The sequence below is a fragment of the Callionymus lyra genome, chromosome 15 (genome assembly GCF_982586985.1).
Source record: "Callionymus lyra chromosome 15, fCalLyr1.hap1.1, whole genome shotgun sequence".
In the NCBI taxonomy this organism is placed as follows: domain Eukaryota; kingdom Metazoa; phylum Chordata; class Actinopteri; order Syngnathiformes; family Callionymidae; genus Callionymus; species Callionymus lyra.
Genome location: NC_141832.1, coordinates 22,477,417 through 23,020,364, shown reverse-complemented (window position 1 = coordinate 23,020,364; position 542,948 = coordinate 22,477,417). Strand labels below are relative to the sequence as shown.

The window sequence follows — 542,948 nt, the reverse complement described above, 5'->3', positions numbered from 1 at the left end:
ACTGCTTGATTTGTATATGTTGTAAAACATTCCAGTAAGAAGACAGGAGGAAACATTGATCGTCCTCTGTTACATTTAACAACATCTGTTGTGGTTTCCTTGAGGGTGAACTTTGTTCTGTTTCATGGGTAATAGATAACTATGCTTGTGTATAAAGGTGTGACTGAGACCGTCGCACTGCAGAGTCAAAATGCTTCTAGGGAGAGGGTCTTGTATTCATCTCTCCTCCTTATGAGTAAACCGTGACTTTATATCAAATCTGATGTATTTTCTTTTCTAGGTTTACAGCTTCAAGTCAGATTCCTAACCTGACACCAAAACATTCAGAACCTGTGCCAGTATGTGTGTGTGTAGAGGTCATCTTCCCAAATGGTTTTGGAGAAACTGGAACTAACTTGTGTTGCCATTTTGGCTCTGTGGGCATTGTGTTAGGCTGCATCACTTTCGATTCCACTAATCTATGCTTAAAATAACTGCATGATCATTTCTGTAAAAATAAATGTTCCTTAAACTTAAAGAAAAGCAAGTTCTGAAAATTATAGAGGAGCGGATTACAGGTGCTTGCTGTTACATTTTTGGACCAGAAGGTGTCACCGTGGTCACACTGTTGAACGTGAAAGTCGATTTTCCTTCTGAGGAGATTGGGTCATTAAAGATCGCTGAATAAACACCATTACACAAGTTGTTGTCCAAGCGTAAATATAAGAAATGGCTTATTATTTTTTAATCAACCGATTAAAAACATTACATGGTGTCATAGTAGTGGATTTGAGAAGCCACAGTTTTAAAGATTGAGTCACTTGGTGTTCCTGTTTCGAGGATGGACCGATCTCAACCAAGCCCAGACCATCAAGATGTGTAGATCATTTTGCAAAAACCTGCTGGTCTAAGTTTCCACCTCTTTACAAACCAGCCTGGATTCGGGCTCGCTCACTCTGTCCTACAACTAGCATCCAGTCTTCCTCCTCTGCATGGACTACAAGATCCTCTCCTAAGCCTACGACATCCTGCTAAGAGAGGTCCTGGAGGAGGTCATCCAGCCAGACCAAACCTACTGTTAGATTAAAATTGTTATATATGTATACGCCATACTTAAATTAATGCTAAAAGATAATCAATTATAAATTAAGAAAATAATACAATTTACTCGTTTGATCTAAGAGCAGGAAACTTTTTGTCTACATACATACATACACTCACAATCAACATTTGTCTTTATACCGATTACTGGTTTGAGACGAGCTCGGATGAGAATTAGGGTCAAGACATCGGTAGATTCAAACATTGTTTGCCTGCAAATGATACCTTAACATGTATATCAAAGAACGAAGCCAGCGACACCGCAGGGGGGAAGCAGAAAACAGGAAAAACAACGCCCACAACATGTGACCCCCGTCCGAGATCATTTAAATACAGGAAACAAATAGGAACTCTATCAGCGGTGGACCAGTGACACAAGGAACTTGAAAGAACAATTTGGCGGGAAATTTGGCTTAAATACAGCAAGCCTTCTACAGCTCGGGGCCATTCTGTCCGGGACTGTCAATCTGAGAAGTCGCCAGAAGAAGGGGTCCGGTTCGTTTGTTATAAGAAGCTTGTATTTTCTTGAAGCGGTGAATAAAGCGACCCAGACGTACTCTGGATTGTTCATCTTTCTCTACAAATCGAAGTATAATAATCGGGACGGAAGTGAAATTGTGTTTGATCGGCGGAAGTAATGCGGTGTTTGATCCTTTTACTACTGCGCTTCCGGCAGGTCGATGGTAGACAACGTCTGCCTCATTCGGGATGTTTGAGGTCTCCCGTTCATTAAGGAACCAACATGAGCTTGATTGCACTAGATCAAGAAAAGGCGATTGACCACGTTGAACATGGCTACCTGTGGAAAGTCATGGGTATGTTTGGGTTCAGCAAGGATCTTATCACCAAGATCCAGGTACTGTACATTGACATTGAGAGTGTGCTGAAACTGAATGGCAGCTTGTGTGCTCCTTTTAGGGTGCATAGAGGTGTTCGGCAGGACTGCACTCTGTCGTGCATGCTCCATGCACTCTCCCTGAACCCCTTCTTCACAAGATACACCTTTATTTTTTTCCTGGTTTTAGTGGAAATGTGGTTTTATCGTCTTATGCTGAATATGTTGTGGTTTTAGTAAAATATCAGCATGATGTAAACGCACTTGCAACTTTATCAGAGAAATTTTCGACCATGTCTGCTGCTAGGGTGAACTGAGGAAAAAGTGAATCTGTGTGTTTGAATGGATGGCGGGACGGCCCCCCAGTTTTACCCCAACACCTCACGTGGAAGAACGACAGTTCTATTGTGTACTTACTGACCGCCAGAGGCTGTGCTTCAAGAACTGAATGTATCCATCTCGCGCATGCGCAGGTCGAGTGTCAATACCAACAAAGTCACCTGTGACCCCTGATGACCCCAGATAGGCTATATCTTCCGGTGACATCAGAGGATCTGTTCCTTTTCATCTTCTTGCTGCACAGGTAGACCGCATGTCACCGAGCTGGATCACTAAGGACTAGTTATTTTGTGCCTTGCTGGTAGCCTCGTGACTTCTGCTGGAGCTGCGAGCCATTCGCCCTCCAGAGGCTGCAACGAACTACGACGCTGAGAAGTTGTAGGTAGCGGCTTGCCGTGGACACTTCATCGTTTGGCTAAGTACCAAGTTTTCTTATTACATCTTGTTCGGTACAACCTGTTGTACTCGCGCAGGTATCCACCTATGACCACGGTGAACTTACCTGGATCCATATCTGGTCAAAGTCTGGCGGCAATGGGGTTTTTGGAGACGGGAGCAGGCTTGAATAGACTGTGAGCTCCTAGTCAGAGCCCTGCACGTCAGCGGCACAGGGTAAAGGTTGCCTTTAGCTGGGACTGAGTGGCAGCTATTCTCGGCAGACCCCTGTGCGACTGAGCAGGCCCTATATAGGGACCACACTACTCACCTCAAGCGTGGAAGGGCCTAGAAAAGGTGGCCTAAAAATTGCCCACTCAACCCTTACCTGGACAGGCTACTGCACCTGTCGGGTCATTCCACTTCTGCGGTCAAAACAGAAGAAACAAGTATTTTAACCAAGCTGGCTTCATGGAACAGTAGAACCCTCTTGGACTCTTTTGGCAAGTCTGAACGCTATAACATCGACATTGCTGTCCTGAGTGAAACCAGGCTCCTCGATGAGGGCTCTCTAACAGAGGAGGGCATGGGCTACACTTTCTACTGGAAAAGCTATCCCCAAGGTGGACAACATCTCCACGGTGGGGGCCTAGCCATTAAGAACACACTACTGCTGAAGCTTACAGAAATACCTGTGGGCATCAGTGAGAGGCTGATGACCCTACGCATCCCCCTGGAAAAGAGCCACTATGCCACACTACTCAGTGTGTATGCTCCAACTCTACCATCTGACAATGAGACTAAAGACTCCTTTTACCTAGCTCTGAATGAGGCTCTCCGTCGGATCCCTAAGAGAGATAAAATCCTCTTGCTTGGGGACTTCAATGCTCGAGTTGGACGGGATAGTGGTATTTGGAAGGGGGTGCTTGGCAGTCATGGGATTGGTGAGGCCAACTCAAATGGCATGAGGCTACTGACCCTCTGTTCTGCACAACCTGACCATAACTAACACCATTTTCCAGCAAAAGAACAAATATAAGGGGGCGCTCTTGTGCAGTGATGGAGTAAGACGTACTTTTTTGAGCTCCGTGTGTTTCGCCAAAAAATAGTTATTTAAAAGACTCTGCACCGCGCATTTTCTGGAACATTTTCTATCAACTTTTTTGGAACACAACCGCTTTGAAATATGGGGAAAAGAGACGAGAATCAAAGCAAGTCGACTGCGGGACAGGCCAGCGGTGCTAGTAACGACGCCATCTTGGCGGCCGTTGCGAACCAAAGCACCGAACTCGCGAAGGTTTTTGAACTTGTGAACGCCATGAAGGAATCCATAGACGGGCGTTTCGACGCAATGGAAAGGACCCTGGCTTCCCTGCAAACTGACCACCGCGAGGTGAAACAACGTCTAGAGTGTGTGGACGAAGCTTTAACGTCCGCAGACTCACGCATCACAGCACTGGAGGCTACGTGTGTGGAGCTGGGGACCGCAAATGTTAAGCTAAGGGCTAAGCTGGTGGATCTGGAGGGGCGCTCACGTCGTCAAAACATCCGTGTTATTGGCATCCCAGAGGGGGAGGAGATGGGTCGCCCCACCGAGTTCATCACTGGATTATTACCCAAATTGCTTGGAATTGATAATTTTCCGAAGCCTCTTAAGGTGGATCGGGCGCATCGAGTCAACAACGCCCGACCCGGGTCATCGGACAAGCCGCGCACCTTCATGGCCAAACATCACAACTGCTGCGACATCGCTAAGATCTTCCGGCTCGGGCGCCAGCGTGGACCGCTGAACTACCAAGGGAAGCCAATCTTCATTTTTCCTGACTATCCACCAGAAGTCATTGCTCAGCGCCTCCTTTACACCAGTGTGAAGAAGACGCTCAAAGATGCCGGCGCCGAGTGTTCCTTCCGCTTCCCGGCCAAGCTACAGGTGACATTGAACGGCTCTGTCAGCACTTTCAACTCCGTGTCTGACTCTGAGAGGTTCGCTGGTTCCCTGCCTGCCAGAGCATAATCTCATGGTTTGATCTGTTTACATTACGTTCCACTGTTTACAAACATATATATTCATTCTTAATATTGTTTTAGTGACGACTAGCCTGTGTTCCTATGTACATGTAAAAATATTTTGATACGTATAAAAAAGCAGAAATAGTTCTATACAAGTTATAATATTCGGGTTATTTGTTTATGCATTTGTTTATAAATATACTTTTTTTTCTATAATAATATTGAGGTGTTTGGGTAAACTTCTGTTCACATTTACTCCTTTTTTCCTAAATAAGTTATTTGTGTTATACAATCGGTGCATCTAAATAAGGTGTTACACACGGGTTTGAGATGGTGTTTTTTTTTCTCTCTCTTTTTTCTGAGGGGGGAGGGGGCTCTATCGCCCAGCAGCCTCTGTGGCTTAGGGTTTTTTGGTGTCTTTATTCTAATGACACCGGGGTTAGGGGTTTATATGTGTTCATTCTTGTTTTGTGTTTGTTTTATGTTTCATTTTATTTTATTTTATTTTTTCGTTGCCAGTCCACAGCTACATATGTTGCAGGTATATTCCTATTAACAGACTGCTTTGATGCAGGATAATTCAAGAACTTGGTCAGATTTGAGTTCAATTAATTTCACAACTTGGAACTGCAGAGGAATGGGCAAGGCTTTAAAAAGAGGAAAAGTTTTTCAACATCTAAAATTTATTTCCTCAGACATTATCTTCATCAGAGCAAAGAAATCTCAGAGCACAATGGATATCAAATGTCTATCAATCAACATTTTCCTCCAAAGCTAGAGGGGTTGCCATCCTCATCCGGAAAAATGTCCCATTCTTGTTTTCATCCATGACAGCAGATCCAGGTGGCAGATTTGTGCTCGTAACAGGTTCCATTAATTCTGTTCCGCTGACACTCCTTAACATATATGCCCCAAACTTTGATTGCCCAGATTTTTTCCAGAAAATGTTTAATCTTGTTGCAGACCATGACAACTCAAATATTATAATAGGAGGTGACTTCAATTGCTATCTTGATGCTTCCCTCGACAGATCTTCTTCAAAGACACCATCCCCTTTGAAATCGGTCCCTGTGCTTAATAATTTAATTAAACAGCAAAATTTAGTTGATATTTGGAGAATACAACACCCTTTGGACAAGCAATATTCCTTTTTCTCACCGGTCCATGGTAGTTTCACTAGAATTGATTATTTCCTGGTGGACTCAAGATTAATTTCTAATGTATCCAGCTCAAAATATAATAACATAATAATATCCATGCTCCAGCTACAATGAAAATTGACTTTAAACTTCCAGCTCGCTCGTACAATTGGAAATTTAACCCCTCACTGAACACTGACAAATCTTTTCTTGAATATATCTCAATCCAAATTTCAGACTTCTTCCTTTTTAACGATAATGATTCAGTCTCCGATGCAACTTTGTGGGAGACATTTAAAGTGGTAATGCGTGGACATATTATTTCATATCAGTCAAAACAGAAAAAGGAGAGATGTAAACGTTATAAAGAAATTGAATCTGAACTTGAGACACTGCAGTCTGATTATCTTAACACAAAATCTGAAAACACCCTAGATGCAATGCTCAAATTAAAATATGAATATCATATGATATCTGCAGAACAAGTAAAAAACTATATACACAAACTAAAACAAAAGCATTTTGAACTGAGTGAGAAAGCTCATACACTCCTCGCCAGACAGCTGAAAGGTGTGCAAGCAGACAGGGCTATCCATAAGATTTCCTCTGTTGCGGGAGAATTGATCACAAACCCAAAGTCAATCAACAAGTGTTTCCAGGACTATTACTCTGACTTATATTCATCTAAGACAAAGGCCTCTGTTGATGACATCGATGCTTTTTTAGACAAGCTTGATATTCCCAGACTTGGTAACGATGCTCGTCAGGAATTAGAATCTGAGATCTCATTATCCGCTCGTTTCCCAGTGGGAAGGCATGTGGTCCGGATGGGTTTGGGATTGAATTTTATAAAGCAAACATAGATGCAGTCTCACCCCTGTTACTGAGGATGATAAACTGTTCGGTAAAGAGCAACATCTTCCCAAACTCTATCTATGAGGCAAACATCTGTTTACTCCTCAAAAAAGACAGAGATGCAACAAAGATGTCTTCATATCGTCCCCTGAGCCTCTTAAACAGCGACCAGAAGATAATTGCCAAAGTTTTGTCTTCTCGGTTATCAAAGCACATCTGCAATCTAATTCATCCTGACCAAACTGGATTCATTCCTGACCGCTATCCTGTCTCAAATACTCGGCGTCTTCTAAATATCATGTACTCATCAGAAAAACCACAGTCAGTAGTAATATCATTAGATGCACAACAGGCCTTCAATCAAATAGAGTGGACATTTATGTTTGGAGTGCTGAGGAAGTTTGGATTTGGCGAAAAATGTATAACTATTTTAAAACTTCTCTATGCTCATCCTAAATCCTGTATCTTGACCAACTACGATAAATCCACTCCTTTCGATCTTAATCGAGGGACCAGACAAGGGTGTTGTCTTTCTATGATGCTCTTTGCTTTGGCACTGGAGCCCCTGGCTGTGGCGATCAGATCCTGTCCCCAAATATGTGGAATAGAATGTGGGAAGGTAACATCTAAAATTGGCCTTTATGCTGACGATGTGGTGTTGACAATTTCAAAATTAACAGAGTCTCTACCATCCCTTCTTGATCTCATTAAAGAGTTTGGCCAGCTTTCTGGATTTACCATTAATTATGACAAAAGCACTTTGATGCCCCTCTCGAAGGACTTGGATCCAGATTATTTGACTAAATTGCCCTTTAAAATCAGTTCAGATTATTTTACTTATCTCGGTATCAATGTCACAAGACAACCCAAGTTTTTGTTTAAATTCAATCATTTAAATTTGATTAATGCATTAAAAAATAAAATAAACAAATGGAAGCTCCTGCCACTGTCGCTTGTTGGTCGGGTTAACATTATTAAGATGACTATACTTCCCAAATTTAGCTATCTCTTTCAAAATGTGCCTATTTTTCTCACTTCCTCATTTTTTAAGACAATTGACTCAATCATAGTACCTTTTATTTGGAATTACAAACCTCCTCGCATAAGTAAGGCACATCTCCAGAAATCCAAGGCAGATGGGGGTCTTGCTCTTCCAGTGTTCAGACACTATTACTGGGCATGCAATGCCAGAAACTGGATCTTTTGGAATCAATTTTCATCTGGGTTAAATTCAAATGACGCATCTGCCCCCTCATGGCCTCTTATTGAAACTAACATCACACTTTCTCATTTCAATACTTCTCCCTTTTCTATCTTACTCTCAAATACTATTCCTCAGCTCAGAGTTCTAAAAAATGATTTCATCTTATTCAATTCCTTTAAAATATTAAAACAAATTAAAAATGTCCTAAACTTGTCAGAACTCTCTGTTTATACACCTATTTGCCATAACTCTTCTTTTAAACCGGGACAGATGGATCCAGTGTTCAGTGAGTGGTCTGAGAGAGGTTTATGTTCCTTCAAAGATTTGTATTTTAGCGGTAGATTTGCTTCTTTTGCTCAATTGCAGTCAAAGTTCAATTTGCCGAGCTCTCACTCGTTCAGATATCTTCAAATCCGGAACTTTGTCAGCAAATCATTTCAGTCTTTCGAGCGTTTGCCAAAAGAACATACTTTTCATCATACAATGAGGAAATCCTCCACCTCAAACCATTTAATTTCACTACTTGTGTCTCTATTTTACAAGGCGGTCCCTTCGTCGCACATTAAAGAGTCGTGGGAAAAAGATTTGGGCGAGAAAATATCAGACGATGTGTGGACGAGGGGACTGAGCCGGATTAAACTCTGTTTGATAAATGCAAGGCTTCAATTAATTCAATTTAAGGTCGCTCATAGACTCCACTATTCCAAAACAAGGCTAAACAGAATCTTCCCTGCCATTCCATCCTCATCTGATCGCTGTTCAACGTCAGAGGGTTCACTCGGACATATGTTCTGGTCTTGCTGCAGGTTAAGATCTTATTGGTTGGAGTTTTTCAATTTTTTCTCTAAAGCATACAAGGTGAATGTGATCCAGACCGGTGCTTTGGTTGTTTTGGGATGTTCTGAATCAACCTCTAATCTATCCAGCACTCAGCAACAAGCTCTAGCTTTCTCTCTGGTTGTTGCAAAGAGAGTGATCCTGAGTGAATGGAAATCACCATCTCCACCTTCCTTCAAAAAATGGCTCAATGATATGGTTTCTCTCCTGTATCTGGAACAAATTAGATACACAATGTCTAATTTACACTTGAAGTTTGTCAAGATCTGGGGACCGTTTCTGGACGCAATCAGGAAATGACAATGAAGCATAAGCCACCTATTGTTGCTGTTCCTTTAGAGGGAGTTCTGTGAACTCTCTGACCTCCTTGTAAATACTTTTTTTTTTTCTGCAGCATTGAAAATGTTAACTTATTATTATTATTATTATTTCTCTATTGTGGTCTGGCACTTGGTTTTTCTTGTTTTGTTGTTTCTTATTGTCCTGTTGTTTTTTTTTTTTGTTTTTTTTTTGTTTTTTTTTTTGTTTTCTGTCTTTTACATATATAATATAATTTACTATATATTTATATATATATATATATATATATTTTGTTTGTTTGTTTGTTTGTTACCCTGTACTGTCTTTTTTTGTCTGAAATGAAAATAAAATTTGTAAAAAAAAAAAGAACAAATATAAAACATCGTGGATGCACCCACGTTCAAAACACTGGCACCTGATTGATTACATTGTTGTAAGGCGCTGTGACATCAGGGACGTTCTCCATACCCGGGCCATGAGAGGTGCAGAATGCTGGACAGATCATCACATGATAATGACCAAGGTCCTGATGAAAGTGCGCCCCCCTATGCGGAAAAATGGACCCAGTAGAAGGAGATTAGACTGTGCTCGTCTGTAAGATGCCACGACTAGAAATGAGCTTTGTCGCTCCCTGGCTGAGAAACTAGGGAAGAACAGGAGCACAGTCGACATGGTTTTTACAACTCCGCAACTGAAAGAAAAGTGCAGGGAGCAACATCAAGACCTGTTCATGGCTTTTGTCGACCTCTCCAAAGCCTTCGACACTGTGAAGCGAGATCTCTTGTGGGACGTCCTACCCCGGGTTGGCTGCCCCATCAAGTTTATTAACATCATCTGTCAATTCCATGATGGAATGACATCTAGGGTGTCAATAAGAGGCCAAGAGTCTAGCCCCTTCCCAGTGCGTACAGGGGTCAGACAAGGGTGTGTACTGGCACCAGTTATTTTTAACATCTTCCTCTTATGCGTCACCCAGCTTCTCCAAAAGGACATTGAAGACAAAAGTGGGGTAAAAGTGGGGGGGACTGGAAGACAAAGGCAACCACCCATGCAAAAGGGTAAGCTAGGAAATTTCTCTGCAGGTGATTGAGACATAGACAACTTGAAAGAGCCATTTGCCGGAAAGAGACGACCCCCTGGCCGAGGAAATTTCCCTTAAATATAGCGATGTTTCTACAACTCGAGACCGTTTCTCCCAGGACTATCGACCTGTAAAGTCGCTGGCAGAAAGCGCGTCAAATCGATCGTAAAGCTTGTATTTTGTTTGACTTGAAGAGGCGAATAAACGACCCCTGACACTCTGCATTGACCATTTATCTCCACAAGGCAAAGTATTAAGACCCGGCGGTGACGGCATGTTGGAACACCCGGAACGGACTCCAGTTTTGACCGTTTTAGGAGCATTCTGTCTGAAGACAACAGCATTGACATGGAGATCCAGAACAGGATTAATCAAGCATCAGCGGCCTATGGGAGACTCAGACGCCAGGTTTTCCAGAACAAAAACCTTAATTTATGCACAAATATCTCTGTCTACCAAGCAGTCTGCATCACCACCCTCCCCTTCAGCTTTGAAGCCTGGATTACCTACAGCCATCACATCAAGGCCCTGGAACAGTTCAACACCCGCTTTCTACAGCGTGTCCTTGGAATCACTTGGCGTGACAGAGTGCCGCACACTGAGATCCTGAGAAGAACAGGCTGCAAAAGTATGGAGGCCACAATCGCTCAGCACCCACTGCGATCGCTGGGGCATGTCACAAGGATGCCCAGCTACAACAAGGACAGCGCTCTGCTGGAGGCCCCAAGAAACGCTATAAGGGCCAACTGAAAATGGTGCTCAAAAAATGCAACATAAAACCTGGAGACCTGGAGACCTGGCAGCAGTTGTGTCTAGGGGGGATAAATACACTGGAGGAAGAACGATCTGCCAGGAGGGATAAAAAAAAGGCTCAGGAGAAACACACCCATGCCTGCCAGCAACATCAACATAATACATGCCCCACCTGTAATAGAACCTGTGGATCCAGAATCGGGCTATTCAGCCATCAACGAACTCACCGTTGGACGTCATCATTGGACTCGATGGACCCCCGCAAGAAAGTAAAGCAGCGTTTCCGCTGGGACTAACTTGTTTATTTTGCTTTTCGCTCCCGCTCCCAGCGTTTGTTGTTTTTTCTCTGTGGGGCCACCCTTGCTCAGGCTGTATGGCTGCTCTGCAGCCTGAAGATGGCCATGATATGTGTACCTCACAACTTGGTCTCGCACATCTGAAGGAAGGTCTTTCAGAAGATCTCTGCATGAACTGCATTTTTTATGCCCCGGAGAGTGAGGGCTGCCAGACTTGCTGAGGTTGAACAACTGTTGGGCCTCGTTTCGTTGCCTGAGCGGTTGACCTCAACCCAGCGACAGACTCCAGCTCAATCCAGCCGATCTAAACGCCGGGCTGCTGAGACTAGAGAGGCCCCACTTCAAGGAAGAGGGTTAAAGAGTCCGGGCTTGCTTCCAAGGTGTACCAATTAACGGAGGAGGTTAATCAGATGAAATCCTTCTTCCTGGCCTTCTAGTCTGGGCCTGGTGCAGGAGAGTTGGGTGATCCTGCTCCTTCTCCAGCCATCTTGGAGCCGGAGGAAGATGTAATCTCCATGGCAGCGTCGGCAACTGAGTTCGCGAATATGGAGAGGATGTGGTGCCACAGCATGTAGCCTCCCACGCCTCAGCGACGGGCTCCCGTCCTTCAGCCCACAGCTCCAGAGCCTCTCGAGGCTGGGGGACCTGGCAATGAGGCATTGGGGCCAGCCGTTGGCTGTTTTTCCCAGCAGCAGCTGAGCTATTGTGCTACCCTTGGGTGCTCTCCACCTTGACTAACGGGTACAAACTTCAGTTCTGACGCCGGCCCCCAGCCCACGAGTTGTCCGCCCCCCTGGACAAGGTTGCAATTGAGCATATACTATAGATCCCCTGTTACAACCAGGAGTGGTCTACTTGACTAACTTTCTAGTAACGAAGAAAGATGGCGGACTCCGCCCTATTCTCGACTTCAGGGGACTCAACAGGTTCCTGAAGGTCCTGAAATTCCACATGCTCAGCCCTGCAAAGGTTCTGCGCACTGTTTCCAGAGAGGAGTGGTTTTCATCAATAGACCTGAAGGATGCTTACTTTCATGACAGTTTCTGAGGTTCGCCTTTCAGGGTCGTCATTTTCAGTTCAGGGTCATTCCGGTTGGCCTGTCCCTTTCCCCAAGGGTATTAACAGGTTTGTGATGGCTTTCGCCCCTGGAGTCGCATGGCATGAAGATCCTGCCATATCTAGACGAGTGGCTCATCTGTGCGCCATCCCGGTCTCGGTTGACCCTGGACACCACAAGCCTTCTTTCCCATGTGAGAGAAAAAAGGAAAAGGCACCAGGGTGGCAACAGGTCTGCACAGCTGTTGCAAGTATCACGGGACCTCCTGTTGTGGGCGGCTTCACGCCTGGCCAGCCTGAGAGCAGTGTATTTGCCCGGGGACCGGAATCAGGTTGCAGACTTGCTCTCTTGCAGCAAGCCTCCGCTGGGGGAGTGGCAGAGGTGGTGCTCAATATCTTCGGCCGAGCAGAGGTAGATCTGTTTGCTCCAGAGGAGTCGACCCATTGCCCCCTCTGGTTCTCCCTGAAAGAGGAGAGCAGCCCTCTGGCCCTCTTGCGCACAACTGGCCAGAAGGTCTACTCTATATGTTTCCACCTATCCCTCTGATTTTTTTTCAACACTACAGAGGGTCCTACAGAGGCACAGGCTGCTATTGGTTGCCACCTTCTGGCCAGGGAGAACATGGTTTCCACTGCTGCGCAGGCTCTTCGGCAGCTCACCATTGCGCCTCCCCGACAGGAAGGATGTCCTGTCTAAGCTAGAGGGCCAGATTTGGCATCCCGACCTTCTCCACCTGCAGCTATGGCTCTGACCACTGCAGGGCCCAACCCGCTGCTGACGGCTGAGTGTTCAGATGCTGTCTGCGATACCATACTAAATGCCAGAGCGCCTTCTAACCGGCTGCAATATGCAAATAGGTGGCAACCGTTTACTGCACGGTGAAACCCTGCCCCTGGCCTGCTTGACCAAATACATGTCACAAATGGAGCGGAAACCAAGTGCGAGTGAGCGAAAAGATCTCAAGCAGGCAAGGAATTTACAATTTAAACCTAAAAAATGTTTACATTCTCCTTGTCTAACTCACACTTTACAGCTTAACAATACAATTTGTTTTGCAATAATCTCTGTTACACAAGCAGAACATGGTGCCGGTGTTACCTCCAGAGACCCCGGAAAAAATAAGTATATCGTCCAGAAACTCATATACAAAGTTGTTAATCATGTCCCTGAAAACGTCATTAATGACAGATTGGAAAACAGCAGGTGCATTTGTGAGACTGAATGAATTACTAAATACTCGAAGTGACCAAAAGGAGTCTTAAAAGCAGTCTTACACCCACCCCCCTCCCGGATTCGCACTAGGTGGTAGGCATCGCGTAGATCTAGTTTGGAGAAGATGGTGGTTAAGAGGTTTAAAAGTGGGATTAATAAGGGGAAGTGGAAAGCAGTTCTTTTCAACTCTACTTGCCCCAATGGATATATTCAAACATTTTCCGGCAAATGCAGGGCTAATAATGCAATTGTGAGGCATAGTATCAAAATGTGTAAGTGTGTTGCTTGTTTTTTTTTGTAATGTGATAGTTTTTGAATATATCAATGACACTTCCCGCAATTTACTTGACAATTTCCAAAATACCTTCTTTTTTTTTAAAGTTTTCGGAAAAACTGTTGCGTTGTGGTGAGATGAGCTTTTCCACAATTAAAAAAGGAATAATTCTTTCATAGGCAAGAAATAGCAACAAATCTGCTTGTTTAAAAATGTTAAACATGTTTAAAACAGTATATTAAATAAAAGATGTACAATATATCTTTTAGGAACTTTTATTATTTAACTTTAATGAACTGTGTCTGCGACACCTGGAAAAACGATCTCTTTAAAGAGATAGTTCACTCGAAATTTAAATGTCACTCTTGTTCTTCTCCCCCTCATGTGGACTGAAGGTTAAATTTATTTTCAGAGTAATCTTGTCTTGTTGGAGGAACAGTGCTGCATGTTCCAATAATGGTCCACCAAGCAATTACATTTATTTGTGGACACCAGGGGCCTCAATTATCAACTGTGCGTAGAAAAGGTTCTAAATTCTGTCGTAGGAACAAGACTTAGAATGTGTGTAAGTACACAGAAATCCGTAATTATCCAGTACACTAGTAAGTAATCAGAGATGATAAATCCCACCTGTTCTTAACTCCCATGCTCGTGCATGGTTAGGGTCATTGCATTCAGAAACGCCCACAAATGTCCATATGTTGTAGCAACAATCCCTTTAATAATGCGTGAATGGATTTTTTTCCTCCTCACCGATATCATGGCAAAGGAACCTCTCAGACGCCAAGATCAAGTTACTTGTAAGAGAAGTTGAAACAAACCAAATAAATACTGTTTGTGATGCTAAATATAATAATAATAATAATAATCTCTATTTATATAGCGCCTTTCTAGACCAGGGTCACAAAGCGCTTTGACAGCCATTCACACATACTGATGGGAGTAGGCTGCACACACGTGCCGAATCTGCCATCAGGAGCAATCAGGGTAAAGTGTCTTGCTCAGGTGTGACCAACAAAAGAAAAAATGCTATGTGGGAGACGGTAACCACTGCTGTTAATTCTGTTGGGTCAGAGAAAAGGTCACTCTCAGAAATCAAAAAGAAATGGTTTGATATTAAGATCGGTGCCAAAAAACGCATCAAAGCCCACAGACACAAAATAAATGTAACTTCAGGAGGACAAGCAACAACCCAGCTTTCACCAATGGATTCTCATATTGCCAGAAGAATTGGAGACACAGCACTATTTGGCATTAATCCTGGTGGAGACACAGACAATCTCCCAACAGAACCAGTTGTAACAACACTTAGACAGTTTAATTTGTAAATTTGAATGAAAATAAACATGATGTGACCTTTTATGTACGTTGTTGTTGCTCAACTCGTTTTATCGTTTATCGGAAACAAACAACACCGCTAACAGCCATTAGGGATTCCAAAAAACTATTTTTATTCTCTCCCGATTCCCCACACACCTACAACCATGTCAACAGTACAGTACACCCAAGTGGACATCAGGTTATACTACATCTCCCTCTTTTAGCTGTTAAAGTATTCACTGAACTGTTATTTTCTATCACACTGTACTGTGAAACTAAACAATTTTCCATCAATCATGTACACTTCAGAACATCTATCTTAACTGAAGGACATGGTAGACCACCTGAACCTTCTGGCTCTGCTGAAGGGATTTATTTTGCCCTTTTCTTCACGGCAGGCACTCTGAACTAAACTGTGATCTATATTACCACCTATATACTATATTGGATACCTGGGGCTGCACCATAGGTTCTGGAAGAATAGTCAATCTTCTTTTAGCTTTATGTCTTTTCTTTTGAATGCATTAAGATCAGGCCACTTTGGCTTCAGTGCTTCTAACGGAATTGGAACCGTCGATCTCAACTTCCTTCCCATGAGAAGTTCTGCCGGAGAGCTGCCTTGGGCCAATGGTGTGGTTCTATATGCCAAGAGAGCTTTTTGATGATCTTGATTTTTCTTTAGAGTCAGTTTCACCGTTCTGACTGCTCTCTCCGCCTCCCCATTACTCTTTGGATACCTGGGGCTGCTTGTGACATGTTCAAAGTCATAGTCTTGAGCGAACTCAGCAAACTCTAATGAGGAAAATTGAGCTCCATTGTCTGTCACTAGCACCTCTGGGATTGCAAATCTGGCAAAGATGACTTTCAGTCTCTTCACTGTGGTTGTTGTTGTGAGGGTTGGCAGATTGGCTACTTCAATATACCTTGAAAAGTAGTCAATCACTACCAGGTAGTGATCTTTCCCCCACTGGAAGATGTCTGCTGCTAACCTCTGCCACGGTCTAGCTGGTAAAGGTGTTGTTATCAATGGTTCCGTTCGATAAGCTGAATATTGACAACATACCTCACATCTTTCCACCAGCTCACATATGTCTCTTGATAAACCTGGCCACCACATCGACTGTTGTGCTCTAGCAAAGCACTTTGTCATACCCTCATGGCCATGGTGTATCTTTTCAAGCATTTCACTGCGCATCGGTGCTGGTATTATGATTCTTTCATCAAGAGGAGTCCACCTGCAACATGTAAATCGGTTCTGTAAGGCCAATACTGTTGGAGAGTTTCAGGAGTCGCTTTCCTGTGCTTCGGCCATCCTCTGTCTGTGTACATTTTCAGTTGTCTCAGAACATCGTCTTTACTTTGCAAGTCTCTGATTTGTTCGAAATTTGTCTTAGTTGCAGGAATATTTTCCATTATGTGGTCAACATAGACCTTGATTTCCTTTTACAGGCTCTTGTTTCTATGCCATTTTCAGGTCCAAGTGGAGCTCTTGACAGTGCATCCGCTGCTACCAGTTGTTTCCCTGGCACATGAATTATCTTGTACCTGAATCTCATCATTCTTAGTCGGAATCTGAATATGCGTAGAGGTCGATCATCCAGTGGACGACTTCCTAACAGCGAAATGAGAGGCTTGTGGTCTGTACGAACAGTGAAGTCTAACCCCAGGAGGTAGGTACTCAGTCGCTCACATGCCCTCCTTCTCAATTTGTGCATATCTAATTTCTGTGGATGTTAGGCTTCTGGATATGTACACCACTGGTCTGAATTCTCCACCTGACTGTCTCTGCATTAGCACACCCAATCCCATAAGCTGAAGCATCTGCTGAGACTAGTGCTTCTTTCTTTTAGTTGTATTGTGCTAAGACAGTTGGTGAGCTCAGTTTTTTCTTTACAGCTTCAAAAGCTGACTTTTGTTGACAGTTCCATGTCCATGCACAGTCATTTCTCAGCAAGTCTCTGAATGGTTTTGTAAGAGTCGGGAGGTTAGGTGAAAACTTGCCAACATAATTCACCATTCCCATGAAACGCCTCACACCTTCAATTATGGCTCGGGCATGTTCATAATTGCTTTGATCTTGTCTGGGTCAGCCTCTATTCCGTCAGAACTTATTTTGTGTCCAAGAAATTTAACTTGCTTCACTCCAAACTCATATTTTTCATTTAGAGTGAGACCTGCACGTTCCAACTTCTGGAGGACCTCATGCAGTCTGTCATCATGTTCAGCTACATCCTTTCCAAACACCAAAATGTCATCAGCGCGGCACAGCGTACCTGGTGTGCCAGAAACTATCTGGGATATTCTCAGCTGGAAATGCTCTGGTGCTGATGAAATTCCGAATGGGAGTCTTTTAAAACAATACCTCCCAAAAGGAGTGATGAAAGTTGTCAGTGGTTCAGACTCTTCTACCGTCTACCGCTGGCAGTATATGTCTTTCTCGACGCACACTTTCATTTAGTCTGGTCAGATCCACGCAGATCCTTATGTTTCCATTAGGTTTTGGAACGACCACCATACCTGCGCACCACTCGGTTGGCTCTTGGATCTGCCGGACTACGCCCATATTTTCCATTCTCTGGAGCTCTGATTTTACCTTGTCCATTAGAGGCAATGCTACATGTCTCGGAGCTGACAGGGCCTATGGTGTTGCTCCGTCTGTCAGTTCAATCTTGTAGCAGCCTTGTAGTTTTCCCAAACCTGTGAAAACTGATGGAAACATTATTTTGAACTGGTTTTCTGTGGCATGAACAGCTGCCACTTGCTGGAGCAAGGGTAGAAACTGAATAGCTGGAAGACCTAGCAATTGCATCACTAGGTTTTTCACAACAAATATTTCATGTTCAGTTTTCTGTTAACCCTTTTTCAGACACGCCCTGAATGTGCCCAGGTCGGTCAATGGTCGATTATTGGGCCCACATATAATCCTCTGTGCCTTTTTCAGTTCACCATCTCTGGCTCTGGAATATTCCGATTCTGGGATTGGTGTGACCGCTGCTCCTGTATCCAATTTAAAGTTAACAAGTTCTCCATTAATTTCAATGTTTTGTTTCCATATGTCTTGTTTTTGACTTAGTATTGTTCCCATGAATGCACATTCAGCATTCTTCTGGTCGTCTTCTATTGACTCAACTCTGTCCTGTTCGACACATTGCAGCAAAATGTCAAATTTTCTTGCACTTTCTGCATTCTGCTTCCCTTGCTGGACATTGCTTCCATGGGTGTTGATGGCATTTTCCACATCTTGAGCAATCTTTTGTTCTCTGGACTGATTGTTTATTCTTCTGTTGTGAGAAAATCTTAAATTTGCCTTGTTTTCTTGTTGATAATGCGTCTACATTTGCTTCTTTTATTTCTGACTTTTGTCTTATCAGTGGCTGTTGTTTCTTTACCTCTTCATTTTGTCTGACCTGTGTTATTGTTTTGGTCAAGATGAGGTTAGGATCTAGCTGTAATCTTTCTGATAATTTTCCATCTCTTATTCCAACTACGATCCGATCTCTTATCTCTTTCTGCAGATGACCATATTGGCAGTATTCAGCTAGCTTATGAACATCAGTGATGAAGTTTTCTACTGTTTCTCCAGGCTGCTGATATCTGCTGTTTAACTTGGATCTTTCATATATGACATTATGTCTGCCAATGAAATGTTCCCCCAGAGCTTTGCGCACTTCTTCATATATTTGTCTCTGGTCATCAGCCATTGTGAGAGTGTTCAATACGTCGTCACTTCTCTCACCCATAATGTATAGAAGCGAGTTGATCTGGTGTGCCTCTGACTTATCTGTAAGTCCTGAAGCAATCCGGAATCGCTCAAAACGCCGCTGCCACTGAGTCCAACTGTTTGGCTCGTGAAAGTTGAAGTTTCCCGGAGGAGGTATTGAAAAAACTTGGTCCAACCATGATGCAGTCCCTCTCCTCCTTCCGTTATTCAGAAAAAACTGACAAGCCTACTGGTTTAGCTGCTTAGCATAAGCTTTAGCTTGCGTCCCGGAGAACAACTTCTGACATCTTCCCGACAATTTACAGAAGTTTTCGTCACTCACGGTTGTCTTTCCCCAACTTCTGACACAATGTACGATGTTGTTGCTCAACTCGTTAGTTTTTATCGGAGACACACAACACCGCTAACAGCCATTAGGGATTCTCTCCCGATTCCCCACACACCTACAACCATGTCAACAGTACAGTACACCCAAGTGGTCATCAGGTTCTACTACAGTTTCTTCTGCTGCAAAATCAACAAGACACCAAAAAAAATCAAAAAATTAAATAAAGGATCAACTCACCAACATTGCAAATACTTTACTGCAAATAAACGAGTCACGTAAACAGATTGTTGCATGCGCTTCGCAAATGGTAAATAAACTTTAAAATGTTAATGATGTTGTGATTATTTTCCCACACTTTCGATCTAAAATATCTCACTTTAAAAGATCGGCTAACAGGCAGACTCACCTAAAATCTATGCATGATCCTCTCTCTTGTTTGAATGGCAGTGGCTTCAGGGGGTGGGAAAGACTGCGTTGGGCATGGGCTCATCTACTCTAGGGGGTTCCTGCAGAGGGACGCCTTGTCTGATGGCCAAATTGTGAAGCACACAGCAAACCAAGTTGATGTGGCAGACTTTTTTAGGCTTATACTGAAGCGTCCCCCCCGCGGTGGACAGGCACAGCCATCGGTTTTTTAGCATGCCTATTGCGCGTTCAACGACCGTTCTTGAGCGTGCATGGTACCGGTTGTAGTGCTGCTACTGTGGTGTTCTCGGGTTGGCTACTGGCGCCATCAGCCACGGCTTTAGTGGATATCGCCGATCACCTATAAAGAAGTTATAATATACCATACAACGCCCAGAAAATAATTTCCAAATGTTGGAACACTGACCAATAAGCCAACCATCCTCAACATCTCCTGCTTGGAGGTGCATACCCACAGAGCTGTTCTGCAGAATGAATGAGTCATGCGTTCCTCCAGGCCACCGGGCAACAACGTTTAACAGAGACATAGTGGCATCGCAGATTATTTGTGCATTGATTGAAGGAAATTATTTTGTGTTCACGTAACTGAATTCATTATGTGATGGTGCTTTTATTGCAATGTGGGTGGAATCTGTGGCTCCAATTATGTTTGGGAATCCGGCGATGGCATGAAATCCTTATAAGAAGTAATTCAGAAGCAAATTATCACAGAATATTATGAATATGAGAATCTCAAATTGATCTCAAGAGAAGAGATTGAACAACAAATGAGCAAAACATTTTTTCTATGGGTACAATCAATGAAAAATCTGATAAACCTTTAACATACAATCAAGAAGAAGTCGTGCACCTCCAGCTACAACGACTACCATCCGATTGCACTTACTCCCATCCTCATGAAGTGCTTCGAGCAGCTAGTCCTTCAACACATCAAGACTGAGCTCCCCCCTGCCCTGGACCCCTTCCAGTTTTCATATCGATGGACTGATGATGCCATCTCCGCTGTCTTCCACTCAGTCCTCACCCACCTGGAGACTAAAGACACATAAGTCAGAATGCTGTTCATCGACTTCAGCTCAGCATTCAACACTATCATCCCCCAGCAGCTCATCCTCAAACTGTACCAGTTGGGACTCAACACCTCCCTGTGCAACTGGCTGTTGGACTTATTGAGGGGGAGACCACAGGCAGTGTGGGTCAGCAGTAACACATCCAGCACTATCACACTGAACACAGCCCCCCCCCCCCCCCCCCCCCCCAAGGATGTGTGCTGAGCCCCCTCCTCTTCACTCTGCACCCATGACTGCACTCCATCATCCAGCTCCAACCTCAACAAATTGTTTTCTTGCAGATACAGCTGGTCACAGTTCCAAGGCTTGTAACATGCCAGTGATGTCACAAGATAATTATATATATATACGTTTTGGCAAATATGAGCATGTCTGTTTAATGTTTGATGCTCTTTAAATGATGTCATTGTATATTCTGTTTGTGTATGTTTTGTTTTTAATGGCGGGAAAATCGGGGGGAACATTTTTTAATGGGTTGATGGGAGGGGAGACGGGAGTGTGAGGTGAGGGGAGACACCTATGTTGAACCAGGGGAAACGGAAGAGAAGCGCGATCCAGATGGACAAACTATCCAATGACATTAAGCGGGGATTGCGCGACTATACGGCAGGCCGACCAGCGTATCTGCATACATGAATATGCGTTTGTGACGACCTCTCTATGAGTTATTTGAGACTGTCTGTTACAGGCTGATCCACCCTTCAATGCTCCTGACACTACCGTTGAAGTGGATTTTGCACAAAACACTATTGGTATGTTCCTTATTGTCCCTCCAAAAGCTCAAAGCACAGTGTTTATTCATACTCAAAAAATAAAATTACACATTTTGATCTTACCAGAGTATTTTATAGCATAACTGCCACAGCCACTTCAGAATATACATATTTGGTATAGTTTAATATAATTGTTTTTGGGTATTTCATACTTGTTTTGTTTTAACAGAATGCTTTCTACAAGATTTCCAGCACTGGATGCTATTGATGAGCTGGAGGAAATATCTAGAGCACCTTTCCAGGTTTCCACTGACTGGTGCGCACAAAGAACTGCTTTTTCTGAGAGCTGGAGGGCAGAGAGACCCCGTCTTGTAGAACAGGAATCTCAGTCTTTTCAGCAGAATCTGGTGATCAACTGTGTCAAAGGCTGAGGACAGATCCAAAAGAACCAGAACAGTGACTTTACCCGAGTCAGCCGACATCATGATGTCACTGGACACCTTCAGTAAAGCTGTCTCCGTAGAGTGATGTTTACGGAAGCCAGACTGAAACTTCTCATGGATGTCGCTCTGATCCAGGAACAAAGACAGCTGCTCAGACACCACCTTCTCCAAGATCTTGGACAAGAAAGGAGCTTAGAAATAGGCCTGAAATTACTGAGGTCATTTGGGTCTAAGCCTGGATTTTTGAGCAGAAGCTCTACAATGGCATGTTTAAATGCATTGGGAAAAACCCCTGTGGAAAGGGAGAGGTTCACCATATTGGTAATCCAGTGGCCAATTACATCAAATACTTTGATAAAAAGCCTACAAGGAAGTATGTCATCTGAGCAAGAGGAGGGTTTCATCTTGTTCAGTAGTGAAGGAAGACCAAGATGAGGAGAGGGGCTCAGAGACAGTAGGGGTTCCAAACAAAGGGGGAGAGATTTTCTCTTTGATCAATTTAATTTTGTCAATGAAAAATCTCAACAATGCACTGCTGTCAGCTTCACAGAAGACAGGCGTGATTTGAGGAGCAGGATACACGAGAATTAATCGTGTCAAACAACACTTTGGGGTTTTTCTTATTTGTACAACGATTAAAACTTAGTCCGTTTCTGTCGCTCCAACACGACGTCACGTCCGGGTCTTAATACTTTGCTTTATGGAGAGAAAAGGTCAAAATGCAGAGTGTACGGGTCGTTTATTCGCCGCTTCAAGTCAAACAAAGATACAACTTTTACGATCGAAAGGACTTGCTCTTTGCCGGCAGCTCTACAGGTCAATAGCTCGGGGAAAGACGGTCCCGTGTTATGGAGCTTTGCTATATTTAAGGGAAAGTTTCCTTTCCAGGGGGTCGTCTCTTCCGGGGCAGTGGTTCTTTCACGTTTCTTCATGTCTCGGGTCACCTGGAGAGTAACTTCCTTGCTTCCCTGTTGTGTGGGCAGATTCCTTTGTCTTCCAACCCCCCTCTTTTGGGTGTGTTCTGTTTTGCACTTTTGTTTCACGCCCACAGGTGTGAAAAAGGGCAGACGACAGATGTTAAACTAATCGCTGTTTGGCTCTAAGTCTGGTCTAAGCTTTTCTTGAAGCAGTGTGTCAGTCTGAGTGAAATGTTGGTTGTGAATGTGTATTCAAACGTTTAAGCTCTTAGATGAAGCTAGTAATTTATACTTTATATTTTGATTATCTTTTAGCATTAATTTAAGTATGGCGTATACGTATAGTGTATAAAAATTTTGAATCTAACAACTCCCCCTGTTGACGTGGCCTTTACAGGTCACGTCATAAACAAAAAATAAATCAATTTTCTAAATCAATGGTTGTTCCGCAGCAACATTTTATCGTTTTTTTATCCAATACTATCATCTTCCCAACAACATATTATTATCATGTACCTGCACACGCTATATGTATAAGCGAAAATATAATCATCTGTCTGTAATATTAATATATATATATATATATATATATAATTTAAACAGTGACACAAGGTTTGGCCTTATTCAGAAGTGGTCTTTCATCATTCTTTCATGTTTCTCAGTAGTCCAGTCCATCAGCATTATCGTTATCATCATCCTCTGCAGTCGGTCTGTTCGTTCTTCATCTTCCATAGTCGGTTGACTGTTCTTCTTCGTCATCTAGTCCTCTTCGTCCATGTCCCGATTCCAGGCGTGCAGAGGAAAAACCGATCCCAGAAATCCGTCTTCTTCGATCTTCTCCGAGTCCATCTTCTTCAACCTACACACAAACAACCTTCATTCAGTAGCTCTGACCAAAAAAATGTTTTTTATTAATGTAATAGAATTGGGTAATTTCCCCATGTACTTATCCGCTTGTTTTTTCTGATGGGGAATGTGGTTGATGCTTTTGAGTGCGTCTACTCATCCAGGTCAGAAAATCCTGCGTCCACTGATTTTTCCACACCCCGGTTGGAGAGAGTAATATACACGTCCGCTGCCCTCTGCCTGTTATCTGGCAGTATGAGCCGACCACAATACATGTTCTTTTACCCCATTTGTTTTGTTGTTCGTGTTTATTTTGTATTTTTATTATTTCCATATTGGTTCTATTAACATTTTTTTAATATATTTTTTATTTCTATTTTTAATATATATTTTATTTCTTCTTTAGTTTATTTTAAATCTAGTTCAGTTTTAGTTTTGATCTAAATGAGCTAATTTTTATTGTTAGTATAGTTTAAGTTTTAGGTTCATTCTCAGTTTTTGTTTGCTTAGTTTTTCATTTTTCTTTTCTTTTTCACTTTGATTTACCCGGGGCGTCCCCCATTTAGGACATAAAACCAGGAATCCCCAAATTAGGAACATCACTTTCATCAATACTGTTCACTGTTCATTCATTGCTCATTCCATTCATACATCAATTTCCCCTAGAGGACACATAACATATTTTTATGTTACCTGTCCTTTGGGCTACTGTTGTCTGATCATCTCAAAGATCACCTTGATCCAACTCCCCCTGTTAAATTACGCCGTCTCTGCTGTAGTCCCTCTTGTGGAACCCTGTGAGAGTCTTAAGATGTTATTTTACCAGGTTTTCTTCAAATGGTGGTGTGATTGTTCTGCACTGGTGTTGGTGCCACCCCCTGCTGTGTCACATTCCAGGTATCTCCACCTGAATGCTAATTTATACCTGGATCCTCCATGACCTTTGTTAGGTCATTTTTAAGGCTTCCTTTGTCTCCTTCAACTGTAAAAGGAGAACTAGACATATTCGTTAAATACAACAAAAACATACAACTTTTCTTTCTGCAAAATTGAAACTGGGGTGTTATGTTGTCTGACCTCACCTGTGCTGAACTTTGGAAATCGTTTCTTTATCATTCAATTAAAACCTACAACTATTTTGTATGAAACCTTTTAAGTTATTTTTCAAATGAATGTCACCACTATTTATTTATGTTGCTAAGACTTCCCTGTCAGAAACAAGTCTTCTAAATGAGATTGTAAAGAATTGTACAGTAAGGATGCAAGAGTAACCATTTTCACTTTCATTGATAAATTCAACTTCTGTAATTAACAAATTCCTGATAAAAAACATATCTCATGGGCTTTGTAATGCAATGTTTTTTCAAAGCCAACTAGAGTCCTTTGTGCATCATCGTCTTGCCCCAAAAAACATATTTCCTTTTGACCAACTGTTTTTATCATTAATTACCCAGAGACCTTTCTTAACTGACCATTTCAGCAACTGATTCACACCTCCACTTCTACAACCTGATTCACACCTTTACTTCTACTCAAAATTCTTCTCCTTACCTACATCTTACAACTGGACACAGGAGTCACTTTCTTCATGAGCCTGACATCATCTCCCCCACTGCACCACGGCTCATGTGGAATTGTTTACAACCTGTGGAATGTCAGCAGGGGTCCGTGTCCTTTGTTTTAACTGTCCTCACAACACAACTTGCTCCAGCCTCTGTGCAGCTGATTTAAAACATCTCCTTTCCTGTAATTACACAACTTAACACATTCAGTTAGTAATAGCCATGAAATTGAATTCCTTCGTCTTGCTGATTATTTATCTGTTGTTTTTAGCTTTTCTTTCTGCTATCACTAGTTTGATGAGGGCTGAGGATTCATATCAGGTAGGGGCAGGTGATGCCGGCCCCTTCTACTCGGCTTGCGGAACTGTTGTCCTGCATGACTACTAAAAAATCTACATCCCCTTTTTATTTTAAGAGATTTGTAATATGCTGGGATCTGTGGGTAGAAAGGACATTCATTTCTCCAGTGACCTGGGTGTACACATGAAAAGCAGCAGTCGTTGCCTGGTGTGAAATACTGTTTGGCTGCAGCCATTTGCTGCCCATGTCAGTCTGAGTGAAATGTTGGTTGTGAATGTGTATTCAAACGTTTAAGCTCTTAGATGAAGCTAGTAATTTATACTTTATATTTTGATTATCTTTTGGCATTAATTTAAGTATGGCGTATACGTATCGTGTATAATAATTTTGAATCTAACATTTGCTACTACCATTTTTCTGATGTAATCAGCTGTTTCTACCATCTCATTGTAAGAAGACATCAGATCCCTGAAGTGAAGTATGTGCACCTCAAGTTTAGTGGACTTCCAGAGACGCTCAGTTTTTCGACAAAGTCTCTTCAGACTCAGGAGATCTTCATTTGTCCAAGGGCACCGTTTTTTCTGAATTTTCAAGTTTGATTTAAAAGGTGCCAGTTGATCCAGTATTTCAACACAATGAGTAGTGAAACAGTGAATCAAACTGTCCACGTTTGGGCTCCACTTCTTATCTTCCATTATTCAAATGGGATCTGTTCTTATTCTTGGAGACTTTAATCTTCATGTTGATGACGTCACATCTTGTTCTGCTAAAGAACTTTTAACTTTAACAGAAGCCTTTAATTTTGAGCAACATGTTTCTGAACCCACTCATCAAAAAGGCCACACTTTAGACTTAGTTTTTTCTCAGACAGACACAATAAATCCAACTTTTCTCTTGTGAAGAGATCATTCAGAGAAAAGGATTTGTCACGTGGGTAACAGCTGTCACTCACGCTCATCTTTATTGTAAAAGCCGAATTAAAGAGAGAAAATGAAAATATCTACCGCCTTTTGTTTCGGTCTGGGCAGATGGCAGCGCTGACGTGTCAACACACTCTTCAATGAAACGAATGTTGATCAAACATCGATGATGTCCGATGGCGTCGGAGTTCTTCTGAGCGATCGCAACTGTCTCATCCTGACCTGTACTCCAGATCTCCTTCTCGAACGCTTGTGGAAATCGCCCGGTACCCGAGAGATCAATCGATATTCCACAGAGTCCGTGTCGATGAGAAGCGGAGGAGGAAACAGACTCAGACGTTGGTAACTGTCGCGAGTGAAGTCCTCCATCGACTTTCTGGAGTCATTAATTTCAAAAAGCTGCCCAAAGCTCCTGCACCTACTCAACATGAAGCCCTTCCTATCAGTATCGCATGCCATGTTTATGTGTTATGTTTTGTTTACAGGACATACTGTATATGCTGACCCCCATGGCCATGCACTGGAATCAGCAGAAGTTTGAGAATTGGCCACCTAACTGAATAACAGATATCAGAAGGTAATAATATCAGTGAAGTCTTAATATTTTAAGAAAGCAGATTTTGTTTCTCATTTCATTTTTTTGTTGCTCTTTGTAGACAACAGAAGCACTGCAAAGTCAGTTTCTTCAATTATCCAGCCAATGTTTTCGTTTTTTAAGATACATTTTTTCAGAAGCTACGATAACAACAAGCACTCGTGATTCTGATGCCTTCGCAAGCAGAATTGAGGTGCTGGTTGAAAGTATTAAGAGGAGGTCTCAAAGTCTTTATACGTACAATGACAGCAACAAAGGTGGAGCCAAAAACCGCAGCAGAAGTAGGAAAGAGAGACAGATCTTGACCTTGCTAGTGGACGACTACAACAAAGTTTCAAGTGAAGAAAGACCATTGCTGTGTCTCAAATCCCAGACTTCTCTTAGTATACTAGAAGTTAGTATGCATCAGGATAGTGTACATACTAAGGCTCGATTCCGATTCTCAGTTTCAGCCCTACCACTAACACTACCACTAGCACTACCACTTCGCCACCCGGTAGGCCCTTCGCGTCACCCTTCAGATTTGGGCACGGCCTACCCTACGTTACGTCATCAATCGTTGCCGCTGACGTCAGCAGAAGCAACTGGGAACCTGCTTGCAACAGCAACACTGGCTTTGCTCCTGGCGTTTTATTGTTATATATTGTCTTTCTACAACAAGTCGCCGACCTATCCGGAGATGAAGATATCATCGAAACATCCAAGTGCTGTTAGAAAATTTCACAGTAGGTTTTTGCTTGAAAATAAGTTTTCTACACGCTAACGCTAACAGCGATGTATGTGTTTCTTTATTTTGTTTTTTAAAGTAACAACTTAAAAGTTTATTAGCATGAAATATCGTTTAAATAATGCATACTCAAGAGTTTACGAACAAACAATTTCTAACGGTAGCATCTTCATCGTGTGTTTATATTTTATCAACATGGAATATCAGCAAAAACAATGCTTTCACATGAAATTTATGAAGACAAACTAGTATTAAAGTGAGAATACTCTATTATATATACTGAATTCCTCGGCATGGTTCCCTCTCCGTCAGCACTCGGTTTCGAAGTGTGTCTCTGACATCACTACCTCTTGTAGGGAGACCTGGCACTACGTTGAACACTTCCACTACGTGGAAAGTAGAATCGGGAATCCACTACACCTCGCGGGCACGCGCAAACGTAGTGTTAGGGGCAAGTGGTAGGGCTCAAACTGAGAATCGGAATCGGGCCTAACTAGTACTTTAATTCTCAACAGATAGTATGTCTCAAATCAGACACTGCCGCTACGCACTAACCGGAAATGACACAACAGCTTCTTCTTCTACTTCTATTTAACGATGGTTGCCACCAGCTGTTTGAACGCTATCGCCGACACCTGCTGGCAGCACGTTTTGCAAGTTTGGAAAAAGAAATTAAGAGAAATTATGAGAATCGAAATATTAGCGAGATATTTAAGCTGGTATCAGCACCGTCATGCATTCCCCCATACTGATGGGAGTAGGCTGCAACACATGGCACCAGCTCTGCCATCAGGAGCAATCAGGGTAAAGTGTCTTGCTCAAGGACACAACGACACAAGCTTGTCTGGAGCTGGGATTGAACCTGCAACCTCTTGGACTGCAGGCAACTACTCTACCATCTGAGCATGTGAAACCATTTTGTCAGAAGAAACGGCCTGGCCATTGAAGCTGGAACGTTGTGATAGGTACATTGGTCTGTTCAGTTAACCCATCTTTAATGCAGCAAAATGGTGCTAATCTACTGAGCCACTCCACCTGCCTTTACTGTCTCTGGTGGGAGAAGCTTCTGACTCAGCTCCTATTCTCCATCTAAAACAAAATGATACAGTAGGTACGGAAAGTAATCAGACCCCTTTCGATTTTTCACTCTTTGTTTCATTGCAGCCATTAAGTTAATTGTTTCCTCATTAATGTACACTCAGCACCACATCTTGAAAGAAAACTGAAATGTAGAAATGTATTGAAAAAGGAAAACATGAAATATCACATGGTCATAAGTATTCAGACCCTTTGCTGTGACACTCATATTTAACTCACTGGTGTTTATTTCTTCTCATCCTCCTTGAGATGGTTCTACTCCTTCATTGAGTCCAGCTGTGTTTATTAAACTGATTGGAGTTGATTAGGAAACACATCTGTCTATAGAACACCTTACCTTATGCATGTCAGAGCAAATAAGAATCATGAGGTTGAAGGAACTGCCCGAAGAACTCAGAGACAGAATTGTGTCAAGGCACTAGTGATGGCGAGATGAAGCCTCATGAAGCCTCATGAACCACTGAGGCCTCCCTGCCGAGTCGTTCATCTTTGGAGCAAAGCCTCGTCAGGCTTGATTTGCACAACCATGCTATCATGTGGACAATTGGGAGCATTTCATACTTTGTGCACAAATTATTCTTATAATAAAAAATGTGCTTGACTACCTTGTTTGGTGAAATATATTTTTATTTTTATTTAAAATAAACCATTTTTCAACAGTGCTTGGCGTCTATTTCTTTTTTTGGATATTATTTAACCGGATTGTAAGAAAATTCTCTGCCCTAATTGCGCAAAGCACAGGGTTTTGCTCCAGTGCTTTCTTCACACAAAGATTAATGCAATGTGCAACACAATGTGAATGATGCACATTTAGTACCTTTGCACATGCACCCATGTTTTGCAGCACTCATCTCTCCTGAATGAAACAGCAAACAAAATTAAAATAAAATAACAAACAGTAGTATAGTAAATACATGACTCTAGTAAAGAGGCCATCTAGCTTGCATGACGTTGGTTCAATGGTCTCGGTGGTTTTCTTCATGCTCTGATCCATTGATGAAGTGTTGTTGTTGTATCCAATTTCCTTGGAACACAACAGACACTTCACCTTTTAAAATGAAACAAACAGATGGATATAACTACAATGCATACTATATAATAATGGCTGTATTCAAACTGTCTCCAAACTGACCACAACTCTCCATTAAACACCCACATTTTGAATGGAGACTGAGGGGTTTAAATATCATTATCAAAACTCCTGAATTGGAGGTCTGGAGTGGCCTAGCCAGTCTCCAGACCTGAATCCAATTGAAAATCTTTGGAGAAAGCTGAAAGCACATGTTGCCCAGCAACATAAATACTTATGTCATGAGTTAAAATTGAAATTAATTATTTAAAAACCTTCTGCATTTTTGTTTTAGATTCTGTCCCTCACAGTTGAAGAGTACCTTTGATACAAATTACAGACCTATACAGGCTTTGTAAGTGGGAAAATTTCAAAAATCTGCAGTGTATCCCCGCTGTTAATTGTGTTTGGCATGTCCACCTTTAAATACAACACAAGCGTTGTGGTCACTATCACTGTTAATCATCACAGTTACAGGGACGGGACAGTCCTCCAACATGCAATAACAGAGACACCAGAACAGTGGACTTTTCCTTTTTGCACTCAAAGCCCGAGTTCAAAATGTACAAATCCTTCATCCCTGTTATCACTTTTAAAACGGCACACATTGAGATTCTCAGGAACATTTTCAAAGGGCCTTTATTTTGAAAGTACACATCAGAATGTCATGAAACTCCCTGAGTCTATTCTTCATATAGTCTGCTTCGTATTACTTTTAAAGAGCTTAATTTCTTCACACACACACACACACACACACACACACACACACACACACACACACACACACACACACACACACACACACACACACACACCCCCCCCCCCCACACACACACACACACACACACACACACATATATATATATATCAATTAAAATATGTTGTGCTATATTAAGAGTGACATTGATAAACTGTACTTAGATGACAAGAAATAAATATTTTCACAATAAAAATACATTAAACTTTGCTCACTTACAGTTCAAGACCTGCTGAACATGAAAATAAAGTCAGATTTTTGTCAACTATTAAGTTATTTTATATGAAAATATAATAAAATATAAATAGCTTGCAAAAGCAAATAAAAACATATTACACATACACAACATATTTCACTACTTTTATTTCAACAACTGACAATGTATAATTGTTTGAATAAACAAAATAATAGATGGGAAATTATTAAAGATTCAGCAGAACACATGTTTTCCACCGCGTTTCTTCCTAGAGTTCCACACACGTCTACATACTCCTTGTTGACTCCAGGCTTCTACCGTAACACCTTCACTAAAGTGCAAGTTTATTTAAGGCGCGGCTGGATGATGGTTCACTTGACCGCAGTGTCTCTTCGGTTTGATGCAGCTCTGTAGTTTCCGACTGCACTTGAACGCCTCATGTGAGCTGCTGAGCATCTGAGAGACGAACCCAGCAGTAGCAGCAGCAGCATCAGCGTGGATATGTCGGACCCGGCGTCACAGGCCCTGCAACCCCGGCTTGTACAAGCCCAGTCCGCTGCTTCTGGGACTCCTGCAACCGGCTCAGGGAACAGCGACCCGGCCCGACCGGGACTGAGCCAACAGCAGCGTGCGAGCCAGAAGAAAGCCCAAGTGCGAGCCTTTCCACGGGCGAAGAAGCTCGAGAAACTTGGCGTTTTCTCGGCGTGCAAGGTTAGCTTAGCATCGCTAGCAAAGTTGTCAACAAAACACTTCTACGATTACGTTGCTCTTGAATGATGAATAGCTTAACTAACATAATAAACAATTGGTTAGTTACCAATGTGGATAATGTTAGGAATAAGCTAAAAGGCGGTAATGGTCGTTTATACGTGTTGTTATTGTGTCGCTGCTAACCTGGGCGTTAAGTCAGCTCGTTCTGATTCATTCCAGGCCAGCGACACATGCAAGTGCAATGGCTGGAAGAACCCGAACCCCCTCACGGCTCCACGTATGGACCTCCAGCAGCAAACGGCCAGTCTGAGCGAACCGTGCCGCAGTTGTGGGCACGCTCTTGGTATGTAGCGAGCACGTCTCACGTAAACAACACTTCCATCTTTTGAACACAGCTGTCATACCGAACCTCTTATTCAGCCACTGGGCTGTTTCGGTTCAATCTAACTCCATCATTGTTGTTGTTGTTTTGACAGCTGATCATGTGTCTCACTTGGAGAATGTTTCTGAGGAGGAGATCAACAGGCTCTTGGGGATGGTGGTCGATGTGGAGAATCTATTCATGTCTGTCCACAAAGAAGAGGACACGGACACTAAACAAGTCTACTTCTACCTCTTTAAGGTAGGCTTTCAATTACATTTTATTTAAAGTGTCAACAATGAGTGAATCACAGCGTGGCAAGGCATAATTGCCTTTTAGAAGGCAGAAACCTTGAGCAGAACCAGTCTCGGTGTTGACGATAGGGGTGAAAGAGTGAGGGAGGATACAGTGGGAGAAAAAAATAGTCCATGGAGGGTGCTGGAGAGAACTCTGGATCCGTTGATGTTTGACTAAACATTTACGAACACCTTTTCCAATTGTTTACTGCAGCATGTAAGTAAGTAAGTAATTTTTATTTGTATAGCACTTTTCCAGACCAGGGTCACAAAGCGCTTAAACAATCAAAACAATATTCAATAAAGTATATATTTTAAAGATCAAGATAAAACTGATAACACAACAGGAGTTCCAGAAAATCAAGTAAAAGCCTGAACAATAAAATGTATCCTTATTCTGATACAGTTGACTTTCTTCAATTGAAATGATCTTGAAACATCATAATACTTTTTTGCATTGAAGGGTGGCAAGGCTGACAGTCTATAGGTATCTTATGTTTTTATTACCAGGTTACAACAATCAGCCAGTGTGTTCTAGTTGACATAGAGGCAAGATATATTGCATCAACCTTTCACAAAACTTGAAAACTTTAATTACTAAAATTTGGATTTGTTTTGTGGGTCGGAAATAGGTAAATTGACTTGCAATAGTGGCTCTCAATAATAATGTTGTTTATTGTGTCTACACATTTATTTTTTATCACCAAATTCCCTCACGTCATTTCAAAGCTTATTCAAATCATTCACACAACCTTATAGTGATTTAGAAAATATTATTTGGAGCCTCTGTCATGTATTGTTTTTTGTTGATAAGATGAATGTCTTTTTCTGTTCTTGCCTGCTCCTCACACACACATTATTTTGCCTGGTTTTATCATTTGCCAGGAGACTTAAGAGAAATAGTTAAAAAAAAAAACATCGTGTCATTGTTTCCTCTTTCACGGACACTAAATGGGATGATGGGAGATTGTGGCTCATTAAGTTATTCATGTTGTTTAACAAGCTATTAAGAATGTGCCCCAATACAGCAATTATTTGATCACTCCTTTATGAATTCTAAAAAATGTGTCTTATTTTGAAGCTGCTAAGAAAATGCATCCTGCAAATGAGCCAGCCAGTTGTGGAAGGATCCCTTGGAAGTCCACCCTTTGAAAAGCCCAATATTGAGCAGGTGACCTTTTAACATTTCCTCGTTTGTATTCAATTAATTAATCAAAATCCAAATGAAAATGTCCTTCAGATTCTGTATATTATTTTGTTGCATTGTCTTTGTATTGTCTTTGTATTTAGTATGGATTGAATGGCCGAAGACATGATGAAGATTAAAGTTGTTAACGTTCCAAAATGTATTTTCTCTTCAAAGGGGGTTTTAAACTTTGTCCAGTACAAGTTCAGCCATCTGGCACCGAAAGAGAGACAAACTATGTTTGAGTTGTCGAAAATGTTCCTCTTGTGCCTCAATTATTGGAAGCTGGAAACACCAACACAGTTTCGCAAAAGAACACAAAAAGATGACGGGACGGCTTACAAGGTGGACTACACCAGGTATGAAAGCAAAGAATGATGAAATCGAATCTCATTGGCATCATTTACAGCATATGCAATTTTCTCTTTCACAGGTGGCTTTGCTACTGCCACGTGCCTCAAAGCAACGACAGCCTCCCACGCTATGAAACCACTCAGGTGTTTGGACGCAACCTCCTCAAGTCCATTTTCACTGTAACTCGTCGGCAGTTGCTGGAGAAATTTCGGGTGGAAAAGGAGAAGCTGCTCCCAGAGAAACGCACACTTATCCTCACACATTTTCCGAAGTAAGAATTAATTCAGTTTTGAATGTGTCTTCGATACCATTGTTTTTTTTTGTTTTGTTTTTTTTAACTGAATGACATTTAATGCTGATATCATTCCCTATTCACAGATGTGTTGTATCATTTTGTGATATTAAAGTACATCTGGTGTTTGCAGGTTTTTGTCCATGCTAGAGGAGGAGATCTATGGGGAGAACTCGCCCATCTGGGAGGCTGATTTTACAATGCCTGCCTCTGATGGCACACAGCTGGGACATCCAACGGGTGAGGTTGGATATATAAGGGTTTTAATTTCAAACAGCATTTTAATATTTAGTATATTTCAAGGTTGTAGCAACCACCAGGCTGCTACAACTTGATTTCGGATTTCTAAATGTTGGCCTGAATGTGTTTTATTCAAATAAATATCCATATACATTAGTTGTCCGAAGAGGTGGCTTGTTGAATCCTTATTATGGGGTGAAAAGTTTCTGCCAAAATATAAAAATATTTAAAATAAATTGAATCAATTGGATTTCATGTGTGGAAGCCCCCTTGGAACATTGTATCTTTGCCTTTTTTTGCTTTGTTTTTCTTAATTTAATTTTTCAACCTTTGTACGTAAAGTGGAATTTGTTTTTATCATATTCAGGTTTCATACTAAACATCAATATGAGTCTTGAGTCTGATCAGATAAAAATAATGGTTTTTCAGCTACTTTATATCATCTCATATTTTCCGGTAATAATGTTGTTTCTGTTGCAGTGATCAGTCCAGCTGCAGTGTCCTGCTCTTTGACTCTTTCTAAGGGTCTAAGCACTGCAACATCCCTGGGAAGCATCATTGACACCGGAGGAGCTGAACCCATCACAGGTCCTACTTTTGTCATTTAGTTGCACATACATGAGCACATCTGTATATGGAATATATTGCCTTCCTGGCTCCATGTTGTTTAAGTGTTAATCATTGTTTTTCTTGTTTTCATTCTTTCTTCTTCTACTTTTATGAAATATTTCCTGGACGTATAGAGCAAAATGAATAATTTATATCACACATTATCTGGTGCATCTTTCAGAAAAGTACAGTGAACAAATCAAATGGATAATTGTATAAATAATTAAAACATACCATTATTGGGGTAAAAACTCAACACTCAAACCTTGGCCACAGAAAGGAAGTGAGTTATTGGGATTTATTTATTTCAAACTATCAGTTGTATCTTGGCCATGCATTTTCCTATGAATATGTGTCAGCGCCACCACTAGGTTTAAAGCAGAATAAAATGCAAATTTTAGCGGTTTCAGAGTTTTGAAAATGGTTTCTTTAAAGTGAGGTTTTAATTAAATTTCTGTCAATATTTTTAGGCATTAGAATGTGAGCTCTAGAAACTCTCAGAACTTTAGATTATCCCTCTAAACTATTTGCCAGAAACATGTTTTTCCCCTCAAAATCATCATAACAATATATTAGCCATCATTGTTGTTTATTTTGACAATACCCTGTTTAATAATGGTTTGTATATTTGTCGTAAGATTGAGTTTAATTTATTTTGGCATTATGATTTTAAACTTTTTTATAAATCTACATGTGTCTAACGCGACAACTATCTGTTCAGTTGAAAAGCGTAAACTCCCTGAGGCGCTGACATTGGAAGATGCCAAAAGGATCCGTGTGATGGGAGACATTCCAATGGAGTTGGTGAATGAAGTCATGATGACCATCACTGACCCGGCTGCGATGCTCGGGCCTGAGGTGAGTGTCATGATAGTTAGTTAGTAGTTAGCTAGATAAACTTGTTGTTGGCTCATCGCTGTTTTGTTTCATATTGCGCTTTCCTCTCTAGACCAACCTTCTGACCCCGAACGCTGCCCGTGATGAGACCGCCAGGCTGGAGGAGCGGCGGGGCATCATAGAGTTCCACGTCATAGGAAACTCTTTGTCCCAGAAGTCCAACAAGAAGATCCTGATGTGGCTAGTTGGCCTGCAGAATGTCTTTTCCCACCAGCTACCTCGCATGCCCAAAGAATACATCACCCGTCTGGTGTTCGACCCGTGAGTCCTTGATCTGATCCGTGTGGTTTCTTCAGAGTTATGAATATCATTTTTGTTTCCATCCCTCACAGAAAGCACAAAACGCTGGCCCTCATCAAGGATGGCCGCGTCATCGGAGGCGTCTGTTTTCGGATGTTTCCTACTCAGGGCTTCACTGAAATAGTCTTCTGTGCCGTCACTTCTAATGAGCAAGTTAAGGTAAAATTTCCCAATAAATGATTTGTCCAACATGTAGTCATTGTTGCTTTTGCAATAATATTCTCAATATCTGTTCTATAAAACCATACTTGAAAGTGTTAAACTTCACTAAGAGTTTAGGATGTTTTGGATGTGGACCAGTGTCCACTCGGGAGAGAGAGTGGGCCTAATGCTTTTAATACTGAAAGTCTCCATTTTGAATTGTCAAACTCAATTTAAAGGGGCCACATCTGATTTGATGGTTGGCTCATATCAAAATGAGGTAAAGGTCCATGTTGATATGGTGTCTTTAAGATACTAACATTTAAGGTAATAATAAGTATCTGACGTTATTGATGGTGACTGTTTAATGAAGGTGAGAAAAAACACGTTTATAAATATTAAGCCTCCACAAATAAAAAGACAATGTTGTAATTGGACTCGTACTTCCTGGTAAATTTACATTTTGATCAGTATTCTCGGCCCCTTTATGATTGAGTTTGACATCCCAGGGATAGAAGGTAGTTCTTGAAGCTACATACTTGAACTGTCTCTGTTCCTTTAACTCTCAGGGCTATGGCACCCACCTGATGAACCATCTGAAGGAGTATCATATCAAACACGGCATCCTTTATTTCCTCACGTATGCTGACGAGTACGCCATCGGCTACTTCAAAAAGCAGGTAATGTCCATGTGGCCCCCCGTTTCCTGTGTGAGTTCAACTGGGCCTTATGTTAATGTCCTTTCAATTCCCTCAGGGCTTTTCCAAAGATATCAAGGTGCAGAAGAGCCGTTACCTTGGTTACATCAAAGACTATGAAGGAGCGACGCTGATGGAGTGTGAGCTGAACCCCCGCATCCCCTACACAGAACTGTCTCATATTATCAAGAGACAGAAGGAGGTATGTGTACACATCAGGTTAGTTTCTGTTGAACTTATTACTGACTGAGAAATGTCCCGCAGATCATCAAAAAGCTAATCGAGAGGAAGCAAAGCCAGATCAGGAAGGTCTATCCAGGACTCACCTGCTTCAAAGAAGGCGTTCGGCAGATCCCAGTGGAGAGTATTCCTGGAATAAGTCAGTGGCTTTTGTGCACTAAATTATAATGAATTTTTTTAAATATATTTAATGTATTTATTATGTTTTTGACCAGGAGAGACAGGATGGAAACCCAGTAGTAAAGAGAAATGGTAAGAGAATCTTCCAATGGCAGGTTTAAACTGCCTCAATCTCAAAAAAGTACAGTATTAGATGTTTGAGGTTCTTGATATTCTATAGAACATTGTTCTGTTATATAAAATAATTAAAAAATTTTACTTTTAATTCCCAACTGTGGAAAAATATTTTCTAAAGAGTTGTTCTGCAAGTTTAGATCAGTAAAATGTGTCAGTCTACCTGGCTCAATCTTTGTGCTTTTGGCTGTTTTGCAGTAAAGAAGTGAAGGATCCTGACGTCTTGTACAACATGCTGAAAAACCTTCTGGCCCAGATCAAGGTGATCAAGCACAACACATTTAAATAATGGCTTAATACACACCAATGCTTTGGATCAGTCTCTGTCAATAAGTGCGTTCATACCAACATGGCTGGAAGGAAGTTTCAGAACCAAATAAATGGATGCTTTTATTTAGTGGTACATCATGATTCCAACTGCTTGATTATACATGGTTTTAATTAGAGTTCAAACCAACAGTCATTTCTATGATAAATAAGGTTAAGATACCAAATTTAATCACTGTGTGACAATTTGTTACCATCAAATAATCAACCCCCCCTTTGTGTTGAATCAAACCAATCAAATTCAAAGGTCAATTTTATAGAGAACTTTCATTGAAAGAAGTTTTAATAACCGGTCATCACATTTGTCTCTCTTATAGACTCATCCTGATGCTTGGCCGTTCATGGAGCCTGTGAAGAAATCGGAAGCTCCAGATTATTATGAGATCATTCGCTTTCCCATCGGTGAGATGACTGCCCTTCCAACTTGAACAGTAGTTCTAACTTGTCTAACTTGTTCCTGTGTGTTCCATAGACTTGAAGACCATGACTGAGCGCCTGAAGAACAGATACTATGTGACCAAAAAGCTCTTCATCGCTGACTTGCAGCGAATCATCACCAATTGTCGTGAGTACAACCCTCCTGACAGCGAGTACTGCAAGTGTGCCAACACACTGGAGAAGTTCTTTTACTTCAAACTCAAAGACGGCGGCCTGATAGAGAAGTAACTGAGCACGTCTCATCATCACAAACACACACAGAACCAGACACACACACACGCACACACGAGTAAAATCCTACACTAGATCCACCACTTCACTATCGTTGCCTTTTCCTTTCAAATAATCTATTGTCCTCACTGTAAATACAGTAAGTGAACCAAAGTTACAGGTCCATTTATCCCACCAATCTTTCTGCTTCTCAGCATTTTGATGTATTTATATTACAATCCATTCCATTTTATAAATGTGTTCACGAGTCGAGACGTTGAGTTCTTCAAAGGAATGGACCTCCGGACCTAAAGCCATGTTGCCTTCAGTTACTGACCGACACTTGAACACGCTGGCTGTTTCCACACGCAAACCTTCAGAGAAGTGACATCCACCGAAGTATTTGGACAAAAGTGCATCTGATGTTTTCACCACTTTCTTTTTTGTACAAATCATGACAATAGAAGTTTATTTATAGCATGTTAATGCTTCATTTTCACTGGCAGGGTTCACTCTGTATCATTGAGGTCGCACAGCTTCTTGTACGTGGCAAATGTTCATTTATTTATTTCACTGTAGATAAACGTCAGTATGATTGAACGTCAACTTATCTCGTAGCCCGCACGCCAAATTGTGACTCAACGCACAGCAGTCAGTTTACAAGTCATTCAATAAACTCAAATAAAGTTGCTGCAGGTGTTTACAGTGTAAGCATCACTGTACTATCAACACTTCTTCAGTTGTGTTGCTGTGGGAAGTAACTTAAGTTGTTGTGTGTTTGTGTGTGTTTATTTTGTACTTGAATCTGGTGATTCATAATTCAGGGTCATTGGTCACATGTTTTTCGCCCTCTATACAACAATGCTGCATTCTTAAATGGATCAAGCTTCCACTCATTACAGGACATGTGGTAGAAGTACTGTATTTCTGTTCATAACAATAAAGTTGTTTTTTTCTACAAAGTGCTCTGAGTGTCCTTTTATCAATGTGTTGGATTTATTGCAAGTAAAAAATCTTGCGTCTTTCTCTCCCAGATTCAACAAAGTTACCTTTACCATGAAACAAAATCCCATTCTTGATATCAGTGTAACATTCTGTTTATTAAAGTTACATGTTTATAAGTATCTTTGTCAATGTTTTTAAATGGCGTGATTCTAAGGTGAATGACTAATGCAGAGGATTCACTTTCACTTTCCTTAGCAACGAAACGCTACCAAGTTACTGTATCTCCCACAGAGGAAGAAAAAAATAAACTTCAATGTTTCCCTATTTAATTTAGCAAAAAGTTACAAAGTTATGAACTCCCCACATGGATCTAGTATCTATATAGGACAGGTCTAGGTGGATTAATAGCACAATAAACTGAAATTACAGAAACAATCTTATTTATATAATATATAGATGTGGAGGTGCAATAATGATATACAGTGCCTTGCGAAAGTATTCGGCCCCCTTGAACCTTTCAACATTTCGCCACATTTCAGGCTTCAAACATAAAGATATAAAATTTTAATTTTTTGTCATGAATCAACAAGTGGGACACAATCGTGAAGTGGAACGAAATTTATTGGATAATTTAAACTTTTTTAACAAATAAAAAACTGAAAAGTGGGGCGTGCAATATTATTCAGCCCCCTTGCGCTAATACTTTGTAGCGCCACCTTTTGATGCAATTACAGCTGCAAGTCGCTTGGGGTATGTCTCTATCAGTTTTGCACATCGAGAGACTGGAATTCTTGCCCATTCTTCCTTGCAAAACAGCTCGAGCACAGTGAGGTTGGATGGAGAGCGTTTGTGAACAGCAGTCTTCAGCTCTTTCCACAGATTCTCGATTGGATTCATGTCTGGACTTTGACTTGGCCATTCCAGCACCTGGATACGTCCATTTGTGAACCATTCCATTGTAGATTTGGCTTTATGTTTTGGATCATTGTCCTGTTGGAAGATAAATCTCCGTCCCAGTCTCAGGTCTTTTGCAGACTCCAACAGGTTTTCTTCCAGAATGGTCCTGTATTTGGCTCCATCCATCTTCCCATCAATTTTAGCCATCTTCCCTGTCCCTGCTGAAGAAAAGCAGGCCCAAACCATGATGCTGCCACCACCATGTTTGACAGTGGGGATGGTGTGTTCAGGGTGATGAGCTGTGTTGCTTTTACGCCAAACATATCGTTTTGCATTGTGGCCAAAAAGTTCGATTTTGGTTTCATCTGACCAGAGCACCTTCTTCCACATGTTTGGTGTGTCTCCCCGGTGGCTTGTGGCAAACTTTAAACAAGACTTTTTATGGATATCTTTGAGAAATGGCTTTCTTCTTGCCACTCTTCCATAAAGGCCAGATTTGTGAAGTGCACGACTGATTGTAGTCCTATGGACAGACTCTCCCACCTCAGCTGTAGTTATCTGCAGTTCATCCAGAGTGATCATGGGCCTCTTGGCTGCATCTCTGATCAGTCTTCTCCTTGTTTGAGATGAAAGTGCGCTTTAAACAGAACCCTGAGACTATCAAAGAGCAGGTGCATTTATACGGAGACTTGATTACACACAGGTGCATTCTATTTATCATCATCAGTCATTTAGGACAACATTGGATCATTCAAAGATCCTCACTGAACTTCTGGAGTGAGTTTGCTGCACTGAAAGTAAAGGGGCCGAATAATATTACACGCCCCACTTTTCAGTTTTTTATTTGTTAAAAAAGTTTAAATTATCCAATAAATTTCGTTCCAATTCACGATTGTGTCCCACTTGTTGTTGATTCATGACAAAAAATTAAAATTTTATATCTTTATGTTTGAAGCCTGAAATGTGGCGAAATGTTGAAAAGTTCAAAGGGGCCGAATACTTTCGCAAGGCACTGTAACACTATCATAGCTGGACGTATTTGCAAAAGAAGCTGAACTCTTTAAAATCTCCCTCACTTATTATACAATAATACATATTGTTTATATTTGATCAGAATGGATGTTTTAAAATTTTAATGGGCATCTTTGCTGTCCTTCCATGAACCTGATGGGGTTTCCCTCCCCTCTCTTATTATTTCTATTATCTATTTAGGTGAATAGACAGAAGATTGTTTTGCTTTCCGTTCCCGAGAAACAGAAACAACAGAATAGATGAGGATTGGTTAATTTTAAAGTTCTCTTCCCAGCCCTCAACAGATCTCATTGAGGGCTGGGATTCTTCAGGAGTATCTTAACTTTAATATGATCTAATCTTCACCTTAAGGGGATTTAAGAAAACGCAATGATTTAAAAAGATATCTTTGTTGACAAGAACGTGGCCACTAGACGTCACTGTTCGCACTTATGTTGCCATAATGGTGTCAGGTTTCTTACTTTCGGTTTCAATTCCTGCCTCAGCTGATCCCAGCTCTGCTCGTCACCAGACCTGCTGAGGCACTGGACTGACGAGCACTGAGAGGTGAGTGTTGAGAAGTCTCTTCCTGAACAGATGAACCTTCATGTTGTGGATCTGCTCTGACCAGGCGAGAGAACCATGGCTGAGCTGGAACTCTATTCGTATCAGCGGGAAGTTGCGGAGCGAGCAATAAAAGGAGAGAATGTCATTATCTGGTTGCCCACCGGAGCAGGGAAGACCCGGGCTGCCGTGTATGTGGCCAAGAAGCACCTGGAGGACCACCCTCACGCCAAAGTGGTCGTCATAGTCAACATGGTAGACAAACGTTGCATTATTTATTCATGTTTAGAAGTTGTTACAAGCTGCAGTTTACCGAGTGTCCGCTTGAAGGTGCCAGACAACTAAAATAGAAAATAATCTTTTTTTTTTTCTTCAATAATTTGTATATTGAAAGTTTTTCATTGTTTTTATCATTATTTTTTTCAATAATTTAAATCATCATTTTTATTTGAATTATTTTTATTTGTTTTCAAATATCTGTTAAAAAAAATCAAAAACATTTTCACGTTTAAATAATTAAAATTAAAATACAAATGTATACTAATTCCTATTATTAAAATAAATACATTGTTTCAAATTTAGTGTTTTTAAGTTCAATATAAAAATTTTGGTGCCACCAAACAAAACAAAGAGTACTTACTTTGCTAATTCATTTAACTCTCGGCCAATCACGGTGGTACTATTATACCAACCTTTTTATATTGAATTTAAATAGACTATGAATGTAAAATAATGAAAAAAAACAATATCAGTTATTAGAATTAGAATATCAAACTCTATGTTAAGAAAATAATTCATTTATATATATTATATTTATATATTTATAAAATATTAGATTTGTTTTTTTATTTCAATTAAAAAAATAATTCAACCTTTTAATATATAAATTATTACATTAAATGATTCAATGAAAACAAATGAAACCTTTCAATATATTAATTACTTTCAACAATTATTTTCAATATTTGAAATAACTAAATTAAATTTAACCATGCAATATTCTGATGATACGTTGGCTTTTCCAATTTGGCTGCCTACAATCACATTTTTGCTTCAAAATCGTGGTTCGCACAGATGCCTTGTTTTTATCATAGTAGAGCAATTCTTACTTTACTGTGGTCGCTAATGATGAATGAAAAATGTTGAAAATTCTGCCTCTCTGTCTCAGATTCATCTGGTCAATCAACATTACACTCACGAGTTTTTGCCAGCGCTGGGCGAGAAGTACAGCATCAAAGAAGTCAGCAGCAACAGCCTAGAGAAGGACTTCTTCGGCTCCGTGGTGCGGACTTCAGACTTGGTCATCTGCACGGCAAAAATCCTTCACAATGCTATGATCAGCCCGGAGGAATTAAAACATCTTGATATTTCTGGTAAGAGGTCACATGATTGTAATAATTTAAAATCTTTGCGTATGGCTTTCACTTGCTGTTGTTTATAGATGCAGTTTTTGTTGTGGTGATAAATTAGACTAGGTTTGTAATCTGATTTAAAGCTGTAAACTTAACAAATAGATGGTTCAAATGTTTTACTTATTTTTACTTATAGATGATTGGATGGATGGATGGATGGATAAACTTTATTAATCCCTCTGGAGATCTACTTTGGGAAATTGTTTTTCCAGCACACAGCAACACAGACGATAGATTAATGCAACAAGAACAAGAACAAAGTGCAATAAAAAGAAAGCGCAAGATGACACAATCTGAATCTAAAGATGAAGAACATAGATCAAAGAAAAAGAAAAAAGAAAAAGGATACAAATATTACCATAGAATAGAATCATCTTTTCTTTCCCCTCCTGTCCCCAAACTCAGAATTAAACAGCCCAAGGAGAGAGAAACAACAACAGATCTAAATCAATAGCGGTTTAGGTCGTCTTTTTAAGACTTTATAGTTCTGTAAACTGTTAATTATCCACATCCGAGTTATCAACCGAACACAAACACTTGAGGAATAAATGTTGGTCAAGGACGGCACATGCACTCCCTGAACTATCTGGGTGCACCTGGTCATCATTACTCCCCCGTTCTGCTCTTAAAGCAGTCGGTTAAGGTAAGTAGGATAAAACACTTCAGCTCAATCATCTTTCATTAGCTGGTTACTTCAATCTCATCAGTTGAGGCCTGTTAACTGATATTACATGTAACTACAATACATTTTTTTTCTACTGAATGGTTCCTTCATTTATGTCATTTTATTTGTTGATTTTAGTTATTATCAGAGTTTTCCATCTATTCAAGATTTATACCTTTCAAGTTTGTCATAAGGAACATATATCAGAAGTTTCAAAAGAAAGGAAACACAAAACACAAGAAATTATAATAATAATCGAATAAAGTTACAATATCATTTATCTTTCATTCATTTTCTGTGCCGCTTAATCCCATATGGGGGTTGCCCAGAATGGATCCCACACTCATACATATGGAAAATTCCCAATCAACCTCTGTATGCTTTTGGACTTTGAAACCCAGGCAACACGGGAGGAACATACAAACTCCAAAAAGAAAGGTCACAAGTTGGCTCCCTCCCAACCTGTCAGCAATCTCTGCAGCGATTATATATGAATAAATATGATTTAATAAGACTGATATATAATGTTTCTACAGAGTAAAGTCGCAGCGTAATGTTCCTCAGTCTGGTGTTTCTTATTTGGAAGCATTCTCTTCCCTGAAGGTAGACGGCACAGTTGTTAATTCTGCTCAGGCATCTTTAAATGAACAACTGTCGCTCAGTAAAGACAGTAAGTTACTTGCCGTCCTACTAGGTTAGTAGATCCGATCAAAGCTAATGAAATGCATAGATCAACTGACAGAGAAGCGATTGAGTCACCACTTGAACTGTATGATCTGTATTTGCTTTTGTGTCACATTGAAGAAGCCATACTCTTATAAGACTCACAAGGGATATTTCTATATTCTGGGTTGTTGTTGTAGAAATTAGTCTGCTGATCATCGACGAGTGCCACCACACCAACAAGGAGGATGTCTACCATGAGATCATGAGAACCTACGTGGAGAGGAAGCTGAGTGAGCAGGGGCGGCTGCCACAGATCCTGGGATTGACGGCGTCACCGGGTACAGGCGGTGCAAAGACCCTGGAGAAAGCTGTGGAGCATGTGCTGACGGTAATGGTTCTGCACCAGTCATGCCTTAATATCAACAATATTTATTGGCACCATTGTAAAAACCACAAGCATTGTTTGAGGTGTGCACACATTTTAAAATAGAATTAATTAGAAAAAAAAAATGTATCATCAGCAAAAAACTCTGGCTATTTGATTGTGTCTGTAAGAGATGTAATGTTTTATACTTTATGTTGCCAGGTTAAGGATGCTTAAGAGGAACAAATAATATTTTTATCCCAGACACTGTGTGAGACTTTCTGAAGGGCTGCTTGGATGCTTGGATTACAGTTTTTTTTAATTTGCAATATAACTGTCTGGTGGTGAGCACGAGAAAACAAGTTATTATGATTGCCTAGTTCACTTGGACATGGACTCCAAAGCACTTTTTTTTTTACTATCAAAGCAACAAAATAGTTGTGTTTTAAAACAGAATTGTGTCTTCTGTCATGCAGGTCTGTGCCAACTTGGATGCGGAAATTGTTTCAACAAAGATCGCTGTACAAGAACTTGAGATCAATGTTCCCAAACCTAGGAAGATCTTGAACATTGTAGATAAGAGACCCGAGGTCAGTTTCTACTTTTTATTTTTTTTTCTCTATTGTATATCTTTAGAATTAGTGTCAGAATAGTGAATTACAGCATCATTTAAACTGTTGTTTTCTTTCTTGACTTAAATCCTGACCTGTCACCAGGTTAAATAACAACTTCATAAAATAATAATAACTTTAATTGTTCAAGTAATAACCAAACTAAGATAATTAGTTTAAACTTGACTTTAACCAATTTTCACCTTTTATTTAGTTGATTTTAATCTGTATTTGTTGCTCTAACTCTTAAAATGTCTTTATAAATTAGCTTGTGGTGATGAAAACATAGTATAACATGCATTGACAGTTTGGTCAAAAGATAAATTCGCTGAGGCAGTATTAATGAATTAAATTGCATTTAAAGTGTCCAATCATAACAGAGTTATCTCAAGAGAGTTAACAGTTTAAATAACCCAAATAGCTTTTACCTGGCAGAAACTGAGAGTAGAACCCGACTTTGTAGAACGGCCTCCTGCTGTGATGTGCTGGTAATAATAATAATAATAATAAAAATGCCCAACTCTTTCACTTGAATAATTACTGATAATTATTACACCCGAACATAACGCCTGACATACATAATACATAAACTGTTCACATGACAAACACATGAAACAAATAACAGCAACTTCAAGTATTGATTGAATATTCTGTTCAGTGGAATAGAAAAGTGTGAATAAGTTGCAGACATAGTAACGACTATAATCATTTAAAAGTTACTTTTTTGGCTCATTTTGATAAGAAGAAGAACTTTTTTGATCAGCTGAAAATGATCTGAGATTTAAAATGTTTGATCACAGTTGAAAACTGTTAGACAACAATAAGCGATGGATGTCTGAAATACCTTGACCTTTTTTTTTAATACAAATTCGATTTTCCGTTATTTATATTTTAGGATCCATTCGGCGACCTCTTGAAACAGATGATGGAGCAGATCCACGAGTTCATGGTGTTGCCTCCTGATTTCAGACTCAGAAAGTGTGGGACTCAAGAGTATGAGGCGGACGTAGTGGAGCTGGAGAAGATTGGTTTGTGAAACTCACATCCTTTGTCTGATCTCTGTTCCCTAAAATCTCTCTACATCCAACCAGGGGTGACCCGGCTGAACAGGCGGCTGCAACAGTGCGCGCTGCATCTGCGGCAGTACAACGACGCTTTATTCATCAACGACACCCTGAGGATGATCAACGCTTTTCGCCACTTGCTCCGCTACTACAACGCCAAGTCTAACTCGCCCTACGATGCCACCGATGAATTCCTGCTTAGACTTTTTAGGGGTGAGGTTTGTGTTTGTCATGAGGGTTTTTGTTGCTGAAATAAACACGTTGCGTGTCTCGCACATGCAGATAATCAGGCTAGGCTGAAAGAAAGTGCAGAGGATTTAAGGCACGAGAACCCAAAAATGGCTAGCCTTGAAAGCACTCTTCTGAAGCAGTTCACTAAAGATCCAGAGTCCCGGGCCATCCTCTTCAGCAAGACCCGAATAAGCACCGTCTACCTGAAAGACTGGGTCCAAAGCAGCAACACTTTACAGGAAGCAGGAATCAATTCGGATATCTTGACTGGGACCAGCACCATGACACAGGTGGGCTCTTTGGACAAACAAGTTCATAATAACACTTCTCACACAGGGACAGGCCTGAAGCTAGGTACACACTAGAGTGAGGCAGGAGCCACTGAGTTTAAAGTGTGCATTGCAAGACTCAGTCTTGACTGTACAGTCCATTTAGGGCAGGGGTTGTATATACTTGACCTTAATAATAAGCGTTTAGTATATTTTTTCATGAGATTTTTTTTTACTATATGAGGCATCATCAATCTGTAGAAGTCTTTCATGCAACAAAAAGAGATTGAAAGAGAACATTGAAATCACATTCTTGAATAAATCAAGCTCAATGCACAGAGATTAAGAAGTATTTCATGATGCAGTAGTGGATGTTCTGAACACATAGAAATATTTCAACAAAGATGTAACAATTCAACACTATTTGGAATACTGGTGAACAGTTTTAACTGTGTAGCAACATATTGAGATGCCACCAATTCTACTTCAAGATGATCTAAATGTTCTCCACTTTGAACATGGAATTGTTCAGATGACGATGACCTAAACTGCGTTTCCTCTTACAGAGCGAACAGAATGAAACCATAACAGATTTCCGGAACGGTAGACTCAACCTCCTGATCTCTACCAGCGTGGGAGAAGAAGGCCTGGACATCAAAGAATGTAATCTGGTGGTGCGTTACGGGCTCCTCACCAACGAGATCGCTCAGGTGCAGGCCAGGGGTCGAGCCAGAGCCATGGATGGCGAATACTCCGTGGTCGCAGACAAGAACGGAAAGGAGCTGAGGAGAGAGCATGTCAATGATTTTTTGGAGCAGTTGGCTGGCGAAGCCATCGCAGAAGTCCAACAGATGAGTCGTCTAGTGCTCCGTTCAAAGGTTGGTCTTGCCTCATTTTTTGATGTAGCTAGTGGCTTCATTGTAAACTCAACTTAGGACACTGGAGTGGTTGTCTTGTATCTTAGAAGTTTCAGGTTACTTCCAACTCCTGATATGATTGTGTCTCAAGACACTAAAACCCTGATTTCTCCTGGTAGTCAGATGCTGCCTCGCGGCCTACTCCCATCAGTGTATGAGTGTGTGTGAATGCTAAACAAACATATGTAACCATGAAGTTGAAGATTTAAGAGATGAATAAATGGATACTATGGATAGTAAAATCCCAATGAATAAGTCACTTAAATATCCATGTAGTTATAATCATAATTTCTTTATACTTCAGCTTATATAAATAAAAATCCTCGAGCATTATCATAATTTGTTTCATTATCATGTCCAGCTAAGGAGTATTCAGAGGGACTCGGTTTCTGCCCACAAAGCCGCTCAACTCAGCAGGTCGGCAAAGAGAAACAGCGCTGCCTTTAAAGTGAAGTTGTTGTGTCGGGAATGTCACTTGCCGGTGGCCACGGGCGGGGATATCAGACGGGTGGAAAACGTGCACCACGTCAACATTAACCCCGATTTCAAGTGAGTTTACAATCGTCCAAAATCTTTCAGTTTGAGCAGAGTTTCTAATCTGGTCCCTACTATTTAGGAAGTTTTACAAACTCGGGGCTCAGGTGTTTCTGGACAAGAGCTTTGCAGACATGGAGCCTGGGCGTATAATCAGCTGCCAAAAGTGTGAAAAGGTACGGGGAAAATAGCATTCCTTACTCATCCTAAACTTTTACTTTCACATCCATGTTCAGGTTTGGGGGTCTGAGATCAAGTACAAAGATCTTGCTGTACTGCCCAATATTTCTATCAAGCACTTCGCCCTTGAGACCGCCTCCGAACGCATAGTCGTAAAGCAGTGGAAGAAGGTCCCGTTCACTGTGGCAGAGTTCAACCTCACCGAGTATTGCGAAGAAAATGGATCCGACCTTCTTGACTAAGGCTGTGTTTCAGGGACGTGCGGTCATGGGAGGCAGGTGCCTCACCTCTGAATGCGCAATCCATCGCAAACTGGGTTGCCATATCTCTGCATGTCGCAAATTTAATGTTTGCAGATATCTTTAATTGCCTTGATTTTCCACAGTCTGCCTGATGTCTTTAACCATTACAGTTTAATGTTTGAAAGGGTTTTCTTTAGTTTCCTGATCGGAAATAAAACCGCAGACACACAGTACTGTGCCGCACTTAGAAGAGGCATAGGTGAGCCTACAAGTACTTGTTGATGTAAGTAAGTAAGTTACTTGTTGATTGTTCTTTTACGTAGAAACAACAGGTGGGTCAAGTACACTGCTGCGAGCCGTTTATTATTGTTTGTATGTTTCTTTTTTGCAGACTCCCAAAATGGAAGATGGTTATATATAACTGGTAAGTAGTCTAACTGGACTTTCAATCAAAAGTAGATGTGATTAACACGCTTATATTGATCCCTTTAATATTCTATATTTATTTTTTCATGATAATAAACTTTGGTCCCTTTTGCGTTAATTTAACCAATGTTGAAAGGCACAACGCAATATCAACAAATAATAAGCAACCAAAGGCAGGTATATTATTCATTACGTCATCACTACTAACTTACACTGGTAGAGACAATAGATCGAGTCATCTTAACTTAACAACATTTTAACACAACAGCGCTGACATCATTCTGCTGTCAAGCTAACTATAACTTGGAATTCTTCACTCATGAGCCCCACTTAAATCCTTGCTAAAACCCAAACGCCATTTAGTAGGAGTAAATAAACTAACGAGTATTGAATCAGCTGTGTCTTCCTTGTAATCCTTTATTATCACGGTCGTGCTCTATACTGTTTAAACAACGTCTGCTAAATATTTTTAAATGATTTAATAGTTCATTCATTTTTTCTATATCTATTGATTGTTTTAAAACGAATTTAGAGCCAATTGAAAATTTGTAATTAAATTGAACGTCACTGAGGTGTAGCACAGCACAAGCTTCAGTGACAACGCCATATTGTTAATGTTGTTGTAGTATCTCCGTCGGATCAATGGTGGTTTATATTTATCATAGCTCACTAAAGAGGACCCTCTGCTGACTATCTGCACAATAATTACTGGAATGTTTTTAGATTAGATTAGATAGAATTTATTAATCCTTCTGGAGATCTCTTTTGGGAAATTAGATTTCCAGTTCACAGCATTTATTTTCAGCTTCACTTTTATATTGGGTTAGCTTTGTCTCACTATCATGCACTTCCTTCATTTTCTTCTACTTTTTGTGTGATTTTTTTTTCAGGATGTTGATGAAGATTGTTAATTATTTTAAAAAAAGGCACTTGGGATTATATGGACATGAAAAAAAGATGTTTTCACTGAAATGAATTTTGTGGACATTTTAAAACATTTTGAAAATCTGTTAAACCTTTTAGCTTTGTATAATCAGGTACATGATCAATATTTAAAAAAAAAAAAAAAAAATTCTATATGTAATGACTGTATATAAATTGTGGGAAAATATGAATAAATGGTGAATTGTGATTCCAACATCATGGTATTTATTCCTTTATAATACTTTGACCACCAACACCAACTTCATAAAAACAAACTTCATTTGATTACTTTAAAACAAATACGGTATGTTTTTGAGAAAAAGTAGTATACTCTTTGATGAGGTTATAGTTTTATAAGGCGCTATATAAATAGAGATTATTATTATTATTATTATAAAAAAATTGAAAGGATTACATATACAAAAAACGGTAATTAAAAAATAATATGATTTGTTATTCAGTTTATTCACAGCTTGGCAAGGCATAATTGCCTTTTAGAAGGCAGAAACCTTGAGCAGAACCAGACTCGGTGTTGAGGATGGGGGTGAAAGAGTGAGGGAGGATACAGTGAGAGAAAAAAGAGTCCATGGAGGGTGCTGGAGAGAACTCTGGATCCGTTGATGTTTGACTAAACATTTACGAACACCTTTTCCAATTGTTTACTGCAGCATGTAAGTAAGTAAGTACCGGTAAGTTATTTTAATTTATATAGCGCTTTTCCAGACCAAGGTCACAAAGCGCATAATCAATCAAAACAATATTCAATAAAGTATATACTTTAAAGGTCAAGATATAACTGATAACACAACAGGAGTTCCAGAAAATCAAGGAAAAGCCTGAACAATAAAATGTATCCTTATTCTGATACAGTTGACTTTCTTCAATTGAAATGATCTTGAAACGTCATAATATTTTTTTGCATTGAAGGGTGGCAAGGTTGACAGTCTATAGGTATCTTATGTTTTTTTATTACCAGGTTATGACAATCAGCCAGTGTGTTCTAGTTGACATGGAGGCAAGATATATTGCATCAACCTTTTCTAAAACATGAATTACTTGAATTACTCAAATTTGGATTTGTTTTGTGGGTCGGAAATAGGGAAATTGACATGCAATAGTGGCTCTCAATAATAATGTTGTTAATTGTCAAGTGTCAACACACTTATTTATTTGTATCACCAAATTCCTTCACGCCATTTCAATGTTGCGTCAAATCATTCACACAACCTTATAGTGATTTAGAAACTATTAATGGGAACCTCTGTCATGTATTGTTTTTTGTTGATGTTAATGTATTTTTCTGTTCTTGCCTGCTCCTCACACACACATTATTTTGCCTGGTTTGATCATTTGCCAGGAGACTTTGTAAGAGAAATAGTTTAAAAAAAACATGGTGTCATTGTTGCCTCTTTCACAGACAATAAATGGGATAATGGGAGATTGTGGCTCATTAAGTTATTCATGTTTTTTAACAAGCTATTAAGAATGTGCCCCAATACAGCAATTATTTGATCACTCCTTTATGAATTCTAAAAAATGTGTCTTATTTTGAAGCTGCTAAGAAAATGCATCCTGCAAATGAGCCAGCCAGTTGTGGAAGGATCCCTTGGAAGTCCACCCTTTGAAAAGCCCAATATTGAGCAGGTGACCTCTTAACATTTCCTCGTTTGTATTCAATTAATTAATCAAAATCCAACGTGCCTCAAAGCAACGACAGCCTCCCACGCTATGAAACCACTCAGGTGTTTGGACGCAACCTCCTCAAGTCCATTTTCACTGTTAAAGTACATAACATCTGGTGTTTGCAGGTTTTTGTCCATGCTAGAGGAGGAGATCTATGGGGAGAACTCGCCCATCTGGGAGGCTGATTTTACAATGCCTGCCTCTGATGGCACACAGCTGGGACATCCAACGGGTGAGGTTGGGATATATAAGGGTTTTAATTTCAAACAGCATTTTAATATTTAGTATATTTCAAGGTTGTAGCAACCACCAGGCTGCTACAACTTGATTTCGGATTTCTAAATGTTAGCCTGAATGTAAGTAAGTAAGTAAGTAATATTTATTTATATAGCGCTTTTCGAGACCAGGGTCACAAAGCGCTTTAACAATCAAAACAATACTCAAAACAGTACATACTACAAAGATCAAGACAACACCGAGAACAACACAGGAGTTCGAGAAATTCAAGGAATGTGTTTTATTCTAATAAATATCCATATATATTAGTTGTCTGAAAAGGTGGCTTGTTGAATCTTTATTATGGGGTGAAACGTTTCTGCTAAATATAAAAATATTTAAGATAAATTGAATCAATTGGATTTCATGTGTGGAAGCCCCCTTGGAACATTGTATCTTTGCCTTTTTTTGCTTTGTTTTTCTTAATTTAATTTTTCAACCTTTGTACGTAAAGTGGAATTTGTTTTTATCATATTCAAGTTTCATACTAAACATCAATATGAGTCTTGAGTCTGATCAGATAAAAATAATGGTTTTTCAGCTAATTTATATCATCTCATATTTTCCGGTAATAATGTTGTTTCTGTTGCAGTGATCAGTCCAGCTGCAGTGTCCTGCTCTTTGACTCTTTCTAAGGGTCTAAGCACTGCAACATCCCTGGGAAGCATCATTGACACCGGAGGAGCTGAACCCATCACAGGTCCTACTTTTGTCATTTAGTTGCACATACATGAGCACAGCTGTATATGGAATATATTGCCTTCCTGGCTCCATGTTGTTTAAGTGTTAATCATTGTTTTTCTTGTTTTCATTCTTTCTTCTTCTACTTTTATGAAATATTTACTGGACGTGTACAGCAAAATTTATTTATTTATTTCACACATGATCTGGTGCATCTTTCAGAAAAGTACATTTAACAAATAAAATGGATAATTGTATAAATAAATAAAACATACCATTATTGGGGTAAAAACTCAACACTCAAACCTTGGCCACAGAAAGGAAGTGAGTTATTGGGATTTATTTATTTCAAACTATCAGTTGTATCTTGGCCATGCATTTTCCTATGAATATGTGTCAGCGCCACCACTAGGTTTAAAGCAGAATAAAATGCAAATTTTAGCGGTTTCAGAGTTTTGAAAATGGTTTCTTTAAAGTGAGGTTTTAATTAAATTTCTGTCAATATTTTTAGGCATTAGAATGTGAGCTCTAGAAACTCTCAGAACTTTAGATTATCCCTCTAAACTATTTGCCAGAAACATGTTTTTCCCCTCAAAATCATCATAACAATATATTAGCCATCATTGTTGTTTATTTTGACAATACCCTGTTTAATAATGGTTTGTATATTTGTCGTAAGATTGAGTTTAATTTATTTTGGCATTATGATTTTAAACTTTTTTATAAATCTACATGTGTCTAACGCGACAACTATCTGTTCAGTTGAAAAGCGTAAACTCCCTGAGGCGCTGACATTGGAAGATGCCAAAAGGATCCGTGTGATGGGAGACATTCCAATGGAGTTGGTGAATGAAGTCATGATGACCATCACTGACCCGGCTGCGATGCTCGGGCCTGAGGTGAGAGTCATGATAGTTAGTTAGTATATCTAGATAAACTTGTTGTTGGCTCATCGCTGTTTTGTTTCATATTGCGCTTTCCTCTCTAGACCAACCTTCTGACCCCTAACGCTGCCCGTGATGAGACCGCCAGGCTGGAGGAGCGGCGGGGCATCATAGAGTTCCACGTCATAGGAAACTCTTTGTCCCAGAAGTCCAACAAGAAGATCCTGATGTGGCTAGTTGGCCTGCAGAATGTCTTTTCCCACCAGCTACCTCGCATGCCCAAAGAATACATCACCCGTCTGGTGTTCGACCCGTGAGTCCTTTCTCTGATCCGTGTGGTTTCTTCAGAGTTATGAATATCATTTTTGTTTCCATCCCTCACAGAAAGCACAAAACGCTGGCCCTCATCAAGGATGGCCGCGTCATCGGAGGCGTCTGTTTTCGGATGTTTCCTACTCAGGGCTTCACTGAAATAGTCTTCTGTGCCGTCACTTCTAATGAGCAAGTTAAGGTAAAATTTCCCAATAAATGATTTGTCCAACATGTAGTCATAGTTGCTTTTGCAATAATATTCTCAATATCTGTTCTATAAAACCATACTTGAAAGTGTTAAACTTCACTAAGAGTTTAGGATGTTTTGGATGTGGACCAGTGTCCACTCGGGAGAGAGAGTGGGCCTAATGCTTTTAATACTGAAAGTCTCCATTTTGAATTGTCAAACTCAATTTAAAGGGGCCACATCTGATTTGATGGTTGGCTCATATCAAAATGAGGTAAAGGTCCATGTTGATATGGTGTCTTTAAGATACTAACATTTAAGGTAATAATAAGTATCTGACGTTATTGATGGTGACTGTTTAATGAAGGTGAGAAAAAACACGTTTATAAATATTAAGCCTCCACAAATAAAAAGACAATGTTGTAATTGGACTCGTACTTCCTGGTAAATTTACATTTTGATCAGTATTCTCGGCCCCTTTATGATTGAGTTTGACATCCCAGGGATAGAAGGTAGTTCTTGAAGCTACATACTTGAACTGTCTCTGTTCCTTTAACTCTCAGGGCTATGGCACCCACCTGATGAACCATCTGAAGGAGTATCACATCAAACACGGCATCCTTTATTTCCTCACGTATGCTGACGAGTATGCCATCGGCTACTTCAAAAAGCAGGTAATGTCCATGTGGCCCCCCGTTTCCTGTGTGAGTTCAACTGGGCCTTATGTTAATGTCCTTTCAATTCCCTCAGGGCTTTTCCAAAGATATCAAGGTGCAGAAGAGCCGTTACCTTGGTTACATCAAAGACTATGAAGGAGCGACGCTGATGGAGTGTGAGCTGAACCCCCGCATCCCCTACACAGAACTGTCTCATATTATCAAGAGACAGAAGGAGGTATGTGTACACATCAGGTTAGTTTCTGTTGAACTTATTACTGACTGAGAAATGTCCCGCAGATCATCAAAAAGCTAATCGAGAGGAAGCAAAGCCAGATCAGGAAGGTCTATCCAGGACTCACCTGCTTCAAAGAAGGCGTTCGGCAGATCCCAGTGGAGAGTATTCCTGGAATAAGTCAGTGGCTTTTGTGCACTAAATTATAATGAATTTTTTAAAATATATTTAATGTATTTATTATGTTTTTGACCAGGAGAGACAGGATGGAAACCCAGTAGTAAAGAGAAATGGTAAGAGAATCTTCCAATGGCAGGTTTAAACTGCCTCAATCTCAAAAAAGTACAGTATTAGATGTTTGAGGTTCTTGATATTCTATAGAACATTGTTCTGTTATATAAAATAATTAAAAAAATTTACTTTTAATTCCCAACTGTGGAAAAATATTTTCTAAAGAGTTGTTCTGCAAGTTTAGATCAGTAAAATGTGTCAGTCTACCTGGCTCAATCTTTGTGCTTTTGGCTGTTTTGCAGTAAAGAAGTGAAGGATCCTGACGTCTTGTACAACATGCTGAAAAACCTTCTGGCCCAGATCAAGGTGATCAAGCACAACACATTTAAATAATGGCTTAATACACACAATGCTTTGGATCAGTCTCTGTCAATAAGTGCGTTCATACCAACATGGCTGGAAGGAAGTTTCAGAACCAAATAAATGGATGCTTTTATTTAGTGGTACATCATGATTCCAACTGCTTGATTATACATGGTTTTAATTAGAGTTCAAACCAACAGTCATTTCTATGATAAATAAGGTTAAGATACCAAATTTAATCACTGTGTGACAATTTGTTACCATCAAATAATCAACCCCCCCTTTGTGTTGAATCAAACCAATCAAATTCAAAGGTCAATTTTATAGAGAACTTTCATTGAAAGAAGTTTTAATAACCGGTCATCACATTTGTCTCTCTTATAGACTCATCCTGATGCTTGGCCGTTCATGGAGCCTGTGAAGAAATCGGAAGCTCCAGATTATTATGAGATCATTCGCTTTCCCATCGGTGAGATGACTGCCCTTCCAACTTGAACAGTAGTTCTAACTTGTCTAACATGTTCCTGTGTGTTCCATAGACTTGAAGACCATGACTGAGCGCCTGAAGAACAGATACTATGTGACCAAAAAGCTCTTCATCGCTGACTTGCAGCGAATCATCACCAATTGTCGTGAGTACAACCCTCCTGACAGCGAGTACTGCAAGTGTGCCAACACACTGGAGAAGTTCTTTTACTTCAAACTCAAAGACGGCGGCCTGATAGAGAAGTAACTGAGCACGTCTCATCATCACAAACACACACAGAACCAGACACACACACACGCACACACGAGTAAAATCCTACACTAGATCCACCACTTCACTATCGTTGCCTTTTCCTTTCAAATAATCTATTGTCCTCACTGTAAATACAGTAAGTGAACCAAAGTTACAGGTCCATTTATCCCACCAATCTTTCTGCTTCTCAGCATTTTGATGTATTTATATTACAATCCATTCCATTTTATAAATGTGTTCACGAGTCGAGACGTTGAGTTCTTCAAAGGAATGGACCTCCGGACCTAAAGCCATGTTGCCTTCAGTTACTGACCGACACTTGAACACGCTGGCTGTTTCCACACGCAAACCTTCAGAGAAGTGACATCCACCGAAGTATTTGGACAAAAGTGCATCTGATGTTTTCACCACTTTCTTTTTTGTACAAATCATGACAATAGAAGTTTATTTATAGCATGTTAATGCTTCATTTTCACTGGCAGGGTTCACTCTGTATCATTGAGGTCGCACAGCTTCTTGTACGTGGCAAATGTTCATTTATTTATTTCACTGTAGATAAACGTCAGTATGATTGAACGTCAACTTATCTCGTAGCCCGCACGCCAAATTGTGACTCAACGCACAGCAGTCAGTTTACAAGTCATTCAATAAACTCAAATAAAGTTGCTGCAGGTGTTTACAGTGTAAGCATCACTGTACTATCAACACTTCTTCAGTTGTGTTGCTGTGGGAAGTAACTTAAGTTGTTGTGTGTTTGTGTGTGTTTATTTTGTACTTGAATCTGGTGATTCATAATTCAGGGTCATTGGTCACATGTTTTTCGCCCTCTATACAACAATGCTGCATTCTTAAATGGATCAAGCTTCCACTCATTACAGGACATGTGGTAGAAGTACTGTATTTCTGTTCATAACAATAAAGTTGTTTTTTTCTACAAAGTGCTCTGAGTGTCCTTTTATCAATGTGTTGGATTTATTGCAAGTAAAAAATCTTGCGTCTTTCTCTCCCAGATTCAACAAAGTTACCTTTACCATGAAACAAAATCCCATTCTTTATCAGTGTAACATTCTGTTTATTAAAGTTACATGTTTATAAGTATCTTTTTCAATGTTTTTAAATGGCGTGATTCTAAGGTGAATGACTAATGCAGAGGATTCACTTTCACTTTCCTTAGCAACGAAACGCTACCAAGTTACTGTATCTCCCACAGAGGAAGAAAAAAATAAACTTCAATGTTTCCCTATTTCATTTAGCAAAAAGTTACAAAGTTATGAACTCCCCACATGGATCTAGTATCTATATAGGACACGTCTAGGTGGATTAATGGCACAATAAACTGAAATTACAGAAACAATCTTATTTATATAATATATAGATGTGGAGGTGCAATAATGATATATACAGTGCCTTGCGAAAGTATTCGGCCCCCTTGAACCTTTCAACATTTCGCCACATTTCAGGCTTCAAACATAAAGATATAAAATTTTAATTTTTTGTCATGAATCAACAAGTGGGACACAATCGTGAAGTGGAACGAAATTTATTGGATAATTTAAACTTTTTTAACAAATAAAAAACTGAAAAGTGGGGCGTGCAATATTATTCGGCCCCCTTGCGCTAATACTTTGTAGCGCCACCTTTTGCTGCAATTACAGCTGCAAGTCGCTTGAGGTATGTCTCTATCAGTTTTGCACATCGAGAGACTGGAATTCTTGCCCATTCTTCCTTGCAAAACAGCTCGAGCTCAGTGAGGTTGGATGGAGAGCGTTTGTGAACAGCAGTCTTCAGCTCTTTCCACAGATTCTCGATTGGATTCAGGTCTGGACTTTGACTTGGCCATTCTAACACCTGGATACGTCCATTTGTGAACCATTCCATTGTAGATTTGGCTTTATGTTTTGGATCATTGTCCTGTTGGAAGATAAATCTCCGTCCCAGTCTCAGGTCTTTTGCAGACTCCAACAGGTTTTCTTCCAGAATGGTCCTGTATTTGGCTCCATCCATCTTCCCATCAATTTTAGCCAGCTTCCCTGTCCCTGCTGAAGAAAAGCAGGCCCAAACCATGATGCTGCCACCACCATGTTTGACAGTGGGGATGGTGTGTTCAGGGTGATGAGCTGTGTTGCTTTTACGCCAAACATATCGTTTTGCATTGTGGCCAAAAAGTTCGATTTTGGTTTCATCTGACCAGAGCACCTTCTTCCACATGTTTGGTGTGTCTCCCAGGTGGCTTGTGGCAAACTTTAAACCAGACTTTTTATGGATATCTTTGAGAAATGGCTTTCTTCTTGCCACTCTTCCATAAAGGCCAGATTTGTGAAGTGCACGACTGATTGTTGTCCTATGGACAGACTCTCCCACCTCAGCTGTAGTTATCTGCAGTTCATCCAGAGTGATCATGGGCCTCTTGGCTGCATCTCTGATCAGTCTTCTCCTTGTTTGAGATGAAAGTTTGGAGGGACGGCTGGGTCTTGGTAGATTTGCAGTGGTCTGATACTCCTTCCATTTCAATATAATTGCTTTCACAGTGCTCCTTGAGATGTTTAAAGCTTGGGAAATCTTTTTGTATCCAATTCCGGCTTTAAACTTCTCCACAACAGTATCTCGGACCTGCCTGGTGTGTTCCTTTGTCTTCATGGTTCTCTCTGCGCTTTAAACAGAACCCTGAGACTATCAAAGAGCAGGTGCATTTATACGGAGACTTGATTACACACAGGTGCATTCTATTACTATGTGAGTTTGCTGCACTGAAAGTAAAGGGGCCGAATAATATTACACGCCCCACTTTTCAGTTTTTTATTTGTTGAAAAAGTTTAAATTATCCAATAAATTTCGTTCCACTTCACGATTGTGTCCCACTTGTTGTTGATTCATGACAAAAAATTAAAATTTTATATCTTTATGTTTGAAGCCTGAAATGTGGCGAAATGTTGAAAAGTTCAAGGGGGCCGAATACATTTGCAAGGCACTGTAATACTATCATAGCTGGACGTATTTGCAAAAGAAGCTGAACTCTTTAAAATCTCCCTCACTTATTATACAATAATACATATTGTTTATATTTGATCAGAATGGATGTTTTAAAATTTTAATGGGCGTCTTTGCTGTCCTTCCATGAACCTGATGGGGTTTCCCTCCCCTCTCTTATTATTTCTATTATCTATTTAGGTGAATAGACAGAAGATTGTTTTGCTTTCCGTTCCCGAGAAACAGAAACAACAGAATAGATGAGGATTGGTTAATTTTAAAGTTCTCTTCCCAGCCCTCAACAGATCTCATTGAGGGCTGGGATTCTTCAGGAGTATCTTAACTTTAATATGATCTAATCTTCACCTTAAGGGGATTTAAGAAAACGCAATGATTTAAAAAGATATCTTTGTTGACAAGAACGTGGCCACTAGACGTCACTGTTCGCACTTATGTTGCCATAATCGTGTCAGGTTTCTTACTTTCGGTTTCAATTCCTGCCTCAGCTGATCCCAGCTCTGCTCGTCACCAGACCTGCTGAGGCACTGGACTGACGAGCACTGAGAGGTGAGTGTTGAGAAGTCTCTTCCTGAACAGATGAACCTTCATGTTGTGGATCTGCTCTGACCAGGCGAGAGAACCATGGCTGAGCTGGAACTCTATTCGTATCAGCGGGAAGTTGCGGAGCGAGCAATAAAAGGAGAGAATGTCATTATCTGGTTGCCCACCGGAGCAGGGAAGACCCGGGCTGCCGTGTATGTGGCCAAGAAGCACCTGGAGGACCACCCTCACGCCAAAGTGGTCGTCATAGTCAACATGGTAGACAAACGTTGCATTATTTATTCATGTTTAGAAGTTGTTACAAGCTGCAGTTTACCGAGTGTCCGCTTGAAGGTGCCAGACAACTAAAATAGAAAATAATCTTTTTTTTTTTCTTCAATAATTTGTATATTGAAAGTTTTTCATTGTTTTTATCATTATTTTTTTCAATAATTTAAATCATCATTTTTATTTGAATTATTTTTATTTGTTTTCAAATATCTGTTAAAAAAAATCAAAAACATTTTCACGTTTAAATAATTAAAATTAAAATACAAATGTATACTAATTCCTATTATTAAAATAAATACATTGTTTCAAATTTAGTGTTTTTAAGTTCAATATAAAAATTTTGGTGCCACCAAACAAAACAAAGAGTACTTACTTTGCTAATTCATTTAACTCTCAGCCAATCACGGTGGTACTATTATACCAACCTTTTTATATTGAATTTAAATAGACTATGAATGTAAAATAATGAAAAAAAACAATATCAGTTATTAGAATTAGAATATCAAACTCTATGTTAAGAAAATAATTCATTTATATATATTATATTTATATATTTATAAAATATTAGATTTGTTTTTTTATTTCAATTAAAAAAATAATTCAACCTTTTAATATATAAATTATTACATTAAATGATTCAATGAAAACAAATGAAACCTTTCAATATATTAATTACTTTCAACAATTATTTTCAATATTTGAAATAACTAAATTAAATTTAACCATGCAATATTCTGATGATACGTTGGCTTTTCCAATTTGGCTGCCTACAATCACATTTTTGCTTCAAAATCGTGGTTCGCACAGATGCCTTGTTTTTATCATAGTAGAGCAATTCTTACTTTACTGTGGTCGCTAATGATGAATGAAAAATGTTGAAAATTCTGCCTCTCTGTCTCAGATTCATCTGGTCAATCAACATTACACTCACGAGTTTTTGCCAGCGCTGGGCGAGAAGTACAGCATCAAAGAAGTCAGCAGCAACAGCCTAGAGAAGGACTTCTTCGGCTCCGTGGTGCGGACTTCAGACTTGGTCATCTGCACGGCAAAAATCCTTCACAATGCTATGATCAGCCCGGAGGAATTAAAACATCTTGATATTTCTGGTAAGAGGTCACATGATTGTAATAATTTAAAATCTTTGCGTATGGCTTTCACTTGCTGTTGTTTATAGATGCAGTTTTTGTTGTGGTGATAAATTAGACTAGGTTTGTAATCTGATTTAAAGCTGTAAACTTAACAAATAGATGGTTCAAATGTTTTACTTATTTTTACTTATAGATGATTGGATGGATGGATGGATGGATAAACTTTATTAATCCCTCTGGAGATCTACTTTGGGAAATTGTTTTTCCAGCACACAGCAACACAGACGATAGATTAATGCAACAAGAACAAGAACAAAGTGCAATAAAAAGAAAGCGCAAGATGACACAATCTGAATCTAAAGATGAAGAACATAGATCAAAGAAAAAGAAAAAAGAAAAAGGATACAAATATTACCATAGAATAGAATCATCTTTTCTTTCCCCTCCTGTCCCAAAACTCAGAATTAAACAGCCCAAGGAGATAGAAACAACAACAGATCTAAATCAATAGCGGTTTAGGTCGTCTTTTTATGACTTTATAGTTCTGTAAACTGTTAATTATCCACATCCGAGTTATCAACCGAACACAAACACTTGAGGAATAAATGTTGGTCAAGGACGGCACATGCACTCCCTGAACTATCTGGGTGCACCTGGTCATCATTACTCCCCCGTTCTGCTCTTAAAGCAGTCGGTTAAGGTAAGTAGGATAAAACACTTCAGCTCAATCATCTTTCATTAGCTGGTTACTTCAATCTCATCAGTTGAGGCCTGTTAACTGATATTACATGTAACTACAATACATTTTTTTTCTACTGAATGGTTCCTTCATTTATGTCATTTTATTTGTTGATTTTAGTTATTATCAGAGTTTTCCATCTATTCAAGATTTATACCTTTCAAGTTTGTCATAAGGAACATATATCAGAAGTTTCAAAAGAAAGGAAACACAAAACACAAGAAATTATAATAATAATCGAATAAAGTTACAATATCATTTATCTTTCATTCATTTTCTGTGCCGCTTAATCCCATATGGGGGTTGCCCATAATGGATCCCACACTCATACATATGGAAAATTCCCAATCAACCTCTGTATGCTTTTGGACTTTGAAACCCAGGCAACACGGGAGGAACATACAAACTCCAAAAAGAAAGGTCACAAGTTGGCTCCCTCCCAACCTGTCAGCAATCTCTGCAGCGATTATATATGAATAAATATGATTTAATAAGACTGATATATAATGTTTCTACAGAGTAAAGTCGCAGCGTAATGTTCCTCAGTCTGGTGTTTCTTATTTGGAAGCATTCTCTTCCCTGAAGGTAGACGGCACAGTTGTTAATTCTGCTCAGGCATCTTTAAATGAACAACTGTCGCTCAGTAAAGACAGTTAGTTACTTGCCGTCCTACTAGGTTAGTAGATCCGATCAAAGCTAATGAAATGCATAGATCAACTGACAGAGAAGCGATTGAGTCACCACTTGAACTGTATGATCTGTATTTGCTTTTGTGTCACATTGAAGAAGCCATACTCTTATAAGACTCACAAGGGATATTTCTATATTCTGGGTTGTTGTTGTAGAAATTAGTCTGCTGATCATCGACGAGTGCCACCACACCAACAAGGAGGATGTCTACCATGAGATCATGAGAACCTACGTGGAGAGGAAGCTGAGTGAGCAGGGGCGGCTGCCACAGATCCTGGGATTGACGGCGTCACCGGGTACAGGCGGTGCAAAGACCCTGGAGAAAGCTGTGGAGCATGTGCTGGCGGTAATGGTTCTGCACCAGTCATGCCTTAATATCAACAATATTTATTGGCACCATTGTAAAAACCACAAGCATTGTTTGAGGTGTGCACACATTTTAAAATAGAATTAATTAGAAAAAAAAATGTATCATCAGCAAAAAACTCTGGCTATTTGATTGTGTCTGTAAGAGATGTAATGTTTTATACTTTATGTTGCCAGGTTAAGGATGCTTAAGAGGAACAAATAATATTTTTATCCCAGACACTGTGTGAGACTTTCTGAAGGGCTGCTTGGATGCTTGGATTACAGTTTTTTTTAATTTGCAATATAACTGTCTGGTGGTGAGCACGAGAAAACAAGTTTTTATGATTGCCTAGTTCACTTGGACATGGACTCCAAAGCACTTTTTTTTTTACTATCAAAGCAACAAAATAGTTGTGTTTTAAAACAGAATTGTGTCTTCTGTCATGCAGGTCTGTGCCAACTTGGATGCGGAAATTGTTTCAACAAAGATCGCTGTACAAGAACTTGAGATCAATGTTCCCAAACCTAGGAAGATCTTGAATATTGTAGATAAGAGACCCGAGGTCAGTTTCTACTTTTTATTTTTTTTTCTCTATTGTATATCTTTAGAATTAGTGTCAGAATAGTGAATTACAGCATCATTTAAACTGTTGTTTTCTTTCTTGACTTAAATCCTGACCTGTCACCAGGTTAAATAACAACTTCATAAAATAATAATAACTTTAATTGTTCAAGTAATAACCAAACTAAGATAATTAGTTTAAACTTGACTTTAACCAATTTTCACCTTTTATTTAGTTGATTTTAATCTGTATGTGTTGCTCTAACTCTTAAAATGTCTTTATAAATTAGCTTGTGGTGATGAAAACATAGTATAACATGCATTGACAGTTTGGTCAAAAGATAAATTCGCTGAGGCAGTATTAATGAATTAAATTGCATTTAAAGTGTCCAATCATAACAGAGTTATCTCAAGAGAGTTAACAGTTTAAATAACCCAAATAGCTTTTACCTGGCAGAAACTGAGAGTAGAACCAGACTCTGTAGAACGGCCTCCTGCTGTGATGTGCTGGTAATAATAATAATAATAATAATAACGATGCCCAACTCTTTCAATTGAATAATTATTGATAATTATTACACCCGAACATAACGCCTGACATACATAATACATAAACTGTTCACATGACAAAAAAACAACAACACATGAAACAAATAACAGCAACTTCAAGTATGAATTGAATATTCTGTTCAGTGGAATAGAAAAGTGTGAATAAGTTGCAGACATAGTAACGACTATAATCATTTTAAAGTTACTTTTTTGGCTCATTTTGATAAGAAGAAGAACTTTTTTGATCAGCTGAAAATGATCTGAGTACAGATTTAAAATGTTTGATCACAGTTGAAAACTGTTAGACAACAATAAGCGATGGATGTCTGAAATACCTTGACCTTTTTTTTTAATACAAATTCGATTTTCCGTTATTTATATTTTAGGATCCATTCGGCGACCTCTTGAAACAGATGATGGAGCAGATCCACGAGTTCATGGTGTTGCCTCCTGATTTCAGACTCAGAAAGTGTGGGACTCAAGAGTATGAGGCGGACGTAGTGGAGCTGGAGAAGATTGGTTTGTGAAACTCACATCCTTTGTCTGATCTCTGTTCCCTAAAATCTCTCTACATCCAACCAGGGGTGACCCGGCTGAACAGGCGGCTGCAACAGTGCGCGCTGCATCTGCGGCAGTACAACGACGCTTTATTCATCAACGACACCCTGAGGATGATCAACGCTTTTCGCCACTTGCTCCGCTACTACAACGCCAAGTCTAACTCGCCCTACGATGCCACCGATGAATTCCTGCTTAGACTTTTTAGGGGTGAGGTTTGTGTTTGTCATGAGGGTTTTTGTTGCTGAAATAAACACGTTGCGTGTCTCGCACATGCAGATAATCAGGCTAGGCTGAAAGAAAGTGCAGAGGATTTAAGGCACGAGAACCCAAAAATGGCTAGCCTTGAAAGCACTCTTCTGAAGCAGTTCACTAAAGATCCAGAGTCCCGGGCCATCCTCTTCAGCAAGACCCGAATAAGCACCGTCTACCTGAAAGACTGGGTCCAAAGCAGCAACACTTTACAGGAAGCAGGAATCAATTCGGATATCTTGACTGGGACCAGCACCATGACACAGGTGGGCTCTTTGGACAAACAAGTTCATAATAACACTTCTCACACAGGGACAGGCCTGAAGCTAGGTACACACTAGAGTGAGGCAGGAGCCACTGAGTTTAAAGTGTGCATTGCAAGACTCAGTCTTGACTGTACAGTCCATTTAGGGCAGGGGTTGTATATACTTGACCTTAATAATAAGCGTTTAGTATATTTTTTCATGAGATTTTTTTTTACTATATGAGGCATCATCAATCTGTAGAAGTCTTTCATGCAACAAAAAGAGATTGAAAGAGAACATTGAAATCACATTCTTGAATAAATCAAGCTCAATGCACAGAGATTAAGAAGTATTTCATGATGCAGTAGTGGATGTTCTGAACACATAGAAATATTTCAACAAAGATGTAACAATTCAACACTATTTGGAATACTGGTGAACAGTTTTAACTGTGTAGCAACATATTGAGATGCCACCAATTCTACTTCAAGATGATCTAAATGTTCTCCACTTTGAACATGGAATTGTTCAGATGACGATGACCTAAACTGCGTTTCCTCTTACAGAGCGAACAGAATGAAACCATAACAGATTTCCGGAACGGTAGACTCAACCTCCTGATCTCTACCAGCGTGGGAGAAGAAGGCCTGGACATCAAAGAATGTAATCTGGTGGTGCGTTACGGGCTCCTCACCAACGAGATCGCTCAGGTGCAGGCCAGGGGTCGAGCCAGAGCCATGGATGGCGAATACTCCGTGGTCGCAGACAAGAACGGAAAGGAGCTGAGGAGAGAGCATGTCAATGATTTTTTGGAGCAGTTGGCTGGCGAAGCCATCGCAGAAGTCCAACAGATGAGTCGTCTAGTGCTCCGTTCAAAGGTTGGTCTTGCCTCATTTTTTGATGTAGCTAGTGGCTTCATTGTAAACTCAACTTAGGACACTGGAGTGGTTGTCTTGTATCTTAGAAGTTTCAGGTTACTTCCAACTCCTGATATGATTGTGTCTCAAGACACTAAAACCCTGATTTCTCCTGGTAGTCAGATGCTGCCTCGCGGCCTACTCCCATCAGTGTATGAGTGTGTGTGAATGCTAAACAAACATATGTAACCATGAAGTTGAAGATTTAAGAGATGAATAAATGGATACTATGGATAGTAAAATCCCAATGAATAAGTCACTTAAATATCCATGTAGTTATAATCATAATTTCTTTATACTTCAGCTTATATAAATAAAAATCCTCGAGCATTATCATAATTTGTTTCATTATCATGTCCAGCTAAGGAGTATTCAGAGGGACTCGGTTTCTGCCCACAAAGCCGCTCAACTCAGCAGGTCGGCAAAGAGAAACAGCGCTGCCTTTAAAGTGAAGTTGTTGTGTCGGGAATGTCACTTGCCGGTGGCCACGGGCGGGGATATCAGACGGGTGGAAAACGTGCACCACGTCAACATTAACCCCGATTTCAAGTGAGTTTACAATCGTCCAAAATCTTTCAGTTTGAGCAGAGTTTCTAATCTGGTCCCTACTATTTAGGAAGTTTTACAAACTCGGGGCTCAGGTGTTTCTGGACAAGAGCTTTGCAGACATGGAGCCTGGGCGTATAATCAGCTGCCAAAAGTGTGAAAAGGTACGGGGAAAATAGCATTCCTTACTCATCCTAAACTTTTACTTTCACATCCATGTTCAGGTTTGGGGGTCTGAGATCAAGTACAAAGATCTTGCTGTACTGCCCAATATTTCTATCAAGCACTTCGCCCTTGAGACCGCCTCCGAACGCATAGTCGTAAAGCAGTGGAAGAAGGTCCCGTTCACTGTGGCAGAGTTCAACCTCACCGAGTATTGCGAAGAAAATGGATCCGACCTTCTTGACTAAGGCTGTGTTTCAGGGACGTGCGGTCATGGGAGGCAGGTGCCTCACCTCTGAATGCGCAATCCATCGCAAACTGGGTTGCCATATCTCTGCATGTCGCAAATTTAATGTTTGCAGATATCTTTAATTGCCTTGATTTTCCACAGTCTGCCTGATGTCTTTAACCATTACAGTTTAATGTTTGAAAGGGTTTTCTTTAGTTTCCTGATCGGAAATAAAACCGCAGACACACAGTACTGTGCCGCACTTAGAAGAGGCATAGGTGAGCCTACAAGTACTTGTTGATGTAAGTAAGTAAGTTACTTGTTGATTGTTCTTTTACGTAGAAACAACAGGTGGGTCAAGTACACTGCTGCGAGCCGTTTATTATTGTTTGTATGTTTCTTTTTTGCAGACTCCCAAAATGGAAGATGGTTATATATAACTGGTAAGTAGTCTAACTGGACTTTCAATCAAAAGTAGATGTGATTAACACGCTTATATTGATCCCTTTAATATTCTATATTTATTTTTTCATGATAATAAACTTTGGTCCCTTTTGCGTTAATTTAACCAATGTTGAAAGGCACAACGCAATATCAACAAATAATAAGCAACCAAAGGCAGGTATATTATTCATTACGTCATCACTACTAACTTACACTGGTAGAGACAATAGATCGAGTCATCTTAACTTAACAACATTTTAACACAACAGCGCTGACATCATTCTGCTGTCAAGCTAACTATAACTTGGAATTCTTCACTCATGAGCCCCACTTAAATCCTTGCTAAAACCCAAACGCCATTTAGTAGGAGTAAATAAACTAACGAGTATTGAATCAGCTGTGTCTTCCTTGTAATCCTTTATTATCACGGTCGTGCTCTATACTGTTTAAACAACGTCTGCTAAATATTTTTAAATGATTTAATAGTTCATTCATTTTTTCTATATCTATTGATTGTTTTAAAACGAATTTAGAGCCAATTGAAAATTTGTAATTAAATTGAACGTCACTGAGGTGTAGCACAGCACAAGCTTCAGTGACAACGCCATATTGTTAATGTTGTTGTAGTATCTCCGTCGGATCAATGGTGGTTTATATTTATCATAGCTCACTAAAGAGGACCCTCTGCTGACTATCTGCACAATAATTACTGGAATGTTTTTAGATTAGATTAGATAGAATTTATTAATCCTTCTGGAGATCTCTTTTGGGAAATTAGATTTCCAGTTCACAGCATTTATTTTCAGCTTCACTTTTATATTGGGTTAGCTTTGTCTCACTATCATGCACTTCCTTCATTTTCTTCTACTTTTTGTGTGATTTTTTTTTCAGGATGTTGATGAAGATTGTTAATTATTTTAAAAAAAGGCACTTGGGATTATATGGACATGAAAAAAAGATGTTTTCACTGAAATGAATTTTGTGGACATTTTAAAACATTTTGAAAATCTGTTAAACCTTTTAGCTTTGTATAATCAGGTACATGATCAATATTTAAAAAAAAAAAAAAAAAATTCTATATGTAATGACTGTATATAAATTGTGGGAAAATATGAATAAATGGTGAATTGTGATTCCAACATCATGGTATTTATTCCTTTATAATACTTTGACCACCAACACCAACTTCATAAAAACAAACTTCATTTGATTACTTTAAAACAAATACGGTATGTTTTTGAGAAAAAGTAGTATACTCTTTGATGAGGTTATAGTTTTATAAGGCGCTATATAAATAGAGATTATTATTATTATTATTATAAAAAAATTGAAAGGATTACATATACAAAAAACGGTAATTAAAAAATAATATGATTTGTTATTCAGTTTATTCACAGCTTGGCAAGGCATAATTGCCTTTTAGAAGGCAGAAACCTTGAGCAGAACCAGACTCGGTGTTGAGGATGGGGGTGAAAGAGTGAGGGAGGATACAGTGAGAGAAAAAAGAGTCCATGGAGGGTGCTGGAGAGAACTCTGGATCCGTTGATGTTTGACTAAACATTTACGAACACCTTTTCCAATTGTTTACTGCAGCATGTAAGTAAGTAAGTACCGGTAAGTTATTTTAATTTATATAGCGCTTTTCCAGACCAAGGTCACAAAGCGCATAATCAATCAAAACAATATTCAATAAAGTATATACTTTAAAGGTCAAGATATAACTGATAACACAACAGGAGTTCCAGAAAATCAAGGAAAAGCCTGAACAATAAAATGTATCCTTATTCTGATACAGTTGACTTTCTTCAATTGAAATGATCTTGAAACGTCATAATATTTTTTTGCATTGAAGGGTGGCAAGGTTGACAGTCTATAGGTATCTTATGTTTTTTTATTACCAGGTTATGACAATCAGCCAGTGTGTTCTAGTTGACATGGAGGCAAGATATATTGCATCAACCTTTTCTAAAACATGAATTACTTGAATTACTCAAATTTGGATTTGTTTTGTGGGTCGGAAATAGGGAAATTGACATGCAATAGTGGCTCTCAATAATAATGTTGTTAATTGTCAAGTGTCAACACACTTATTTATTTGTATCACCAAATTCCTTCACGCCATTTCAATGTTGCGTCAAATCATTCACACAACCTTATAGTGATTTAGAAACTATTAATGGGAACCTCTGTCATGTATTGTTTTTTGTTGATGTTAATGTATTTTTCTGTTCTTGCCTGCTCCTCACACACACATTATTTTGCCTGGTTTGATCATTTGCCAGGAGACTTTGTAAGAGAAATAGTTTAAAAAAAACATGGTGTCATTGTTGCCTCTTTCACAGACAATAAATGGGATAATGGGAGATTGTGGCTCATTAAGTTATTCATGTTTTTTAACAAGCTATTAAGAATGTGCCCCAATACAGCAATTATTTGATCACTCCTTTATGAATTCTAAAAAATGTGTCTTATTTTGAAGCTGCTAAGAAAATGCATCCTGCAAATGAGCCAGCCAGTTGTGGAAGGATCCCTTGGAAGTCCACCCTTTGAAAAGCCCAATATTGAGCAGGTGACCTCTTAACATTTCCTCGTTTGTATTCAATTAATTAATCAAAATCCAACGTGCCTCAAAGCAACGACAGCCTCCCACGCTATGAAACCACTCAGGTGTTTGGACGCAACCTCCTCAAGTCCATTTTCACTGTTAAAGTACATAACATCTGGTGTTTGCAGGTTTTTGTCCATGCTAGAGGAGGAGATCTATGGGGAGAACTCGCCCATCTGGGAGGCTGATTTTACAATGCCTGCCTCTGATGGCACACAGCTGGGACATCCAACGGGTGAGGTTGGGATATATAAGGGTTTTAATTTCAAACAGCATTTTAATATTTAGTATATTTCAAGGTTGTAGCAACCACCAGGCTGCTACAACTTGATTTCGGATTTCTAAATGTTAGCCTGAATGTAAGTAAGTAAGTAAGTAATATTTATTTATATAGCGCTTTTCGAGACCAGGGTCACAAAGCGCTTTAACAATCAAAACAATACTCAAAACAGTACATACTACAAAGATCAAGACAACACCGAGAACAACACAGGAGTTCGAGAAATTCAAGGAATGTGTTTTATTCTAATAAATATCCATATATATTAGTTGTCTGAAAAGGTGGCTTGTTGAATCTTTATTATGGGGTGAAACGTTTCTGCTAAATATAAAAATATTTAAGATAAATTGAATCAATTGGATTTCATGTGTGGAAGCCCCCTTGGAACATTGTATCTTTGCCTTTTTTTGCTTTGTTTTTCTTAATTTAATTTTTCAACCTTTGTACGTAAAGTGGAATTTGTTTTTATCATATTCAAGTTTCATACTAAACATCAATATGAGTCTTGAGTCTGATCAGATAAAAATAATGGTTTTTCAGCTAATTTATATCATCTCATATTTTCCGGTAATAATGTTGTTTCTGTTGCAGTGATCAGTCCAGCTGCAGTGTCCTGCTCTTTGACTCTTTCTAAGGGTCTAAGCACTGCAACATCCCTGGGAAGCATCATTGACACCGGAGGAGCTGAACCCATCACAGGTCCTACTTTTGTCATTTAGTTGCACATACATGAGCACAGCTGTATATGGAATATATTGCCTTCCTGGCTCCATGTTGTTTAAGTGTTAATCATTGTTTTTCTTGTTTTCATTCTTTCTTCTTCTACTTTTATGAAATATTTACTGGACGTGTACAGCAAAATTTATTTATTTATTTCACACATGATCTGGTGCATCTTTCAGAAAAGTACATTTAACAAATAAAATGGATAATTGTATAAATAAATAAAACATACCATTATTGGGGTAAAAACTCAACACTCAAACCTTGGCCACAGAAAGGAAGTGAGTTATTGGGATTTATTTATTTCAAACTATCAGTTGTATCTTGGCCATGCATTTTCCTATGAATATGTGTCAGCGCCACCACTAGGTTTAAAGCAGAATAAAATGCAAATTTTAGCGGTTTCAGAGTTTTGAAAATGGTTTCTTTAAAGTGAGGTTTTAATTAAATTTCTGTCAATATTTTTAGGCATTAGAATGTGAGCTCTAGAAACTCTCAGAACTTTAGATTATCCCTCTAAACTATTTGCCAGAAACATGTTTTTCCCCTCAAAATCATCATAACAATATATTAGCCATCATTGTTGTTTATTTTGACAATACCCTGTTTAATAATGGTTTGTATATTTGTCGTAAGATTGAGTTTAATTTATTTTGGCATTATGATTTTAAACTTTTTTATAAATCTACATGTGTCTAACGCGACAACTATCTGTTCAGTTGAAAAGCGTAAACTCCCTGAGGCGCTGACATTGGAAGATGCCAAAAGGATCCGTGTGATGGGAGACATTCCAATGGAGTTGGTGAATGAAGTCATGATGACCATCACTGACCCGGCTGCGATGCTCGGGCCTGAGGTGAGTGTCATGATAGTTAGTTAGTATATCTAGATAAACTTGTTGTTGGCTCATCGCTGTTTTGTTTCATATTGCGCTTTCCTCTCTAGACCAACCTTCTGACCCCTAACGCTGCCCGTGATGAGACTGCCAGGCTGGAGGAGCGGCGGGGCATCATAGAGTTCCACGTCATAGGAAACTCTTTGTCCCAGAAGTCCAACAAGAAGATCCTGATGTGGCTAGTTGGCCTGCAGAATGTCTTTTCCCACCAGCTACCTCGCATGCCCAAAGAATACATCACCCGTCTGGTGTTCGACCCGTGAGTCCTTTCTCTGATCCGTGTGGTTTCTTCAGAGTTATGAATATCATTTTTGTTTCCATCCCTCACAGAAAGCACAAAACGCTGGCCCTCATCAAGGATGGCCGCGTCATCGGAGGCGTCTGTTTTCGGATGTTTCCTACTCAGGGCTTCACTGAAATAGTCTTCTGTGCCGTCACTTCTAATGAGCAAGTTAAGGTAAAATTTCCCAATAAATGATTTGTCCAACATGTAGTCATAGTTGCTTTTGCAATAATATTCTCAATATCTGTTCTATAAAACCATACTTGAAAGTGTTAAACTTCACTAAGAGTTTAGGATGTTTTGGATGTGGACCAGTGTCCACTCGGGAGAGAGAGTGGGCCTAATGCTTTTAATACTGAAAGTCTCCATTTTGAATTGTCAAACTCAATTTAAAGGGGCCACATCTGATTTGATGGTTGGCTCATATCAAAATGAGGTAAAGGTCCATGTTGATATGGTGTCTTTAAGATACTAACATTTAAGGTAATAATAAGTATCTGACGTTATTGATGGTGACTGTTTAATGAAGGTGAGAAAAAACACGTTTATAAATATTAAGCCTCCACAAATAAAAAGACAATGTTGTAATTGGACTCGTACTTCCTGGTAAATTTACATTTTGATCAGTATTCTCGGCCCCTTTATGATTGAGTTTGACATCCCAGGGATAGAAGGTAGTTCTTGAAGCTACATACTTGAACTGTCTCTGTTCCTTTAACTCTCAGGGCTATGGCACCCACCTGATGAACCATCTGAAGGAGTATCACATCAAACACGGCATCCTTTATTTCCTCACGTATGCTGACGAGTATGCCATCGGCTACTTCAAAAAGCAGGTAATGTCCATGTGGCCCCCCGTTTCCTGTGTGAGTTCAACTGGGCCTTATGTTAATGTCCTTTCAATTCCCTCAGGGCTTTTCCAAAGATATCAAGGTGCAGAAGAGCCGTTACCTTGGTTACATCAAAGACTATGAAGGAGCGACGCTGATGGAGTGTGAGCTGAACCCCCGCATCCCCTACACAGAACTGTCTCATATTATCAAGAGACAGAAGGAGGTATGTGTACACATCAGGTTAGTTTCTGTTGAACTTATTACTGACTGAGAAATGTCCCGCAGATCATCAAAAAGCTAATCGAGAGGAAGCAAAGCCAGATCAGGAAGGTCTATCCAGGACTCACCTGCTTCAAAGAAGGCGTTCGGCAGATCCCAGTGGAGAGTATTCCTGGAATAAGTCAGTGGCTTTTGTGCACTAAATTATAATGAATTTTTTAAAATATATTTAATGTATTTATTATGTTTTTGACCAGGAGAGACAGGATGGAAACCCAGTAGTAAAGAGAAATGGTAAGAGAATCTTCCAATGGCAGGTTTAAACTGCCTCAATCTCAAAAAAGTACAGTATTAGATGTTTGAGGTTCTTGATATTCTATAGAACATTGTTCTGTTATATAAAATAATTAAAAAAATTTACTTTTAATTCCCAACTGTGGAAAAATATTTTCTAAAGAGTTGTTCTGCAAGTTTAGATCAGTAAAATGTGTCAGTCTACCTGGCTCAATCTTTGTGCTTTTGGCTGTTTTGCAGTAAAGAAGTGAAGGATCCTGACGTCTTGTACAACATGCTGAAAAACCTTCTGGCCCAGATCAAGGTGATCAAGCACAACACATTTAAATAATGGCTTAATACACACAATGCTTTGGATCAGTCTCTGTCAATAAGTGCGTTCATACCAACATGGCTGGAAGGAAGTTTCAGAACCAAATAAATGGATGCTTTTATTTAGTGGTACATCATGATTCCAACTGCTTGATTATACATGGTTTTAATTAGAGTTCAAACCAACAGTCATTTCTATGATAAATAAGGTTAAGATACCAAATTTAATCACTGTGTGACAATTTGTTACCATCAAATAATCAACCCCCCCTTTGTGTTGAATCAAACCAATCAAATTCAAAGGTCAATTTTATAGAGAACTTTCATTGAAAGAAGTTTTAATAACCGGTCATCACATTTGTCTCTCTTATAGACTCATCCTGATGCTTGGCCGTTCATGGAGCCTGTGAAGAAATCGGAAGCTCCAGATTATTATGAGATCATTCGCTTTCCCATCGGTGAGATGACTGCCCTTCCAACTTGAACAGTAGTTCTAACTTGTCTAACATGTTCCTGTGTGTTCCATAGACTTGAAGACCATGACTGAGCGCCTGAAGAACAGATACTATGTGACCAAAAAGCTCTTCATCGCTGACTTGCAGCGAATCATCACCAATTGTCGTGAGTACAACCCTCCTGACAGCGAGTACTGCAAGTGTGCCAACACACTGGAGAAGTTCTTTTACTTCAAACTCAAAGACGGCGGCCTGATAGAGAAGTAACTGAGCACGTCTCATCATCACAAACACACACAGAACCAGACACACACACACGCACACACGAGTAAAATCCTACACTAGATCCACCACTTCACTATCGTTGCCTTTTCCTTTCAAATAATCTATTGTCCTCACTGTAAATACAGTAAGTGAACCAAAGTTACAGGTCCATTTATCCCACCAATCTTTCTGCTTCTCAGCATTTTGATGTATTTATATTACAATCCATTCCATTTTATAAATGTGTTCACGAGTCGAGACGTTGAGTTCTTCAAAGGAATGGACCTCCGGACCTAAAGCCATGTTGCCTTCAGTTACTGACCGACACTTGAACACGCTGGCTGTTTCCACACGCAAACCTTCAGAGAAGTGACATCCACCGAAGTATTTGGACAAAAGTGCATCTGATGTTTTCACCACTTTCTTTTTTGTACAAATCATGACAATAGAAGTTTATTTATAGCATGTTAATGCTTCATTTTCACTGGCAGGGTTCACTCTGTATCATTGAGGTCGCACAGCTTCTTGTACGTGGCAAATGTTCATTTATTTATTTCACTGTAGATAAACGTCAGTATGATTGAACGTCAACTTATCTCGTAGCCCGCACGCCAAATTGTGACTCAACGCACAGCAGTCAGTTTACAAGTCATTCAATAAACTCAAATAAAGTTGCTGCAGGTGTTTACAGTGTAAGCATCACTGTACTATCAACACTTCTTCAGTTGTGTTGCTGTGGGAAGTAACTTAAGTTGTTGTGTGTTTGTGTGTGTTTATTTTGTACTTGAATCTGGTGATTCATAATTCAGGGTCATTGGTCACATGTTTTTCGCCCTCTATACAACAATGCTGCATTCTTAAATGGATCAAGCTTCCACTCATTACAGGACATGTGGTAGAAGTACTGTATTTCTGTTCATAACAATAAAGTTGTTTTTTTCTACAAAGTGCTCTGAGTGTCCTTTTATCAATGTGTTGGATTTATTGCAAGTAAAAAATCTTGCGTCTTTCTCTCCCAGATTCAACAAAGTTACCTTTACCATGAAACAAAATCCCATTCTTTATCAGTGTAACATTCTGTTTATTAAAGTTACATGTTTATAAGTATCTTTTTCAATGTTTTTAAATGGCGTGATTCTAAGGTGAATGACTAATGCAGAGGATTCACTTTCACTTTCCTTAGCAACGAAACGCTACCAAGTTACTGTATCTCCCACAGAGGAAGAAAAAAATAAACTTCAATGTTTCCCTATTTCATTTAGCAAAAAGTTACAAAGTTATGAACTCCCCACATGGATCTAGTATCTATATAGGACACGTCTAGGTGGATTAATGGCACAATAAACTGAAATTACAGAAACAATCTTATTTATATAATATATAGATGTGGAGGTGCAATAATGATATATACAGTGCCTTGCGAAAGTATTCGGCCCCCTTGAACCTTTCAACATTTCGCCACATTTCAGGCTTCAAACATAAAGATATAAAATTTTAATTTTTTGTCATGAATCAACAAGTGGGACACAATCGTGAAGTGGAACGAAATTTATTGGATAATTTAAACTTTTTTAACAAATAAAAAACTGAAAAGTGGGGCGTGCAATATTATTCGGCCCCCTTGCGCTAATACTTTGTAGCGCCACCTTTTGCTGCAATTACAGCTGCAAGTCGCTTGAGGTATGTCTCTATCAGTTTTGCACATCGAGAGACTGGAATTCTTGCCCATTCTTCCTTGCAAAACAGCTCGAGCTCAGTGAGGTTGGATGGAGAGCGTTTGTGAACAGCAGTCTTCAGCTCTTTCCACAGATTCTCGATTGGATTCAGGTCTGGACTTTGACTTGGCCATTCTAACACCTGGATACGTCCATTTGTGAACCATTCCATTGTAGATTTGGCTTTATGTTTTGGATCATTGTCCTGTTGGAAGATAAATCTCCGTCCCAGTCTCAGGTCTTTTGCAGACTCCAACAGGTTTTCTTCCAGAATGGTCCTGTATTTGGCTCCATCCATCTTCCCATCAATTTTAGCCAGCTTCCCTGTCCCTGCTGAAGAAAAGCAGGCCCAAACCATGATGCTGCCACCACCATGTTTGACAGTGGGGATGGTGTGTTCAGGGTGATGAGCTGTGTTGCTTTTACGCCAAACATATCGTTTTGCATTGTGGCCAAAAAGTTCGATTTTGGTTTCATCTGACCAGAGCACCTTCTTCCACATGTTTGGTGTGTCTCCCAGGTGGCTTGTGGCAAACTTTAAACCAGACTTTTTATGGATATCTTTGAGAAATGGCTTTCTTCTTGCCACTCTTCCATAAAGGCCAGATTTGTGAAGTGCACGACTGATTGTTGTCCTATGGACAGACTCTCCCACCTCAGCTGTAGTTATCTGCAGTTCATCCAGAGTGATCATGGGCCTCTTGGCTGCATCTCTGATCAGTCTTCTCCTTGTTTGAGATGAAAGTTTGGAGGGACGGCTGGGTCTTGGTAGATTTGCAGTGGTCTGATACTCCTTCCATTTCAATATAATTGCTTTCACAGTGCTCCTTGAGATGTTTAAAGCTTGGGAAATCTTTTTGTATCCAATTCCGGCTTTAAACTTCTCCACAACAGTATCTCGGACCTGCCTGGTGTGTTCCTTTGTCTTCATGGTTCTCTCTGCGCTTTAAACAGAACCCTGAGACTATCAAAGAGCAGGTGCATTTATACGGAGACTTGATTACACACAGGTGCATTCTATTACTATGTGAGTTTGCTGCACTGAAAGTAAAGGGGCCGAATAATATTACACGCCCCACTTTTCAGTTTTTTATTTGTTGAAAAAGTTTAAATTATCCAATAAATTTCGTTCCACTTCACGATTGTGTCCCACTTGTTGTTGATTCATGACAAAAAATTAAAATTTTATATCTTTATGTTTGAAGCCTGAAATGTGGCGAAATGTTGAAAAGTTCAAGGGGGCCGAATACATTTGCAAGGCACTGTAATACTATCATAGCTGGACGTATTTGCAAAAGAAGCTGAACTCTTTAAAATCTCCCTCACTTATTATACAATAATACATATTGTTTATATTTGATCAGAATGGATGTTTTAAAATTTTAATGGGCGTCTTTGCTGTCCTTCCATGAACCTGATGGGGTTTCCCTCCCCTCTCTTATTATTTCTATTATCTATTTAGGTGAATAGACAGAAGATTGTTTTGCTTTCCGTTCCCGAGAAACAGAAACAACAGAATAGATGAGGATTGGTTAATTTTAAAGTTCTCTTCCCAGCCCTCAACAGATCTCATTGAGGGCTGGGATTCTTCAGGAGTATCTTAACTTTAATATGATCTAATCTTCACCTTAAGGGGATTTAAGAAAACGCAATGATTTAAAAAGATATCTTTGTTGACAAGAACGTGGCCACTAGACGTCACTGTTCGCACTTATGTTGCCATAATCGTGTCAGGTTTCTTACTTTCGGTTTCAATTCCTGCCTCAGCTGATCCCAGCTCTGCTCGTCACCAGACCTGCTGAGGCACTGGACTGACGAGCACTGAGAGGTGAGTGTTGAGAAGTCTCTTCCTGAACAGATGAACCTTCATGTTGTGGATCTGCTCTGACCAGGCGAGAGAACCATGGCTGAGCTGGAACTCTATTCGTATCAGCGGGAAGTTGCGGAGCGAGCAATAAAAGGAGAGAATGTCATTATCTGGTTGCCCACCGGAGCAGGGAAGACCCGGGCTGCCGTGTATGTGGCCAAGAAGCACCTGGAGGACCACCCTCACGCCAAAGTGGTCGTCATAGTCAACATGGTAGACAAACGTTGCATTATTTATTCATGTTTAGAAGTTGTTACAAGCTGCAGTTTACCGAGTGTCCGCTTGAAGGTGCCAGACAACTAAAATAGAAAATAATCTTTTTTTTTTTCTTCAATAATTTGTATATTGAAAGTTTTTCATTGTTTTTATCATTATTTTTTTCAATAATTTAAATCATCATTTTTATTTGAATTATTTTTATTTGTTTTCAAATATCTGTTAAAAAAAATCAAAAACATTTTCACGTTTAAATAATTAAAATTAAAATACAAATGTATACTAATTCCTATTATTAAAATAAATACATTGTTTCAAATTTAGTGTTTTTAAGTTCAATATAAAAATTTTGGTGCCACCAAACAAAACAAAGAGTACTTACTTTGCTAATTCATTTAACTCTCAGCCAATCACGGTGGTACTATTATACCAACCTTTTTATATTGAATTTAAATAGACTATGAATGTAAAATAATGAAAAAAAACAATATCAGTTATTAGAATTAGAATATCAAACTCTATGTTAAGAAAATAATTCATTTATATATATTATATTTATATATTTATAAAATATTAGATTTGTTTTTTTATTTCAATTAAAAAAATAATTCAACCTTTTAATATATAAATTATTACATTAAATGATTCAATGAAAACAAATGAAACCTTTCAATATATTAATTACTTTCAACAATTATTTTCAATATTTGAAATAACTAAATTAAATTTAACCATGCAATATTCTGATGATACGTTGGCTTTTCCAATTTGGCTGCCTACAATCACATTTTTGCTTCAAAATCGTGGTTCGCACAGATGCCTTGTTTTTATCATAGTAGAGCAATTCTTACTTTACTGTGGTCGCTAATGATGAATGAAAAATGTTGAAAATTCTGCCTCTCTGTCTCAGATTCATCTGGTCAATCAACATTACACTCACGAGTTTTTGCCAGCGCTGGGCGAGAAGTACAGCATCAAAGAAGTCAGCAGCAACAGCCTAGAGAAGGACTTCTTCGGCTCCGTGGTGCGGACTTCAGACTTGGTCATCTGCACGGCAAAAATCCTTCACAATGCTATGATCAGCCCGGAGGAATTAAAACATCTTGATATTTCTGGTAAGAGGTCACATGATTGTAATAATTTAAAATCTTTGCGTATGGCTTTCACTTGCTGTTGTTTATAGATGCAGTTTTTGTTGTGGTGATAAATTAGACTAGGTTTGTAATCTGATTTAAAGCTGTAAACTTAACAAATAGATGGTTCAAATGTTTTACTTATTTTTACTTATAGATGATTGGATGGATGGATGGATGGATAAACTTTATTAATCCCTCTGGAGATCTACTTTGGGAAATTGTTTTTCCAGCACACAGCAACACAGACGATAGATTAATGCAACAAGAACAAGAACAAAGTGCAATAAAAAGAAAGCGCAAGATGACACAATCTGAATCTAAAGATGAAGAACATAGATCAAAGAAAAAGAAAAAAGAAAAAGGATACAAATATTACCATAGAATAGAATCATCTTTTCTTTCCCCTCCTGTCCCAAAACTCAGAATTAAACAGCCCAAGGAGATAGAAACAACAACAGATCTAAATCAATAGCGGTTTAGGTCGTCTTTTTATGACTTTATAGTTCTGTAAACTGTTAATTATCCACATCCGAGTTATCAACCGAACACAAACACTTGAGGAATAAATGTTGGTCAAGGACGGCACATGCACTCCCTGAACTATCTGGGTGCACCTGGTCATCATTACTCCCCCGTTCTGCTCTTAAAGCAGTCGGTTAAGGTAAGTAGGATAAAACACTTCAGCTCAATCATCTTTCATTAGCTGGTTACTTCAATCTCATCAGTTGAGGCCTGTTAACTGATATTACATGTAACTACAATACATTTTTTTTCTACTGAATGGTTCCTTCATTTATGTCATTTTATTTGTTGATTTTAGTTATTATCAGAGTTTTCCATCTATTCAAGATTTATACCTTTCAAGTTTGTCATAAGGAACATATATCAGAAGTTTCAAAAGAAAGGAAACACAAAACACAAGAAATTATAATAATAATCGAATAAAGTTACAATATCATTTATCTTTCATTCATTTTCTGTGCCGCTTAATCCCATATGGGGGTTGCCCATAATGGATCCCACACTCATACATATGGAAAATTCCCAATCAACCTCTGTATGCTTTTGGACTTTGAAACCCAGGCAACACGGGAGGAACATACAAACTCCAAAAAGAAAGGTCACAAGTTGGCTCCCTCCCAACCTGTCAGCAATCTCTGCAGCGATTATATATGAATAAATATGATTTAATAAGACTGATATATAATGTTTCTACAGAGTAAAGTCGCAGCGTAATGTTCCTCAGTCTGGTGTTTCTTATTTGGAAGCATTCTCTTCCCTGAAGGTAGACGGCACAGTTGTTAATTCTGCTCAGGCATCTTTAAATGAACAACTGTCGCTCAGTAAAGACAGTTAGTTACTTGCCGTCCTACTAGGTTAGTAGATCCGATCAAAGCTAATGAAATGCATAGATCAACTGACAGAGAAGCGATTGAGTCACCACTTGAACTGTATGATCTGTATTTGCTTTTGTGTCACATTGAAGAAGCCATACTCTTATAAGACTCACAAGGGATATTTCTATATTCTGGGTTGTTGTTGTAGAAATTAGTCTGCTGATCATCGACGAGTGCCACCACACCAACAAGGAGGATGTCTACCATGAGATCATGAGAACCTACGTGGAGAGGAAGCTGAGTGAGCAGGGGCGGCTGCCACAGATCCTGGGATTGACGGCGTCACCGGGTACAGGCGGTGCAAAGACCCTGGAGAAAGCTGTGGAGCATGTGCTGACGGTAATGGTTCTGCACCAGTCATGCCTTAATATCAACAATATTTATTGGCACCATTGTAAAAACCACAAGCATTGTTTGAGGTGTGCACACATTTTAAAATAGAATTAATTAGAAAAAAAAATGTATCATCAGCAAAAAACTCTGGCTATTTGATTGTGTCTGTAAGAGATGTAATGTTTTATACTTTATGTTGCCAGGTTAAGGATGCTTAAGAGGAACAAATAATATTTTTATCCCAGACACTGTGTGAGACTTTCTGAAGGGCTGCTTGGATGCTTGGATTACAGTTTTTTTTAATTTGCAATATAACTGTCTGGTGGTGAGCACGAGAAAACAAGTTTTTATGATTGCCTAGTTCACTTGGACATGGACTCCAAAGCACTTTTTTTTTTACTATCAAAGCAACAAAATAGTTGTGTTTTAAAACAGAATTGTGTCTTCTGTCATGCAGGTCTGTGCCAACTTGGATGCGGAAATTGTTTCAACAAAGATCGCTGTACAAGAACTTGAGATCAATGTTCCCAAACCTAGGAAGATCTTGAATATTGTAGATAAGAGACCCGAGGTCAGTTTCTACTTTTTATTTTTTTTTCTCTATTGTATATCTTTAGAATTAGTGTCAGAATAGTGAATTACAGCATCATTTAAACTGTTGTTTTCTTTCTTGACTTAAATCCTGACCTGTCACCAGGTTAAATAACAACTTCATAAAATAATAATAACTTTAATTGTTCAAGTAATAACCAAACTAAGATAATTAGTTTAAACTTGACTTTAACCAATTTTCACCTTTTATTTAGTTGATTTTAATCTGTATGTGTTGCTCTAACTCTTAAAATGTCTTTATAAATTAGCTTGTGGTGATGAAAACATAGTATAACATGCATTGACAGTTTGGTCAAAAGATAAATTCGCTGAGGCAGTATTAATGAATTAAATTGCATTTAAAGTGTCCAATCATAACAGAGTTATCTCAAGAGAGTTAACAGTTTAAATAACCCAAATAGCTTTTACCTGGCAGAAACTGAGAGTAGAACCAGACTCTGTAGAACGGCCTCCTGCTGTGATGTGCTGGTAATAATAATAATAATAATAATAACGATGCCCAACTCTTTCAATTGAATAATTATTGATAATTATTACACCCGAACATAACGCCTGACATACATAATACATAAACTGTTCACATGACAAAAAAACAACAACACATGAAACAAATAACAGCAACTTCAAGTATGAATTGAATATTCTGTTCAGTGGAATAGAAAAGTGTGAATAAGTTGCAGACATAGTAACGACTATAATCATTTTAAAGTTACTTTTTTGGCTCATTTTGATAAGAAGAAGAACTTTTTTGATCAGCTGAAAATGATCTGAGTACAGATTTAAAATGTTTGATCACAGTTGAAAACTGTTAGACAACAATAAGCGATGGATGTCTGAAATACCTTGACCTTTTTTTTTAATACAAATTCGATTTTCCGTTATTTATATTTTAGGATCCATTCGGCGACCTCTTGAAACAGATGATGGAGCAGATCCACAAGTTCATGGTGTTGCCTCCTGATTTCAGACTCAGAAAGTGTGGGACTCAAGAGTATGAGGCAGACGTAGTGGAGCTGGAGAAGATTGGTTTGTGAAACTCACATCCTTTGTCTGATCTCTGTTCCCTAAAATCTCTCTACATCCAACCAGGGGTGACCCGGCTGAACAGGCGGCTGCAACAGTGCGCGCTGCATCTGCGGCAGTACAACGACGCTTTATTCATCAACGACACCCTGAGGATGATCAACGCTTTTCGCCACTTGCTCCGCTACTACAACGCCAAGTCTAACTCGCCCTACGATGCCACCGATGAATTCCTGCTTAGACTTTTTAGGGGTGAGGTTTGTGTTTGTCATGAGGGTTTTTGTTGCTGAAATAAACACATTGCTTGTCTCGCACATGCAGATAATCAGGCTAGGCTGAAAGAAAGTGCAGAGGATTTAAGGCACGAGAACCCAAAAATGGCTAGCCTTGAAAGCACTCTTCTGAAGCAGTTCAATAAAGATCCAGAGTCCCGGGCCATCCTCTTCAGCAAGACCCGAATAAGCACCGTCTACCTGAAAGACTGGGTCCAAAGCAGCAACACTTTACAGGAAGCAGGAATCAATTCGGATATCTTGACTGGGACCAGCAACATGACACAGGTGGGCTCTTTGGACAAACAAGTTCATAATAACACTTCTCACACAGGGACAGGCCTGAAGCTAGGTACACACTAGAGTGAGGCAGGAGCCATTGAGCTTAAAGTGTGAATTGCAAGACTCAGTCTTGACTGTACAGTCCATTTAGGGCAGGGGTTGTATATACTTGACCTTAATAATAAGCGTTTAGTATATTTTTTCATGAGATTTTTTTTTACTATATGAGGCATCATCAATCTGTAGAAGCCTTTCATGCAACAAAAGGAGATTGAAAGAGAACATTAAAATCACATTCTTGAATAAATCAAGCTCAATGCACAGAGATTAAGAAGTATTTCATGATGCAGTAGTGGATGTTCTGAACACATAGAAATATTTCAACAAAGATGTAACAATTCAACACTATTTGGAATACTGGTGAACAGTTTTAACTGTGTAGCAACATATTGAGATGCCATCAATTCTACTTCAAGATTATCTAAATGTTCTCCACTTTGAACATGGAATTGTTCAGATGACGATGACCTAAACTGCGTTTCCTCTTACAGAGCGAACAGAATGAAACCATAACAGATTTCCGGAACGGTAGACTCAACCTCCTGATCTCTACCAGCGTGGGAGAAGAAGGCCTGGACATCAAAGAATGTAATCTGGTGGTGCGTTACGGGCTCCTCACCAACGAGATCGCTCAGGTGCAGGCCAGGGGTCGAGCCAGAGCCATGGATGGTGTATACTCCGTGGTTGCAGACAAGAACGGAAAGGAGCTGAGGAGAGAGCATGTCAATGATTTTTTGGAGAAGTTGGCTGGCGAAGCCATCGCAGAAGTCCAACAGATGAGTCGTCTAGTGCTCCGTTCAAAGGTTGGTCTCGCCTCATTTTTTGATGTAGCTAGTGGCTTCATTGTAAACTCAACTTAGGACACTGGAGTGGTTGTCTTGTATCTTAGAAGTTTCAGGTTACTTCCAACTCCTGATATGATTGTGTCTCAAGACACTAAAACCCTGATTTCTCCTGGTAGTCAGATGCTGCCTCGCGGCCTACTCCCATCAGTGTATGAGTGCGTGCTGAACAAACATATGTAACCATAAAGTTGAAGATTTAGGAGATGAATAAATGGATATTATGGATAGTAAAATCCCAATAAATAAATCACTTAAATATCCATGTAGTTATAATCATAATTTCTTTATACTTCAGCTTATATAAACAAAGATCCTCGAGCTTTATCATAATTTGTTTCATTATCATGTCCAGCTCAGGAGTATTCAGAGGGACTCGGTTTCTGCCCACAAAAACGCTCAACTCAGCAGGTCGGCAAACAGAAACAGCGCTGCCTTTAAAGTCAAGTTGTTGTGTCGGGAATGTCACTTGCCGGTGGCCACGGGCGGGGATATCAGACGGGTGGAAAACGTGCACCACGTCAACATTAACCCCGATTTCAAGTGAGTTTACAATCGTCCAAAATCTTTCAGTTTGAGCAGAGTTTCTAATCTGGTCCCTACTATTTAGGAAGTTCTACAAACTCGGGGCTCAGGTGTTTCTGGACAAGAGCTTTGCAGACATGGAGCCTGGGCGTATAATCAGCTGCCAAAAGTGTGAAAAGGTACGGGGAAAATAGTATTTCTTACTCATCCTAAACTTTTACTTTCACATCCATGTTCAGGTTTGGGGGTCTGAGATCAAGTACAAAGATCTTGCTGTACTGCCCAATATTTCAATCAAGCACTTCGCCCTGGAGACCGCCTCCGAACGCATAGTCGTAAAGCAGTGGAAGAAGGTCCCGTTCACTGTGGCAGAGTTCAACCTCACCGAGTATTGCGAAGAAAATGGATCCGACCTTCTTGACTAAGGCTGTGTTTCAGGGACGTGCGGTCATGGGAGGCAGGTGAGGCAGAGCCTCACCTCTGAATGCGCAATCCATCGCAAACTGGGTTGCCATATCTCTGCATGTCGCAAATTTAATGTTTGCAGATATCTTTAATTGCCTTGATTTTCCACAGTCTGCCTGATGTCTTTAACCATTACAGTTTAATGTTTGAAAGGGTTTTCTTTAGTTTCCTGATCGGAAATAAAACCGCAGTATAAAAAGACACACAGTACTGTGCCGCACTTAGAAGAGGCATAGGTGAGCCTACAAGTACTTGTTGATGTAAGTAAGTAAGTTACTTGTTGATTGTTCTTTTACGTAGAAACAACAGGTGGGTCAAGTACACTGCTGCGAGCCGTTTATTATTGTTTGTATGTTTCTTTTTTGCAGACTCCCAAAATGGAAGATGGTTATATATAACTGGTAAGTAGTCTAACTGGACTTTCAATCAAAAGTAGATGTGATTAACACGCTTATATTGATCCCTTTAATATTCTATATTTATTTTTTCATGATAATAAACTTTGGTCCCTTTTGCGTTAATTTAACCAATGTTGAAAGGCACAACGCAATATCAACAAATAATAAGCAACCAAAGGCAGGTATATTATTCATTACGTCATCACTACTAACTTACACTGGTAGAGACAATAGATCGAGTCATCTTAACTTAACAACATTTTAACACAACAGCGCTGACATCATTCTGCTGTCAAGCTAACTATAACTTGGAATTCTTCACTCATGAGCCCCACTTAAATCCTTGCTAAAACCCAAACGCCATTTAGTAGGAGTAAATAAACTTTCAAATTAAGAGTATTGAATCAGCTGTGTCTTCCTTGTAATCCTTTATTATTACGGTCGTGCTCTATACTGTTTAAACAACGTCTGCTAATTCTTTTTAAATGATTTAATGGTTTATTCATTTTTCTTTATCTATTGATTGTTTTAAAACGAATTTAGAGCCAATTGAAAATTGGTATTTAAATTGAACGTCACTGAGGTGTAGCACAGCACAAGCTTCAGTGACAACGCCATATTGTTAATGTTGTTGTAGTATCTCCGTCGGATCAATGGTGGTTTATATTTATCATAGCTCACTAAAGAGGACCCTCTGCTGACTATCTGCACAATAATAACTGAAATGTTTTTAGATTAGATTAGATAGAATTTATTAATCCTTCTGGAGATCTCTTTTGGGAAATTAGATTTCCAGTTCACAGCATTTATTTTCAGCTTCACTTTTAAATTGGGTTAGCTTTGTCTCACAATCATGCACTTCCTTCATTTTCTTCTACTTTTTGTGTGATTTTTTTTTCAGGATTTAAAAAAAGGGCACTTAATGGGATTATATGGACATGAAAAAAAAGTTTTTTTCACTGAAATGAATTTTGTGGACATTTTAAAACATTTTGAAAATCTGTTAAACCTTTTAGCTTTGTATAATCAGGTACATGATCAATATGTTTAAAAAAACGATTTTCTATATGTAATGACTGTATATAAATTGTGGGAAAATATGAATAAATGGTGAATTGTGATTTTAACATGATGGTATTTATTCCTTTATAATACTTTTACCACCAACACCAACTTCATAAAAACAAACTTCATTTGATTACTATAAAACAAATACGGTATGTTTTTGAGAAAAAGTAGTATACTCTTTGATTAGGTTATAGTTTTATATAAAACAATTGAAATTATTACATATACAAAAAAAACTGTAATTAATTCAATTAATCATGACTACAGTCCTTGGTGCTTCAGGAGTTTCCACGTCCACTACTTACACACAACACACACTAGGTGGAAGTATTGCTCAGGAAATGTTATCCTGACAGTATTTTGGAGAATCTTTTTTTTTTTAACTAAACCTTTCTTGAAATGAATAAACCTTTAAATGATGCCAATGGTATATTCTAACAATGTTCTTTCTTACAGTGATCTGAAATCATCAGTGATGATAAACAAAAGATTAATAGTCAAGTACAGTTTGCTCATAATTTAGCAAAGTAACACACATTACACTGTCATAATTAGTTATAGTATTAGTTTAGCAATTAGCATTTTATGGCTAACTATTTAATCTCCAGCAATAATCCAAGTCTGGAGGCTCCTGGGACAATTAATCGTGAAACATAAACAATCTAAAATTAGAATGGAAAACTGGCAAGCTGCTAGGAACGTCATGGTATGTTGGAACACATTGTATAAAAAAAACACCAAAACGGACACGTACAAGAAATAAAGATATCAATGAGTTAAGAAGAAAAAAAGATTGTTGTGAACTTTGTTTTGATGAAATGCTAAGTCCCGTAATGCACTCAAGCAATGAGCTACATATTTTGGTTTGGCACAGTCGTTCATTGACTTGAAGTATTTTTAAATGATGTTTTAATGATTATAGTTATGTTTGGGCATCATGTCTTCTGGGCCTTCATCCAGGCTGCCAATAACATTTCCGAGTGAATCAACTCGAAGCTTGTTTTGACAGCAGTGTGTCTCCTCTGCTCCACCGGCTCGCCCTGGGGTAACGTGTCTTCACTCGGATCATTTAGCTGCATCTAAATAGTCTGCAGAGAGAAAAGCATTTATTAGAATTGCAGATGATCTTGTTAAACGACAGGCTTCAAAAGATACTTATTATTGCATAATGACTCCGCTGTTTCACACACGCTCAATAACTCCCAGTGGGCCGACTTGGCTGATCCCAGATCAGAGTTGACGGTTGATTAATGGCCTTGTTTGAGGTGTTGTGGTTTTCTCTGCACTTCTGAGGCTTCTTGGAACTTTAAGTAGCAGAGAAACTTTATAAGCATCTCAGACAGCTTGAGCCTCTGTTCTTGTGATGATTAGGAACCTTTTTTCTATCTAACTTGAGGAGGAAATCTTGTGAAATTTGGCAGAGCTCTGGTGTGGACGTAATCACACTGGCCCAGAGTCTTGGCTGATTCAGAATCCGCCGTCCTGAGAGCAGCGGCGGTGAAAGGCGGAGGATGATTTGCTGCCATCAAGACACTCATCAGCTCTGATTACACACCATTACGACACCTCATGGAACTTAATTGCAATTACCTTCAGAAATCAATGAATTGCAGTTGTACTGGCGTAATGATGTTTTCTCTGGTGTTTTTTGATGTACTAAGAAAATTGAAAAGTAAACTATCAGTAAAGTCAGTTTATAATAGAAATAAAAATCAATTAGGGTTGCGTTCCAGATTTACATTTTCAGAAGTTGAAAAAGTACATGAGACTCAATTGTAAAATGTATTTACAAACAGCCAAGTAGAGACATCGTACATGGTTTTTCTTCCTTGTTTACGTTTGGAGATTCTTCCTAAATGTCACAGGAGGACTGTAAAAGGGTAATCAGATCACTCTCCATCAAGTAGAACAGGCCCAATAAAAGACATCTCCAACTAAGATCCTTGCCAGTGTATATATAGACGATATTCTTTTAAAAAAATGATATAAAAGGTAGCATCAATGTAGCAACTAACATATCTTATAAGTGGTGTCATTGAAAGTGTCTGCCTTGGTGTCTCTTACAATGGTCAGTCTATCATTTTATCTTTTGATCCCGCAGCACTCTTGTTTGCAGTCAGGGCGACATCTATTATCAGTAGGGCAGTGGCAAAGAGGAATTTTTAGCTGCAGAAATCACTCAAATTCTCATTGGTGCCTTGAAGGGGGAACTTTGAAAGCTCAAAGTCATGTACTTCTATGGGTTCGACTCGTTGGTAAAATCTGCAATATATCTTAAACTTACTAGCTTCTTCACCGTTTTATACAGATGTTTTTATCCGCTATTTCATGCAACTCAGGAAATAGATTTGTAAGAAATGGAGGCTTTTTTTTAAATCATATACTGAACTAATGATCCACATCTTCTCTACAGGAGTCCCAAACATTCTTTTTTTTGGCCTGCCATTTAAACAGATCTTTCAAGCAGGAAGTCAGTCGATTAATATTGAACTAGATCCGAAAACAAAACACTATGTGTAAGCTTTTAACATTCTTTATACATATGAATTTGCTGTGGAAAAGTACAAAAACTCTCATCACATCAACAACAGAACAGCGTCATAGAGTTTTTCAGTCTGCATGTGGAAGTAGTTTTTCGCAAAGCCTGCTGAGTTGACAGCATAAGTTAAAACTTTCATCTCACCTTCTCCAACTGTTCTGAAGGTATATCTTTTATACAAAACGTTATTCATGGACCATTATAGGAGCTGACAGGGACTTTTAGTCAGCATACTGTAACTGTGAATATTTTTGCAATACTTTCACTCGGGCTTTCGTTGGTTCCAGGAAATTTAAGGCAATATGTTTTAGTTGGTATCTACAACTGTAGGTCAATTGGGGCAGGGCTACTGAAAGTCAAAATAACAGCTCCGACGGCAGATTTGAAGCCAAAATGAAAATAAACGATTATATGTGGACAGGTCATGTATGTGCTCAACGGATCAATCAGAGGAGCTAATCTTTGTGAGTACTTTTCTTTATCCTTAATTTTTATTTTTGGTGAGATTAGGAAATTAAATCCAACAATATTAAAGCAGCACTGGGTAGTTTTGGGTACCTTAATATTTTTGTACTAAAATAACTTGTGATGACACATCAACTTAAAACTAGTTGAATGACTGATATACAGTGACTTGAGGTGTTTTGTGTGATTTTTATTTTTGCTGTAAATGTTCTTTGGGATGGTGTGAACATACTACATATCACCCTGGTTTTGGTTGTAGTGGGGGTGGGGGGGTTGCAGTACAAAAACAAAGTTAAAGTTGTTTACAAAGCTGTCATAACGCATATCATATTTCATTATCCACAATCTGATTCATTACCTCATCGGTATCATCCTTCATTCAGCCAATGGAAGTCTGGAAACCGAAAATGTGTCCAACTGCTGCAAACAACTTTTGCGATGTTTAGCAAGTGCTCATGGGAAATGTGGTCTCCCGTCGGGCTAAACACTACCACTTTAGTCCACTGGCTCGCTTGACTAAAAATGAAATGGAGCTGCTTTAAACCATTATTAAAACTTGTCTTAAAAACCCATTTTATTCCCTGGCTTTATCTTAGCATGAGACTTTAGCTGTTATAGTGCCGTTTACTTGTTTTATTTTCTTTAATTGTATGATATTAATGTTTTTAACTGTTTGTGCTATATTTTATGTTCTTGTAGAGTACTTTGTTTCAACTTATGTTGTTTTAAAGTGATACATAAATAAAGTAGACAATAGACATGAGTTGAGTTGAACGAGTAGACAAAGAATTTTGCCTTAAAATACTTCTCATATTAATGGTATTTACATTTTGATTTCAGCAGTCAACCCACCTCATCATGCTCTTTACAGATATTACGCCTCCAAAGTACTGGACGGCTAATCCCTAGTGGGAAGAACTGAATGCTGGGACAGTTATGAAAGCAGAAAGGAGAAACTCAGCTACCTTCAAACAGAACTCTGAAATGATTGCAATGTTTTTAAGTTGCTCTATTAATCTTAGTTGGAAAAAAATTATTAATATCCTTAAGTTCTCCAGACAGTAAAGTAATCCCTTAGAAGTCCAGCTGCTTGCTTGGTGTCAGAATACTCTCACAAACAAACGGGAAGCAACTGTTTGTGAAGCCGTCACCCAGACTATCAGCCAGAGGCAACAAAGGTAAATATATAAGCCGGTCACCAGGACAGTCCTGCCCTTTGGGACAGGTCCACTTGTCAGCCAGCTGGCCACAAGCTCACTGTAGCTGCTGGCAGTCAAGATTTCCACTGCAAGGTTACCTTGAGAGTAAAGATACCGGTGACATTTGGATCTTCTGAATGCTTGAGCCTGGGTTGTTGTTCCAAGTGGACGCTCTGAATCCCACAAAGTATGGGAGGTCAAACTGGCTTCTTCACTATTTGTTCTGGCATCTCACAGCACTGCAATGAAGAATTAAAAATAGAACATCACCCCCCCCCCCCTTGCTGATTAATTACACATCACTCTCATCTTCATACTCATATTTGTGTAATTCAAAGCACTGTAGACACGATTACACCACAAGAAGCATCCTTCTAGTTTCCAGGCAGCTTTAATTGGAGACCACAGGCCTCGGTGCCGGTGCCAGAGTTGACTTAGGCAGCCTATTTCACGCTTAGTTATGGAGGAGATAGTAGATACACTTGTTTCTGGCTCTGTGTCTGCTCTGTGTCTACTCTCAACAGCCATGAATTATGCAGGGTTTACTGGCAACCTGAACCATACAATGACTCAATCAAAAAATACAATTGTGATGTAGAACATCCACACTCAGGTTACTGAGGACATTTAAAATCTACACAAATATCTGAACTGTGTACACAATCGCTATCCAGCATACTTTGTACTTTCAGAAGGTTCATTAAATACCCTGAGCTAGTTTCGGCTTCATGAAGCATTTCAGTATAACCCTATTGGCTAAAAGATTTACCTCTTCCTTCCCCGGAAGTTTCCCTTGTTGAAGCCCAGATACTTGCAGAAATCTCCGTCGAAAAAGAATGATCAGACCCAGAGTAGATTTTATTTCATGGAGTGACTGTTTCATACATACAGCCTGAGTGAGGGAGGGGCAAAGATGTGCTATTTGTCTACAATTAACCCACCAATTCTATTTGGAAGTATTAAACGAGTAAAACAATTGAACTTGTTTTATAAATTCCAGGTTTCTATCAAAGCTATGAACTGAACCTAATACTTTCTAGGCTATTAAAAAAGCTCAATTAAATAAAAAAGTCTAGTCAATTGGGTGCAAGATGGAGGATGCGTCTTGAACACCTCACCTAAGGAGTTTTCACGCCATGCTAAACCAAGAGAGCTACCTCGAGGCAGACCCAAGGTGTGTTTTTTAGTTACAAATCATTTTAATTTCATCCCAGAGAAGCTGTCAGAGATTTCTTTGCTCTGGTTCAGAGTGGAAATGAGCGGAAGAAAATAGATGATCAGATGGATGATGGTGGATTTGAGATGTTTTTAAATCATTGTTCTACAAACCCTCTTGTGTTAAAAAAATGATTGAGAAACATCTCGACTGCATCACATAATCACAGATCATACTGATTATAGAACATTCTCTTGTTAGCAAGAGGAGCCACTAAAAGGGTACGAGCATTCAAGATCAATCTGTGGGGCTTTCATTGTTGAATGAATTGCACAATCTGTAACACTTGAGGTCCATATAGAAGCAAACAGCACACCAATCTTTTGTCTGCAACACACCACATCATTTTTTTCTTGCAAACATCTTCTTGCTTTCTTTTTATAAGCGCTAAAGTGACCTGTGACATAGTAATTTAGTAAGTAAGTAATTATTATTTTTAAAACGCCTTTCACAGACCAGGGTCACAAAGCACTTAAACAACAAAACAATTCATAGTTAAAAATACATACTTTAAAAGGCCAAGACAACACAGTGACAAACACAGTAGTCCCAAGAAAGTTAAGAAAAAGCCTGCACAAATAAAAAGGACTTAAGGAGTTTTTTGAAGGAATCAGTAGATCCATCAAACAAAGAGGGAGAGGTAGATTGTTCCAATGCTTAGGAGCAACAGCCTGGAAGTATTTCTCTTCTCTGGTCCAGTAGTGTATTCAGGAACCATCAGTAGATTCTGATCAACAGACCTCGAAGCCCTAGCTGGGGTGTAAGGCTGGATCAGATCAGTGATGTAAGGAGGAGCCTGACCATGAATAGATCTGAAAGTAAGAACCAGAATTTTGAAATTAATCCTGAAAGAAACCGGCAGCCAGTGAAGAGTTTTAAGGATTGGGCAAATGTGAGTTCTTCTACAAGAGCAGGTCAGAATTGTTGCTGCAGAGTGCAGGCGAGACAGCTTAAAAATAAACTGTTACAATAGTCTTAACAAAAAGAGACAAATGCAGGGATTAAAAACTCCAAATCCAAACAAGATTTTCCTCAGCTAAAGGAACATTTTTTGGTCAGTTTTTGCAGTGTTGCAGTAGATAGTATAGTATTTTTTCTAGTGACGGTCTGATGAAGCTTCATGAAGCAGTGTCATTATTTTCACTAGATGGCGGTCTCTGCGCTGTTTTAAACAACTTTTCTAATGAAACACCACATCATTTTTAAACTGATGGCGTCACTTACTGACCTCTAAACAACATGACACTGTATCATGATGCTTCATCAGCCCATAACTAATTTTTCAAAAACAACACCCAGGTTTCTTAGGCTTAGTTTGACAGACTGGCCCAAGCCACAGTCAAGTACTGACTCAACCCTTGAATTTTATAATCAGACAAAAAAAAAAGAGTTTCTGTTTTGTCCACATTGCAAAGTGTTTTCCCTCAGCCATTGATAGACATGCCATGTCTGTGGGATCTTATTAACTAGTAGAAAGAAACTGCAATTATATAAAACATTACCATTCATTCTGCATTCATTCTCATTCACAGTCTTCTCTTTTATTTGTGTTTTATTTTGCATTGTAACTTTTTTCCCTTTCTCTGAACATGAACCTGCCTAATGGCATAAAGCTTGAGCAGATCAACAATCATCTGCAGTATATCTAACCTCGGCTTCCAGACCAGTGTATGAGGTCAAAGAATTAAATGTGTACGATCATGGCCGCATTTCCTCTCGTTATGTTCCAAGTTTTCCTTGGATTTGTTATGTTACCTTACTGCCCCAGTGCATGAGTATTTAAGCTGTGGTTTTTCCTTGCTGGTGTTTTGATTACTCTGTTTTATTTTCTCGTCTTAAAGGTTTCTGTTCTCTCCTTTCTTTCGTGTTTTATCCCCAGGTTGGTGGACATTTTGTTTTTTTGGACACTGTTATTTTACGAGATATTGAACTTAATGGTTTTTTTGACGTTATATTAAATTGTTCTGCTTTATACTTTTCACTAGCTCTTGAGTTCCGCTCCAGTATTTGAGATATTAGTGCTGTGTCCCAAATGGTCCACTAGAAGTGCAGATGTATAAAATCTTCATGAAGAGATGAATCAAGCGTAAATAGATGAGGGCTAAAATGTTATTATGAAGCACATGAATATCAACCATTACAATCTTCTCAAGCTCTAGATTTCAGCTGGAGCCTGGCATGAAAGAAACAGCCTAAAAAGATTTGTACAGATTTGTGAAGCTTAGCTATGACAGCGTATTGATCGTCAAGGAGGAAGGAAAATGCAGCAAAACGCTTCACTTGTACATTTGTTGAGAATTCTATTAAGCTATAGACCTTGGGAAAATGTAAAAGCGCTTGACTTTATGACAATATGACATGTATGGATTCAGAGTATTTATTCTCATTATTGTAATTGTAGTTACTCAAATCCGACTCTGAGATTGGTTCATCACTGAAAACTCTCCTTAAAGGCTTAAATGAAAAATGAGTTATAGCGTCATCAAAATGTTTCCCCATAATTCCCTTCATTGATTTAATCTATATAATTTGCATCACACGCAGTAGCTTGAGCAAGAATGGGAGCTTCTGCACCACAGAAAACCAAATGCTTTTTTGTTGATTTGCATTACCACCAATATTTATTTATATCTTCCTTGCCCTATCACCAACATTTCCTAAAATGTAAACTGGCATGTGTTCATCATTCCATCCTGAAGTATTTGAGGCAGTGAATACAAGGTGAATAAGTATAAATGAAGCATATACTTCAATTCAAGTCTTTTGTCAAGACATTAAAATGAAGTTATTCTTTATAAGTAAGTGGTTCTTGGACATTCCCTCCTGCAAGATAATTTTCCAGGTTGGCAGCAGAGAAAGCTGCTTTATTCTTGTGTGTACTAGGTATATTTAGAATGAGAAATAAAGTTTAAGTTGATTTGACAGTTTGACCTTCTGGAGGTCTCTAATTATTTTTCATCTTTTTTTTACTATTCAAATGTGTCTCTTTAAGTTGATTGGGAAAAAAGGCTTTAAAACAAAAAGAAGGTAAGAATGGAAGAGATGATATGCCTCCAATCGTTAGACCACCTTCACCTTAGCATCTTCATCAACACTACGAAACCAGCCCAATACAAAACAATCCATCATGTTTAGAAATCTGCAGGTCACGGTGCGACAGTTTTGCCTAATAGAGGCACTACATTACCTGGTGCCGAGTTCTGACAGATCCAATTACAAGCAGCTCCTCACCTCTGCCTCCACCCTGCCCTCCAGACATGACACCCATGATTCACAGCAAACCTCATTCTACACTTTCACCAGGAACCAAACAAGAGTTTTAAAGGTCAAACACTTGTATTAAATATAGTTGTTTTTAAATATTGAGGCTTGCTTCCTTCCTCCCATTAGATCTGTCCTTGATTCATTTGAACAAGAATTTCCTTCAATCTAAACCTTTTACTTTATCTTTAAGATTTAAACCCAAGTTTCAGGGTTCAGGATTCCAAGGATCAGTTGCCCACAAAGCAAAAGTAAGTGGGTTTAATGGCATTCAAAACTAGTGTTGTGATGGGCATTTGAATCAGCTTCACCTCGCTGAACAATAACCAAATGTAAGCCACTCAATGTAATCCGTTTCTTATCCCAATATACAGTACTTTATTTTTTTACATTTTCATTTAAATAAATCCAAAAATGTTTAAGTTATTTCTCCGACAAGGATGAACACAGGCGAATCTTCTCCCTGGTACAGTCAACAAACATGCAGCGACTGTTTTTTTGCCTGAAGTGCTAGGAACCCAAACACAAGGTTATCAGTCTTTAAGTCCAACCACAGAACAGCTCCTGGAGCATCTTACAATCCCTGGCACCTATAGATGTCTAGGAGTTAACCCAAAAGCACACCCTCAAGCTTTGTTGTGATTCTCTAAACGTGATGAATCTTCGTCGCTCACGTCATGATGAGCGTCTTGTCACCAGGGGCATGCCTAGGGGAAGCCAGGGGTGGAACATTTCATCTTTAAAGTCTAACAGACCCAAGTGTCACCCTGGGTGTACGCCAAGTAAACTTTCTGACAGGTTCCATTCACTTTTTTATCATTGTAGGAGATAAATTCTTAGGAAAAGAGGTTGATTATTGATGCTTTTCCTATACTATGGTACCTCCTTTATGGGGAGGGGGGCCTAATAATTGGTCTTAGCTTTTTATAAACCAATTCAATGACTATTAATAAGAAGGGCATGGTTTATATTAACAACATTTATTTAACAATATCTATTTGAACTTGCAAATCAACATTGCATATCAGACCTCTCAGCAATTGTCCCACAATGCTTTGCAGCCGAGCCAACAAGTTGGCTGTCGATTTCCTTTCCTAGCTGAGAATATATATACAGTATTTTTAAGCGACCAACCAGCCATCACTGAATAGAGCAGTGTGAAGAAAGGCATCATGGGAGTTCACTGATATGATGTGCATGGTTGTTTATCATTACTTACTTACTTACAATGTACTATAGAATCTTCTCATCTAGACAATTTTTGTTTTTGTTCACCACATCGAATTGATTCAGAATTTTCAAACATTACATTTAACATCACATTCCAACATAACAGCCATTCACACAAAGCTTATTTAAATTTGTGTTGTCAGAAAGGACTATGAAATGACAAAAACTTTAGATTGTCGTAAATTGAACCTCGTCGTAAAGTGAAAAATATTATTTTTATTTAAAGACAAATAAATTAAAGACTTCTCAATATCATGTTTTAAATTGTTAATAATAATCACATTTCTTATTCTTTTGGAGGAAAAGAGAGAATAATATCAGACTTAATTTCTCAACAATCTATAAAAAAACACATGAGACGTGGACATGTGAAATATTCTCATTTTATATTGGCAGATATGATCTATGATCTCATCACATGGGACTTTGATGCTGCTCGCCATTGTCTTGTGAGTCAGCAGGAAATAAAACATCTCGGGCTGATGAAGAAGAAAGCTAGTCACGTCTCGGCTTTTCTGAGCAGCGGAAATGAATGAGCCCCGGCATGACCCCCGGTTGCTCACTTAGCTGGTGCACTGGGAGGAGGAGAAGTTCTAGAAAACACAAAAGATCAAAGAAGTTGTTTCTATTATTCACAAGGAAAATACAAACGCTCCAGGCAGAAATCTCAGATTAATATTCTGTCTCCATCAGTCACATCCCAAACCTCCTCTTCACACGTTTGTTCCGATTCAGGAAACATAAATTGACTAAGCAAGTGTGAGCTGCTTCAAGAGCATTCGTAGTAACAGCAAACAGCATTCAAAATGAATGAAAGGTTTGGTGAAATGGAGGGAAATATTGTTTTCTACAATGTTTGTTTTCGCAACACTTCAGCACTCATGAATGATTAACTATTTATGAGACAATTCACCACAGTTTTTAGTTGAAAGTTTAAGCATTTGTGTTTTGTATTTTGACCAAAAGTACCGTCTGTGAGGCGTTTGTTACCGAGCAGCACGGATATATCAATCCCGTTCTACCGGTTGTTACTGGTGTTTGTGCTGAAAAAAGATGGTATTTAGTAACATCAGCTTGTGTCAAGAAGCTTCTTTAAGTCAAGTTTAGTCAAAAACTAAACCTTTAAACTAGTGAAAATGCGTGGAAACCCTATATATAAATGTCATCTTTTTGTTGTTGTCTTTTTTAAATTTTTTATAATGTTTCTTTCATGCCAGGCTCCAGCTGAACTCTAGAGTTAAAAGGTATATCAAGGACAGAATTGGTTGCAGCATTACTAACTAACTACACCACACATAACAACAAAAGGTAATAATAACAACAATAAAACATGATGACATCCTAATAACGCGATGCATGTGATGTTCATATGAAACAACCATCATCAGACAACACACAAAATTACAAAAACAAAAAACCATAAATAAAATAAAAAATTACATTACCTACATTAATTTAAGTTGCAGTGGAATATAAAAATATGAAATAATCAAAATTAATAATTAATAATCAACTTTCAATGTCTACATACACTGAAAACCCAGCCTTTTATTTCTCCACTGGAGCTCCAGGGCTCCACCTCCAGAGCTGCTGCTGATCCAGGATCTCCACCTATGACATCGGATCCAGAGTTCTCTCCAGTACCTCCATGGACTCTTCTATACTCTCCTCTTTTCTCTCACTGTATCCTCCCTCACTCTTCTCTCCGTCCATCTGTCTACCAGCCGGTGACAGCAGGAGGCCGTCAACAATGAGTCTGGTTCTGCTGGAGGTTTCTGTCTTCTAAATTTTCCTCGCGAACGCTACAATTTGCTTTACTCATTATTGAGTCGCTGGATCTTTTTTCTCTTTCTCCACTATAGTCTAACTTAACCTGTAAAGTCTCTTGAGATAACTTTGTTATGAAAAGACACTTTAAATTAAATTGAATTGAAAGTCTTGTTGAAGATGTATACACAATTGTTTATGTTGTGTAGTATAAATATCTAGATATAATAAAAACCCTTAAAAATGTACAAGATATAAACAACAATTAATTTCACAAACATGCTCATTAAAGAACGCTTGTACTGCTGCTCATTACTTAGTGCAAACTTTTTATTTCAATATCTCTTTAATTATATCTTCTAATATTTGTTTATATATGTAACTTTGAGGTTGAATACAACCTTCTTTGGAAAGAGTTTACATATAGTTTAAAAGGTAGACATATTTTTAATAGTGTTTTAAACACTGCCTCTGCCCCACTGCTGTAAATATGCTTTGAAGCCCAGACGGAGTTACATAGTGATGCCCATTGTTAAAATAAGAGAGTTCCAAATGTGTCATAAGTGTTCAACATAAACCAATTAGAGAAAATGTGTAAAAATGTCAAATGAAACATTATTTTTTAGAAGACTTCTTTAGATCATAGCTTTACAATATGCAGCATTTGCCAAATTAATAAAAAAAAAATTTTATTCAACATTTGCAAGCGTGCATTTGTTTTGTTAGTTATACATCTATCATAGTATTTTCCTTTGGTGAATATTTACTATGTAGTTTAAGGTAGAATGTAGGTAGGGCTGATGGTTTGGTAAAGGAACATACAAATGTGTATACCTAGTAAAGTAAGAAAAGAAAGAGAACTAATGAAGTCTATGGTTGTGGTAGAGGTGGGAGTAAGGGGGGATGTGCATTGTCGCAGGTCACATTCAGTGAAAGTGGGTTTGCTCTGGCGGGAAATGGCTATTTATGTAGCTGAAAATGGAGTGGGCCTTTCTGACATTTTCACAGCCCTGCAGGCATAGAGTCATCACCCGGAAGAAACGTAATCATTTGAGAAGGTGCAGAAATGGAGCTTGTAGGCAAGGAAAGGTAAAAAAAAAAAAAAAGGTTTCAAAAATGATTGTAAACAATAAGACATTGAGAAGTGAGGGAAGACTTGGACACAGTTTAGACTTTTTTAATATCATGAGGTAGCAAAATAACTTTTTCAGCGGGACCATAGGGTTTTATGAATTATAGGTGGTTAGAGAATTTAATATTCCTCCTGATTGGGTCTTAATTTTCAATCATAATGGAATTAACTACAGTTATTTATGGTTTAACTAACACTAATATAAGATAAAAGCAAATCACAAGTGCAACAGTGGCGAGGAAAAAACCTCGAACAGAACCAGACTAAGTGGTTCTCTTAAAAATGGACTGAAAATAGAACCAGCTCTCCAGTATATTTACCAATTATTGTTGTTGAGTTAAGAATTAAGTGACTTCCTTTTCAACAATTTCAGCATCACGATTGACCAAACCAGACTACGTGGGCCTGCAGTAGCTCCAGATTTCCATCAGATGACTGTCACTTTGAAGTCTTCTGATAGAGACTGGCACCTAGAGAGTGGAATCATCCTCCAAGAGCAGCAGTTTGGTCTTTTAATAGGCTAGTGTAGGACCCGTCCTCCCTCCTCCCTCCTTAATGCAGGTCTGCCTGCTCTGACTCAGAGACCGTTTTTTTCTGACCATTTGTGAGGATATTTCTGGAAGAATCTCGGAAGTACAACACACCATAATGTTAAGCCATGAAATCAACAAAGAATAATAAAAAAAACAAATGGACTGATGCTAATGTAGCCTCTGTCAAAGTTCAAAAATCACAGTTATGGTAACGTTTAGGTGATACATGGTATGGCATTATTATGGAAACGAAACCTTTGACAAGATGCTGTAATTCTCATCAGATCATGTGGAAGTCGAACATCCTCCGCCTTCTTGTCATCGCCTGCTGTGATTGCACAAGTGCACGACTGCCAGTTATCTCCATAAATTACCTGCTGACAGTTTCATCACCACAATCAGCCGCTCGCCTCCAATGTGTGTCTGAGTTTGTGTGTTTGGCTCCGTGAAAAGGAAACTGACAGGAAAATGAGGTGAATCAAAATACCTATATTCATGCCGACGTCTATTTCATCCATCATTTAGACGCACTATAGTTTCTTATGAATCTGTCAAACTCCATCACGGGACAGGAGAAAATCTTTGAGCAGTCAGCCATGAGTGATAAAGTACGTTTATTTTCAAATGTCGGGTTCAAGCTCTTTTTCAATTAAAATCTTTTTCCAGAACAAAGCCTGTTTTCTTCATCCCTTGTGTTATCTCAGGTTCACCGTGTCGTGAAGGCCCGAAAACAAATGTGTTCGAGGTATCCCTTGTGTTGCTTATGGTTCACGGACGGTCAAAGTGAATTATTTCCCCGGCTTCCGAAATTAATGTGCCATGGCCAAAAGACAACACAAGGGATACCACAAACACATTTGTATTCGGGCCTTAGGATTACCTTGACTCAGAGATAGCACAAGGGTTAATAGAGGGTGGCTGTGTTTTTATATATTTAAATATTTTGCATTGTCTATGTGTGTGATAATGATTAGTTGGTAGAAATGATCTCTTATGTCTTGGTGAGGTTATTTATTATTATGTTTCTGTTGAGGAAGGTGACGTCTGCATACAAGAGCCCCATCCAAAAAATTAACCAGCCGCCACTGCTCAATAATAACATAAGAACAAGATATTAGGTTTAGATAATGAATTCTTCCATGATCTATTAATAATCTTTGATGAACTAGGGAGCAGAGGGATGTCTTCCTCTGACTTCACCGCCTCTCCATCATGATGTATATCAGCTCATATTGACTCAGTTAAAACACACTTATTCAAATCACATTTCCAAACCTGTCTGCAGTGTAATTAAGTGAGACTGCTGGTTCATGGTCCATGTTTTATGACTCCTCGGTGTGTGCAGCTGCCAGCTGAGAGAACGATCACAGCATCTGCTGCCACTTTTCTTTTACAGCCTGAATAAAGAGGCTGCGCTTGTGTTTATCTCTTTTATTTTTGTCCTGGTTATGACCATCATGACAGATGAAGCATATGACCAACATATTTACAGTGCAAGCTGATCATTAGTATAATACTACAGTAGCTACTGCAAGTGGAGCCGCCTAAGGATTCAAGGTGACCTTTGCTGATGTTACAGTTCAATATAAGATCACTCTAGGAAAGATAATACATATATACCATTATATGACTAGACTCTTTATCAGATTTGAGAGGTTTAGAGACACTTGATGTTCACCATGATTTTGGATCCATGACTTTTTTATTTTTATTTAGAATAAACTCAATGTGTGCCACTCATTTTAATAGGCTATTTGTGCTGCTTATGACATTCTTTCAGAAGAAATGCTGTGCTTACAAATGAGTTAAAATAATGTGGATAGTGTTGCGATATCGACAACTGAAAGAAGCATTTTAAGCAGATTAATGGCTACAGATTCGTATTCCCAATTTTGGAAACACAACTCGGATTTTTTTTTGTAGTTTCAGTACAGATTAACAGAATAAAATAGCATAACACAAAAAGTAAGCAATAGAAAAACAGAACCAAAATATGTTTACAGGTACATCTCAAAAAAATGTAATATAATGAAAAATTCAATATTCTTTGTCTTTCATTTCAGAATGTGAAACCCATATATTAGATAGATTCATTACACATTGAGTGAAACATTAATTCCTTGAAATTTTGATGATTGTGGCTTATTGATAATGAAAACTCAAAATTCAGTGTCTCAGAAAATTAGAAAATTACAGAAATGTCAGGCTGCTTAAAGTATGTTCATTTCCATGCACTCAATACTTGGTTGGGCCTCCTCTTGCATGAATTACTGCAGGATGGAATTGATCAGCATTTGGCACTGCTCAGGTGTAATGGCAGCCCAGGTTGCTTTTATAGCAGCCTTCAGGTCATTGTTGGGTCTGGTGTCTCTCCTCTTCCTCTTGACAGTACCTCACAAATACTCTATGGTATGATAATGAATCTATATAATATATGGGTTTCACATTCTTTTCAACTTTTTCATGTAATTCTAATTTCTTGAGATGTACCTTTACCTATATAAACAGTATGTACATACATACATATATATACTGACATTGATAGCTTATTTAAAAGATGAGGAGTTTTTCCAGTCAGCTTCCTCAAGAGAAATTCATTTCAATTCATTCTTTCCTCATATGCTAATTTTTAAGTTGGCTCTATTCAATCTCAAATACAATGGGTAATGGGATGTTTTTGTCCTTCTGGCAAACAGACAAACAGGTTCTTATACACCCTTCCCCTCGGTATAATTAAGCTTTGCTGGACTTTTAAAAAATCCTATTAAAACTGTATTTTCATTTTGGCAGAAGGACCCATTTTGAGTTTAAAAAAGAAAGAAAAATAACATTCAAATTATGCCTGCATGTATTTTCCTATGTCAAACCAGAAATACAACTGGCAAATAAATAAAACATTTCAACATGTTTGGCTTTTTTTGGCTGTTTCCATACATTTTTGAGTTTTATATTTTGATTTTTTATCACTGCAAGTTACCTATTAAAGTTCACTTCAAATAATGGTCAGCTGTACGTATGTGCAACTGTAGAGGAATTTACTCTTTTTGAAGTAATGTTTGATCATAGTAAAAGCATTTTTACCTGAACAGAATATAAAACCGCTTTGTTTAAGTCAGCAGGTTTGCCACAAGCTGGACTTGAATACATGCCCAGCTCAAGCTATGAGCCAATGTTCATCCAAAAATGTTAATTGATATGACTGTATCACAGTTGCACTGCCTTTCGGCTTAAGCTGATGTAATTCATGTTTGTCATTTCTTCTAAAAAATGTGTTACAAGATTCACAATAATATTTTTTTGCAGTTTTACTATGGGATATAGTTCTTGATGAGGAAATGCACGTTTTGCCAAATAGAAAAACAAAACATCATACCATCCTCCACAGTCATTTATCACCTCTTCTTTGTCATGTAGTTTTATTCCTCTTATTAGTATGTATTGACTTTTCTTCTCAGGGAAATAAAATATGTGCTGTGTGCACTGATAGTAAGAGCCAGAAGGTTTGGTTCTTTGTCTCCCTCTATGGAAATAAAATGTCATTAATATATAAATATTTATAAGTATATAAAGAACCTCTGAAGGAGGTTAATAGCTCAGCTATAAATCACAGGTGAATGTTGTGAGTGGGCTGTTTAGCATATGGCTCATTTACATATAGAAAAGACTCTTGTGTCGTTTTTTTAATTTCTCCTTTTAAAGTTCACTTTAGTACTTTTAGAATTAGTTTGTGTGTAGAGATAAGTAGTCATCTAATACAAATGTTTAATATATAGAATGTATGCCCACGTTGTTAGCATTCCATTGGGATGATCCTTATATGGTCATGTCACAAAATTAATTCTAGTATTTGAGGTTCTCAACCTTAGCGGACAGGATGCAGGTGGAAAGAGTCGAGAAGTCTGAAGGATTGATCTGACAAAGACCCTTCCTTCCTTCTCAATAAAGCTGTAATAAGTCCCTTAAATGGCCATTTTTATTTCTACATCTCACTTATCAAGCGGGATAGTCGACTCCTTATGCCTCCTATTTCGAACAGAAGGTTGATCATCGCTTTCAATGGGCTCAAAAAATACAAATTAAATAAAGTCAAATCAAGTTTTACAAATAGTGCTTTTCAAACACCTGTGGAAAACCTTAAAGGGTGGTCAGGCGGAAAGATAAAGTCGGCTCCCAGTGGATACACATCGAAGGCATCATTTGAATTCCAAACATCTAGCAGGTTCTGTGGTGACACATCTTATCTCAAACGCAAGAAAATGCTGAGGATCTATCCCACAGAAGCTTGACGAAACAACACTTTCCAAACACCTTCTGAGAAGATCTGTAACGGTATCATGGACAATTACACGGCCTGGCACCGCCTGAAGAAAGGCATAATAACCTGCAAACGTAAAATCTTTAAAGGATTGCAGTGGCGCTGCAGCAGACCTGGTTTTAGTCTGGTTAGTCTACAAGACACCGGGGAAAACAGAAGAACCACTATAGAAAACAACAAGACAGTTTCCCATGAGAGACTAGAGCTCCCTCTGTCCTTAAGCAGCATCGCTTTTAAAGGCAATTGCAACAAACTGTACCTCCCTATCAGAAAGTGATGGATAGGAACTCAACAGATGTCAGAGTGGCCTAGCCAGGAATTCTTGCTAAGACCAGCAAGAAGCAGTGAGCAGAGCGTATGCAAAGCTGTGGCATAAAACAGTAGTTGGAACCGAGGCAATGGGGAGGGCGGGCCTTGATAACATTCCCAAGCTATTCTAAAACCATGCCTATGGAAAACAGAAGCGCAAAATGGTCCAAGATTAGATCCGTGCAGAGGTGGAGGAACAATGTTCTAGTAAGATAATCAGCACGCCCAAGCATGTAGAACCTCACAAACTCACCAGGGGTTCTCTAGTTCCTCATACAATCATTCTACGATGTCTTCCCAAGCCTCGGCCAACTTGGCCTGGCGGATACTTCTGAGTGCGAGTTGAAACAGAGGAGGGAAACATTCTGAGCCCATAGGAGTTGGAGGGGGTTAATATTGCTGATGTCATGACCAAGTTTTTAAATCCTTGTCAAACTCCATCTGCACGGTGACATAGAACAGTAAGACCCAGATCGCTCAAAAGCAGTCAATCACCTTAATTGGAGCAGGGCAGAAAGCAATTCACGAGTCCAATTTTTCAGGTAAAGTGCTAGAAACCGCTCGGGAATGGCATCTCCAAGTTCACCAGGAAAGGCACCTCAACTTTTGACTACACATAGCCAACATTTCACTCAGCCCACAAATGGTTTTAACAAGTCCACAAAGCAAGTAACCAATGTGTGCAAAAGGGCCAAATGAGCTAACCACAGAGTACCGGAGCAATACCTGGAAAGTCTGACGGTGCCAATCGAGATCAGGTTTAGAGGTTTTGCTGGACATCCACTCTAGAGAGTGTTCAACTCCTTGGAGTTCAAGTCTTCAGCTGAGAGTGTCAAGCACGGTGGCTGTGGATCAGAAGGGATGATCTGTGACACAGAACTTGGAAATACCCCCTTTGGGTAGCAATGATGTGTCCAAGTATCATTGTAAGTCTATTAAAGTTCTAAATAAACCAATAAAAAGTACTTTTTTTTTTTTTATTTGGTAAAGAGACTCAAGCCAAGGTCAGGTTTTGTGTGAGAAATTTCAAGAATAAAAGTAGAGGGTGGTCCACATTCTGGTCCAGGCTCTTGTTAACTCACTCCTATATTACAGCTCTTGGCTGGTCTGTCACCACCTACTATAACTATTTCTCAAAAGCTGCAGCTGCCTATCTCCAATCCTGGACAGAAGACTAGTTCACAGAACAAGACAAATTAATTTCTAAGAACCGAAAATCCAACTGAAGCTGGAGTGTTGTAGGCAACATAGACAGCTGTACTCGTCATCTGGTACTAATGTTTTGGCAAATTGGTTCAAACAGAAACATAATGTCGTTTGATGCATGAGAGGAATGAAAGATTCAGTAGAATTACTCAGAAAGCATTTTCCTCTTGTAGCCTCGCATTTCCATATTCCAACTTTCCTCTCTCTTCACTCGCTCATGCTGAAGTTAATCACCCGCCTGAAGTGCCATCAGCGGTTTGCTTCCTGTTCTTTTTGCCATTTCTCCTTTCATATCCCCCCCACCCCCCAACACTGAAATCATGCTAGCTCTGGTCAATCAAAAACGCTCCATTTAGAGATAAAAATGCTCTCAAATTCACATCAGATGGACACAGTGTGGCATTTTTGTTGCCTTGGAAACCAGGTTGACGCACGGACGGGTTGTTGAGAACAGTGTGAGTGGGAGTTTGAGAAGCTTCAGGAGGCTGTTGAAATTTAAGGATTCATCCTGCACAGCTCAGTGACCTCATGAGGGAATTATCTGGCATGATGGCCAGTAATACCTTTTTTCATAATCTTAACACTACACGATCATCGTCAAAAAAAATCTGTTCCGTTTAATGCCTCTCTTGTTATGATGAATTTGCTATGTGACTTATATATATATATATATATATATATATATATATATATATATATATATATATATATATATATATATACATAACAAGCAAAAAACATCAAAGCACGGACAGATGGACGGCAGACGGAAGGACAGACTGACAGGCAGATAAATAAATATGCCGCACTACTGCACTAACGTGTGTCAGACTGATAAACTCTATTATATATGTATTGTTTTTTAGACTGTTTCTTTCTTTAAATATCAACTACTATGTTGATTTTAGGGTCATCTCATCAGTATGTGTCTGTTTTTACAAAACTCTATGAGAAAATGTGATAAGCAACGCCCACTGAAAACATTTTTTTTCTGGAGATTAAATCTTTTTTACCATAACCACACCTACTCTGCTGTGATTAATCAAGCATTGAGGTTTGTCATCACGTGTCATCAATCCTGAGAGTCTCCAACTCCAATGTATAAACAAAGCGTGGACTGATTACAGCTGGTTTCGAGAAGTAGTGAAGACATTATTATGTCATAATGGGCTCTGCTCTTGTAACATCTCATTCGCCCAGATTTCAGAAAGGGGAAAACTTTATAAAGTAATAAACTCAAAACAGTGTTATGATGACGGACTTACTGCTTCTTGGAGAGGAAGAGATCAACATTTAAAAATGTGAATGAGTCAGGACAGTTGGGTTTTTACATTAGTTGCCCTTTAAGGCGTTTAATGAATATTGTTACTTATTATGCATCTTTGCTTCTGCCTTTCTGGTAAGGGAGAAAGGGACTCTACTAGCCTCTTTCCACAAACATTGGGATAAGAAAGAGTCACTATGTTTCTCGGCAGTTTCAAAATATCTGCCAGACTTGACTCTCTGAGAAATGATCTAGTATTTCCTCCTAGACTCTTTCAGCTCAGCTCCTTTTCCAACCACAAAATGAATCCAGTGTTATCTTCCCAGTTCCCAGCAAGCTGAGAGCCGGCGCTCAGAAGGTGACGTCGCCCTACTGGTGGCATCTGATTGGTCAGAGAGTGACATCACTGAAGGACCAAACACTTTTAAAAAACACTGCTAGAAGGTGTTTTTGTCAGTCTTAAAAGTTATTCCATTATCTGTGGACAAGGTCCAAACCTGTTTGTGTCTGGTAAGTACAAAACTGGACACCATGTTTCACGCTGCTCTGTTATGGTGGCCTCATTTATTGCAAGAAGGAAGCAGGGCCGGTGGAAACACAACATGAGGCGAGTTGAGTCGGGCAGCACTGGAACTGTGATGTGTAAATGCACCATAAAGAGGCAATGTTCCAGTTCTCCAGAGTGACTCTCCCCTTGGGAATCGTACCAATTTTTCTGCTGAGAATCACAGTTTTTGGTCCAGCACTTAGAGGTCTCTAGCGCTACTGAACGACATTATCCATTAAAAAGCAAAGATATGGTAATCAGAATGAAAATAATGATTCCTTCAGTCCATGAGTTAAGATATCGACTGGTTTTGAATATATTTTTGAAGAAAATAGCTGAAAGAACCCTTCAAAATTGAGTAAGAAAAATCTCAAATTAAACTCCTGCTAACCCATACGTAAACCAAGAAAGGGATCCATGTATAAAATGATTGGTCAGTTACTGACTTCCTTGTCTTCAGCAGGGTGAATCCTAAAGTAGATGTCTGCTGCAGTGACACAGGCAGTATTTGAAGGGGGACCATAATCCCTTTGGGAATAGGAGTGTGCCAACTATGCCACTGGCTGTGTGCGCTGCTGACAGAGTGGACTAGTGATGGAGTGCTGAATACAAACTAAATGCTAAAATTAAATATTGTTTGAATGAAGGAAAGGAAAGTCGGTGCATGCTTGTCAAGAGAGAGGGACGTGTTGCACAACTTCCACCAAGTTATTTTGGTGTTCTGCGTTCATCACAACAGCTTTCACATTTGCATGAAGGACGACCGATGAAGTGCCTTGTTATCAGGTCCTCAACGGGGGGAGAGCCGGGAGTGCTCGTCACCCTGCAGGTGACAGCGCCGCAGCAGCCTCGGAAAAATAACCCAAACCATTACGTTAACCGCAAAGGGGCTTCTCTGTTCATTGCCATAATGGCAGTCGTGTTCAATTACGGCCCGTGTGAAAATCAATCAAACAGCTACTCGAATAAAATATTCACAAAGCGTCCGGGTTGAAATCACACCACCTTCAACATTCTACACAACAAACATGTTATTTAAAGCAGGAGCAAAAAGGTGGGCAATGTTTTGTCTCGAATGCTGACAGCCTGAACCGGTAATTGAGCTGAAAATATTGAATCACCCTTTATTTGAGCAGAACAATCACATTTGAATGACATGTTCAACGCAACAACTATTTGAACGCAGACAGGATCATTCCACCACTGCTTTATTTACTTAACATTCTGGCTCTCAGTGTGACTATGCAAAACCAATTAAATAAATCTTGCTTCAGGGGTGTTTGATTTGCATTACATGCATATAAAAAAAAAACATTTTTTTTAAAAATCACAGTAGTTTTATATTGTATTTCTTTGCTAAAATGTATTGTTTCTCGCTTCTTTACTTTGCTTATACAGCTACCATATGGTTTTCAATAAAACCAATGTGTCATGACGTGCATAAATATGTTATCTCCCTTCACCATTTACAATAATAATGATAAAATACAAATTTCAGATATTCATTTTAAAGCATTGCAGTGCACAAGAGCCACTGTATAAAGGATAGCTACAACAATACAAGTTATTAAGCAGTTTCTCTGCGATGAATAACTTAAATAAGTGATTTTTTTTTTGAACGAACCACACATAAGATGTGCACATGTCTTAGTTTTGGTTCCTTCAAAGCATTCATATAAAATCATTGTAAAAATATTTAAAGAAGACAATATAATATGATATACATATGTCATAATCATCGAAGAAACTATTTCGCTCCTGCCAACGGAGAACTAGGGTCAAGTTGCTCTCAAAGCAGCACATCCGTTACAATATAAAATACACAATGAACAAAATAAACCTTTTTTTTAATGAAAAACATCGTTTTTGCAACTAAACACTATCTTATGAAAAAATGGTGTGTATAAATGCGATAGAGGAGCTCGCTAGAATATTATAAACCGTTGTTTTGTGGCTGACGTTTTAACGCATCTTTATTTCGAAAATCTACTTCCTGGCTTGTGCCTGACTATCCGCTGCTTGTTGAAAGTGCTGCGCTGGTCAAGTGTGGTTCTCCGGTTGGCAGCGGGTCTCGAACCAAACTGTTCTCGCTGCCACCGGGCTCTGACACGCCAGGGACAAGGGAGGAGTGACTGAACCTGACCAGAAACGGTGAGTAAAACACATTTTCCCACTTGTTTGCGACACGTTATAAGAATTAAAATTCGAATTTGGCGCAATAAAATCAGCTGCAACAGTGTGAGGTGCTGCTGCTGTATTGACAGATCAACGCTCCAGTGTTTATAAAGTATATATACAAAATATTGTTATTTACTTCATTGTCATCACAGAAGAAAATAATTAAGATTTCATTCATTTCATACTTGAATGCAAAATGAATTGAATAAGAAAAGTCTACTTTTAAAGTGTAATATTAAGATTAACTTGCATTTCCATAAACACGTAAAGACTTTTTTTTTTGTAACTGCTATTCACAGCAACAGTCATGTCAGAATATATAAAGTTATCAATAAAACAAAAAGACATTTCATGCAATATGAAGAAAATGTATTTCTTGCCAAACATGTTATTTGCTTTAAATAAATAGCACAGATGAGAATAGTTCTCATTTTGTGATGTTCTGCACGTCTCAAAGAAACTCAGAGGTTATTCCCATTAGCCCTTTAACTGCACATTTAATTTGTTATATGACTTGTAGAACAGATATTATTTCAAATGCTAACATAATTAAAAAACCACCACAGAAAAATACAAACATATTAATTATTATTAACTATAATAGCAACATTTTAAATGCTGAACTTATTGGACTTTAGTCGACCTGAAGTGCTACTTTTTGGCCATTAAAACACATTTTACTTTTTAAAATGTTAGACCAAACTTTGCCACTCAGTTTTGATACAAGGTTGCATCAGGGGTGTTTTGATCAGATGTTTGGCCGGTTGGTAGCAGTAAACAACCTTCTTGAAAATTCATTGATTTGGTAAAGCTTGACACTTTCCATCAATGATTCTAAAATCATGGTTTTAGCAGTTAATTCGGTCTTTTAAAGATTTAATGACTACAATCCAATAATGTGAGATGCCAGCACAGTCACGTTGGCAGCTGATTCACTTAAATCTGTTCACGCTCCTGCTCCCTGAGCATCCCTTACGATAACGGTTACACAACCCTGTTATAATGTGATTGTTTGAAAATACCGATATATTTAATAACGTGGGAATAGTTCACTTTTTTTCTGGGATTCTGAGGCAGACCAAGTCATAGGCTTGTTTGTGGCAACTCTTTTATGTATGTGAATATTTCATCTGTGGTGGGACCTAACCTCAAATCCTTGATATTTAAGTTTCGTTTACTTATAAACCTTTTAACAAATATCTAATTGGAACTGCAGGATGAGACCTAGGTGATCAGTTACCTGCTTACTGGATTGTTTCATTGCAGCAAACCATCATTTTAGAGTTTCGTCAAACAAGTATGAATCGTAACTTTATGTGTTTAATACATAAAGTCACGCGTGTAAAGCCAACTTGACTTTTTTTTTGTAACTGGTGTGTGTTTCTGAATTTGTCTGTGTTTTAGGATTTCAGAGTTTAAAGTTAATGAAATTGAAACATTTTGAAATCAAGTTTTGAAACTGTTACTTTTATTACTTAATTCTAGTAAAAGTACTTTTTTTATACAGGTGCGTCTTTAGCTATGACAGGACTCAAAAAGTCATATTTCACTTGTTTTGCGTTTAAATTCAACAGAAGCAACTTTGTGGAGCCCATGAACCCTGGTGTTAATTATCACAGAATCTTCACTTAATGACTCATTGTTAGTTTTACTTTCAATAAAAAAGTTGTGTTGTTTAAAACAAAGCCGGCGGACGTTGCTCCTGGCCTGTGTGATGTCAGCATGAGATCTGAGTCTTGATTCATATTCGAGCTGTCAAACATGCTCATGTCAAACAAACTGCTCTAAAGTGGCCGTACGTTCCTTCCGCAGCTTAAATTCAGATGACATGTCATCTCATAGGGATGTTTGAGAGTGAGCGTTCATGCTGGACCGGAGAGGGGTCATGTCAGGGATTTGCACTTCACTACACTCTGTCCACTTGAACAGTAAGCAGACATTTTCCCCAAGAGTGTTGCTGGTGGTGGAAAGTAATTGTGCTGCACAATAATGACAGTTATAATTTCTGTTTTAAAGTAACAACTTTTTATTTCATTTACTCTTTTGATCTCAACCGTATGTCTTTTTTTCCTTCTTATTCTGTGTCAACACAACTTTATCTTTTTGACGATGACGAGGTGAGAGAAGTACAGTTGAAACGTTACTTGTTACTCTGGTAAAAGTGCTGTGAAAGACACACTTAAGCTTTTCCTCTCAGATGTATTGATCGTAGTGCAGCGTTGACGGCCTCAAATAAGTTATGACATTAATATCAGGGTCTGAGTAAGAGGGAACCCGAGGGAGCAGTGATAGTATAGAATTTAATATTAACAACAGGAGTCGAATATCTCAAAAGTCCAAAATCTAAAAGTAAAAACCCAATGTCAAAGGGGGAATAAACAGGAAACAAAAAGACACAGGTTGCAGGAATTAATTAGGACTCGCACACAGGTCTGGACTCAGATGGTGGAAGTAGGTTGTCAGATCTTGATTGCAGATGAGTTCCAGCAGTGTGCTACTAGTTCAGCTTAGGAAAACACAATAGGAGAGACAGGAAATGAAGGATAAAAGTGGAACGTATCAATTAAAACCTGATTACATCGGATACGTTGATATTTATTTTGTTGATTGATTGATGGAGATTTCTGAGAGCACTAAAATGAGAGACAAAACAGTTCTCAAATGGTGCTTAAAAGAACAGAAAACATACTAATGGCTTACACTTTTTTTTTTTTAAACAAAAAACTAATAATAAAAAGAAAATTGTTCTTTTTAAATGTTTGCATTTCAACATTGCATTTCTGTGAGTATTATTTTGGGTTTGAATTTTGTGTGACAAAGCTTCTAATTTGGGGTCTTCATTTGAACCAGAAAAGAACAAAGTTAGAGCAGATTTTTGATCGCAACAGTTTAACCAATCAGGTGTTTTTTTTCGACTGTAATCACTTGATTGTCAGCCAGCTGTATTTCCCAGGAATCACTGTGCAAATGAACGTTTTTGAATAAACTCTATTGTTTCTTTTGCTTGGGCGAGAGAGAGAAGAATTTTAGATTTCTTTTTCATGTAATTACCTGAGGCTGTTTGTATTTAAGCTCACTGCTGTTAGCACTCTTCCTGGGTTCATTGAATAGTGTGTTTTTCTAAATTATTTTCACGAGAAATTCCCCATTTTATATCACATCAATGATCTGGTTGGTAAGTCATATCACGCCGAGACTGCAATTTACTGGCTCAAGGCACACACACAACACAGAAAAAGGTCTCCACGACACAGGAGCCAGTAACCTGCAGAATACATTGTTTTCCTCATGCTTTCATATCTCATTTTATTTTCATTTTTCTAGGGCTGGGTATCCGTATAAAAAATTTCTAGACAGACACCATCACTATTTATTAATCCCTGAACGATACTTTTTTCGAAAGCAATTTAACAAGATAAATTCTAACAAAAATAAAAAAACAAATTGTAAAAATCTTTATTTGAAGCAAATTTCCAGTACATTTGACCTCCAACCTTACAGGAGGAAAAACTAAAAAGTTTCTAGTGCAAAAAATATGAGTAGACGTTTAAAAAACAATTGACTAATTAATGCTTAGCAATTTTTCGTTAGAATAATGTACGAGTCTATTTTCTCGGGACACGGACAAGCCTGCTCCGTCTGATACTGTCATCAGTAGTATATAAAGTAGCTCTGAGGGTGTGGATGACATATGGTTGCTAAGTTTGTTAGCAAAACACATGATTCAAATTTGGCTCTGTACCCCTTACATCAGGCTCCTGTGCAGAGAAGATAAACATAACAGTCAACATTAGTTAACTGTTAAACCAGACAACAAAATAAATTCATAAAATAAAGTAACTCAAAAAAGTGTCACAATTATCCGTAGTATCTCACTGCGCACTGCATGTATTAGGTTGTATTAATTTAAAGTACATTTACCTGTTGACATCCATAGATAGCACTAGTTGATAATGAGAGACATTGAGACAAACATTACTAATGTTGGTGCCATCCCTATGATATATAGATCTGTGCAAGTGAACTTCTGTAAACATTACAAACAATGGCCGGTAGCATTAAATCTTATATATTGAAACGTTGCAGTCCCAGCTTTATATTCTTCTCAGTTCATTTCCAAGATTAAGGTTTATTATTGCCTTCAGATTTATCGCATTGACACGTGTTGAATAACATACAATATAACCTGAAACAAAATTAAAATGATTTCATCTCATTAAGCTTTGCATTATAGTTATTTAAATCTGACTTTTTTGATACATTTTTGGATTTCTTTTTGTGGAAGGTAGTCATATTCAATCATAATTCAAGGATAGATTTTTATCAGAAGCCTTGTTGGTTTCAAGTTCAATGGCAACCCAAACGATCTGTATATATATCAGTCTGGAAGTAAAATAAAACAAATCAATTCAATTTATTTTTTAAATAACATATAAAGTAAATAGGACGAAGAACTGGATCTGGATTTACATATAGATGCACAAATCCTTTGAAGGATTCATAACTGGTTTTGGTGAAGAGCTGCAGTGCTTGGTTGCTCCTAATGTGTATGTTGTGTGAACCAGTCCCTGAATGCTACTGACACCACCAGTCCCATTAAACTCTTTGATCAAAGCAAATTTACTAACACAGTTTCCCCTTAAATTGTAAGTATTATACACTGATAGAAATAGACATATCAGTTAATGAAATTACAAAAACTAGTTCTGTTTACAAGAAATCTTTAAAAAAAAGTGTTAAAATAAATTATGGTTTTAAAATAAAGTTTCAATAAATTCAGTGATTCGGTGAAAATTTGATACTTAAAGGAAGATCAAGTGAACTCCACTGTGGCGATTGGGTCACAGAGTCTGCTGGTCATGTCATAAACAAAGTCCCATAAAAAAAAGAAGTATAATTTGAATCTTTTTTCCATCTGAATGTATTTCAATTTAATTGAGAATATATGAATCCTAAAAACACAATTTAATTCTATAATAGTAAAATGTCATTATAAGTGTCAAATATTATATGATTTGAATTGATGTAATGTGCAGCTTTTCTTCATACATGAGTTATTATGAAACTCAGTTGTTGTCACTGTCTGGGATTTCATACCTATAGACAATTCACTTCTGTGTTTGGTTCAGTCTGCGACTGTTCAAATAGTATCTTTCCCTCATATTTAACCTTCTCCTGCTCCTTGTCAACACTGCTGTTATCCCTGATATCGTCACCTGCTGAGCCAAGGTGACCGAGCCACACATACAGATTCACACGCTGCTGGAATCAACAACCAACCGCCCAAGAAACACCTTCAAGACTTCTCAAATCTGACCTCTATCGGCCTCTCTGTGTGGCTTCTCTTCACTTCATCCTCCTCTAAAGATAGACACCACTGTGACCTTCGGCTAGATTGTGCAAAAACTTTTTCATAAGCTGATGTGAACGCGTTGACCTCTTTATTCAGCTGCCAGTACAAACAAGCGCACACACTCTTAATACCCAATTAGTCAGTCAGGCTGTAGATGACATCACTGGCCTGTCATTGCTCAGTTAGGCAGGAGTGTCACATAGAATCATAAATTAAATTGAAATATTGTTGACAGACATGACATTTCTGTTATTCTCGAGGTTGCCAACTATTTATAGTAAATGTTTGCTGGAAAATGCAATAATAAGTTGCAACTAGGAATTCACTGTTTAGACTTTTATGGTTACCTGGCATCTGAGTATCGACCAGCCCTATACTAGTGTTTGAATATGAACTTTCTTTCTTTGAGATAACACTAGTCATGTTTTGAATAACAAGCAAACAGGACTGCAGATGGAACTACAAAGTATTTATTTAAAAAAAAAAATCATCAAATAATGTGTCAACAGGTTTACCAGCATTACATTTAAATTGTCAACTTTGTTTAACCCTATAACTTGCAAAAAACGACAAGAATATGTTATAGATAAAGTGCCAATTATTTTTCAGTGAGGAACAAAGTGCAATCAACCATGAAAGTGTGGGCAAATGCCAGAACAAAATAGAATTTTGTAGAATAAAAAGACATTGAAAAAAATCGAATAGCTTTTATATACTGTATATATTTACAGGACAGACAGTACCATTGTTTCTAATATTCAACAAGGTGACGAAACCTGTAATTTTGAACAGCTTTTAGGACTGTTTATCTGAATATATTTGAGCATTTTAATGTTATTTCCGACAGGTTTTTTTCAAACTGCTCATAATCTTTGGTGTAATTCTTATTTAGATGCTTTATAAAGAAGTTATTGGTTTTGAGTCCTGTTGTGTTACTTTCTCTCGCCGTACATCCAACAATCCAGAACTGAAGGGACTCTTCTGTGAGTTGCCACTGTTGCGCTAGTGCGTGACATCAGTCCAAACATACAGTAGATGGACATTACCTAGCTCAGCTCCACGGATCAGGCGTTTTTCATCGATACACAATCCAATTTACATTGTAACAAGGTACATTAACTGTTACCCTGTCATGTATTGTATTAATTTATAAAGTTCTGCATTATTGTATTAGCATTAATTTATATTGTATTATAGTTTTCACATGTGTATTGTTTTACTTAATATCATGTGTATGTACTGTATCTTTAATGTTTTTTTCATGACAACTTAAATTGGTCCATTGCGGAAAGAAAAAACATACAGTACATCAATCAAATCAATCATACTTCTGGGATTTCAATCTTTTCTGTTAAAAATCAATTTTGCTGGTGAATTAATTCCAACTGCTGTTGAAAAAGTAGAAAAAGGTTGAAACGAGAGGCAATAATCACGACAACCAGTGCCCCTAGCTTTTGGGCTTGTTCAAAAATACATCTTTCATACAGTAAGCATCTTGGTTTTACCAATGTTGCCCCATTGGTAAGCATTAGTGGAATAATATTTATCATCCAAAGTAATATATTATCAGGTAATTTCAGATCTGTGTTCCAAATTGATGGTTGCCCTTGGAGAAGCTGGCAGTTGCCAAAAGCCTGTTGATCTGGTCTAGAGCATAGAGATATCAGGATGCTGCCCAATAACAATAACCTGTGACCAGTACAAGCATGCTTTTGCTCAAACTGAGAGATGCAGAATCCATGTGGGTGGTATTAATGCCAGACGTGAGGCCTGTGCAACTTTATTGGCATTTATCGGAGAGCAACAGGATTGGCCCTGTGCTCTTCTTTGATGAGATCAGGCTCAAACTGAGCACAAATGGTAAACCTTCTGATGCTTGCAACATCCTTCAGCGTAGCTGGTTTGGCAGAGTTTCACGAGCAGAGAGGGGAGTCTGCCCTCACGACTGAGGCCTGCAGTTGGTACCACAGCAGAGGGGCTTGAAAACTAAAGGCCCTGGCTCCATATCTACATTTAGAGATTCGTGGTATAACTAACAGATCGGAATTTAAGGACTGTAGCATCCTAGAAGGCTGATATGTTTGGATGAGATACAATTCCAAGAGTGTTTATTGTCATTATACAGCCTGTGAATATTCTATTACTTCGAGAGGAATTTAAAAAAAAGTGCACAAAAAAAGGAAACAGTGAAATTATAAAGTGTAGACAAAAAGTACAAAGTGCAAGTATACAGATCTGTAATGTATAATAGTGCTAGACCATACAACGCTTTATAAGTTAAGACAAGGATCATAAAATGTATCTAAATTGTACTGGAGGTCAATGTAAAGAGGCCAGCACAGGAGAAATTTGATCACGCCTCCTAGTCTTGGTCAGACCATGAGCTGAAGGTTTCTGAGAGGTCCTGACAGAAGAGGTGCTATGCCTGGAGAGAAACCCAGCAGTTTCCCTCTGTTCTCAGCAGGGAACTGGGAAGGTGACACTGTTGACCCGCAGGAACAGACTTCTACTTTTCTCCTAGATGTGTGTCTGAATTACCCTTCATTCACTTTCGCTCCATAGTCTTTAAACACTTAATATTTAAGATTTTTGTGGATCAACTTTGTATAAATAAATGTTGGTTTCAAGTGTTTATTATGTCATTATTTGACTTCCTTAAAGGTGTACAGAATTTAAAAAAAAAAAGGTACTTATTATGAAAATATTTTCCAAGAAAGGTTTTAAAATAGCAAAAGAGTCAGATGGCAGAGAAGGTACTCATCTAACAAGTGTTAGAGGCAGGAATAGATATAACAAAAAGAGATTTGGGCTGTAAATGCCTGTATACTGTAGATAGTCTTAGCCTGGTTCTGTCAGTATTATTTGGGGATTAATTGTGTAGGCAAGATATTGTGGGTGATTATTACTACCACATGATACCAATAGACAGTTAAAAGACATGTCAATATTACCATTTTTTCAATAATTTATATTTGTGATCAATGCAAACTAAAGAGAAAGTAAAAAGAAAGTATCCCCCCCCCAGAAGAAGCAATTCCAAAATGGCTTTTCACTTTATATTCCTCATTCACTTTATTCATACAAGGAGAAAATGTTTATTTGATGTCTGCGGTTCAGGTGTTTGCTGTTAACTGGTAAATCACTGTTTGTACTAAAGGTATATCCTGTGGCCCTTAGCCAATTATTTATTTTTCGCTCCTACAAATTTGACTGCCTTTGAAAAGTATTGTAAAGTCATTTGAGTGTTCCTCCGGTGACATTCAGGACTCTTTTAGCCCCAATAAAATCATCATCTTCTGGACTCCCAGCAGCACCTATATGCACTTAAACATGTGTGTGTTGTGACTCACACAAACACTGGCCTCACTGTGAAGGCAGCAGTTCTGCACATACACTCATAGGCAGTGACACAGTGGACTGTTTATGCTGCTGGTGAATGAAGGTGCTCTGGAAGTGAACACAGGCACAGTGTGTGTGTGTGTTTGAGACCAGGTAACACAACAACAAAAACTAAATAGACTACTTGTTTTCAGCCTAATACATTCCAAAGGAAGGGTGGTGGCTATGGTCATTTCATCAGACATACTTTTATTTTCATGAATATGCAGACTTTTGGTTTCTTAACATCAGTTAACATCAGGGTGGAATAAAGCACACAGGCAGTCAAACACATTCACACCTGCCAAACTCCAATAAGTTTTACAGTTGCTTTAGGTTTGACAACCTCACTCAAGCGATTGACCGAGATCTTAAATGATAGAGGTGTTTGTCATTCAGTCAGGATGGTTAGGGCTTACTTTTTCTGATTTTCTAACCTCACAGCTGTTTACTGGACTCTGGACACTGGAGAATAATATTGCTTTCAAGAAAGTTAGATATAAACTTAGTTCTGTTTTTATCAAGAAAATTAGATATCAACTCAGTTATGTTTTTATCGCTGTTAAACAAGTTTATTTTTGTTAATTTTGGAATTGCAAATGTTTATAGTGAATTAAAAATGAATCAAGATATTTGAATGAGTTTGTTTCACAATAATATAGTATTTTGTTTTGGCTTTCCTTTTTTAAAGGGAATATGTTTTTCATTTCATTCATACTTACAGTAATGATTGGTTTCAAATTGAACATAGTGGTAAATTGCTCTACGAGAGCGGTCAGAGATTACAGTACGTGCCAAAAGTGCCTACCAATGATAGGGTACAACCAGTGATGATGCCTTTCTCCAGGCGATGTCATGCAGATGTTGATGTGTCCGAGGCGAATCACACAGAAACTGCCACAGAGGTTCTTTATGACCTCTGATCTTCTCTGAGATGTGTTATTTTGTCAAAGCCATTGTCACCAAATCCATTGCTTGTATCTACCAGGAAATACATCTCATTCTCCTCCCTCTAGGGCACGACTGGTGTATCTTTCTTAGGGCTTTCTGTAGCTCAGTGTTACCACACGATTCGTTGTCGCCTTTGAGTCTTGCCTGGAAGTCAGTAGATTTCATATGAACAAACGGTGCATCCTTAGGGATGAATTTATCAATAATACCTGCCTGCCTTATGTACACAAAAAAAAACATGTTCATGTTTATGTACGGATGTTTTTTAGGAAAATAAGGAATAACCAGTTAGTTATTGTAATCATCAAGATATGGTGTAGTGATATGGCAGGTGTCTGGATTAGTCCAAACTTATTTTAGACAAAATAGCTGTTCTAATCTTGCAGGACTTCCATGGTGACATATAGACACAGTTTACAAGGCATTACCACATATTAAGTATGCATTTTTTATTGATTGTAATAAGAAAAGGACATTTTATAAAAGTCTAACTATTTGTAAAGTTTATAAAGATTAAGTAAACCGGTAGCACAAATAACTCTGTGAGACAAGGGATTTGTATCTGGAACTTTACTGTATCTTGTACTTATGTTACTATGCTGTTAAAACTCCTCTTGATAAAGGCTTGATTAATGTTCTCTATAATATTATTTCTACCTGAACAAAAAAAGTACAAAATTATTACCCTTTCCAAGTTTTGATATATGTCATAAGGCGCCTAAGTGAACGGCAGCCTCTCCAGCAGCTCCGCAGCAACGATCAATAACTTTTTTTTTCTAATCAACTATTTTTAATAATTTTTATTATCTTTTTAATGGATACTTTAACATGGACAGAATCATGTTTTTTACTCAAGAGAGAATTTGCTGTCATTGAAGTCAATGGCAGAGGCTGGAGATCGTCATAATGTCCAGATGGAACTTCTGCGCAGCTATCGTGGATGAAAAGCCAGCAAGCAAATAAAGGCTAAGCTAACGGACAGTCGTAGACGTCACAGACAATCGATCCCCACGATCACTGTGGGGAACGTCAATTTCTTCACAAACAAGATCGATGAGCTGTCTGCCCTCAACAACCAGTGGATCTACTGAGAGAGCAGCTTGTTGATCTTCACAGAGACGTGGCTCACTCAGCTGACCCCGTGGACCTTCCGGGCTTCACCGTCGTAAGAGCCGACACGGACATACAGTATGCTTGCGGGAAGGGCCTAGGAAGAGGTCTCATCATGTTACTGTGAAGAAAGTCTTGTGTTGTCAGGATTAAGAACTGTTGGCTGTCAGCCTGCGGCCATACTATATACTATGCGAGTTCAGTCACATGATCGCATTGTGTGTTTACATTCCATCGAGTGGTGCAGCTCCCTCTGCCTGTAAGAAGATCCAGACAATGACAGCAAGACTTCAGAATCAGCACCCTGACGCTTTTATCGTCATCTCTGAGGATTTTAATCATTCCAACCTGGACTCTACACTGCCAGCTTTCCACCAGGCGGTGGAACAGGACTATTGACCTCCTTTATACCAACTTGAAGGACGTGTACAGACCCAAACCTCTTCCTCCACTTGGGAAGTCCATCTACAGTCACAGTACACTCCTCTGGTGCACACACAGTCTGTGACCACTAAAACAATCAGGAAGTGGACACCAGCTGTGGAGGACGCCACCAGAGACTGCTTTGACACCACAGACTGGTAGGTGCTGCTGAAGTCCCATTAGGGTCAGACACAAGTTCTAACGGATTGTCGCCCCTGCTAAGACTGTCCGTGTTACCCTCATAATAAACTAAGAGTAACTAAGGAGGTCAAGGATGTTCTTACCAGGAAGAAGGTGGTTTTCAGGAGCAGGGACAGAGACGCCATTATCAGCAGGAGGCCATGCATTTGGACTCTGGAATCTGTGTATGAGAAAGTTCGGAGTAGACTGTACTTTCTGAGGAGGCTCCGATAATTTCACATCTGCATGTTCTATCAGTCTGTGGTGGCCAGTGTCCTGTTCTACACTGTGGTGTGTTGGGGTGGGAATGTGTCCTTTGTATTTTTGTCCTTTTTTTGCCCTTTGTTCTTGTTTTATGAAACCATCATATAATCATATATAATAAAGTCTGTCTGTCTCATCCCTTGTTGAGCACTTCTAGAACAATGCAACAAGTTGTTAGCAAGGCACCAACACGCAAATCATTTTCTTTTAACAGGCTATTGCAAATAGAGGGGCAGCAGGACATGACTAGAGTTTGCATCCAGAGGCAACTGAAACTGTCTTTCTTCATGACAGGTAAGAGAAAATTGTGTCTTCATTCACTCGATATACCACATTATAGTGTACAAGTATCTGCATAGAAAGTTTTAACACAAAACAAATGAATATCGTTTTTATTATACCAAATTTTAACATCATATTATTTTGATGTTTTTTTTATTTAATTGTCATTACAGATGTGGCACCATGTCTTCCACCCTATCTTGTGCTCAACCAAATGTTTTATTGATCAGGCTGCAGACATGTAATCTAATGCTGACCACCATCTGCAGGGCCCACAATCATATCTAACTGTGTTTTCCATTGAGCTGGTAGTGAGGAACGGAGACTGGATATTGATAGGTGTCTCTTCGGCTGTCCCCAGATAGCCTTCCTGCTGTGATGACGCTGACGGTGATCAAGAGATGCCTGTTGACGTCAAATATGAGTCACAGTTGCTTTAGAAACCAGTTCTCTCTCTTTTAGAGACATCTATTCTTGAATCTTAACGGAAGAAGACGATTGGGCATCACCTGGCCCTGGTCTTTGAATCAGAACCTTTATGTATCAAATGGAAAGGTTTTATTCTTAAATGTATTTGCAAACTCATTGTTATTTTGGTGAAGCAGTTGAGACATTGAATGTTTAACCAGTCACAGGTAAAATTTTGATCTCCTGCCTGGGGTCATTTAAGGTTTATTAGCTAGTCATGGTTGGTTTGACATTGTCAGTAATGACTAAAGATCAAGACTTACAGCTATTCACCTTAATAACCCAAGCATGATCTTCAAACTTCTGGACCATTTACGCTTATAATATGTGGAATACCTGAAAGCAGTTATATTCCTATTATGGTTAAGATGATTGATTTGGTAGCGCTTAGCGTCCATAATGACTTTCTTTAGGGAATCAACCGTAGCTGGTCCTCATTATTTCTTTTCTCCCTCCTTAAACAAAGCTGACAAATTGTCATCTCATCTCGATGGAGAGAACACTGAGCTGGTTGTTAGTATTGAAACCAGCTGTTAAAAAAACAATCCCAAAGGTGCTGTACGTCTTTGACTTTATGTGAACATGAAATCATTCTATCCAAAGCATCAATGCTCCCTTTTGCGTTCTCATCACTGCTGCTTTCATCCTCTGTTGGTGCAGAAATGAGTCAATTTATCCACATATAACCATTTCCATCATATTCTTGACAGTGATGGATAGATAAATATATAGACTATAAACGTCCCTATGATATACATCTGTCGTTCTGATATACTCATTACTGATCTGGTCTTGAAAGTAAAAATAGGAGGATCTAACCATATTTAACCATCAAAGTCAACACATGCTCTGACACTCTGAGGCCCAAACTTAATTTTACAAGTAGATTAGCTCCTGTTTGTCCTTCCTTCAAGTCTTGTGGCTCTCTTGTACCTACATTGTTAAGTTCAACCATTGCATCTATGGTTCACTTATCATTCATACACCCGATAACCCCCGACTCTTACCAAAAGCTAACGCAGAGTTGTTTTTGCAGTGTGAAAAATAGAAGTAATGCAACTCCATCAGGTTTCACATGTGCATTAAAAAAAGATCCAGTATTTTACAGTATTCCAACCTATAATTTCTCATGACATTACTTTATTAAGGCATGCACTTACTTACTTACTTACCAACACAGCACTCTGTAAAGAAAGTCTCGCTCCATTTATTGACAACTTGTATGAAGAGTGCCTCATTTTAAAGGTCAAGACTACCAAATTTTTCTTCAAAACTAAACTGGTAACTGGACTGGTAATCAGCAGTACCGGGAAATGACCTGTGTAGAGTTTAATCCAGCGACTTTGAAACACCCAAATCATATGTTTTAATTGTCAGCTGGCTGATCCAGTTTAATCCTTTAGCAGTCCGATTCCATGGAATAGTCATTCCTCAACTCATTCCTCAACTTTTGAGTATTGGGAAAGCCCTTGCTCTTCGCAGAAGCGCATATTTTGAATTTCAGGAACTAGTTTGTGGAGATTAATGGGCCCTTTTGTCACCTTCAGATTTCACAACAATCTGGGTTGACAATTTGACCTTCTTAATACCTGAGACATTTTTTTATTCTGTCATTTCTATTCTATCCTCAAAATATATGCAGTGTCGTTACAAACGTTTCTCTATTTTGTACCAGGTGACCTAATAACTGTGCTCATTCACACATTTTGTTTAAAATAGTAACTATAAACACACATCTCCTGGTTGGAATATACAGTGTTTCCTTGTTCTTAAAAAAAGATGTGAAAATTCAAGGTAGAGGACACAATAGAGCTGTTTTGTCAGCTCATATATCTGCGCGTTTGCCTGAAACCACTTGACAGCTGGATAGAACCTTGTAGGAACTGTTTTTATATAAACAGTGTGTTCAGTCATGGCCTGTCCACGTCACATCCTATTGGCTAATCAAGGCACTCCTCCTTGACTAAACTTTTTAGTGGCACCCGAACACACGCGAGCACCGGACTACCTTCGGACCTCAGAGATGCACACATGTTTCTCGTGGTGAGGCCACCCTTCAGAAGACAGAGAGGACTTCTGTTCCGACTCAGACCTCCGACACAGAAGCCCATTTGAACCTTCTAATGAATAGAATAAAAAGGAATGATTGGTGAGAGAATCACACGTGGAGCTCACTTGGAATATGTTCTATCAATCTTCTATATTTTACTAGAATATGTCTTTTTTTCTACCTTCAACTAGATATGCTCTTCTTAAGATTGCACTACAAAAACACTTTATTGTATCGTAGTGAATTAACACAACAACAAAATACAAAGACAAATGAGTAACCATAGCTACATGGTGCTGAACACAACACATTAGGGATATCATTATTGCTCAACTTCGCAATCAATCCCAATATTAAGCACTAATGGTTAATTGATGTCCAATTTTTGAATGCAACGTTCAACTAACAGTAAAGGAAAACATGTTTTCCTGCTTGTTTTATTTGTACAGCTGCAGAAGTTGCAGAAGAGCATTGGGTATTTCGTGTTACAGTATTTTGTTAAGTTTGCCCCAAAGACTAGAGTCAACATATTGAAGTTTTCATGTGATTGGACAAATTCATAGTATTTAAACCGCATTAAAACATTACTATAAAAAAAATACTAATTACTCAAGCACATCTAGTGATACAATACAAAACATATTATCGGCTATTTACATTTTCTATACACAGTGCAGCAAAAACCTGTTCGCTGTGAAAGAAGTGAAAGCTAAGATTGTCAAAAAACATCTACTTTGTATTTCACTGGTTTCTTACATCCATCACTTCAGTAAAGTCTTTCCAACCGCTTGAGCATTCCTGAGAGCGTAGAAAGCGGGAGGAAAACATTTTTTAAAGTGATGCGTAATGGTTTTCAAGAGCTCTTCTCTGCCATCTCACAAGCACTCTCACCTCTGCATAGCTGCCTGCTAAGAGACTTGTCACATACTGTAAATGATGAACACTTTTATGCTAAAAGCTTGTTTATGCCAGTGATTTATTCAGAATTTGAGAAGGCAAGATGATTTTCAACCTAGAACCACAGCGGTGGTTGTGACCTTGGCCCAGTTCAGGAAGACAAATAGATTATTCCCAATTCTAACTCCCACTACATCCACTGGAAATAGCTCAAATAGCCCCATTATGCAAACTTTTCATCAACACAGTGCACTCTTTCTACGCTTCATGTTAACAACTACATTTAAATCCCAATTATAAAATTGAGCTTCAAATGAGCATAATGACGAAAATAAAGAAATTCCAAGAAAGTAGTGTGTCTCTCTGAACTTTTGTGGGAGATGTTCATGAAGATTTTTTCTAGGTTATAAAAGAGTCAAGAGTATAGTTTACTTGATTAGATATGCATCTGCATATGCTGTTCTGGCAATCCTTCACAATAGACCTCCTTTACCTGCTGAGTTCTATAAGAAGTTTCTCATTTGTTTCATGCACCAATTTCCAAGCTTGACTTCAGCTCAGATTTTATTGTTAAAGCAATAAATATTAATCTGGATTTTGTAATGCAGAAGAAGGTAGATATTGCACAGCCAACATTCCCTGCTGAGATGCTACTTGGCTGCCTCCCAAAGCTCTTTCATTTATAATCATTTCGAGGATTTCACCAGCACTGTTGTGCAACAACAGAAGATAAGTTTGTGAGAAAATGATTGTCGGTGATTTGTCTTTTGGTTTGTGCAGTCTAATCATGTTGTGAAAAATGTCCCTTTTGACATCCCATGACGTCTTGGCGTTTTCAATGTTATCCTGAGTAACCTCTACTGTGCAGTTATATATTGCTGGGTGATTCTATGCATCAAATTGCTAAGACAATTTGGTTTAAATTGTATACTTAAGTCTGAAGACAGAAAAAGAATGATTAAAATCATAAATTGAGTTTATGTCGCACAGTCCATTCATTCCTGACATTGTTCCGGGTCACAGAGATCTGGTAATCCTGGAACAAATGGATCACAGCTTGTTTTACAAGTGGCATAGTGTTAAATTGTGTGTGTTTCCCTCCTCAAGGTGTGGGTTGGACTTCTTGTGACTTAACCTTTTTTGCCACGTGATAACATAATTTGTAGCTCATGCATGTTTTACTGATTTTATTTTATGCTTTGGTTTCTAAAAAATGAAGTCAAATTAGATACCTGGTAGAGTATTGTACTGTCACTGTGTAGTAGTAATCATTATATAGTAACCAGTAAGCAATTCACAAAAATATAACTCATGTAGTATTGGATGTACGTATAAGTCTTGGACAGGTCCTATTAGGGTGTCTTGTTCGATACCGCAATGATAGTTATCTGAGATAAAAACCCTGTTTTCCCTGATGGCAAATTCCTATAACTTAGTATTTTGCATGTCAAATCATGGTGGTGGCAGGATAGTAACAAGAAGGTTAAATTATTTATTATTCTAGCTACTTGCTTATGAGGGAAGAGAGTCGTTTGAATAGTAGTAGTCATTTCATAACATTGTGTCATAGGAAAGTTAAAGGCACCTACGATTTCCTGTTGAACTTACAAACATTAGCTGGAGATGGATGTTTTCCAACGTCTACAGTGCCTCACTTCCTTCCTCTGACGATTGCTCCTGGCGTCACCCCACAGCCAGAGACCTCCCCCTCTATGCCCTCCACGATCTTGTTCAGCAGTGCCGGGACACAGACTGTGTTGCCCCTGGAGTGCAATGAAATAACGCCAGCATGCAGTTCTGTGTGAACACTGGCAACACAGCAGCCTGGCAGGGCAAAGTGTGTCACACAACAGAAAATTCACACAGTACGTTATCCAGTTGTGCTTAAGATTGTATTGCTAAGTTTTATTTATTAGAGAATTTTCCTCAGTCTATAGTCAATGCTTATTTTCTGTGTAGTCTTTTAAGGGTTACAATTGTTTAATCATCCCTTCAGAAATATTAGACTAATGTCATTAGCACAGGTAAAACAAGAAAAGTCAAATAAACTTTTTTAGCTGCTGGGGGATTTTTCTTGCATTCCAAAATAGAAAGTGGTAAAAATATATACTTTTAATGGCGCTTAAACATATACAGCACAGCAGAGGTCATCAATTAAATTTAGGGGCCATATTATAGTGAGTGTTGTGAGGGGACAACAGGCCAAAGACGGACTGAACAAAAAGAAGTGTTATTAGGATGGGTAAACTTACTTGGGTAACAAGGACTACATTGTTATTATATGATGAAAATGTTAAAGCCAGCTAAGAAAAGGTTAATTGATTGTACAGTTCCTGCCCTTACAACCCACAACTCTTTCTTCAGCCCTTGGTATTTTGTTCCAGCTTCTTGTATCCCTTCTTCTTTATGTCTTCGGTGGTTTATCGACCAGAACTATGTCAGGCTGATTGGCCATCACCATCTTGTCAGTCTGGAATGGGAGTGGGAGTCCCACAGGGTATTAGCTCGCTTGTTTCCCTCTACCTTAGGAGGCATCATTGTGATCCGTGGAGTTTCAGTCCATTTGGGCACAGATGTTCCTTTATACTTTGCCAGCTACATGGTTTTGTTTTACTCCTTGGCCTGTGTATTTGCTCTCATAATTCAACCCCTCTGTGGTAATCACCGACCCTCTTCTAGATACCATCGGTACATTCCGACGTTCTGCATTTAATTCTTTGATCCTGTCCAACTGGCTTTGCATTGGCTTTCAGAGTTGTCTTCTAGAGCCTCATTAAGTACTGAAAGAAAGTTTGCAGTGTCTGTTGACCTTTTACATCACCAAGGACTTCAGTATCCATTAACATGGAATTGAGTTATAGTTCTTTGTAGTCAATCCAGGCAGTGCACAAGTAGATGTTTCTGGACTTGCTATTCTGTGAGATAGTCTTGTCAACCAGCAGTTACTGCTCAGCTTCCTTTGGTGTAATTGCCATTTTCATTCCTGGGTTCTGCACATGCATTGGATCTTGGATATTAACGGATGGTTCCTCTGTGCTTCCGGGCATTTAAAAATAAGTTAGCTTCTTCAGAAAGTTGGGGTAACCAATTCCATGTACAGGTCTTCATTCCTGATACTCTCTGTTTGATGTCTGCATACAACAGGTTTTTCTGAGTTCTGTAGGTCAACACCCCTACACCTATCAGTGTGCCAAATTTACTTTTCAAAAAACAAAAACACTGTACAGGGTGGTAAAATGTTCTTTCTGGTCTGTCTGTTTCCGTCTCTAGGAAATGTTTCCACAGATGTAGAAATGGACACTCAATTGACAAGCTTCACTTGTGAACCTCAATTACAGATTTCTCAGTATCACTGCCATCAGCTTATGCAACCAAGTTATTCTCAAGATGATGTTATGGACTTTTATTGTGGATATTTGGGTAGATTTTCAAAACTAAACTCTCATGCCTCCTGCATTATGTCGGCTCTAAGTCACACAAATGTATTTGAAAGTTCTTAATTATCCTAAATATACTTCACTCTAACATGTTAAAAGTGCTCCGTGTTGTAAACCCAGGTTGCCTCACCCTGCGATTCCCACCACATTTCATTACTCAGGAACTCATCGAAAGGGAAACTTGAAGTGTGATTTGCCACCCACAAAAGACGGACAGTTTGTTATGACCGTCTGATAATGGCCGCTGCATGGGTGGCTGGCTGGCTAATGACTCAGATAGGTGGAGGTGTTCACATTCGCAGTGGAGCACTGTGTTGTCATGGGGATGAAGAGTGTGACCCTGTGAGTGCTGCGTTGCTGCTAAAAGACACGAAAACATATTTCCACACACACACACACACGCATGAAATGAATTATTTCTTGGTCTTAATCGAAACACTTTAGTCGCAAATGATTCACCCCCGGAAACATGCATCATTTGCTGCTCTCCTTCTTTGAAATTTAAAGCTATTGTGCACTTTGACCCACTTAAATGATCTTTGCTTGCTTAAATAGCATCTCTCTTTCAGCTCCTGCACTCACCGTTCCACCCACTTTCTTTTCATTTTTCACACTCTACCTCCCGCTCCTACCAGCTCCCACCTCTGACTATAATAGAGGAAATTAGGCGAGGAAGCAATGTCATTTTTTGGCTCTCCTTCCTGACACCACTCTGCATTCAAATAAGAAATAGTGGGAGGGAAGTGTGAGAAAGGTGGTCAATAGATGTAGGGATGCAACTGTTAAATCATCCTCTCTGACCTTTCACTCTATGATCCTGATCAGGTTATTGTCAAGTCCAAAACTGTGTTTTAGTTTAACTAATATTCTAAAACTTATCTTAAAAAAACCCATCATATCTCATATACCTTTAAACAAATTATTTATTTTAACATCTTATATATTAACAGATTTGTATTATTAAATATATATATATTTTAAATGTCGACATATGTTCTCCACCAACCGCGATATGGAGTGAAAAGATTAAAAATAATATGAAAATCACCAGAAATTTAATTTAATTTCTAATATGACATATTTCTTATGCAAAATTGTATATTTGCAAAACTGTCCTGCATATGCATTTCAAGTTTTATTTTTCTACATCAAACACTATATAAATCTCCTTTCCTTCAACAATTTTCAGCTTTTGCATCTATTTAGGTCACAACGTCAACATGAACCTTATTTACTTGCTGTGTGTAAAATGACTTGACGGGTCTGATTTGCCACATGTCATCTAAACAATTTCAATTTTTCCAGATGAAGGAAATTCGTATGACCATCTGTACCGTCAGGACCGTAGTGTGGTGGAGTAAAAAAATGTGATTAATATTAAATAGTTAAACCAATCTGATGTCTGGTGTCTGTTATCAACTGAATGTCAGTGTGGTACTGTTTGTTTCAGCTGATGCCTGATTTGTTAAATCACAACAAGATAAATAATAAAAAGGTTTGATTAGAAAATGCAGTTTTATGCTAAAAAACACACCACAGTAGCTGCAGCTACATGATCTTTTTTTTTTTGGTGACCTTATGAAACGTTTTCAGATCCAAGATGTGTGTGCTCAAGTATTTAATGTTTAATGCCATCTCTGACATGGAGTTTCCTCACATGGATTGAAAATAGCCTCAAGCATAGAAGATGAGACGTTACCTCCACACAACTTTCTCTACCTATTTGTAAACAAAATGCCACAAAGGGACAAACAATACAATATAGATATAATTTCAAAATAAACAATGTTTGTGTCAACTGCTGCTCCAGTTTGGAAAGACGCTGAAGTTATGTAGTGTTTTCAATCATATCAGACTTATTCAGCGACCCATCATGCTCTTCACAGTCTTCAGCCTTCCATCCTTAAGCATCAGCTGAACACAATCTTCCAGATTGTCTTGGAAAACCTGTTTTGTTTTCTTTTGCTACCTTGTCCTTATACTGACATATATTGATCCTGTCACTTTCAACTTCTAAGCTTTTATGTTGGTTTAGTGAGTTAATAATTGCGTCACTTTCGTCTGCATTGAATGCAAAGTAATACAAAATGCAACTCTGGTGTATTGATAGAACACTAATCAAACTATATAGTGTCTGCCTCGCTCCAGCTGCCCCTGTCAGGCCTCAACTGTGTATCGAAGTGTAGTTTTTATGAAAGTTTTTTATAAATTATGAAAACGACTTTTCATAGAAATTCAAATTCAAAACTTTGTGGATTAAGCATAATCAGAATCATCTTTATTTGCCAGTGATGTAAGAACAACACAGCAATTTGTTTTTTAGTGAAGTGGAAAAAGCGCAGAGGCAGCCATTTGATATTTGGTCCCAAAATTAGTTGCAGTATATTGCAGTATAAACAGTATTTTATGTTTATTTTGTAAAATGAAAACTTTTGTATGTGCTGAGATATCTTTTGTAATATGATCCTGGTATTGTGTGAGTTTCCGAATCTCCATGTGCAATGTGTGTCTCGTAAAGGATATATTCAGGTGAATTTTGCTATTTGATCCATGGATTTTAACATGTTATCCGATCGTCCAGCTACAATAACGACTAGAGTATCGAGAATCTGCTGCATTGTGGTACTTATGTGTGAATTGTGGAGCTCCTTTATCACTCACTGCTTTTCTTTCCTCGCAGTCTTGGCACCTAGCACTGATTGAAGTGCTCAGATCTTGTTATGAAGCTAATTATGTCACTTATTTCTGATTGAGGAGAACAATGTAGCATTGAGGGATGTACAGCAATGTCCTCCTTGGAAACTTTAGTTCTTTTGTATATTTCTAGGTAAATGTGGGTATAAAGAGTTCTTGGAAAGTGTGAACACAATGTGTGTAATTTAGGATTGCTGCATTGTGTTATATCAAATGGGTTTATTCAGGATTATAACTAAATATATTATATTTGCAATTAATTTCACATGCAGGTTGTGCAAATTGAAAAGACGACAGTTGGAAATTATTAGCTGAAGTTCCCAATAAAGTAAGTAAGTAAGTAATGTGTACTTATATAGCGCTTTTCCAGACCAGGGTCACAAAGCGCTTAAACAAACAAAACAATATTCAATAAAGTATATACTTTAAAGGTCAAGATAACACTGAGAACACAACAGGAGTTCCAGAAAATCAGGTTCTGCAGGTGGTGACCACAGGCCACTTCTCACTTCCTATGCTTTTGTCACTTGTGCTGACGTTGCTTTCACTGTAGTGCTAGCATGAGACAGAGTCTACAACCATTTCCCAGTGTAGGCTAGCGTTTTCACAAGAACCGACCAATTCTGGGCAAACACGCAAAAAATACAGCTTTTTCCGGCCCCATCAGCAAATGTGATCAAGGTAACTTGTATCTTGTATTTCACATTAAAAAATAATAATAATATTTAGTTCTTTTTGTTAAAAAAAAAGGGTTTAATTAAATCTCAACACAATTGGCAAAAAATTCTTATGAGTTTTTAAGTGAAATTACTATTTTTGTTTTAGAGAATATGAAAGCTAAATATACATCCTAATATGTGCGAAAGAAAAAGTGGCCTTGCATGCATGGGTGAGTGCCAAGTCCTATTTACTTGCACTTCCAGCAAATTCAACCCCATTCACCCCATCCCTGCACTTCCACGACCCTTTGCATTAGACTCAGGATGACATGAGCTGACACCAAACTTTGCCTCTCTGATGTAAGAATGATGTGATGTTGTGACATATGAGGCTAGCTTGGCTAGCTTTCTATTTTTGCACCACTTAGTTGAGGTTAATGAAGACAAATGTATTTTTTCATTTCAAATATACAAAAAGGTTACGATAAACATTCTATGGTTTAGCTTTGCTGTGCATGAGGGACTGTTGAGATAAAGCAGCTTCCCACAAGGTGAATGCTAGTTGCATATTATAATGGCCATCTGGCTGATGACGTACAGATCTCCTCTAGCTGCACAATGTTCTTTATGGTCGCAAATGTCATTTCATACCGTTTATTTTCTGGGAAACTGGCATCAGTGGAAAACAACCCACAGAGACACTTATTATAGGTATTTTAAGGTGTATATGTCTACCTCGAATACAGTGGTCTATACAAAATGGTTATATCATGACAGAACCAGGTCTATTTGCAAGAAAATAGGATGTAATATTGCTAACAATGCTTTGCAAAGTAGGATCTACAAAGGATTTTACCATAACATGGTTCATTGAAATATAGAAACTTCGGTATCTTTAACACTTGCTGTGTGTGTGATCAAGACTGATGGAAAAAATATAGAGCAAATTCAAATTATGATTAAAAGAAATAGTCATGTAACTACAGTTCTATGAGTACATATAAAGCCATCTAATAGGCTTCACTATAGGCTTAGCCACTATAGACCTGCTCTGTTCATGAGACTTTGAATACAACTGTTATTGTATTATTTAACTACCATTTCTTTCATTTGTGCTCTGCTGACTGATAGGCTTCACTATTAGTTTAAAAATAAGAGAAATCTCTTAGTTTCCTTCCAGCGTGGCCATGCTTTCAGACCAAACCTGAGGATACCCCTGGCAGCAAGTCTGCGACATCCCAGAGACATTACTAGCACCACACAAACCTTGGAATCAACAGACAAATGCCCGAGTTGATATCGTGCAAGTTTACAGGCAGACCACTGGGACCCAGCCTGACAGATATATTGCATGTGTCTCTTAAACCCATGGTGTCCTTGTGTGTCCTGAAAGGCGCCTTATAAATGACTCAAAAGCTTTAATAATGCATAAAATTATATAGCAATAAACATATTTCATGTTTCAGTGGGGATATTCACAGCGGCCGCTGAATGGCAGCAGTCATTAAGTCCCCAGGAAGAATTAAATCCTGTGAAATCTTGGCGATGACTGATATTGTGACATGTTTTGACTTTTTTAAATTAATTAATTAAACCAAAAGTCAGTGAAACAATCACAAGATGTCACTCAAATTCAGTCTCCCATAAAAATGTTCCAAAATAAAACAAGTGATTGGATATATTTATCGTATTGAATCTTATCGTTATTTGAATTTATTGTATTGAATCGTATCGTGAGATTAGTGTTGAACTACTGCCCTAATGCAAATCTAGTAAGACACTTAGGGTCACCACTTTTCTAGCTGACCTTCCCCTTTTAAGAACAAATAGTTACCATATAGACTAAATAATGTATACAATTCACTTGACGTGCAGGTGCCTGCACATAAAATGCATCCTAAATGTTTCCTCATCCAAATGATGAGGAGGATAGACACCGCTGAATAAAAAATAGACCCTAGCTAACTAAAAGATGAATTGATTACCTTTAAAAGATCCACAACTCTCATGTCTGCCTGTTATAGCCGAAGCAAATCACTTCCAACTTAGAAAACCACTAATCTGAGGATTAGTGGTCCATCAGTGATAGGATGCTCCATCCCCGGTGTGTGAGGGAGAGGTACCGCAGGTCTTTCCTCCCTGCTGCCATCAGACTCCACAACAAAAACACACCAAGATAACTATTTAACTGCACCTCTTGTTATTTATGTAAATATGATTGTGTAAATATTATATAGCGCAGATTTATCTTTTATTCCATTTAGATTTTATTTCTCGTTTTTATTTCTGGGTGTTTTTATTTCTCTTGCTGCTGTTAAACCGAATTTCCCCTCGCGGGACTAATAAAGGTTTTCTGATTCTGATTCTGATTCTGAAGGTCCTGGTCCAATAAGCTGGCGGAAATACCTTTTGTAGTTTTTAGCAACCCACTAGTCTCTCAAACATTAACATTTACAACAACAGTATATGAAAAAACATACACTGTTCATTAGGCGATATCTGTACCTTTCAACTTCCCTGGATCCTTCTTCCCCTTAGTCAGGAAGAATGGTATCCTCACGACACATTTTCATGGAATTCCACAGGAAGAAACTGGTCACATATAAGTGCTTATCTTCTGCCATAGATCAAAACAGATACGTTATTGGAAAATATTGACAGCTGTGAACAAGAACGTGAAGGGCCTTTTACATTGGTTTGTTTGTCTTGGAAGTGTCACCTAATGAAAAGCAAACCTTGGTCACTAATTTCAAAGCCATTCATGTTTTTTTTCCATAATGAAAACTCTCTCTCTCTAAAAAAAAAAATCTATATTTCCACTCAGTAATCCAAAGATAAAGTCACTTAATTGATTCCACATAGTGAATGTTCTAAGGTCAAGCACTTCAGCCGGCTCTGAGGTCATAAACTTTCTTCCAGTCGATGTTGAAAGCTAATTTAAGACAGGGATGAGTCACATGCTTTTCTCAGTGTATTTGCAGCACTGATAAATAATATCTGTTGTAGTGTGTTTATGCTCACACATCCAATTAGAAGTGTCAGAGCTTTTATTGAAATGAGGGATTAGAGACATTCTCATTCTATACACGGGATGTGTCCGTCTTTGCTGTTGAGGGCGATAAAGGCTGAGGTGTCAAACTTAATCAAAGTGGGGGTCCAGATAAGTCAAAGTCATGAGCCTGATAAGAAAACCCAATTTGGAATTTTTAAATAATCGATTGATTTTAATTGTGATGTAACGGCTCATTATTGGAATATGTAGTGGTTGAAATTAAAAAATAGAATATTATGATAGTATGTGGCGGCTAATAAAATATTGTCATTGGTCAAATGTTGTCGTTGGTTCCAAATTTGGCATGACTGCTTCAAAAGGGGGCATCCAGCTCTATAAAAAGATCCTTTTTGTGCCTAATAAGAAAAAAATCCACTGTGTGGAACTGCCAAGACCTGTCTGGTACTCAACAGTGATTGGTTGTTCATCAACTAAGATTCGTTTTAGTTGATAGATCTTTAAAACGTCTTCAATCAGAAATAGTAAAATTTAAATAATGTCTTGTTATTAACTACTAGATAGAACATAGAACAGCAGATACATTCACTCCATATTACAAAAACATCGGAATGCATTTCGATTTTACAAATAGAGTGCTCTCAAAAATGCAATTGAATAAATTTAGGTCAATAAAAAGGAAACAAAAATAGGAAAGCCTTACTGTGTCATGGAGCCCTGTTCCATTATCAAAATGTAAGATAATATATTTTTTGTTTGACTGTAAGAAGGGATTTTTTTATTTTATTTCCAGGGATTTTTTTTACGTTCATCAAAGGAGTTCAATTCATTCAAAAGTCAATTAATGTTGATAAGTTAGGCAGTAATAAATGTTCACCGTCAATATTGAAAGCAGCTCAGTTTTCCGTTCATCTCAGGTTAGGAGTCAGAGTGTTATCCCCGACAGAACCATTTCCTTTCAATCCCACGCAAACAGCATCGCTCTGACTGCATATTTCCACCTCCGCAACATTGTCAGGCTTTGTGTCTCTTTATTGTGTTGATTTTATGCTATGGCTCTTTATATTATTTCATTTTTCGCCTTTCAGTACCTGGAAAGTGACCTTGAGTGCTTTGAAAAGCCCTTTTAAATAAAATGTATTCTTATTATTATTAGTCACTCAGTTAAAGGTCCTTTATGCATACAATGTGTTTCTCAGTGTCTTTGTAGGTGTTAATCGTGCACACGAAACAACAGCGAGACAGAGATGGGACCGCTATCAGAATCTCTGAGTCATTTCCTAGAAAGACTCACACGTCTCGCATGATAAACCATCGCAGCCCCCGATATGTAAAAATAGAGAAGGTTGATGTTATGAAAACAGTCAAAGAGCTTCCTAAAATACAGTTGGGCTCTTTCAGGAATGTGGGATTACTCCGAGAATCTGACGTCAGATGTCATTTTGATCCGACACATTCTCAGACTGTGAAAACTAGAAAATGATTTGTCCCACTTTAATCCCTGTGTGTTGGTGAGTGTGTGTAACTCTCTGCGGTGCTGCCTTTTATCTTCATGCAGGGAATAAGCAACGCTGTTTTTCACCATCTCAGATGTGGTTCAGACTTTTGAGCCTTTTTATTTCATAGTTCTCAGATGTCACATATGAATGAAACAATAGAAGCTTCAGTTGTAATAATCGTGATTCGTACTCGTCCACTGCATGTGTGTGTGTGTGTGACACAGTTAATAATCTTCCTATTGCTCAGTGGATCTTGTGCCCTCTGTGTTGACTGACAGGTTATCAGCTAAGATTAGTCCTTAAGTGAGTACAAATCTAATGGAAAATAGTTTGAATGACCTTCCTAACCCTCCACTGTTCTCACGGACTCTATGCCCTTTGCACAGTGGAGTGACTTGTGCCACAGAAACCACATATTTAACTTTCTAGGATTCATTTTGCACCAAAGCTGGTTGGTTCTAGCAAAATAAAATGATATTAACTGACGGACTTTAATGAAAATGAATGAAAAAATGAATGAAAAAATGAATGCGTACTTGTACACTACAAACACACTGGGTCTCCCATGAATATAAATATATAAGAAATAGAAGAAATATATAATTACTAGTCAATTTGTCTTTGAAGGTTTGCTCATTAGCCGGCAGTTTACTAACAAAAATTAATAAGTAAAAATTAATTAAGTAAAAATGCAAGTGATTTTTGGAAGACGAAAAGCTGCTTTGGTCTTTTTTGATTGACGTCTCATCAACATGTCAACACTAATCATTCCATTACGTCGTGGAATTAGATAGTCTCAGCAGCAAAGTGCAAGATTGCAATCTACACACACACACACACACAGCTTTGAGAAAGTTGTTTGTACTCATCTGCTTTTCTCTCCACCTTTCAGACACAGAGAGAAATGTGTCACGCTGGTGCTGCTTGTGCCTGACATGACAGGTGCTTGAAGGTTGAAATATTACCGTGATTAAAAATGGAAACTGATCCACTTGAAGGTTACTCAAGTTGGATAAAGGGGATGGTAACATGTACTGTGACAAGGTAAATACAAAATAATTGCAAAAACATATTGACTTGATAGAATGACCTACCTAGAATTGTATTTTTCACATTTCAGTCAAAACAGTCAAAGCACCAGAATTTCAACAATTTGTGGTCAGTATAAGATAATCCATGTACTTCTAAATGTAATAGAAATTACACTAGAAGCTGCCATGAATTTTGTTTTTTTGGGTTTCCAGATACAGCTACAATTGAATACATACAATACCAGCAAAAATCATTGCTAGTTTCATTAACCAAAATTGTAAACGTTACAAAGAAGATTGATATTAAAATGTGTTTCTAACAGAGAACAATAGCCAGCAACAATAGGTATTGTGCTCGACAAACTATTGTGAGCTGTACTCCCAACCATTAATCGACATAAGGGTGAGTAGAAAATAAGAAAAATTTGGATTTTCGTTCGAACTAACACTTTAACCAAAAGGTAACATATATCTTAACCTAAGGCCTTTACTATGTTAAAAAAATGTGTGCTGTCCAATACTACTGTTTGATGGTGAGAGGGCCATCGGACTTGAATTCATTAAGACATTATTCAAGTTTGTATACAGATGTAGTATGTTAGTTGTACAAACACATTGTTTTTACATTAAAAAAATGATAAAAAAGACAATTATAAATGAAAGCGGCTTAGCTTCATATTCCCATTTGGGTAATGTTACAAAATGTTAAATATATTTATAAAAATAAAGGATTCTGTCATCAGATAGCAAACATGTACTGTAGGATTCCGACATTTTAATGTAATAAACTAATATTATTTACATGTCCCATTATTATATATACTTTATGTTCATTACTTAATAATAATGATAATATAAAAAAATAAAAACTGTCAACGTTGCCTGGATGAAGTTAGACATTAAACTTTCAGGGTACCATACAGTATGTGTTTGTCTGCACCTCAACAGCAGCGTCTCTTGTTAAACATTTGAGTCCGTTAATGACTTCAGTCTAAGTATGTTTACATATCAACAAGCGCCTGTGCTACGAGATGAGGGGATAATGGGTTTGCTTTTTACTTCTGTTACATATCCACAGACATATTACTACATTGGTCACACTGCACTGCGGGCCAGAATATGGGACAAAGATATTGTCAGCCATCGTGTTTTACATCCCGGGGCTGTTCGCAGCAACATCTCGGCTAATGAAGCGAGCAGGTCATTAGAAAGAAGATTGCACATCAGGTGGAGAAATAGTCCGAGTCCCTTTGTGAGGCGGCAGAGAGGTGTAGGATTTTGTCATCCTCCCACTGCGAATCCTTTACAAACATCTGGAGGGCTCCAAGACTCCTGCCAGATTGTTATTTTTCTCTCTCCGGCTTTTAAAATGATCCGCCCACATGCGGTGGCTGATGAAGCGCAGCTATGTTTCTTTCAAGGCACAAATCTTAAAGAAAGGAAGGCTTATTTAAGACAAGCTAATCTAAACAAGTGATAACCGTTTGATGCCAGTTGTGTGCTTTTTTTTTGTATATATATTTTTGGGCTGAGTAAGTTAACACATTCTTTTTGTGATAACAACAGTATTGAACTATTAACAGTGACATTTTATTGCATATTAACAAATGTTGCTCACATGAATGATCGTTGACGCATTTAAAGAGAATCCTGTTTGGTATGTATTTTAATCTTCTAATATTTAGTGTATGCGTTGGGTTGTTCAATGCTAAATGGAAACTAATGTAAAAACTCACTTACAAGTTTCAAATGTGGAAGTCTTCCTTTCCAAGATGCAGTAAGTCCCTCATAATGACCATGTTTTTAAGTTATTACTTTATAAAGTTCTACCCCGTTGGAAGTCTCAGAGAGCGAGAGGTTACTAGAGCGAAGTCTATTTTGACGTAATAATGTCTTCACTCCAGTCAGCTGTAATCACACCCTGCTTTGTTTATACAACGAGCCCATTGGAGCGGGAGACTTCCGGGATAGAAAACACCACAGACAAACCTTGATGCTTGACCAATCACAGCAAAGTGGGTGTGGTCATCAACTAGTTCCTCACTTATGGTACCACCATCACTCAAAACTACTGCCATTAAACCAACCCTAAAGGCTCAGACCCCCAAAATTTAAATAACGTCTGTCCTTCTTCCAACCTCTCTTTTCTTTCCCAAAGTACTTGATAAAATAGCTGCATCCCGAATCAGCTCCCACCCACAAACAGTTCCAATCTTTATCCTGCTCTCCACTCCACTGGTTTTAATCTTATCCCTCTATCCATTCCCAATTCATACACTAAAAACATTTTCCTCAGACCCATCTTCCATCTCTACCGGTGATCCTCAAGGTTCTGTCCTGGTTCCTATTCTTTTCATCATCAACCACCAACCCCTTTGGTCACATTTTCCATAGATTTAATATCACATTCCATTGTTATGCAGACGACACCCAGTTGTAGGTTTTAGCCAAACACATCCCCAATATCTCCCCCTGTGACTGCCTGCAAGACATTAACTCCTGGTTCTCCTGAAACTTTCTAAAACTTAACAATAGCAAAAATGATGTTATTGTCATTGGCTCCTAATCAACCAAAACTATAAAGCAAACATTTCCACCCTCACCATCGACAACTTCCTTCCCCCGCCCGTCAGGTAAAAAACTTTGGCCTCATCCTTGACTGCACCCTTTACTTCCACGCTCAATAACATCACCCCGTCAGCTTATTTTAATCTTTGTAACATTCATCGTCTACGTCCTTTCCTCAGCCCCTCCAGCATGGTCGATTTGAGTTGACCTGGATGAATACGGCTGTTCAATCAATACTTTCTCTGTAACAATACAATGTAACAATAGAATTTATTAATTTGCCCAGCACCAATTTTCTTTGTTTGCATTCCCAAAAATACGTTAGAGAAAGACCTTCTTGCGAATACTCTTTTAAAATCTTTCCACAAGTTCATGTTTGGAGTAATTGCAGGTCATTTAAAGCTGTCCAGCTATTCGTTTGAAATGGTTCTTTTTGTGTGATTTATTTAATTGTCCTGCTGGAGACTCCCATTAACTATGGTCAGCATTCCGACAATGACCACTGAATTGCTTTTAAATACGATGATAACCAGAAGAATATATGCCAGTCACACAGTGAGGTTCTATAGAGCCTGAAGCATCGAAGCGAAACAGAAAAATCATTTTTGGCAAACAAGACCGTTTTCTTCAGACTTACTTTTTTTCAGACCTCATTTTTAAAAATGCTTGTTGTGCTCAACCAAAGTGCTCTATTTTCGTCACACAGAACAATTGTGGCTTTGTTACCAGTTTTTTAAACTCCAGTCTGAATGTTTTTTTTTATATCTTCTCGAGCGAGGAGTTCTTCCCTTATTTCTAACTTGAGACGCCATGGCCAAAGTTGACTTCTGCTCACAGCCAGGCCAATGTATCAAGTTCTGTTTCTTGTAGCTGCTGCTGAGTCATCGTCCTATTTCGCTAAAGGTTGTTATCACTAAGACAAGAAGCAAAAACAAAGTAGCTCAGTTAGTCTTTCAATGACAACCGTTGGTATTTATCTTCCGATACAGGTTTGTACAGGTTGTTTGTGGCAAATAAAGGATGAACACAAGTTTCCTATTGACATCATGATGGTCACACATGAACTTAACTTAAAGTAAGCATTTTGTATCATCAATAATAAACAAACAAGATAACATAAATTAAAGTATGAAGTAAATATAACATTCAGTGAAGCAGTCACCATGAAAAATTTGCAGCATTTATAAATAAATAATAAATGGTTCTTTTCAGTCTCACTTGTTTGATAAAATGTGTAATTTGTTTAGGGTTGCTCAGGTGTGATGTTTTCGATCCCAATCAGCCAGGAGAGCCAATCATAGCCAATCACCGTTATTGATCACATAGACTGGCTGTACATTTTTCTATTTAGTTATGAAGAGTTCTACTGGCTCAATGATCTGAAAAAAAGAGCAAATAAATCGACTTAATTAAATCAAATACATGTTTTACTTGCTTCTTAAAGAGAAACAACACCACCCTAGCAGGGACAATGCAACAACTATCCAGTGGAAAGCACAACTGAAAAACACTTAAATGTAGGTGCTATTCTTGAGACTTCAATCTTTAACAGATTGGAAATATTAAGGCTTTTAATTCTACACAAATTAAAAAATATAGTTAGTTGGACAGTATATCTCACGGCATTTGTCGGAGGAAATCATTTCAAATAACAAAAGGTTACAGTAAAAGTTAAACCCTCACAAGTTTCTTGTGGTTCGTCACCTAAATATCCGGTCGGTCTTCATGATCGGTGATGACAGGGTTTGAACGACGAATGCATAGTTTTTCACTGAAATGAGTTGATTATTATCGACAGCAGAACTAGTATAAATAAAGCTGAGAATAATTGTTTGGTTGCAGCTAAATGTGGTTTGATTCAGGTGTACTTTGTTTCTTTACAGTTCTAAATTGATTACAGTTTTCAAGCAGCTGGTCTACAATTTGTTCTATATTTCTTCTGCAGTTGAAAGATTAATAAACAACACAAACAGGTGCTTGTGGTATTTCATCAATGACTTCCAGTCACTAGTGCGATAGCAGGCCATTGATCCTCCATGGAATCCTGAAATGCATGTGCAAATAGACTGCTGTACGTGTATCTGACGACTGAAGTGACGTGTGGAGTTAATCAGTTTTGTGCTAGAACCACTCGGAGAGTGTTTTGCAATGATCGTCGCGCTAATTGTCAGTGGCAACCTGATTAACTCACTCCACTTCCTGTGAAAAGGAGTCCCACATTACCACGCCACACACACTCATTGGATTCGGCACACCTCGGCGTTAAATGTGGCAGCTAGATAATTAGCCCAGTTTAACACTGTTAATGTCTTCCTCCGGGTCGTTTACGTGCTGACAGAAATGAGAAACATGTGTGGAAGTACAGCTAGTGTGGTGTCTTAGGTACGTCCTCCACGTTTTTGGAGTCTCAACATTTGCGTATAACTTTATGTTCTTTATTTTTATGTTAATGTGTGTGATTGTCACATGAAAATCCAATGTTCCGGTAACACCTGAGCTTATGTCACGGACTAATCTAAACTTTCTTCCACCTTAATGTCTTCTCCAGCCTTCAGGAGTGAATGATTGATTCCACTCCAGCATGTTCCTGATCATTCTATAACCCCCTGTGGTGGGAACCATTTTAGTCTGATGTCCCACTGCTTGAGAAAATGAAGGGTTTGAACTCATATCAAGAACTTTGGATGCCAACTAGGAAGTCACTCAGAGAGTGCATACTTCTGCCAAGAAGCCCACATTTCAGAACAGCATACAGACAAATATACAATTCAATATAAACAATGACAAGTTTTGGTTGGCTGGTGGCAAATAAGAACGTTTGAGACCAGGAAGCGTATTAAAATGCCAGTCAATCACATAATATATTTGGTATTTGATATTGTAAATAAAAGTACATTTACATTTTTGCCACTCCAGGGTCACTGATGTAATATTTTTTAATATCCAGCTGATTGGAGAATAAAATAATGGGCCACTTTCATTGTCATAAGGATCCCCAAGCCGCTAATAATAATAAAATGATTGCTGGATTGAACTAATGAAATTGTCCGAGCTTTGCTACCACTTACAACTGGGAAAAGAGATACAATTATGGAAATCTCTCTCACTTATAATGTAATGCATATAGCTTAAATGGGACATGATAGAATTTTCATTGGTTTTATTTTGGGCTGTGGTGATACAAAAATGTCACGACACGAGGCAATAAAGTATATTCAGCTCAGGATATATTTAGCTACATTTGCATGATGTTCGGAACGATTTTAGGGGACAGTGGAATTTTCTGATGTTTTATTCAATTAATAGAAATGAAGGCAAAAACTTTGTCCAAATAGCTTTGAAAGCAGATGGAGCCGTCTGTATACTATCCTCTCGTCCTCAGTCATTGCTTGGATCTTGCGAGATTACATTTTTCCTTTAGTTGCAAAAGACTTGATAAAGTATTGTGAAAGAAACATCAATGAACTGTATATTTGTATTTCTACTAGGTGTCACCACTTTCCAGCCACTTCACATTGATGGACCTAACTGGGCCATGTTTTGTCTTCTAAAACTTGACTAACTACAGACCTTCCCTTTATTGGCACCAGGACAAAGTCAGACTAAGTGTCAAGTTCACGGTTGGAGCGCTTCCACCTGCCACAAGTTCCAGAGTGTAGAATGAGCCATGCTCACTGTGGTGACACTACTTTCTGGCTGCACTTCAATGCCACTTCCGGCAGAATCTGAGTCTCCTTCCACCGCTGGACGATCTTCTGATCGCCTCTGGTCAGTGTGGCTTTTATTCCTGTGTTTTCCTGTTTTCCAGCACATGAGTAGCAGATAGAAAATGAGCAGAGGAAATAGGAGTGAGCAAAACATATTTGTCAGAAGGAAGACGATTTCAGTGATTTCTCAAAATACATGTGGTCAACTGGAGTCAATTTCTTTTGCTTTCGTCATTTATCCACGAGCAGCTTTGTAAAAAGCTACTTCAAAGGCTTTGGTTAGCCATAGTTTAGATTTTAAGAAATGAAATGAGTTCTTTGAAAAGGGTATAAATAAAGGGCTTGTGTTGACGCGCTGCAGGCTCGACATGCTCCTCATGAGCGCTTGAGTTGGCTCTGCCAATGGAAGACATCATTTCTTGCTGTTAACAGATCCGGTTCCACTGAGGACATGAGTGTTAGAGGTCAACCTTGTTGGCCCGCAGAGTTCAAAGTCAAGCTAATATGTACAACCGGGGCAGTCCCTGGCGCTTAAGATTGTGTCATGTGGACATGGGCCAGAGCAAATACAGCCTGAAAGTAAAGTGATACTTAAAAGGTTATAATAACTCCAGGACACAATCTAATGTTCTGTGTGTGTGCTATGACAACCAATTGCTTTAACCATTGGTTCTTTAAAGATGTAGAAGAACTCTGGAGGTCAGAAATCGAGAGCTTCCAAACAGTAGTAGTAGACATTAGACTGGAAGTGCTCGCAATATTTACCCTATTTCCTGTTTGTAGCATGTTAGTCTTTCAGTTTCTGCTACAAACAAGCGTTAAATTTAGAGTTGTTTTTCCGGAACAATTCCTCTTGTCGATATGTTTGGATTCAGAGTACCAGTCGCTGCATTAAAATGGATTTAAGTTTTGCCTATAACTCCAAAAAGAAACAGATAACTCATGACACGCTTTAATACATCATCCGTTTAGGTCACTTTCCACAACTGTCTCTTCATTTGTGGCTACACTGCTTCGATTTCTAATTTGCAGTATTTGTTATGAGATGATTGGGGTAAAAATCGGTCCCGCAGTTTAATTTCTTTAAAAAGTTTGTTTCCTACGATGTCTGTCCAGCCACATGTACAGCCTCTGCTGTATGTGTCTAATGAAGTGCCTTCTACAGAACTAATGCCATTAACCACAGGAAGCTAATGATGCTAATTGAATCAAGAAGCCTCGGTAACTACAACTCTCTCTGTGCTCAACCTTGACACCACAAGACTTGCTTGAAGGTAGAAACCTATTGGTTTGATCAATGAAAATTTCATTTGGGAAAATTTGAACAAGTTTGTTTGGTTGTTTTAGCGATGCAGAACGGTACATATCAATGCACTTGCATCGTTTTATGAAAGATTTTCAGAGCATAGCGTGGTTTTGACTTTCATGTAATTAAAATTAAAAGGATCTATTATTATGCAGAGGGTTTACCACTTGGAAATGCACTGATGCAAATGCTTTTTTACCAGAGACCAGATAGTATACCTGAATTTGAAAATCCAATGACATCAATATTATCTCAATCTTATGGAGAGCATATGTCTTTAATATTATCATTAAAACTGTTAATTGTACCTGAAAAAAGACCAGAAAAAATGAAATTATGTTAATAAGATAATTTAAAGTTTAAAAGTGACACTAAATAAAGATATATGTTGCATATTAGATAAGAAGCTTATTCAATAACTTTATTTTATTGAACATAACGACATTAATAATAATAATAATATTAAATACATTTTTAGCATTTGACCTCTTACAACTTTTTAATTCAATCATTTCAAATGATTTATGAGATAGGGCTTAAAATATATAAATTTATAATACTGTAATTATTGTGTTAAAACTTGTAACACTTTTGATTTACTTTGCCATAAAAGTCAAGCCATATACACCTTGTGACAAAGAGTCAGTGTTTATGCTTACTAGAAGAAGCCAACATGTATATATATATATATATATATATATATATATATATATATATATATATATATATATATATACATATATATATAATATTTTTTCTATTTTAGCATCATTTCCTATTGTCTTAAATCATGTGTGCCCAATATGTTGATTGCGATCGTTCCTTAGACTGGAAGCTGTTGTGAGAAGATCGTGTGACATAGTAAAATATGATATAAGAAAATAGAGACGAGAGCTCAGATTTGCAGGTTCAAATGAAAGCGCGACCAAAGTGGTTTTCCTCATGTGATCACATGATTGGAGATACATCCTTAAAAACACACTTATACTAATACACGACTATTTATAATGAACAAAACACTTTTATCCTATGAATATAATTATATATAATAAGAATACACGCGTGTGTTTCACTCAGACAAAGTGCTCAGTAGTGATGATGATGTGATTAACAGTTTTATTCTTGTTTAACTTCATCTTAATATGTTTTAAATAAGCCACTGTAAATACAATATTCTGGTAAATAACAGTGTTTGTAAAATTTACACCGGAGCCCGTCTGAACTAATTTACAACAGTGTGATCAATGTCAGAAATGTTTAAATTGAACTAATCTAAATTGTTAATCCAGTTTGACTTATGTTTTTTTTCATGATCACAAAAAGGAGAACCTCGGGTCTTGTGGTTCATTTAAATATGAGTGACATATTGAAATGGAAAGGGATGAACCCGTCTGAATTCTACGTTGATTTAGACGAACAAAAGTGCTTGAATTCATGTCCCTCTCAGATTCAAATGTCTTAATATTTTTGTGCAGCATTTTCTGGGTTTGAGTGTATGGCCACTTTTAGTAGAAAACCAATGCAATTCTTGGTACACGAGGCTCCTGAACTTGTCTGTACAGTGGAGGATGAGATTTTGACACTACAGGCTACAAGGCTCATGGACATTTTTGAAAGTTACTCTCAGAGGAAAAGCATCCAAATATGAGGAAATGATACTTTCTTGACTGCAATATCTGACTCTACCTATTTATGTGAGTCAGTATTCTTTTTATTATTATTAAATCCACACATACTTCCATCATGACTGATTATCAGTCCATTCAATGCAAGTCATCTGAAGTATGCACTTACTTATGTTGAGCAAATCTGATCAAAGTAGATATTTTGGACTCGATCATTTTAAAAGTAGCTTGCCAACTGAAAAAGTGTGGGCACCCCTGTCTTAAATGTTTTCTTTATTCTTTTATTTGTTCTGCACTGCATCCAGCAAATGCCGTTGGGAAATTAGAAGTTGTTTGTTTAAAAAAGTAATTCAATCACTCCTGATTCTCACTGATGAGTCTACCAAGTTTATTCTCAGTTCTGGAGGAGCTTTTATGGCAAAACAAATTTCAATTTAGAAGTTAAAGTTCTTTAGTTTTGTACGATTAGAAAAATGATAAAAAACATTGTCGGTAATAATGTTGTTATTGGTAACACAATATCTAGCCTTTATAATTATCTTTTATACTTCCTATCATTCTAAATGGTTGAGAGAAGTCAACTGAGCTTTCGACTCGAGTTTGGTTCATTATTCTTTCATGGTAGTCATATAGTCACAGAACATTGTTTCGCACAGATAATCAGGAGACAAGTATGAGATGCTGAGAAGATTCTGTATGTATTGTATTTCGTCACTAACATAATTATCTTCATTTGTCCAGTCATTTATTTTCTACCACTTATTCCTCTTAAGTGGTAGCGACTTTCCAAACAGGTCGTACGTGTCACACCTGCGGACAATTAGGTGAACTCTATCGACCTCGGCATGTTTTTGGAATTTGGAAAGAAATCAGTGAGCCCAAAGAAAACCCAAATATTCACAAATTACACCTGTATTACTAATATCTATTGCAATTACCTTAACTTGTTCAAGCTGCTTTTTAGATTTCCTTTCCTTAAAGTGACAATACGTGAGTTCGGAAATATTGTCTGTGGCCCCTACGGGGTTACTGAAGTGTCGTAACTACTAAAAGGCAAACAGAAACATAGCAACAACTCCAAAAGAGTACTTTAAATTTGGCAAAATTAATATCTTTATCTTTATCCCTTCAATGTGTGTTAGTGCAGGAGCAACTGAGGGTACATTAAACATTCGTAGAGACACAAAATCTGCTATCGTGTTTCCATGAACGCCGACCAAAGTCGGACCACCGTCTTGATCCAAAAGAATTTCATTCCAACTGGGCCATTTAAGATAATTTTTCTCCCAAATATGTTTTTAGTTTTCTTTCAAATTAGGTGTTTATTCGAATTTAAGTCATACATGAAAACGCAGGTACTTTCTCTGAACTTGAAGCAGTTTGGTGGTCACATGGTCACTCACAGACTCTCTGGGTAGGTCATCCAGACAACGATATATAGTGAATAACACAGAAAGACTTTTAAAATCAAATTCAAATTTAACCAATAATCACAGAAAATTTGAAAAAAAAGCAACAATTCTCACTTTAATGAAGACTAAATGTATAATGTAATATTGTTTGTAGGTCAAAATTTAATATGGTTTGAATAAATACACTCATGAATAAAAACAAAACATGAATAATCATAGAATTAATGTGTCTATGAACATGGTGTTTTCCAAAACATTGGAAAAGCTATGGTGCAGGACGAATGAAAGTCTTTTTTAAAACCACATATTCTAGTTACTATTTATCAACTATGTACTACTTCACATTCTCTCTAGTCATTTTCAATCATAAAAATCATTGTTTCATAAGTTGATTTGGATTTTTAATCGTTTGATTACAGTTCAAAATGTTTAAAGTAATGTTTAACATGTTTGGATTACAGCAACAACTCAGTGAACTGACACTGTATAAATAGAGTATAGCATCAGAAACTTGAACCATTTAAAGATTCAACATGTTCTGACACTGGTTTATCATACCATTCCCATGCATGTTGGGAAAGTCTGTGAGAATGTATTTTTGATTTATTGTAAAGTGAGTTAGCTAGAAGCCTCGGTGCATGGATGGCAGTAATTCTTACTAATTCTCCGAGGCATTATCTAAAAGCCACTGATGGCATATGTCTTTTGTGCTATTCCTGACACTAGACCGAGGCATTCTTTGCCCAACGCTGCTGGCACAACTCTCCATAGGTCTGGGCTTTTGAGCTGCTGATTTAAAACTTCCAGTCTCCACTTGGTTAAGCCATTTAATGATTTATTTTCCATCTTCAAACATTTGAAAATGTTGTCTTTTTTTTCTTCTACCGCTATAATAGTAGTTTTCACCTTATTTGACTGTGTTTTTGCAAAGCTATTAAATCAGTTTAAAGCCTGGCAAATTGAGACTGTAAAATAAACACCTTGTTCTGAGCACAAAGTGCCAGAAGTGTTTTCTCTCTGTAATGGAAGTAGAAGGCTTGTGACTGTCATTTGTGTTTGTGTGTGAAGCGGAGTGTGTGTGAGAGTGTGTGGTGGCTGTGGCTGGGCCAAGATTTGTCTGTATCTAAGTATATCCAGTGTTCTATAGAACCGCTCCCTGCTCCTGCGGTTACTCCGTTAGGGCAGTTGAGTTTAGTGGGTAAATATGAACAGTGTCTGTCTTTCTGCATGTGCTTTATTTAGGAGCCGAAAACTAAACAGATGTTTAAATAATAGATCAAGACTCTATATTGAATACTAGGAGGGTCAATGGAGCACACAAGGTTAGCGGCTTAAACGTTGTTGAAATAAAGAAGCCCTTTACTGCCTCTAGATGCTGGAAGTTATACTTGTGGTTGTGAGCAGAACAAAACATTTGTTAGTGAGAAAAATAATCAAAAGCAAATAAGATAAACAACATGAAAGAATCAGTATGCTACTGGGTATTGTTTGAAAATATTTGATACCGGTACCTTCACTTCCATACAGGTTCCTGAACATTACTTTTTTCTACGACAATTTCACAAGATTCATTTTGACAAAGTTAATGACGTTACACATAATAAAAATCTTGACTACAAATTCCACACCAATCTGTTTTCCTACAGAAATAAATACATTTATACTGCCTTTGTCACTTCTCAGTTAACTTCTTACTTACTTTGTAAAATACACACATTTTCAAGGTTTAATGCGGAGTGTAAAGAAACTTGACTAGATTTTAAACCATTAATTTCCTACATTTCAATCATCAATTTCAACACTAAAAAAACATTTTTTAATCACAGGATTTTGCTCATTTTATTGTTTGTCGTCCTGTAATCAAAGGGCCTCAGGAATAATTAGGCTGCATTCCTTGTGTGTGGAATGAGCAGCACTTTTCTGTATTGGTTAAGCTGTTTTGTTTTTGTTGTCTTTGAGCAAGAACAGAGAACTGTTTAAAAAGTCTAAAAATTGATCTAAAGGGACCATATTATACGAACTGACTTTAGTCTGTATGTATATTTTTTAAAATAAAATCAATGTTTTTTTTTTTATTTAGATACAGATTCATAAAAGAACAGCCAGTAAATAAAGCTTCTGTTGACATATATTTAAATGTATTAGAAATCAGACCCATGATTGTGTTAGTCTTGTATGTGATCACCTGGTTTATGTCTATGTTGTATGTCCTCACTTCAGCATTTAACCTCCTGACTCGGAGCAGTAAAAAAAGGGAGGTCGGGGTCAATTCAAGCAGGAAGGAAAACAAACTCTATACTGCACATGTGATTAGTAGTAATTATATGAGTAATTAAGGAATATATCCAAAATCCAACTGTTATCTTAAGAGAGTAGTTCATATCCATTCCAACGATGTAGGCTAAATTATCTCCAGTTTTTCTGGAACTTTCTTCCATCTCCCCACTGCATCTCTGGAGCTCAGCCACAGTGATCTTTGGGTTCTTTTTGACCTCCCTCACCAAGGCTCTGTCTAAAATTCCAGCCTGTTCCCAAACAAGTCTTATCTCAATCCGAACTCCCCCAGTCTGTCCTTGGAGGCCAGTTATCAAAGTTTCTCCTGGGAAGACACGTCGACTGAAGCTCCACTACCATCCCCCCTCACCTCCTGAACTCCTCTCTGGACCAGCCCCCCAAGGCCACGTACCACCTGCAGACAGAGACTGGGACATTTTGGGAGAAATTCTGGGTCGTCCCCTTTTATTCTATTCGTCTCACATGTTGTATCTGTCTGAGTTTTTGCTTCCGTGTTCAGAGGTGTGTATTTTCGTATCCCAGGACTGCGCCCCCTTCAGGAGCAGAGCAGGGATGCCTGTTTTTCCACCTGTCCCTACCTTCCATGTGACCAAGTGGAAGAAAAGTGTGGCGCCGAATATAAATGGACGCCTCGCTTTTTCCATTTCACCACAACCCTGTGTTGTTCCGGCATCACTGGCAAATAAAGCTTATTTCGATTCTCCCACGATTGCTCAGTTTGGCTTGACGGCCAGGTCTAAGAAGAGTTCTGCTTGTCCCAAACTTCTTCCATTTAAGGATTATGGAGGCCACTGTGCTCTTAGGAACCTTGAGTGCTGCAGAAAATCTTCTGTAACCTTGACCAGATCTGTGCCACAATTCTGTCTCTGAGATCTTCGGGCAGTTCCTTCGACCTCATGATTCTTATTTGCTCTGACATGCATCATGATCTGTAAGGTGTTCTATAGACAGGTGTGTTTCCTAATCAAGTCGGATCAGTTTAATGAAACGCAGCTGGACTCCAATAAAGGAGTAGAAATCATAGACATACAGGTCCTTCTCAAAAAAATTAGCATATTGTGATAAATTATTTTCCATAATGTAATGATAATAATTGAACTTTCATATATTTTAGATTCATTGCACACCAACTGAAATATTTCAGGTCTTTTGTTGTTTTAATACTGATGATTTTGGCATACAGCTCAAGAAAACCCCAAATTCCTATCTTAAAAAATTAGCATATCATGAAAAGGTACTCTAAACGAGCTCTTAACCTAATCATCTGAATCAACTAATTAACTCTAAACACCTGCAAAAGATTCCTGAGGCTTTTAAAAACTCCCAGCCTGGTTCATTACTCAAAACTGCAACCATGGATAAGACTGCCGACCTGACTGCTGGCCAGAAGGCCATCGTTGACACCCTCAAGCAAGAGTGTAAGACACAGAAAGACATTTCTGAGCGAATAGGCTGTTCCCAGAGTTCTGGATCAAGGCACCTCAGTGGGAAGTCTGTGGGAAGGAAAAAGTGTGGCAGAAAACTCTGCACAACCAGAAGAGGTGACCGGACCCTGAAGAGGATTGTGGAGAAGGGCCGATTCCAGACCTTGGGGGACCTGCGGAAGCAGTGGACTGAGTCTGGAGTAGAAACATCCAGAGCCACCGTGCACAGGCGTGTGCAGGAAATGGGCTACAGGTGCCGCATTCCCCAGGTCAAGCCACTTTTGAACCAGAAACAGCGGCCGAAGCGCCTGACCTGGGCTACAGAGAAGCAGCACTGGACTGTTGCTCAGTGCTCCAAAGTACTTTTTTCGGATGAAACAAATTTTGCAAGTCATTCGGAAATCAAGGTGCCAGAGTCTGGAGGAAGACTGGGGAGAAGGAAATGCCAAAATGCCTGAAGTCCAGTGTCAAGTACCCACAGTCTGTGATGGTCTGGGGTGCCATGTCAGCTGCTGGTGTTGATCCACTGTGTTTTATCAAAGGCAGGGTCAATGCAGCTAGCTATCAGGAGATGTTGGAGCACTTCATGCTTCCATCTGCTGAAAAGCTTAATGGAGATGAAGATTTCATTTTTCAACAAGACCTGGCACCTGCTCACAGTGCCAAAACCACTAGTAAATGGTTTACTGACCATGGTATTACTGTGCTCAATTGGCCTGCCAACTCTCCTGACCTGAACCCCATAGAGAATCTGTGGGATATTGTGAAGAGGAAGTTGAGAGACACCAGACCCAACACTGTGGATGAGCTTAAGGCCGCTATCGAAGCATCCTGGGCCTCCATAACACCTCAGCAGTGCCACAGGCTGATGGCCTCCATGCCACGCCGCATTGAAGCAGTCATTTATGCGAAAGGATTCCCGACCAAGTATTGAGTGCATAACTGAACATAATTATTTGAAGTTTAACTTTTTTGTATTAAAAACACTTTTTTTTATTGGTCGGATGAAATATGCTATTTTTTTGAGATAGGGTATTTTTGGTTTTTCTTTTTTTACTTTTTTGCCAAAATCATCAATATTAAAACAATAAAGGGCTTTAACTACTTCAGTTGTGTGTAATGAATCTAAAATATATGAAAGTCTAATGTTTATCAGTACATTACAGAAAATATAGAACTTTATCACAATATGCTAATTTTTTTTAGATAGGAATTTGGGGTTTTCTTGAGCTGTATGCCAAAATCATCAGTATTAAAACAACAAAAGACCTGACATATTTCAGTTGGTGTGCCATGAATCTAAAATATATGAAAGCTCAATTATTATCATTACATTATGGAATATAATCAACTTTATCACAATATGCTATTTTTTTGAGAAGGACCTGTATATACATAGACACAGCATTGACTGCTGCCGCCCACTAGAGCGATGTGTATACAGGGCGGCCATCTTGGTACAGTCTCACTGGCTCCTATAGTGAATTACATCAATAGAGGAATGATGCGTTTACACTATAAAAGTGATCATAAATCGCTCATTTATCAAGATCTTTTCACGGTGTTTGTTTTTTAAACCTCAGACCAGATAGACAGACATTATTTGAAGGAATATTTTACTATAAAAAAAAACATTTTGAAGTGATGAAAAAAATATGAAAGACATGCTGAGGATAATGTCACAATATTACATAATGTTTTAAAATGAAATATTCTATTGGGAAAACATGGGATAAGATTATGATTAGGATCACTGCCATGTACTAAGAAGTGCAGGGTACAAATGACAGTTACTACTACCTCAGTAACAGATTTTTAAATAAAACCCTCTGAGAAATTAAACTAATTTGACAGAACTTACTTCTGATGCAACTGGACTTGGGACAATAGATTTACCAAAACAATTTATTACAAAAGAGCTAAAGATTATTAATAATCAATAATTTAATATTAACCTGCCCATACTATCTATATACTGCCTATACTATATAATACTGTTATCCCTTAAATTATATTTGACCTGTGAAAAGTGATCCCACGAGATCTAGTTCCTATATTCCGCTAGTAGTAAAACCAGCATTTTAAAAATATCCAAGCAACCTGTATCATAACTACTTTTATGAATATTTGAACGGACCAAATTGTTTGAAAAACGGTCCAGAATTAAGCGAATAATTGTATTTTCTGATTGAGAAGTACCTCTTTCCTTGCAGCTCTTAATCACTGCTGCCTCTGGTGACACTGTACCAAGATGTAGGCGCTTTATACACATCCGTCTGCAGTCGATGCGGAGTCTATTATGTATATGTCTATGGTAGAACCATCTCCAGAAGGATCAGAAGAAATGAACAACACATGAGTCAAATATGAGTGTCACAGCAAAGGGTCTGAATACTAGTCATATTTTAGTTTTCTTTTTTAAGTAATTTTAAAATAAAATACACTTCTCTTTTTTTTCTGTCAATATGTGGCGCTACATTAATGAGGAAAAAATGAACTTAATGGCTGCAATGAAACAAAGACTGAAAAATCGAAAGGGGTCTGATTACTTCGCGTGTATTTAACTATTGCTATGCAATGGATAGGGGTGTGAAAAACAAACAGATGCACATATTTATATAAATTATTATAATTTTTAAAAAAGGGAAGGGGGTCAGATTTTTTTTAATCATAGTTGTGTATAGTATAGTATATATTTCCATAAATTAGGTGTAAAACTTTTTCTTTCTTCATTTGTTCATTTTTCTGTTGCAATTAAACTTCCAGCCGCTAGATGGCAGCAGTCATTACGTCCACCCCAGCTAAAGGAACAATTAAATTCCGAGAGATCCTGGCAATGACTGAGGATGAGAGGATAGTACAATGTTTGGACATATATTGGCCTTCAGTTTTATTAATTTAGAGAGTGGAATAAAAAAAAAAATTGTACACTAAAAATATTAAGTGTTTGAAAATTTGTATAAAATTGTATCATGAGACGAACATATTGTATCGAATAATACCGTTAGATCGATGTATCGCTACAACAATACTAATCAATCTATTAAGTCAATGAATTAATCATGTTGATATTTCCGTGTCCCATAAATGTCCTAACATTACAGGTGATATTCCTTATCACTAGATAACCCGTGTGATATTTATTTTCATGTTTTCGTGAACGCTGAAAAAGCATCAATTGTAACAGCCACACTTTTAGGTATAAAATCTGTATTTCAATCCCCACCAACAATCCAACATCAATTGTTTAAAGTAGAATCTTCTTGCTTTTGCAAAATTTGAATAACAGCAGTTGACAAATGAACAACGGACAACAATGAACATCAATCTGCTTTGTTATATTTCTATTTTATTTTAGAAAAAAAAAAAAAAAGGCTTTTCAATCCTGTTTTTTTTCTGTTTCATTCAAACACGATCAACCCTGTAATTTTGACAGCACTAGGAGTTTTATTTTAAACCGTGGTCTCTGGAACCAGGACGCCGCGTCACATCCTCGTCCGCGGACAAACACACAGTGTCAACAAATGCTCTGCCAAGCATTTATGGCAATCAAAGCTCAGACACATTCATTTATCTACTGTGCCCGACTCGGATCAGGTCGTGATTGTCATCTCTCCAGACAACCCCACTGACCACGACCACTGTTCGTGCGTAATCGCCCTCATTAAATAGTTACACACTGATTTACTATAATCACCTCTGCAACTGTGGACGGACCGTGTTCGACTCTTAGTAATGATGATGCAGTCAATGTCAACCATAATCACACTTTGATTATGCCAATTATTTCTCTGCTTTTGTGCTCTTCTTTTCAACTGATGCCGTTCAATCTCATGTCTGTTCAGTGGCTGATCTGCGAGAGGAGCAGCATGTTAGCTAGGAGACCATCAGTTTAAAGCCTGTTTCATGGTGTTATTTTGACAAACCAGAGTCATTTTACGAAGCCATTATTGCTGATACTTTCATGAAAACCTTATTTTTTTTAGAATATATACATTTTTTTGCTAATTATGATGTAGCCGATGCAATTGTCTGATCTTCTGAGGTCAAAACTCAAACACCGGGACACAAGGCTTAAATATTCTCTCTTAAAGCTACAATAGAACAATAACACAAATAATAACACATAAATAACACACAATTTACTAGATGTATTACTTTCTTCTCAGGAAATATGTGTGAACCCAAGGAGGTTCTACATAATGAACTTAAAAAACAACTAAGTACTTGCTCTGATTGAACATACAGGTTTAGAAGTACTTTAACATTACCTACAATAAACCACCATCCTTCTCTGTTAAATACAGAAGTTGGGGTCATTGTAACCGTTACTCGTTGGAACTGTGCATATTTAGTAAGAAAATCACAATCTCCATAACAATATAAAGCAAGTTTAGAAAACAATATAAGATTTATAACAAAGTGTGTGATAGCATGACGACTAACTGTCAAAAAAACAAAAATCAAAGTGATAGTTCACCCAAAGTTCAAATTAAACTCATTTTCTACTCCCCCTTACCTCGTCTAAGGGTCGGGGGAAGTTTTATCCGTGTCTTTTTATAGTTACAGGGGATTTCCGGGCAATGGTGCATGTCCATCCTCACTTTTCTTTGACCAAAAAGACACGCCCAAAACATCCAAATACCTCCATACTGCGTGTCTGTAATCTTAACAAGAGAATCTTTTCAGAGAAAATTGAAACTAAGTTTATATTTTAAGCTTGTTTGTAGCAGAAGTTTCATGTCTCTGCCGGTGTAAGATTTTCCTTGAGACACTTGGAGCTGAATTTTGACTGAACTGTCCCTTTAAGCTATACTTGTTTTTCTACTGGGAGCAAACATATATTTCTCATCCTGTTTTCATGAAAGAAAAAAAACATGTTTTTCTTTGTGGATAATAGTGATGTCACGTTACCAAAATGTTCAACTCAATAATTAAGATACCACAAGGATAACATTAAAAAAACAAACACATTTTATTTACAAATAAATGCAATAACAACCTCTGATACAACATGTAACAATTAACAGAACCACACGTTAAAAGTTGATAATCATAACCGTTGAAATCAAGTTTCAGGTCTGACATACTGCAAAAAATAAAATTAAACAAAAGCAATTAGAACAATATTTTGAGGTTGTATGTTGTTATTTGAAGCCTTTTTCTGTACCGATGTCTGACATACTATTTATATCTAAAAGTATTGATACTTCTTGACAATCCTTGAGGGGAAATTGTGTCGGATTCGGAAGCCGAGGCAATATTGACAAACTATTGTTGAAGAATAAATAGTGATTAATATAAGAGTAATACGACACGGCAACATCATATTCACAGTTTATAATCATCCGACCGGATCGAAAATAGATTCATGTCTTTTTTGTGAGGCGTATATAACAATCTTGGTGCCACTGGATAATAATATAAATACAGTCGGCATGGTGCGACTAGTGTTACACATGTGAGGTTGATTAATGGGCGGCTCACATTTGCTCTTCTCAAAATGTCATCTGTGTGTTCGTGTGAGCGTCAGAGGAATTTGTGTGTTGTTGGTTGGTTGTCGCTGTTGATGCTCGTCTCTCACCAGAGTGATTAAGGGGCAGAAAACACACCCTTCGCTGTTTGTGATCGAGCATGACGATCACCGCCCGCCACAGGAAAGGACCCCTGTGCCAACACTGACCACTGCGGGGTGGGTGGATGAAGAGGGGGGGCCGGGGGTTCTCCATGGTGGGCTTGTGGTTAGAGCTGGTTTGAAGTGTGCTGGTATTTTTGGATCAGTGAGCTGCAGACACACTATCACAAATAGAGCTTTCATTGCTGTGCAGGGGAAGCGTCAGTCTTTCTGCAAGATCAGAGCTGGGATGGATGGTTGCCATGTGCCCCCGGTGGAGGGTGTGAAACGAAAAAGATGGTTGGTCAAGATCAGACAGCTGGAACACCTCGCTTCAGACTGGTCTCTCATCCAGTGGCGGCTCTGTCTTCTGTTATTGCTTGTTAAGAAAAGTGCCGACTACAGCGGAAACCACAAATACATATGACAGTTGAACTACGTTCAAGTTACGGAGCTCAAACTGGGACCACCCAGGTGGATAAATATTAGTTATTACACTTTGACCTCCAAAGTTAACAAAACAAACCCACCAATTCACATCATGACAAAGCTATGTGCACCTATGGATGAACTCGTTTAAGTGTTTAGTGGTGTCCCATTATACGTCCAGTTATTAGTGTTAAGGCTCACGTTATTATCCCATATATCAGCGAGTTTATGAGCATTTTGGTTTTCTAGCAAGTTTTATTTAAAAAAAAATTAATTTCTAACATATGTTTATGTATATATTTAATATTTTATTTTAATTAATATTCATTAAAAAACATCAAACTGTTTATTTAACCTTTTTCATTCTAGTTATTTTTTCTTTTGCTGTCCATCTTCATGTGGTACGGTTTTAAAAGTGCCTTGTTACATATCAAGCTCTTGCAGGCTCGCACACTCGATCATGTGAGCGACGCCATTTAAGTCAACAGGGGCTCAGGGATAGAGCCAAGTGCTCCCTTCGGGATGAAGCTTCAAGCTCGGCAGGCTGAACTCCCTCGAGCCCCTGACAATTATTGATGTTGGATGTCGTTAATGTTAAGTTTATGAAGTTACTTTCACTTTTTTTTTTTGTTCCAGCACACACACTTTTATGGCTCACTCAGGCTAATGAAGAATTGTAATTTCCTTTATTAGAATAACAACATGCAATATTTGTGAGACTATATTGGGTTACCAGAGCGAGACCTGATAAAAACTTGTTTAAAATAAATTAACAAACTAACCTTTCCACACTTTTTTTCAAGAAGCACTAAGCAAGATTAAACATATTTGTCTCTGGTGCTTCCCATTTGTACTTGAAAAACTCCGATAGTCTTAATTGTATATAGTCTTAATTATATATATATAGTCTTAATTATACCCATAATATCAAGTCATATTGCTATTAACTTATATTAGGAAATACCCTCCATGATTTGAGTGTAATTTGAGATGTTTGATAAAACTGTTCTATATTCTTATGATGTGACTTACTATAAACAAGGATTTTTTTTTCCTACCATGTTAAAATGACCCCAACAAATGTTTTTGAATTGCTTAAATTCCCGTATTTCTTTGTTTTTCTGTTTGCTTGATATTCGTTTAAATAATGCCAATCACTTTAAATAAAATATGTAATAATAATAATATTATATATTCACATATGTTCACACATAAGTAATTGAAAAAAAATCCCTTGCTTTAAATAAAAAATATAAGAAAATGAGGGCAAATGGATTAAAATATATATTTTTTAAAACAAATATTTTTATTCAAAGTAGGTCAAAGTGAATCAAGTCAAACCAATTTCAACTAGAATAGATTTTGCGACTGCCTGTGATCTTATGTAAATATTTATTTTGTATATTTATAAATACTCTGAGGGAAAGAAAATATAATATGCTAATATTTATTATACAATAATAATATTATATTTAATAAAAACATTTTTTTAAACCATTTACACTGAACATCAGCTAAAGTAACAATGACATCCTGCAAGTTCCAGATGGTGATGACTGAGGACGAGAGGATACAGTCGACTCCAGCAGTTTTTATAGCTGATGCTTGGACATATTTTGTTTTCAAGCAGTTCCGACTAAATAACGCCGGAGTCATTTTCCTCAGGCACGCTTATATCGTTGTCCCTAGAGTATCGCAATATATTACAAAATATTGTATCTTTGCCCCTGTATCGTGATACGTATCGTGTCACCCTATTCTTGCCAATACCCACCCCTACTTCTTAAACAAGCAAAATTTCATGGCCATCCAAAATTATTAAGCAGGAATGCATTAAATACGTTAATGGCAGAAAATGGTCCCATACAGAAAAATGTAAATTAAAAAAAATGCACTAAGTTGTTTATTTATATATTTTGAGGCTTTTGCTGTGTTTTGCAAAAGAGGGTCCCCGCTATTTGGGGGTCCTTGACATCTTGTATTTTGGGAACCAACCCCTGTAATAGTTCATGCATTCTTAACTGATCTCTACATCTGTTTTTGGTAGTTCCATTTAAATTAATTTATTAACATAATTAGAGCCATTGTTGTGCAGAAAAATGTTTTTACCTACTCATATACATATTTACACATATCACTCTTTTCAATAATTGGTGTTTAACACATGGACATAGCACCTGTAATGTCACCTGTCTGTCGCATCACCACAATTTTGAATTTCAATCCGTAATCCCGGCCATCCTGGTTTAAGAGGCGGAGTTTGGTCAGGGTGAATTATGATTGGGCGAGGAATCCACCTCCCCTTCCGTTTTAAACTGAATGTCACTCCTTGATTTCAATGAACTAAAAACACTGAACCAATCAAAAATAAAATGCTAGTATATAAAGTACGTCAAACACCGTTTCCTCCTCCACACTGAGAGAATGAAGATCTGTCCGTGATGTCCTGCACCGTCATAGGGGGGATGTGTGCTGATTGCTTTGGCAGCAGTGTGAGGAGGTTGCAGGGTGAAGGACCACAGAGCATTTTTTCATCGAGAGCCAGAGTGCATGTCGCTGTGAGCTTTTGAGAAAACATCTGATGGAGCTCTTGAGTGCTCCCAGATTGGCAACATGAATAGCAGCTTTTCATTGAGACTGCTTGCCTTAATGTTTCTAAGTACTGACACTACACTGTGTGTATGAATTGCCCTTTTTTCACATTTCAAGGTATAACATAGACTTTTCTTTGGTCTCAGCGTAAGTTCAGTCATGTCTGAGCGGTTGTGTATGTTTGTAGATGCAGCTTGAAGTCAGTATAGGTTAAAAACGTATAACAATAAAATAAACAAACATACATAACCTGACACATGCTCACTCATATGTCCGAGCACCAAAATAAGGAAATATGAAAAAATACAAGCACTATAAACAGGCAGCGCCTGTCATCTATGATTGTTAATCATTGTTTGTGTTTTTAGTTAATTGTGTGTTTTTAGCAGAGAAGTAACCTTATCACAGTGCAGCATTACACAGTAAAATATTAATAACAGTTTTTTCAAACTGAAACATTTTAATGTGACGTGTCAACAGGATGCTTTATTCAACCTTCTGTTTAGTCCGTCACCGTTAATGGAAAACACAGAAAAAATGAGTTGATGAATGAAAACATATTTATCTTTTTCTATTTATCTTTCGTTGTATAATTATACACTTGAATTACATGTCCTTTTCCTTGTTTGGATCTCAAAAAATGTCTAGCTTTTGGTCCTTACATTTACATCTCCGTTTTCTTCTTAAATTAATTTCAAAAAGATGCAATGTGGGAATGTTCTTGATGGAGAGATTTCAATGAGTTATGCATTGTACATTTTTTATCTAAAAATACATCGTCAACAACAAATGTGGTTGTGTTATTATTAGGGGTGTTAGAAAAGAACAATATGGCGATATATGGCAATGTTCTTTTCCATGATACTTAATATTTAAGAACTTATTTAATTTCTTTTTTTTTCCTAATCCTGGGAGATCCTGGCTATGCCTGAGGACGAGAGCGTACAGTTGACTCCAGCAGCGATTAAAGCTAATATTTTTGGACATATTCTGGTCTCAGAACAGATTTAAGCAGTTATGACTTCATAAAAATACAACAATACTAAGACACTACTTCATAAGACAATACTACAAATGCATCGTTCTACCTACAGTATTGCAATATATTATATTGTTGCCCCTGTACCGTGATTGTAGTATGGTATCGCCAATTTCTTATCAAAACATACTACTAGTTCCTCGTCTTGACCTTTTAAGTATTTTATTGGGTATTTTTTGATTGTTTAAGTGCTTTGTGACCCTGGTCTTGAAAAGCGCTCTATAAATACGAATTACTTACTTACTTACGTATTATTATTTTTATGTCCTCAATGCTGTCATAAACAAAAAGTAACTTAAAAAGTAACAAACATATTCAAATAGAATTTTGCACTAAAACAAATAAACAAGGAGATACATGTTTGGTGGCATCCAGGATTACCATCTGGCTTCAGGCAGGTTTTTTTCCGGATTCTCCCTTTAGAAATCCAGTGTGTTCACATCATCCGCATACTTCTTTGTGGTAGTAAGGCAATACAATTCTTGTAAAATATAATTTATTTCACCGACTTAAATGACATGTTTTCAACAGTAATGTGAAAAAAAAGAAGCTCCAATTAACATTAAAGCATTGAGATAGGACAGTTATTCTGTGATTCACTAACAGTATGTGTGTAACATTTTTATGCAGTGGACAAGTAATAAACATTTATAGTTGATGTTGAGCACATTTTTATAGGAAAAATACAGATGATGGTCCATCTTGTAAAAACTCTTTTTTTTAAGATTCCCAGATGGCCCGTTGTCTAGCCCTTGCACATTGATACAAATTCACTTGAGATCCTGCAACCACAGAGTAACTGCTGCAGACGTTTAGCTTGCAGCAAAACACACGCGCACACACACAGATTCGCTTGGAAGTGCGTGGGGAAGGTTGTGTCTAAATGGTCCTTAGAGAGTCAAACTGCAGCTCTCTGTCTCCCCCATGTGGTACTTTATTCATCCATACCATGTGGAATTGTGTCTGCAGATTTGATTCTCTCGTTTCACCCGTGGTTAGTGAAGGAAAATAAACAAAGGTCACAGAAAAAAAACTTCTGACGAAATTAATAATATATTGAAAATAATTGAAAATCAATTATTTCAATGCATCACTATGATTTTGTGCCTCAATTGAATTTTAAAATAAATAAAACTTTTGAAACAAGCCTGGATAAATATGATTTATAGTAGTATCCTATATTTTTACTTTATAAAGACTGATTATAATTTGACCACAGGTTCAATTAAAGTGTGTCCTTAATATATTGATATAATTTATAATATAATATAATATATTCACTGTCTACAAACTTGTATCAATCAGTCAGTCGGCCTATTTATAGGGTTAAAAGTAGTGATGGTCTGATGAAGCTTTATGAAGCAGTGTCATTATTTTCAGTGCCCACTAGATGGCGGACTCTGCACTATTTTCCTTTGTTTTGAACATCCGTTCTAATGAAACATCGCATCATTTTCAACTGATGGCGCCCCCTACTGACCTCTAAACAACATGACACTGTTTCATGAAGCTTCATCAGACCATCACTAGTTACAAGTGTGTACATGGAGAGGCAGCATAGAAGAGTATGTTCTCAGGAGGATGGAAAATTGGTGACAAAAAGAAGAGACAGTTACTATGAAGGTTAACAAAAGAGCCCAGAACAAAATCTAAAGACATTAAAGGTAAACCCCAGGGTCAATGCACATCAGTGTCAGCAGTCGTTGTTTGAGCCTCTGTGGACTTGATGGGAGACGCCCAAAGAGGAATCCACAACAAATCGTAAAACTGGAATTTGTCAAACTGCACGTTGAAGAGCCACAAAGCTTCTGGGAAAATGTACTTTTTGGCAAAGCAAAGCGTCTCTATGTTCACACTGCCCTCACTGTGAAAAACAGGGGGGTACAATGAATCCTCAAGACTATCAAAGTATTCTAGAGAGAAATGAAGACCCTAGTGACTGAAAGCTTAATCTCAATCGCGGTAATGGACCTTCCATAAACAGGCGAGGATGGTTAAGAGGAAAACATCTGACTATTCTGAAGCTTCCTTCTATGAGCCTTCATCTAAAACATCAGTGGAAGGAGCAGATACATGAGGTCTGGACAAGACACCCTTCAAACTTTGTTGTCCATATGTGTATATGTATCATCAAATCAATTTCAAGTTCCCATTTCAAAGATTTCTGTGGCCTGTAACTAGACTCTAAGCCTGGCATGTGGCCTGATGGGGAAAAATAATATCTCTTCTTTGGCTTAGAAATGTCTTGAAATTCCTCAGGCTAAGCTTAAGTGCCAGGGGAACAGGATTTCCCATTAGGACCTGCCAGAAAATAAGCTGTTGAAGATGAGTGTGTGTCCCATTTTCCACACGTGCTGAGACTCTGAGACACACGGCTGACATCAGGGTCAAGTTCCACACACTCCTGGTCAAAGCTTTCTGATTCAAAGATGCCGCTAGCCAGGCCTGTGTGTGTCAGGTTTGAGTCACGGGTGGACCTCACTGAGGGGAATATGATACGGACTCACAAGACCGGCTTTTGTTCTTTGCTCTCTGATAAGAAAAAGGGAATCCAATCGTATTATTTTGGTCTCATGATCTGCTCTTTCATCGTGTTCCTTCTGTCTTCTCTGTTAGGTATGAAGCGTCAATTCAGCCAGTCGTCGGTGTCGGACTCGGACCACGCCATGTTTGATTCCGACCTGCAGATGGACAGCGAGTCCGGCTCTCAGGACGAGGCCGCCGCTTCCGAAGAGCCGTCGCAAGGGGAGGCCCCGTCCCCCGCCGTCTACAGAGCCAAACGGGAACGAAAGCAGCGGAGCTACACTTTATGCGACGTCTGCAACATCCAATTGAACTCGGCAGCTCAGGCCCAGATCCACTACAACGGCAAGTCCCACCAGAAGAGACTGAAGAAGATCAGAGGTGGCAAAGTGTCCGGGAGAACAGGTAAGATCCTCACTGCTAGTTCTGAGTGCCTGCTTTCTTCAAAGTTCTTGAGCGGGATGTTGAGCCGAGGATTCGATTTTGTGTCTGCCGCTGGACTTTGGGAACCCGTCAATGGTCACGCTGAATTACACAAACCCACACACTCCTCTCACAGTGTCTGTGCCAATTTCCCCCTTTTTTGTTTTCTATAGAAGTTAAAACAAATTGGATTCTGTTTGCTGAAATTTGCTCAGACTGAGCCCTGGGCGGAAGACACACACACACACACACACACACTCAAACACACACTTTAGCGCAGAGAGAGAAAGGAATAATTAAACTTTGCCTATGTTTGATAGTCATGTTCCAGAAAATGAGCAGGGTTGAGCATTTTGTTATTCTGGACACACGCCAGCTCCACTTTGTTTTCTCTCCACTGATGCAGAAATTAAGCTTTTCAACCAGTTTGTATTTTACTAACCGAGACAAGACATTTTTCAACACCCACATTGCTTGCACATTGGGGTTTGATCATGTTAAATACAGGCCGCCGCCTCTAATAACAGTTATTCGTAGGTCTTCTTCTTTTCATTTCTGTCTGTTATATCTACTCTTATTCAACAGATGTGTCCATCAATATATCTCTTGACAACTATTAGAGTAGAAATCCGTGCACATCACAGAAAACTTACTATCAAACTATTGTACTATAGTGACAACTGTAAATTACATTTGCTAATGCTAACAATGGTTTATCGAACCAGCACACAATGCTTCGTCTTTTAGAGAGACAAAAAACTCATACTTGTTCGGTCAACTATTGTGGATCCGCCTCGCGTCTGTAAACATCTTGAGTCTTTGCACCATTTTGTACGGCCTGAGGCTGATCTAAGTAAATGGGCCCCAAGAGGCTTCATCAAAGTAAACATCAGGGTTTAATGTTCAGCAGCATCTTGACACGTTGTCTGCAATATACTGTAGTAATTAAACAAGTACTCTGAGCAGGCTCAGCAATATGTTACATGTCATTTATCACACTTTTAAGGTAAACTGCATGTATTTAGATGTCCATATCCTTATAAACATGTTATGTATTTAATATATTTTTCTCGTTTTGGCAAGCAAACAAAGGAAACTTGTGACTTAGTTGAAAGTGAGACTATCAAGTATTGAAAAGATCATTTTATTTTTCTTATAATATATGCTCCTAAAACATTTCCACCAAAATTATACTCCGAAATGTTTGCAAAAGTACAGATAATGTCGTCTTTATGCGGGATATGTGCAGCAGAGAGCTGTGTGCTGCTGCATGCTGGAATGTTATGGTGTGCAGATTCTCCCTGACGTGCAGTCACAATCGCACAGCCTTATCTCTGCTCACCTTCTGCTGACTCCCTCAGGCAGCCAATCGGCTGTGTCCTCTGCTCCACCGCTGCTGCTTCTTTCCTGCATCCGTGTGTCGAGCGAGCATTCTCCATGTTTGCTCCAAATATTTGTTTTTTTTATATATTCTAGCACATGCTGTGGAAGCTTAAGAACATGATAAAGTGCTCCACTTTTTATACCGCTTCAAATTTGAACAGCCAATTCTTTGTATCTAATTTAATTCTAGCTCTTTTTTTCCCTGGCTTCCAGTGTTACTCGGCTTGGTAACACAAGGGATACCACAAACACATTTGATGATAATTAAATGTGATTTGAAATCACTCACTCTTAACAAAGGAGTTTAAAGCTGAAATCTATTTGATGTTTTCTGTTTCTGTGATTGACATTAAATAATCAACATGAATTGCATTTTAGTAGAGTATGCAACACAAAGTACTTTACAATTACAATTACAATTAAATATAAAGAACATTAGTTAGAACAGGCTTCTAATTAACTGATTTGACATTTAGAAGTGATTAACGGCGCGCTCTTAATAAAGTGTGGAAAAAACATTTGTACAATAGCTGAAAGAGTAAACTTAAATTGGCAGTTCATCCCAAAAAAAAAATCAAAATGTTTATTCTTATTTTCTAGTCACCCGCACGTCGACTAATAATTGGGATTATTTTTGATTAAAGAATAGCAAGCAGTGTAAAACTGAAGTACTCCAGGTAAATATCGGGTTCGCTTCCAATGTAGACAGTAGACTGTGTGCGCTCTGGAAGTGTTCTTTCGGTTTACGCCGCTTGCTATGTTAAATTGTCTCCACAAACAGGCGTAAAATAAAGACTTGTTTAATTCTTTCCGTAACAATTCTTCTTTTCGAGGCTTCAATATAAGATGGACGTTACATACGAGCATTATGGAGGTATTTGGATGTTTTTTTTCATGTCTTTATGGACAAAGATGAAGACAACTGAGCTCCACAGCCAAATTAAAATGAACAAACATTTTTGCCTATAACTCTAAAAAAGAAGGGATTACTCTGAAAATAATCCCAGCCTTAAATCGACACGAGGGTGAGTAGAAAATGAGTAAAGTTTAAATCACTTTATGCATTTCTAATATTACAATACTCTTTTAGAGTAAAAACAACAAGACATGCTAACCTGTCAATACTGGAATGAATTTGCCATTTTTCTCAACCTAGTTCTTGGCTGTGAGCAGCTCAGTGACCACATGTAGCTTTTTGTCCTAATTTATCTTGTATTTATTACTAGTTAAACTCTAATACAACAAGATAAAAAGTAAAAAAAAGTATGTTCCCTTTTTAAGTCCATTTTTTAAAAGCTTGTTTGGCCCTTAAATTAATTTTAAAGAGCATATTAAAAACTAGATAAGTATAATTTTATTTGTCCATTGTTTATTTTGGTTTGAAGGCTCCTCTCAACAGTTATATCTATAGTGTGGCCGCTGAAGGAGGCATTATTTACTGTGAATTATTCATTCATTCAAAGTAAAACAGGAACAACCAACAGAAGCAGCCACACAAGGGTAAAACCACAAAAGGCCAAGGTCTTGGGGGAAAGATTATGATCTAAAAAATGTTTTCTTTGGACAAATAAACAAGCATCGAAGAAAACTTCAACACAGAAAACAGTCATAAATAATAAATGCAGTCGTCTCTCCTAGATGCATGCTTTTCCCTTGAAGTTGCATAATCATGTTTAATGTTCCACTGCAGACCGACAGGTTTCAAGACATCCTCACGGTTTGGAATTTGGCAATAAGTCACCCAAGCTTCACGTGAACGAATGTCACTCCCCAAAAGTGGCCGAAATCTGGACCGGACACGGCAGCAGTCACTTTAATGTCACTTCAAAAAATCAGGGCAGACACCATTGATGGCTCAAGTCCTGCGCCGTCTTTCCCCGTCACATGTCACGACCCTGCATCAGGGTAGATGAGCCTGCACTGCTCGAGCAGATGATGAAATGATGGACGAGTGCAGAGAGACAGATAATAAGAGTCTGGCCTAATATGACCTAGCGGGGGGTTCCTGTGTGCTCATGTGTCTCCGTTAGACATGACAACACACTCTAACGCAGCATCTCGTGCTTTATGAGGAGTGTGTGGTTGATTTGTGTAAGACAGAAAGTGAGAAGGAGGAATTTGCATATTTTTCACGGTCCTCTGTAGCTCATTTTCTTTGGATTTCTTACCGTTTGTGTGTGTTAAAGTGTGTTTGTGTGATGTGAGGCTCCTCTTGATCGTGCTCCCTGTGTGATCGTATCTCTCTCGCGCTCTTTTAATAAAGCGTGCGGAATTGGATTAGAGCGAGAATTTTCAGCGTGAATATATTCGTGCGTCTGTGTTTTATTTCTGTGCTGCCTTGTCAAATTCTAATTTTTCCTTGAGTGTGGAGTAGTTTCCTCTGCTCTTGTGATGTCTGTAATGCAACATGCATGTGTCAGGTTTCAGGATTTTTCTACCATGTCAGCACTTTTACACAGTTGCTCATATCATTCCAATAACTACAGGTTGTCACTTGACATCTTCAAGAAAAAATATATCTTGGAATATACTGTATTTGTCATGCACTTCTTAGCTTTCTAAAAGAAACCTAGGCCAATTTTTTTTTTACATTAGATCAAACATCGCTGCAACAAATGATCAATTTGTTTACATTTGTTGGCAACAAATACTGCAAAAACCTATTAATTTCTGAATGCAATTTAAATTTAGATTTTATTTCTTTTTTTATTACTAACTTACTTAATAACAAAACAAAAAGTATACAATTAAAATAAAAGTAAAACATATTATTATTAGTAGTGGTAGTTGTAGTTGTAGTTTTTATTCGTAACATTATTTTGAATAATGTTGGATAAATGATAAGTAACATAATGTGAAGTCGGAATTTTAAACGTTATTTATTACAATTAATAAAAACAGCAATAACATTTTTTTTATACATTTAATCCTTTTTTTTCTTTTTTGTATCCTCTGTTGTAAAAATGTCGTTTAATACTAGTTGTTTAAAAATCTAAAAAGACCAACCTTACAGGTGTTTTCGTCAAAATTACTTTATTTAAATGTGAATTTAAATATTTATTAGCATGCATTAGCCACAAACAAATCATCTCAGTTTAATCTCAGAGTATCCTATTAATAAACTATATAAGATGAAAAAGTCAACATCCCTAGAGACACAGTGTTTAGTTAACATTGTTGGCTCTGAGAAAAATGTTCTATGGACTGTACAATAACTTATTGTGTCTCATTGTTATTAAATATAATCAAATAATAATGAGAATAATACATCTAGAATCATTTGTTTATTCAAATACCAAAGAAACACAAATCATTTCTCAAATGCAATGTGACTGCTTACTTTGCCTCTCTCTAATTCGCTCGTCTCTATTTGACCACGTTTTAAAATCTTGGGTAAAGGTCAACAGGCAGACAAGGTCAACACACATGGCCCAGTGGAGCGAGATGCTCACCGAGCGGTGCCTGGGAGGCCACTGGGTGCACAATGCGTCTTTCCAAAATGATCCGATGTCTGTGTTTAGCCAGGCCCTGACAGGTCGACCGCCTCCGCGTCCAGAGAAGGCCAAACCAAAACTCTGTATCAGCCCTTATCAGGCCTTCAGCTGATGGGAAAGCACACGCAAGCAATCGCTGCCACACACAGAGATCTGCTGAAATGAGGTGCCAGTTTGCTAAATGTCAGAAAATATCAATCAGATTTGACATTCAAGTTGGTCACCTAGAATGACATCACTTTCTTTCCACATTGATGCGCACATTTCTTATTGACCTAACATGAATACAAGTGAACAAACGATAATATTCATCATTGATCAATCTGACAGAAAAGACCCACGATAGAGACATGATGATGGAATTTAAAACACATTTTTTTATAACTAAATTTGATGTTAAAATTAAAGCTGTTATTTGTTGGGAGATTCAGATTCTTATACTTTAATGTGAATGAATATGAAAACAATTGTGTTCCTGAAAGGTAGTTAATATGATTCCCCTGATGCTGATTATATGAATTATCCTAATCTTTAATTCCACCTTCCTCTTAAATGTTCATGGCCGAACAATCGCATTTTGAAAATAATCTTAATAATTATTTTTTCTTCTTCATCTATTGTTTTGTTCTGAACCTTTGTCGATTTGCTTACCTGCTAAAAGCCACGTGGCTCTCCTATACAGACATTTTTACATTGAATTTAAAGGCCTTCAAAATAAAATATACTTAAATAAAAAAAAAGAAAAATAAGTATTGACTTTAGAACATTTTATTTAAATTATTGGAATTAGAATATCAAACTCAATGTAAAAAATGTTTATTTTGAAAAAAACAAAATGATTAAAAATTAAATATGACAATTCAATGCTTATAGTGCAACAAATGTGTTGATTTAAGTGTCTCTTAAATAGATTTCCGACCTCTATTGTGCTCATCAGTATATTTCTGTTTGTACAAAACTGTCTTTTCATTGAAATATTTACATTACAAAATGTGCTTAAGCCCCGCCCGCTGGAAACACTTTTTTTCTAGAGATGAAATCTCATTTACCATAACCACACCCACTCAAGCATCAAGGCTTGTCACCATGGGTCATCAATCCTGGATGTCTACTCCTCCAAGGGACTCATTGTATAAACAAAGTGGGGCGTGATAACAACTGGCTGGAGGAGGAGTGAAGCCCATTATTACGTCATAATGGACTACGCTCTCGTAACCTCTCGTTCGTCCAGATTTCAGACAGGGAAGAAATTATAAAGGAATAACCTAAAAACAGGGTCATGATGAGGGACTTACTGCATCTTGGAGAGGAAGACTTCAACGTTAGAAACATGTAGTTGCTAAATTCAACCATTCAATATTCTGATGGCATTGATCTACTTCTATAGGCAGCCCCCAGGACCACAAACTTAATGTAAACTGCAATGCATGTCTTTAGACTCTTGCCAGGGGTTGAAGATTCAAAATGCAGTTTGCTCTGCGTGTTTCCCAAAACTATGCACCCTGCCTTTAGCCCAAGAGCAAAGATGGTGATTTTTCTTTCTTTCTTAATGTTTTCTGTATTCCAAATGGTTCACTGCAAAAGACCCAGTTTCTGTCGAAGCCCAGATGGGATGATGCCCATCTCACTTTGGCCCAAGCATCTCCCCGAGCCCAGTCATTATGGAGCTTTTAGATGGCAGAATTACAGCTGAGTTACTTATGACCCGTACAGAGACGGGTGTCGAGAGAAAGCGTAGGCAGAGAGGGGGTTTCTTGAAATTGTATGGGTGACACATCCAGATGGAACATAATTTAGAGGGGAACGTTGGTGAAAAGATACATAATGCATGCAACCAATGAGTTTGAAGTTTCACAATTTGACTGTTTTACTTTCCACAGCAGCATTATTTTTCTCCATGCTCTGCATATTTAAAGGCCCCACATCTCTAATGGCCTGTGCAGAACGTTGGGTCGGTTTGCACTGAGAATCTCCATGGAGTGACACTATTTAATATTCGTGTAGATGTGTGGTAGGTGTTGAGAAGGAGTGGCGAGGTCAGACATAAGCTAGTGACAAACTACGATCACATCCCTCCAGTGCCTGAGGCATTTAATACTCGTGTTTGATTACCATAATCCATATAAAAACAAGCAATTCTTGAAAGAAACTTGACTATGTAGAAAAAAATGGATGGCTGGATGGATGGATGGATGGATGGATGCAACGATACATAGAAGCATAGAAAGATACAAAGATACATAGCTAGATACAACGTTACATAGATGCATATATATATATATATATATATATATATATATATATATATATATTTATATACATACAAAGATAGATGCAATGATGCATAGTTAGATACAACAATACATAGATGCATAGATACAAAGATAGATACAATGATCCATAGATGCATAGATAGATACAAAGATACATAGATGCATAGATAGATACAAAGATACATAGATGCATAGATACAAAGATACAAAGATAGATACAACAATACATAGATGCATAGATACAAAGATACATAGATGAATAGATAGATACAAAGATAGAAACAATGATACGTAGGTGAATAGTTAGATACAAATATAGATACAATTATACATAGATGAATAGATAGATACAAAGATACATAGCTAGATACAACAATACATAGATGCATAGATAGATACAAAGATACAAAGATGCATAGCTAGATACAAAGATAGATACAATGATACATAGATAGATGGATACAAAGATGCATAGATGCATAGCTAGATACAAACATAGCTACAACGATACATAGAAGCATAGATAGATACAAAGATACATAGATACATAGCTAGCTACAAAGATAGATACAATGATACATAGCTAGATACAAAAATAGATACAATGATACATAGATGGATAAATAGATACAAAGATGCATAGCTAGATACAAACATAGCTACAACGATACATAGAAGCATAGATAGATACAAAGAAACATAGATACATACCTAGCTACAAAGATAGATACAATGATACATAGATGCATAGCTAGATACAAAGATAGATACAAAGATACATAGATGGATAGATACAAAAATACAGATAGGGTGGATAAATACAAGGATACTGTCATGTCCAGTCTTTTACATTTCTTTTTGTCTTGCTTCCTGGTTTTATTGTGAAAGTTCTGATCCCTGTGTGTTTGTCTTGTCAACTTCCTTTTTGGCTGCTGACCTGATTGGCCTGATTTGTGTCACCTGTGTCTTCGTCTCACCTGATCTCAGTTCCCTTTGATTGCTTTTTATTCTTAAAAACCCTCCTGTCGCGACGTCATTTTTCCCTGCTACGTGTATCACTTGTTTATAGTCACTTGTTAGTTCAGTTGGTTAATGGTTTATGCATTTTTATCAGTGCTTTGTGCCTGCTCGTTTGGTTAGCCTTTGTTTTTTTAAAACAAAGTAGTTTGTTCATTTAGTCCTGTTTCCCGCTTCTACGTTTGGGTTCCCTTTAGCCGTGTGCATAGAGTCATCGTCTTGTTGGCAAGTGAACATTCGGCCCAGTCTGAGGTGCTCTTAGGAACCTTGAGTGCGGCAGAAAGTCTTCTATAACCTTGACCAGATCTGTGCCACCATTCTGTCTCTGGCTGCAATGAAACAAAGAGTGTAAAATCGTAAGGGTTCTGATTACTTTCCGTACCCACTGTATAGTCATGAATAACGGCACTAAAATAAGCCTAGAAGGCCAGGCCGTGGAACACAACAAAAAGTGTGAATATGACTAGGAGTAACAGAAACTGACAGCTGGACTTTAGACTAGGAGTAAAACTAAAATGAAAGCTGGCTGACAAAAACAACACTAGACACAAGTCAGGATGTGAACTCAAAGGCAACACACAACTTTTTCATCAAAGGCTTCATCCAACTGTCCACAACAGACCAGCGCTTTTAAAACATTTTTTTTTTTGTTTTTTACAAATTTCCTGTCATGTATGATTTAAAAAAAAAAAAAATTGTTAAGGAATGTGTGAGTCATGTTTCATCGTAATGACCTGACCTATCTGAGGTCACAGTGGGTTCCTCGAAAAGAAAATATATATAAACAAATAAAGCCCTTTGAGACACATGTTCACACCCTCTCTGCTATTTAGAGAGCCGGTGTGTGGCGACTGATGGTTGATTTTCATTGTTATTCATGTATTAATTTATTCTTTCATGGCAGACGGGAAACGGGGCTGTAATATGCAGATGTGGGTTTGTTTCTCGATGGGAATTTTCCGGTCCACTGCCTCTAGCTGCCACTAATAATAAAGACGGGCAAGGTAGGGTTGAGTGGGAGGGGAGAGAGTTGTCAAGATGCCTCCCCCCGCCGTTGTGTGCGACACACATCCACGGCGAGGCAGTGACCAGGTGTGATGTAGCTGTGAGGGATCGTGTCCTTGACAGGAAGGTGAGCGTGTAGAGTTGTCCTCTCTCTAGTGTTGACAACATGCCTGAACAGCTGCAGGCTCTTTCTCTCTTTGTCTTTCCCCACAGAGAGAATTCTTCAAGTGGAAGCGGCAGCACTTTACAACACACACATTAGGCCGTTTCCCCCACAGGACAGATTTAAGATGTCAGTATTGTTCGCTGATATTTACCTACAATTAAAGAGCTAAGTGCTTTTTGACCCTCGTGAAAATCCACTTAAATCCCCGTGCTCGTAAAGGAAACTAATATCCCTCTAAAGCCGCCATTAAAATGCTAACTCTTTTTATGTGCGAGTTCATTGTGAAGTGGAATCGTGCCGCTGTCCGGGATGGAAATAGCTCCGAACGGTGGGTCGGCCAGCAGGAGGCTGCGAGACTATCGCGGGTGCATGTGTCGTAATGGTGTGGCAGCAGTGCCAGATCCTGCGGGGGGGTCATGAGTACGCAACTGTGCTGCAGGAGCAATGTTGCCATGACAAGATGAACACTGGCAGCGAATGATTCACTGCGTTTTCTCTGTCCTGCCCGATCATGGCGGGAAGTTAACCCCCTGTTGTTGGTGTGATTGAACGGCAGAGCGGTCGCTAAAGAGGAGGCAAAGGGGATCGAGGGCATTAAAGGTTTTAGTGAGGGATGAATGAATGTCATACGATATTACACAATAACAGAGCTCAGGTGCCGGGCTGTTCAAGTATACAGCTGAATTCCAACAGAGTAGAATCACATCTAAAATGCCAACTAGTTCTGAATTCTGAAAAAAAACAACCTAATTATTGTTTCAACGGGTTTAACATGGAATCATGTTGACGATAATTGATTTTACAGTTTTGATGAATATCAAATTACTAGTCACTGCTTTATTGTTGAAATACTCTGGCCATATGAAACATCAGTTTAACCCCCTATTTAAATGGAAAACAATGTAATATTGTTTGGTTGTTTAATTGAGTGATATTTTTTGGGGGGTCATTCTAAGTGAGTATCGGAGCAACAATTAATTTATAATTAATGTGATACAGTCTAGACTGTAAGTGTTTTTTATATATATTTTTGTAGTTTTGTTAATTGGATTATTTTTTGCATTTTTCATGTTGAAAAAACAATTTATTAAAAAGAAAATATACTACTTGTCAAAAATGGTAGGGATGGGTGGTATGGAAAAAACTTCTATCACAATATCGACGATTTTTATATCAAGCTATACCACAATATAGATTTTCAGAGAATAACTTGAAAACATGTTCTTCAACACTTCTTCTCTCCCTTTATTTTGGAATTTCAGTTGACAGCTCTGTGTGCACGTGCCTATACTGTTCTCATTGCTTTTTACCAATGGTTGACCTGTATATACTTGTACTTAAGGCACCAAAAAAAATTAAATGTTTTGTGTGTAAGTACCAAATTGGTACCAAAGTGTCTGTTCTTGTAAAAACGATAGCCTATTGTGGCAAATTGGCTTAAATAGTAATAAAAAAATATCTTCATCTTCATATCACCAATCACCAGTATAGAGTATTTAATATTTCCCAAGTACAGGTATTGAGTTGCAATGAACTATATGGCGACAATGCTAGTCCAGACAAAGGTTATGAAACTTATACTTAATTATTACTTAACTTAATTACTATACAATATAATATTAAAATAGAAAATATAATTTCAATAATGAGACCTGTACGACTACAACAATAATAACATCAACTTTCCAATTGAAAGAATAATCATTAAGACAAAATGATGAATGCAATTATTTATGTCTATGATTCGGGAAGTTCGCTGACTTTGCATCATTTTCCTATTTCATGTTTTGTTTTTTGTTTGAATGATTATTGTAGTAGCGTAGTTAAAAATTAAATCTCTATATGAACATAGAAAATATTCGACCATGAGATGATCTATGTTACCAGTGAGCAACCACAAGTGTTTCTTTTGTGCTGCAGCATGATAACAGCTGCTAAACTACAATAATGGACAGTATAGGAGCAGGGGGGCCATACGTCGAGGATTAGCAAAAGGGCTGTCAGACGTCAACACTGCCAAAATGTAAACTGTCGTGCGGGAGCGAGCTCACTGGCCTCAGATTTCCTGACACTCACGCAAGACTTTTCTGGAGCTGAAGCCCGCGGGCGTGTGGTGATGACAAAGTCCGAGCCATGTCGAATCATCCGAGTCCTCACCACAGGCCAAATCTGTAGCGTATAATTAGCTTTTAATCAGCTCCCTCATTGAGGCGAGCAGTTAGGATTAGCCCGACACTGCTCAAAATAAGCATCCATAAATGTGTACGAAAGCTTCTGCATCCCAGCATACAAACGCAGTGTCTTCTTGACACATGCTCGTCCTTATTCAAAAAAATATACATTGTTGAAGCACATGCATTTCCACGCGTGCCACAAACATATCTTCCTTATGCCTTCTTTTATGTTAAGCTAATCCAATATGAAGAATTCCAAGTGTCTTTATTAAGAAAAAGCTGCTGGGGTTTGTCAGCTACCATTTTCGATGAGCTCGCGTCGTCTAATCCCCTACTCTCTCTGCAGTGAGCCGCAGCGTTTATGTCGGTAATGAAGTGCAGTGAGATGAAAGCCTTTTAATGGGATTTAGTTAAACTGGGACACAAACCAGAAAGTCACTTCTTCATCATCGTATCTGACATCATCTATATTTCTGCTCTGCCACATCACATGTTTGCTTTAACGAATATGTATTCTCCACGAGTGGGGCCTTCTTGATCTATACTCTGAGAATAATGGCTTTTACTACCTAATGGATGCTGGACTTCATGATTTAATATAACAATATACACATTTGTATTATTCTTAACATCTGTTTCAATAAAAAATTTAGATTTTAAACAATAGTCGTTTTTGCTTTTAAATACAAAAATCAAGTAGAATTGATCATTTTCAAATACAATCTTACCCGTCGTCAACCATTTTATATTTAAAAAATTTCAACTTTAATTAAAACTAATTTGAGCTGTAATCAAGCTAGTTTTAGTGGATCTAACAAGAAAAATTTAGAGATCAAAAAGGAAAGAACCGTTTCTGCCCCTTTTTTTTAACTTATTCACTGAAAAGAATATTTACTTCATATTTGAGATATTTAATGTTTTATAATCCTGTCTTTATATGTGTCTTATGATCATTTATGTGGGGATTATATATGTCATATAATCATGTATTATTGAATGTAAGCTCTTTATGTTTAATGTGCAAATAATAAGTGATAGTTTACGGGTGTCATGTGAGTATTTTATTACCAAATTCATGACCTTTTAAGTCATGTATACTTCTCTGAAGTGTCTTTGAAGACCTTCACACTGGTTAGTTTTTATTTCAGTATGTAGTTTTCCACATTTGAGTTCATTTTGCTGAGACACTGATTTGCCTCATAGTAGTCGAACATATGGTTGCTGAGAATTCCCACTACGTCCTTTTCATCAGGTCGATTTGAAAATGTTGAGGTAAAAGTCTATTTCTGGCTCCGTAGATTACGAACAATGTTGGTGCTTCGTGTTCTACCGTAAATATGATTCCCAGAGTGTATGCAAAAATATGCATGATTGAACCAGACAACATTCAGAAAGAACATGACCCTTAAAATGCATATTAAATGAAACTCACCATAGAGAAATTTTGGCAATTTAATAAAAGCTTTTAGCGACATTTATGAATTTTTTTTTCATAAACTATCCATGCAGCAATGGAGGAAGTATTACAGGGTCTTTGACTTTGTTTTGTTTTATTAGTTTTTCTATGCAAACAGTTTTTTATGGTTTCAAATTTCTAGTATTTAGATCAGAAAGTACAGTTATCAACCGTACATCATCAACAGTAGGGGATTAAGAAGTCTGTTCTGCAAAGAAAGAGAGAGAAAATTACTTGATAATTATCAAGTAGACTAGAGAAATCTAATATGTAAAATTTCGATTAAAATCAAACCATAAATGTAATATATAAGTTATTTTCAGAATCATAGCCTCACCATGAATGTATACAATCATTTCATGAAATATCAACCAGTATTTTATTACTGGTAGTATTACGCACCACGTAAGGAACATTTCCAGTTTCAGCTCAAGTCCATTGTGGGGGGTGGTGAAAAAGGGGGGCGGAAGACCCCCATCAAAATTAAAATATAGTAAATTCAATTTCAAGTTATTTTATTTGTCAAATATAAATGTATCAAGACATACAGCATAGATGAAATTGTATCAAAGGAATGGGGAGAAAATATTTTTTATTAACAAGAATCAGAGGAAAACGAAGGACACAGCTAGTTTTTTAGATAAGTGTGTGTTTGATAATTGTATTATGTTGACGTACTATACATTTGTTTTCATTTACTTGTCTAATTGTGTTCATTTTCCTACCGCAGCGATGGAAATCAAAAAGCCTTAAAAGCATTTTAAACAAATAATCACTGTGGTATCAAAATGCGTTTTTATTTTGGCAAAGAATGATCTTTAACTATGTGAGACATGTTCATGGTAACGTCTATTTAAATGTAGTTTTTAGTTTTAGAGGAGTTCTGGGAGGCAAAAGCCAATAATTGCAGACTTCAATTCTTGTTTTTGTTTATCCTCAGCGTGTGCTCCTGTGAACTCTATCATTTGTGACATTCCTGTGGTTGTGTCTCGTTTAAGCGACGACCGCACTGTTTACACTGTGACACTGCAGACAAAGCAGACCCGGATTGAGACACTTTAAAAAAAAAAGTCAAATCTCTGTGATTTGCCCGTCAGTGACCTGAAGTCTTGCATGAGTGACCAGCGTCGGCTCCAGCCAGCTCCGGCCAGCCATTGATCCTGCTGCTGGCTTGATGATTTTGGCTTGTGACCTTGCGGCGGCGTTTTCCCCGCATTGGCCCCCCAGCTTATTGTTCTGTCAACACCATCTGGTGGACCTGATAACAGGATTAGAGCAGCCCCCTGTAGGCTGGCTAAAGCTAGCCTGGATTACGCCAGGCCTATCTTTCCATACATGATAGACTTTAAGATCCACTAAGTGTGTGTGTGTGTGCAATTGTGTATGTAAGTGTGTGGGTAATTGTATGACTGGTATTGAGCCTGAACCTCACATGGTAAGACCCTGTAACTCATCCAGTAGATTAACCTTAATATTTCTCACCTACCATTTTCCAATTTTGAAGACAGTTTTTAGAGAGAGGCCATGTATTCGTTCCTATCAAGGGCCGGTCATTCGTGTCAAGGAGGAGTTGTCGAGTAAATTGAGTGTGATTATTAATGACTGGAGTTCATGGCAAGGTCGTGTGTTTTTCATGAATATAACAACCTTTAAAACACACCACTGTGCTTCTTCTGAATCAGCAATCCAAACATCTGAATGAACAGATTCTCAGCAGAAAACCTTTTTTCCACCTTCTTCCAAATTCGGCTTTCATCAAGTTTTCCACGGATCCTTAGAAAGTCTTAAAAGGCATTTAACTCGTGAATCAGATTGGAATAAAATGTCTTTAATCTAATTTTTAGTCAGATTTTACGTACTAAGTGTACATTTTTCAAAATTGTCCATAAGCCAATGGAATTTAGGTGTTATTTTGTTTTGCATGTTGGTTGATTATCCAGTTTGTCTTAAATTTCATTTGAAATATTGTTGAATTTAACCTGCCATAAGATGTAGGGACACTTTATTATCAGCCCAGGGAAACATCTGAATCAAAAACAGAAGTTGAGTCATACATTACACTGCTAGAAATAATAATCAGTCATGGCAGCAAAAGAAAAAGTCCGTCAGTCAATCTGACCTTTAAATATTGTGTAACAGTGTTTGTTTGGTTACATTTCATATATTCAGATGTTCCAAATCTGATCATTGTGTTCTCAGCATCTTCTGAGTATCAACGTGTGTGAAATAATCTTAATAATCAATCAATCAATGGACCCCTTTATAACAGTAACTCCTTTAAAATGTCCTTTTTAACTCTTGGTGCTAAGTTCATGTTTTAAAAAATATACATTTAAACACAATAACATTCACATTATAAATATTTTTAAATGACTCTAAAATTTACATTCAGCTTGTATTTTTATTTACACAGTTTTTGTCTTACAACTGTCTGACAACTATGACACAATTTTTGAAAGAATAAAGATACTTAGGGCATATTTTTTTCTATAATAATATAAAATTGATTTTATATATGTAATTAAATTGTCATTTTATTGCTAGTATACATAACATATGATAAGAAGAAAAATTACAATTTTCTTTTTTTGCCGTAAAGGCAGACCAGATAAAAAAAACAAAAAACTATTTAACTTTACTTAACCCTTTTAATTATTTCTATTAGCCTTTGTTTATCTTTCAGTAAAATAACGTGAGTGTTAACCGAACTGTTTCCACTTGTGCATCAGGCTCATCTCAAAACTAGCAACCAAGATAAAGGGAAAAATCCAATTGTATGTGACTACAATGAAAACGTGCCGTTAGAGTTCAGTTGATATGGTTTGCAGGTTAAACGACTTTTGAATGTTGCGGATCTAATGACAATGTTAATACTGTGGTTAACGGCGAGAGTAACTTGTTTCTACTTTAGGTCAAATAAAGTTCAGTTATTGAAGCATCGAATATGTTGATGATTTGGTTTGTGTTCATGAAGTCATCTCAAATAAGATTATTGAAGGAGGAATAGTCTGTGCTTTTCTAGTTCTAGTAATAAAATAATAATAATGATGTATTTTTCTTTATAATAATGGCTGTTGTTGTATTCGTTTACTAAGTTTTACTTCTTGTAGATAAAGAATAACATTTGTATATTCACTCGTTGATCCTTTAAAGTGTGCTTAATATTTTCCTTGTTTTCCATCTAGAAATGTGTTACTTTAGCAACTCATTTACTGTACTTTATGAATAAGGTTTAAAAGCCTTAAGTAGAAACTGGTCTCCCACCTTCACCCTTGCTGTGCTTCCTTCACCAGTGACGTCCTCGCCAAACCACACACTGCTTATTTGATTCCACCGTTCCAAGGAAATTGGCTGAGTTCTGGTTATAAACTACATGGTTCCCACGTGTATGAAAGGTTGTCTTCTGCTTGCCACCTCATCAAGAGTATTTAAAATGAAGACAAAACATCAAATATGTGTCTTCATGCAGTCCTTCTCTTCACACCAAATCTCCGTCTCGCTCTCTCCCTGCAGTCTTAATCAGCAGGCGGACGTCCAGCTGCTTAAAAGATGAAGCTATTGTGCTGCTTCATGTCACTGACGGACGTGCTGCATGCTAAAGAAAATCATTTGGAGAGTTCTCGCGGAAAAGCCCATTTCTCATTTCCTCTTCCATTCCCGGGCTGTCATGAGCCGCCTCTGAAACGGCTGAAAGATGCCACGCTGCAGTGTGCTGATTGTTGACGTGCTCAGTGTGTCACCAGCGCTACATTTGTCAGCCTGCACTGTTTACGTCCCACTCGTCAGATTAATCAGACTCTTTCAGAATCCACTGGCCACTGTCTCTTTGTTTAACGCCTCATGACACAACAGACACAAGTCTTCTTCGGGAAATGATTGTTTTTTTGATTCTTCATTTGACCCATAAGTGACAAGCGCCAAGAATCGCTGTATATTTAATGGTTAACAAATGACAAATGTCTTCTTTGACGCAGCAAGTCCTTACATCCGTCCTCTGTATGTCCTTCCTCTACTACTCTTCCCTGTATCAGATCCTTAAAACTCTTTACTGGCTTCCAGTTTCTTTCAGGATCAACTTTAAAATTCTGATTCTTACTTTCAGATCTATTCATGGTCAGGCTCCTCCTTACATCACTGATCTGATCCAGCCTTACACCCCAGCTCGGGCTCTGAGGTCTGTGGATCAGAATCTACTGATGGTTCCTCGCACACGGTTCAGGTCAAGAGGAGAGAAATCTTTCCAGGCTGTTGCTCCTAAGCTTTGGAATGATCTTCCTCTCTCTCTGTGTTTGATGGATCTACTGACTCCTTCAAGAAACATCTTAAGACGTTTTTATTTGTTCAGGCTTTTCCTTGATTTTCTGGAACTCCTATGTTGTTTTCAGTATTATCTTGACCTTTAAAGTATATACTTTATTGAGTATTGTTTTGATTGTTTAAGCGCTTTGTGTCCCTGGTCTGGAAAAGCGCTCTTTAAATACAAATTAATTACTTACTTACTTAAATATACTAATTTATAATAACATGCAGTGTGTATTCAATAAGTGATAAAACGTTCCCTAGTTATCTTCCTACGAAGTACAAAAATAGCAGTAGCTCAGGCAATAGACCTGTGTTAATATGAGGAGGTGCCAACGGGTCAATGATTGTGATGACAGAGATAATAAATAATTTGTCTATGAACTTCCATGTTTTTACATCTATTAAGAAATAACGTAATTTTTTTGGCAGGAAAGCAAACTGTTTTTTTTTAAACAAAGTCTGAACACCCTTTTTTCCTGGAGATGAAATCTTGTTTGCCATAAACACAACCACTCTGCTGTGATTGGTCAAGCATCGGGGTCTGTCATGGTGTGTCATCAATCGCGGAGGTCTCCACCTCCAAGGGACTTGTTGGTAATACACAATCCTTTGATCAAAAAGTATTTTCTCTTGGGTCGCAACCGTATGTCTAAAACCAATTTTTTATTATTGTTATTATCGGTGAAAATGGCACATTTGTTCCTATTTTCACAACTTACGTGTGAGATTGCCCAACAGCAATAAAAATACTTAACCTAAATTATTTTTTTCTTTACTGACTAATACTAGATCAAAACCCTTTTTAGTTTTCGTCACCTAAATGTTTTACATATAGAAGTGACTTGACTGAAACTAATAAGCATTTTAGTCCAAAAGACTAGTCGTAACCTCTCGTTCGCTGATATTTCAGACGGTGGAGAACTTAATAAAGAAATTAAATCGTCATGATGACGGACTTACTTAAGGCGACTCAAGGGGGGCACAATTGAATTTCCATAGGACCACTATGGAAATTCCAATATGTCCAGTTTTGGATGTATTGGACATTAAACATTTGATACAGAATATTCCCAGAATGTAAGATCATTTTGTTAATTGTAGGAGAGTGCAAAGGGTGGAAAATGACCCCCATGAAAATTCAAATCAACCAAGGAAGCACACAATATTTTTAATACCTATTTAATAATTCTATAATTGCTGTAAGGACCATTATGAACTTTTTCTCTTCCTCACTCTCTTGAGAATGATTTGGTTTTTAAATGTCTTTTTTATGAGGGGTTAACACTGGGTATTTTAGCTGGTCTAGTTTTTTCTAGCATAAGTGGTAAAATCAGCATTATTAGCTGAATTGTGGTGAATCTTAACAATTACATTTTTAATAGACCACTATACAGTCGCATTGACTTTGCTTGAAGCATTCCTGGAGATCTATTCTGGATCCAAGCTCAACTGATTTAATCTGCTTTTGTTGTGTAGTGATAAACAAAGATAAAACCCATTATTTCATATATATATATATATATATATATATATATATATATATAGTATCTTTATTTTACTTTTGGCTACAGCAGCGCTTCTTTTTCATCCGGCCGCTCAGCAAAAGAAATGATTCTCTCCTCCAAAAGACAAATGTTCCGACATCACTCTCGCGCTACAGCGCCGAACAAATCAATCAATAATCGTTTATAGAAACTAATAGAACCTTCAGAGTCAGAGGACGGAAAAGGGCTGGTGGTATCGAGCAACTGTATACTGTTTATGAGTACTGCAGACTCTACAAAACTCACTTCATCAACTTTCAACAAAAGCTCCTCCGCTCGCTCCTAGGATAGAACCCGTCCATCTGTCTACTGTCTCCGCATCACATCGACTCTCTGTCACTGCATCCATCCATTACGGTGAGTCTTCAGTCCGTCACTCTCTCTGTTCATTCCCTGTCACGTCAGATCAGGGATCATTGTTGCCTTTTTCACCTTTTTTATTGTAAGAAAAAACCCATACATGAAGCGTTATGAATCCTGCATGTGTTGACGCAAAGCGATGAGTCAGCGTTTGTGTGGCCGCTGAAGCAGGAGTCCACAGATGGTGAGCAGGTGTGAGTCAAAAAATGCCAGATGCCATAGTTCATCTTCCTCAGGCCATGGCAGTGGACGGCTCACTGATCCTGGTGTGAACCTTTGTCGAGGTATTTAAAGGTCTGGGCTTTTCCAGTCGTGAACAAATATCAATGACTCTGAGACATTTTGAAGTGCAAATCATTATCAGGGTTTACATCGAAATACTGGAAGTAGAAACTGTTCTCTTCTTGTTTTCATTTTTTTTATTGAACACATTAAAATAAACTACTTTACAATGTGAAAATTTTGTTTTAAAACTTTCCTACTGTTCTGCTCCAGTTCTACTGTCTTGACACCTGTGATTCTTACTATGATCTGCACTATATATAGTCAGCACTTAAATCAAGCCTTTTAGGTGCGAATCATATAAAACTTGAATCACTAATGCATATTATTGGAGCTCCATAACATGAGATATTTGCTTTTTGTGTCTTCTTAAGGTGACCTATTGTTCATTGGAACAGAATCATCTTGTCACTGTTATCTCTTTCGGTCTCTGACGTTATAGCTCGCCTATAGTTTTTCAGGAACTCAAGACTGGATCTGTTTTTTATTTTATTCTTTCATTCATTTTCTGCAGATTATTGGGGGAGTGAAGCAAATCCCAGCTAGTTAGGGCAGGAGTCACAGAGACAAACAACCATTCATGTTCACAGTCATACCTGCCATGTCATTTTATGTGGCTCGTCTCATTGGTGTCTCAAAATCAAAGTAGATGTTCATGTTGATGCAGTGATAAAGATGGCAACGTTTGGCTCAAGAAAAGGAAGATCATCAATTTCAACAATAATACAGAGGCCTCCAATGACAGTAAAAAGGATGTTAAAATATATTTGCTTGTTTGATACAGAAGGACAAACGCAGAGCTAATTAAAAAATGTTGATCCTTTACCAATAAAAAATAAAATAAGTAAAATAATTAGTATGAAATTAATGTGTAAATAATTATGTTCGGCATTGATTTTGTCCACGTGATTTAGTTTAACCCCTAAATTAGAGTATTCAGTCCACATCATTTTCGGAACATTATTATATTATAATTTATAAACTGGTGGATAACGTTTAGATTTTGGTGTTAATGTTGACAAACATCTACTGCAAAAGCATCTGTTACCAAATCTTTGAGTCCAAACAAATTCATTGCGATTAAAATAACAACAAATGGCTAAATTGTGATTTTTAATCCAGAGTCCCTAAAGATTTGACGTGTCTGTGTACAGTAGTGACACAGTTCTGCATGACTACACGTTTGCTCTCTGTTGCTGTGCAGTTGTGTTGCTTGTTTATCTGTGAGCGTGGAGGAGGGGGGACGCATATTGTGCTCGGTCCAGTGGAACCCTCCCAGTCAGACTCAAGCTGTCTCCCCGTGTCAGTGTTCGCCCGGTGCAGCACCCTGATCCGCTCAGACAGTCCGCCACGGGGAAAAAAAAAGGATGTGGAGTCGCCTGCAGTCATCATGTGACCGGACAAACTGGGGCCAGACAGGCTGCTGTTGGGGGGACTGTAATAAATGTGATGCCAGTGTGAGCATGCAGGCTAGAGTTGGGATGCAAAGGATGCACACACGCTATGAAGATAAAACACACAAGTCCATAGAGCCACTGCTGGGAAAAGTGCGTAAACGGCTGTTAATAATTCTCAGCATCTCTGACTCTGGACCTTTACTTTCACACACAATGGAGCGTCCACAGTAACTTGTCAGACAAAGAGCGTTGAATACGAATTCATTTGTTTTCTCACACACAGGGATCTTTGTTTTTGTCTTGAAGAAAATGTCAAACTTTATATTATGTATGAGTATTCAAAATAACTAGATGGTACCTTCGCTTCATTGCTTCTACCTCCTGGTCTTGTGGTTCTCTTGTGTAGTCATTTAATGTACACTACTACCTACAAATAGGAAGTGTGAGCGGTTGTTTGATGAAGGTCAGACTTGTCGAAGGAGCAGTCTTGCCTTTAATTGTGAACTAACACAGCATAGCAGTGGGTCTGCGGGGAATCCAGAGCATTGACTGTTTCTCTTCAGAGTCAACTCTCCGGGTCAATTCCACACCTGCTCTAAAGTTGTCAACAAATGCTACACATTACTAAAAAGGTCATATTTAAAAAAGGTGGTATTTCTCTCCACCGTATTTCTGTACGGAGTAAATATGTCATACACATTATCAATAGGCATTTTATTTTAAAACAGCTGTTGTGAAACTTCTTAACAAAGCAGATTGTAGCCACAGGGCTTTATGGGAAGAAAGATTCTTAAACAAAGTTTTCACAGTGACAAATAAAAAATGATTACAAGGACAGATGGTATTATCCCCAAAAGGAAATCGTGAAGGCATTTTAAACAACTTATATTTATCTGATATTAAAAGTAGACAATCTGAGTCTCCAAACGATGTGTGATCTAACAAATAATAATATTAAATAAGATGAAAATGACTTTGGATTTTGAACAGATAACCCGTTTGAGAATTGTTGGAGAAGCAGGGAAGTGGTTCTGGATAAGAAACTGAAACGCTCATGTGCACCAAAAGACGCTAAAAGAGAGTTGTTTGTATGCATAAGTGTCTTCATGAAGCAGACGTTTAGATCTGAGGGGAGCTGGGCTTTTTAAGTGTCCGGGTGTGGTTCCCTAGATGTGGGGAAGTCTGATCTGGAGCATATGTATATAGACCTCTTTTAAAGAGCCAAGCCCTATCGCCTTTCACATTTATTGGACTTTTTTTTCTTCTCCCTTTTACGGATTTTCCAACCTGGGGTGCGACAACACTGTCATATTTCCAAAGCGGGTGTTTCCACTGGAGCCATCTGTGCTTTCTTCGACTTTCCTCTCACCTCCAATATCCTCCTTCATCCTTTGAGGTTCAACCACACTTACAGATGAGAGCATTTTCTCTTCACTGTTCCTGCCTTTCTTTCCATCGGCGGGTCTGTTTCTAGTCTGTTGTACTGCATCACGAGCGAATGAGCTGCAGAAGTTTTAAGATGTGCTACACGGCAACCGCACGGCTCTCAAAAAAAAAGGCTCTGTGTGGTGTGTCATCTTGTTGGGGTGCACCAGTAAAAAAAGGCTTCACTTGTTTGCTGCTTTATATGATGGAATGTGAAGCATTCTTGACTCAACTATGCCTGAGTAGTGTCCTTGAACTTGGTCCGTGAACTTGATTTTTCATCGAAGAGTAGCTGGCAGATAAGCTTACAGTGGTGCCTTCACTTCTTTATTTTTTTTCAAGATCATTTCTTCAAGAAATCTGTTTTGAGGCACCATTCAGTATCAGACACCCAAGAGAATTTAAAAAAATAACTTTAAGAAAACCAACTGTTTCTAGGAAGTGATGAAGCAAAAGTTAACATTGTCAAATTTGAGGGGGTCATTGGAAGGGCAACAATACAATTTTAATTGAATTTAATTTAGAAAGAAGAAGATCACTAGTTACAATTTTCAAGTTTTTGGGTTATACAAATAAAACCAGAGAAGTACAAGAGTCTGCACGAAAGGGTAAACAGTCACTTACTACTCTAGATGTCAAATTAAAATACATTTGTAATTGTGTTGTAGTACATACTGAAGAAAAAAGAAAGATAGAAACAAAAAAAAACAAATGTCATATCCCTCTGAGTAAAAAACAATAGACAATTATCTAGCTCCATTAATCCTGTCTGCCACATATATCTTTTCCTTTTGACTTGTTAAACAGGCAACACAAAGTAAATCCTTCCATTCCTGCTCTTAGACACTCATGAATATACAGAAGCCGCTTCTAATGGACTAATGTTGTGCAAGACTCAAATTGAACAGTCCCCGCTTTCAATTTCCTTCTCAGCGGCTGCGACACAGCAGAAGCAAAACAAGATTTTCTTTTCAAATGTGAAACCATTTAATTACTGTTTGCAGCAGAAAGGAAGCAATTAAAGAATACCAGTAGCAATATTCCATCAGATGTTGCCACTTTTGCCGGTTTGTATGAGAAAGAAACATTAATATTCAGGAACTGACTAATCCTCACCCTTTGTCCTTTAGTGCGACATTGGCTCAGGCCATGGATTTACCAATTGAGCTCTGTTTTCTGAGCAAATGAAAGCCAAAAATAAGAAAAATGGTAGTATTCAGGGTTAGTCATGTGATTTAGGTGCTGTCACCAGAAAAGAGAACATTCAATCACGATTTATTGCTTTTAAAATATCAATACAATACTTAGTAATCGGTAAACTACTAATTCTCCTTGGAAATGGTAAATAATTGGCCGTTAGGGACATGGGAAAATAAAATGGGAAAAGGGAGATGATGGACAGGTCAATAAACATGCCCATCAACCATAATGGCAATCTGTCACCGAGATGATGAAAATAAATGTGTTCTTGGCAGACGTTGCTGCCTAATAGAACGGCTGTATGATGGGTCAGGAGGTCACTAAACACATTAACATTGATCCTCCAGGGAGGCTGTTGGCGTGCTCCAAAATCAACCTTCTTGCCACATTGATGTGCCACCTGAGCAATTTCTCTGCCGCCACATAGATTTACATCTACAGTAGTTCTATAGATAAAATACCAAAGTAAAACCGACAAAAAAATGCCTCACATTTGCAAGAACGCACACAGTGAACATGAGGGCTACAACACAAACCCTGGCTAGAGTGTCGACTCACTGGGGCCGCTCACAGAATCTACTGTATCACAGAGAGGTGGGAAACATCTCACGTTTCATCACACGTGTTCGTCTCCAATCTATTCTTTCTCCGGAACATTTTTTTCATTCAGCTTTTTTCCCTCATGTGTAACGGCTTCACTTCCATCATATAAGATCAGAGGTTTCTTTTGCAATATATTGGTATTATTCATTTATTTATGGGGGTCACAGGGGCTGGAGTCGATCCCAGCTTCTTCCGGCGTGAGGCGGGGGACACCCTGGACAGGACCCCAGTCTGTCGCAGGGCACACAAAGACATACAACATTCACACACACACACATACTCATACCTACTCATATCTATTTCCCAATCAATCCTCTCAGGACAACAGTTCCACTGAAGCTTCTACTAACTCCATGCAGAGAACACATCACTCTTCGTCACATTTCTTTTTCTGAGAGAAACAGACAAAAGGATTCCCACCTGTCTTTCATCACAGCTGGCATTTTCATCTTCTCTTTGACTCTTCCTCACCTTCTCCTCATCCCACTCCTGCTGCTTTTGCTCCTCTCCTTCACCTCCACTGGTGAACCCAGGAAATCCAACTCCAAACAACTAATGATTTATTAATGTGGAGAACCTCTTTTTGCTTTTTCTTCCCCACAAACATCTCAGTTTTATTTGTTATTCCTTTAGTCTGACTGACGCTGTGTGTGACAGTTTTGATAATTTCCGTTATATTTTTGCTTGTTTTAGAGAAAGACCTTATTTAAGGCTTTGCATTAAAGGGTTAGTTCACCAGAAATTCAAATTTCACTAATTTTCTACTCATGTCGACTGAGGGTTGGGTTATTTCTAGATTATTCCGCTTCTTTTTAGATTTAAAGACAAACATGTTTGTTCATTTTTATGTAGCGACTGTGGACAACCTTCCTTCAAAAAGACCCTTAAAAACATCCATATTCCTCCATGCTGCTCGTTTATAACTTCCATCTTGTTTTGAAGCCTCGACGAGAAGAAAAGTCTATATTTTATATTGTTATCGGATAACGTTTAACAAGTGATATAAAACAAAAGTACTAGCAGTCGACTGCATGCGCTCTACATTTTTTCCTATAACTCTAAAAAGGAATGGAATATAAAATATAATACCTTTAAATTGAGTGATTAACTGGGAAATTTTGTTAGATAATATGTTAGAGAACTTCTTTATAGTTTTAATCGTATCGTACCCGATTAGAAAGAAGGCTGTCATGTTAATATGTTACACATCATTATAGAGTTCTTAACACCCTATATACCTGAATTATCAACTGACTTTTTAAAAATTTGCTGGCAAATAGTAGAAAACTTCACAAATCGAATCAAACATATAAAAGAATATTACCAGTCAAAATGGTATTTAAAATAAAGGAATATGTGTCGTCTTCAATTTTCTTTTCCTCTGTCACTCCAAAGCCTCTGTTGGTCCTGTCTGCCAACCTTTAAATTACTTCTGTCCGTCAGCCGTCTTTACTGCTCCTCCTGTCAATCTGTCCCTCACTTACTTAGTTAGTGTCTCTGACAGTCGGTCAGGTAGCCGGGGAGGCGTTCCGCTCTGGGGTTGTTCCTCCACGATGCTCTTCAATTTATTTGTTTACCTTGTAAGAGAGCCACAGAGAGAGGAAGTGAAATAGAGGACTTGTTTTGCGGGGACTCTGGAGAGATGCAAAAATGTAGTTAGTGTCAAGATGTTTTGAAGGGGGGACGATAAAAGACTTGAGAGGAGAAGGGATTAGAAGAATGTGAGAGAGAAAGAGAGAGTCAAGGTAAAAGCAAGATGGCTGTTAGTCTCCTCGGCTGCTGCCCATAGTTAGAGCTGGAGCTCCAGCAGGTTGCTGGAGAAAGATTTAATTGAGGAGGCCGGTGACTCGGAACGAAGAGAGAAGGACTGCAGAAGGACAACTAGCTTTCCTTCATGCCTGCTCAAAATTAGCCTGTCACTCAGGGAAGTGTTTTCTCTGCAGTGTTTACTCTCACTTGTTGTTTTAGGTGATATTTGCAGCCCAGTATCTTCTATATAAGATAATTGATAATAATAATGAAATAAAATTTATCCGAAATTCATTTAAAATGAATAAATCCTTTTTTGTTATTGCTGGTAATATGGGATTATATAAGAAAGATGTATTAGTGCATCAAGAAACTGAAAGTGAAGTTGCTCACTGATCAAAGTTCTAAACAGCTCAGCTGGAAAGTGACACAAGAGTGGATAAAATAAAAGTTAGGGGAGGTAAGGAAAAATCAAGCAGAAATTAACAGTTGATATAATTATAAATAATGAATAGAAATAGAAAATAAATAAATACTAATCATGTCTGAGAGGTCCTAACACATATTTTCTTGTGCAACTATTTGACTGTATTTACGTGGCCCTCAAAAGAGCATCATTTTGTATTATTATTATTTAAACTAATAATAGTTGACCTCTAATCTTAATTAATTTGTATATTGTACATTTATTTAGTAAAAATCAGCGCGTAATTGGACTAGATCTTTTGCATTTTTTTTTTATTGCAAATTTCATCTTGTTGCATACGTTTTATTTTTCTCCCCCCCAGCATCAGGGCAATTAAGGCCCTTTTTCTAAATCATTCTTTTGGCTCGACAGCCCATCAAAACAGTCATAGGATATAATCTAGCCCCTGTGGAAATGTAACAGCCCACACTGCTTTAGCTGATGCCTATTAAGGTATATACACCCACGTGGCAGTTAGTATTATGCACCGTATGCTGCTGTGTTAGAACTGGCCTGTCAGTAAAATAAAAATGTTGTCCGCTAGCTGTCAGAGGAATAGTTGTGTTCACCAGGGAGGAAAATTGGTGTAACTGTTGGTGGACAGAAACCGTATCTCTTTTGTCCGAGGAAGTTTTTGACTGAGAGATAACAACAGAAAGGCGTTTCTGTTTTCCTTGTTGTCAAAAAAGTGGTGGATTTTTCCTAAAATATTCAAGATTAATTTGTGTAATCTGGATCTAGGATTATATTGAAGGGTGTGTTATTTACTCTACTCTATGTCCTTGCACAGCTGTCATCCACAGGCCAGCTTTACTCAGAGCTAACAAAAACACAGAAAACTTGTATATTTCAAACTTGGCTTCATAAAAACACATGACACTAATCAGTTAAATACACAAACTTTTTGTGGCTTTGGTCACTGAATGTGTTCTTGTTTATTCAACTTGTTTTGCTTGTTGCTTGCATTTGTAAAAGCTTTGAAAAATCCTGGAGTAACGACCAGCTTGTCAATTAGTCTGGAAACTCAGTGTTTGATTCCTGGTCTGGAAATATAAAATACATTTCTTAGATCATGGAAGATTTATTTATTTTGTCATTTGACTGTATTTTATGGAAGGAGCTCCATGGATGAGAGATGTGCAAAAATAAATTTGTTATCAATGCATAAATATTTGTTGTTTAATTCAAATTGCTCACTTTTATGTTCAAACATAGATTAAAAGGGCATAGCCTTTTCAATTACTCTTTTTTTCCCCTTCAAATTCTTCAAAATTCAATTTAGCTTGAGAAAGGAAAAATCATCTGCTGTATTATTTTATGATCAAAGTTGATCAATCAACCTTGAATGTTAAATTATTCAACAGGGTTGCTTCATTTTCGGGTGGAAAAATAATGCCCTTACATTAAGATCAACACAAATCTACCGGAGCTGATGTGTGACAGCTTGACCTTTCCTCTCCCAGTCTGGCCACCATCGCCATAGCGACTCTCGGGAACCCAGTAAATACCAGTAACATTAACAGAGTGCATCATTGTTAACAGCCTCTCACGTAGAGATCGGTCCCGCTGAAGATGATTCCATGTGACCACCTGACTCAACTACGGAAACTTGAAATGAGCGAACGTGTGCCCAAATACATTAAAATAAACGACAGATTCAGTCCCTAAATGGGGCCACATGTAGAACGGACAACATAAATAATCTTTAATTTCTTCTTTTTGTTATCAGTCAATTATGTTGGAAGTCAAAGTCCAGTCATGTTTAAATGGAACATCATCTTACCGAGCAGGTTCGGAAAGAGATAACACCGACACTGACTGTTGTCTCTAGGAGATTTTTTCTCCACTTGAAATCAAATTGTTATTTGCACTTCGCATGCAGAAATCTTAGTTTTGGTGCAATGCTGTGTTAAAGAAGTGTAGTTATGTTAAACAAAGTACCACCAGCTTAAGATAACAAAAATACCAGCCAAAGCTATCAAAAATACCAGCTAAAGCTAACAGAAAATACCAGCTAAATCTAACAGAAAATACAAGCTTAAGCTAACAGAAAATACCAGCCACATCTAATAGAAAATACAAGCTTAAACTAACAGAAAATACCAGCTTCAGTAAACAGAAAATACCAGTTTAAGCTAAGAGAAAATACCATCTGAAACTACCGGAAAATACCAGTTTAAGCTAAGACAAAATACCATCTGAAACTACCGGAAAATACAAGTATAAGGTAACAAAAAATACCATCTTAAGCTAACATAAAATACCAGCTGAAGCTAACATAAAATACCAGCTTAAGCTAACAAAAAATACCAGCTGAAGCTAAGATAAAATACCAGCTGAAGCTAACATAAAATACCAGCTAAAGCTAACAGAAATACCAGCTAAAGCTAACAGAAATACCAACTAAAGCTAAAAGAAAATACCAGCTAAAGCTAACAGAAAATACCAGCTAAAGCTAGAGAAAATACCAGCTAAAGCTAACAGAAAATACCAGCTTAACTTTACAAAAAATACAAGCTGAAGCAAACAAAAATAGCAGCTAAAGCTAACAAAAATAACCAGGTAAGGCTAACAAAAATACCAGCTAAAGCTAACAGGAAATACCAATTAAAGCTAACAAAAACTAAACCTAATTATATTTCACAAATACTACTAGAGAATATGTTTTTTGCTTAGCAGCAGAAAAAAAAGCTTAACCAGGCGAATGAAAGACACCAGAAAAACTAGCCTTCCATCCTGCGTCATGTATCGTTTAGTTTCTTTGAGTTATTTGGCGAGTATTTGCTAAATTTCTGTAGATCTTCATAAGGGAAAAGGAAATGCTTCAGTTTATGTCAGAACCATTAGGAATGATGTTGACAGTGGATTAGAAAAATCATATTAAGGAGATAAATGCCAACAAATACATTCCTATCCTTAATCAACTCGCGAAAATTCAACGCGCCTTTGTGTAGAATGAGGAAAAAGCTAACAAAGGCTAGAGTGAAGAAAATAATGACATTCATACCATTCATTGAAAACATAATCAAAGCTAAGCTAAAGTTTCTCATTCACTTCCACCAGCGAACCTGCCTGCTGAAGTATTCAACCACCCATTGTGGTGATATTCCTGTTGATAAATCAAGGTTTACACAGCGGAAGAATCTATACATGCGAGGTCACGTTTATGAATTGCAAATATAAATACATCCCTCTTATTATTTCAGGTGACAGTGATTCTGCTAGTCCATCTGAGTTGAAGTGTTTAGATTTTATATTTTCAAACATAAGAAACAGATGCAGGAATATAAAATATAAAAAACAACATTAGTTATTTGACCTCAATCACATTTTTAACTACCATGATACGTAAGTAATAAATAATTGCTAAGTACTTATTCCCTCAAAATAATAAAAAAGGGCATATATTGTAAGATTTCATCTTTCTTTTTGCTCTTTTTCTATTAATATAATGAACTTACTCACTTGTTAAAGCTTCATAAACTTGAGAATTCCATTGATTAAACTAAATAAATCAATGGGAAGTAAAGAGTTTATAACTTAGGTTCATATAACCTTGCGGGACCCAAGTGTGCTCCTTCAAATTTCATTGAAGTAAAACAGAACCAACTTTGCTTTTCCAGAGAATTTGAAGTCCGGATATTGTTGTTTTCCATTCAATCAATATTGACAAGACGGAAAGACTCACAGCGCAGCCTGACACTGCTACTGCGACGTCTGTACAGTGTGTGCCAGTTGTTTTTGATGGTCTGAGTGGAGCAAGTGGGTCATGACTTACAAGATGGACAGATTCCAGGTTGTTCGAAATGTCAGAGTCAAAGCTGGTGGTCAATAAAATGTGAAAATGTTTATGTTCCGTATGTTCCACGTCACATTTGTTTACTTTCAGTCTTTTAGCAAAATAAACTGTTGCGGCTTTGGGATCTGTTTTATTTCCAGACTGAGGAAACTAGGACCTGTTGATGGAAACATGGCAGTCAACCTTGAAGTGTTTGTGTAATTGTGTGTTTACTATTGATGAATAAAATGACACGTATGAAGTGTTGCTGTGGGACTCCTGAGTAAAAGTGAACACCCTCTTTAACTCGTTCTTTCATCCTAAAAGCAACAACTTTATTGTATTTTGCTAAACTTTTCATAAACATTACTCAATCCGTTATAAATGAAAGTGTTACTTCACAGACTAGTTACCTGGACAACATCTCTCGCTCCCCTGGACATGTGGGTTTTAGATGATTTAAAGATCTTGTTTTTCAACACTTTGTTAACTGTGTTTAATATTTTATTCGGCTGAAATGGATAAGTCTTATTATCTGGAATAATCGGAATAATTATCCTTAGTGATTTGCCTGCCTGAAAGTTTTAGTACGCTTCCAAAATATGTCTTTGATTTTGACTTTGAGTGTTGCCGTTTATTCTTCGGCAAATAAATAATGTGCTTGTTTTTTTTTATTCATCTAGAATTCCACTTTTATAATATGTTACATGTTAAGTTACTGTTTTCTATTAGAGGTAGAAAACAGGCCACGGAGGGTAATGTATTCATGTGTATCATTATGATCTAGTCATGATGATGACTACCTTCTCTGGGCCTCAGAAACAAACTTCACTTTATTCCTAAGAAACAACCTTTTTACAATAAAAAATGAAATACTTGAATCCTGAAGTGTGACATTAAGAGTTTGATTGGATTAAAAAAAAACTTAATTTGAAGTTAAAAGGATACATAAAAAAACAAGTTGGGTTCTAGTGGATCAGATGGAGAAGTAGCAGACAAGGATGTTGGTTCAGGTTAGTCGGCAGGTACCTCTGGATAAAGAAACTCACATTAGCGCTGACAGGCAGATAGACAGGTAGACATACATCAGATGGACAGGTTCTTAGGGCAATGTATACAGATTGAAGGTTGCAGGTGAGGTGATGGGGTGTGAGGGCTTAGTTATAGGATTATAAAAAGCTGGTCTGGTGTTAAATTATTGAATGAAAAGTAAAATAACATGAGCTTTGGTGTATGTTGTATTTATGACTATAGTCAGGAACAGTTTTTCAGGAATTAGCTTCCGTGTGAGACGTAGCATGCTCGCACTGATGTCAGCGGCAGCACTGATCTGTCATTGTTTCAACATATAGAACGACTGGCCTGGAACAAATCATCTTGGCTCACTCGGAGCTCAGAGCTAATTAGCCTCAGTCCTGGCACGCTGTGGTCTGAAGGTTGGCACGAGGACCCGGACAGCCCAGCTGCCCTGGTGTCTCCCACTCAACCCCTAGTAACATCCATTCTGGGAACAGAGACCTAGATGGGGGGCGGAAAGGTAGCTCCTACTTTCCAGTAGCAGGTAATGTGTTGTTTTCAGTCGTGCTCTCTGACAGCAGAGACCTCCACCTGGAGGGAGGGAGACAATTAATGACCTTTCTGTGTGGAGTGTGTATGTTCTCCTTGTGTTGCGTGGGTTTACTCCAGGTCCTCCGGTTTCCTCCCACAGCCCAAAAACATACAGAGGTTGATTGGGAATTTGAGGAAGGTACGTAGGTATGAGTGTGTGTGTGAATGGTTGTAGGTCTTTGTTTGCCCTTTGACAGACTGGCGTTCTGTCCAGGGTGTCCCCCGCCTCTCGCCCGAAGAAACTGGGATAGACTCCATCCCAACCGCGACCCCTTTAAGGGTTTAAGCTGCACAGAGAATTTATGAATTTACTGGAAGCTACTTGCCAACCCCACTTCCTCGTTCCGAAAAATAGAAATTTAATTTAAAAGATCTGATCAGAATCTATCCCCATCTCATCGGAAGATCTAAAAATTCCCAATTCCACCAGAAGATTCATCCCATCCACAAGCTAATTATTTTCTGCTGAAATTAACCAAATAGTGGCTCAATGGGACTCGAGAAATCCATTCCACATTTAACAGGTACGCCTGTAGCAGCACTGGGGGCGAACAAAACATGTTTGATCTGTGGAAGTATTTAGCTTTCACTACACCCTAAAGTTGTTCTAGCAAGAGGAAAATACTTGAGCTTCACGACAAATAAAACATCTGAAAAGCCCCAACAAAAGGAGCAAACACAGTTATTAGGAAAACTGGATAATGGAGATAAAAGAATGAGTTTACCATATGACTCTATTAAATGTCACACTTTTTGTCCTTTGATGAACACTGTTATTGACTTCACCCCCGTTCAAAATATGTTAAGAGGAGGACTGAGAAGCTATTGATAGTTGACCTATATAGACTAAATGCGCTTTACAAAGTTAAGAAATTAACTCTAATTAGGTTAAAATGACGTTGAACAAGAAGGAAAAACTTTCTCCCCATCACATTCAGACAGGCTGTAAAATAGTACCAGCTATATTGCATTCCTGGAGTCCTCAAGTCATGGAAAGATGCAATTCACTGAAGACGTTTATAAAATAAGATTTACAATAACAAATGATTCAAGACAGAGGGTCAAGCACAATCACACAAGTGACCAAAGTCTTTGAACTGTTCTAGTTGTGGGGCCAAAAATGGTATATTAACCAAATTGTCTGTGACAAGAAGTCTGATTGCAATATTTTTAATCCTCATTATCTGTGTGTTCCTTTCCTTCTACCTCAGTTCCACTCTAATTGAAAGTCTCATATGTTCTGTTCCTTATCCTTTTCTTAACACAAGCATCCTCGTAGGTCATAATATCAACATAAATATTCATCAACCTTTAAGCTAACCATCCGTCGGCCTTCATAAAATGACTTTGGGGGCCTAGATTTGGCACCCAAGCCATGAGTTTGAAACTTTTGAGGTCATGAGAAATCTTTTGTGTATACATATTTCAGTAAATTATATTTTTCATATTGTTTTAATTAGTTATGTAGTTAAATGTTTAATAAAATATTTTGAGGGGATTAATAAATATTGACTTTGTTTCTAGTGCACAAAACCAACAATAAAAAAAAGTAATATTAACACACAGTAATGCGGCAACCCTTTAATATTTTGTTATTTTAAAGTTACACTATAGTCTTGACTGCAATTAATTAAATTGTAATTTATTTTCTGTCCAGACGCTTTACAGTTTAAATTACAATATATGAAAAAACAGGCCTTGACAGCGGTGAGGGAAAAAAATCCTTTTTACAGGCAGAAACCCTGAGCAGAACCAGACTGTGAGTGTGAACAGTCTTCTGCTGGGACTGGCTGATTGAGAGAAGAGTGGGATGGGGGGATGGAATGAAAAAGAGAGGGGGGATGGTACACATCTTTTCCAGAAAAAAAAAAGTTCAGATTTCAATTTACACATGAAACATTAACCATCACCTCGAAATGGCTCTTGTATTAACATTCTATTCATCTCTGGCTAATTTAATCATGGAATACCTTGAGGTGTTTCTCATTATGAAAACACTGTAGATTTAACTTCTAAAAAATACTGCAAGAGGTGTTCAGTTGAAGTGAGGCACAAGAATCACATTACAGAAAATCAAATATACACAACTGAACAAGCAAACGTTTGTTTTCTTTAATCATAATCCAACAAAAACCTAAAAACATTATAAAAAACAACTCCAGTTAGGATTTTATTGTTGAACTCAGTATGCTTTGTGAACAAGAGCTGTACCTATTTATATTTTTATAAAGAAATGTTTAAAAGAAACTGGTGAAAACTATAAAATATGAGAATATATGTCTACATACCTCTTTTCCGGCTGATCGAAATCTTTGAGAACGTGAGACATTTATAGGAAGTAGCAACAAAGACATTAACATTGTGGGTTTGAGAGTTCATGGAAACAAATCCCATACTTTCAGTCTCACCCACTATAACCCTAAGTCTGGGTCGAGAATTTTTCTTATTTTACAGAAAATAATAAAAAATGATATAGATATGAACACAGACCTTCAGAGCGCAAGGAAAGAAGATATTGAAATGAACTAAATAAAAGACTTATTGGGGCTTGGAAGGAAAAAGGACGAAGGAGTCAAGACCAAGTAAAGTTAAAAAGTGCAACTGAGAAATACTTATTACTCTCAGTTTCACAGCAACCACCGGGATACATTTTGAAAAGATCCCTGCTGACGCTGCCAGCAGGCATTTGTGCAAGACCAGCAAGTGCAAAGCAGCCGAGCCAAATAAGCAACAAGAGATAACGGAAGAGTAAGTTAGAAGGGTTTACAGTTGGAGGAGAGAGAACATGGGGGGAGTGGGGCTGAGAGAACAGTGAACTGCATGCAGCAGGAGCAATTTAAAACTGTAATTAAGTTCCTGATAGAATCCTGGGAGATATGCTTTGGCGTCGCTCCAGGAAGCTTCACTATTCACCGGGACTCTTCAGCTGACGCTGGGAGAACAAATGGACTTGTCGAGGACCCAAATATGTAGAACCCCATGGATCGTTGTACTCAGTTACCATTGGGAGAATATGTTTTCTTGGAGAGGATTACTAGTAAAGCCCTCAGAGAGGCCAGACCTCCACTAATAACCGTATTTTTGCTCTACAGTTAAAGCTCATTCTTGACAGGCCGTTCTAGTAAGTTGCATTAGAATTTATTTATTTCCTTATTTAGATCAGAGACTCTCTTATTAAACACAGGGGTGGAGGAAAACATTTCACCTGCATTGAGAGTGTGGGGGTTGTTTGGTTTTCAAATAGTTTTCATTTTTTTGTTCATCCCCTGTGTTATCACAGCACAAGGGATACCACAAAAACATTTGTTTTTGAGCCTTCGGGTCACCTTGCGCCACAGGGTTAAGTGATTTTTCTTTTTTGGTGTTAACTTTTTTAAAAATTCAATTACATCTCCTAGGGAACCACGTTATATACTGTGACTTTTGTAAGGTGCCTCTAGTCTAGAGCCAAACATGTTTATTTTTTTAAAGTAAAATACAGTAATGAAAAGTAAAAACCAATTAGATATTTCAAAACCATTGATTTAAAAATGGTATAAAATCACTTTTATTTCAAATAGGATCTCAATTTTCTCTCATTGTTTTGAGGGACAATTCATGTTCACACAAGTCTAAAAAAGTCATAAATAATTTGAACATAAGAAAGTTATATTTAGAAGTAAGTAAGTAAGTAAGTAAGTAATATTTATTTATATAGCGCTTTTCGAGACCAGGGTCACAAAGCGCTTTAACAATCAAAACAATACTCAAAACAGTACATACTTCAAAGATCAAAGACAACACCGAGAACAATTACAATATTAAATACAAAATAAAATTGCTAGCTGATTACTCTACACGGGCTGCACTTTGTCCAGGTATGCTTCATCACTAAAGCTAAACAAGGGAACATCGGGTATTTCAGCAATTTCTTTATCAATTTGTTGTGTTGAATACATTTTTTAAAGATAATTCAACCAGAGAAGCCACTGAACGCTCTTCCAGGAAGCTTTACTTCAGCTTCAGTGTTTCAAAGTCATGCCTCAGAAATGTGTCTACGATCGACCAACAATGCATCGACGAGAAGAGACAAACTGTCACATCTGCCACATATAACAAGTGCACACCATGACACACCATGACACATGCCTCCTCTGTCACTTGTTTTCAACACACGACCTTCTTTCATATTGCTGTCACTGCTGCTGGGCCACGATCAAAAAATTGAATCGATGATCCATGTTTAAGTGTGGAAAGGAGGAGAGGAATAATGAAAACATAGTGAGAGATGGAGAGGGAGGCGTGAGAGAGAGAGAGGGAGAGAGAGAGAGAGAAGGAGGAACACTCGCTGGATCCTCGCCTCCTTCAGGCTGCGCGGAGCGACAGCAGAAGCAGGATCTAACGCAGGATTCCGCGCGTCGGTGGGACATTTCTCGTGCGTGGATCGATCACGGAGCGGATACACAGAAGTAGTTCTATACTAAGAAAGGAAGAAATCGCTCGAGAGTGTTGGCTCATCCGCTGGACGCTCGTGCTCTTGACGCGTGTCTCCGGGGATAAAAGTGCGTAAACATCAGCCAGGGTTTTACGCACGCTGACACGCTGGAGAGACGCGGGTTCGGAGCGGGACTCAGGATGCTGATCGGTGAGTGTTTTTTTTATAATCTAAGGATGTTCCGTGATCTAGTGTTTGGTCGTGAAGGAAGTTTTTTTGGTGGATTCTCACGGAGGTCCAGCGGTACCTGAGTCACGTGTAGTTGTGGCACCATTCATGTGGATTGAGCCAACACATGGGGACTCGTGGTTTGTTTTGAATAACTTAGTGTTCTGTATTGGTTAGGAAGAGCAGTGTTTGGTGACCCTCTCAAGATGTTCCTTCAAGGAGATCCAACACCAGGATCGAGCTCCGATGCGAAGTGTAGCGGCGCGTCCTGACCGGAGCGCAGCCTCCCGCGTGTTCTGCTGCTGCGACACATCAGTCCGCGAGAACCACAATATTTTTGAAAAGAAAATCATTCATTAGGAGAAAATACTATATATGAATTTACATTTTTTTTTAACTTCAAGCTACTTATGGACGATGTGTTTATCACCTATCATTGGAGCGACACATTCTGAATCCAATATAAGGGTTGGATCAACATCGGAATAAAAACGTTACTGAATAAATGTACAAATAGTACTAAACTTTTTTTAACTAGTGCTTTTTTATTTATTTGTTTATTTTAATTCGTCCATTTTTTTTTAGAAAGGTTTAATGAATCCGTAATGTACTATTTTGTCTATATTGGTTTCAATTGTGCATCAATTGCTGTTTACTTAATATTATAGTAATAGTAATTTAAAGTATCCAATTCTATGTCATTTCGTAAATGACATTTGAATAAAACAAATAGTTGGTTTTTGCGTATCATCAGACTACAGTATATAGCAGTGTATTTAATCTATTAAAAAGAATAGTCGTTTATTTTATGAATTTACTTTTTCAACTGTACATTTTAAATATACCAGTTAGTGTAGTACAGATAAGTACACTACTCCATTGTGTACTACAGTGAAATATGACATGTACAGAAAGGGGTTTTATTTAAAATATCTGTCGTTTAATATAGTGATTACACAGCATATTGTATTGTGGTTTCAAAATATATAAAATCCTTATCCTAAAAAAATCCAAACAATGCAATATACCTTATATGTTTTTTTTTAATTACTATCAAATGAAGTAAATGTAGTATACCATTTAAGTGTTTAATTATATAATATTTCAATAGTGTACGTTGTGTGGTGTTTGGTGTCAGTGATTATGTACGTTTATATTACACAAATGTCCTACAAAAATAAATCATAATGTAGCCGTCAATATAAACAGAAAAGTCATTTAAAACATTCATATCGAGAATCAATTATTTACTTCAAACGTGTTCATTCTTTCACTGACATGGTGCTTTTCTGAGATGTAATTAGAAAATTCAAAATCTTTCATTTGCGGCTTCCTCGTGATGTCAGACAATGAAGTCATGCTAAGGAAAAAATGTGGAAACTAATTGTAATTGTTGGTATTTCGTACTTGAGTATCATCGAGATCACCGGTTCATGAATTAAATCTTAATTTTACGTCAAATGATAACACTCCACATATCAGCGTTTGTATCCACGGACAGAGCGTCGAGCTGTGCCTTCCATTTCACGGATCAGGAAATACAAAATGGTAGATGAAGGCGTGCGAGTGAAACAGATTAGATTATTACGTCCGTTCGAATACATTTTGCCTATGGTCTTGTTCTTGAATTGGAATTTGATGGTTATGTGGGCACACGTCGCTCAAACACAGACTCTGGATTTGACGTTTCTAGCTACGCAGGGACGTCACTGCTCTTAAAATGGCTTCGATACGCACATGCCAGTGACTCGTGCAAATGGATGCCACTTAAATGTTCCAAAAGATGTTTACTTCCTCTAGCCAATGCTTAGGCTCAAGCTAGTTTCACTGAAGGTTGTTAGAATCCATCTCTCTGTGGTACTGGGAAACGACTCCATCTTGTATTAAATAATTATGATATTTTTGAGTATTAAGTGGCTATTCAATACAGAATCAGAATAGATTTTCCAATCTTATAAATGTTGCGGATAGATACTCCCGGTACTGCTTTCTAAGGTGCGTTATTTCAGTTTTTGTTGTCAACCTTTTGAGTGTCAGTTGTCTCTTGAAACATAGACACACACATCCACACAAACATGGGTACTTTACCGTTGAAGTTTCAAAAATCCTGATTGTTTTATATTTTTCAACTTTGAGTGCAATGGGCTTGTGATGTTTGCATCAGCCTTTTGATGTGCAGTTTGCTTTTAGTGTAAAAATGAACTCTAGGTTTGTATTGAACTGTGGCAGATTTTCTTCAACATTGACTTTGTATCTGTGTATCCATCCATCCATCCATGGCTGCAGGCTTATCTTTTAGTCTTATAATTATCTACAATGAAACGTGATCAAAAACGTGATGCATATTGGTAGAACTTTTATAAAGCTGGATGTTTAATTAGACGTGAAGGAGAAAAACTTGTATCACTTGTATTAAGGGCTGGTGAACAGGAATAATGATCATATTTTCACTAATATTACACTCTTGTTATTAAAATGCAGAATGTAATGCATTCAGTTTGGACTCGTAGCTCCTTCTGTTGGGTAAAGCATTGGGAAGAAAATTGTGAAAAGAATTTATAAACCCATTAATTATGCAGACCCGACCAAGGAGCCATTTACGACCTTAAAGGAGAATTTTGCCTGAAACTTCTGTTATTTAAAAAATATAAAAATTCATGTTCAATTCATTCAATGTCACACAAGCTTTCATGGCAAGATCTCCTGATTAAACTATGAGTAAACACTGAAAAGCGACTACCAATACTGAGAAAAACATGTCTGTAAAGTAAGTATTTATTTTAAGTTGCTTGTTATTTTTTTACTTCTGAAAGACAGGTTGATCGGTATAGGTCTGGGTTGTCCATTTTGATTCTATATATATTCTTTATAGCTGTATATATTATTTTAAAGCTTCTTAATACTTCTTTAATTCGCATGCAACTCAGGGAGCAGCAACACAAGGGAAATCATTTGACCTTCAAATGTTTAGGAAATACGGTGGAGAGTTTATGATATCGTAAAGCAGCAGCAAGAAGAGCTTTGAACATACATCTTATGCACACTTGCGATGTGTCTGAATGAGGGTACATGTACAGCTGAAGCTTTGAGAAACAAGCTTTGATAATAATACATTTTTCTGAACAATTCCTTATGTCGAGGCTTCAATAAAAGATACAGCACCTTTGAGCTATTTGATGTTTTTAAGTTTCCTTTTGGAGGATGACAACTGAGCTCCAGTCGCAAAATTAAAATTAACATTTATTTTTGCCCATGACTCTTAAAAGGAACGGATTACTCTGAAAATAATCTTAACCCTTAGTCGGCATGAGGTTGTGTAGAAATTTTGTGAAATTTGAATTTTGGGTGAACTATCACTTTAAGGTAGAAAGTATGAGAGCTCTAAAGTTATCAACAAATTTATTTATCTAAAGCAATACATGTATAATCCTTATTTTGTTCTTTCTATAAAATACTGTTTTTGTTGGACAATTCCTTCGCTCAGTAAGGGAGGGTGGAGGGGTGGTCTCGTCTTCCTTCACCCATCCATGCAACCCCCTGCTGTCCCCCCGAGCACAGGACAGGTTTCTTTGTGGGAGGGATGATTACAGGCCTGCAGCTCATTATGTAGGAGGGGGGACCTTTTTTTTTGCTTCCACTTATTTTTATCTTGCCAATCTATGGTGGGGGATGGGTTGTGGGAAAGCATGGGGTTAATCCGTACCAAAATGGGTCCACAAGCCTGATCAGGACTAATTATGTCTGGTCCTTCTCAAGGTGGGGTCGATTTAAACCAGTCTGATTTTGCTAAGCTTTAGTTTTACATTTAGGTCCAAAATGTTGCATTTTATCTTCAGAGGATTGTGGCTTTGAAGAGCTCGGGAAGAAGTGCGTCTCGGTATATCTGATATCTGAAGTGTACGTGCGGAGCAAGAGGGAGGAAACCGGGAGGTAATGAAAAGGCAGGGGTCGTTCGACTTAAAGACCCTCACCACTTCCCACCGACTCCACATCAGACCCACCGAACCTTTTCCTTGAGTGTGTATTTAGCTTTTTTTTGTTAAAGCAGCTGTTCGTGCTGCGGGAAGGAAGCAGCCATGTGTGTGTGTGTTCAGGCGCATGTGTGTGTGTGTGCACAACAGAATATGCTGCAGGCCGAGTTGATGGATGGATCTTCAGAACCTTCCGTCTCTTGTTTCCTCGTCCACAGACCAAAGGGATGAAGGTTTCCAGCTCTCCCGCTCACACTGAGTCCGCGTCTGTCATCGCCTGCTCTTTTTCTCCGGCAACAACAAACTGTTCTCTTAGATCAAACAACACCTTCACTCAAATCTTGAAATCTTCAAAATGTTTTTTTTGTTTTAATGACAGGTGGAGGTTGATTCTTTCAATATTGTAGGTATTTTCCTAACCCTTTTGTTATCTCCAGGTCAACGTGACCCTTGGCCTGAAAACAAATCTATTTTTTGTATCCCTTTTGTTATCTCTGGGTCAAGGTGAACGACTTCCCTGGCTTCCAGTAATACATATGCCGTACTGGATGTCGTTCACCTTGACCCAGAGACAACACTAGGGATACCTCAAACGCATTTATTTTTGGGGCCACTGGGTCATCTTGACCCTTAACCCAATGCCCCTACCATTTTTGGGGTTTTCCACTATAAGTACAAATACAGTATATATACTAATATTAGGATCTAAAATATTTGATAAAGACAAGACAGAAATGTCATCAGTCCTACACAGGAAGCCGTGTACAAGATATTTTATTATTATTTAAATATGTATTTGAATTTTACGTTCAGTATACAATGACGTTGGAGACAAGATATACATCACTCCCAGTATCAACAATGGCATTTGTCATCTTGCAGTAAAGTTTTATTTCACTCTTAGCCATCCATCAGCCTGTGTGCGGCACTTTCTCACTTTAACGCTTCAGTCAGCCATAGCTCCCTGTTACAGGAGATGTGGGATTTGTTGTCCCCTCTCCAGCTTTATTGTCGCTCTAGTCACTGCTCTTCATTGTGTTTTATCCTTCCCTGCAGAGAGCGGTGCAGTGGATGATGTGAGTTAAGCTTAGGAATCCATTCACACGTGTCTGTTTCCTTCTTTTTATGGAGCCTTCTTGTTTTGGCGTGGTCGCCACTCCTGCTTATCACATGGGCCTTGGCAGCTGTGATCAACGCTTTTTTACTGTCTTTATACAGTTTTTACTCACTCTTTTTTTAAATAATAAAACAATAATTGTATTTGGAACACTTGTGGGAAAGTGCTTTGCAGGCTAGACTAGTCACGTAATGCAAGTCTATTAAAATATTTAACATTTTTAGAATGAAGAAGTGCCTCAAAGGTTTCTAAACTGTCCAAATGTGGGGTCGCCCTCACAAAGAAGGTTTTAGAGTGAGGTGTGGACAACCATCAATGAGGCGTAAGGATGGTCTTTCCTGGTTCGTTTCGGGGTCAGCAACTCTATATTCAGGACCCAGACGAGACAGGCTTTAACTGTTACTTAAAGTCGCTTTTGATGTTTAAAGACAGCCCGTGCAGAGAAGATGATGGTTATGTCTTGGCGTCTATCGGAGCCAGGAAGAAGACTCGCTGGTTAGTTCTGGACCAGTTGTAGGTGTGAAAGAGATTTCTTGTGAATGCCAGTGACAAGAAAGTTACAATAGCCAAGACGAATGAATATGAACACAAGAATACTTGTTTTAAGTCAGCATGGATTTCATTCTAGATATTTTAAACTGATCTGGGGGCAGGTCTAGACAGTTTTCTGGACCGAGGAGTCAAAAAGGAGACCAGGATTAGAGGAGTTGTGATTTTGACAGAAGCCCAAGGCTGTTCTGTGGGAAGCTAGATGAGCTTTGTGAGGAAAGGACAAGTGTTACTGTTTTACCGGTTCAGCTGAAGGAAAAGTTTGATGCGTATCCGTCCGTAATGTGTGGTGTCAGAGGTGGGGTTATGACCTGAAGGGCTTGTAACTGTTGGGAGAAATCCAGTTAGAGAAGTTGATTCTTCTACCTCCTTCAACTGCCTGATGCTACTATTTTAAAAACATAAAAAATAAACAAAAGGTTGTGGAGTTTTTATTTATATTTTTTAATTCTGGGGGGTTCATCATTGAATTCAGTTATTTTATTGTTGTTTTCAGTTAAGGAATTTGACTATAATATAAATAAGGTTGATAAGAGAGTAGATGGAGGATATGAAGGTGTGATGAAGCGTGGAAGCACCTCTTACACAGTTCTTATGAATGACAACGACTCCTCCTCCCCTGGAGGTTTGCCCGGGTTGATTTATCAAGTGATGAAATAGGGGGTGTTGCCTCTATGAGTGGGGAGGAATCTTTCAGTGTTAGCCAGGTTTCTTTAATAAAAAGGAAACTCAATTCACGTGACAAGATCATGACATTTAAAGGCTTGTATCGTATAAAAATAGGGTTTCAGAGGTGTGTAACTGGGAAGAGTCATTAGTTGTTGTTTTGATTTGAATATGGAAGCTGAATAATATAACATTAGAGCACCAGCAATGATATCTGGTGCAGAGGCCCCTGTGTGAATAACCCTTCCACACTGAGGGAGGTCCATTAAGCCATTATTGTGGCCACTTTGGAAAGGTTTTGAACCTTTAAAGTTTGTGCATTTCTCTTCTCAGTCAATTGTTTTTGTTGTTGGTTTGACCCTCCATTATGGTTCATGCACTGATATAGGTTACTTTGTATAAATGCATCTGCTGAATTTAAATTTTTTAACCTGTTGAACAAGGATCCTGGACTAAAAGTTTGAATGGTCTTACAGGTTTTTGCATTGTCAGCAGACTGATGCCTCAAGGGCAAACAATATGAAATGCTTGGAATGATTAGTCTGTCAACGTGGGCCATCTGTGCTTTTCAGGTGGGTCAGAGGTTAGTCCAGGTGCTGAAATGTTGTCCTCATGAAACCCCGCCTACCAACACCCAATATATATGTGGGTTTGGTGTGCGTGCACTCGTAGGACTTCTCGTGACAGAACGACACTTATCTCAGTTGACACTTCAATGATACTCATACGTGAGGCTCAGCAGAAGCCCTGACAAGATGAGATGTGATCCTCAGTCTCGCAACACATTTCCAGCCTTTTTCCTGGTGTTAAACATGACATGACAGTGTATGTACAGAAAATCACAATGTTTTCCATAATTCATTCGTCTCCAACAGCATAAAGAGCAGCCGTGAGTGACACTGTTTGAAGCGCTGACCTTCGCTTTGTAAAAGATCGTTGAAGGCCTTAGAGAACGTCAGGCTGAATAATGAAGGGAAACGAAAAAAAGGCAACAACAGAGCTGAGCTGTTAGTAATTAATAATGATTTTCTGAAGAGGATCTGGAGTGGCCTTTTTACCACTGTGTGATGAATACACCATAGACCAGGGGTCACCAACCTTTCTACAACTGCAGGCTTCTCCAAGGGCCCTGTTTGACCAGAAGTTTGGTTCACACTTCAAAAATAACTTAATTAATACACTTAATATTCACCAAAAGGGCAACAAGAAAAGATACTTAAACTCAAACATAATAAGATGGTTATTTTATGAGCAATATATTTTTGAACAGGCCCATGGCAGGCTACTACTTTTGTGTCTGTGGAATAAATGTAAAAGGAGCATTTGGCAGTAGGGTTCGGTATCGATTGAAAATTGTATGATAACAGTACCGATAGCTTCACTTCGATACCAGTTCCCAAACAATTATTTTTGATACCAACTTAATAAGATTGTTTCTCACAAAAATAAAATTATACTACACATAGTACAGATCTTGAGTAAGAAATTCCAGTAAATTTTCTCTCGAAACTTACAGGAAGAAAACAAATTTTAAAGTGCAAGACGTTTGTTAATTCTCACTGCATGTGGATTCACACTGGCTGGCAGAGGCTCCTGTGTTTAGAAGATAAACATAACAGTAATTATTGGCTGAGCTTTAAACTAGGCGACACAAAAAAGCCACAAAATATAGCTACGCAATAATAAGTTATCGACACAATGATGCATGTTTAACTCACTGCACTATGCAGGTATTACGTTTATCTACCTGTTATATCCAGACATAGCGCCACAGAAGAAGGGGAGACAAGTGGTGGAGACTGTAAATCATGCTGCTCCAGCTCTATAATGTTCACGGGCGGACTTGAGCGTCAAGGGGAGGGCGACTGCGGACCGCTCTTCATGAAGTCAAACACGCTCTTAAATTGATTCCGTGCACGTTCAGGTGCTTTAACAAATCCCTCTTGTTGTCAGTCCGAGCGACGCTTTGGACCTCGTGGCATTTTCATCTGGTTCCAATCACCACACAGATACATGTGAATATATTACGTAGATATATGTATCACTTGATGGTGCGCAGACGAACGTTGCGGCCATCTTGTTAACTTGCAGTGCTATATATATCATTCTTGAGCAATCTGTCTGTAAATGTTTCGTCCAATCACAGATACAAAGCCCTGGTTGTCAGAAGAGTGGAGCTTTATCTAAGAGTCGAAAGTTACTTTTAATTTTTTATCTTTTATATGTAAAGCACTTGTCATGTTTTTGGTGAAATATTTAGTTTTTAAAGCTCAAGTAATCAAATCTAAACGTCGAAGTGAAATCACAGTCAAGGTTTTACTGCAATGTATTCAGAGAGGAAATATATGTCACTACTGTGCTGCCTGACCCTGCCATGTGCTCTCCAGCAGCTCCTAATGTTCCAATGCAGACCACCCACTCTACTGCAAGCTTAATATCCTCCCTAGTCCAGCCACAGGACATCCTCTCCTGACCGTCTTTGAAAAATTCCATTGTTCTCACTCACAAACTCTAACCCTCCGAGTTCATCTCCACACACTTGTTCCCCATTAACCTAGCGATGCCACCATGAAATAGCAGGACATGATGATGGACTGGTAAATTGTTAAAGCCTTCATAAATGTTTGAGCTAAAACTTTTTTACATTTTCACATCTAAGTCTTTTCTACCTACTTTTGCTCTGTTGTGTTGTCGAATTATTTCGACCTTCTCTGTTTCACAAATGATCTCCACTAGTGACATACCTGCACTACCGGCATCCTTTCACTTTCTGAGGTCGCTTCACAAAAAAATCATTTATTGTTAAACTATTCAGCTTGTTTTATTTTACTACGATCATGTTTTTCTAGCAGTTGACAAAGTTAAAGAAAGCCACTTTGCATTGAATCTCCGTCAAAAAACAACACAGAGCATATTCTAGGCACGTTTCCCAGGTACACATATGGTTAGGAAGATATAGCAGCTAAAACTGCGTTTGATCGAAATACTTCCAGTGCTTGAATACGAGTCAGTTAAATCTTAAATCAGTGGAAGTCAAAGGCTAATTTGATTTTAAGCCTCAGAGATTATTATCATAGCTGCAAAATGAACATCAGGGAAGCTAAATGGACTGTATTTATAGTGCTGCCAATCGGGCAGAAATATCAGCAGAGAAGGAAAGTATAGAAAAAGACATGAATGTGTTTTAAATTAACAAGTTTTCAAGTTGGCATCAGTGTTTGAATGGATTACTAGCTATGGTCTGATGAAGCTTCATGAAGCAGTGTCATCATTTACCGAGTCCACTAGATGGTGGTCTCTGTACTATGTTTTGAACAACTTTTCTAATAAAAAAATCACTTCATTTTTCAACTGATGGCGCCACCTACTGACCTCTAAACAACATGACACTGCTTCATGAAGCTTCATCAGCCCATCACTACAGATTCCTTAAGGGGAAATAAATAAAATTGTTGTTAAGAAGAAAGCTTGAAGTCAAACAGCCAAAACAAAGCACTTTAATATAAATATATAAACAGGTAAAAATAAACAGGCAACTCTGAAAGATAAAGTCATATCAAGTTAATCAATACCATATACTTAAAGGCAAAGGACAGCAAAAAACATAAATCCAGCTTGAAGGATGGAAAATGTTACTTTCGAGTATGTGGACTACATGAAAATTTGAAGTATGTCATCATCATTATTATCATCAGATGTGATGACTGAACACGTACCAACCTTTATAAAGTCAACAATCTAAGGCCTTCATTCTTCACTCAGGTTTACACCAGTTTGATAAAAAATAACAATCACATCATTTATTTTATTTTTTAGTAATTGGCTGCTTGAATATCAGCGACAAAATGATCATGTAGATGTGATTGTAATATCATCAATACATAAATACCTAATATGACTTCATCTAAATACTGATGCTCAGTTTTGCTCTCCCTGATGTGGATGTTTTGCATAACAAATGTGTCTGTGGTGTGTGTGCGCGTGTGTGTGTGTGTGTGTGTGTGTTGGCATCAGTTTCAAACGGAAGCTGGCGTCTTCTCGACAGTGTGCCACGGAGAGAGAGAGAGCCTGACCGAGAATGATCGGCTCTAATGATTTTACGAGAGCCTACATGATTAATGTTGGCAAGTGTCGGTGTGTTTGTTTCAACACCTCTCCTTTTTTTTTTTTTCTTTCCTTCTTCTTCTCTCTCACTGTCAATCCCCCCCCCCATCGCGGCTCCCCTTCCTCCGATCTCAGAGGGAATATCACGTCTCTGTGAGCGCCGATTTCTCTGGCGCTAGCTGCTGTTCGCTACATTAGCGTGTGACAATGCCTCTCTTTGAAGTGGGTTATAGCAGCGAGGCTCAGAGCCCAGTGCTGCAGGAGAGACGAGCCAGCACACGGCGTCGACGGGGCCGACAACTGGCACAGGGAAAGACAGAAGGTATAAAGACACGTGCACACCCACGCTGACGAAAACAGCAGGGTCAACACAATAGATTTCACACCCACATCCTCTAAATACACTTTACAGAGCCTCTTTCTTTTGCAGACAAAAGCACTTGCATCTGAGCTCCAAACAGATTCTCCCATCACTTCGTCATCCATCCATCCATCGACCGTCCGCACATCCATCCTCCTCAGTCTTCGGTTCCCCCTTCTGCAGGCCCGGTCCAATCAGAAAGCTTAGCTCCATCTCTCTCGGCTTATCTCCAAAAGCTGCCTCTTTCATTTGAGTAAATGCCTTCATTTCCAGCTCCTCTATGAGAAAACTGATAAGGGATGTATTTTATCCACAATGGATTGGCTTCACCGCACAGTGTTGCCTGGACGTCTATGCGGGTTGAATGTTTGTTGGTTTCTTTGAACTGCTGCTCCCCTTTCAAAGAGGGAAAAAAAAAATCTTCTCTGGTGATCATTCAAATGTGACATTTCTATGATTACATATAATCACACAAGACTGCTGCTACCTTGCAGGTGGCCTTAATAGGAAGTGATTAAGTGGGACAAGCTAATCATCGCAGTGGCGTGTGTGTCGTGGTGGGTTCGTGTGTCTGGGGAATTGATTAAGGTTGCACGGTGGATTTGTTGCCAGGCATTGAGAGATTAGTTTCGTCTGCGATAGACTCGGCCCCAAGTTGCAGCCAAAATGCTGCGTTTCTGTGCCTCCGTCAAACAAAACAAATCCTGCCGTATCGATTGGCCTTTGATGCTGCAAATGTCACGGCATCTTTGAAGACATGTTTTAAGACGCACATTAGAGGCAGGCTGTTGTATTGCACGCAGACACTTTGATGTTTGAATATCGAGGCAGCATTTGTTTCATAGTTTGCAGAAACGTCCACCAAAGGCTTCGTGTTCAGATAAGTTTTCCTTCCCTTGTCCTTTGATTAACATTTCCTGAAAATGTAATTGAAATCAGTTTGTTACAGATGCTTCCAATCCTTTGTGCTTCTTGGTTGTTCATTTATGAGGTATTGTATGTGACGATGTTCTATAATGTAGGCAGGTATTAGGACAAACTTTAAATTAATTTTTAAAGGAGTTGCTTATTTTGTGTGTTATCTTATTTCATCTATTGTTCTGTGCTGTCAAAATAATTCCAATGTTGTGTTTACAACGCTGGCACTAAAAGTTTCTGATTCAAAATGTATTTTTAAAAATATATATTTTCAGTCTCTAAACATTACTTGAACAAAACTAAAACCGATCGGCAAAATTGCATGCCTACGCCAAGGAGTCAATTTGACATTAAAATACGTCAATTAAATAACTTCTGTGAGGCAAAAATCTTTTTTTTTTCATGGCTAAATTCAAGTTTCTTCCGGAGCCCTCAAATATTACAGAGTTATTTGATTTTCCATTTATTTTTTTTCTAATGATTTGATAATATGTTGTTATATAAGTATAAGTATAAGTATAAATATAAATATAAGTTTTTCATTTGTTTTGTTTGTTGTGGATCCAACTTTGGTGCACAAGCAGCAATCATATGATTGATTAAACCTTAAAAGACTTAAATTGAACCACAAAACACAACTGAAATCAAATCCTTTCATGAAAAAATTATTATTATGTTTGCAAACACCCGACGAATGAACAAACATCTTGCATAATATAACTTCTTAGTAATGATAATAAAGCATTTATTTTATTATAATTGCTAGATAATTACAATTGAAATACAATTAACTTTAATCAAGATCTACTGTCTCTGAGATCTCATGAAACTTCACATCTTTATTTTGACCACCACAGCAGGTAATAGTTGTTGTACTGTCTTCACTTTCTGGACGTGGGAAGAGAGTAATGTCATGGTGCGACACTACACTTTCTGACACCATCTTATCTTATCTTATAACTAGTGAAGCTTCATGAAGCAGTGTCATGTTGTTTAGAGGTCAGTAGGTTGCGCCATCAGTTTAAAAATGATGTGATGTTTCATTAGAACAGTTGTTAAAAAACAAAGGAAAATAGTGCAGAAATCGCCATCTAGTGGAGAGGAAAAAAATGACACTGCTTCATGAATCTTCATCAGACCATCACTGCTAATAACATCTATTTCAATTGTCTATATGTTGATCCTTCATCCCAGACCCACAACATTCTTCAAGTTCTTTCACAATCTACTTCTTCCTGGTCTCTTTGCTTCCTTCATTTCAGCAAATGTCAGATAAAAGTGCACATTTCAAAGAGGAATCATGTCCACATTGCAAATATCTTTCTTAAAGGTTTCCCATGCACAAATATTCATATTTGTCTATGCATGATATACATTAACTAAATAAACTAAATCATAGTTATCTCAGGTGTATTGTGTTGAGTTTTTTTACTGCCATGATTTCAAATTATTAACATTATTAAAAGCTGTATCTTATTATTAAGCACATATGACACAGTGATTTAGTTATTCAGTTCAAGTTTGTTCTTTGTTACTTTATACTTACTGGCCTCACCTCCATGTTTTATTTTCATCACAAAGAGATAATCATATGGAGAGTATTTACTGGTCCTTGGCTGCGAGGTGAATCGTTTCTTCGGCTGCTCTAAATATTCTCTGGACTCGAGACACGCTGGATAAGTTTAAATCGAGCTAATCTTTCCCCAACAGTCTGCCATGGGTCATTATAACGCTGCCGTGGTTTCAGTCGGAACGAAAAATGTGACTTTTTATTTCAAGGGTTCAAATTTCTTTTTTATGATGTCAGTAAACCAAGAAGACTAGCTGAGACACTTCACTAGTCGTGTCCAAAATAAAGAGCAAAAAAATGGCAAAAGTTACTGGCTGAATTATTATTGTTTTATATAACACCGCTTAGTATTATGATTTATCCCTTTTTTCATATCCAACTAAAAGTAATCAATTCAAAAAAGCATGCTTAGAAAAATGGAGAAGGAGGAGCCTAAACACTTGTGTTATCTCTGGGTCAAGGTGACCCGAAGGCCCCAAAACATGGTCTTCCATCTTGACCTAGAGACAACACAAGGGATACCTCAAACAGATTTGATTTCGGGCTTTGGGGTCACCTTGACCCAGAGATAGCACAAGGGTTTATAATAAAAGTTTTTTTAAAAGTTCTTATTTGACTGTAAATAACTTTCCCTTTATACAAATGTTCTTCTCAAGATTCTCATTGTGAATCAATAAATATATGAGGTTTGACTATTTCTGCTGTAAATACATGTACATTGAAAAAATTGATTAAAAGGCAATTTAGTACAAAAGAAATTGAAGGTTTTTATTCATTTTTTATCTTTTTTTTTTAATTGTGTTGACACACATTGACACAGGATTTTTGAAAAAAGAATCAGTTAACTAATGAAAATATAATCTTACACATACTATCCATATAGTATTATCTAGAATAAAAAGAAAATACATTTTTCAGATACATCGCTTGGTCTAGAAACATTTCCATTGAAACACTGAAGAGTTAATATTTGTGCTATTATTCAAATACACAAATTATTTTCTTTGCTTTAGTTTTATTTTACTGTTCTTAAGGTCAGTCATCAGTTGTGATTATTCCAATCTTAACCAACATTTAGAGCTTTGCTATTCATCTGTATAAAACACTGGCTTCTCGCCTTGAGCCAGGCAGGCTCCGCTCTCCTCTTGTCTCAGCGGGGGTCACAGTTTGTCACTTCAGATCTGCCTCCTCCAACATCAACCCGGCCTTGGAGCAGCGGCCACTTATGTCGCCTGGCAGCCGGGGCCTCTCGGGGGACGCATGAATAAAATTTGTAAAACAATTGGAGCCAATGTCGGGGAAAATGTTGCCGACCGATCTCAGCGGAGAGTCAACCTCATTGACTTGAGTTTGGGGTGCTCGGGGCGAGCCCTCGTATTGGGGCTGATCTGAGGAGAAACAGCGATGCATCAGCTTCTCTGCATCTATTAATGCGCTGCCGGTTTGACGCCACCGACCGCTTTGCAGGGATTTATCAAGCTGCTTACCAAAGCAGACGATGAATTCATTTGCGTACTAATGAGACGGGATGGCGATTATTCTCTCTTTAAGTTACACCTGCTATGATCGTCATGAAACGCAATCAAACCCATTTCAGGGTTTCTTTATTTTGTTGCTTCAAAAGGTTTTCAGGTCAATTTGTCTGATTTTAATTATGAAGTCAACAAAGGCTCAGATTGTTTGACTCCAATCTTGAGTATCATTGATTCGTTGAGTATATTTTTTTCCTTTTACATAATCCCTCTGAAATCACTGACGCGTGATCAAATCTAATCAAATAACTCTTTCACTTTCCCGCTCTCACAATCAATCGAGAAAATAGATTTTATTAGGGGTAATTGTTCCCAGTTTGGCGCTCATGATGTCTTGATTAGTCCTATTCTCCAGAGGGCTCTCGAGCCGAGCACGCACCGCTGCCGCTGTTAAGACTGGATTAATGAAAATCCTCTTTGTCTCAGCAGACACAAACACGCACACTCAAGTGACTTTGCAGAGGCTAATGGGGTCAAGCAGGGTTTCAGCGCATAAGCCAGAGGTTAAAGACGCAACATGAGTTAACAGAGTGACTCCATATACTTGTGGTTAACTTACGTTTTCTTCAGATGAAATCTGCTGTGAGGCTGCTTCACTGTGCTGCCCTCTCTGGCAGTCAGTTTTACAATATACCCAGAAGACTTTAAAGTTTCAACTTGAAAAATCTGATACATTTATCGTGTGATTGGACACTTAGCTTCAAAACAAGGAGCCAAAATCTTCTAGTAGTTAAATTTTTTTTTTATATATTTACCAAACTATCTGTAACATGAAGTATCAGTTTGACTTATGTCTTTTGAATTTTCTGTTTGTCCTCTTTTACTTTCAGTTTTACTCTTTTTAGAATTCCCTGTATAAATATATGTTCCTTAGGTTATATTGAACACTTTGTTTTTTTTATACTTACTGATATAAACATGAACATTCATCTTCTTTGACTACTACTACCCAGGGGCTAAATTGAGTTAATAGAGACGGTTGGTGCTGCAAATCACTGATTTTAATATCTATATAGTTGAAGCTCTGGGTTAAATATTTTCATTTAATTAAAAACAACAAAAAGAAGCCCCTTGGAATACAATTAGATTTTGTGATGGAATCTGGGCCTTCGTGGCATTATGGAGTGTTAGTAGTCATCCCTAATGAAAAGGTAATTTTTTTCAGTTTGGTCAAATTCATTTATTCATTCATTTTCTTTACCGCTTCATTAGCCATCCTTAATCCCTTGCAGTGGGCGGTGATTGCGGGGGGCCTGAGCCTATCCAAGGTTCTACGGGCAAGAGGTGAGGGACACCCTGGACAGGACGCCAGTCTGTCACAAGGCACACAAAGACCGACAACCATTCACACACATGCTTTTCCAAAGTTCTCAATCAACCTCTTTATGTCTTTTAACCGAGGGAGGAAACACAAGGAGAACATACACAGAAAGGTCACAAGTTGACTCCCTCCCGACCTGGAAGTGAACCGGCAACCTTCTTGCTGTAAGGCGATATATAACTGGCTTCTAATAATCTTTAAATGAGCATAAGTCAGTCTTGTTTTTGAAAGCGGAAAAATTTCTCTTATGAGCGTATAGTTTAGTTAGTAGCGTATAGTTTTATGCAGATAAAACTATATAACTGAAGTCAGCATTCCGAAAATTTAGAAAATCATTCTTTATTCTTTTGCAAATTAATCCTTAACCCCAATCTAACTGCTCTATAGCATCAAGCTTTGAAAGCATGCAAAGTCCCACTATATTGACAAACCAATGAACATCAAACTCTGACAGGTTTATCAAACCAAAGCAGCTTCACTGGCACTTCAATTCTTCTTTTCTCTAAAAAAAATGGCCTTAAAGGTACTCGCTCTGAGCCGTTATCGTATTTGATGCGAAGGCAGTTGAAGCAGATTGTATATATTTGACAAGACGAAAGCAGGCATTCAATACAGAGCAGAAAATATGATTTTATAATAATGTCTAATAATAATAATAATAATTTCATAATAATTCAATAATAATGTTTAGAATGTGAAAAACAAGAGGGTTTTATTTATTCTGAATTAATCTTATTTTACTCCATTTAATGGTGAATTAGTCAAATAAAATAAGATAACTATTACAGTTGTTTTCTGACTTTTGTTACTTTTACATTACATTTTTACATTTTGTTATTGCCGATATATATATATATATGCAACCTGATCTTTTCCTTTTTAAATGGTAAAGATTCTCTCTAGTTATAATATTACAAGAAAACGTTATTGTCAATGTTTAAAATTATGGAATGATATGAATAGAAATCTAATATTCAGGAAGGACCAGATGATTCATTTCTGTTGGTTGTGTTGTCATTCCAAACTCCTAAAAGAAATGTTTGGTTATTCAGGCCATTAGAAGACTTGGCTGACCTATTTACAATTAAAAATACATTGACGTACAAAATAAATACTTGAAGTTTCCCTCATTAAAAAGGTGAATAAACTTTAACTATCTCACTCATTGCTATGTGGATAAGCAAGTAAGAATCAATAGTTCCTCTGCTCTGGTTTTAGCTGACGAGGACTTGTAGTTACCGACATTAGACACGTTCTACTAACTTCTGTAGCCTGAAAAGAATCTTTTTCATATCATAATTGAAATCAGCAGCAGGATTTAGACTCGTCCCTCGCAGGAGACGAGGAAAACATATCGTGGGAAGGTTTAGCTAATTACTTTCAGATGACCTTGTTGATGCATATATATTGTTTTTTTTTATAAGATGTGTATTCCTGCTGTGTGCAGCGACATCTATTACCTCAGAATAAATAGGTATCACACAACAAAACAACCAGTGGAGAAAATTGGCACATCTTTATCTCGTGTGAACCGTGAGGATGAACTGACACTGTGCTCATGAATAGAATTTCTGTGATGGTGGAAAATAACTCCTATGGACCACATTATGATGCTTACAATATACAGCTAAAATAAGTATACTGTTGAATGTAATCATGGGAAAAAATGTGAAACTATTTTAATTTTAAACAGCCTGTTTTTATCGTTTCATCACATCACCAACCTTATCTTTGCGACCTGCCTGAAGTCAAAATAATACCTCAAAACAAAATGTTTTTGATGGCTATCATACTGTTTTATCACTAATACTAGCTCTACATGTAACTTGTTAAGTTGATTTTTATTTCTTTTCATTTATTTTCTCTCTGTCTCTTCCTTTTTGTAATGTTTAAGATTTATGGAAAATAATTAGCTTTCTATCACATTTTAAAATTTGAATTACTATTAATGGAAACATTACAATTTTATTTATGTATTTGATATACTTTTCTTTTAATTAAAATATTTAAATCTACTTGTTTTTTTTAGAATCCTTAAATAGAATATATATTAAATAATATAAAATCAGATTAGCACTGAAGATAATTTATTTTTTGTCGTTTTTGTTTGTTCTGTCATTTAGCTGGACGGCCCATTATAACAGTCAGTATATAATGTGGCCCCTGAGGAAATGTATTTGCCAACCCCTAGAACATATCCGAACGTTTTAACGTTTTACAGTTAAGATGGAGAACATTTCTTAAATAAAATAACAAAAATGACTCAAATCCACAGTGAAACCACACAAAAATCCATCAAACATGAAACAAAATATATGCATTATTATTATTTTCCTTTTTATTGTATGCATTTCTTTATGTTTGATTCTCTTTGTGTTGTTTATAATGCTGTTATATTGCAGTCTTCAGTCAACTGATATGGTAAAAAAGGGTACTTTCACCAAAATGTATTAGTTATTATATTTTCCCTGAACAAGCTTGTGTAAAGAGGCAGGTGGGAGTCTGGAAGTCAACAGATTTGAAGCTTCAAGTGTTCAATGTGATAGAGGTCCAGCTGAATCTGGGTCAGTGATGCTGGTGTGTATTTTAAACTGTATGCAGTTTGCAAAATAGATTTTCAATGACCGACTATTGTGTATATGTACGAGTGAATCAGATTGAATCCCTGTCTTTGCCTCTTTAGTTAGTAATTTTGGTGGTTGAAACAAACTCAAAATCAACTGCTTGTTTTTCTCTTTTCTCCGCTCTTACCAACATCTCGTTAGAAAGAAGTTTTATTTTTCTTTGGCAATCAGATGTAACAGACAAGGATTGATTGACAAGCTTTAAATAGTAAAATACTTTTTGCCGATTACGTGTACATGGTTTGGGATTGTTAGGCTTTGATAACTCAGGATCACAACTAGGATGAGGCCCCCGGTGGCCAAGAGGTTACGCCAAAGTAACCGAAGTGAGATCAGTTTTCCCAATAGATACATAATCCTGTGACTCTTCACATGTCAAGATGCTGGTCCGTGAATATAATGCTGACATTAAACTGGTCCTTGGTGAGTAAAAAGTGAGTAACCCCTGGTGTAGATAATCTCACCATCTGTGAAAAAGTAATCGGTAACCATTATTTAAAATGTTGGTCATATCTGATGATAAATTATTGGAACCATCTTTCAAATATTCCGAATATAAGTGAGTCCGAATATAAGTTCATCTCAAGTTTAAATAGAGTCTTTTAACCCTTGTGTTGTCTCAGGGTCAACATAAGGAATACCACAAACATTTGTTTTCGGGTCAAGGTGACCCGGAGATAAAGCCCCATCTGACACTCTACAGACCAGGTAGTCTAAAGCCAAAAGTAAGTTAGTACTAAAGAGATGCAGCAAAAAGAATTGAAGGTTGTCAACAAGCATGAATTATTATTGTTTTGGTTCGTAAATGTCAACTGGATGTTTGTGTGCTTTTTTATTAAGGACAGTCAAGACTGATCCCTGACTGCGGGCAGATGATAAATTCAAAACTAATTCCTGATCAACAGTCATTGATTGCAAGTGGGGGAGAGAATCCAGCGGCGTTCCTACATCCATCACTAACCTCTGGAGAATGTAGCGCGTGTCGGTAATGACCAGGCAACAACACATCGTGATTTATTACCCGTAACGTGTGAGGAGTTTGTTCTTCAAAACTGTTAGTGAGGTGTTGATGTGAGCAGCGGGAACATTTTAACAGCTGAGCCTCAAACAGCCTGACAGCAATAATCTGTTAAGATACGATTCAGAGTGTGGTGTGCTGATCTATTGTGTACCCACTTCACCAAATTGTCTTCTATGTGGGTGTTTATCGTTGCTAAATGAAAGCAGGTTTTCTTTCTTCACCTCGGCCTCCTCATTGGCTTCTCTGTGCCCCGTAAGTAGTGATGCTTGAGGACACTTCAGCAACTTTCAATCAAGATGAATCTGTCTGGGATTAGCCAAGGTCTCTGTGGACAAACGTGTAGAATGGACCGTTTTTTGGAGCTGCTGTCTCAGAGCTGTGGTTCCCAGGGAGACAGCTCACTATATCATCCGGCTGTCGGCTGTTTGTCCGCAGCCAGAGCGGGAGACACTGCCGTCGCATCCCGTGTTGCCTGAAGGTGAAACCAATGCATCATTCCAGAACGCCTTTTTTTGCATTCTCCTCACCGCTCATACAGATGTCCACATCAATAAACTGACTTGAATTGGAGGTTTATTTTCCAGCTATTGTTGGACCGGATCGAATCCACGCAAACACCCGTTTAGCATTTCATCGGTGTTCAACTAAACAAACACAATCAAGCGGCCGATTCTTTTCCCCCCTGATCTACTCTCAGCGAGTGCCACTCCAGCCGTTTGTCTCTCATTTGCAGCGAGGTGTCTTTTTTTATTCTGACACTCACTGGAGCCGAAACCAAATCAGCTTCATACTCCACGGTCCACTCAGCGCATTTACGGAGTCAAGCGGTGACGGCGTCTGTTTGCAATTCCCAACACGACGCAGACGTCGGTGTTTCTGTGTCAGTTATTAAAAGTCAGGTGGAAGATCATGCGGCACACTGGGCGGGTGAGCGGGTGATGCACGCCTGAGGCAGAAGAAGAGCTGTTGGAGTAAATCAAGAGTAATGCCATGAATTCAATTAGGTCGGTCCGCCTATACCAGGAGTGGTTGATTCCACTTTTTGAATAAATATTGTGATGGGAATATTTTAGAAAATGTGACAAGTAACAAGGAAACATGACAAAAAAAACGAATAGGTTTGTTGGGACCATTTGTTGTGCTTATTAAAATGTATTAAATTAAGAACAGTGACTCTTTAAATATTGCAAAAATGTTGAATGAGCCCAGAAAGTGTATCCAAACTTTTGGCCTGATCAATAGTCCTATAGATTTTTTAAAACAGCTTGAAGTTAATTTTTGATAACCAACAAACAATTATTCATCTCTGTAATTTATTTTGATTTCAGTTGGAGGAACATTTCTGTCTTCAAATATGTGGCTTCGCTGAAATAGATTGTGATCTCTTTTTCACTGGGAAACTTTAAACTAGAATTCAACCATAATAATTATACGATAACAATAACATTAATTCATACAGCACCTTTCAGACAGGACAGCAGTTGCAAAGTACTTACATTAGAGCAGAGTCAATCACAAGAAAAGCAGAGTAGAATAAGATGCAATACAATTATTAAAGGAGATGTAATGAAAGAATCCAGTTAAAAGATAAAGACGTCACATTAAAGTCCGTCTGTGTGTTTTAAAAAAAAGATGACTCAGCCTTATCTCCTCCAGCAGGCTGTTCCAAAGTCGAGGCTCCCTGATGGAGAATTATCGATGCCCCTTTGATTTCTGCCTCATTTTTTTGGAACAATACACACATTTGAAAATCTTTTTTTGTTCTTAGAACCCGAATAATTACATTTCCTTTTTTTTCTCTCCAGAGTTTTTTTTATATTCACCACAGGCGAGAATGAATGTTTTCTTATTATCCCGTCGGCCTCCTTTTGAGTTAAGATACTGAAAGAGTGAATAAGTAAGTAAGTAAGAATTAATACATTTTTATTTATATAGCACTTTTCCAGACTAGGGTCACAAAGCGCTTAAACAATCAAAACAATATTCAATAAAGTATATACTTTAAAGGTCAATATAACACTGAGTTCCAGAAAATCAAGGAAAAGCAAATAAAAACATCTTAAGAAAGTGAAGCAACAATTTCAATTTATGGACACGTTTGCTTTTGATTAGAGAACCGGTCATTGTCAACCACCACACACATTTTTATCTCAATTTTCTGCAACCCAAAAACCCCCAAAAGAGTGTTTTACAAATTGCCAGTTGCCCCTGCTTTCCACCCCCGTCACCCGCCGCCTGCCGCTTGTCACCACTGCTCCCAGACACCCATGGGTGTCGTCACGAGGTCAGCCACGTGTCTCCTGCTGTAAACAGGAAATTAATAATTCATAAGTCTCTGAAGTTTGCGTGGGACAGCTGATGGTTTCTCCGTGACGGGCAGCGATTTACCCTGAGCACTCGCTCTCTAATCCTCAGCTGGAACAGCACTAATGAGAAACGTAAGTGTGAGGGAGACGCCGTGTCCTTGACCAGTGTGGCTCGTGAGGTTGGCTTGAAGTTGCAGGAGGTATAAAGCAAAAGTTATGGTAGTGATCCAGGTCTCTTAATCAAAATCCTGCTTTACTTTCATGAAGATTATGGTTTGTGTATCTACTGCTTCACATCTCAGATTAAAATATTTACATTTTTATGCATTAAGATGCAACAAGTTCTCACTATTTTTAAAGTTTTTTTATGATACAAGATGAATAAATGAATGATGAGAGATTGTTTAAATTAATGTGACCCATTTTATCAATTTATTTATTTCTCATTTTACTGGATAAAATATTTTATATATAATTTGGATTCTTTTCAAGAATGTTCAGAAACGTAGTTACTGGTAACATAATAACTTCATTTTGCCAAATTGAAGAACCGTAGTGACCACAATAGTCAGGGTGATTTATTTATTGTAAATATTTTTATTTATTATTCATTGAGTGTTGTCTGATGGATGACTTTTGACAGTCGGAGCACGCTGTTTATTTATGGTGTCAACGTCTACACGGATATCAAATCATATGCGTTTAAAAAAAAAATCAATAACATGTTTTTTTCTCTCCTTCTCCCCTGATGACCAATGAGGCGTGTGTGTTTTGGTCATGTGATATGGGAGTCAAATGGGAGTTTGTGATGTCAATAAAGTTTGGAGACTTTGATAATAGTACTATGAGTGGCGGAGTAATACTACGATGACTTGGGGAGTAAAACTATGGTGACTTGCAAGGTAATACTACAATGAGTGGTGGAGTAAAACTATGTTGACTAGCAAAGATAATACAGTGATGAGTGGTGGAGTAATACTACGATGAATTGTGGAGTAAAACTATGGTGACTTGCAAGGTAATACTACAATGAGTGGTGGAGTAAAACTATGTTGCCTAGCAAAGATAATACAGTGATGAGTGGTGGAGTAATAGTACGATGACTTGTGGAGTAAAACTATGGTGACTTGCGAGGTAACACTACGATGAGTGGCGGAGTAATAATACGATAAGTTGCGGAGTAAAACTATGGTAACTTGCAAGGTAATACTATAATGAGTGCCGGAGTAAAACTATGGTGACTTGCAAGGTAATACTAAGATGAGTGGTGGAGTAATACTGCAATGACTCGTGGAGTAAAACTCTGGTTATTTGCGAGGTAATACTACGATGAGTGGTGGAGTAATACTACGATGAGTCGCAGAGTAAAACTACGGTGACTTGCGAGGTAATACTAGGATGAGTGGCTGAGTAAAACTATGGGGACTTGTGAGGTAATACTACGATGAGGGGCAGAGGTAAACTATGCTGAGCTGCAAGGTAATACTAGGTTGAGTGGCGGAGTAAAACTATGGTGACTTGCAAGGTAATACTATGATGAGTGGTGGATTAATACCACTGGGACTCAGGGAGCAATATTATTATGACTTGCTTTGAAATACTATGGGGATACTATGGTGACTTGGTGAGTTTACCACAATTTGAACAGATTTTTGAGCGCTGTGTATCACATGAAATCGTTTTGAGTGAGTGATTTAAATTAAACAATAAAGGTTATAAGATCCACTCGACGGTAAATGAAGTTATGTGATGTATCTGTTATGTTGGATATAATTGAGTACCTATTGGAAGTGCAAATAAATAACTAGTGTCTGATAACTTCTGGTAGGGCTTTGCTGTCATGGGATTCGGAGGTGCTTGACTTGAGACAGAACCCTCTAGTGGCTATACAGCGCAACTGTGAACGACTGGTGACACGACAGTTACAACTCTGGACTAAATGTGTAGAAAATATTGTGAATGATGACACATCTACTGTTTAGTATCCTGAGCTCTGATGATTCCAGTGGAGTAGAATCAATGACTAGTTTAGTGAAAAATGTTGGTGCTGCTCAGTAAACACAGTATATTGCACGTGGCCTGTTTATCCAGGCTTTGGTTTTCTCTGTTATCGTTTTAAAATCCTCCATAGGGAGCTTCAACCGAGGCGCTCTGACCTGCACACCAAGTTATACTTGACAGAAGAACCAGGTTGAGGAGCTGGAGTTTATGCTGGCGGGAAGCTGGGAGTGATTGCTTTTTTTTTTTTAGACTCTTTATCACCACCGCAGCAGGCGTTGAAGACGCTTCACACTGCAATACTGAAGGAATTCAAAATTTACCACCGTGGTCACCCTCACCACGTCTGACTCACGCCTAACCCCCCCCCCTCCCTCCAATTCTCTTCTCTGTGATTCCTCTCACTTCTAATCTGGTGAACTCCCTCTGGCCAGCAGTAATTTAACAATCCTGTTATGGTCCTGCTCCTGCAAACACCTGCACAGGCTCTGATAACAATCCTTATCTCCTCAGCCCTGCATCATGTCCCTTTAACATTTTATCTCCAGGAGAGCCAGGAAGGAGGCAGCAGTGGAGGACCCATATTTCCAATCCTTTTCGCTGTCGTCAAGTTTTCGTATTTAAAGATGCGCAACAGCTCACATGAGGAATCCGTCCTTTATCTTGGTAATTACATGCCAGGAGCCGAGGAGGCATCTGCATGGCAGCTCTCGGAGAGGAGGAGGAAGGAGGCAACAAAAGGCAGAGCTGCTTCTCACCAAATCGCTTTTCAATTTACAGTTTTGCAGCTGTTTTCCTGCAGAGAGCTTGTCAAAGGGCTCGTCCTCTTCTGGGCGACAAGTGCAAATGAAATGCTCTCTGTGATTTTTCTAATGACGCGAAAAATGTTTCACAGATCAGGAAATGTTTTCTTTATTTTTTTTTAAATGTCAGACTTTTTTAAGAAACATATCTATCCGTTACGCTACATTTTCTTTGCTCTCCTCTTAAAGTGATAGTTCACCCAAAATTCAAACTTCACTCATTTTCTACTCACCCTTATGTCGACTCAGAGTAATCCGTTCCTTTTTAGAGTTATATGCAAAAAATGTTTGTTCATTTTAATGAATGCTTAGTTGTCTTGTCTTCATCTTAAAAAAGTGAAAATAGACGACCTTAAAAACATCCAAATACCTCCGTGGTGCTCGTCTGAAATGCCCATCTTGTATTGAAGCCTTTAGACGTTAGAAATTGATCCGTAAAACGCTCAAATAAGTCTATATTTTAAGCTTGTTTGTAGCAGAAGTTTAAAGAATTACATGCGACACAGGCAGAAAGTACTACATATTTCTCTAAAAATAATCCCAACCCTCAGTCAACAAGAGGGTGAGTAGAAAATGTGTAAATTTCTAATTTTCAGGTGAACTAACCCTTTAACTTAACTTAGGGCCAGCTTTAATCATCAGACACACTTTTCTTGGAAAAGAAAGAATAAAAAACCAAAAAAACAAATTATTCTTATTGATACAGTTTTGGTTTTATCCAACACCAGTTTAAGACTGGTACTTTTGAAACATCCCTTAAGGTTAGTAAGTGCCTGAGATTGTGCTTACAGAGAAAGTAATGTATTGATTTGAGGCTGTTTTAGTGATTTTGGACCCTTTTGTACTCATCAGCATCTGTCCGTTCAAACAAAACTCTCTTTAGAAAATGTGCATTACTCTGGACATTGAAAACGCTTCGTTTCATGGGCGATTAAATCTCATTCAACCCAACCACGCCCACTCTGCTGTGACTGGTCAGGTGTCAAGGGCATGCTGTCTTCTGGACCGCCTCCGCAAAGATCTAATAGATCAAATACGATCATTCATTCTACAGTAGCTTACAAATCTTCATGGATCTACTGCCCAACCCTTAGGGTTCAAATTGCGGAGCTCGACCAGTGGTGCAGGAATGTCATGATATAGAGGTTTGTCACGCCGTGTCATCAATCCTTAAAAGGCACCATCGTGGAGGGACTTAAAAGTAACAAAAAGTAGTGAAGAGATCCCCAACTTGTGAACAATGGTAAATTATTGCCACGTTTTTGGCAGCACCAATCAACCAGATATTGAAAAGACGTAATAATAAATCGTGTTCCCTTAGAGTATGGAATACCAGATACGCTGATAAGGACAGTCTGTTCCCGTACGCCTTGTGCCAGAGGTCTGTCGACATAGCCGGTAGGAAGTTGGAACTTTTTTTTCCAGTAAGAGTTGGACTCCTCAAAGGCTGCTTTGTCATCGATTCTGTTTAAAACATTCACGGACAGAATTTCTAGGTGTGGCCAGGGGCGTTGCAGGAGTCTGGTTTGGTGGTCTCTGCTTTTTGCTGATGGTCCCGTTGGCTTCATCTGGCCCTGACCTCCAGCACTCGCTGGAGTGGAAACGCCTGGGTGTTCTCGCTGAAGCTGCCAGATACGTTTCTTCAAACATTGGGGAAACCTGGTAAACTGTGGATTGTACTGTACGTCCATATTAGAAACGGTGTGTGTGAAGTGTGTTGATATGAATGAGTGCGGGCGAGCACAAGTGAGTGTTTGTGTAATTGAGTGTGCAGGCATGCACTGGAACGTGTGTGTGCATATGCAAGTGTGTACACATAGTGTGAGCTTCTGCATACACTTGGATACTTAAATATTTATTAAAGACAACCTACTGATCAACTTTTCAGAATAACAGTAACATTTTTTTTCTCTATTTAAAAGGTAATGTTTGGAAATACAGAGCAAGTCAAAGATAAACTTCTACTTTGAATTACTAACAGGTTTACACTCGCAGAAAGATTTTTGCAGACTGCGGTCAAGCCCTAAAACATAAAGAGCTGTATCCAAAAGTTTTTGATATTTCCTATATTTAGAGTTTGATTCTCATGTCAATCTCCAGGATTTCTTTGCATCAAAATATTGTCTTAAACCGACTATGAATGTTGTTATTGTGGCATGAATGTAACAGGATTATTTGAGTGTTAGCCATTAGACATGACAGTTGCTAATGATAACTAGCAACTATTTTAAGTCATATTTTAATCTCACCAAATGACTGCATAGATTGGCTGCAGACTAGGGATAGATGGCAACAAGTCAATTTACAACCATCAATTTAAAAAAGCCTCTTTTTTTAAATTGAAATAAATGCACTGTAAAAACAATACACAAAACCCACATACATTTAAGACAACGTAAAGGTTTTGCAGCTACACTGCAGTAACCCCTTAATATATCAGTTTTGTCAAGTTTAATAAAAATAACAAGCTAATAAAATTAACCTTAGAAGTGTTGTACAATCAAGGGTTGTATTGATGGATATTAATCCCTTTAGTATTTTAGTCAGAGTTGGTTTTTGGGTTCATTAGCAGTGTTAGCTCCTCAACAGCTCTGACCGTAAATGATTAACAATTCCTTAATAAAAAGAAGACCTCGCTCTTTTTTAGTTTATAGATTTTTTTTTTCGATCTATAGATTCAAATTGTTTTGCCGTGGAATCTGGAGTTCTTTTGTCGTCTGACATTTCCCTCACGTTATCGCCACCTTTGTTTTTCACAATATGCTACACAGGATTAGAGAATTGAATCTAATAGATCCAGAAGGCCCCGTCAGCAAGGCCTGTAAATGAAGTGCAACAGATGTGCCTCTGTAGATTAATCTTCCTGCTCATGATCAATTATTGGAGCGCTGGCGCTGAGGCGTGCGGCTGATTCGAAACAATTACAGCTCAGGTTGGGCAAAATTAGCTCATTCATTTACGGGCGACTGCAGATGATTGAGCGAGAGAAGGCTTTTTTATAAAGTCACTAGGGGGTAATTGCTTTATAACATGTCCCTCTGTTGGCCTTTTCAACTCTTGGCCACGTCTTTCTGCTACAAATATGTTAGGATTAAACGACGAATGTAGCTGATTAACATTTTGAAAATGTACTTCTGTGACATCACACAGCATTTCACCTCGACAATCCTTCCAGGATTAATTTTTACAGATATAAAAAAATGTAATATCCTCTTTAAAATGTACAAAATATGAGGTCCAGCTTAAAGAAGGTGTGTGTTCAAATAAACGGAAAGTTGCATTTAGTAATATGTTAAAGAAATTATATCCACTAAAGGATTTGGAATTGCTAGCATTTAAAAAATTCAGAACAAAAGTATTTTCTAGTGTCCAATTTTCAATCAAACACATTTGATCATACCTTCTCCATTTGGACAAAAGTCTAGGACAAAATAATTGGTTGTAATGGAACTTTCTACTCTTCTTGGAGAAACATTTCCTCTGTCATAAATCATACCAAGCATTTCTTTGAGTAGATTAAGAATGTGGCTCAGCTAATCCTCAGTGAGACCTTTTTTGAAGATTTTATTTCTATTTTAGGAGGTTCAGACTTTTTTTTAAGATTGTCTTCCCATAGCAAAGAAAAATTGAAGATGAGATCTCATTCATGTCACATTAGCATCTCCTAGATATACAGTAAATGAGCACTAATTGAGACAAAAGTGGTCATTTTTCTCAAATGTCTCTCCTGAGAATGAAGTCTCATAGTACAAGTTCTCTAAATTCTCTTACAGCTGTCTCTAATCCTGATCTCAGCTAAGAGAAATGAAACATACTGTGCCGCCTTGGAATATTTCTCAATTTGATCTTATATTATATCTCAGTGAGAAAAAACGAAAAATTTGATGAGTGCAAGCTCTCAAATTAATCTCAATATGACCTCAAGAAAGCCTTTCTCAACAGTTGTAGGGCCAGAGCAGGCTCGTTTATTATTTTCAAAATAAAAGTTCAACGGCATGGTTCAAATTTGTTTACTAGACATTTGCCCTTTACTTGATATTTGCACTATACTAGATTTGCACTATTATGACACTAGTGACTGATTCACTGGTTTCTCATTTGTATAGATGAGAATTCAAGTTCAAATAATGGAAAAAAAATGAACAAATATTAAGTTCAACTAGGTTATTAATTAATTTATTGAAATTAATTGAATCTACTACGAAAATACTATATTGTTTTAACTTTTCAGTATTTAGTATTGTTTTTACAGTCATTTCTAATTACTAATGATAAAGAAAATTTAAATTGCATTCTTAATTTGTTCTCGTATTTCTCAAATACAGCCTGGATCAGGTGTGTTGCACAGTGCTCACTGTGAGACTATGATTCTGATATATAGCTCAAGTATGGAGTGTCATAGCTTAGGTAGAGTGTTGGCCCATGACCTGAAAGGTTGTTGGTTCAATCCCAGCTCCGAATGAGATTTTGTCTTTTAATGCTCATACTTCTCATATTTGTCTCATAAAAGTCTCAAATTTATCTTATTTTATTCTCTTTTATTCTCATTCAAAGGTTATTAGACATAATTGAGATCCCTCTGTTTTCCTTCTTCTCAAGTATCGCTAAAATGGTTTTATAAATTCAACCTCCTTTGTTTTACTGGTGTCTCGTGTTCTTTTTAGCGTATGTCTTGCTCCTAAGGGTCCCTTAAGAGAAGTAGTTCAGAAGCAAATGATCACAGAATGATATGAATATGAGAATCTTACCTCAAACATCTCTTTTTTTTCCATTTTGAAGCCTTACTTAGAACCTTAAGAGAGTGTCCATGAGACCACCATAGTCTATATCAATTATAGAAGAAGAATCTGAGACATTTGTTACTGAAAAATTGCTTTGAAGCAAGACCATCTTGTAAATGTGGTCAGGATTGGCCAGACTCCATGGTGTAGTCTACAGTATTAATGCTCAATGGTTTAATATTTAGATCAAGAGTTTATTTGATGAACCAAATTGTTTCAAACAGATAAAGGAGGATCACCACCGCTGACGCTGCCATGTAGCAACACGCATTAGCCTCATTGAATTAGCTTAGCTATTTACAAACAGACCACTTAACCCACAGCAGTTGAGAAGTAAAAATGAAAACCAAAGCCAGACATTCTGTTAGACAAAAAAAATGATAATATGTTCACGCTGAGTTTACTGCTGTGGAAGTGGATTCTTGCTCCACAAAAGAGCAACTTACCAGGAGGCCAATTATTCGTGGAAGAAGGTGTGATTCATGAAAAGAACATATATCAACAAGAGAAGTTGGGCACACGCTCCTGCTGTGAATACGTTGCGCTAATGGCGAGATTTTTGTGCATCTCAATGGATATGAGTAATCAAGTAATCTACTCTCCGCACGCACTTGACTGGCTTCCATTACACAAATAAACCAAATGTTCTCTCTGAATGTTCGCAAGTGTGTGAATGAGTCATTAACTGCGAAAGAGTCTCTCGTCGATGTGCATTTCTGTGATTTTCCCCGATAGAAAAGGATAGAAAAGGATGTTCTTTTCTACATTTTTCTCCTGTTTCTCTGAGCTAACGATCATGCGCTCGGGGACTAATCAACTCGATGTAAGTTGACTTGTCACGGTGCGCTGGATTTGTCATTTGGTTGACCAGCCTGATATTTTTCCATGTTAAAAACGTCGTCACAATTAATGCCTCGAACGCTAATTACTCAATTTGCAGAGGAAATGGAGCTCATCTAAGTCCCTGTCAATCTCAGAGAATTCCCAGCAGCAGTTCTTTTTATCAGTTCGGGCACAACTTTCGAATGAACACATCGCTCAGAGTATGGATACAGGGTTTACCTACAGTTCGTCAGCAGTTGTGCTGAAGTTTAGTGGTCATCTGCACCGTAGTGACTCACTCCATCTGCACAGATTAATGTCGCTGATATTTCCCTTCCCATCTTTTTCTTATGCTGCATCAGGAATCAGTAGCATCTCTGTTGGCGGTTTGCAGTCGACTGCCTCGCAGGGTTTCACAGTGGGGAAGCTGAGCAATTTGTTTCTGGATGGCTTCAGGCTTATCGTCTCTGCTTGACAGATGGGCTTTGCTTTCCGCTCAGGTTCGGTTCGACAGCGACGGAACGCTTGCTGCTTGCCTGACAGAACTCATTATAGACTCTCCCCAGGAGAAGAAGCATCTCCGCGAGGTTCTGTTACATCGGCAGGATTGTTACGACTCTGTCAACCCGACGACCGTCGTACTGTCGAACGAGTAGTATGAGGTCAAAAAAAAAATCCTTCAACCGTTGAATCTATTCATTGTGTTTGTTTGTTTGTTTGCCTTTTTACCGCTCTTTATGAAGCTGGTCCAGAGAAGGTTCTCTGTGTAATAGTTCATGCCCTTTACTTCACTAACCTCCAGCCACACCTGAAAAGAGAACATCGCAAGTGCCCTAGAAATCTGATCTTTCCTTCCGAGATAGTAAAATGACCCTGAAACATTCTCAGGCAACATTGAAACAACGTTGGATTTTCAACCAATTCTAACAGTGAATCAACATATATTCAACTAATTGAATACGTTGATACCTAGCTCTGTCCCACCAAAATCCCGCCACAAATGTCCTCCAATGTTGATTCAAGGGCAGAGCTTCAATGTTAAAATGGTTACAGTGAGTTGATAGATTAAAAACAGACTTAAGGATTTAAACAATGATGAGAAATCAGATCTTGGTTCAAATAAACATTTTAATTGTATTTACAATGGGAAAGGAGTTTCCAGTTCTGTGTCCCAATCCTTTCTGAGTTGCGAAAAATTCGGTCTGCTGTTATATCTCCAGTCAAGTTCCAGCATGGAATCAATGTCATTTTCCATCTGGGAAGGGATTCCAGGACGGCCATTTTATACGTCTCTTGGGCTTTTAGCAATGATGTAGTCATGAAGGGTCATTTGCCAAATGAGCCAAACGTCTACTTCCACTCCCACGATCTTTAATAACTCGCATCCCACGAGACATATTAGAAAGCATACATTCTGAAAGCTCCTCTCACAACTTCAGTGATCAAATAAGCACAATAATAAATAAAAAACAATGACGTCAAGGAGAATTATGACAGGCAGGTGAGTCTTAAGTGTCTCAACAAACGCAGCCTCTGACTTCGCATAATGTCTCTTTCGATTTTGGAAGCGAGGAGGAGGAAAAAAAAAAACCTTGTGAAGTAATTTCTGACGCTGAGCGTGCTCTATTTTCAGCGGCGGGTCAAACTGTGCTTAGCCTTGCATATAATCAGGCCACATGGAGCAGTTTGCCGCCTCCTGGAATCCAGAGAGGAGGCAGCGCCGCTGCCGAGCGTTGTTTGGGAGGGCTTACTTTAAAATAGGTTCTGATGGAGAAGGTGACACTGTTAGGATTAAATGGAATCCTCGCTAGAAAAAAATTCTGGACCTAATTAACTGCAGAAATAAAGTAGGTCTATCATCTATTAAAGTGAAGCTGCTTGGTTTCTGTTGTATCATTTCTTCATATCATGAATTAAATACATTTGTATTTGTTATTTTGTGTTAATCGTCTTAAGTACCTTTTTATAAGTTGATGGTTCACATTTTTTAAAGTTAAATTTCAATTCTCATGGTACGTTATCTGAATAAGACATTAAAACAAATGTGTTAATGTTATCAGCTTGTAGCTCCTCAGTGGAATAATGGTTGGACATTGTCATGTAAACTAAATGATAAAGATAAAGGAAGAACATAGCACGTACATACTTCCTTAAACAGAATATACTTAAATAGATGAACAATTACACTCTTGAAAGACAGTTATAAAAAATCCACATGTATGATAAAGGAAGTGTATTTCATCATGTATTTAAGAAGGTTTAGAAATCTTCATCCCTTGTATGGCTTTTAACTGCTGTGGCTTTAAAACACTATGGGAAATATGTTTAATGTAGAAAATTAAGCCCTTGGCAGTGGTATGCCTGAAAGGCTTTCTAGTGTTCAGACCACTTTCCAGACAAGGCATTTGTGTTGAATAATTGAGTAGATGTTACAAAGCTCCTCACTGTGTCATTTCATGTATAAAACAAAGACAAAGAATGAGTCCCCAAGGCCTGAATTTTTTATTTTCGATACAAATCAACATTGCAATGTAATGGAAATAGATTTTTAAATCGCAAGGACTGGGATTAAAATAAATATATACATGTATATAACAAAGGATCAGAAACGCTGATGCTAAGTGACACTTGACAGGTGAGTGGGAGAGTCTGGGAGGAGACTTTTTGTTTTGTTTTTGGACTTTGCCAAAGAGGACACAGATGAAGCGCCTCTGGTGGCCAGTCAGAATCTGGATTTAGAAAAGATCCTTCACAGAGCACGGCATTGAGAGGAAGCTGCCTTGCTAATGTAGCAATAACAACCATGAGCAGTACCAGCCGACGTCCCGGAAAGCTTAATGTTTAGATATTTAGGTGTTTCAGCCAGAGATTTATTTTTATATCGAGGTTATTTTCTTACCAGTCTTGTTCTGCAGTGCTTTCTCTGATTTAATTTCAGTCAAGGATATATTGTATATATAAATAATATATTTTTATATGGCTGTTCAAAGTCAATAATCTGCTGACTTTTGAAAATTCAATAGTTGAATAAAGATGTTTTATATTAACAGCATGGCATTAGTGAGAAAACACATGCTGTGTCAGGATATATATCATTTAAAATATTAGTTGAAATAATTAAAAAATCATTCGTCTGTCCATCTTATTCAGTACTGATTAGCTCCTTGTACTAGTTCTATATGCACCTTTATGAACTGAATGGAAATTTGTAATGAGTCGCCCTGAATCATGAAACTGAACTCATCCCATTTTAATTCAGAGGCTAATTGATGTTATCACCTCATTGCTTCACATCATCATTCAATCATAAACTTGGACTGCACTTGAAAGAGGGACAGTTGGAGGACAGCTAAGTGTACGGGGGACGGGGGGGTAAAAAGTGACCATTGTTAATTAAACATCCGTGCGTTTAATGTTCTCCATCTGTGCTCTAATGACTCCCATGATGCACCTCACACCTCCTCCTGATCAAGCGGGAGATAATTGCTTATTCAGACTGGACTCTCTTATCTCCTACGGTCCGTGCAATAGGTTCGGACCGCACAATGTCGCGTGGAACCCTGAAATGGAAATGAGAGGAAATCAAACGATGAAGCGGAAATATGAAATGCATTGTGTTGGTTTTGTCACACAAAGTACTCACTGATTTAAATGTAATTTATTTCTATATTTCTCCAAAGTAGTCTTACAGATTGTTTTCAACAAACAATGTGCCGTTGTATTTGTACCCTCTTTAGAATCCCATACTAAAAAAAATGGTTCTCTACAAATGTCCCCAGTTTCAGCGGAATAAATCTAATCAAGGGTGGATTTAAAGTGTCTTACCTGCAGTTGCTTCCTCTTAGGAAGCAGGTAAAACAGTTCCCTAGACTTTGTGAGTCGATGAGCCTTAATACATACAGTTTATAATTGATACCCCCTCATACTACGCAATCAAAAACATTGAAATCCTTCATTCTAAACATATTAATCTTAGAATACCAATCTTTTTCATTTAGATTGCCAACTCTATAAGAAGGTTATTCTATTTTTCCGTCCTTAACCCATGCACCCGTCTTGTAGAAAGTGAATTTAATTCTTGACACAAGCCTCTTGTTCCACATTAAAGCAAGAGTTTGTCGACGCTTTGCTCTTCCTGTGCTGTCAGGTCCGCTCTCGTCAGTGTCGGGGACCGAGGTTTGCCGGGACGTTTGCACGGCAGCTGGGCGGAGGGCGGGGGTTCGGAGGAGGAACGATGATGGCAGATGCACCGAGAGCATCATCCCTCCCCGTGCATGTCACGACTGCTTGCATGTTTGCTTCACGATGGCTCCAACATCTCACTGGCATATGTAGATATTAGAGCCTCATGTCTTTGACTAAAGGCAACCAATCATCTACAAATAAAAGAAGAATCTTTTTTGAAACCAACTGGTTGTTTTTACAGGTAACAAAATAATAAATTATAATGATATAGTTGCTGAAAACTACACAATTTAACTTATACTTGTGATTGTATTTTATTTAGTGTTGGATTCTTTTCATAAAACAATGGTTTCAATGTGTTCAACATAGAAAAACAAATGCTTTTGCCAGGCTGGCGTTAATCTCCCGTGTTCACTCCACGAAGCCCGCCCACGCTCGAGCTTCACTGGAGGTCTTTTTTAAGTGTCTGACCCGTGACAAATTCTGCTTTGTCTTTAAAAAAAAACGCTGCCATTTTAACTGGAACCTTGTCTTCCTCTTTTTCTTTTTTTTTTTCACCAGCTTTAAAGCCCGACCGGAGAGATACCTGCAGGTGTTTATAGAGACACATTCACAGGCAACTGCCGTCGTTCTGTCTCCTTTTTGGTGTTCTTACATTTGTTTGTTTGTGGGGTGGTTTGGGGAAAAAAACTGAAAAACCAACAAGTTGTTTTCAATAAGCACAGAAGAAGGATGATAGTAAAGCAGAGTCAGATTGAGGTTTATGTGGGAGAAAACATATCCGTATAAATAGAATATTCTTTTGTTGGTTTTGTGCGATAGAAGATGAATGATGAGAAATATTGCGAGGGTGTTTCCTATAGAGCGAAGTAATATAATAGTAGAGTGAAATTATTCCAGTCAGATAATGCCTGAAGCTTAAAAGAAAAGTATTTTAAATTTTTATAGAGAGCAATATAAAGTTACCTTAAAGCCATAAGCATGATCACTTAAACAAGATATTATCAAGTCATTATAATTATCAGAGTTTCATGTTTGCGATGTCAATAAATGAAGTGTCGTTCAATCATGTAGACACTTCTGTTTCCTTTCACGGTCACTATGTAGTGTGAAATTACATTTAACTCACTTCATTTCAGGGCAGATTTGCTCGTTTTAAGATCACTTGGGTTTCGCTTTTTGGACTCTAGTGTCTTTCTATAATCCACTGACACCGATTGAGTTGAGTCGGGTTAGTGGACTCTTCAATGAGAACCAGGTTTACCATTCCCCTGCCACCATAGGAAGAGATAGATTCTATAATGGTGTTATTTTCTCCACCTAGGTGACAAGCATGTGTAATAAAATGAAACAATGTTTCCTCATCATATATCCAGGGATTGATCTGATTTTCTTTTTTACCAGAATTGTTGTTGACTATATGGCTTCTAACCATTGCTGTCTGTCCGTTTAGAACTAGCGATGGAATGGAAAAACAAACCAAAAAAGAATATTCCAGCATAAAAAAAAATCCACTTCGATGTGTCTGTGGTGACAAAATGGTTTGATTTGGCTACAGTTCTGACAACACGACAACATCACTGGTTGAAAAGTGATTGGGACACAGAAGCATCTCTCAATCCAAGTCCTTGGTTTTTCAGCAACATTTTTTTTGCCGCATTCTAACACCCCTGCTATTTCAAACAATCTCTAAAAGTTGTTTTTTTAGCTCCAGCGAGCTTTGTCTTTGTTCAGAGTAATTGTCTACCAGTGATTGATAGAATAAATGTTGGAAATCACGACATATTCCATAACTTTGCAGCAGAGTAGAAGAAGGTAGAGAACGGCACTCTCGACTCCACGAGCTTTCTCTGCCAACATCTATCCAACACAATTACACAAAGCCACAAATAGAAAAGCACTTGTCTTTTCTCTCTGGCCATTCAGCTCTCTCTTCTTTAGCCACAGTCTAGTGCAATTTATCAAACAACAAAGGAGAGTGGACTGACGACAGGAGAATTAAAGAAGAAGGAGCTCTAGTTTACAGGTAAAACAGTGAATAAGAACATGGTTCTAGAAACAACAGAAATTCATAAAAGCATAGATTATGGTATCGTTCTATTTATTTTTTAAAACAGAAACATGATTTATGCCACTTGGAATCAACACAGTCACATTTCTGTCTGTTTTCTTTCTGCCATTTTGTTTAAACAGATTTTTGTCATCGTACAAGTCAATTACTGAGAAGAATAGTCATGCTCTTCTGCACGATAAAGAGCGTTTCAGCATCTGAGTCACAGTTGTCAGTGAGTAAGGAACCTCTTCGTCATGTCCCCTCCACTCACTTAAAAGACGACATACAGTATGTTGAATGTGTTTCCTCAGGAAGTGACACACTTTTACTCTGTACTGTTCAGTTTGGCTCTTGGATTTCTTTCTTTCTTATTAACTAGTTTCCATTATCAATGTTTCCTTAGAAACGGTTGATTATAAAAACCTTGTTTTGAACGGTCACACAGACAGAAACACTTAGACAGAAGCGTCGACCTACACCAGGCACAAAGCTCCTTGAGGTCCTTGACCCATGCACATTGCTAGAGACATCAAAGAAGCAAAAACTGAATTATATTAAGTCAAAAAAATCATTGTTCAAGAACAGAGAACAACGCATCCATCCACCCGGAACAGTGGACATGAATATATTATAATTGTAGGGTGACAACAAAGAAGGACGGATCTTAATGTCCTGACAAAGAAGACTCACTGGTGAGCCTTCCTGAACGTACAGGGTGTGTTGGTGCTCCAGGTCAGGTCATAGCTAACATGAATGTCCAGATATTTGTGGTTGGACTAGGATTTTGACTTCCACAGCTGCTGCTTAGAGTTTACCCAACAGTCCAGGTGTCTCACTTCCTGTCTGTATTCAGACACAGATGATGCATCCTAACACTGCTGTGGCAAAGGCAATTCATAATGTGACAGCTCAAGTCTTAGTGAAGCAGTTGTACTATAGGAGGGTGAACAGGAGGGGGCTCAGCACAATGCCTAGAGGAGAGCCAGTGCTCAGTGTGATAGAAGATGACAAGTTGTAGATCCTGACAGTTGGTTTGTTGGTCAGGAAGTCCAGTACACAGACCAGACGACGTCCTCAATGGAGTGATCCTCCTGCTATGAATTTCGATGAGTAACGTTGATCTACCTTTTTTTGTCAGGGCATTTCTGGTAAATCGGTGCGAGGGTCACAGGATTTAGTGTGAAGCTCACAGGGACGATGCTGAAGGACTTCATACAGGATGGATGGTTAAATTGGCCTCCATAAAAACAGTCTAAAAAACATTTTCTGCTCCTAAAAAAGTTTGGTCTTTAGATGTAGAAAATAAAAAAAGCTTTTGTTTTTGGTGTTATCCTCAGAGGTAACCTTCCTCCTGGGGTTCCCTCGCAAAACGGTTTCAGACAAATAACATTCACCTGCACTGAAGTGTAAATATTATTTGTGAATAAACCCAACAAACCGGGAAAATATACACAAAGTTCTGAAGCCCTGATGTTTGTGCAGGGATTCAGTGGACAAACACACTTGTGAATAGATGTGCTGTGACGCTCGCCGTTGTGTAAGATGTAGTGAGTCATGAGATGGAGGATTTGTTGTGATGGACGGGGGAGGAAGGAGGGGGTTGATGGGGGGGGTGGGGGGGGTGCTAGCCCCTGGGAGGAAGTGAGAGACCGTCGGATCGTCTGGAAGAGAGAGGTAGAATTTGGATATTTGGTTTCAGGCCTGTCTCACCTGCCAGTGGTCATCTGGATCTAAAAGCCAGTGTAGATTCATGCGAGGCTGGATGTAGATTCTGGACGAGGAGAGCATATGTGGTCGTGAACCGGCGCAGAGACGAACACGATGGCAGATGAGTGGAAACTGATGCGGCGTGATAGAAGGAGGTTATGCAGTGCTGCAGGCGGTCCAATAAGAAATGTGTCTGACTGGAATGACACAGTAAATGTGCCAAACACAGCATTATACTCACTCTATCTCACCTGTGGAGCTATTTGTTTCCCCGAGATGAATCAAGGTTTTTTTTTACACAACGCTGTTGTCTGGATTCTGGCAGCGCCTCCGTTGCTGCTGTTATCTTCTAAAGAGGCAAACAGACAAACCCTGATCTAATAAGATGCCTGGGGAGTCACGGGTAGGTGAGGAAGCACCGTCACCGTCCTGGCTGCGAGCTCGGCGTTCCTCTGATAGGCCTGCCAAGAGGATGCTTCCAGTGTGTGGTGAGAAATCTCCCTCCAGGCTGCTGCCCACGTGTCTGCAGGCTGCGTCCGCCCCGCGCCGCATCTCCGGGTGTCAGACAAACAGCAGAGAGTTGAGCCCACACATGGCAAGCGCAGACCCAGGCAGCATATGCTCTGAGCTTTAGTCCACCTCCTTACCACCCACCCACAGTGCACTCGCTGCTCACACAGTCGCTGCCAAGTCCAACACAGCCATGCAGCAAACTTCTGACAGGATTCACCATGCCGCATTTGTGGATTAGGATTAAGATGCCAGGAGTAATAACGGTTTTAAAAAAATGTTGATGGAGTTGTCGGGAGCCGAGGCGGGAGAGTTCAGGGCCAACCAAAACAGATAAGAGTTTAGAGACGCAAGAGTGTTAATGTGGGAAGATGAGGTTTTGACCTCATAGTGTATAAACTTCAGCACCATAATTCATCTTTTGTAGCATTGGTTAAAATTAAATCTTCATCTTCAACTGAAGAGGAGTCAATCTAACAATTCAAGCAATTCAGTAGTGCTTTTCTAAAACTAGATAACCTGCGATCCATCGATATTCAACCTTTATTAAGTAAGTAAGTAAGTAAGTAAGTAATTTTTATTTGTATAGCGCTTTTCCAGACCAGGGTCACAAAGTGCTTAAACAATCAAAACAATATTCAATAAAGTATATAATTTAAAGATCAAGATAAAACTGATAACACAACAGGAGTTCCAGAAAATCAAGGAAAAGAAAATTGATCTTGGACCTCTAGCGTTCAACCCTGGAAGTATCCACCTCCAAGGGACTTGTTGTATAAACAAAGCGGGCCGTGATTACAGCTGGCTGGAGGTGGAGTGAAGCCATTATAACGTCATAATTGATTCCACTCTCGTAACCTCTTTTTTGCAGAGATTTCAGACGGAATTCAATAAAGGATGGAAATTGAAATGTGACAGATTTTAAGTGTCTATTTGCTATGATGTGACACAAACAGGGTATATTTGTCTTAATCCAATAAATAGAATTTTAGAAAGTAGAAAGTATTCGTAAAATCTCAAATAAAGGTCTTAGAAATCTACTTCACTTCAAACTTCAGTCTGGCTTTGTAGTTTAAAATTTTAATTTTAAAGTTAACAAACTGATCCTATTTCCTTTAAAATCAAATGAAAAAAATTAAGCAACCAATTGATTTATTTTATAGACGTTACTGGGCTGGTCCATCCAAAGTTACATCTGTATTCTTCGCTTCTGCACTTTCACAACCGTGTAGTTTCAATAAAGTTAGCATTTGTAAGAATTATTGAAAATAAATTAAATTCAGTTTAGATTACATGTTTGTGGTCATGGTTTAGAAATGATATTTGAGCGAAACTTGGTAAGGGTTTTTGTGTCTTGACTATCATTAGAGCAGCCTGAGGAAAGCAAGCAGATGATTATTGGCCACTTGTCTTGTTGATACCACATCTCACCAGCAGTACAGCGGAAAAACACCTTAAAGAAAAACAATGTTCTCTGAGTGTCCTCTTACACCTCCAGTCACGAACCGATGTACAAGGTGCGTCATCTGTTGACTGAGCCTCTAGATTCTGAGACATCTGTGTCATGTGTTTTCACCATTTATCTCCCCTGGACCCTGGTCTATAAGAGAAGTCAACTCTGTGGGCCTGTTTTGTGTAGCTGGACATTAAGAAAAATACACTTAAATGAAATTAAAAGGTAAGTAAGTAAGTAAGTAAGTAAGTAAGTAATATTTATTTATATAGCGCTTTTCCAGACCAGGGTCACAAAGCGCTTAGACAATCAAAACAATACTCAAAAAAGTACATACTTTAAAGATCAAGATAATACTGAGAACAACACAGGAGTTCGAGAAATTCAAGGAAAAGCCTGAACAAATAGAAACGTCTTAAGATGTTTCTTAAAGGAGTCAGTAGACTCCATCAAGCGCAAAGAGAGAGGAAGATGGTTCCAAAGCTTAGGAGCAACAGCCTGAAAAGATTTCTCTCCTCTGGTCCTGAACCGTGTGCGTGGAACCATAAGTAGATTCTGATCCACAGACCTCAGAGCCCGAGCTGGGGTGTAAGGCTGGATCAGATCAGTGATGTAATAAAAAAGGTGAAATAAAAATGTGGGAGTTTGACAAATAATTTTGAATTACTAACAGTATTCAACACCACATTTTTGGCACATATATTTAATTGTTTAATTATGATTAAAATTATTTATTTTTGTCCATTTTGGTCTCCTTTAGTGAACAGCATAGTTTATCCATTTTGCTGTGAATACTTCGATCAGTTCCAGTCAAGTTTTCTCGTGCCTTCGGATTTGCAGAAGCAGCATCTAACCCCCACACACACACTCACACACACAGACACTCACACACACTCGATGCAAATATGGATTTGTTTTGCTCTCTTGCCTCGGCCTCTTATTATTATCGACTTGTGCATGTTCTGTGAAATCTGCATCCCTGAGTCAGCACTTTTTAAACGTTCAATAATGTGTGTTGTAATGAGTTATTGCCTTTTTTTTTCTTTCTTGTTTTTGTTTATTAAAGAACATCATATTACATGTTCAATTTGGATGAATGACACGGAAATAATACATTCAATATATCAATCTGGAACCAGCACAGAACAGAACATGCTGATATACATATTATAATTATAGTTATTTTCATTATCATAAGAAGAATAGATTCATTTATGCACATGACATTTTAAGGTTATTTTTTTGACACTATTTACTTATATTCATCAGGGTTTTTTGGGAAAGAGCTTTATTTAAACACGCTATATAATAAACAATACAAAATAATTTAAAAAAGCGATCTTATAAGCTCATAATTCACAGTTAAGTAACGTAACTTAAACAGTTGTGTTTGGAATACAAAATACAAAATATTTTCAAAGAAGAAAATGTTATATCCACGTTTGAAGCCGGACAGATTTAGAAATTGGAGCATCATTAACTCTTTCAAAGCCAGGATTCTTACGCCTTTTTCGTGGTTATCAAACGGTGAATCCAGCGGCGTACGCCTGGACTCCCATGATTGGCACACTTTGCAGCGACCAGGCTGACCTGCTGCTGACATCGATGATTGATCCTCGTGCTGGGATAAGTGCCTGTGCACCGCCGAGCGCACCGGCCCGCTGAAACGCAGCCAAGCAGAAAATTAGAAATCTCTTCATCCCCGCTCCATTTGAAATCCGATATCTCCCATCTTCCTCCCCAACACCTACCTTTCCTCGGCCGATAAATCAGTAATTAAATGATGTGTTTGTGTGTACGTGTGGACACCTGGGGCCCGGGGGTGTCCTTAGGAGTGATCGGAGTTCATTGTGGAGTGTCCGGTTGAAGGTGATAGACTGTCCTGAAAAACTCGATCTCTTGTTGTTTGAATGCAAATGGAGGAGATTAAATACCGACTGACTTTTTAAGTAAACCTGGACCATGACATTTATCACTGTAACCGGTTCCGATTTTCTTCTTTTCTAGACTTTTCTTTTGGTGTTTGTCATTAAGTTCCCCGGTGCAGGGACCGGTTAACCAATGATCCTCGTCCGAATTCTAATTTGAAGCCATTGATGTATTTCTGTGGGAGGAACCCCGCGGGACTATCTGATGCAGCTGTTACTTAAAGTTTCAACTGTGATAGGTAGCTCGTCGGCCGCAAGATCCATTCAACATTAGGTGGCAAAAAAAAGTGACTCCGTTTCACTGACAAGTTCCTCTCTCGATGGTCTAATACAGGAGTTTCTAGGTACATTTCTAACAGGAAGTATGAGTCAGATTACAGTGTTATTTTCTACTCCTGGAGGCTCAATATATCTGTGGTTGTCTTCCTCTATCAAACACCCACCAAGCAAATTTCTTTAGCATAGTTTTACTGTTACTAGAAGGTTTTTTTGTGAAGAAATATCCTCAATTTTGCATAGGAAATTATAAAGTATTATTTATTTATTTATATAATTTTAAGTAAACAGTGTAACATATTGGTAAATTACTGAATGTGTAAACATAGCACTAGCTAAGTATAGCATTTTCTCCTTGGACCTGGACAGTAGAACAGTTCCACATTTTTCTTTTGGCCATGGATAGAAACCCTATCAGCAGGTTCTCCCTTACACACCCCCCAAACCCCAAGCCTGGCTGGAGGTTTTGTCCAGACAACAGCAACATTTACTTCGATTAGGGTTAGCTAGGACCTGTTTGTTGGGACACTGACAACAGAGCTTCCATGATAATTTGACCACACCTTTATAAAGGGATCCAGGACTAATGCTTTCCTTCGGCATTCCAATGTAATCTGCTAAATAAATTGTTGAATTGTTTTGACTTATTGTTAATTAAACACATAAAATGTAAAATAATCATTGAGCCTGTAACTATTTAAATACATGTCTATGTTTTTTAAATGTTCTTAGAACTCATCCGTGAGAAGATCCCCACAGTACTTCTCAGCTGAATCTAACATAAACCTTTCTTTTATCGAGTAATAAACTGTCAAGCAAGTTTTTTTGGTCCATACGCACGTCCTTAAAGTATTGTGAATGTCATATAAAGGTGTAACGCTGCCCGGAGGAACGAATAAATCAAAGTCGAGCCACCACTGAGTGCTGCACCTGGTGTGTGTGTCTGTGTGTGTGTGTGTGTGCTCCAAAATATTGTGTTTAACCTTTAACAGCCATTTATTCAAGATAGATTCACTGTTTGTGTGCAGGTCTCTGACCAGGTAAATTGTTATTTTAAGAAAAAAATCAAGTTTCTTTGATGAGTTATTTTAAAACTTAAACACATGATTTTCTATATCTTCTGTAACAGGGTCAAGGTGTTGCAGATACACTTACAGTATATATATATATATATTAGAAATATATAGCAGAAAAAGGGGTTCCATTTTTATGAAAATCAACTCCACACATTGCCCACAATTTGCACAGAATTACCATTTTGTTGAGCTTTGATTAGAAGAAAAACCTCTAAATAGATTCGGTCTAAATGTTTGCTAAACTAAAAATTAAACCAAACCTTGTTTTTTTTGTGTGCTTGAATAATTTTTACAGATTGAGTGAGAAAAACAAAACTTGACTAATTGTATGTTTGTACATAACTCCCACAAAATTGTCTTTGATTTTGCTGTGTCTAAAAGGTTCTGTGGATTTTTACTCAATTTAAACTGGTATCAAGTTGAGAAAGCTGATTTATTTATATTGTTTCTTTTTGTTCTCTGTGGAACACATCACCTGATTAAAACATTACGTTCTATGATTTTAACATGTGTTTTTGTTGAACCATTTTTATAAAAATTAATAGAAATCATCTTAAAACGATGTATTCTCCTTGTTGATATTCAGTCTTCAGGGGGAGAATGTAAAGTAAAATAATAAATAAATAAGCAAAGATATAAACATTATTAATAAACTTCTAACCTCACACAGTTCCTCACCAAGTCTGGTAGTCATTTCTATTTCTATAACACTGAAAGAAATGACCCATTATAAAGTTGCAATTGTATTAGAATAGCTGTGTTCTTTAGGAATGTATTTCCTCTCTCTGAACGTCCATCTCTGGCTCGTCTCTCCAGGTACCTCAGCCCACGGCAGCCCCCTCCTCGCCTCCCTTCCTGTCCCCGGACGACCGGTCCAGCCTCAGCTCGACCTCAAGCACCTCCTGCCCTTCAGACTGAACGGATCTTCCCCCCTCAGTCTCTTCCCCAACTTCAACACGGTGAGTTTCAGTGCTTCAATCTTCACCTCGTCCGTGTTGTTCTCATTACTGTGGTAAATAAGTAGATGAAGCTGTGTAATGGAGCGAAACCAATTCCTCTATGAAATTTATCAGTCATGACAAACGGAGTAAAAGCGCCGCGACAACTAATTGACATAAATGGAATCTCGGCAGTGGAAATATGAGGAGGCTGGAATGCTTTTGTGATTGTTACATGTTCCTATTGAACTCTTATCTTAATAACGAAGACAGCTATCTTGTTCAGCCATCAAAGACAATTTATGAATTAAGATATCAAGTCTAATAAATATTTGTGAGACCTTTATGACATAAACTGTTGACAAGGGTGAGTGTTATCTCCCGGAGGCCTAGAAACAAATGTGTTTGTGGTATCCCTTGTGTTGTCTCCGGGTCAAGATGAAGGACCTCCACCACTGCTGTTGACCTTGACCAGAAGGCAACACAAGGGATACCACAAACACATTTGTTTTCTGGTCACCTTTGTGTAAATCACATTTTTGCTTTGTACAAAATATATCATACAATTGTAGAATTTCAGATACAATCAACACAAGGGATAAGTCAATAATTATCACATGATTTATCATTGAAAATATTGATAAAAATATATTTTAATATTAAAGTCTGTTGATTATTATTTTGTTAAAGGGCTTATTCTACAAAATGTAATTAAAGGAAGTGTTCTGAGTCATAAAAGGCGGTGGTCCCCAATACCCCGGTACCGGTCCTTAAGACATTGATTTCCGGGCCGCACAGAAAACCCCCCGACACATGTTCTATTTGTTATCACTGCCTAAGAGGTGTTTTATTACGGGAAAAAAAACGCGATTTTCTCTGAAACAACATTAGTGTTCGACTCTTGACACCTATTAAAAAGAATAATAATAAATAATGTTTAAACACACAAAGTCTCTAGAAGTTAGGAGACACAAACATACATCACACCATCATCAGCATACAATCAAATATACATAGATGCAAATACACAAACATCTTGTTGTAACCAGTCCAGAGCTCTTGTTGGTTCAACGTTATGGTGAGATGGTTTTTTCAGTAACTTAACTGTCATACTATTGTCAGTCTGTAAAAATAAACCCTGACATTTAACCCATCTGCTGTGCCAAAAAGGAACCCCTTACATAAGACAGTGGGGATGGAAATCCATGTCAATCAAAAAAATATTTTTATTTTAAAATGAAAGGACATGAAAATCATGATTTACCAAACAAATTACCAATAACATGCAACATGACATGTTCCAATGGATGGACATTAGCTAGTAAGCTAATGCATCATTTATCTTTTCAATAAAAAATGATGTTTGATTTTTTTCTCAACTCCGATATAAAATGGAGGGAATTCCAACTGAATAAAATACTTGTTGGCCTGTGCCAGTCAATAACAGTGGTATCTGCTATTCTAAGACAAAATTCAAGGAATAAATAAATCAGTCACAGATTTTTATAGCAGTTAAATCCATGTATTAAACTAATACACAACAATATTTCTCCATCTTCCACACAACTGTTTTGAGTATTGTTTTGATTGTTAAAGCGCTTTGTGACCCTGGTCTCGAAAAGCGCTATATAAATAAATATTACTTACTTACTTACTTACAAAAAAGATATGAAATATTTATCTAAACTGCTGATGTAACTGTGCCCTGAGAGCCTCATCATTGTGAGTCTTGAGGTGTTTCACCTCTCAGCACCGGCGCTCAGCTGCCTGTTAACTTTCCTCGGTGTGTCAGCAACAAACCCAACACATCGTAACGATGGAGCTCAGCTTCTCTCGGCGGCGAGAATTAAAGATCTTTGATCCTACAAACGGTATTGTGCACGTATATATGTGTAGGCGCCTCTTCTTTGATCATGGCTTCACGCCATCTCAGTGAGTGTGTGTGGGTACAAATCCTCCATCACATACTGCGACTCCATTTGTTTATATTGAACATCAGCAGACGTCGCCGCTACACCTGAACATTGTCGAGTGAGAAGAGAAGAGGCAGACTGAGCACACGTTTGAGTGGGCGAACCCAGACATAAACGGCTGCAGTGCGATGAACATGTGGGTTTGGAAAAGAGTTGAACCTGCCGTGTTGTTTATTCATGTCGTGCCGGCTCACCACTGTCAGCCATGTGTTCATCAGCACAATCTCACACTGACCTTTGCTAACACACTCACAGTGGAGCAGTTCTTCAGTTGTTCAGAATGAGAAATCAGTATGTGTCTGTTTGTACAAAACTATCTTTTCATTGAAATATTTACATTAGAAAATGTGCTTAAGCCCCGCCCACTGAAACCCAGCTTCACTATACCCACTCTGCTGTGATTGGTCAAACATCGAGGATTGTCACTGCCTGCCATCAATCCGGAAAGTCTCCACCTCTAAGGGACTTGTAGTATGAACAAAGCGGGCGTGATTACTGTTGGCTGGAGGAGGAGTGTAGCCGTAATGAAATCCGCATAATGGCCTCCGATCTCGTAACCTCTCGTTTGCTGAGATTTTAATTTAAGCAGTAAGTTCAGAACATCATCATGATGAGAGATTTACTGCATCTTGGAGAGGAATACTTTTGAATTGAAACCCGTGAGTGAGTCAGGAGAGTTGGGTTTTCACACTAGTTGACCTTTACCCTCTGAAACAGCAAATAAAAATTCACGCTTTAAGTATTTAAAAAGGTTCTAAGAGATCTTTCAAACAGCTGTTATTGTGTGTATAGTCAAGAATCTGGTAATACAAAACGTATCATAATACAGGGGCAACAATACGATATACTGCGATATATTGTGATAGTGTAAGAACAAGGATATATTTGTAGAATTGACCAGGTCATTTTGCAAAATGTACAGATGACATGACAAAATCGTATCTGCTTCAATTTGTTTTGACACCAAAATATGGCAAAACAACAGCAACAATGAATAATTGCTTGTGAATTGTTAATTGAAAGAAAATTAATTATTTTATTTTACTCGTAACTAGAGACTGTAAATCATAAAATAACTGTGGTAACACATAAAATAGGATTTTCAAGCCAAAAATAATCAGTATAATATCGATACAGTATACTGATATTACACCCCTAGTTGTTATAACATCATGAAGATTATTAAGTCACGCAAAGAAGTAGCATTTAACATGTTTAGTCAAATTTAAATTAAGCATTATTAGAATTATGGCCTTATTACTAGTTAATATGATACAAAGATACTGTTTCTTTAAGTGACTTTACAGTCATCTAAAACCATAACTCAAACTCTTGCAGGAGCCAAGTAAGATGGGGTTTGTTTGGTAAATTCTTTAATTATTATTGTTTCTTTTTCCAAATAAAGTGTAAAGTAAAAGATACATTTAATTGAATAGTATAATAAAAAATATATATATATAATGACCATAACAGTGACATGAAAGCTTCACCCAACAACACTCTATATACTCTGTATTAAATACCATAATAAGTAAGTAAGTAAATTATATTTATATAGTGCTTTTCCAGACCAGGGTCACAAAGCGCTTAAACAATCAAAACAATACTCACTAAAATATATACTTAAAAGGTCAAGATAACACTGAGAACAGCACAGGAGTCTCAGAAAAACAAGGAAAAGCCTGCTCGTATAAAATATATAATAATATAATATAATATACAATATAGGATTGAAATGTGTTTTTTCATGGCAGAAAACACTAAATAAATGTTCTTATTGTGCCTGAACTATTTAGTGTTACAAGGTGGCAATGGATTCAGAATTCATCTGCCCTATGAAATATTGCTTGTCCTGGATGATTGGTTTGTTCTGATGCAGAGCAGAAAGTGAGTTGATCTCGTAGAATGATGAGACAGATAATGTTGAGATGTTTGTAACCAATATGTAGTATCTGTATTTTGAATAGTGACAACACATTATTATTCTTCACTTGACGTATAAGAGCATAATGTTGTGTGATATGTGCACAGCAAATGTAATAAGATCATATTTTGTTGGGTTTTTTCTGATGCTGTGCAGAGAACACGACAAGGATCTATTTCTGCATGCAGAGAATCATGAAAAGTGCAAAAACTCGCATCAAATCAGCGTCGCTTCAGTCCCGCGAGCAGATGATTAGCCTCCATAACACACGGTGCGACAGAGCAGCTGTGCCATTAATCACAAAGTCCATTCAGCAGCCAGAGGCAGTTTTTTTTTCCTCTGCTCTGATAACACACACGTGGTCCGGGAGGTGTGCGGGGGGGAGATGAATGCACCTGTCTGCAAAACTAAATATCTCTGGTGTCCCTCCGCACACACAGCGGCTCTTTCTCCTTGTCTCTCTTCATCCGCCCTGAAACCCCATCAGAGTCCCGGTCGCCCCGGCGTACGATCGGGTCTGTTCCCCGACCGGGATGACAGGGGGAGCACGGAGGTTCGGGACAAAAGGTGCTTTTATAGCAGTCTGTTCAGGATGGCTGCAGACGCACAATGGCGACATTCTTCGGCTCCTTAAACAAATAGCTGTGAGTCGGCCCGGCGGAGGTGGAAAAGGGATTCTGTAGGCGGGGGGGTTGGGGTGGAAGCTGGAGGTCAGACGAATTAAGATGACGGAGGTGAAGAATCTGCAGGTGTGTTGACACGTCGGCTCCGAGCTGCCAACATGGAGCGAAGCTTTTGAGGTTATTGTCACCATTACCTCTGAGAGGGTTCATCCTCAGGTGGGATGTATCAGAGGGGTCTCAGGCAGGTCATCCCACCATCAGCTGACTTATGAGACATGAAGAGAGACGATGAGACATGATCGGTCGAGGAATAGTGTTACCGTAATACCTGATGTATACGGGCACTGTAGAATTCACAGTTAGTGATTTTACTACTTACACTTGCAGCTATAACTTTCTAAAAATAAAATATTTTTGCTTCTTTATAATGGGATCATCTTTGTCTAACATTTAATCATAATACTCAGCAACAAATTCATTTGACTGACAGCAAGATGACTTGCATTTAAATGGAAAATTGTTCCTCGAAAACGCACACGGAAATAATAACTTTCACAAAAAAATGACAGAAAACTGCTCATACTAATCAGAAACACTGAGTGTGTGTGTGCCTGTATGAGTGTGTGTGTGTGTGTGTGTTCATAAGTGCAGAGGAGAACTTTCAGTCGTGCCGATTATTTCTGGCCTTCATACATTTGTCTCAAGAAGCTGCTACAGTAAAACATGTGCTTACATTTATCTCATGAGAAGCTTTTACGAACAAAACTACAGACTTGAAGTGATCACTCGAAGGTGACCCACGCGGTCTAGAAAAGAGCGCTAAATGGCATAAACGCCTCATTGATGACTCTTCACTGGTGAGAGCCCATGCAGATGGATAAAAAGTGACGGTTAAGAATGACTGTGAAGTGAAATTATCTGTCAACAGAGAAATCAATGGATTCCAATTGAGCTCTGGGACGTGGAGTTGTATATAATGTTGGTCTGCTGCGGTGGGATTTAATGGCATTGCTGGAAATGATTCCTGACATTTTTTCATCATCGATCTGACATTTTTAACCTTTTAAAAAGTGTGAAATCTTAACTTGAATTCTTTCTCGTAGATCTCCAGTGAAAGATAAACTGACACCGAGATAAATCGTTGAAATATTGGATTAACCTTTTCAGATGTCGAGATTCGATCCCACTTCCATTGTTTCAAATGAAAAAGTAAATGGGTAAAAAATAATTCTGTATTTACGATGTAGACATTAGCACCTTGGTTGGTGATCCATGTTGTACATATTGAACATATTTGTTTCTGTCTCCCCAAAGGGTCAGAACAGTGTAATTGCAAAAGTTGCATCATTGTTTACTAAATGAAAAAATGCTCTCTTTGCGTCACTTTACAGTTTTGACTTTTTTAAAAACCCACTGCCATAATGTAGTCCGGTGAAGAGCAATTACTAAAGAGCATAAGACAATGGCAAGGAATCGCTGATTGGTACTAAACAGTTTTATTAAATATAAACTCAAACGTTCACATTCAACCTCTGCGAAAAGTGTAGTGGAAAAAAATTTAGAAATGTTGAGACCAAAAGATGAAAAGGTCAAAAGTAAAAACATTCTCATGGAAGAAATATAAGAATTTGGACTGTAAATGTAGGTCTGTGAGTGAAAGCCTTGGAGGCCTCGACTACACGCCATAGGTGGGGGAACAAATGTGATCCTTCATGTGACTGATTCATGCTGCCTTTGTGAGGTCGAAAATATAACTTTAAATATACTAATCTTGAAATGTATCTGACAGGGTGAAATATGTTGTATTCATTTTGATTATTCATTATAATGATTCACACAAAATAATATTTATTATAATTAAAAATCATTTTTAAAATGTTGTGATATGACCTTTTAAATCCAATCATATGTAATTAAAAATAAGGATTTTAGCTTCAAAAGCTTTTTTTATTTGTATTGTTGCACATTTCCCCACTTTACTATTTAAAGCATTTTTTTCTGTGTCTCTTTCTCTTCCTCACTTCTTTCTATTTAAAGTGTTCTCTTCCTCACTTCTTTCTCTTGGCTTGACGGTCCCTCACATCAGTCAATAGTATATGTGGCCCCTGAGACCGTTTTATTGCCCACCCCTGATCTTGAGGCACCATTTACTTGCATCTTTAAACAAACCCTTGAATCACAGATGCGAGGACAGGGTGATGTTAGATTTATCTCAGTATCAGCGAAGTGTGAAAGAAAGCTGAAGATCCAATGGTTGCTTTAAAATCCTCCTTCCCCTTGATCTGGCAGACGTTTGACTATGAAACTTGCGTCATCAGATTTTAATTGAGTAAACACAAATAGCTACTATAGCACTTTTGGCAGAAACATAGAAGATGCCATTTATTCCATTTTCAAAAGACACCAAAGGGAATATGAAGGGAGCATAAAATTCCGCCTGTGTTATCATTCCCTCTTCCAGATGTGTTTTAACAGATAAACACTCTGGTGTTTGTTGTTTAATTTTATGATGAGTATCTTGCACCGTGACTGAAGCGCCCTGCCTCTATATTTGCCTGCTGGTTGTTTTTCCTTCATTTTTTTTAAGAGGGTTCAGATCTTTTCTTAAACACAGAGTTACGGTGCATGTTTTCGCCCCTGAGCAGTTACTCTCCATGAAATTCTGCATCCGTCATACAACCTGCATCTCTGCTCTTTGAAGTGATGCTGCGCTTGTTATCTGGTAACGACAGACTGTTTTAATATACAAGTTCAGTGGAAGGACGATGTATATATCGTGGGTCTGACTATTGAGGGTGAAAAACAATTATATACTTGTAGAAGTCTGTTTGTACCTCCAGGTGACGCTGAATTGATAACGTCTGGTCTGCATTGCTACGAATCAATCTAGGCCTTTTTTTTCTTGGAGTTAAAAAACAAAGAAACAGAAAGAAGTTTCTCATGTAATTGAAGTTATGTTTATGGAGAGATCTTGACACATTGATTGGTTTTATTTGCACCAATCGTGACCATATAAGAGTGGTGAGATACCAGTTACAAGTCGTAGTGAGGGAGAAAAAAAAATCTATGTATCGCAATATTTTCTCCATGATACTGTATCAATATTCAAAAGGACTAAATTGAATTTCTTTTAGAAAAAAGTATTTTTGGCTTTGAAATCACGTTTCATTTTTGCCATAGTTATTTTAAGGTTTATATTTTAGTATAGTGAGAATTTATGATTTAGATGCAGATACTCACAGTGTTTGTTCAGTTTGGTGTTGCGATTCAACCTCCGGCAGCTAGAGGGCAACATTCATTACGTCCTAAAGGAATAATAAAATCCTGTGAGATCCCGACTATTACTGAGGACGAGAGGATACAGTCGATTCCAAAAACTTTTAAAGTTATTGTTTCAACATTTTTTGTGTTTCAGTTATAATAATGTTAACTAAAAAAGTGGAAAAATAACAAGATGTCACCAACATTATATTATATATATAATTTTCTGAAAATGATTCAAATGTACCGAAAATATCGGTTAGTAACATAAGCTGACAGCCCTAGTTACGAAGAAGAAAACCAGAAACTGACATAACAAAAAACTTTTTTTAATCGTTTTCTAAATCAAACAGTCTACAACATGATAGTAAGATTATTATAAGGGAACCCAGAAACAATGTGTTTTCAATTATTGCACATTACTGATTTGACAAAGCTAACAACATGCGCAGCAGCAGTTAGAAGCCATACAAGTGAATCATGAATCCCAACTCCTCTGGTGGATCTACTGAACACTACTTCATGTTGGAAACATTACCTGACTTTAATTAAATACAATAAGAATTCTTTTATTTTATTATTTTATCTTATTTTGCTAGAAAACAGACGGACAATACTTTCTTCCCGGGGACGTGTATTGTACTTTTCATCTTCTTGATTCCTCCAAAAGCACAATGCAAAACTGCCGTCACAACAACGTCCTGAACTTGGAGTAAGCGTTCACCTGCATAGCAACAACATGACCTGAAGCCACTTTCTTTGGTGTGCTTCTTTCAGATGGATCCTGTCCAGAAGGCAGTCATCAATCACACTTTCGGGGTCCCGCAGCCCCTCAAGAAGAAACAGATCATCTCCTGCAACATCTGTCACCTCCGCTTCAACTCCACGGTAAGTTGACTTTCTGAGTAGTTCTGAGCACCGATATCGTGAGGAAATAATCAGAAGTGCCATCCCTTGTTACGACAGTCCAGCTATCTTCCTTTCGTTCTTTTATTTATCTATTTTTTAACCTTCACCAAGCTATGTAGCGCTTTGAGACTGATGTAATCTATTGTTGAGGAAGCATTTTCATTTTTTGCTCCTGGCAGAGAGATCTCGGATAAAGCATTTAGTATTAGACAGTACAGGGGAAAGATTTCTTACATCTTATTATAGAAGTTCTGTGTCAAGCATGTGCACGCTGTATTCATGCTAGAGATTAGACTGCAGTGCGAGCTGTCGTTTATCAGTAAAGAGCAGAAACAATCACCAGCCTCAGCAGGAAGCAGGTCCACATTTCATTTCCCCCGTTCATGCTGCCAAACACTCACATGAACACTATCTCACTCACACACGCTCTTTTTGCAGAGCCGTGCACCGGTTTCTTTAAGGTCAGAGTCTTTGTAAATGTTCACTCAATGGGACATAAAAATGCAGTAAATTGAGGTGCAGGTAAACAAAAAGGTCATTTTGCTCACTATGTTAAGCTGTGACTCATTTTTTTTACTTTTACCCTCGGTTGTGTTTTTAATTCTGGCATGAAACGTTCAGGAACAGACTGGAGCCCGAGGGCAGATATAGAGAAATAAAAGCAATATTCAATGCAAAAAAATGGGCTTTGAGAAAAGTACTTCCTCAAGGGGGTCATTTCATGTCTATAAAACATAGCGTACTGTGAAATGTGTGAGAAAACATTGTTGATTTAGGTAGTGTTGCTGCACAAACAGAATATAAGTGCCAAGTTTTATCCTCTATTACACAAGGTTACTTGGTGAGTGGTATTTCTGAATGTTTAACAATCTATCGAGGCGTGTGTTAGTGACGTATATAGCGTACCATGTGACCAGTTCAGGATGCGCTCATGGCTTCCCTCTAAATTGGAAATATAGGTGCCATCAAAACGCAATGAATCCATCCTTACGTCTTGCGGATTAGGAGGATTTTTCTGCAAGACCAGCCTTTTGTACTTTTGGAGCCTGTAAGAAAGAGTAATCTCTCTCCTCTGTGGATTTTTTTTAGCTTATCTTTCCTTATAAAGTATACTTATTCTGATATATTTTCAAAAGCGGGTGAAATAATGTTAAAAAAAACACCTGAAGCACAGTAGAAGAGTTGCTATTCTAGAATAAAACTGAAGAATTGTTCCCCAAAAAACAGTAATTCAACTATATTTTTGTTAAAAACAAATGATGTCAGAGGTTAACACTTTCTGTTCCATTGATGGCGCTGTAGAGCAAATGAAGCCTCTTTTAGGCTCTTGCTCGAGGTGGAACTACTTGGATGGAAAGCTTTATTGGTTCATGAGGCATCATCTCCTCATCACAAGGTAGAACTACTGAGAACTTCCAAAAATTGATTCACCTTCATGACACCACATTTATAAACCATTCTGAAAATTTCACGATAAACAAGTCATGCCTTTTTCAGTTTTGTTGGTAACAAACGCATCAATATTAGCAAAAACATTACTTTATTGAGGTCATAATCAAGAATAAATTTCAGTTGAAAAATTCTCCAAAAAAGTAGCAAAAACTCTTGGTTTGGTGAGCTCTAATAAAGTGTCCAAACCTTTTTAGAAGACGGCACATTTAATTAAGTGAAAACAATCGTGAGTAGTGACATCATAACTAGAGATCTTTATCTTAAACACAAACTAAAAATTTGTTCATTGACTGTTGGTGAAAAAAACATTTTCAGTATTAGCCTTGACACAGCAGCAAAACTTAATGTTGCTTTATTATGACCTGATCAGGCTTGTGTGACATTTCTAAAGTTTTTCTTTTAAAATATAAAATGTATTTTTCTGGTTGAGTCATACTGTTTATAACTAAGAACTGACATGAAATCTGCATAAAGACATACTTGCCTGGTTCAAGGCAAACACGACAGATTTAAAGTTGCAAAAACAAGGGGAAAAAAAAGATAATTATAATCTTGCCAAACCGAATTGCATCAAAATAAAGCGGATGAGTGATCAGCAGATTGAGAGCAGCTGTGAAGCTGCCAGCCGTCCTGATGTTGCACAAAAGACCCAATAGTAAGGCAGCAAATTAATGCAGGAAATTGTCATAAATAGTGATTAACTTGTAATGAAGGAAAAGTTATTTTCACCGGCACAAAGTTTGAGATTAAAAACTTTATAAATACCCTGTTTTGTTCCTCACATTCTGCAAATAGTGTACATTTACGTTGCATTTAAGAGCTATCATTTCTATGTCTAATATGTAGATGAAAATGAATTTAAAACTCAAATTAAAGTAGCCATTGGTGCTCCTATTAGTAATCCTTGTTGATGTTACGGCCTTTATGAACCATTTATTAACTCAATATACAGTAGCTGCTCATCTTTTTGACTCGTTCTGTGAAGTTAAATTCATTTTTTCATATTATTCATCTGAGCCTATCATCTGATAATCAGAAACATCCGTCATTTAAGGTCATGACACTCTCAGTCAACCCCCATTTGCCGTTGCACCGATGAAACCTCAACATCAGGCCTGAACTGAGGAACATATGATCAAGACCCAGAGCTCACTTGCCCTCCATCTTCAAAGAAGCTCACAGGAGCCGAGGGAGAAGATGTAGACGTGCCCTTCACACGCTCAAGCAAATCACATTCCCTGCCTCCATGCGGAGACTTAAAAAGGAGTGTCGGGTCTGACTGGAGCTCCATCAGTCGCTCGGAGAGCTCCGAAACATCTTCAACAATTCCACGCCGCCTTTTTTTTTTAGTTTCGCTCAAAGTTGTGATTCATTCTCAAAGGAGTCCACTTATCCGTGTCAGACAAAATGACCCACAGAGGAAAATAAGACAAGCTTAAAATACTAAGTTAATACTTAATATTTCACGAACACGGCGCAAGACAGAGTTAACTAAGTAAATTGACATCTTCAGTTTGAATTTGCCTCTGAAGGGATTGAATAAGGACACACAGCAGATTATAAAATACATTTAAAATGATTAGTGGCAATTACTGATGGGGTCTCAGTTCTGGAACTAAAGTAGCCTCTTGGTATAGAAGTGGAAAATCTTCCCAATCTGTACACAGTCCCGTAGATTTGAAACCTTCGGAATAACACATACTACACTGTCAAAGTGACAGATTCATTTACCAACATATTTTCTTGGGCCTACCAGAGAACTTTGTCGACTTCAAAGACAATATTTTCTTGCCATACAGTAGCAGAGGAACACCTTGATGTGCTGAACGCATCCTTAAACAAGAAGTAAATTAAGTAGGGCAAAGGATTTTGTATTTGAGAAATGGTCATGTCCCGAAATTTCCATTTGGATCCAAGAATCGTTTAAAGATTTCTTTGTTTTTCTTCAGGAATAGCGTCCTACTGCGACATAGTGGGCCTGATGGGCAAACTAGAATAAAAATAATAACGTTAAAAACTGTATTACTACAAAAAAAGCACAACCACAAAACTGAAATCTCAATTACAGAAACAAAAGTGAAAAATTATAAATTCCATAAAACTTTTTTTTTATAATTGCAATAACAGTTAATCTTTCTGTTAAGTGGAATTAAATGTTAAATGTTTCTGCTTTAACTTTTAAACATTTTTTGTCATAATGGATTATGTGTCAGACCCATAAAGTAGTGGTTCATGATGAGAATGTAAATGAGAAACTGTATGTTAAAAGAATACATTTATAAATCTAAATACATAAATGAAATGTAGCTATTTAAGCTAACATGCCAACATCTAACATTTTGCACAATGTATAGTGATGTGTGTCTGTGTGTTATGTTTTTCTCATAATTACTTTGTCTTATCTTGGTTTAACAAGATTTCGATGAAATGATGTGAAGGTTCCTCTGTGGCACATAATTAGCATCTTTAAATACTTAATGTATGTTGTATAACTGTGGTATTCAAAACACAAATATAGTTGTAGATTCGCTCTCGCACCTGCCAGTAGTTTCCCTCCCTCGCTTGTTCTTTGTGCTAAAAATGTAAAGTTGTCGTCAGAGATTAGAAGCTAATTGGGCTACATTTATTTTTAGCACGACAAAGGCAAAAATATCCTCGTCATAGTTGTGAAAAGCCGTTTTAGCGCCGAGCGTTGGAGAGTGTGGAGTAGAAGCTGTCGAGTGACCCGCTGCTTGAAGAGCGTCACGGTCAAAGACTGAAGCTCAGTGTTCAATTAGAGAGATCAGCTGCGAGTGTTTTTTGTCTCGCTTTGCTTTTGGCTGACTCCGCTGTTAAAATTGGAATCAAAGCTCATCCCAAACCTGCCTCCCCTCGGATTGTCTTGGCTGTGGATTTGCACTGGCGGCGCTACAGACACGTGTCTGACCTATCTGTATACACTGGGCCCACGACTTCATATTGTTCACTCAGAGCCGGAGACAGAAACATTTATATTCACAAGCTAACCCATTTCTTTTGTCATGATCTACAGCAGGGGTGCTTGATTTGTCCACCGCGATCAGTAGAGACTTGAGTTTTTCTGAGACTAACCACAGACTCACACCAAAGCATCTTATCAGTTCACTTAGTTACCTTATACTTGCAAAATCTAAAATTGTAACGTCAGTTTCGTTTATTTTTTCTTATTATATTCTATAAATATAAATAGATCTAAAACTACACATCCATGGAATACCATCTTTGTGAATGTCCAGTTGAAGAAGTGTTTGTAATTAATTCATGTATTGTGCATTATTAGTTCATACTGTTATGTAAGGTACGTCAACACATATTGTAAATATAAATAATTATCAATATGTTTAAAAATTAATATATGTTATGCCTTTTTCTTATAGGTAGATCATCAGGTAGATCATAGGTTTACAATAATGTTGGTTAGGGTTAGATTTCAGCTTCGAACATTTTGTCGAACAAGATGATGGCGACTGCACATTTCCACCAAAGCCTACCTGTCAGTAGGTGGACAACTTACGCAACAATTCACAAAGGCACTTGTCGTCTCCCTGATACTCGATGAAAGTTTCCTCTTAGCCAAAGGTTCTCTATTTTCGATCAAGTGTATGAGTCCTTGGGAATGAGCATGATGTGTTTGAGGTGTACACACTCAAGGTTTGGTGGCTATTGCTGTATTACGCATTTTTTGAGTAGAGGGTGAACTCATGTAACATATCAAATCATTATTACCGCTGCCAAGGGGATTACCTTACACTAGCTCAAAAATGGATATAATGGTTTCAATAAGATTTTTTAAGAAATGTTGATCGTTTGGCAATAAGTAGATTATAAAATGTCCACATTAGGCTATTTTCATTTGTTTAAAGACAAAGTCTGTTGTTTCATTTCATCTTCCTGGTATCTTTAACCCTTGTGTTAGGCCCGAAAACAAATTTGTTTGCGGTATCCTTTGCATTGTCTCTTAGATACCTCAAGGGTTAAAATGTTTGTTAGGACTTTATATAAACTCTCTCTGAAAACACTGCTGTAGAGAACAACATCAACTTTAAGCCTATTCTTTGACTAAATCTTTAAAAAGCATATTTAATAGTGGAATAATCTTGTAGATGCGGAGGTACCTAAAAACGAGGAGCACAGGCTACCTCAACTAAATCGGTCTAAGTCGGCAGCTCTTGTCTAACAAGTCACGAAGGGACACATCAGACGCACACAACGTGGCTCACAGTAGCAACACTGCCATTGATTTGATCAGCCACTCATGGAATCAATTCCAACTGTTTCCCTCCAGTTTTCCACGTTTCCATTGAAACTTGAAATGTCAGGCTGGTATTTGATTAAGTTGGACAGGCCTGGGCAAAGTGAGTCACAGGGGCCACATGCCTCCCTCGACAGTATTTATGAGGCTCTCATGAGTAAAATATACAACAGATCATGTACCAATGGTTCTGCTTGTTTTATGAATGATCATTTTATTTCAACTCAGAGTATAAATCATTGTTTTTTTGGACTTTATGATCTCCTATGCCCCTTCAAAAGTGTAGTCAAATAAAGGAAAAATCTGCTGAGGCATGTGACAAAGCAATGAGGATGATGTTCTAAGCCTTCTCTGCTTTTAGGTGCAGCTCCAGGTCTCTTGTTACACTGTTGTCATAATAGATTCAGATTAAGGTGAAGGGATTCCACATTCGTATTTCAAATTAATGTCGGGGTTGTCTGTGTGAGACAGTATGTGACGGATTTGCCTGGGCTTTTTTTATTTTCTCGGTGCATAATAACGTGGAGATCTGATGCGCCTCCATTGTTGCTTTCAACTTATGCAATTATACCTCTGGCCTCCCAGTGAGCCGGCGCTCTTATCAGGGAACCGCAGACGCTCATTTCTCCTGTTCGCCTTCAAGAATATTCAGGCTCATTTAAACATTTTCTTCAGCTTCTGTACTTCCACGGAAACCGGCTGTTAACCGTCTTGCTTCACTGTTTCCCCGCAGAATCAGGCGGAGGCCCACTATAAGGGTCACAAGCATGCCCGCAAACTCAAAGCCATGGAGGCCCAGAAGAACCGGCAGCGACGGTCTGGTGAAGCCGGAAGAGAGCGAGACAGAGATCGTGAGAGGAACAAGACAACTGACGGGGCCCCCCCTCCAGCGATGGACACGAGACCAGTCGACGGCACAAGTAAGTACACAATATATCTACAATCCTGCTATGGTTACTACAGTTTCCTGTTTACTTCTATGGCTTTGTTAATGTTCCGGAAATTCCTTGTTTACAGGTCAGAAAATGAAAATGTATGCCAGGAATTTTAAGTGGGTGGGTATCCAATAAAGTGGGAGGCACCAAATAAACGAATAACACCTTCCCATTACAATCACTGTACCCAGCTCTGCACAGTTACGTATTCAACTTTAACAAATTTGGACAAAAGGATCAAAACACGGCGTCACTTATGTTCAACCCGAGTCTTATATGGATTTGTGGAGAAGATCGAACAATCCAGAGTACGTACCGGTCGCTTTATTCGCCGATTCAAGTCAATTAAAATACAAGCTTCACCCCTTCTTCTGGCGACTTCACAGATTGACAGTCCCGGACAGAATGGTCCCAAGCTGTAGAAGGCTCGCTGTATTTATGCCAAATTTCCAGCCCAGGGGTCGTCTTTTCCGGCCAAATTGTTCTTTTAAGGTCCCTGTGTTTCCTGTTAACTCATTATTTAAATGTTCTCGGGCAGGGGACACGTATTGTGGGCGTTGTTTTTCCTGTTTTCTGCTTCCCTCCTGGGATGTCGCTGGCTTCTCTTCTGTCTTTCGCTCCCCCCCTCTGGCGTCTCGCCGGCTTTGTTCTTTGATATACAATAGAAGGTGTGATTTGCAGGCAAACAAATGTTTGAATTTACCGGTGTAATGAACCTAATTCTGATCCGAGCTTGTCTCGAACCAGATATCTGTGTGAGTGGAAATGTTGATTGTGAATGTGTGTAGATAAAAGTTTTCCTGCTCATAGATCAAACGAGTAAATTCTACTTTATATTTTGATAATCTTTTAGAATTAATCAAATTTAATCTAACAACTGGTAAATATATGTATTTGCATTATCTTATTTCCTGAACATGCTAAACGACCAAGTTGAATATTTCCTGCCCTAAAAGTAAGACCTTCTCCCTTTAAAACAACTGTGTACTTAATGTCTCCATCAGTTGCTTTCGTTGTTTTTCCTGAGGTGAGCGAACACTATGCTTCCGTTGCTCCATTGGTACTTTAACTGTGTAGAAAGAAATTATAAACAACAATAGTACTAGGATGTACCTGTGGCAATCTTCACTACACAAAGCTTCCCCTTATTAAAAGTGAGGATTTAATCTTGCAGTGGAATTGGTGAAAGAACAGGGAAAAATAAGTCGTTTTCCTTCCATTTTTACAACACACCGCCCGTCCAGTAGCTGCTGCATTGTGGGATGTCTGAACAATTGATGTGTAAACAAAAGGGCTGCCTGACATCGATTGGAGAGTCATTTCTACCCTCTTTGCCTTTACATTTCCACAGCTTGAATCCCTTCTCTCCCACCCGCCAGCTGCTATCTATCTCTGTTCGAGTGGGCCATTGTGGGACCAGAATTGCTGTGCTTTTGTCGAATGAAAAGAACAAGTAGTTAAATCATGGGGGAGTGAAATAATAGTGAGTGAAGTTTCTTTTAAAGTGCTGTCAAGTGACAAGTCTTTTTTTTTTGAGGGAAAAAGTTTTTTTTGTTAAGATTTGGTTGAAACACAAATACGTGTAAAGGTTTTGATGTTTCTTCTGTATCCTAGACATTCTTCATTTATATATTCTGTTGACACTCATTGCTGAGGTTGTTTGTTTTTCTCTCACTTGCCAAAGTTAATTTCTGTCTTGTCATGTTAGTTATTTCATACGAATAAATAGATTGTTTATTCTGGTTCAGAGGTTGCTGGTGATTTGACATGCAATGTTGACTTTAGCGAATTACCGGGTATGACAATAATTAGCTAATCCATATCTGCCTCTTTAATTTAATAGCTGTTTTAATTAGTTATGACGGCAACCATGACTCCATGTAGCAGCGCAAAACAAACGCAGATAACTGAAGAAAATCCTCTAACCTTTTTACATATCAATATATAACAGTTTTCCTAAAAAGATACTTTGATGTGCTTGAGTCCTTTGACAGCGACAGCATGGAAAGTCAACAACATTGGCATTAGACGTGAGTTACTGGCAATTGCTAGGGATGCCGCAATAGTCTGGTGTGATATCAGGTGGACAGAAAAACCTGAATTGGAGAATATTGTGATGTATCTCCAAATAGATATTTTCTAACAACCCTACTTACATCTGTATGATTTTTTTTGAGAATTGATGTGGTTTAACACCGTGACCTCGGTGGTTCTAATAACCTAAAAGGTAACTTATGTGAAAACCCAACTTTGATTACTCACTCAATGTTTGTTATGTTGAAGTCTTCCTCTACAAGATGCAGTAAGTTCCTTTTATGATGATGTTCTGAAGTTATTAATTTATAAAGATCTCATCCCTCTGAAATGTCAGCAAAAGAGAGGTTACGAGAGCAGAGTAAATTATGATGCAATAATGGCTTCACTCCTCCAGCAGCCTGCTGTAATCACACCATACATTGTTTATACAATGAGTCCCTTAAAGGTGGAGACTTGTAGGGATTAATGATGCACGGTGACTTACCTTCATGCTTGACCCCTAACAGCAGAGTGGGTTATGATAAACAAGATTTAATCTCCAGAAAAACAAAGTGTTGGTTGCTCTCTTGCTCGGAGGACATTCAGGTGGAATTGACAACGGTCAAATGCTGTTGACGTTTTTAATGAAGCGTTAGCAAGCTCAACCAAAATGTTTTGTCAGTAAACTATTTCTTCATACAGGGAAGCAGAATATTTGTTGAATGGTGTATACAGTATTTTTGATGCCTGTATTCAGAAAATCATGTGTAGTCATTGTTATTAGCTGACGTCAAACTGGTACCAGATATTTGGTATCGACAATTCAGGAGGCATGTCTTCTTCTACCACAGACGCTGGACTTTCTGCCATTACTGATATCTGAAGAACATAAATTGTGTGGCTTCCAGTTTCATGGCAGAGTGAATCCATTACCTTCTGATAGTGCAGCCAGACTTTCATGTATTTATCCAAGGTGATGGTGGTGGAGTGCCAGAGCACTTTTGCACCAATCTTCCCGCCTCATTTTCATTTTCCACCAGCAGATCTGAGCAGAATTTCAAAAGTGTACACGTGGAAAAACTAGCGAAAATATCTGACGCTTTCACAAGGGAGACAGTTTTAACTTGTACACATAATCATGTGGGCATACGGCCACTCAGACTCTCTCGCCGGCAGCATTGAGAGTCTCCTTGAGAAAGGAGAAAGTGGACAAAAGACCTGGTAACGCTCTCATCATATCGGATTTTAATATTCTGCCACTGCAAAGCCTGGCTGTGAAAACGGGAACGTAGCAGCACAGATGAAATGAGATGATGAGTGGAGAATGAAAGATAAGATTAAATGAATAGAGCAGGAGAGCGAGAGTTATAAAAGCGAAGGAGCATGAAAGAGGGTGCCATTGAAAAGCAAAGTAGATAAGTCACAGCAAGTTTTTCTGCCGTGAATAATTTTTACAATTCCGAGGCAATTCTGCGAGTAGGATCACTCTTTAATAAGCCCAATTGTGTGATTGGCCTAATGTGAAATTGAAATGCGGCAGTGCGAGCCAGTGTCTGCACGCACTACAATGCCAACCTGTAATGGAATAGAGCATCGAATTAAAACTCTATGAGACAAGTTATGTCTGTTATGAAGGCTGGTGGGGAGCTGGCTGATGGGGTACCATCATCACAGAGCAATAACACAGCTGCCGGCTGTTCCTCTAAACACTGTCTGGCTCAGAATAAACGGGCTTCACAGAGACCCACAAGGTCAGCTTGTCGTTGCACATGCAGCGTCCACTGGTGTGCGTTCAGATGCAGGAGGCAGGTCCTTTAATGAAGGAACTACTGATGCCAGGATGAAGAACTTATGTTTGTTGAAGAATGGGAAGATGGTTTTAAACTCAAGAAAAAGCTATATTTAATTTTTGTTCATTCGTTCATTTTCCGCTGCCTTATAGGGGGGGCTGGGGGGCTTTAGACTATCAGTTGCTTCTGGTGAAAGGCAGGGGACACCCTGGACTGGACACGAGTCTGTCACAGGACACACAAAGACATAGAACCATTCAGACACATACTTATACCTACTGACCATTTCCCCAAGTTCTCACTTAACTTCTGCATATTTTTGACTTTGGAAGGAAACCTGGAGTGAACTAACGCAACATGGGAAGAACATGTATGTTCAACACAGAAAGGTCCCAACCTAGAAGCGAACCGGCAACCTTCTTACTGTGATGTGGTCGTGCTAAACACTGACACCTGCAATATATACTTTTAATTGAAAAAATAAATCGTTTTATGTCTTGTTAGATTTAAAACATCCATACAAAAGTATGCCCTATTTAAACTAAATTATCGTCTTTTATGTCACATTTGTATTTATCAATATATACATTTATATCCTCTTTTTTTCTTTTTTATCTCTGAGATACCAGCATAGGTGTGATGAGGGATGCTAAAAACTAGACAAGATACACAACAATTTCTACACTTTATTTTTATTCAGAGAGAATACCCAGCAAACTTGTTTTTGTTTTAAGTGTACCACAGATAAAAATGTTTATTAAACATGAACAAGACGAAAAAAGATGTGTATCTATTGAACAATTTGGCAACGCAAATAATAATAAAGTGTTCTTGAAGAAATTGCTTAGATAACTGACATAATCAGCACATGGTGGTCTACTGGTAAAAAGATTTCATATCAGTATGAGAAATACTGCATCTACAATCCTTTGTATCGGATTTTATCTTCTCCCTTCGCTAGTGTTAGTCAACCCCAGGAACTCTGATTTCCTCCCACAGTCCAAAAACATGATAAAGTTCATTGAGCATCCTAAATTCCTTTGTGCACTGGAATTTGCTAGCAACCTGTTAATGATGTCCATGCCTCTCACCCTAAGTAGCTGGGACATATAAAATAGAAGCAGAAATTGCTGTTTTGGGCCAACACTGGAACTGACAGGAAGTCAATATATAATTTTATTGTTATTGAGAACTTAACTATTTTTTTTTTTTTTTTTTAGTAGTACCAAACATTACTGCGTTGACGCACACAACGCATGAGTTCCATTTGTTGTTGTATAACCTCATTGGAAACGACATGAATCGTCTTAATTCTCTTTCAAAATGAAACTCCAGACTCTTGGCAGGAGTTCGTTTTTCCTTTTCATTTAGTTGTAATGTCTGATCATTCTTGGCTACAGCATTCTGGAACAAACAGTGTGCTATGTCGCTGAGGACAGACTGTGAGTCAGGAAACTACTTTGATCTTGTCGATTACAAATATGACCTGAGTCACGATGACAATAGAAATCAACAGTGAAGAGCTAGGCAGGGTCATTTTGAGCACTTACTGTTGTCATTACAGAGTCAAGTCAATGAACTGTTGGGTTGGTTTAGTGAAGAATTTCTCTGTGAACAATTTTTAATAATTTTCAAGACCAACATTTTGATAATCTTTAGGTCAAAGCTTGATATTTTGAAACTTAGTATTGCCTTCAATGTTCCCTCTTGGATACCTCATGTGTGGTTTGGTTGGATTGATAAATAGCTGAACAAAAGCTATTTTCCTAATTCGTTATTTTACTGGGTTGTCACGTGCACAGATGGCAACACCAAAGTGCCGGCTCATTACCGAAGTTTCTGTTCTGACATAAGGTAGCAGCTGCCATCAGTCACATAATTGCTTCATATTAATTCCTGCTTTGCATCCTCAGTGTTTCTCTTTCAAGGTCCACTCACTTTCCCAGCACTTTGTTTCTAAACTCCTTGTTCTGTTGAAGAACTCGAGACTAAACTCTCGCTCCGTGATGTCAGACCTATAACCTCAGGTCATCAGCAGAATATCTGGTAATTAAGACCAACTCTCAGGTACTAAAAACTTAAACCAGTTCTTGGCTTTTCTTATAATGTCCACTAAAATTAACTTCAAAATACAAGATAATGTTTTTTAAGAGTTAATATCTTCAGCATCTGCATCTTAAAATGAAAATGAACCTTGAAATACTGGGTTAAAGATCCCCCCGAGGAAGATGACTGGAATCTATTTGCTGAAAAGTCGTTCTTTCTTTTTGATCAAAAAGGGATAGATGATAGAATATAAACGGAATATGTTGTATTTGCTACAACCGAACATGGAAAAGCTAATTGGGTTTTTACCGTATAAAAAGTTGCATCGTAATTAACAAAAATGATATGGAGACACCAAAATGATCAGCCACTTAATATACTCTATCCATCCAAAAATAGCCCAAAATTGGAATTCCAGCTAAAAAATCATTATTCAAAAAAATATATAATGTCTTAAGTGTCGGTTTTCCGCCTTAGTTACCTGATTTACGGTTTTGGCCGAGAAGTTTAATTTCAGTGCATCCCTACAATTTTTTTTTAAAAGAATTTCAAAATTTAGATCTCAATGTAAAACATAACCCTTTTCCTACCAAAAACAAGGTAGGAACAGACAAATGTGTTTATTCAAGTGTGTTCAGGTTAGAATGCAGAGCCAGGTGAGCCTAAGTCACTGATTCTAAATGGCTCTAAATTATAAAGCGCTTTTCGATGCTTATTCAGCAGCCAAAGCGCTTTACACTAAGTTACACATTCACCTATTCACACACACAATCGCACACTGATGGGAGTAGGCTGCGACGCATCACACCAGATCGACCTTCAGGAGGAATCAGGGTAAAGTGTCTTGTTCAAGAACACAACACCACAATCTCATCCGGAGCTGGGATTGAACCCACAGATTCTCAGGCCACAAGCCAACCCCTCTACCATCTGAGCTATAACGCCCCCTCTAGACTCCGCCTTCTTCCTTGGTGCTACTAGTTTCCTGTCACTCAAACACAGGAAGGGAGGTTAGCAAATCTGAAAGACCGTGACCAGATCGGTCAGAGTTCACGTGACACGTGTCAATCACCCTCAGCTTTGATCAACTCTACTCTTTAAACTGTTCACATCTCGAGTTTCAAACGAGACAGAGGTTATGGCATGTTTCACCCCACTTATGGGAAGAAAGTACTCTCTGCTCTGAGGTAACTTTGATCAGTCAGTGTGCTCGTTGCATATTTCTTCCCGGCTTAACTGTGAAAAATCATCCTTGGATCAATCTGCTCGATCCTCCCCGATGTGTTTACAAAGTATTAACCTTTCAGGTTTAATTGCATTTCGAATCAAGCTGTGAATTAACTTAAAGAATACAATGAGGGCCTGTAGAATATCGATCCATGTTGTTTTCATTTGGGGCCTGTAATTCGTCTCTTTCCAGACTCGGCCACCAACACGCTGGCCTTTTGCTGTGACAGTTTGCCAATCTGGAGGAGTCAGCAATGGTGAAGACTGTCTGAGGGCAACCTAGATGTCTGATAAGATGACAAGAGACGCTGTTCAGGTCCCGCAGCTTTGTCTTCTTGAAATATGGAACCGCGATTAACCTTCAGTGTTGGGAGATAATCACAGTAATACATGGATTTCAGGCTCTCTGAAGACAAACCCATCACTCATACGGTTAATAAAGTGACCGTAAAGACAAACTCTAATCTGGTGATTGACGATGTGTATTTGAAAGACGAACACGTTTATTTGTACAGCATCATGTATATCATGTACATTCTGAAAGTTACGTACAAAGATAGAACAACATTAAATTAGGATTGGTATAATTTTGAATGCAATTCATTGTAAATAAAACTGTAGATAATGTCTGCAGTTCTATAGGCTCATTATAGGTCACTATGTTGAGGCAGGCATTGCAGCTAGTATTGCAGTATCGCAACACAAATATACAATGTTTTTGTTTCCCTTTTATACCTGAACAATCAAGTCAGTGGTCAATCTTCTAACTCTTGTTCCTCACAAGGAAAATACAGATACACAATACTGGTCATGCTGATTAAAAGAACAAGATTTCATTGAATTCTCTTCATCTACGTCACAATTGGGCATAGTCTAGTCCCTTTAAACTGTGTATATGAAGCTCTTAGTGAAACTATATGATTGATTATGTAGAAATGGCAGTTTGAAATAGCTATTCGTGTTATTAGACTTTAAGCCCCCATTTTTTTCTTTCTTTCTGTTCTCCTTTTTTATAGACTTTTCCCCCTCAAAACCTTGTATAATGTGGCCTTTGAATAAATATAACCCTTTGATCCACAATAATCTTTAGTTTAGTGGGCGACATAAATGACCTGGCAGGCTGGAGATGCCCGGAGAGCCTTGAGTTTGACATGAGGACTATTCTTTACATAATAAAAAGGTTGATTTAAACCTCATCCAGACTATAGTGGACCAGATATGAGGTATTTTCTGTTAGTTGAAAACTGAAAGAAGACTGAAAAGAATATCTTTATTCTGAAGATCTTCTGCACCATTACAACCAGATTCCTTGGATGGCTTATTGTTGTCAATTTGACCTTTGAGCTATTAATTTAAAAAAAAGAAAAACGTCAGTCAAGTAGCTTTGATTGTTTTTTTTGGATATGACATATGTGAGTGAGAACAATGGGTTTTGGGTGAATTTGAAATTTTATTTTTGTAGAGTAAAATATGGATGTGAATGCCTCTACAAAGACAAAAAGATCTCAATGTAGTTTCCAGCTTTCTGGTCTATTTAATCCTTCATTACCCTCCATTCCACACATCTATCCGACTTTTCAAAAATGTCTCAATACCGTAAAACTTCCGTTAGCCGAGGACTTATTTTTTGTGCAGAATCCCATCACATTCTTTGGCACTCCAACGTAGCGCTTGGGTTATCTCAAGTTGCTGAACAATACGAGCCCCTAGAATCGGAAAGAAGTTTAATTCCCGAGTTCCCCTGTGCCATCACATTGAGGTTTAATCCACCGATTGTTATCACTTTCTCTTAAGAGAGGCTCAGGTGGTCTTTCACATGAACCGAGGATCATTGGTACCTGTATCGAGGAGCTGGAATACTCCGGGGGTCACTCTCATTACAACAAAAGCCACCGTCTAATCCTACTCCCATGGCTTCTTCTTCTCTCGGACAGGAATGAGAGAGGAAGACGGTTATCTGCAATGATGAATTTACTCTGGGGTAGAACAGGAGGAAAATCAATGGACCACAATCAGGCGTGTGAAATAGAATGGAGATAGTCGGGCGCCGCTCGAGGGAGGGGTTGAGTGTCCCTCGGGAGGTCGGAGGGTTTGAAAGAGGTGGGGCGGGAGGATGTAATGGAACTTCAGTGACTTATCGGCCGGGGCCAGCAGTCAATAGATTTGTTTATATTGAGTGAGACTGCAGGGCCGGCGTTTGAATGGAGAAGGGAGGGAGGTGAGAGAGAGGCGAGGTCAATGGCATTTACTTGTCTAAACCTCTTCTAATCAAGTCTGTTCCACATGGTTGCGAACAAAAGACTGGAATGTTGGAAAATGTCACACTGCCAATACTTTAAGCTCAGCTATTGTAAATAATTTAGAGCGATTTAAGAAGATGATGAAGAGAGAACGTGCAGACTTTTTCCTTCAGGGAAGCACCAAATATATTTTTCCCAAAAAAGGAACAATATTCATCCTCAGGCGGGATAGTTACAACAAAGCGAATGATGACATTGAAGAAAAATATATTATTCATTCAATTCTACTTAAATGGTTGGTAGTTGCGATCTTCTCGCAGTAGATGGGTGCACTTTATTTCTTTGTCACAGTAACCTTTTGAGCGAAAGCAATAACTTTTATTAAAAACCCACTGAATTTTTCATCTGGAAATAGAAGTACTATAAGTGGATCCGTCCATATCATATTCTGTCATATTTTATGTACGCGTATGATTCTTCTAAGTCAGGTAGTAAGTTTGCTTTTGTAAGGGTCTCCAGAAAATGATGGATGGAGGAAAGGAAGGAAATTACTTAAATAGAAACGACAATGGCATAAATAATAGTAGATTATTTGAATTATATTTTTCAAAACCAATTCACACTAAAAACAAGGGAAAGGGGGAGAGAGAGAAGAGTGAGTTCAATTGCAGAGCTGAAATATGATATTAATTATTAATTATTATTAATGATACTAATCATCTATTATTTATAAAATAAGGTATATGTATACCTTAATTCAGTGAAATTGGATGTATTGTAATTTCAATGAGGCTCTTCTTATGCCTGATGAAGTTTTCCCCCACAAGCAATTTTGTTAAGCAGTTTCTATAAGACATAAAGATCGGGCGGGCACACAAGAAAGCAGAACACGCTCATTTATTTATATAGATAAAGCTACTCAGACACATTACTCTTTATATCTGTGATGCAAGAAGAAAATGTTCATCATGGAAGTGAAACACCTTTTATGCAAATTTATCAACCTACATTACCATGTAAAATATTCTCATGTTTAATTTTCAGTGACACAAAACTACATTTTGCAGATCTACAGAGTTATCATTTCTTCAAATCATTTATGGAACCAGATGGCTATTTAAAACAATACCAAAAGTTGTATTCCGTTCCATCCTCATAAACAATAAATCCAATAATTAAATAATTGATTGTGTTCCGAATAAATAGCTAAAAATCTTAATTTAGAATAAAAAAAGTAGTGATAGTTAGATAGAGTCACTAAGTATATGAGATAATGAAAGTATATATTATTATATATATAAATATATTTGAATAGTCAATAATTATAGTTAATACATTATTAATATTCTAGACCAGGGATCTTTAATTATGTTTTTCTCATGAAATTCGTCAAATCTCTCTTGTATTTTTAAACTTTGTCTGTTCTTAGGTAAAGTGCAAATGTTATTTATTTTTCCTTTGAAAACACGCTGTTGATTATTTCGATCCATTCTTCTGTCTGGGTTGTTTCAGCGCGCAACTCTCGGGGTAGTTTTCTTTTCTGCCAAGATCATAATAAGTGTTGATCATTATTCCATTTGAGAAAAGTACATGTTTTTAAATTGTCTGTGTTTTGTGTGGATTTCATTTTTTATGTTGTTTTGCAAACAGACAGAAAGAGTCTTAAAAGAAAGAACTTCACTGATTTATTGAATAAAGACAAAAAAAATGTATTTTAGCTTTACAAAACAAGTCTTGTAGCTGCTCAAGAAAAGGAGTTGAGCTTAATGTGGGTCTCTCGTGGTCCTCTGGATGGAACAGCGGCACCTATCAGGAGTCTGATCCAGGAACAGATTAAAAGATCACATCTTAAGTCTCACTGAGGCTCTTCGCTGTTGGAAGTACATGTACATTTCAGGATGAAACCAGCGGATGAGAGTAGAGCGTGTAGCTAACGCCTCGATTTGTTTCCTCCTCAGGTCTAAAGGCAGAGCTTGAAGTGGCCACTTCGGATGTGAAGCTGGACGAGAGTCCCAAGAGTTCGGTGATGCTGACGCCGGAGTCAGACGTCTCCTCCGTGGAGATGGCGACTCTCTCCCCTCCTGAGATCTCACCTTCCCCCCAGATCTCTGAAACGGCCTCAGACACCAGCGGCCCGGAGGTTCCGGAGTCCGTCGAGGCCCCCGGTCCCGCCTCCGAGTCCGACAGTCAGGCTGACAAGACGAGCACATGCGAGGAAGCACAAACGGATGATGACAGCAAGAAGAGCAAAGCACACCTCCATTGTCCCGTCTGTAAAGTGACCGTGAACTCATCGTCCCAGCTGGACGCACACAACAGCGGTGAGCGTTAACATCTGCTCTGTGAGTCTGGATGTTGGAGCGGACCTGACAAATAGTTCCGTCACATTTCAGGTACAAAGCACAAACTAATGCTGGAGGGACAGAGTGTCCTGCCGCGGCGCCGAGGGAAAGTGGTGGCGGCTCGCGGCAGCTGCAAAAGCAAAAGGTTGGCCAGCAAAGGGAGTGTTGGCGTGCCCAGCAAGAACTTCCAGTGTGAAGTGTGTGAGATCTTTGTCAACTCTGAGACCCAGCTGAGCCAGGTGAGTGCCAGACCATTATCATCAAAAGAACAGTGCTAACTCTACCTAGAAAAAGGTATTTGAAGGTCAAAGATTACATCATGAATTTCTACTTTACATTTTCAGGATTAGTTAGAAATAGTGATGGTCTGATGAAGCTTCATGAAGCAGTGTCATGTTTTTAGAGGTCAGTAGGTGGCGCCATCAGTTTAAAAATGATGTGATGTTTCATTTGAACAGTTTTTCAAAACAAAGGAAAATAGTCCACCGACCGCCATCTAGTGGACTCTGAAAATAATTACACTACTTCATGATTTATCAAATTTTTTGGGGAACATGGAGATGTCAAAGAACAGGGTATAAAAACTATGATCTTTTGAAGTCATCATACCGATATGTTCTGAAGGTGATCCAGAATTTTTAGTCCAAATTCCTGAGTGAATTAAGCCCTTGTGTTATCTCAGGGGTCAAGGTGACCCGGTGGCCTGAAAACAAACATGTTTGAGGTATCCTTTGTGTTGACTCTGGGTCAAGGTAAACGACTTTCACCACTGCATGTGTACTTCAGGAAGCCAGGGAGGTCCTTCACACATTTGTTTTCTCGCATTCGGGTCACCTTGACCCTGAGATAACACAAGGGTTAAAGCTGTTGTGTAAAACTATTTGGCGCCCAAGATTTGCACCCAGGCCTTTAGTTTAACTCAATCACTAGATCTTTGAAAACACAAAAATGCTACTACCTCAATGTGATCTTGAGAAACAACACAAAAATAGAGCATAAATGAAACCAGAAAAAATTAATCAAGATCTAGCTTTCTGTGTGCTTTTATAAATAGAAACGGACAATCTCGGCAGGTGTAGCATTTGTGTTAATATGCTTCTTGAGTCTCGTCCTGAACTGCAGGGGTAAAGTCTCTCAGGTCCAGTCGCACCAGGCTTTGTTGCATAAAATTAAGTCTACCGGCCATGGAAGTGGCCCCCGCGATTAATGGGAAAATGGAAGTGACTGCACGTAGTTAGCAATTACCTGACACATCAAGAGATTACACCGCGAGGTTTGACCGAGATGACCTTGGGCCGACACGATTGGAGGGGCCGCGTGGAATGATGAATGTGCATAATGAGAATTTAAGGAGAGCAGTGAATCCCAAAGATTGTTTGAGCGTCATCCTGGATGTGGAAGTGTGTGTTTGTGCTTCTAATTTAAAGCAGCAGTTTTGGTTACAGCCCGTGAATGGAGCCGTTGAGAGCAGCTTGGTTTTGCACATATTTTTCAAACAGCCTGTTTTCTTTCTTTCCTTCAGATTCGGCTGATTGATATCGTCTGACACTCTCACACACAGCGAACCTCTTCAACCAGCATCTGTTAGATTTATTGCTCATCATTTGTCCTATTTTTTAATGGTTTGAAATCATCACTATTGTTGCTACAGACATTTCAAACATAATTGCTGCATCAGTCATTGAACTAGTATTGAAATACAGATCTCCCATTATACCCCATCCACACAAGCCTTTTTCCATCGCTTATACGAGATCAGGTTACACACTTCCTTGTCCCTGAAAAACTTCAGCCCTTCTGTGGTACACCGAAGTGTTCCCTAGCCGACCAAAAAGTATCTTCAGGAGAAGGAGTGGTTCTTCTTTGAGGCTCTCGTGGGTGACTGAGGTTATTCCTAGAAGGGAGTTCTGTCTTGTGTGCTTAAAAAAACTTTTTTCAATGTTTTTTCAGATACTACCCAATTGTTGTAGCTTTAGATGAGCTTTTGTCGATTTTGAGCACTTTAACTGAAAGAATTGTGGTTTATCTCTGTTGGGTACACTTGCTGATTTTTTTTATTGAGAAACCCCATTTTTTTAAACGTGTAATATCCAGCTCTGCTTATGTTTAAGTGTTGAATTAGGAATGACCTATTATTCAGTATTAAATACTGAATTTATTTTGTATTTCCAGAATATTGTCTGCATTAATTGTAGGGATTAAGCGACCTAGCGTAACAATATTTTTATAGACATAATATCCTGGTGTTGCCAGAGTGGAAAGGTTCTTCAGTATCGCGACCCAAGCATGTCATCACTGCTTTTTGTCACCCCTCAATCTGTAGATTTTCAGCTAAATGTGTAACTGCTGGGATGAAAATCAGCTCCTGTAACTTGGTTCCAAAATGGGTTGAACTTCCTTTCCTAGTTGTAGTATAGATCCTTACCCAAGATCATTTGAGCTCAGTCACTCTGGAGAGACTCAAAGTAGAACCGCTGCTCCTCCTTATTCGAGAGAAGCCAGTCAAAGTTAGCCTGGCCACCATAATGTCTCCCGGATCCCTTGTTGGAAGGTGATTCAGGTATATCTAACTGGGAAGATACCTCCGGGCATTTCCAAGACAAATTGTTTCCTCTCAAAAGACATAAAAATGGTTTCTGAGTAGAGGAGAAAGACCAGAACACTATGTTATGGCTTCAAGCCTGTGAGCAACCCTCGGAAAAGTGCTAGAAGATGGATGGATGAATGGATGGATTGGAAGGATGAATGGATTCAACTGTACTGTGAAGTGAAGTAAAATAAAATGAATAATATAGTTACTGTTTAAGCAAATCTATCATTCTAAGGTGAAATTTACAACAGTGCAGTCTCGATTGAAAGAATACTATTAAGATTCAAGCCTGGGGTCGTGTGCAACTCTATCAAGCTCAGGAATGTAAAAAGTGTACAAACATGAAACATTGAGCACTGAGGTACAAGTACAAACGCTTTAGAGGAAAGTTCTTGTGTTTGTTGTGATCGTAGTGCTTCACTCTCAGATCCTTCTATAAATAAGAAAAATGGAGAAAAATAATTGTGTTGCTTTTCTTAAATGGTATTATTGGGGTGAACAGACATCCAAGTGAAACACTGTTATTCAGGGTAGTTTATTTCTGTATACGCCAGTTTCCTCCCGCAAACCACAAACATGAGGAGAACATCATTTATGGTGCACATTATCAACAGTGAACCTTTAATTACTTCTTGACGTTCTTTGGCAGCTTCATTTTCCCACGACAAGTCAATTAAAAAAAAGAGTAATTTCCTAATGTCACAGCGTTTGCTCAGTCCACCTCAGTGCTCGTCTTTTTTTCTATCAAGTCAGCAGTTGATCAACAGATGCCCACCAGCCAACTAATGCTATTTCCTCGTGTCTCCGCAGCACATGAACAGCAGACGGCACAAGGACAGGCTGGCCGGAAAACCACCTAAACCCAAATTTGCTCCACACAGCAAGAGCCAGCCAAGCTCCAGCTTAGCGGTTAGTCTCAGCATAAAGACGGAGGCTTCCCAAAACTGTTGCAGCGACACAAGTGTAAACATAATCTCTCCGAGGAACGAGACACATGCTGCACATATACACGACTATTGGATAAAGATGGTGGACAAAAATGTTTGACGGATTACAGATTATGTTTGAGCTTTCAAATTGGAAAGAATTGAGTTGAAGCACAAAACTTGTTTCGGGATGTTTGAGCACTTCATTTATGTTGCAGTAAATATCTATAAAAGTGTGTTTATCTAGGAATATGTACACTGTTAAACCAATTTAATCATGAAAAACAAGATTATATTTCATAATTGTATGAATACAATCTAAAAAGTGGAGAGAAGAGGAAGTCAGGAACAAGAGAACATAGATTGTGTAAATCATGAGAGTTAGAAGAGTCAGAGTTGAAGATGCTCATTTATTCAACGGAATTTATTCAATATCATAAAGATAGATAACTCTTGTAGAATAAGTAAGATACAAAGTACAAATGTATTTAGTTTTGAAGAAAGAAAAACATTTAGATCAGCAGGTTACATGAATATAAAAGATTAATTTCCACAGAGTTTTAACACGTATAATAAATTCGCATCATCCATTGATACTCGAAAATAACCATCTAAACTGTAAAATAGGAATAGAGACAAATAATAAGATGATAAGGCACAATCATATTTGAATGATCTATCTAAATAAAATATCAATAGAACTTATTTGCTCAATCCAATTAAAACTAAGATCTATTTATAGCAAGTGTTTATCCACATTCATGTTAGTGTGGACCGACTTGACCTTTACACTACATGCGCACACACGGTCAGACATATTGGCCCCGAAGTTCAGCGGTCCCCCGGTGTCACCGAGGTTAAACACACTCCTGCTCCGGTCCAAAATAGTTCCGTCGCTCCTGCTCGGACGGCGGCGGTCTGACTCAGCACTCCAGATAAATCACATCTCTGCTCCTGTCACACACACTCACTCCTTCCCCCGCTTCCCTTATCTCTCCTCCCGCAGAACGTGAGATGGAACAGCTACGCCGGAGTGGCCGTGTCCGCCATGAAGAAAGCGTTCGGCCAGTACAACCTGGCCTCCCTCTCCTCACAGGTCAGTGACAGAAGAGTTCAGGTTGGTAGGAAGACAGCGACAGTAATGTTGGACTGGGTATAGCAGGTGGAGTTGAGCCTCACAGGGACTCATCTTTATCTTGTAATACTGTAACCACAGGGTTATTGATAGAGTCAATTGGTTACTAGTATTCCTTTATCTTGGTACTCTGTTTTCCTCCCTCAGACCAAAAACAAAAATGTCCTTCCTTTTAACCATAAGAGCATACAGAGTTGATGATCAACTTAATGGAAGTATCAGCCAAAACTAGTATTTCACTACGAAGAAAAAATCAATGATCCAATAATTGACCATAGACCACAATTTTTCAATTTATTTCTTCAGATTTCCCAAGAGTACTTTGGTAATTCAGAGAAAACAAACGTTAGTTCTATTGAAGACAAATCTTGACAAAGAAAAAATAACTACTCAAATTTGTTAGATTAAAAAAGTTGAAAGATTGTGTCTCAGAAGGCAAATGTCTGCCCAGAATCTAACCATTTGACTTTTGTAAGTAATTAAGTAAGTAATTAATATTTATATAGCGCTTTTCTAGACCAGGGTCTTCCTCTCTCTTTGCGCTTGATGGATCTACTGACTCCTTCAAGAAACATCTTAAGACTTTCTTATTCGTGGAGGCTTTTCCCTAATTTGTAACCTAAATTTGTTTTTCAGAAATTTGCTATCTGTAGCTGGTGCTTTCAATTGATTTTTTCTGAAAGATAGTATCACATAAATGGAGCTCAGGTTATTAATAAAGAATTAACTTTATTTTAAAAATTAAATTACAGAACCTTTATCAAACTGGTTGAAGTAAATGAAAACTATATTGTTATTATAAAAGAAAACTTGATCTACAATAAGAAAATGTGAAAAAGTATTTAGAGTTCTCTTGCTCTGTCAAGGAACACTAGGCAGGGAACTGTGACTCGAGGAAAACTTACCCAACCACATCCAGGCCATGTTAAGTTAACCAAAATTGAATCAACTTTTAAAACTAAATTCAAATGAGAAATAATCATCAATTTTCTTAACCCGTGTGTTTTCTCAGCTTTAATGTGACACAAAGGCCTGAAAACAGATGTATTTGTGGTATCCCTTGTGTTGTCTTTGGGTCAAGGTGATACCACAAACACATTTGTTTTCAGGCTTTCGGGTCACCTTGACCCTGAGATAACACAAGGGTTAAAACGTAATCTGCTTCCAGATCAATCTGCCACCTGTCTTAACCCTAGTGTTATCTCTGGGTCAAGGTGACCCACAAGGTATTGCTTTAAACACATTTGTTTTCGGGTTAAAACAGTTATTGTAACAGTTAAAAACAGAACAACAAGCAACACAATAGAAATCCATGGACTGATATAAAAGAAGTTAACAATAAAGGGAGTGAAACCAAAATCTATGAGAATGATACATTGAATTTCCTCTTTAGCTCGGATTAAACACCATAATCCAACATGGGAAAAAAAAAATGAATGCACGTTCTACCTTAAAACTCTTTTCAATGAGGATTTAAGAATGCATTATTACGAGGTTCTTTAAACTATACTATTAATATGTTAAAGAGTGGGCAACATCTCACAATGAAACAGTTATATTATTTATTTTAAAAATATTTTTTCTAGTTATATGTCATCCCTCGACAACATTGTACATTATATTGGTCAAAAATGCAATAAATGTTGTAGCTAAATTTCTTTTAACCACTTTGAATTAACAAATTCTGACCTATAAGCATTTTCTTAATCAGCATCATCTGTTAAAGTGCTGGATGCTTTTTTCTAGTGTAGCCTTGAGCATTTATTCAAAACTAAATTTTCCACACAAAAGAGCAAAGATAACGCAAATGAAGCCGCACACTTAAGCTGAGTTCTCTAAACACTGTTTTCAGACCAGTTTTATTTAAATCTACAGGAAGTTTCACATTGTCGTGGCTCCATCTATTTCAATAAATACATTTACTTTCACCAAAGGTGTGTTGTTTATCATTATTTATCACTTTGCTACTTTGCCACTCAACACCAAACACCCGCCAACAGCTGCGAGCAATATTTAGCATTGACAAAGAACATTTGTCAATGTTTTTCATGGGCACAAGCGACAAGTTCTTCTGCTCATCTGACAAATGTACGATCCTTTCAAAAGTGGAAACATTTAATGATGTTTTTGAGCATAAAAGTCTTCCAAAATATTCATGTTTAAATGTGTCCAAGGTTTACATTGTGCAGAGCAGAGAAGCATGTTTCTTATCCAGCTTGTGCAAATGTTAGCACTGCTGCATGTTTTGATTTACACTTGTCCTGATGGAAATAGGCGAAGGAACGTTCATGCTGTGGTGCTGGCATCGGCCTATTGTGTGGAATGACTGGTCATGCAGCGAGCTTCGGTCGAAGTGTGAAGCGATGCATGGTCACTCATTCATCCACAGAGCAGAACAAGAATGTGTTGAAACAATGCATTTGAGAACCATGTTTGGCCAGTAAACATGCTTTCATGACCCAGGCTCACAGCAGCCCACGTCCCACCTATGCTAGGTTGACCGACCCCTTTGTCCTCCGCTCAGCTCGTACATCATTTAGAAGCACAATGACCAGATTAATTCCTTAACCATGTTTGTGATTCAACAATTCAATGCAGTTCTTATTGTCATTGTATTGACCTTTAAACATATACGCAGCAAAACTCTTACATCGACACTGAATCTTACCTAAAGATTTAAGATAAAGTAGTCTTTTCGCAGTTTTCTATATAAAAAGGGACAGATTTGCAGGCAACCATTGGAGTATTACATTCATTCTTGAGCTCCTAAAGCCACTACATTACTTTTATTAAATTATAAACACATTTTAAAGTGATCCATCAGCCACAGTTATGTTAAGTTATGAAAGTCACAACTCTTCTACAGCAGCTACTAAATGAAAAGTTCCCACTGGTTTCCTTTTTTAACTTGAAAAATGTGGCATAGGTAAATATTATCTTACTTATTTTAGGATGATGATTTTGTTAAAACAGAGTTTTTAGGTAATTACAAAGAAGTTTTGATGAGACGAGGGTGTATATTGCGTTATAACACATTATAATGCATTTCTTAAGCTTCATAGAAATATGTTATTATGTATATATATATATAACATTGGAGAACTGAATGCATAACTCCTAATGAATTGTGAGTATTATAAGTATTACTCAATCTAGTCATGACTCGAACAACTGCTCACACACATCATTTTTAATGGGATTTATTTAAAGACTTTGAGGAAAGCGATTTTTAAGGTTGTTAAAATATATTTTCATTTTGAAAACATGTTCTAGAAGAGAATTACCTGAATAGAATGCTATTTGTTATTAGATTATACAATGTTAATATTATATTAAAACAGTTTAAATAGCATAATTCAATTAGTTAGACTACACATTAATTGTGTCAGAATAACCTTTTGAGTCATTCATTTAGATTTAGTTACAAAAATAATGATATAGATGGATGGAGAGTAAGACTGATGAATAGATCCTTCTTTTTTAGCATTGTGAAACATTATTTCTCGCAAACTTAATCTAACTTGTGAGGTAAAATGATCTTGCATGGACTAATGATTTCATTTATAATAAGATCTATTGTGACAGATTAAAGGGTGTATATCTTAATGTTGGCAGTGGCAGTGAAGTATAATGGAAAATACTACTTGAAAATGCAGGAAAATCGATGGATAAGTCAATTTAAATATTAGAACTACAATGACTTACTTAATAAAAGTGTTTTAACACTTTAATAGTTTATTAGTTAAACGGTTCAATTGTTGGTTGAGGTTAAACAGTAAAGAGATTTCCAAACCTTTAACATACAAACGTAATTAAATACATTTGCATCACAAACTGATCACCAGCACAGTTAGTGATGCGGTTGAAGAGGACACTTCATAAGTAGGTTCATACTTGCATTGAGACAAACACATGTTAAACACATATCAAGACAAGGGCATTGAGCAACGTAACATAGGTGGGGACGCACACCGACGTGAGCCTGGGTTGTCCCTCACTCTTTTCTCACTTCTCACCATCCCCCCTCATGTCTTCTCCAGACCAAACTGGCTTTGCAGAAGCAGCTGACCAAGAGCTTGACTACTGGCTTCCTGCCCAGCCCCCTCACCCCACCAACCCTGTGCACAGTGGCAACTAACCCACTGGCTCTCCGCCACCCAGTGGGCACCACCTTCATACAGTCCCCCTTCCTGGGCCCTGCACTGTTTCGGCCCGCTCCTGGGCCCCTGCGGGCCACACACACACCCATCATCTTCTCCCCCTACTAAAGACTCACTTCCCTCTTCCTCCTCCCCATCCGACCGAACCCCGGCCCTCCTTCAGTGTGACCCACTTGACAAAGGCCACACGCAAACTATGCAGACTGCCTGACTAAAGAGTGCACAAGTCATGACTCTCTTAAGGCCGTGCGCCCAGGAGAGATGTTCCTAATTTAAAAGGCCAAGATTTCCCATCATGCCTTCTTTCTGCTCCCTGGTCATGACGTCAGGAGCAGCACAGGCCTCCAGACACTGACTGGTGCACAGAGGCCGCTTTTATAGCCATTTCATGGGTCTAAGCAGTTTGGATTCTCGATATTATTGTGTAATTTATTAGAGATCGACTGTAAACTAGATGTTTAGTGTGGTTGCCACAAAATAAGGTCCCTTTACTTGATGCTCTTCAGAAACATGTATACATATGTTCATGATCAAACTGGAAGTTTATCTTAATCTCCTCCTCTTTCCTTCCATAGGGGTGTAACAGTGTTAGACCGGTGGTCGTGTTCGGTGCGTGAAAGGAAAAGGATCTTCACAAATGCTTTTAACTTCTTAGACTTTTATTCCCGTCCAAAAACTTTAATGATGTTAACTCTACTTTGTCATGATGACATTCATGAGCTGGAATCGTTATTTCTGAAGAAATCTGTCATTTATATTGTTTTATCATGTTACATTTATCTCTAACCAAAATGAGCCGAATTCATTTACCAACTAAAGCTAATACAGCACATAATACATATGTCAGTTTGTACTTATCAAGAGCTTCACATATATTTTAAAAACATTTACAGTATATTTATAATGAGTTAATGGTTCAGAAAGTTAGAAGTAATTTAATACTCTTTCCATTTTACCAAACATTTTCTAATTAACAGAGTACATATTTATTTATTATTATGTGATTAAGACTTCATAGTGCTTAAACATGAGGACCTGCTCTGTGCACATCAATTTTAAATTTGTTTTATTTAAAGTGTCAAATTCTAATAGAGTTATATTAAGAAACTTAACAGTTGAAACTACACTTTATAAGAGAAGAACCATTGAATCACAATGAGCAACAGTGGTGAAGAAAAACTTCCTTTTAACCGGCAGAAATCTCAAACAGAACCAGACTGTGACAGAGTGTGAACGGCCTTCTATAGGGAGTATGAAAAAGAGAGAAAAGAGAAAGAATAGACAGAGAGATCATAGAGTGTAGAGGTGAGTCAGCAGAGTCCAAACAAGACCATCCTGGATCCAGTCTCTCTCTGGATCGAAACAGGGGTGATGCTCAGACAAAAAGTAAATAAAAGGGCTCTGGGGAGAGGACAAGCTGCAAGTGTACATGTGTTGCAACATTATAGACAGAAAATAAAAAAGAGAGAGAGAGTGTGTAAAGAACTCCAGCAAAAAAAGGAATCAATATTGAGTAGATTTTATAAGAACAAACAGCGCACAACAGTAAATCCTCAGTGTGGCGTTAATGTCTACAGACTCCGATGGAGAGATACAACAGAAAAGATTGCTCTGCTGGTCAGATCAGTTCTTCACTGGGTTGTAAATATATTCACTGTAAATCTACAGACGTAACAATAAACGTTATGATGTTACAGAATAGTTTATTGAAAACACCTTTTCCTGCAGCACCTTAACAGCTTACCTTCTCTGCGCTGTTACACCCCTGCTGTTCCATTTAACTTAAACCGCATCAGTGTTATTCCTCACCTCCATGTTTCTGAACTCGTGTGCATCCTCAGTCTCATACTCACACACACCCTCTCCTACCCTGTACACCCGTGATTAGCTGCTTGTTAATGTCCACAAAAGGTCAACTTGTCAACTTGAATTTGTTCCTGTTTGCTTGCCAGCTTTCCCCCCTTTTGTTCCCCCCCCCCCCTCCTGCATCATTCATGGAAAGTAGCTTGAGCACCAACTGCACCCTGAGATTTTGGTCCAAACAAAAAACATGAATCAATGATAATGCTGCAATATTGTAGTCCCTCTAAAACAGGTTTAATTCAATTATGATGTAGTTCATGTGGATATGAGTTCAGTTTTGGGGTCTCGTTTGTCCAATGACTTGATTTAAATCAGAAGTTTATTTACAAACAAGATAAATAATTTCTTTTCGAGCTTTAAAGGGCAACTAATGATTGGTTTAAGTGTGTCTTAAATAGATGTTGGACCTCATCAGTATGTGTTGGTTTGTACAAAACTCTCTTTTAATTAAAAAATGTGCTTAAACCACGCCCACTGAAACCACTTAACCATACCCGCTCTGCTGTGATTGGTCCAGCATCACGGTTTGTCATCGAGCGTCAGGAATCCTGGACTCGTTGTATAAACAAAGTGGTGCATGATCACAGCTGGCTGGAGAAGGAGTGAAGACCATTATTACGCCATAATGGACTTCGCTCTCGTAACCTCTCGTTCGCCGAGATTTCAGACGGGGGAGAACTTTATAAAGTAATAAGCTCAAAACATGGTCATGATGAGGGACTGTAAAAAAAATATGTTAGTCAGACAGGAGAGTTGGAAGTTGACATTAGTTGCCATTTAAAACCAACTAAAGGTTTATATTTCTCCTTCTAATGCTACTGAACTCTGGACTGTGATGAGGAGAGACCCAACTGCTGTGACAATTGACTCCCTTTTAACCAATTTTATTAAACGCAAGAGTGATATAAGAGTCATCCTAATGTTCTGCGTCATCACGGATGATTATATAACATGTATGTACCAGGGGGTTACCAGAGGGAACTACAGGGACGACAAGTCAACAGCCATAATAAACAGGATTAATCTCGAGGAAATAAAAAGCAGCCTTTGATTTAAAGACCAAAGCTCCCTTGTTTGTATCTATTGTTTTCCCTGCATGACCTTTTTCCATCCGCTTTCGACCTTCACACCATTCCTCCCTCACGATTAAAAAGAACAACAGACTTGACGGCGTCTAAGATGTCAAGTTGATCAACATCCCGATGTGTTGTCTGAACACGGCGTAGGTGGGAACAACGCACAGTGCCGTGGCAACCACATTAAAAAAGCACCTTAAAAAAAAACTGTTTTTAAAAAAGCAATGAACATTCGTGTTGGTCGTCATTTAATTCTTCCCTTTTGCTTTCTCAACGAAACAATCAGGTTGTTGTGTATCCATGACTTTAGACGAAGCTCATATTTAAAGCAATACATTGTGTGTGTTTATGGTGTGTTCTCAGTGTCAATGGCTGTTTCATACATTTGTGACAAAAAGTACAACTATCCGAGGTGATGACCTTGACAGTAGACGCTCGTGGCCCCCGATTGTGACTCTCGGCTGTTTCCATTTATAGCGGGGGGGTCAAAGGAGGGTCCTTCAGTGCCATATGACATTGGTGTTCCACATCTGAGCCGGAAAAACTTCCAATGAGCAAAAAAAAAAAAAATCTTAAAAAAAAAACATCAATGTTGCTGTTCATGTGCTATTATTAACTCACCCCACCTTGAAGTTCTACTGACATTCTACTCATCTGACACAGACGAGGTCTCTCGAGGACTCCGAGCACCAATGTCATCCTTCCCCCGCCACTCATGTCCTCTTAAAAGTTCTGGAGCAAATCCTATGCATTTTGTTTTCATTGTGCAATATGTATAGTCGTCTGTGATGCAGCAGTGCCATCTGTCGTGGAAACCATGTGATTGCCATCAAAGTACTCGTGATTCTATGGAATATTTGATCCTGTTGTACATTTGTGTTCAAGGAACCCACAGTCTCTTCAGACGAGGGAAGCCACCGGGTCTCCCTAGATTTCCTCCTGTCGCACTCAGTGAACCAGCCAGCCTTTAATCTTCGCTGTTCCTTTCTATTGCTCTGTTTTAAAAAGACCTTTCTTAAAAAGAAAACATCTAGAGGAGACAAATTATACGTAGGAATCCTAGAGTAAGATAGAGAATCTTTATCCGACTTACTATCTGTATCGCAAGAAGTCGCTATTATAGATAAGAGTAGTTATTGTAGACAAACCAGGGGAAGAAAAAAATACTGTGTCGTTTATTCGTTTGTTCATTTACATGAGTTTTTTTTTATTAAGATAAAATATTTAAAAATAACTTTTTTTTTGAGTGACCTTCTATTCCATCGTTGAATTCTGTAATTCAAGGCCTTTTTTTAGAGAATATGGTACAGTCACATGACCAGGCCTTCTCAGGGGTGACAGATTGAAGCGATGCTCACGTGACCATCCATTCAGGGTTTCCCTCCACTGCTCCCGAGAGCAGCAAACACTGTACGCATGGACGGATCCGCAGCAGAAGAAGATACATAATAATATAAAAAAAAGTGCTGTACTATAGCCTGAAGAAGGGATGGTTTTTGGAAAATAAAGCTTTTAGAACTTGTCAAATGGTTTGTTTTTTGTCTGATTTTAATGTTTTTTTGTGTGTGTGCAGTAAACCAACAATTCAAAGAGGGAAAATGCTTCAAGCATAAGGTTGATTATTTTACCCTAAGAGAAGTGTCAATATCTGTTTGTTCCTGGAGTTCAATTGTGATTTGATAGCACTTTAAGCCTTTTCAGAGTTGAATTTAAACATAACAGGTGTGTCAGACTCCAAAATGATAACCAAAATCCTGTTCCAGGGATGAACGAAATGGGTTCAATATTTGTTGCCAAGTCAATAACCGACCATCATTTTAGGTTTTAAAAATAACTTTGTTTTCGTCATTTCAGCATTTATGCCGTTCACTACAAATGATTTTATCGAATTTTGTTGAAGTTTTTTTTTTTAAAAACATCTTTTTATTGATTTTCAGATATTAATACATACACCTTGACACACACACGGAAGAAGAAAAAAAAATTAAAATAAAAGGTAGAACACAAAAACAAAGAAAGATCCCACCCTCCACCCCTGTGTTGAAGCTATTTTTGACATTTGTTTTCTCTGCCCGCGATAAAAACGATGTTTGCAAACAGAGTTAGTTTTGACTTTCAATTTTGAGATAACCTTTATTTTACGTCTCTTGTGGGCCAATATTTGGTGGTACCGAGTTTGCCTTGTCCTTGGGTTTTGATAAATGTGTATTACAGAAAATTAAAAAAATGTTTCACTTTTGATTTGATTTTCACCTGCATCATTGACTAGGAACAAAAAAATAAACCACAAATTTAAGTGTAAGGAGCCGACTTGAGGCTAGTTTAAAAAATAGTCTAAAAAAAAGATATGTTTCAACTCGCAAATACACATCAAGCGTTTGACGCAAGAACATAATAAAATGTTTTATATTAAATCATAATAAATCATAATAATTTCATACTTGTGGTGGCATTTGAACCGACAACCCTCGGTTAATTGGGCTCGAGCCACCAGTTGAGCCACTGCCAAGGTACTGCTAAAAACTTGTAATGCAATGTTTTATCCTGCTGAATATTGACGTCATCATCTCATCACTTCAAACTTTTGAAATGAAGCGGACGACACAGATAACTTAAATGTGCTAAAATGCTTCATATATTTTATTCATCTGCCAGCAAGTAGAGAGGTGAAGGTAAAACACAGTTTTAAAAGAGATGTTTTGAGCTTTATTCTAACTTTGCTAATGATGTTCTTTTCTTAGTATTTCAAGGATTCTTTTCACTTCTTGAGGCCAGACCACTTCTATCTACGTCTCTCACTCTCAAATCCCAAAGCTGCATGTTTTCCAGGCACTTCAGAAAAAGACTTCTGCAGTTCAGCCAAGAATGAGTGAGTTTTCAAAGAACCTGAGAGTGGGTTACATTACACCAACTCTAAATCAGAATTACCAATAAATGGGAAACTATGGTCCTTTACGAAACATTTATAATGACTTCATTATTGGACTTGTTCACTTTAACAGCTTCAGGACTACATCTACATCAGTGGGTTTTTTTAATTATTAAAATTGCAAGTTAATCTTTTGCTGCACCCTTTCATTCATATTCTATTGAGTTTCTCGAAGACACTGTTGACCTCAACAGAGCCATTAAAAAGATCAATTCATGCAAAAAGCAATACATTTAAGCTAAGTGGATCATTGGTACTGAATTTATAAAATAAAATGTTACTTTTAAAATAGGTCAAAATAAGTCTACAGATCAAGATAAAACATTTTAAAAAAAAACAACGTATTATTATTAGGAGATTTTAGAAAAATGAGCAAAAGTAATTTGCATTTGGTTATAAAGAAAAATCAATGAATAAAATTTAAAATGTCATAATAATGAATGTACGGGAATGAACTGTGAAATATATGTGTGTGTGTGTGTTTGTAATAATAATATTAATAATTATTATTATAATTATTATTAAGTATCAGTTTTCAGCCTCGATTACTACATTGTCTGTTGTTGGTTTTAGCCAAGAATTTCATTTCAGTTCAAATGACGAGGAAATAATGGATGAGTCTTTATTGCTGTGAAACAGTTTGTTGGATGACAAGGTGTTATGTTGTTACCTGCTTCAATTCAAGAGCACAGTTACAACTTCCAACACTGGTCTCCGTGTTTTTGAGTGAAGATGATCAAGGATGGTCGTTTACGTTGCGTCTCAACAAAGGTATGTAAGCTATTGTGTCTTAATATGTAAAGCATTTGTTGAAATCTTGTTATTTAGAAGATTTTTTTTTGTATATCAATTAATAAAACATGTGTATTTAAGCCACACGTGTATTTCTGGACACGCAATGTTGTAACAAATCTTTAGTGCCATCTAGTGTACAATCGAGGTATTAATATATTTTAAGGAATGACGAGGAAAACTTTTATTTTGTTTTATGCCATCTTTAAGCATATACAAATAATAGAATTTTATATATATATATATATATATATATATATATATATATATATATATATATATATATTTCATTCATGTTCAGGATATTGCATATTACTGTATATTATTATTTATCACAACGTTGTATACAGAAATATGTATTTATTTTTATTTATGGGAAGAGGAAAGTAAGATTAAGTAATGTTTGAATAAAAAATACTGTGTTTGTTTAGTGCACATATATTAATAAGTGCATTTATATCTAGAAAAGTTATTAAAATTAAAACAAATATATAACAGATTAAATAAAATATCATTGTATATACACTATTTATACACTTTTAGCTTTTTTGTATATTTAAAAAATTGTATAATCATACAATTCATATTTTTAGACGTACTGTGTGCTATTTTGCGAGCCACTTTCTTCAACACTGTTGTGTTGCTGGTTTCCTGGTGATAAACTTTCACTGTTGATGTGAATCATCTCATGGTGTGATCTCTCTCTCTGTGGATAGAACAGCTGCTCCTCTGATGAGACCTCCTCCCGGTTTAAACTCCCGAGACTTAAATGTATGCTGGAGAGAAAAGCTATTTTAAAGTGGAGCGTTATCATCTTCACCTCTTCAGTTCATTATGAAGAACATGCTGGAAATTAGATGGTACAAGATAGCTGCCTCCAGGGAGACACGCTAACACGCCGGTAATATCATTTTGTAAACGTTCCACTTGAGGTTTCTTCATTATCTCAAGTTAACCTTTCCTGTTGGCGTCGTGTGAGGAAGAGAGAGATAGTTTGCTGGGATATCACACCTTCAACTTTTCAAGAGCATTAAATAATAACATGACTTTACAACATGATATTGTTTTTATCCATTTTTATTATTCCAAAAATATATAATATCCTAATTTGATTTTTTTAGTATTTTTTGTTGTTGTCATACCTCAGTGAAAAGTGTAGTAGTACTTGTTTCCCCATATCATCCAGATCTAAATCTGGATGATATGGTATAATGTTTCATATTTAAGTCAAATTAAATAATCTCTGCTTTGCATTAAAATCCATGTGCTCAGCTTTACTTCAGGTCGGGTAAAGCTTTCACACTGAGGGTAATATAACAAATCTTAAGATGGTGCCAGTAAGTCTCTGCTCAAGGACACCATCTGCATAAGTAAAGTGATAATGAGGTTAATGATGATGAGTTCTCTCTGGAAGACATGGACTCAGGCACCTTTTCGGGAATTTGCGCTTGGAACTCGAAGACGTCTCTGCGATATATCTCTGCTTTGCCAACGCCTGTGATCATGTAAGTTGTTCTCAACTTTTGCATATTACACTAAACGAGCATTTTCTCTTAAACTCATTCCTGTGTCCGTGTCCTTCTTTACCACCATCACGTATCGAAACCCCAAGAAATTAAGTGGTTAAACTTATTTCTAACTTAGTTTCTCCCAAATGTGACGAGGACAAGGAAATTACTTTCCAAATCTGGCTTTTATATACATCTAGGTAAGAGCTTCCTGAGCTGGGATATCGGGGTAAAGATCTGTAAGATGTAACCAAAAAAATTTAACAGAGAAAAAAAATAGAACTATAAATAAAATCATTACAATTTTGGGTTTTTGAAAGGTTTTCTTATGACTGTCTTTGGCTATAGAGAATTACTGCTCATTCTTTTTGTGGTACAGGTAGAGCACAAAAATATATATATACACAGGTATGTATATATGTATATATATATATTTATATATATGGGTACAGGTAGAGCACAGCCAACTATATATACAGTGCCTTGCGAAAGTATTCGGCCCCCTTGAACCTTTCAACATTTCGCCACATTTCAGGCTTTAAACATAAAGATATAAAATTTTAATTTTTTGTCATGAATCAACAACAAGTGGGACACAATCGTGAAGTGGAACGAAATTTATTGGATAATTTAAACTTTTTTAACAAATAAAAAACTGAAAAGTGGGGCGTGCAATATTATTCGGCCCCCTTGCGCTAATACTTTGTAGCGCCACCTTGTGCTGCAATTACAGCTGCAAGTCGCTTGGGGTATGTCTCTATCAGTTTTGCACATCGAGAGACTGGAATTCTTGCCCATTCTTCCTTGCAAAACAGCTTGAGCTCAGTGAGGTTGGATGGAGAGCGTTTGTGAACAGCAGTCTTCAGCTCTTTCCACAGATTCTCGATTGGATTCATGTCTGGACTTTGACTTGGCCATTCTAACACCTGGATACGTCTATTTGTGAACCATTCCATTGTAGATTTGGCTTTATGTTTTGGATCATTGTCCTGTTGGAAGATAAATCTCCATCCCAGTCTCAGGTCTTTTGCAGACTCCAACAGGTTTTCTTCCAGAATGGTCCTGTATTTGGCTCCATCCATCTTCCCATCAATTTTAGCCATCTTCCCTGTCCCTGCTGAAGAAAAGCAGGCCCAAACCATGATGCTGCCACCACCATGTTTGACAGTGGGGATGGTGTGTTCAGGGTGATGAGCTGTGTTGCTTTTACGCCAAACATCTCATTTTGCATTGTGGCCAAAAAGTTCGATTTTGGTTTCATCTGACCAGAGCACCTTCTTCCACATGTTTGGTGTGTCTCCCAGGTGGCTTGTGGCAAACTTTAAACGAGACTTTTTATGGATATCTTTGAGAAATGGCTTTCTTCTTGCCACTCTTCCATAAAGGCCAGATTTGTGCAGTGCACGACTGATTGTTGTCCTATGGACAGACTCTCCCACCTCAGCTGTAGTTATCTGCAGTTCATCCAGAGTGATCATGGGCCTCTTGGCTGCATCTCTGATCAGTCTTCTCCTTGTTTGAGATGAAAGTTTGGAGGGACGGCTGGGTCTTGGTAGATTTGCAGTGGTCTGATACTCCTTCCATTTCAACATAATTGCTTGCACAGTGCTCCTTGAGATGTTTAAAGCTTGGGAAATCTTTTTGTATCCAATTCCAGCTTTAAACTTCTCCACAACAGTATCTCGGACCTGCCTGGTGTGTTCCTTTGTCTTCATGGTTCTTTCTGCGCTTTAAACAGAACCCTGAGACTATCAAAGAGCAGGTGCATTTATACAGAGACTTGATTACACACAGGTGCATTCTATTTATCATCATCAGTCATTTAGGACAACATTGGATCATTCAAAGATCCTCACTGAACTTCTGGAGTGAGTTTGCTGCACTGAAAGTAAAGGGGCCGAATAATATTACACGCCCCACTTTTCAGTTTTTTATTTGTTAAAAAAGTTTAAATTATCCAATAAATTTCGTTCCACTTCACGATTGTGTCCCACTTGTTGTTGATTCATGACAAAAAATTAAAATTTTATATCTTTATGTTTGAAGCCTGAAATGTGGCGAAATGTTGAAAGGTTCAAGGGGGCCGAATACTTTCGCAAGGCACTGTATATATATATATATATATATATATATATATATATATATATATATATTTACATGTATAAAAGTATCTGGGGAAATGATATATACAAAAGAAAATTGAACAACCAAATCAATTTTGCCATTAAATAAATTCTACACTTTTTTATTTTAATTTTACATACATTATATTAAAAAATTAAATTTAAAAATTTAAAAAAACAAGTAAGCATAAAAAAATGTTTATCATTGTAATTATTGAGATGAAAAACCTTCAAAAAAAACTAATAAAACAAAGGAAAGGGGGGAGAATGAATTCCTAAAACAAGAACACAGAGTACTCTGTCACATGATATTTCAAATTGAAAATTATTTAGAAAGAAAATAAGCTTTTATACAGTATAGCCACTCAATTCAAGTCACTTGGGAGTTCAACTGTGCATTTTATTCAAAACAAATTTGGCAATTTCAGCAGTGACAAGAGAAAACAATTCCATTTAAATACATATTTGTGCTCTTGACTTTCACCTTCGTGTGTCACCTGTTGAAGCCCAGGATTGTCATCACCTTTGACGATGTAACAGCAGCTGTGTAACTGGTTCTCATGACAACATATGGCACGTACATTTCATATCAGCAAAAAAAAAGATTTAAATAATTGTATCGTTAAAAGGTATCCTAAGAGATTGCAACAATTCATACACGTGTAACTTCATATGTCGGTCTAACACTTAAAACATCAGTCACATGGAGGAGCACAAGATCTTACTCAACGCCTTCAAGCAAGGCACTTTGTCATTTGCGGGTACGCATAAATAAATAAAAAAACGTGAATACGTTTAATAAATCAACCTTCATGACGTGAATTGTAAATTGTTGCACGGATTAAAACGAGGCACGTCAACACACGGGTGCATCATCACTTCACTTCACATTAAAACACGACTCAGCTGTCGGTGGAACCACTGCTCTTGTTCTTGTTGCGACTGAGGGGGAACGTGGACTTGCTCTGAGGCTGAGTCATTTTACTGGCCAGGTACACGAAGGGCTCGATCAAGGAGCGGCGATCCACCACAGACAACTCCCACAGACGCACCTTCTCATTTTTCGCCCAGTTTTGAGCCATGTTGGCATCGACGCGTCGCTCGTCCTGCTTGTCCAGCTTGTTGCCCAGAACAACGATGGTCACCTGACGATGACATGAAAAATGTACACATCACAAGCTTTATTTAACAAAACATCATTATTATTATTATTAACATTATATCAATAGTTAGTATCAACCAATACTTAAGGATGCAATAGAAGTTTCATACAGGAAATGAAAAGTGAAAAGGTGCAACGAGAATTTTGACCCGCTCTAGTAGAAGAACTCACATTTCTCCGATCCTTAAAACTCTTCACTGGCTTCCAGTTTCTTTCAGGATCAATTTTAAAATTCTGGTTCTTCCTTTCAGATCTATTCATGGTCAGGCTCCTCCTTACATCAGTGATCTGATCCAGCCTTACACCCCAGCTCGGGCTCTGAGGTCTGTGGATCAGAATCTACTGATGGTTCCTCGCACACGGTTCAGGACCAGAGGAGAGAAATCCTTCCAGGCTGTTGCTCCTAAGCTTTGGAACGATCTTCCTCTCACTCTGTGTTTGATGATCTACTGACTCCTTCAAGAAACATCTTAAGACGTTTCTTTTTGTTCAGGCTTTTCCTTGATTTTCTGGAACAGTTGTGTTCTCAATTTTATCTTGACCTTTAAAGTATATACTTTATTGAATATTGTTTTGATTGTTTAAGCGCTTTGTGACCCTGGTCTGGAAAAGCGCTATACAAATAAAAATTACTTACTTACTTACTTATATCAAGACACCCTTAGTATCCATGTCATATTGATGCTGGCATGTATGACCTTTTACTTTCCTACTTATTACTTTAGATTAAGGCTGTGTATTGGCAAGAATCTGGCGATACAATACGTATCACGATACATGTCTGACGATACGATATATTGCGATATATTGCGATACTGTAGGAACAACGATATATATATTTTTTTTAAAGAAACAACACTTTTTCTGGCTTTTACTACAAAGAAATGAGCAAATACTTTCTCTAATCAAATGTGAAAGTGCTTTAAATTATATATATTTATAAAGTAAACTTATATTAATAGAGACGTGCATTAACAGTCTCAAACAAGCTGGAGCAACATTCAATATCCACTAACTGTCAGTGTTTAGTTTTTTAACTTTAAACTCTGTTTTCAAGCCAAAATGAGTCCAAACGCTGATGTTAAATATATATTTAACCTTTGAAATAACATTTTACTTTAATTCAAAGTTATTTTATTTATTATTTTTTGTAAAAAAATAAATAAAAATCAGTTGATCTGTGACTAACATGATTTAAAAATAAGTTAGTAAAGCATCTAACGTTGTTATGACTAAACTTAACTTATTTAATTCATTTTTGTGTCGTCATTGATCGTCTTGAAGTTTGTTAAATTAGCGAGTGTCCGGTTACGTCTCACACACACAGAACTCAGCGCTGTCAGCCTTTATTTAACCACTATTAAACTCTATTTATTAGATCGAGGCAAATTCCAAAGTCAACATTAACACTTACAAGAACGTTTGTTATTGTTGACTTTCATGTGCGACTGAACGGTTCTCTCGTCTCTACAGAACAGCAAAGTTAACTGCTTCATTTTGTTTCGTCTTAATCGTTTCTTCCATCTGCTCATATTCTTTGTCATGATGCGTCTTTAGATGTTTAATAAAAATTGCGGTGTTGAATCTTCTAGCTTGATTTCTCCGCCTCCACACCTCCGTTCACATCTTCACTGCAGCAGAGCCGCTGCTGTGAGCCACTGCTGCACCAGCGTGTGACATCAGCGCAAAAATATCTATATATTTTAAATATGGATACAGAGATATTGAATATCGATACAGTATTGTGACTAAAAATATTGCGATATATAGTAATATCGATATTTTCTTACACCCCTACATAAAAATTATATTGCCTAGAAGTAAGCCAGAGAATGGGACAGCTATAAAGTAAGTAATATTTATTTATATACTATTATTATTTATATATTATTATTTATATAAGACGCTCATCACAGAGGTATGTAATCATTACTACTTGGTTTCCTCATTTCTGTTCAGAACTTTTAAAATATTGACATTTCACACTGCTTTGATACAACCAGCGCCGTGTAAACCTACCTCTTTCTTATCTCTATGACGGTCAATATCCTTCTTCAGAGCCTCCATCCTTTTGAAGGACTCTTTGCTGTCAATGCTGTAGACGAGCACGAATCCGTCCGCGAACGAGTAGTAATGACGAGGAAACTCCATCCCATCCCGCAGTCCTCGAGTGTCATAGAAGCGCACCTGCTCCCGCGTGCCTCGGTCAGTTTCAATGGAGCCGATGTAGATGTCCTCCAACGTCTCCATGGGCTCAGACCCTGACAGGTACAATGTTACAGTAAATAGACAGGATTGTATTTCTTACTGTACAGACAGAAAGAGCAGTTTTCTAGCACCACATAGCACATTTTTATTTTATTTTATTTTACTTAATACTTATTTACTCTACATAACAGAAGACGGCATTAACTTTATTGGTGCGTATGAAGCAGAGTTGGACTAAGAAGTGACAGAAAAAAATAAGATACAGATTTAGAGTGATTTATTTAGATCGACTACAACTGACAACATCAGAAATATTCAAAAGTCAACAAACACAGTTATGGGGCGAAAAGACAAACAATGAGCTTCATGTAAGTAAGTAAGTAAGTAAGTAAGTCATTTTTATTTATATAGCGCTTTTCCAGACCAGGGCCACAAAGCGCTTAAACAATCAAAACAATATTCAATAAAGTATATACTTTAAAGGGCAAGATAAAACTGATACCACAACAGGAGTTCCAGACAATCAAGGAAAAGCCTTAACAAATAAAAACGTCTTAAGATGTTTCTTAAAGGAGTCAGTAGATCCATCAAACACAGAGAGAGAAGAAGATCGTTCCAAAGCTTAGGAGCAACAGCCTGGAAGGATTTCTCTCCTCTGGTCCTGAACCGTGTGCGAGGAACCATAAGTAGATTCTGATCCACAGACCTCAGAGCCCGAGCTGGGGTGTAAGGCTGGATCAGATCAGTGAATGTATGTAAAGAAGGACATGATGAGGACAGGCGTGCCTCGGGATGATGATCTACACCTTTTAAGGGGGAAGATGACCTGTGGTGGCAACTCAGGACACTTCCATTCAAAATCTGTTATCAAGCTGGCTTAAACTGAGCAGAAATTACAAACTCCAATGACACAAACCCCACACCAGATCACTTGCCTTCTCAACAAATCGAAACAACGTACCTGCGACATGATTGGCGTAGAGAAGTTGCTCGAGGACGGCCGTCTTCCCAACAGCTGCCTGTCCACACACCACAACTTTGCAGCTTTTGCCCATGATGATAAGAAGGGTAGACAGCAAAGGCTGGAACAAAAGAAATACAACGTTTTACAGGATGCACTTAAAATACGTATGCTGATCATATGAATAAACAACAATCACACTATTATAAGCATTAAGATATAATTATAAAATAGAAATGTCTTATAAATGCGTGTTAAAGGTTAAATTATTTCCATCTTTTGATAACCATTTTTGACTGAGGCCTTCAATTTAAAACGTTTATTTAACTTAATGTTGTTGCAACATTTGCCAATTTTCGAGAAGACAGTTATTATTTTTGATTTATGCTTTGTAGTCGCAATGTTTTTGTCTAGTTGCCTTTTTTTTGTTGCTTTATGTAGCTTAGCATCCGCTGGCTATGACAACCCGAATCCTGTGTTCGGGCGCATTTTTAAGACAACGTGAACAAATCGGTCAATCCGAGAGTAGACATATTTTAAATACACGGTGGATGTTTGGTTTAAATCGCTGCAAATACACTCGAGCATAGCTGTTAGCGACGTACCTTCTCGAAAGGAGCTACTTCCTGTTTACAGATGACGTAGCGACTGCCGCATGAAGCCACGCCCCCCGAGAGTACGGGCCCCGCCTCCCTCATTCACGGTGAAATGGCGACGGATCACGGCGGTGCTGTGAACATGGCTCCGGACTTGGAACTGCTTAGTGACGAAGAATTAGAAAGGTATGAATATGGGGGTTCGTGTTTTCGTGGAAAGGAGCTCCGCTAGTGTTAGTCCTCGTCGGCGGGACTCCCTGTCATGTTGGTTGACTGTTGACAGCTTGAAGCTAACGTAGCTCACAGGGTTGTTTAGCTACATCTGGCCCCATGTTGCTCTGCTCGTCCTCTGCCTTGTAGCCTCGCTCCTGCAGGTCCACACACCTCTCGATCAGTGGCACAAACACGGCTCAACTCTCGCGAACCATAAGGCATTACAACGTGCACTTTGTCTGCCCCTCGAAATATGATGTCAAAGTAGGTCTTGCTCCAAAGAAAGTCATGGCAGTTGTTCCACAGGATGGTGTCAGATGTTCCTGGCGCTGCCCTCAGAGCCTCGTGTTCGAGGGGCTGTGGAGCCTTCGTCCCGGCTGACAGTTGCTATGTTTAGATCCTCAACGGCAGGGATTCACAGTCCTCCGAATGTTGTCTTTCTATGAATGGCATACCTGGAGCTTCTTGGTAATCCATCCACTGAGACTTGCTGTGACTTCCACTTGTACAACTGTAGTCTTATTTCAACTGTATAGTGTCTTGAGATAACTTTGTTATGATAAGACACTTTAAATAAAATTGAATTGAATTGTGTTTAAGATGCGAGACAGAGAAGATATTTTACATTTGAATAATTACATCTTTTTCTTTTCCCTAGATGATATTTTGAAAGTGTCTTTTAAGTCACTGCTCCGGGGACCAGTATCTGTTACTGGGCCACACAGAACAATCGGTCCTATTGAAAGTTCTAAAAGTGTTTTATTTTGAAAAAAAAAGACTTTCAGCTTTTACATAAATAGCATTAACTTGTGACTCTTGACTAGCACCTGATAAGTAAAACACAAGAGTGGAAAAAATAACTAAACTGCTTCAGAGTTCTCATTCTATATGCTGAAATGCAAATTTAAACATTTGTACAAAGTCTCTAAAAGTTAGGAGACACACATACATCCCACCTTCGTATCTACAATCAAATAAACATAGATGCAAATACACAAAATCTTGTTGTAACCAGTCCAGAGCTCTTGCTGGTTCAGCTGTATGTTGAGGTGTTTTTTTTTTCTTTATGCACTTAATTTTAGTTTATGCACATCATGCTATTGTATTTTTACTTTTTTCTATCTGAACGTTGGGTCTGTAAATGAAATCCTGACATTTACCGGTCCGCGGTACACAAAAGGTTGAGGACCGCTGTTTGAAGGTGTTTAATAACAAAAATAATACACAACCTGTGTAACTATAAAGGGAAACTAAAATCCAACTTTCCAGACTCACATTTCAAATGATGAAGTCTTCCTCTCCAAGTCTCAGTTAATCCCTTATCTCTCTATCCATCTATCATGACAAAGTAATTACTTTCTAAAGTTCTACCTGAAATCTCTGCAAAGGAGCGGTTACAAGAGCATAGTCCATTATGATGTAATAATGGCTTCACTCCTCAAACCAGCTATGATCATGCCCCGCTTTGTTGTGAAAAAACAATTAGATTGGAATCACAATTGGTATCATTGTAATTATTGAGAAGAAAAACCTTGTAAATGAACCAATAACAAAGGAAAATGGGGAGAGATAAATACTAAAACAGGAACACAGGGTACTCTAACATATTTTATTTCCAATTCAATGTTATTAAGAAAGTAAATATTTACATGAAAAGAGAGTTTTGTCCAAACAGACACATACGGATGAGTACAATAGGTCTGAGGTCAATTTAAGAGACACTTTTTAGTTGCCCTTTAAAGTGTAGAAGATTTTTTTCTTATACACTTTTAAATGAAAAGCTCTGTATCTCTACGGTTATCTTGTGACAAGAAGTATATCTCAAAAGCATTTACAAATAATCTGCACTGACATGTGTTCACAATTCAGATTACCGGTCTTCATAAATACATTGAAACTGACTCAGTTTTTTGACTCTCTATTATTACATTTACAGGGAGGCAGAGAACTTCAAAGAAGAAGGTAATTCCTTTTACATCAGGAAGGACTATGCCGAGGCATTCAATTGTTACACAAAGGCAATAGGTGAGTGACCAAATTATTTTTGTGTTAACCCTTGTGTGGTCTCTGGGTCAAGGTGACCCGAAGGCACAAATACAAATGTGATTCGAGTATCCCTTGTGTAGTCTCTGGGTCAAGGTGAATGACCTCCACCACTGCATATATATTTATGGCAGCCAGGGAGGTCGTTGACGCAGAAACAACACAAGGGATACCACAAACAAATTTGGTTTCGGGCACCAGGTCAACTTGACCCCAAGGCTGCGAAAGGGTTACATTTTCGTTCTGCATTAACTAAATTTCTGATTTTTTTCAAACAGATTTGTGCCCAAAAAACGCAAGTTATTATGGAAACAGAGCAGCCACGCTGATGATGTTGTTTCGGTTTAGAGAGGCCCTGGAGGATTCCCAGCAAGCAGTACGACTAGATTACACCTTCATGAAGGTTTGGCTCTTCATATACATCAAGCTGCACGCTTACATTTGATTGAGTTGTATTACTTATTATGATTAATATTATCCTGTAACAATCAAGCCAAACGCAGAACTGTAGAACCAAAATCTGGCAAAATGAACAAGGGCCAAAATAAAATTAAGCCACAAGCCACACATTATTTATTCTTATCCCAAATGGTTTGCACTAAACAACAACAACTTATGAACAGAAATTGGACAATGCAAACACACGCCTAATGATGGACCAGGGATGTGTCTCTGTCAAGACATTAGCTGCATTTACATGGACCACCTGACCCAGAATAAATCTCATCTTCAAGAGGTGCTGTTACATGTGAGTTTTTTTTCTTATGTGATTTACTTAAAAGTGTTTAATCTTTTTTTTCCCTTTAATTATTAAATAAAAGGTGTTTTTCCATTGATGCCCAAAGTTACTGAAATGATTCCTGTCTTTGAGCAATATTACCTCAGCCTCATGTTGTTTCTGGGTTTTCTACATTTTCGTCTGTTAAAATGTGACTTTTGTCCAATCGTGCCATTATTGAGATGAACAGCCTCATTTCCTTTAAATACAGGGTTAAAAAAAGGAACGTCATGGACCTTAAATTGTACTTCATGAAGTTAATAACAGTTGTGGTTCAACCAACATACATTTTTGATCCTTGACTCTGTGGTTTCATGTGGAATCGGTTTTCTATTTTTGTTGGTGTTCAGTATTATAACAATGTCAGGCCGTGTTATGCTGGCAAAGTAAAGCTTCTTTTATTTTTTTCGACTGTCCCATTGATAGATAATATCTTACCTGAACACATTTTCACTGCCCTGCGCACCCATACCGGTCCACTGCCCGTCACTGAGTGCATATGTGTCACCCACAGGGACACTTGCGGGAGGGTAAGTGCCACCTGTCTCTTGGTAATGCCATGGCTGCTAGCCGGTGTTTCCAGAAAGTTCTGGAGCTTGAGGCTGACAACATCCAAGCACAGCAGGAGGTGAGTTGGCATCGTTCATTTATCTTGTATATGCTCATTTACTGTTAAAGCAGTTTTTAACACAGATAAGTGTTTGCTCTACTACTTATCTTTCACATAATAACTTAACACCAAACATTACTTTCAGTTAAAAAATGCTGAATCCATCCTTGAGTTTGAACGTATGGCCGAGATTGGGTTTGAGAAAAGAGACTTCAGGATGGTAAGAGTTCTATTTGAAGCTCTTAGAAATGTGAGTTGCAGCTATGAGTGTATTCACTCAATGTTGTTCGCAGGTTGTCTACTGCATGGATCGAGCTCTGGAAGCTGCAGCTGCCTGCCATAGATTCAAAATCCTGAAGGCAGAGTGTTTAGCTCTGCTCGGACGTTACCCAGAGGCACAGTCTGTCGCCAGGTAAGAACCCGTGTAGATGCTACATCGGGATATTGAATTACTGATGACTTTCAGGTCTAAAAAAAGCTATTTATCTGCCTGGGGGCACCGAAGACATAGAAACAATACAATCCACCACCGTTAGGTGGAGCGGCAAAATGACGAGAGGTCTGGGGAAAAAAGAAAAATACAAACGGGCAAAGAAGGAAATCCATAGGAAAAGATAACTATTTTTATTGTACTGAGAAAAGACAGGAACTTTGTAGATAAGAGTGTATTGGTTCTTTGCCTCATTCCATTAATAAATCACAATCAACCCTATTGTTATCAGACGTGAGGAAACAAGTGTGAGTAATGTTTATTGATTTAAAAAAGAAAATAAATTATAAAGTGAAAAGTGTTGGCGACTCAGTCTGATCATGAGGCCCCTGGTTTGATCACACAGCTGTAACAATTTCTCTCCTATCTGGACAAACCTCTGTGTAAATCTTAAGACACCTTTTTTTAATATTCATCTTAACTAGGACTGCATGATTTAAAGAAAATGTGCGATTTGTGTGGACAATATTGTAATTAAAATGAACTGAGAAACCATAAGACCAGCAGTTACAATAATATTTCAAACTAAAATAATTTAAACATAAAATGTTACTTTGCATTAGTGTTAGAACTGTGTTGTTGTAGATATGAAAGTATTAAAAAATATTTTCCAAAAATGTTTGAAAGGCAAATTCTTAATGTTTTGGTATTGAAGTAAGATCATATATGTTTACAACAGAATTTGGTGCCAATCTATGCGGTAGATTTGGGTAATTTATAAAAAAAAAATTTTTTAAATATTTTACATTATATTATTACTGACAATAAATCAAATTGAATCTGAACATTTTTTAAATTTTAGTTAGATCTTGTATGTTCTTTATAAGTGACATACATTTGGTCTTACAAAATATTTATGAATATAATAATAATAAAAATATGTATAAAAGATTAGTTGTATAGAGGGGATTTATTTTCTACGTGACATGAATTGGATGAACTTGAGTTTTTTAGTTTAAGAGAAACAAATGCATATTATAAAAAAAGAACTTCATAAATTGGAGGTTTGTTCGTTTTAATGCCATCTCGCCACCTGTCCACATTTAAAACCTTGTAATTAACAACAAGACTGTCATGTTAAACTCTATGACTTATAGCAGTTAATATTTTAACCACTTATTTGTTGTCTATTTCTTTTATATCTTTGCATTTTCCTTCAAAGTGACATTCTGCGCATGGACCCCACGAACGCTGATGCGCTCTACGTACGTGGTCTGTGTCTCTACTATGAAGACTGCATTGAAAAGGCGGTCCAGTTCTTCATCCAGGCTCTCCGCATGGCCCCTGACCACGACAAAGCCCGGCTCGCTTGCAGAGTCAGTCTGTTACTAAATGATGATCTTGTTGCTAAACTGTTCATGTTTGACTTTTAACGTAGTTTATCACTTGTTTTTCTTTAGAATGCAAAAGCCTTAAAAGCCAAGAAGGAGGAGGGGAACAAGGCCTTCAAAGAGGGGAGCTATGAAGCTGCTTATGACCTCTACTCTGAGGCTCTGACAATAGACCCCAATAACATCAAGACGAATGCCAAGTTGTTCTGTAACAGGGCCACTGTTGGATCCAAGGTACGTCTCGGGTCCAAGAACTGTTTTTAATGAACCATTAGAAGATGGCAATCACCAGGTTACCAATATTTATCTTAGCTGTTGAGCTAAATTTCAGCTCATTGGCTTCTAGGTGAATATGTTCATATACCAGGGGCCATATTACATACTGGCACCATTATCTGACTAAATAAATAAGGAGCCCTAATATTGGATATTAATGACTTATCAGCATTATAGGGGGAGAAATGGATAACATCCTCTAAATAATAATAATAATAAAAATGTATTTTTTGGGGATATTTTAATTGTATTTAAAGATTCTCAGAATAAATGCAAATTGTAATTGTAAATTATTTTTAATCAACACATAAAAAAAGGAAAAAGTTGTATTTTGAATTGTAAAGCTGCATTAGAAAAATACAATTAAATAGGAAATAAATCAACATGACAGTTTTATTGAGTTATGAGATTTATAATTACCTTTAGATTCATAAGGACTGCATAAATAGAGGCATTTGGCCCCCTTGCCTCACTTTGCACAAATCTGTGTTCAGTTTATGATGTGATTTTCATGTGAAACATCCACTTTAACCCTCATTTATATTTGCTAAACCCTATTTTATTTTTCTGCATGTCCAGCTGAAGAAACTGGAGCAGGCTGTTGAGGACTGCACAAAGGCCATCAAGCTGGATGAGACCTACATTAAAGCCTATCTAAGGAGAGCACAGTGGTATGAACTGTATATGTTTAAGTAGCTTAAGATGAACACATGTTGTGGAAGATGTTCACTCTTGTGTTTTGTTTCAGCTACATGGAAACAGAGCAGTATGAAGAAGCGGTTCGAGACTATGAGAAGGTTTACCAGACAGAGAAGACAAAAGGTTGTGACAACGATCTCCTCATAGTTTGGTTCCTTCTGAATCTGACCTCTTGCTCTATCTTGCTCTGTGCAGAACACAAACACCTCCTGAAGAATGCCCAGCTGGAGTTGAAGAAGAGCAAGCGAAAAGATTACTATAAGGTGCTGGGAGTGGATAAGAACGCGACAGAAGAGGAGATCAAGAAAGCATATCGCAAACGGGCCCTTTTACATCATCCAGGTGATTTAGAAATCTTTCCCATGCATTTGTGATTAGTGTTCGTCACACCCATTGATGCTCTAAATGTATTGGGGGGGGTGGACTGGTGTGATTATAATTTATGTCACATTATTTACAGCACATGTGTCAAATGCAGGGCCCTTGGATAGTTGGCTCGAAATCAAAGTAGATGTTCATGTTGATATCATGATTATATATGTCAACACTTATACAGAGACTTCCAGTAACAGTAAGATTACGGTTGAAGGAAAGTTTGGTAAAATGTAAATGTGCTCTACCAACAGCCAAGACTGCTATAAAATGTTGGTCCCTTATGTGATCGACTATAACACCCATGATATACAGTGACTGTTGTGAGGGACCATAAAGCCAACATTAGGAAGGGAGGGAAGTAAGACACAAAGCACTTGAATAAGTAGTGCTTATAAATGTTACATTTCTAAATATTCAAAATGTAAACATTGTCAGTTATTGTATGAAATGTTTCTACATGCTCAGTACTTAGCCCAGAGGATGGGTGTCACTTGAATAAACAGGTCACTTCCAACACGCAATAATGGAGGTCAAACTTTGGCCTTTTAGGTCACAAGCAAATAGAATATATACTTACCAATCTGTAACAAGAAGTTTGAATCTGATCCAACCTTTTTTTTATTTTTAATGATCTCTGAGTTTGTCCTCTTTTACCAAACATTCCCATCAATTTATCTCCTTTGATGTATGTGTTAGTTTGTTGACTTGGTCTGGTAGCTTAGCTTAAGCATCTCTATAGGTCACAGTGGACGTTAACGTTTGAGCAATCCAGCAGGTTACATAAAAGTATCTGAGGGCACCATTTGGACACATGTTTCTTAGCTCAACCCTCAGGTCAGTGATGGGGAAATAAAAGAGAGCGTGACGACAGTGTAAACCATTTAGTCCCAGAGAGAAGGAAATAGGAAGAACCTAAGCAGAGAGAGAAGAGCTTCAGCTGTTTTTGGGCTGCAAGGTAAGTTGAAATATTGATGAAAGGAAGGTTGGTTTAAAACCTCAGGCTCTGCGGATGACGATAGATGAGAGCAAAGTGAGCAAAAGGAAATACTCTTGAATAAGAAGCTCAGTGAAGAAGACACACGCTGAAAGCCTTCATTCATTTTTAATGGGCCACAGCTGGAAGCTTGTTTCTGAAGGTAAATAAAGACACGTCAGGGGAGGACAGAAGCGCCCAGGTTGGACATGTTAACTGTTGAGAAGGAAGGTTCTAAGAGTGGCTCGACTTGTGTCCTCTGATGCAGACCGCCACAGTGGAGCGAGTCCAGAGTTGCAGAAGGAAGAAGAGAAGAAGTTCAAGGAGGTGGGTGAAGCCTTCAGCGTGCTGTCAGACCCCAAGAAAAAGGCTCGCTACGATAGCGGCCAGGATCTGGAGGATGACGGCATGAACATGGCAGGTGAGTCATGTGATCTTGAATCTGATGCGATAAATTAGTGATTCCGTTATCGCCTGTTGACTCCATTTTTGTCTTTTCCAGACTTTGACGCCAACAACATCTTCAAGTCTTTCTTCGGAGGACCAGGAGGTTTTAGTTTTGAAGGTTTGATCGTCAATAATTAGTTTCATCATTGAGTAAATTAACCAGTGGTTTGTTTGTTTTTCCAGCATCTGGACCAGGAAATTTCTTCTTCCAGTTTGGTTAAGAGGGAAAATCATCCACACCACCAGGTTACTGTACACAGACTTTTCAGCTACGTCAACCCTCCAAACCTACCATCTGTATTGATGACTGGCTCCTGTCACCAGTCAGCATGTTTATGCCATTGACCCACTGACCACATTCAGCTGACTATCTAAGTGCCAACGCAGCAAAGGAGTTTAAAATCTTTGTGTTCACAATAAATGAACCTTAGTTTTGACTCAAACCCGAATTTGTGAGCTTGTACAGGTCCGGAAATCTAGGAAACCAAAACAGGAATTGGCTGCTGAATTATCAGTTGTGCTGCAACGGAACAAGCGATTATTGGTTTTTCTGCATGATAGTTGGCAAGCTAAAGCACCCGTCGCCCAAAACAATGTGTCGCACAGACGCCCGGTGAATCCCCCCCGTCTCAAACAGACGTCCCCATGTCCATGACACAACGTTGCTTTTGTGAAACAGCTGGAGCACAGTTCGACTTCTAGAGAAGACCCCTCACTGGTTTTCTGTTTGCCGTTGCCATGGATTGCTGCATATTGCACATTTTCTGGAATTTAAAGTGGTAATATGTTAGTTGTTTTTTTTTGTATATTTGTTGTAAATGTATCTGTAAGAGGAGGACCGCTTTCCTCGTCATCCATATGGAGGATTATTCTCAAGCTTTAGAAGGCGCTTCCTGAAGAGAATGTCGCCTTCATTGTGACTTTTTTTTCTGACTCATTGCGTCGCTCTGTGGTGCCATTCATGAACAATGGAAAGTGTGGTCTTTGCTGTCATTGTTATTTGCTCTTATGAAACCTTTTGTCTATACCAGCCATGTCAATAAAGTTGGCCTTCTATGGGTTTCCCTAAACATGTGGATTTGGCACTGATTGATTTAGCGAAATAGACTTGAATTTTTTTACCTTTAGACTTTACGGCAAAATAAATTAAATCAATACAGAGAGCTGGTGAACGGTTTGTCATTGCCACACAGTAATTATTTACTGAAATATTTATAATTGCGTTGTACAAATATGAGTTAATCAAAACGAAATATCTGTCATCACAATACTTAAATATTGTCAAGGATCTAAATAGGAAATCTTGAATTAGATGTTTCAGAATTCCCGGTTATTTTAAGCTTCATGTATAAAAGGTAGACGTTACTATTTAACTGTGTGCGTTGATAAATGCTGTTCGGTTTTTGAACAGCAGATGGTGCTGTTTCCAATGTTGTGTCGGTTGCCTGGAAACCAGCAACAAGCACATAAAGGAAGCGTGTTATCGAAAACTTTTTTCGTACCTTGCATGGTAGAATATAGAATCATGATGGATCCAAGCGCAGGGCAGGACCACCAAAAATCCAAAGGTGTATTCTCGACTTTGTTAGCCGACGGGAACTGGATGCTTCTTAAAGGAGAGTACCAGAAAGCGGTGGACAGCTACACAGCGGTGAGCAACACATGTAAAAAGATAACAAATACTTTATAAAACACGAGAAATATGTGTCTCTTTTAGGCCTTGGCCGTGAAACCGAGCGACAGAAACTGTCTAGTGGGTCGGTCCAGGTGTTACCTGAAGATGGGCCAACATGAGAACGCATTGAGGGACGCAGAAGCTTCTCTTGCTGACGACCCTTCATATTCTGAGGTCAGTCATTCTCTACATGCATAGTACACACTTACGTTTATCTCACTCTCTGTGTCTGTAAAGATGGTCAAATACTTTGTTTTGTATGAAACGCAACCAGAAGTGATAAGCAAGAACCCTTTCCAGGGTGTCCTCTGGAAAAAGGCTTAGCAGTTCATTAATATATGAATGCAGTCAATACAAGGATTTCGAAGTTGTACTGACGTCTTTATGCATGCTCAATCGTATAATAAGTTTTATCTATTGATTCATAACCAATATGTACTTATTGCCTTTTATATTTTTCAATTTCTTCATAAACTGATTTTCCTAAATATTTCTAACAACACAGCCAATTTTATTTATGTATTAATTACCACTTTTACTTAACATGATGGATCAATATTGTTATCCAGGAAGTTAAAAAAAATGAATAAATCCTATTTCTTTAATAAAACTGCCAACTGATATAAGAGCGAGGATGTTGTGACTCCTTATCTGCAGGGATTGTACCAGCGAGCGGAGGCTTTGTACTACATGGGAGAATTCGAATACGCTTTGCTGTTTTATCACAAAGGACGACGGCTGCGTCCGCAAATTCAGGAGTTCAGGTTGGGTGTTCAGAAAGCTCAAGAGGCGATCGAGAACTCAGTTGGAAGTATGTTTGCGTTATCACCCTCGAATCTTTAATGTCTACTCATTTATTTATTTATTTAACTTTTCTTACATCTGCAGGTCCTTCGTTTGTGAAACTGGAGGTCAAAGGTGACCTATCATTCCTTGAAAAAGATCTTGACGTACGTTTTCATAAATATTTTTTTTTGTCTATAAATATATTTCATTTTCATGCTGACAAAATATTTCAAAGCGTAGAAGAATTGCTATTTAAAAAAAAACATCAAAGAAGATGAATTAATAAGGATTAAATGTGTAAATTCAACCTCCTCTCTCCTGAAGGAAACACTACCTCTGACTGATATTGAGCATCTGATGACGACAAAAAAGCCAAAGACTCCAAAAAGCGAGAAAACCACCAAACTTCTTCTGGGGGATCTTTACAGCGACAAGATGTACCTGGAAAAACTGTTAAAATATGAAGGTGACTTTTAGCGTTCATTAATAATAATGTGTCTGTTGGCAAATGACTCGTAAATTTAAACGTGACCTTCAGGTTTGGGCAGAGGTCAGACCAAGCCCGGGCAAAGACTCCAGGACGTCATCAAGAGTGGACTCACGTATATCGATACTTGCACCGAGTTCTGGAACAAGGAGAAACCTGTCTCTGTCGGGAAACGGAAGCTGAAGCAAAAGAAAGTGGATTCCTCTGACCATGACGGGCCTGCTCAGTTTCTGCTCAAGAGCCTGCAAGACATTGACGCAGGTAAAACATGGCTTGAAATGAAACATTATCAGGATTTAAGTGTTACATGAACACACCTGTTGGTCAAGTTATAAATTACATCTGTGCACAGATACTGAGCAATCGCCTGTTCTTGTTGACCTCATCATTTAACTTCTGTTTTAAGTTCTGTACTTAAACTTTGATTTATATTGACTGATTTGACACAAATCAGCCTGATCAACATGCATTTCACTTTTGCACATGACCTTCAATTTCCTCTCTGGTTTTATCAGCCACAACAACTTAGAAAATAGTCCTGTTATTATAATTTTCCTCAATACACTTTACAGTTTAAACTCTATAAATAAGAGAGTCACAATGATAGTGGCGAGGGACAAACTTTACATTTAACAGGCAGTTACCTCGAGCAAAACCAGACTCAATGTTCACCGCTTTCTGCTGTAAGAGAGAGAAAGGAGAGTGGAATAAAGGAAATAATATGTAAAACAGTGTAGAGCAGGGGATGGGATTTAGTTAATTGAAAAATGTCTTGATATACAAAATAAAATAGCTGTTAAATATCGATTGAGCTAAAGAATTATATTAAAATAAAGCTGCTTTAGTTTTAACAACAACACAAGTTAGTCATTAATTACGTCTGGAAAATGTATGTCAACAATTTATTACTTTTATTTCCTGATTAACAAAGAATTAAATAAATCATTAAAATATTTACTGCATAAGTTACTAAAAAACGTTTAAAAGTAATGAAAAACACCTGAGTGTAACAGAGCGAAGATACAGAAACACATTGTATAGTACGGACAAAGGACAAATGACAAAACAAGGAGTCATCTTGACATGAGTTCACATTTCTGCAGAATCACGTTTGCTGCGCAAGTAAACCGCACACAATCAACAGCCAGAGTCGAACACTAAGTGTGTATCTGCGTTGAGTTCTCATCACATGTCTCACAGCACTTTGTGTAAACGACTGCACTGTATCATCATCACATTTGCGTTTGTCTTTAAGTCTTTCTTTGTCTTGACGTCGGCCATTTATGCAGCTTCTTAGACAGTACATTACGGCAAATAAGAACTGGTTCTCAAGTGACCTGCCTGGTAAAATAAAGGTTACTGTATGTTAATTAAACACTTACTTGACAAACACATCTGGCAAAGTGAACTACTTGCATCATTGCACCTTTAATTTTCCGTGTGTATTTTTATATATAATATCCTCTTTCTTACTTCCTCCTTATTTACTTTTAACTTCTACTAAACTGTGGTTCCTGCAAGTGTTGGCTGAACTGTACTGTCACCATCTATAAATGTGTTTTTATCTTTAGAGTTAACATCTGGAAATGCCAGAGAAAGTCTTAAGAAGGCTGAAAAAGTCCTGAAGAAGGTCCACGGATGGTCTGAGAAGGAGCTGCCTGATAAAAAGGAGGCTCTGGGAAACCTGCATAGCTCCATCGGGAACGCTCTGATGGAACTCGGGGACGTGGGAAAAGCACTTGAGCATCACCAGGAAGACTTGAAGTTGGCGAAGCAGTGGTCCGATTCCAGCATGGATGAGATTTTAAAATTCCGATCCAACGTATTAATTGTTTCATTTGATTGTTTCCAGTCATCTGCCTGAAGCTTTGTCCCGAGCGCTTGATAACATCGCTCACATCTACACACAAACTGGCCAGTACGCACATGCCATTGACATGTAAGTGAAGCTAGCATTTGTAATATCTATTTCAATAGCTTCAACGGTACATGGTAGTGACTTTAGAGGAAAATATAATCTATGTCTCACACCTAGAGAAGAAAATAGTACAAAATAATTCAATGCCTAGTTACTTAAATCAGGGATGTCAAACTCAATCATACAAGGGGCCAAAATCTTTAAGCAAACAAGGTCGTGGGCCGAACAAAATGTATATTTACCAAACTGACTACAATGGGAAGTACGAGTTTCTTTTCATTCTTGGAGGCTCATTCTATCTTGAACTTATACTCAAACTCCTTTTCTATAACAGTTGTCCTCAACCACATTGCCGGCATTGGTACCGGTCCACATGGCATTTAATACCGTAGGGAAAGAGATTATTTGGAGATGCAAATGATTTATTATTATTATAATTATTATTATTTTCTGTTGTATCTATTATTATTATTGTCTTAAGGATGTTTTTCTTTGGAAAAAGATGTTAATTTCCCATCATTTTAGCCTGTGACTCTTCACACGTTATTCACTATTTCGGTCAAGTTTACTCAAAATAAAAGCCGCAAACTCTATATGGGATGATCTTGTTGTAGAGAAATCAGCTCTTGCTGGCTCAGCATTATAAGGAGAAGTTTTTTTTCAGGTTTTGCCATTTTATTTTGGTTTTACCTGCAGTTTATGCTTGACATTGACAGTGCAAAAAAGGTTAGGGACACCTGTTCTATAAATGTTATACTCAGGCCTTGAGTTTTACACATTTAATTGACATATTCCAGATACTTGGATACTTCTTGTACAGTGACTTCAGTCGCCATCAAAAGTAAAAGAACTCAATTTAGTACTCAAACTATATCCAGCAGAACAGACAGTCACCAACACGGCCAGAACAATTTGTATCGTCCACCACCCACTGCAACAATTTGTCTGCCTCTAATATCTGTGCATTTTTGTTTTGACTTCCAAAAGCTGGGAAGAGAAACTCCCTCTACTGTCAGCAGGACTGGAGCAGACCTGCGTGCTCCATGAAATCGGACGCTGCCATCTGGAACTGAAGCACTACGACGACGCTCGGGACTATGGCATCCAATCGGCTGCAGCCGCTGACCTCACTGATGATGTGAAATGGAAGATGAACGCCAACGTGTTGGTGGCACAGTGCGAATGTACGAGAGTGAGGAGCAGATGGACTAATGAAACATGTGATTTGATGATATTTCTCTTTGCTATTGGTTCTTAGTGAGACTCGAGAACTTTGACTCGTCTGTGGCGCACTTTGAGAAGGCTCTGGTGCAGGCAGAGACGCAGGAAGATGACTCAGCGATGGCTGCAATACAAAAGGTTACCCTCCAATTGTTGCATCAACTCATCTCCAAATTGCTTTTTTACTAACTTGTTTTCTTGCTTTCAGGCTCTGGATGAAACAAAGCTTCACATACGGCAATGATGGTCTTGTGTTGCAAAGATAAAGTCAATAAACATCATGATGTTTTAGATTGACTGTGGCTCTGTTTTATTAACTTGTGTGTCTTGAGTTTGGTAAACTTTTAAATCTAGAAAAGTAACAACAATTACAACAGGTGCAATTGAGTAAATGTTAATTTATGAAGTTTCAATGATTTTACTTGGTTTTCAACAACTTCAATCGACATATTGTTTTTGGCCGTTAGAATGAAAAATCACATCTTAAAATATTAAGATTTTATGTTATATACTCATCCTGGCTTCTAGTTCTTATTTTTAAATATAATGTATACAAGTTCAAGGTTTAGTTGATGATTTAATATTCTCGCTATAAAGTAAATTTACAATTTTAAAGTTTAATTGAAAAAGTGAAGCTAATTAAGAAACATCTTAAGACGTTTTTATTTGTTCAGGCTGTTCCTTGAGTTTCTGTAACTCCTGTTGTGTTATCAGTTTTATCTTGACCTTTAAAGTATATACTTTATTGAATATTGTTTTGATTGTTTAAGCGCTTTGTGACCCTGGTCTGGAAAAGCGCTATACAAATAAAAATTACTTACTTACGTACTTACTAATGGTCTTTGCTGGTTCCTTTAGCCTGAAAAACAGAAAACTCTTGCCTCATGTATACGAGTACAAAAGATTAAAGAAAAAAATATTCCACATAGTGAAGTTGTTTTGGTAAATTGATATAAAAATAGAACACTTATTATCTATCAAATGTAGAAAGACTTCTATCATATTACTTAAATGAATATTAAACTGGGAAATTGCAAAAAACAATAAGTGATCTACTTGATGATCCACCTGTAATACATCTGTATTTGATTTAGAATTTTCTACTTTTAGTATTATTAGTAGTAATTTTTTCAGCATATATGCACTACAGTAAAACATGGGGTTGTCTGGTTTCATCTGTGTTCATGAGGGGGGAAAGAAATCAAGATTAAGCTTGTTTTTAAAGTGTATAAATATGAAAGACAAATCGGAAATTCGATGAAAAAACAAGTTTTACATAAATGGTAGTTTGTACTAATATGATGGCGATTTTTTTCTTTGTTACAGATCCGATTTAAAATGATCCATTGTTAAATATGTGTTTTTAATACACTAAACTAAATATTAAGAAATTTGATTTTTTTTTTTGTAAAGAGAAGGTAAAAGCAGTACTGAAACTAAATTTGAGTAAAGCTAATTTTACTTTCCACCTGTGCCCAGTTTCATACTCTTTTGTCTTTTGTCCCCACACATGTGTGGGGGGGTCTTGCTTTTCATGGAGAAAATAAAAATCTCAAGAGTGGCGAGAAGGCTAAATGAGATGATCAACCATAAAAATTCAATTGATCTCCTATTAAAATCAATATATTTTAATATTTAATCGTGTTTCTGTTTCGCTTCATTCGTCCCTCAGTCTGGGGTGTTGGGCGTGGCTGTCTTTGCGCGCTCCCGGAAATGTCCGTTCGCCAGTCTTGAAGAGGCGTGAACGCGCGCCAGTGCCAAGCCTCGTCATTGTGAGAGACGCGTGGACGCTCAGCTCTGCCTGCACTCTCTCCGGTAAGACTCTCGTTTTCCTCCCGTTTCAACTTGTTTTCTTTCCACCATTTTTTCCTCTCTGGACGCGAAGCGGGGGGTCGAGTTTCCACGCAGGAGAAGTGCGTGGCGGGGGAGCGCTGGTGTGCCAGGCTAGTGCACTTTTGTCTGGCGTGCTAACACGCCACTCCCCGCCCGGCCTGCCATGCTCCTGCACGCCCGCTTTGTTTCCTTTCTCTGGGAAATAAACTCACTTCTTCAACAAAAACAACAACAACTCGTCTTCCCCTCTATTTAAAAACTGCATGTTATTTTTATCGCGATATTTATCGCCATATGGTTTTATCTGGCACGTGAAATGAATCTACTTTTCTCTCGCTAAATTGTGTTTTTGATAAAATAAATACGACTTCCTAGTTGTGTCACATGATACATTTCCTGTATGGAAAGCAATGATTGACAAGAATCTAGTAAAGAGATGACACATGTCAACTTCCCTCCTACAAGTCTTCCTTTTCTATTTCTACTAACCTCTACCAGTCATTTTCTGTACATGTAAATAACTTTCATTTCTCATTTGTTAACCCATTCATTTCCTGGTGTTCAGACGCTGTAGGTAACAGTACTGAGGCCCAGACCTTTCAATATCTAAACACCTGTTGAAGATTTTCTTTCACAAAGTTGTTTGACTTGTGAAGCAAATTAAATTGCAACGTAGGTGGAAAAATCTGTGTCTTGGGTTGTTCCTGCCCTTCATTTCCACAGCCGACTCCTGTTTTATTGGCAAGAATCTGGAGATACCATGAGATAAAGGCTGGGTTTGAACTCCCATCAATTTATTTTTTTGGCACCGACCAAAATGATTTAGTACAACTTGCATCATCTTTTGGATCCAAGTCTAGGTGATCAGTCTTGATGGTGTGTGGTCAAAGCTATTGATGATCACATTAGTCGCCCATTAGCAAGTTTTCTTTTTATTGTTTCTGTAAGAAAAAAATGGTACCAAGCTGAACAACTAACTCACGATGAGTACTACTACTATTTGTAGTTTCACTTTCTTAATGTTGGAATATATGTTATAAAATTGGTATCGGAATAAAAGGTAAAGTTTAGGAAATGATATCGAAGTAAAGGGTAGCAGTATCAAATGTTCGGTCGATACCCAGCCTTCAACAATATGATGTATTGTAATACTGTAAGAACAAAGATATTTGTCGAGTTTCCAGACCTTTAAGACTCTTGACAAAATATTCCTGCTTTGTCCAAAACATGACCTTTAAAAGCTGCTAGAGTCAACTGTATTCTCTTGTTCTCGGTCATTGCCGGGTTATGCAGATTTTCATTGTTAAACTGCGTGGTACATATTTGCTGCTGCCATCTAGTGGCAGGAGGTGTAATTGTGACACTAAAATGAACAATTTTCAGGAATTTTTGCATGTTTATTGTACACTTTTTGTTTTAACATTTTTTTAAATGTATACCTAAAAATGATTTTAAAGTAAAATATGTTCTATATAGATGTATATATTGATTCAAAAAAAGTAACAAGAGTGCATCAATATTTCCTCACATCAATGTTAAACTCATAAAGACAAGGATCCAAATTCAACAAATGACTGGATCAACTTGAATTTTTTAATTATTAATAGTCTATAAGTGGGAGTTAAAAAGGAAATTGGAGTAAATTAAGAGCAAATTGTCTTAAACGTTGTGCTCAATGATGCCCTCAAAATACTTTCAATTTCATTTGATCACAAATGTTTCTCAGGTAGACTGAGTTCAATAAAAGAGCCTAATATCTTTCCTTCATAAATTGTATATTTGTTAGTTAATGTTGACAATAATCTAGATTACTGTATTTATTTCCTTTTTTTTTTTTCTTCCTGGCAAATATTTCAAAAATTCACGAGTTTGCATTTATTTGTATTTCCAGGTACATGTTGGTGGAAAAGTAGACGCTGCAATATCAGACATGGATGTTGAACAAAGTGGCGACGTTTTAGAAGTGTCTCACACTCAAGCGAGCGCTGTGGAAAAAGAGGCCGTCGTGACAAAGTCTGATGTGTCGGTCGAGCCTGAGAATCCACCGGCTGCCGCAGACGAGCCTGAACCACCGACGGTCAATGGTCACGGCAAACACACCGAGGTGGAAGAGTTGATAAGGATAACGGAAACTGTGCAACTTTCTGATGAGAAGCCAGAGATTGAAGAGAGCCAGTCCAAAGATATCGAGTCAGAGGTGATACCAGATGTTGTGCCTCCATCGGAGCCCGAGGTAGTGCCTGAAATGATCCCAGAGGTTACCCAGGTTGTAGAGGTCACTCCTACCATAGAACCAGAGCAGCCAGTGATGGAGGAAATCCCAGAACCCATGATTGTGGAGTCCCCGGTGAAAGAAATTGCTCCTGTAGCAGAGTCGCCAAGTCTGGAAGCAGAAGTTGAGACCCCTCAATCGGTTGCACCCCCAGAGAAAGCGGAGTCCCCCAGCAAAGAGGAGATTGTGCCGAAGCCAGTAGAAGCTGCTGCGTCTTCCGTTTCAACGGCAGTGGAGGAAGTGGTCTCTGAGGCTGCAGCTGAAGCTGAGTCTGTGAAAATGGAGGAAGTCACAGAGACTGTGAAAGTTGAAGAGAAGATCGTTGAAACTGTGAGCGTGGAGAAGAAGATGGCAGAGAGTGCGGCAGAGTCTCCTAAAGTAGCTGCAGATGTGCCCGAGACTGTAGCGGAAACTGTTGTGGCAGAGGTTCTGGCAGAAAAGACTGAAGCCGTTGGAGCCGCATCAGAGAAGCAGACGGAGGACAAGAGCGAGGCTGTCGAAGAGCAGAAAGATGAGGTCACAGATCCTGCGCCTGGTTCCCTCTCATTTGCCTTCCTTGAGCGCGAGCCAACCAAAGCGGCTCTTCAAAGTTCTCGCACCCTTGTGGTCCTCAGGGGTCTCCCCGGCAGTGGGAAGAGCTTCCTGGCCAGGGCCATCGCCGAGGCCTACAAAGATCACTGCTGGCTCATCTCTGCCGACGATCACGGCGTCAAACCTGAGAAGCCTACTGCAGAGTCCTACAGGGCTCTAGATGTTGCCATCGCGTCCTGCTGCAGCACCACCGCTAATGTGATTGTGGTGGACGACACCAACGTCACCCAGGATCGACTGGCCTATATGGAGGAGATTGGCGAGGAGCACCGTCTGGTGGTTCTGCACGTGGAACCGCGCACGGAGTGGGCGAGGGATCTGGCCGAGCTTCACAAGAAGAGCCGACGTGGACTGGCCGCAGCCCTGGTGGAAACCATGAATGAAGACTTTGAGAAATTCCATCTTCCTCTGTTCTTCGGCTGGTTTCTGCTCTATGCTGTCCAGCATAAAGTCAAATGCACAGCGATGGACTTCCTGAAGACACTGGACACCCTGGAGGCCTTCAAGAAGCACATGACTGACTGTAAGTGTGAGTGGAATGCTTGCTAAAGTCTCATCCTGACTCATTCTTGTTCACAGTTACAGGAAAGCCAGAGAAGGAGGTAGATCTGGAGCAGTATTTTAAATCCAAAGGACCACTTCACTGCACGACCAAATTCTGCAACTATGGGAAAGTAGAAGGGTCCAAAGAGTATGCACACAGTCAGGTAAGCTGCCACATTTCATCATGTGATGATTGATCTTTATTGCTCATAAGTCACTTTGCCAGGAACCTGAAATTATCTTATCCGTTAACTTTGTATTCTATAAAGTATTGACTATATTATAAGTACTATAAGTACTATATTTATTCATCAAGTAGTTGCTTGATAAAACTCACTGTCTTAAATGTAATATTACACAGTATGCCAGTTTTGTCATTTCATTATTTAACATTATTTTAATTCAATTTTGGAAATATCATGCAGGTCTATTACACAGATAATCTGATGTATTTAAATTGCTGTGAGATCTTGTACAATATGGTGTGCAAATTATTTTACTTTTACTTCCTCTAATATCTAATAATATAAATGAGCATTTCATGCATGACAGTGCAAGACGGTTTCTGTTCTACATTCTTTCAAAAGTACCCTCATAGTCTAGTTTACCTCACTCTGGGACTCGTGAAGCCAGTAGAAGTCAGCAGACCTGGGCAAAGTTCAGTTTAAGAGCCACATGCTTCCCTTTTGTAGAGGGCGTCATTTAGTAAAGGTTAAACTGGTGCAGACTGTTCAATGATTCCAAATTATTCCATTCACAGGGAATTATGTGATTTTAGTTAATAAATCAGTGTTGGCCAACTTTTATTTATATCCTTCTTACTTTGAACTTGTAACATACTTGCTAAATTTCTTTTTTTTTTTTAGCTTTTTCTGTCATTTGAGTTTTTATTTATTTTAAGCATAAACATATCTAGTTTATACTAATTTAGCCTTTTGCAGGTCTGAAACAAAATGATATACAATTAAATAAAAGTATGAGCATGTTTTTGTAATATCTTTAAGTTTACCATTACATTAATCCTCTTTGTTATTTTGTATCGAAACCAATTGAACAACGACAAAAGTGGTCTTAAAACGATGTGTACTTTACATTGTTTCAACTTTTCTCAACTCTACATGCTTCTCAAATGGTACAAATAAATTATTTTTGGAAAAGTGTATTTTTATTCTTTAAAGCCCAATTTTTTTTCTTTTTTAGTGATTAGAATTTAAAAGAAATGATTTACTTTTGTAAATGTGATCAAATGTTTTCTCCCTTCCAGCACGTCAAGGATTTCTACAGTTCAGTGTCTGATCTGTCACTGAGTGCACTCTTTGTCACTCCTCGCACGGTTGGTGCCCGAGTGTCCCTCACGGAGGAGCAGCTCCTCGTCTGGCCCGCAGATGCTGAGAAGGAGGTGGAACCATCTGTTCCCGGGGCCTCCGCCCTGCCTCTGGGAAGCCGCGCCCACGTCACCCTCGGCTGCGCAGATGGCGTCGAGCCGGTCCAAACCGGTCTGGATCTGTTGGAGATTCTGGTCCTGCAGCAGAGCGGGCAGGAGGGCGAGCTGGTGGAGGAGATGGAGCTGGGCTCGTTGAGGTATTTTGGCGAGGGAAGGTGGATGCTGATGCTCAGAGAGCCCACCTCTGCTCCGGCATGCTTCTCGAGCTCTTTCGGTCGCCGGGAGCCAGTGCCCCCGAAAAAAGATGGCGAGAAGAAAAGGAAAAAGTGTAGCATTTTGTAAACATCGCCAATAGGATGTGAGGCTGGATGTCTGGTAATTGTAGTCTTTCTTTGAAGACCATGTTTGTGCTGATGTCATGGTTTGTATTAGGAACATTCCCGAGCCTGTAATCTGTGTGCCTTTCTTTATTTGCACCACGACCCAGAATGCCTTTGATGCAGTCAGGCTGCTCACTGTTGCCTTTTTCAGTGGCTTGTTACACATCCGTCGTAGTGAGGGGTTTAATTTCCGAGGTGCTGTTGGCTGCGGCTGTAGATTTGATGCATAACTCCACACGGCTTTGTAGTTCAGTAATCCAGTTTCCATGTATACCGTGTTTGTAGTCCGACATTAACCAAGGCCTATACTCTTGCTCACATCCATTTTAGCATGACTCTGATCCATATATCACTCGACTGCTTTACTTAGATTAGTGTGTTGCTGCTTAGACGGTACATTTTGAAAGGGGCTCACTGGCCAAAGTCACCTGCGTAAGTGTTGAAAAAGTCATGAATTGCTGCCTTTGCCGATGAAATCGTTGCACTTGACATTGTTTAAAAGGGATATTGACAATGAATTTGGCATTTTCTGCGCTTTGCACTAAGCACTAATCCAATGCTGTGAATTGAAATCACATTTGTAAACCTATCTCTGTACCACCATCCCTTTTAAATCTCTTTGTAGCACTTGTATCATCACATCTCGACGTGTCCTCTGTGGCATACGTTAAGGGCAATTCTTACTTTGTGTAGCTCTTATGAATCCCTATTTTTGCACTTGTTTTGTACACTAAATAAAAGACATGGTTTGCTGCAATTATTAAATGCTGTCATTGTTTTATGTGTGTCTTTATATAAAATGATATAATGCTACTAGTTTGTTTGTACTTAAAGATGATACTGTTTGCAAACTTGACTAGATACGCAGTTATACAATTTGGCCACAAGATGGTGCCACTAAAATCTCTTTTCTCCAGACCAATTCAATTTTTCAACAGACGTTGAAGTTGAAAATCATGTTAACGGGTTCGACTGTTTTTATTAAACACGTCTTCTGTGGTTCATGCTTGTCTTGTCGATACTCATCAGTTCGAATGCAAATAAAGAGAACTCATGCCATCCAATTTAATAAAAAAGAAAACGCCTTATGTCAAGGAATAGCTCTCAAATGATATTAAGTTATTTAGAAGGTCTTAAATTTGATATTTAAACGTACACACGAGTTCCATAGTTGATGTCAGTTCGACAAATCTAGTTTAAAAGTTTTAAAAAATGTTGTTTTTTTTATTTTAATATAAGGAAATGTTACATTTTTGGCCAGCAGAGGTCACCAGTCGCTAAGATTATAAATAAACTGCTTACTTTTAAACCTGGAGGGACTAAACTTTGTTTATTTACAAAGTTAACCACATGTTCTTCCATGCTGGGAGCAAGAATCAATCTTGTTTACTTATTAGTGATGTCTAAATAACAATTTAAAGCTCCAGCAAGAAGGCCCAGACTTCCTTGGTCTCCCACCCTAGTCCAGAAGGCAAAATAAGTTGCTCAAGCCAACTGACTCCTCAAGGCGAAGGAGCAGTGGCTTTACTCTGAGCCTCTCCCAGATGACCGTGCTTCTCATCCTATCACTAAGAGGTAGTCACTACAAAGAACCTATTTTCTGAGAGATTTTACTTCTCTACTACCTCCCAAGACCCCAAGATACTTAAACTCCGCCACTTGGGGCAGGATCTCGTCCTCAACCCAGAGAAGGCTCCTCGCCTTGATCTGACTGAGAACCATGGACTCAGATTTGGAGGTGCCAATTTTCATCCTGCATTTCCAGCAAGAGCCCACCAAACCAGACCTCCTCAAAACCCTCACTTTAACTAGTTATGTTCTGATGAAGCAGTGTCATTATTTTCAGAGTCCACTAGATGGCGGTCTGAACTATTTTATTTAGTTTTGGACAACTGATACTAATGTATCATCACATCATTTTTAAACTGATTGCGCCACCTACTGACCCCTAAACAACATGACACTGCTTCATGAAGCTTCATCAGACAATTACTGGTTATAACACCCATATATATGGTCACAGAATCAAAAGGTAGCCTTGAAGGAGTCCAACCCTCACAGGAAACGAGTCGAACTTACTACTGGCTATGCGGTCCAACCTCTGACCCTTTTCATACAGAGAAATATTAGCCCTCTGAGGGTTCGCTGGGTCGGAAGGGCCTTAAAATCTCGCCTCCAACAGAACTTTGATAAAGTTATATGCATAACATGGGTCTCTCTGTTTCTGCAATTGGCTATTAAACAGTGAAAGTAACACCTGCGTCTTCTCCTTTCTCATCTTGCCACATTGGTGACGCCAAGTTCCGTATCTTGCAAGAAGGCTGTACATCCACTGCTTATGCCAACCTCAAACTGTCTGATCAACCTGCAGCACCACATGTCAACCATCTTCAAATTGACAACAGACGATCGGCATGTAGCTGGTAACACAAATCTGAAGCAGATTGCCTGGCATCATCTGGTTTTTGATGTGGTGCTCTCTCTCCTACCACAGGAGGCTGGTGGGAGCGAAGTTAGTTCAGCTTGGACTTGTAAGTACGCTAAGGGTTGAGCAGACAAGTGTGTAGCATGTCAGTGTGCATTAACACACAAGTTTTTTCCAAGTGTTTTGAGCACCCTAAAGTTTCCCATGTAGTGGTTACTCAGGCAGGTGATGGGTTCACACATTGGTTACTGCCACTTCTTTTTGACAATAATCCGGTTACTCGTTTTACATACACCAAATGTATCAGTACACTACATAGCATTTGTGTACTTGTTGCGCTTGAGTAATCTTTTGCTCACTATCAGCAAAACCTACTTTCCAACCTTATCTCCAAGACTTAAGCGGGTGGCCTTGATCTTTTGTGATCTTCTGTGTCAAAAGATCAAGGCAAGTATAAACGTGTCACTATTGGAGAGCAGGTCATTCATCCATCAGTTATAATGACAACACAAATGTATATTTTACTAGTGTAACTTGTGCTTGTTGTGGGTAGACGTTCTGACAGTAGGGGACGTTCACCATCTTTTATTGTGAGGAAATAAATCATTGATCTCAAAGAGACTGCGTTATGTAACACACAAAAAGATGCCAGCAGGACATGTTAGTATTGAAACTACAAAATGTCTGGAAGAAATCCTGCCGAGCCTCTAAGGCTGTAGTTACAACCCTTAAGGTAATGCTACGGAAATTCTCCATTAACAGGTTTGGACAGTTTGCAAAATAATGGTATTTTTAATCTTACATCACAGAGCCCTCATAACATACAAAGAGGTTGATTGAAAAGTCAGTCCAAACCGTAGAAATGTTGATGAGCAAAGGCAAGAGATGATGGAGATGATATTCAAAGAATGTTTTAGTGTGTATTAGTGTGTATAGAGGGCCGATAACCAAGATCAAACTGGCTTATTCAGGATGATTTAACGAAAACAAAGGATGGATTAGACACAGTGTTACGAGATTCAAGGAGCAGCATGAGACCAAACTGAAGTGTTATGAGGAACGAAAAACAAAAACTGAAGGTGACCCATGGGCACAGAGAATAAAAGTGAAGTTCCTCAAGGAAAGTGGAGCCACATGAAAAAGACCAATTCAAAAGTTAAACTTGGATCAGAAATGTTCAGGTTATGGATACAGTTATAAGGTACAAGATTATTATATATATTTTCTTCTATTACATTTAAAAAATGTTTAATGTTTGGTTTAATGCAGCTTATTACATATCGAGCAAGAGGTGATGGGATTGATTATTTTATGGCTAATGTCTTAAAAAAAACAACTTCTGACTGACTCAAATGTTTCAAATGTGAAAGTCTTCCTCTTGAAGATGCAGTAAGTCCTTCATCATGATGATGTTTTGAAGTTATTACTTTATAAAGTTCTCCTCCGTTTGAAATCTCAGCCAACGAGAAGTTATGAGAGAGGACTCCATTATGACGTAATAATGTTCTTCACTCCTTCAGAAAAAGTGCATTCAGTAGGCGGGGCTTAAGTACATTTTCTGATGTAAATATTTAAATTAAAACTTTGTACAGACAGACAGATACTGATGAGTACAATAGAGGTCCAAGATCTTCTAACTTTATCTTTGTTGATTATCGCTATTCTTTGTCCTCATGGAAGGACAACATTAATATTTTATTTATGATTGTTGTTTTGTTGTTGAGAAAAAGAGGAGCATGTATTGATATCAGAAAATAGATAGAAGCCTGGTGTCATTTGTTTGCATATGTCGATCATGAAGCTAGTAGGTTGAACTTTTATGAACTTGTATCATAAACTGGTAAACTTTGAATAGGAAAAAAACAACATTTTGAGTTCGTTTAAAAAGGGATATTTGGAATATATTGATTAAACTGTAGCAGAGTGGGTGTGTAAAGCTTAAAAACGTCATTGTCGTTTAATAATTCGTCATTTATATTCGTCTTATATAAAATAGAGTACTTTTTAATTCAACTCAAATATTTCCTTCCGTCCGTGAACGTACCAATAGAGGAAGGTGTGGATTGGACCAATCACAGAGCCGCATCATCCATCGGCAGATCCACGCCGGAAACAAAACCCAGCAGCTCCAGTCTCTGTCGCGACAGTCACCGCTGGAAGTGGATCAGATCCTCTCAACACAAGCGTCTTATTCCTCTTTTAAACACGTCATTCTTACTCTTAAAACACACCTTCCCAGGTGAGTCATCTCTATCTCTGCTCTGGTAGCTTTTGTCTACTTTTTCCCATGAAAGTCTACCGGTCTCCGCTCAGGATAAAACGCATCAGTTTAAAGTAAACCGCTCTTCTTATTTTCTGTTAAATTTGAAAACTACATTAGCTACTTTTGTTGTTTACATTTCTTCACTGTTTAATTTGATATGAGACCGGTTTGGAGATGAATGATAAGAGGTTTTTTTTGTCAAAGGAGTGAGACATATCCACTTGTTTTTTTGGTATAAATTCAAGTTATTTTCTATTCCAAGTTAGCTATCCTTATTCATAATGTTACTTTATATACAATGCTTCCTACAGAAATACTTGGGTATTGTTATCCACCTGCTCCGATTGGATTGATCAGTGCAGATCAATAGTGATGATCCAGCCCTGAATGAACATCAGGCTTTTAGCTCAACGAAGCAAAGTGAAAAAACACCAACATTAGCAGATAATTCATAGCAAGGTTGGCTGAAAAATCCCAATAAAGTATAATTTACTTACTGCCAACTGTTCTTATATATCAATAACAGGTTATAGTAAATCAAATATTGATTTGAATAAACTGCTGTGGAAGAAATTATTTAGTTAAATTCTAAATCTACTGTGAACTATATGCCTAAAATAACAATTGAGATGCAATAGTAAAAGGTAACTATGCAAGAATTACACAAGAGTAGATGCAACCTAAGTCATTTCCTTCCTTATTTGTGCTTAAGAGCTTTAACTTTAATGGAAATAATATAAAATGCAAATAAGCTTGTTGCTGTTTCCCCTCATAGACTTGAGAATAAACAGTATATGAATTAAATTATTATATAAAGTTAATAGTGGCTTGACAAATTAATTTCCAAATGAGCCACATTTTGTACTAGATAAGAGAAGGAACTTTTAGGGGAACATTCTTTTATGATAAAACTATAAATAATGTAGGTGTTGGTAAAAGAAACACACTAACTGGGCATTAAAAATAACAAGATTAATGAAAAACAAAATAATACCCTTGTTATCCCTTGGGCCCAGAAACAAATATTTTTGTAGTATCCCTTTTTTTGTCTCCGGGGTCAAGGTGAACGACCTCACTGGCTTCCAAAAATACATATGCAGTGGTGGAGGTCGTTCACCTTGACCCCGGAGACAACACAAGTGTTTAGGCTCCACGTAACTACAGTAAAGAGGTCGTGTGTGGCCCATAGACGGCACTTTGCCCTTATCTCGTTTTGTCATAGAAGATACTGCAATATTTGAAGCACCAATCTTGCAATCTGGAATTTTTGCCTGACGCAACATTTTTTTTCTATTTATCTGTACAACAGCTTTACTTAAAGATATGTTAAGTTAACATCCGCGAAATGAATGACACATTTGAGTAAATTCATGTAGGTCTTTGTTGTTTCTCTCTCAACTAAGGCATCACTAAATAAGGAAGAGTTTAATAGCAGACATGCTTTAGGGGTTTAACCTTTATTGTGTATCAATCTGATAATCAGCTGATCAGCTGATTGATTGACCTTAAGGTACACTTCTCTGCGTCTCTAATCCTCTCCTTCATCTCCCGTCAGGCCACAGTCATGTCCGCTAAAGCGATCTCCGAGCAGACGGGAAAAGAGTTCCTCTACAAGCACATCTGCACATCGGCGGCCGTGCAGAACAGATTCCAGTACGCCAACGTGACTCCAGAGACCGACTTCGACCAGCTGGTCAAAGATCACCCATGGCTGTTGACGGAGGTGAGAAGATGCATCAGGATGGCAGAAGACGAAACAAGACATGTTGAAGCAGTTACTAATTTAGGTTTTATGGCCAATAAATGTCTCCTCCGTTTATGGAAATGTATCATTTTAGAGGAACAATAACTTGGTAGCAGCAGAGTGGTCTCCTGGCGCGTGTTAGTGAAGATACAGATTGATGCAGGATTGTCTCTGGGTGTAATAGAACTCAATTGAATGCATTGAAATATGTGTCTGTAAGTAAGAGCTACTTTGAAGGACCTTAAAGGGTATCCAAAACATCATTGAAGTCTAGTAAATTTAAGATGGACTTTTTGACCTGCGCACAACCTTGCTTTAAAATGATTTTCATTTATTTTAATTTAGTTCAAAATTGAATGAAAGAATTGAGTCACATTTTGATGCTTGTTTTAAGTGATCAATCTTTGCATGAAGGACACAGTAATACTGTCTAAATGGTGTTTTATTTGTATTGGTTTGCTCAGATCTTAACTCATAAAAAACATTTTTTATTTGTTTAATTCAATTTAATTTAATTTAAATACAGAATTAAAACAGTTAATTGAGAGCACTTCACAGAATAAACCACAGAGGACAAAAAGGGTCGTAAATCAAAATGTTTTCTGCGACAGTGGGGAGGAAAAACCTCCTGTTAACTGGCAGAAACCTTGAGCAGAACCAAAATGTGTGAATGCCTCCTGCTATGACCAGCTGGTAGAGAGAGGAGAGACAGAGGGATGGAGAAAATGAATGAAAAAAAAAAGGCAGACTTGGATGATTAACTCATTTTTCATTCTCTGATTATTTAAAGAGCAACTCATCTATTGATTCTAGTGTGTCTTAAATTGATCTTGGACCTCTATTGTACTCTTCAGTATGTGTTTGTTTGTACAAAACTCTCTTTGAAATATTTACATTAGAAAATGATCTTAAGCCCTGCCCACTGAAACCACTTTTTTTTTTTCTGTAGATTAAATCTTGGTTAAGGATCCTCTTTAGGTGTCATTAATCCCGAAAGTCTCCACCTCCAAGGGACTCGTTGTATAATCAAAGCGGGCATTATTACAGCTGGCTGGAGGAGGAGAGAAGCCCATTATTACGTCATAATAGACCCTCGTAACCTCTTGTTATCGAGATTTCAGACGGGGGAGAACTTTACAAAGTAATCAAAACATGGTCATAATGAATGACTTAATGCATTTTGGAGAGAAAGACTTCAACATTTAAAAACACGTGAGTGAGTCAGGAGGAGTGGGTTTTTACATCAGTTGCCATTTAAGATAATGGCCTTAAAACAAATAATCCCATAATCTCTTGCCAGATAATTAATATACTAGAATAAACCCAACAGAAAATCTTATCCATAGTTTTATATTTTGGGTAAAAATGTTTAAATGCTATATGATAGCAATGTTCTTGGAAATATGTTGCTGTTCATCAACATATATAAATACATTATATGTTTTTTTCTAACAATCATTGCGGTCTTCTCAGTGACGGTACCAGTCCCACTACTTTTAATTACAGCCCAACCATTCCGTTAAGTGAATTGCACTGTGACGCAAACCTGTCTCCCGCTCAGGTTTTTTATCTCGGATGATGTCGCAGGCAGATAGACGGAGATTCCTTCTGCGGCCGAATTGATTGGAAAATTGCATTAACTTTCACCCTCCGCCTTGTCTTCCCCTGTTCCCTGGCAAATACCCAGATACTAATGGCTCCTCTGTCATAAGTCATTCTGCTGAGAGGATCTATCCACCTCTACCGAGGGAGGGGGTGGATAGATCCTGCGTTTACGTCGTCCACAACGACAGCAGGCTAAATGTTAAGATTATAAATAGAATGATAGAAATCTGGACATTGCTGATGAAGAAATATTCTTAATTAAACTGAAGGATACTCACTCAAATTACTGTAATTCTCACACTCGGGAAGGTCCTACTTTCCTGTTGAATCAAGTGCAAATGTAATCTCTTTATCTGCACTGTGTAAATAGTTTTAACAGTTTAAGATTTAATTTCATGTTGCACAATGCTATCAAAACAAATTCCTAATTGGTGGCACCCTGCACTAATAAGAATGATTCTGGTTCTGAAAAACATACAAGAACATAGTTTATTTCCTATATGCAGTATTTAGTGTTTCAGTTTAGAAAATGAATAGTTAATCTAGAACGTGAATAAAATAAGGGTTATTGGATCTGATTTAAATCTCAATTCCCAATCCAACTCGTTACCAAAGCAAATATGTTTTGCTTTAATGGACATTTCTATAAGGTTTCAGTTTTGAAGTGGAGCCGAATGTTAATGATTGTGAATTTACCATTATTTACACAGCGCTTATGCATGTGAAGCTCATTTACTATGTTTCTTTGTGAATTAGATAATTTTTATATTTACTAACCACTGCTAATGAAGAAACGATGAATGTCCAAAAAAGGGAAATGAGACATAAGTGATCAAACCCCTAAATAAAGACAATGATTAAACAGTGTCTTGTAGTTTGACATTATATAGTTGGCCATAATTGGCCTTAAAAATGCCCATTTTATTGGTCTATATAATTAAATGTACTTTGTGCTCATTTTATTAATAATTACTATAACTGGTTCAACTCTAAATAAAGGTACATTTCCTCCTTTTTTGCACAAGTCAAAGAAAAGAGCAGGAAGAACATTGAGTTGAACAATTGTTAAACAGTATTCTTACAGATAGTTTGCAGCTATCTTTGGTTTTGTGAACTAGTCAAAGATCGTCAACATCTCCGTTAGCCAGAAATTGAATTCAACTCTCTCTCTTCAAGCTTGTTTAGTTGAAAAGATGCCATGTATCATCGTCTAGTCGACAAGTCTGTCCATCTATATTATAAATCTATGTAAACAAGTTCTATAAAACAGGTTTTGGCTTGTGTTTTCTTGGTGCTATTCTGTCAATTTAGACGGAACCCAGGTGGGTGAATATACTCCAGAAATGTAAGGGTTAAAGCCTCTTAAGATGGAGGTTCACTCGGTGTAATGTCTTCTCTCTCTGCTTGTTCTGGAGCCACACCCGCTGGCACACGAAAATTGTTAGCTCGAGTGACATTTTTTTAGAGGCTGTTACTGGTACTATTAAGGTAAATTCAAAGTTATTAGTAATATTCTTCAAATTGTTGATTTTGTTTTTATTGCATAGATCTCTGTCACAATTTAAAACAAGTTTAACCTTATTCCAAGTGAACAGATTGACAATAATAACCTTAAAAAATATAAAAGTTGCTCTCAAAATGACTTTGCATTTTCAGAGGCTTGTCGTGAAGCCGGACCAGCTGATCAAGAGGCGTGGAAAGCTGGGACTCGTTGGCGTCAACCTGGACCTGAAAGGCGTCAGAGAGTGGCTGAAGACCCGCCTGATGAAAGAGACGGTCGTAAGTCATCCCGACTCGCAGCCAGCTCCGTCGTGTCTCTTCGGTGCTGGAGCGAAGGCACTTTGCAGATGACTCTCTTAATCAATACAAGCACCCGTTTCATTTCCCCTCCTCCCGCTGTCCTTTCCTTCACCCTGTGTTGCTTTAAGAATCCAAGTAGAAGGTGTAAGGAGAGTAAATCAGAGAAATCGGCTGATCAATCCATCCTGTTTTAAAGTTAATATGACACACTCGAAAAATGTTGCCGCGTCTCACAAACTAAAATACAGATGTTGGCCTTGCAACACCTACTACTGCCGAATGAAGACGGATGAAGCTTCATCATGGAAGCCTAGATGGTCATATTCTTCACATTTTCTGTTATGGAACTACATTTTTTCTCCATGCCTCAGTCGTCCGAGCCCCTTGTGGATTTTCCGATGAGTCAGACTATTTTTACACCACGCCTTTTCAAAGTGGCAGCTCTTATTTTTTTATTTTTCCCCTGTTCTCCCCGGCTGGCTGCTCGCCGCGAGTCCCCAGCTGCTGCCGGCCTTTACCGTAGAAATGGTGACAGCTCTGCTAAATGAGCTGCCTCGGTAACACTGTGACGTTATTCTTCTCATTATGGATTGTTATTTCTCTCAAATGTCAGGCACCTTGTTCCATTTACCTTCGCTTCTCTCGTGTAGATTAATCCAGATTAAAACAAACTAAACTGGAAAGATTCTTTTGACTTTGAAAAGTAGATTAATGTTCATTTTACTATATTGACGTGTAAAGATGCTAGTGTTTAAGATAAGGTTAATTTTGGCAAATAAACACAAGTATAATGGATGTCAACAGCTATACAGAGACGTTCAATATGGGTGAAAGTATGCAACCCCGGACATGACATGGTGAAGAAAAAAAAGAAGGTAATTTGTCGCCTTGAAATACTTAAAATTCCTCAATTTATTTTGGACAATCTACTTCCTTTTTGTCACTGGCCTAGGCAGTTAAATTGGTAGAGCACACCACCCTGTATCTCAACGACGCTTTGATCCCTGCACTCCTCATACTCATTTTTACGTTGTTATTTAAGAGATTCCTTTGTGTTGCGGCTGCAGTAGCAGACTTGCACTCTCCGGACTTCCTTCTTAATTTAGTCAAGGCATTTATTTTGGTTAAACAACTTTAGTACCTACGATGAACACAACATTATACGGTGGGATCATGCAATAACAGGACAGAATGAATGGGGATATGTGTGTGTTTTACTGGGTTTACAGGTATCGTGTAGAGTTAATTTTTTCCATTTTATTTGATGCAATAACTGTTTGAAACCTTTTTAATTTGATGTACATGTTTGCAATGACAATAAATGACTGACTGGCTTTTCATACTGCATTAGTCCGGGCTAGTGTTTAGTAGAGTGTAAGAGATAAATGCAAGAATTTAAAGTATTTTGTGGCCACTTTTTAAAATGTATTTACTTGTTTTATTCATGTATTTATTTATTTTTCCATGCCATGACCGAGGCTCTGCATCAAAGTTATGTTGAAGGAAAGGATGTTGATTGGAATGTTTTGATTGAGGATGACAACAATTCAATATGTCAATCAGACTAATACATGCATTTTGTTCGACCTTTGACCTCGGGATCTAAAAGATTTACGCCCCTTGTGTGATGGAGTTTCAACCCCCTCTCCTAATGGATATTTGTGATTTTTCACCAGGTGGGGAAAGCAAATGGAGTTCTGAAGAACTTCCTGATCGAGCCATTTGTTGCACACAAACAGGTTTGAGTTCGACATTTCTTCATCATTGCTTCCTATATTTAAGATGATCTTCTTCCCTATCCAGGAAGAGGAGTTTTACGTGTGCATATACGCCACCCGTGAAGGCGACCACATTCTGTTTCACCACGAGGGAGGGGTGGACGTGGGAGACGTGGACGCGAAAGCTAAAAAGCTGCTCGTCGGGGTGGAAGAAAAGATCACCGAAGAGTCTGTGACGCAGAAGCTCCTTGGCAGTGTGAAGGGTGATAAGAAAAAGTAAGTCAATGCCTCATGTTACACTAAGTACTGAGCCACTACTAAAGCTGCCATAAGAGGCAGGACCACCAGGACATGTTATCAGTCAATGACTCATTGACTTTATCTTAAATGATAAAAATCCATATATTCAGGCTCTATTTAAACATACAAACAATTGCCTGTTTTTTTGTGGAAGAAAATGGGACTCAAGCGAGTCCACAACACTTGCATGATGCGATTACCATTGAAAATGGATGGGCTGGGGTCCATTAGACAAATGAAAAACTCCCTCCCTCTATCAGCTCAGACTCCGCCTCCTCAGTGTAACCTCCACATTCTGGCCACGTTCCGCTTGTTTTCCACGGGTTTGATCCAGAATTCGACCTCCTTCTGCGTCATGTCTCCGACGTCCCAGTCTGGCTGCAACTCACTGTCACGCCTGCCAGAGAGTCCAGTGTGTCGACTCACCTCCTTACCCTCGGGGATGGGGGGATGGGGGAGACAAAAAACACTTGGCCACTTTTCCTTCACTGCGTTTTCTTAGCAGCTGAGTCACCCCGGACCAACAAGAGTCCTGGCGACTGTGACTCTGAGCTGTGTAGTCAACAAGGGAGAGAAAATTCTCCCTCCCTCCCTCATGTAACCAACCCATCCCACGCGTTCTCCACCCTCCACTGCTCCGCTTTGACACATGATGGAAGAATTGAATTATATTTTTCCCTGCAGTACAGACAGAGTCTCTGCAGCCAATTTACAGGTGGACTGTTTCCCGTCTGGCCTCGAACATCCTTCATCAATATTGCCTGCAGTTTGTCACCGTTCATCCCAGTCTTGTTAGAAGTGAAAGATAAAAAATCTATAACTGTAATAACCTCTGTAAATCATTTCAGTGCATCGTCCAGAAATGTTATTGGGAACAATATTGAGTGTATTGACCAACAATTATACTAGAATAGGCTCTCTATGGTTGCAAATAAAATGGAGTTTAAGACGCCGAGTGCTGCTAGATGTTGATAGATTTAAGATATTTTCCAACGAGTATTAGTCTGTACACCCGACTAGCTACATTGTCTGCAATTAAAAAAAACTAGACAGAAAATATGTAGTTATAACATACAATTGATTCACTCCAGTATAATAATAAAACATTTTGACTTTTGAAATTTTCATTTATGAATCATATGGATTTGAATTTTATCCATACGCCGTCATGTAAAATGAGCTCCTTGGCAGAGGTATTTGCTCAGTGAGTGCATTTGTAGTGTATTAAATAAAATACACTGGTTTAAAAATGAAATAGCAGCTGGAAGTGAAGCTGTACTATGGCATGGTAACAATCTGTTTATGTGTAAAATGATGTCGATGAGGACCAGAGTGGAAAAGGAGGAGTCTGGATTTTTATTTTTTATTTTCCATGTTGATATCCCTAAAGTACATCACCCTTTCCAAAGTCCAAGATAAAAATTACCACAATTGAATGACAAACTTAAAAGTTAATTTTTACCTCTCAGGTGAGTCCGGTGATATTTTCCTACAGTCACTGAGAGCTGGATGTACTGCGTTTAGCAAACTAATTAAAAACTAGTTGTTCTTTTCAAGCTTCATTTGCTCATTATATTTCATTATAGGTTTTACTCAGTGTTCGAATGATTGCATTTGATTTTCTTTTTTCATATGTAATACCCGAGTCTGGATAACACTAGATTATAACATTCAAATATTCACCTTCATAAACACTATAATCGCTAAATACTTAAAGTGCTGTGATGTTTTTTTCTTTCTAAGATTGCTCTTGATCCCTTAAGAGTTAATTAAATAAACATTAAATTAAATCTTTTCTCTCTGCAGGGTCCTGGCCAGCTTCATCGTTGGACTCTTCAACCTGTACGAGGAACTGTTCTTCACTTACCTCGAGATCAACCCACTGGGTTGGTTTATGTTCTGCCATTTTTGTACAACGAATACTGTGATAACCAACATACTTTGACAGTCTAGTTCTGTCAGGAAAACCAACTCAATCTTTGCATTTTACTACCAGTGTTTTTCACACTTTTACCACTAAAAAACACATTTGTACTTGAACAAATAGGTTTAATCCCAGTTTAACTTTACATAACGTTTAGAAATTAATCCTCAATTTTGTCGGTGACCATTAAAAGATGTTTATAAATATGTTATAAGGTTATATCATTTGTAAGAAGAGTAAATAGACTCATTCATTATTCAAATCTACTTTGAACTGGAGGAAAAAGTTGATTCAGCCACATTTCCAGACTGTCGAAGGAAACCAGCGAATAATTCATGCGCTGGTGTTTGATGATGTTCATTAAGGACTAATTGGGCGACGATACTTTCCCTCGCGGCAGCTGTTCTGCTGCGACTGCTTTCATGTCACAAACAACCAGATTTCCCTCGTCCGTGTTTTGATGTCGAGCAGCGACGACGGTGTTGATGACGAGTCAAATGTTTTTTTCAGTGGTCACCAAAGATGGCGTTTACGTGTTGGACATGGCAGCGAAGATTGACGCCACTGCTGACTACATCTGCAAGTCGAAATGGGGCGACGTGGAGTTTCCTCCCCCCTTTGGACGAGAGGCATATCCTGAAGTATGTTCTCAATCACACATTCAGTACATTAACTTCTGTAATGAGTGTGTCCCGGGGGCCTCTTGTGACACTTTGACTGTATTTATCTGGCACTCATGAGGTCAAGATCATGAAGAAATTAACTGTTTTATTTTTATATAGTTATTATATTAAGTATTTTATATATATTTATATATATATATATATTCTTTTTTATATTTTTCATTACTATTACTCAAAATATGTCAATAGGGTTCAGGACTTTTGTGCTTGAACTTTTTTGCCCATCAGAAAGATTGAAGTGAATAATAAAAAACGTTTACAAAAAGTGCTTTTAACAGATTTTGTATTTTTATTTCCCAACGAAAGAACAAATTTGAGTAGAAATCAGAAATTAGATTTGAGGAGCAAATCATCTCTTTTATATCTGTTAATGGTGTTTTCACATGGATAAAATGTCAATTGCCATATTTAGTGCCATTTCATATTGTTAGATACAGTAGATGGATGGATGGATAGATTGTCTGATAAAGTCAATCCATCCATCTAAGAATATTTAACATCATTTCACATTGTTTGATAGATAGATGGATGGATGGATGGATGGATTGTCTGATAAAGTCCGTCCATCTAATAATATTCAACGGCATATTCTTCTCCAGCTGCAACATCAGTTCACCTCAATTCTATTTTCGAACTTCATTCATATATAAACTATAAGGCGCATCTGTCCCTTTTAAGACACAGGTGTCAAACCGATCCAGAAAAGGGCCGAGACGGTGCAGGTTTTGGCTCCAACCAGTCAAGCGCATATAGTTGAACCAATCAGGCGTCTGAAGACAGTAATCAATTAATTGTCAGTCAGTTGTTGCTTATTTAAGCCAACACCTGATTGGTTAACTCATGTGTGCTTGACTGGTTGGAACAAAAACCTGCACCACCCTGAACCTTTTCTGGACCAATTTGACACCGCTGCAGTTTTAAGACAAGGGTGTCCTATACGTTTTTCGCAATCTACCGTTCGATCGCGACGCAGATCGCTTGATTTAATAAAATATGATATAAGAAAAATAGTGAAGAGAGCTTAGATTGGCTGCTGTGCATGTAAATCAAATAGTTATTGCGCCAATTGGTTAACAATTTGATTGATGATTTAATGTTTTATAATGTATTTATACTATAAATACATATAAACTATGTCTTACTGTGTTGGAGTGTCATTTTGTGTCATTTTGGTTGGTGGTGTGCCCCAGGATTTTGTAAATGTAAAAAAATGTGCCGCGGCCCCATAAAGGTTGAAAATCACTGCTTTAATAAATCCAATTCTTTTTTTCTTTTTTTTTTTACTCGACCTGGACGTCTGTTGATTGCTGCCTCTGAGTGATGCTTGTGTTGCTCTGATTAGACACTTATGTTTGTCCTTCCTTTGTCCCCATAGGAGGCCTACATCGCAGACCTGGACGCCAAGAGTGGTGCCAGTCTTAAACTGACCCTGCTGAACCCTCGCGGTAGAATCTGGACCATGGTGGCAGGGGGCGGGGCCTCAGTTGTATACAGGTATCTATGAATATATTGAATTGATTAAGTATTTGGCTTTATTTCTGATTCCTACTCTCAGGAAAAACCACTGCTAGAGTCTGGATTTCTTGTCTGTCCCTCTCCTTTTGTTTGTTGTTTGTTGTGGAGCATGATTTGTAGACTCCTCAGCCATGACTAATTATTCCCTATGAGAAGCGTTTGTCTTTCGTCTCATCAGTCAGTTTAATTCACTCGATCTTGAGCCTTTTTTATTCATCCTACAAGAAAATTCATAACACCTCTCTTATCATGGCATAGGTTTATTGTTAACTGATAATAATCTCGTATTTATGTTAGATGGTATATCTTTAGAATTGAAAATTCTACTGCCACTTTTTTAATAAACTCTATAATAATAATTTTGGGGATTTTGATTTGCTCTTTATCCAAACTGGTTGATTGATCAGTTCATTATAGCCACACTTCATGTTTAATTTACTGAAAACTGAGGTATATAAGGAGTATATTATAATGATATTGTTTGCTGTCAACAGAGATCAGCACTTCTGTGCATCTTTTTTTTAATAAAAAACGAACACATCTATAACTATTAAATACATAGAATAAAAGATTTGCTTCACTAAAAGATGAAAGGACTGATTAGTTGAAAGGCATAAAATGATAATGGATGAATAAAATATAGTTTTTCATACTGCTTTTAGCTAAAAACTGGGGCCCAGTTTTTTTTTTATAGAAGTAACTTGTATCAATCTTCCATCCAGTGACACAATCTGTGATCTGGGCGGCGTGGACGAGCTGGCCAATTACGGAGAGTATTCAGGTGCTCCGAGCGAACAGCAGACGTACGACTATGCCAAGACCATCTTATCCCTGATGACCAGAGAGAAACATCCAGATGGTAGGCTGTCTTCACAGCGGAAAAACTCTTTAGAGATTTACTTCATTTTCATGTTGCAGGGAAAATACTGATCATCGGTGGAAGCATCGCCAACTTCACCAATGTTGCAGCAACATTCAAGGTGATTGGTTTTCTTTCTCACACAATAAGTTACTAATCCAGATTTTTCTCTGTTCACAGGGAATTGTCCGAGCTATAAGAGACTATCAGGTCCCCTTGAAGGAGCATGAGGTCACTATTTTTGTCCGCCGTGGGGGTCCGAACTACCAGGAAGGTCTGCGAGTGATGGGAGAAGTTGGTACGTTTTCTTGAGAAATATCGCTGTGAAAAAAGGTGACAAACCCTGCTGAACCAATCTTGGTTTAATGTTGTTTCAAGTTGCTAATTCTGGTATATAATTTACAGATAAACTGTAAACAGATTTGGGTTTCTTTAATCAGCGTACCCAACCTTTTTTGCAGCGTGAACCATTTAAATGTCTGCATCATATTCACGGACTGACCTTTAGATAAAAAAAAAAAAAATAAATCAAAGTGTCTAACTCATTTTAACTATTAACTGGTTTACTTTTTTAAGTGAACTTGACTGAGACAGGCGTGTTAAGCGCCACAGGCTTGTGTTACTTCAGAGAAAATACCATCTTTTTCTAAACAAAATAGTTAGAAAGAAAAAAAACCTGTATATTTTCCATTCTATTGATTCTGAGTGGCCCAGTAACAAATGCGCCATGGGCCGATACCAGTTCCTGGGCAGGGATTGGGAACCACTATCCCAATCATGAAAACCATTAAGTATCAATAATTATAATAACATTAGAATGCATTTCTGATCCATTTTGTTTTTCATCATTTATGGGAAAATGGGTTTAATTAATTCAATCCATACTGTAGTAGAACTCGCTAATAGTAGCACTTCACTAAGTTACTTCATTGTGACGACAAAACTGCTTTACCAGGAAGGTTAAAAACATAAATGACACAATCTTGTCTCATCAAAGTATTGACTGGCATTTTTTCTCGTCTGAAATCTTGTTGGATTGAAAGGAATTTCAACTTGTGTTGTATGTACCGAGAATTTACAATTAATAAAACTTGTTTTTCCTGTTTTATTCATAATACTATTTAAAATACAAATTTATTTTTGACCCCTCAGGAAAGACAACTGGGATCCCAATTCACGTCTTTGGAACGGAAACCCACATGACGGCCATTGTTGGAATGGCACTTGGCCACAGGCCCATCCCCACTGAACCCCCTGCTGCTGCCCACACTGCGAACTTCCTCCTCAACTCCAGTGGCAGGACATCGGTATGACACGTAGACAAACATAGAGCTGCTCACACACACGTGAACGTAATGTTCACACGACATTTAATATTTCCCTGCAATGGTGCTCCTAGTCCGACTGAACTCCCGCCAGCTCTTTTGTGATCACACTTTAAAGGTCTTTGTTGAGAGCTTGCACTCAAGTAGTCACGTGATCCCAGGGACCGCCCTTGAGCGTCCATTAAGATTGTTCCCCGTGAGGCTGCATGCACAATGGAAGCAACTGTGTACATGTTTTACTGCACATGTTGGTATTGAGGGGGGACATTTTACTTATAGTGGCATAGACCACTGAGAGGCTTCATGTGAACAGGAGATTGAAAATATCACTTTCTGTTAAGACATTTTTAATCAGTCAATATCAGTCAGTCAAAGAGCAAAGAGCAAAGGTTTTCAAACTTGATCACACAAGGGGCCAAATACTTTAGCACTCTTGGTCTCCTGTCGAACAAATCTTATCTTGACCAACTGTCTTGAGCAAGGATGACTAAATTCCTATTAATTAATTATTATTAATTAATCACTGGAAGTCACCATATCAACATCAACATGCATCTATTTTGATTTTGTATTGTACATTTGTGTTGCGTTTGTTGATTATTTGAACATGATAACGTTAACTCATTAATGATTATAATAATCGGATAATTATCATTAATAATAACCAATTCAAATCCTGACCAAACAACTTGCTTTCCTTTCACTTTTTCTTTAGTTGTTTCCCTTTTTTTCCAAGATGACACATTATTGGCAACAATTAAAATAATTTTAAATACTCCCCTTTGTAAGATCGTAAAGGTTCTCCAATGTATAGTTTATAATGAAGATGAAAAAAATGCATTTAACATGTCTTTGCAAATGTTTGTGTTTAGACTCCAGCATCCAGCAGGACAGCATCTTTCTCTGAGAACAAGCCCAAAGTGGAGGGCGCGCCAGCAAAGAAAGCAGAAAGTGGCTCTGCTGCTGGTGAGTCGTGTAACTCTTCATTCATTGGTTAATGAACTCATCGTCATGAAGCAAATACACAGGAACACATTGAAGAATCAGTTTGACATCAAATGCAATGACTCTTAAAAGTATTTTTGTCATTTGTGCGTGAATTATTTGGATTAAAAAAATTATGTATAAGCATTTGTCTTTTGGGATTCTCTTAGAACATCTATGTTGATGTTATGTACAGAGATTAAAAGGAAAATTGACGATTGTTTTTTACACCCAGCAGCCAAGGCGGGCACACTCTTCAGCCAGCATACCAAGTCTATTGTCTGGGGCATGCAAACACGAGCAGTGCAAGGCATGTTGGACTTTGACTACGTGTGCTCCAGAACAGAACCGTCTGTGGCAGCGATGGTTTACCCCTTCACGTGAGCAACATCACCCACCATCTATTGTGCAATGATCTTTATTTAACTGACCATTCTTTGTCTCACAGCGGCGACCACAAACAGAAGTTCTACTGGGGACATAAGGAAATCCTCCTCCCCGTCTATAAGAACATGTGTGACGCCATGAAGAAGCATCCAGATGTGGACGTGCTCATCAGCTTCGCATCGCTGCGATCAGCCTTCGACAGCACCATGGAAACCATGCAGTTCCCACAGGTTTGTAAACTAAATAAACCATCCTGGGACATCCTTGAAATAATCTTGGCAGTAAGGTAACTCATCTGCTCTCAGATCCACACTATTGCCATTATTGCCGAGGGGATCCCTGAAGCTCACACCAGGAGGATCATCAAGAAGGCAGATGAGAAGGGCGTCACCATTATTGGACCTGCAACTGTGAGTCCAGCTTTATAAGGTTTCCCTGGGATTTTTTAGGTTTTATTGCATGTGGCTCAACTATACACAATTTATGAACAAAATATGCATTTTATAACCAAATCTTTACCATTTTTATTTTACCATTTTAATACCAAAAGGTTCTCTGATGAAATGTAGTCAATTTAATTTTTCTTAGCCGCACTGGTTGATAATAAGCTGCAGATAAAAAATTGTGGATTCAAGTCCTTCTTGTGCCCGCTAATAAACTGCTGCAAACAGTATACTGTGAGACCTGTTAATCATTGACATGTGACTCCTCCCCCTTGACTGAAGCCAGTGAGTAAATCATGCCATCCTGCTGGTTGGTCGAAATTCAACACGTTGTTGTAAGTTTTACTGACATATCATCTCAGTCCTTCATCTTCTCTTAAACACTGGCATCTTTATAGATCACCATATCATATGAAAACTAAAATGTTTTTGACCCAAACTTCTAGCGGGTCACATAAAACGACTTTCCTGATTTGCCATGAGTTTGACACGGGAGCAATACGCATTTTTATACAGCTTTGGGTTTTATATGAATAGAATGTATGTAGAAAAACGATCACTTGTCTAATACTTGTGCACACAGTGTTTAATTCTCGAATAAATGTGTCCAGGTCGGCGGTATCAAACCGGGCTGCTTCAAGATCGGGAACACCGGAGGCATGCTGGACAACATCCTGGCCTCCAAACTCTATCGTCCGGGCAGCGTGGCCTACGTGTCCCGCTCGGGCGGCATGTCCAATGAGCTCAACAACATCATCTCCCGCACCACGGATGGTGTGTTTGAAGGCGTGGCCATTGGTGGCGACAGGTGTGGGCTTCAAGGTCGGTTCTGTTTTGATCTGGATTGATGGTAACTCGCGGCAACTGTGCAGATACCCTGGATCTGTGTTCACGGACCACGTGCTGCGCTACCAAGACACTCCAGGAGTGAAAATGATTGTCGTGCTGGGAGAGGTAAGGGATGACTCGACCAGTCTTGCTCAAGAATGACTCTTCAAAACATTGTGTTCGTGGTCAAGATCGGAGGCAACGAGGAGTACAAGATCTGCCAGGGGATCAAGGAAGGCCGGATCACCAAACCTGTGGTGGGCTGGTGTATCGGCACCTGTGCCACCATGTTCTCCTCAGAGGTGAGGGAGCCATCTTGGTAATCGGTCCATCACTTCATGACGCGTCTGGCTGGTGTTCAGGTCCAGTTCGGCCACGCTGGAGCTTGCGCCAACCAGGATTCCGAGACTGCGGTGGCCAAGAACACGGCGCTGAAGGGAGCCGGTGCTTTTGTGCCCAAGAGCTTCGACGAGCTGGGAGAAGTCATCAAGTAAGAAGCAATTGTGTTTTGTTATCACTCTATATTTCATTTCATATATATAATATAATTACAAGTTGTTGTTTTTTTCTTCTTTGCTTCTTTTGCCACTTCTCCAAACCCTCCCTTTTATGCTTTAAAGGGGAATCTTCTTACTCTTTAGAAAAGGATTGTCAAACTCAATCAAACAAGGAAGGGCACGAACAAAGTTTATCATTCTTGACTCCATTAAAATGGGTTCACGGGTCAAAACATTTGGTCATCACTGATTGTGTAGTACTGAATAAATGTTGAGCTCTATTAATTATTGAACCAAAGTAGCTGTTTTTTCTCACGTCACTTAAATCAAAGTTGTTCAGTTAGAACCTGAAGTGTCTGGTTCTTCTGTCTTTGATAATGTGTCAATCATAGATGCATTTTTAGAGCAGTATAGCAACTTTGAAAACAGTTTAAACTGCTCAGTGGTTATCATTCTGAAAGAGTTGTCAAACGGGTAACGCTTAAGAATGGTGAATACATATTAATAAGCTGCTTAACGGTCTACAAATATAAATTATTAACCAGTTCTTACTTATTTATATCAGAATCACAAAATTCTATAGCCAGTGTTGTAAACCCAACATATGATTTTTTTTGTGGTGTCATTACAGAATAAAAGACAAAAGAAGCAATAAAAAAACAGATCTAAGCACTAAGGCATATGTATTAACAAAAAAATAAGTACTTAAACCTATATTATACCCTTGATATTATGATATTAATGCTTTCACTCTAAGAAAAACGCCTCAATTACAGAGTATTAACAGGAAATATAGAAGTCATTACTGATTAAAGTTGATGATGACTAGCTTCTCTGTATTTACCTCTTATTAGGTGCAAGTATAATGATAGATAGATAGATAGATAGATAGACAGACTTAATTAATCCCTCTGTAGATCCCCCCTCGGAAAACTGTACAATACAATAGTAAATAATAAAAGAAAGTTATGACATAATATAAATCAAAAGATAAAGAGCATATATCAAAGAAAAGGATACAAAGATATCCATAGAATAGAATCATCTTTTCACTCCACTCCTGCCCCCAAACTCAGAATTAAACAGCCTAATAGCACGAGGAATGAGTCCCTGAGTCTATTAGATTAGTGTTGCATCTGCAATGAGCTAAGTTTATTAGTATTAGTATTAAAGGCGTCATAATTGGTCAAAAATAAGACTTTGAAACTGTGAATACGCTCCCTATTTTAAAGTGGCAGAATATTCATACTAAAAATCACAAGTATTGGACAGTAATTACGTTAATACTACTGGGCTAAACACAATGATCTGAAAGTATTAACAGCAAAGTAATTACCGTTCATACATGTTATTATTAACATTTTTTCCCAATTCTAGTCTTCCCAAGTGTTGCCGTCAAAGGTCTAGCAAGTAAATCTTCTCAACTTGTTCTCTCTCTTAGATCCGTATATGATGACCTCGTCATCAAAGGTGTTATCAAACCAGCAGAAGAGATGCCGCCCCCTACTGTGCCGATGGATTATTCCTGGGCTCGTGTGAGTCACAGTTTTGATTCATTATACTTGAACGACAAACTGAGATGCTTCGTTGTGTTGCTAAAATAAATCCTGTGATTGCGCAGGAGCTGGGTCTCATCCGTAAACCGGCGTCCTTCATGACCAGCATCTGCGACGAGCGTGGCCAGGAGCTCATCTACGCAGGCATGCCCATCACCGAGGTCTTCAAATCTGAGATCGGTCTAGGAGGAACTCTGGGGCTGCTCTGGTTCCAGAGAAGGTCGGAGAACAAACCTCGGTGACTCCAATCATCAACACTTCCTTCATCTATCTTTGTCCTGGAGTAGGTTGCCCAGATACGCCTGCCAGTTCATCGAGATGTGCCTGATGGTGACGGCCGATCACGGACCCGCCGTGTCCGGAGCTCACAACACCATCGTCTGCGCTCGAGCCGGGAAAGATCTGATCTCCAGCCTCACCTCTGGCCTGCTCACCATCGTGAGACAAGCGGATTTCCAAGCGTTGTTGATAAGAGGCTTGATCTTCTGCTCAAATGCTTTCAGGGGGACCGTTTTGGCGGCGCCCTGGATGCTGCTGCCAAGCAGTTCAGCAAGGCGTTTGACAGCGGCATTCTGCCCATGGAGTTTGTCAACAAGATGAAGAAGGAAGGGAAGCTCATTATGGGTATCGGACACAGGGTCAAATCTGTAAGTTTGAATCTTCGGTATTGGCTTAAGCTTTGTATATTGGTTTAGTAAAATTATTTGTTTAAGTCAGACCTGAGCAAAGTGCAGCCTGGGGGCCACACACGGCCCTCTGACTCCATCTATGTGGCCCGCGTGAAATTAAAATTATACCATAAAACTGGCAATTTAGAAATGTTTAAAATCGATATCCATAAATAAATAACTAGTTCAACACTACATTTATTTTCCTAAAGTTCTTTGTTTGAAAACTTTTTTCTCCTTTTTTTGCCTTGTATTTGTTGTTTTTATAGGTTTATACTTTTCGTAGTGCTTTTAAATAATATATCTTAATAAAATGTGTAAAAATGTTATTAAATTCAATTAATAAAATACAATTATGGCATAATAACATGTTATGTATTTAATTTAAATAGTATAATTTATATAATATGAATGTTTTTTAGAATCGCAAAATGAATTATAATAAATGATATGTAATCAATTCATATAAAATCCCTTATTTGTCCCTTCCTTCTTTTGGCTTAAGGACCATTGTTAACAGCCTCGGTATATAATGTGGCCCCAAGAAAAGAATTGCCCGCCAATGGTTTAAGTTACAGGTTTTATGTGGAGCTTTTTTTAAATGTTGTGCTCCCCCTAGTGTCTGAACTGAAAATGCCAATTTCCTGCATTTGTTAACAAAACAAGTTTTTAGTTTTATCTTCCTGGTAAGTTGAAAAAGTCTCATTACTTTTCATGAAAACACTGCCGTAAAGAAGTTTAGTCTCCAGACGGGTCGTCCAGACAAACTATAAAATTGTTAAATACTAGCCAAAGAGTTTTATGTAATGAGTCATGACTGTTCAAAAATAAACCATGTTGCTCGAGGCAACACCATCTAACATTTGGTTTTATGTAATACGGAAACACAAAAATATTTTAAACATTGTTAACAAAAAATACTAAGAATATTGGATAGATCTGCTGAAACAAAGAATATTGAGATTTAAAAGTAAACATACACTTTAATTAATAAAAAAGTAGCAAGTTATTTATCAATGTATTAATTAGAAAAAGTCAGATATATTTTGAATTCCGCTGTCATTCAAGGGATCCACTAACTAAGAATGTGCTTTGGTACAGTTGTGCAACAATAAACATAAAAGAAAAATACATTTCAAACAGAAATAAAAGTGTGATTTAATTTAATTCAATATTAATACTATACATTTATTTATCAATGTAAAATAATATAACTGACAAACAGTAATTTCCTTGATTAAAGGTCAAAATCATCTTTATAAATTCACATAGTTTGTCAACAGATTAAATTTACTTATAATTTTATGACGTCTATTTCTATTTTCTGTGCTACCTCAGATTAACAACCCCGACATGAGGGTCCAAATCCTGAAAGATTTTGTGAAGCAGCACTTTCCCTCCACCCAGCTGCTGGACTACGCTCTTGACGTGGAGAAGATCACCACCTCTAAAGTAAGAAGACACTGTTTATCTACCAGACATGCTGTGGATTCACGATCCAGGACCTAAACTCATTTTGTCCTCTTGGTTAGAAACCCAACTTGATCCTGAATGTGGATGGATTCATCGGGGTGGCTTTCGTGGACCTGCTCAGGAATTGTGGTGGATTCACACGGTAATTAATGATAATTAATTGAATTGAATTCAAACTTTAGAAAATAACTACAGTCAGAAATTAAGATTTTCATTTTCAAATTGAGGCAGACATGTTTAGTTAGAAATGGCATGTTACTTTAAACTAGTGTAACAACTCAAAAAAGCTGAATGAGAAATACTTCATTTAAAAAAGCTACTATAACAACTTTTCCCCCTAATATTCCAGGGATGAAGCTGATGAGTTTGTGGAAATCGGAGCCTTGAATGGCGTCTTTGTCTTGGGCCGAAGCATGGGATTCATTGGTGAGCCCAACTCCTGAGTTAGCAGAATTTCTGACCACGTTTCCCCCTCGTGTGCTGAGTCCTTCTTTCTGTGCAGGGCACTACTTGGACCAGAAGAGACTGAAGCAGGGTCTCTACCGCCACCCGTGGGACGACATCTCTTACGTCCTCCCCGAACACATGTCCATGTAGAGATGGTGGTCTTGAGTTTACCCTCAATGTGATCTGCTACTGTAGAGATGTTACTAATAATATAGCTGCTACTATTTAAATCTTTATTTTTGGTGGGGGAAACTGAGAAAATTAGGTTTTGTACAATAATATTAAAAGCCGACTATTAAGGTTTAAAAGACATTGAAGTCGTAGTGTAGCATTCTATTGTGTCGCTGTCAATCATAAACTGGTCTTACAGACATGCCTTTAAAACATAAATATACTGTGCATCACTTAGTCTAGTTATTGTACAATTTATTATCGCATAAGTACTTTTTTTTTTACTTAAACCAACTCTGTTTGATGTTAACAAAAGGGAAAAAAAGTCATGTTTAATTGTCACTGTGAATTCAAATTGGTTTGTAAAACAATCGTAACCATCACTGCGAGACAGAACTGTGTGTGGTACTGTAACATATTTAACCGTCAAACTTGATGTTTTGCTTTATTTTTCCATGAAGCAAGTTATAGAGCAGTAACGTCCAACTCTTCTGAATCACCATTTAATCCAATTACCTCATTTTGTTTGTGTGGGAATTAATCGCAAATGTTACAAATGTGCGACAGTGTCTGTGATAATAAGTCTGTGGCCAAATTCAATTGTTCAATGTCCTTTCTGTCCACTAAATTATTGTGTGTATTATGTCACTGGTGTTGCCAATAATAAACTGTCAATTGATAACTGAATAATAAAGATGTGTGTCAGTGTTTTATTTTACAGAAATATTTCTGTTAAAAATAAAATTGTGGGGAAAAAAAGGAATTTGGAATTCAGGGTATTTCACAAAAATAAATGTAAACATGGTTATTATAGGAAGAGGGATCTGATTAAATTATAAATATAAAGAAATTAAAATAAGTTCAAACTAATTGAGAATGGAAAAAAAAGATTTATTTGATTTCTAATAATTGTTTATATAGCACTTTACAGAAATACAATAGTCTCATTGTGTTTTAAGTATAAATAAAACAATCAGCACAATAGTAATTGCATTAAGATGAATAAAACATGAATTCCATACATGTTAGGTTAGGTAGGTTAGAACTTTTTTGATCCCTCAGGAGGTCTCCTTAGTCACAACAAATACAGCAATTTTTCATAAAAAATAAATCAAATGAGAAAAATAACAAAGAGAAATAAGGAGAAAGAACAAGATGATACAATCTAAGTCTAAAGATAAAGATAAATAACATAGATCAAAGAAAAATAACAAAGACAAAGGATACAAAGATTAACATAGAACAGAACATCATGATACTTTTACTCCACTCCTGCCCCCGAACTCAGAATTAAGAAACTAATAGCCCGAGGAATGAATGAGTCCCTGAGTCTATTAGTTTTGCATCTGGGAAGGAGCATTCTTGCACTCCATCTGCTTCTCTGCTTATTAAAAGAGCGCATTAGTGCAATAAAAACCAGTAAGATAGTTAAAACAAAAACAATAATAAATCCAATTAAGAGTTAAAAATCCACACCAAATAATAATATGTTTTGTGTTTTTTTAGAAGGGATTTAAAATATATTTCTTTGCTGTAGGAAAAAAAATTGATAACGTATATATTACATTGAAATAAGCCAATTCTTAAAGCAGTTATTACAGGTAGGTAAATCAGTGTGGTGAACAAGCGATATGATATGATGTTATTTAATCATTATTATTTTATTATAAAAGTTTTTTTGTGACGTCGTAGGCGGTGACCGCCTTGCCTCCTAACGCGCATGTCAGCGATCCTGTGTTTACCAGGCTGAAGTAGTTCCGCATCACGGTACGTAGAGAAACAATTTAACTCCACATATGTATTTAATAACTTTATTAAAACGTGTCGCATCACTTTGTATCGTGTAAACGTACCATTCAAAAAGGAAAAAACGTGCTATAATTCGCTTAGTTTAGAATCTTGTTTTTCTACGTCGCAGTAAATCTGACAGCCACTTCCGCTCTGCGCGAGCTAGCGCGAGACGTCTCGGTGTCTCTCGTCCGGTGTCTCGTCCGGTGTCGTGCATGTGCGGCCGCTCATGTCTGCTCCCGTCCTTCACTAGTCTCTTCTGCTTCCTGCCTCTGCTCCCCGTCGGTACCCGCGGAAGGATGGCGGCGGCGGCGGCCCCCAACGCGGAGGACTCCACCCGGGGCGGCGCGTGCAGCGGCTTCACCGGCGGCACACCCAGCGCGCTGTCCGGGGACGGGGACGCGGAAGAGGCCGAGGACTTCAGCTCCTCGTCCCACTGCTCGGAGCTGTCGCGGCGGCAGAACGAGCAGCGGAAGCAGGGTCTGTTCTGCGACGTGACGCTGGCGTTCAGCGGCGGCGGGGCGGCGGCGCTCAGCGTCCAGACCTGCGAGTTCTCCGCCCACCGCTCGGTGCTGGCCGCGGCCACCGACTACTTCACGCCGCTGCTGGGCGGACAGTTCTCCGAGTCGCTGTCGGGACGCGTGGAGATGAAGCAGTGGAGCTCGGAGCAGGGCCCGGATCCGGAGACCGTGGAGGGCGTCATCCAGTACATGTACACCGGGGAGATCCGGGTCAGCACCTGCAACGTGCACGAAGTACTGGAGCTGGCTGACAGGTTTGTTTGTTTTCATTCACGTCACATGAGACTCGATTTATAAATGTCTTAGCCTCTAAGTTAACTTCATTGGCAAGTTAAAATAATAAACAATATCATACAAAATAGTTAGGTTTATTATTTATCTTTTGTATGCATATTATTTGAAAATGTATTTTGATTAAACACCCGACACAAGAAATACATTTTGCATGAATGCTCCTTCCCAGATGCAACACTAATAGACTCAGGGACTCATTAATTCCTCGTGCTATTAGGCTGTTTAATTCTGAGTTTAGGGGCAGGAGCGAGTATTTATAAATGTCTTAGCCTCTAGTTAGCTTCATTGGCAAGTTAAAATGATAAACAACATCATACTAAATAGTTAAGTTTATTATTTATCTTTGACAAGATTTTTATGCATGTTATTTGAAAATGTATTTTGATTAAACACCCGACACAAGAAATACATTTTGCATGAATGCTCCTCCCCAGATGCAACGCTAATAGACTCAGGGACTCATTCATTCCCCTTGCTCTTGATGGAGTCTACTGACTCCTTCAAGAAACATCTTAAGACGTTTTTATTTGTTCAGGCTTTTCCTTGATTTTCTGGAACTCCTGTTGTGTTATCAGTTTTATCTTGATCTTTAAAATATATACTTTATTGAATATTGTTTTGATTGTTTAAGCGCTTTGTGACCCTGGTCTAGAAAATACTTACTTACTTGCTTTTAGGCTGTTTATTTCTGAGTTTGGGGGAAGGAGTGGAGCGAAAAGATTATTCTATTCTCTATCTTTGTATCCTTTGTCTTTGTTATTTTTCTTTTGATCTATGTTCTTTATCTTTAGATTGTGTCATCTTGCACTTTCTTTTTATTGCACTTTGTTCATGAATCTATCGTCTGTAAGTAAGTCATTTATATTTATAGAGCGCTTTTCCAGACCAGGGTCACCAAGCGCTTAAACAATCAAAACAATACTCAATAAAATATATACTTAAATAACACTGAGAATAACAGGAGTTCCAGAAAATCAAGGAAAAGCCTGCTTTCCCGAAGGAGACCTCCAGAGGGATCAATAAAGTTTATCTATCTATCTGTTTATCTATTATAGAAGGATAAATTCCCACTTGGGTCGCCAGCCACTATTTTTACCTTCATTCAATGTTGCACTGACTGTTTTGCACTGACTGGTCTTACATAGCTGTTTTATATTGTTCTATTTATACTTTATTTTGATTCTTATTCTATCCTGTGTGCACAAAAAACATTAAAATTACTGAAGTAGACACAAACTGCTGGAGAAAAATATGTTTATATGTACCTAAATAACAATTAAATAAGTACAATTGGGTCTTTTCCTTCTCACTCTATCATGATATAAAAGTATCATGATTTTCTGTTCTATGTTAATCTTTGTATCCTTTGTCTTTGTTATTTTTCTTCGATCTATCTTCTTTATCTTTATCTTTAGACTTGGATTGTATCATCTTGTTCTTTCTCTTTATTTCTCTTTGTTCTTGTTCTTATTTTAGTTTGATTTTTTTTATGAAAAATTGCTGTATTTGCTGTGGATTGGAATTGGAAAAAAAAAAAAATCCCGAAGGAGACCTTCTGAGGGATCAATAAAGTTCTACCTAACCTAACTCTCATGTTGACTAGAGGTTGGGATTATTTTCCGAGTAATGTGTTCCTTTTTAGAGTTATAGACAAAAACGTAATGTCCATTTTTGTAGCGACTGGAGCTCAGTTATCTTCGTCTTTATCTAGTTCCAAAAAGACACTTTTCAAATACCTTTCATTCAAATACATCCATGGTGCTCAAATCATCATATATATCGATAGCGCTTTGTGACCCTGGTCTGGAAAAGCGCTATACAAATAAAAATTACTTACTTACTTACTTAAAATTTTATCTATATATCTAGCTGTAGTGTCATTCTTGTATTGATGCTTCGACAAAAGGAATCCAGAGCGCATAAGGTCTACTGGAAGAACTCGGAAAACTTTGTCTGTATCACTTTTTATTCTTTATATATACTTCTGCTATAAATTATCTTAGAATTAAGACTTATTTAATTTGGAGGAAGATGAAGACGGAGACCTCTGCAAGTCATTCACTTAGGATTTACATTTTTGCCTAACTCTAAAAAGGGACAGATTACTCTAAAAATAGTCACGTAAATCGACATGAGTGAAGTTTGAATTTTGGTTGAACTGTCAAATTAAATGTTTATTTAAGTGTGAAGAAAATATTTTTTGTCCCTATTTGTGACTCATTTGTGACTGTTTCGTGTTGCAGGTTCCTCCTCTTGCAGCTGAAAGATTTCTGCGGCGAGTTTCTAAAAAAAAAGCTGAACTTGACCAATTGTGTCGCCGTGCACAGTCTGGCTCACATGTACACACTGGACCAGCTCGCCCTGCGAGCGGCCGACATGATCCGCCGGAACTTCTACAAGGTGATCCAGGATGAGGAGTTCTACACCCTGCCCTTCCATCTGGTCCGGGACTGGCTGTCCGACGCGGAGATCACGGTGGATTCTGAGGAGGTGTTGTTTGAGGCTGTGCTGAAGTGGGTGCAGAAGAACCCGGAAGAGAGAAGCCAGTACTTTGAGGAGCTCTTCAGACTCCTCCGGTTGCCCCAAATCAAACCCACTTATTTAACAAGGGTGGTTAAGAATGAAGAACTGGTGTCCTCTAATGAGTCCTGTCGCAGACTTGTTTTAGAAGCAGTGGAGGGCCATGCTATACGCTTCGAAAACCTCAAGTCAGCGGACATGGAGTTCTGGTCCTCTAACATGGCGTCCTTTCAGCCTCGCTTCGGCCAGAACATGGACGTCATCATGGTGGTTGGCGGTGTGTCCGAGGGAGGAGACTACCTGAGCGAATGTGTGGGTTACTTCATCTATGAGGACCGTTGGGTCAACCTTCCACACATCCACAACCACCTGGACGGGCACGCCATCGCCACCACGGAGTCCCACGTCTATGTAGCAGGATCGATGGAGCCGGGCTTCGCTAAGACCGTGGAACGCTACAATCCTAACCGCAACACCTGGGAGCAAGTGAGCAACCTGACCACTCGGAAGCATTCCTTTGGCCTCACCTGCATCAAAGATATTTTGTACAGCATCGGCGGCCATGGAAATTTCAGTCCGGGTTTCAAAGACGTCAGTATCTACGAGCCTGAACAGGACAAGTGGCACAACCTGGAATCCGCCCCCAAGATCCTGCGTGACGTGAAGGCCATAAGCGTGGAGGACCGATACGTGTACGTCACAGCACGCACGCCCGTAGACACGGACAACGAAGACGGACTCAAGACGGTGACGACTCGCTACGACACGGAGAGTCGTCAATGGCAGGACGTCGACTCTTTGCCTCTTATCGACAACTACTGCATCTTCCAGATGGCGGTGGCGTCCACAAACTTCTACCACACCGCCTCCTGTTGCCCGAAGAGCTACAGTGTGCGCGAGGAGGTCGTCCGGCAGAAGATCAGCGTGCGCATCTCCGACGAGATCCTGGAAAGTCTGCCACCGGAGGTCACTAGCATCGAGGGCGCCGCCATCTGTCACTTTGACGAAGACGTCTTCATCATCGGCGGCTGGAAAAACAGCGACGACGTCGACAAGCAATATCGCAAAGAGGCTTACCGATACTGCGCCGAGAGGAAGCGCTGGATGCTGCTGCCGCCCATGCCCCAGCCGCGCTGCAGAGCCACGGCTTGCCACGTTCGGATTCCCTACCGATTCCTGTACGGATGTCAGCGCTACCCCATGCCCCAAAACCTCGCCCGCCAGCGGGATCGAATGCAACAGATGCAGCAGCTCCACCGACGCACACTTACCTTGCGTCGGCAGCTTCAGTCACAGATCGAGTGTTGAGTCGATAGATGCATCATCATCCATACTCTCTCTATTGTTCGCTCAACACCTGCCGCAATGTACCACCACAACACATTAACCTAGGCTGCTTGATACCGATAGCTCTTTGGTGTTTCATTCAGTTTGTCTTCAAATGGAAAGGGTGGGTGCTCAGTGACAAGCTTCTTGTCTGGGGAACTGGTGAATGTAATCTTAATATGGGGGGGGGGAGCCTATGGTTGAAAAACTTTCCCAGATATGTGTTTATATCGACTTGTATATATCCTAAATCTGTACATTTGTATGAGTATATTACATTCCCTTTTTCATTCTTCTTCAACTGAGAATGCTACGTGTACTTTAAATCTGCATTTTGACATTCATTCGCGCCCTTAAAGATTCTGCATTCCATTGTGACACTGTGACAATCTCTCAAACCCACTGCGGTAACAGTAAGTGGAGCTTTTCATATTGATAATACTTGTCATTCTGCAACCTTGTGTAAACCTTTTTTTTTTTACGCTGTCAGTCTTAAGCCGATGACTTGTTTAACTTCTTATTGACATGTCACGACAGCAGCTGTGAAATGTTCTCCATGTCACAGCAAGGGGATGGCGAAGAGAAACATGTGCCACTTAAGATGTTTATGGTGTATAATGAAATCTTTGTGGATGCTCTAGCGGGGCCAGTGTGTTTAGCATTATTACCAGCAGGCTAACATTTCTTTAATTTGCACTTTGGCGAATGATGGTTTCATGGAAATGTAATTTATTTAAGTAAAGACGTCTTTACGTTCAGTGTGCGTGTGTTTGCTTAAAGTTCTGTTGATTGATTCAGACCAGCACTTTCTTTTTGGCGAAGTCTTACAAGGGTTTAGTTGCCTCTGCACTTTGACCTCGCTTATCCTACATTTGTCCAATAACTGTGATTGTATATCTGAAACAGTTTTCTCACATTCAGTGCAAATGGCACTTCTAAGATACAAAAAAAGAAAGCTATAATTAGTACGTCATTCTGTCCATTCTGTGTTTGAAATACACTACCTTCCAAAGATGGTTTCGATTTAATGAAAGTGTCCTGACAGTTGGAATAAATATCTCTCTTCCAAGTAACTCTTGTTCTGTTGTGATTCAATCATTTTGTTCTGCCGGTGGATTTTACATGCCCTGATGTAACCTGCAATTAAAGCTGTTTTGTAAGGTGGAGGATTTGTTTGTTTTTCTTAATGCTGTTACATCAGGCACAGAAGCAAAACATGGTCACATGGTGTGGATGTAGATTTCAAATTTGTCTAAATACACGTCAAGGGAAAATTATGTCTTGGCTTAACTTTAATGCTCCAAGACATTTTACAGTATCGCATCGAAGCACACATAACCTTGTACACAACCATCAAAACTATAAGAATCTAGGAACTATGTAGCTTATCCTGGTTTCTTTGTGCATCACAAGTTCTAATTCAAGAGTCTTAGTACATTAAATGCCCTAAACCAGAAGTGTCAAAAATTCTTAGAAAGAGCCAAACAGTGGCATCATACCACAAGTTATTTCATTCAGAAGTTTAAATTATAAAGTGTCTGTAGAGTGTTTTGATCTTTTACATATTTGATATTTTGGACATGCAATTTGAATGTTCATTTACCACTGTACACACACCACTCTTGGTAGAATGGTAGAATCTTGTATCTGCACTTCGCTTACTTGCCACTAGATGGTCATGTTTTTGTTTTGTCGTGACTACTTGATGCATCAAATATAACATTAAAACTCCAAACGTTATCAAGCATTATATTAGAAATACATTATTTCATTGTGTGATAAAAATGTAAAATGCTGCGCGCGTTCTATATGAAAAAGAAAGAACAATCGCTATTTAAAAAATACTGCTGATCACGTGTAAGAAATAGAGATTCGTGTTGCTTGTTGTCTTGGTTATATACTATTAAATAAAAGCTACAATCGAGATTATCTGTTTTTGAGAGGTTGGATAAATGCTACCTAAACTGGTAGGAACCTTTGACCGCTTCTCGTTTTGTACGGACAGTTGATGGATCGTACCAACGCGCAAAGGTGTTGCGTTCAAAGACCAACACTTGAATATAAATTAAAATTTTCTTCTTTTGTATTCGCTTTTACATGTAGTGAACGATCACTAAATGGCAAGTAGGCGCCATTTAATCAAACAATTCCCTCAAAATACAAAGTGATACTTTCACCACTTTACACGCCACGTTCAAAAACATTCCCATCCGCAGACATTCCCTGAACGCATCGTCAGCTTTGTGTTGATTCTGTTGTCCCTCCGTCAAAAATAAGTGTTATTTCTCAAACACATCAAGACAATGGTAATGCAATTTTTAAGATATTTTATTGGGAGCAAACACGATATTAGTAAACGTAACTTAAATTTTGTGGGATACTCGTAGTCATGTCAACTACAACTGTAATGTTTATTCACGCTAACGTTAGCCGGAGTTGGATAAACATTTTTAAAAAGCATAATATTGCTATAGTATGCAGTAAAAAAATGTTTCGATTTATGGTACATGGAGGAGCCACGGAGGTATTTCCAAGAGTGTGTGGTATTTATTTAGCTTTGTTACAACACAATGTGTCTCGTGTGCTTTCTTAAGTAAGCTTTTGTTGTCCAAGGACTCAAAGATACCAGAGTTGGCGAAATCCACCGTTTGCATGAAAGACCCCAAGAAAGTGAGTGAGATCCTGGAGTCAATGTTGAAGGCTGGATCCAACACGTTACAGGTAAAAACAAAAATGACGTTCAATAGTCGCGTGGAATTGTACAAGTGTCTGTTTCTGATCCCAGGTCATCTCAGATTTTGACATGACTTTAACAAGATTTGCCTACAATGGAAAAAGATGCCCGACCTGTCATAGTAAGTGGATCACGTTGGTTGTTGTTGTTGTTGCTTCTAATGGATCTGATGACATGACATGTGTTTTATTGACAGATATTCTTGACAACAGCAAACTCATCTCGAATGATTGCAAAGAAAAGGTACGTTTTTTGCAACAAGTAATGTGTTAATTCATCATCGTATTACATGAAAAGAAAATATAGAAGCTGTGATTAAAATTTGAACTATAGTGAGTTCTATAGGAATCTAAATTGTTATGATTTTTGCAATTCTTGCACAGCCCACTTATTATTTAAAATAATAAGAGATAGAGTTAATACTGGTCCTTTTAAAGTCTTGAAATGTATGACATTAATTTTCAAAAGTCTCAAAAATGTGATCACATTATGAGATGCATTCTATTTAAGTTATAAATGAATTTTCAGCATCAAAAATGTACATGTTTTTTGTTTTCAATTTTAGTCGATTGTGGAGGTGGTCTCAAATATCCAATGGTATTAATTTTTTTTTAATCTTAACTTGCCTTGAGCTGTAGGAACCCTCAGATAATCCGTCTGTAGTTTCCACAATTTCAAAAAGTATTTAATAGTTTAAAGTAGCAACTGTTATTGAGCTAAAAGGACGTGTTTGGTTCCTGTCGTCGTCATACTTTACCCAGATGCGTGTACCAGATGTGTATAGACTTATAATACCTAAATAATGTTTCTCAGTTTACCGGTGCAATCACGTTTAATCATCATTATTATTCTTCCAGTTAAAGGAACTGCTCAACACATACTACCCCATAGAGATCGACTCGTCGCGGCCAATAGATGAGAAGTTGCCGTTAATGGTGGAATGGTGAGTTTTTAAAATCAACATTGAAAATTGGAACACTTGCTGATCTTATGACACTTCAGGTGGACCCGAGCTCATGAGCTTCTTGTGGAGCAGAAGATAAAGAAGGAACTACTTGCAGTAGCAGTAAAGGAATCTGAAGCCATGCTCAGGTAAATCTACTACCTCACTGAATTTTTCTCAAATTAAAATTGAGTAATTTATTTGTTTTATGGATTATTTCAAGTTGTTTTTGGACTCCCTTGTCTCCCCAGGGATGGCTACAAACTTTTCTTCGACCACCTCTGCTGGCATTCTATCCCCCTGCTCATCTTCTCTGCTGGAATCGGAGACATCCTGGAGGAGGTAATCCGCCAAGCAGAGGTCTTCCACCCCAACGTTAAAGTCTTCTCCAACTACATGGACTTTGACGAGTCTGTGAGTCGTCTGTTCCTCAAGACTTTTCTCTCCAACACTGGCAACTGGAGTTAAAGTTTTCCTCTGATTTGTCACAACAGGGTGTGCTGAAGGCCTTTAAGGGAGAGCTGATCCACATCTACAATAAAAGAGAAGGAGCGCTTCTCAACACGGGGCACTTCCAAGAGTTGAGGACCCGACCGAATGTCCTGCTGATGGGCGACTCCCTGGGAGACCTGAACATGGCCGATGGGGTGCAGGACATAGAGAACATCCTCAAGATTGGCTACCTCAACGACAAGGTGAACAATTCCTGAAAACTATTGATTGATTGAGAAGGATTAAAGCAGTGTTCCTCAACCTTTTAAACACCGTGGACCTGTTCAAACGGCAACTAATCTAAAAACCCAAATCTCTTGACTCACATATTTCAAATGTTGAATTATTCTCCTCCAAGATGCAGTAAGTCCCTCATCATGACCATGTTTTCAACATATTACTTTATAAAGTTGCTCTGAAATCTCGGCAAACAAGAGGTTACGAGAGCAAGAGTCCATTAGGACGTAAAAGTGGCTTCACTTCTCCTCCGACAAGCTGTAATCACTTTGTTTATACAACGAGTCCCTTGGAGGTGGAGACTTCCAGAGTTGATGACGCGTGGTGACAAACCTCTATGTATTAATCTCAACATTTCATTTAAGTGTTGTTCAAACAGACTCATACTCATATGAGTACAATAGTCCAAGATCCACTTAAGAGACACTTGGATAACACATTAGTTTCCCTTTAATGACAGCATCATCTTCACAGAGAAACCTACAGAGGCAGGATCTGCAAAAACACAAATGTGAATCGCTGAAACATGCATCTCACCATAATTGCAGGCAGATTTGTCTGCAACAAGATGGCCATTGTGTTTAACAGAAACTGACCAAAATGGCAAAAAAATAGGATATAATGTTACAGTGCTGCTTTACAGAACCTCTTGAAGAATGATTGTTTTTGCAGGTGGAGGAGAGGAGACAGTCGTACTTGGACTCATACGACATTGTTCTGGTGAAAGACGAGACTCTTGACGTGCCAAACGCTGTCCTGCTCTACCTCACTGGCAACAAGTGACGGGACATTGTGGTTCAAATCTCACTCCTGGGGACTTCTTGTTCTTGTTTGTGTTTCCATCTGTTATTGTAGTTTACATCCATTTAAGTGTCCGACTCAACTTTTTATACATCATCCGCCTTCAGCTCGGCCCGAGCCGAGAGGAATCCAACTTGCTAACTCTCCGCTAACATGGTTTAATGTTACCACTGCACTCCTCCCCCTTCCCTGCTGTCTCATCCAACTTTGTGGAATGAAAATCTGTAATTTTTACGATCATTCAGTTTTATTCTTGTCCATTATTAAGAGGGTAAACGGGTGCAGCCGCAGTTTAAAACCTAAACAGGCTTCAACATGAGATAAGACTCAGACATAAGTAGACGTTTATCAGAATGTTACCATCTCTTATTTGCCTTTTACAGAATCTCAAGTCACACTTGCTGCAACATGTTGTTAGATCTTCTGCCGGTGGTCACGTGTACAAAGAAATACATCACTTTTCATCATCCAACAGAAAATAAATCATATCAACAGAGCCATGGTTTTCCTTGTGGCTGTGTTTAAATAAAAATAGTTAACCACTGTGAATCTGTTTTTTAACAGCAGCAATCCTCTGTGACGCCTGTTTTTATTCATGTTAAAATAATAAAATATTAATATCAATCCCTCAATCAACTGTACAACCAGTGGTTCTTCATAATTCTCTTTGGAGTTCAGCAGTAAAATACTCTTTTCATTTGTACTACTGTACAGAAACGAGGGCCCGGCCCCAGACGAAGGTAGTCAAGTGCTCATTCACAGTTTTCCACGTGTCGTATGCGTATTCAAGTCCATCGTAAAAGATGAAACTTTTCCTCTTGCGACACTTTCCCGCCCGCCCTCGCTACAGCTCGTCTCGTCTTTGTGCGTCCGACTCCTGGTCCGACTGCACTTCCACCTCGTCCGGGGAAATGTTGCCGTCTCCGTTTCGGTCCTGATTTCTGAACATGTCCGTGATGATGCCGCCGGCGTCCACTCCGGGCCGCAGGCGACCTTTGCCCTCTTTCACCTGCAGCATGATGAAATCTGAAAACTGGAGAGAAAAACGGTTCACGGTGTCGTCAACATTGTTCTGTGTGAAGTCGGATCGGATGACTCACCTCCTGCAGAGGGACTACTTTGTCGTCATTGAGGTCCATGGATGGGAAGAGTGGCTCAGGACTGTCCTGAAGCCAGATAAACATGAAGCCTGGAGGAACGCCTTTCTGCAGATCCGTCAACTCCAGCTGGAAGAGAAGCACTGCACTGCTGGGAACGCTCCCGGCTAAGAGCAGGAGACACAGAAGATGAAGAAAGAGTCGTTGTGAAAGTACCCGGTTGGTTAAAGCTACCTCCGTTTTCACCGTGACCGAAGTGAGGCGGAACCACCACCTCTCTCTTTTCCCCCAAACACATGCCGATCAGGCCTCGCTCCAGGCCGTTGATCACCTGGTCGGCTCCCAGCGTCGTGAGGGACGGCGACTGGGAATCGTCTCTGGAAACAACCATCATCATCAACACGCGAGGGAAAAACTTGCCAACACATGTTGCTCGAAAACCTTGAGTCATGCGCTGAAGCTGATGCAGAAAGCAGTCTAGCAGACAGAACAGTAGAGGGCGCTCACGAGGAGTACAGCAGGGTGCCGTCCATCAGGGAGCAGTTGTAGTTATACTGGATAAGGTCATCGACCTCGCTGGTCTCGTGGCAATCTTGAGGTTTGTGTGTGACTCTGATCTCCACCGGATCTTTGGGGTTATGGAAGTCCACCACGACGATGTCGAAGACCAGCACGGCAGAGCTGGGGATGAGGCCGCCTGCAGAAGACACGTCTTCATCATGACACAGCAGTAATGGGCTCAAATGTATATATTGAGAAATTAAGAAAAAAAGATATTCCATTTTTCTCTTGACCTTTTTCCAGAAATAGGAAAATCGTATTTGCAGATTTTTCATTAATCTTAATTCTATGTAAAAATTTACAAATTATACAAACAATATAAATAGGTACTAATGTGTCTTTCTAGGAAACTGTTGCCTTATGTGTAGGTTACCTTTCACTAGCTCTTGTATGTAAAAGAAGAGAATAATGAGAATACGATGAAAAGAAGATAAATAGTAAGTAAGTAAGTATTTTTTATTTATATAGTGCTTTTCCGACTCTAGGGGTTCGATCGAACCCAGGTTAAGAACCACTGCACTAAAACTGCGCCAGAAAGGTATGATGAGAACCACTGTAACACAGACCCAGACAGTCCCACTTCATCCCTCAGTCTTCTCAGCAGGATCTGGTGATCAACTGTGTCAAAGGCTGAGGACAGATCCAAGAGAACCAGAACAGTGAATTTACCCGAGTCAGCCGAAATCATGATGTCACTGGACACTTTCCATAGAGTGATGTTTACGGAAGCCAGACTGAAACTCATGGATGTTGCTCTGATCCAGGAACAAAGACAGCTGCTCAGACACCACCTTCTCCAAGATCTTGGACAAGAAAGGGAGCTTAGAAATAGGCCTGAAATTACTGAGGTCATTTGGGTCTAAGCCTGGATTTTTGAGCAGAAGCTCTACAATGGCATGGTTAAATGCATTGGGAAAAACCCCTGTGGAAAGGGAGAGGTTCACCATATTGGTAATCCAGTGGCCAATTACATCAATTACTTTGATAAAAAGCCTACAAGGAAGGACCTCATCTGAGCAAGAGGAGGATTTCATCTTGTTCACTAGTGCCGAAATATCACCCAAAGAACCAGAATTTTAAAGTTGATCCTGAAAGAAACTGGCAGCAAGTGAAGAGTTTTAAGGATCGGAGAAATGTGAGTTCTTCTACTAGAGCGGGTCAGAATTCTCGCTGCTGAGTTCTGAATCAACTGCAGGCGAGACAGCTCCTTCTTGTTAAGACATGAAAACAAACTGTTGCAATAGTCCAGGCGAGAAGACACAAACGCATGGATTACAAGCTCCAGATCATGTTGTGACAACATTTTCCTAAGTTTAGAGATTTTTCTCAGTTGAAGGAAACAGTTTCTGGTCAGTTTTCTGCAGTGTCGAACAAGAGACATGTCTTTGTCAAATATAACACCCAGGTTTCTCAGGCTCAGTTTGACAGACTGACTAAGTCACCCAAGTACTGACTCTGGAATCTTAACATCAGGAGCAATCACCAGAGTTTTAGTTTTGTCCAAATTTAGCTGCAAAGTGTTTTCACTCAGCCATTGTTTGATTTCTAGCAAACAATTGACTAAACTGTTCAGCCTCTGGGTCTCAGTTGGATCAAAAGAGCAGTAGAGCTGGATGTCATCAGCAAAAATGTGATAAGAACATCAGGAAATCTCTGAATGATTTTACCGAGGGGAATCAAGTACAACAAAAACAATAAAGGACCCAGAACAGAACCTTGAGGGACTTCACACAACAGATCTGCCGATTCAGACCTCATTTGATTGGCGGATACACTAAAACAGTGGTTCTTAACCTTGTTGGAGGTACCAAAGATACAGCAGTGAAGGAAGACCAAGAGGAGGAGAGGGGCTCCGAGACAGGAGGGGTTCCAAACAAAGGGGGAGAGATTATCTCTTTGATCAATTTAATTTTGTCAATGAAAAATCTCAACAATGCATTGCTGTCAGCTTCACAGAAGACAGGCATGATTTGAGGAGCAGGAGATACAAGATAATTAATTGTGTCAAACTTTTGTTGTTGGGTTTTTCTTATTTGCTGCTACCAGTTTTCTGATGTAATCAGATCTAGCAGTTTCTGCTATCTCATTGTAAGAAGACATCAGATCCCTGAGGTGAAGTCTGTGCTCCTCAAGTTTAGTGGACTTCCAGATACGCTCAGTCTTTCGACAAAGTCTCTTCAGACTCAGGAGATCTTCATTTGTCCAAGGGCACCGTTTTTTCTGAATTTTCAAGTTCTATTTAACAGGTGCCACTTAATCCAGTATTTCGACACAATGAGTAGTGAAACAGTGAATGAAACTGTCCACGTCTGGGCAGTCATCAAAGGAAAGAAGGTCAAACATGAAAAACTGTCTGCAGCATCAGCTGAGATAACACGCCTCTGAGACCTAATTTTCAAAGGCTTAGGTTCAGGGATGAAGTCCAGGTTAAACAAGACAAGAGAATGATCACTCAGATGGACATCATGTACAGATACATTAGAAATGTCCAGGCCAAGAGTAAAAACTAAGTCTAAAATGTGGCCTTTTTAATTAGTGGGTTCAGAAACATGTTGCTCAAAATTAAAGGCTTCTGTTAAAGTTAAAAGTTCTTTAGCAGAGCAAGATTTGACGTCATCAACATGAAGATTAAAGTCTCCAAGAATAAGAACAGATTCCATTTGAATAAATAGGATACTAAGGAAAGGTGGTAGACATTTAAATATATTAAAAAATATGATTTAAAGTGTTGTAAATAACATTATAGGTGAGTTAAGCCTGTACCTTTTAATCATTTTCATTCAAGGACATTAATTACCTGCCATGAATGTCTTTCTAAATGTATTTTTGAATGTCTTCAACTTTTAGGTTAGGTTAGGTAGAACTTTATTGATCCCTGAGGAGGTCCCTTCGGGGTTTTTTTTCCAACTAGCCACAGCAAATACAGCAATTATCCATAAAAAATAAATCAAAAATAAAATAAGAACAAGAACAAAGAGAAATAAAGAGAAAGAACAAGATGATACAATCTAAGTCTAAAGATAAGGAACATAGATCAAAGAAAAATAACAAAGACAAAGGATACAAAGACTAACATAGAACAGAACATCATGATACTTATACTCCACTCCTGCCCCCGAACTCAGAATTGTACAATTTAATAGGAATGAATGAGTCCTTGAGTCTATTTGTTTTGCACCTGGAAAGGAGCATTCGTGCACTCAATTCTGCTTCTCTGCTCACTGTTGACAGTGTTGAGAGGATGACTGTCATCAGTGTCATCATTTTACAATATTTTTAAATGTCTGCAACATTTTCCAAGTATCCTCCTTATCTTATTTGATCTTATTCTCATTATTCTTCTCTTTTTTCAGTTTTACATTCCATAACGTAATGCTCTGGCTATTACAAAGACACTGTTTCTTTTAATGACATCAGAGGCAGCAGTCAAACTGTCTAAACCATGGGTCAGCCATACTATGCTAAAAATAGCAATGGTCACAATGGAGCTCTGTCTTAAAAAAACAAAACAACGTATCCTCCCTCACTCTTTCTCTGTCCATCTGTCTCCCCCACCCCATCCACCCTCTCAGCAGGAGGCAGTCAACACTGAGTCTGGTTCTGTCCAAGGTTTCTGCCTTCTAAAAGGACATTTTCCTTACCACTCTCACTTTGTGAGTCACTCATTATTGAGTTGCTGGGATCTGTTTTTCTTTTCTCCACTATAGTATTACTTAAACTGTAAATTTTCCTGAGATAACTTATCATAACAGATAACTGTTGTGATAAGACAATTTAAATAAAACTTAATTGAATAAAATGAATTGAATTGAAAAAAGTCCAGCTGGTGTTGCTCCTGCTTTGAAAATATCGTAACCGATTATTATAAAAAAAACATTGTAACTTTAAATATCTTTATTAATACCATTATTTAAAGTTGCCCCTTTAGTTTCTGAATGTAGTTAGTTTAGTAGTTGCCCGCTGACAAATAGGTTGGAAAATAATCCTGTTATAAACTGTCTCAAACAAACAAGTTCCCACAAAATGTTTTATAATATTTATTTGCTAGATTTATTAGGTCTCTAATACTAGCTAGAGTTTCAATGAGTTTCATTTAAACTGACCATCCCAGATAAACTTTGTACCTTTGTACAATGCTAAAATCTAAAAACATGTTAATCTCCATTTAAAAAAAATAAACATTTCTGACAGAAAATTGTGAGTATTTTTGTGAGAGGAAAACATTAGATGTCTTTATATAAATGTGATTGTCTGTTGTGGGACGGTCTGTGATTTGATCATACTGTTTGTGTCTTTCGTCATGTGGATGTCTTAAAAAGTCTTCTTGTTTTCAGTCCAACTGTGTGACATTTTGGATTCACAGCAGCCTGTTATCAGTTTTATGTAACTTTTACTCACTGACGCCGGTTTCACCATAAGCCAGATGAGGAGGAACGACGACCCTCCTCTTCTCCCCCATGCACAGTCCCACCAGAGCCTTGTCCATCCCTTTGATCACGTAGCCCAAACCGACGTAGGTGTTGTACGTGCTCTTCCTCCGGTAGCTTCCAAGACATGACCGTCAAACGCCGAACATTTCTCGTGCCTCCTCTCTTGAGTCTTACATACCTGGAGTCGAACAGCGTCCCGTCCTGGAAGGAGCCGTTGTAGTGGTAGCGGACATAGTCTCCTGAGACCGTCATGCGTGTGCAGCCTGCAGGTCTCTCCTTTACCTCCACGACCACATCGTCTGTCGGGTTGAAGACGTCTACCAACAGAACCTCATACACCAGTGAGGCCTGAGGAGGAATCTGACTTCCTGTTGAGGCAAAAGAGAGCATGAGATGTTCATAACATCCAACATTAAATAGTAAGTAAGTAAGTAAGTCATTTTTATTTGTACAGCGCTTTTCCAGACCAGGGTCACAAAGCGCTTAAACAATCAAAACAATATTCAATAAAGTATATACTTTAAAGGTCAAGATAAAACTGATAATACAACAGGAGTTCCAGAAAATCAAGGAAAGCCTGAACAAATAAGAACGTCTTAAGATGTTTCTTAAAGGAGTCAGTAGATCCATCAAGCGCAGAGAGAGAGGAAGATTGTTCCAAAGCTTAGGAGCAACAGCCTGGAAGGATTTCTCTCCTCTGGTCCTGAACCGTGTGCATGGAACCATCAGTAGATTCTGATCCACAGACCTCAGAGCCCGAGCTGGGGTGTAAGGCTGGATCAGATCAGTAATGTAAGGAGGAGCCTGACCATGAATAGCTCTGAAATTTTAAAGTTGATCCTGAAAGAAACTGGAAGCAAGTGAAGAGTTTTAAGGATCGGAGAAATGTGAGTTCTTCTACTAGAGCGGGTCAGAATTCTCGCTGCAGAGTTTTGAATCAACTGCAGGCGAGACAGATCCTTCTTGTTAAGACATGAAAATAAACTGTTACAATAGTCCAGGCGAGAAGACACATTGGATTACAATTCATGTTCCGACAACATTTTCCTATAGCATATAGCAGGGATCAGCTGCATGTTTTACATTGAAAGGTAGAAACCAGCATTAATGTGTTAAAGTTACCCAGTCCAGTCTCTCCGTATCCGAGGAATGGCGGGACAAATATGAACCTGCTTTCTCCGACACACATGCCTAGAAGACCCTCCTCCATGCCTTTATTTAGGTACTCCTGACCCAAGTAAGTATCGTAGGTTGAATTCTTGGAGTGACTGAAAAAAGGACAAGCTGAGTGAGAAACAATACGTGTGTGTGTGTGGGGGGGCTGTGTGTGGGTGTGTGTGTGTGTGTGTGTGTGTGTGTGTGTGTGTGTGTGTGTGTGTGTGTGTGTGTGTGTGTGTGTGTGTGTGTGTGTGTGTGTGTGTGTTCAACCATCTCTTCCCACCTGGAGGCAAACACCTCTCCGGTCAGCAAGGTACCGTTATAGTGGTAACGAACAAAGTCTGACACTGCCGTAGTGCGTCGGCAGCGTTTAGGTTTGTGGAGTGTTCGGATCTCAACTTTATCTGCAGTGTTCCAGACGTCCAGCAGGAGGACATCGTAGACCAAGACAGCATCAGGGGGGATCACACCACCTTCAGGTATTTAAGGAGGAAAACATAGTTATACCGTTGTGAGTCCAATGTAAATATATACTATTAAAGAAAGCCCTTTTATGAAGAACTTCTAAGAGGTTTTGAGCCAACTATAAATGCCTTAAATGTGGACCAACATGACTAAGCGGGCCTGGTTTTGAGTTTGACACATGGAATCTATGAACAAGTAACACATGCCAATCAAGCCTCGCTGGATCAACGGAAATGAAAACTTTCTTCAGAGTCAACGATGGAACACAGTTCAAATGCGTACCTGTTCCTATGCTCCCATAGGCCAGGTGTGAAGGCACGGTGATCTTCCTGCGCTCGTTCACGCACATGCCCAGAAGACCGCGGTCCATTCCTGCGATGAGTCTCCCCAAACCCACCTGGCTGACGTAGGCCTTGGCCCTGTCATGACTGCAGAGCAGGAGAACCACATTCAATCACAAGGAGCAGACGATTCCAACCCTCAAAATTAAAAGTGTTTCAATGTCTCAGTCTTGTAATAGGCCCCTGATGGATATCCTTGGCCCCTTTCCAATCACCAACTTTTCCAACCATTTAATTCTGATGGCATTGGATTACTTCACCAAGTGGCCAGTAGCCAGGGACGTGCGGTCAGTGGAGGCAGGTGAGGCAGTGCCTCACCTCTCAATGTGCAATCCATCACAAATTGCGTTGATATGTCATGGATACGTTTATTTGCCTGGTTTGCCACAGTCTGGCTGATAGCTTTAACCACACAAACTTAAATCTGCAGAGTTCTCGCTAAGCTTTAAGGGCAATTCCCCAAACGCATTTTAATAGGAGGATATAAACGCCCGGCAACTTAATAGCATTGAATCAGTTGCGTCTTCCTTGTAATCCTTGTACTATCACAGTCGTACTCTATAATGTTTAGAATCCATGGTTGCTAATCTTTTTTAAATGATTTATTAGATCATTCATCTTTTTCTATATCCATTGATTGTTAAAAACAAATATTTCAGCTATGACTCTTTTGTCAATGTCAAAGATGACAGGTTTATGAAGCTATAAATCAATATTTATCCACAATCAAATACTGCCATTGATCTAGAGGATGTAGACTAACATCCCACAAAATATCACAACAACTCAATATAGACTTGTTGAGAAATTATTCATTAAATCATATTTTTTAAACTTCATATGTGTGTGAAGAATGCTGTTGAGATATTAAATAACCAGTAGCCAATTGAATAAGTTTCCCTTTTGTGTTTATATACTTGTAAATCTGACACTCAAGGAGTCACTGCCTCACCAACCATAAACCTCACCGCACGTCACTGCCAGTAACATATGGCACATCAAGGCGGTCATCATTTCGGGATGTCTGCCGAAAGCTGCTGGTGATAGGAAGGACAACAAGCCTTCACTTCACTCACAGAGAAATTCAACCGTACTCTGGCCTCCCATCATGCATTTCTGCCTGCTGTTTCGGACACCAATGAAGACAATTGATCACAGGACATGAAATCTATTGACCATAAAACCTGTGTTGGATATGTTTCTGTTTTTTTTTTTCAAATCTCTACTGTTTGTCTGTATTGTAAATTTTAATTGTAAATATTGTTGTAGTAATAGCATCCAGCTGCCTCAGATATACATTTTTACATATCAAATATATACTTTTAAGTGTTTTTATTTTTGTTTAAAAATTCTAGGCAATTTAATCAGTTTACTCCACTACAATTTTCATTAATTTATTATTGCAATTTTTGCTTGATAGCAACCCCGTTGTCTATAATCTAACATTTAGCCTCTATAATTCAAAATTACAAAACAAATGTATTAATTTGTTATATTTAAATATAATCTGGTTAACTTTTACGTCATGGTAAACATGATGCCTTCACTCCGGTGACGATATTCATCGTGGAAATGTTGCTGCAAACACAGATTTTTGATTATTTTGACACGTATGCAGGTATCAAGCTGATGAAGCGTGAATCCACTTCTGTTGCGTCCTTCAAAATAAAGTAGTTGATAAACTGATAAAACAAGATGAAACCACAGATTCGGGATCCTGATAAATCTCACCTTGAATCGAACTTCTTCCCGTCAGTATGAAAGCTTCCGTTGAAGTGATACCGGATAAAATCTTCTGTCGCAACTTCTCGCGGACAATACTTGGGCATGTGGTACCGATCCACGACCACGTCCAGCAGCTCCTCTGGACCGCAGGAGACGGACAGGACGTGCAGGACGAGCAGGAGGAAGAACATGGTCGAGAAGAAGAAGAAGACGTTCTCAGAAGTTCTCGCTTCAATCTCTGCTGCACATCTGGAGCCAAATAGCTCTGTGGTTATTATAACGCACTTCCGGTAGGTATTTTCAAAACAAGAAAATCACTCATTTTAAATGCAGATTGAAGTATGCTTGCGACACATTATCTTATATTCATATACAAGTAAATATAGTTTAAAAAGACTAAACAAGATATAAGATAATGGTGCAATAAGAAAATGTTGCAATGAGAGTATGATTTGTTTTTATTATGGTTTTAAAATGGCCATATATGGTCATTACCTGCATCCAAAATCAAATATAAAAAAACGTTTTAATTGATTGAAATTGAATGTGTTATTATAACAAAAGTTAAAATTAATAATAAATAAATATAATATCAATTCATGGAAAACAAATACGTTTTTTTAAAGCAATAAATCATTAATTTGCAAGAGTTTACAAATTGTGATTCTTCTATTGCTGTCCAATAAAAATAAATATATATATATATTTTTAACGTTCTTAACTTTAACTTGCAAAATATTTTTGGAAAGAATATTCATATTCTTGTGATGCATTTCTGCTGTAAAGATGAAGCAGTGAACCATCTTTCTGTTGGTGGTTATTTTGTAGATAAAGGAAGTCACTTCACTTTGTAACACAGTGTAACAGGATAGTCTCAGCAGGACGTCCACAGAGAAGGAGTGGCTTCAAGACCCTTTTACACTTTTACAAGGAGTTCTGCAAACGTGTAATGCAAGGCTCAAAAATCTGATGTGTATTAAACATGACAGTTTGAAGTGAATTCATAAATTCTGGCAGACATTGATTCCCTCTGTAGGACAGACTCTTTAAAGTTTGAGTTTGAGAATTCCTGCATGTTTCCTTTTTTGCCTTCAAGCAAGTATTAGCAAAACATTTTTGTAGGTGCTGAAGTCATGTCTTGACACGTTTTCTAAATGAAGAATGTAATTAATAAATCATGTCAATTTCAATTTAGACCTATTTTAACATCTACATTCATATTCATTTCTATTTTAACTGTGAAACTACTTGTATTAATTCCAACATTTTAACTAAGATTGAATACATTTCAATCTACAGCCAAACGGATTTTATTCTGTATTAAGTAAGTAAGTAATTAGTATTTATATTGCGCTTTTCCAGACCAGGGTCACAAAGCGCTTAACCAAACAAAACGAAATTCAATAAAGTATATACTTTAAAGGTCAAGATAATTTAAATAATATTACTTACACAGCCTCCTCAAACTCCCGAAAGAAAAAATAAATGAAGACAAAATTATAATATGGTGAATATGTACGTCTTATACATCATATGAAAGTCAATTTATGCCAACAGAATGGCTTAAACTGATGTTTTCCAGGATCAAAATCAGACTTTGTGTTTGAAAATTCAGTAATTCATGTGTAAAAAATATACAATGTAAAATATAATAATAAAAGGTAATCTATAGTTGAGAAAATACTTTTCACAGGTGATATGAGACATACATTTTATACTATTGGAATTTATTAAAAATCCATTTGCCTACATTATTATTTGTGGAAATGGCACCAGCTTCCTCAGAAAAACGTTGATTTGAATTGTTTAAAAATAATAATATTTACGATAATAAAAAGATGCAACTTTTAATGGTAAAGTTCGGGAGTGAACCTCTTTTATTGTGAAGGTCTAGGCCGGATGTGTCCAAGACGCCAGCCTCAGGTCTACGTGCAGTCGCTCAGGATCTGGAAAGTTCTCTTGAAGAAGCAGGACCGGGGAGACTCTCCAGGGCCATTACCAGCTCGGCTGCTGCGGGCGAAGCTAACGATGCTCCCGCTCCTCCCGCTCCTCCTGCTCCCGGTCCTCCTGCTCCCGGTCCAGGTCCAGGCCCAGTATGAGAAGTACAGCTTCAAAAGTTTCCCTCGCGCGGAGCTCATGCCGCTGGACTCCGCGTACGCGCACGCCCTGGAGCAGTACTCGGCGCAGAACTGGCAGGAGAGCCTCAAGTACCTGGAGCTCAGTCTGCGGCTCCACCGGCTGCTGCGGGACAGCGAGGCGTTCTGCGGCCGCAACTGCAGCTCCGTGAGCCGCGACTCTGCTGCTCCTCCGGGCGGAGACTCCAGCCTCCGCGTCCTGGAGCACATCCTCCGGAGGGCGGCGTGTCTCAAGAAGTGCAAGTCCGGCTTCCCGGTGTTCAGCCAGGCGCACCCGAAGCAGCAGCTGCTGGACTCGTTTGAGAAGAGAGTCCCGTATCGGTACATCCAGTACGCGTACTTCCAGGTGAGAGGCCCCGGTAGAAGCGATGCTCTTCAGGGGGGTACAGTCCCTCAGCTCCCCGCAGAGAGTGCCACGTCTCTGCCTGTGTTCCTCAAACAATCCAGCGATTCTTCAGGTGGACCAGGTTCTGCTGACAATGCAGGATCTGCCTCAGAACCCCCACAGTTCCCTCTGGAATCCTAACTTTTCTTTAGGGTTTTTTAAGCTTTTTTTTTGCAGTTCACTTAAAAAATAATCATATTTTAGAAATACTTGACCAACCCATGATACACGAATGAAAAACTGAAGATAAAACTATATCTTCAACCCAAAACTTTTTTTTCTGTTTGTCAACAAAAGCTTTAAAAATGTGTATTTATTACATTTTAGTTTTACACTGGGGGCCAAATAGTTTCTGCTTAAGTGCCGTAAATGGCCCCCTGGCCTACCAATATATTCTAAACCATGTAAATATATAATTTAATAACATACTAAAATGAGTCAAACCTTTATAAGTGTTACTGTCAAAAGATGAAGATGCATCCAGGCAACAATTCAAAGAAATAAACAATATATATATATTTTTTTTGCATTCTTGCTTTAAATGTATCCACATGATTGTCTTGAATATGATTTGTGCTCATTGTTTAAGTTGAAAACAGTAGAAATGATGTGAAAAATATGTAAGCAATATGAAAATATTTGATTAAAAAGATTTATATAAATGTATACAAAATAATAAACAAAGTAGTGAAAGGTGCTGCAAATACAAATCATTAGAATGTACTCTCACAATAATTCAAGACATCATTTCATTCCTAACCCACTTGGAATGTGATTTTCACCCTTTGTTTTTTCTACAATAATCAATATTTCAAGACTCAATCGCAAAAGGCGCCAAAATATTTGTCAGTTGCGGGCAGATCAAAATGAAATCAACAGCTGTCTGTAACAGGAAGTTTGACTCTGATGATCCTTGATTTATCCTAAATATCGTCTTGTTTTTTATCTTTTCTTAAACAAATGTATTTACTTCAACATCAGTTTACAGTTATTGAAAGTCTTTGTATAATTGAAGTCAATGATCTCTGTTGTGTATCTCACACATCTTTGTAGCTCATGAAGTTAACATGAAACGACATCAAATGACTTTGTGCTCCAGAAGTGTTGCACATGTGGTCCATTCTTAAGCCTTGTCACTCTTCCTCCTTCAGCTCAAGAACGTGGAGAAGGCCGTGGCAGCGGCGCACACGTTCCTGAAGAAGAACCCCAAAGATCCGTACCTGATCAAGAACATGAACTACTACAAGACTCTGTTCGACGTGGAGGAATACCTGATCGATCACGAGGAGCAGCCGTACGAGGTCCGACCACGGCTGCCAGGTGTGAAAGCGCGGCGACTAAATGTGTGTGTCTTCGTGTTGCAGAGTGTGTTCCTGAAGGGTGTGACGCTGTTCAACGGCGGCGACTTCAGCAACAGCGCCCGCAACATGGAACAAGCCGTCGCCCAGTATTTGGAGGTCTACAGTCAGTGTCTGGCCGCCTGCGAGGGCTCCTATGAAATATTGGAGTACAAAGATTTTTATCCAACACTGGCAGGTGAGGTTACATTTTCTGAGTCAACTTTCAACAGTTTGGTTGCCAGAACTGATGATGGATCTCTAAGTGGTTAAGGTTTTAAGCCAGAGTTTTCACATACATAGTACGCCAAATTATTCTTATATTCGTAGTTTAACCTCTTACAAGATGTTTTCATAATTTCTAAAGATGGTAATTCAACATAAATTAATCTCATGAATAACCTTGATGTCAGATGTCATTAGAGGTCTTGCAGAATGTGAACATAAAACCAAATGTCCCTGAACAGGCAGTAATAGAAGATCAGATGTGAAGGAAACTAGATGAAACGAAAGATGAACCATTGAGTCCAGAGATACTACTGTCAAAACACTTCAAGTTCACTTCGCTTCAACTTGACTTCAAGTCAAATAATAATAATAAAAAAAAGAGACGGCAACAACAGTGTGTCTAAATCATGCATGGACCATTAAAGATCCTCATTTCCATGATAATTAAAAATATTCTGTAAATGAGGATCTAAATAAGTGTGATCAAAATTTTTGAATTGAGTAGAAAAATATGTTCCTAATATTTATGTTGTTATGTTTGTTTTATATTTATATGATAATCTTTATATTTAGTTCTGAATGAATGAATTACTTGTGCACCAGAAACTTTCACGTTAGCATCAAAAACTTTAACTTATGCACTAGAAACCTTCACTTTTTGCATCAAAAATCTTTACTTATGCACCAGAAACCTTCACGTTAGCATCAAAAATCTTTACTTATGCACCAGAAACCTTCACATGAGCACCAAAATCTTTTACTTATGCACCAGAAACCTTCACGTTAGCATCAAAAATCTTTACTTATGCACCAGAAACCTTCACATGAGCACCAAAATCTTTTACTTATGCACCAGAAACCTTCACGTTAGCATCAAAAATCTTTACTTATGCACCAGAAACCTTCACATGAAGCATCAAAAATCTTTACTTATGCACCAGAAACCTTCACGTGAGCATCAAAAACTTTTACTTGTGCACTAGAAACCTTCACTTTTTGCATCAAAAATCTTTACTTATGCACCAGAAACCTTCACGTTAGCATCAAAAATCTTTACTTATGCACCAGAAACCTTCACATGAGCACCAAAATTTACTTGTGCACCAGAAACCTTCACGTTAGCATCAAAAATCTTTACTTATGCACCAGAAACCTTCACATGAAGCATCAAAAATCTTTACTTATGCACCAGAAACCTTCACATGAAGCATCAAAAATCTTTACTTATGCACCAGAAACCTTCACATGAAGCATCAAAAATCTTTACTTATGCACCAGAAACCTTCACGTGAGCATCAAAAACTTTTGCTTGTTCACCAGAAACCTTCACGTTAGCATCAAAAACTTTTACTTGTGCACCAGAAACTTTCACATGAGTATCAAAAACTTTTGCTTGTGCACCAGCAACTTTTACATGAGCATCAAAAACCTTTGCTTGTGCACCAGAAACCTTCATGTGAGCATCAAAAACTTTTGCTTGTGCACCAAAAAAATTCACATTAGCATCAACAACTTACTTATGCACCAGGAACTTTCACATGAGTATTAAAAACTTTTACTTGTGCAGCAGAAACTTTCACATGAGCATCAAAAACTTTTACTTGTGCACCAGAAACATTCACGTTAGCATCAAAAACTTTTACTTATGCACCAGAAACCTTCACGTTAGCATCAAAAAGCTTTACTTGTGCACCAGAAACCTTCACGTTAGCATCAAAAATCTTTACTTATGCACCAGAAACCTTCACGTGAGCATCAAAAACTTTTGCATGTTCACCAGAAACCTTCACGTTAGCATCAAAAACTTTTACTTGTGCACCAGAAACTTTCACATGAGCATCAAAAACTTTTGCTTGTGCACCAAAAAATTTCACATTAGCATCAACAACTTACTTATGCACCAGAAACTTTCACATGAGTATCAAAAACTTTAACTTATGCACCAGAAACCTTCATGTGAGCATCAAAAACTTTTACTTGTGCACCAGAATCCTTCACGTGAGAATCAAAAACTTTAACTTATGCACCAGAATCCTTCACGTGAGAATCAAAAACTTTAACTTATGCACCAGAATCCTTCACGTGAGAATCAAAAACGTTTACTTGTGCACCAGAATCCTTCATGTGATAATCAAAAACTTTTACTTGTGCACCAGAAACCTTCATGTGAGCATCAAAAACTTTTACTTATGTACCAGAATCCTTCACGTGAGAATCAAAAACTTTTACTTATGCACCAGAATCCTTCACGTGAGAATCAAAAACTTTTACTTGTGCACCAGAAACTTTCACATGACTATAAAAAACTTTAACTTATGCACCAGAAACCTTCATGTGAGCATCAAAAACTTTTACTTGTGCACCAGAAACCTTCATGTGAGCATCAAAAACTTTTACTTGTGCACCAGAAACCTTCATGTGAGCATCAAAAACTTTTACTTGTGCACCAGAAACTTTCACATGACTATAAAAAACTTTAACTTATGCACCAGAAACCTTCATGTGAGCATCAAAAACTTTTACTTGTGCACCAGAAACCTTCATGTGATAATCAAAAACTTTTACTTGTGCACCAGAAACCTTCATGTGAGCATCAAAAACTTTTACTTATGCACCAGAATCCTTCACGTGAGAATCAAAAACTTTTACTTGTGCACCAGAAACTTTCACATGACTATAAAAAACTTTAACTTATGCACCAGAAACCTTCATGTGAGCATCAAAAACTTTTACTTGTGCACCAGAAACCTTCATGTGAGCATCAAAAACTTTTACTTGTGCACCAGAAACCTTCATGTGAGCATCAAAAACTTTTACTTGTGCACCAGAAACTTTCACATGACTATAAAAAACTTTAACTTATGCACCAGAAACCTTCATGTGAGCATCAAAAACTTTTACTTGTGCACCAGAAACCTTCATGTGAGCATCTAAAACTTTAACTTATGCACCAGAAACCTCCACATGAGCATCTAAAACTTTTACTTGTGCAGATCTGTACACTGACGTCCTGAAGTGCAAAGTGAAGTGTGAGGAGAATCTAACGCCCAGTGTCGGAGGATTCTTCGTGGAGAAGTTTGTGGCCACCATGTACCACTACCTCCAGTTCTCCTATTATAAGTGTGAGTACAAGATTGAAGAAACACGATGAAGGTCATCAAAGTCTAACTCTGGTTCTGAACAGTGAACGATGCGAAGAGCGCGGCACCATGCGCGGCCAGCTACATGCTGTTTGACCCCAAAGATGAAGTCATGCAGCAAAACATCGTTTATTATGGCTTCTACAAGGAGCAGTGGGGTCTGACGGAGAGCGACTTCAGGCCTCGACTGGTGAGTGAAGTGTGAACATTCACAGAACTGTAATCATCATTATTGTTCCTCTTGTGTTTCCAGGAGGCTCAGAAGTATTTTAACCAGACAACCAAGCAGAAAGAGATGCTGGAGTTTGCTCTCAACTACCTCCAGGCTGATGACGAGGTACATGTTTGTCTTGGTGAATCATTCCATTGGAAGTTACAATGTTCTTTTTATTTTTATACTTTTAATTGTTATGTTGTTGCATACTCTAGAGCAGAAGTGTCTCGACAATAGCATTGTGATTGACTCTGCTTTTTCATTGAATTGAGATCATGTTCGCTAGTAACAGATGGTAAAAATATAGGAAACATAAGGCTTTATATGAACATCTGAGATGTATTTTTCTTCAAGCACAACATTCACACTGCAGCATCAATCTTTGTCTGTGTGATAAGTATTTTTTTTTTATCACAAATTAAATATACATTTAAACCTTTTACAAATCACTAGACTCTTGAATTTTTTAACGATTTACAGTAAATAAATAAAAGAAGTTCGAAATATAAAATAAACCCATACAAATTGACTTGAATTTAAAGAATAAATGAAGATGAAACAAATATTTTTAGGCATGTATTGAATATTAAGAGGGAAATATAAAAAACAAACATGAAAAGCGTAGTTTATTTTAAATGTGACAGAATAAGTTAAATAAATAAATAAACTCTGTATATCAATTAATATTTTTATAAGAAAAAAAAAAAGTGCATTAAAAATGTGACTTGTGGGGGAATATGTAACGGATACTGGATAGTATTAAGGAAAGATGTTAGTAAAATGAAAGCTTAAAGAAAAGATTAAAAGAATGAAATACCTCTTTTTCTATTAGTAAAATAATTAGCTGAACGGGAAGGGGTGTGTTGTTTTTTTAATATTCTATTTGTATTTTTTTGTGTTTTTTAGTTTCGTTTGTTCCTTGTGGTTGTTTGAATTCTCGTTAACAAAAAAAAATCAATAAAAATTATACTGAAAGGAAAGAAAATGCTAATCCTATGCACAATTTACATAAAAATAAAAGAAACAAGAATAATAAAATGTGTTGGTTTGGTTTTGGAGAAAAAGAAAAGGTTGAAAAACTTGAATGGAAAAGTTATATCAGAATTTGTATAAGAAAATGTTAATATTTGTGGAAAACAAATGGAGCGATATAATAAAAACAACTTTAAATGGGCATGACATTATGGGCTGTGCCTGACAAACTTTCATTTCAATTAATTTAACCCAAGATGGTTCAGAATGTTATAGATTCTTGAAGTCACATTGATAGAGAATGTCAACAAAATGAATCATTGGTGACACAGTTTCAGTTGGTTTAATGTGGAAGAAAATGCAAGGAGCTGGATGTAAAAGTTAGCAGTAACATGTGGTATGTGGTCTAGAGGTGTTGACCACTCGGGCTCAGCCACATCACTCAGACTCCTCCCAGGTCAACACACTTTCTGCCCCAGGATTCCACCGCCAGCATATCAGATTACCGGCAGCACACGTGGGGAAGCAATGAAAGTGAAAGTCAAACAGTGCTCCGTTGTGTGTCGCCTGCAGGATGTAGTGAGGCCGGAGGAAGCGGCCGTTCACTCCCAGCATCCGGACGCAGAGTTCGAGGGAATGGGCGACTACGAGGAATCCTTCCTGGCCGACTGGTGGCAGGAGCCCCACACCAAGTGGGACACTGGAGAGGCTGCAGACTGAAGTGAAACTTTACACATCCTACCACCCTGGAGATGGACAGCTGCCACAACAACGTCCTCCAATAAGAGCGAACACTTCAGTGTGCAGCTGACGTCCTGCAGGTCTCCTGAGGTTCCTACAGATCTGATTTTATTTAATGTCCAAACAAAGAAGATATTTTTCAAATGTTGCCAGAACTGATGATGGATTTCTAAGTGGTTTTGTCCTAGATTAAAATCTAATTTTAATATAAGCAAGTGTGTTTTATTGTTGTATAATCCTCAGTAAATTGATTATTCATGATTTCATGTAGTTGTAAAACGCTGCACTTCAAACAAAAGCTCTAACATTTCTCTTCGATATAAAAGCAGCAGGTGTGAAGACAAACTAAACCGGTCATATTCTAACAATTCCTGGACAGTACTGGTCCAGCAACAAACACAAAAAACAACAAGGTACCGACAATTTTAGTTTTAATAAATACGTTTTTCCTTAACAAAAGTAAATCCTGAAGATAAGAATAAGCACAAACCTTTTTACAGATAAAGATCAAGCTGGTTTTATAAAATTTTCTCCAAAATAATTAATTATGATTTAATTTTTTAGATTATTTTTAATGTTAAAATGGTAATTTCATTGACAGGATATGATCATGTTGAAATGCTTAAATTGATGAATCAATGAAAGTCTAATACATCCCACAGGTATTAGAACATCTCATCAATTGGCAGCAATTACCTTTTATGTATTTCATATTTGTGTAATTAACATCTTTTTAGCGGGATTTAAAAAAGGATTTGTGGGGGTGAAAAACAAGTGGAAGTTTATTCACATCCCATTATTGATTGAACCCTATTTTTGCCCTATCATTCAGAATAACATGGGGACCACATGCGACCCTTTGACTGTATTATTTGGCCCTCATGAGCTCAAGTAATGATAATCTAGAAATTCCTTTGATAGCTAACTTTCAAATGTATTTAATATTTAGTTGTATTTTTCATTTCGACATGGAACAGCACTTTTAGTTTTAAGCCTTTTTTCTTTGTGAGTATTTGTTTTTCCTCAAAATAATTGTAAAGTAAATTTAATTAATGCATATTTTCAGATTCACATTCACTATTTTTGTTAATACATTTCTAAGCATAATAGCCTAATCTTTATTAAGGTTTTGTTTCTTTCTATTGACGTAATGGCCCCTTAAAACAGTCGCCCCTGAGGAAAATAGATTGTCCGACCCTCCACTAGACAATGCTGGGAAAACAATAACTCCACACAGTAATGAATCAGATTTAAATCTTTTATTTCCCTTTCTTGGCAATGGATCTGCAAGTCATTGTTCATTATTCTAACTCAATTTGAAAAGTTAGTGTCTAAAAATATGTGGTAGGATGAATCCCATGTTTTCTCCGATAGATCGTATTTTATACCTACATCTGCCACAGACTTCTGAGTGGATGTCTTCTTTTCTGGAATATCATCTACACTTTGGGAACTTTTATAAATTCTATGAGCGTCCACGTAACTGTGACGGCTGGAATGATACAGGAATGTGTGATTCTACTTCATGCCTGCTTTGGCCCTCTAGCAGAGCTTCGCTGATGGCTTGAGGGCCTCATATGCTTTCTATAGAACCAAATTTCTATTAGATAACCTTTTTCAATGCAAATCAGATCAACTAAAAAATGTGAAATGGATAAATATCTTTTCAATTTCTTCCGCCTCATTCAGTGTTGAACATTCAAGATATCTTATTTACAGAAGTGTGTGCATACAGTTGGCTAGTGCTCATATTCGGTAGACTTAGAAACTGCAGACTCATTTTTTTTTGAACGTGCTGCATTTGTGGCATCATTTCATGTGTAGAAATATTCAGGATTTAAAAACACACATGTGATGAATGCATGGGTACAAAGAAAGCTCCAGGGGAAGTTCAATCAGGAACATCTTTCGGGGTAAAACTCTGCACTTTCAGTGGCAGTGTCTCTTTCTTGGGTACTCCGGCTTTCCTCTGGGGTCCGCATTGTTGTGTCCCGATTCTCATGTTTCAGTTTTAAAGCCTTTATTTCTACATTTGTGTCACCACAACTAGAACATTCAGATCCAAGCACCTGTGGGCAGTTCCTATGGTCTTGTCAGAGGAACCAAGGGGTGGCAGTTGTAGAGGGATAGATCATGGGGTTTGGTCATGGGGGATCTTCTTCAGTGTCCTTGAGAGTGTCAAGTAAGAACACACCGACCTGAAAAACATTCAGCGATGGATCACCTCGACAGAGAGATTTCCAGAGCAGCTTCAGTCTTCTTAGAACAATGGTTACCTATGTTTTTTTTTTTCTCCGTGCCCCCTGTTCTGCACATTGTAATGACGTTTTAAGTCCCGGTAAAAAACACGTTTGCAAAAAACTTTTCAGAAAACATTTTTTGTTTTACAGACACAGTGTGAAGTAACAATGGTTTTGTGTAAAACTGAGAGACAAACCACCATGCTGCGTTCAAAGTTTCCACCATGTTAACAGATCACTTTCACCTTCTTTGTAATATATTTTCCAATAATTACTTGCCACTTTCTTCAGTATCAGGAGTGTGCACAAACCAAGGGCTTATCTGTCTTATTGATTGTTTATTGATCCCTGTAACGAAAGTCTCAATAACTTCTCCATTCTAGACCTTTTTTTGACTTGCACTGTTTCTGTTGCCAGCCATCTGCTGTCCCCTCCCTGAGCACCAGGGAACTAAAAAAGTGTATAAAGGATTTAATTTTAGAACCGTCTGAGCTGGCAGTGATGCTTTTTGGACTCTTGAGTTGAAATGTTTTCCTCTGAGCTTCCTTTTTTTTCGACAGTTTAGCCATTATGTTCTTCACATTTGTTGTTACTTTTGAGTGCAACCAATCACATTGGGTAGTGTCTGACACCCTGAACACCTCAACACTCTGTCACAGTGCAAACGCCTTCACGTCTTTGCAACAATTTTAAGGTGAATCCTGATTGAACTCCCTCGTAGGCCCTTTGCAAACATGCGTACAGTCTTGTTTTTCATTAAAAAGATCTCTCATCCAAGCATTCGCTCCGGCTCAGACACACCAATCCCTGTACAAGAGTAGAAACTTCCAGTCTGAAAAGTGAAAAACACACAGATTTTGGTGGAATGTATGTTGTTGGAGACAGGAAGTAACGGTCTCAGCTGAAACTCTCAGCATTAAGATGATCCCAAAACCTTTTTTTTTTTTTACCCAGTTGTACCTCGAATCTTGTGGCATAAAAGAGGCACTGCGCCTACAAAAGTTCAAATTCATGTCCAGTTAATAGGTTGTTTTTTTTTAGCCTTCCAATACATTCTTTGGAAAACATGCTAGGAGTCAAATGTATCCGCCTAAAAACAAACATGTGTCCGTTTTTAGGATGTGTTTAGCCATCTGGGGCTACGTACAGTCATTTGTTTGTCCAGAATGTTGATCTCAGAAGACCTCCATCGAATCAATCCGTGGTCGAGGTCCATGAAAAGAGAAATGGAACAAGTCACTGGAGGACGGTGTCGCTTCAGAAATGGCTGCGATGACTCGGCTGACGTGTCAACAAGAGGACGGAGAAACGATACAAGGAAATGAGGAAAACGATATTCTCTTGAAGACTTCAGAAACGCCGTCAGCAGGAATGGAAGACTTCTTTTTTTCAGTTTCTTTCCCTCTTTTCTTCTTATGGGGGGACGACACAGTGTGAGGGAGAAGGCATGGAAGGACAGGACAAGGAAGACAAATAGCTTATCCACCACCAGATCTGAAAGAGATTGTTGAGACAGAAAAAGTTGATTTAAATATTTCAGTGGAATTAAGATTTTGTAAAAGAGGAAAAATTCATGAAAGTGTGTATACCTTCCACGGCGAATGTTTCTGCATTTTTTAAGCAAAGGAGAGAGAAAAGAAATGTTAGAATATTTAAATAAGTCGATCAGAGTTCATTAACTGCCGTATAGAACAAATGACAAGATCGGTGAAATTATAAAATTAACTTGTATATTGTTACGATCAAAGTGCTGACTCCACAAATATTACAGTGAATGTTTTTGTCTTTTTTAAGCCAGGCAGTGCATGCTAGCAGTTTATTTTTACATTATTAGTAGAAGTTTTACCAAAGGGCATTTAAAAATGAATAAACTATATATTTAATCAGTTGTCGTGAATGTTGCTGCCTTTAAGGTAGATCTGAGCCCCCATGGTTTTCTATGTAGTTCCCCCGGAACCAGAAACATATGACGAGGTGGAGTAATAATGGAACCATTTTTAATAATCTGTTTAGTTGCTCTATTGAACAAAATATAACAGGAATCAGTCCAAACACAATATTTTAATTTTTAGCTCGAAGCAGCTCCAGATTGAAATACTTTCCATTAAACCCACATTGCCCATGTTCACTAAAATCGTTTAGTTATGTTCTGATGAAGCTTAATAAAGCAGTGTCACTATTTTCAGAGTCCACTAGATGGCGGTCTTTGCACTATTTTCATTTTATTCGAACAAATGTTCTAATGAAACATCAGATCATGGTTAAACTGATGGCGCCACCTACTGACCTCTAAACAACATGACACTGCTTCATGAAGCCTCATCAGCTAGAATCACTAGAATCTTGTGTGCGTTTTCTATTGTTGTAAAGTCAACAATCCACTCACACGTTTATTCTGACGGAGAAATATGTAACAAGTGAATGTAAAGCTGAGCTTTTAGAGTAATTGTGAGAAAGGGAAAACCCAAAATACATTTTTATTGTGACCTCATATGATTCAACCGCAATGTGTTCAGTAAATAGAGTTTCAAAATAAATAGGGTACCAAATATCAATCGGAAAATGTGACCATTGCTGTGTCTCAAATCGCATACTTGCGTACTCAAAGTAAGTATTTTTAGTGCGTAAGTGCGTCGCAATTCTTAGTATGCGAAATTTAGTGTGGCATGCACAGTAAATTAGCGTACTAAAACGCCCACAAAACTGAGTATGGTTTGATGGACACTAACCACCCTAAACGGCCGCCATCTTAATGACGTTTTAAACGGAAGTTACGTCATATATAAATGCATAGATATGCATATACTTACAGGTGTATTTTCCGCAGCAGTAGAAGGATGACACGTCTTCGGTGCTGATACTAGCGTAAATATCTCGCGAATATTTCGATTCTCATATTTTCTTTATTTCTTTTTCCAAACTTTCAAATCGGGCTGCCAGCAGGTGTCGGCGATAGCGTTCAAACAGCTGGTTGAAATCATCGTTAAATAGTAGTAGAAGAAGAAGCTGTCACCTCAATTCCTGTTAGTGCATAGCGGCAGTGTTTGATTTGAGACATACTATCTGTGGAGAATTTACGTACTAGTTAGTATGTACACTATCCTGATGCATACTAACTTCTAGTATACTAAGAGAAGTATGTGATTTGAGACACAGCACATGTGTAAAAGGGAGCATATATCCACCATATATAGCTCACTGAGGATTACTGTCAAAGACTTTTTGGCAAATCTCTTGATGATTTTATATTTCATTCTCATACCGGGTACAGATTAGTTAAGAATAGGGGCTGACTACAAACGATTTGATTTGACTCTATTTTATCCTGTACTTTTTCTCACTGAGAACAAAAGACTTAAAGTTTGTGGAGAAGGTAGATGCTACGGTCACAAACATTTTTGATGAGAAAATCTGATACCATCTTTGTGTCACACATCTTTGTAAACAGTTTTCATTTAAAGCATCATGCAGCTTTTGTGCATCGAGTATCATCAGTAAAAAGTTGTTCATCACTGTAATAAGACATGCATTATGGTGTAATAACTTCATAGTGCAAGTCCCTCAATCCATTATCTACAGTACATTCTGCACATTCTCTGACTGGATTTTAATGTATTTAAAAAAAAGGTAAGAAAATGCAGCGAGTTGTTAGACAACCAAGAGCAAATGTACATTTGGACACGAGAGAAAGCGTCGTCACGAGCTACCATGCCTGCAGAGACGACAGCTCCTGGTAAAAGCTCATGCACACGTGCGCCTCTGATCCTCAAATGACTGCTGCATTAAATATTGAAGCTCGTGGTTCAAGCAGTCCTTTGAGGTCCAGGGGAAAGGGGGTGAGCAACAGCCAGCATGCTCGGTGGGAGAGTGCGATTGAGGAGCTATCGTGGGTCCCTTGACTCTTCGGAGTGGACTGTGGAGTGGGGCCGATGCTAAATATGAACTCCTTATGTGGCACCAGTGGAGTCTGAAAACTAAACTGTCTACTGTGGAGGATGAAAAGGTGCAGATGGAGAGCAGGGTAATTTCAAAATCTATTGTCAAAAGCAGTTGTTTTTCCTCCTGTGTTTGGCCTTCTATTTCTGAGGTTGGGGGTAGGGGGGTAGGTGGGGGGTACCCTTGGGGAGAAGCAGACAGGTACACAAATGCATGCCAGAACTCTTACTTAAATCCCCATCCTGTTCCCCCTAGGACTATAGCTGCCAGGAGAATTGCACCTGCGATGGACCCTATTATGATATTGGTGCCACTTGGACCTGCGCAGAGGGAGGAGGAGGAGGAAGGAGGAAGGAGGAAGGAGGAAGGAGGAAGGAGGAAGGAGGAAGGAGGAAGGAGGAAGGAGGAAGGAGGAAGGAGGAAACAAAACAAACACCACTAAAGAACACACGTCAGAGGACGGCATCAACACTGTACATCAACAACATCTAGTCGAGAAAGAGATGCAGGAGGATGATGGGAAACCTCCTGATAGCAAGATGAAGGGGAGCAGGAGGAAACCAGTAATTGGACGGGTGAGGCATGGGCGGGGAGGGGGGGTGAGTGAGGGAGGGAGGCCAGGGGGGGAGACACGTATAAAAAGTAGTGATGAAGCTTCATGAAGCAGTGTCATGTTGTTTAGAGGTCAGTAGGTGGCGCCATCAGTTTAAAAACGACGTGATGTTTCATTAGAACAGACAAAGGAAAATAGAGACCTCCATCTAGTGGACTCTGACAATAATGACACTGCTTCCTGAAGCTTCATCAGGCCATCACGAATAAAAAGACAAAGGAGATAGTAGTGGTTTATTACTTCGGTCTCCCTCTCCTGCTCAATATCACTGTGTCATTGGCAGACTGCAAGAAAATAAGGAAGACACTTGATGATGGCGCCTGCAACACATACATCTCACACACACATATGCTCACGCTAAACACACCCACGCACAGAACCACCCACAGCAACGTCTCGCAGGTTCTACGCCGAAGCCCTGATGTCATGAGTGAGGATGATGAGGAGGGTCATGAGAGGCAGACAGAGAAGAAAGGGGTAAAGAAGTAAAGAAGGGGTTCCGGACCTTTCTTCTCCGGTCCGGTCGGGACCGTCGGCTCAGGGATCGGGTCAAAGACGCTGCAGTCCTTGCCTGTGTAGTCTCGGTCACAGATGCACTTCACCTCGTTGCTACAAGTCTGGAAGAGAGGGATGAAGAGCGTCACTAAAAATAGAATCTCCTGCTGGACGCCTGGAGCACTGCAGATAAAGTCCTTCGCTGACCGCACATACACACTTCTGCGTCAAATAAAACCACTCCCTGACACATTTTATCACTTGATAAACGTTCCATTGCTTCTCTGCTCTTTGTTTGTCTCACTCCCTCTCAAATCAAATGCCAAATTAGTTGCATTTTATGGTTCGATGACAGTTTTAAATTTAATAAAAAATATCACTGATGGATCAGCAGGGATTGAACCAGCATCTCTCTGTTGTGCCTGGATCTTTTCTAGAGAGGACAGTTATGTTGCAGCTACAGTAATATGAAATATGTAGAATAGAAAGAATAGAAAGGCTTTATCCATCAATCACTGTTGGATTACAATAAAATTCAGTGTAAAAATGTAAATCCTGAGTTTAGATTTATATGTAAAGGTTATTTGCTACTAAATTGTAGCAATAGTTCAATTAAAAATGGACCCACGTTAGTGTCAGGGAAGTCTATTTTAACAACTACGATACTTTGATAGAACCAGCTTCAAATATGAAGAACAATTTTACTCCAGCGCAGAAACAATTCCAGGTACCGCAACTAAAATTGAGTTTTGATTTGATAGCAACCTTTTATTATCAAGTAATCTTGTGAGTCTCAGAATTAAATCAATGCTGGTGAACCTCCAGATACTATTGGGTTTATATATAGAAGTCATAAGTGAAACTGGATCAAATGTTGAAGAAAAAAATGAAAGGGAGTGAAAGGGATTGATTTTGGCTTTATTTAATCTATTGAATGTAATATTTGTAGCATACGAGTATTTTAATCATTTATCAGCTGAGGTTTTCAAGCTGTGTTTCCCACTTCTCAAGAGCTGCATTCAACCTGCTTCTGATGCTGAACCTATAAACTGTATATACAGTATATAGAAGATTCCTGCAGTTTAAGGCAAGTAAAATCTCTGCCTTTTAAATTGTATTTTAGGTTGAATTCAAGACCAACTCAACAATCAACCAAAATTGAATTGAAAGATTAAAAAAAAAAAAAAAAGGCAAATTTCTGAAAAAACACTCGTATAGCGTCGTATATGTTTTTGTATTAAAACAACATGTTTTTTTAATGCCTTCAGAAATGAACCCCCGACATGCATCTGTTGTTTGTTAGTTTGGCTTAATTCTTTAAAAAAAGAAAAAATAAGTATTTTAAATTTTAAACTAACTAATAAATTATGTGTATACCTGTATTAGAGTTTTGAAAGTTGATTCAATCATATTTTAATGCCTTGTTTTTACATTCATGGATTGACTTCTTAAAGGTCGTCTAACAGATTAAAATATTTTACGATGAAGGACGCATCAAACTAAATAAACTACTAGCTTGTTGTAAATTATAAGGTGAAATGTACCTCCCTGCAAAATTGTATTATATTAAGATTAGAGTTTAAATGTCATGAATCTCCAATTAAAATACAGCAACATTCATTTCTAACATTCTGGAGAATGACCCAGTTGGCGTTAAGAAGAGATTTCACACAAACAAATAACTAAATATTTCCAAGAGAAACAGCATTTTAATGTAATGGAAATATTAAAAATAGGCCTATATTTATTTTTCAAACTAAAAACTAAACGTTTGAATGTATATAAATCCTTCACTGACTGGATACACAGGATAAATTAAAGATTTAAATGTGTTTTTACCCCATGGTCTGAGCAAATGCGTCCCAAGTGTGATCCTGCGCAGGTGCTGAGGTTGAAAGCAGCCACAGGGAGGCAGCGTCGCTCCAAACACATCATATTAGGTCCACATGGAGTTCCATCCTCCACGTAGCCAAGGTCGGAACCATCCTCCAGCATAGCGTGGCCGCCTCTGAAGGCCACACACCAGCGAGTCAAGAAGGGGAGGCGGACCAGCGGCTCGGAGAGACTCCTCACTCACCGACAGTCCAGGTACTTGTTCTGGTGGTAGAGCGTGAAGCTGGTCACCTCGCCCTGCAGGTCCCCGAACTTGGGCTTCATGGTGATGTTGGCGCAGAACAGAAAGCCACAGAGAACGTCGCTGTGACAAGATGGAGGACGTTAGGATTAAGAGGAAATATCTTGTTTAGAAAAAGCACTTAATTACAAACAAGATGCACAATCCTAAAAATAATTAGTATTTAAGTGTTGAGGTAATATCTTCTGTTATATCTATTGAGATATTTTGATTTATATTAACGATTGAATAATGTGTATTGCGGATGTTGTACCCTTATGGCTATTGCCATGGTTACCACTAGTCTACTTGTTTGTCCCCAGCATAATAATTCATACTGGCGGACAAATCCAACGAGGTCCTGCAAAAAGTAATGTTGCACGTCTGCTCGAAAATCACGTTTTCCTCGATATAATGTTAGTGATATTTATTATCTGTTATGGCGAAAACATAATGATTGGTCTCCATCCACATCGGCTTGTGTTTTATGTGGTGTCAAATCTGAACCTTCAGCCACACCTTATCTCCATAAAACCCACAGGAGAGTGATGGCATTAGCGGGACCGTTAAATCCCCGTGACTTACGGCTTGTTGCACTGCAGCCACCCCCGACCCTCGCCGGCGCGTCCACAGTTCCCCTTCTCCGTCCCCTCGGCGTTCAGCTTCTCGTAACAGAAGCGATCCGCCGAGTCTGCGGAGAGATGCATGATGGGTGAGAGACGCAGACACGACGTTGTCGAAAAAAAAAGGTTAAAGTAGAATTACTGTATCCCCAAAGTCCTCTGCACTGTCCATCCCGAGTCCTGCACCGCCCGCCATTACAGCGTCCCTGAAGGAGGAAGATAAGAAACAAATCAAGCAGTTTGAATTAAAAGCCTGGAGCACAATCCAGTAATTACCTGATTACTATCACACATGTAGCCGTCCAGCTTGTGCACATTGTGAGGACACTAGAGGAGAAAAAAATAATTCAAATCATAAATCACGGAGGTTATTTTATAATGCGAAGGATGAAAAGTACCTGGCTGGAGTCTCCAGTGCAGGTCTCTGAAATATCACAGTCGTTGACAGCCTCTCGACACACCACACCTCTCTGCTCGTACTGCAATTAGAACACACAGTACTGTGAATGTTAATGTACTGCAGACACACAGAGACTCAAACAGTCACAGTCTGTTCCAACAGAAATACTTACAAATATTTATAAAAAACAAACTACATTATCTCATTCAATTAATAAATATTTGTTCATAACTTGATGTGTGGATAACTCTCAATGCAGATGTAGCATTTATTATTTTAGTTAATTGATTGTAATCTATTGTTACTTCTAATAGTGTCAGTGTCATCATCCCTTTTTTTAACAGTATTCCAGTCTAAAAAAAAAAAAATTAATGCATTATTTCCTATGGCATATTCAACAACAGCACACATAGTTTCTGTGTTTTCCTGCAATGCTGAAAATACATGTGAAATAGTTTCTGATATGACAAGGACATCTGAATAACTTTAATTTTAAAAAAGTGATATAGTAATTTTGAAATTGAGTTACATATGCACGGTGGCAATCATTTTGAAAAAAAAAAGAGCTTGTGGCAAGATATCAGAGAAAAAAGATCTATGAACTATTTCATTCTTGGAGCGGTTAACTTTAGGAATTTTTCATTTATAGCCCATAAAATTAAATAGTTGATTTTAAAATTGGTGAACTAATCTTGGAACTAGTTCACATAGAAAGTGAACTTTCTCAACATTGACCCTACTGTTCTTGCAGACTGTTTCTGCAGGAACCAAAAACTTGACAAAAAGTCAAAATAAGGTTATTTATGAAGAGAGACAACAAGCCAATAATGTCGTATTTTAGGATCTTTCAAAGTGCAAAAGTTAACTATTTTATTTGCTCCTCCTCTCACGATTATGTTATATATGATATGATGATGATGATTTCCAAGTAGAAGACTACTAGATAAATATATGCTGATAACAAATTTATGATATTCTCTGTGTAAAAATGATCATTTAATTGAATGAGAAGCGAAGCTTTACTTAAATTATAATGATTTGTTTCGGTTAACACATTCAACAAATTACCAAACAAGACAGCATTGTTTAAAAGAACACAGACATGAGTTGCATTCTGGGTAAACTCACCTTGCAGCCACTGCAGCAGAGGCCGTTACTACACATGGCATCATGGGTCAGCGTACACTTTTTACAGCAGGCTCCTCCATTACGAGCGCACTCCTACAATTATACACACACACGGAATAATGAATCATTCCCGGAACACACCGACCTCTGTAGGCTGAAGGTTAGAAACCCGATGATCAAATAAATCAACCCACCACCAGTGACCCGCAGTCACACTCTTCCCCGACCTCCACAAAGCCATTTCCACACTCAGGAGGGTCCAGCAGCTTCATGGCAGAAGGATGTGTGATGAAAAGTGACAGGAGATAAAACAACATTTACACAGAATCAAGGACAGCAAATAAGCACTTGAAAGGAAAAACTAATTGACAAGCCTTGAATACTCTTTCGCAACAGCCCACGTGATCCTCACCTTGTTGGGCTTGTTGAAGAGGCAGCTTCCGCCCCCCTGCAGCAGGAACTGGATGTACTCGTCGACGCTGCAGCGTGAAAACTTTCGGGGCAGATAGTATCTGGATTTAAACAGATAAATAAAGCGCATGAACAGATTTGCTGCCAGTAGAGGCCGTGCCAGGATCTGCTGGGTGTTGATGCCAACGCTTCTCAATCTGACATAAATAAAACCATCTGGAACAAAATGGTGCTCCAACGATGAATGATAAACGGCTTTTGTTAGATCAGGTAAGAGAGTCTTAACAAGAAGGAGTTTTCTCGCCTGTAGTTGATACAAAACGCTGCAGCGAGAATTCTGACCTGCTCTAGTAGAAGAACTCACATTTCCCAGATCCTTAAAACTCTTCACTGGCTGCCAGTGTCTTTCAGGATCCATTTAAAAGTTTTTGTTCTTATTATCAGATCTATTCATGGTCAGACTCCTCCTTACATCACTGAACTGATCCAGCCTTACACCCCAGCTCGGGCTCTGAGGTCTGTGGATCAGAGTCTACTGATGGTTCCTGAACATGCTTCCTGGCCAGACGATCTTCCTCTCCCTCTGTGTTTGATGGATCTACTGACTCCTTCAAGAAACATCTTAAGACATTCTTATTTGTTCAGGCTTTTCCCTGATTTTCTGGGACTCCTATGTTTGTCTTATGTGTCTTGGCCTTTGAAAGTATGTATTTTAGCTGTATCTTGTTTTTGATTGTTAAACCGCTTTGTGACCCTTGTCTAGAAAGGCACTTTACAAAAAACCTTTACTTACTTACTTAATTTCTTAAGAGTCGAGTTATCATTTAAATAAAAGACAAGATCTTTAAATTCCGTCATTGAGCATTAATTTCCTGAGGGGCCACATTTATTTAGTGGCTGTTGTAAGGGGCCATTCAGCCAAAATAAAGGAACCAAATTGATCTAAATATATGAAAAATATTATTTTATTGTATTTTTTTCTAATATAAAGCTCTAAAGAGTCGCAATAAACTTCAATTTTAAGCAATATAATTAAAAGTTCTTGTTGTAGTCCGGACCCTTGTGCGGTCAGTTCCATATAGGGCGCAGAAAGAAGTCATGTGACATGAAGACTCACCCAGTGTCCTCCATGATGCAGCCGAGCCAGGTATCTGGACACTTGCAGTCTCCTGTGAGCATCAAAGGGTTATAGATGGGAAATTAAAATGAATCCCAGATTAAATGCGTGGTGACCAGCCGAGACAACTTCCGCCTGGAATTGGATTTACGACCTTCAGAGGGCCAGAAAAATGAAGAAGTCTCTGCTGGTCACATCATTCATCTGCTTTAACGACGGCAACTATCCCGACGGCAGCTTCTCCTGCTGGCATTAAATAATGGAGCTAATTGCTTTTCATCATTCATCACCGGGATCATTGTTCAATGGCAGCGATTTTCATTCCAACGCTCCCTCCTTCTTGGTTGCAGGTGAGCAGTCACTTAATGGAGAAGCATAATAACAGAAGGGGCTGATGGTCATGCACACACTCACACCCTCCGGCTGTGGTTACACCCCCCCCACCCCCCACCCTCCACCACTCACGTTTACCTGCAGAGTTGCGAATGTTATTCCACCTCATCCCGATGTTCTGCCCGATGCTCTGACACAAAGTGATGGCCATGGCACCAACATTCCCAAACTGAAGCACAAGAGTTTCATACGGTTAAATATGTTTACATTTTCTCCATGTACTGAAAGTAAAACAGAATTATGACCTATATATTCATTGATTCTGACATTAAAACAATATGAACCATGTCACGTTTACTTAAGGTTACATGTGTGAACCACTTTAACATGGAATTTAATGACATCAGTCAAGCCCTTGCAGGAGTCAAGGTCTCAAACAAGTACAATTTGAAAAAAAAAAACTTGCTCTTTTTTGTTAGAGATTGTGCAGTAAGCTTGACTTGAGTTTAGAAAGCTAAACTGATAATATGAAACCTTTCAAATTATTCCCTCGTCACTTAAACGTGAAAATGGGACAATCGATGAGAAGGTTCTGTATTTAACTCTCCTTGCAAGTAAAATGCATTGTGATCTCTGATGTCCCTTCTTCGTCTAAGTTCACAGCCGTAAGTTAGATTTCTAATGTGATAACATGTTCAATTTTGAAAAGGCATGGTCCATGCAGTAGAACCTGAACCATCACATCAATGATGTTCTTCACTACGTAATTGTTGACAAGAGCTCCAGACAGTTTTTAATTTAGTAAAATATTATAAAAAAGTGTTGAATCACAAAAGATTTACACTTTAAAGTTTAAATAAAACTATATAAAAGAAGAGAAAAACAGACTCCCAGAGAATCACGGTGAGAAACAGTGGCGAGAAAAAACTTCCTTTCAACAGGCTGAAACCTTGAGCAGAACAAGACTCAGCATGGACCGCCTTTTGCTGTGACCAGCAAGGCTTTATAGAGAGGTTTTCATGTGTTTTTAAGACAAGCTGTTACACACAATATACTGTAATTTATAGTTATCAGACATGTAATGAGATCTTTACCTCATTTATGCCTCCTCCTCTTATCGAGGAACAGACTCCTCCCATGAAGGCCGTCCCACTCCGACCACTCTGAAACGTCCGCCCTCTTACGGCCAGAAAATAATAAAACATTAGTATTATTGTCTACATGCACAAGCGCTCAAATCATTAGTAAGTTGTCGTACGAGAAAAGGTGGACGACGTCGCTCTGCTCCCTGATGTTGTCCTTCCTGTACTTCATGAAGTTCTGCAGAGTGATCACCGGGTCCTCCACCACTGGCATCATGTTTTTGGCCGTCCACGTCTCCATGGCGATCAGCACGATTCTTGTGTTCAGCTGCTCCTTGTAGATCTGGGGAACAAGCCTGTGATCTTCAAACTTTTGTGCTTAGAAATAGAACTTGGTTTTGATTAAAAACAACAATATCTCACCGCGTCAGCCATGTTGACTACAGCTTTTGCAAAGTTCTTTGTTTGACTGCCAGAGCGACGCAGCTGAACAGTCTGTGGAGGGAAAACAAAATGTGTTACTTTCTTTGATATCCATTTTAAATACTTTCTTATCATGAAAATAATATTTATTTAAATATGGTGAAGAAAAGTTTCCCACAACTTATTATGATTTTACCTTGACCTTATTAACCTAGAATGAAACGGTCAAGTCCAGTCCCGAAATAGTCTTTGTAAACCTAAAAACAAAATCTACAACAAGATTACCTTTTTTTACAAGTTTTGATTTGATTGTACAGCTCACTGTACAGTGTTTCGCTTCTTGCTCTTTGTTGAATTGCTGGGATCTATTTTTCCTTAATCAACTATAGTCTTGTTTCAACTGTATAGTGTCTTGAGATAACTTTGTTATGATAAGACACTTTAAATAAAATTGAATTGAATTGAATTGAATTGTATATTATTCCTTCTTTTTTTAAAATTCATTTTATGTGCAGCTAAATGACTGCCTTGGTGCTTCATTCAGATTTTCTATCGCTTATTTGGGTGTTATCTTATTACATTCTTTTATTCTGTACCGACACCAAAAGAAATGTTGTGTTGATAACACTGGGAATAAAAGTTTCTGATTCTGATTGCATTTAAATATATTCTACAGCAAAATAAACATTGCATATGTAATATAGTTTACTATTAAAAAACGATTTAACATAAATAGTAGTAATGTAGTTAATATTTAAAATCAATTGTATAATATTTGATTTTATGTATGTTTCATTAGAAAAATAGGATAGAAAAGATCTACAGATAAGGTAAAACTGATATCGATAAAGTACAAATAGAGTCAGAGAATAAATGTATTAAGAAAATTGATGTTTTAAAAGTAACATGTGATGGTTAAACTAGTGATGTCCTGATGAAGCTTCAATGAAGCACTTTCATGTTGTTTAGAGGTCAGTAGGTGGCGCCATCAGTTCAAAAGTTTAATTAGTACAGCTGTTCAAAACAAATGAAAATAGTGCAGGGACTGCCATCTAGTGGACTCTGAAAATAATGACACTCCTTCATGAAGCTTCATCAGACCATCACTAGGTTACACTAGTAGACATATTGTAAAATAGCCATCGGTAATATTGCTAAACTGTTGGATTTGTAGTAATATTTTGACCTCATGCGGGTCGCAAAGATGGTGTAAGATAGCCACGTGTGGCCCCGCGCCTGCACTTTGTCTGTTATAGGTCAACATGTCAACATAAACATTAACCTTGGTTGATTTAAGAATAAAATGACTTGAGCAACTTGATTTGACCACCGACCCATGAGTCGAATGGCAGATTTTCTTTATATCAAGGTCTGTTACAGTAAAATGGAAACATGTTTAAACTCACCATGTCGTGGTCATTGACGACCATGAGCTCGATGTATTTGGTCTCAGTCTGGACAGAGGGTCTTCGGGCGTATCTCTTGGATCTTCTCAGTACTGCAGGCTCCTGCTGCTCCCTGGTTTGGTCCGGTCTGTCATCATCACCTCCTTCGCCATCTCGCCCACTTTCCTCATCACAGTCTGGACACACACAGAGGCAAACGAAAACTATGGTACCTCTGACCAGATAATCCACATTTACAATTCAATCTATTTAACCTAATGTCCATAGTTAGTGTGAATGTTCATGTTGTTATATTTACATTATCGTTTATATTGAACTCAATATGAAATAATATGGTTTTATATTGGTGTAAATGTTTAGGAAAAGGGTGAATCTACACGTGTTTGATTACCATTTATATCCAAATAATGGTTATTTTGAAATAAGAAATGTATTTGTTTTATCTTGTACCTGTGCAGGAAGGTGAAAGTCTGACATCTGGCATCTGGCGGATCAGGTGTGCACCATCGTCCTACATGAGAACATCAAAAAGACACAAAAGACCAAAGTCTATTGTTGAATCATGTGGCTTTAAGAGGTTTTTGTAGAACAAACCGCGTTTTATTTTATGAATGCGAGTATAATGTTTCAATGTGAATTTGTATTGAGTTGGGATTTTTCGTCCAAGTGTAAGGAGACGTCTCAGGTGTAGAGTAAGTGAGTAGATTTAAGTGTCTTGTAAAATTATGCTAAGTCAAGTTGAGTCAAGTAGGGCTGGAATAGTGTGGGTGAAAAGAGCCATTGTAAATAAGAGGAAGTGAAGTCGTATCAGCACTGGTGAACAAGATGAAACCCTACTCTTGCTCGTCTGATGTTCTTCCGTGTAGCCTCTTTATCAAAGTGATTGATGTACAGTAATTGGCTTCTGGGTTACCAAAAGGGTGAACCTCTCCCTTTCTACTGGTGTAATCCCGATGAATTTAAACATGTCATTGTGGAGCCCCTATTCAAAAAAACAGGCTTCGACCCGACTGACCTCACTTTTATCAGGTCTATTTCTAAGCTTCTCTTTTTGTCCAAGATCTTAGAGAAGGGTCTGAGAATCTGTGTTTGTTCCTGGATCAGAGCGACATCCATGAGAAGTTTCAGTCTGGCTTCCGTAAACATCACTCTACGGAGACAGCCTTACTGAAAGTGTCCAGTGACATCATGACGACGGCTGACTCAGGTAAATTCACTTTTCTGGTTCTCTTGGATCTGTCCTCAGCCTTTGACACAGTTGATCACCAGATCCTGCTGAGAAGACTGAGGGATGAAGTGGGACTGTCTAGATAACAGTGGTTCTCATCATACGTTTGTGGGTGCAGTTTCAGTGTATCTGCCAATCAAATGAGCTCTGAATCAGCGGCTCTGTTGTGTGGAGTCCCTCAAGGTTCTGTTCTGGGTACTTTATTGTTTTTGCTGTTCTTGATTCCCCTGGGTAAAATCATTCAGAGATTTCCTGATGTTTTTTTACCACATTTTTGCTGATGACATCCAGCTCTACTGCTCATTTGATCCAACTGAGCTCTAGAGGCTGAACAGTTTAGTCAATTGTTTGCTAGAAATCAAACAATGGCTGAGTGAAAACACTTTGCAGCTAAATGTGGACAAAACTGAAACTCTGGTGATTGCTCCTGATGATAAGGTTCCAGGGTTGAGTCAGTACTTGGGTGACTTAGGTCAGTCTGTCAAACTGAGCCTGAGAAACCTGGGTGTTGTATTTGACAAAGACATGTCTCTAGTTCAACACTGCAGAAACTGAACAGAAACTGTTTCCTTCAACTGAGGAAAATCTCTAAACCTGGCAAAATGATGTCTTCTGATCCGTGCATTTGTGTCTTCTTGTATAGACTATTTTAACAGTTTATTTTCATGTCTATACAAGAAGGAGCTGTCTCGACTGCAGTTATCACAAAACTCAGCAAGAATTCTGACCCGCTCAAGTAGAACTCCGATTTTCCTGATCTTTAAATCTCTGCATTGGCTGCCAGTTTCTTTCAGGATCCATTTTAAATATCTGGTTCTTACTTTCAGATCTATTCATGGTCAGGCTCCTCCTTAGATCAGTGATCTGATCCAGCCTTACACCCCAGCTCGGGCTCTGAGGTCTGTGGATCAGAATCTGCTAATGGTTCTTGTGAGTTACTCCAGGCCGGTCCAAATAGGAGGAGACTCCAGGAAATAGGAATGTTAATTGATTTCTGAAAGGCATGCAGGGACATTGTCTTGTAGAAGTTTGGTGACAAAGTTTGAGGGCTCAGACTCGTGTTTTGAGTGGCCTGTTGGAGATTGTGCTTTAAGACGGAAGAATAAGATAAAGGAGGACATGAAAGGTAAATATTGATTCAAGTGGTCGATCAAACAGGTTAAGAGTGGAGAAGGCTTGGTGTAGCAACCCCTGATGGGGAATACCAAGACCATGTCTAAAAGATATCCAAAAGTCCATCATTTTGTTTACCTGATTGCTTCCATTTCTCGTTGGTTCAATGCCATAAGAGAAGGCGCCATCAGAGAACATACCGCTGTAGATGGAAATAGGAAATTAGAGAAATGTAAAGGTCGAAAAACGACGAAGAGCGGGTCAGACTTACCAGAGTCCTTGACAGGTGGACAGAGCTGCCCAGGACCCTGGTGAACCTCTGAGCCGTCCCTGGTAGTAGCAGTGCTCTCCTCCCTGTGGACATTACATACATCGTCTCATTTTCTTTACTGGTTAGCAGATATTAGGTCAGGAAAAACCTCTCACAGGCTTCACTAAAAACTCTGGCACAGTTTGTGGCCTACTTAACGGCTGCTCGCGTCTCCTCTGACAATAGTCGCCGAGGTAGACCCTGCACGTGGCTGTGTTTGATAAATGAACGGGTGAATGAAGGGGGGGATTCTCTCGCTCCCAATAAGTAATGGCCGAGTTTTCACAATTTCAAGGAATGCAAACACGTTTTCTTAAGGTTATCTGGACAAGGGTGCAGATGACGCACGGATTTATCACACCTCCCATGTAGAGCAGAATCGGCTGAAGCTCCTGAAAAGCTCGGTCCAGCAGAGCGTCAATCTGGTCAGGAAGCAGCTTCTTCTCCATCTCTACAGGCTTCTACTTGCTCCTGCTTCAACCAAAATGACTACTTCCCGTAATAAGCTCGTACATTTTTATTCATATCTTACCATCTCAGCCTCCCCCGACTCACTTTTCTTCCTTTCTGTTGTCTGCCAGGGAACCTAATGATACTGCTAACCGGTAGCCATGGTTACATGCCTGTGATTGGTCAGGTGGTCTGCGGGAGAGTTTGGTGCTGCTCGTCGGGGAAGGACGTTAAAAAACATTAGTTGTGCCTGTGGTCAACAATAGGCAATGCCTTTTCTATTTCTAGTTTCTCCATATTATCTTCTAGTTCTAGGTCTCCGTGCTTTTTCACCACCACAGGCATCTGCTGCCTTTTCCTTTTCCAAAGAGTGAGAACAGTGTACGGCTCGCCGCTGACAGGCAAACCCACGTACACACCAAACCCAGTATACGCGCCTGGCAGCCTACTTCTGTATCAAAGCCCACACTCTCCAGAAATAGATGAAACGACAGTATGAGATCAATTCATTCGAATTACAATGATAAATCCAACACTAGTTCCAAAAAGCATGATCTTAAACGGACAGTCTGAGATTAAAATAGACTTTCGTAGACATCAATTTACATATAACGAAAATAACCGCCAGATAGAATGACCGGTCACTGCATCTGAATGTGATGTTTAAGTGTATCATGTAAAAACTAAAATGTCTTACATCTAAAATCTTAAAAACCAATATCAGAAATTGTCGCAACAAAAGTCACAATAAAAAAACCCGAAGCATTTATTTATCAATTCATCAGACAATAAAATCAGAATTAAATTTACGACCAGTTATTCATTCTAGTCAGTGTTTTTCAGGTTGTACACTTTGTTCTTGTCTCTCGGATAATGAATAACACAGGATTGAGTATAAAGATGCGACCGAAACAGTTCTTTCTTCAGAGTAAAATCGTACATTCGTTTAGAAGGTTCTGTATTAATCTCTCCTTGTACAAGTAAAATTGTTGTGACTTTTGAATAATTTCCGATCTCTGAAATCTGTTCTTTGAGTTTTAGAAGTCACTTTCCTAACCTGAAAAAACAGAGCCACCACTTAAAAAACATACATTTCAATGTATTACTATGTAGGGAAAAATGATAAACTGTCCAAAAATAACAATAAACAATTATTACCGGGAAAATGATTAAAAATAAAGGTCAAAGCTAAAAGAGAAAATATTCTCACCAAAGTCTGTGAGTGTCTTCCATCCTGGTTAACGTGACGTTCCACATATTCCGAGGCGAGAAGGTGACTGTGGAGAGAGAAGAGAAACTTTATGCTAACTCATGCTTTCACTCTCATGCGGTCAGTATTTAATTCATGAGAAATAGCTGCTGACTTGAATTTAGTGTGAAAACATTAGTAGGTCTAAGCTGGGTAATGGATGTCACCCTTCAAAATACAAGGTTTATTATTATTACTGTGTATTTCTGTTTGATTAATAAAGAATGGCTTTTGACTGATTTTGTATTTCATTCCATTTAAACCAATGTGTAGCCAGTGCCGAGTGACAGTTAAATTACTGCAGACAAAGCATTAACTGTATTTATTGAACTGTAAACGTGTTGAGTAGAAAAATATCTCTGGTTAAGAGAGCGTCATCATCATGGAATATAATATATTTATCTATATATATATTTGCTCTCTTGTCAATTCAGTTGAGTCTCATGAATATAAAAGCACCACTTAGGTATTCCCCGACTTGTCACGTGGAATACTCGGCACAAAGACACTCATGAGAGCAGTGACGAGGAGCAACTTCTGTCTCTCCGGTGATGTTTTTCACAAGAGATTCTCAGCAGCAACACTCACTGGTTCAGCTCCAGGTCCAGAATGAAGGTTCGCCCGAACGCGTCCACTTGGAAACAGCTCTGGGCCAGATGGATCGGCTGCAAGATAAATTGGATCGGTGGTAAATCAAGAGCAACAATTCGCGCTAAGTGTGTCACTCCGTTGTAAGCCTCTTTTGACAAAATGAATTATTCAGCAGCAGTCGATCGAGCACTAAAAGTATCCGGGGCGACTGAGATGCGATGATTGATAAAGTCGTTATTGTCTGCGTTCGCACTGGTACGACCCCTGACCCATTAAGAGCCGCCGGGCCCGTGATGAATGGAAGGGAGGGAACTCGTCGTCATTTATCCGTGTAAAAGTGACTAGTGTACATCTGCCGGAGGTGCCGAGGCTGCCCACCCAGCAGAGGATTTAAACCGGGCCGTAAATGTCAGTGTTTACATCTCAGTCGGGAGGAAGCAAAGGCTGTGAATCACTATTGTTAATCACACTGACCAGCTGCTGTGTCGATGAATCCTTGACTGTATATATAAACCTGACAATTATGAGTTATTTCAAAAGAGAATAAACAGCGAGGCAACATTAGAATGGAAATGTCATGTATTAAAGAGCTGGAAAGTGGGATCTGTGGAGATCAATTAAATATGGAGACTCAGAACGACAAGGTAATTCTTAGTTCTCCTGGACGCCGTGGCTGACACAGTCCTGCTTCATATTTAATGGGGCCACACTTCAACACACCCCTGAATAATGGAGACGAGTCAGAGGGCTCGGCGCGGCAACCGGCCGACGGTCCGCGATGACTTGAAGGTGAGCTTCGTCACGTGGCCGCTGAGCATAAACCAAACATTCGCCGGGAACATTTTCCGTGGTGAATATGATTCACAACATGCGGACGTACTGGAAGATTTTTCAATGACTAACTGGGTCAGAATCACAAGCTCGGGGTTGAAAGTACTTCAAGACCACCCAGTTACGGCAGAGCGCAGAACACGACATTTAAATGTACAGAGAGAGAGAATGAGGCTGCTCTGCAAGAACAAGACGCACAATGAGGTTTGCATGCCTACACACCAGTCAGCTATAGTTATATTAACATATAACTGTGTAATAAATATTTCATTACATTCACCAGAGTTGCCTGATGTAGTCTAAGAAGTCAGCATCTAAAGAGAGGAGCCATTAAAAGCAGAACATTTCATGATAAAACAGTTAAGGAAGCATATTTGATTTGTACCACGTCACCCAATAATAATAACATCAACAAGGAAAATATATTAGGAATGTTGTGAACAAACGAATACTACAGTTATACCATTCTATTTCTTCCTGGCTCGCTTTTGTCTAATTTCTGATCAGAAAATAGTAGTCGAGTAGTAGAATACTGTGAAAGAAGAAGAAATATTTGGACAAGAAACTAAACGAGAAACTACACACTTTTTTAAAAACATCACATTATTGTACTTTTTTTTCCTTTAACATTTATGAAATGTAGCGTTAACGGGTGATACTCTTCACCTTCAAGTGAGTGATGTTTTCTTAGTCAAGATAACAAAGATAATGTATTTTCTTTGCTTTGAATAATGGCTCGATTTTTATTGTTACTATATATCTGTCATTTTTTGCAAGAGTTGTGAGATTAAGATTGAATATAGTAGAGTAGAGTATAGTTGTGCATGGTTATAATAATTTGCAATACATTGATTGTTAACTTAATCTGACGATACTGTTATATAATGTAACATAATGAGATGCTTCCTGAGTGTTGCTCATTTTATTTTGAAATACAACTTTGTGTGTCCTTTTTCCTTCACAGTAACATTCGGATGACACTGACCAAAAGAGAAATAGTCAACTACTGCAGCCAAGAGTCACAGAAGTGTTTGAAAGACAAAGAAAATATAACTCACATTCAAATGAAATTAAAAAGAAGAAAAGTGCATTTTTCCATCATGTTTTTTCTTTACTTCAAGTGCTCATCGCTGTTGTTTGAATATAGTTGAACGCTCTGATATTTATTTACACAGGAATAAGACAAATGTTTAGGTTTGTTATTATACTGGTGATACATATAAAAATTAACTTTTATTAGACGTTTCACCTCTTCCAATATATAGTAGTCTTTTTTTCTGTTTTTTATTTACACATTCATAAGAAAACAAATGTTACTATTAACATTCTTTGAATGTTAAATGTTTGATTGTTGGTGCTGTTATTTAACAAAGTTGTGTAATTAAAAATACAGGGTGTTTTTCTTGAATCATAGAAAATAAATGGTACTAAATCATGGTACTTTAAATCATGAGAACATAGTTCCAAAATAAAGGGAGAGAAAAAGTATGCATTTTCTGTCTGGGTTTATTTTTCAAGTTACTCTTGTGGTATATTGTGGTATATTGTTATCATGATATAAAATCGTCCATATCGTGATAGAAGATTTATCTCATTACACCCATCCATAGTGACACATGACATACCAATGTGTCCCTGACACTGTTCTTCACCCTGGTATCCAAGTGCTGATGGGCCATTTCCTCCTCTGACTTGATCTGCTGGACCAGTCGTTTAGGGTAGGTGACCTCAATCCCTGAGTCACTGCTGCCAGGTGGTCCGGCCAAAGAAAACCAGTCCCAGGTGGTTCCATCCTGCTCTGGGCTTTTGTCAGATCCTGGAATAAAGTAAACGGACATCATATTGGTTTTGATGTGGACGTGTTAAATATTACACACACATATTAGAGTAGGGGTCGACTTCATGGGACTGCTGGCTGTCCTTTCTGGTATATAAGCCACAATAGATCCAAACAAGCAGCCCTGATACTAGATCAAAAAAACAAGAGAGGGACAAGAGGACAAAGTGACCCAGTTGTTTAGGACATCCCGACCCAAAGAGAGGGTTGACAAGATATGTTTCATCACAGTTGTTGATAGATTACTGAGGGTGTGAACTGGATCTTTTAGGCACTCCAATCCATTACAGGTTGAGATGTCACTCTGTCATGTCATGGTCCTACAAGCTGCACAATATCCAACCAACATAGTCCATAGAAATTGACTCCAGAATGGAAATGTTCTTAAAGTAACATCAGATCATTGTTCTGGTCGTTTGAGGAAGTTTTCAACCTCGGGTGTTGCTTAAGATTTATCTATTTCTTATTTTTTTTGCAAAAGAAATGCAAGATTAGATCAGATTTATTCATGTGTATTCCCATCTAGGACTAAAGTGTTGTGTGCATCATTTAAGATGTGTCCTGCCAATCATTGATACTTATATGGTTATTTTAAAATGCATGTTGAGTCTATACTGTATGTTTAATTTTAAATTAGGGAGAATAAAACTAAAATAAAGCACTTAAGTCTTTAGTCTTGTTATTATCATTTATATCAGCAGTGTATCGTGGCACATTATTAATACATTTTCATATTCAGTATTTCTATAGAATGAGGAGGGCTTCTGGAGTCAGAAAGAATTTTGGAAAGAATTTGGGCTGTATAAATAATAATAATAATTTATAAAAATAAGACAAGATACCAGCACAAAATTGTAAAAAAAAAAACACTAGATGCGAATCCATGTCATCCATTTTCTGGTTGAGTTGAAAATTCTATGCACTTGACATGGGTCTTTAAGACAGTTGTGTGATTTATTTTTAATTACATGACTGTGAATGTTAGTCCATCATGACAATTTACTGCTAAGGGGATTGTAAGCAATACCGTATAAATCTGTGTATCTTGAACCTTTTTTTTTCAAGGAATAAGGTCACATACCAACAATAAATGCACATTATCATTTCCTGTTTAAATGACTTCCAAACATGTGGACATTAAATGTCAGATATCGAACCATCAGGTCTAAACTGGCTCATGATTTAAACATGTACATCAAAAATCATCAGAAGAATTTACAAAACTGAAAATTACTTAAACCTTTTCAACCAATTTTAATCTATTTCAATAGGCATTTTGTTCAGTCATATACTCAAATATCATTTAATGACAATGGCATCTTAATAAAATGGCACAAAAAAGTAAACTTGACACATTAATATTCATCAGGAACCAACAAGAGGAAAATAAATTCAATAGGAATTGTTCTTTAATACTCTCCTGGTAGTCAACAAGTGAGACCTTCATCAACTATAATGTTGCATCAAATAGGTTGAAATAGTACCGTTAAAAAAAATCACCATTGACAGAAGATGTGAAACAAGATCTGTGAAAGAGCAGAAAATGTGACTTGTTGATCAAACCACTATGTCACCATGTTCACTTCAAAGCTGAACAACTCAACATGTACTGTGACTCAAGTTATGCTATTAATAAAAGATGATTCTGTGCAAATGTGTGGATGCATCAAGTCTCCTACATCCCAGCTCAGACAGGCCACCCAGATGATTGACAGCCTCAACGGAAAACAAGTGATGTTGCAGAAAAGAGAAATAGAGGGTATTTCCCAAACACCCCCCACACACACCACACACCCTCCTCCCTCCTCCTCTCCACCTCACCTGCGATGGCAAGCCTCTCGCCCACTGCAGCAAAGACCACGAAGCACCACACCAGCATCCTCTTCACATATTCCCCACGATCACAGCATCGTGGGCCGCGAAGATGCCGAGCAGACGAGAGGAGACAGGTGGCCTCAGGCGATGACAGACAGTCCGAGGGCCAAACATCAGCGGGTCTCAGACCGAACAGATCCCGTCGCTCTTCATGTCAAAAAGATGGAGAAAAAGAAGACGCGACAGCACCGGGTTACTAGCGGGTTATCAGAGAGCGGTCCGCGGGTACATCGCTGCGTGACGGCTCGATGGGTATATGGAGGAAAAGTGTGAATGTCAGGCTGTAATATGCGGAAACGGAGGGATGGGAGAGCGGAGAGAAGTGCGTTGGTCTGCGGCGAGGAGGACACGCGGGACCGCGGTACCCGCCCCTCATCCCGGCCAGTCTCCTCCTCCCGTTGCCATGCAGCAGGGAGAGGATGCGACAGGGAAAGGTCCTCCTCGCTGTGTTCTGGGCTCATCGTGACTTCGATGTCGCACATTAGACAAGAGACAGCGTGTAGGCGGATGCACGAGCAAAAAGTTGCACGAGTTTTTGGCTGCAGATCTGAAGCTGAACTTTGGCAGGAAGAGAAAGATCAATAATGATTGAGTTAGGTTCCTAAAGTGCAAGATTGCTGGTGGGATTGGATGACACCTTATGGGTCCCCGAACTGTTTGGCTTTTGAGTCCATTTGAGAGACAAATTAGAGGTGTGGAAAGGATAATAATTAATATTAAACTTGATTTTCTTTACCCAGATATGTCCCCCAAAATGCATCCACTCTTACATTTTTAAAAAAGGTTGGCCAGGATAGTATAATACTGGGAGATCTGCCATCTTGTGGTTGACGAGCATAATGCAAAGCTGCAGTCACAATTGTGTGAGTAATACATTACATTTTCCTCAGAGATAACAATGTACGATTGTATTCTCTGTGTCCTCATGACTGATGTCAGGTACGGTAAGTTAAGATTCAGCTGGAACCGCTCACTGAGTCTAAACATATAAATAAATAAAAAACGTTCTTTGTTCATCCACCTGACTAGCTTTAAAAATATATTTTATTATTCCAATGAAGGTCACTTTATACAGTACAGCGACCTCCAAGCCTGTCACTGAGACACATATTGGTGCAGCTATGCATCATGGGTATTTGATGTCAAGTTGTTGGCACCATATGAAGGGTAAGGGGGGGCTGTGTGTCCTATTAGTACTCCCAGGTGCATATTCTGAATTCTAGTCTAAGTGCCCTGAGTTCTTGCCCACCCTGGTGCTTAAATAAGATGAAGTCATTATGGTTGGTGACTTTAACGTGAATATGTAAATATGGTTATTGATAGCTTGGCTCTTTTCAATTCCATATAATAACAGTTGGCTTCTGTCAGTGTGTGCATACCCAAAAATATTCAGGACCTCCTAGTATCAGAAGTAAGCAGACCCATACTGTCTTATTTGTGCAGGCTTTTCCCTGACTACCCTGTGTTTGTCTTATGTGTCTTGATCTTATGAGTATATATTTTAACTGTGTATTGCTTGAGATTCTTTAAGTGCTTTGTGACCCTGGTCTAGAAAGGTGCTCTACAAATAACCTTTACTTACTTACTTACTTACTTTATTATCTTCTAAATTAGGTCTCCTAGACTTTTAAAGTTGCTGTAATGTTAATAAACTGCTTAAAAAAAGCCCATCTAGATCCAGGGGTTTGCAAACTAAAGGCCTATCTTGAATCTTGTCTTTATTTCAAAGATTCTGGAGCTGTATGAGTATCTGATAACAGTGCAACTCATTTAAGTCTGGTTTCATGGGACAACACAGCACAGAGACCATCAAGGTAAAGGTTAGCAATGACCTGCTAATGGACTCTGATCAGGGCCGTGTTTCAGTTCTTGTTCTTCTGGACCTCAGTTTGCATTTGACACTGTTGACACCAAATCCTTCTACAGAGGCTAGAAGACCAAATGGGTATAAGTGGAAATGCTTTAAACTGGTCAGTTGTGGTGTCCCACAAGGTACTGTTCTCGGTTCGATTATATACAAAATCTATTCATAATTCTTCTACTAGGAAGGAACTGATCAGGAGACACTCTATAAATCTTCACTGTTATCCTGATGACACTTAACTGTATTTGTCAAGAATGAAGCAAAACGAAAGAAACCAGCTAAGACAACTACAGTCCTGTATTACAGATATCAAGTCCTGGATGACCCAAAACTGTCTTTTACTGAACTCAGACAAAACTGAGGTTCTACTAGTTGGTCCACGATATCTCAGAAAATCGTTAACTAATGATCTAGCTTTTCATAATGGACTTGCTCCTGCTGCCAGCACCACTGTAACATATCCTGGTGTTTGCTTTAACCAGTACTTATCATTTAACTTACACATAAAACAAATCTAAAAAATGTAATCTATTACCCTTTTAAACTCAGCTCTATTATTAATACCTTCAATCTTCAACTTTAGATATGGAGCCAGGGCTGCTCCACTCTTCCTCTTCCACCATCCTACTGTCTCCCTCACAGCCAGTCGCAGCAGAAGAATGCTGTTCATTCTGAGTCTGGTTCTGTAGAAGTAGCTTTTCACATGTTGTAACACAACAAAGATTAAGCTAATAATCATGTTCATAATAATAAAGAGAACTGAGATGTGAGTCAAGATTAATTTACATTTCGATGTGTGAAGGTCACTTTATACAGGACAGCGACCTCCAAGCCTGTCACTGAGAAACATATTGGTGCAGCTATGCATCATGGGTATTTGATGTCAAGTTGTTGGCACCATATGAAGGGTAAGGGGGTGTGTGTGTCCTACTATGTACTCCCAGGGGCATATTATGAATTATAGTCTAAGTGCCCTGAGTTCTTGCCCACCCTGGTGCTTATAGTATACTATTACAGCTATCAAGTCCTGGAACACCAAAAACTTCCTTTACTGAACTCAGGCAAAACTGAGGTTCTACTAGTTGGTCCAAAACATCTCAGACAATCGCTAACTAATGATCTAGCTTTCCATAATGGACTTGCTCCTGCTGCTAGAACCACTATAAATAATCTGGGTGTCAGCTTTGACCAGTACTTAACATTTAACTCACACATAAAACTGACCAGAAACTGTTTCCTTCAACTGAGAAAAATCTCTAAACTTAGGAAAATGTTATCGGAACATGATCTGGAGCTTGTAATCCATGCGTTTGTTTCTTCTCGTCTGGACTATTGTAACAGTTTGTTTTCATGTCTTAACAAGAAGGATCTGTCTCGTCTGCAGTTGATTCAGAACTATGCAGCAAGAATTCTGAGCCGCTCAAGTAGGAGAACTCACATTTCTCCGATCCTTAAAACTCTTCACTGGCTTCCAGTTTCTTTCAGGATCAACTTTAAAATTCTGGTTCTTACTTTCAGAGCTATTCATGGTCAGGCTCCTCTTTACCTCACTGATCTGATCCAGCCTTACACCCCAGCTCGGGCTCTGAGGTCTGTGGATCAGAATCTACTTATGGTTCCACGCACACGGCTCAGGAACAGACGAGAGAAATCTTTTCAGGCTGTTGCTCCTAAGCTTTGGAACGATCTTCCTCTCTCTTTGCGCTTGATGGAGTCTACTGACTCCTTTAAGAAACACCTTAAGACGTTTCTATTTGTTCAGGCTTTTCCTTGAATTTCTCGAACTCCTATGTTGTTCTCAGTATTATCTTGATCTTTAAAGTATGTACTTTTTTGAGTATTGTTTTGATTGTCTAAGCGCTTTGTGACCCTGGTCTCGAAAAGCGCTATATAAATAAATATTACTTACTTACTTACTTACATAAAACAAATATCACGGACTGCCTATTTACACCTTCGTAACATTGAATAAATCGGGCACTTCCTTCCTTTGAACGCTGCTGAGATGCTCGACTACTGTAACTCTCTTCTGTCAGGATGTTCTAAAAAGTCTCTCCGAACTCTTCAGCTCAGTCAGAACTCTGCAGCTTGTGTCCTGACTGAGACTAAGAGGTGCAACCACATTTCTCCTGTGCTGTCCTCTTTACATTGGCTTCCAGTAGAATTTAGAACACGATTTAAAATCCTGAAAATATCAGCGTTCTAACCTTCTGAGAATGTTACACCTTGAATCTTCAACTGTAGATATGGAGTTTCCCTCATAGCCAGTTGCAGCAGAAGACAGTTTACACTGAGTCTGGTTCTGCTCAAGGTTTCTGTGGGTTGGAAGGACGTTTTTCTCCCCACTGTCACTCATTTTGATTTGCTGGAACCTGTTTTCTCTTCTCTTAAAGTGGGTTATTTCAACATTAAAGTGTCTTAAAATATGATTTGACAATTGATATACATTTGAATTTAATTGAGCTGCATAATGTAATTTGTTTGATCATATGTTGTGTTTTTACACAGTCATGTTAAAATGAGGTCCTTTTAGAGGTACATCACTACACACAAGTAAGTAAGTAATAATAAAGAGAACTGAGATGCGAGTCAAGATTAGTTTCCATTTCGCCTTGTGAATTATGTGTGAACATTCAAACTATTCAGAGTAGTTTAAAGATTTGTCAACATCATTAAGTGGAGGATTGATCTACCTTCAAGCTCAGACGTTTACTTTATAGATAATCAAAACGGAGAAATTCTGCCCTCTGCTGTTATACTGGTTACATTACAATTATGAGCAAACTCTTATCACTTGCTTGCAGATGTGTCATCAGTTGTAGTGACTGACACAAGAGGACATTTAGTTTTGCTACAAGTCGTGCCAAATGTGCCTAATGTCTAATTACAAAACACATTTGGTTCTCGTTTTCAGCACTTCCGTTGCTTTACGGTACCTAGACCTAGCATACAGATGTTTAAACCGGGTCCATTATTATATTGGATTTTATTCAACATTATACGACTCAATCAAAAGATTCGAATAAAGTAACATGCCTGTAATTCTATCTTTAACTTTTGCACGCTTTTCTGATAGGAAAACACTAGAGTCACAAACAAAAAAATATTACTAAGTATTTATGCCTCAGGTTGGAAAATAGTATGAAAAAGGGGCAGAAATAATAAAATGTTCTTCTCTCTGCTTTTTTTCTATCTTAATATATAAATAATGCTTATTTTATTACAGTGAAAGTTGTTTTCAACCACAGATGAAAACGATTTGATTTTTGTTTATAATTTGGTTGACTACAGATGAAAAGGTTGGATTGTAGTTGCCTATTAGGTGTGGCTCTTCTCCAGTGCACGTCCCTGCATATAACACTAAAAGAAACAGTGAAAAAGTAGTATTAACAATATTATTTGCATTTTAAAATCAACACCTTGACAGCTTATGATGAATAATAATAATACAGGTTTATTCTGCTCCTTGTTTGAATAGAAAGTGACAACACGTTTTAATTATACGAGATCATACAGAATAAACCAAATAAAAAGGAAAACTAAATTAAAAACTATTAAGAGCCTCTCAAATATATCACCAGGGTATAAAAGACACTTTGCACCCACTCACAAATACACTGCAAATAATAATAATAATAATGAAAAAAAACCCATAAAATTAAATTGCAGAGAGCTGGGTTAGAACCAGTGAAAATAGTTGACGCTACAATACAACTTTCTGACTTGCAACCATCAGGGTCACTAGTTCCAGTGACCCAGAAATCAGAATCTGAGTCGACGTTGATTGGCCCAAATGATGAGTTACAGAAACTGAGAGGGTTCTGGTTTTCCTGTAATCTCAGGCCCCTCCGGCTGCCCTCTCAAGCCCCTACTTTTCAGACAGCTACCTGCACATACATTAACCCTTGTGTTATCTCAGGTTCAAGGTGACCCGAAACCCGAAAACAAATGCGTTTGAGGTATCCCTTGTGTTGTCTCTAGGTTCTACTAGTTGGTCCATAACATCTGAGACTAACTAATGATCTAGATGTTCACAACATATGTGACAACACAAGGGATACCTCCAACACATTTGCTTTCGGGCCACCCTGAGATAACACAAGGGTTAATTAAGGTAAGGTAAGGTAAAACTTTATTTAAATTGTTTTTTTCCAATAGCCACAGCAAATACAGCACTTTTTCATAAAAAATAAATCAAAATAAGATAAAACAAAATAAAATTAATGTTAGCACTGAGTCAATACTATTAAATATGATTATTAAATTATTAAAATATGTTTTGATGGAGAGGGGGCAGATTGTAACACCTACAATGTAGGGGCCTCAGAATAAAGGGAGGGGCTCTACAAACAAGCGCCCCCAGATCGACAGGATATTCAAATAATAAACAGAACGTGAATGCATCAATGCAAACATAGTTTATCAGTGTAAAGAGACGCTGAAACATACGAAATAATTACTGTTGATGAATATTTTCAAAATAGAAACTAAAAAAGAACACCTAGCGCCCTCTATGGGTCTGTATTGAAAGCAAAAATGTGTGCGCGCTCGTTTAAAATATTATTAAAATTGATGTAAAGGATATGATGGAGTTGAACAAATAAACATAAATAAAAATAATAATGTTCATTTATATCCATTATAAATGTTAACCCACTCCTTTATAAACGCACAGCAGCTCCATCAGGGTAATTAGGTGCGGGTGACGTACGGAAGCCGGCTGCTGCCAATTAAGACAGCAGGTGCTCCCCATAAAAGTCAGGTAGAAACGCGCCTCAGAGCTCTAGAGAGAATCTGAACCATGAACGGCGTCCAGGGCGAGAAGAGAGCTGCGGTCAGCTGCGTGACGTGTGGAGCCTCCTTCACCAGAGGGTGGAAGCTGAAGGAGCACGAGGCCGTGCACGCTGGAAAGGTAAAAGAAACAAAACAACAGTTTGTATCTCGCAGCTGCTCACCTGTCCTTGAACGCCCCACAGCGCCCCCTCGTGTGCGGGGTCAGCGGGTGCGGTCGTGACTTCAACCGCAGCTCCCACCTGAGGCGTCACGCGCTCAGACACACCGGAGTGAAGAAGTTCAGGTCTGGATCCAGTCCACACGGATGAGTCCAAACAGAACCACATGTTTATTTCTTCCTCCAGGTGCCAGGTGGTTGGCTGCGCGTCTAGTTTCCTCGATGCCGCGCAACTGAAGCGACATGTGGGCATGACACACCGGGACAAGAGCAAGTACTTCAAGGTAGGGCGTCGGTTCAACCGCACGATGGCGCCATTGGCAATGTTTTTACTTCACATCTGACGCTAGAGCTGCACACCTGTGCAAGGTTTCACGTTAAGTTGAAACAATTGTCTTCCTGTAAAATCCATGTGGTGATAGGCTGACTTTTTACATTTTATATTATATTTTGCAATGTTGTGTATACAGTAGGTATGTGTAATTTGTAGCTTTATATGAAACAGTATTACCTGGTGAAACTGTTTCCTTCAACTAAAGTATATACTTTATTGAATATTGTTTTGATTAAGTGGTTTGTGACCCTGGTCTGGAAAAGCACTATACAAATAAAAATAACTTACTTACTTACTATGTGAATATGAAAGTTGTGGATTATTAAAACTAGTGAAAATGCACAATTTCTGGTCGCCCTCTTTTAATTTTAATTTAGGTGTGACATTTTTCAAAACGTCCTACTTGTGCAATATTTACCCTTTTTAACTCTTTTTTATTTTTTTTTATGTGGAGGTCAAGGTGAAACAACCCAAGGGATACCTCAAACACATTTGTTTTAGGGTGTCCTGGTCATCTCGACCTGGATATAACAACAATTTTATAATTGAAGCTTTCTGAACAAAAGTTTCATTATGTAAACATTTTTAATCAATTTAAGTTAAATTGGAGAATTATAAAAAGCAAATTTATAGGCCAGATTGAACAAACATGCCATCAATTGTTTAAATATACAGTAATGGAAATATAACACATGTATAATGTATTGGTTAAATTCATGAAATTGGCGTTGGAAGTGATGTAAAACTTGAATAAACACTGCTGGTCGGACTCATTGGCAGTCAAAAAAATCTGTTCTGTCGTTTTGTATCCATCGGTCTAAACTGTTGCTCCAGTGTCTGCAGCCAAAGTGTTCTTCGGTGTTCAAGAAGCGTCGCTTGATGAAGCTCCATCTGCAGGAACACGGGTTGACTCCAAAATTCAAGTTGGTGTAACATTCTTCTCACAGTAGATGCTCCGATGTTTAGCTGGATTACACGAGGCGACGAAAGCTTTCTGCTACAACTTGTCACAGCAAATCTTTGGTTCAATTAGGTGTTTAAAGGATGGATGCCACGCTGTGTTCAACTCCCATATTGCCCGTCACGCCCACGAAAAGAAACATGTGGGTGAGTCGCTTAAATTGTTATGAAACCACCTTTTCTTTCATAGCTTTCTCCGTGGAACGATTCACTGAAAATGTCCCGTCCTTCAGGTTATAGCTGTCAACATCCCGACTGCTCATTCGTTGAACATGTCTGGAGTAAACTTCAGAAGCACATGCGCAAACACGAAGGTAAAATATACCTGCTATGCATGGTTACTTTCAACAGTGTTTGGATGGATTAATGCCTTTACTCTCTCCTAACCACCTTTTTCTGACTTGTTTTTTTCATGATGCATTTGTTTCAGTCTCGTACACATGCACGACCTGCAAGAAGGAGTTCAAGAAGGAGGACGCTCTGCGACGGCACAGACGCGCACACGCATCCCATAAGCCGGTCCTGGTATGTCCCAGGGATGGCTGCCAGGCCTACTTCTCCACAACCTTCAATCTGCAGCACCACATCCGCAAGGTTCACCTGGAGCTCCTCAAGTACAGATGCTCCTTCCCAGACTGTCCACGCGTGTTTGCCATGCGAGTGAGTGAAGGTGTAGTTCGAGGTCTAACCCGAGAAACTTGGCTTCCATTAAGATGTTCATGTTCCACCAGGAGAGTATGACCAGACACCTGCTTCATCACGACCCCACCAGTGGCCCACTAAAGGTGAGATCCCTATGCAAGTAAATCAGTGCCATTTATTTAACATTTTAACTGTAACGTTGACTTGGTTTTTTGAATAACTGAGTTCAATCATTTGTAGAAGTTGAATTCACTTTCATCAAGCAATTGAATGCAATGATTTTTATATTGAAAGGTTACATTTATTTGTATTTAATAATTTAATTTTCTTTCATTTGCATTTGAATAACTTTTTTGAATAAGCTTTTTTTTTCCACATTGGTGGCACTCTTATACAAATATTTATATTTGAATTATTTTTTTATATTGACTTTTAATAGCTACGAATTAAACAAATCTAGAAAATAGATTTTTGAATTATTGGATTCAGAACATTAAAATCTGAATAATTTTAATTTTCTGATTGCACTGAGCTACTTCCTTAGATTCCTCCTGCTGACTAGTTGGCCCAGTACATCTAAAAATGTTTTTCTTTTCCAGAAACAAAGGTGTTCAAAGAAAACCTGGCAGAAGCGTCTTGACGGACATCAGCTCCCCCTGGTGGAGGACAACCTGCATCGCCTCTTCGCCCTGCGCATGAGGCTCAATCGTCGGGCCAAGGTGGAGACCAGCCTCTCGGGGCTCTTCAACGAGCGCAAGATCCCGCATTACGTCGACCCTGAAGTGGACCTGCGCCTCCTGTTCACCAGAAAGTCCCACAAGTCTTTCGAGGAACCGCTCCCGACTCCTCCCGATCCTCCAGTGCTAACTTGAGCAGACTTGATTTGCATTTTAGTTCGATATGGAAGTTTGGTCAAAATTGGGTCACTTTGTTTTATCTTTTTCCAATGTAGCTGGAATACATTACATGTTAAATGTCAAATGCATCTGCCAAAAGGGCAATTTTTATTTTAATGATTCAAATGTCACATGACCTTTGTTGACCCAATAAACTTTGTTGAAGTTTGCAAATGTGCTCAAATTGTATTTACTCTTGGGTTGGTTTAAATAAATGGAAATCTGTTCATGTGTGAAAGGGGTTGCTTCCAATGTTATTACATTTTTCTGCTTCAGCTGGTCAGATGTGACATTTCCAGTAGTTGAGATAATTGACTCACTTCTAAACCACAGGAGTAAGAAATGACTAACTTTGTGAAAAAGTTGGAAGACGAGACTTTGATATAAATGTTTAAACTAGCCGTCAATTGTGACGGTACAAATTAATCTTTGAACCCAGTGCAACAAATATCGACCTAAACGTGATTTATTGCAAGATGACAAAAGGATACTGGCAGGTTAATTATACATCACTACTTTGACATGTTAATCACTTCAACTGATTTCAACTACTTTTCTAATGTGTCTTAAAGCTCATGCTTTCCCCACTGATTTTCGTATTCCTTTAAACTGCGGAGTAATGCAGTAGTCTTAAGGGTACTCTGCTGCTCCCTGTGACCAACCTACTTAGTGGCAGTGTTGGAGACGGCAGTTGCGTTTGGTTTATATTAACTATCATTACTGGGATGTCTTTATATGTATACCTTATTAATTTCACAGGCAAATGCACATGTACATTAAATCTCATGAATAGAAAATTGTCACGGAATATATTGTGAACAAATGACTTAGCTTTTGGAAAATGTTTCACTATTGGACTGTTCTACCACTGGAGGTCGCCAGAAACATGTCTTAAGTCCTCCATAGTGCTGCGTTAGACACAAATGTAACGTCAACACAAAAACAAACTCATGTATCCAGGAATGTGAAGCTCTGTAATAACCTGCTGGTTATGAAACGACTTTACCTGCAGCTCACACATTCTGCTCTTCTGTAAAGGGCATACCAATTAAGTACACACTGATACTGACCTTTGGTACTTTTTCATTTTTAAACTTGTAAAAAAAAAAAGAAAAAAAAAAGCTAATGTCGCTGTCAGGTGACGCACCTCAGATTGAACCCAGTTCACACACATGGAAGTGGAATTAGGTTTTGAAATCCCTGTTTTATTGGTGAGATGCTGTTGACAAGCAGCAAAGGTCAGTCTAGCAAATTGTGGCCATCCAACTATATGTTCTGAACTGGATGTTCCTGCTGTGGAAACAATGTACTACAGGTATATATTAAAAACGAGTACTTTTTCAAAAGCATAAGATATACATTCTAAAGATTTAAGTGAAAAATGAGGATAACCCATGAATTAAGTTGTTTATAATAACAGTTCTGTGAGTGTGTGTGCGTCGCTATACCTCATCCCCTTACGACTCCCCTTATCCTGAACTTTGAACTTTCCACCAAGCCGTGGGCTAATACCTTCCTGCTTTAAAGATCACCCTTCAATGCTGCTCGTCTCCATGGAAAGCTCAACCACTAAGGAGGGATAGATGGTGCTCTTATGCTGCACAGAAACATGCTTCACCGTCAGTAAAGACAGACAGATGATGTCATATCAGATGCTGGCCCAGAGGAACCTCAACCAGCAACGATCTCTTACAAACTCAAGTCTCCGTAGTCATTCATTAAAACATCTGCGTGATAAAAGAAGTGTGTATCTGTATTCATACAGAGGAAATCCTTTTTTTTTCTGATGTGAGTAGAACATGGTCCAAGAGAGGATGTCAGTTTGATGCATTTTTTCTTCCCTTCGCCTGGAGATGAGTGAAACATCCATATCGTAGCAGCCATGGTCTGTCGGCTGCTCTGGTGCAGGCGCGTCACTGTTGCTGCACAAGCTTCTGCCGAGTGCGTTCAGTCACAAAGAAGTGCTGCTTCAAAGCTGCCGGAATGTGATGTGTTCTAGAACGAGCTTAGACAAATTAATTTACAGATTTATCACATGTTGGCAGCAGTGACGTGCGGTGAGGTTCATGGTTGGTATAAACCCGATAGGGTAGCTTATCAATTAAATAAGCTTCCCTATCGGGCTAATGGTTATTTCATCTCTAAACAGCATTATTCACATCCATATGAAGTTTTAAAATATATGATTTAATTAATAATTGCTCAACAAGTCTATATTTAATCGTTGAGATATGTTGTGGGATATTAGTCTACATCCTCTAGATCTATGGCAGTCATCGATTGTGGATAAATATTGATTGATAGCTTCATAAACCTGTCATCTTTGACATTGACATAAGAGTCACAGATAAAATATAATGTTTTAATTAAAAATATATTTAAAGTTATTTACTGAAACTCTTTAACCTCCAATATTTAGTGATCTGAGATATAGAAAAAGATGAATGAACTAATCAATAATTTAAAAAGGATTAGCAAACATGGATTTAAACAGTACAGAGTACGACCGTGATAATAAAGGATTACAAGGAAGATGCAACTGATTGAATGCTCTTAATTTCAAAGCTGAGCGTTTATATCCTCCTATTAAATGGCTTTTGGGGAATTTACCGTATTTCATTTTCCTTATACATGCATTTCCTATATTTTAAGAACCAACTTCAAAGCAGGACAACTTATATTTCTTAATTCCAGTTTCCGATTACCAAAGAATGTAAACGGACAAGGTGAGTTTCTAGAAATGTAAGTTGTTGGAACAGAAGCTCAAGAAAAAGCTCTGTATGATGTCATTTTTAGTCAGTTACTCTGACACAAAGAATACTAATACTTTTATTTGGAATGACAAGGAAGGAAAATATCAGTTGTATAATGAGGAATCAGGTAGAAATGTTTGTGAGGTGGTGACAACCTCCTGAACTTACAAATCCATTTTATAATCTTTTTTTCTAGAATTCTTTTTTTAGCTTCTCAAGGGCAGAAATGTATTTTATTTTTTTTTCGAATTTGACCCTGACATGAATCATTAACATTTCAATGACAACAGCCACTCGATAAAATAACCTTGATCCATGGGTTCAAGTGCTGCCAGTGTGTCACAAGAAGGAACATGATTCAGTCTGTTCCTCAACCGATGCAGCTCTCAGTGTTTATAGCACCAAGACACTGTGATAACCAGTGTGAGTCACTGAGTTCGTATTTCTATTTTCGATGACCTTACAGATTCATTTCTGACGGAATCAGATTGGATGGAATTCTTTGTGCAAACCAGCACACTTGCAGAACACAATTCATAATTAAAAATCCAAACCAGCATCAAGACCATCAAATCCTTTTAAGAAAAGTAACAAATTTGCTGCAGAAATGAGGAAGTCGTTTTCTAGGCTCCAAAATGTAAATGTGTCTCCTTCTTTTTTGTTTGTTTTTGAGTGTGGGTGAGGTGGTCTATTTAACTTGAATTCAAACTATTTGGGGAAACTATACCACATATAATAATATATTGTATTGAAACTTTTGTTATAATACATCAAACGCTGACTTTTCTTGTACAAAGCTTTGCTCTCGGGCTTCAGGCGAATGACACAGTTACCAGAAACAATGTCAACGGATAAATATCTTAACAAACGCAGATGTTCAGTATAATAGTCCGTACAACATCAAAGGATTTAGCCTCACAGATGTGGGACACAATCTTGTGATGATTCCAACATAAATAGTTGAAAATAATCACTTTTAAGAAGTTCTAACAATGAAAAGTTCAAGAATACAGGGTGGAGTTCAGTTGACTCATATTTTTCACACTGCTGGCCCTGACAACTGTTTCAGTGTCAACTAATATGTTGATTTAAATGTCTCTTAAATATATCTAGGACTCTATTTTGCTCATCAGTATGTGCCTGTTTGTACAAAACTCCCTTTACATTGAAACATTTACATTAGAAGAGACTTCACTCTACTGTGATTGGTCAAGCATTGATGTTTGTCATCACCCATCATCAATCTCAGAAGTCTTCACTGCCAAGGGACTCATTGTATAAACAAGGCAGAGTATGATTAACAAAGGTTTTCTTTAAAATAATGATTTTATAGATAATTTTTATTTTATAGAGCACGTCAGCTCAACTGCATAACTGTCTTTCCTGGTGCTGGAGACTATTATTAATATCCGCTATAATCCTATTTTAGATAATTCCTCCTAAATTCAGGGAAACCTTCTCAGTTCATCACAGTTGAAGATTAGGATAATATGTTATACATACAGCAGGTAGGTTTAATTGTCATTGTAGTGGAGTGGATGTTAATTTTGACTGTTAACTTGATATTTGCTAATGACTCTGGTGAGACGAATGCCTGAGTTCACAAATAATTATTTCCCTGTATTTTCCACTTATATTTACCATGTAGGTGAATTAAAGGTTCTTTTGGTAACTTCACCCGATGACGTCATACATGACCTCGCCAATTTTTCTGTCAAAACAGAGGGGGTGGCAGAAAAAAACCCACATTTTAAATAAAGTATATTATGAATATGATCCAAAAAGTACCTTAAAATTGCACTTAAGATATCCTACAATTATTTCTATTTGAATGCACATTTTTCACAAATACAAATTGAAAGAACTCCATTAGAAACATTAACCCACTGACCTGTCATTTAGTTCATTTAGATCAGATACTTTTTTGTATGTCTCTCTTTAGCTTGATGAACATTTACCTAACTACACCACACTCTTGTGATAGTTTAGAACAGTTTAAGCTGAAAAGAACTTGCAGAAAATACAATCACAGGGTATAATATATGAAGGACGAATAATTCATTCATTGAGTTTATTTAAAACGTATGTATAAATAAATGTATAAATGAATGTATAAATGTATAAATACTTAACAAAATGTATAAAAACGTAACAAAATAAATAAATGTTTGGATAAATATTAATATGTCAAAATAAATAAATGACTTCTAAATTTTGTCAAAGAATGGAGCTATTTTACATATAAATACACATTTTGTGATTTATACATTTTGACTTTTATTTATACATTTTGTCTTCTATTTATTTAGGTATTTATACATTTTGACATTTTATCATTTTTATATTTTGTTGTCCGTAAATGTAAATTAAGTGGGCGGGTCGAACATCAGTCTAAGGCAGTGATTGGTTGGAACAGGCAAAACAAACTAAAGCAATCGATGTCGATCTCAAAACTATCGCTCCTGCAGCACCTGGTCTAAAGCATTGACGCTGCACAAAGAGTGGAAGAATCTTTTCTGTAATCTTAGCAAACAAACTTGATAAGTTGTCCGTGTTGTTCATATGTAAGTAAGTAAGTAAGTAATTTTTATTTGTATAGCGCTTTTCCAGACCAGGGTCACAAAGCGCTTAAACAATCAAAACAATATTCAATAAAGTATATATTTTAAAGATCAAGAAAAAATTGATAACATAACAGGAGTTCCAGAAAATCAAGGAAAAGCCTGAACAAATAAAAACGTCTTAAGATGTTTCTTGAAGGAGTCAGTAGATCCATCAAACACAGAGAGAGAGGAAGATCGTTCCAAAGCTTAGGAGCAACAGCCTGGAAGGATTTCTCTCCTCTGGTCCTGAACCGTGTGCGTGGAACCATAAGTAGATACTGATCCACAGACCTCAGAGCCTGAGCTGGGGTGTAAGGCTGGATCAGATCACTGATGTAAGGAGGAGCTTGACCATGAATAGTTCTGAAAGTAAGAACCAGAATTTTAAAGTTGATCCTGAAAGAAACTCGTAGCCAGTGAAGAGTTTTAAGCATCGGAGAAATGTGAGTTCTTCTACTAGAGTGGGTCAGAATTCTCGCTGCAGAGTTTTGAATCAACTGCAGGCGAGACAGATCCTTCTTGTTAAGACATGAAAACAAACTGTTGCAATAGTCCAGACGATTTGCACGACCCTAATGAATGAACTCCGTGAATCTCACAGTTGTAGCACTGGCTCAGTGGAGTTCTCACCTCTGGTCCCAGATGTTGGTGATCGATGTCAAAATTTATAAAATGTGTATTTATACGTAAAATAGCTCCATTCTTTGACACAAATTAAATCAGAAGTTATTTATTTATTTTGACATATTGATATTTATCCAAACATATATTTATACATTTTGTTACGTATTTATACATTTATTTATACATTCGTCATTTATCGCCCTTCATGATAATAATCTATTTGTGACTGGTGGAGGTATGTTAATACAAAAATAAATGCATACAGAAATATAAGAAACAAGAAAGAAAAGCTATTGTTATCTAAAAATGTTCAAGATAGTAGAAGAATGAGGTTGTAAAAGACAAAAATGATGAAGAAAATCCAGTTCATCACACAATTTTATTGTTAGAAATAAGACAAGATTATTAGAAAAGTTTGGAATTAAATCCGTTTTTTTTCAAGCAACTTTTAATGATGTAATTTGAGTCTTGGAATGCCGCCCTGTTTTCTTTTAAAGAGGAAGCTTTAAGAGCTTCTCAAAATTCACAGAAAGGGAGCAAAGTAGTTGTAGAGGTGGCAGAAGTAGGTTAACATGACGCCCCCATGCCCTGAATTTGCTTCAGAATAAATGACCCAAAACTTTTGTTTCTGTTTTTAGCCTCGCTCTATTTGAAGTACAGATGTTTTGAGTCTACACTGTATATGTATACTATGGAATGGTAAGCTCTATTGTTAAATGAGATTGATCAGTCTTGTGATACGCTACAATAACTGTAACCTTAAAAAATAAAATATGTATTCAAATGAATTCATGTGGAAATCAGGACTTGACCTTCGAAAGCTTAAGCAGCTTATGTATAAAATGTCCATGGTAAGAATAGGCGTTGTGTTTTCGTTTTGATATAGTTATTAGGGCATTTTAATAGAGCTTTTAATATAGTCACTGTATCATTTACATGGTTTACAAAGCATGCAGCCATACATAGAAATAATAAAGTAATTCACTTCTTTTTGCCTAGTAAATGAGTAATTTGGGGATTTAATTCAATATTATTACTTCTATAACAGATGAGCGCTAGACCTAAGAGCTACAACTGGGAAGTGGCATGGCCTCTATTAGAAGATAAAAAAATATACATTTGTAAATATATTTTTTTTTCTCAGATTGAGAAGTGCCTTGTGCAGACTCCTGCTCTTGTGGCTTTCACGCCTCTAAGGTAATCTTTTTATTCATATAACAGAAACACATGAGATGACATTGTGTTATAACACTGCTGTCCTAATGCTACCTTATTGCTGTTGTAAATCCAGTCTGTCCCTGCAACAACATCATCCCATGCTACCACCTCAACAACAGTCGCAGCTGGAACATCAAGAGGAGAAACCGGGCCCTCACAGACAGACTGTCATTCTTGAGACCTCCTCCCAGTTTGTCGAAGGTGAATAACAGAAATTTTGGATTTAATTGTGCTCTTATCATTATGGTCTTGAAGTCTAATCAAGTCAGTCTAATCATACACCCATGCATGATAATATAGTTACACACCTATAATAAATACATCTGGTTTTCTATACCCCTACCCACAGGTAGACACAACACTCAACAATGTGAAATTTTATGGAGCCTCAATCATGATCTAGTCCATTTTTTTCTTTTTGTAGATCACAAAGTCTCGCTTTGGAGGGTCCAAGTCGGCTCTACTAAAACCAAATTTAGTGATCCGCAGTCCAAGTCCTTCTTGTCCACCATCACCAAAGCTTCCTAGCTCTGCACCGTGCAGCCCTGCACCACCACCTCAACAGCCACTATCAGGAGACAGAACCCCGGTGAAACCTTTGTTGTGAGTAAAAATAAATTTAGACAAGAAGTGATATAAATACACCATTTACTTAATCGTGTTCCTTACAGGATGAGGTTATGGCATCAGCTAGCAGCGACAGCGATTCTTTCTGGTTGCCATTCGAGATGGCTAAAACCATTGCCAAACAAGACCAGAGATGGAACTCAATTTCACTGTCCCAACTGTCCGACCAGGTCCATGTACATCTTGCCTGTGAGCACTGTGTGCCAAGCATGGTTAAAGAGGAAGGACGCTACTATTGCAACTAATATTGTGCAGCGACAGCTTTCCCCAACCACGGATGCTCCAAATGACACCATCCGTCATTAGTAGGCTACCTCAAGGTCTAGGAGTCTTCATCTGTGCCTCTCCTGCACCTGCTCCAGCTCCAGCTCTGGTTAGAAAGGTGACCCACAAAGTGGAGCACAAAACGTGCAAAAAATGTGGGCAGTTCAGGATTAAAGAGACGGGGCACAGTCAATATACAGTTTTACTCACTGAAAAATATACAGTATATATTGAAAAATCTGTTTGTGTTTTGCTGTTTCCTCACGGTTAGCAAATAACAAGAATGTGAAGCAGAATATCTATCAACCTTTCTTAATGTGACCAACATATTTTATTTATATACAATGCCTATAGTTGTTAAAAATGATCAATGATCACTTAAAATGAGATAATTCAGTTTCACTTTCAGTTTCAATTCAGTTTTAACCCTAACCCTTTATGTCCCGTTACACTAATTTTTTCCTTCTTTTTCCCCTTTTTTTCTTCCTCCCCCTTCCTTCCCCTTTCCTTCCTTCTTCTCCCCTAAACAGACTAGTGTACCCCAGCTTTAGTTCCCATTGGTTCCATTGGTGTAATGGTTAGCACTCTGGATTTCGATTCAAGTGATCTGACTTCAAGTCACAGTGGAACCTCCTGTTTTACGAGAACAGATATTGCTGTTGATTTTACTTAGTACGGCTATTGGCTGTTGCATCGTTGTTTTTACAACATTTTATTAAAAGATTTTAATGATTTATGTCTAAAACCCTTGTAGCAGAGTAGCGCAGTGGAAGCATGTTAGGCCACAACCAAGAGGTTGACAGATTAAACCATCCTTTCATAACTCTGTAGGATTAAAAGCTGTACATCTATATACATATCATTGAAAACTAGGCAATCCAAACTCATTGGTAAACAAACAGGTAAATCGTGCTATAGAAGACGAGGATGCTAAACAGGTCTTCAGCTCTACTGCATTATTCCTCCTCATCTATCTCATTTTTCTTTTGCCAATGCTCCATTAATTCTCCATGGGGTTTCAGGTGCGGCGTTGTTGCCGGCTAATCAAGCACAGTTATCCCATGGTTGTCGAACCAGGTTTTGGTGCTTCTGGCAGTGTTGGCGGTTTCCGTGTCACAAGAGATTTTCGATTCATGGGCATCGATATAGAAGTTTAATAGCATCTACTGTCTTTTGCAATTAAGCATTGAGGCATTCCCTGCCTGGGGGAATTTTCCCCTTGGTTGTGATTTCTAGTTTCAGGTTAGATAGCTGACTTCACACTTTTACTTAAACAAAGAATAGAAATCAGATTCGGTTTAAAGTCACACAATTTTACTTGCAAGGAGAAAGAATAACAAAGAGTTTACATGTCTGTCTGAATCCTATCTGAAGCACAGAGCTGTTAGTTTGCTGTTATATCTTTATCGCAGTTTAACATGCCTTTAATAATCTTATACCAAAGAGTTTAAACCAAACAAACTTGAATGAGTAATCATCGCTCACGGTCAGTGTTGATAGAAACATACAATTAGTGAGATACTAATATTACATGGTTAAGACTTTCCCATGTCCTAGACTGACAGTCCATTTAGGGGTACAGTAGTTTTTGATTAATTTGCTTTGATAATATTGGACTATTTCACGGTATTCTAATTTTCTGAGACTTTAAATTTGTGTTTTTTTCAGAAACGTTGTGCTATGATGTTATATATGATGGTATATAAGACATAAATGCTTGGAAATATTCACTTTATCTTACAATTAGTTCATACATTTTGCACCATATATTTTTTTTAATTTCTCCTCTAACGTTTTTGCTCAACTCAGAGTCCAATTACAAATCCAATTTCCAGAAACGCAAACACATTCATCTCAGTGCATTATTCAATCATGGCTTCTTCTTCCGTCGAGTAAAAGACCAGCATGACCTGCAAGTTTTAATTTAACCGCAGAACAGTCCAGATTTGTTGAGACGATGCTCCGAGCACATTTGAGCACATTGAAGCGATCACGTGGGACTTCAGTGACTTTGTCAAGAGTCAACCGTCTGAGGGGTTTTGTTTTCGTGGCTTCTTGTCTCAATGCTCACACTTCTTCATCCACGCAGACAAATTTGCCTACAGAAATGTCTCTTCTTTCCAAAATTGGTTCTCCAGGCAGGAGGTGCCAGTTCCTAGGAAACTGGATTGGACTCAGCAGTCGCCAGACGGCTGAATGTCATCCCAAATGAGCGGAATGATAATGTTCATCTGAAGACTTATTTGAGAGCTGTGACGTCGGGCGAGGAGAAAAAAAAAGTCCCTTTGGACCAGGTGGTGATTTTCTATTCTGGCCGGTAGGACGAGTCCAGCGGCATGAGGACAACTTGTGCGCTTGTTTTCTCATCTTCCTCCGATAAAACGTACCGCTGTGACCTGACATCAGCAGCTGGCTGTTTATCATCTACATCATTAAACCGTGTCACGTCATAAATCAATGTTTCTCTTCCTACTTATTCCTCCCATCCTCATTCATCTTCTGACTGCAGTGTTCATTTGCAAAGTCAACAACCCTTTGTTCACTCATTGCATTCATAATCTTCACAGTTTCAGCCAGAGTCTCTTTGACAAATTATACTTTCTCTTATATGTGGAATCCACAAGGAGGCTGATGTAAGGACAATAGTTATTTATATTGTGTGACAAATGACTCTCGTGCGTTTGGAACACTATGAATAGAGTTTTTTTTTATAACAGAAACTGTATGCTTCTTCTGGAATTTTAATCAGCCACAAGATCAGATAAGATGTGACTTCAGAAATAAAGAAAGTCCATTAGGTGACAATTAAAGGCCTTATTTCTGTCTGATGCCTTCATCACAACACATAAGCATTGTCCTTTAATTATCTATATCTTTCAGTCTCATCTTTCAGTTTCATATCCAGGTTATTAGCCTTTTGTTTTAATGAATACGCTTAAAGTGATTAATCAAAAGATGGCTACTTACATTGAATTGTGTTTTGCACTTTTTTAAAACAGGGTTGGACCATTACATTTCAATTCAATTCAATTCAATTTTATTTAAAGTGTCTTATCATAACAAAGTTATCTCAAGACACTATACAGTTTAAGTAAGACTATAGTTGATTAAGGAAAAATAGATCCCAGCAATTCAACAAAGAGCAAGAAGCGAAACACTGTACAGTGAGCTGTACCGTGAGCTATGGCGAGGAAAAACTTCCTTTTAGAAGGAAGAAACCTCGAGTGGAACCAGACTCATTGTTGACGGCCTCCCGCTTTGACCGGCTGGAAGGAAGGATGAGGGGGTAGACAGATGGATAAGGAGAGGAGTGAGGGAAGTTATAGTGAGAAAAAAAAGGAGAGTGTAGGAGAGTCCATGGAGGTGCTGGAGAGAACTTCGGGATCTGATGACGTGGTGAAGATCCTGGATCAGCAGCAGCTCTGTAGGTGGAGCCCTGGGGCTCCGGGAGAGATTTCACACTGACTATTACACGGGGCCGCCAAGCAAAAAGAACAAAGCGACTAATAAAGAATTTCTCACGATGGGTAAACTTAAATAAATGAAATTACATTCTGAATATGCTTCAAGAAACAAAGTAAACAAAAATGCAGATTATTCAAAAATATTCAGTTTATTCAGACATGTTCAAATTATTCAACAATGACAAAGTCACTCGGTGCACCAACCACATCCTTCTTGAGAGTGACCCCGAACCTTCAGACTCGTCTTCCTTTCATTCACCTCAATGCCCCCCGCCTTCAGGCGGTTTATGGCCTGTCAGCAATCACTGGCAGCTGCAGAAAACAAGACAGGTGGAGACAATAACAATCAGCAGGGGGACCGGAAAGGAAACTCACAGACACATTTTATTTATTTCAAAATAAAAAAAGGAAACACCAAGAAAGACACACGAGACATAACATGGCCATTACCCCATAGCTGGGTAGGAGGTGGTGCCTTTCTCAATCTGACTCCATCTCTAACTAAAACAGTTGTTATCCCTCGTTTGCATGTTTTTTGTCTGCTTTCTCTTCTTGTCAAACATTACTGATAATGATACAAATCTAAATCATCAGCTTCGCCTGTCATCAACCCCTGCCCTATCTTCTGTGTTGTCACTTAAAACCTGTGATGGTTCCCAGGCGAATACATTCATTCCTGGGTCTTCAATCTTTTAATGAGTAGAGATAATCTTAACAAACAAAGATGCTTCTTATCACATATCTTTCACGAGTCACGAGAATAGCACAACAGACGTGTTCCTTGTTGGCTCAAGTATAGGTGATTAATCATGAAAACACCAGTTGGTGGAACTCTTGGGGGTTACATGGAATGCAGAACTCACTGCAGGGTCCCAGAGTTCACACACTTTCAAAGCTGACATGAATGCAGGTTAGTTCGACCTTAGTTTGTGAATAATAAAAGCAAATCTTATTACAGTGAATACAAGAGTATATTTCAATATTACTTCTAATACCAAAGGTTATATCGTTAACATTAGCTTGTGTGTAAACATGAGGACGTATCTGTGGGTAAATATGACAATAAATCTTCAATAGGTATTTCAAACAACCGTTTCATAGCATTATTTTGACCTCATGCAACCGCGTAGATAGAGTCAGAATCCTTTGCCGAGGTCTGATTCAACTAATTCCACATTTGGGTGCAGCTGTGTTTTTGAGTTTTTCAAAGAAGCTTTGTTGAAAGAAGTCATCATGTGTAATGCGTATTAAAAAATAATCGCAAGACTTTATATTACATGTATAAGACTTAAAATGGCAGTTAAAAATCATGCATAGCAACTTATAACAAGGTATTATAAGTGGTGGAATGAATACAGCATAACCATGACTTACTTACTTACATAATAAATCCACCGTTCATAATGTTGTGTAAATTGATTTACACATTATAATTAATGCATTATAAACAAATTTCAGTTTCAAGACTCAAAGAACTGCTAGAAATTATGCCCTCAGAGATAAGTAAGTAAGTAAGTAATTTGTACTTATATAGCGCTTTTCCAGACCAGGGTCACAAAGTGCTTAAACAATCAGAACAATACTCAATAAAAGATATACTTTAAAGGTCATGATAATGAGAACAACACAGGAGTTCCAGAAAATCAAGGAAAAACTTGCACAAGATGACATGATTATCAATTGTATAAAATATAATCCTGTATTCGTTCAGAATGTTTAGAATGCAATATTATTTGCAAGAGTTCATGCTTCAATTCAATTCATTTTATTTAAAGTGTCTTATCATAACAGATTTATCTCAAGACACTATAGAGTTGAAGTAAGACTATAGTTGATCAAGGAAAAATAGATCCCAGCAATTCAACAAAGAGCAAGAAGCGAAACACTGTACAGTGAGCTTAACTGAAGCTCCTTAAGTCCACCACTTGTAATACTAATAAACATTGTTACAAATGAAAATTCTGTACAAACTTCCATAACTATAAATCTTTCTAAATGTTTGCTTATGCCTTATGAATATACAGTATAATACATAGAAAGTGTTGCTTTTTCAATACAAAATATACTTCAGCACTTATCTGCTAATCATCATCCCCTTATATGTAACTATTATAACAACATAAGGTATTGAAACAACAAACGGAAAAATACTGATGTGAACATTTGTTCCTGGAACAAAAGTATCATCATCATAGCAGCAAAGTAAAATGTATCATTTAGTTCTTCTCATTTCTAGTCAGTTGACTGAACTTGGATCAGACATTTGGGAAGAAATACAACCAAGATTTATTGTTTTAAAGATCCTGAATAACTCTCTAAAAGGGTCATACCAGAGGATGTAATTTACCAGTGAAAATAAATGTATTTATGTTGAAAGAGAAATAGCTTGTGTTCGTCTGAATGTAATTTATAGTTGAAGTTAAAAAGGTCTGCATGAGTAAATAAAACATGTAAAAGTCATAGCAGTCAGGGAAAATAAACGATTATCGCAGTGATCTACTTTTGTGTGTCTGATGAGTTCATTTGGAGTTTTTGAGTGATGATACTCATGCAATAATGCGTCCCTGTTGGACGACATTTTTTTTAGAGGAACTATCAATTTAAATAGTGTTGTTTAGAATTGAGTATTAGATACCACACATAGAGCACATCAGACACAGTAATAACTGTTATTCCATCCCACACAGTTCAACAATAGTTCATTATAAGGCAGGATTTCAAACTACTTCAAAAAACTTGATTATATAATAGATACTTGACAAAAGTTATGTTACTTCCCTACTAATTGTTTTAATGTTAGCTGGAACAATTCAGTTTAATAGTTTTCTTTGGTTATGTTGAGCATTTAAATGTCTCAAATGCAAAAACCAAGGGCTCTCAAATGCTGAATGGAAAAATATTTCCCCATTCATTATTTTTTTAACTAGCAAATGGCTTGTCCAATCAGCTGGACCTTTCAAAAGCATTGTTTTCTGGGGACAAAGTATTTTCAATAAAGTTGCAGATGCAACCGTATTAATAGTGGTTGGTAGACAACATGATACCCCTCTCTCCACCATCAATCCCAGAAGTCTCCACCTCCAAGTGACTTGTTGTATAATCAAAGCATGATTACAGATGGCCGCAGGAGGAGTGAAGAGCACAATTACGTCATACTGTACTCTGCTCTCGTAACTTCTCCTTTAGTGAGATTTCAGACAAGGGAGAACTTTAAATATACACACATAATGAATGACAAACATCATTCAACAACGCAACTACAATAAATTATAAAAGTTAGAGACACTGAGACCCGCCTTATGTTTCTTCTGATTGGTTAATATTGCGTGGTGCTTTCTGTGATTGGCTCGATTCACGAACAAAGTACCAAAGTTTGGCAGCTTTGTTGTCATTTTATCGCAGACTGCAGTTCCTTTCATTTCCATCATGGCTGAAGTAATGAGTATATATTTTTAAAAGGTAAGAGGGACCAAGAACGAAAAAACAAATGCAAATTTCAGACTGTGAACTCTAGGGAAGCCAGATATACTTTTGTAATATTTGCAAGTGGTTTAGGGTTGTTTAATTGTCTGTGACATGATTTTGGAACTATGCATACATATTTAACATTTTGAACAAAGTTTGTTCTGTTGAATTCAATCGCTAATTCTTTCATCATTCATACGCCTGAGTCAGAATACATATTCATCTTGGCCAAAGTTCAATTCCTCACTGCTGCAGTCGCTCCTAAAGGAAGACAAACAATGTGTTGCTCCATTGCACATTAACCAAAGAGAGACTCGGGGAATTTAATTTCTCTCAAACCCCCCGCTGAGTCCTCATTGAACACGACAGACTGATCTGGAGGTTATTAATAACTCACCCACTGGCCCTCTGCTGCGCCTCTCTGGCCACGGCCGGCGAACACACAACAGCAGCCCAGAGGCAACAACAAGAGATAAAGAACATGGCTGGTGTTTACGAGCAGAATTTAGTGTCAACACATTAACACATTAATCAGACGTATTTGGAGACAGACGTCGGCTTCAATGTGCGTTCCTATCACCAGGATAGTGTCTGTGGCACCATAGTAATGTGCTGCTTAAAGATCCATTTAGAATATTTTACTCTTCAAAGGTCACTGAATTGTAGTTTTAGATAAGGTCGGATCCTATCAGATAACTTGATCTTTCGGCAGATTCGACAAGTTGACATTCACAGTGATAGTGAGAAGATATTATGCTATATCGAAGAAGAAGAACCCTGATGGAAAACATTGAATTGGGAGATTCAAAGCAAAAAATGAAAACATTATCTGTCTCTGTTAATTATGTAAAAAAATGAAAATAAACAGAAGTTATTGAGAAATGCTATGATGGTCCTCTTTCCATAAGACAGGTAAGAAAATGTTTCAGGGCCAAGTGGGCCTGGTTCTACCAGCATGGGATCCTCCCAAGTATCCTATGGCCTCTGCTCATCTATGAGGTCCCAATGACTGTGGTTGAAGGCTTCAAGCTAAGGGTGAGCAGCTACCCGGCACAGATGGTAGGGATTGCCATGCAGGCTAAGTAACATCGGGCCTATGGGAGCACCAATGGGTGAGGTTATAGTAAACACGATCTGATTATGATTTTTATTGTAAGAGTATGTATGACTCTAAGGGCTCAATTAATCTCTGTTTTTGTCCTGTACTATCAAAGACTCACCAAGCATATTTCATATTTATTATTGTTTGCTAGAAGTCTGTGTTTAATTGTTGTCCTAATTGGTCACCATTTCAACATGAACATTGTTGTGAGCTTTGATTGAGACAACCTTCCTGCTGCCACATTAAACAACACTGTCAAAAAGACATGAGCGCCCCCTCTGGGAAAATGTCCTGTCAATGATCACAACTCATTTGGTAGTAAAGTGATTTTTAAAACGGTTCATTTCCAGTTAAAATACACCTCGTCATGGACAGTGGGTCCAGAATGTTGTTATTCAAGTGTGAGAGTGCACCAACAATGCAGCCGTAAAGGTCAATCAACAGAGTCAGAGTACATCTTGTGCTTCCTCCCGTCCTGACAAGCTCAAATTGCTCTTCTGAAAGGTCTTAACACATCAGGGACGTGACAAATAAATGCTAAACACTTACTGCTGAATAATTCAAAATGGTGGTATTCACACTCGTGGAAGGATGAATTTTAATAGATTCAAATCGCTCTTCACAAAAGTAGGATTCAGGATCATACGATTGATGGCTTTATCATCTGAGCTGCTAATAGATATGTTTCTGAGATCAACCGAGGTTTCGGATTTCCGTCTTGGTGTCTTTTGTCGTTTCGAATAATCTTCCAATCCGCTGGCAGAAATAGGACAAGATGTTCCGCATTGGAACGAATGTGCACAAAAAACTCTTGCATTTCAGGAGTCGACAGTTCAACACACTATAGAGTTATTTATTGTGAAAACCTAACGATATCCATCATATCAACACACGTTACAAAGACAGTTTGTTCTCTTCTACTTTAGTGAAGAATGTATGGCTTCCACTTGTTATGGACGATTTTGGAAGCCAACTCTTCTTAAATGTTATTTTATAATCAGTCAAATTCTGTAAGAAATGTTTTTTAAAAACACAATACAATATAAATTATAAGTAACAAATAGCTTTTTTGTCCCTTTAGGAATCAAATGAAAACATGAAGCTGCTCAGTGTTGATGCTGATAAAGAATATATTCCATGAAGATTTATTTTTTGAATCTGGATGAAGATGAAAATGTTTTATATTTTCAACTTCTGAAGAGAACTCTTGGTATAATATCATTGTTTACCTTTGACACCCACTTCCTTTTCATTTCATCTAACGTGGTGCTCTTTTTAAAAGTGTTTTTTGGACGGTGAAGTATCACAAAGAGAAGTGTACGTCTTGTCACCAAGGAAACACAATAGGTTTCATCTGAAAGATCAAGCACGAGTACATCGTACAACATAATAAAGAAAGAAGGTCAAGTGTGAATGTTCGATTATGTGCTTGAAAATAAATATCCTCTTGACTGTTGAAGCATTGTTTTTGTGACACAACAGTGTCCACAGTTTTTTTACCACACGTTGTGAACCAGCATGGGACTGTCCAATCTTTGAGACCCCCTGCTGGATTTGCTAATTGATAATTCAGCAAATGTCATTCTGGTGAAATCAAATTGAAATGATATCAACTATCTTGAAGGTAGTGCAGGGGATTTATTTTCCTGTCATGGATTTGAAGCGTCTATCAACTGCCAACTATCGAGGCTTGATCCAATTTTTAATTAACAGGCAGAAACAAGAATAAAACTGACAATATAATTAGTCTAGTATATAATTATGGATTCATAGACAAAAATGCAATCTACTGGTCCATCATGGTACCAAAAATAAAATCTGCATGTTGTGAAATGTTTGTCTTTCTTCTTCCAAATTACTCTGGTGATAAAAGTAACACAAAAAACCAAAACAAAACGAGAACATTGTTCAGTCAAATGTAGCTGAATTAAAATGTAATTAAAATTCCTCCATAAGAGATAAGAGTGCAATGATGAAAGGTCACATTGGAATCAAGTATTTTTTAATGTCTACATTTATTCTATATCACATCTCTCCAAAACACGAACATCGTACAATGAAAAAACATTGTTTTTTTTTTAGTTTAACTGGTGTTATATTACTAACATTTCTTTTATTTTTTTACAGAAATAAATGGAATAATCAAACTTGTTTCCCTTTTCTGTCCTTGATAACTAATACATTTTCAATATAATTTAGGCTTTAAAAAAATGTCTTCTATTAGAATCAATTCTAATATATATTGTATAATTGAAACATATGTTACGACATATTTAGTAGATCCTTATTCCTTTCCTTATAAAGTGCTATCCCACTTTTAATCTAGCGTTATTTAGATGATGACTGTTGTTGAAGTTTGTCGTTCAACCAACTTGTTTTAGTTTAAAGTCTGAGTAGTTCAAACAGCAACAAGTAACTTTTTAAAATATATTTTCTGCAATATTTGTTTTAATTTTAAACCAGTAGGTTCTGACACAGTGGGGAACCATAAATAGCAGTGTAGAACTTACATATTGGCTTTTAAATGCTCTGCATTGACATTATATCTTATCAGTAGAGGTATTATTAGATACAAAAAACAATGATTTATATGGCGTAAGCACTTCTAAAACTTGGTTGCATGTAGACCTGGTACTGTTTCTGAATGAAAGACTGAAGCCATCACACCACATGTTGAGTAAAGTTGAGTTATAATGTTAAATCCCAACAATTTAATGGTGTTTCACGATAAGTAATCTGTATTTTTTCACATGTCTTTATCACTTTGTGGAACCTGCTGCTCGTCTTCTCAGTAGTAGACGCTGGGATGAATTCTGATTGTTCCTCTGAGGCTCATTTTCTTAATACATTTCTCCCCAAACCTTTGAAAGAAAGACAGAAAGAGCAGCTCCCTGAATAGATGCTTCTTGATACTGACACAAATTGCTTTTTTTTCTAAACATTCGGGGAGCTATTTGTTTACACACGGCGTGACGAGGGAGATTACTGCTTTGCATGCAGAACAGTGTGGGTGAAGTTGAAGTGTTGATCTTGAACTGAAGAAATAATTTCTGTGCCTCTGTTAGCCGCTATTAAAGTCCCTGAGTTGGTGTGTTCTGTGTGGCAACCTGTGATTACTTGGTATTCATAGAGCGAATATTTAACAGTCGTACTCCCCCAACAAATGCTTGTGTTAGTTTACAACAACTTTACATAAACAGAAAATAAAGATTATTGTCAGCCTGTTAATTATTATCCCATGAATGGAAATCAAAGTATGCAAATGGTTGTGAATTAATTTGTGGACTTCATTTACATTTTGCCTCTTTCTTTTCTTCTTTTCTGAACCAACATGATGCCATTTAACTCATATGCCACCTCATTGACTTCCATTGTAAAATATATCTAGTGAAATAAGTGTGGATCTGAGTGATTTTTCATGTTCCAGTTAAGGATGATGAATAAAATACTGATGATCGTAAAGATTTGCAGCTGAACTTCTACGAACTCTATATATTGAAGATGAGACTTTTAACTTCATCTGTCTAACTCTGAAGCAGAAATTGATCCCTTGGTCTTCAAAATTAGTTTTGTAATAGTCATAAATCATGGTAAGTACTTGCTCAGGAGGTGAAGACACATTTACATCTGTTTTAGTACAGATCTAAATCTGTAAATGTCAACTCTGCTGTGATTAGTTTAGAATCAAGGTTTGTCACTGCGCATCATAAATCCCGGAGAGACTTGTTGTACAAACAAAGCGGGGGTGATTACAGAAGGCTGGAGGAGGAAGGGAGATCATTATTAAATCATATTGGACTCCACTCTCGTAACCTCTTGTTCGCTGAGAATATAGACAGGGCAAAACTTTATAAAAATAATAACTTCAAAACATCGTCATGATGAAGGACTTACTGCATCTTGGATCTTTGAAGACTTCAAAGGAATTAAAGATATTTATGTTGATGAACAGGATCCATTCAGAGAGGGATTCTTTCATGGTTTGTATCCTAATGCCCATGTGGCTAAGACCACCCTCTTACTTATTATTGGTTGAGACTGTATAACTCGTCCGTCATGTATTACCGTATGTTTGAACAGAACCTTGAAACTGAGGTGACGATGCTAGAAAGATTATTCTTTGTAGATATTTTTGTAATATACAGTACAGTATAAAAACCTTAATTAACTGTCGGTTGTTTTTCAACCGGACTTCTGCACAACACAACTGATGAACTCCATTAAAAACTCAAGAAAAGACAAGACACATATGTGAATAACATCATGACCATATTTTGAAGTTATTAATTTATATAGTTCTCCCCCCTCTGAAATATCAGCAAACGAGAGGTTACGAGAGTGGAGTCCATTATGATGTTTGTTCAGTGAAATCATACGATACTTAACCAATCAAAGCAGAGTGGGTGTGGTTATGATTAACAAGATTTAATCACCAGAAAATTAAGTGTTTTCAGTGGGCGGGGCTTAAGTAAATTATCTAAGGTTTTGTACAGACACATACTGATGAGTACAACAGTCTAAGATCAATTTAAGAGAAACTTAAAAACATTAGTTGCTCTTTAAACATAAAAGACCAAAAACATCTGTTTTTATGTTTCCTAAAAACAAGAATACACGGTGGAGTTCAGTGGACACTTTTGGCTTCACACTGCTGACATCTGTTTAATGTGATCACAATTAACGAAATATTCCATGAGGAGGAGAGTAGGAGTGGAATACACAGTAACTATCATGCATTTGTTATAAGCATAGAGTTGTACAATAGTCTACATTTAAATAAATTCAATGGAGTATAAAAAAGGTGAGAGCTGGAGCAAATAAAAATCATTTGCAGAACAGAAAACAACACTTAACTTCACTCTGTTGTATTAAAACAGATCTAAACGTGTCTTCACCTCCTGAGCAAGTACTTAGTATTCCATACCATGATTTATGACTATTACCAAACTAGTTTTGAAGACGAAGGGATTCTGCTTCAGAGTTGGACAGAAAAGGTTAAGTTCATAGCAGTTCAGCTGCAAATCTTTAAGATCATCAGTTTTTTTTATTTATTATCTTAAACTGGAATGTGAAAATCCACTAAGATCCACACTTAAATCACTAGATATTCTTTTACTACGGAAGTCAATGAGGTGGAAACTTCAGCTGCTGACGTCACATATAACAACGTCAGAAGTTCTGCCTCAGAGCGGCTGAAAGAAAAAGACTCTTTAAGGAACAGGATGAATATTCACCCTGTGTGTTCACTATCACATGACAGAATACTCTTGAAGGCTCACGAAAAGGTCAATATCAACGTCAAGGCTGGTTTATCAGAATTCTGTGCTCACAGATTTCCATTGTCACCTTCAACAGATCAACGGTTTAGGACTGACACAGTGAGAGAGAGAGAGAGAGAGAAAGTCTGTGCATCAAATACAAAATCCATTTCCCTACTTATCTTTCACTTTTCACATCTTCAAATGGAAGCTATCAGCGTATGAAAAAAAAAGGGGTTGGAGAAATGTCACTTGTGTTGAAACTTTGTGGCCAGACTGACGCAAGAGCTCTCAGAGGAGAAATAGCTGGAGGCCGAGCAGTGAGGCAGGTGCGTCTGTGCGTCAGCGTCTGAGCAGAATGAAGACAAAGATGGGAGGAACAAGAAAATCAGAGCAGAGGGAATAAGACGACATGACGCTCCCTTACGCTGGTTAAACTACATGCGTGTCACAGGAAATGCTGGGTCACGGCAGATGGACGTGACGATTAAAGGATGTAGTCGTCAGAGATGAAACGGTAACAAAAATAAAACGTTTATTATTTTTAAAAAAGAGCTCAACGAAGTTTCAAAGGAATGAAAGATATGTAAGTAAATAAACAGGATTAATAGTTATTAATATTCTGAGAGGTACTTTTTCATGTTTTTTTTATATCAAAGCCCATATGTGGCTAAGACCGTCCTCCTACTTATTATTGGTTGGCTCAGTGCTTATAATTCTTCACTGCATGGTGTGTGTTTTTTCTGTTGTTGACAGTTTGTATGCATATGTTGAAGATTAGAGAAGCAGATTCACAATATATTTTTTCTTTCTTTTTAATCTTGGTGGATAAAGATGTAAAGCATTAGCATTAAACTTCAAAAATAAAAACAAATACCCTAAAACTGTGTAATATATATCGTAAATGTTGGGGAATAATTGTTGCAAGAACACAGAAACAGAGCGGGACAAGAATAGTGTGTGGATTAAAAGGCATTTGAGTGATGTTTCAATCAAAACAAAAACAGATGTTGCTGAATATGATACCATAGTCTTCATTCTTGTCAGCTAAGAAAACATGATGTCTTCATTGATTCTATTCTAAGTTTTTATTTGGTTTACCATTTACTGATATTCAGAATTATGCTGTCGGATAAAGCGGTTTGGATAAGCGACAATTCTCGTAATACTAGCTATAAGCCTATAAAGGATTTTATGAAAGCCATTTATTTCGTTTTATTTTAGTTAGACGAGGAAGAGCCTGTTTCCAGTTCTACACCAGCAAAACACATTTTCAAGAAATCATTTTAGACCTATAAACCCATCTTTATCGGATGTTCTTTCTCGATCGTCTGATCCATGCCTGAACAAGCAGGAACAAACACGCTCTTTAAAGGGCAAGTAATGTGTAAATCCAAATCTTCTAGCTCCCTCACATGTTTCAAATGTTGAAGTCTTGCTCTCCTAGATGCAGTAAGTCCCTCATCATGACCATGTTTTGAACTAATTACCTTTTAAAGTGTCTGAAATATCAGCAAACGAGAGGTTACGAGACCATTATGACATAATAATGAAGAACGTCCTTCTTCTGTCTTTATAAATGTCTCTTGGAGATGAAGACTTCCTGGTTTGTTGACGCGCAGTGACAAACATTGATGTTTGACCAATCACAGCAGAGTGGGCATGCTTATGGTAAACAAGATTTAATCTCCAGAAAAACCAAGTGTTTTCAGTGGGCGGGGCTTAAGCTCATTTTCTAATATTAATATTTTAATGAAAAGAGAGTTTTGTACAAACAGACACATACTGATGATACAATAGAGGTCCAAGATATATCGAAGAGACACTTAAATCAACACATTGCCATTTAAGAATTGTTATCACTGTTATCAGCTGCCTTTTTCAATCATCTTTCAGGATCTAAAGTCTATATATAGACTTCTGCTACTGATTTATCTCTGCTATATCATTTGTCACTGTGACAAAATGGTCCCACGAGCGTCAACAGAAACAGATCAAAGCTCAAAACCTTTGTTATTTATGTCAGAGTGCAGCAATCTGTCTTTGCAAGTCCTTATTTGAGTTACATTAGTAAGTAAGTAAGTAAGTAAGTAATTTTTATTTGTATAGCGTACTCTGTTTTTAAATGAGTTTTCCATCTTAAGATTCATGTTTTCGAAATATAGTATACAGGCTGTTTGCACTTTACTTTTTAGTGACATGATTATTGAGTAAAATTCATAAAAAGACATGATTTCTTCTCCCAGAACAAACTAAATTGGATCTAAACAACAGTAAGTTTGATGTTTAAACATTTTGATGTTATGTTACATCTGAATTAAGAAGGTTTTGAATGTGTATCTATTTGTATGGCTTCTGACTGCTTAAGTGACCTTTGTTCAGATAAACAACAGCACATTTACTTACACATAAGTATATTTTATTGATAGACATGTGACATTTGGCTCATGATATTCATAAATATTAACCCTTGTGTTATCTTAGAGGTAAAGTGAACCGAAGGCCAAAAAACAAATGTGATTGTTTTATCCCTTGTGTTGCTTTCCAAGATGAACGACCTTTCTGGCCTTCGGGTCACCTTGACCCTGAGATAACTCAAGGGTTAAATGTAATAAGAGCTTTAGATGTTGCACTGTGTAATGGACCTCACAATTGTTTTGTTTATTGAGTTCGACATTTTTTACAGGACCACATCATATACTGTTACTCGGCTCTCAATCTAAGAGAAAGTGGACATTAAATGAAGCCTAAATGTGTGAAAAATATGAGAAGAAAATTAGAAATGATATTATATTTTTAATCACATTTCTATTGTGCGTGATTTTAATTAATTGTATAATCATTTTAAGAGTTGTTTTACTATTCTACAGTACTTTAATTTCTCTAGGGGCCACATAACCACAGGGCACGCGGCAAATAAGCCTCTTGGGCCGACCTTACTGACGTCTGTTTTAATATATAACACACGGGTGTTTGCTGAAGACACCTTTGCCAGGTGTTAGTTGATCTCAGCTGCAGAATTCAACGATGTGTTCATGTGTTTTCGGGATTTACATGTTGGTACAAAACAGGGCATCTGTTTGGTGTGAATGTATTTTATTGAGGAGTGGAAACAAACATGACACAATGACAGGAAAGACAGGAGTGACTAACACACAGTTCCATGTCAGAATAAATGACAGTAATGACGACTAATCCTCAAAAGAGTCGGATGACGTAAAATAAAGTGCTATTGATCATGTTACACAGTCTCTGTACAGAAAAACATTTACTGAAGACACAAAAGGGTTTGATGATTTCATCATGATCACAGTTCTTCATCTCATCATAACAAGCGGAGGAGGGTTCTCATCCCGCACAGAACAAAAGCCCTTTTTTTCAAACAGTAGGGCAAACTTTAATAAATGATGAAGTGATCCATCTATTGCTCGGAGAAAAACAATGGTGTCCTTCCATGTCAAAATTGACCAAAGCAAAACATGGCGATGACTGGTTGACATTTAATCGATGGTGACTAGTACACCCATGGGTCCGGCGGTACCTGCACGGTCACGATGACTCATCAGTCTTTCTACAATCCCACTCATCCTCCTCCCCTCCCGCGTCCTCCTCCGAGCTGTCGGGCTGATTTAAACTCCTCGTCGCGGTGACAAACAGCCTCTTTGTGGTGTTTCACTGCCACACTGGCGAAGGTTTACGCTCCCCTTCAAAAAACACGATGGCGGCGCCTGCTGAGGCCGCTCTCTCTGATCAACCAATCCCCCCCTCGGTGTTTCTTTTTTTTTTTGTGCAAGCGAGGACAAAATGAAATGTCTCTGCTTGGAAGACATAAACACGGTGGCGTGATCCCATTTCACACCTTCGCCATAACACTTATGCCTCAGGGATTTTTCCAATTGCAAACATTCTTTACAAAATGTTTTTTTTTTTAATGTTTAATTTACATTTCTTTTTTCAATTATTCCAGACCGATGTCTACTTCAAGGTGTGACCGACCATGAAGATATGATTTTACAAAAAAAGGCAACTTGTAAAAAGAAACAGTAAAGTTAGAGATAAAAAAGAGAGATTGACGACTAGAGTTTTTCGAGGTGGTTTTTTCTGCCCAGTGAAAGATTTGGTAGGACTTCAGTTGCACTACGAAGCTCGAGTGGTCCTTGTGACTGAGTGGTCGGCGATTCAATCCCAGTGTGTGGTTGTTGTGGCCCTGAGCTAAACACTGAACTCAGATTTCTTCTGATGGTTAAGATGGTGGACAAAACTATCTTCAGTGTGTGCTTGTTTTGTAAAAACTTACGAATAAACCAGTGTAAAGGACAAGATAATATCTTAAAAAATGAATTTAAAATAAATCAGATCAGAAAAAGTGTAAACTTAAGGCTAGAAAACACATGAGTTACCATAAATTGTTTCAGCATAAGATTACAAATTTGGATTCTTGGTGTAAACTGTGGTTTAAGATTAAGAGAGATGAATATAATTGAAACGAAACAAACATTTTCTTCAGAAATCTTTGCTTCAGATATAGAACAATGTAAATCTTTGATACAAACTAAAGATCAGTTTTAGTCTTACATTTTGGAAGCCTTGCAAAGAAATCTATTATCCATGAAACATCAATAGTTTAGAAGACTCATCGCTATTGTTCTTTTAACAAAGAAAACACGATTTCTTTCTTTCTCTCTGTAACAATTATTTGCAGCCTTGGTGTCACTTATCTAACCTGATCATAGAATTACAATTAATCTATAAACTTTTGTACTAAAATGGTAAAAGTCATTTTGCTGGATTATAAATAGCCATAATCCAGCAAGAATATTTAGATACCAGAAAGAGGGGGCTTCTGTGATTGGCTTACTTTATCCACGACACGACGACAAAAGCAACATTTTTTTTACAACACTGGCAATAAACATGATAATGATTCTCATATTTTTATACATCAAATCTCTCCTCATGTCTCTGTTTCATTTTTTCTCCCTTTCATAATCATTACTATCAACTCGATCCATTTCACGAATTACTACAGTAATTTAATTTTCAATTTGAACTGCTCGTCATCAATATATCTTTTTTGAAATTGTATACAATATTGTCACAAAAAGTTTCACACAGCATTAACATGAAGTACGGCTCAGATGAACTGACCAGTTTTTAACATCCGTTTGGACATACAATTTCTCCACAACCCGTCTGAGTGTATCAGACTTTTGCAGTTTAGCATTGAGATTTAAGACAAGTTAAAAGACACGTTAAAGGTAAAAGGAAGCATTGACTATGGACACGAAAGAGAGGCAGGCTAGTGAAGCTAAATGCTAGCAGACCACCTCCCAACAACAAGAAACACACCAGACTCTGCTTCCAGAAATATGGTCTACAGTTCTTTCTTTTGTTGCTGCTGTTTTTCAACGTGCTCCTTTATTACCGTCATTCCCAGACCCAGAAACTAATTTCATTCTGATCATATTGAATGGAATGACATGACATGATTTTTAATCCTTTCTTGATTTTCTGCTGGTAAAAAATGACTTATTAGGACCGGCTTCGGTTAAAAAAGGATCCACTAAATCTACTCAAGATACAGAACTTCTTCACCACAGATCCATTGAGCTGCAATCCTTACATCCAAATCTTCCTTTGAGGGCTCTTGAGGTAAATGTTTCTCCTTTATTTTGTGTTCACTGATGGCTCATAATCTGCTCACTCTCTCCACAGGTTGGACACTTGCTTCCTCTCCATGATGTCATTGGTAGCTAACAACCCTGTGGTCGTGTCTCTCTTCGTACTCCAATTACGTCCGAAGAACAAATGTGAGAAAAGTTCCCTGTGGTTCGCTGGAGATGGGTAACGGATTATTTAAAGGTCCACGTGTCTCTGAACTTTATGAAGCAGAAAAACGAACGATAATTCAGGTTTGAGTGCTGGTGCTCCTCAAGCGATCCACTCTGATGAAGACTCGATGCTCAGATCTCCTCTATAGAGTCGGCTGCTACCAGACCTCTCTTCTTTCCACTGCTCAGTCTTAGGAACTCCTCACCGTCTTCACGCTTCCCTACACAGATCTGAGAATGAAGAAGAAAAATACAACAAATTGAAGACAAATATGGCTATGAAACAATAGTTATTAAAATCAAATATGCTGTTAACTTTTCAACATCTTCCAGCCTTTTTCAATCACATACAGGTTACATGTTTTTCATTGTGAGTCTAAAGCTGCAGTTAAAACTTGGGATTGGAAAATTAAGATCATTATTGTGAGATAAATGTGTTATTTTTTGGTCATTTATTAAAGGAATGGTTGAGTCACATTAAAGCCATTTATGTAAAACATTAATCAGAAAAGTTTTTTTTGCTCAAACAAATGTAATTACGTGCATTAAAAATAGTAATAATAACAATTTGACTTTGACAATGGTATTCATTTGAATTCCAAAAGTCACTCTAGAGCAGAGGTGTCAAACTCATTCCGAGTGATTGATCAGTCCAAGTCGAGGGCCAGAGAAAATGTATATTTAGCTAACTGGATGAAGTAGTGTGATTTTCAATGTAAGTGAAATATCTCTGTGTTTGTTCTCCTTTACTTAATAACTTATAACTCATATACTGTCGTTGACCGCTATCATCTCCCTTATCTTATCTTAAACACTGGCATCTTTATACTATAGGTCACCATATCAACATGAACACGAATCTACTTAAAATTAGTTGGTGGGCCTCTGGGCCTTACGAGACTAAAGTGAAGAGAAAAATGCTATCAATACCGTGTATTCATAAAACCTGAGAATTCTTACCTGAGACTCCCTCACAGCCATGAGTCCTCTCTCTCGGTTACCCGGGTTACCCTGATTAACCCTCCATACTCTCTCTCCCGGCCGGACCCTCTGAACAAAGTTAGAGGGGAAGAATCCCACCTTGTCACCACTTTTACCCTGAAAGAAGAAGCACAATTGTAAATCAGTTTTTCATTCTTTTATTCAAAGTATTCATAGAAGACAAGAACACACCATGTTTTAAAAGCTGATAACTCTGGTTAAAGCACAATGCTTTTAAGCAAACACCTACTTTAAATTCTTCAATAATGAGGTGCAAAGGTGTCAGGGCCAAATGCTTTAGCTTGCAATTTCAAAAACCCAAATACATTAACTGGAACATTATCAGAGTGATCTACTCAGAATTTCATGAAGTGTAAATGTCAGGTCATGACCAACAATAAATGTGAAAGCTCCCCCTGGAAGGACAATATATGGACGGATGTTTTACTATTCGACAGCCAATAAAATTGCTTTAAAATATTTCTTCCATTATCTAAATCCAAATGTATAAAATTGGAGAAATGGCATAGGTATTATAAAGGTTGTTGATATCATTATACATTAGCATGGATGTGCTTCTCATTAAAAGTTGCAATTTTAAGCACCTAAATTCAACCTAGGGAGTCGGTTTGATTTTGACGTTGGTTGGAAACCCAAGTGTTTCCAAGGCAGGGCTCCTCAAAGATGATGTGCATTTTGTGTACTTCCTGTCATATAAAACTGATCGATCTGAGAGCAGTTAGAAGAAAAGGTCTTGGATCATGTATTGCGTGTTATTTATTACAACAGCGATGTATAAAATCATAATAACATCTACAATCTGAACATATCAAGAAAATCCTAAAGAAATAAAACACATATATATAGCTTTGGTAAATTATTTGTATTTTTAAGCCCAAAAACGTATAGACTTATATTTGAAAAATCAAATCCGTATTACTATACAAACAAGCACGTAAACAGACAAATTAAAATGTTACTTGTTACTGTCATAATATTCAGGTTGATTTCCGGAAAGCCTCCTTACACTTGCAGATGAATGGACTGCCTTTTGTCTTGCCTATCTGGATGCACTCAAACTAGGACAACCATGATACACTTGAGCCCGTTTACACTTTTAAAGTACTATACATGCAAGAGGTTGTAATCATAGACACAAAGCAAGTAGTTTACCCTGTCTAGCCAATTCTGGTCCCATGACTTCTGGCCAAGAGCCGTGAAATTATTATATTCTGTTACACACTGTTTCAAAATGATATTTGTTTATTGTTTGTCATTGTTTTCTTAATCAATTATTGTCACGGCTTGTCATGCAGGGCTGATGGTGTGTTAAGAATAGCCGCTGTTGTCGGCGCCTCGGGTCCTCCGTCGATCAACACACAAACCAAAGAGCCACTAACTTACTCACGAAAAGTAATTATACATCTTGATCCAACCTCTGTTTCGACAGATTAGATATTTTCTATATACATTCTAATTATGTCTAATTGCTTTGCTATGGCCTCGAACCTTTTAGAGCAAATAAAGACTCAAGGTCACACAACACCAGATAAAGCATCACATGATCGGTGAAAAACATTTGTGTAATCCTCAGGGGACTGTTTTGTTTGTTTGTCCAAATCCAGAAAAAAATGGGGCAGTAAAAAAAACCTCAGCCCTTAGAGGATAGTGACATAACTTGAAACTAAAACTGTTAATTAAAAAATATGTGACCTTAAATGGAATGAGATTCATCTTATAAGCCATTGGTGTTGGCAGCCGACAGTGGTCGATATGGCTAAATTCAGAGCCAAAGTTAATTAGCCTCAGAAACTGAAATGTTTGGAACAGTTTCAGTGTCGAAAGATGAGGAGATCTACCACATATAGTGTGTTTAGATACTTCTCTTTCAATAGCCATTTTGTTTTGAGGGTTTGTCTGTTTCTTTTATTGATGCATATTGGAAAGTCTAAGAAATTATTCCAAGTACTGTAGGTGTCGCTATATACCTCTCTTACCTACTCACTTCGATGTATTTGATATAACACTCTGAAAGAAAACTCTTAAGTTGTAGAATTTCAAATGGTACATTTGTGATATATCAGTCATCAGAATTTGCAGCACATTAAACTTATCAATGAAAGATTATCCATTTCGCTCAAGATGTCGATCAAGTCAGTAGAAAAGTAGTGTTACTGCACAGATCTGGGCTAAAATGAACAACTTTGCCAAACATAATTTCCAGTCAATCCCCGGACAATCATCATCATTAATATATGCTATCCTTACAATAATGGAGAAAGTCATCGGGCACACACTTGTACATACACACCACAAGTACACATTTATTTCCATTAGAAGGCAGTGAAAGTCATTACTGTGGCAATAAGGACCTCTTTGAGGCTGCAATGTTCCTTCTTTTCATTTGGTTAAACCCTCTCAGTGTTTTTCAGAGTAAATTATCTTCTATTTCCGTCCTCGGCAGTTTGTTCACGTGATGCAGGTACACTGAAGCCTCAAATTACCATATGTGAACAATTCAACTCGCTTAAATACTCGGCTGTTTTACTGAAAGAAAAGAAATGAAAACCCACCTTCCACCACTCTTCGTTCGAGTCGTCGGTGACCTGGACTCGATCCCCCGGACTGCAGAATAAAATACAGGATAAGGAAAAGGAGAGATAGAAGACACATGAGTGCAAGAACACAAGATAGCATGAGACAGAAGGAGCTATGTGGTCTCCACAGAAGCACCTGAAAGGTCTGAAGACTCTTTGGGTCAGTCATGGCTGACCGACACAACCCTTCAAGTCCAATATAAACAAACCTTCACTTAACTGGTATATGTATTAACACAAAAATGTTGTCTGATCAATTCTTTCTCTTTCTTCTTCCTCTGTTAAATAGTGTATTCCTCATGTTCTAATTTAGTTACGATTATGATGAGCAATAATTAGATATTCAGTAGCGGTAATGGTATTGTTATGGATTTTACTACTACCTAACCATAACTGTCACTAGTTCTATCCCAGCAGTGTTCAATCGGGGCAACGTACATACATCATTGGTCTGGTCAACAAAATGTCTCCAGGTTGTCGTCACCTCTATGAAAATCATCTCAATATGCATAGAGGTCTCAAACATTACTGTCTAGAAGGTTCCGAAGCAAGGCACCTTGGTAAACATGACCTGGATGAATGAAAATCTAAAGGGAGACATCTCTTGATACTTTCACAGCTATGTAACTTTGGGCTAGGCTCGGGGGCATCCCCATAGTTGGTCATCTGATGGTACTGCCCTGGTACAACACATCATGAGTTGTGAACACAATGCCCTTCATGGAGGCTGACCCAGACCCGAACAAGTGCCGATAAAGTCTCTTGCCTCTTTAGCCAAAATGACAGATTCCTTATCGTGTAGAAACAAGCGGCTTGAATACTTGATTGCTGATGACAACTGATTTTCCTCCTCTCCATCCTATCCCACAGCATCCAGCGGCCACCAAAGACCTGGCACACCTTCTTCTTCTTCTTGTTTTCAACTGTTCTATCAGCCCTCTAATTGTCGTCTGCCATGTGTTTCTCCCAGACCTAATCTTCTCCTGCCAGTTTGGACTTGGCTCACAGTATCCCTGTGCCATAGCGGAGTGTTTGCCTGTGTAGTACCTGGCATCCATCTCCTTACTGAGGCAAAGGTAGAAGCAGCACGCCTGACATCGGTGGGGGATCATCTGAGACATCTGGCTAATTCAAGCCACTTCTTTACCTGCACATGTAGCAACCTCTTGAACTGAGTAGTGTGTGATACAACCAAACTGAAAGCAGTCAAGCTTTCAGTTTGTTGGCCCGTCAATGATGAAGTTACTTATTGATATTTATTATTATTATATGTTGCAATTGTTGGCGTTGTTGAGTCTTCTGGTGCAAGATTACATATGCATGTTCGAGGCACCTGAAAAATCTAACATCCCACCCTTTTATAACTATATAAAAGAAGGGGTGAGTATTTGATCCATGATTCTTAAAGAAATCTGATCCAATCTAATTCTGATCCGTTAGAATTGGTGGAATGATAACAGTTTCTCCTTTGGAATTAGAATTCCACGTTCCCTTTTTCCATGTCTTAGGTATGCCTTTTTTTCATGCCACTTTCATCAGCTTCCTGAGAAATTTCAAGATGCCTGGCTTGTTCTTAAAAGGGTTGTATGGAACGCGTGGGGCCCTGGGGCTGATGCATTTCTTCATCATTTCATTGTGGTCTCAACTGGAGGATGGATTGACGGCACGTGTTTCTTCTTACTGGTAATTTGAAAGTCCATGTTGAAGTTTTGTCAAACTAATAGGCATCGCTGAAGAATGCTGCACTAGCTCAAGCTCTTTTTTTCTCAGATGCTCTGCAGCGTTGCAAGGTCCTGCTTATTGTTACCCTGCAGAACCTTAACTCCGTTATTTCTTTTTTTTTCTTCTTTTTTTATACTACATCGAGATACCTGCTGTTTGCTTCATTTATTTTATCGGTATGTTTACTTTCCTTCCTTGTTGTTGATGTCATTAAAATATCTTCTGTCATCAATAAACCTATTTTTAAGTAGTCAATACATAATAATTATATCATAAAAATATAAACTGCACAGCCAATCATGTTCCTCCTGGACCTCGAGCGATATTCCTGCTATTTTCATAATACAAATTTTTATCAAATACTGTATTGCCAAACTTTAAATACAATCTTCTGCCTTTGAACAATCACGATGATTAAGATGATAAGATGCTTGTTCTAGAGAAGAATAGCAAATTGAAGAGCTGAGCGAATCAATAAGGTTCTATTGCACAACATTAAGAGTAATGATTTGTTTTTATAAAAATTAAGTTAAGATTGGTTTCCTCTGGGCTCTCCGTAAGTAAGCATTATATGGTACTTTTCAGTGCCTAACAGACATGATTGAAAGTGCTTTGAACTGAAGTGCCCATGATTAAGCTTAGGTGTTATGTCAGATGTTAGTCACAGCGCTAAAAACTGTGTTAGTGTCTTGCATAACAAGTTAAAGGCAAAGGATCAGGACTTGTTTTTTTAAATGAGATTGTTTTGTATCACCAAATCATATCAAGTTGGAACTCTTTATCCTATCTAAAAATACTGTACTGTTCAGCTGAAAGTTCTGCATTTTTCCTTTAAAAAAAAAGGGATTTTGTTTAATTTCTTTATGTATTTTAAAGTTAAGTTAAAGCCAACAAGGGACTTATCAATGGTCCATGAATCTGGAGTCAACATCTTTATATAATAAACATATGAGGCTCCACGTTGCGACCTAATAGGTGTAACATAAAAGCGGCCATGCATGGGTGCGACCAACTATTCACTGGGACACAGTGTTCCACTTAAACAAGGAGAAGCTGTTGTCCCACTTGTCTGCGCTCACTTCAGGATCCCTGCTCGCTCTTCACACACTCACACACATGCTTTAACGCAGTTACACAACTCATCAGCTACAGTAGCTTAAAATGCATTTATCTGAGTTTGTCATAATGCATCTCTTTCATCTCTACCCTGTGGTGTGCAACACATTTTTATCTTACACCTGATCAGTAAATACTTCCATGCAATCCTTCATCTTTTAGTCATACTCTTAGCTTATTTGCTTCCACTCTTCAATCCCGCTCGTTGTCATCTCCACGCTGGGATTTACATATTTTTCAAGTCAAATTGAAAGCGTGACGTCACATGATGCATTTTGAATTCATACATATCCTCAGATTGCTGCAGGAACCTTGGTTGCTCTGGATCCTAGACTTTTCTACTTCTTCTCTAAAGTAAGAACACCCAGCAACAACATGAATATTTTATATTTTCTCTGGAGTGTTTGTCTTTCTTACAAAATACATAACTTCCGAGTCTATTTATAACCAGGACTTTCACTTGTGCTTTTAGTCTTCATGTTGGAATTCTGTCGTCAGAGAATCCTCTTCAGGTATCTTTCCACTACCATCCCATCATGTGCTCCTCTTGAGCAAGACACCATTCTCTATGCACCCTCAGATACCTTCATTATGTCGCACATTGTTGTGACAGTCTGGCTTTCTGTTGCCAGTCTGCAACAATGTTTTGATCAGAATCAGGGTCACTGAGGATACAAGAGATTGCTGGAATATTAGACTTTATAAAGATTTTCTCTTCATCTTTTCTCTTAGTCTGTGCTTCTAATTTGATTAATTCAGCATAGTTGAGGTCAACTTATAACTAAGATGTCCCATAAAATTGGATTTTTATTTAGTATATATAAAGACAATACATCAAATATTGACTTTTAGCTGATATATTTTTTACTCACTTTATTTTCTTGAATGTCCCATTAACATCAAAGTTAAAAGGAAATAACTTTAACTCTTGTGTTCATTTGGGTCAAGGTGACCCAAAGGCACAAAAACAAATGTGTTTGAGGTATCCCTTGTGTTGTCTCTTGGTCAATGTGAACAACCTGCACCACTGCATATGTATTTATGGAAACCAGGTCGTTCACCTTGACCCAGAGACACCACCACCCAGAATTTGTGTGAATTTAATTTGTTCCTTCATATCCGACTATGAATATTGTAATAAAAGCTTCTATCACAGCCAGAGTGCTGCTTAGAAAATCACTTTCCTTCCAACTTTTAACTAAGGAAACCACAGTAAAATTGCCCATGAATGCGACGTCTTATACCTTTGTTCCTATACGCTCTCTTCATTCTTCACTTTGAAAAGCCGTTCGTATTTAGCACTCCACTTCCTCCACCTTCTCGTTCTCCTTATATATTCTTCTCTTTTCCGCTGCTTCTTCCCTTTCATCTCTCTGCTGCTCTGTCTTTATCCTCTCCCCTGCTGGGATCCAAGCTCTGTCGCGAGCTCTACGTGGGGACAGTGACGGGCTCAGCGTTTATAATTAGTCTTCCTTTAGGACGCTCTGGCAGCGTCCTCTGCAGATGGTGCCGGCAGTTTCATCACCGCTGCACCAGCCACGGGGTCAGAAACAAAACAAATGAATCCTGAACTTTTGGGTCATTTCTGTTGCACACATGGAACAAACACCTGCACACACGTCTTTACTCACTGCAGTTCCAGGTCGTTGTGTTCCTGAGGCAGGAACTTGTACAGAGCTACGTAGGTGTGGATGGAATGGACTTCGATGCGCTTGGGAACCTGGATAGCGAGACCAATAGAAGTTGGATTAGATGACAATAACAGTTTACAATTCATGCATAGAACCCAAATGAATTGTCTGCTTTTTAAGACTGATTGAGAAGATGTTACTTTTTTCCTTGACCAACATTTTAGACATATTATTGTGGACCAAGTGAAAACCAATAAAGGCTCTGTCACACAAACACAAGAGTAGAGTGATGCATCAATACGTCGAGAAAAGAGTCGGGATATATCTTCTAAATGTCTGCAGAGGACGAGAGCAACTTTCTTGCTGACAAGCACTCAAGATGAGATTATTACATTGGCTGCTAACATCTTTGATTCCAGCATCCAAGAGATCCTGTTTAAGGTGTGCTCTACCACGCAGCGCTGTTTGTCTCGAGAACAGGCACAGAATGATGTAAACAATATAAAGAAGTAATACATGAGCGTTGTGTGACAATATCCCAACATTTGTCTCGCATTTCTTCAAAGACCTGCCACCCGTCACGTTCACAAGCTTGGATGTTACAAGCCTGCTGAGGAAGCTTGGATGTTTACAAGAGGATGCTTCATGAAACATGTATGGTTCCAGGAGAACATCAGTGAGGATTCTCAAGCCATCTTAGCAGGTCTTGATCGATCAAAAAAGGCGATCGAAAAGCCAATAGACCAAGCCACACTAGAAGGACAGGCTGGATCGAGCGAGACTGGGGGGTTGTGGCTGAACCATGGAGCTCCTTCTTAGGTGGAGTTGCACGGGAGAGAGTACTGGTCACGGTGCCCGGTCCTAATTGTGGTCAATCTGCCATGTGTCCTCAAGAACTGGCTTAACAGTTACAAAAAACAAAAAAAAAACTCCATCTATGAAACGGACAAATGGGGATGTTGTTGCAAGAACTGGAGCTGGAAACATAAGAACAGTAACAACCAAACTGGTGAGTTTGTTTGCCGCCGGATTCAACCTTGATCTAGATGTAGAGACTTTATCTGACTATCTTAAAGTAGAGCTCATGCAGGAACTGTCAAAAGATCGGCTATGTTCATTTAAAGTTTCTTCTGAATGTAAGGAAGTGAATGAAATCCATAATCCTCCTATATTGGCGGACAGAACTCTTTTGCGACGCTACTATGAGCCGCAAAAGTCACCCATCAGTCAAGTTTTCGAACAGCATCAATTGCTCACTAAACATTCAAAATAACTGTACAGGTTTTTTTCTATAACTTTTATGGCCTGTGTTTGGGCCAGAGAACATGTGACAGAGTTTACCGTACAGTGATCGACAATCGGCTAAAAGTACTGTGATATACTGTGACTCCTAGAAACCTTCCTTTCAAAACAAGACCGTCATCAGACAACATCGTCATCGGAATTGTTCGGGGTAGATTATTATTAGCGATTCTTTGGAGGTAGTCGCTAGATCAACTTATAAATATAAGCACAGTTAATGCTGACTGGTGCAATTAACTACAAACTTAATGGTAACCCACGTCTTAGTTGGACCAACGTATAAGTACACTAGACACACATGCATCGCTAGGCAGTATGAGAAGTCTGTAAGGAATAGAAAAATGGGAATATTGATCATTCTTGAGAGCTTGACTGGTCCTCCGTTACTAAGGAGGAACAACTGGGCAATTATAGTCTTACAGAGCAATCCCTTAATTATATCAATTTACCAGGAGATGCTGTTGTATATGTAAAGCCTCACTAACAATAATGTTATCAGGTGCTAGAAGGAGGTGAAAACGAAAACATCTTCAACCTGTACCTTCAAAGGCATATCTTGAAAAGGAGATATCACAGAATGATGGAGTCAGCATTATAAAGAGCTGTTTTATACCATTAAAAGTGGAGCTTATAGAGTAGGCTATACTGCAAACAACCAGCTAGTAAGAGTCACACCGAAATCAAGTCTGTGAAACAGTTAAAAAGCAGTCCAACTATAAAGCCATTAGTCTCGAAAAAACTACAGCTGAACTCCTGATGTTTGCAACCCTAGGGAAATTTACTCATTACCTATTAAAGACAAAGTGGGCAAGCTATGTAATGTCGCCCAGTACAGGCCTATAGATGTAGTCAGACTATTCTCTGAAGTACTGGAAACTATACTGCTTGATAGGCTTATAATTGTCATTGACTCTTTGGATAATCAATTGGGTTTTAGCGTAATCCTGTGTATTTATGCCCTTAAAGAAATGGTTGGTATGAATAAAAATCTGAACTTTTCACTTTTAATGTGTTCCATTGATGCACACAAAACATTTGCTAGGTAACCAGTAAGAAAAATAGTGGGTGAAATGGGAGTCTTTCTGCCCGTTTTGGTTTTGTTCATTGTGTGAGACAGGGGAGCATATTGACCCTCTTTCCCTTCAACCGGTATCACGGCGACTTGCAGCCTGTGGGACTGGTTGTTGTCTCTAAAAACAGCTGAATGTCTGCTCTGTATACGATTCTGATCACAACATAAAATAAAAATCCAGCTGTGACGCATGAGAGAGGACTTAAAAAAAATGACTTTCCCTACCTTTAATCTGTCAAATAATAATACTGCTGCCTGTGAAAAGGTCGAATTTCTCTGTCACAAAATACATGACCGATGATGATGGTATCAGAAGTCAGTGCTGCAATATGTATTCGCAGGCTATACACCTTTTTTCAAGTTCAGATTATGTCAAAACAGGCCAGTCAGACAGAAAGAGATCAAACATATTCAGGCTGGCACAGATTAGAGAACAAACCCGGGATGAATATTGTGGGAAAGCAATGACGAGTCACTTCAGTGTGGCACCATGGAAAGCAGCAACATCTGCTTCAGTTTGATGTTTTCACATGAACTGCCAAGGAGAGCATGCGGTCCCCATGTTAAACCATCTGGAGCCAAACACTCCTCACCTCTATGGACGTCTCTGCCTGGCCATCGCTGACTTCCTCCTCTTCCTCCTCCTTACCCTTCTCCCCCTCATTGTCGGGGACGGGGGGGCCTGTGGAGGTCGAGGCAGATCGTTAGAAAGTGTGAGGCGAGAATGTGCTCAAACGTATGCAGTCAGGCATGTCAAAGTTTTCCACTGACACGGTAGATCTCTCTCACACACCTGCAGACACGCACAGGTAAACACGGCATTTGCATGGACACACACACAGATACGGACACACGCTTATACATGTTTACCCCCCGTCTCCTGAGAGATCTCTTCGTCCATGCTGCTGTGGCTCTGCATCCTCTCATCGCCCCCTTCCCCCTTATCAGAGAGCACAGATACGGAAAGATTTAGTGGACGCAGCGTGAGGCCAAAGAAAAGTGTCTTTGCATTGAATTATTTAAATTCAAGGTCTACGATGTGGAACTTTTGTGAATAATTGATTCGCTGCCCTCGATGTGTTAAGAAGTGAAGCATTCCATCCACTCCCCAGCCACCAGACAAACAAGACCAAACAGTTAAGTAAACTTAAAGGTGTCAATGGAAAATTACATTCTCTCTTTCTGAATTTCACCATGAAAAACTGCTGATTTGTTTTTTACATTACTGGCAATACAGATGTTTCCGATTCTGATAACTATAAATAGATATTTTGAAATGAATTTGCCGCTTTTTTTTGTCTCTGGGTCACATGTCAACGACCTCCCTTGTTTCCATAAATACACATGCAGTGGTGGAGGTTGATCATTATGACCCAGAGACAACACCAGGGATTTGTTTTGGGGTCTCTGGGTCACATTGACCTTGAGATAAGGGTTCAGAGAATTAACTAAAAATACAACTTTTTTAAAACCATACATGGTCCTTCCTAGTTTCCTATTCATGTCGCCCTCCTAAGGTCCCAAGGTCAAACTAAAAGACTAATAATATAAAAGTAGTTTTGAAAGTTTTACATATTCTTTTGGAGTCCTATCTACCTTTTCACTGGTATTTCTTTTAAGTATGGTATTCCCTCAAAAAACTTGTTTTGATCATAGTTTTTCACTTAAACACATGTAAATACATGTTTGACATTAAATAATAATCAAAAGGTTCAAGATAATTTTAGGTATTTTTCAAAATGTCATGGCCCAAGAAGACCTTGTTATATTCAATTATTCCCTTGTTTTTCTTCAGTTTTCACGTCATATAATATGTTTATTCCATCTTTATTTCTGCTTGGCCGTCCATCAGAAATCACAATATATAGTGTGGTTATTTTATAAACCATCCCTGATCAAAATTTCACATATTAGGTTGGTCAGTTGGTCATTTACACTAGGACAGGAATTTATCACAATTATTATTATTATTATTATAATTATTACAGTCAAAAACATCTCTTTATGCATAAACAATTTCACGAACAAAAACAATAAATTAAAAACAATTTATTGCTTCTCTTAGAAAACAGTGTTATGGGTATAAATTGTGTTTAAAAAACTTTGTAATTATGGAATAAATTATGGTTCCTTGTGCTTTATTTAAACTTTCAGCTGGCTATGATAAAGTTTTTGTTTTTTTAATTAAAATCTTCTTTTTCTGTTTGTATTGTTTCCCCTAAACTTATTGAAACTTCCTTTCTGAAACCACTGATCTAAAGATTACCAGGATTTTAGGAAGTTTCCCTAGAGTGCTGCAACCTTTTTTTATTTGTTTGGAAAATTTCCAAATTGAAAATGTGGTGCGATGAAGGTTTGTTTGGCTCTGTTTGGATGGGTCACACACTCGTCATAAGTTATAATAATATCCCCAAAAAACAGATCATCTGATCAGCTCATACCAGGCTGCGCGTTGGTGACTCGGACAAACTGCCAAAACTGGAACGGCTCATCTGTGCCAAGGACGTCCCAAAACGCAAGGCAGCGTACACTGGGTCTACACGACACCGCACAGCCTCTGAAAACACACACACACACACACACACACACACACACACACACACACACACACACACACACACACACACACACACACACACACACACACACACAACCATGACTGCACAGTGAGATTCAACTGTGCTACTCTGGCAGAACCAGAGGGTCTGAATTAAAAATTGGTGCAAAGTGACCCACTTTAAATCTTCAATTGTTAATGAGGCGTTTTTAATCATGCTCACATTTTTACACAGAGGTTTATGGTTAGAAATGTGTCACCCCGATATATAGGAGGTCGTGATCGAAGAGGAAAACGATTATTATGTTTCCCCCTGATTTAGTTTATCTCAAGCAGAGCAGAATTAATCTCCAGAAACAAACAAATGGACATTTTTTCTGTGTTTAATTTAGTAGAGTTTCAAAGGACGGTCGTCATCTTGGGGAATGTTATGTCCCCCGTGAGGTCTGCTGCCCACGGCAGTGCTGCTGGGCTGGCTGCACATTGACGTCACACATCACCACGCACATGTTTCTGTCTTAACGAATGCAACCAAAACAACATCTTTTCAGAATTCATCACAATTCCAATAGGAGCCAAAAAGTGGGTTGAAAAAAGTCATGAACCGTACTTAAAGAGTTATTATTCTGTGAGTGTATGAAAACATGGTGGCCTAAAATGTGAGTTGTCATCATTAAGATCAAATATTTAACTGGGTGTGAACTCCAACCTCAAAGCCTTTGAAATGATTATTTAAATCCCTCGGTGAGATTAAATAAAGCTCAAGAAAGAAATGTTTGGCTTTGGCTTGCTCTGTCCTCTCTCAGCACTTTCAAATCAAAACAGTCATGATAATGTAATATTTTGTTCATGGTGACGATTAACACATCGCTTGCAGCTTCAAGTGTTGTGTACTTGAGGTGACACAATGATACAACTGCTTTGCCAGATGGGATCGTCCAGGCCTGGACTGCCAATAGACTCATCATTTCTAAGACGAGTCAGCGTTGACCCACTCATCGTAAAGTGTCGGAAGGAACGCTGTGTATTATTCACGCCTGCCGAACCATCCACTCAGATGTCGTAGTGTTGAACTCGGTGTGCGATCGGAGCCGTAGGTTAATTACACTGGGATGCATGTACGATATAAAGATGTGCCGGCGTGAGGCGACGACCGTGAATCAGCGAGGCATGCGGTGTTGAGATGCTCTCATAAAAAAGGAAATCTTAAGCACCTCGGTTGCTTTCAAGGAATCTGATCTTTCTCTCTCCAGGAATGTAAGGCTCTACTGTCTACACCCGCCCCACCTCACGAGAGATATCTGATGTTCCTCAAGGACTCTGTTGAACCACTTCTCCAAGTGCCCCAAAGACCACCTGCACTACTGTTGCATTCACCTTCCAGGCATGTTCTTAGCTCTTCTTTGAGCACCTGGAATTTTTCCAGTTCTTTTTCCATCATTTCGTTATATCTCAGGATGGGAACATCTACCACAACCGCCTTCATTGTTATTATATTTGTACAGGCTTTTCCCTGATTTTCTAGGACTCCTGTGTTTGTCTTATGTGTCTTGATCTTTTCAAGTTTATATTTAACTGTGTATTGATTTTGATTGTTAAAGGGCTTTATGACCCTGGTCTAGAAAGGCGCTTGACAAATAACCTTTACTTTACTTTACTTAGCTGCTCATCTATTGTCACAACTATACAAACAGAGGACCTGTGTGGTATTAGATAGTCAATTTTAAGAGAAAGATTTGTTTCATTGAGGGATCTACGGTGGCCCAGCGGCACAAAACAAATGAAAAAAATATGAAACAAAAAGGAAAATTTCCTGAAAGAATTTTTACAAATTCTAAAACAAAAGTGTATTTCCCGTAAACTAATTTACAAATTCAAAAAAATTAAAAATTAAAATAATTTATTAACTTTGACACAGGCTTTTCTTTGATTTTCTGAGACTCTTGTGTTTTTCTCTGTGTTGTCTTTTACAAATTTACAAACTATTAAACTTATTGAAGTTACATTTTACGGAAACAAACTTACAAACTCTGAGACAAAAGTGAAATTTCATTCAACAAACAAATTAACAAACCTGTGAAACCACATAAAGGAAATCATTTTGATTCAGCTTTTTAAAAAATATATGTTTCAGGAAATTAACTCTTGTTTCAGAATTTGTAAATTTGTTTCAGGAAATTGTATTTTTGTTTGGGGGTTTGTAACTTTGTTCAGGAAATTGAACTTTTATTTCATAGTTTGTAATTTTGTTTCGAACTTCTGGGCCACCGTACAGATCAGCAACGTTAAAACAAGCCTGAGCTTTAGTTCGCAGTGAAACATAAGCATCACCATCAAATGACATTCACTAAAATGAAAGCCATGAATTTAAAGAATGATTAATTTAAAAGAGTAACACGAAGAAAACATTTTTTCATGTACATACTTTCCGGTTGTGAGCTGTTCCTCCTGGTTTTCCGCTCCTGGCTTCATGTTGACAGGTGAGATGGACTCCTGCTTTTACTAGAGAACACGCACTAGCACACGCACCAATCTAAAAATAAACCAAACGGCTAGACGACATCACAGAACAGAAGCGTACAGAGACCGACAAAAACACTGACATGAACACACTCACCCATACACACACACCTAGGACACACACAGGGAAATGCTCACCTTGGCTTGTCGGGACTTCTTTGACGACCGCCAGCTGGTCAGTGACTAGCATCGGTGAGCTGAAGTTTCGCTTGAATGCGCCGGCCTGATAGAAGAGAAGAAAGCATTATTTTCTGGCCATTTCAGTCCATTCAGTTGTTATTAGATTCACCATTAGTAATGTGGGTTTACTCACTGGCTCATTTCTGCATCGAAGGAGCTAATTTTTTTAGACCTACAATTAAAAGAAGTACTCTCCAACAGATATTTAAACAGTAAATTAACTAAGTAATTTTTGTGCAGAAGGGTTACACATAACAAGTGGTTCACTGCATGTGCGTGTGTATTTGTACGCTGGTAATTTCACACTGAATTTAGCAGAGTAAGTGTTGCAGCTGAGATATCGGCTTTTCTTTGCCTTGACTTGCAAATGAGCCGCTCTCTTTGTCCGATTATGTCCGAGAGAGAAACAATCTGTGGGTAAAAAAATGCACACAAAAATCATTTTGTTCCAGTAAAGGTGTTCTGAATCTGTCACAATGCATTGCTGCCTTCTCCTTCACCCTCTAGTTCCAACACACAGATTTTAGTATTCTTCAAGTGGCTCACTGTGCTCAAGAGTCTAGCAAGGAGTTCTGTGAATAAACACAAAACAGCTCAAATCAACCATCATTTATATTCAGAATATTTTGTTTCACTTAAGTACTACACATACATGGTACAATAATACATGTTTGGGATTATTGTTTCTTAAAATTAATTTCATTTTGTCATGTCTTGTCTCACTCCCTGGTATGTACCTTCTCTATTTCTAGTGCCAGAGTCTACGATTTGTCGTTTAATTCAGCGTGTATTTTGAATCACCGTTCCCTTTGTTTTCTGAGACCACCTTTTGTTCTCCACCCTTCTTGTGATGTGATTTTAATTTCCTTTGGAGAGAGTGAATTGGAAACTTGAAAAACTTCTCCCTTTTGATAAAATGGATTTAATTTGGAACTATTGTGATTAAACTGTGATTAGTCTGTAATTTGATTGTTGCATCTGCATTCGGGTCGCGGTTTAGTCAACACCTCACAGATGAATGGATTACTTCCACTGGTTAAGAGTTATGGAGGTTAGGACATTTTTTTATGTTACCTTCATTTCATTTTAAACAATGCTGCTAATGTCACATAAACATAAATGATGTTGGTGGTCTAGATTTCTCATTTTACAGTTTAATTTGAAACTTCTCTATGCTATTTTGACCCCTTTATCTCCTAATTTTGTTGAAATTACCTCCGAGCCAAATGTTAGTTCAATAATTCTTTCAATGGATTTTCAAAAACACTTTCAGGAAACTTTAATGGGACAAGGTAAAGACTCTATTATTTGATCATATTAAGGTGGTGTTCTGGATCATCTGAATCCTGAAGACTCACAGTAGCGAGAGCTAATATTTCTTGTATTACTTGAATGTAAAACAGCAACTAATGTGTTCATCAGAATGTGTCCCTTTGAACTAAACTCTCTTTTCATTGAAATCTTTATATAACAATGTGAAGCCTGTTATTAAATCATAATGGGCTCCTCTCTCATAACCTCTCGTTCGCCGAGATTCCAAACAGGGGAGAACTTTATAAAGTAATAACTTCAAAACATGTTTATGATGAGAGACTTTACTGCATCTTGGAGAGGAAAACTTCAAGAAGAATACAAAGTTTGAGTTGGACATTAGTTGCCCTTTAAGCAAACAGATAAAAAATAGATACTGAATGTCATAAATAATTTAGCACTTATGTATTTATAGAGCAACAGCTAAATGTCTCCTCGCATTATACTCATTGTTGACAGCACAAACAAAAGGCATTTGCTTTGTAAAATCTATTTTCAGTCCACTTGTCATTTAAGATTTTCCGTGTCAACTATACGTTGCTTCGAGAGGGTCATGCATTATGTAAATTAGAGTTTAATAGCATACTGTAGCAGTGATGCTAAATTTTTAAAAAAAGGAAGAGGGCTTTTCTAGTTAAAACATTAAAGTCATTAACTTTTGAAAATGTGTAATTACACAATTTTACAGCAGTACATGCGCTTTCTACGTATCAGTTGAGGGCAAATATGCAAATAAAGTTTACTACTAATTTTAAAGCTGATGTTGATGGTATGAGTTTAAAGAACTGGCCGTTCACACCTTCGTGGATTAAGAGAGATTTATCTCGAGGCAGAAAGATTTGTGTTTTTGAGCCGCATCAGCGTTTCACATATTTTTGGAGGAGTGGAAACAGCTGGCTCCTGCTCAAATGTATCTGTGTCTTGTCAGCATTTCCATTGCGCACATGCTCTGCGTACTGACCTACGGGAGAAAAGTCCATATATGAAGGGAAATGTATCCTTTCCAGAAGCAATCCTTATTTTCAGCGACACGGCTATCAATCATGGAAAACACATGCGATGAGACCTTTACCCTCAAAACTGTGGTCACAAATCCACAGTCCTGTCAATGTTGGTCAACCAGCCAAGTTGCCATGGTGACAGATCATCTGACCTCGACCTTTTGTCCAATGCTATCAGGTCTGCAAGTGCAGAACATGTTCTTATAATGAGATTATTAATATTAATAGGGTGCATGAACCCAACCTGTTTATCATTTTGCACACTTTCTCCATCTTGGCTTATTTTAGAGGCTTGGATTGTTTGTAGTTTCCTACTAAAGGTAAGTCGGTTCAAATTTGTACTACCTAGTAGTTATTAGGACGTTTTTCCCACCGCATTTATCCACAAGTATTACAGTATTTATCTCCTGGTGGGTGAGGGCTGTGTGGACCGCAAGCCATTCTGCAAATGTACATACTGATGATGATCCACAGTGGCATTGATGCATTGTGGGCAAATTGGGGTGGGGGTCACAGGTCGATTGTTATTAAGGATGATGGTTGAGTACACTTTACGTGAACTCGTTATTTTTTTTTAATTAACTATTGCTCAGTTTATATTTCATGATTCAAAAATGTGAACCAAGTTTACGGTTCCAAAAATGAACTAGTTCATAGTTATTTTTTCCAAATTACTTATCAAACATATTACCACAGCCCATATATAGAAGTCAGCATTCATCTGATCAGTTTTCACAGTAAAATGATTCATCAGATTGCATGTCATATCAGAAAAAAGTTTATTGTCAGTTTTGTAAAACCAACCTAGGAATCATGTTGTGTAGTGGAATACAGCCTAGAATAGAATTCATGAAATAACTATTTATGAAATAAGGTAAATAAAATAAGTGATGTGTACATTAGAGGGGGCGTTTAAAAATGAAATAACTGAATCCGTTCATGTTTCGGATCCAATTTTGAATCATAACGAAGCAGGGTTTAAATGGGGGCAGCATTTCCCACTCTTTCTTTAGCACTTTCAGCCGGCATAAGCTCCAGCTTTCGCTGCCCTCACTTGAAGATTTTTTTTTTTTTAAGTCTTCACAGAAATGAAACATTTTCCTATTCTCATCAATATGATAAAACTTGTTTGAATAAATATAAGACAAATCCTCGTCGATTTGTCGAGTCTGTTGTCCTTTCTGCTCTCTGTTTGGACAAGGCAAACAGTTGTGCGTCACTGGTGGCTGGTGTTGCCAGATTGGGTGTTTTTTATGCATTAAAACATGAACACAGTGGGGTTTTTTAAGGCTCTGTAGAAATCTGGCTACCTATTGCATGAAGATGAACTCAGAGTGTGCTGTTCACAGACATCAGAATGAACCCATTTACAATAGCATTTGCCAGGCAGTAATACAGTTCACGTTCGTCCAAAATAGTATATAAAACTAGTTAATAAAATATTGTTAAACGCTCAAACTGAGGACTTCATACAGCATGGAACTTTTGCCTGAAATAAGGATATGTTAAGGTTGTCTGTAAGGACCTCAGGCCTCAAACTTTGTGACATGATATTCCACAGCCCTCCATTTTTGGTCTGAGTTCTGATAAATGCAGGAATATCAAGAGACTCCATATTTGTTCAAAGTCAAATGGTAAAAGAAACAAGTCCATCACATCAAATATGTATTATCTATTTTTGGCATCTATTTAAAAATGTGTTATGTCTATACTTTTTACAGGAAAACCTTAAATAACCCCAGACAATGTCATTCGCATGGGACTACATTTTTTTTTTTCATTATCTCTTTAGAATCTGGTGTAATCTTTGAACAAGTATATTCATCGTTTCAGCTCTGCTTACAGCTTTTCTCTGGCTGGTAAATTGCCGAAAGACTTCTACAGTAGACTGTCGCCTATTGATCTGAGCCACCCTAAGATGCTGGAGTCTGACTCAGAAATTAGACGTGCGGTGCGTTGAAGGACAGGCCTGGTCGTTCTGAGCCATTAGTCTCCATGGTAGCATTCTGTCAAGGGCATAGAAATCAAGCACAAATACACCCACGTCCTTCAATAATTAGTGGCTTTTAAGTGATCACTTAGTTGATTTTTTTTTGATTGCCTTATTGGATCGTCCACTTGATTAAGTTGTGAAAGTGATGAAAAAAATGGTAGCATTGGAAAAGAAAAAAAACATGTTTATTGAAAGAGTATGATTACTGCATTTGGCTTTACTAGATGACTTAGTGACAAAAAAAATCAATACAGAAAAGTGCTGCTAATCCATGGACTGGGAGGTGAACCTGGACTTTTTTATTGAATCTTGATCACTCTAATGTTGTGTGCTGGAACATGCAGTGCTAATAGCCACCCTAAAACAATGTTTTAATAACAACAATGACATTTTTAAATCCTTTAAAACCTTCAACCCACCCTAGAGCACCATCAACATTTGATCATCTGGACCATTATGATCGTTTTCTGAAAATGTCATGACGTTGAGAACGTTTGGCATTGAATTGAGAGACAGAAAGATCACTTAACTGTCCCAATTCTTAGTCAGATATTTCTAACCCTAGCCCTTGACACTCCATTTTAAGGGGTAGACGAAAGGGAAGGGCGTCAGAATTGGGGCAGCTGAAGGTTGTACACTTGGCCTCTGCTCTTTACAACTGGTGGAACATTTGTTTTAGACCCCTGTCAAGACGTAGGATCTGAAATGATTGACGATTTCTTATCATAATCGTACAAACCTTGTCTCGGTCAAAATGCACAGACGGTGTTTTGTTAGCCACTTTGGTGTTCTATCTTTGTTGTAAGAACACAAACGCATACTTTGTGAAACAAGAAGCAACTATTTTGGATTTGCCCTCAATTTCCCTCATTATACTTGCAGACGTGGGGAATCTCTTGGTGCCTTACGGTTCTATTTTTATGTCAGAGTTTGTCTTTGAAGAACGTTGTGTGCTGACATTTCACGAAACTCTTGACAGAAATGGGTATCCTTGGGGTGTTGGCTGGCTCAATTTGACGCTACTTAATATTTTATAAACCCTCCTCACCTCTCATTTAAATAATCTGTTCATACTGTAGATTAAATGTTCTATTAAAGCGTCACTTACTGTAGGTAAACCAAACAATGTTCTTATTAAAGCAATATACCTTTCCATGACACGGTTGCTGAGACAGCTCCGAAGTGCACCAGAGGTGAGCGGCCATCTTGCAGGTTTTACAGCGCAGGGCTTGTTTTGAGTTGCCTTGAGAAAAAAAAGGGGAGATAGCAAAAATAAGAGCACAGAGACAGAAAAGGCTCACCGTGTTTTTCACGTCAACACATTTGTCTTCATCTGAGCAGAAACAAGAGCTGCCCTAGTTTTGTTTAGCTGAAGCATCAGCACATAATAACTTTGAAAATGAGGATCAGCTGTCGACAATTCAATCGCTCCACCTGGCACTGAGGGATGATGTTGCTCTAAATATTCCCTTGTGCTTTCTTGATACATCAAAATGATAATATGTTTTTTTATTCTTAAATAAAATAATAAAACAACTATAATACAATATATATAATGTTAAATATATATATATATAATAAAATATAATGCATCCATCATCCATCCATCCATCCATCCTTGATATCCTAGATATCTCCATCCATCCATCCATCCATCCATCCATCCATCCATCCATCCATGCATGCATCCATCCATCCTCAATATCCTAGATATCTCCATCCATCCATCCATCCATCCATCCATGCATGCATCCATCCATTCTCAATATCCTAGATATCTCCATCCGTGCATGCATCCATCCATCCATCCTTGATATCCTAGATATCTCCATCCATCCAACCATCCATACATGCATGCATCCATCCATCCTCGATATCCTAGATATCTCCATCCATGCATGCATCCATCCATCCTCGATATCCTAGATATCTCCATCCATGCATGCATCAATTCATCCTCGATATCCTAGAGATCTCCATCCATGCATGCATCCATCCATCCTCGATATCCTAGATATCTCCATCCATGCATGCATCCGTCCATCCTCGATATCCTAGAGATCTCCATCCATGCATGCATCCGTCCATCCTCGATATCCTAGTGTTCTCCATCCATGCATGCATCCGTCCATCCTCGATATCCTAGAGATCTCCATCCATGCATGTATACGTCCATCCTCGATATCCCAGATATCTCCATCCATGCATGCATCCATCCATCCTCGATATCCTAGAGATCTCCATCCATGCATGCATCCATCCATCCTCGATATCCTAGAGATCTCCATCCATGCATGCATCCATCCATCCTCGATATCCTAGAGATCTCCATCCATCCATGCATGCATCCATCCATCCATCCATCCATCCATCCATCCATCCATCCATCCATCCATCCATCCATCCATCCATCCATCCATCCATCCATCCATCCATCCATCCATCCATCCATCCATCCATCCATCCATCCATCCATCCATCCATCCATCCATCCATCCATCCATCCATCCTCGATATCCTAGAGATCTCCATCCATCCATGCATGCATCCATGCATGCATCCATCCATCCATCCATCCATCCATCCATCCATGCATCCATCCATCCATCCATCCATCCATCCATCCATCCATCCATCCATCCATCCATCCATCCATCCATCCATCCATCCATCCATCCATCCATCCATCCATCCATCCATCCATCCTCGATATCCTAGAGATCTCCATCCATGCATGCATGCATCCATCCATCCATCCATCCATCCATCCATCCATCCATCCATCCATCCATCCATCCATCCATCCATCCATCCATCCATCCATCCATCCATCCATCCATCCATCCATCCATCCTCGATATCCTAGAGATCTCCATCCATCCATGCATGCATCCATCCATCCATCCATCCATCCATCCATCCATCCTTGATATCCTAGATATCTCCATCCATCCATCCATGCATGCATGCATCCATCCATCCTAGATATCCTAGATATCTCCATCCATCCATCTATGCATGCATCCACCCATCCTAGATATCCTAGATATCTCCATCCATCCATCCATCCATCCATCGATTTACCTTCATAAAAGTAATTTGAAAAACTGACTTATAAGAGTGACACAGTCTGGAAAGAGGCCATTTGAAATGTATTATTACACACCTGAAATGACTCTGAATTACTTTGCGAACGTATAAAATGGAAAGCGAGACAGAGACATGAAACAAGATATCTCCGGAGACAAAGCATTGAGTGGTGTGGAGACTAATATTGAATAAATAATGGTCACTCTAACCCTAACCATAGCTGGAATAAGAGCAATAAAATAATAGAAATAAGAGCACTAAAATGAACAATTGACTCAAATTATGCTCAGTTTTGTCTCACAAACTGTTTTCAATCAAGGTTTCCCTTGATCTATATTCATTATTTCAAATTGTTTAAAAACAATTTGTTACTATTTTACTTCTCAAATATCACCACTACTTCTTATTAAAAAGAGTCAAACATTTTAACTTATCACACGTGGGATATTTTGTAGGGTTTCTTGCAAGAAATGCTGATGCAAAGAAAATGAAAAAGAAAAAAAAGATCCAAAATTGCTGTAGGCTGAAAAGAAGGTCTAAAAATAGATCTGAAAGAGGCTTGAGCTTCTTACCCACTATCATGTGCTTGCAGTGCTGGCAGTTGGTGGGTTTGCGAAAGACATGGTCTTGGAAGGAGTGGGTGATCTGTGGTTGGGGGGGCTTGATGGGCAGAGAGGGGGAGAGGCTCAGGGAGGGAGAGCGAGACGTCATGGACGGGTTCGGACTGATGGACGGCGACATGGACGGCGAGCGCTCGCCAACCAGAGGCGATCCAGGCAACAGCGGTGGAGACGGTGGCGGAGGATCTGTGATGAAGTCCGCGGGGAGGCGAGCATCACTGTAGGACCTTTGGAAGAAGTTTTCCACACTTTTACTGCGCATGATGGTCTTGAAGGACAGCGAGCGCTTTAGTCGCTGAAGCTGTGAATGAAGAGGACACAGACAACAAAATCAGACTTAGTACCTCAGCCAAGAAGCTCATTCATTTTCAGCAATAAAAAACGATTCCTAGAGTGGAATTTTAGTCACAACATTGGAAAAAATCAGGGACTCTAGCAATGTTGCATTTCAGGGTTTTTTAAATAACTACTTAGTGTGTTGAAAAATTAATGAATGAGCAATAACAACACATTATATCAGATGAAAAGTTTATTTGAGTTACCATTTTATTGATGTTATTCATAGAGTCAAAGTTGCCTGTTTTGTGTGAGCAAAAGCACCAAGAATCTTAACTCATTAAAATCATGTGACAAAATATAATTTAGAGATAGATTTAGTTTTAAAGCTTTTTTCAACATGTCTCTATGTTATCTAATTTTGAGTTATTCTGTTTACATAATACTAAAACAAACAAACATGATGACTTCATAAATACACAATAAATTACAATTCAAAACTAAGGATATAACAAATCTACAGTAGGATTATGGTCTGCAAAGCCCTTTTGGTTTATTTTGTTTCATGTACTTCATTGGTTTATTCGTTATTTTTTGATTTTATTGTTTTTATATATCTTATCCACTGGGCATACGATATTTAAAACCAACTGTCTTTAATGATGACTGTAAGCCCAATTAAGTGAAAATGTCAGTAACTCCCACTACACCAGAATAAAGCTGTTGCTTTCCTGTTTAAAAAAATAGATCATGTATTTGTATGGATGTTCTCGTTGCACATTCTAGATCCATTTTTGAGGAAATACATCCAAATTTTAAATCTAAATAGCCAAAAATAACTGCAGGAAAACAGCAACAGCTGAGCAGTAGAAGATGAATAGGTGTGTCTCAGTATCACACGGTCCAGGCCTGGTTCTGCGTAGGAAAGATAAACCTTTCCTCCTGGAGAACAATCATGATTAAACATTAAGAGGTTCTGAGTGTGAATGGATCATTCTTGGTGGTGATAAAACCAAACTAGACAGCATACACAAGCCTATTATCTATCAGCAGTTTGTAGTCCAAGCTGCTAATCTGGTGGGGCCCGACTATAGCGGTGATTGATTGTGGCAGTATTTCATTACGCAAACATGGACCGAGCCTCTATTCATATCTAGCCTCTTTTCTATGCAATAAGTGAACCATGCTGTAATGATGGGAACGATGCTCTCAGGGGTACGAAGTCTGTTGCATAACTTGCAGGTACATCGAGCTGGTGGATAATAAGTTGGACCAGTTAGGATATTTAATGCATTATCTTGTTCAGTGCCGAACACATTTACTTCACAGGGACATGTTGTTTATAGTTCTATGAGTCTCTATGCAAGACGTTTGTCAATTGAACTGCTCTGTGAGTGTAGGTGAGAGTGTGTCCAAACCATAAAGTGGAACAAAAAGTTGGACACTTTTTCAAAGATAAAGAAGTACATTTCTCTGAATAACATTGTTTGGTAATATCAGTACAAGTAAATGTTTATAGACTTGTATTTATGATCTTTATATATAGGTATTTATAAAGGATTTTTTAAATAAAAACATAGTGGATTCTTATATAAAAATGGACTTTGTTTGCAAAACTATACCAGTAACTATTTGGAAAAGGAGATAAGAAGGAAGTGTAGTTCAATGTGGTTGTATAATGGTTACAATAATGTGTGGTCAACTAGTTCTGATGGAAGAACAGGAAACAAAGTTAAACCTGACTAGGAAGGACAAGATACGATCAAACGTTGGGAACAAAGCTAGACAGAAGTGGTGAGATGGGAAACATGTTGAGCAAATGTAGGCATACAGGCAGACAGAATACAATCAACAAAGTTAATGGGTGGGGGGGCGAAGAATGACAGTAATAGGTGGATTGACCAGTGACTTGCTGTGAGAAATGATTAGGTGTGCCTAGGAAAACTCTCATATTTCCAACAAAGATCATTATAGATTTGTACAACTCTGGAACTTTTACTACAGATAAATAAAACCAAACACAAATGAGAATAAAAAAGTTGTATTCCAAACTATATTTGGGGCTTAAGGAAATGTAGAATCATCTCAACATAATACCAGCAATTGATGGAAATTAGAGGAAAAATAAGCCTTTACGTAAAAGAAAAATGGAAAAAGGAGTTCCATATCAATATATTAAGCAAAAATAATGGGTACATATTAATCTACAACATCTTCTCATATCTGGAGGGAACATTGTTGGAAAAATATTATTAGTTTCTTTATCACACCAAAAATTCAAAGAAAGCAACTGTCATCAGATCAACCGTGTTGAAGGAATTGTAAAGCTGTCAATGTAGATCATGATCACATTCTTTGGTACTATGCTGAAATTGTTAAATATTTGCAGGATGTGCTTGCAGTAATTGAAAGTATCTTGGGGTATAATATTCCATATTCAAGTTCTGTTTTGTATTTTGGCATAATTGTACATTAGGATAACAAATATTTGTTTAAAATACTTTTGGCAGCATCTAAAAAGGCTATTAAAAAAACTGGCACAAGACACAATCACATACTATTGAAGAGTTAACTCATGTTATAAATGAAGTGTTTGAAATGGAACTGTTAAGGACACAAGAAGAGAAATACATACACACATGGAGAAAATAGACTTTGTTTTCACAACATAGACATGATTGAAATTCTTATTGACAGTGTTTCTGTGTGTCTTCTGCACTTTGAAAGATGTGTTGAAAATGTACGAGCGATCCCTTATTTTATTTTATTTACATATTTTTTTTATATTATTATGAATTATATTTTTTTAATAATTATATTTGTATGTATTTATGTGTGTTTGTTTTCTTTAATGTAAAAAAAAAATAATAATAAATTGTCATATTTCACCTGGTTGCTAGTATAAGACATTATTTCCATGGCGTTAATTCCGACTTTATCCGACAACTTTTCAACACCAATTGAAACTGGCAACTTTTGATACTGGCTCCCATAGTGGGAGACTTTGGTGCCAGCGTTGTAGACACTGTCATTGTAAGCGGAACAATAGCTTCAGACTACACAGAAATCCTAGTGAGATTGATTGAAAAAACAATGGGGACAGCAGCCGCGGGCTTCCATCTTGTCCTACGACATTGTTTTCATGGACTTATTGACGCTCAACACGGGTTGGCTGAGTAAAGAATATATATCGAGAACGGGGAATTATTTATGTAAAGCTTGACATGAAACAAAAAAAGCTTTTGCAGTGATGTATGTTGTGGTGGTTGGTAAATACTCAGCAGAAAGACACTTTTACACATTCCCTTGTTCCTTGTGAATAAATCAAGACTATATTTTCTTTATATATATTCCCTGCAGCACTCATGTATATCTAGTGGTCTGATTTTTATATAAGATATGGGTCATGGCTCAAACAGGTCAGGTAAGAATGGTATAGAGAACGTAGGATAAAAATGACAAATAGTATCGCTCAGAATAGACTCCAAATTTGAAATATCTCATACTATTACCACATGATAAATGATGTCTCAAAGCTGCTGACATAGAAGATATATGTCTTTAAATCTTAGGATAGGATGTTAATAATGTTACAAATAAAAGACGCTTCCATTGAAAACATGTCCGCTTATTCATTTTATTCCAACCATCTCCCATGTTTCAAATTGGACAACCATAACTAATCTAACTATCAATACATGGCACACCAAAAACCAATACTAAGATGTGTTTCCTTCTTGTTCAGATGTATTAAGTATTCCAATTTCAGCTCAAGCTACTAATGTCTTTCATTTTAAGAATGTATAAATCAAGAATGTAACTGTCCAATAAACATATATTGCACCAGGAGGTGAAAGCATGACCGTGAATCTTTCTCCTTCATTAACAGCATGATTTACAAATGTTCCCTGAACTGATACCATAATAACCCAACTTTATCGATATCCTTGAAGCAACTCCTCCCCTGCTGTGAGTCAGACTTTGACCATCTGTCTGAGCAGACTAGTAAGAGCCTGTAATTTTCCCATCAGCTCCACACACAAGTTCCCTGCAGCACTCATGTAGCTAACAAGAACTTCACAATCAATGCGTCCACAGGAGAGAAGGACAATAATTCAATGACAAAGCTTTCATGCTCCTCAAACACAAGGACGTCAAGTGTGTCATCAAGGCGTAATTCTGCTCTGATCTGGCAGAAATATATAATCATAGGTCATTATTAAACTCCTCTTTCGTCTGCCGTGTGATGTTGGCTCTCCACCCAACCTATACAGGTGTGTCCGTGGAGATGTGAAGTTTACATTTACCACACCTTGGTATTAACATCAGTTCAAACTAAACATTGTGTTTACATAAAGTATACTGATGTAAAAACTGTCGTTTTATCCTAAAAATAAAAAGTCCAGGACTGTCCATCCACCGACAAATCACTTGGGTGCTCCTTAACCATGGGTCAAGTTGACCCGGTGTTTGTGTTATCCATTTTGTTGTCTCTGGGTCAAGGTGAACGACCTCCCTGGCTTCCAGAAATACATATATACGCTCCTGTAGTATGTTTTGTCCGTTTTGACCCGATGCAAAGAAACTGGGGTGTACAAAGAAGTTGGAGGGCGACGGTAGGGTTGACATGATGCATTATTGTCTTGATAAGAAGGGGGTACTTTTTAAAGATGGGAGGGGAAAAAAAAATCTTTACAATGACGATTAAGGTTGCAAAAGAAGTTCACCCTGCTTTCTATATATCTTCAAGAAAACCATCATTTCCCAACACTCTTGCAGAAACTAGATACGACTCCCCTGCACCACCTGCTATATAGAGAGGTAGAAGTACTATTTTAGAGATTACATGTAAACATGTTGCAATATGGGAGGAGTTTGTACGTCTCCCTGTGTTGCGTGGGTTTACTCCAGGCACTCCGGTTTCCTCCCACAGTCCAAAAACACTAGGAACTTTGGGAAATTGTCTGTCGTCTATGTGAATGGTTGTATGTCTTTGTGTGCCCTATGAAAGATTGGCGTGCTGTTCAGGGTGTCCCCTGCCTCTCTAGCGAAGAAGCATGATGTAGTACTCTGTAGTATAACATAGGGGTCAACTGGAGAGTTCTCTTTATGTATTGCTCACTTTGAACACGAACATTACTAATGTATCTGACAAGTAACTACTGTCATTATTCAGTGAATTGACCCAATATTGAGGAAAACACCAGTGACCTTTGTAGGAAAAGTATTTTTTTAGGTCCAAGTTGTACAGTTTTCATAACTTGACTGAAGAGATAATAGACAAAACCCAAAGCCAAAAAGTCATGACTCGAGGGAAATAAAACCAAGCTCAAGTAAAAAAAAGTGAAACACTGCTGATACACCCCAAATATTTAAGCCCTACATAACATTCATGTAGCTGTTTGTTCATACTAAGCTCTAAAATTGCCTCCATGCAACAAACTCAAGCTCCAGGCATTTTGGACTGCGACTTATCCTTCTTAATGATGTATAAACATATCTATTTAAAGTGTTCACTACAGATGACTCGATAAACATTGGCGTCGCAAAGAAGAGCAGCTCTATTCTTAGAGCAGAAGAAATCAATCAAAATCAAGTAAATCAGGCAGTTGGCTCTGGATGACTACAATAACATTAGCTAATTGTTAAAAATAATGTTTGTTGAATAGTTTTCTGACATGAGACTCTTTAAGGCAGTGGATTAGGAAAACATGTAAGAGCTTGTAAGTCTTTGCCTCTGCTGATCTTTGGAAAATATAGTTTCAATAACAAAAATGTTAATAATTAATAATAATAATAATAATAATTCTGATTATATTATTAAGTAAGTAGCATTAGCAAGACATAGGTAAGTTTCGTTTTGAATAACTTGTCATTATGTTGTTCAATGAAGTAGTGGATGCATTTTTGTATCGATTCCTTTGTTTATTTGTCTATTTGATTGTAAAATAAGTTGAAAAGAATCATGAACAGAATTGTACCAAAATGAAAATGTAAACAAAATTTTTGAGTACAGGCAGATTGAAGAGATGATCAATTTATGATGGTCTTACCATCACCAACATTCAAGTAATTTGCAAAATAAATAGTTTTAATTTGTTTTCACTCCAATCAATGTTTTTCTTTCAACAGTTTAGGCATATTTGTGAGCTCAGGAACTGAGATTTTTTTAATACCACGTGAATGCAAATATTTTCTGTGTGCAGTACTGCATATTTAAATAAAATATTGGAGTACTTCTGACTGACAAGGCTTCTAGACGTTATGTAGTTTTTACAACTTTATTTAGTAACTGATGCACAGTCTGCTGTAGGTCACAGCCACCACCATAACACAGGAACACCGACAACTTTTTCTCCTCCCCCTTTACCCCAGAAACCAAGGGGCCAGTGAAGATCTAAGTGGCTAATAAAGGTCTACCAAGAACCAGCTTTAAATGTAGAAGACTAAGATTAAATCAAGATCATATTGTGGCTGCCTAGAGTAAAGTTAAAATGTGAATAATATTATATTTCACTGTGTGGTAAATTACATTACAGTCTAACAAAGTGATCACAATGAGTGAGACTTTCTAGTATATTCATATATTAAAAAAAATGACAGAAATGCTGGAGATATTTAACAATCGATTGGACGATTTTTTATTTATTTTATTCATTTTTTTAAAAGTAAATACAGTTTGACTCTTAACCAATTTCTAATCTATTAAACAAGAACTAACACATTTAAACATTGCAGCTGATGTTGACAAACAAGGTTGAGATTTTTTGAACCTCACAGTGAAGTGAAAGTAGTTATTGTATTATTTTTATACTGTAGGTTTGTCGTAGCTTCGGCCTCATATTATTATGTTAAATATATTTTAAGAGTAGTAGCAAGCTCATTAACACGGCATTAGATTTCAAATGTGTGATTAAATGGAGGTTCTAGATGTGTATGATGCAGCTGCAGATATTTCATGACCTCACACTTTCCTCCTGCTACAATTTGTCATTATGCATGAAATCTGGCTGAGACGCTGGTTCCTTCTTAGTGTCTCCACACACAAAGTCACACACATTAAATACACACATTATTTCACTGACTATTCATAAGCGGAATATATTTGTCGCTCTCAGATGCATTATTAAGCGTTAATAGCTTCCAAGTCACAGTCTTGTAAACACACACATTTTCCATGTGACAACCATCAAAGCGATCCACATTAATTAAGGAGCTCTTTGAGGTATTCCCGTGTTCGCCGTTTCAAAGTCAGCAAATCAACACACAGCGTTAATAAGAAGTGAACCTTAACTCGCAATGTGTCGATGTGACTGTGAACGCCCCACAGCCATTTACCACCTCAGTGAACTCAGCTCTCCTTAAAGTAGACTGCAATAGTGTTGTTTGTTCCATCAGTCCACAGACCCTTTTCTCCACAAGTGCTGTGACTGAATCATAATCGGCTCCTTCCCTTTGTTTTCTGACTCATTCTGTTCAACCCTTTGACTGTTATGATGCACTTTTATGAATAAAACAATAATATCCTTATCCTTGTTTTCATTATGCATTAGCAGTTCTATTCTAAATATAACTTGTTCAAAATATTCCAGTTGTCATTGTTTACTTTTCTTATACTTTTTGTCCAACACCTTGAGATGCAATGAAACCAATGTAGGGCTTTATATTATATTTACATATATTGACCATAGTTACTTTATGAATTCTATTTAAATAAAATATATACGTTTTCAAAAATTTAATTAAAACACACTTTTTATATTTTTAAATAAACAAATGTATTTTTCATTGGCTTTTTTGGGGGGGTTTTCACAACAGCACATATAATGTGGCATCTTAACCCCTTGTGTTATCTCTATAAAATAAATTGTATATAAGTTTAAAAAAAGAAAACAATGGAATCTCCTTGTTTCTCTTCCACTGTTTTTGTTATCCTTAATTAGACTTTTCATTCATTTATTCATTCCTTTTCTGGAAGCCTATCTCAGTTTCTTCAGGCGAGAGGCAGGGGACACCCTGGACAGGATGCCAGTCTGTCGCAGGACACACAAAGACACAACCATTCACACACAAACACTTACACCTACAGACAATTTCCCCAGGTCTCCAATCAATATCAACCTCTGTATATTTTTGGACCGTGGGAGGAAACCAGAGGGCCTGTGGCGTAATACATTTGAAATTACAGTCTTAAATTGTGAAAAAGTATTGCTTGAAAGAAATTCTTTCCAGTTATTTTCTCTCCACATATTTGAGAAAAGGCTCCAGAAATATGAAGTGCAGTCATCCAGGAGATTAGTTGCCACTTACTCTGATACAGAACATTTAAGACATGGGAACATGGTGAGTACTGCAACGCTCAATTTAAGTACTTTTGTCAAACACCGAAAATCATTTTCCAGCCAATGTTTAAACTGATGGAACAGGTTACTTCTTATTTTGTTGTTTGTAATTTGTATTTCAAGGAATAAAAGCTTCCCATGGCCATTTTTTTTCTTCAACATGTTCTGCTAATGCTGTTAAACCTTAATGTGGTAATATTTACGGAGTACCATGAGTAAAACTACCCCCTCTCTATGTTTAGTCCTTGTTTAATTATTTTTCATACCGTGGTTCAGTTTGCTGAAAATGTTAAAAATGGGACTGTGTGATACCAGACTTTGGCAAATAACACATTCACACCATTTTTAAGCCCTTTTTAACCCTTCCTAAGTTATATTTAGAAAACTATAGTATAAATAAACATTTCCTTTTTCAATAAACACTTTAAACAAACAACTGTGTAGCTTGACTTGAAGCGAAAGTCATAAGCAAATGAAAATAAATAAATTAAGAAATAACAAACTTGGGCTTAAAATGTTATGTTTTTAATCTTTTGCATACAAATAATCTTCCTGTTTTACTTTAAACTTCTGAATCCTAAACATGAAGACATGACATGTATACGTTTCATGATGTGTCATCATGTAAGTCAACGATTGCATTTTCTCCATGGATGGTTCATCAGCCATCTCCAGCAGCACCACTCATTATGTGCTCCGAGAGAACGTTCCACGGATCCATCCCAGACGAGGAAGAGGAAGAATCGCTCGCACCGACAGATGCCGCTGATCTCCAAAGAGTGAGACACAATTGGCCAATGATTGCGGCTCATGCGTCGCATCTCACCGCTCCGCCACTTATGTCTCTGCCAGCGTTGGTAATAGACCAGGACGGCGTTGTGAGCCAGAGAAAAAATACCGCTTCCCATCTACTAAAGCCCTTTGGCAGTGTGTTCAAACATTTATTTTTGAGTCTTTTCCATTTTGGGCTGCTGGCGGGTTCCAGGGGAGCATCTGTTATCAGAGAGCTTTTATCACCCTTATCTAATTAAAATCACCAAGAATACATAGAGTTACGTCTGATTAGGTTCGATCAAAAAATGATGCCTACCTCCAGGGGTTACATTAATAATACAAAGGCTTGTTAGATGCTTCCAAATCTCTACAGACTAAAAGGCGTTCCATATATATCAAATAAACTGGCATTAACCTCGATAGTTTCTTCCCTCCTGAGGCCACCATTGTGACACGGCCAACATGAAACATTGATATAATGGTTTATTCAGGAGTACACAGGGCGACTCCTCACAGATCTGGGGAGTCAACGGGTGCAGACAGGATCGATCGGAAGAGCGGCGGGAGAAGCAGGCGGATGATTAAATAGCCCGGCTGATGACTTCATGGGTATAAATGGTAGTAATGTGGTGAGTCTGGAGGCGACAGGGAATCTTGTGAATACCAATCAGGGACTTATTTTCCGGAGTTTCTCTCCATCTCCGGATGAAAGATATGGAGTGAACCTGGAGGTTAGTAGTGGACATGATAGTGGGGTTGATAAGGGAACAGGGGAAAAGCGTGTCAACGCTGTAGAGAACATGTAATATCAGCGTATTGTACTAGTCAAAAGCATGGCATCGGTGAACGTGCGTGGTCCTGACAAAAGACATGTGTTTGGACACAAAGCCTCAGCTGTACGAGCGCGACATTGACAGGTCAGTCATAAATGAAACGACCTAAAATGCATCTGCCAGCAACATGCTCTTGGAGGCCAGCCACTGAAATGACTGTTCATAGATTGCGCGCACAAATGAAAGTGAATCATAACAAAGCACTTCTGAAGACACTCTCTTCAGTTCACACCCTGATGCATTATGGGTGTTGTGAATAGAATGCTTCTTTTGATTTTCATTTTCAATGAGCATCAAATTACTTTTTAACCAAATACAGGTGACAATCTTTTATGTGCAACTTACAATAACACTGTTATCCAACGGGGCGAGTGGCCAAAATCTTTTGGCAACAGAAAACGTCTGATTTACTGTAGATATTATTTTTTAATACTTACAGGTACTGATGGTCTGATGAAGCTTCATGAAGCAGTTTTATGTTGGTTAAATGTCAGTAGGTGGCGCTATCCGTTTAAAAATGATGTGTTTTTTCATTAGAACAGTACAAAACAAAGTAAAATAGTGCAGAGACCGCCATCTAGTGGACTCTGAAAATAATGACACTGCTTCATGAAGCTTCATCAGACCATCACTAGTTACAGGCTTCATCTATATTTATTTACTCTGATGAGCTCCTTCACGAAAGACATTCCAGTTTATTACTTTTATTGTCAACATCCTTATTTTTATATATTTATGTATATTTATTTTTTATCTGGTGTCTTTATAGGTAGATATATAAAAGAATAGAGAACATAAATCTATGTCCATTTTTGACAAACAATCTGGGGGGCCTCACAAAATGACGATGTTCATGTCACACACTTTCCTATTATTACCCATTTCCATCAACACCATTCATTATTGAACAAGTCGTATTTTCATTTTGTATCTTTATATCTTCTATAATAAAAAAAACACTGTTTGTCAGTCATGGTTGATTCTGGACTATGTGGAATGGACATTCATCCAAAAAGTACCAAATGCCTGAATACAAATGGGATGTGTCCAATAATGGTTCTTTGATTATTACTGACTTAAAGGAGTTGTATTCTGAAAAAGTAATATTATCAGTTGATTCTTGACACATAATTGTTGTTATTCAATCATATTTAATCATAGACTAAGCTTGTAAATTAATGAAAATAAGTAAAACAAACTCTATATTTTATAGAAACACAGGTCCAGAGCTCCGACATGATAAGATTTTTTTTTCATGTAATTAAAGGTTTATTTTGCCATGGTTAAGCTGTATAGCAGAGAGATACAGCAGTGGCTGTAAATGTAAAAAAAAACAAAAAACATCACCTTCACAAACATTTGTGTTTATTTGGTAGTGATGGCCAGAAAATGGTCGCACAATCAAATTTCCAATTTTATTATAGGATGACTAAACGATATAAGATATAAAGCTCTTCATATGTGAGGGACTCAAAGCGGTCCAGAGTCCTCATCCAAGTGCAACAGAGCAAATGGATGAGCGTTTTTAGACAAAAAGCGTAACTCACAAGTATATGAATGAATGGACTTGGGTGCCTAAGTTTAAAGTTCATATTAAGTTTTAAGCCAGCTAAACTTGAAAGTAGTGATGGTCTGATGAAGCTTCAGGAAGCAGTGTTGTGATGTTTAGAGGTCAGTAGGTGGCGCCATCAGTTTAAAAATGATTAATTAGAAAAGTTTTTCAAAACAAAGGAAAATAGTGCAGAGACCGCCATCTAGTGGACTCTTTAAGTAATGACACTGCTTCATGAAGCTTCATCAGACCATCACTACTTGAACGCATGAAAAAACACCCAAAGTAGTACTAACCGAGAACTATAAAGAACATAGCAACATCCGCAGCTAAGAAGCTAAAGCTAAAGCTTAAATGTAAGGGGCTTGTGAAAAGTTCAAGATGGTTGCCTTGGTGCTTGTTTTTATATTTCTATATCTTATTTTGTGTGATTAATATTAAAAACACGTTCACATTGAAAAAAAGGAAATATACAATAGCATGACCTGCAAAAAAAAATACAAAGTGCATGAAAAATCCATCTCAATATAACACTCAATCAGCAAGAGCTAGTAACAACAAAATGTTTGCATTTATGTACATTTGATTGTATGCTGACGATGGTGGGATGTATGTGTGCGTCTCCTAACTTTTAGAGACTTTGTGTGAATGTGTCAGTTTATGTTTTAGATTTTTTTTTATATGGAATGAGGACTCTGAAACAGAAGTTTTGTTTCTACATATTTTGTGTTTTACTCATTTTCACTATACAAGAGTCACATATTCAAGTTATTTAAGATAACATCTGGTGGGTTTCTTTTTTTTTCAAAATAAAACACCTTACAGGCTGTAATAATCAAAATAATAGATTATTTAATGTTTTTTTCTTTCTTTCTTTGAGGCCCTGTGACAAATGTCTCACTGATCTATTGTTTAACTGAAGTTTTAATCATGACATTCATTTGATCTATTTAAGAACCAATATTTCCCCTCAAAATATTTTTGTTCAGTTAACAAGAAACATAGTTCTCGTCTTTCTTAAAATGCAAGTTGAAGACCATGAGATGAGAGGTGTTTAGGGGGTGAGATACTTGCCTTGGACGACATGGGCTGGACGGACATGGTGCTCTCCATCTCAGTGTTCTCGGTCATCATCGCGGGAAGGAGAAGTCACTTGGAATAATAAGACGTTAACTATCGGAACAACCTTCTATTCGTGGAGGAAAGACTCGAGATTCATCCATTAAAAGATGCTTGAAGTCCAAAGTGGACGATCAACTTCACGCATGTGTCTCCACGCTGTGAAGTGGACGCGTACAATCCATGTGGTTCCTCGCGTCAGTGAATCAAATTCAACTAACATAGAGACATAAATATCATTATAGTTTTGTTTTTTTGTCTTATTCTAACGGACACGTCGTTTGGATGGTCCCGTTTAAAGTCCTTCCAATGCGCGTCAAGTCCAGAGAAAGCGCACTTCACACCCAAAATAGAAATTATAAAAAAAAAAAGGTCAAATGTCTTGATCCAAATAGAAACCTCGGCGGGTGCTGACGACTTGCGTAAAATCCAGAGAAAAGTGAGCCGTGCGGCACCGAGGACAGTTAAATTTAAACAGCACCGGAGGAACGCCTCCGCGTGCGTCCGTGGATGAGGATTGGAGAGATTTTTACAACCGTGCCAGCGTCCACGCGCACTGTCAGCAGCCGCGGGAGGGGGCTTCGTTTGAAACTAAAAATAGAAACGTTAAAGCGTGACATTGATAGACGTGAAATGGGCGAAACATGAAGGAGATTAAAAATCAAAGGCTCGCAAAGTGCAATTGAGTGTCGGGCAGATGGTTTGTTTCGGAGATAAGGTAAGGTAAGGTAAAACTTTATTGATCCCTCAGGAGGTCTCCTTAGGGAAATTGTTTATAGACAGATAGCAGTAGGTCAGTACTTTTGTACACCTTGTTTTTTGTTGAGATTATATTTTATTAATTCCAGACATTTTATTGCCAGAAAGGAGGATTATTCTGTCTGCAGTAGCTTATTTCTCAAGTTATAAATAATTGGCATTTATTTATTTTACCCTAGGATTCCTTGTGAATATTGTGGCGAAACACATTAAAAAATACTTTTCATTTCATAGATTTTGATAGAAACCTTTGTAAAACGATGTGATTTTCTCAAGTCCATCTGTTTTTCAGTCCATAATAAGCAAACGTGTCTTTATAGTTAAGCATCATTTTAGAAAATATATGTACCTTACCTCTTGCAATAAGCAGCCCTTTAAAACCAAATATTGGTAAATGAAGAAATAATTCAAGTCAAACGGGAAAGATAAAACTGTTTGGATTTATTCTGACAAATGAATGTTCCATGAACATGACAAAATTGACGAAACAACACAAAACAGTGTCATAGATTTATAACTTTAACTGTAACAATATAATAATAATAATAATAATATTTTTTAACTGGACAATAAGTGTATACGATTATCTATACATACAGTCGAGACAAAGACAACACACAATGTCATAACATAATAAAACTGACTAATATTGAATATTCTACCATTTCCAAGCAGATCTTTAACTATGTCAGTGTGTTATTCAGTCAGCAGTGGTCGGTTTTATAATGAAATTGGTCATAAATCAAGTGTAGCTGACGCATGTGTAGTACGGGAGCTCAAGACTCCAAAGTTAATGTTGTGTAAAAAAAAAAGCTAATGTTGAAGAGCATTTGTCCAAATCCTCCTTACTATTTAGACACCCCTGAACCAAACCACCCAAAAATAGAGAAGGTCTGGACATATCAAATGATACTTCCATGTTCATTTGAAAACCTTTTTCATTATTATTTACGAGTTTTAGACATTCTATGGTAAAAAGGAAGACAGTAAACACCAGTTATCAGTGTTTTTTGTTTTAAAGTTTAGTTTGGTTTGATTTAAAGGCAACTGCATTTGTACTTTGCTATTGTTAGCAGAGATTATTCATCTGCATCTCATACTGGAATTCATAAATACTGAGATTAAATGAAAATAAAGTTATATATATCTAGCAACATTGAGAAAAAAAACACATTGACATCATCAGAAAGTTTAATTATTATTTGATTTGCTTTTTAATAATAAAAAAAAGAAGAATTAAGTAATAAATAATCCAAGCACACTTCAGAATTAATTTATTTTAAAATATGTTTATGCAATTTGCTCGTTCCCACAGGTCAAAGAGAGGTCACTAGAATACAAAGAGCTGTAAACAGACCTGAGGCTGTTGACTATTATGGCACAACACATTAAGTTTGAATGTTCGTAATATTCCCTGCAGCAATGTCGCTAAGAAATCTTTTATTTCAGTTTTACTAGGACGACAAGTACCTGTTTATCTGAGTGAATCAGAATTTGTGTGAAGTGTTAGTTACTATGATTGACACACAAAACACCATGTGATTCCAGATCAATAACAAGTGTCAATGAGTAATTCAAAATCAATACTTCTTTTTTCTTCAACACATTGCAAGTGAATCATTGAACTGAAAATCATCTTAATTCATTTTAATATATTATTCTTAATTTTCAAAATAAAATTAGAAGCTTTTTATTTATAATTTCATAATACATTGACATACACAGACAAATGCTCCTCCAAAGGATTAACATGTTTTAATTTGTATTTATTTAAGTAAATAATTTCTTCTCAAGCTTTTAAATTGAAAATATGTTCATATAACATATTTTACTTAAATTATGACAGTTCCATTGTAATATTTGTATCAGTTATTTATTAAGTATGTGATTTTTAACATAAAAAAAGAAAGAGTAAAAAAAAAAGCGAACTTTCAAATTCAAATAGTTATATATCCTCATTTTCTCAAGTCTTCTGGGCAGAAATAAGAAAAGGTTTTGGCAAAGCGACATAGCCGCGGGTGGACGTACTCATGAATATTTTGGGGGGATTTGATACACTGTAGATTTATTTCCTGGAGGAAATACTTAAAAAACATCTGTAAAAGGAGATAAATATGTGCTGTCAGGCCTTATTTGAGAGTAACTGACTTTGAAAAGAGGAGATTATAGCGACTCTGGATGAAGGGCCGGTGCAATGAGCTGTGATCAGAATCGCCTCCGAGAGGTGAACATTAACACGAGGTTCTGCTCACACCGCTCGCAGAGCGGGGGAAACAAAGGGAACCAAAATCACTCCCATATGGCAGATGACGGTCCCGAAGCAGTTGGTTGTCATGGTGCAGCAGCTCAGGTAGAATTGATGGGACTTTAAATCGTAAATTAGAATGTGGCTAAAGCACCCAAATATTCGGAGCTGTTCAGTCATGTGGATGAGAAGTGAGATTCACCGACTCGTAGTATCATGAGAAATGCGTTGTTTTTGTAAATACACATCATGTTTCTTTGCTTAGTCTCATCTCGGCGGCTGTAATTGAACAAGCAAGCAAGATTGAGTTCAAACATTTCTTATTAAATCAGAATCGGAGGTTGTTTGAAATCAATCATGTGTAACAATTATGGATTGTGCCTTCATTTATCTGTTGTGTAAATGGAATTTGTAGCTGGTTTGCCTTTGAGCCATGAGCACAGGAATAACAGAGAGCGAGGTAGACCGATAAACAAACCAAATTGTTTTCTTAATGTCGGGACGAGTATGATAAATTCACTATACTCTCCGCGTTAGTTGTTGGATTTTATGGCAAAATAAGAGTTGAACAGGTCTAAAGATAAATACCTAAAGTTGTTCTATTACTACATTTTTAAGGTGTTTGGGGATTACCATCTGGATCCAGGGCTTGTCACTCTCTAGTGCAACCACAACTCTCCTGACTGACATCTTTCAAATGTTAAAGTCTTTCTCTCCAAGATGCAGTGAGTCCCTCATCATGATCATGTTTTGAAGTCATTACTTTAAGTTCTCGGCGAACGAGAGGTTATGAAAGCAGTTGATTTTTAAACGTAATAATGGCTTCACTGCTCCTCCAGCTAGCTGTAATCACTCCCCACTTTGTTTATACAATGAGTCCCTTGGAGGTAGAGACTTATGGGATCGATGACACGCGGAAACCTCGATGCTTGACCAATCACAGCACAGTGGGCGGGGTTATAGTAGACGTGATTTAACTCTGTTAAGTGTTTTTAGTGGGCGCGGCTTAACCACTAGGCATGTTAGAGGAAGCTGAACGCTTCTACCACCTGCTGAACTATTAGACTTAGACACATGCCACACAAATATATGCAATTATATTGATACCAGACTTATATACTGTATAATAGCATGTAAAAAAAATGAAACAGGCATGGAAATTATTGGCTTGTGTGAGTACTGTTTATTAGTTCTATTCCATGTGATCTAATGTTGACTTTCTTGTGGAGATTGGAGGATGTTAAAACACCACTGTGATGTGGAACCTTAGGTCATCAGATCCCTGTGCCAGTAAGTCAAGGTGATTTTCAGTAGATGCACCATGACTCCCTAAATTCCTAAACGTCAAAAGGCTATAAGACCATCCAATGATGACCAAAGAGCTTGAATACAAGGGGGAGAAAGCAGGTGCGTTCACTGGCGAACACATAAGGTTATAAACTGCATGATTTATCTGGACAGCAAATCATGTTGTTTTTTTATTTAAATGGTTAAAAATATAGAGTTGTCAAGTTACCCCTTTAGTGTCAATCAGCATGTCATGTATTTACAGAAGGATCATGGGATGTCATAAAACATCTAAATGTGACACTTAAATGGAGAGATCAGACTCATATAAGCTTCTTATAATTGAATCTTTACACATAGTGATTAAATCTTAAATACCACCTTCAGAGATGTCACTTTGACACGTGACATTTGAGTAGAACAACCACTTTACATTTAAATATTAAATACATATAATCAAAAAAAACAACGAGATGCATCGGATCCTTTTTTTAAATGTACAGAACGTGAAATAGCAGCTACCAAATATCCAATCTCTATAAAAAAAAAAGCATTTTTCTCCCTCACTCGTGACAAGATCGTTGCTGCGACCTGCTGGTGAGATCTTGAACTACATCCACCTGTGACGCTGAAGAAAGAACAAGGAAGATGGCAAGTCTTAATAATATAGGTATATATTTATTCATACGTACATTTTCATTTATATCAGTTAATTGTACAAAAAAGAAAAGGAGGAAAAGATTTACAGTCATATAAACTAAAGTCATTGTCAGATCTGGATTTGAAAAGATTTCTTTTTTGACAATCCATGATGTCCACTGTCCAAATCTTCCTCAGTTATCGGGACTGAAAAACACATGAGAGGCCATGTAGGTCAGCTGGTGATGACGTGTTTAAAGGAAGAGGGATGGGGGATGGGGGGGCGTAGTGTTTCTTATTGAGGGATAATTACAACAAATATGAACAAATTAATAATAAGAGTCCCTTTAAAAAACATTTGAATGGTTTATTATTTATGAAGTATTTAAAAGAAAAGTTTGACTAAAAAAAATTGGCTCTGAGAAACTTTAATCTCTGTTGTCAATCAAATGAGAATTATTATGCAGTAATAAAGTTTGCATGGTTCTACCATCTTTTATCACTTTTAAATAAGACTAAATAAATGGTGAAAATGGGAATAATTAAAAAAATATATATAATTAACAGATTTACTTGTAGAGCGTGTAATACATTGACATAAAAATTACCTGAACAAATGTGAAATAGTGAGTTTGAGAACATGAAACCTTTAACACCATTAAACTCCCACATCACTGTGGTTAACCTATAAGAAATATACATCTTGATCACATGACCATACCAATTACATTTTGTGAAACTCCCCCAGAATGTATCAAATAGAACAACTCAAACTTATTTTTTCTGAAAAACAGATTTTTACCCAAAACATTGACAGCATTTTAGAGGATTAAAATAAAGGTTAAAATATTGAAGGCTTTAATCATTTTAAAATAATGTAGTAGGTTTGAACTTATGCAAGTGCTCGAAAATGATTTGAATCTAATTTAGATTACATTTGTTCACTTTTTTTTAAAGGGACCCTTACAATATAGTTTTGCCAAAAGTCGTTTTGTAGTCGCCTGGTGACTGTGGAATGAGGAGATCAAAGTTTATCAGTAAAACCACATTGAATTCTGAGCAATTTCAATGAATGTTGGGCTGATGATGCTATTGAAGGGTTGGATCTGGAAAGGCATGTCAATTGAAGAAGGAGCTCAAAGCACACTTTGGGGATTTTCAGAAGAAAAAAAAAAAAAAAAAGATCTGCTAAAGTGGCACACAATGCTTAAAGACCCATCTTCGCCTTGATGGAAACATTCAATAAGTAAAAGTACTTCATTCATACATGAACATTTCTTGACTGCGGCTCACCTTTAGAACAATTGCACAGGTGCTAAAACGTCCTCTGGGACACTCAGTAACATTGAACTCATCCCAAAATAAAAACACAGATTTGGACTGAACAGAGGGCTGAGTTTCAACGTGGAAACACCGAACTTCAAAAACACATAAGCAGGCGCAATCCACACCACACCAAAACAGAGAGAGGAAAAAAAAAAAAAAGACTGAGATCCATCAGAAACAAACCAGGTCGGACAAAAAAAAAAAAGGAAAGTGCAGAAAATATTTCTTTAAGATGAGAAACGCCCACTATTGTGACATCATTCCTGCCTTGTCTGTTATAACCTCCAACCTACGACAGTATCACTGGTCCCAGACAAAAAAAAAAAAGAAAAAAGGAAAAAACGGAGGTCACAAGGTGGCAGGGTGCAACGGGCGTCGTCACTCCATTCCCTGCAAGGCCGTACGGGAGTTGCAGCTTCATCGGATCCGACACTGGGCGAGTCACCAGTGAGAAAAATGATCTCGAAAAGAGGAATCGAACGAAAAGAAAAGTTTTGATTGTTTTTCAGTTGGCTTTTTCTTTCCATTGTTTGACAAACGAAATTCCTCAGTCAAAGTCATCCAACAAATCCAGTTATGTTGTCTCTCTCTCTCTCTCTCTCTCTCTTTTGTTTTTTTGAAAGTTCTTTTTTTTTCCTCGTCCACAGCTCACATTCGCCGTCGATCCACCTCCTCACACGTCCCTCCCACTCTCGGGCTCCTGCTGTCCTCAGCGTATGTACATTTTAGGATTCTTTTTTTTTTTACTTTATTTATTGTACTTGGAGGTTTTTTTTTCCATGCAACATTTGGCATCTTTTGTAAGCCCCTCCCCTTCGAGAATAAGAAAATATTTGAGTGAGCTTCTGATTGGACAGAGGCGAGGAAGAAAGCAAATGACTTTTAAATGTTTCATCTTTTCACTTATTTTTTCCAGTTTGCATTTCAGATCAATAAGTACTTGGAGGCTTTAGAGTGAAGCCAGCAGCCCACTGTAGTGTCGTCCCACCTCCGGCTTGTAAACACCTTCAACATCAATGTGAAATGTGAGTTTTGGGTTCATGACGCCGTCTGTGGACTTTGTTAAAGTGCTTTAAAAAGGAGCGAAGCCGAACCATGAATAAGATCCCCGATGCCAAACGTAATTCATTACCTGTTTCAGTTCTTATTTTTACAACCTTCTTCTTAATACTGAGGAATGAAGCGCTTCTGTACACATGCAGATGTTTGTGTGTAGTCGGTGGGTTGTTGGTTTTTTTTTTTTTTCTGGAATGTTTTGGACTCTACCCTCTCTCCCTCTGTCGAAGCGGGGGCGGGGGGGAGGGGGGGTCACACCAGCATGTACTTGTTGACGGCAGGAGCTGGGATATGAGGACAGCAGGTCAGGGGTCAAGTGAGCGAGCTGCTGGGAGCAAGGGTCGAGGTGGGAGGGGTCAGGGTTGTTTACATCATAGAAGTACGCAGCAGCGGCAGAACCTCTGACGGCTGCCCCCCACCGAGGGGGGCGGAGTGACGGGCGCGAAGTAGGCGTGCACTTTGATGTTAGGCAGGTGGGTCTGTGGAGGAGATCGACATTTGATTCGTTATTTCAAACCTGATCCATTCAACACTTGGTCTCATTCATGGAACGTGAGCAGAACACATTTGTAGAGGGAAATTTACAGGATTCTTGTATTCATCAATGGTTTTATTTTATGCTCCTGCCTTTAAAACCTGTGCTATAAACATGACAAACAACTAAAAGTAGCAAATTATTAAGTTAAATTAGTTAATTATCAGGTTTAAAATCCTAAATATTTTTCTAAATTATTGTCCAATTATAAAAAAAAAAAATTGACTTGATTATATTTTCTTTTAAAGGATAAAATAATTATAACAATATAGTATTTTAAAAGGTCAAAATAACAATATGTGTAAAGAATCGCCAGGTTTATTTCCTGTCAGAGAGGTTTGCTCAATAATGCTCTAATAACGTTCTCTTCATGTGAAATTGTGCCCGTGTTGTATTTATCATGTGTATTGTGTGTTTGTTTTTATGTCAAATCATTTTTGTGTCACCTGGGATTAAGGGTGTTAGACAATATCAACTTGGCAATATATCAAAATATTATTTTCATCTATACTGTATTGATAGTTAACAGTACTGTATCGATTATTAAATATATATATATATATATATATATATGATTGTTTTTTCAATAATAAATAAATAAATATATATATATATATATATATATTTTAATTTTTGCACATCACATTACCATAATTTTTATGGTTTATAGTTCAATAATGTGTGCATAAAATAATTCTATTATTTACAATTATCATATAAATACCCAAAGCATCATTTCATTTTTCTGTAGCAAATTAAACTTCTGGCAGCTAAAGCTACAACGAAATCCCGCAAGATCCCTGCTATGACTAAGGACGAGAGGATACAGTTGGGCAATACTATATACATTTGTTCCTCCAAGAACAAAAAAAAAAAGTATAGTACCTGAGATATGAATTTCTACAGAACAAAATTAGCAGATGCTGATAAGTTAGTTTGATATTGAACCAGCAAAGTTATATTTATATAACCGTGAGTTTATTTATTTATTTATCGTATGACAGTAAGATGATTAACAGCATCTGTCTGGCTTTAACTCCACAATGAACAGAAGGAAATTAAATATATATTTAACTCCTCAACCAACATAAGAAAATACCATATATATTCCCCTCCACTACTAATGGAAGAAATTGAAATGGTTCTTTAAAATACACTTTATCCAAAAAGATTTCGATCTCCGCTTCAGAAAAGTTTGTTTCTCTCTTTCTTTCTACACTTGCTGGATGTATCTACACCTCCTTAAATGGTCATCATTGTCTATGTAAGGGCAGAGATTTATGCTTAATACTTTTGACCAATAGCTCTTATCACTTGACGAGTGATTGTCATTCTTCAAATACACGCGTTATCATGATCCCAGAGTAGATTTTTAGTCGACCGTTATTTAATAATCTGTGCAAAGGTTTAACTCATATATCATGAATGAGATCCACTGGGACTGAACAGGTCAAACTCACCCTTAGTCTCTTGATGCCGGCGCGGGTGATCTGCTGGCAGTCGTAGAGCTCGATGCGGTCCAGGCTGTGGCAGCTCTTCAGGTGCTCCAGGGAGGCGTCTGTGATCAGAGGGCAGTTGTCCAGCTCGATCACCTCCAGCCGGTCGTGAGCGCAGGGTCCGCTGCCGAGGTGTCTGATGCCGTCGTCCGTGATCAGCTCGCAGTGGGACAGGCTCTGCGGGGCGGTTTCAGATGTTAAGCTTCGAGGCGAAGCGCCAAGGAATCCAGACGCTTACCAGGACTTGTATTCGAGGGCAGTAGATAGATAGCTGGATGAGTGTTCCGTCCGTGATCTGGACATGTCGGAGCATGAGGGTTATCAGTGCTGGGTGAGAGTCAGATATGGTGTCGTTACCTGAACGCATTCTTCTAAATCCATCTTCTCCAACTCGTGACAATTCTGTGGAGAGGAAGCATCGCGGTCAATGGAGGGTTCAGGACTATAACTGTGGGCTTCAAACTCCTCCTCACCCTTGCTAATGTGGTGAATCCCACGTCCGTAAGTTGAGAGCAGCGAGCCACTTCCAGTATTCTGACAAAAGAGAAAAACATCAGCACTTAATTAAGGGTCGACCAACATCGTCAGCCCCTGCTGGCTGACGAGCGAATGACATGCTACTTTGTGAACCATACATTAATTTTAGGCGATTAAATGTTTTACTGTGATAAAATAAAAAGTTAATGAGAAATACATTAGATTTAAATGATCAAAATAACTTTAAACTCCAACAATGGACACAGCTAGGAAAGTTATTGACTAGCTAAGCTAGCAAGAATACAGTCAGTTATAAAATTTGACTTAATGTTACAGTTGTTTTGTTACTTTGTCTGATTTGTGTTACGGTTAAGTAAAGTCAATCGTAACCGACCTAATCTAATAAATCAAATTGTGTGGGAGGTTGTCTGCTTGAGACCTTGGCCCATGTGATGGTATGAGGAATCTGCCGTCTGTGGATTAACAAAAAATAGTAATAAAGAGTGAAAAATGTAGCTTCGTGACCTTGAGATATGCCTTCACGACATGATGACAAGAAGTAAAAAAAGCAGTTCAATGTTCCAGATCAGCAGAAAAACTCCCAACACACTCGTGGCAGTGTTTTCATTTACGTCTGAGTGTGTAATCCAGTTTTCATTCCCAAGGACCAGTTGTTCAAAAAACTGTAATCAAAATCCCAAATAAATAATCCCATTTTCTTGCTATACAAGAAATGTATTTTACTTTAATGCCATTTTTTTTAACACACTGGATTTTATCACCTTGATCCAGATACTCAGCTTTATAGATTATATCACAATGTTGGCTAACAGCAATGGAAAGAATAGGTGGTGGATCAGAAAAATAGTTTTGAATAATAATTAATAACTACACGATTCCCCGCCGGGAAATCACGAGAGTTACTGTGCGCTTTGTCCCGTGACGAAAAAAAACCTATAAAAAGCTACAAAAGAGTCGAATCCCCATGTTGATCATTTGGATGTTTATCTACATTTTGAAGTTTGAATGGTGTTTCTATGTGAACGTATGCCAGAGCAGGAGAAGTTTGAAAAGCGTTGCAGATTTGACCTCGTCCCATTCATTCCCTATGGGAAATGTATCAGTATTTAACAGTCACAGTGGTGAGCACGGTCGCCTCACAGAAAGAAGGTTGCTGGTTCGCTTCCAGGCTGAGCCAACTTGTGACCTTTCTGTGTGGAGTTTGTATGTTCTCCCCGTGTTGCTTTGGTTTACTCCGGTTTCCTCCCACAGTCCAAAAACATACAGAGGTTGATTGAGAACGTTGGGAAATTTTCCATAGGTATAAGAGTGTGTAAATGGTTGTCCATCTTTGTGTGCCCTGCGACAGACTGGTGTCCTGTCCAGGGTGTCCCCTGCCCTTTTGCCCTATGATACTGGGATAGGCTCCAGTCTCCCCACGACCCCGGTAAGGGGATAAAGCGCTAGAAAATGAATGAATGAATGAATGTATAAAGAGGCCCCTGACAACAGTCCGCACAAAAGCCCACTTATAATGAATAATAATTTTCTATTTTATTTAAATGCTGGTTTTATTTCATGGGATAATTTGTATTGTTGCTTTTTATACTTTAATATACTGACAGGCTTCTTTGAAAGCCTATGTATCTTTCATCTACATCATCACTGTATCAGTTAAACTATGAGTTCCAACTATGAATAAAAGTATATTCAAAATGATACAAATTGATTATTTAACAGGCTATATTTTTTTCTAAAATCCACGTTGTAATGCTACCCCCAGGTTTTTATTTATTCAAAATTATCCAGATCCTATTGAGAAATTATTAACAACACAAACTGGATTGCATGATTCAGTCCAATTCAGAATACATCTTTCCCTTTTGAACAATCCATGTTCAAGATTTGATCCAATACGATTACCCAGAATCCTATCATATCACATAAAACCTCACAATCATTTTAAACAAGGGTGAAGCAACTTAAACGAACAAGGAACAATGTCATTGACATTATTGCCTGTGTTTAAAAGTATGACCCTTTTTGCATGTTTTGTTGTGCTTTGCATGTACGTATCATACCGGTGCCGTACCCCCCTCACCACCACCAAAAGTCTCTTCAGGACAGGTACACAAAGAACTGAAGAAAATCAACCCCCACAAGGCAGCAGGACCAGACAACATCCCTGGCCGTGCACTCAAAGCATGTGCCAACGAGCTGGCTGATGTCTTCACCTCCATATTCAACCTCTCCCTAAGCCAGAGCACCGTTCCCACCTGCTTCAAAACTACAACAATCGTCCCCCTCCCTAAGAAGAGCCCACCCACCTGCCTGAATGACTACAGACCAGTAGCGCTCACTCCAATCATCATGAAGTGTTTCGAGAGAGTGGTGCTGGCTCACATTCAGAGCAGCATCCCAGACTCACTGGACCCCCTGCAGTATGCTTATCGACCCAACAGGTCCACCACCGACGCCATCTCAGCTGTCCTCCACCATTCCCTTTCCCACCTGGAAAACAAAGAGTCCTATATCAGGATACTCTTTGTGGACTACAGCTCCGCCTTCAACACAGTGATCCCTTACAAACTGACCCACAAGATGTCCACACTTGGCATCCACCCTACCCTCTGCGACTGGCTCCTTGACTTCCTGACTGGCAGACCCCAGACTGTCAGGATTGGCAAGAGAACATCAACCAGCATCATCACAAACGTTGGCACTCCACAAGGATGTGTCCTCAGCCCCATCCTCTACACCCTGTTCACACATGACTGTGTCGCCTCCCACAAAGACAACACCGTCCTAAAGTTTGCTGACGACACCGCAGTGATAGGATGCATCACCGCGGCGAACGAAGCGGCCTACAGGACAGAGGTGGACAGTCTGGTTTCCTGGTGTGAGGACAACAACCTCACCCTCAACACAGACAAGACAAAGGAGATGATAGTGGACATGAGGAAGGAGAGGAGACCTCACCAACCACTGTTTATCCGGGATCTTGAAGTGGAGCGGGTGAGCAGCTTTAAGTACCTCGGGGTCCACATCACTGAGGACTTAACGTGGGCCACCAACACAACACAGCTGGTGAAGAAGGCACAGCAACGGCTGTACTTTCTGAGGAGGCTGAGGAAGTTTGGCATGTCGACAAAGATCCTCAGAAACTTCTACAGCTGTGTCGTGGAGAGCAGCCTGACCAACTGCATCACTGCGTGGTACGGCAGCTCTACGGCCATGGACCGCAAACGTCTGCAGAGAGTGGTTAAGACAGCGGAGAGGATCACCAGGTCTCCACTGCCCTCTCTGCACAGCATCTACCACCACAGAGTCCACAGGAGAGCTGCCACCATCATCAAGGACAGTTCCCACCCACAACATGGACTGTTTACACTCCTGCCCTCGGGACGCAGGTACAGGAGTGCAAAATGCAGGACCACACGCCTGAGAAACTCTTTCTACCCCACTGCAATAAGAATCATGAACAGCTGAACACTGCACTGTTGTCACTTTAAATCCATCTCATGTACAGTTCCCCTCCCTTTCTTATATTATTATTATCTTTTTTTATTTTTAGTTTTTTTTTTTTTTTTATTGTTATTTCATCTTGACTTTTTTGCTATGTATATTTATATTTATTTTTATTTTTTTTGTTACGCCGATATTTGTGGAGGGACGGCAAAGAAAGAATTTCATTGCATAGGGAAACGTGTTTCTCAATGTATATGACAATAAACACTTTGAATCTTGAATCTTAAAGTATATATAAAATATATATACTGTGCATATTCTGTTTTCTTTCATGGAATTCACTATTTCTTTAACCTGTAAACATGGTTTTCGGCCCTGCTTAGGAGAGCTTAGATTAATATATTAACATAAAATAATGGTAACAATTACAAAGTTTCAGTCATGATCGTTTCCTCAAGATAGTTCAAGTAAATAACATAAGTCTTCTTACTAGTATTCAGAGACTACCCTGAACATAAACAGCTCAATATCTGAAATACAAACATTGTACGCAGCAGGATCACGGAAATCAAACATCTAAAATAAACAAAATCCTCTTGTACATTTAAGATTGAGGCTTTAACGTCATTATTCTCCACGCCGACTTGTTGTTTAGGAAACTGTCACAGTCCTGCTGTGCTCCACTGACCTGAGGCGAGGGCAGTTCTGTCCCAGGGCGTGCAGGATGGCGTCTGTGATGTTAGCACAGCCTGACACGCACAACGACTGCAGACGGTGACAACCCCGGCAGATTGTGATAAGACCATCATCCGTGATCTGCTGCTCGGAGAGAAGAGACTCTGTCATTGCTGGTGTCTGCGGCCATCAGTTAGTTCTTCATCCTTTTCAATGCTATACATACAATGTAAACGGAATCGGCTTGGAAAGGAACAAAAATGACACCAAGACCCAGAATAAAGGCTTCATCCATAACTAAACAGAAAAGGAAGATCTGTCCTTGAATTTTCTATCTTAGGGAGAAAGGGGAATTAAAACATTTCTGATCTTTTCTCTTTCCCTGCAATAAAAAAAATAACCATTTATTGCAGAATCATAAACATGAAACTTCTCATGACTATTGTTAGATAATGTTATTATAATTTATCTTTTATCGCATTTCAAATGGTAATCCTCCATTTAACAGTCAATTACTTGTGTTACTATTAATTGTTACTATTATTTACCAGTATTCATCTCTTGTTAATAGTTTTGTGATAGAATTCATAATCCCAGATGGAGTCACTCATATCACTATCATCGTGATATTTAAATTTTGTTAAACAAGGCATAGATTCGTAAAATAACCTTTTATTTCTTCCTTATGAAAAAATGTTATACATTTCTATTTATGTTCTACTCTGTTAATGTTTTCTTCTTCGTAACCTTGTTCTCTTTAACTTCCTCATACTTTGAATTGAACCTTTTGTTTACTTTCTTTATCCAAACTTCAGATGTCAGTATTGGCATTTATCCGTATAAATATAAATTACTTATTAGTTACTTCAATTCTCTGTTGGATGAAGAGCTAAGGGGTAAGCCTATCAATTTGGGACTGAGCCCAAGACCTACAGACTTAATAAAACATAGCATGTAGAGAAATCTCTAAAAATAATAAATGTCCATGTAACTGTAGTGACAAAATAGTTGTGTTAATTCAATTTTGTTTTGATAAACGAGAGAAAACAGTTGATCAATTGAATCATGGAAGTTGGATTATTGATCTCCTTGGAAGATTTATGTACGGCTTCTGTGTCCTTTTGGTCAATTACCTGTGGTAGTTTAGGTTTCTTGTTGCCTATATTTTCACATATTTACATAATAACACTTTTCTTTTTAAAGATTAACTAGACTTTATTTCGTTCTTAACAGTAAAAATCGATTTCCTATTTGTAGAATCTAACTCTTCTGTAAAAGTTCGACCCGTGGTCCTGAGAGTACCAGAGGACAGCTCAAAGATTCTTGAAGAAGTGAACTTACTGGACACGTCTGAAGGTTGAGTGTGACCAGCTCGGGACAGTGTGCACCGATGTGCTTCAGCGCCTCATCCTCCAACTGTAGAGAGATGAGAGAGACGGAAGTTTGACTTTTCTCTGACCTGCTTTTGTCAAGATCCTTTTCTTTTTTCCAAACGTTAAATGAAGCAAGCTCAAAAAACATCCATTTTCAATTCTTACTTATGTTCATTTATAAAGTAGTGCGTCTGTTAGTGCGTGTTTGTGTGTCCACGTCTTTAGATTCCCAAGTTGAAAATTAGCATGTGGACTACTGACCTCTCAGTGAAGGTTTTTTGGGGGGAGGACATCTTGTTCGGGTCAAGGGAAAGGGGGGACAAGGGGGGCAGAATTAAAATATGCCCAACTTTGATGAAACCTAAACCATATATATATATATATATTTAACATACTAAGAAAGGTAGATTACAGGAATTCCATCTCCTTTGGATAAACGCAAGGGTGTGGAAAGCGGGCAATAGACCCCCCCGCAATTTCAAATAGGTGAGATTTCAATGAAATGTACATCATATTTAAGTGTTAAATCATTCCATCATTTCAGCAATTGTAAGGACCCAAACTTACTCGCTTCTCTCATCCCCCTCTTTCCTCAAGTTTTCTTTGTCTTGGTTATTGGTTTGTAAATAGTAGATTGTCATTGTCAACGGGAGGAACAATGTTTCTGAGTCAAATGTATCAAATAAAGTTGTAGATACAACCCTATTGGCCTGTTGGCCTGTTGATCTGATCATATCCACTGAAGAACACACATATACAGGGCCTTGCGAAAGTATTCGGCCCCCTTGAACCTTTCAACATTTCGCCACATTTCAGGCTTCAAACATAAAGATATAAAATTTTAATTTTTTGTCATGAATCAACAACAAGTGGGACACAATCGTGAAGTGGAACGAAATGTATTGGATAATTTAAACTTTTTTAACAAATAAAAAACTGAAAAGTGGGGCGTGTAATATTATTCGGCCCCTTTACTTTCAGTGCAGCAAACTCACTCCAGAAGTTCAGTGAGGATCTTTGAATGATCCAATGTTGTCCTAAATGACTGATGATGATAAATAGAATGCACCTGTGTGTAATCAAGTCTCCGTATAAATGCACCTGCTCTTTGATAGTCTCAGGGTTCTGTTTAAAGCGCAGAGAGAACCATGAAGACAAAGGAACACACCAGGCAGGTCCGAGATACTGTTGTGGAGAAGTTTAAAGCCGGATTTGGATACAAAAAGATTTCCCAAGCTTTAAACATCTCAAGGAGCACTGTGCAAGCAATTATATTGAAATGGAAGGAGTATCAGACCACTGCAAATCTACCAAGACCCGGCCGTCCCTCCAAACTTTCATCTCAAACAAGGAGAAGACTGATCAGAGATGCAGCCAAGAGGCCCATGATCACTCTGGATGAACTGCAGATAACTACAGCTGAGGTGGGAGAGTCTGTCCATAGGACAACAATCAGTCGTGCACTTCACAAATCTGGCCTTTATGGAAGAGTGGCAAGAAGAAAGCCATTTCTCAAAGATATCCATAAAAAGTCTCGTTTAAAGTTTGCCACAAGCCACCTGGGAGACACACCAAACATGTGGAAGAAGGTGCTCTGGTCAGATGAAACCAAAATTGAACTTTTTGGCCACAATGCAAAACGATATGTTTGGCGTAAAAGCAACACAGCTCATCACCCTGAACACACCATCCCCACTGTCAAACATGGTGGTGGCAGCATCATGGTTTGGGCCTGCTTTTCTTCAGCAGGGACAGGGAAGATGGCTAAAATTGATGGGAAGATGGATGGAGCCAAATACAGGACCATTCTGGAAGAAAACCTGTTGGAGTCTGCAAAAGACCTGAGACTGGGACGGAGATTTATCTTCCAACAGGACAATGATCCAAAACATAAAGCCAAATCTACAATGGAATGGTTCACAAATAGACGTATCCAGGTGTTAGAATGGCCAAGTCAAAGTCCAGACATGAATCCAATCGAGAATCTGTGGAAAGATCTGAAGACTGCTGTTCACAAACGCTCTCCATCCAACCTCACTGAGCTCGAGCTGTTTTGCAAGGAAGAATGGGCAAGAATTTCAGTCTCTCGATGTGCAAAACTGATAGAGACATACCCCAAGCGACTTGCAGCTGTAATTGCAGCGAAAGGTGGCGCTACAAAGTATTAGCGCAAGGGGGCCGAATAATATTGCACGCCCCACTTTTCAGTTTTTCATTTGTTAAAAAAGTTTAAATTATCCAATAAATTTCGTTCCACTTCACGATTGTGTCCCACTTGTTGTTGATTCTTGACAAAAAATTAAAATTTTATATCTTTATGTTTGAAGCCTGAAATGTGGCGAAAGGTTCAAGGGGGCCGAATACTTTCGCAAGGCACTGTAGTTTCTGCTGGCAACAATATTTTGTACACAATTTAATTGTTTGCTCTATGAATAAGAGTTTGACACGGCAGTACCTGTGTGCACCCCTTGAGGAACAGGCCTTTGAGTCCGGGACAGCAGCGAACCAGAGCCTGGACGCCATCTTTTGTGACCTGATCACACCAGGAGATGTTGAGCTGCTCCAGCAGGGGACAGCCCTCACTGTACAGAAGGTATTGACGTTTGAAACAACGATGAGATTTTTAAAAAAAACTAAAAGATATTGAGATGTAAAACTGTGCATAAAACATTTCAGGTTGAGTTGAGGTTGCTGGTTCTTTCCCAAAATACTTGACCTTGTCATTTCATTCAATAAATTCCCTAAGCAGACACATTAAATACTAAAGCTGTTCTGAGGAAACAATAAGGAAAAACAGGGATATTTGTTGTCACAGAAGTTCACAAGAAAACAATTTTAAACGTTTTATAAGGATATATAATAAACCTATAAAAAATAAACAAAAATAAACAAAATGAATAAACCAATAATAAAACGAAAATAATAATGTAAACTAACAAGACAAATAATAAAACATAATAAATAAAAAAAAAATAAAGATTAGTAAATGAAAATGAACACAAGTGCAAGAAACATTTTTTTAATGCACACACAACAGAAATACAGAAGTCTGTGTGTTTGTGTTTGTTGTTTCTTCCTTCACAAGTCTGGCCATGAAGGTGCTGTGTAGTGTAATCACCTTGAAGAAATACTTGAATAGGGAGATAAAAATATGTATTTTTTTATTTTTATTTTTTCTATTTTTAGCGACAGAAAAATACGCCAATTTGGGGAAAAAGAATACCTCTAAATTAAGTTATAAGACTGAGTTTTGTTAGGTAAAATAAATAGTCATAGTTTAAAAGAAGAAAATTCCCAGATTCCCAGAAAGTTTCTCAGAAAAGCCAAGTAGAAAACTTGGACGGTGTCTTACATCTGAGGGATGACAAGGCCAAGGAGGCTTTCAGTGGTCATGGACTTGCACATGATGTCCATAACAAAAACTCAAGGACTGACTTCTTCTCTCCAACCATATGAAGTTAAATCAAAGACGCTCTTCTTTTTAAGAAAGTAAACAACTCTGCTCATCTTGCTTTCAAGAAAAAAAACGTCACTTCTCTAAGGAGCAGCTTTTCTTTCAGTTAATTTCTCTCCTCTTCAATGCTCTTTGATCGACCCAGGTGTGACACTCTTTCTGTGCAGCTTCGTGGTAGTCAACATGGCGAACCCACCTGAGAGCTTTAAGAGACAGGTTGGTGATTGAGGTACAAGAAGCGAGGTCCAGGTGCTTCAGCTTTGGACAGAACTTGCTGAGGCTGTTACATGTACTGCAGACCAAACATACAACAAGGGTTTTTCAGTAGGAACTGAAGGGTCCGGTTGAGCCGTCATATACCTATCTGTGATCTTGGTGCAGCCATTTAAACTAAGAAGTTCGATGTTCCTACAATTTTGGGAAAACGTCCTAAAAAGGAGAGCAGAAGACAGTTAGCATTTATGGTAGCTGAGTGACATCATCAGCATACCAGGGGCTGTTCCGACCTCAGTGCACTGTCCCCGACACCGAGACACCCACGCAGACTCAGCTTCCTTAGAAACCCCCCACACCGCTTCGAGATGTTCTCCACCACTCGACCCTAAAAGAGACAAGGAGTGGATTCAGACCAAGGAAGACAGAAGCTGAGCTTAAAATATCTCTGGTGATTAACAGATGTATCCAAGAATGCATGACTGGGCTGGGTTTGGTACTAGATAAACATACTATACGTCACATCACATCAGCAAAGATACTCAGCATCATGGTTTTCACACACAGTATTATGGAAACTACTTTACTCTCTGGATTATTTAGGAGTAAAAGACATGTGTTTGAGTCAGAAATATATGGAAAAGGAACAACAACAGGGACGTACGGTCAGGGGAGGCAATGCCTCACCTCTCAATTCGCAATCCATCACAAACTGCGTTGAAACATGCAATTGACGGGTCCCAGTTGCCGTATCTCTGAATGTCGCCAACATCATGCTCACAGATACGTTTATTTGACTTTATTTTCTGCAGTCTGCCTGATGTCTTTAACCATTAAAGTTTAACGTTCATAAGGGTCTTATTTAGTATCGCTGATGGGAATTCAACCGCAGTGAAAAAGCAAAGTTGGAGGCAAACACTAATGAGCCTCATCAAACCACGTCACATCTCCATTGAGGCGGAGAGACTTTTAAAACTAAAGTAAATACTTAAAGTAAAGACTTTTACATCAAAGTAACAGAGGTTTGTGTGGCGAAGGAAAGGTGCATGGGCTTAATCGACAGATAAAATTAAGACCAGAAACGGTTTTAATTTCAATCATATAAAAAAGAGTAATATACTTTGTTTTTCTCACGCCTATATTGACCCATTTAATACTCAAAATGTATCTTTTCATGATAATATACGTTGGTCCTTTCTGCGTAAATCTAGCCAATCACAGAAGTCACCACACAGTAATAACCAATCAGAAGCAACAAAAGGCGGGTCTATCTTTCATTACAGCATAACATACAACAACTTGTGATCGAGTCACTTTAACTTAACAAAGTTTTAAAACAAATACAGTGCTGACATCATTCTGCTGTAAAGCTAACTATCGCTCGGAATTCTTCACTATTGAGCCAAATTTAAATCTGGAGAGTTCTCCTAAACTTTATGGTAACTTCCCAACACTAGGAGGAAATAAACCTTTTGGCTTTCAAATTAAGAGCATTGAATCTGTTGCGTCTTCCTTTTAATCCTTTATTATCACGGTCATATTATATACTGTTTAAATCCGTCTAATAAAATAATAGAAATCGTCTTTTAAAAGTGTAACCCAAGACCATGCATGTGTGTGTGAAGAATGCTGTTGAGGTATGAAATAACTAGTAGCCAATTGAATAAGTTTCCCTTTATAAACTACTGATGTAACACGGACACTAAAGGAGTCAGTGCGTCACCGACCATGAGCCTCACCGCACGTCACTGAACATATCTTGAACAAAGCGCTAATGCAATCCACTGACATCAGCAAGCAAGAGAAAGGAAGTCATTGTGGTCATTGTAGACTTTCTTTTCTTTTTATTCATATATGGCTACATGCCTTAAAATGTGAGAGATATCTTGAGATGCCAAACTTCTTCAGTTTATCTTTATGCCTGGACTGAGGAAACAATTTACAGTGTCTGTTTAACGTCATCTCACCATGTTTAAGCAATTCTGTCATTTACAATTTTAGGATCAACAACATTGGATTTCAAAATCAATACTCATTTTCTTTGGACAACGTCCAATTTGAACTCAAATTCACAAGTGCTTCCATTTTAGATAAAATAAAATGTAATTAAAACTCAATCTAAATGTGTCTGTAAGTATCAACAGTTCATATGTTGTGTTCACAAAACTGGCAATAAAAGTTTTTGATTCAGATTCAAAGTTCTAATTATTTTTTATCTAAAAGAGGGTGTTTTAAGGCGACTAGACACACACTAAAACACACATTGCACTCACACACCTCTGGAAAATCAAAGCAACCGAATGATCAATCAAAGTCAATCCAGAGAATGATAAAAATTCTGGCTGCATTCTGAAATATCAGTTTATCAGTTCGAATATCAGTTCGTACTGGCATTAAAAAAGACATAAAGGGTTTCCCAGTCTGAGAGACGTTAGCAAGCTCAGTTAGTTTAACCATCCTCTGCTGAGAATTTCCACTTTTCTTCAGGTCCTTCTTGAAAGTGCATTCATTAAGCAGGACTAATATTAAATCCAAATCAATCTTCCTCCTGACATCATGGCCATTACAATTGATCTCATACTTATTAACAACTGTAGATGCGACGTACAAGTGTTTCCTTCATTAAAGTTCAATGCAGCTACACAGACAACAGCTTGAAGGCCCCTTAACCCTTGTCTTAACGCTGGGTCAGGGTGACCCGAAAACAAATGTGTTTGTGGTATCCGTTGTGTTGTGTCTGGGTCAAGGTCAATGACCTCCCCCCAAAAATAAACTTGCATTGGTGGAGGTCGTTCACCGTCAAGGGATAAAACAAATAGCAACAGAAAAGAAAAACAGTCAAAATCCTTTGATGCCAACACAGCAGTTCAACCAGGGGAGACACTCGGAAATGGCGAATTGAAAAGAGGACAAAACGTTTGGAAAATGTTTAGTTATCATAGTTATTAGTTGTCCCTTTTAAAAGTACATCAGTGCCTCTGATAATATAGTGCCAGCAGTAAAGTTTTTCTAGAACCTTTGCCACATACACACCACTACAAAAAAATTGAAAATATTTAAATGATCATCTTTTAATGTACAATAAATCATCCTAAATCATCATCATTGCTTTCTAAAGCAGTCGAGGTCAACTCACAAAATCACTTGAACAAAAACAAATACAGCCTTATTCATCAGGAGGAGGCGTGGTGTGATACAGGAACAGATGACCAAAAGCAGTTTAAGTAAGTCCATTTGTTTAGTCTTCACTCACCTCAATGTCCCTCTGAAAGTCAAAGAGGTCAATCCGTTGCCAGTTGCTGCCATCCAGAGCCAGAACATTCCAGGACTGGGTGGGAGAAAGCACATTTAGGGGTTTTTAGTTTTTGTGTCTGATGAATTTTCATCGATTCAAAGAGCTTCGAATATAGACTCACCCGGGACACCTGAGCACAGCGACAAAGAGTCACCACGTCCAGAAAGGAGAAGATTCTGAAAAACAATACCTCATTTACATTTTATAAAATTACCAAAGTTAAAAAAAACAACAAAATTAATTATAACTAAGGTAAGGTAAGATAAAACTTTACTGATAGTTTTTTTTCCAATAGCCACAGAAGATACAGCAATTTTTCATAAAAAATAAACCAAAATAAAATAAAAAAAAACAAGAACATAAAGAGAAAGAACAAGATGACACTATCTAAGTCTAAAGACAAAGAACATAGATCACTAATGATTAGTTTTCTAGAAAGACGCTTTACAAATAACCATAACTTACTTACTAATAAATCAAATAAGTGACGTTAAAAAACAAACGTTAAGATTTTCTTTCCATTCAATTGAGCAAATAGTTGCATGTTATGACTATAACCTGTTTTCTAGTCGTCCATTTTGCTGTTCTGAATAAGGGAGTACGATCTACTAGAAGTCTAAACTGTGTAGATTGGAATATCAAGTTGTTTTAACTGGCAAAATTTAACCGAAATTGTTGGTTTAACACATCCCTGAATCTGCTTCTAGGGGGAAAGGTGTGAGTCAGCAAATATTTTCTTTAACTGGCAGTACAGTGAAGGGATGGTAGATCTTCCAAAAGATGGGATGTACTTTATATAAACCGTTATATCCTGTTAACAGGTCATGCATGGCTAAAAGAAACGATTGCACTCAAGATACAACAGTAAATGTCTTTCAACATGACCTAAAATCTCAGCTCTGCTGGCCAAGACCGAGCCTGAGTTACGGCCTTCATTTGCTGCTCAGGAGCTCCTGGTTGTTTTGCAACAGAAATCAATTAAAATGTTTCACAGCCTCGGGCGAATGTTCTTAATTAAAGTTTAAGCGTTATTGTGAACAGCGGGACGCTAAAAATGTGCCTTATGTTTATCCAGACAGTCTGCAATATCCCAATATTAACCCGACTAAAGCGATATTCAAATAAGCGAAGCGACGTGCAGACAGTATTGGCCAGGAGGCACAGCTTCCTTCATCACAACCACAAAATGATTACAGAAAACTTCAAACTGCCTTGAACCAAATGCAAACCAATCAGCTTGAGGCATCAATATTCACAAACGATTGTACTTCTTAATCTTTGGGGTTATCTTAATGAGTAAAGGCTTAAGCAGAATTGTATTTTTGCGGCGTAAAAATATAAATGGAAGCTTCGGCGGAAGATGGACAAGTGAAAGATTAAGTTGATGTTTTATCATTTTGGATAAACATGGCCATAGAGAAGACCATTTCTTTTGCTGCCTTTGTGTAGGAATTAAGTTTTAATATAATTTCAGGGAGGATCCGTCTCTTTTTAAACAATCATGACACATTTAATATAACTACTTAAATATTGTTTTGTTGGTGTGCTTGACTATGTAACTTCATAAATAAAAGACAAAATGGAAAGTCTGTAAGTGGCCACCAAAAGTGTAAAACAAGAGACCAACCCAACAAAAGCCTGCATGCTGTAATTGGCATTGGCGCATCAAAGGTTTTACAACATTGCCCTTTCCTCACTCTCGCCAGAAAGAACAGTCTGTATCTTGTTCTTCACGAAATCATGTTAGGCTTGCCGTTTTGTGAAAACAGATCAAAAAGATTAATCATAATTAACATTAGCTACAAACTACACATATACAAGTGTGAGTGTCAATTTTCAGAGGTTCTTCTTTTTGTTGCTTCCTTTGACTGAATGATTTAAAGATGGATACCATCGGTTTTCCTGCAACATGTTTTACTAAACTGCCTTAAAGCTAGTTGACAATCTGAGCTTAGCTTTGGAGGCGTGATTTCTGGGAACAGTTGAACTTTTGAAATCAAAATGCAGCTTGAAACAATCTTGTTTTGAAGAACTTCTACCCTAACTTTCCATTTCAAGTGTTTCGAAACCAGAGCACAGATGCAACGTTCAATCTAATTTGCAGTTTCCAGTTTTAAGTTCCAGGAAGAAAAGTCAAAAGATAGAACAGAATTGATATCATGGCCTGTTAACTTATATAATCAAATAATAATTTCTAGTGCGTCAAAAACCAAAGAAAACAGAGATTGAGCTTTGCCATTCCAGGGGCTGTTTTCTAGCAAACAAAAATAAATCTAAAATGTCCACAATTAACTTTGAAAATAAAATCTAATTTCTCCTCTAGTGAACCCAGATTTGTCAGATGCACTTGACAGCTTCTTTGCCGACTCCCCTCCATCTAATATGAGTGGCCAAAAAGCTGCGGGTCGTGACAACATCTCAGGGAGGGTGCCGAGGGACAATTGAGCCGTCAGACTTTCTTGCAGACGTCTTGAACATCTTCTGCTCTCAGGCAACAGTCACGTCCTTCCCCATTATCCCCGTTTCCAAGAGACTACAGTGACGGGATTAAATGACCTGTGGCCCCTCACAATGATTGTCCTTGAAAGGGTCCCATAAAGCACCCTCATACTAGAAGTATTGCTCCACAGATAATGACATCTCTTCAGTCCTACATGTTTGCTTTCCTTTAATGAATTTCAAATCTGCGATCAAAAAAATCATCCCCGAACACCCTGTTGTAGAAACTCCACACACCTCTGAAGAGCTGGACTTCCTGACTAACGGACTACAATGTAGTCCACGTCTCCTCGTCCTACATTAGACTCCAGCTCTCACTAGCCCCCTCCCGCTTCCTCCTACTGAAGCGTGACTGCTGCTCTAGGAACCCGAGCTGTCATCTGATAAAGTTTTCCGACAACACAGCAGTGGTAGGAAGCATCAATAATGACGATGAGTCCGAATACAGAAAGGAAGTGGCACACCTGCAGGGAAGGTAAGCTCTGCATCAATATGAAGAAAACGATGATGTTTGTGAACTGTAGGAGAAGAAAACATTGTCCTCCACTCCCGGCAAGAGCAGCTTAGCAAGTGGTCTACAGCTACAAACATCCAACATGCACTCTTTTGTCCTCAGCTTTTTGGAAAGAGCATTTTTAGTTGAACCCCCACGAGGGAAGCTTCTTTATTTCAGCTCTCAGACTAAATATATTTTGACTTCTCATATTTCTACTGTATTGGTGCCCATTTAATTGGTATGCATTCCTATTGTTACTTCAAAATCTATATTTTTATGCTTATTTTTTGTATCGTTTGTAATTACATGACTGTCCTCAATAGGCCTCAAATGAACTTTAGCTCCTTCCCTCGTCAATGGAATGAGCTAAAAATTATTTTAGAAAATTTAAGTCAATATATTTTTTTTAAATCTAGGTTTTCTACCCAGTGTTGTCCATGGGGCTCTTTTAATATTTCTAGACAGAAGGTACAATGAACCCGTGGCTTCTAGTGGTCGAAACTATTACAGAAAGTAAAGGCTTACGCAACAAATAAAATTTCACTTGTGGTAGTTTTTGGAGTTAGTTAGCTTCCGAGTTTGGGGGCAGGAGTGGAGCGAAAGTATCTCGACATTCTATTCTATGTTTATCTTTGCATCCTTTGTCTTTGTTTTTTTTCTTTGAGCCATGTTCTTTGTCCTTAGACTTTTGTGTCATCTTGTTCTTTCTTTTTATTTGTCTGTGTTCTTGTTCTTATTTTTATTTTGATGTATAATCGTCTGTATTGCGGAGTTCTAATCGGAAAAAGAATTTCTACAACGTTCACAACATCTCATTAACCAGAGAGTATGGTGCATTCAACGGTGTGGGACGAATACAATTCAGGCGATAAACAAATGTTTACTGAATCAAACTTAAATAGAAAAACAAATGTACAAATAACAACCGAAGATGTTGTGTTAAGAAAACAAACAGACAAAAATGTATAGAACTTTCAAAGCATTACATAATTAAAACGACACATAAACATAATGTTCTAGACTATTTGCATCATCTGTGTCTGGAATGGATACACAGTATCCTTAAGACTATAATAATGATTGTAATAATAATGAAAAATAACCATCTTTGAAATTGTGAAAGGAGGTTGGCTACGAGCAAATGTTGATAACATGTGTTGGGTAATAACAAAAAAATGCATTTATGTCTTTGATGAGAACTAGACTACAATGTCATCTGTTTTTAATTACTAAAATAATACTAAAATGCCCAGACCTTAAATCTGGAGTAGACAAAATAAGAGTATTGACAAAAAACAATCTTGAGACAAAAACTCACAGTAGCTATAAAATTAAAACAAGACTATGAAACCAACACTACACTTAATTCATGAACTACCTATATAAAGAGTGGAAAAAGACTTGGTTAATGAATTTGGTACAGGTATGTCCTTAGATGTGGTATTTAGCTAGAAATGATGATGATAGAAATGTCATTATTTAAGAACCATTTCCAGGATGGAACTAGAGCTTAGTTGTTGGTTTTTTTTAAATCAAATAAAAGCACATTTCCCAACCCTATTAAAAAAAATAAAAAAAACTTTTTAACCTTTTCTTTTACTTACTGGAATGTGTTACTTTGAAGGTAAGGCAAGAAAGTACATCCTTAAACACATGAGCGTGGTTTCATGAGCTTACCTTAGCAACAGCTCCTTCGGCAACTTCTTATTGATTGCCGCCTCATCACTGTTAGTGAACATCTGAAACACAATTAAAAATAAAACCATAAGATTCACATGAAGTTAGCCTACTCTCCTTTGTGAACACAATTTTAGATACATGTTCTAATCTCAATCTACAGAGAATTAGAGTTAAATGTTGAAAGGTGTAAAGGTGAGACTAGAGATAGAAAGGTTAGACAGCTTGGTTATAGCATGGTACCGCTTAATACATTTATTTAGTTGATTCAACAATAGAATGATTCTCTTGTCAGCATACAGCTAATGGGTTGCTGAACAAATTTGTAGGCTGCAGTGTGCGCATGTAATCTGGAGATAAGCCGTTCTAAACAATAAGACGATACATTGGAATTAATTAAGGCATGGCTAATTGTGGACTAAATGGAAACAACAGATGTTCCATTATCATTAGAAGAACTGAGAGATTTCCAGATTTTTCAGTGACAAGGAAATCTGTCTGATCCATTCTTCTGCAAAAGAACATTGAGCAATACTGATGAGGAAAATCATTTAGGAGGTAAACTTGATTGTAGAAGGAACATGCCAGTTACAAAGAGGGAAATTGGGAGCAATGCCATTTAAATGGATTTGATCCGCTTTAAAATATTTGACTTAAAAACAGACCTTCAAAATGATGTCCTTCAATCATATTTGACTTTGTGCTTTGCATGTTCACAAACACAGCTCATACAGGAAGAGTAAAAGTGACATTTCTTATTTTGTTTCTATATTTGGGGGTGAATGGCTCCAAAGTTATCATCACCATGACTATATCTTAATGGTTCGTAGACATGTCAGCATGTGGTCAACAAGAAGATACAGGGCTCTTTTGAAGCATGAACCTGATTTTATATATACTTATACAATATGATTTCTTCTGCTCAGCTCTATGGTATAGTTTTTTGAAAACAGAAATCTTTTTACATCCTTTGAGATTACATTTTTGGATGTGATCATAATGAAAACCATGTTTATAGAGGATTTAAAGCTACTCTAACTATATTGAAGGTGTTGCCTCACGTACGTTTCTGGCTATTTGAAACCCTAGCCTGCTGGGGAACCAAGTAAATAAAGGTGTCATATAGAATTAAATGTTTTATTTAATTTGCCATTGTCCTCTTTCCCACGGTTCTAATTGAAAAATGTATTTCGTAGACGTTTAGTTTTTTGAATTAAAAGAGAAATACATCCTTTATTTTTCATGAAAACTATCAATTCGAAGCCTTTCTTCAGGTCAGCTTTATGATCAGTGACACGGACCCAGTGAGGGAACAAAGAAGAACACGAGAGAGATTATTAGAGTTTAGTATTTTTGGTTGTGATTATGATAATCCACGATTTAGGCTATTTAAAGCCACTGTAACTACATTAGGGTGTTGCCTCACATACATTTCTGGTTTGCATGGGTTAGAAACGCTAGAATAAGAGTAAATAAAGGCTTCATGTAAATACAACGTTTTATTTCATTGTCTAAAAAACGTATTTCATACATGTTTAATCTTTCGAATTACGAAAGAGAAATACATATTTACGAAAAATATTTTTTTTTACTCTTAATTTGAAGCCATGCACACTGCATCCGGTTCCCCTTTTGCACGACTAATCCCATCAAACTTGCCGACCCTCCGCAGCTGTCGGAGCAGAAGGTAACGGCCTGAATCTTCTGACCAGTCAGCTGTTGCACTGTTAAAAATAAATAAAACCACACACACAAATCCCACGCTAGCTGGGGATTAAACAACAGTCGCTCTACACAACCCCCGTGTCACTGACACACTACATTTTATCTGGACCTGGATCCCGTCTGCGACGCATGCGTGGCTGCGACACTAAAGTTTACGATCCTGGTCTGGAACAACAATAAACCAGAAGCATCTGTAGGAGTTGATATGGCGGACATCATGCTATAGAGTGTATATAAGGGAACTGTCACACTTGGGGCCTGTTTGTTGTTGGAGCTGAGCTAGGAGGGTTCATGTCTCAGATCCAGGCCCCCCTCACCGCAGACGCCGTCGGAAAGAAACATTAAACAACAAAACACAAAGCGCAGGATTATTAATCGATTGATCGATTAGTTTCTTTAAGTTATTTGGTTGGAAAACGTCTCCCCCAGATCTGGTTTTGGGGTTTTCAGCTAATATGGTCTGTGTAGCCTCATTGTCTTTGTTTTGACGGCAAACGAACCCATGTACGGACCTTTAAAACAGATCCACTAACCCGGTCCACGACTTCTGGGCTAAAATATTAGCCGGAAAGGTTCCGTGAAACGCGAGACATGTCAGGCCTTAGTGTGTGTTGTTGTCAGGACACACACACACACAACAAAAAAACAACAACTAATCCCAAACACTGACTGCGGAAGCTGCACCATAAGCGATTCTTATACAATAAACACAGCGACAAGAACGCAAGGCCCGGATCGTAAAAGTATGCAGCGTTTTCTACACGGTTCGCGGCTGTCAGGGGGATATTTTAGTGTCAAAAACCCACCTCGAACCGGCTCCGAGAAACGCCATTTACCTCCTTCCCCATGACGGATTCAGTGGACTCGGTTTTTTAGGCACAACAACAACAGCAGATAGGATCGGCCTTCCTGTCCAATACCATGCTACCTCACTGGCCAGGCAGCTCCTGTGTGCGAGGTCGGGGGTTTGAATCCCAGCGAAGGACGACTTTAGACGTGAATTCGATTAAAAATAAAGCGTTGCTAGTAGCAGACAGTCAGGCAGGAGCGCTTATCTGCTCGCTTCTCCCTCACCTCTTCCTCCTCCCCCTTTAAACTGCTTTTATCCATGTACACAATAAACAAGCGGCGCTTACGTTTGCGTCAATATTCTAGTCGAGATTTTAAATAATAAACATTTCTGTAACACGTCATTATTTTATACTAATTTGTTAAAACATGAATCATGTTTTTTTATATAAATATACACACACTGTATTGTGACGATTTGCATCGCCAATTGAATATAAAATACAGCATTATAAAATAATAAAATGCAATAGTACTCATAAGAAAAGATGAGTTTGATGTAAACACTCGCGTATGTCGTTTTAGAAAATGTATTATTTATTTAATCAAATGTTGTGGAGACAATCGCTTGATCAACGATGATATCACACAATTGTTATACGATTTTTCTTTGTTGTTGACATAGCAGCAGTTAATAGTTATGTCACAGATAATGGCAACTTTGTTTTTGCACGAAATAGAAAAAGGGAAGTGCCACTTCCGGGATTTGAGCTAGACCCGCCCCAAGTCAGTGCCGTAACCAATCAGCGTGCAGATGGGCTTGTTGTTACATGACGTCACGTGTATGAGAAAAAACACGCTTGACGGTGTTTTTGTGTGTGTTTAACAGAAACGATACAACTATACAGGAATTATTATTTTTTATGTTTCTAAGAATCCCTCCGAGCACACTATATTTGGAGCGGAACTAGGCTAATCATATTTTAAGCAGCTTTACAGAAATACAAAATAAAACCTTGACAATGTTTTAAGAACAAAAACTAAAACCTGTCTTACTTGCCTTCCTGCTAAAAGCAATTAGTTGCAATGTTAATCGGAAAACTTACATTTCTGGATTGGTTTCAAGCAAAATGTATACATTGTATTCTATTTTGCATTTATATTTTATCTTTAAATCCTATTCACACAATTTTTGTTTTAATTATATTAATTAAAATATTAATGAAACTCTTTTCGCTATCTAATGTGTCACTAATAATGATCTTGAGACTATTCGTCAGAGCAAGCAACAAATGTCATAGACGTTTTTATTTCCAGTAATACAAATAACAGAAAAGACACAAAGTTAATATTTGGTTACTGTGGAAGTTGGACCTGCGTGAAATGACAGGCGAGAAAATATGCGCGTTGACTCCTACTATGGCCTTTAATACTGTAATAAAGACAATTATAATTGCATGTCATAAATCCCCGTCATTCCACTTAACATTGGATTAATCGTGGTTGAGAAAAAAATGATTGGTTTGATTGCGATGTTAAAAATAATTTAGTCGGAATTGACTTTTCTTTCGCTGCACGGAAGTACAGTAGGCGGGATAATCGCTCTGATTGGACGTTGCTGGGACACGCGCATGATTGACACATTCCCGACCTCCGGTTCATTCCGCTGTGCGCAGAAGTTGCCAGTCACAGGAGCCACAATGGCGTTTGTAGTCTCCTGCAGATTGAGCTGTGGATGTTCTTAAATCCACTAGCATCGCCCTGAATATAGGCCTGGTAGACTCCCAGAGCCATTTATAATAAACTGGAACATCTACTGCACACGAAAATATTATGATTTCATTGTAGCATCCAGTTGATAGAAGGAAAAAAAAGCATTAAAGGCAACATGTAATAGCGGCAACCCGGCTCAAGTTTTCATTTTGTGAGAGAAACTAAGCGTCTTACAGTGAAGACGTCTCCTGTTTCCTCGACATTTAGATTAATTCTGTGGAGTAAAAGCACCTTAACTTAACTTGGCACTGGACAAGGACAGCTTTCACAAAAGGACTTTTTTTCTTTTTCCAGAGTCGGCTAACTAGCCGCCGAGCATTAGCTAGCGCTGCTAGCTACTTTTGAGACGCCGCCGCGATGGTCACCCGTTTGCCCGGATTTAGCTTCCAGCGAGTCTAATGGAGGATACTTGACGACGCAAGAGGACTCGTTTGTTGTTTTCCTGCTGTACGAGGCGACGGCGGTGAAGTAAGTGGAATGAATTGGTGTTGAGGAGGGACTTGTGCGGCCTGCTTTCCGTGTCATCTTGGGTCTACTTTTTTAAAAACGTGCGAGCAGGTGTGTCTTATTCTGGACTCTTCTGTGGTCTAAGTCTTTATGAAGTGGTCTGGAAGACTGAGACACAGTCACAGCAGTGGGACAAGGGGCCTGTGTGAGTGATGCCTGGGTCGGACCGACACCATGGGACCAAAAGGAAGCTACAAACTAGCGGTTCGTCACACCACACCGCGGGCCTCTCGCACACGTCCTCCACCGCCGTCGACATGACGAGCCACGACGGGAAGGCGCACGTGAAATCTTCCATGTCGTCTTCCAAGCGCAAGAGACACAAGTTAAAAAAACATTCTCGGGGGGAACCTTTGGCAGCAGCGGCGGAGGAGGCCGACGATTTTACTATGGGCTACACGGCGCCACCTGGCGTCCACGCGGTCAAACCTCTCGTGGAGTATGACGATATCAGCTCGGACTCTGACACCTTCCTGGACCCGCCGTCCATCAGACCCCCTGATAAAGTGGAACACTTCGAGCCGTCGCCTGAATACACCAGAGAAGAAGTCGACCATGTGAGTCGAGAAAGCAAGGGACATGGACACTCCCGAAAAAGGGCGAAAGACCCCCATAAACTAAGAGACCCCGGGAATGGGGAACGCAAGAAGAAAAGCAGCAAAGAAGTCGATAGACTCGTCTCTGGAAAGGTTAGAGACAAGACCTCCTCCTCGGCGTCCTCATCCAAACAACATCAACTCCAACAGGTGTCAGACTTCACCAAGCGTGGGGAGCTGATGCTCTCTGTCCAGGTGCAACCTGTAGCCAGTGTTGGAAGTGCCACCTCCTCCACATCTTCGTCTCGGAGCAAGGACAGCAGTCGCTCCGGGAAGTCCCGGAAAGAGAAGCAGCAGAAGAGGGAAGCCAGAGAAGAGAGCACCCAGAGCACTTCTCAGAGGGCCAGGCCAGACCGGAGCCATCGGAAGTCCTCCAAGAGCCGCAAGTCCAGCCCCAAGGGCAAGACCTCAAGTAGGGGGAGTCCTCGGAGGAAGGGAGCCGCTGCTGGTCTGTCCCCAGCCGGTGAAAGTCCACTGGCCTATAGTCATGGAGACGATGGGTATTCAAGGCGCAGACCGGGTCAGAGGAGTCCCAGTCCTTACGCGGAGACGTCTTACCGCAGCAGGCAGAGGTCGGTGAGTCCGTACGGTGGAAGACATCGGTCCTCAAGCTATGAGAGGGAAAACAGTCCTTACTTGAGGAGGCGCTCCATCAGCCCCTATGCTGCTCGCCGGTCCTCCAGTACCAGCCCCCTGTCTCGGTGAGTCTCGCATGTACTTGATTAAATACAATGTATAGTTTTTAGGAATTGTTTAGCAACTTGCATATTCACGATGAGAGGACTTGTTTGACTTGGAAATCCTCCCATACGATGTCAATAACATAAACCTGTTTGTCTGGAGTATTGTGATTGTCACAAAAGTATTGAGACACTTTAGAGGGCATGCTGTTGAGTTGCTCTTCAACTTGGATGCAGTCACACCAGTTCTTGGTTATGTAGTTTAACTTATACCTAGATTAGAAACCGGTTTCTTCCCCTACATGTACTGTAATTTTTTTCATTTTATTGTGCTTCTGTAGGCGCTCGGGTCGGTCCAGGAGCCGATCCCCACTACTGTACTCGTCTCGGCGCTCCTCGTCTCGTTCCCGCAGCAAGAGACAATTCCCTTCCCTGGGAGCCGGAGGGATCTCCCACAGCAGCCGCCCCTCAAGTCGCTCTCCCCCTTCCTCCCGTCTACCCCTGAACTCTAGCCTCGGAGCCGAGTTGAGCCGCAGGAAGAAGGAACGACAAGCCGCTGAGGCGGCGGCTCGTGCCAGCACTGGCTCTACCTCACCGTCAATACGAAAACCAGCAGCTCCGCCGCCGGCCGCCTCTGCACGAGCCCCGAGGGTAGAGGCACCGCTCCCCGATAAAGACTCGCCCGCGGCGGAATCTCAACAGCATACACCTGTTCAGACGACACAAGAAGTTCCCGGCAGAGAGGACCAGTCTACTGAACCACCTCCCTCCTCTAGCAATTCCCCCGCTCTCCTGCCACCCCCGCCGCCTCCACCTCAACCTCCCTCCCCAGGCAGAAGTGGGCCCTCCACCCAGACGCCCCCGACTCAATCAGAAACCAATATTCAACCTCCTGCCCCGTCAGCTACATCCAAATCTCCAGCTGCTGTCCCGGCACAGAGCCCTGTCCGACAACCCCCTCTCCACAAAACCTCAACTCTTCCCCCCCTACCTCTTCCACCTGTACTACTGGGAAGCGCTCAGGACAGGTGAGGATGTTACACATAATTAAAAAAAAAAAAAAAAAGCAACTCACACATGTCTATTAACAAAGCTTGATTAAATTTATTTTTTTTTACGTTCAATCATGATATTTTAATTATACAATATTTTAAATGTTTAACATAGTTAAATAAGTGGTATAACTGGGCCTACTACTTATCACAATAAACCCCTGTTTTTCTTATCAAATTACACTTGGATACAATGCATATACAAGAACCATTTTAATATTCACAATACGAATAAGTAAATGCATACAGGATTTCAGTCTACATTTGATGACAGTGGTGGTTTTATCTGAAAACAAAATTAAACGCATCATCTTGATAATAGAATAATTACTTCCTATTGTATGTTATTTACAAGAAAGCACTTTTTCAGAAACTTTCCGGTTCATTATTTACACATTAAGAATACACTTTCATTTTAACCACTTCTCATTTTTTAGTTACTGAGCCTATTTAAGTTCTTTATGTATTTCTTTATGCATCTGTTCACATATATTTTATTTTAATGTCTGTACTTTTTTTTAAACTATACAAAAATGTATTTTGACATGCCAAAGTATTGGTTCTTAATGCTCCTGTCTTTAAAGTTTATAATAACATATCATGGCCTACCAAAGCTGATGTTTGGTATATAAATGAAAAGTGATTATTTACACAGAGCAGTTTGCTGCAGAATCATATTAGTCCTGTGTGTTTTGACGCATTATAGTGTGTCCACATGAATATCCATAGCTTTGTGTGATATTCAGTCTTGATTTATGGACTCTCCGGTCCTTTAAACTCTTCACTGGCTTCCAGTTTCTTTCAGGATCAAATTTAAAATTCTGGTTACTACTTTCAGAGCTATTCATGGTCAGGCTCCTCCTTACATCACTGATCTGATCCAGCCTTACACCCCAGCTCGGGCTCTGAGGTCTGTGGATCAGAATCTACTTATGGTTCCACGCACACGGCTCAGGACCAGAGGAGAGAAATCTTTTCAGGCTGTTGCTCCTAAGCTTTGGAACGATCTTCCTCTCTCTTTGCGCTTGATGGAGTCTACTGACTCCTTTAAGAAACATCTTAAGACGTTTCTATTTGTTCAGGCTTTTCCTTGAATTTCTGGAACTCCTGTGCAGTCTCAGTATTATCTTGATCTTTAAAGTATGTACTTTTTTGAGTATTGTTTTGATTGTTCAAGCGCTTTGTGACCCTGGTCTCGAAAAGCGCTATATAAATAAATCTTACTTACTTACTTACTTGTAGATGAGATTAAGTAGTTTCTACACCAAACCAAATACATAACTTTTCTTAAACGTTATCGGTATATAATTAATTTACATGATTTGATATTCATGCTTGTGATCCACTGTGAAGAAGCACTTTTTCTGGTTCACCCCTCTTTTTTTGTTTTTATTGATGTTGATGTTAGAACCACTACAAGTGAAACTTGCTGTTGTATATTATGAGCCTCTTCACTAGAACACTCATACATTACACAATGAATCTTCCCGTAGTTTTATCATGATTATTTTACACATATGTTTGGTTTTACTGCCAATTATTGTTTATTGTAAGCCAGTTTTAGAACCATTTTCAGATTGTACTTGACAGGAAATGAACTAAATTTAAAGGAAATGTAGGAATCCCATTGCACAGTTTGCCGTGAATCACAAGCTGAAAGATGTGCTAGCAAAAATGGCAAGAGAATGTTTTTGGATTTCTTCGGCTATTCTTTGTTAAACGGATAATTTTTGATTGATTGAATTTGGTACACCTTTATATGACTCACATTGCCAAAATTAAACTGATAATTCTCCGCAAATTTTTATTTTATTTTTTATGGTATTGCTTGGAATGGTTTTAAAACTATTTACTTATATAACTATCCTCCACATAATCTAAGGGAGAAAAGTAATTTATTTGATATCATATGTATTTGTCCTGTAGGGAGATTTGTCTTCACACGGTACATCACAAAATACATGACATGCATAACAAACGGATCAGTTTATAATCACCTATGAATGAAATTAAAATGTATATTAAGTTTATCAGTCGCAACACTTACCCAAATATGCTGTTACTTTCTAGACCGCATCAATCACTTTGCACAGTCAAAGTTCAACTTGTGCTACTCATTTATAATACAGTTTACACGCATTGTTAACAACAAAGCAAATTTTCATATTGTATCTAAAAAGGTACTAAAAATGTCCTATTTTAACTTCCTGTTCCTCTTACAATATCAGCCCAAAGAAGTCCTCACTTTCTTCAAGGCCATCTAAGAAAGAGAAGGAAGTCCGCAGCCGGCCTTCCATCATCGACCTTCCTCTGCCTCCAACCCTTGCTGGGCTTGACTCATCGCCCCCACAGTCTCCAATCTATCATTCTCCAATGTTGGCCATGCCGCCGCTCAAGAAAAGACCAAAGTAAGTTTCCCATGTCTAAACTCTTTATTTCCCAATTAGATCTAATTTGCTTAATATATATTTTTTTTTTCAAGGATTTGTTGCCCACGCTATGGTGAGCGCAAACACAATTTGAGCGACTGGGGCAAGCGTTGTGTAGATAAGTTTGACATCATCGGGATCATTGGAGAGGGCACCTATGGTCAAGTGTACAAAGCCAAGGACAAAGTCACTGGTAAGGCCTCATATAGAGTTGAGTGGCTAGTATAGCAATGGGTTTGACACTTCTCTGAAATCCATCCAGGTGAGCTGGTGGCTCTGAAGAAAGTGCGCTTAGACAATGAGAAGGAGGGTTTCCCCATCACAGCCATCAGAGAGATCAAGATCCTGCGGCAACTGAAGCATCAAAGTGTGGTCAACATGAAGGAGATCGTCACAGACAAGCAGGATGCACTGGACTTTAAAAAAGATAAAGGTAAGTGCCAGCGGTCCTCGTCTACTTGCGTGTGAGCTGATCCACCATTATTTGATCTATTTTGAACTCCTGGTACTGACTGATACAAGTTCACTTTTATTTAAACCAAGATTTTTACCCTAAGCATCAGTTTTTATTAAAAGACAAAAATATATTTTAATTGGTTCAAATAATTTGGTGTGATTACTGCAGTCGCTTCACAGCAAGAAAGTTGCAGGTTCCCTTCTAGTTTCTGAGGGAGGCATCTTCTGACCTTTCCGTGTGGAGTTTGTATGTTCTCATGTTACTCCAGCTTCCTCCCACAGTCCAATACGTACAGAGGCTTATTGGGAACACGGAAGTTATCCGTAGGTATGAGTGTTTAGTTCAGTTTATTTTAAAAGGACAATGTGCAGTTACAATAGAAAGATGGCTGCACCAGATTTAGCGTGTGTGTGTGTTGCTCAGTTCCTCCCCCCCCTATTTTATTATTAGATGTTGTTCACTGAATTGAGTCCTTGCAATGATCAATAATGAGTGTTTGGGAACTTTGATTCGACTGCATATGATATCTATTCTCTCTTGAGTATGAGTACACGTGCAGTGCATCAGATGTATCTTGTCATTTGAACTAACTATCCTGGTCATAGAAATTCAGATATTGTGTGTTGAGATATAACTATTATTATGAGTTCTTGACTCCAATCCTCATTTTTCCCAATCATTGGGGTTGTGATCTTTGTTGTAGGTTTTGTAGTGAATCAATTCACATTAACTAGTCCAAAAATGAAGAACAATGCCATTAATATCCACACTAACCAAACCAAATGTGTTTTGCTACCTTAGTAAAGTGTGATCATCTACAGCTTAAATAAGCAACATTGTTTCAGCTCTTACTTTTATTTCCATTAGGCTTCTCTGAAATTATGCTCCCTGATTAAACTAGTTTTAAACAATGTAGTGTATTTTGCTTCCATTTAATTCATCCATTTTTTTTTTTTGAAAAATGAAAACGATATAACTCAAACCTCCTTCTTAAAACATGTTGGCTGTGTGTTTCCTGAACTTCATTCTAAGCCTTTCACTTTCAGGTGCATTTTATCTGGTGTTCGAGTACATGGACCACGATCTCATGGGGCTGCTGGAGTCCGGTCTGGTCCAGTTCTCCCATGAGCATATCCGAAGTTTCATGCGGCAGCTGATGGAGGGTCTTGATTATTGCCACAAGAACAACTTTCTGCACAGAGATATCAAATGCTCCAACATACTCCTCAATAACAGGTGAGAGGATCAGCTTTATCTTCTGTCGCCATGTCTTCCAGTGAGGGATTAGAAGGACAAAATGTGAACACTTGTTTGCTGATAAAAAGATGAATTGGAAGTTATTGGTTTTACCTTTAGCGTATTCTTTTTCTTAACCATACTTTTTGTGGCTATTCGTGTGGCTTTAAAAGGGTCTTCTCAGATGATGATGTTCTCTTAAAGGCATAAAGGGCGAACCTTACAAATAAAAAAAAAGAACATATGTCAAGTGGGCTTCTATAATTAAAAATGATCTTTTTGTTCCTTGCAGAGGTCAGATCAAACTGGCGGACTTTGGTCTGGCTCGGCTTTACAACTCTGAAGAAAGGTAGACTATACACTTGCATCATATACATCATGTAACATTTATATACCCCCCGGAAGTGTAATTTAAATAATATTTATGGTTTTAAATGCCATTTGGGTCTGATTGTTGTTAAAACTTCTAAGATTGTACATTTATGATGTATACAAGTCCAAAAGTTAACAAGTGTTGTTAAGAATCACACAATTTTACAGAAACTGATGTCAAAAAATAAGATGAGAAGGAAAAAAAAAATACTACCATTTGATCGCCACTAGGTGGTGCAGTCTGTCCATAGTTTAAACTCTTGAGTGCGCCTTAACTGTAAATGTATGATCTCACTGCTGTCCCTCCTCCCTCAGTCGGCCGTACACTAATAAAGTGATTACACTGTGGTACCGTCCCCCTGAGCTGCTGCTGGGGGAGGAAAGATACTCTCCAGCCATCGATGTTTGGAGCTGTGGGTGCGTATCTTCTCTGAATTCAACACAATGCTGTTTGTGAATAAAACTGAAGAGTATATGAAAACTTAAAAATCACATTTGGATTAAACATGAATGCAGCACTAATGTTTTTCAAGATTAAACATGTTATTGTTTTTAATCTGCTTTAAAAACTCAAATGTTGTGAATTATTACACATTTGATTACTTTCTTTTTTTTAAAAACTTTATCCATTAACGATGAACCATTTTTTGTTCAATTTAAAAGCCAAATATGCCAAAGCCAAAACAATGTTATTAAAAAGCACAAACACAAATTATATTGACCCATATTAAACAACACATGCATTAATGGTGGATTAAAATACCACTGATGTATAGAATGCTTAAACACCTTTAGATCTTTACATTCCCTTCGTTCACTGCAGGAGCCAGGTCCCTATTGTTTGATCACGTCATCAACTGTAGTTGCAGAACATGACAAGTGTTTGATTTTGCACCAGCGCCTCTCACACTTGCACAGTGTTGACCACAGTGCATACTAATTCATCCTTCAGTCAGATTTGCTCTGAGGTTTGAGATGTTTGGAAGATGAATGCTGATTAAGAAGTGGATCTTCGTTCAAAGAAAACTCGTTTGTATCACTGCACTGAGACCGCATTGCAATATTTGGTATAATAAAGGAATAATATCACTTGCTTTTATTATATATTTACAGTTTAAAGAAAAGTTATTAGCAGAGGATTTATTCCCAAGTTAAAATCAGTTTTTCCCCTTTTATTGGGTAAATGTGTTGTTATATATTCTGTTAACAGAACAATGTTGTTTATTAGAGCTGAGTTAAACATAGACTCATACACATAGATAAATAAAGGTCTGTTGATGTGGTAAAAAATGTATCTTAAAGAGCAACTAATGTGAAAACCCAACTCTCCTGACTCACTCGCATGTTTCAAATATTGAAGTCTTTCTCTCCAAGATGCAGTGACCCTCATGATGATTTTTGAAGTTATTACTTTATAAAGTCTGAAATCTCGCAGAATGAAAGCCGGCTCTGCTCCTCCTCCAGCCAGCTGTAATCCCACCTGCTTTGTTTTTACAAAAAGTCCGTTGGAGGTGGACACTTCCCAGATTAATGACGCACAGTGACAGACCTTGTTGTTTGACAGTCACACAAGAGAGGGCATGGTTATGGTAAACAAATTGTTATCTCCAGAAAAACAGTGTTTTACAGTGGGTGGGGCTTAAGGATATTTTCTAAAGTAAATGTTTCAATGAAAAGAGTTTTTTACAAATAGACACGTACGTACAATTTAAGAGACACTTAAATCAAGAAATTAGTTCCATGTTTAAAGACAATTTTAATAGGTTAAAAAAGGATCTGTCATGAAAGAAATTCCTGAGATCATATAATGGTTCATGTTTGTGCAGACGAATATTAATGACTGCTAATTCCATGTGTCAATTTATGTAGCATCACATTAACATGCATCCATCCACAATTATGTAGCATTCTATACTTATAACTGATGTTGGGCTATCATCAAGGTCTGAAATTTCAATAAAAAAACATTGTTGCTCAGTCTGGTTTGTTCAACGTCACAGGTGCATTCTGGGAGAGCTTTTTACGAAGAGGCCGATATTTCAGGCAAACCAGGAGCTTCTCCAACTTGAGCTCATCAGGTAATCCTCTGGTTTTTAGCGCGTCCCTCTCTAGAACTGTCACTCATCCGTGTCCCTACTGTCCGCAGCCGTCTTTGTGGAAGTCCCTGTCCGGCAGCCTGGCCCGACGTCATCAAACTTCCTCTCTTCAATTCCATGAAGCCCAAAAAGCAGTACAGGCGGCGCCTGAGGGAGGAGTTTGCCTTGTAAGTGGTCTAGAAATATCTTTGCTTAGATCTTTCAGTCACTCAACCCTTTTCTATGGTTCAGTTTACCAACTACTGCCCTGGACTTGTTCGACCGCATGCTCACGCTGGATCCTTCCCGCCGCTGCACGGCAGAGATGGCCCTGAGCAGCGAGTTCCTGACTGATGTGGATCCCAACCGGATGCCCCCTCCAGAGTCAGTATCCCGAGTCTGTCCGCCGCTGCATTGTGTCGTGCTAACTTTTCGTGTGTCGCATGTTGCAGTCTCCCCCACCACCAGGACTGCCACGAGCTCTGGAGCAAGAAGAGACGGCGTGCGCGTCAAAGCGGGGCTCCCGAGGAAGTGCCTGTTCCCAAAGTGCCCCGTAAGGAGGTGTCGGTGACTTCAAGTGCAGAAAACAGTCGACCCCCGACTAGCCCGGCGGGAGCGCCGCCACCAGGAAACCCCCCTACTGCTGCTGCTATCACAGAAAGTAAGTCTCGATGAATTCTGCGAGATAAACTAGTCGACACCATCTTGGTTTGTCCTCATGAATATTCAGACTCTTCTCCTGGAGTACAGTTGTGATTTAGATGGTTTGGGAGAAAGAAAAACAACTTTGTTTCTGTCTTGTTAACTGTGGCTCTGTGAATGTGTGCGCTCAGGTCTGGGAGCTGCCGCAGCGCAGTTGAACCAGACAGAGTTGGCGCTGCTGCTGAACCTCCTCCAGGGACAGACGGACCTCAGCATGCCCCAGGTGGCCCAGCTCCTAAACCTACCAAACGCAGAGACTCTGATCCAATCATTGTCCGTGCTCAGTGAATCCTCCGACAGCCAGGGGCCGCCAGAGGACCATTCCCACTCTTCAAAGTCTCAGGCCGCGGAGCCGGCCGCCGTCGCCCAGGAGACCTCGCCCTCATCCGGAGATCCACCCCAGGTGCCAGAAGACCAAGCCAAGCTCCTGGCTCTGCTATTGGGATCCCTTATCAAGCCCCCCGCCGAAGAGCAAAGTGAAGAGAGCAACGGTGTCCAATCAAAGGAGGCGCCGAGGCGTGGGTCGTCCACCTCTACTACTGACCGCAAGGGCAAGTCGGGGTTTAGTCGGTAGAAATGAAGTGATGTAGTCTGGGTTGGGAGACACCTGGTGGAAGTTACTTGGAAGTGCAAGCAAAACATTTGGAAGTTTTGCAGCTCAATGTTTTTTTTTTGTGATATGGATTACTTGATTAATTTAGTAAAAGTGGTCATTTGGGCAGATCTTCCTCACTTTCAAATTCTTGCCCCATTTCCCAGCATTCCTCACCTCACCCCCCCCCCCCCCCCAACCCACACGAGTCCCCTGAACAACTGTACGTCATCCTGAGAACGGTTCAGCACACATGGATCACTGTAGTGCACAATAAAGCAAAAGCAGCTCCATGTTCTAAAATGAATGAACCCAAAGTTCCTTTTGTTTCTCCATCAGTCTTTATGTCTGTCCCATGTCCACCTTTTCTTTCCTCATTTTCCATCCTGAAGCGGGTGTTTCTTCACAGGAAGTGAATGTTGCTTTACACCGACCACCGTGTCCGACTTTTAAAGAAGAAATAAATTATCACATGAAAATAAATGTTTGAAATCTTTAGACCTCACCTGCATGTGTTTTATTTTAACTTTTAACGGCTCATGTCCGGAGATAAAAAAACCCAGTCGACTCCTCACATGGCTCTGTAGAAATCATCTTTTTTAGTTTTCATTAACACCGATGCTTCACCTTTTTTCCCTCCTGCATGTTCCAACCCCTGCTTGTGCTACATCCTCCCACTGTCTGAGGGCAAGAACACATTTAACATTTGCCACCTTAAAGTAAAGGCTAGTCTGCACTGGTCACTAACCATGAATTATGGAATAAAAACTAAAGATTTATGGTCTACTAATAAGGGTGGCCAATAAAGGTGTCCATGCTTTTGGCTTGCTTACCCTTTAGTTCATGTTGTACGCCAACAAAGATGCAGCTTCTTTCATGCTATTATTTACAGTCTATAAGCGGCTTGACTCCGTCAGCCAGGCTGGAAACGGTGTAGTTAAAATGGCACGAGCATTTGGTTAGTAAAAGGAAAGGTGGTCATATTGTTTATTTTATCTTATTTAAAACGTAGTTTCAACTGAAATTATATTGAAAAAGTTTTATTTTAGCCTTTTTTAAATTTTCTATTCACGTCAAAAAACACGCGAAAGTTTGTTGTTTCTGTCGCCCTCGTGTTGTCACACAACGCAATTACAAGCTATAAGATGATGTACATGGGGCTCAATGATGGTTCTACTGTTCTCAGACATATTAACTTTTTTTTGTTTTGCTCCGTCAGATGCTGCTGCACCTCAACGTAAAAAAAGACAAGGGGTCAACCACGTGCATCCCTCCGGAGAGCAGCGCCCCCCGTCTCCACCGGGACCCCCGCCCTCCTCCCTCCCCGCAGGAATCTCCGAGCAAGGACTGTCGGAGAGTCTGCTGGGCCAGGACATCACCCCTGCCGTGGCGGCCGCCCTGCTGCAGCTCATCTCCCAGTCGGACCCGGAGGCGGCGGGGGCGTCCCAGCACAGCAAGGACGCCTCTCCCGTCGTGGACTCCTCCGCCCGGGGAGCAGGGGCCTCTTCCGAACGCTTCTCCAAAGACCAGGACCTGAGATTCTCTTAAGGACTGACCTTGGACGGAGGTGTCGGAAAATGAATGTTGCTCTGCGATGAAAGAATCGGTCGGACTGTTCCACGCTCTGACTTGAATCTGCTTTTCCCCGAATTTTGGAAGCAGTTTCCATGATGTTCTTATCAACAAAAAAAATGATTGTGCCGTTCACTTCCGTGCCGACCTCTGAAAGGACATTGCTAAGTCTGTGTTTGGATGTCGACGCAGCCAAGCTGTGGGCACCTGAGTTTTTCTGTCCCTCTGCAGCCCGCTGGAAATGTTTCCACGAGGCTCCAGAGGAACACCCGGTGATTTACCTGTTTGTCCTGTCGACACATAAATCCTCTGCAAGCAAACACACACAGCTATGGCGCTCTCTATGTCAACCTCTTTTCTCTAAAGGCTTGTGCAGCTTATCTTTGTTGGTTTATCTTCGCATCACCACAAAAAAGACCCACGCTGACTTTTTTTCTTTTGTCCGCCGAGTGAAATGTAAAGAAGGACTGGTTTCATGTTGCTGTAAAATGAACAAAGGATATTTTGTAATATGTGTTTTTTTTTTTTTTTTTTCTTTGTTGGTTTAGTTAATAAAGATGGCTCTGAGACCAACTGCAGATGAAACCTTGTGGCCTTTTCCCTGGTGTGGTCACTAGATGGTGACCACACACACACACACACACTCACACTAACACACACCTCACAGATGGGCCTTCCAAAGTTGAAAAATGCTGTCGGCCAGATTTCCCCCGTCAGGGTTCCGCTGTTTCACATCAGTCTTCTGACCTTGTGTTGGCTCGGATTTCCTCTCCAAACTGTTGTGATGATAAACATGACAAATGCAGTCATTGAGCCTCACAGCTGAAACCACAGCATTGCTCATTTTTAATAAGCCTGACCTCGCATCACTGTAGAGTCTTTTTTGGGAAAATACAAATATTGACAATCAAAGGTCTGAGAAAATAATAAATTGCAATTCTTTTTTTTAAAACTTGGCCTACTTTATTGCTAATTCAACAGCATTGTATCAAATCACTTCTTTTTTTTTTAAACATTTTTGAGGGGTTTTTAAATAACATTTTATTTTTCTTATGGTTTTTATTTCAATAAAATGTTACGTTCAATTACAATCAAATACAAGCATTTTCATGTTGTAATTAAACATCCGGCCACAGTCATTATGTCCTGCAAAGCTAAAGTAACATCGAAATCCTGCAATGACTGAGGACGAGAGGATACAGCGGACTCCATCAGCTTTTAAAGCTGATTTTTGGACATATTTTGGTTTCAAATCAATCGAAAGCAGTTATGACTTCATCAATATCAATGTGGTCTAAAATGGTGTAACACCAGAGTCAAGACAATACTATAAATATATATTTGATCCTATAGTGTTGCAATATATTGTTGCCCCTGTATAATGATACGTATTGTATTGCCAAGTTATTGATTATGATTGACCAGATTGGGAATATAATTGCCAAGGTCATATGCACATGTTAATCTTGAGCTAAGTGAGCTAAGAGGATAGTAACTAGTCAACACTGGAAAAAACACGCTCGTTGAAATACCAGGAAAAAGTGTTTCATTCTTGCAAGGTGTGCGACATGTGTAAGTATCTGCCAATGCAGCAGGTTAATGTACATGCAATAAAAAAAAATCAAAAACAAATACGTCTCAGTCGAAATGGTTTCATCACAATGTAAAGTATTATGTACCATAAATGAGAAAATAATACTGCAGTAATGGGGTTTTATACCAAGTACTAGAAACGTAAAACAGTGTCAAAACAGTGACTTTACTCTTTAACCCATGAACATATACATTAATGATAAACATTTTTCTTTTTTTTTCATCATGATACCCAAAACTATTTTGATAAAATCTTTCACATTGACACCAGTGCTGAAAAGCCACTGTGGTGCAGCAAGATTCGAACCACCAACCCTCACAATGTACATACATTTTTAGAAAAAGGCAAGAGAAATAAAATCAGTATTTTTTACTTAAGAATGTTAGTAGCTGGAAAACCTTCCTTTAGAAAGCATAAATATAAATATAATATACTCTTATACGTACTCAGGTTACAGTTGTTACAGTGTGTATAAAATCTATTGAGTAAACTACACTGAGAGCGCATACGTGTCACTTTTACTAACGTGTGGATCCTCTCCTCTCCACGCTTGATGTCTTTATGTAGAGCCTGACAGCCAGACAAGGATCATAAACCGCAGATTGGCAAAGACGAGCGCGGAGCTTTATGAAGAGAGAGAAAACGCGTGTGTGTGTGTGTGTGTGTGTATTGTTGTGTTGTTTCGCCGGGATCCGCCTCGTACGACACACTCGGACCAGCTCTTGGCAGGCTCACACACACACTTACCCCTCTGGCCCAACGAGCAGCTGAGCCCCTGGGGTGAAAGTGTGGCATCAGTGGGAGTCTCACCTGCCCTGTAGCACACACTCGGTGTGAATGTGTGTGTGTGTGTGTGTGTTCCTGTCTGATGCGTTCACCCACCGGGACCGGGGAATAATAGTGAATGTGCCCGCAGGGATCGAGCACAGTGGAGGTAGTGGGCAATGCCAAGGCAGAGACCAGACGAATAAATCAGGAGCTGGGAAGAGAGGGAGGAGCAGGAGGCTGTGCCATCAATCAGGAAGGCACCTTGTGGGGAATGCCCATAAAAGTGCCATGTTGCCCGTCTGCAGCCCATCCCCGCCATGGCAGGGATGGGCGGTGGCGGCACTCAAAATGGAATGGAGCCTCCATTTTGAGTGCCATCACTGCAGTGCCAGCTGCAGACATTTTTTTTTTGGAGAATGTAAGGAACAATAGCTAAAGCGACGTGGAAAAAAAAGAGAGTCCTGGCAGATTCCAACGCCATCACATTCTCCGTCAGCGGCCAGTTCTCAGAGGACGGAGCGGATAAAAATGTAAATCTTGACAGAGACTTTTAATGTCCAAACAAGGTTTTTTTGTGTGTGTGTATGTGTGTGTGTGTGTGTGTGTGAGGGCAGAGAGTTCCAACATGTGTGGGGGTTTGAACTGGCAACTTGGAAAAAAGATGGACTGAAATAAAAGAAGCATCACAAACACTGCAGATGGGCCGATGTACAATCCAAGGTACCAATCCTGAGATAATTAAGAATTGAAAGCCTCCAGATTACTCGGGAAGCCAAATCAATCAGGATCTGTTTGAGGCTGAAACAGACATTGAAACAAGGAACTTCAGACAAAGTCAATTTACAGTCTTTCGTTTTTGAAGTCACACTGTAGTTTGATGTTTTCCTGCTTTATGTGTTGTATCGTCAAGATGCACTGTCAAATATTTATGTTTTTTTTCGTTTTGTGAGCAATAATAACTTAAACACAGGAGAGACTCGACTGGCAGAGAGGGGTCACCAGAGGTCAAATCTATTGAGACTTGTGGGTCTTTCATCATTTTTTTCTGAACATCTTTGATACATTTGATGTATGTTTTGTTGTTGTTTATTTTAGGGGGGATTTTTGTGTGGTTTCACTGTGAATTTTGTCAATTTCTGTCAAATCGCATGTTATTTTATTTTAAAATCTGCTCCATCTTTACTATATAATCAAAGTTATATACATGATAGCATTTGATGTGATCATCTGTGTTCTTTAACCCTCTGATTGGAATAGAGGGTCTCAGAATATCGTGGCTCCCAGGCGACACATTTCAATCCCTGATTTAACACAACATAAGCAAGAAGACAGTGTTGTACTGGAACAATTTGTTTGACATTCAAAAACAAACAGGGGTCAAGTGGTTAACTGTCCAATCGTGTGTGTGTAGCTACAGCGATTTGTTCGAGGCGTCTACTGCATGTGGCCCTATGTAGCTGGGATCAGTGGGATGTAATAATTTTAGATTTTTTGTTAATACTTAAATGAATAGAAGTCTTCAGTCGATCGGTCCCTCCCACTGGACATTCGCAACATTACCACTTTGACGGTTTTTAGAACTCACCTTTTAAAGGGGCTTATTCACTGTAACTGTCGTATAATGAACTTGTTCTGTAGTTCCCTTCATGAAACTTTTTAACTTTCGTATCTTTCTTATTATTAAAGCTTCTGTTTTACTGTTTTGTCGTTTGTATGGTGTCCTTGAGTGTCTTGAAAGGCACCTTATGAATAAAATGAATTATTATTATTTAAATTATTATTAAGAAAGAATAGAACAAGGTGTATACTGATCTAAACAAGTCCTAAAAAATAGATCTATTTGGGTATTTAACTTATATACATAATCTATATAACTCTCATTGGACTAAAATACCTTCATTTTTAATTCAGAATTTAACTGTTGATTATTTTTTCTGTCTTTCCTCTCTCTTGCTGAACTACTCATGAAGTTTAGTTCATAACTCAGGAAGAGTTCCTACATCTGAACTAACTTTAATATTGATCAGTTCATCTGAGTCTTTCGTGTCTATATAATGAGAACAGTTGTAACATGCACACTCAGTCAAACAAAAAGTTGGTTAAAAAAATGACTCGAGTCTTCAACAATAATTCGGTGCGGGGGGTGAATAATTAACTGATATTTACATTACGATTTTATTCTCATTCAAACACTTGCCCTGTTTTGCATAATACCAGGCGTGGTTGACTTGATTGACAGGTGAGTGCACATTGCTTAAGGTAAGTGGGCGTTGTTTTATCGGCCGATCATATGAAGTCCGCTCATAGTCCTCCTCATGGATCGCTATCGTTAGCAGGACTTTGCAGAAGTTGCATTTTACAATATTATTAGTGCTGTCGTGATACACTTACCTCACAACACTATTCAATATAATTAGCTCTAGATATGATTCAATACAATTTATAGTAAGTAAGTAACAGTTATTTTTGAAGTGCCTTTCTTAGACCAGGGTCACAAAGAGCTTTAACAATCAAAACAATACAACATATATGCTTTAAAAGGTCAAGACAACCTAGAGATGAACACAGGAGTCCCAAGAAAATCAAGGAAAATACTGCACCAATAAAAACGTCTTAAGATGTTTATGGAAGGAGTCAGTAGATCATCAAACACAGAGGGAGAGGAAGATCGTTCCAAAGCTTAGGAGCAACAGTCTGGAAGGATTTCTCTCCTCTGGTCCTGAACCGTGTGCGAGGAACCATCAGTAGATTCTGATCCACAGACCTCAGAGCCCGAGCTGGGGTGTAAGGCTGGATCAGATCACTGATGGAAGGTCGGACCATGAATAGATCTGAAAGTAAGAACCAGAATTTTAAAGTTGATCCAGAAAGAAACTTGAAGTCAGTGAAGAGTTTTAAGGATCGAAGAAATGTGAGTTCTTCTACTAGAGACTTGTTTAGACACAAAAATAAACTATTACAATAATCTAAACGAGAAGACAAAAAAGCATCGATTATAAATTCAAGATTGTGTTGTCTGCTGTATCCTCTTGTCCTCAGTCATCTCACATGATTTTATTGTTCCTTCCGCTACGGGGGACATAAGTTCATTGCAAAACAAAACACAAACAAACACAGCATGTTAATTTTAAAAAAAAGTCCCAATTTCTTTATTTCAAAATCACGTTATTGTGATATAAACCATAGTAATGCTATCATGAAAATAAAAAATAATTTGAAGGCCAAAAATATATGTATTTTTAATTTAGATCTTAAATAATAAAATAAACAATACAGCGCTGTTGAATAGTGATTCAGTATGGTAAATACATTTAAAAATATATATATATATCAGTGTTTCATCCAGTTATCATCCTGTTTTCTAACATTGTCATCCAAGAGATGCATTTTTGGCTACTTGTCCACAGTTCAAATATAATATATCATAAAACAGAAAGAAACTAGGTACTAGCTGTGGTCGATATATTCACTTCAATATTGTTGTTTCGCCTCCTTATAAATTACACTTTAAGAATCTTTTTTTCAGTTTAGAAGCCATTGATAATTCCTTTCAATCCCACTGCAACACAATAGAGTTCTTGGATTTAATGAAACATCACAAATTATTTTAAAAGCAGAGATGTGCATTAACTGAATCTTCAATGTCCCCCTTTTTCAATGTCTACGACAAATCCAACAATTGCTCAAAGAAGCTGTTTTTTTCTGTTTGGGAAAATTAAAGCTTTGCACGAAGACGACCTTTAAGACGATCTAGTTGCGACCTTTCAAACTTTTCCTGTCTTCATATCTCATCCTCTCGCAGGATATGAATCACAGTGACTGCTTGAATTGAAGGAGACAAGAAGTCGTGTGTAATACACAACTTTAATAATCTAGAAACAGGTTTTAAAACTTCACTGTGACAAGAAGACTCTGCTTAATTTTGCGGAATTTTTCTAAAATTATAATAAAGATTTTGGATTGTATTAGAAAGAACAACACGTGTGACGAAGCAAAACAAATTTTGCTTCTTTTATTCTTCGGTCTAATATACGTTTTTATGACGTCTAAGGTCAGAATAGACATCTAATAGACGTCCTTTAGACATCTAATAGACGTCCTTCAGATGGTCGGACGCTCAGAATTGTCAACTAATAGACGTCTTTATGACGTCTAAAAGACGTCTAAGTTCAGAATAGTTGTCTAAAAGAGGTCTATTAGACGTCTAAAAGATGTCTTAGCTCAGAATAGCTTCCTTTTAGGCGTCTTTTAGTTTAATAGAAGTCTAAAAGACGGCTATTCTGAGCTAAGATATATTTTAGTCGTCTATAAGCTACTCAACATCTTTTTAAAGACATCCAAATGTAGACATTTGCCAGACCTTTACTTTTATCCAAAACTATTTTGGATAAAAAAAATGGTGTATAGGCGTCTATTAACAGAGAATTCCAAAAGAAATCCAGTCTATACAATCAAATTATTCAAAACAAACCTACATTAAAAGGGATATTGAGTTCATTGTAAAAGTAAATGTTTAATCAGGTTATATAAAAAATGGAGCAGTTATCCTTACCTTGATGTACTTCAAGGATGTGATGAAAATGTATTTAGAATTTAGTTTTTTTTTATCTTCTGAAAAGGTTTTAGTAACACAGTGATGCTCATTTTACCACTGTAAATATAACTACGTTGACTAAACGATCCTACTGTAATCTGAATCTGAAAATATATATTATTATTTTTTAGTAATATAGTAATGGCTAATAAGAATATGGTAATTACTATGGTTTAGTTTCAGTTCCCATCCACCCTCCTGAAACCATACTTGTTGTGAGGATTTCATCAAAAGACTTCTACAGCATGTGACGTTTGACACAAAGTCAGGGTAGTTCTTGTGCTAACTAACTATTTATCAACATTATTAACAACTAATTAACGCTATCAAGCACTTCCAGATCGTTCCCTCTTCTCTCCCGTTTCTCTTCAGGGGTCTAATAAAGTAAAGAGTTCTCGAGCAGCCACGCCGTTCAACTTTTACCTCCGCAAGCCGGCGAACATTACCAGGTAGTGATGAGGTGCCAAAGTATACTTTGCACTGATTCATCATTCTTTTAATTAGATGACTGGAACCATGGAAGAGAACTAATTATTCATCCATGGTGCCGGAGGTGTCCAAGTGTTGTTGTGGTAATTAAATTTCCACCCGTTTACGTTTAATTGAGCCTCTGAGCAGGTATAGATCCGCGCTGCTGTCGTTCCACGTAGATCTGGGTCTTCTCTGGTCTCTCCCTGCCTTCGTCTGATGTCGACTTTGATAGTAGATCAGTCGGCGAGAGGAGAGCGACTCCCTCGCAGTGACAGTCTTTTATAAAGTCTCCTCAAAATTACAGCACAAATATACTGTCTTTTATCATCTCCTTTAGGTGTTCATTACAGTGACACAAGAACCAACTTTCACAGAAAAGTAAACTGTTTTTTTTTTCCCCTCCAGAGGTTCCAGATTAATGTCCGTCGTTTGGTTTATGACCGCAGCCTTATTTATGTGATATTGTAAGGAAGGAAAAAAGAGTTGATTGACTTTATTTGAGCAGTGATTTATGCTTTACTGCTCCGACAGAGAGCTTTATTGACGCCGTATAACAGCGTCACACTGTTTCTACTTTATAGTTCTGCGAAAAAAAAGTGACACACGCTCAATATTTCTTACAACCGCAGAGTTTTAGGACGTGCAGATGTGGAGTTCCGCTGCCAGATCCCAATGATTCAGGTTGTCCTTTTATATAAATATATATATAAACACATCTTCTTGCCCTTTAAATTCAAAGGGACAAGATATAGTTTATATACATTGGAGTAAACTTTTTTCTGTTTTCTGTTGGTCCATCACTGGGATGGTAACGTTACTATTTCATATAATTACCTCATGTTTCTACACACGACAAATGTGTCACTGTTTAGGACATCAAGACAATGATATTAATGATAATATTTATTTAAAAAAATGATAATATTTAGCAACTTTTTTTCACCGATAAAACCCGACTGAGGTCATGCATGCTGGATTTATTCATGGAAATTGATCTAACCATATCCTGTAATTAAAAAACTAAAATATTTTTCTAACTGACAACAATGTTTCGTCAAAAACAAACCAGAAGTCAGACATAAAAAATATGTATAATTCCCCATAAAAATGAGATTTGATTAAGTCACATGACATCAGAATACATGATTCTCTATTATTATATCATTTCTTTTCCCAAATGGGTTGATCTGTGTCTTTATGTTTTCAGCAAGATTTATTTTTAAAGTATCTTATATATATGTGTAAGATATTTTTACATTTTATGGAAGTTAGAATTCCCAGGCACCTTTTTAAATGACATGTCATCTAGCACACTGGTCCCCAACCCCCGGTCCAGGGACTGGTACTGGTCCGTGAGTCATTTGTTTTACCAGGATGCAGAGAAAGTAACATTAGCCTGCGGATCTTGACAGGTAAAGACGTTTGTTTCACACAAGTTTACTCAAAAACGAAAGCCTTTTAACTCGATCAGATTTATTTTTACTATATAATGTTGAAAATTACAGTGGTCCCTCAGTCATCGCGGAGGATACGTTCTAAAAATAACCCGCAATAGTAATCAGCTTTATTTTTTAAAATTGTAATACATGTTTTAAGGCCGTAAAACCACACACACTTTTATACACTTTTCTCAGACAGGCATTGACATTTTCTCACAGTTAAATACTCTCAAAATTCAAACTTTCGCAGATTAAAATTTTTACGATATGAGATAATGAAGCCAAAGATCAAAACCTGATTTCAAGCTCCAACATTTTAAACAAATGTCATTTTAATAATCAATCCACATGGTTTGATACGTAAGAAAGTATTACCAGTAACTCACGTATAATTCACAGTTGCTCTTTGTCTTTTTCCTCTGAAGGCCTTGTGCAGGTGGTTTTTTCCGAGTGCAGAATATTGTCATGTGTAGTTGTTTATGTAAATCTGGAATTCTGTTCTCACCTAGCCAATCACGACGCCGGATAAAATGTGCGATCATACTTTTTTTTTGTTGTATGTCCCATGTGTGATTGTGTGTAGGTTAAAGCACTGAACCTGTTATTTTGAAAGTTTTAAATGAGTCTTAATTTCCTCCAATTTAAAAATAATAAATAAGTAAGTTATTGTTAATTCTAAAGCGCCTTTCTAAGGACTCTTAATTTCTGAGGGAGCATGAATGGTTGTCTGGTGGTGTCCTCTTACAGGTACTTAAAATCGATCCTTCAGATTACTTACCTAGTTTAAGTTTTTTTTACTCATGTCATGCCCCAGGTGAAAACTGCTGCTTTAAAACAGATGTGGGGGTTTTTACTCCGGGGGCTAAATACGGCCGGGCCAAATCATTTAATTTGGCCCGCCCGGCTGGTTTTCTCAAAATCAAAGTAGATCATTGTAAATGTTGATATAGTGACCCATGAAGATGTCAGTGATTAAGATAAGAGAAGGAACAAAGGTTATACATGTCAACAATTACACAACAACTTCCAATAACAATAAAAAGAGGATGAAGGAAATCCATCTGATGGGTATTTTATACTGTTAAAGAAAGTTTGGTAACTAAGTGACCAAGAGTGCTACAGAGTTTTGCTCCTTGATTCTGATCTTTAGCTAAATTAATAATGTTTACTAAACCTGATTTATTTTCTTAAAGCCAGTCACCTGTGGTTCTGCTCGACACAGTTAAATAGTTTCTAATTCCCTGACACATGACACGTCTATTCTCTTTTACAAATGATCTCAGCACCAAATCATCGCTATTTTTTAATTTTAACAATAACTGCTGTTGCTGTGTATATTGTTATCACCAATCATCCCTCCATCTTCTCTGGATTAAAAAGCAAAGTGTGAAAAATGTGCTTCTAAAGAAAGTCCAAAGCAAAGTTCAAGTTAAAACGTTTGAACGTGTTTGTGATCAAAACGTCTGCCTTTATGTTCCCGCTGTCTGGATGCAAACCCCCTTTAAAGACAGAGGGGATGCTGGGAAAGCACGAGGAAGGGAGGTGACGGCGGCGGAGTGTGGAGGGGGGGGGGAGCAGGGCGGGGGGTGGTGGGGTGTCTATGTGTGGATGGGCCCTGCAGGACCATTTGCACCGAAGCTCATTTACGAAGCGACACTTAATTGGCTACAACAATTAATTAATGTGTTGGAAAGTTGGCACAAAAAGTTCATTTAAGAGGGTTTTAATAAGCAATTAGAGGCGAAGCAGTGGAGAGGGGGAATTACTGGAGAGGAAAAAAGAGGGAAAGCGGCGGAGAAGCGAAAAGTCTGGCGACTGGTGTCTGCTTTGTCTCTTTCACTGACCCTTCATCTTTGAGGCGCTGATGAAGGATTATACGCTATGATGCCGTTATTACACATCTCCGAGTCGACTCAAACCTACCGGGCCCTAATATTGTGTACGTCTTGTGGCCCCTTGTGCCCCCCACCCCGGCCTCCCCCCCACCCCCCGCTCATGGTCTTGTCCCAGTGCCCAGTGTAAAATATTGCATGACTAATGAGTGGAGCAGGTTGGAATCCTGGGGAAGATGTCCTTGGAAGACGAATGCATTTTCAGCAGAATAATTAAGTTAATTAACAAATTCACATGCATATTCATCAGCCTATTAATGTCTGCTCCGCGCTGCTTGATGAGCAACGCAATAATAATCGTTACATTTGCATATCTGTGTTCACACTCTCACCCCACTCCAGATCGTTCTAGAGACCGAGACAGGAAGTGGGAGAAAGTTAGTGGCCATAGTAGACACATGCTGGACCGGCGGGGGCCTCGTCCACCGACACACTGATACAATAGAAGGTTTTGTTTATTCTGCTGTCAGGATCACGTTTGCTTTGAGTCCAGACGTCTACGATCTGTCGTTCACCACCTGAGGGGACTTAAGTTTGGCTCTAACAAGCTGAGTCATTGAATATGACAAGAGTGATGAGTCATACCTTGTGAGCCACAAGATGCTGAAGCCTTTTTAACACTTAAAAAAAAGGAACTTTAAACGTTACTCATTCTTTCTTGATTGTATACATCAACATTTTTTGCTACGTGGACCAGTTTAATATCGGGATTATATTTACATTCAAACTTTACTTTAGAATAAGTAAAAATAAATCATATACAGGTTGTTTTTTATTAGAAAATTTGACCAACACAAGCGTCTTGACGTGTCAAGAGTCACAGGCTAATGTTAATGTTCTTCCATCGTTCCATCGTTCGACATTATTGATCACTGCAAAATATGCAGATGTTTTTCTATCTTCGAGGCCCTTTAGCAAATGCCTTACGGGCTGGTAACCAGCCCCGGGGGTTGTAGACCACGTCTTTTCCTGCAAGACGTTAAGTTTGCAACAGAATTTACAAGTATTATTTCGTTGTTTTGTTGTGCGAAACAATAGATTCACGAAAAACAATGTGTATTTGCTCGCATCCATGTTCATTTGCTGCTCTCAATTCTAAGAAAAAAAGATCAATATTCATGGTGACAATCTTAACTTTAAAGATTCCAGTATTCAAGATAAGATAAGGAACAGTAAATATGTATATCAACCATTAAATTAAGACGTATAATATGGCTAAAACAGAATGAATTTGATTGGAGAACAAACTTGAGTAGACGACAGATCAAGATTGAAAATAACCATAAAAAAAACATTTGTTCAGCGCTACAATTTAAAATGATGGGTATTTTTGGCCCACTTTCTTAATAAGTTTGACACCCTGGGTGTAGACTTTGTTTTACTAGTAGTAAAAAGAAAGTATAGTGGTGTAAGGTGTGGTAAAGACAGACAGTATTCAACAAAACCTCTTCTTCTAATCCACCTGTTCAGCGAGATCTCACCACTAAGGATCTTTCATCGTGACGGTAGTAACTAGAAAATATTGCGATATCATCTGTTTAGTGTGTTTATTATTATGTCAAACGCTTTTTTTTATATATATATATTTGATATCTATATTATATATTGAATGTCCTCCATCCACACTTTTATTAATTCTTAGAATTCTTCAATATCTAAAGAAAACTAACACAACTAATGTTCTTTTACTTGTTTTTTACTCAAATTGTGTCTTATTTTCATTCCTACTGTCAGCCCATGTGTTTCATGTTTTCCTCCAGATCCACACCCTGACACCATCAAGACCCGAGTGATGTCATCACAACATGTTTTGGTTAAGAGCCGAAGCCAGTCTGCACCCCGGCCTCTTCCTCTCCGCTTCCTCCCTCGCCGCCTCGCTCTCCTTCCTGTTTGCGTCTCTTCCCCTGTTATTTATTCATCCCGATCACACTTGGCTGTAATTTATTTATTTCTGGCTTTTGAAGTTTCCACTCGTCCTCCTGTCACTGTGTTCTTACTGGAGAACTTGTTTGCTGGCTGCTGACAGCCCCGAAATAAACAAATAATTGTCGAGTCTTCTTTATACTTCCGTGATTCCTGTTTGTGTTTTAAAGCCTCGTGATGCGTACGACTGTGTGTTTTCCTTCTCGCTAGATTTGTATTTATGTGTCTCTCAGCCGCCGCCGCTGATGAAATGTGAGTTTCCACCGAGGCTGTCATCTCCTTTTCATCTCAGTGTGTGTTTTTTGTGTCGATCTCTTTGAATCCAGCATGGAGTGTGTGTCCCCGATGTGTACCTCTTGCAAGCATTGTGCGACTCTAATATTTTGGATGACAGTGATGCAACAAACGTTGCATGTGTGTGCTCGAGTCGGACGTGGGTGTCTGTCGCTGCCCTTCTGAGAGATGTATTGAGGTGTGTTTTAGGGGGGTAAAGATGTGTGTGTGTGTGTGTGTGTGTGTGTGTCAGCTTGTGTTCAGACAGCAGCAGTTTGCGGAGCGAGAATTAAAAGTGTGGAGTGATGCCAAGTGAGTCCCCTGAGACACATACAGGGGACAGAGAGAGAAGAAAGAGGAAATAAAAAGACAATTTTACTCACACACACACACACACTCATGCACACAAAGCAAACCTTCTATCAGTAGGAGCTCATCAGTTACATCATATTCCAGGAGAAAACAGGTTTTTTTTCATGGAGCACGATGTACAGAAATAATATTGGACTTAGAAAAAGGATCTTTTGATCATCTTGGTCCCCAAATTGTTTCCCTCTTGAAGATCTTTAGATAATAGATATTATACTTGAGCTCAGAAGTATAACTTTTCCAACCTTACGCCCTAAACATGTTGTTTTTAATGTGCATTTAAGATATTAATAATACAACATACTAATTACTATTAAATATCTTTTCGATTTATCCCGCACCTTTATCGTCATCAACATCCACTATGAAGATTTTGTGATCGTCAGCATTTTTACTTGCTTTCTCCTTTGGTGTTACTGTGGTTGTGTGTTGTGTGAGCAAGTTCTGGAACTCTGTTGCCACTTCTGTCCCGTTGGAGTCGTTGCTAAAATAAAAATAGGGCAAAAATGCTAGCCTAAGAAAAAACAGTTCCATCATAGATCATCCTTTTCTTTGATGTAGCTCTCCAAAAGTCTTTGTCTTCTTTCGATCCTTGAGTTGATGTTGGTTCAAAATCAAAAAAAGTTCCTCCAAATATTTTTCTTTGTCCTGATTCTAAAGGTTCTATTCTGGGTTCCTAAAGTTGTTGAGCTTAATTTATCCTTAAAAGTTTAAACCAAACACCAGATAACCTTTTTTTTATTTATAAGAATGCTCCTTAGAACTACCTTGTGAACGTGTGTTAAGATAGAGGAATTTGTTATGATAACTATTATCTTATCTACAAAAAATGCTCAATATAAACAATAAAAAATATTCTTATGCGTTGGGACAAAAGCGAATCTGTCTGAAGCAACAAGGAAGCAGTTTAATTCCATAACAAATAACAACCCTCTCCTATGTTTCGCACTGTGAAGTTGTTGCTAGTATCCTTTTTGTTTTATGGGGGTTGTGGCAATATCTCGTTGTGTTGTGTTGAGATTATCAGGGCAAAAGCGCTATATAAATAAATATTACTTACAGTACTTACTTACTTACTTACAAATACATTATGATCATTATGTGTGTGTCTAGAAATCTTTAACATTTTAGGGTATCCTTTGCCTTTGTGAATGTAGTGATGGTCTGATGAAGCTTCATGAAACAGTGTCATGTTGTTTAGAGGTCAGTAGGTGGCGCCATCAGCCAAAACAAAGGAAAATAGTGCAGAGACCGCCATCTAGTGGACTCTGAAATAATGCTTCATCAGACCATCACTACTTGTCTCTGTGCTACATCAAATTCTAGACATTGCATGTTTGTTTCAAGTAGATTAATGGTTCTAAATGGTATTTGCCCTTAAAATCCCCTTATCTCAGGAGTGTCAAATCCATCACGCATCGGGCCAAAATTTTGAGGCAGTTATATTTATCTAAGAGGAAATGGGATATTGCGTTTTCAGTCATTGTGGCTCAACTAATTTTAACTCACTTGGTTTGTCTTTCTTCAATAAACATGTTTATAAATATGTTTTAAATAAACATGATTCTGATTCAACAAACAAATTCCTTTCACTTTTTGACTGGCTTCCATTTATGTTCCTTATCTTATCGTAATCACTAGCATCTGTATAGGTTACCCTATCAACAAGAACCCTATTCTTGACTTGGTAGGCTTGTTTTGTAGTGATGGTCTGATGAAGCTTCATGAAGCAGTGTCATTATTTTCAGAGTCCACTAGATGGCGGTCTCTGCACTGTTTTCCTTTGTTTTGAACAACTGTTCTAATGATCCAATGAATCAGTTAATTTTTAAACAGACAACGCCACCTACTGACCTCTAAACAACATGACACAGTTTCATGAAGCTTCATCAGCACATTACTAGAGACAACAACCTATTCCAAAAGTCACTAGTTTGACACATGTGGGTCATCTGGTCCTGATCTTGACCACTAAGTATGGAGGTTAAAAACTTGGTGTTAGTTTTTAACCTCTAGAGCCTCTAGAGTTCTGACATGCATTAGAGTTTAACTCCTGTCCTAGTCTTGAATCTTACCTCTGAATTCTTCTCTTGAAGGTCATGATTTTTTCTTCATCAAAATGTTTGTTCAGTCCAACTACTACAAAAATTTAATGTTGATGACAATATCATCTCAAGAAATTAGAAATCACCTGAAAACAACCATGTGATGCCCTCAAGTCTTCCCAAAGATTAAAACACCATCTCTCTCTCCTCCCTCTTCCTCCATGTCTGTCTCTGTTCTCACAGTCTACTGAGGGACACTCTGCCTGCAATGTGACAGTGAGATTTCACCTCCCACTCCTTGCATCACACCTCTGCCCCCTGCAGGGCCGGTCCTGTCACAGCACCCAGACAGCCAGCCGGCCTCTCCTCCTCCTCCTCCTCCGCTGGTCCTCACTGAACATCAACTGTCTGACACCACAACTTCTCACAGCACATCTCAAACTTGTCACGGACTCTTCGAGTATATTACTTGTTATATTTCATGAAAAACAAAATATAAAATCCCACTTCAACAAACTACTACTTGACATGAACTTCAAAAACAAGTGACAAAACATTTGGAGCACTTACATCTGGAGCATTGACTTAAAAAAAATGGTGTAGACATAACATGTACAAATTTACTTAAATATAAATATAAATTCACTTAATAAAGTAGATATTACATGTAGTGTGTTTAAGTGAATAATTTACAATTGTATATTCAAAAGAAATGAAACTCTCCTTCACTGCTCTTACATGTTTGTATTATTAATTCAGATATCACTTTTTATATTTTTCGTGCGTCAAAATCATGACCTTGTGATTTCTATAACTTAAAGAGCAACTAATATGAAAACTCTCCTGACTCACGCTCATGTTTCAAATGTTGACGTCTTCCTCTCCAAGATGCCGTAAGTCCCTCATCATGACCATGTTTTGAACTTATTACCTTATAAAGTTCTCCCCCGTCTGAAATCACGGTGAATGAGAGGTTACGAGAGTTCATTATGACGTAATAATGGCTTCAATCCTCCTCCAGTCAGTTGTTGACTGCTTACTGCTAGCTTTATTTCTAAAAACAACTCCCTCTGTGCTGGAGACTTTTGGGGTTGATGACACGCAGTGACAAACCTCAACGTTTGACCAATCACAGCAGAGTGGGTGTGGTTACTGTAAAGAAGATTTCATCTTGTTGAATTGCTGGGATCTATTTTACCTTAATCAACTATGACCCTGGTCTAGAAAGGCACTATATAAATAGAGATTATTATTATTATTATTATTATTATAGTCTTACTTCAACTGTATAGTGTCTTGAGATAACTTTGTCACGATAAGACACTTTAAATAACATTTAATTGAATTGAATTGAATCTCCAGAAAAACAAAATGTTTTCAGTGGGCGGGGCTTAATTGACAGATGTGTATTAAGGTGGCAATAATGACCTGATATTTTAGTTTTTTTTTGTCTTTTCTCTAAAGTTGAATTTTCTCACTAATTTGCTTATCTATCGTAGGATCACAACATAACTTTTTCACATTTTTCTTTTCTCATTTTCTGTGAAGATTTCTTTCAATTTGAGCGAAATGACTGTTGGAGTATAAATATTTTATTTTGCTCTTGACAACACATTTTTTCCCCGTGCAACACAAAGAGAAACTCCTTGAGCAACGAACAGCTTTACAGCAGGGGTTGAAGGTAAGAACTCATTTATACAATGACTGACTTACCGGGTACTTATAAAGCAATAGAAAAACAATCTTGTCAGGGAGCAATTGGCCCCAAGTTTTCATATCCTTTTACACTGTTTTTCTTAAACTATTCCAACACATTCAGACATAACTTCTAGATTGCTCCGGGTTTTTGTTTTTTGTACCACAAGTTATCAATAGCTAATACTGAAGACTTCTTCACATGAGTGATTGATATGGTTCAGGTATTTTGTTAGGATGCCTCCTGGTTTCCTTCCAATGATTACATCTCCCACTTTCTAAGGATATGATATAATCGGTAGAAATGTACTTAAAGTGATAGTTCACCCAAAACTAACTCATTTTCTACTCACCCTCATGTCAACTTAAGGTTGCAATTACTGTTGACTCAATACGTCTCTTTTTGAGCTATAGGCTGAAATTCATGTTCATATGACGGTTGCTAACCATGTTTACTTTATTTCGTCCAAAAAGACAAACTGAAAAACATCCAAATACCTCCATATTGCTCATCTGTAATTTCGACCTTGTATTGAAGCCTCGACAAGAGGAATTGTTTATAAAAAATTTAACACGTCTACATTTGAAATGTGCTTTTAGCAGAAGCTAAAAGGCTAACATGATACAACAACAGCGAACACTCTGGCTAAATATGGCGAGAACTCCCAGTGTAGACACAAGAGTGAAGGGTAGTATGGAGGTATCTGGTTTGATGTATTAAGAAAATATGGCGCCTTTCACAACTGTTAAATTGAGATACTTGTCTGAATACAACTAAAAAAAAGAGACAGATTATTCTGAAAATAATCACATTTAGTCGACATGAGGGTGAGTAGAAAATGAGTGAAGATTTAATTTGGGCTGAACTATCACTTCAAGCAATGGAGATTGAAATAAAGTCACATGAACTAGATATTACTGGTTGTATTGCTAATGGCTACATAACAAACCCCACAGACATAACTAACTAATAACCAGCAGGTAAACACTTCAAATGTTGAAGTCTTCCTCTCCAAGATGCAGTAAGTCCCTCATCATGACCATGTTTTGAACTTATTACTTTATAAAGTTCTCTACCGTCTGAAATCTCAGCAAACGAGAGGTTACGAGAGCGGAGTTCATTATGACGTAATAATGGCTTCAATCCTCCTCCAGTCAGTTGTAATCACATCTTGCTTTATTTATAAAAACAACTCCCTTGGTGGTGGAGACTTTTGGGGTTGATGACGCGCAGTGACAAACCTCAATGTTTGACCGATCACAGCAGAGTGGGTGTGGTTACTGTAAAGAAGATTTAATCTCCAGAAAAACAAAATGTTTTCAGTGGGTGGGGCTTAATGGACAGATGTGTATTAAGGTGGCAATAATGACCTGATATTTTAGTTTTTTATACTGCAGCCAGTTATAATCACGCAATGCTTTGTTTATAAAACGAGTCCCTTGGAGGTGGAGACTTTCGGGGTATATGACACGCAGTGACAAACGTTAATATATAACCAATTACGAGAGTTAACATATATTAGAGTTAATATATAATTACAGTTACGAGAATTATTTCATGGATGGGTTTACTCTTACACCTGCAGAATTTGATCACAATCCTGCTTATTAAAGTTTCCACCGCCACCATCTTCCACTCTCGATGAGACCGGCTGGACATTTTCCAGATGGAACATTGGGAGGAAAGTTGTTATCGGTCCGCGTGGCGCTCGCCCGTGTCCGGCCAGACCGGCCAGTGGCGATCGTCAAGATTGAGATATAGAGCATTAGTCGGTGTCAGGAGTAAATTAGAGGCTAGATCTGTTTTCTAATCAGAGCACAAGCACCGTGTTAAAGGAATTAGGGCGACAGCTGCTGGGAGCTCTTTACTCTGCTCTCTCTCAGTCAGAGACAGGCAGACCCCAGCTCAGGGACCACCTCTTTACCACAGCCACCTGTCAACACCCGTTCTTGTGTGTGTGTGTGTGTTTGTGTGTTTGTGTACATGCATGTTCTCCCCCACCCCCATTGACACGCGCAGCCACATCCAATGCGAGCGCACCAGCCTGCACGACGCACCGTCTGGTCCACTGACCTCCCTCCGCCGCCCAAATGAATAACGGTGGCAGGTTATGTGAGTATCCACATGTGTGTTTGTGTCTACAGCGAGTGTGAAAAAACCCTTATGAGGTATCACATTTAGATAAAGGGGACTTGTGGGCAGGCTGCATCTGTCTGTTTACTATCTAAAAAACCTGCTTCTTCTGTGGACGGCCACGGAAATATGGCGAATCTAAACAAACAGCACAATAGCTGTTTATAGCTGCGAGTGAGCGAGAGATCGTTGGATCAGCGGCGGATTTGGATTTTCTCCAAAAAGTGTCTCTGAGGTTTTTCCGCATTCATTATTGGAGCATGAAAGTGATGGTAAAAGAGGGTGACTGCTGATTCCAGGGATGACTGATGATACCGGGGATGAATAAATAAACGCTGGTGTTCGTGGTCGAGTTCGTCTCTGGTGGGCAGGGAGGTGGGCGGGAGGATGTGGGAGGGTGCCGGAGATTCACACCATGTCACAGATGTCCCTCCAAAATGTCACGACTCGTTAATTCCGAGGAGAGTTTTCCAGATAATTCTGTAAGACTCGAGAAAAAAAAGAATGTCATCTCCTGTCAGGCAGTGAACCAAGAGATTACTTCTGCGTTATCACCTTCAATGTGGACCAGATCCAGAACCAGCCAGTTATGTTGTGTTTAATTATTAGATGTTTAGTAACAAAGTTATCCAAAGACTTGATTTGTATCAATGTCATTCATCCGTCATGAAAATAAAACAGTAGAATTCAATGGAAGTTACTCTGTGGTTAAAGTGATAGTTCACCCAAAATTCCATCTTCACTCATGTTCTACTCACCCTCGTGTCGACTAAGGGTTGGGATTATTTTGAGACTCATCTGTTCTCTTTAGAATTATAGGCAAAAATGTAAGTCCATACTAATGTCGCTTCTTGAGCTGAGATGTCTTCAAGTTCGTCCAAAAAAGACAAACTTAAAAACATCCAAATACCTCCATGGTGCTCGTCTGTATCATCTTGTATTGAAGCCTCGACAAAAGGAATTGTTACAAAAACATTAAACAAGTCCATATTTTAAGATAATTTTTATGAGGATGCTAGGCTAGCTGCTAGGCTATCAGGTCTAGGGGCGTCTAAAGGGGGTCATAGCTTAGATGGTAGAGTGGTTGCCTCGTGGTCTGATAGGTTGCGCATCACTTTACCCTGATTCCTTCTGATGGTTGAGCTGGCGCGCTGCGTCGCAGCCTACTCCCATCAGTGTGTGATTGTGTGTGTGAATGCGTAACTTAGTGTAAAGCCCTTTGACTGCTGAGTAAGCATTGAAAAGCGCTTTAGAATTAAGAGCCATTTACCATTTATGAGTGTGAGGGTGAGTAGAAAATAAGAGTTGAACTTTAAGTACAACAAATGATGTTTCAATTTTATCGATTTTATTGAAATTGTCAATTCATTAGAAAGTTATTTCAAGACACTTGACATACAATAAGAATAATGATGAGTTATGCATTTTAATGACGCTACAGTGTCAAGAAAATACTTTCTTTTCACAAGCAGAACCAGACTGTCTTCTGCTGTGAATTAAAGTGATGTTTAGCATAAAAGTAGCTGTTCAAGATGGTTGATTTGTCAGAATCAGAATCTTTTATTGCCAGTGTTTTAAACACAACATAGGAATTGTTGTGTTGTGTCGAGACAGAATAAAAAAAGAAACAAGATACTAGACAAATAATAGGCAATAGAAAAACAGAACCAAGCACAAAAGGAAGCCACTTTTGGTGCCTATTTCTCTCTTCTCTTTTCAACGGAGTACGACTGATATTTGCTAAAACCAAAAAGCAGTTTGATCCATGACTTGGATTGTGAGCATCAGTCCTGTTGGTTTTGAAAAGGATGGATGAAAACGTCCGACTCGTTGGTTGGTTGGATGTGCGTGGGTTGATTTGCTTTCTAAATTGAATAGAAGATAATATAGTTAAATTATATGATTTAATTGTGGATTATTGCTCAATAAAATCCTTCCTAATGCACTTTTAATAAGTGATTTTGGGACAAATGGCTGTCAATTACATATGACATTATAAAATAACCGACCATTGATCCTCACTTTAACATTTACCACTGTGGCTCAAACAGAGACAGTTTAGTCATTTTACAACCTTTGCTCGATCCTCTTGACACAGACAGTGTAACCTCATATCGTATAACAAGCTCAGTTATTAAGCAGATGCCAATTAAACTTGTTTTCTCATTTGTCTTATTAATAGAGATCCCGAATTCAAAAGGAAATCTGCAGATTCAGCAGTTCTTATAAACGGCATTCTTACCCAAAATGAAATAAATCATTTTTATCACATCCACAAATGAGTGGTTGTGCACAAATAACTACGCAGCCGCTAATGTTTCCTCACACAGACACTGATTCCTTGTCACAGTGTGTGTGACTTTCACCTCCATGCTCGTTGGCTTTATGAGCCTCCATCAGTGTGTTATCACCAAATAGGCTTTGCATTGTGGAATTAAACAGCAGGGGTGGCGGACGAAAAATAGGAAGGAGACGAACACATGAACAATAGTGTGAGTGGTTCAGTACACAGTGGAGGGGATTCTATGAAAAACTATGAAGGTGAAAACAAGTTATTGTTTAACAAATACTTTACCTTCTGTTTGGATTTTTTTATTGGTTAAAATATATAAAGACAGTTTGGATGTTTTTTTTAAAGTTAAATATAATGAAACAAAACATTGTCAAGATATTTGCAGCTTTATTGCTATGAACCCTTAAAGTTCACCCAAAATTCAAATTTCACTCATTTTCTATTGACCCTCGTGTCGACTAAGGGCTGTAGAGTTATCTTTTCTTTTTTAGAGTTTTCATATATAGTTTTTTAGAGGCAACAATGTACGTCCATTTTAATGTAGAGACTGATTCTCAGGTTCATCTTTATCCAAAAAGACACTTAAAAACACCAAAATACTTCTATACTGCTCGTCTACAATCTCCATCTTGTATTGAAGCATCGACAAGAGGAATGGTTTGGAAAAAAACTAAACAAGTCTATATTTTAAGATTGTTTGTAGCAGAAGCTAAAAGAATTAGATGCTACACAAACAGAAGGTACTCCGAGTAAATATTGTGATTAAGTGTGTCTTTGTGAGCTCTGGTCGCTACATTAAAATGAACATTTTTGCCTATAACCCTAAAAAGGAAACGATTACACTGAAAATAATTCCAACCCTTAATCGACATAATCGAGCGCATAAAAAAAATGAGTAAAATTTAAATTTGTGTGAACTATCATTTTATTACATCTAAATGTTAACGTCACTAAATTTTTTACTATCATTAATAATTGTTATGAAATATTAAGGACACATGAGCACACATTAAGATCTCTTTTCAACACAGTGAAGTTCAGTGTTGATTTCTAAGCGATGGATCAATATAAAAATTAATTTTATGCTCCATTGATATTTTTTATATGTAGGACTATTATATAAATATATGCTGATAACAAACGAATGATATTCCCTGCAAACATTTTTAATTGAGAAGAAAAGGTAGTGAGCTCTGAACCTCTCCTCAAATTTTCATCTCTTTCTCACAACCCCCGGCAGAGGTGCCGTCAGGTGTGTCATCTATGGGTCAATGTGACCCAAAGGCCGGAAAACAAATGTGTTTGTGGTATCCCTTGTGTTGTCTATGGGTCAAGATGAACGACCTCCACCACTGCATATGCATTTATGGAAGCCAGGGAGGTCATTCACCTTGACCCAGAGGCAACAAAAGGGATACCAAAGACACATTTGTTTTCAGGTATTCGGGTCACCCAGAGATAAATCAAGGGTTGAAGATGCAGTAAATTAAATAGAAATAAAGGTATAGGACAGTGTCTCCTGCACCTGTCAACAAGAACGACAACAACACAGAACAGATGAAGGAAACGTACGACACACATCACCTCTGACTTCTAATATAATGTCAGTTATGAAGCGGAGCTGACGACACGTCCGCTGGCATGAAGCGAGAGAAATTCTCAACACCTTTCGTGCGTCATAAGTCTGACTCAAGCATCGACCAACGTTCCTGTCCTCCATATTATCCAGTGAAAGGTAAACACACCCGCGTCAGTTTTCTCTCGCTCCTCTTCGCTGTCACTTCCGTATCGGGTGGTTTTAAAACATCTTTACTAACAAACCACACATTCTTTTGACATCATTTGTATCAGTAAATATTAAATAGTGATTCCTTTAGACCAGAGGTGAGCAATTATAATTCTTCAAGGGCCACATTAAATTCTGTGAATGTTGTTAGGGGCCGTCAAGCAAAAAGAAAGACGAGAAAATCCCCAAAGAAAAAGGACATTCGTCATTAGGCCGGGACTTTTATTCAAATAAGCGGCACTTTGGTTCTTGTATATATGAGTTTTTTTTTGAAAAAAAATTCTTCAACTAACTTTAAAAAAAAAAGTTGAGGGACTAATATATACACTCAACTAAACATTATTCTTCTTTTTTAGAAATGTTTCTGGTATATTTATATTGAAAGGGAATCTTAAATCCTCATGCATTTCACCATGCATTTAAATGCATCATTTACAGTTTCAATGGATATTTATGTGTTTAAATCCTATTTTGTGTTTTGACTCAGTCGTCTGACGCCATTGAATCAAAAACAAGGCAATACATCTGCATATTTACCATAAAATTTTTTATAATTGTAGTCAAAGGGTTGAATAATCACTTCATTTTAAATGATTCTCTTGACTGAACACCTGATTCAAGGGGCGCAACCACTGCTGTGACGTCACACACCTGTGAGAATGGCAGGTAAATGGATCCAACGTTTCAACCCCGCAAGTCTCTTCAAAAACACTTGCGGTGGCTTTCAGACGCTAACTCGTGATGGACAGAAGTGTAATAAAACGCACACGCACCTGCGCACGGACGCACACGCGCACACACCGCAGCTCTCTCCACACACATGTGCGCCGCCGCACACTGTCATAAACAGACAGGCAGTGCCAATCTGAGCTCTGGATCCACGCCAGCTCTGCAGCAGCTCACTAGTTAAATTATTAACAGCGGGACGGAGAGACAAAGAGATGGAGAGGAGAAGAGAGGAGGTGAAAGGAGACGAGGGAGAGAAGGCATCTGAAGTATCCAGACTCAACTCCAACTGAGATTTTGGGGATTCTCTGGTTCACATGATCCATAGATAGGGTGTGTGTGTGTTTAGCAGCGAGAGGGGAGCGATGGGAAGAGATGTTGGTTCTGATCCAGAGAGTTAATGTTGCGCTCATTGATGGATAGAGTGCCAGCCACCAGGCTTCCATACCCACACAAGATGGATGAAACCCCACCCACCTTCCCCCCCCCACCCCCTCTTGTGTGTTACCACTGTAGTTTTGTCGTGTTTTCATCTTATTTCTCTCGCTCGCTTTTCAAAGCTAAACGCTGATCACAGGGAATCCGTCGCCGAAGAAGATCGGCCGCCAAAGACGCAGCAGGTTCAGCCGCAAAACCTCCACACCTGAAGGATGCTTGGATGTTGATATGAATCTGTTCCCTTTAATACCGAGGAAGGGATTCTGTCTTCGGTGCTTCAGTTGTCTCAGGGAGAAATGTATTATCAGGCTTTTGATCTATGGTCAAAAAGAAAAAAAGGATTTTTCATTTCTTTCATCATGTTTGAACTAAACATCTGTCGTACACTTCATTCATCTGTGATCTTCATCCGTTAATTCCCATCTGTAAAAAAAAAATCTGCCTGCAGCCACACTGGCTTCATTACACAACACTAAAGTGAAAGTAAATGAGGATATCATTAACATCGAGTATCAGTGTGGATTGTGTTAAATGAATTTTTTTTCTTTTTTCGTTGAAGCGTAGACACCAAACAAGCCTGTGATCGTCTAATAATTCCCACTCAAACTCATGAATGTGTCCAGATTGATACGTTTCATTCTAGTCTGACTCGGCTGCTGTGACAGTTTTTTTCTCAAATCAACCAATCAGACGACGGGCAAAAGAACACGTTGAGGCTGAAATATGAAAAACTAACCACATGCTAGCACTGGAAGCAGCTGTAAAAAGGGGAGGACATTTACAATCCATGTGAAAATATAAAAAAGGATTCAATCGTTTTTTCGACCCTATTCAGGTGTAGGGTCAGAAGTCCATCCCAGTTGCTCAGGGCGAGAGGCGGGTGACGCCCTAAACAGGTCGGCAGCCTGTCGCAGGGAACACTTAGTAAAAGGACCACACACTGTCCTCTTAGAGGAAAAACCTCTGTATGCTTTTGGACAGTGAGAGGAAACCAGAGTAAACACACACAAGCAAAACAATACTTTCTTCTTAGAGGCAGTAGTGCTAACTGCTATGCTACTGCTAGCCAAATAATAGAATTTCTCTTTTTAAATAATAAAGAAAGCAACAAGTAAAGGATCGAGAGTCCAACAGAGATCGACACAAGTCACCTCCACCAGACATTTAATGTTTATATAGGAATCTAAACCAGGGGTCACCAGCAACTGCCAGCTACTTTAAGGGGAGTTTTTTAAACACATCTGGAATAACTTAATATACAGTATATAATTATAGGAGATAAATGATGTTCCTGTTATACTTTAATCCTATATTAGATTATGTAATCATTCCCAATGGGGCAACAAGAAAGGAAACACCAAATTAAATACAATAAGATGTTTATTGAGATACTCCTTTTGTTGGTGACCCCTGAATGATTTGATTCAATAATGACAGAAAGTTAAGGAAATATTGACATTATCTGTTTTTGTTTTAAGTTAACTACATTTTAAACCGTTTTTACTTTGGAGCTTTCATGTCAAAAGATTCTTTT

At 38.4% G+C, this 542,948-nt stretch overlaps 21 protein-coding genes across 33 annotated transcripts; 16 read left to right on the top strand and 5 right to left on the bottom strand.

Moving 5' to 3' along the window:
- Positions 1–31,114: 31,114 nt before the first annotated feature.
- Positions 31,115–39,211, top strand: LOC148065399 (histone acetyltransferase KAT2A). Of its 2 annotated transcripts, none has more exons than XM_087809241.1 (18): positions 31,115–31,366; positions 31,586–31,709; positions 31,843–31,988; positions 33,105–33,194; positions 33,387–33,568; positions 33,643–33,834; positions 33,989–34,091; positions 34,572–34,683; positions 35,426–35,562; positions 35,654–35,862; positions 35,934–36,060; positions 36,612–36,722; positions 36,799–36,942; positions 37,005–37,119; positions 37,196–37,232; positions 37,473–37,536; positions 37,919–38,003; positions 38,074–39,211. In XM_087809241.1, the coding sequence occupies exons 1-18, from the start codon at positions 31,157–31,159 to the stop codon at positions 38,265–38,267; spliced, it is 2,382 nt and encodes a 793-aa protein (XP_087665367.1). In that variant the 5' UTR covers positions 31,115–31,156; the 3' UTR covers positions 38,268–39,211. The 2 variants fall into 2 exon arrangements, with proteins under 2 accessions (XP_087665367.1, XP_087665366.1); XM_087809240.1 differs by having other exon boundaries at positions 33,989–34,095; positions 34,576–34,683.
- Positions 39,212–41,517: 2,306 nt separating this feature from the next.
- On the top strand, positions 41,518–51,809 carry LOC148065398 (ATP-dependent RNA helicase DHX58-like). 4 transcript variants are annotated; one of them, XR_015713375.1, is made up of 14 exons: positions 41,518–41,669; positions 41,734–41,921; positions 42,835–43,039; positions 44,606–44,796; positions 45,249–45,362; positions 46,279–46,411; positions 46,475–46,660; positions 46,730–46,968; positions 47,514–47,825; positions 48,226–48,413; positions 48,481–48,574; positions 48,635–49,103; positions 49,212–49,244; positions 51,725–51,809. XR_015713375.1 is itself a non-coding variant. In XM_087808467.1 (12 exons), the coding sequence occupies exons 2-12, from the start codon at positions 41,745–41,747 to the stop codon at positions 48,818–48,820; spliced, it is 2,025 nt and encodes a 674-aa protein (XP_087664593.1). In that variant the 5' UTR covers positions 41,518–41,669; positions 41,734–41,744; the 3' UTR covers positions 48,821–50,376. The 4 variants fall into 4 exon arrangements, 1 of the variants encoding a protein (XP_087664593.1); XR_015713373.1 differs by having other exon boundaries at positions 48,635–49,244; XR_015713374.1 differs by lacking the exon at positions 51,725–51,809 and having other exon boundaries at positions 49,212–50,376.
- Positions 51,810–51,883: 74 nt separating this feature from the next.
- On the top strand, positions 51,884–57,355 carry LOC148065397 (histone acetyltransferase KAT2A-like). Its single transcript, XM_087808468.1, has 13 exons — positions 51,884–51,912; positions 51,979–52,085; positions 52,722–52,829; positions 53,573–53,709; positions 53,799–54,007; positions 54,079–54,205; positions 54,757–54,867; positions 54,944–55,087; positions 55,150–55,264; positions 55,341–55,377; positions 55,618–55,681; positions 56,063–56,147; positions 56,218–57,355. Exons 1-13 carry the CDS (start codon positions 51,899–51,901, stop codon positions 56,409–56,411), a joined length of 1,452 nt encoding a protein of 483 aa, XP_087664594.1. The 5' UTR covers positions 51,884–51,898; the 3' UTR covers positions 56,412–57,355.
- Positions 57,356–59,865: 2,510 nt separating this feature from the next.
- On the top strand, positions 59,866–70,108 carry LOC148065396 (ATP-dependent RNA helicase DHX58-like). Of its 4 annotated transcripts, XR_015713378.1 has the most exons (14): positions 59,866–59,951; positions 60,016–60,203; positions 61,117–61,321; positions 62,888–63,078; positions 63,530–63,643; positions 64,578–64,710; positions 64,774–64,959; positions 65,029–65,267; positions 65,813–66,124; positions 66,525–66,712; positions 66,780–66,873; positions 66,934–67,402; positions 67,511–67,543; positions 70,024–70,108. XR_015713378.1 is itself a non-coding variant. In XM_087808489.1 (12 exons), exons 2-12 carry the CDS (start codon positions 60,027–60,029, stop codon positions 67,117–67,119), a joined length of 2,025 nt encoding a protein of 674 aa, XP_087664615.1. In that variant the 5' UTR covers positions 59,866–59,951; positions 60,016–60,026; the 3' UTR covers positions 67,120–68,675. The 4 variants fall into 4 exon arrangements, 1 of the variants encoding a protein (XP_087664615.1); XR_015713376.1 differs by having other exon boundaries at positions 66,934–67,543; XR_015713377.1 differs by lacking the exon at positions 70,024–70,108 and having other exon boundaries at positions 67,511–68,675.
- A 74-nt stretch (positions 70,109–70,182) lies between these two features.
- On the top strand, positions 70,183–75,654 carry LOC148065395 (histone acetyltransferase KAT2A-like). Its single transcript, XM_087808490.1, has 13 exons — positions 70,183–70,211; positions 70,278–70,384; positions 71,021–71,128; positions 71,872–72,008; positions 72,098–72,306; positions 72,378–72,504; positions 73,056–73,166; positions 73,243–73,386; positions 73,449–73,563; positions 73,640–73,676; positions 73,917–73,980; positions 74,362–74,446; positions 74,517–75,654. Exons 1-13 carry the CDS (start codon positions 70,198–70,200, stop codon positions 74,708–74,710), a joined length of 1,452 nt encoding a protein of 483 aa, XP_087664616.1. The 5' UTR covers positions 70,183–70,197; the 3' UTR covers positions 74,711–75,654.
- Positions 75,655–78,164: 2,510 nt separating this feature from the next.
- LOC148065394 (ATP-dependent RNA helicase DHX58-like) lies at positions 78,165–86,977 on the top strand. Its single transcript, XM_087809175.1, has 12 exons — positions 78,165–78,250; positions 78,315–78,502; positions 79,416–79,620; positions 81,187–81,377; positions 81,829–81,942; positions 82,877–83,009; positions 83,073–83,258; positions 83,328–83,566; positions 84,112–84,423; positions 84,818–85,005; positions 85,073–85,166; positions 85,227–86,977. Exons 2-12 carry the CDS (start codon positions 78,326–78,328, stop codon positions 85,410–85,412), a joined length of 2,025 nt encoding a protein of 674 aa, XP_087665301.1. The 5' UTR covers positions 78,165–78,250; positions 78,315–78,325; the 3' UTR covers positions 85,413–86,977.
- A 23,022-nt stretch (positions 86,978–109,999) lies between these two features.
- On the top strand, positions 110,000–285,921 carry znf385c (zinc finger protein 385C). Of its 3 annotated transcripts, XM_087808491.1 has the most exons (11): positions 110,000–110,052; positions 121,953–122,032; positions 164,393–164,704; positions 245,515–245,657; positions 254,195–254,305; positions 260,782–260,968; positions 272,261–272,623; positions 272,696–272,883; positions 276,045–276,143; positions 277,167–277,256; positions 281,336–285,921. In XM_087808491.1, the coding sequence occupies exons 2-11, from the start codon at positions 121,981–121,983 to the stop codon at positions 281,561–281,563; spliced, it is 1,773 nt and encodes a 590-aa protein (XP_087664617.1). In that variant the 5' UTR covers positions 110,000–110,052; positions 121,953–121,980; the 3' UTR covers positions 281,564–285,921. The 3 variants fall into 3 exon arrangements, with proteins under 3 accessions (XP_087664617.1, XP_087664618.1, XP_087664619.1); XM_087808492.1 differs by lacking the exon at positions 121,953–122,032 and having other exon boundaries at positions 110,010–110,052; XM_087808493.1 differs by lacking the exons at positions 110,000–110,052; positions 121,953–122,032; positions 164,393–164,704 and adding an exon at positions 200,790–201,028.
- A 6,204-nt stretch (positions 285,922–292,125) lies between these two features.
- On the bottom strand, positions 292,126–296,706 carry nkiras2 (NFKB inhibitor interacting Ras-like 2). The gene is made up of 4 exons (XM_087808503.1): positions 296,683–296,706; positions 296,078–296,198; positions 294,928–295,169; positions 292,126–292,891 (listed from the first exon to the last, which is right to left on the bottom strand). Exons 2-4 carry the CDS (start codon positions 296,169–296,171, stop codon positions 292,649–292,651), a joined length of 579 nt encoding a protein of 192 aa, XP_087664629.1. The 5' UTR covers positions 296,172–296,198; positions 296,683–296,706; the 3' UTR covers positions 292,126–292,648.
- A 46-nt stretch (positions 296,707–296,752) lies between these two features.
- Positions 296,753–305,978, top strand: dnajc7 (DnaJ (Hsp40) homolog, subfamily C, member 7). Its single transcript, XM_087808499.1, has 14 exons — positions 296,753–296,859; positions 298,823–298,911; positions 299,208–299,332; positions 300,222–300,335; positions 300,463–300,537; positions 300,611–300,729; positions 301,970–302,123; positions 302,208–302,372; positions 302,994–303,085; positions 303,163–303,236; positions 303,309–303,455; positions 304,730–304,882; positions 304,964–305,026; positions 305,092–305,978. Exons 1-14 carry the CDS (start codon positions 296,786–296,788, stop codon positions 305,127–305,129), a joined length of 1,482 nt encoding a protein of 493 aa, XP_087664625.1. The 5' UTR covers positions 296,753–296,785; the 3' UTR covers positions 305,130–305,978.
- A 426-nt stretch (positions 305,979–306,404) lies between these two features.
- On the top strand, positions 306,405–311,239 carry odad4 (outer dynein arm docking complex subunit 4). The gene is made up of 11 exons (XM_087808496.1): positions 306,405–306,559; positions 306,626–306,757; positions 307,241–307,394; positions 307,472–307,533; positions 307,694–307,835; positions 307,908–308,117; positions 309,428–309,635; positions 309,709–309,795; positions 310,762–310,958; positions 311,033–311,133; positions 311,204–311,239. Exons 1-11 carry the CDS (start codon positions 306,416–306,418, stop codon positions 311,237–311,239), a joined length of 1,473 nt encoding a protein of 490 aa, XP_087664622.1. The 5' UTR covers positions 306,405–306,415.
- Positions 311,240–312,689: 1,450 nt separating this feature from the next.
- cnp (2'',3''-cyclic nucleotide 3'' phosphodiesterase) lies at positions 312,690–318,763 on the top strand. The gene is made up of 4 exons (XM_087809647.1): positions 312,690–312,810; positions 314,720–316,214; positions 316,271–316,398; positions 317,499–318,763. Exons 2-4 carry the CDS (start codon positions 314,759–314,761, stop codon positions 317,958–317,960), a joined length of 2,046 nt encoding a protein of 681 aa, XP_087665773.1. The 5' UTR covers positions 312,690–312,810; positions 314,720–314,758; the 3' UTR covers positions 317,961–318,763.
- Positions 318,764–322,521: 3,758 nt separating this feature from the next.
- Positions 322,522–344,301, top strand: aclya (ATP citrate lyase a). Of its 2 annotated transcripts, none has more exons than XM_087808820.1 (28): positions 322,522–322,662; positions 324,242–324,409; positions 327,692–327,814; positions 329,512–329,574; positions 329,639–329,829; positions 331,660–331,739; positions 332,288–332,418; positions 333,836–333,954; positions 334,698–334,834; positions 334,894–334,955; positions 335,015–335,132; positions 335,987–336,141; positions 337,032–337,125; positions 337,382–337,523; positions 337,592–337,760; positions 337,836–337,940; positions 338,585–338,781; positions 338,846–338,927; positions 338,993–339,103; positions 339,164–339,291; positions 340,740–340,833; positions 340,920–341,074; positions 341,142–341,292; positions 341,358–341,501; positions 342,861–342,974; positions 343,055–343,137; positions 343,345–343,421; positions 343,498–344,301. In XM_087808820.1, exons 2-28 carry the CDS (start codon positions 324,251–324,253, stop codon positions 343,590–343,592), a joined length of 3,279 nt encoding a protein of 1,092 aa, XP_087664946.1. In that variant the 5' UTR covers positions 322,522–322,662; positions 324,242–324,250; the 3' UTR covers positions 343,593–344,301. The 2 variants fall into 2 exon arrangements, with proteins under 2 accessions (XP_087664946.1, XP_087664945.1); XM_087808819.1 differs by having other exon boundaries at positions 337,379–337,523.
- Positions 344,302–345,316: 1,015 nt separating this feature from the next.
- On the top strand, positions 345,317–351,226 carry klhl11 (kelch-like family member 11). Of its 2 annotated transcripts, XM_087809300.1 has the most exons (3): positions 345,317–345,380; positions 345,655–346,176; positions 348,460–351,226. In XM_087809300.1, exons 2-3 carry the CDS (start codon positions 345,701–345,703, stop codon positions 350,042–350,044), a joined length of 2,061 nt encoding a protein of 686 aa, XP_087665426.1. In that variant the 5' UTR covers positions 345,317–345,380; positions 345,655–345,700; the 3' UTR covers positions 350,045–351,226. The 2 variants fall into 2 exon arrangements, with proteins under 2 accessions (XP_087665426.1, XP_087665425.1); XM_087809299.1 differs by lacking the exon at positions 345,317–345,380 and having other exon boundaries at positions 345,414–346,176.
- A 1,064-nt stretch (positions 351,227–352,290) lies between these two features.
- LOC148065386 (cytosolic 5'-nucleotidase 3-like) lies at positions 352,291–355,901 on the top strand. The gene is made up of 9 exons (XM_087808500.1): positions 352,291–352,368; positions 352,676–352,783; positions 352,848–352,917; positions 352,993–353,039; positions 353,654–353,739; positions 353,799–353,888; positions 353,991–354,153; positions 354,234–354,434; positions 355,141–355,901. Exons 1-9 carry the CDS (start codon positions 352,366–352,368, stop codon positions 355,249–355,251), a joined length of 879 nt encoding a protein of 292 aa, XP_087664626.1. The 5' UTR covers positions 352,291–352,365; the 3' UTR covers positions 355,252–355,901.
- Positions 355,614–365,291, bottom strand: LOC148065385 (peptidyl-prolyl cis-trans isomerase FKBP10-like). Its single transcript, XM_087808495.1, has 10 exons — positions 365,053–365,291; positions 363,263–363,408; positions 362,799–362,988; positions 362,480–362,625; positions 361,536–361,725; positions 361,326–361,471; positions 356,874–357,063; positions 356,601–356,743; positions 356,370–356,533; positions 355,614–356,302 (listed from the first exon to the last, which is right to left on the bottom strand). The coding sequence occupies exons 1-10, from the start codon at positions 365,235–365,237 to the stop codon at positions 356,114–356,116; spliced, it is 1,689 nt and encodes a 562-aa protein (XP_087664621.1). The 5' UTR covers positions 365,238–365,291; the 3' UTR covers positions 355,614–356,113.
- A 1,674-nt stretch (positions 365,292–366,965) lies between these two features.
- On the top strand, positions 366,966–374,409 carry p3h4 (prolyl 3-hydroxylase family member 4 (inactive)). Its single transcript, XM_087808497.1, has 7 exons — positions 366,966–367,527; positions 368,718–368,867; positions 368,931–369,102; positions 372,125–372,253; positions 372,316–372,461; positions 372,525–372,608; positions 374,031–374,409. The coding sequence occupies exons 1-7, from the start codon at positions 367,075–367,077 to the stop codon at positions 374,175–374,177; spliced, it is 1,281 nt and encodes a 426-aa protein (XP_087664623.1). The 5' UTR covers positions 366,966–367,074; the 3' UTR covers positions 374,178–374,409.
- Positions 374,410–375,442: 1,033 nt separating this feature from the next.
- On the bottom strand, positions 375,443–400,366 carry LOC148065383 (disintegrin and metalloproteinase domain-containing protein 11-like). The gene is made up of 26 exons (XM_087808818.1): positions 399,949–400,366; positions 397,916–398,106; positions 395,457–395,533; positions 394,830–394,896; positions 393,131–393,213; positions 392,998–393,061; positions 390,969–391,029; positions 390,519–390,694; positions 389,113–389,184; positions 388,866–389,032; positions 388,702–388,786; positions 387,746–387,836; positions 387,275–387,326; positions 386,159–386,258; positions 385,941–386,012; positions 385,747–385,839; positions 384,617–384,697; positions 384,495–384,545; positions 384,361–384,424; positions 384,181–384,286; positions 383,560–383,679; positions 383,322–383,490; positions 381,493–381,604; positions 380,604–380,694; positions 378,028–378,045; positions 375,443–377,932 (listed from the first exon to the last, which is right to left on the bottom strand). The coding sequence occupies exons 1-26, from the start codon at positions 400,004–400,006 to the stop codon at positions 377,917–377,919; spliced, it is 2,337 nt and encodes a 778-aa protein (XP_087664944.1). The 5' UTR covers positions 400,007–400,366; the 3' UTR covers positions 375,443–377,916.
- A 6,301-nt stretch (positions 400,367–406,667) lies between these two features.
- On the top strand, positions 406,668–409,722 carry 42sp43 (P43 5S RNA-binding protein). The gene is made up of 9 exons (XM_087808387.1): positions 406,668–406,778; positions 406,843–406,943; positions 407,005–407,101; positions 407,986–408,074; positions 408,185–408,258; positions 408,345–408,425; positions 408,542–408,771; positions 408,843–408,896; positions 409,353–409,722. The coding sequence occupies exons 1-9, from the start codon at positions 406,668–406,670 to the stop codon at positions 409,623–409,625; spliced, it is 1,110 nt and encodes a 369-aa protein (XP_087664513.1). The 3' UTR covers positions 409,626–409,722.
- A 24,404-nt stretch (positions 409,723–434,126) lies between these two features.
- LOC148065381 (SH3 and cysteine-rich domain-containing protein 2-like) lies at positions 434,127–473,851 on the bottom strand. 2 transcript variants are annotated; one of them, XM_087809971.1, is made up of 11 exons: positions 473,403–473,851; positions 460,504–460,852; positions 457,990–458,084; positions 452,495–452,579; positions 449,721–449,836; positions 448,150–448,219; positions 447,873–447,961; positions 444,906–444,994; positions 440,413–440,464; positions 437,819–437,956; positions 434,127–437,089 (listed from the first exon to the last, which is right to left on the bottom strand). In XM_087809971.1, the coding sequence occupies exons 1-11, from the start codon at positions 473,460–473,462 to the stop codon at positions 436,991–436,993; spliced, it is 1,242 nt and encodes a 413-aa protein (XP_087666097.1). In that variant the 5' UTR covers positions 473,463–473,851; the 3' UTR covers positions 434,127–436,990. The 2 variants fall into 2 exon arrangements, with proteins under 2 accessions (XP_087666097.1, XP_087666098.1); XM_087809972.1 differs by lacking the exons at positions 448,150–448,219; positions 449,721–449,836.
- Positions 473,852–478,396: 4,545 nt separating this feature from the next.
- fbxl20 (F-box and leucine-rich repeat protein 20) lies at positions 478,397–503,211 on the bottom strand. Its single transcript, XM_087808563.1, has 15 exons — positions 502,949–503,211; positions 500,418–500,479; positions 495,867–495,921; positions 495,704–495,778; positions 492,744–492,838; positions 492,598–492,666; positions 492,434–492,529; positions 491,239–491,365; positions 488,752–488,826; positions 487,424–487,554; positions 483,264–483,324; positions 483,148–483,192; positions 483,029–483,085; positions 482,755–482,967; positions 478,397–481,238 (listed from the first exon to the last, which is right to left on the bottom strand). The coding sequence occupies exons 1-15, from the start codon at positions 502,988–502,990 to the stop codon at positions 481,131–481,133; spliced, it is 1,311 nt and encodes a 436-aa protein (XP_087664689.1). The 5' UTR covers positions 502,991–503,211; the 3' UTR covers positions 478,397–481,130.
- Positions 503,212–504,589: 1,378 nt separating this feature from the next.
- On the top strand, positions 504,590–517,546 carry cdk12 (cyclin dependent kinase 12). The gene is made up of 14 exons (XM_087808466.1): positions 504,590–506,508; positions 506,829–507,515; positions 509,768–509,947; positions 510,022–510,161; positions 510,231–510,401; positions 511,472–511,661; positions 511,954–512,010; positions 512,349–512,450; positions 514,034–514,111; positions 514,180–514,296; positions 514,361–514,492; positions 514,561–514,769; positions 514,942–515,361; positions 516,622–517,546. The coding sequence occupies exons 1-14, from the start codon at positions 505,364–505,366 to the stop codon at positions 516,948–516,950; spliced, it is 3,957 nt and encodes a 1,318-aa protein (XP_087664592.1). The 5' UTR covers positions 504,590–505,363; the 3' UTR covers positions 516,951–517,546.
- Positions 517,547–542,948: the final 25,402 nt, after the last annotated feature.

What these genes read in the sequence shown, in the direction of transcription:
- LOC148065399 (XM_087809241.1), top strand. Translation starts at nt 31,157, where the DNA reads ATGTCGGACCCGGCGTCACAGGCCCTGCAACCCCGGCTTGTACAAGCC. An exon ending in ACCCGTCTGGTGTTCGACCC is followed by an intron (nt 35,863 to 35,933) that starts GTGAGTCCTTGA and finishes CATCCCTCACAG; the next exon opens with AAAGCACAAAACGCTGGCCC. An exon ending in GGAGAGTATTCCTGGAATAA is followed by an intron (nt 37,120 to 37,195) that starts GTCAGTGGCTTT and finishes GTTTTTGACCAG; the next exon opens with GAGAGACAGGATGGAAACCC.
- LOC148065398 (XM_087808467.1), top strand. Translation starts at nt 41,745, where the DNA reads ATGGCTGAGCTGGAACTCTATTCGTATCAGCGGGAAGTTGCGGAGCGA. An exon ending in AAAACATCTTGATATTTCTG is followed by an intron (nt 43,040 to 44,605) that starts GTAAGAGGTCAC and finishes TTGTTGTTGTAG; the next exon opens with AAATTAGTCTGCTGATCATC. An exon ending in GCTGCCAAAAGTGTGAAAAG is followed by an intron (nt 48,575 to 48,634) that starts GTACGGGGAAAA and finishes ATCCATGTTCAG; the next exon opens with GTTTGGGGGTCTGAGATCAA.
- LOC148065397 (XM_087808468.1), top strand. An exon ending in TTATCAAGAGACAGAAGGAG is followed by an intron (nt 55,088 to 55,149) that starts GTATGTGTACAC and finishes AATGTCCCGCAG; the next exon opens with ATCATCAAAAAGCTAATCGA. An exon ending in CCCAGTAGTAAAGAGAAATG is followed by an intron (nt 55,378 to 55,617) that starts GTAAGAGAATCT and finishes GCTGTTTTGCAG; the next exon opens with TAAAGAAGTGAAGGATCCTG.
- LOC148065396 (XM_087808489.1), top strand. Translation starts at nt 60,027, where the DNA reads ATGGCTGAGCTGGAACTCTATTCGTATCAGCGGGAAGTTGCGGAGCGA. An exon ending in CCTGCTTAGACTTTTTAGGG is followed by an intron (nt 64,960 to 65,028) that starts GTGAGGTTTGTG and finishes TCGCACATGCAG; the next exon opens with ATAATCAGGCTAGGCTGAAA. An exon ending in GGACCAGCACCATGACACAG is followed by an intron (nt 65,268 to 65,812) that starts GTGGGCTCTTTG and finishes TTCCTCTTACAG; the next exon opens with AGCGAACAGAATGAAACCAT.
- LOC148065395 (XM_087808490.1), top strand. An exon ending in ACAGCTGGGACATCCAACGG is followed by an intron (nt 70,385 to 71,020) that starts GTGAGGTTGGGA and finishes TTTCTGTTGCAG; the next exon opens with TGATCAGTCCAGCTGCAGTG. An exon ending in ACCTTCTGGCCCAGATCAAG is followed by an intron (nt 73,981 to 74,361) that starts GTGATCAAGCAC and finishes TCTCTCTTATAG; the next exon opens with ACTCATCCTGATGCTTGGCC.
- LOC148065394 (XM_087809175.1), top strand. Translation starts at nt 78,326, where the DNA reads ATGGCTGAGCTGGAACTCTATTCGTATCAGCGGGAAGTTGCGGAGCGA. An exon ending in GGACCAGCAACATGACACAG is followed by an intron (nt 83,567 to 84,111) that starts GTGGGCTCTTTG and finishes TTCCTCTTACAG; the next exon opens with AGCGAACAGAATGAAACCAT. An exon ending in AACATTAACCCCGATTTCAA is followed by an intron (nt 85,006 to 85,072) that starts GTGAGTTTACAA and finishes CCTACTATTTAG; the next exon opens with GAAGTTCTACAAACTCGGGG.
- znf385c (XM_087808491.1), top strand. Translation starts at nt 121,981, where the DNA reads ATGACTAGAGTTTGCATCCAGAGGCAACTGAAACTGTCTTTCTTCATG. An exon ending in CAAAGTGTCCGGGAGAACAG is followed by an intron (nt 164,705 to 245,514) that starts GTAAGATCCTCA and finishes TCGTCTCTCCAG; the next exon opens with GTACCTCAGCCCACGGCAGC. An exon ending in TGGCCTCCCTCTCCTCACAG is followed by an intron (nt 277,257 to 281,335) that starts GTCAGTGACAGA and finishes TGTCTTCTCCAG; the next exon opens with ACCAAACTGGCTTTGCAGAA.
- nkiras2 (XM_087808503.1), bottom strand. Translation starts at nt 296,171, where the DNA reads ATGGGCAAAAGCTGCAAAGTTGTGGTGTGTGGACAGGCAGCTGTTGGG. An exon ending in CTACGCCAATCATGTCGCAG is followed by an intron (nt 295,170 to 296,077) that starts GTACGTTGTTTC and finishes TGTACCTGTCAG; the next exon opens with GGTCTGAGCCCATGGAGACG. An exon ending in GTCATAGAGATAAGAAAGAG is followed by an intron (nt 292,892 to 294,927) that starts GTAGGTTTACAC and finishes TGTCATCGTCAG; the next exon opens with GTGACCATCGTTGTTCTGGG.
- dnajc7 (XM_087808499.1), top strand. Translation starts at nt 296,786, where the DNA reads ATGGCGACGGATCACGGCGGTGCTGTGAACATGGCTCCGGACTTGGAA. An exon ending in TTGTTACACAAAGGCAATAG is followed by an intron (nt 298,912 to 299,207) that starts GTGAGTGACCAA and finishes TTTTTCAAACAG; the next exon opens with ATTTGTGCCCAAAAAACGCA. An exon ending in ACATCCAAGCACAGCAGGAG is followed by an intron (nt 300,336 to 300,462) that starts GTGAGTTGGCAT and finishes CATTACTTTCAG; the next exon opens with TTAAAAAATGCTGAATCCAT.
- odad4 (XM_087808496.1), top strand. Translation starts at nt 306,416, where the DNA reads ATGGTAGAATATAGAATCATGATGGATCCAAGCGCAGGGCAGGACCAC. An exon ending in AAAACTGTTAAAATATGAAG is followed by an intron (nt 307,836 to 307,907) that starts GTGACTTTTAGC and finishes CGTGACCTTCAG; the next exon opens with GTTTGGGCAGAGGTCAGACC. An exon ending in CGATGGCTGCAATACAAAAG is followed by an intron (nt 311,134 to 311,203) that starts GTTACCCTCCAA and finishes TCTTGCTTTCAG; the next exon opens with GCTCTGGATGAAACAAAGCT.
- cnp (XM_087809647.1), top strand. Translation starts at nt 314,759, where the DNA reads ATGGATGTTGAACAAAGTGGCGACGTTTTAGAAGTGTCTCACACTCAA. An exon ending in CAAGAAGCACATGACTGACT is followed by an intron (nt 316,215 to 316,270) that starts GTAAGTGTGAGT and finishes TCTTGTTCACAG; the next exon opens with TTACAGGAAAGCCAGAGAAG. An exon ending in AAGAGTATGCACACAGTCAG is followed by an intron (nt 316,399 to 317,498) that starts GTAAGCTGCCAC and finishes TCTCCCTTCCAG; the next exon opens with CACGTCAAGGATTTCTACAG.
- aclya (XM_087808819.1), top strand. Translation starts at nt 324,251, where the DNA reads ATGTCCGCTAAAGCGATCTCCGAGCAGACGGGAAAAGAGTTCCTCTAC. An exon ending in GTGAAGGGTGATAAGAAAAA is followed by an intron (nt 329,830 to 331,659) that starts GTAAGTCAATGC and finishes TTCTCTCTGCAG; the next exon opens with GGTCCTGGCCAGCTTCATCG. An exon ending in AGAAAGTGGCTCTGCTGCTG is followed by an intron (nt 337,126 to 337,378) that starts GTGAGTCGTGTA and finishes TTTTACACCCAG; the next exon opens with CAGCCAAGGCGGGCACACTC.
- klhl11 (XM_087809299.1), top strand. Translation starts at nt 345,617, where the DNA reads ATGTGCGGCCGCTCATGTCTGCTCCCGTCCTTCACTAGTCTCTTCTGC. An exon ending in GTACTGGAGCTGGCTGACAG is followed by an intron (nt 346,177 to 348,459) that starts GTTTGTTTGTTT and finishes TTCGTGTTGCAG; the next exon opens with GTTCCTCCTCTTGCAGCTGA.
- LOC148065386 (XM_087808500.1), top strand. An exon ending in GAATCTGAAGCCATGCTCAG is followed by an intron (nt 353,889 to 353,990) that starts GTAAATCTACTA and finishes TTGTCTCCCCAG; the next exon opens with GGATGGCTACAAACTTTTCT. An exon ending in ACATGGACTTTGACGAGTCT is followed by an intron (nt 354,154 to 354,233) that starts GTGAGTCGTCTG and finishes TTGTCACAACAG; the next exon opens with GGTGTGCTGAAGGCCTTTAA.
- LOC148065385 (XM_087808495.1), bottom strand. Translation starts at nt 365,237, where the DNA reads ATGTTCTTCCTCCTGCTCGTCCTGCACGTCCTGTCCGTCTCCTGCGGT. An exon ending in CTATGGGAGCATAGGAACAG is followed by an intron (nt 362,989 to 363,262) that starts GTACGCATTTGA and finishes AAATACCTGAAG; the next exon opens with GTGGTGTGATCCCCCCTGAT. An exon ending in GGAGAGGTGTTTGCCTCCAG is followed by an intron (nt 362,626 to 362,798) that starts GTGGGAAGAGAT and finishes TCCTTTTTTCAG; the next exon opens with TCACTCCAAGAATTCAACCT.
- p3h4 (XM_087808497.1), top strand. Translation starts at nt 367,075, where the DNA reads ATGCTCCCGCTCCTCCCGCTCCTCCTGCTCCCGGTCCTCCTGCTCCCG. An exon ending in TCCAGTACGCGTACTTCCAG is followed by an intron (nt 367,528 to 368,717) that starts GTGAGAGGCCCC and finishes TTCCTCCTTCAG; the next exon opens with CTCAAGAACGTGGAGAAGGC. An exon ending in GCGACTTCAGGCCTCGACTG is followed by an intron (nt 372,462 to 372,524) that starts GTGAGTGAAGTG and finishes TTGTGTTTCCAG; the next exon opens with GAGGCTCAGAAGTATTTTAA.
- LOC148065383 (XM_087808818.1), bottom strand. Translation starts at nt 400,006, where the DNA reads ATGCTGGTGTGGTGCTTCGTGGTCTTTGCTGCAGTGGGCGAGAGGCTT. An exon ending in GAAGACACTCACAGACTTTG is followed by an intron (nt 393,214 to 394,829) that starts GTGAGAATATTT and finishes TAATGTCCACAG; the next exon opens with GGAGGAGAGCACTGCTACTA. An exon ending in GCATTTGCTCAGACCATGGG is followed by an intron (nt 381,605 to 383,321) that starts GTAAAAACACAT and finishes CCTCTCTTCCAG; the next exon opens with ACTTGTAGCAACGAGGTGAA.
- 42sp43 (XM_087808387.1), top strand. Translation starts at nt 406,668, where the DNA reads ATGAACGGCGTCCAGGGCGAGAAGAGAGCTGCGGTCAGCTGCGTGACG. An exon ending in AGGCCGTGCACGCTGGAAAG is followed by an intron (nt 406,779 to 406,842) that starts GTAAAAGAAACA and finishes AACGCCCCACAG; the next exon opens with CGCCCCCTCGTGTGCGGGGT. An exon ending in GCACATGCGCAAACACGAAG is followed by an intron (nt 408,426 to 408,541) that starts GTAAAATATACC and finishes CATTTGTTTCAG; the next exon opens with TCTCGTACACATGCACGACC.
- LOC148065381 (XM_087809971.1), bottom strand. Translation starts at nt 473,462, where the DNA reads ATGATGACCGAGAACACTGAGATGGAGAGCACCATGTCCGTCCAGCCC. An exon ending in AGCAACCGTGTCATGGAAAG is followed by an intron (nt 452,580 to 457,989) that starts GTATATTGCTTT and finishes CTCTTCTATCAG; the next exon opens with GCCGGCGCATTCAAGCGAAA. An exon ending in CACAACGACCTGGAACTGCA is followed by an intron (nt 440,465 to 444,905) that starts GTGAGTAAAGAC and finishes TTTATTCTGCAG; the next exon opens with TCCGGGGGATCGAGTCCAGG.
- fbxl20 (XM_087808563.1), bottom strand. Translation starts at nt 502,990, where the DNA reads ATGGGGAAGGAGGTAAATGGCGTTTCTCGGAGCCGGTTCGAG. An exon ending in TCCTCAAGGGGTGCACACAG is followed by an intron (nt 488,827 to 491,238) that starts GTACTGCCGTGT and finishes ATCTCTCTACAG; the next exon opens with TTGGAGGATGAGGCGCTGAA. An exon ending in TCAACCTTCAGACGTGTCCA is followed by an intron (nt 487,555 to 488,751) that starts GTAAGTTCACTT and finishes CTCTCCGAGCAG; the next exon opens with CAGATCACGGATGATGGTCT.
- cdk12 (XM_087808466.1), top strand. Translation starts at nt 505,364, where the DNA reads ATGCCTGGGTCGGACCGACACCATGGGACCAAAAGGAAGCTACAAACT. An exon ending in CTGGGAAGCGCTCAGGACAG is followed by an intron (nt 507,516 to 509,767) that starts GTGAGGATGTTA and finishes TTACAATATCAG; the next exon opens with CCCAAAGAAGTCCTCACTTT. An exon ending in TGCTGCTGCTATCACAGAAA is followed by an intron (nt 514,770 to 514,941) that starts GTAAGTCTCGAT and finishes GTGTGCGCTCAG; the next exon opens with GTCTGGGAGCTGCCGCAGCG.